Raw genomic sequence first — 470,921 nt, forward strand, 5'->3', positions numbered from 1 at the left:
ATCTTATGTCAAAACTTGTAGGGTGTCCAATAGGCAGGTGTTAAAAAAGATAAGAGTGCTCTTAAAGGGCTTGGGCAATGTTATCTTTGTCAAAACATTGCCTCTGAGTTCTTAAAGCAGCATTCCAGAAAGGACATTTGCTCCATCCAACAGCTGTGAGTGGAAAGTCTTCTCATACCCTGTTACCAGGAGATTGCTGACTCAGGAGATACACACTCTCCCAGATAGACATTGTTTAGACAGTGAAACAAAATGCCAACAGCCATGACACTGACTCAAGAGGGATCTTAATTGTCTTAGCTCTGCTCCCCTGGAAACAGAGTCCAAGTCACAGATATATAAGCATGAAGTTTACTGACATAGTTCTTGGGAGCAGCCAGTCTGTCTGTGTGCATGGATAGGAGGGTAAAGGAAGATGCCTGGACAAAGGAAAATTTTGAAAAATGGTTCTGCACAAGGAGGACCTCAGACAATTGCAAGGGAGATCTGGAATTTGGACCATGCTCCAAGATGGCCCATAGCAAGGCATTTGTGCCCTCCTATGGTTGCCTGAATTTGAGCTACCACAAGGAAGAGGCATGGCCTTGAATTTTTTCTCTGTGTGGACAATTCTCCAAGAGAGAATTAACTGAAAGCCAGCATCGCCAACATCCAGAACAGCTGGCAGATGCAATCTGTCACATCGGGTGGTTAGCATGAAGCAGTTAAGAGGATGTAAATGGGAGCACAGATTGGAGGACACAGAGGGATTCTTAGTGATACCACAAGCATGAGAAGCTCTGCAGGCCTTTGAGAAGGGGGCGGGGTGGTGATTGGCAACTTGTATGTTGAAGTGCTGAGTTGAAGTAGAACGGGGCTTTTGAAAGTTTTTAAAATTACATGTTATCTATCTATGTATATCTATCTATCTATCTATCTATCTATCTATCTATCCATCTATCTGTCTGTCTATCTGTCTATCTATCTATCTATCTATCTATCTATGTGTCTATTTATTACTTGTAAATGTGTGTGTCTATGTTTATGAACATATGAACAAGCATGTAAGTGCATGTTTGTGTGTGCCATATCATGTGGGTAGAGGTAAGAGGGCAACTTGTTGTAGGCATTTCTTCCCATCATGTGGGACCCAAGAATAGAACTCAGAGCACCAAGCGACCAAGCTTGGCTGCAAGCACCTTTATGTGTAAGCCATTTTACCAACCCCCTTAGGCGAAGAGTTTTGAGATCTGGTTTATCAGAATTCAGTTAGTGGAATTGTGGACCCCAGTCAGCAAGTACTTTTCCCAGTCCAGACCAAGCACAGAATCATAGGGAGCTCTGAGGTTTGTGGAGGAAAAGGCCTACATCCTGGGGCTGTTGCCTAATGATCAGGGACTGAAGAATGTGTTATGGTCTGACCCCCAGAATAGCTGTAGCCATTTTGTTCCATGCCTGTCAGTTATTTTGTATTGTTGCTGTAACATGCCTGCCAACCAGTGACACAGAGAAGTGACTTGGCCCAGAGCAAGGACATACTGACCACATACCCTGTTTTGTTCTGTATATTTTGAATGTTCTGTGTGAGGTTTACTAATCTTGAGGAATTCTTCAAAGTTTTATATATGACCCATCAAATCAAAAGTCAATATGAACTGTTATGCCTTAAATATCTTGAGCCAGCGCTGACCACTGAGCAGCACTCCCTGCACCCATGGGAAGATAATTCTGAGCTATGTCCCTGGTCTGATTGGTATTAGGATGTGCATTAGATAAACTGTTCTTGCTTAGCTAAGATCAGTGTTCATATCATTTGTGTGGTGATTCCAGGATGCCTAGATTCTCATTCAGTTTGTTGTTTTCTCATTCAAAGGGTTGGAAAACACCTTCTGGTCACTTTGCCCCTATCTCTGAGGGTTTGTAGAAACTACACTTTTTATCTTTATCAGACAAGGAATAATAGAACTGACTTAGGATCAGTTAAGATCAAGAATTGACAAATGGGACCTCATAAAACTACAAAGTTTCTGTAAGGCAAAGGACACTGTCAAAAGGACAAAACGTCAACCAACAGATTGGGAAAGGATCTTTACCAACCCTAAATCCGACAGAGGCCTAATATCTAATATATACAAAGAACTCAAGAAGGTAGAACCCAGAGAAGCAAATAACCCCATTAAAAAGTGGGGTGTGGAGCTAAACAAAGAATTTTCACATGAAGAACTTCGGAGGGCTGAGAAACACCTTAAGAAATGTTCAACATCATTAATCATTAGGGAAATGCAAATCAAAACAACCCTGAGATTTCACCTCATACCAGTCAGAATGGCTAAGGTAAAAAACTCAGGAGACAGCAGGTGTTGGCGAGGATGTGGAGAAAGAGAAACACTCCTCCACTGCTGGTGGGATTGCAAGATGGTGCAACCACTTTGGAAATCAGTCTGGCGGTTCCTCAGAAAACTGGGCATGACATTTCCTGAGGACCCTGCTATACCACTCCTGGGCATATACCCAGAGGATTCTTCAGCATGCAATAAGGACACATGCTCCACTATGTTCATAGCAGCCCTATTTGTAGTAGCCAGAACCTGGAAAGAACCCAGGTGTCCTTCAACGGAGGAATGGATACAAAAAAAAGTGGTATATTTACACAATGGAGTACTATTCAGCCATTAGAAACAATGAATTCATGAAATTCTTAGACAAATGGCTGGAGCTGGAGAACATCATACTAAGTGAGGTAACCCAGTCTCAAAATATCAATCATGGTATGCACTCACTGATAAGTGGATATTAGCCTAGAAACTTTGAATACCCAAGACATAATCCACATATTAAATGATGTCCAAAAAGAATGGAGGAGTGGCCCCTGGTTCTGGAAAGACTCAATGCAACAGTATAGGGGAATACCAGAACAGGGAAGTGGGAAGGGATAGATGGAGGAACAGGGGGAGGGAAGAGGGCTTATGGGACTTGCGGGGAGTGGGGACCCAGAAAAGAGGAAATCATTTGAAATGTAAATAAAAAAATATATCAATAAAGAAAAAAAAGAAAATCTGGTTAGTTCAATATAGGCAAAAATCACTTGCAGGTAGACCATAAAGCAGGAATTAATTTTGGCCTGGGGATGTGGGAAGAGACTGAAGGAATGACAACAGGTTCAGAGAGAGCTGAAGGGTATCTTAGAGCCTATGGAAATTTAGGGAAAATGTGGAGTAGAAAACCAAAGAGCTGGCTGTTGTCCTCAGATCTGATGTCCGCCATGTTGCTTTTATATAAAGGACGTGCCTCTTGTCCCAGTTTCTCCATCAGTACAATGGTGTTATGAGGCTTAAAGGAGAGAAAATTAGACAGGTGTGCATTTGAAATCAGGAACCCCAAGTGAATGCTGTTATCCTAGTAGTTAGGCCACTCTGTGCGTGGGAAACCCTGCTAACAGGTCAACGTCTACCATGACTGGATAGCTTCTCTGAGCTCAGAGTTAAATGGAGGCTCCCTTTTCAGGCAGGCGGGGCTTCCTCTTCTCTAACCTTGTCTGGGGATCTTCACCCCCGCCCCCACCTGGGGAAGGCCCTTGGCAGCCCCACACGGTCAACTTCCTCTTTTCTCCCCATAAGAACCTGCCCAGTAAGTACCTGGAATGCCTCTCCATGCAAATGAAGTATTCCCAAAAGTTTTTTGTTTTGTTTTGTTTTGTTTTTTGGATTTGGTTTTTTTGAGACAGGGTTTCTCTGTATAGCCCTGGCTGCCCTGGAACTCACTCTGTAGACCAGGCTGGCCTCGAACTCAGAAATCTGCCTGCCTCTGCCTCCCAAAGTGCTGGGATTACAGGCGTGCACCACCACCGCCCGGATTCCCAAAAGTTTAAAACTCATTTATCTTGAAAATTTCTTCCCACTCTCCAAAGTCCATATATAGCCATGGTTCATCTTAAATAAAGTGTATGTGTACATGCCCACCCTGAATAAAGATATGTGCACTAGCTTAGATTGTCTATGAGAGCTGGTTCATTGAAGATCCTCAGAGAAGGCCTGTCTAACACTAAGACCCCTCTCCAACTCACTCCCAGCTGGACCTGGACCCTGCAGAACTCATCCATTCCAGACTCTGCTACATCCTTCTAGCTGCACACGCTGAGAAAGAGGAGGCAGAGGACTCAGAATCGCAGTTGGCCCCCCAAAACACATACCACAGCTGGCACCTGGAAAGTGGGACATGTCAGCTGCTTCATACCATAATGTTACTGACATCATCATCTCTTCCTTCTAACTCCTGGGATGAGCTTGTGGGCTGACCTCTAGTTAGTGTCTGAATGCCAGGTGATTGTTTTTCTTGCCTTCTCCCATTCAATTTTTTTTTTTAGATCAACAGCTAAATTAAAAGATACTTTAATGTTGGGTTCCACTTCTCCTCCTCTTTTCCTTCTCTCTTGTATTTATGTACACTGGAAAAGATACTTCAGGAAGTAATCTCAATCCTTATTTGTCAGATGCGCAGATAGTTTTTAATCTATTCAACTATATTTTAAAAATTGGACTAGTCAGGATGCATTAATGTGATGCCCACTAATGAGCTGCAGCTTGTACTTTAAATATTGACCTACGTCAGATAGGGCTTTAGACATAGCACCTCCTTCTGAAGATATACAGGAGCCTCAGAAGCAATTCTTTAATATGTATGGAAGTTCCATTGTATAAGAAATTATTTTTTCTTCTTTTTTCTTTTTTCTTAGATATATTCTTTATTTACATTTCAAATGTTGTCTCCTTTCCTGGTTTCCGCCTCCCCTGAAAATCCATAAGCTATCTCCCCTTCCCCAATCAACCCTCCCACACTTCCCTGTCCTGGTATTCCTCTACACTACGGTATCAAGTCTTTCCAGGGCCAAGGACCTCTCCTCCCTTTGGTGTCTAACAAGACCATCCTCTGCTGCCTATGTGTCTGGAGCCATGGGTAACTCCATGTGTACTCTTTGGTTGATGATTTTGTCCCTGGGAGCTCTGGGAGTACTGGGTGACTCAAATTGTTGCTCCTCCTGTGGCGCTGCAAACCCCTTCAGCTCCTTCGGTCCTTTTTCTAGCTCCCCTGAAATGATTTCTTCTTGAAGATAGATTATAAATTACATCAAAAACATCTATTATGCTCATAGCAATGAAGCACGTCCCAAAGCTGCAAACTCTCGAAGGGTCTGTGTACACTGATGTTTTCATGGGTTGAAGTGGGCGAAGACCTGTGCTGAAAGATCATGTCCAGTTAACTGCTATCATGATAAAGCTGCCTACCAAACATTATGGTTTGGATATTAAATATTCCCCCCAAACCTCATACATTGAAAGCTTGGTTTCCAGTTGTAGAATGGTGAGCCTAGTAGGAGTCTGTTGTCATTGTAGGTCTGCTGTGGATTGGTGAAATGGGATCCCAGGTCCCTTCTCTCTTTTGCTTCCTAGCAACCATGATGTTAGCAGAATTTCTCTCCCACACTCTCCCACTTGATGGTCCATCTCACCGTGGGACGAAAGGGATGAGGTCAGCTAACCATGGACTGAAACCTCTAAACCTACGGGCCAAAAATGTAACTTTCCTCTTTTGACATTGTTTGCCTCTGGGCATTTTTGTTTCAGTGACAGGAAACAGATGAACACATCAAACCCCGAATCTCAGTGGTAGAGAATACTAAGCATCCACACAAATTTCCAGACTCAGATGAGGGTTGGCTGTGTGGTTCTGCTTTCAAGCTGGTTCATGTCGACTGACTCAGACCAATTCCAACTAGAACAACAGGGATGATTCATCCCTGTTCTACAGTCTCATCCCCCAGCAAGTAAGTTCTTGAACGTCCTCATGATAGTGACAGAGGTGTAAGAGAAGAGGTCAGGCTAATCAGGTGAACACCAAGCTTAATCCGGCAACAGATTTGCTAATTAATGTTCTATCAGCTGAAGCTACATCGCAGGGATGAGCCCAGAGTTTAAATAAGGATGGACAGTCTTGCAGCTGTCAGTGCAGACATGGAGCCATCAGATATGGAACTGGGGATGTCGAATAAACAGGAGGAATGATACAATCTACTACATCTGTCTTAAGCTCAGTCTACTGACCCAAAGCAAGTATTCAGGTAAGTCTCAAATCAAAGACCTTGGGGCAGGGCCAGAGGTGTTTATCTGAAAGAGATTCCTGTTTCCCTCCCCATTCCTTACTTAGAGTCCTTTCCTTCTATCTGTTCCTACCAAAACTTTCTTATAAAACCCTGTCCTCCTAGTGTAGACCATTAAAAAAAAGTAGATGGCTGCAGGTTGCCTCTCTGTCAACGTATGAGGTAAGCTGGGCCTACCTGCATCCTAGCTGTGGATATAATGTAGATTAAGTCTTAACACAACAGATATTTTACTCTCATGTTCTGTACTTATAAGAGATTTGGCATAGCCTTGGGGGCATTTTGGGTTGATTCGTGATGTTATGCATATAAGGGGTGGGGGCGGTTAGTGAATAAAGCTACCCCAGATAGATATAAAACTAGTGTTTTTTGTCTCAACTTTTTTCCTAAGATTTTGCTCTGGATCTCTAGCTATCTCTTGGACTGCTTTGCTGTAACATCTCATAGGCTTGTCTGTTTCTGTATTCTCTGTTTCATCTGCAGCATCACCGTCTATCCTCTTCTGACACAGGGAGCAGAGTCACCTTTAACACTCTGCTTCCACAGTCATCCTCTATCCCCCTTGAATCATGACTGGCCCCATTATCCAACCAGACAGTGACATTGCAGGTTCTTTGCTAGGGACTGTGACTGTGAGAGTGACTAAGGCGTAGCTCTCTTTGAAGCTCAGCATCTAGCTGAGGAGGTGCATAATAACCACAGAACTCGATGTGATGCAGGGCTGGGAGCAAAGTGTTCTCTTCTAGCCCTGGTCTTATTTCTTTGCTCATCTGTTCTGGCTCATTCTGCCCCCAGACAGGTCCTTTACATCCTACCTTCTTTTCTTCACTCCCATGGCTACTGCCCCTGTGGTGGTTCAGGGTTTAGGACTCCTGCCTTAGTGGGTGGTAGCCCTCTACCTGGTTTCTCTGCTTTTGCTCATTTCCCAATCTGTCCTCTCACCAGACCCAGATGTTCTCTGTTATCATAGTCTAAAGCGTCAATCTAAATCTGCTCTTTCTTGGCTTAGAGACAATCATTGGGATGGAAAGTTTTTCACTAGGTTATTCATGCAACTGCCAAGTAGCCTAGCCATTCTACTTCTGAGTGTAAATCCCAAAAATCCAGAGAAAATACTGAACACTTGCAAGAAATGTCTATAGCACCACTATTCATAGCAACCAAAGAGTAGACATAGCACAAGACTGTCAACTGCTTAGTGGATAAATGAGGTGTTGCATGTCTGTACAGTGATGATTTTATTTGGTCAATAAAGGCATAGTGCTAGTTGTAGGGGCACGTGCCTGTAATCTCAACACTGGGGAGGCTGAGGCAGGGGGATGTCTGTGAATTCAAGGCTAGTCTAGGCTTCACAGAGAGATCTTGTCTCAAAAAACAAAACACAAAGTAGACTAAATTATTCTATGTCCTGCAACATGGGCCAGCCTGGAAAATGTTATTCTAAATGAAAGAAGCTATCCGTGAAAGTCAATGCAGTGTTCGATTCTATTTTCTAGAATTGTCAAATATATAGGGAAAGACACCAAAATTGTGGTCCTGGGGGTTTGAGGAGGGGAGAAGGAGGAGTGACTGTTCAGTGTGTCTTGAGATGATGAAAAAATTTTAGTATTAGATAATTTGGATAGTGATGATAATTTTACAATCATACACACCTACACACACACACACACACACACACACACACACACAATATGTTACGATCATACTCATACACACACAGGCACACATCACTATATCTATGAGGATTCTCTAGAGGAATAGAACCAATAGACTATCTTTGTGCTCTGACAGGATTTACTAGTATGACTTACAACTGATTGAGGCTGTGTAGTCCAGCAATGGCTATCTGCATGCTGGAGAGGCCAAGAACCGGGTCCCTGATGCTGGTTCTCATCATCCTCAGTCGGGAGCTGAAAGTGTGAGAGACTCCTTGAGGCTTCGGTCTTCAGTCCACACTGGAACCTGAGGAAAGCTGGGTTCTGATGTCAGCAAAGGACAGTAGCAACAGCAGCCAGCCATAACAGAGAGACTACTCACCAGCAAGAGTGAAGGCCCACAGGCAAGCAGTATGGCTCTGCTTTGGGCCTCTTGATATCTAGGTCACCGCCAGGAACCATCCAGTCTAGACCTAAATTCTCCCATGATGTTGATTCTTAGAGGTCTGGATTCTTCCTGAGTCTGTACTTCATGAGCACTGACTTTGAGATCCTCCTGGTCTGCCCTCACCTGCGGGCCCCCAAACATTCTAGGTTCTAGGTCTTTCTGTGGCACTATTAATATCCTATGCTTATGTCAGACTCACCCCTGCAGTGTCGTATTCTGCTTGGTAGAGTCACATCTGGTTTGATTGCCAGTGCCTCTGTGAGAGCTCCCCCCTGCCCTGTGCACCTCACACTTTCTACCCTGTCATCCCATGACACCTACTTTAGTATCACAGCAAATCTCTGCTGAGTGGATGTCTTGACTGTACATGATGATGAGTGACATCAGATTATACAGTGTCTGGTTTGAATCTGGGTCCTCGTGCTCTTGTGATACATAATAGTTGGTCAATAATTCCTGGATTTATGGCTTGATTTAAATCTTGGTTTAAATCCAGGCTTTAAATAAAAGCTGTGTCCCAACTCTTTCATTTACAAATCCAGTAACGACCATTGCCCTTTGACTATGAACTTTTTTATTTATTGTGGTTGAATTAGTTGATCATGTTGGCCTTAACAGACTTCTTTGTAGCTTACTAGCACCCACTCACCTCGAATGTTTGTCTTATTGGCAGTTGGAGCACTCACCTTGATTTGCCTTGCTTTCAAGTTTACTGATGCTGTAACTGATGCCTTCCTGCCTCCCATCCTGACTGTGGGATCTTGGAGTAATAGCTTGCAAAGGCGTTTTAAGTGGTCAAGCACTAGGGCAATACACACTAATTGTTCCTACTTAGTCTCAAGTCAGGGCTTCTTGTGTTAGCATCTTTATAATCTTATTGTTATTTTCTGCCCACTCCATCCAGTATTTTTTTTTTTTTTTTTTTTTTTTTTTTTTTTTTTTTTTTTTTTTTTGGTTTTTCGAGACAGGGTTTCTCTGTGTAGTCCTGGCTGTCCTGGAGCTCACTCTGTAGACCAGGCTGGCCTCGAACTCAGAAATCCGCCTGCCTCTGCCTCCCAAGTGCTGGGATTACAGGCGTGCGCCACCACGCCCGGCTAAGTTGTTTTTTTTAAATTTTTTTTAGAACTACCACCTCTTGAAAGATCTTAGTCATTTACTGAGAAATACCATCAAGTCCTATCTCAGAACAGTAAATAATGAACTGGAAAAAACAGTTATCTGCTTTGTTTTGACATTTATCTTTATAATCTTATTGTTATTTTCTCAAGTGTTAAGATAGATTTTTCTTGTTAAAATAAATTCATTCATGGAACTTCGGAAATGTTCAATGGGAAAATTCTTGTTTAAATATGGAGACCTTAATTTGGATCTTCAGCCTCCACGTAAGACTGTATATGGTGACTCCTGTCTGTAATCTCAGTGCTGGGGGCAGTGTGGGTAGCAGGAGACAGGGAAATCGCAGGGACTTGCTGCCCAGTTTAGTCCGGGTTTAGTGAAGAGACTTTGTTTCAAACAAATAGGCAGAAGGTAATGGGAAAAGACACCTGACAGCCATCTTTGATGCGTGTGAGCACACACACACACACACACACACACACACACACACGTTTACACCACAATGCAATCATGAAATATTAGTGGCTATGTCTAAGTGGCCTCACGCTACCCATTCACACTGCTTTCATGATCTTCAATATAGTGAAGCTAAAGAAAATGTTTGCAATGCTGCTCTTCAGCTAATCTTAGAAGGGTCATGGTCGCAGTATTGTGACCCTGCAATATATTATAGTCTGGAGCATTTCCATGTTAAATGGTATATTAGCAAAGATTAGGGGTGAGACTGACATTTAGATTTGTGCATGAACCATTATTTTACAATGTTACTTGTGAGGCAACACACATTGCCCAGGGGGGCACATAGAAGGAACAAGAATGATGTGACAAATTTCTGCCCACTCCACCCAGTATCTAAGTTGTTTTTTTTAAATTTTTTTTAGAACTACCACCTCTTGAAAGATCTTAGTCATTTACTGAGAAATACCATCAAGTCCTATCTCAGAACAGTAAATAATGAACTGGAAAAAACAGTTATCTGCTTTGTTTTGACATTTATCTTTTCAGACATTCTAAATACATGCAGGCTATATATTTAGATAATTATACAATTATTGTGTTGTTGTTGTTGTTGTTTTGTAAGAATTCAGGCTACTACACAATGTAAAAACTCTCAGAAGAGCATTGGCACATACTACAATTGCTATAATTTTATCACCATAAATCTTAACGAGTGAAATATTTCTTGAACACCTCCTATGTGCATGGCATTGTGTGGATATTTGGAGAGACAGAAATGTAGGATTCCTGGTCCTTTTGGCACATACAGCAGAGAAGAGAAGACAGTTACATAAATAGTTGTGATTCAACACGTATGATTCACTGTGACTTGGTAGTATGTATGCATCCTCTGTCACCCCCTCCCTCCTTTCCCTCCTCTCGTCCATGCCTACTGTCTTAGTTAGGGTTTCCATTGCTCTGAAGAGACGCCATGACCAAGGCAACTCTCACAAGGACAATATTTAACTGGGGCTGGCTTACAGGTTCAGAGGTTCAGTCCATTATCATCAAAGTGGGAGTATGGCAGCATCCAGGCAGGCATGAGCTGAAAGTTCCACACATCTTGATGGAAAGCACACAGGAAAAGACTGGCTACTAGGCAGCTAGGAAGAGGGTCTCTCAAAGCCCTCCCCCACAGTGACACACTTCCTCCAACAAGGCCACACCTCCTCATAGTGACACTCCATCGGCCAATCCGCCACACTTATCCTTTACAGTAGTAGCCCTGGCTCTTTGGTCTCTTTAGGGACTTTACTTTTATAAATTGTCCTCCTCTCCTGCTTTTTTCCTTTATCAGCAGGAGTCACTCAGGTTCTACTGCTGATAAACCAGTAAAGATACAATGCTCAACCTATAACTAAGATAAATGAAAACACTTAATCAACATGAAGTGCAGAGTTGCCTCCAGATAGAACCCTCGGCCCTTTTCTTTATATTCAAGTTCTGTCACAGAGAAGTGGCCATCTTTACCTTCCTGTCTCTTGTTCACCCCTCCCTCTGCACTGGGCCCCTCCCTCATAGAGGATGACAGCTCTTACAAGCGTTGTGAACACAGAACGGCACAGGTGACCTCCTAATTGCCAACCCCAAAAGATTGCTTCCCATTCTTGCCTTCTCCCACTCTCCAATTGGTATTTGTTTTTGAAGCAATTATTTTTATTTTTAAAATTACATATGTATGAGTGGGTCTGTGCCTAAGTACAGGTACTTGAGGAAGCCAGAGACAGTGGGTCTCCTAGAGTAAAAGTAACAGGTAGTTTTAAGCTGCCCAGTATGGGTGCTGGGAATTGAACCCAGGTCTTCTGCAAGAGCAGTATGTGCTCTTAACCACTTTTCAGACCCTCTGATAGGATGCCAAGTCTTGGGCGATTCTTCCTTACAGCTCCTCAGCGTTGTATTAAGCCTCATTTTTTCTGGTCTACCTCTTTCATCCTTCCCCACATGTCCTTTAATGTCAGGAAATTCAGAGTACACGCCTACTCCTTTCTCTTGCTTTCTCCACTCTTTCTGTCTTGTCTGCTAACCCAGGTTCACCAGCGATCTGCACACTGTACTTTTGGCTCAAATCTCTTGATTTCTTTTTTATTTGTTTCTGACTCCCTTCCAGATGCTCTGTTTTGGTGTCTCATACACACACCAATTCCAGTTAACCAAAATCCATCTTCTGACCCCATTTTCTTTTCAGTCCCCTCTGTATTTTCTGTCTTTGTAAATGTACCCTGTTACCCAAGACAGAAACCTAGGATAGCCATAGTGTTTTCCTCTGCCCTGTTCATCATATTGAAATGATAGTGAAGGGCCCCATCCCTCTCTTGCCATCATGACCACCCTTGCAATGGTTCAAAGCATCCACAACTTCAGTTAGGCCAAGACTTGATTTCTTGTTTTTCTTGGAGTCTATCTAGTCTCCATATGACTGTTGGATAAATCTCAATCTTATGTTATCTCATTTTAGAAAACTTTTAATGGTTATAAATTATGTTGTGTAGATAATCAAGTCCCATCTCTCTAGTCTTTCTGTTTGGCCTTTGCCTACCTCTTTCTAGTTCTATATCTGATATACCTACTCTGATTGTTTCCATCCTAAAATAAGCCTGAGTCTTAAGACTTTGAGCAGTGTAAAACAACAACTATGACCTTATGGAAATCCTTGTCCTTACAGAGGGAAATAGCTACTGGAGACTTTGCCTCAGAGAAAGTTGAATTCCACATTGGAAGGAACCTTTGAAGGCTACTGAGTCTAACTCAGCCTGTTAATCTCTGAACACAGCCTGCCGGCCTATGTGCTGTTCTTTGTTCTGACTGTTGAAATAAGAGCAGTATTAACTTCCATGCCGGTTATTGTGAAGTCTAAAGTAACCACCAAATCTGTCAAGAAAGATTGTTTCAATTCCCCACATACAATCTTTTCCTATTATGGTTTCTGCCACTTTTTCCTCTCTAAGGTCCTTATCTATACATATTTTATACTTTCTGCCCAACTTAAATCGAGTTTTCACTTCCTTAAAGATTCTGTATTTTAATATAAGAAAGAAAATAAATTCAGTGCTCTAAAACATCCTATTATGCAGGAAAGATCAGAAATGTCAGGAGGCCCACGTGGCATTCACAGACGTCCTGAAGAATGAATGGGTTCTGGGTTGAAGATAGGCACCCCAGACGCTTGAAGCAGCTCCTTCCTTTAGTCTCCAGCGCATCTGCTCTGAAATCCAGCTTTGTAGAGCTCACAGAAAGCGCTCTGGCCTCTGAGTCACCTACCCCAGGTCTTGGCTCATTCAGAATCAGAGTAAGACTGACATTGAACTGTTCTTGGACGTGTTGGTAGTACAGATGGTGGCCTGGGTGTAATGTTCAGCATGTGGTCAGTGCCTGGAGCAGATGGCAATCTCTTTTTTTTCCTCTCTACCAGCTGATACTTGACTCTTCCTGAATAGAGGGGCATGGAGACAGCAAGGTATCCAGACGCTACCCACAGAGCTGTGTACCAGCCACTGACTGTTTCTCATGGGAACTGCAGCTAGCATGCGTCTATAGGTGCAAGCTCAGAATTTTGTTTTTGTTAAGTGAGACATGGTATTCTCTGAAACTTTGATTCAGTGATGATTACCCCTTCGTCATTCTGAAGAGTTCACAATGTTTTTTTTTCACATATCCAATCCTATCTGCTGTTCATTTTGACCCTGTGTAAGTAATGTATTCGTTTCTAGGCCTGCCGTGACAAGCTCCTGCAAGTGTGGTAGCATAATATAATATAAGCCTATTTTTCCACACTTCTGGAGGCCAGACATTTGAACGGAAGGGGCGGGGTGGGGTTGGGGTGGGGAGGGAGGGGAAGAAAGCATTCTTTCCTCTTCCAGCTCTGGTGTCTCACTTTGTGATAGTACAACTCCCTTTGCCTTGTCTTCATGTGGTCTTCTCTGTATATTTTTCCCTTTTCTATTTCAAGGGTGCTTGTTTTGGATCTAGAGTGATCTCATTGCAAGATCTGTAACTTTAATTAAACCTTCAAAGGCCCTTATTCCAATTAGAGCAATTGTTTTTTTGTATGTGGGGGAAAGGATACTCTTCAGCTCACAAATAGGTGTTAGTTTCCTTGTTGGAGGATGTGTGAAGCTAGGATAGCCCAGGCAGTCCTCCTGTTTTGCCTCCTCAGAATTCAGGTTACAGCTGTGTGCTGTCATGTCTAGCTGTTTTATACAGGTTTTGAGGGACTGAACTCAAAACCTCATGTTGGTACAACAGGGCCCGTAGCCCTGGACGTTGATTTTAGTCTATGTATTTAGTATGCACTTGCTGTGTGCCTTGTGAGCTGGAAATATGTTTGCCAAACTATGAACGGACTAAACTGGGATTATTTTATTATCATGACTGAGGCTAGAGCCCCAGGGGAAACTGAGTCTTCCCTCAGTCTTGTCATTTTCTTTACCTTTCTCCTATTATCAGAGATGTCAGGAAGAGCTGGGCAAAGCTCCGGTGATGGAGATTTATGGTCATGAGGTTCAGCTGACCTGGTAAATGCCCCAGATCCTCAACATGGCTAATGGATGGACCCACACTGCTTCCTTTCTTTTCTGCATGCCAAATTTACAACTCAAGCAAACACATGAAGTGCTTTTGTTTCCTTGTACATTGATCAGGAGAGCCACTGAATCTGAAATACAGGTCGAGGTTGTGCTATGCCTTTTTAAACCCAACCCATGATGGAACATTCTAGCATCCATTTGTCTTGGACTCCTTCCCAGAGACTACTGTCCCGGGTCCTTTTCCAGAGCACGAAAGCTCTCCTTTCTTTTTTGCCTCTATATGAAGACTTTCTTTCTGGTCCATTGTGCCAATTTTTTTTCTGAACAGTTTTCTTTTGATTTCTTTTTATTCACTTAGACATTTTATTATAAAATATTTTAGATATATCAAGACTACTAAAAATCAAAATATCATCCAAATTGAACAACACTCTCCTTTGCACTTTCTGTCTAGGCTATAAGCGAACCCAATTCAAGTGAAACTGAAGTCTCAGCTCAGACAAAACTTTAAGTATCACCTGATGATCATGCTGGTCTATGTGGAGAGGGGATAATTAAGGCAACAGTTGCTAGTACCTTTGATGACTGACCACACCACACCTTCTCAGTGGAGAAACATGGCTTCCCTGGCAAGGGCCAGAGACAAGGCAGGTAAATAATTCGAGAAAATTCTCTACCTGAAACATCTGTGTGACAGTTTAGAGATGTCTGGAGATGTAAGGACAGGGTGTAAGAGCTCGTCTCTGGCTGTAGGTGGTACTATAGTCAAAGAAAAGCACAGCTGGGCTTCCTGCTTAGCCTGCAGAGGTCTCAGTCCCTTCTGGAACCTTCTCTTTAATTTCTCCTGTAATATCTCCAGACATTAGGCAAAGAAGGATGGGTAGTTCTGGTGTGGATATATCCGGAACACCAAAGCTGGGCCAGGTCTGATGTTAACCTGTGCACTCATAGCTCATGATAACAAGTTTCCACACCAGCAGGAAAGTAGAGAGAGCGCTCCTGCTTCGTTCACAGTGTTCAGAGCATGGCATGTATCCCATGCATATTTGTCCAGTAAATCAATGCTGCTCCCCACTGAGTCATCAGAGCAGCCTTTTGGGAAGCCATGCTAGGTACTGAGTTTTCCCTTACAGATGGGAAATCTGTGCGTGTGAATCCCAGTGAGATTCAATACCTTGTCTATGACGTATACTTAGTAAGTAGAGATGCTGAGGTCTAAACGAGGTTCCTCTAAAACATCCTCCCATGGCTTCCCCGTAGCATTCTGTACATATCATGCTTCCCTGGGAATTTACTTTCTATGATTTTTGTTCAATTTCAGCATTAAGATCTCATTTCTGTAGAGTCTGCATGGCCAGAAGAATCTGACATCACTGAACCAGAAACTCACTGGCCTGGGAGTACTCTCAGGGTCAATCCCTGCCTTGTATCTTATTAGGTACCCCCCTCCCTGCCCCCACATCTTGGTCTGAAGCAGTTTATCCATAACACACATAAAATAGGAAAACATGTAAATGCACACAGTTACTTCACACTGATCTGTAAGTCCCTCCCCCAGGGGGTATCTGTTAAATGGTTGAACATTCAGTTTCCCAGCCCTGTCGTGCATCATGCCTTTTCTTCCTCCACAGGTTTGTACAGGAGCTACTGAGAGTGTACAGTATACTTCAGCTTTAATTCACACGACTTCATTTGGTGCTTTATCATAGATCATGTGGGCTTTTGGGAACTGGTCTTGAATTTGGTCTCCATTTATAATACTGCCCTTTCATCCATCCATAAATCTCCCTTACAGCAATGGAGTGCATGTCTGGTCCACACAAAACCCAGGGCCATATTTGATTGACAATCTTCTGAGGAGACCTTAGCTGTGGGCTGCATTTAAACTGTGGGAAGTCCTCTGACAACCATGAGTGGCTAGGGTAATTACCGGTGACCACTGATGTCCATATGCTTCCTTGAGATAGCACTTAACCAAATGTGGCTTAGAATCAGGAGTTCAGATTTTGCTTAAAGGTAAAAGTCATACTATTGGTCACTGTTATTTGAGGATCATCGGTGAGTCAGGTGGCCGTTGTTGACTGTGGATGAGTTCTTTCATGGAAGTGCTTGCTTGATTATGTGATCATAATCATAGCTATTAGGTTTTGTATACAGAAAGTAGTCTATCTGGCAGAAACACACATTAAAGTGAGTAAAAAAAAATGTCAAATTGCCTCATCTTCTTAAGAAAGAAATATACTGAGACAGAATAAAAGTTTGGTAAAACCTTTAGTTTCCTTAAAACTAGAACTAATTTTTTAAATGTCTTGAAGAAATAGCAAAGTAAACCCTTTTAGAGGAAGACTAAGAAAGTCTTCTCTAGAAAGAAAATCTGCTAGGAAGTCAGATTCTGTCTGGTTCTTGCTTAAGTCCCACTCGATAGATGATTTTCCCAGCGAATCATAGACAAATCCAAATAGCCCATACCTAATACATAAATAGACCATACCTAATACACAAATAGACCATACCTAAAACAGATACATTAACCAACCACTTCTGGTACCATTTTTATTGCATGAATGTGATTCATATAATGGAGTTATATGAAAAAAATGATAATAGGGGATGTTCAGACTCCTATTTAAAGAATTTTTAAAAGGTTTATTTATTACTATATGTAAGTACACTGTAGCTGTCTTCAGACACACCAGAAGAGAGTGTCAATATGTAATACTTAAGGTTTTTTGGAATTATAGGGAAAATAGGAGTCTTAATGTAGAACTCACTGGAGAATAGCTCTCAATATGACATATTGGTCCGGATGTATTATTCCAGCTACTCAGGAACACAGAAATATTGTTTTAGCCCAGGAGTTTGAAGCCAGATGAGGAAACATACCTGGACCCTGGCTAAAATGAATAAATAGAAATATTAAAAATTGAAATCTGAGAATGCCCATTTTTCCCTTCTTTTCTCTACCACGCTGAGGTTTTATCCTGGAGGGACTATTGCTTAGTTCTCAGTATTTCCTAAAGTATGTCTTTCTTAATCATGGTAGGAGGAACTAAGGTGAGGAAGGGGTTATGAACTCTTCTGCCATAGTTTCAGAGAGCCATTGAGGACAGGCTATGTGTGGCAGGGTGAGTGTCCCTTCAACAATGGTTGGAAAACCATTGTGTGAGGCTGGAAAGGTGGAAATCTAGATTGTGGTGGATACCTCAAGATGTTGGAGATGCCTGAGCCATGAGACCTCTTCTAAGGAGAGCTGCATGGTGGAGTAGAAGCAGCCCAAGGAGAGAGGCAGTGAAGCTGGAGGGGTAGAGCTTGCGAGGGTGCAGCTGATGGACAGAGATCTGGTGTTTGCCTTGCTGGGTTTCAGTCACAGATTGGCCTGGTCTCCCCTCACTACACATAGAGCCCCGCTGTTTGGAAGGGGAAATGTATATTTTGTGCTATTGTATTTTGGAAGTACGGGATTTGTGTTTTGACTTTTATAGGGAGTCCCAGAGATATCCCTGAGTCTTAGAAGAGACCTTGGAATTTGAATTTTGAATAGTGTTGAGACCGCAAGGCTGTGAGGGACTTTTAAAGTGAGAGTAAGCAAATTTTATGTCGTGAGTTGGCCATGAGCCTTCTTGGGGCACTGGCAGCATGTGGTTTGAATGAAAGTATTTCCCTTAAGCATGTGTATTTGGACCATTGCTTTCCAGCTGTTGCTGTTATTTGAGAAGATTCTAGAACCTGTAGGAGGTAGAACTTTGCTGGAGGAAGTCCATCACTGGGGGCAGGCTTCGAGGGTTTAGAGGCGTACTGCATTTCCTGTTCTCTCTCTGTGCTTCCTGTGTGCGGATAAAGATGTGGTCAGCCAGCTTCCTGCTCCAGCATCCCTTCCCTGGCTGTTGCCGTGTCTTCCCTACAATAATGGACTCTATCCTTCTGGAACTGTAAGCCAAAATAAACCTTTTCTTCCCTATATTGCTTTTCATCAGAGTGTTTTGTAACAGCAGCACCACCAAAAAAAAAAAAAATAATAATAAAATAAAATAAAAAAATTAAATAATAGAGCCAGAAGGCTGGGTTCTCAAGAGCCAGGAGCCAAGGAACAATTTTGTCAATGTGGTGACCTGAATCTATAGGGGCTACTCTGGAGCCTCAATTAATAGATCCTGATCCAGCAACTGGGGATATAAGGGTCAGTGTGCTACTATATAGAACCGGGGCCTGAATCTGAAGATGCTGGTCTGGAGTCTAAGTCTATATGGTTAGCCAGAAGATACAAATATCTCACTGTACTCACCTGGGTTAACTCTAGACTCTGGGTCTGCTGGAACATGCAGCTTTAAGGGATATTCTAACACTGGCAGGCTTTATCTGACTGTGCTGTCCTAGAACATAGGACAAAGGGTGTTGGCCTGGCCCATAGCTTTATTGGAGTTCTGACACTGAGATCCAGGGCAAAATTAGGTTCCCACGTTACCATGCTTCCCTTCTGATTAGATCAGGTCTAGTTAATATAAATTAGACACTCCGGGGAAGGAGTCTCAGTTGGGAAATTGCTTCCATCAGATTGGTCCATGGACATGTCTGTGAGCATTTTCATGATTTTTAATAGATGTATCAGGGCACATATCACTGTAGGTAGTACCATCCCTGGGTAAGCAAGCCTGAAATATCTAAGAAGGGTAGATGTGCAAGTCAAGGGAAGGGAGCCAGTAAGTAGCCTTCCTATATGGTCTCTGGTTCGGTTCCAGCCTTTAGGTTCCTATCTTGAGTTCCTTTATTGGCCTCCCTTGATAATAGATGGAATTATAAGATGAAATAAATGATTTTGTTTCCATCAATCTTGTTTTGATCATGCTTTATCACAGCAATAGAAAGTGACCTAGAATACCTCCCATGGGTGATCTTTCTCTACTCATAGTGTTTGGGACAGAAGGGACTATGAAGCCATTCTCCCTACCTCCTATATGTTCATTCTTATTTCTATGTTATACCAAGGTGCTATAATCTCTAGCCTTGGTTTTCTTAGGTCTTCGAATCATTTTTATGATAGTTGTTTGTACTAGCTGGTTTTGTGTGTCAACTTGACACAGGCTGGAGTTATCACAGAGAAAGGAGCTTCAGTTGGGGGAGTGCCTCCATGAGATCCAGCTGTGGGGTATTTTCTCAATTAGTGATCAAGGGGGGAGAGCCCTTTGTGGGTGGTACCACCTCTGGGCTGGTGTTCTTGGGTTCTATAAGAGAGCAGGCTGAGCAAGCCAGGGGGACGTAAGCCAGTAAGAAACATCCCTCCATGGCCTCTGCATCAGCTCCTGCTTCCTGATCTGCTTGAGTTCCAGTCCTGACTTCCTTTGGTGATGAATAGCCGTGTGGAAATGTAAGCTGAATAAACCCTTTCCTCCCCAACTTGCTTCTTGGTCATGATGTTTGTATAGGAATAGAAACCCTGACTAAGACAATTGTTTAAATTGGTAGAAATTTTTTGAGGGGTTCAAGAGCTGAAAAGTCCTCTTCAACCATCTTACTGTACATTCTTTTTTATCTTGCATGCCTACGTACCCAGGTCCCTTTTGTGTCTCTGAGCACCCTGTGTCAGGACATTCTTCATATTTTCATTGTCTTTCATCATTCCTGTTATAGTAGCTCTTCAATGCATATGTTGAATTGAATGAATTTACTTAGTTTGTTAGAAATTTGATTTGCAAATTCACATAAATTCACATTTATGTGAATATTTTCATGAGCAACTTCCAATGACAGACATTTGGTAATTTTATGTGTCTGAAAAATGTCACAATATCTCCATATTTTCAGTCTTTCTAGTGCTGAGTGTATATCACAGCATTGTTTGGTATCACAATTCTGCCTTTGTGAGGTCTGAAAGGGACTGTCTTCTCCTTTAACTGTGGTTAATTAATAGATAATAAAAATGGCATATCGTGGCTCTCTGCACCTGTGATAAGTGCACAAACTGTTAAGGTGGCTATTTATGAGGAGATAAATAGCTTATTTGCTGAAGTCAGGAAGTATCTACAGAAAGTTCAAAGAAATATGAAACATCCTACGTGTACATCCTTAAACTAACAGAGCATCCATGCCTTCACATACAAGATCATTTTTTGGTCATGTTTGTTGAATATTCGACCATATTTGTTGTAGTGTTTTGAGGCAGAATCTCTCCCTGAACTTGGAACTTGCCTTTTCAGATAGGCTGGTTGGAGAGTATGCACCAGGGATCTGCCCATCTCTGCACAATACTGAGTGTCTTAGGTCTTATTGTTGTGAACAGACACCATGACTGTGGCAACTCTTATAAAGGACAACATTTAATTGGGTCTGGCTTACAGTTTCAGAGTTTCAGGCTATTATCATGGCAGGAAGCATGGCAGCATGCAGGTAGACATGGTACTAGAAGAGCAGAGAGTTCTGCATCTTGATCCAGGCAGCCAGGAGGGTCCCTTCTGACAGAGCTTGAGCGTAGGAGGAGACCTCCAAAGCCTAGCCCCACAGTGATACACTTTCTTCAACAAAGCTACACCTCCCGTCCACCAAAAGGCCACACCTTCTAATAGTGTCACTTTCCATGGACCAAACATACTCGAATCACCACACTGGGTTTTCCAGGCATGTGTGATTATGTTCTGTTTTTATGTAGGGAATTTGAACTTGGGTTCAGAGCTTTTGTGCACAGAGCCATCTTCTCAGCCTGGGGATGGATGTATTACAAATGTGCAAGCACATATATTGAATCTTTATTGATATATTGTAAATGTACAAAGAAGGGATGATTCTGGAAGAGCAAGCTATCTGGTGTGGTTGTTACTCATCGGGAACCTTTGGTCAATTGAGCACAGTTAAACACAGATTCCTTGTAGAACGATATGCATATACTCCCATCCTCTCTCCCCCATTCCATAGTAGGGCCATACACCATTTCTTATGGATATTCAGAAGCTAGAGAAAAACTTACATTAGTTAGTAAAAGGGTATTTGCTGAACACCATTTCAGAAATATGTTGAGTACAGTTTGGCATATCTACCTTAGCAAAGTTCTCAACGTTTTCGAGAGTTCTCCCTTATTGATTCCAATCCATTTAACTTAGAACAATCCTATTGCGTAGGTAGCAATTCACATTACTTTTAGACTTTGGAAAATTGTTGTCTCTTAAGTAAGTACAATGATAGTTATATAACATAATATTTCCCTTTTTGATTTGGCTATTGGAAAGCTCAAAGCTTTAATTTCAGTTGTCATGATTATTTTAGTCAGTGTCAGCATCTCTTAGAGGACTGGTGTCAGAGTCACCAGAATTCCTGTTCATGTGGACCGTGGTCCTTATCACAGGGGTGTGTGTGTGTGTGTTAAAACACACAACTGGGCAACAACATTCCTGACAGAACACTGGTTATTCTTAGGTACACTAACATTTCAAAATTACTTGTTTGGGATTTCATATTTGTGCTTTTTTTTTGTTTCAATAATAGCTGTAGACAGTAGGCTTTTTTAAAAAAGTAGTCAGAACAGAATGACTAAAAACAAACGTTCATTTTGAAAGGGTTACAGAGGTCACGGTGATGAAAACAGTTTGTCCTAGACTCCTGGCTTGGCCTTTCCTTAGCTCTAAGGGCTGTCGGTCAGTCAGTTCTGAGGGAGACCAGGGGGTGCATGTGCTGTGAGGAGCTGGGGCTCATAGCTGGCTCCTGCATCTGTTAGAAGTGGCATGGAGATGCTAGAAAAGGTCCTGGAGACCCATGCCTTCTGTAATTAACACCATGAGAGGTGCCTGCCATGGCTTAGTTTTGACAGTTATCTTTTGCTTGGTTACAAGAGCCTTCCTAATAAATGGTCAGACTCATCTTTTTACATGTCTTAAGCATATCCTAGTGCCTCAACTTTAGAATTCATTTGGATGGTGAATAATGTTGATGGGTATCTGGAATCCAAATGTAATCTACTGACTTAAATTCTCAGAATTACTACATCATTGAATATATCCACTTTAAAAATATACATTTAAATGCCAGATCTAGGTTAACTAACTAAAGATATTACCTACTCTCTAGGTCTCCCCATAACACATATGCCATTGGAAAGGAATGGATTTGACAGAATGATCAGATTTCGACTGTAAACCAATCTGCGGGAGACAGGAGATGTTTGACTAGTGGGGGTAGCAGGGAGGAGCTAACCATTAGGCAATAGCAGTTGGTGGACTGGGAAGCTGGAGCAGGCATGGGAAAGGCAGACAGAACAATCCACAGACTCCTACAGAGACCAGTGGGGCTGTAAGGTGCTTAACTGAGTTGACCTGCCAGGTGTCAGGAGTGGCAGGCGAGGAAAGCCAACTGACTGAAGGTGGAAGCTGAGTGAGTCTTTAATCGCACTGTAGAAACGCAAGGCACAGGCTGAGCTAGAGAAAGCACTGAGCTCCCCTGGTCTTTGAACCCTCGTGTATGGGTGTAGCAATCAAGCCTAGTGCAACTTCATTGCTGGTGGAGTTCAGAGCATATGAGTCCTACAGGTGTATGGAACTGGGGTCAGTAAAGGAGCTAGAATCAAAGCAACAGAGAGTGCTGGGCCTGAATGGCGAGACATGTTTTCAGGATTATTCAACACTAGAAAGACCTCTGAATGAAGTTGCCTTGGCTAGGGATGCAGCGTGGTATGGCCAAGGCTGTAGCCCTAGATTTCAGCTCTCTATAGAGACTGCTGTGCATGGCCTGTACCAAGTTCAATGCAGGGGAGGTGTGGTCTTTCTTAAGACATCAACCATGTAAAGTGACCTGGGCCATGTCCAGGGTGAATAGGCATGTCAGCAACTAAACACCATTTAATAGGGCTATACTTACAACTCAGGTTATAAGTATAGCCCTATTAAACTTACTTTTTATTTTTATTTTTATTTATTTATTTATTTTTGTTTTGTTTTTCGAGACAGGGTTTCTCTGTGTAGCCCTGGCTGTCCTGGAGCTCACTCTGTAGACCAGGCTGGCCTCAAACTCAGAAATCCGCTTACCTCTGCCTCCCAAGTGCTGGGATTAAAGGTGTGCGCCACCACCGCCAGACTCCTATTAAACTAATTATACTTATTATTATACTTACAACTCAGGTTGGCATGTACTAAGGAAGTCTGGCAGTGTTCTAGCCATCCGAGCCTCTGAGAGAGATGATTGGACAGTTTGGAAAAAAGGGAGGGACCATGCAATGTAGATACAGAGTGCGAGGTCTCACTTAGGTCTGTGATTTTCTGCCTCTTTCCCAATGCTGATGTTCTTTCTAGATCCTCCAGCAGAAGTCAGTGAGCTTCGCCCATTAAAGATATAGGGAAAAAAAAAAAAAGAACGCCATCACCACGGCGACCCCAGCCTTTTGTCTCTCCTCTTTCTTCTTTAACTCGTGTAAAAATGGATTTCCATTAATTATTGAATAGATATAAAACATTTACGAAGTGTAAGTAAGACATAAAGGATCACATGACCTTAAACACCTGTGCGTGCATCATTCAGTTTAAACAGAAAGAACTTGACTGCAGCTTTGGAGTCCCTGTGGCCTCTCCCCCACCTCTCTCATGCTTTCTCCTACATTAGAGGTAACCGCTCTCATAAATTTGGGGTTATCTTAGTCTGTTTGGGCTACTGTAATGAGATAGCACAGATGGCGTAGCTAATAGTCAACAGAGATATATTACCTATGGCTCAGGATGTTGAACAGATCACGATCAAGTTGCCAGCTTACTCTGTGTGTACTATAGACCCACTTCCTGTTTCATAGGTGGTGTCTAGTCACAGTGTCCTTCTGGTAAAAAGCGGCAGTGCCCTCTTTGGGGTCTTTTAACAAGGGCACGGATTCCAGTCTGCCTCCAAAGGCCCCGAGTTCTAATGCCATCACTTTGAAGGTCAGCTTTCACCATGTGACTCTTAGAGGGACACAGGTGTTCAGACCACAGGTCAACTTTATAGTATCCTTGCTTTAATTTATAGTTTTATTATTAATTCATATCCGTAAACAACACAAGGCTTTTGAACATTATATAAACTGTGTTAAATAATATATGTTATATTTTAGGCATAACCTGATTTACTCTAGCTAGGATAAAGGGATTTTGTTGTGGATGGCTATAATTTATTTATTTCTGTAGCCATTTAGTACGCCAGTGTTTTAATATATCCAATGTGTTAATATATTCTAATAGTCATGGAAACTTACATGATTCTGACTTGGGGGTTATCAAGAAGAATATTGTTAGGCCTCATTGTGTGTATGAGTTCAGGTATGATTGTTGCTTTAGCATTTGAATCCTACAGTGGACTCCTTGAATCATAGGACACGGATCTGCCTAGCGTCACAGAAAAAAAAGATCAAATTGTTTTTCAAGTTTGTCGTATCAAAGAACACATCCGATATCAGTACACAGTAACCATTTCAGTGGTAGTCACGGCGGTGACTGATAATGAGAACTAATTCACATTGCTGTCACTGTATGCCAGGCGTGGCTTTAGGCACTGAATGGGCAATAATGTAAGTCCCATGCTGCTGCAGCTTGTCATATGTGTTCCATACTCTTCTTACACCTCAGCCTCACACACACACATACACACACACACACACACACACACACACACACATTCGCATGTGCATATATACATATTCATTTTAGTAATCTGGACTATGAGATAATGCCTTACTGTTTTAATTTTCTACCTTTTCTGGATCTGCCTATACTACAAACTGCTTTTCTACATATTTTCCTGAATTTCTAATCATGTGACCTTTCACATTATTCTTTAAATGGCGATGACTTTGTATAGTTTTTTTTTGTTTGTTTTGTTTGTTTGTTTGTTTGGTTTGGTTTGGGTTTTTTGTTTTGTTTTGTTTTGTTTTTTTGTTTTTTGGATTTGGTTTTTTCGAGACAGGGTTTCTCTGTACAGCCCTGGCTGTCCTGGAACTCACTCTGTAGACCAGGCTGGCCTCGATCTCAGAAATCCACCTGCCTCTGTCTCCCAGAGTGCTGGGATTACAGGCATGCGCCACCACCGCCCGGCAACTTTGTACAGTTTTAAAGGTCCTTTTATCGTAATTTGTATCCTGTCTTAGTTCTTTGGTTCAATTGCAAACTGCAAGTTCTCTAAAGACTGGCAGGGTCTTAGCTCTTCGTGTGCATGTAAACTAGGCATTGTATATCATAGCTGGCCATTGCACAATGCTAGTTATGGAATGAGATCATCAGAATTCCACCCTTAGACTCTTGGGGGGGGGTGATCCTTCCCACATTTAAGCTTTAAACATCGAGATAAATTAAACACCTGCAAAGGGATTATTACCTGGGGCAAGGGGGTGGTATGAGGGGAGGAGTGGACACCATAACAAACCTTTCCAGTAAGCCTCCAATCTCTGTTTCTGGGAATACCTCTTCGTATCAAGACAGCCCCTGTGTACCAAGCTTCTACACCTTTACCCTCTAGCTTCCCTGAAACCCTGCTAAAACACCCTCAGACTTTATAGTAAAATATAAGACATGTATGCAGACAGGTACATAAAGTATAATGTATTCAATCATATAGCACTCAAATCATTAAAAAAAAAAAACCTTCCACTGTGATAAGGTTGAAGGTCAGTCCCCCTCTAGCATTCGGCCTGTTGGTATGAACCACAGAGAGTTGGCAAACGGCAGGCTACCATGGCCCACTGCCTGATTGTATTAATACACTTTGATTGGAACATGGTCACCCTTATCTGTTTGTGTATTATCAATGATGATATTCTAATGCTTTGGCTGCAGAGTTTAGAAGCTGCAGCAGAGATCATGTGATCCACAGAGCTGAGAATACACACACACACACACACACACACACACACACACACTCTCTCTCTCTCTCTCTCTCTCTCTCTCATATATATATAAATGACTTTGCCAACCCCTGCTCTCAAGTCTGGTTTGTAAAAGAAATAATTGTCTCTATCTCCTCTGTGGTTTCACCCTCTCAAAAAGGCTATTCTAATGAATCTGTTTGAAGAAAGGAAGTTAAATAATTATAACATTCAAAAATATCAAACTGTATAATCTATTTTAATGAAATCTCAAGAGCAGCCAAGATACTAAAGCCAAAGCAAATTATCTCTAAATCTTGACCTCCTTAAAGGTCTGCTGAATTACATCCACAACATTTTATATCTAGAAGACAGGAGCAGCCCAACGATTTTTTAGGTCACGGGGTGTAACTAATTGAATAGAAAAGGAGATCAACACCTTGAGATTCTGTCCCTGGAGACGGGGACACCTGGAATAGATTGAATTTTTTGATTAACTTATTCCTTAGTGAGTAGAGGCTAAGCATCCACACGGAAGAAAAGATCAGGAAGGAAACAGGATGGCAGCCATCATTCTGTAGTCAACACTTGGAAAGGATGCCTGCACAGTGTGCTCTTCCACCACACACACACACATACACACACACACACACACACACACACACACTCATGTGCACACACAGTCGCAGACTGATGGTTCATTAGACAATCCAAAACAAGACGGCCACTGTACGTGGGTTTTTTTTCCTCCAACACAGAATATTTGGGATTTCATTCTTTTCTACTTCCCTATAGCAAAATCAATTTAGTTTTCTCTGGACAATCTCATAAATAAAAATAAAAAGTAAGGAATGAGTTCACTGGCTATAGGGAAGATGCGTTTAAGACAGATGGCTGTGCCGTCTTCATGCTTTTTAAAAACCCACCTTAATCTTTCCTTGAAGCTGTGTTTCCATCTGAAGCTTTCTAATACTCTGGAGAAGATACTGTTTTGTTTCTTGGAGGCCAAGAGTGAGCTGTAATCCAAGAAAAACATACAATTCGGGTCTTCATTATCCTGTCTGTCTCATATTTTCCCTCTCAATTCAAAAAAATAATTACATTTAAAAAGTTTGCCTTTCGAACTTCCATGGAAAGCATACCTGTTGGGTGTGCGAAAACTGGACATTTTAAGGAAAGAGTCTTCTGTTTGTATGGAGAATTGTTTTCCTGTTCCCAAAGAAGCAGTTGCTGTGACAGGAGTCTTTAGAGATGAACTTTGAAAACGATGCTCGAAGCTGAAGGTGAATTTGAGGCAAGAACATGGAGGGTCTATGCGGAGACCCTCCTGTCTAAGACAGTAGAAGCTGACGCGTGCTCACGGCGGGGGAGGCTATCATGTCTTTTTATGATGATGTGCTTCGTATCCTTTATCAAAGCAACGTGTAAATGAGTCTGCAGTCGAAGGTCAGGTGGCTGGGGATGGTATCCATCATCAGACAGTTTTGGGCTCCCTACCTGGATCTATCACTTGAGTTTTGTGTGATCTTTGGGAAGTTGTTTGTTCTTGCAGAAATCCAAGGACTCACTTAAAAAAAAAAAAAAGCAATGCCGATCCTTACTACAGTGCTGTTCTAAAATCTGAATGAAATAATGCACAGGGAAGTCTTAGCAAAGAGGCCAGGATGTCTCGAAACGAGAGGAAATTGACCACAATGTCCGTGAGCTGGTTGGTTCCTGGCTCCTCTCCTAAGGCGAAGCCACTAACTTCTAGTCTAGACGTCTTTGAAAATAGCCTGGCTTCCTGCACAGGAGAGCTTTCCTCATGTACATCTGTTTTAATGTGAGCTCACTGTCACACAAACTGCGGAAGTACAGACCCTGCAACTGAGCCACATTCTCGGGCTCAGTTGCATGTTTGCTATTGAAGAAAAGTAAATTGGCCACATTTGGTGACATGCACTGCTAATCCCAGCAGTTAGGAGACTTGGGTGGGAGAATCATTAGTTTGGAAAGAACATTTCCAGGGGGTGGTGGCAAGGAAGGAAGGAAAGTAAAAACCAAAACCAAAACCAAGACCAAAAAAAACAAAATAAACAAAAAACCCTTCAGTAGTTCTCTGCCAGTTGGGTATATTTAAGCACCTAACAGAGATCACAGTCTATGCTAGTTAGACTTTTCATACCGAGAACAGGTACCAAAAATGTTAGATGATAACTACAGTTTAACAGTTAAGGAACGCTCTTGCTATGTCTGCTCTTCGTTTGCAAATTAATTCTTTGCGTCTTCAGAAAGTCCTACAATGCCGCAATCTTGTTATCCGTGTTATGTAAGAGGGTAATGGAGGGACCAAGGGACTACGTTTCTCAGATGGTGTGAAGGTTCAAATATAAAATACCTTCATCAGGGATGGGCGTGTAGTTTGGTTGGTGGAGCGCTTGCCTAGCAAGCACAAAGGCCAGGTTTAATTCCTAGCGGGACATAAACTGACTTGGTGGAAGTCATCTATGATCTCAGTACTGGGGATGTAGAGTCAGGGCGGAATAAGAAATTCAAGCGCCATTCACCGCTGCCTACAAAACCAGTTTAAGGCCGGCGTCAGGTACTCGAGACTGGTCTCAAAAGAAATAAAGGCATGCTATTTGTTTTTGTGTTGCTTTTAAAGAAAAGTCTCAGCATGTTTACAGGTTTGAACACGTGTCGTCCAGCTGGTGGCGCTGTTTGCTGTTCGGACTTGGGGGTCTAGCTGTCTTGATAATAAGCAGTAGGGGCTAGGATTTAGAATGAAAACTTTCCAGGAATTTCCCCCAGACCCTTTGCATTCTCCAGATTGCCACTGCAGGATAACTAAGAGTTTCTTAACTGCTACTGCCAATCAGGAGCTGCTCTCAGGACCGAGCCTTCCGCACCTCGATAGAGGAACCATCAGGAGCAGGGAGCTGGGAGCCAGTAAGCCAGTGAGCCAGTGGTTCTCAACCATCCTTAATGCTGTGGCCCTTTAATACAGTTCTCCAACCATAAAACTATTTTTATTGCTACTTCATAACTGTAATTTCTCTACTGTTATGAACAGCAATGTAAGCGTTTGTATTCTTTGATAATCCCAGACACGACAGGCGGCATACACCAGCTGATATGAGGCCCCCAATACACATACAGTAGAGGACTTCTGGGTCTGTGTTCATCCAGGGATGATGTACCTAACCCTCAATAGACCATAGGCCCCAGGGAGTTTAGAGGTGAGGGGGTGGGGATATCCACGTGGAGAGAGGGGGTGGGGAGGAGGTATGGGATGATGTGGAACAGTCGGAGGGTGGATGGGGGTGGTAAATAAAATATGGAGTGTAAAAAATTAATTAATTAATAAAAAATAATGGTCACTCTTAAGAGCTAGTCCTAAAATTAATTTAATTAACATTTAAAATACTCCCCTGCCACCCGACCACCCACTCACTGCTCTCTCAGCTGGTGTCTATTTTGCAGATACACAAAAGCAAAACCAACCCCCAAGAAAACAACTCTTTCTCAAAGAGTTTCTGCCGCTTCTCTTTCCCCTTGTGAGTACAGACGGATTCTTCTTATGGGCCGAATTGTGAAGAGCAGGCTGGGATGAGGGCAAGGTGAGGCTATTAGGTTGTGAGAAAAACATTCATACCGGGCTTTAAAGTGACCCCTGGGGACACTGCTTACTGAAAGTCTCTCAGGTGAACAGACAGGAGTTTTAGAGCTAGGCGCGAAAGAGAGTTACGTGTTGTTTCTGTAGCTGTGGCAGAAGAAGAGCCAAGGCCCAGAAACCAGCCCTCCTGACACCTCTCCAGCCCTCCTGACACATCTTCTGCTCACTTATTTATTTTACAGTCAGACGGGAAGAATCAGGAAGCCCACAGAGAGAGCCATCTCTCAAGGCCCCCTCCCCATATGACTAGGAAATGAGAGTCAGAACACATCGTAAAAAGCAGGCTAAAAATATCTGAAGTCTTTTTCCTGTGTTTTATTTGGCAGAAAACAAAAGGAAACAAGACGTTGCTACTCACATATCAGTTTGGCAGTAACCAGTGCTCTGACCTTATGTCAATATCGCTCAGGTTCAGACTTAGAAATGTAGGCCCTCTATTGCCTGCCTACAAAATAAATTTTACCCTCAATCAAGACAGCCTGAGAGAATAAATGTTTCTTATGTTCATAGTTCCCACTATGTGATTGAGTGCTAATAAGCTATGTTCAGGAATGTTTCTTTTTATTCATTATTTTATTCCTTTAGACTCCAAATGTTGCCCGCCATCTCAGTCCCCCCTTGCAGAGTTCTTTCCCCATTCCTCTCCCCTTCACCTCCCTCCAGGTGTACTCTTTGATTGGTGGTTTTGTCCCTGGGAGCTCTTGGGAGTACTGGGTGGTTCAAATTGTTGTTCCTCCCATGGTGCTCAAACCCCTTCAGCTTCTTGGGGCCTTTCTCTAGCTTCTCCATTGGGGACTCTGTGCTCACTTCAATGGTTGGCTGGCAGTGTCCCCCTCTGTATTTGTCATGCACTGGCAAAGCCTCCCAGGTGACAGCTATATCAGGCTCCTGTCAGCAAGTACTTGTTGGCATCCACAATAGTGTCTGGGTTTTGTAACTGTATATGGGATGGATCCCTAGGTGGGGCAATCTCTGGATGGTCTTTCCCTCAGTCGCTGCTCCACACTTTGTCTCTGTATCTCCTCCTGTAGGCATTTTGTTCCCCCTTCTAAGAAGGACCAGAGAATCTATACTTTGTTCTTCCTTCTTTTTGAGCTTCACATGGTCTCTGAATTATGTCTTTGGAATTCCAAGCTTCCGAGATAATACCCACTTATCAGTGAGTGCATGCCATTCCTATTCTTTTGTGATTGGATTACCTCACTCAGGATGATATTTTATAGCTCTATCCACTTGCCTAAGAATTTCATGAATTCATTGCTTTTAGTATCTGAGTAGTATTCCATTGGGCAAATGTACCACATTTTTTGTATCCATTCCTCTGTTGAGGGACATCTGGGTTCTTTTCAGCTTCTGGCTATTATAAATAAGGCTGCTATGAACATAGTGGAGCATGTGTCCTTATTACATGCTGGAGAATCCTCTGGGTATATGCCCAGGAGTAGTATAGTAAGGCAAAGGACACTGTCAATAGGATAAAATGGCAACCAACAAATTGGGAAAAGATCTTTACCAACCCTACATCCAACAGAGGGCTAATATCCAATATGTACAAAGAACTCAAGAAGTTAGACTCCAGAGAACCAAATAACCCTATTTAAAAAATGGGGTACAGAGCTAAATAAAGAATTTCATCTGAAGAATATCGAATTGCTGAGAAGTACCTAAAGAAATGTTCAACATCCTTAGTCATCAGGGAAATGCAAATCAAAACAACTCTGAGATTTCACCTTACACCAGTCAGAATGGCTAAGATCAAAAACTCAGGAGACAGCAGGTGTTGGCAAGGATGTGGAGAAAGAGGAACACTCCTCCACTACTGGTGGGGTTGCAAGCTGGTACAACCACTCTGGAAATCAGTTTGGCGGTTCCTCAGAAAACTGGGCATAGCACTACCAGAGGACCCTTCCGGAATGCTCTTAATGCTGTCACTGCATTGTGAGATCCCCTTAGAGCTAAGGGACCAACTGTTGTTTTAGAAGAAAACACTTACAAAGTTAAGCCTTCTTCTTTCCTCTTTGCCACAGAACGGCTTCAGTGGACTCAGACACTCAGACCAGAGTGAGGGGTGGGAAAGAGAGAGTGTCCTGTGTACTTGAGCTTTCTCTGGGACCCTTTTCAGGTACTTGGAGGCCCTGTGAACCAGGAGCTCAGCAGTGTAATTAAATCAACACGTGCAAAGCTGAAACAGCAATAGCCCGTTTCTACAACACCTCCTGTTGTCCTCTGACACCAAGAAGATTCAAAATACAGATATCCAGATAGACAAGTCCAGAAAAGGCGTCTCTGACGAGTCTCTTTCCCTGGCCTAACCGGGGTTGCCTTTCTGGCTGGCATTGCTGCTGGGCCACATAACCATGAGCCTGCAGCAACCGACAGTGCTCCCCTGTCTTGGAGAAAGCCTCGGATTGACAGGATTTCAGCCTTACTTCTTGGCAATTTCTTTCTTGTTCTTATTAAATCCACCATGGCAGCTGTCTCAGATCTGCCCTCTATGCCTTAAAGCCACCCGCTTCGTCTCATTCACCGTCAGTCCTATTCTAGTTTGCTGTGGTTGAGATCAGAGGCTCCTGACGTCCCTGGTGACTCTGCAGTCACACTGCGTGGCTCAGTTCGGATTTCTCAGAGGACTCTTTTCTCATGGCTTTGTCTCTCTGGTTATTTTGAGCTCCCCAAACATCTGGAACTTTGAGGTCCTTCAGTTCTTAGCTACATGGCCATTGTGTCTTTGTGTGCCTTCCTCTCCACTGGGTCTTCATCTCTGTGTCCCCAGTTGGTGGCGCTCTGTAGGCCCTACATATTTGCCCTCCATCTCAATAGTTGATGTAATGAGATTTTTTTTTTAAACATATTCTTGGTAAGACTTTAGGGCCTCAGAAAGGCTATTTGTATTTGTCAGTCATTTAAGCATTAATTTCTAGTTCATTAAACTTACAAATTCAAGTTTTTTTTCTTAAGGTTTCAATGTGCAAATATTATTCTCCAATTTATGAGTATAAATAATTACTTATAAGAAATATGCTGGTTAATAGTTTGTATTCAGAAAATTAAATATTCCTAGAAACATTTTAATGTAGTAATATTTTGGACAGCTTCTTTTAAAGACTTTTTTTTTAAAGATTTATTTTATTTATATGAATACACTGTTACTGTCTCCAGACACACCAGAAGAGGGCATCAGATCATACTACAGATGGTTGTGAGCCACCATGTGGTTGCTGGGAATTGAACTCAGGACCTTCGGAAGAGCAGTCAGTGTTCTTAACCGCTGAGCCATCTCTCCAGCCCTTTTAAAAAGACTTTTTATCCATAGCAAACAAAACCTACCTCATTCTTATAAATCTACTGAATTGAGTGTATAAAGACAGCAAAACTTACATTCTGATAAACATTTCAATATTTTCACAAGTTTTGCAGCTTTGTTCATTTGCAGACAGTGTCTCAACTCTCGGCCTGCCTGGCCCTGAGCTCCCAGAGATCCGTTCGGCTCTGCCTTCCAGGTGCTGTCACCGAAGGTGGGAGGGAGCCATGGAGCCAGACCCTAATTTTTAATTTGCAATCCCAAGTCATAGTTTACCCAACCACACCCTTTAATTGGCGTCACAATACTTGTTCATTAGATAATTTCTAATATGCCAAGATCTCTTAAAATTATTAGCAATTCAACTATCACAAATAATGATGTGGCTGTGACAGACTTGATCACATTCTTTCTGTGTTCTGCTGAGGGTTTTCAAGCTTATATCTACTTGCTAAGGAGGTAATCCTCCTAATGGTCAGGATATTTTGTTAATTCTAAAGTTGGGAATTGCAGAGGTCCAGATGGCTGTGTAGACACCTCAGAGATGCTGTGCCATTGAGACCCCCCTAAAACTGCTTGTCTACTTGGAATGGCCTCACCAACCTAGGCTTTGAATTTCTTCCTTCCTTCCTTCCTTCCTTCCTTCCTTCCTTCCTTCCTTCCTTCCTTCCTTCCTTCCTTCCTTCCTTCCTTTCCTTCCTTCCTTTCCTTCCTTCCTTTCCTTCCTTCCTTCCTTCCTTCCTTTCTGTCTGTCTTTCTTTCTGTCTTTTCCTTCTCCTTCTCCTCCTCCTCCTCCTCCTCCACCTTACCCTCCTCCTCCTCTTCCTCCTTCTCCCCTCCTTCTTCTTTTAGATTTATTTATTTTATTTATATAAGTACATTGTCCCTGTCTTCAGATACACCAGAAGAGGACATCAGATTCCATTACGGATGGTTGTGAGCCACCATATGGCTGCTGGGAGTTGAACTCAGGATCTCTGGAAGAGCAGTCAGTGCACTTAACCGCTGAGCTGTCTCTCCAGTCCTAGGCTTTGGATTTTAGCTGTACTTGAGACCTTCATTCATCCAGGCAGGTGGCATACAGCTAGACTATAATTTAATTAACCTATTTCCTGCTTGATGGAATTCCTTTGTATTCTGGCCACTACATAGTTAGAAAATTAAATTATGTCTAACTGTACTGTGGCAATTCTAATGATGGTTAGTAGTTGTTTTCTCACAAAGGACACTTTTCATAATTCTCTTGTATAGATATATGTTCTGGAAGACTTAAAAAGAAATGACAGCATGTAATTAATGGTAGTTAATTTGTAGTCACTTACTTTTGGTTACCAAAGGATAAATTTGACCACTTGTTGTAGTTTCTCACTAGCCCAGGATAATCAGCAGCGCTCAATGGATTGATAGAATTCCAACCCCAATGAAAGAAATCACTGCTGGTCATGGGAAGCTTGGAGTCTTAGTTAGGGTTTTACTGATGTGAACAGACACCATGACCAAGGTAACTCTTACAAGAACAACATTTAATTGGGGCTGGTTTACAGGTTCAGAGGTTATCGAGGCAGGATCATGGCAGCATCCAGTCAGGCATGGTGCAGCAGGAGCTGAAGGCTCTACATCTTCATCTGAAGGCTGCTAGGAGAAGACTGGCTTCAAGACAGCTAGGAGGAGGGTCTTAAAGCTCCACAAGGACACACCTACTCCAACAAGGCCACACCTTCAAAGGGTACCACTCCTTGGGCCAAGAATATTCAAACCACCACACTTGGTTGTAGGCAAACATGTCATTTCTTTAAACTTATTGCAACCCGAGGATGCTGCTTGAGATCCTCACTATTTCCCATGTAGCCCTCAGGTTCGGAATCATAGCACAGTCTTACTTGGTCCTTTTTCTAAGGTAGCTCATCTGTTCTCTCATCATCTTGGTATTATATCAACATGTTTACATGGATGTAAGCATTACTCTTTTTATATGTTTAGATAATCCTGTATCTCCTTACCACTCTCCTCTCTTCTTTCTGGTCATCAGCATCCCCCCTTTTGTTAAACTCATGCTTGGAGCTGGAGAGATGGAGTTGAGGCTGCTTACTGTCCTTAGTTCGTCTTCCAGCACCCTTATCAGAAGACTTACAACCTCAGTGCTGGGAAATAGGACACCTCTGGCCTGCAAGGGCACCAGCACTCAAATAGGCATACCACCTTCTCCCATATACACACAATGAAAAATGAGATAAATCTGAAAAGAATTGACTTTGTTCCTCATTCTACCCACTTTGAATGGGGGCACATCAGAAGTACTCATTCTTTTTGTCCCTTTATGCCAATGAGTGGAGTTAATTGTCTTCTTCCCTACTTTCCCCCAGTAAGACCCACCTATCATAGTTAAATATCACCCTTTCCTCTGGGCATTTCCTAATTACCATAATTAGCTTCAGTTATCAACTTGACACAAACCTAGAGTCACCTGGAAAGGGGAAAATCTCAACTGACAAACTGTCTCCATTACAGTGGTCTGTCCCTGGGGGCATTTTATTGATTGCTAATTGGTGTAAGAGTGTCCAGCCTACTGCGGTAGTGCTATCATAAGCAGGTGGAGCTGTGTTATATAGGAAAGGAAGCTGAGCAAGCCAGGGAAGGCAAGCTTTTAAACAGTGTTCTTCCATGGTCTTCAGTTTCTGCCTTCCATTCCTGCCCTGACTTCTTTGATTATGAAGTATAAACTATAAGCCAAGTAAACCCTTCCTTCCACTAAGTAGGTTTTGACCAGGGTTTTGTCATAGAAGCAGAAAAACCAGACCAGACACTAATTTACTGTCCTTTAGGGGTTGTTTTTTTTTTTTTCACTTCTGTGCCATAGCATTTCAAATACATCTATTTGTGAAATATAGGAAAGAATATTTAATTTTATTCAGTCATGACTGTTTCACTCAATCTGGATTTCACAACTTGGTTTCCAAGCAAATGGCCAGTGTTACTCCTTGAAACACAAGTTTGCCTTCTCCTTTACTTCTTTATATGGATCAGGAATCAGTATAGGAAACAAAGTCATTCTTAGTATTTTGCATAGGTAAAGATTTATTTTTAAGTTTCTTATTCATTTTCATTAGCATATATTAATTATATAAGTGAACGGGTCCCATATAACTTACCCGTCCATGTATACAATGTGCTTGATCCTATTGTACCCCCTTACCTCTCTGGACATGTTTTCCCTTCCTGTTGGGTCTCCTTTCAGTTCCCAGAGAGCCTCCTTCTACTTTATGCCTATTTTTTAAAAAAAGCTAGATGAGCAAAATATTTAGTGTGAGAATTTGTTGACTCTGAGATGAGAGAAGGTTCAGAAGATAAGATATAGTCTACCTCTAAAATATCTCTGCAAGAAGAACAGCATTAAAATTCTTCCAGCCTTAGTCACAAAGCCAGAGATGCTACTCACCAGATGTGCCAGCTGTCCTTCTGTTATCTCGGCAAAATACCCACAACAATTAGTTTGGAAACTGGGGAGGATTCATTTGGCTTAGGTTTTTTGTTTTTTGTTTTTTTGTTTTTTTGGGTTTTTTTTTTTTGAGATCTCAGCCTGTCACTGGTTTGGTTTGCTTCTTTTGGGTTAAGAGTGGGGCACTACCCTGTTCTGGAAAGACTCAGTGAAGCAGTTTCGGCAAAACCAGAACCATGAAGTGGGAAGGGGTGGGTGGGAGGACAGGGGGAGAGAAGGGGGCTTGCAGGACTTTCGGGGAGTGGGGGGCTAGAAAAGGGGAAATCATTTGAAATATAAATAAAAAATATATCGAATAAAAAAATGTAAAAAAACAAAAACAAACAAACAAAAAACCCCAAAAAACAGTGGGGCACTACATCATGATGGGATTACATGGTAGAAGAACACATCAGTTCTGTGGTAGCCAGGAAACAGAGAAAGACAAGAAGGGGCTGAGGTCTCCATATCCCCTCTAGGGACAAAGCCACAACAATCTGGGTTCCTTTCACAGGTCCTACTTCCTAAGTTTTTCAAACTTTCTAATAGTGCTGCAGGCTCGTGGCTAAGTCATTGGCTTCTGGACTTTCAGGGGCATTCAGGGTCTACTCCACAGTGTTACCCTTCCTCACTCAGGAAGATGATGCCCAGACGGTGAGGTCAAGAAGGCACACATCTCTCTGACCTTGTCAAAGTGGAAAACAGCACAAAGGTCAGGAAGATGACGTAATTTCCACCTTCCAAACTGCATAGAAGGGTATTGTGGAACCTTTTCAGCCTCCAGGAGTCTGGCGATGAAGGTCTTAGCTTGCCAGAGTTGCATGAGACAGCACGCCCTGGAGGAGTGAGGGATAGAGGGTAAACAGGGTCCGGGGCCTTCATCCCACCAGGCTGTGGCTACCTGCAGCAAATGCAACCTGACATTCAGAGCTGTGAGCACCTTCATCAGTAGCAGTCACATTTTACAAAATCCCCAGTCTTATTCTGTTTGCAGAGCCACTGACAGGCTCTGGGCATATTCTTGTCAAATGCATGAGTGAACCTATGAATCCAACCCTGACCTAGTTCTTGATCACCTCTGGCCATGACTTTAGCAGATGCAGCCTCTCCTAACTTCTGCTTCCCCGGTGGTTGGTTGGCCTTGTGTCTTTATCTTATAACTATCACTGTCTCAGAACAGGGAAGTGGGTGCAGCTGCACATCACGTCACCTTGCATACTGACCCCTGGGAAATGGCAGCTAACATCTCCTCTTATAGGGCATCCCTCCCCAACCTTGCCTTGTGTTTTATCTGACTTTTCTCCTCTCTTTCTATGTATATAGTGAACAATTCTCTTCTCTGAGTAGTAATTTCCTTTCTGTCTACTCTACTGTGATTAGAATTGAATTTGGTCAGTTATAGAAATAGTTAAATCTCTTGAGGTCATTCCTCTCCTGCCCATATTCCTGCATAGAATCCCACTCTATTTTTTTTTTCTTTGCTAACATGTATTGTGCCCTAGGCAGCAGTACAAAGTCAATTTAAAGCAGGGCAAGGCTTAGAAGGAAAAGAATTCTTCTGTGATTAAAGAAATAAAAAAAAAAATAGAATTGGCTATACTCACTGTGTTCTTTCTTGTTTGCTGGGTCTTGATGATGTAAATGTACCACTGGAATGATTCATATCCAGAAGCCAATGACTTAGCCCGAGCCTGCAGCACTATTAGAAAGCTCGGAAACCTTAGGAAGTAGGACCTGGTGAAAGGAACCCAGATGGCCGGGGCTGTGCCCGCGGAGGGATATGGAGACCCCATCCTTTTCTTGTCTCTCTCGTTGCTTCCTGGTTACCACAGAATTAATGTGTTCTTCTACCATGCGACCCTGCCATGATGTAGTGCCTCACTGTTGGCCCAAGAGAAGCACACTCAACCAGTGATAGGCTGAGATCTCCAAACCCTAGCTCTCAGTTTGTGTCCATATGACACATTGCTGGCCGACCAGCGTGTGTATTTCTTGTGTGTTTCTTATAGCGAGTCTTTTAAAACTTTCCTTCCTTTCTGTGGGAAATGAGAAGCCACTGGCCATCTTCCCTCTTCTCTTTTTTCTCTTCTTCCTTCCCTTCTCCTCTTTTCAACCTGCCCCTCAGTCCTCCTCCTGCTCCTCCCATGCCCCTTTCTCTTCCCCCTCTTTCTATTCTTCCTCCTCCTCTTCCTCCTCCTATCTCCTCTCTCTGACCCCTCCCATCTTCTTTTCACTTCTTCACCTCCTCTCTTCCTTTCCTCTGCTTCTCCCCCTCTCCGGAACCTCCGCATTTCCAGATGTACCTGTTTCATGAGACAACTAAAATTGCTTGCATGAGCACACATACACACACACACACACCCACACACACATACACACGTAGTTGGGATTGGCTAATAAGTAGCCTTTTCATATGTGCATTCGTATGTGTGTATGTGTGTGTGACTATGTGTGTATGTTTGTGTACATATGTGTGTGGTGTGTGTGTTTGTATACATATGCGCATGTGCATGTTGCATGTGCGTGTGCACGCGCGCGAGTGTGTGTGTAAAATCACAAGATGATATCAGCTCCCTCCGAGGTGGAGTTAATGGTCTTTGCAGTATGCCTGGCTTGCTGTGTAGGTTTCTAGGATCCACACTCTGGTTTTTACAATTGTGTAAGAGGTGCTCTCAACTTCTAAGCTATCTCTACAGTCCCTGGCTTTTAATTTTGTTCACAGCCAAACTGAGTAGTTATTTCTGTGTACCTGCCCAGTTCCTCCATCAGCTCTCCCCATCAGATTGTTCCTATATTGTAACTCACTCACCTTGCTATAAACCTATAACCACTAGGCTTCACTCCTGACATTAAACCACTTGAGTCTGAATGAACTGATAGAGACGCGACTCTCACTGTAGAATCACACAGAAGAGTTCCAGTGACCTAAAAAATCCCCTGTGCTTTGCCCATTTGTCCCTTCCGCAGTCCTTGGCAACTGCTGATCGTATTGTCTCCATAGCTGGGATTGGACAGCATGCAGCCTTTCACGCCGGCTTGTTTGGTAACAAAAATTTAAGATCTCTGCCCATGTTTCTGTAGCTCCAGGCACACACATTGTTTTAGGCTGAATAGTATTGTGTTGTCTTGATGGGCCACAGTTTTTTTTTTGTCCATTCATCTTCTAGTTACACAGGCGTCCTGGCAACCATAAATTAAACTGCTGTCAACACCCAGGTGCATGTTTGTGTGGACGTGTTTTCCGTTCACCTGTAAATGTCAGGGTGCATGGCCGCTGACCCAAATGAAAAGAGCATCTTCGGCTTCCTAAGAAACCACCAGACTGTCTTGGCCCCTCCCTGCAACTCAGATTTGTTTACGTTGGAAGCTCAAAGAGCTTCTACAAAGCTCATGAGTAGAAAAGACATCCTCTAAAGTTTCTCTCTATGAGCTAGTTTAATTTTATCGAAACAAACTGTTGTGGTCGTTTAAAACGTTGGGTTTGCTTTCACCTCCCAGGTCAAAGAACGGAACTGAAACTGGTTGTGCAGAAAGGAAGGGGCATTTCATGGCAATGAAGCCTGGAGAGTCAGCTCGCTAGCATCAATGTTACAGTTTATTTACAGTTTCCTGACTGATTGTGTGTCAGCAATGCTGGAAGGCCAGGGTAAGCAGGCAGACTTCAGCTCTCTGCCATCCATCCTTTAGGTCAGGGCCCTGCCATTGCATGGGTGTGCTTCTTTGCCAGTGGCTTTAACTGGACTATTGGGAAATTCTTTTTATACTAATGGTCTTTGTGGCTGGTTCTGGGCATGCGATCTTTATTTTCTCCAGTCCTTTGGATGCATGGCAACGTGTTTCCTGTGAGGTAAGGGGAAGAGTAGAAGAAATTATGTGAATCTTAGGCTGTGGTGGAGCATCCACTGTACAGACAGATGTTGTTCCCTTTGCTAGAGTCACCTCTAAAGTAATGTCATTTCTTATAATGACACTCACATTGGGACGCTCCTGGGACGCTTGGGAACATCTCTCTATAGTGAAATTCTCCTTTCAAGTAGGTGCTGCTCTTCTTACCCCCATCGTAAACTATGGTAAGATTTCTCTAAGAATTCCCTTCTGCCATAGTCTGCATCCAGGCGGTTCACAGCACTTTGGGTAGAGTGCTTCATTATCCCCAAGGTACCTCCATTAGTTGGGTTAGCCTAAAAGGCCAGGAGCTTCTAAGGAAGTATCCTTATGAATTAATGCCTTTGGTGTTTTATAAAAGAGAAGAAATTATAGATTTATTTTTTTTTAAGAAATGAGCTAATTATAAAATAGTTCAGAGGGGCTGGAGAGATGGTTCAGCAGTTAAGAGCACTGATTGCTCTTCCAGAGGTCCTAGGCTCAATTATTAGCACCCACATGGTAGCTCACAAATGTCTGTAATGCCAAGATCTGACTCCCACACACAGACATACACACAGGCAAAATACCAATGTACATAAAATAAAAATAAATTATTTGAAAAGAATTTTTTTTATTTTTAATACTTGGTGCCAAATTTATTTTTCTCTTTTGGCCAATCACATGCAAACCAGTTTCACAAGTATGTATTAAGCATCCATGTGTTCTAGGTATCATAATGAGCTGAGAGGTCGGAAAGTCAGGTAAGATTCTATTTGAACTCCCTGAGATATGTGATCTAGCAAAGGAGTCAGATACACAGAGAAGTCAGGGCTTTTAACACCCATTTATTTAAGTGCTTCCAATGAAAATTTCTCCCTGGGAATGTTAAGATGAATAGGACTCAGGAGTAGGACTTTCTTGTAGGAAGCAAATAATAAGGCCTTTTTGTGTGTGTATGATTTTGTTTGTTTTTGAGGCAGGATCTCACTCTGTCATCCATGTTGGCCTAGAACTGACAGCAGTCCTCCTTCCTCAGCCTCCCAAGTGCTGAGATTACAGGAAAGTTCCACTGTACTTGCAACAGTTATACTACTATATAATTAGTGCCAATATTGGGCATGGGTTCTTCTATTTCAATGTAGGAGGAGTGTTGGGGAATATTTTAAATGGTGACTAGAAATGCTTGTATTGGGCCCTGGAGACCAGGGTTCCCATGGATGAGGGGGACATGAAAAAGCTTTGATAGGACTCTAGATGTCCTCACATGCATTATGAGAGGGGACCACTGAGGAGAGACAGCAAGAGGAAAGGTAGGAGAGGGGTCACTGACTGGTCCTCTGCCATGATCGAGAGCATCCTTTATCTTGGATAAGGTAAGAAGCAGGAAGAGTTTCTGCCAGGGAGGGTGTGATGGTGCCTTGATTTTAAACCTCACAGGTAGCAGTGCCAAGGGCAGATAGGACAGAGTGGGGGTCATGCCGGGGAAACTGTCATATGAGACCTGGGGAGCCAGCCTGGAGCAATGGCTGCATGGTGAGGATGAGGATTGAGGGGGCCTTCAGGAGGGTCCGTGGACGCGAAGGGCTAAGAAAGAACAACCCAAGGCTGAAGCAGTTACTCACGGAAGAGCTGCTTTGAACAGAGATCATTTTCTTTAGGTAAGAGAATCCATCGAGTGAGTGTAAGTGGAAAAAAAAAGAAGTCAGAAGAGTGAATTTGGAAGGAAAGGATGGTTTTTATATTGTGACTAGGGAGCCTGTCTCTTCTTAAGAAAAAAAATAATCTTCCTATTTTCTGTGTCCTGTGATGAAGAATAAGTTCACGTGCCTGGTTGGTAAATGACTATGCTATGGCTAATTGAAAATATTCTAATTGAAATGACCACTGGAAAGTAGCTGTCGTACATTATACAGAATTGCAGTGGTTATTTATTTATTAGGCTTCCTTTAAGGCTGAGCTAATCAGAGAACGGGGATAGCGTGCTCAGGCTCCAGAGGGTTTTGTGTAGCTCACCTTGGAGAGAATTCCCTGGGAGGATAGAAAATTTACCTGGATTGCTGAGTTCCCCAAAACCATTTTTGTCAATATTTCAGAGATCAAGGGGCTGTACACATCACTTCCCAAGAAAGGCTGGGACCAGAGCAACTTTAGCATATAGCAAGAGAGGGAAAATGTGAAAGATGAATCCAGGGAAACCCCTGGTCTATTAAGTGGTGACTAAGCACTCATTTGTGCTTAGTACATCAGTTGTGCAGGCAGGAGTGCTGTGCTTGGTCATTTTTGTTCTTTCAGAGATGGGAATTGCTATCTTGTTTGCAAAGTCTTCCCATCGCTGGATAGCATTGTAATATTTGTTAGTAAGTGTCATAAATTATTAAGTGTCTATGTAAACCTGAGCATTGTGGCACTGTTCTGGGTTTTTTTTTTTTTTAATGAAGCGACCTATAATATTTTAGATCTGCTCAAGAGTCAAAGGCAATTTGAACTTTGTACTGCTCTAAATTGCAATTGAACACTTCTGCAAACATTGGCCATGGCCGTGCTATAAATGTTTGGGGGATGTGTGCTGAGTATGTATTATATTTTCGACTCTCTTACTAAGGGGTATGAGGCAGTGGTCCTCACTACAGTAGAGTGTGCACTGAGGCACAGAGGGTGGGCATCCAGCAAGTAATCAGATGAATATATCTGTAGACAAACGTTATAAGAAAAATGGAGAGAATAATGTGCTGGAAAATGACTGGGGATGTGAGTGAAGATGTTTGGATGAGGAGACATCCCAGGATCTCAGGCAGAATGGTTCCAGGGAGAGAAAACTCTTACCAGACTCCTGCCAAGTCCAGGAAGCAAGGTGAGGCCTGGCACTTATGCAGATGCTGTAGTAGAAGAAGAAAGGACAGCTTTTCCCAATCCAATCATGTAATCCTTATCAAATTCATAAATATAGGAGATGTGTGGATATGTTATTTTATATAACCAAGCCAGTAAGTAACATCCCTCTATGGCCTCTGCATCAGCTCCTGCTTCCTGACCTGCTTGAGTTCCAGTCCTGACTTCCTTTGGTGATGAACAGCAATGTGGAAAGTGTAAGCTGAATAAATCCTTTCCTCCCCAACTTGCTTCTTGGTCATGATGTTTGTGCAGGAATAGAAACCCTGACCAAGACAAATTGGTACCAGCATAGTGGGGTGTTCTTGTGACAACCTGACCATGTTTTGGGGAAGACTGTGGAAGGACTTTGGAACTTTGGGCTAGAAGATCCATTCAGTGTTAAGAGCTCTGTGGGATGTTGTGTAGGAGCTTGGAAGACAATGTTGAGAAAGGTGCAGAAGTTGGAGGCGTGTCTTGTGAAATTTCAGAGGGAAAATTAAAGACTCTTATCAGGGCCATTGCTATTTTGATTGTGAAGATTCTGCAGTTTTGGTTAGCTGGGGCTGAAGAATCAGCTGTGATTAGCAAGACACCAAAACTACTAAAACAAAACCTTTGTGTTACTGGAACTATTGATACTGGTTAGCTGGAGCTAAGAAATTAGTGATGATTAAGAAGAGACCAGCATCATTGAGGTAAAATCTCCTGGAAGGATTTTCTCAGAGCAAAAAGAAGCTCTCTTCCAGATATAGCCAGGGTTGTACCTCCTGCAGCAGGACTTGGTAATGTATAAGAGTCACCCAGGTGGTACTGGTTTTGAAGGCATGAAGGGATCATGAAGAACAGTTGAGGCTTGGCACTGTGAGAGACCATGGAAGGCTGTTGGTGAAGGTGCAGCCTCAGTTGCAATTGATGGCTCAGAACTTGAAGGAGTCATGCAAAAGAATTGAGTCTTGGCACCATGGTGAGAATCTATGAGAGGCTATTGGTGAAGCCTAGTTGCAGTGGAAGACAGCAGTGTTTTGAAGATGCCAGTACCTTGAGATGACCACCAAGAATAGCAGCAGCAGTGGAGTACAGGCATCTGGAGCCTAGAAGACAAGATGTGAGCTACAAAGGGCAGAGCCCTTGGAGGAATCCAAAAGATTGTGAGTGAATCCCAGACATTGGACAGTTGGAGTTTGATTTTGATTTTGATTGTGACTGTGCCCTGATATTTTTCCCTCTTGAAGGAAGAAAACATTTTAGTGGAACCCATAGTTAAGAGACTTTGAATTTTAAAAGATATTGGACATTTTAAAGGGATTGAACTTTTACTATGTAAAGACTGGGACTTTTAAAGTTATTCAGATCTTGGGGATGAATAAGAAAGTGAGGGTTGAGGCTTAATAGTGATGTGTTTGTGTGTCAAGTTGACAAGGGGTCAATTGTCCTGGCTGGTTTTGTGTGTCAACTTGACACAGGCTGGAGTTATCACAGAGAAAGGAGCTTCAGATGAGGAAATACCTCCATGAGATCCAGCTGTAAGGCATTTTCTCAATTAGTGATCAAGGTGGGGAGGGCCCCTTGTGGGTGGTGCCATCCCTGGGCTGGTAGTCTTGGGTTCTATAAGAGAGCAGGCTGAGCAAGCCAGGGGAAGCAAGCCAGTAAGGAACATCCCTCCATGGCCTCTACATCAACTCCTACTTCCTGACCTGCCTGAGTTCCAGTCCTGACTTCCTTTGGTGATGAACAGCAATGTGGAAGTGTAAGCTGACTAAACCCTTTCCTCCCCGACTTGCTTCTTGGTCATGATGTTTGTGCAGGAATAGAAAGCTTGACTAAAACAGGCAATATACCAAAGTATTATTATTTCTCTCTCTGTGTGTGTGTGTGTCTTAACACTCATTTATTTTTCTGAGACAATGTGTAATGGAGACCAGACTGATTTCAACCAAGCCTGCTGTGTAGCTAAGACTGGCCTTACACTGCTGATCCTCCTGCCTCTACTTCCTAAGTGCTGCGATTATTGACCTGCCCCCTCATCCCTGGTTTAGTTGCATCCTAATTTATTTTAATTAATTACTTTATTTATTTACATCCCAAATGTTGCTCTTTCTTCTTGTCCCCCTTCCCGGTGTCCCCTCTCAGAGTTCTTCACCCTGTCCCCTCTCTAGGGTGTTCCCCATCCCTAGGCATCCCTCTTCTCTGGGGCATCAAGTCCCTACAGGATTAGGGGCATCCTAGCTTACTGAGGCCAGACAAGGCAGGGGCCACATCTGCTACATCTGTGCCAGGGGCCCTTGTGTGCTCTTTGGTTGATGGCTCAGTCTCTGGGAGCTCCCAAGGGGTCCTGGTTAGTTGATAGTGTTGGTCTCAGAAGAGGGCTTGGGTCTCAGAGGCCAGGCCTACATAGGCAAGACTTGACAGAGGTTGAACCTGAGTCCCAGGCTTTCAGACTCTCCAGTTTACTCCAACTGTAGATGAACAGGCTTAAAGCCAGGCATTTGGAGTGACTTCAGTGCTGAGTCATGGCTCCCATAACTGTCTGAACACGTTTTGTGGCGACTGATGAAATTTTAGTAGCAACAGCAACTATGAGACACTGGTGACAGTGAGCATGTCTACAGTCATGTGTTTCTACAGCTTTTAAAGCACTCTACTCAGGGTTCAGTTCCTTACCTGTAGCTCAGAGAAGCCACATTATAGCAGGAGATAATTTAGGCTCTTTGAGGTTGAGATGGCACAGGGTAAGTGTTGGAACTTAGCTCTTCTGATTCTTATCCAAGCAAGGCTCTCTCCTTAAACCACAGAACTCCTGTTTGAAGGAGTGGATATTTATATATTTCTAATAAGCCTGTCATCCTGCAGACTTCCAGGAAAAAGGCTTGTCCTCTCTTTCAAGTGCTTTTGACTGTAAGAGGCATAAAAACTAGTCATTCATTCATCATGTATGATTGTGCATCAGATATTTAGAGCATCCAAGGACCTCTGGGTAAATTGCTTAAAAGGCACTAATTTAGTATAATGTATTTGTTATCTGTGCTTGTAACACAAGACTAAGCAACACATTATGGACAAACAGAAGGGATTAAATCACATTGTGCCATTTGGTGCCTTGACCAAAACGATGAGAGTGAACTGGGCCTTGAAGAATGAATAGGAGGATGTTTCCAGAGAGAGAAGTAAGGATGGCTATTCTGGGAGAGTGGAGTACCACAACCAAGGCAGTAGTGTCCATGGCAACGGTAAACAATGACGTGTGCAAGCAAAGCATGCAATATAGGGGGCATAACAGTGGGAACAGATGCCAGAAGTGTAAACTGAGGCCAGATTGCAGGGGGGGGTGTGTGGCAATTCCAAGTTTAACAGCTACTGCATTTGATCTGGTCAACGGGAATGAATGCTAATGACAATAGCGAGGCTAGTTTAGAACAGGCAAGAGGCTGGAAGCCATTTGAATAGTTAACAGAGAGGATGATGCCCCAAATGGGTTGTCAGTGTTGAGACTGAAGGATGGATTACAATGTAGACACTTCAGTAAGAGCTGTACACACTCCTTTTTCTGTAAGTAGACTCCCTCCCCTCCCCCTCCCATATCCCCTCCCCTCTCTTTCCCCTGCCATCTCCCTCTCCTCCCACTCTCCCTCCCCTCCCCTCCCCTCCCATCTCCTCTCTCCCTTTCTTCTTCCTACCCTCTCCCTCCCATTTCCCCTCCCCCTTCCTTCTTCCTCCCCTCCCCCTCCCATCTCCCTTCTTCCTCCTCCCCCATCTCCCCTCTCCCCTCCCCTCCCCCTCCCATCTCCCTTCTTCCTCCTCCCCCATCTCCCCTCTCCCCTCCCCTTCCCCTCCCATCTCCCCTCTCCCCTCCCCTTCCCCTCCCACCTCCCTATCCCCTCCCCTCCCCCTCCCATCTCCCCTCTCCCCTCCCCTCCCTTCTCCCTCTCCCCTCTCCTCCCCTTCCCTCCCCCTCCCTTCCCTCTTTTCCCCCTCTCCTCCCCTTCCCCTCCCCTCCCCTCCCCTCTGCTCTCCCCCTCCCCTTCTCCTCTCATATTGGCTTCCGTACACTCAGCCTAACTCTCTGTCACTCCGGGTCAGACATGGATTTACTTTGCTGTCTTCCAAAACAGGAAAAAAATTGAGCAGGCTGAGATCTTCGTGTTTTTTTTGTTTTTTTTTTTTTCCTGTATGGTTTGATCCTTGACAATCCCAGGGGATTCTTCTGGCTTGAGAAATGCTGAAAGCAAACATTTTTCAAGACTTAGATGCTCTGGTTATAGTTGTGAGCCTCAAATGCCTCTTATGTGTTTGGAACTGGTATCGACTATCTGACAGCCTGCCTACTAAGTGCTTTGGGAAATCATCCTCAGCCAGGCAGTGACCCTTAGTAGGCCAACATCTTCCCTCTGCATTCTAGATCTCCCAGAGAAAGCAGAAGGACAATTTTGATATGAGAAATGGGACTTTAGAGTTCGTATCAATCCCACACTTTTTCTGGGATATTCTTTCCTTTTATTTGTCTAGGAGAGAAGATGACTCAGTCTGGCTTTATATGGAAATTTAATAGAGTCCAAATCTATTGAGGAAAATAAATCAATAAATGTACATGATTTTCCCTTTAAATTATGAGCACGACTGTTTTTCTATTGTACAAAAGGTTTACATTTAAATCTCTGAAGTAACTGGAGTTTTTCCACCTTACTTAGACTTTCTCAGTCCTGCTTCCCTCGCTGAGGTGACAGTATGGGGACAAATTCCCTTCACAGCCACACGGATGGAGTCAGAAAACATGCGAAGGCTTTTGTATACACTTCAGTGTATTTCCATGAAAAGGGGAAGCGTCTCAAGGCCAATCTAACTGCACAGTTCTGGACTCGCCTCATAGGCAATCTCGTCTCACCATGCCTGTGTGAACATACTCACATTTTAGCATTTTAGCAGTGGACACATCAGGTGTGAAAGACGAATGCCACTAGTGTTAAGCCCAGGACAAAAAACAGATTAGCAAGTGGTAAGTACCTTTAGACAGAATGGCCACCTTATATAAATTACAACAGCTATCAAAAGCATCAGAAGAAAAAATAGTTTTTAAGTTTCTCTGATTCTCATGCCTCTTTTAATAGGTCTTGGTGTTTAAAAAAATGGAATTAGGGGTCCAGGGAGATGGCTTAGTTTGGTAAAAGCATTTGCTATTCAGGTATGAGGACCCAAGTTTGAATTTCCATGTAAAAATGGATGTTTAGCATAAATGTATATAGTGCCAGTGCTTATAAATGGAGCTAGGAGAATCTCTGAGAAATATCAGACAAGTTAGCCTGGTAAACATAGTAGAAAACAAACCCAGAAAAAAAAAAAAACCCTGCCTCAAATAATGTAGACAGCCAGAGACATATCTGAGTGTATTTGTCAGGGTTCTCTAGAGTCAAAATTTATGGAATGTCTCTATATATTAAGGAAAATTATTGGAATGACTTATAGTCTGCAGTCCAACCTACCCAACAACAGGCAGCTATGAATGGGAAACCCAAGAATCTAGTAGCTGCTCAGTCCCACGAGGCTAGGTGTTTAGCTGGCCTGTTTTAGCTGGGATCCTGAACAAGTAGGTTCCAACAGCCATGCTGGCAGGTAAATGCAAGGAAGCTGAGGAAAAAGAAGCCTTCCTCTTCCCATTGTCCTTATGTTTGCCTCCAGCAGAAGGTGTGGTCCACATTGAAGATGTGCACCACCACACCTGGATCTAAGCTGTTCTTTAGGTGGAACCTGTTCAGTTCCAGCCTGACCTTGAACTCAGAGATTTGATTGTCTCTGTCTCCTGGGGTTAAAGGCAAGCTTGTCTAAGCTTTTCTTGGCTAATGTGCCTCAAGATCTGGATTAAAAAAAAAACCAAAAAAGGCCTCAGGATCTGGATCACAGGTATGCCCTCCATTTCTGGATTGTACTTCATTCCATATATAGTTCAGTTGACAGACAAATGGAAAAATAGCTGTCATGCTGAGGTTGCCCTTTGACCCTCACGCATGCAGCAGTACATGATATCTTTATTCACCCACAAATTGTGAACACACATGTACACAGAATGATACACCCATTTACCCTTGTAAAAGAAGACTTTAAAAAATAACTTTTTCTTAAGACCAAAGGTAGGCCTCCACTTTGCTGTTTCCATCCTGGTTTTGAAAGACTAACCTGGAAGAATTTTCATCTCTGGGCTTTTAAAGCATTATCATCAGCAAGCTTCCTGAGAGATGATTTCCTGAAAAAGCAATCTTTTTATCCTTTTAAACAAATGACTGATATAAGTACCAGATTCAACTTATAGCTAGAAAGTCCAGCCTATGTAGAAGTCTTTTTAAAAGAAAGCATTCAATCGCGCACTTTTAGACATTTAGCAAGATTCTTCTTAGCCAATCAAGAGGCCATCCAACAAATATTTTGGGGGAACCTATGACATGTTAGGCATTGGTGAGCAAGGCACAGTGTGACACCTCCACTTTAACCGATTTTTTTGTTTGTACAGTACAAAATTAGATGTTTATTGCTGTCTGGAGCTGAGTAATTTCCATTATCATTTGAGAGAGAGGAGAGAGAAATAGAGAAATGACCAAACTAAAAATTAATTACATTTGAGTGACTAGAATACCGTTTTCATTGACCTAATTGCCATATAGATCGTACAATTATTTAATCTGCTAGGCAATTTGTATTTCTGCAGACTTATCCCTTTCTATGCTTCATTATCCTCCAATAAAGCCAAGGTATTGAATCTGTTTCATAAACAGTATTAATCTCAATTATTCAGGAGCTTTAACTAATACTCTCTTTAAACACACTATTTGATATGCTGACCGTGATTTTTGTCACATTAGGAGCATTCTGCTAAAGAACATCAAAAATTAGGGTTTAAAAGTGGGCCAGAGAGATGGCTCAGAGTGTAAAGGAGCTTGCCGCAAAACCAGACAACTAGAGTTCAATTCCCCGGGGCCGGCATGGTGGAAGGAGAGAACTGCCCGTCACAAGCTGTCCTTCATACATGTAAATATAATAAAGTTTATTGATGTTCCACAGATAGATTTGGCTGTAGAAAATGCCCCAGTTCAGAGGCTAAAGTTCAAGCTCATAATTTGATTCACCTGAAAAGCATTTTTAAAGTATGGTTTCTGCCTTGGCCAAGATAATAGTGTCTTAAGAGGAGATTTAAGTTTGCCTGTGGGACTGTAAATTTCTGGAAGGCAGGGAGCTTCTCTCTTCCCTTTACACACAGTGGCTGGTCTTTCTATATTTGCTGGTTTGAGTTGGGCTGAGATGAAGAAGACAGCAAGATTTGAGTGTATCAGTTCATTTCTTTAATGTACACACTACTACTCCTTGGCTGGTAAGCATCCTTTGCTTCCTCAGTTAAGAAACTTCATTTTGGAGGGAGGAGCTGTGGGGAGGACGTGGACTGGAGGAGGGGGGCTGATATTGGGATGCAAAGTGAGTAAATAATTAAGAAAAGACACTTCGTTTTATTACACTTGTCTTTGAAGTGGAACATTTTTTGGCCTCCTGCTATGATTCACTCTGAAACCTGGCTAACTGCTTGGCAAGTCGCTCCCCCCCTTTAAAATTTAATTAATTAATTAACATCCCAAAGGCTGCCCCCTTGCAGTCCCCGCCCCTGCAGAGTCCCTCCCCTTAAGCTGTGGTATTCAGGCTTCTCCTTGTCAACCTGCAGTTTGCCCGTGGCTGGAGGGCATCACAGAATGTCCAACCTCTAAGAGAAAAGAGAACTATAATTAGAAACACAGCATCTCATAAAGACGCAAAGGGTCAGGGTCCTCCTGTGTACTCCTGACCGGAAAAGGTAATCGGTTCTTTTAAGAAAGTAACCTTTCCATTGGAACAGTCTTCCAATGTTAAAAAACTCTGGAAGTTTCCTTATGACCTCTCACTAAATTAGCATCTAGCCTCAGAAACTCTTTTCTGGTCTGATTTAATCATCACAGGCAAACACAGCTTAATATGTGTGTTACCAGCTCTCCACGTTCAACATGATACTAGAATGGTTTTAGAAAAAGACAAATAGTGAAAGAGTTATTTTCCATTGACCACGGAGGCCTGGTCTCCTCTCTGATAGTGTAAATCGTGGTGTCTCACTTTGGTGCTTATGAATTAATGCTGTTTATCCAGAGTAAGCATGTCCTGTCTTAAATCTTGGGTGATTTAATGGTTAAGAGTCATCAAAGAGAAACATAAACTGTCCTTAGAAACTCGCATTGAACAACATGTCTATAAAATAAATACCACACAGAAAGTCAATGAATAAAGATGGAGGGGTCAAATTCCCGAAGAGACCTTTAACCCTTTTCTGTTTAATTTTTTCCCATGATGTGGAAAAGCCTACTCCTGACTATCTCAACCGACACTTCCGTCCATAGAGAGGCACAGATCCAGAGTGGTGGTGACCTTGTGGAGGGTCCTGTCAGGGCTGTCTGATGTGTGAGGAGTCACTGGCTACGACTCACCACGTCCACTCTGGCTTCCTGTAGAAACAGCGTGGCGGACTGCCTTGGGAACTTGCTGAGTGGCCCAGTAGCCCTGGGGCTTTGGGAATTGACAAACAGCAAGCAAATATTAAAGGATTCTGGGGAGAGGGCAAACTGCCAATCCTGCCAAACTTCTGTGGCTGCCAGGGAGCTGTCCTGCAGCTCCCAGGACTGCCGAGCATCTGCACTCTCTTGTCACACTGACAACAGCTCCCTGGTTAGGCTGATTGGTTGCTGGCAATAACTGATATGGAATACTGATGTGCTCACCGGCACTTCCTTCCACTCCAAAGAGGCTCCTTCCCTAACCCAAACCTTGCTTTCCAAAGCCTAGCCTGCTGCCCCCGCCCCTCACCCCAGGCCGCCCCTGCACCCGGTGGGGAGGACCTGTCCTGGGAGTGATGCTCTGAGATTGTGGTGAAATTGGTCCCCCGGCTGGCTGCTTTCACTCCGGCTTGCTTGCTCTCCGGAGAGTCCTGTTCCAGACTTCTCAGGGTTTTACAGCACAAACAACTGCATGCGGGCTAGAGGGGAGGCTGAAAGGACTTGTGTGTGGAGAGCGTGTTGCCTCCCATCACTTTGCCGAGGTTCGCTGTGAATTTCTGTCTACCACAGACACCGAGGAAGGATCTCTTCTCCTTCTGTTGACTCTTTCTATTTTTATGGTAAGTGCTTGCCTTGAATGAGCTGTTTCTGCTGCAGTGAACGAATTGCTCCCTCTCTTCCCGGCTTGGCTTAGTGACCTTCCTTCCGCATTTCTTCCGTTCTCCTGGTCGTTTTCCAGAGGGACCCACTGAACTAAAACGCCTGGGGTCATTTGTCTGCATAGTCTGTCTTTGATTTATTTATTTCTTCCTAAGCCCGAGCCCTCCGGCTGTGGCGGAAACCTAAGTACCAGCTCTCTTTGTCCTTGAAGCAGCAGCTAGGCAAATGTGTTCTCCACAGCAAACTGCAGCAGTGTGCAGGGATCTGTGCAGGCTGGCTATTAGATTCCAGTGAGAGAGGATTCCTCAACACCCTAAGGGGTACCCCCCTCAGAACCTGGATGGACCAGGGGTGACTTGCCACCTAGCAAAGACTTCCATCTTCCGGGGGCTGAACACTAGCCTAGCACACACATGTGAGTTATGTCAGAGTCCGTGTGGGCAGCTGTGCTTTTAAACATCTGCTGGTGGGTCTAGAATGGCCCCGTGTCTGGTTGGGTTTACAACTTGGGCAGGAACATTAGCAGCCAGAGGAATCCTGCGCTGCGGAAGGCAAGTAGATTGCATGACCTCATCGCTTCTGAGTCTCAGGGCACCCAGTTCTGCAAACCGCGTTGTGGAGAGTCTTCCTTCCCTTTGGAGGGTGGTGGGGAGCAACGCGACGGGAAGAACATTGTTTTGGGAGTTGACAACATAGTTTCATCTTCCTGCTGAGAGATAAAAGCTCTGAAGCTATTGGAAGGGTTAGACTTTTTCCAAGAGAAAATAAGCAGCTTTCCGAAGGAGACCACGTGCGAGGCCAGGTTGATTATTCTGAGGCAGGAGGCAGACTTATTCCTGCTCTCCTTTCCCACCTGGCCTCCCAGGTTGGCTGTTAAGAACTCTGCAACTTAAAAAGTCTCTTCCTGGATGCCTCAGGGGAGCCCAAAGGAAACCCAGAGTATTTCTGGAGTCTCACCTTGCTGAACTTGTGCACTGCAGGAGTAGCTCTTTACACGGAGCCCTCCCTCCCTTCCTCCCTCCTTCCCTCCCCTCTCCCTCCCTCCTTCCCTCCCTTCCTTCCTTCCCACAGAATTATGGTCAAACAACAGTGCAAACGATGTTTCAAAGTTGTCATTCTCTTTCATTTTTTAAATAAGTTTTAAATTTAATTGAATAATGGTTATATTCTTGTATATGGGAATTTAAACTCTAGGGAGAGATGCCCTCAAGTATAATTTAGCCTTCAACCCCTGTGGGGTTTTTTTTTTTTGTTTGTTTATTTTATTTTGTTTTGTTTTTGTGATAAGCAATGGGGTGACGTTTCTGATTGGTCCTCTTGCTCCTTGGGAGTTTGAAGTGTGGAGTTTGGGGGTTGCCTTGCTCTGTTACCCTACTTGTATTCCTACTGTCTGTGGATTTTTCTTAACCTAGTCTGGACAACACGTGCCTTTACCCTGTTTCTTGGATTCAAAGTAGATATATTTGGTGTTTTGCTTGCATTTTGTATTTTGGTAATTATTATATTTTGTTTGTATTAGTTCTTGCATTTTAAAAAAGCCTGAGAGCATGTACTTAGAGAGCTTGACTCCAAATCCATTCTCCAGTAAACGGAGCAAACGGCTTAATAATAACAGAGAGAGGAGGTTGTTCTTAAAGACTGCAGTCCAAATCCTTAAATGTGTTTGAAAGACTTCAGAGGTGCTGGGGTTATAACCCTGGTGTCTGTTCTTTGCTGCATGCAACCATGGTTCACGGCCATATTAGGCTGTGCCTGGTAGACTTCTCTGTTTCTAGCTCTTAATTTGAGCAATCCTCACGCTACCTGAAAGGAATTTATTGAGGGTTTGGGGCTAGCAACTTGTGGTATTCATTGGAAATGGAAAGAGTCAGCTTAGGTGTCTTGGAAACAGCCTCTGCGCTCCTCACACTAAGGCAGTTTTCAAAGCATTGAAAAGATATTTCATTGTAATTAGCAGCAACTTTAGCTTTGAGCAAAGTGATCCCTTAATCTTGCTTTGCATTGTTCAATGGATTGTTTCTCTAAGTAATCAGAGTCATTTACACATATATGCATATGCATATATATGTATATGTGTCTATGTGCATATGTATAGATATAAATACATATATGTATATATGCACATATGTATAAACACATACACAAGTGTCTATACAGATGCAATGTTTACTTTCTATATTATGACCACATAATTTTAATAGTTGTTGTAGTATGCTTAGGGGTATTGTAGGAAAATCTCTGAGATATTCTTTAGCATTCTCTAGCAAGCTGTGTGTGTGTGTGTGTGTGTGTGTGTGTGAATGTGTGTGTGTGTGTTAAGGACCTTCCCACTTTCTGCACCTCACTTCTAGACAATACCTTTGGGGATTGCCTTGAATCAGGGTCTCTTTGTTTCACAGCAGGCTGTTGTGTTCATTCCTCTGCAGTGTCTCCACGGAGGACAGTACCCCAGGAGCTGATAAAGAGCTGTACTGAGCCGAGCCTGTCCCTCAGTGTGATGAAGTCACTGCAACATTTTATTTGAGTGTTATTTTGCCACTGAGCAACTACAGTACACTGAAGTTATTTCAAAAGGATCTCAAATTCCTAGACCGGCAGAGATGCAGTTAGTCATATGTCCATGCTCCTTAATTACAGCCTCCATCCAAACCTTTCTCCCACTATTACTTTGGGTAACATTTTAATTTGAAACCTGCCCCTTATATTGTGACTCAAGAGTCTCCATTTTTATTCTTTTGCTTCCTACACTCTGTCTTTCCTGCTTTGGCTCTCCATGTTGGAAGACACATATGTGCATACTGAACACATGTATGCACACATTGAATATACATGTGTATACTCTGACAGACTCGGTGACAATGAAAACTGTAGGACAACTAGAGACGGTTGCAGCTTTTCTTTAAGTAGCGAAACTGCCAATTGTTCAAACTATAATGTAACCAAGGGATGAACCTCTCTGCATTAATATACATATCACCTCATGGCTCTGCAGGCATTCTTGTCATCGAATCTATTTTCCATAGTTGATTACCAAGGGACCATAAATAGCATCACTTTTTCATGATAATTAATTGGGACTCTAAAGTCTAGGTTGGACTGCCTTCAATTTTTGACATGTTTACTGTGTGAATGTTTTTTATGTTAATCGAGAGAGTTTGTGAGTGATACAAAACTCATTTGATTACAAGATCCAGCCTGCCTTTGGAAACCGCATGAGTCACATTATTGGGGAGTTGGCTGGATATCTTTTTTCTTTTGCCCCTTTCAATACAATTAAGCCAGTATATCCATCTTTACCATCTTTCCATGAGCTTATTTTACAGAGTAAAGGGAGTAATGTACAACTCCCACATCAGCTTCCTGGAGGGAAGACTGTTTCTCAGCCGAGAATCAAAACCACTTCTCCCACCAGCCATGGTGATCTACTTAGAAAGGAACTCACTATGCCATTGGCAGCACAGACGGATTGTATAAAATAGGAGAGATGCTTCGTGAGCTGCGTCAGGGACTGTGTTTCAGATCTGTGATGCCCTACTGAATTTAGGACTCCAGTCAGTAGATCAGCCTCCTAGGAGAGGAAAAAAAAAACCATGTTCTCAGTAGAATAATAATCCATCCAGACTGTCATAAATGTTTATGTTGCAAGTTTTACATCTTGGGTGGTATCAGGAGATGGCAGAACTTTGGAGAAGAACCAACTCACAGCCCCAGAATAATGCAAGATGAAAAGGGGGAAATTCTTCCCTATAGCTAGCATTTGATTCTCCAGTCAGACTGTTGTTAGTTAAGGCTGAAGAACCAAGGAAAAATTTCAAACATATCATGTTGGGTTCTGTGGACCTTTTTGCTATTAGAAGTCTTTAATCCTTCATTGGGTAGCTTCTGAATGACCTTTTGGCTTGTGTCAGCTGACAGCCTTTCTCCCTTACATTGTTCTTGTTGACTCCCTGTGGGGTATTCTCATAAGTGGTGGAGAGGGAGCAGGGAGAGAGGATTGGAGATCAGAGATGATCTAATCATAGAAGCATGTCTTCAGGGCCCGTCTACTCTACACCTTGCCACTGTCTATGAGATTTGAATTCTGTATCTGTTACCTTAGGCCTGGTCCAGATCATTTCTGAAGATGTTAGCCAGTCTAGCCATCAAAAAAAATGTGAGATGTTGTGCTTCTTCTTTTTCATTACTAATTAGATGGGCATTCTTGACCCATGTTTGGTCTTCCCGAAGGAGGTGGGCTGCAAAGTCTGTTGACCTTACACAGTTCTCAGAACTCACACTGATGTGGTTATCAGAGTGCCTCAGAAAACATGAAAATAATGACCTGTCATGATCAGGGCTCAGGTGTGATCGCTTGCTTGCCCTGAGGCACTTTGAGGAATATCTGACCTATTTTGTTTTTTTGTTTTTTGTTTTTTGTTTTTTTAAATAAGTTAAGGAAATAGAGCCATTTCCTGAGGTTAGAGATCCACTCAGCATCCAGGCAATGTAAAATCAGTGCAAAGCACATTCATTTGCTTACTGTGAGCCCCGCTCTATTTCTGGTGTGGGGCCTCTTCCACAATCCCCAGCTGACATTTAACTCTGTCATTCATTGCACACAAAACTGCTTTGTGTCAGCTAACTCATTGGTGACCATTATGTCCGGCCTCACACAGCGCAGATTACGTAGCTGTACCAGTCAGCGTGAGTCACATCAAGCAAATGTTTATGATAATTTGTTCATGCTTGTGTGGTTAATGCTTTTTTTTTTATTATTGAAATTTTGCTTTCCTTCTGGACATTCTAAGAATTTTACAAACACTATGATTAGGTTTTTTTTTTTTTCCCCTGCACTTAAATTATTTAGGTGATTCTGTCTGTTTATGGATTGATTCCTTCATGCATTTATGAATTTGCTTAATATTTGCTGTGCATATGCAATGCCCATCCTGTGCATGGCATTAGACACATTACGGAAGCAGTCACATAGGGCCATCCTCTTTACAGAGCCCTGTCTACTCAGGCGACACATGGCTCACCCCCGTTTGAGTCTTAGCCTGTGTTCTCATTGCTGCTAAATCCCATTTCAGAGAGAAGCCATTGCTTGGGCACTTTGTACCTTTGGCTCAATCACTGAGAATGTCTTTTCATAAAAAGAAATCTTTGCTGTTATTGCAACATGCGTCTTGCTGTCTTCCAAAGCGCCTGCAGCTTGTGATTTTTGTTACCTGACTGACTGAAGGAGATTAATTAGTGACATTGGTTTATGCTGTTGCCACGTGGTAAAATGACAATCCCATTCTTTGGAAAACCTCACCTGTTCCCTAGGATCCTAAGTTGGCAGCTTGGGCGGGACAGCATATATGGAGCTACATCTCCTTGCTCTTGTAACCACACTTACCATAATGCTCAGTGTTTGCTTCTTTGTTTGCCTTGTTCTGAAGCAGATATGGGATGTTCTGAAACTATTTACAATGCTTAGGAATGTTAACATTCTAACTTGCCCCCGTGCCTTTGCATATGCTATGTCTTCTGCCTAAAATGTCTTCCTCTTTTCATAGTAAACTTTGAAGGCTCATCTAGGAATTGTCTCCCAGAATCCTTTAGATGCTATCCTTATTAAGTTCTACTGGTCAGAACTGATCTAGCTGGCTCTCTCCTCCTCTTATATCCATCAACAAGAAGATCTCTCAGGACCTTATATGTTGTAACAATCTCTCCTTCTCCCTCTGTTCGCCCCTCTCCACCTTTTCCTTGACTATGGGCACTATACTTTCATCTCTGTATCCCTCTTAGCTTAGTAACTGTAGTAGGACAAATACCAAGTCCTCTGAAGAAAGGACAGGGAATAATCATGTAAAAACCTGTGGCAGCATCTGGTCTATGTAGAGGAGTGAGTTTATGAGAATAGTGTGGATACATGGCTCACCGTGTAAAGGATAAAGAGACAGAGAGGAAGCTGAATGTAGTTTCTATAGAAGTTCTATGGAAAACCCCCTCAAAAGCGTTTGCTTCCATAGGAATTTAACTAATGTAAATGATGAGGATATACTGAGTGATCTTCACAGGCAAGACGATTGCTTTAGGTGCCAATGAATAAAACAAAGAAACAAAACATATAACCCCGGTTCTTGCAAAGGTTATGAAGGACCAAGGATCAGTGCTTTATATAAATCATCTAGCTTAGGAGTAGACTTTCATAAATAGAACAAGTAGGCCATGACTTGCAGATATGGCAGAAGAGAGGGGATTCCAGGCAAGGAGTGGGTGAAACAAAACCTTCGGCACCCGAGGGAGTGTTTCAATAATCAATGGTTTTGGAAAGAGTCAAAAAGGGGTGTACTGGCTAGTTTTGTGTGTCAACTTGACACAGGCTGGAGTTATCACAGAGAAAGGAGCTTCAGTTGGGGAAGTGCCTCCATGAGATCCAGCTGTGGGGCATTTTCTCAATTAGTGATCAAGTGGGGAGGGCCCCTTGTGGGTGGTTCCACCTTTGGGCTGGTGCTCTTGGGTTCTATAAGAGAGCAGGCTGAGCAAGCCAGGGGAAGCAAGCCAGTAAGAAACATCCCTCCATGGCCTCTGCATCAGCTCCTGCTTCCTGAACTGCTTGAGTTCCAGTCCTGACTTCCTTTAGTGATAAACTGCAATGTGGAAGTGTAAGCTGAATAAACCCTTTCCTCCCCAACTTGCTTCTTGGTCATGATGTTTGTGCAGGAATTGAAACCCTGACTAAGACAAGGGGCTAGTCTTAGAGTGAGGGCAGTGTTAACAGTAGTGATAGATCTAAACTTTTCTTACTTTTGAAAGTTGGGGCATAACCAAAGTTTGGAAAGAGTCAATTGTGGATGTGTTTGAAATATCTCCTTAAGTTGGACTGAGAGCCAAAGCCTTCATTCACCAGAGATGGCCATGGCTACTAAGAGATACACTTTTTACTCGTTCCCTTTATCCTGGGGTACACTGTGGCAGTCAAAGTTTTCACAAGGAGTCAGACTTGGTGGCCCATGTATGTAATTTCATCCAATCAAGAGCCTCAGGCAGGAGGATCACAAGTTTAAGACCTGACTGGGATATAGAGTGAGTTCAAGGCCAGCCTGGGCAACCTAGTGAGGCCCTGTCTCAAATAAAAAAAACAAGAAGAGCTCTAGAGATACAATTTAAGATCAGAGGATGTATGCTCTTGGGCTCTAGCTCCCAATACCGCAAGACAAAAATCATGGCAAGGATCTAAGCCAGGAAAATCTAACCTAAATCAATCACTTAAGACCGAGAGAGAATTTTGGATTGAGATCATCCGGGTGTTAATTAGCAAACCATCTAGCATATCTGAAGCCTCATGGGTCCATTGGCATTTTATTGCTAATAACACAGTTATGTTTTTCTTCCTTTGGCAATTAACATTCTGCTGTTACAAGGGATATGATTACATTGTGAACTAGCGGAGTATTCATGCATAAGCTAGTTTTCATGTAGGTAAAAATGTGGCTTAGAAAATTTGTCTTTGTAATGGATTTAGTTCATCCCCTGAGCAGGATTTCTGTCATGCTGTTTCCCTCCCTTTCCGAAAAGTAGTCAGTGAGGACATTTTTAAGGGATGATACGTTGGTGAGTCTTAATTCCTTGGAATTGTATCTGGTCAGATGATACTGTTCCTTGGAAATTAATCTAAACTCATGAAAGAATTTGAAGCAACATGTATAAATATGTTGGCTAGACCATGAGAGCAAACACATTTTTGCTTGTAGAGTAAGATAAAATAAGGAAGTTCATTTCCTTCAATCCTCTGTTCTTTCAGTCCACCAGTGGTCTTTGAACATTTAACTGTGTTTCCAGGCAGAAGAAGCAACTGTGAAAACTGTCAACATTCATCCTGTCTTCAGGAGTGAGCCTTTGAAGGGAGTGGTAGGAAGGAATAGAAAAGTTTTTTAGCAAAACTGAAGTTGATCAGAGAGGGGTTAGGACAAGGTACGGAAAGAAAACAGACATGTTTGCCTTGGCTTTCATGCTTGGTCTTCCTTCATCTTTTTCCTTCCTGTTTTCCTTCGCGTACTGTCTTAACCGGATTCTCAAGGCTGTGGCAACCATACCCAAAGGAAGTAAGTGGTGGGAGACTTGGTTCAATTTGACTTACGGTTTCGGAGGTTTCCAGCTCCACTGCTGTGAGGCCAAAGCAGGAGAGTACAGCATGATAGAGTGGGCACAGAGGAGGACAGCAGTGACCTCATGGAAGCTGGGAAGCAAACAAGACAGAAAGCAAGTGTTCACAGCGAGATTGACCCCTTAGAGACGTGCTCGCAGTGTTGTACTTGCTCTGAGGAAACACCATACCCGATAGAACATCCTGTATGAACTCAGCAGTGGGTTTGCCTATTGATAGAGCTCACTTGTCTATCAACAACTGGATCCACTAAGCAGGGAGTGAGACTTCTACTTATGCGTCTCTTGGAAAACACTCTCACACACGAATTGTATATTGTGTTTGGTTTGTTCTTAGCTTGTTGCTCTTGTTTATTCACATTTTCTTTCTGACTAATCTTTCAGAGTCTTGTGGGTTCCCCCCACCCCACCCCCATTGAACAATTAGATTATTCTGTATAAAGATTACAATAAGAAAGCCATTTCATTTTTTAAAATGGTTGAAAGAAAAAGTACTGTGGACTTCAAAGCTCACGTAAAGCCAGATCTAGATGAACATAGAAGTGGGTTTTCCCTTCGCTTGAGTCTGAGAAGATCAATTTGGTGGGTTTTCCTGAGAGAACTGGGAAGCTGTGATCATAAGAGCTACAGTCCTTGATAGGGCATATAACCTTTGATGTAGCACAGACCACTCAGAGAAGGAGATGGGAGGGAACTAGAAAATGAATGAACAGGAAACAGCTTGGAGTTTCTACCCGTGGGAAGGAGCAAGGACAGAAAATATCATACTAGAGGTGGTAAGATGTGTGGGGATGCCAAGGGAAGGTAGCAAGGGCAGGAAGGGTCATAATACAGGGGGTGAGACATGTGGTATTCCAGGGAGCAATATGTACAGAGACAGGTTCTGCTGACTGGAACATCTGGGCGAGTTGATTAATGGAAATGATGCTTTATACGTCTGGATCTCTATATTCTGTGTGATCTTTAATTCAGCACCCACATTTCCCTCTACTTCAAGAATGCTTTTAGTCAACAGTTTCTTCCTTGTTTCTAAAGAATTAAGATTTAAAAGAAAACCTAGTAATGGAGAACTCAGGCTCTCTGGCACAGACAGTCTGTTCCCACCCAGGCTCTGTCACTCACCTGAGGATCTTGGGCAAGTGGCTTGGGTTTCTTTGTGCACCATTGCCATCGATTATAAGACTGGGACTACCTAAGAATGTGGACTTCCTAGTTTTTAGCAGACATAAATGATAGTGATTAGTACAGTGCCTGCAGTTAGTGACTGTCGTTGTTTCTTTTCCTGCTATTGTAATTAAGTACTGATGAATGAAGTTTAAGGGAGAGGGGGATTATTTGGGCTCAGAGTTCCAGGTTACAGTCTGCCACCATGGCGGGGAAGTCTGTGTGAGTTGTGAGAGGGAGCTGGTCAGATTGCACTTGCAGTCAAGAGTCAGAGAATGACAAATTCATGCTTTGCTTAGCCTGTTTTCCCCAGTTGATACAGTCCAGGGTCCATGCCCTATCAATACTCCAGCCTAATAGCCAAGCTGGCTCTTCCCACCTTGATATATAATCAAGTCATTCCCCACAAAACTGACCTCACGTCCCGGATATTCTAGTCTGTTAGGTTGACCACACCATCACAGGTGCTCTACCCAGCAACTGCTGACGTGTTCTCCTTAGGTGTCTCTCTAGGGCTAGGCTCATGTAGTTCTCTGACATATTGCATCTGGACATTCCTGCTTAATGGAATGTTCTGAAGCTTTTTTTTTTGAGAGGTCTCTTTCTTTTATTGAAATACAGATTTTTTTCATACAATATATTCTGATTCATTATTTTCCTCTCCCAACTCTTCTGAGATCCTTCTCACCTCCCTCCCATCTGTATTTACAACATTTTGGTCTCTATTTAGAAAAAAAAAACAGGGAATCTGAATAATAATAATAACAATAATAATAATAATTAATAATAAAAATAAAGATAAGCTGGGTATGGCAGCACACACTTTTAATCCTAGTGCTAGGGAGGCAGAGGTGGGCAGATCTCTGTGAGTTCAAGGCCAGTCTGGTCTACAGAGTGACTTCTAGGAAAACCAGAGCTATGTGGGAAGACCCTGTTTCAAAAGACGAACAAACAAACAAATAAAAAAAAAATCAAAGACAAGACTAAAAACCCAACTAGGAATAGGACCACACAAACAGAAGAGCCAAAGAAAAATCAAAAGAAACATATGTAGTCGCAGAGACATGTAACTGGCCCGTGGTTAGGAGCACCTGGGTTCAGTGAGTTCTGTTCCCAGAACCCACATCACAGGGCTCACTGGTGCCTCTAACTAGAAGCCCAGGAGAGAAGTAAAAGCCTCTTCTGGCTTCTGCAGGCATCTGCATACATGTGCCCATAACCCTCATACAGACACACGTGCATATACAGATGCAAGTACACACATAAATAATAAAAACAATCCTTAAAAGCTGCACTTAAGCTGTTTATACTTATTTCATAGCACAGTTAGAATAGGTGTCTATGTGTGTGCATGCACACATATCTATCCCACACATACATACATGCACATAAGCATTTGCATGCTCCTAACTGTGGTCTGTGGTATAGACCTGAGAGAAGCTTCACCTTTGTTCAGTTTTTTCCTACAGTGTCTGGGACAGTCTATAGGCATGTTTTCCTCGTTGGTTTTTCCATATGAAGTCTGATATGCTTTCCTTTCCTGTCCCCTCCTCTGCAGACTATAGTAGTCTCTTTGAAACAGGAACCATTCTTGTTTTCATTGCAATTCTTTATCTGTAACCCAACATTTGGCACAAAACAGGAGTTCAAAACACTGATCGTTGAATGAAACAAAAAGGGTTTTGATTTCTCTTATTTCTGTTTTCTTGTTGTTCTGTGGGTTAAATGCTTCTGTTTCCATTTCAGAAATGCTTTTGGACACTCTAAATGATTATACCTTGTGTTCTTAGCAGTTTGGTTTTATATGATAGACTATAGCGTATTTGTGACTCTAGCTTTAAAAATAGGTGATATTGTAAAGGAAAGTTCTGTTTCCTTTATGGGTATAAAGAAAGCATGAACAATAGGGTAAAATTACAATGTGCATATGAGTGTGTATGTGTGTGTGTTTCTATGGATATCAGTGTCTACATGCATAATAATTTTTAGCCATGCATAATGACAGAGTAAAAATAGACCAAAGGTAAAGAACATGTTAGGAGCAAAATGAAATGTAGAACAGTTCCAGAGCTGTGAGGATGAACTAGGCATGAGAAACAGGGGCCATGATTTTGGCTAGAAGCTCTTGGAAGGTGGGAGGAAATCGCCGTTAGAAGCAGAGATGAATCAGTGGTTCAGGATGACTGTAGTTGCTCTTGGCACCACGAAGATGAAGCTTTGCCCAGGAGTCTTCATAAAGAGCACAGTCTGGTTTGTTATGAAAGTCAGCAAAGCCAGTGGTGCTAGCTCTTTTAAAATCCACTGCGTCAACTGCAAGGCTCTACAAGTTTTATGAAAACAATAGTCCAAGGTACCTTTATGTACCAGATGTCTGATGGTCAGACCTGACCCAGACATTCAGAACGCACGTGGACTGTGTGCCTTTTAAGCTGCCTTCCCTGTGTACTGGTTTTTTACCTAAGGCTTTGAGAGTTATTGACATTGAACTTAAGGCCAGGAGAGACGGGTTGGCAGGTAACCACAATTGCTATGCATTCATGAATGTGACAGCTCTCTCAAATCCAGAGGAATTGGAATTGTGGAATTCCTCTATTTTCGTTTATGTGAAAACTATGCAAAGTATAGGTCTGTTCGTGGCTATTTAGTCCGTGTCTGTAAGCATTTCACAACACTCCTCCCACCCTCTGGCTCTTGCAGTCTTTCTACTTCCTCATCCATGAGGAGAGCCTTGGTGATGGTGCACACGATCAGTGTAGCAACATTTCCAGCTAAATGGAGGAGGCGCCTTCCAGGACCCGTCGTTATTAGGGAGTTCTTGACATTGGCTGCTGGGGCAGGAAGGCTCAGTCTATTGAATGTGAGGTCACAGGTGGTGGATTTTCCAAGCCCCAGTGAGTGGCCCCATACGCATGCACACCTGGGTAGTGCCAGATGGACAAAAGGACATGAATTTAAGAAGGAGCTGTGTTGAGGAATTTGCAAGGAGTTAATGGATGGAAATGTTCGTATTTCAGTGTGTGTGTGTGTGTGTGTGCATGCGCATGTGTGTGTATGTATGTGTGTATACATATACATATTCATGTACATGTATGTGTACATGTATATGTATATGTACATGTATATGTATATGTATATATATTCTCAAGAATAAAGAAAAATGTTTAAAAGGAGACTTTCTGGCAACTAAGGACCTGAGTCCAGGCAGCATGAGGTCATTTGAAGGGACACTTGTCACATCCGTGTCAAGTGAAAGCTGAGATTATCATCTTTTTAAATAGGATGTCTTGGGTTGCCTGACAAAGACATTTGCCTAAAGAAGCTGGTTAGGTTACCTTTCTCATCTCCAGTGAGAGGATGGGGAAAGAGCAGCGAGCCCATGATTATTACAGAAAATTGGATATTCTTTAGTACTCAAATGGGTGATCTTTTCCAGGGACTTTAAGTAGGTGTTCAGGTAGGTGTGCATAGCTACTTAGCAACAGGCTTTTAGACCACGGTTCCCCAGATCTAATGCCTGTGCGTAGACTCATTTCTCAGATGGCCATTTGCCGTCAGTCTTCCCCTCAATTAGCAAAGCAAAGCATCTCTCTCAACCATCCCAAATCTCACCACTGAGCATTGTGCAGGGATCTAGAAAGGCTTTGAATACTAAACAGAACAGCTGCGTGAAATATTTCTTTGCAGGCAAACATAGTAATATAGGCAATAAAATGCTTTCAATGTAAACAACATAAAATATCCTACATTGGGGTGAAATTCTTTGGAGAAGCAGGCTAGAAGTGAGTTTAAGGAGAAAAAACCGGCTATAAATTTCCCCACCGAAGAAGAAAAACATGAGATTGATACAGGATTTAAAAAGTATAATATGTAATATAAAACAGTTTGAAATGTTTTCTTATTATATTTATTTATTTTGTGCATGCATGCATGCATGCATATGTTCTTAGGCATTTGGGCATATACATTCCATGGCTTATATATTTACATTAATGATCAAAATTCATTTTATGCTAATAAGAATAATTTGTCCATATACTTATGATAGCACTTTTTATAGATCAGAGGACACTTTCTGGGGATTGGTTCTTTCCTTTTCCAATGTATACCCTGAGGTTGAACCCAGGTCATCTGGCCTGGTGGCAAGATCCTTTACCCACTGAGTCATCTCTCTGGCCCAACAGTTTAGTTTTAAAACAGTTTAGTTTTAGTTATATAAAAACTACAGTTTTTGTAATCTTACAAATACGTGATCATAAGTTTTAAACTTCTTGACAGTATAACGCAAAATTTCAGGAGAAAATATATAGGTACCTGTTTTGTTTCTGATCTTTACATTAGATGTGAGCAAATGCATTTGCACAACACTAATCTATCCTATATCACACAGGAAAAAGTCATGTTGCCCTGACACTTGCTTTACCTAAAATGGAAACCATTGATTGAAGATGGGTCAGATCTTTTAGGAAAGAGAACATGGTCTCTCAATATATCAATGTGACACTTGTCACTTCCTTCTGATTCACTGGTGTCCTGTGACAGGTTCACTGGGGTGGCCTCCCAGCTCCCGGCTTGTCATGGAGACTCAGTTACCTAGTTAAAGGAGAGGTCATCTCCCATGGCCCACTGGGCTGCAGCTGCATGGCCTCCTCGCCACCCTTCCTGCACATCTGCCACCCTTCCCTTCCTGCACATCTGCACGCTCCTCTCCTGCCTCACATCTTCTTTTCCCTCAGTGTAGGGAAACATTACTTTTCCTCTTGGCTAACCACTTTGGGAAGACGTCCTTGACTTCACAGGAAGTTCATGACTGCACAGCACCCACACCTTGTCCTAACACAGATCCTCCTCCCCCACAGTGTCGTGTGTATCATGTGTTTTGCCTTGCAGGTGTGCTGTGGTGTTTCCTCACACATCTTTATCATGTCCATCTTTATTGATTAGGGAATCAGGGATTTTATATATAATGATCCTGGCTTGGCTTTCCTCAGAACTGGGAACATTTCCTGGAACATTATAGATATGTAGTACATTGACACATATAGACCTACATTTTTGCATAGTTTTCATGTCAAATTCAATATTATAAGTGTATTTCATTAACAAATAGGTAGTAGAGTAGTAGGTTCCAATAGAGACTCTCCCAAACACCCAATTATTAGGTAGTGTTGCCTTCAGTTTGAGTTTAAAATAATCTTCCTTTAGCCATATTTCTTCATGCCCTTGATGTTAGTTTTAATTTAAGTTTTATTTTTCAAGTTTCTCTTCTTTGATGTTTCTTAGTTTGAAAATTATTCTCTTGATTTTGGTTAGAGAACCTGTATATCTTAGACTGCCTCAAGTCTGTTTTAGAATGGAAGGAAGTTTGCACAATCACATGAGTGTTGGGCCCCTGCTGGAGACAAGCCCAGAGGGAGAGAGGGTGTTCAGGGTATTTGGTGCCTCCCATGCAAAGCCATGTCCTCCCATCCACCTTTAGAACACAAGCTTCCCAATAAGAAAAGGCAGTTTTTTAAGAACCACAAGATGTTTGCAGAGCCACACTGGCAGGAAACAACAGACTGTGAACCCCCAAAGCTTAACGGGTAGAGGGTGTTGATTATTCTGCTACTTTTTTCCATAGAGTAGAGCTAAAGTAAACTGACACTAATGATCAGATTTCATTTTTTATACTTCTAAGAATAATTTGGCCATGTACTTATGATACCACCATTTATAGATCACTAACTTTTTTTAATTATTTTACCTTTGATGGATTTAGTATATTAGTTATTTTGAAAACCCATCCATACCTTATTGAGGTATGGATGACCTACTAATGTTTACAGGTTGATGAGTTTGGAGAAAAATAAATAACCATGGAACCATCACTACAATCTATTCCAGCCATATCTGCAAAGATTTCTTTTGTGTTGTATGTACATATGTATGTGTGTATATGCATAGGTGTGTGTGTGTGCATGCATTGTTTAATACCATTTAATGCAGATCTACATTTTAACTACTATTTAAGCATATAATACAATATTTTTTCTAATGAATAAAGAAGGATTTTTAGGGTTTATTTACCTGAAACTTTTCCCCATTTGTTGGCAACACTGAAAGTCCACAGAGGGAATATGAAGGGAGAGTTTATGTGACGATGTGCTAGCTACATCTCTCTCTGCTGTGTGCAGTTAAACTTTATTGTTAAGTTAGGAATTTATAGCAGAGGTGTGCGTATGCTTAGATGGTGGTTGCTGGGGGTGAATATTCACTTCTGTTGATGTTGGGGGTAGTTGGTGGTGGTTGCTGCTGGTGCTGTTTAGATGATTATTATTGATGGGTTGGAGTGGTCTCTTCATGATGATTATTATTGATGGGTTGGAGTGGTCTCGTCATGCCTTGCTGATGGCTGTCGTTGCTAGTGGGGTTGAGGTTGTTGGTGTCGCCATTTTTATGGTGGTACTGGTGAAGAAGGAGGAGGGGTTAACGACAGTGTAAGGCTTTCTTCTCACCAGTCCACAGTAAGATGTACTCTGCTACATATGATCATCTAAGGTAGCTATTGCTTTTATTAAACAAGGCTTTCAAGAAATCCTTAGGCTTCCAAGACGTTCTGCAAGTCAGACTGTTAAAGGCACATCTCTCTTTACGGTCCTTCAGACTCACCTAGGTTTTCGCATGCTGACTTATTTATGCTTCTGATGGTGGCTCACATATGCACCCTCCTTTAAAATGCACCCTCCCTATAACGCATATGGATTCTCTGTCTCTGATAAATAAGGTATCTTCAGCTTAGTCTCTTATTGCCATCCCTAATCACCCCCCTCAAAGACCAGGCTTCTGTTTCCCATCCAACTTGACTGCCATCTTGATATTATGTTGCATTTTCTAGGACACTTTACACACAGTCTCATTGTGTCTTTGTAAGAGTTACCAGAGGTACACAGTGTGTGTGTGTGTGTGTGTGTGTGTGTATGTGTGTGTGTTGCTATCTTTATATATCATTTGAAAATTTATGGATTAAAAAAATAAAGATGCAGATGGGATGAGTTACTCAAGGTCAGGGTAGTCCAAACAGGATTAGAACTAAGGACGCTGATTCACTCATCCTCTATGCACTCATCAGCACCATTCTTATTTGTTCTATGCTCAAGGACCCCACCTCATTCTCCTTCCCAGACAGCAGTCTCCTCATATTTAATTTAGCTCCTGGCTGGATCATTATGTCCTTGATCCAGCTCTTCCTCAACCTCAAATGTCAGGACAGCTTCTATGTATAACCTGCCTCCCTGTTCCTCTCAGTACATGACTGTACATTAGCATAATCCTAGCAGAATGCATTTGTATATTCTGGTTACCAAATAGGGAAGTCTATAGTTCAAGAAGAATGAAGTATGTATTCATTCTATATTTGCCAAGATTCTTTGGGTGGTGCCCTGGTGTCCTGCATAATAACAGAAAGACAGACCTTTTAAAAATGAGGTTGCTTTCCATATAACTTACCTATTCCAAGTTAAAAATCAGTGATATTTAGGAAATTTATCAAACTGTGAAGTTGTTACAAATTAGTTGTAGACCAGTTTTATCACCACAATAATATTTGTCAATTCCATTACACTTATATCCCTGTCCTTCCTTCCTTCCTTCCTTCCTTCCTTCCTTCCTTCCTTCCTTCCTTCCTTCCTTCCTTCCTTCCCTCCCCCCTTCCTTCCTCCCTCCCTCCGTGCCTCCTTTCTTTCTTTCTTTCTTTCTTTCTTTCTTTCTTTCTTTCTTTCTTTCTTTCTTTCTTTCTTTCTTTCTTTCTTTCTTTCTTTCTTTCTTTCTTTCTTTTTTGTCCTATTTAAAACTCTGCAAGTTCCAGGGGGCAGAATACATATAGGTCAGCAAAACTAGAGGTAACCAAGAAGGACAAAGCCAGAATTTATTCCCTCATCAAAGCAAGCATGCTAGCATCTTCTATTTTATTCAAAACAGCAAGCAACATCCTGGTGTTCTCTAGCTCTTCATATATTACTTTTATAAATATAACATGATGTTAAAATGAGATTCTATCTCAGTTTTAGCTGATATCTCAGAGATCAGAAATAGTATGATAATTTCCTTTACATCAATCAGTTATTCAGAATATGGTTACAGCTTTGCCAAAACAAGGCACCGTCTGTCTGTCTGTCCTGAGTCTAAAGTTGGAGTTGGGGTCCTAAAAATCAGCTGTCACTCTAAAGCAAGTGAGAAAAGAGCACACTGAACTTGGCATGGACTACCGATTAGAATCAGGAGATGTGTGGTTCTGGAGACTCTTCTGGTAATTGTAAGGAACTGGTTTCAGAATCTTCGAACATAATAAAATTAGAGGATGCCCAAGTCCCTATACAGATGGTATAGCAGTAACGTATAACTTATGCAAATCTCCTATATATTTTTAAACAATATCTAGATCATTTATAATGCCTTTTCCCAATAGTTCTGAGTTCAATTCCCAGAAACCACATGGTGGCTCACAACCACCAGTAATGGGATCCGATGCCCTCTTCTGGTGTGTCTGGAGACAGATGTATAAATAAAAAAGAAAAGAAAAGAAAAGAAAAGAAAAAAGATGCATAATACCAAAATATAAAATAATTGACACATGTGAATAATTGTGTGATTTGAAGAAAAAGTATTATATATATACGACTTTAAAAATTACTTTGAGCTGGGTGATGGTGGTGCGTGCCTTTGATACTAGTACTTGGGAGGCTGAGGCAGGCAGATCATTGTGAGTTCCAGTCTATCCTTATCTACAGAGTGAATTTCTGGACAGATGGGGCTGCACAGAGAAAACTTGTCTCAAAAAACAAAACCACACCACAACAACAACAACAGCAGCAACAATAAAACTTTGAATGAATCTACAGATATGGAAATTGTTGATACTGGGAACAGAATGTGTCTCAAACTTGAAAACGTGATAGTGAGAAACCAGAAGGGAGAGGAACAGAGAGGCCACTACAAGCAGGGGCAGGAGGTGGTGTGGGTTTTCTAATGGATCTTATGGATGCTTTAGGACCACCACAGAAGGAGAATGTGTCCGCCAGGCTTCAGAAATCCATCTGCTTGCCTGGCAGGGCTAGAGGGGAAAGAAAGCATATACTGATCAATTCCTTAATTATTCTGGATAAAAGTTATGACACATAAGAAGCCGCTCATCTGCAGTCTGCCCACCGTGGGCACATTACTGTAGAGTTCTGAAGTCTGAAGTTTTTCCTCTGTGGTCCTCTTTTTAAGCATTTGATGTAAACCTTCAGCATTTTTACAGCCACTGTAAAATATTTTTGCTTTTTGACATTGTTTGATGAATATGTATTAGTCATAAAGATATGTATAAAATATCATTTGTGGTTTAACTAAAAATCTGAAATAGTAACAAAGTACCATGAGCATATAGCCTTCCATACTTCACAGACCTATAGTATTTCATTAACTATGCAATAATTTAATTTTTATTTAGATTATAAATTTTGGTTGAAATTCATAAAACTGTTTTCATCTATATAATTTGAATATACAATTAAATGGTTTAAACAATCATGGAAAATCTGGCTTTTGAAGACTATAATCAGATTCACTAGTTTTTAAATAAGAACATTCAAACACTGTCATTTACAACTAAATTTTAACAGTTAACAACATGTGTGTGTATGGATGTATGTGTATCTTTTCCTGCAAACATAAAATGTTTGAAGTCAAAAATTGTATGTTTACCTCTGTAAAACTGTGAACAAACTAAAAAATTTAGCATCATTAAATAATAATACTGCAGCATCTCTTCTGCAATAGCTACTTGGAAGACAGGATTATGGCTAATAAAGAGCAAGGTTTGATGATATATTGAAGACAATGAAATAATTTTTAAACCCTGTTTAAGTAAACTCTCCGTTCTTTCAGTGTTCCCAAAGCACTTAAAGTATATATTATAATTATTAAACACATGTCAAAATATTTCTTATTGAAATATTTATTTTTAAATGCACATGAACACTTACTGTATGCCAGATAAGATCTTACTTGGTGGGCACACAGTAGTGGATATGTTCAGTCTCAGCCCTGTGGAAATCACAGTGCCTAGATGCATAAAGCCAACAGCATTGCCAAATGTATATAATTCTAAATGGTGATCGTTACTCTGATCAGTGATAAAGAAGGCATGAGAAAGAATGCATGGGGAGCATTCTATGGGAACCCCTCAGTGAGCATCACATGAAAATCTGAAAAGCGAGTAGACATTCCTCAGTTCAGTGTGCAATAGTATTTCAGATGGAAATAACAACCGAAGTCTAGAGAGTAAATACAAGTAGGCGAGGTGCCCACCAAACTGGAAGTGAATGGAACCCTGAGAGCATCACTAACAACTGGTCTGACAAGATGCACACTCTGGTGCAATAGGGACATTAACATCATGGGAGTAACCAAGTACCTTCTAATTGGATTTAAATCTGGCTTGTTGTCAAGCTAAGAACTTGTGGCTATCCAGGTCATAGGACCCATGGAAGAACCCGCTATTACTATTTTGTTAAATGGATGCTGCATTAAATCGATTCCTGATGACTTATCATTATACCCATAAATGATAGTCTCTTAACCCTCATCTAAGAAACTTCTATTTTCAGTAAACAGTAGTTAACACAGTGGTCCGCCCCTGGATAAGGTGCCAAGAGTCACAGACTACAGCCTGTTGTTAAGCTTTTGAACTCCGTATCAACCTCAGAAGTCTGTCCTGGAGTTCTATGTCTTTTAGATAGGATTTGTTTTTTTCTAGTTGTCACTGCAGTCTGCCCAGCCCCCAAGCTTCTGGATTTTCTCAACTTTGCCTCCGATGTAGACAAGCAGCAATAGGATTAAAGATATACATTACTCTCTCTTCTCCAGCTTCATGGGGGCTCTGTGGATTCAAACTCAGGTCCTCGCCCCTTGTGCAAGTGCTTGACCCACTGAACCCTCTACAGGGACCTACAGTTCCTTTCTTGCATCAACTGTACCTGCAATTCATTGCCTTTGAGGACTTAGGCCAATCTCAAGAAGTTGTTCTCAACCTCTTCAATGCTGAGACCCTTTAATACAGTGTTCTAGTGACCTCAACCATAATATCACATCATCACTATTTTATAGCTGTAATTTTGCTACTGTGATGAATTATAACGTAACTATCTGATATGTGGCATATATGATATAGGTATTCCCTAAAGGGTTGGAGCCCACAGGTTGAGAACCACTGATCTAAGAGCAGCAAGTTCATTAAACTTTTGGTGATCTCAGCTGGTATCTCACGAGCCCTCCCCCCTGCCCAGATCGTACTTCAGGAGTTCTTCAGCAATGTTTTCAGTGTGACTCAGCCTCTTCACATGCTTCCAAAGGACTCAACTTAGTTTTTATAGGAAGACCAACTTTATTTTAATGTAACCTTTCATTGGTTTGCATAGCATTTAATTAAAACCCCATTGTCACCACACGAAGTAAAAATGGGAGAAAAAGATTTGGGGAATCAGCAGGACTAAGGCTTTAAAATGGTACAGTTTTAAGAAGGGAATGGAAATGAATTAGTGAATACAAGCTATGCGTTTTCCTGGGTTGTAGGCCTGACTCCTTATGTTTTACAAGCGGATGGAGATTGTAGATTAAGTTAGATGAGAAAGCTGCTTTTGTTTTGAATGCAAGCAGGCTTCAGACTCATTAGGCTGTATGTTTATATATTTAATCAGATAGTTATAATTCTGCTTAGACTATAGCTGCTTAAAAATAGTGATAGTAATACTACCCTAGCTTTCATTTTGAGCAGGGCATAATTTTCTGGTTAATTGGTGAAACCGTGACTGATTCTCCCCCTCTTACATTCACACTTGATATCTCGCTGTGCATCATATGCTTCTCCAGAACTTGAGACCTTAGATTTCCTTTTAAATATCTTTTTTTTATTGCTTCTCAGTGGTCTCTTTCTCATTGGCTACCTACATCTTTATGCTCATTTTAGCTTTCCTTCCCTTGGCCACAAGGACTCCCACATTTGACCTCAGAACTACCGTGTGATGAAGCTACTCTCCAATTAGGTTGACAATACTAAGCTATTGCCCCATCTTGGGCATTTCTGTATTTGTGCATTAGTTACTTTATAGTTTAGACCATTTGGCCTCATTCTCAGAGAAGCCAAACTCTACGTTCATGGCTTTGAGTAAGAACTGAATCTCTCTGGGATCCAATTTCCAAATCTTCTCTGAGCAGTGACTATGCCTCACAGCAGACATTTGGTAATATCTGGAGACAGTAGATTACCACAATCTGGGGAGTATTTTTAGTATTTAGTGAATAGAGGCCAATAGTACTGCAAAGATTCTACAATTAGTTCCCAACTACAAAGGTTATCCATCTATAATCTCAACAGTCCTCACCCAGAGTCCCTGCATTGGGCTTTCTGTCTACTCCTTATGCATAGTTCATTCACAAATGCAGGCTGCTCATGACTAGGATGTCAGGTGAATTCAACAGCCAAGTGAATTCTTAAATAGCATTATAGTGATTTTTCAATGAATTAAATAATCTAAGCAGGGGAGAATGATTTTAACCAAAACTGACTGTTCTACACTCCATCTGAGCCAGCATCCCCAACCATCATTTAAATAGAATTTGTCAAAAACATGGAATAGATTAAAATGTTTAGTATTTAAGTAGTGTGACATTTACTCAGTACTTCTAGGTCGGTCTCAGAAGGAGTTGTACAGAGGGGAGATGTAGCTATTTAATGACAGAGATCTTAAATGCTGTAATTTAGCTGAAAACTATAAGCAAATAGTGACTTGCAGAGATGTATATATCCTTATGATTTAAAGTCAGATTGTCAGTGATATAAAATTGATCTCTTAGTGTGCTGAACTTTACAGCCTTGGATAAATTCAAATGAGCATCAGAGCTGACAGAATTCTACATTATCTTGAAAGAAATGTATTTGTTTTTGAAACCCAAGGTGGTGGCTGATGTTATGACTTACCTACACATATTTTTGTTCAGCGAAGTTTGACATAAACCCAAGAGCAGATTCCAAAAGCTATTGTGTGAATCTGAACTGTATTTTTCTAAGTGTGAGTTTTTAATCTCTGTCTAGAATATTTTCTACCGTAGAGTTAAATTATGCACAACGCTAAGAGGCGGCAGAGGGAGAAAAGAGTGGGTTCTCTATTTGTCCAGATTTCTGCCGTGCCCCCCCCTCTCTCTGCCCTGTCTTCTCTGCCTCCTTGAATAGTAGGATCTTCAATAATGGTGCCCAAATTAGAGGTCAAATCAGTCATTAGATGGTGGGCAGTTGTCTTGCGTATTTCCGATCCCTGGTGCCTACCATGAACAGTTAAATGACATTCCTGATACTGTCCTCGGCTCTTTCTCTGCAAGTAGCCCTGGCATAGCTTTCCCTATTAGACACCAGGGTTTGAGCTCCCCTGCCACACCCCCAGCCTCCAATCCACTTTCTAACTTTTTTTTCTGTTCCTCTTTTCCAGTTCACTTTGATACGTACAACCAGATTCATCCTTCAATCTATGAAGATGTTACTCTTTTAAAAAGAATTATTTTATTTTGTGATGTGGTGGTGGTGTGTGTTGCATACATGTAGAACTTGGGACAACTTTTAGGGGAGTTGGTTCTCACCTTCCATCTTGTTTTGAGTTACACTAGTTTGTTGTTTTTTCTGCTTTATCACATACTCCAGGATAGCTGGCCCATTTTTTTTTTCATGTTGCTTTCAGGGATCTGAACTCAGGTCATCACAGTACAACAAATACTTTTACCCACTGAGCTTCCTCCCTGGACCCTCTTCATTTTTTAATGACCAAAGAAACTCTTCTCAAAAAGTTCATTGTTCATCTCTCTTGCTTTCTTTACTATCTATGAAGAACATAGACTTCAAGGCAAATGTCCCTCCTCTTCCCTTCCCTGGTTGTTATGTCAGGAAACATATGTTATTATGTAAAGAAAATATACAGAGCAGCAACCGTGGATGTCTAAAAATCATTCATTTCACTGTGCCGAAACAGATTTGTAGCATTACTGTTTCAAGAAAACCCAAGCGCGTGTCTTGTAATTGAGAAAAATTTAAGTCACTAAGTGTATCTCTGACTCAACTTGTTGAAGGAAGTTGAATGATGTAGAGCTGTCAGTAGTCTCTTGCTGTGCTTTCTCTACTGCTCTGTCAGCATTTTCTCCCTCAAATAGAAGGCGTATATAGGCAAAATGTTAGCCAGAAGTTGAGACTCTGACCTGCTTCCTCTATGAGGAGGATTAACAGCAAAATGTAGGGTTATAACATCATTTTTTCCTCATGCTTGTGAGGAAATTGATAAAGGAATAGGTAGTTCTGATCCATCTTTAATTCTGATACTGATTAACCTTCTTATTACTGATAAAACTCCAATGATTGACGTTGCTACACTCATGGGACATCTTTTGCGTTTGTAACTTTTTTGTTTCTCAGTCAGAGAATCTGTAGTTTGGCAGCTGATTTGCCTAGCTTGGCCCTTCCACAGCTATTCCACGTTTGAATAAAAGTGCAGGTGGCTGTCAGAACTGAAGGGACATTACTGTTCTGATTGGCTCCTAAATTCATTTGTGGATGCCCTGGAGGTGATTGTCAACTGCTTTATTTATAGAGATGGTTTGTGCAGTGTAGTCATGTCTAGTGAGTTGCCATATGGTCTCTTAATATGCCATCAAATGGGTAATCAAAGCTTAGAAACAAATTTTCAGGAACTAATAAAACAACTGTGATGTATAGAATGAGCGTCATTTGCGACAGGAAGTGTCAGTGACTCGAGCACTGGGAGAAGCCTTGCTTTCTCTCTGCTGTTTTGTAGATGAAAGTTTCTAACTGTGCTCAGTACACACAGTGCTTACATTTTTAAAACTGTAAAAGCTACCCATGCTTATTGTTAAAAATATCAGCTTGGCATGGAAGAATAAAAGTGAGATGACCCAGTTTGCCTTCCCGACCCCCAATGCCACTCTTGGGGAGATCACACGGAGGAAAGAGTAGAGATGCAACCGGCATCACATTATGAGGTTTAAAAAGATATAATTGCATTATGATATATATGGTGATTTAATTTGTTTTTCCAATGAATTTGTTGAACAAAGTATCCTAGGAATGTCCTAGGAAGGATCTAGGACACCCTCACTGCTTCCAGCAACGTTGTAGCTGCACTGTGGGTTATGGGAGCCTCCTATTATGAAAACAAGATTGTTTCCGTTGTTTCCCTGGCATGAGCAGTGACTCTGCACATCTGTGTGTTTTTGCATACAGGGATTACACTGGTCACTGTTGATATTTACAAGTGGAGTTGGTTAGCCCATGAGCAAGCCTGTGTTGAATTTTGATCCCCAAGGGCACTGACATGTTCACCATCACTGAGTGGTGTTCCTCTCCCCTCGCCTTCATCAGGACCCTGTGTTCTTTTTGCTGGGAAAACACTTTGTGTATTCTTTAATGTTTTTTGGCATTAAACCTTACCCACACTCACCCAATAGGGTCCTGTCAATACAAATGTTATGAAAAAAATCCAAAGATGTGGATTTTTTGAGTGCCTAGACAACCCAAAGCAAATAAATATTTCTGCTGCATTCTAAGGCTTCTGCTTCCTTTTGGTTGAACCACAAAGTCGTCCAGATTGGATTAAAAGAGAATTTAGCCCATCTGGATGCCTAGTCAACATGGAAGAGCTTTATTTTCCTTCTTTTCTGAAAGTTCCAACCCAAGTCTTATATCTTACTACTTCAATTGGAGAAAGTCCACACCTAGCAGTGTGCACATGACAGAAAGTCCTTATCTTGACTCTTAGCAAGAGCCCTCCTATGTGTGTATATGCACACATATGCATATACAGTCCCACACACATACACACAAATACACATGCATATACACATGCAGGCACACCATAATGCAATATACACACACATACACACATGCATGCTCACATGAATGTACATATATGTATATACCTGAACATATACAAACATACACATGAGCATGTGCACACACATATGCATACATGTACACGTATGTAGGTGTACCATACATGTACACACATGCACATGCACATTCATACACATACACGTATATGCATATGCACAAATGCAAACATACACACATGTATACATGTGCTCGTGTATGCACACATGCACGCACACACACACACCTAGGCTGAGGCATACATAAAGTATCTCTAATACAGTAGTGAGAAAACAATAGTTAGGAGAGAGGAGGGAAAGGAAGAGCATCATCCCAGTTACTGGGGAGAGGAACAAACCTGAACCTTAAATCTGATCAGCCATAATTTATAGCTTGATAGGCCAGGTGGAGGTGAAGAAGACTCAGGTGGGAAAAGAAACTTGAACTTCCATCAGGGCCTGGGAAAGTGTTTCAGCTGGTCCTCTCTTCCACATTCTCTTTGTGGTCTCTTGGGGTTTCTTGAACTTCTTTTCCCTGAGTTGCAGAATTCGCTCTATCTCTACCTTTGCAGATCTTGTCACTCACTACATCATGCTATGCTCGCTTACTACATCCTGCTCTGCTCTGCATTTTTATTTTTTTATTTTTTGCACCAACAACACTATCACTAACAAAATTCAATCCTACTTTTCCTATTCAAATGTCATTTTTTTTTAAAAAAAAATCATAGACTTTTACAGATGGCTCACAATGCTGTTGAAACTGCATGGTGATTCTGTCTATGCTCAAATGTCATGTGTGTTACCTGATTCTCATGATGAAAACGGTTTATCAAAAGTATGGAAATATAAATTTTTACTATATACCACATTAGTAGATTTCCAGTTGAAGGATTTGTTTTATAGTTTAATTTACCTATGCGGCAAATTCTAGATATGCCAGGTTCTAATCCTATATCAAAAACAGGAGGTCATCTATAATTAGATTACTAAAAGAAATAAATGGATTAATTTATTTCACATAACGATGAAAGGCAATGACTCCCGTCATTTAAACACCAAAATGTCTGCTCCTTTCCCACACCCCTAATTTCCCTTTGGTCTGTGTTTATAAGAGGGTGGGGACACATTCTATGATTTTTCTTTTTGTGTATTGGATGGAACTCTGAGAACATGGAAAAGACTTTCTGGTATCTTCCTAGGCTAGAAACACACACCACAAAGTGTTTTCAAACAATTCTATGTGAAACTGTTTTGAGGCTAGTTCATTCCAATAAGTCAATACATGTTATTTTTTGCATAGATTTTCTTCTTCTTTTGCTTCTTCATTAGCTGCTTGGGATGGAGCTCAGTCTCCAGGGAATTTTTAGATCTAAAAGCTGTAGTTGTCCTGTAGTTTGGAATGACTCCACAGGTAGCCATTGCAACAGAATCTTTTTGTAGAATGAGCTGTTATTACAGGCACAGTGTGTATTTGATGAGCTGGTAAGTGGTTACAGCTTACATAAACGTGTACTGTAGTAGAACAGTTTGCATATAGAACACTAATTGGAGTTTTCAAACAGTAGCCTACTAGTCAGACAATAGGAATAAAAAGGTTATAAATTTATTCATGAAAAGTACCATTGAAAGATGGGTTCTTTTAATATTCTTCAGTGTTTTTCCAAGTGCCAGTAGGCAGATTGGAGAACTGAAAAATAACATCATCCTAAAGAGTATATGAGATTATTTTCAACTTATTTGCCACAACTTGAAGCTTGTTTTTGTTGTACCTAGGGTCTCATGCATGCTAAACCAGTGGTTGTCTAATTCCACAGACTCCGTTGGTACTTTCCATGTTTATTTTTTAATCATTATTTTAAATGTGTATGTGTTTTTTCTGTATATATGTCTGTGTGCCACAGTCATGCCTGATGCTTGTAGAAGCCAGAAGAAGGCATCAGATCCCCTGGGACTAGAATCACAGATAGTTGTGGACTGTCGTGTGGATGCTGGGAATAGAACATGGATCCTCAGGAAGACAAGCCAGTGCTCTTAAGCACTGGGTCGCCAGGCACACATGGGAACTTTGGAGGCTCTGGAAAGAGAGTGTAAGAGAGTGAACTGTGAAAAGGACTTGCCCAAATTTCAAGTTCCTCATTTAAGAGAGAGAGAGAGAGAGAGAGAGAGAGAGAGAGAGAGAGAGAGAGAGAGAGAGAGAGAAACAGAGAGAGACAGAGGCAGAGAGACAGACAGAGACAGAGACACAGAGACAGACAGGGGGAGAGAGGGAGAGAGAGATGGAGAGGGGGAGGGGAGGGAGAGGGGGAAGGAGAGGGAGAAGGGGAAGGAGGAGGGAAAGGAGAGGGAGAGGGAGGGAGAGAGGCAGGGGAGGGAGAGAGATAGAGAGGGAGGGGGAGGGAGAGGGATAGAGAGGGAGAGGGAGGGAGAGGGAAAGGGATAGAGAGGGAGGGAGAGGGAGGGAGAGGGAGAGGGAGAGGGAGAGAGGTGCAGGCCCTAACTGCAAAATAAGGCTTTGACAGATAATCCATGACTGAAATAACAAATGAATGAGACTTATTAAAATTACTTCCTATGGCTGTTAATATTTTCACTTTGAGAGGATCACCTAGGGGATAAGCGACCCCTCAAGTCTGTGAAGGGTCACATGGACTAGATTAGCCTCTGGGCATAGCTGGGAAATATTGTTTTGGTCAGATGGGAGGCTGAGATGGGGAGACCCACATTACCTGTGGGTACTAGCATTTTGTGAGGTAGGGGCTGGGACTGGAAAAAATCAGAAAGCAAGCTGAGAACAAGCATTCACCGCTCTTCTTCCCTACCGGAAGCATGACGTAGCCGACTGCAGTAAGCTTCAACTGCCATATTTTCCTTACCATGACACACTGTGACCTTGGACTCCATGTAGACCTTTGCTTCCGTGTGCTGCTTTTCCCGCAGCAGTGGCTTCAGAAGGATAAATTTGACAACTCCAAGATTCTGAAATTTTGTTAGGAATTTGAACCAGTAACAATAAAAATGGAAGACCAAGCCAGTATTACAAATTTTATACAAAATTCCAACCAAGTATTCTATTTAGTTTAGATTTGTGTGTTTGTGGACTTTTCTAAATATGTTTTCTTCAAATGGGTAGGGAATGACTTCTGGACTTGAAAACAGTATCATATTAACTGGTATTCTGCAGAAATGAAATTCTGGATAATGCCAACTTGTCACAGATGGAAATAAATTATCCTAAACATTCAAATGTTACATAAAGCAACATTGGCAGCTACTGGGGAAGATCTTATCAATGAGGTAACCAGAGCTCTGAATGTTTTCTTCACAGAGGAAATCACTTCATGGACCAGAAAACCCAGTTGTCATAGAAACTCCCATGCATATAATTTGTTTTGGTTGGAATAATGACAGATTAAATAGATTCGTGGAGAAAGAAAGTAATTGTTGTATTTGTGCATTCTTTTATTTTAAAATGTGTTTGTTGATATCTACGTTTAAAAGGACTTAAAGAGGAGTGCACATTTGTATATGTGGTTACCTGTGTGTGTGTGTGTGTGTGTGTGTGTGTATGTGTACATGTGAATGAAATTCCTCAAGATGATCATCTATCTTGTTTTTTTGAGACCAGCTCTCTCATTGGCCTGTAGTTTTCCAACTAGGTGAAGTTTCTGGCCAGCAGATCCCAGAGAGCTGCCTGTCTCTATTTCCAAACCATGCCTGGCTTTTTACATGGGTTCTGGTGATTGAATTCAATCAAATTACATACTGAACTATCCTCTCAGCCCTCAAAAAGTCTTTTAATGTTGCAAGAAGAGAAAGTATTGTTTTGCTAATTATCTGTGTATTTCTGTTGAAAACTTTTATGAAATCAAATCTGGTCCTTACAAAATATTTTGTTTTCATATGATTTTTTCCCACCATGTTTTTTTTTTTTTTTTACTTTGTATCATCAAACCAACTTCACTGGTATAATTTGCAGACATAGGACAGAGTATGTCTCAACTGTGTATCCTATATAGCCTCTAAAGAAAACAATGCTCAGTTTGGCCACCTAGTTTTTTTTTTTTTAATTATCTGGCAAACATGCTTATTGAAGACTAGCTGGAGTCTTGGCTATGCCAGAATTTTTATGGATTTGATTTAATTTGGTTCCTTAACTACTTTGAAATATACATTTTACCACTTATTGGTGTGTATTTGAAAGAAATATTAAATAATATTCAGAATTCCCAAATGGCATCAAAGCTACCCTACACCATTCAGATAACCAGTCACACATAGCTAAGGAACTGAACATCTCTGTCACAATAAATGAGACAGAACTAAGTTCTATGAAGAACTAGGGTGTGTCCTGGCCTCACTCATGAGGGTCTCAGCAAGATAATTAGGCCTTGAGTAGGGCTTCAGTAACCAGCATCTCACCTTTTGTGAAAAATTGGAGCACTTAATTGTGGTATCAATATATACTTAACAATAATTTCATTTAGCAAATGATTTTAGACATACCTGCATTTGTTTATATCTCCTTGAAATGGCAGGGTATGATTCTCAGGTCCTTATCTTCATATAATGACTGAGCATTTCAAATTTGGTTCTGATATATTCACCTATTATTTTTGTTATTTTTCTTAAAATTGCAGAAAACACTTAAATTACACAAATTACTTCATTATAGTAGCTCTTATCAAAGCCTTGGGGTGTGTATCAGCAAGGAATTTGAACTAATCAGTAATTAGCCAGGGGTATCTAAGCATTCATAACTTAGCCAAGCTCTGGTGATGGGTGGATTATATACACCATCCTCAGCCCCGTCATGGTTGATACGCCCAGTTTAAAACAGGCATAGCTGAGTTTGGCAATTTGTATAACAAAATACTATGTAGCAAAATGAAAATCGGAATCGGAATATGAAAAACAACTAGAGAGACAGCAGTGTAGAAATATATATAGGCAGATTTTCTCAAATGTGTGTTTAAAGTCACAAGTATAAATATCTTTGAAGGGATAATTGAGAAAGAAAAATACAAGGAAAATGGTGTTTGCCCACAGAAAGATCACAGAGCTCATTCATTCCATATAATAGTGTTTTGATGGGTACAGCTTATGCAATGTCTACAGAAACCCAGAAGCAGCCATTAACATTGATGCATGGAGCTAGACTAATCTCATTCATGGGCACGGTGACTCTTATTTCTGTGTGTACTTGGCATCTACAGTGCTGGGCGCTGTCCACGGTACCGAAGTGTATTAGGAGCCTGGTGTTTGGATGGAACTGTGTAGAGGGGATTTCTTCTTTCCAACTACAGCATCCTATTTTCAACCCTAACGCTGTGCTTGCATTGATTAAAAACTTATCTGGAACATTTATTATTATTGGAAATTTCAAGGATGGGTGCTTAGTAGAGGTCCCAAAACCTGCCTTGGCTGAAACTGAGTTCCTGTTATTTTCTCCACCTTATCTCCCTGCAGTCTTCACATTTCTTAACATTTCAGTTAATGGCAATAGCATTAAAAAACTAAAGGATTTCTTTGAGACACTTATACATGTATACAAGAGATATGATTATATATACTTCTCATTTCCCGGCTTCACCTGGGTCCCTAACATGGCCCTCTTCCTTCATTTTTTTTTTAAAAGACATTTTCATGCATTCAATTAATTGATTATTTTTTAAAACATGGCCTCTCTATGTCTTGGTTCTTGAGACACTCTCTGTGTAGACCAGGCTGGCCTTGAACTCACTGAGATCCTGCTCTGCCTCTCAAGTACTGGGATTAAAGGGGTGTGCACCACCATACCCAGCCTTTCATTTAACCCCTTACACAACGTATTCTGATTATGTTTTTCCTCTCCCTCAACTCCTCCCAGATCCTCTCTTATCTCTCTACTCACCCAACTTCAAGATCTTTGTCTCTTTCTCAAAAATCCCTCACAAAAATGAAACAAAAACGAAAGTCAAACAAACAGGAAAAAAACCTAATAAGACAAAAAATAATCCCATCCCCAAATTAAAAAACAAAACAACAAAACAAAACAAAAAACCAAATGAACACCTCTAAGGCCCAGGGTGTGGGCCACACTCTTGGTCATCTATGTGTTTTTCCTTTCCCATGCTCTCCAAAGCCTACTGAGCACATTAGCCATGGTACCCTTGAGAAGCCCAAGTGCAGCCATATTATTCACTTTAGAATCCTGGGGTCTTTTGCTGCTTCAGCAGAAGCCAAGGCCCTGACACAGCAATTTAAGTGGCATGGGTGTCTATACTGAGCCCGTGTTCCTCTTTTGCTCTGTGACACTTCATTCCAACCACAGAACATTTTGGTGATTCCCAGACACACTGAATGATCTGAGACCGTTATATATGCTTCTGTCCAAAGAGATCATGCTATCATTATCTACAGGGATTATTTCTACATGTTCTTGATGGCTTTACCCAGAGACGTTTTCACTAACATTCTCCCTGGTTTCCTGTATGTAGCCTGTAGTTTTGTCTGCACCACTTTTAGTTTTACTTTTAACATGTCTGCAATCTGGAAAACGGTTTAAATTGACCATATTTTATGTGTTCTTATGTGTAGAGTAATTTCTGGCACATAGTAGGAACTCATAAGATGTTTATAAACTTACTGAATGAATAGAATCATATTCACCAGTGAATAATTTAGGGAGAACACCACTCCGATATCTGATGGTATCAATAACATATCTCTTATTCGCTTAGATTATTATTCCTTAGAAAAGAGAAGTGATTTCGCACTGGATGACTTATGGTGAGGGTTCTATTATGAAACAGCATACATTGGCCTTTGTAGATGCAGATGTTCTGGAGGATGCGTGATTCACTACCCCGTTCTTGTTTTTGTTGTCATGTAACTTGTAACACATGTGCGTCCCTGAGAGCTCACGGCTTCTAGTGGTGTTAAGAGAGGAGTGTCTGCGTCGAGTCATCGCAGTGGGCTGAGCTTGGGTTCCCTCTTGGGCTTTAGTTTAGGAAACAGAATTTGGAAACATGCGCAAGATAAAGATGATTCGATAAATTGCACCAGCCACGAGGGGGCGCTAAACATTCATTTCAGAGTAGGATTCAGAGTGTGGGGCATGGCAAGATATCTCATCTACCTTTGAGGCATTTCCTTATATTCTTTTTGCATTTGAGTGAAGTATTCATTTATTTAGTATTTCCACTGCCCCTCCCCCTTTCCATCATGATCAATGGATTATGGGTACATTTGGTTTCCCGCCTTTAGACCCAGATGATGTCATCCATTTGCCAAAGGGTAGTGACTCATGTTGGGAGGGCCAAGCACTGGATCTTTCCAGCACTTTCCCCTATTGCTTAGCATATCCCCACTTTCCTAAAAAGCATAGAAGACCGAGGTGAATCAGCCAGCGTGTGTCAGAGAGGTTTTAGAAAGACGATTTTCAAAATGACTCATGCTTGTGCATATGATCTTGTTCTGTCCGGTTTTTAGTTTCATGCTGTTTTAGTTAGGAAAAAAAAAAAAAACCAAAACGCACGCAGTACCAACTCACCCTTTATGTTATTTATATGTATTTTTGGAGAAGGTAATGGGAAACCCAGCATCAGTGTGAAGACCAATACAGAAACCAGAGAAGGACAAGGGTTAGGAAATGGGGCTGGAAAGGCACACAGGTAGTTCTCTCTCTCCTCCTGCAGACTGTTAGACCCTTAGTGTAAACTTGGGTCATTTTTAGTTATGACAAAATATTCATAGCTTGCATGTGACAACCCATATATCTTGTTTCCTTAAAATATATTAGTTGGTGGAAATAATGGACCTATGTGTGTTGCTATGGTAATTAAAGTGAGGTTATTTGGTGTTATAGAACTTGATTTAAAATTGAACTTGGTTGTTTCTTAGGTGAGTAACTGCAAGTGACTGAGTTTTAGCTTTCCTTTTCCTTATGCATTCAGTGAGGATAATGATTACCACCCCATAAAATTATTCCTGTGTGTGTGTATATATATACATATCTATATATGTATATATATACATGTATATATGTATATAAATGTATGCTGTGTGTGTGTATATATATATGTTATATATGTGTGTATTTATTATCACTGTATATATGTATTGAATCCCAGTAAAAGTATTAAGTATGATATGTAATAATTTATAGAAATTAGTCCATGGTATGTGAAACACATGTAAAACTATCTGTCCTTCCAATGTATTTTTTTTAAAAAAATAATTTGTATTCTTTGGCAGTTTCACACACACACACACACACACACACACACACACACACACACGAAGCATGCCTTCCTTACATGCCTTTCTTTTACATTCATGTTTTCCTTTTAATTAGGGTTCCTAGCATGTGCATGGGTATGGGGTGCCTGGCTGACCATGGGCAACTTACCAGTGACTACAACCCTAGAAAAATTACTCTCTTCCCCTCAGAAGCTACCAATATATCCTAAGCTGGGCTGAAACCTGAGGTCTCTAGCATCATTTCTGTATTTCAGAGGGCAGATATCTCCTGTCTGTGTGAGAAGTTACTTTATGGTAAAGAATGGTCATGGTTTTACATTCTAAGACTTGGCTTAAAGACAATGTGTGATATTAGGCAAGTTCATTAGTTTGCTGGATGGCTCTTGGCCATAAAATGTAGGAGTACATATTTCAAATCATGTGACATTATATAGAAATGTGTGAATGTATATCTAAGCACTCTGTAATCTTTATTTTTTATGAAGTATGTGTGTGTGTATGTTTACAATGTATGTGCACATGCTTGTGAATTCTGTTCAGTGTACATGGCGAGACCTGAAGAAGACATGAGGTGATACTCTTTGCCTTAGTACCCTGAGACAGGGTCTCTTGCTTACCCTGGAGTTAGCAGACCTAGGAAATCCTAGGGGTTCAATCCTCCTGTCTCCACCCCCACAGTACTGAGGTTGCAAATATTCATGTGCCTATACCTGGATTTTTACATGAGCACTGGGGATTTGAACTCAGGCTTTCAAGCTTGCACAGCAAACACTTTTATCTGTTGAACCATTTCTCTGACTCCACTTGATAAAGTTTTAACTCACTCTGCATTGCAAGTCATTTTTTTTTCCCTGCAGAGCCGTTGGCTGCTTCCTTCACCTGTCAGATCCCATATCTGAAACAACATACGTTGCTGTGTCAGGTAGAGAATATTTATTAAGAGTTCCAAGGTGATGTAGGAAGTCACTTTTCTCTACTTTCTTTTTATAAACAGTGTCAAGAAATCTGCAACAGGGAAAATTGAGGATTAATTGCAGGAAATTCTGCTTTTGTCAAGTGGGTGAATAAAGCTCACGGTGCCTTAGGCAGTATGTAGGAGTCCATGGGCTATTTCTGTGTGGGTATTCCACATGCCCCTTGAATGAACCGAGACTGATGCTCCTACATCAGCTTAACACACCTTGCCTTCACCTGGGTAAGACCTTAGCCTGCACTTTTGCCACTCAGCTCCTCCCTCACAGCAGATGAACTGCCCCTGAGGCTGCCAGGATGAATGTGCTCCCCATCTCGGTCTGGGGACCTCTGGTATCCTTTCTGCTCAAGCTGCAATCTCCTCCGGCAGCTATGGTGCTTCTCTGTCACCAGAGCCAACTACAGAGATCATATGCCCCACGTCTCCCTATCTACTCAAGAACACTTACAAACCACTGCAAAGAATCTGACTTCTACCCATTTGCTGCTGCACTGAATCCACTTTAAGCTGAATTATCCACATTGATCACATAGCATATAGATTTCTTTTAAAGAGTTGACTCTTTCCCCTCCCAATCAGTGTGCCACATGCCTTTGTAGATATGCTGTAGGCCCCTGTCTCCTGTGGAAATATATTTGACCTACACCTCACGATTACCTTAAAAATTATTTCTGTCTCATGGGGTTTAATGTATGTAGTATACAGTATGTTTTAAATTTTAGTGCACATATAACTTGTTTTGCTACAGTGTCTTTGTATGCAGAACTATGTTGTCTGAATATGTCATTTTTGAACTGATCTTTGTAAGTGTGTAAGGATCCTGTGGTTGTTGACTAAAGCACTTGATAGAAAACACTGTGACATTTTAAAAGCTGTCAGGCTGCACTAGATGACTTCTCCAGGTTGTTACAAATATCTCACAGGAGTGACATTAAGCTATTTTTCCCCCTGGTTCCAGGTGTCTTACATAAGGCTTTTTGAGTATGTGGATACTTGTTTATCAGGCTTTTAGGAGGGCCCTGAAAACTTTGTCTTTAAAAAGAAGTTTTTCTCTGATGGAATTTGCTGTAATTCTGGGTTGACTCCTTTTGCTTTCTGTGTTTTGGGGTAAGTTGTCCAAGAAGTAAAGAGATCAAATGAGCACTTCTCCTGTGTGTTTGTGTGTGTGTGTGTGTATGTGTGTCTATAGTACAATATACTTACACTTTAATGGGAATAATAGAGACGCGGTGGGAAGACGGTGGATTGATAGCACTGGCTTCCATTTATGTGATGATAAAGCTGGCAGAAAGAAAAAGGGTGTCAGAAATTTTGAACACCACGGAATCTTCTTGTTGTTTTGTTTTGAGACAGTATCTCATGTCATCAAAGTTGGTTTTGAACTCACTTTATAAAAGAGGTGACCTTGAACTCTGGATTCTCTTGCCTCTACTTTCCAAATGCTGGATTACAATTGTGTTTCACCATGTCTGGCTGACCATAGACATTTAACACATACTTACTAAATCAAATGTGTTTAGTGGAATACAACTCTGGTTCCATAAGGTTGTGACCATATGGGGATGGTCTTAAAACTAAGACCAGTGGGATGTCTTAGTTTGGGTTTTACTGCTGTGCACAGATACCATGACCAAGGAAACTCTTATAAGAACAACATTTAGTTAGGGCTGGCCTACAGGTTCAAAGATTCAATCCATTGTCATCAAGGCCAGAACATGGGAACATCCAGGCAGACACAGTGTAGGTGGAGTTGAGAGTTCTCCATCTTCATCTGAAGGCTGCAAGCAGAACACTGGCTTCCAGGCAGCAAGGATGAGGGTCTTAAAGCCCATGCCCATAGTGACACACCTACTCTAACAAGGCAACACTTTCTAATAGTACCATTTCTTGGGCCAAACATATACAAACCATCACATGGGGTTTCCCCCTGTCTTAGATGGCCTTTCTGTCATTTAGCTCTGACTCTTCCATTCAGTACCTGAGCCTGTTCCTGTGTCCAAGCCAGGACTAGAACTGAGATCCAGTGGTCTAGGTGCTTATGTAGCTGTAGTACTGCCTGTCTGCTGAGTGCAGTTGCCGACAAACAGAAACCTCCCCCTTCCCCTTCCTCTGCGGAATTCTCCCAGATCCACTTATCATGTTCCCAGGAGACTTATTTGGCTCTCCATTTCTGGGACCTCAGAAGCCCTCTCTGATCCTAACTTACTCCTTGTTCAATGGAGGAAAACTTTCTATGAAACCCATGACTAAAACTGCCTTTGACAAATGATGGACTCTGGAGTTAGTCACAGAGTCAAACCTGGGTACATTCCTCGAAATGCCTATTTGAGAAACCCAGCAGTGCGTGGCAATGTGTCTTCTTATGTAACCCATGGCCTGGTCTGTGTGGAAGTGGTGTCAGGTGTCAATCTGCACTTGCCAGTTTCTCAGAAGCTTAGGTAACTATTGCTGTGTGCAGCTGACGCTGGGAGCGGTATTTGAGGTCAGTGACATGGCTAATTGTTCTTTTTTCTCTGCTCTGTTTCTTGCTTATGCGTTCGTTTAGGCTCTTAATGACCTCAGTTGGCTACCCACCTGAGTCAAAACTGCTCACATTTCAAGTTGTGCTAAGACAGGTGCATCTCACCACAACAGAAAGTGAATTTCTGGGGCCATTATGAGCTATTCTCTCTTAAAAGATTCCATCTTAAATAAAACGTAGTCCAAGGAACCAATTCAGCTCCTGCTTTCTTCCAAACTCATTTCACTCACCTCTGATACAGACGTATTCATTTGCTAATAGTTGCAACACAAGCTAAGTGACTATTTAGACACTTGTATAAACAATTTGTATTTAGATTTTCTAGCAGATTGCCTATTGTGGATACCTCTAATCAAGTAACATAAAAAAAAAATCTTAAGATTGAAATTTACTTTCTTTTTCAAAAAGTATGAGTTTGTGTGGGGTGAATTCACATAGGTAGGTATGTGAATGTGCACCCTTGCATATACATATGTGCAGACCATAGGAGGGTACCAAAGTGTGCTTGTGTGCATATGGTAGATGCACATTTCTAAAGTGTGCATCCCTGAGCAAGCGTGTTGAGGCCAGAAGAGGATGCCAGGTCACCGTCTAATTTAGTTTTCTTTGCCACCATCTGATTTAGTTTTGTGAGACAGTGTCTATTATCGAGTTGGAAGCTCACAGGATCTGCCAATATCTTTTCCCCAGTGTGTAGGTAATAGGCTTGCACAGACAGAGCCAGCCTTCTACTGTCGGTGTTGAAGATTCCTATTCAGGTCTGCATGCGTCCATAGCAAGTGCTTCTAACCACAGGGCATCGCCCAGTCCCTTTCCCATTTCTTTATGAAGACCAGAAGACTCTGGGAAAAAGGAGTATACAGTTAATACTATTGAAAACCCAGAAAGATTTGTAAAATTGAAAATATGATTTAGAGTGATAAATCTACCTTTGGCTTTAAATGATTGGGAAACAAAAAGCCAAAAAAATTACTTTTATATTTAACACATAACTCTAACACCTAATAATACACTGTTCTTTGAAAGGGCCATATGCAAATGATATTACATTTAATATATATATTAAATGATGTTACATTTAATATATATATATATATAAATCAATTAATTTACTTGAGGTATACATGCATACTCACTGTTTCATATTAAAATTAGTAGTGTTTCTTACAAGATGAGCATTTCTATTTTTGCTTTCCTGAACCACAGTTAAAGATAGATAAGCCGTCACAGACTGAGCATCTAGTGGTAGATGTTCTACTCCCCACCAACTCTGATTCAATCTTGGGTTTTATTCAAGGCTCTCCAACTGTCTTGTTCCTCTGCTCTTCATTTGATCTTTCTAAGACTTATATAGAATCTTTGAAGCCATTCTTTATCTTGTCTGATTCTAAGTTTCCCTCTGCCTAGCTTGTCATAGTAACTTGAGGAAGATGTCCTGCAGAGGGCCTGGCTACAGTGTGGGATTTAAAGTACTTGTTTTATGCTCCTTGTCTTGGTGCCTTACTCTTTTACACACATCCAGATCCTCCTGCCCAGTATCCGAAGACAAGAACTGATGACGACTCTTGGGACCTGTGGAGATCACATCTTCTCAGACAAATAAACTTGTTTGCCACTTCATAGATATTGTTCAGAACTATTCCTTCCTCCCTGTTGTAATACCAGAATCTGGGACATATAAATAGCATAAACAGGTTTGCTTGACTGGCCTATAAACAAGGAATTCTTGGGAGGTGATTGATCACTCATCCGATTCACCAGAGACTCCAGTGAGCTGGAGAAGCAGGACTGGACATGGACAGGAACTGAGGAGGTCTGGATCTATGAGGAACATGGAAGGTGATGAATGGTGTCCCAGCAGGGGCTTCTGATGAGCAAGCTGCTGCTAAGATGAATCTCCAGATGTTGCTTCTGCTGTTGCTCAGGCTATAAATAGGAAGAGAGTCGCATCATGAACTCTTGCCAACCATACCAAGGCATTGAGTGGAAGGGTCTTTCCTTTCACTGCTCTAGCAACTGGCTTAACCATCCCCATATACCAGAGACAAAGAGGCCTCCTAAGGAAGCCTGAATGCTGAGAGAATGAGGAAGAGATGTTGATGATCACTCAAAAAATCCCCATCAATTTTGTCTTTCAACCCATTAATTTTAATTTCGAGAACATAGATCATATTATGCTAATTTGGATGCCCTTATACTTCATCCATCAAATATTTATCAATTCATTATTATACATGTACCAGCATCTAATTAAGGCTGGATATGTGTTTGGAGGCATATGAATGCTTCTGTATTCTGAGAGCTTTTCTATTGTGGGGAATGAGACAGACCACCATGAAGATGAAGGGAATCCAGTCCATGTTAGTGATGTGTGGTGTGGAGACCTGTAAGACATGGCCGAGTGATAGAACATGCTGTGGTTCAGGATTTACAATTACAAAACCAAAATAAAACACAATTGTTAGAGATGGTCTCACTAGGAAGGGGCCTTTGAAAAAGGGCTGATGGAAGAGACAGAGCTAAGATACTTGGAGAAGAATAACCAGGACAGAGAAAACAGGGATAGCAATGGCTTGAGTCATAGATTTCCTTGGCACACCAAGAACCAGGAAAGATGTCAGAGTGGCCGGAGGGAAAGCAGTTGTGGATGAAATCAGAGATGGAAGGAAGAGCCAGATCATGGAGATAATTCACGAACCCAGTGTAGCCTCTGCTTCAGAGGTCTTACAGTCTAATAGGAAACTCAGATGTGCAAGGACATCCTTCGGTACATTGCTACTGACATGAAGCAGAGACTCCTGGGCAGCCAGGTAGGCCTGGCTAGATAGATCTAGGCTTGCCCAAGGGAAGGACATGTCTTACTTACTTGCATCCTGGGTGTCTTGTGAAGTATCTGACATGTGCCTTTTGTCTACATATTTTGAATTCACGTTGGGTGACTGACAATATCTTAGCTCAGGGTATAGAGAAAGATTGAGTCTTTTCTTAATCACACTGGGGAGGCTTAAAGAGTCTAAGAAGAACCACGAGGATGGAAGATTTCAGATCTGAATGTCTATATTCCCTCTCCTCAGTACTCTTTCTGTTTCTGACACCATTGCTTTAATGTTATAAAGTCTCAAATGCAAAAACTACTGTCAAGATTTTGAAGAGGCCAACCTGATGTCTATATTAGTTGCATGTTTAGTAAAGTCAAGAGAGCTGAGCATCTAACTGCAATTTGTAGACATGATTAATTAGTTTACTTGTGCTGTTTTATCCCCACGTGGAAGTTGTTTTACTTACTGGTCTAGTTTTTCACTACAATTGTATCAGAGAATACTCACATGTAAAATATAACTGCATCTCCCTATGGCTGCAGGCAGCTATCAGAGAGGATATAATAAGGTGAGTTTTTCCTGTTTCAACTGGTGCTGCCTGGACACCCAGTCACTTAGTTTTACCAGTTGCCAATTGGCTCTGCTACCATGCCCTCTTGAGTTTCCTAGCAGAGATTTGGTTCCCTTACATAACTCAATGCTTACATTATTTAATTAAGCAAGGTACTACATGAATCAACAAAATGACTGAAGCTGAATATAGGAGAAAACACGTTTCAATTAGTGACAGCAGGCCCAGTGCCCGAGGCCACCATTTATCAGGTAGAAAAAGTGACAATGCCAGAGAACAAAAAGCAAATTTATTTCTCATAATATTAGGCACAGAAGTAGTTATTGGAGTCAGTAACCTTCACATGTATTTCTAGCTTCCCTTGTAGTCTGTCTATTGATGTGTGTACCCAGAGCAGATAAATGTATTGATCTGTTTAGGAGTTTTTAAACACCTGCTAAGGTTTTATTGGGCACAAGAGCTTACTGATCTATTTGAATAAAATGTTTTGAATCGGGCTCTTTCCTAGGGATTTTAGGGATGCAAAACATGTATGTAATATGAAGTGCTAAACTTTCACTTAAGAGAGAAGACATGGAATATTTTAGAGAGCCCACAGGAAAGGGGAGGTATTCTAATGGGGCCCAGCAATGCTTCTAAGAGAGTTCAGTTGGAAAAATGGAGAAAAAGGAAATAGGCTCCAAAACTCAGAGAATAGACTAGGTGATCAGCTCATGTCACTTTAAGAGTACTGTGTGAGCTGAGTATAGGGAGGCAAGTGGAGAGAGGGCTCTTTGGATTTTTCAGGAGATCTTGAGGGGCCAGTGAGGTTCCTGTGGTTGAGCCATCAGGTCAGAAGATGGAGGCTAGGTCTAGAACTCTTTTTTTTTTTTTTTTTAAAGATTTGTTTATTTATTATATGTAAGGATACTGTAGCTGTCTTCAGACACACCAGAAGAGGGCATCAGATCTCATTATGGATGGTTGTGAGCCACCATGTGGTTGCTGGGATTTTAACTCAGGACTTTTGGGAGAGCAGTCAGTGCTCTTAACCGCTGAGCCATCTCTCCAGCCCCCTAGGTCTAGAACTCTTAAGAGAAGTGAGATGGATGGACTCTTATTCTCACAAAGGGAAGGATTTGCATGAGAGAAGTGGTTTGAATGAGAATGTCCCTCACAGGCTCAGGAATTTTAACACTTGGTCCCAGTTAGTGACACTGTTTAAGTTGCTCTTGGTCATGGTGTTTTATTACATCGATAGAAAAGTAGTTGACAAAAATACGTATTAGATGTATTTAAAAGGCTACCAAGGCTTTGGCTTGAGTTCAGTCTACCAGCAAATTTTTTCACTAGTAAATATTAATGGCAGTAAATAAAGCATTCTCAGCAAAATAAAAATAATGACTATGGTATTGAGCATGCCCATTGTAGTAGCTATGAGAAAAAATCTGGAAAAATTTCCACTTATTTCTATGAGATAGGCTCATTTTTCCAAAGTCACAGAGCTAATGAGTGATGGGCCCTAGATGTTACCATAGGCAGCTGGCCTCAGAGAACATACTTTCATCCCTATACCATATTATGTAATTTTATCTTTTCTATGTTCCAACCATTGTTTGAGGAACTACATAAGTAAAAACTAATTTTTTTCTCCATTTAAATGTGCACACACAGTAAGGGGATTTTTTTGTGATATCAAACAAAAGTTTTTATTGTTATTGGTTCTCTTCCAGTACCTTCTCAGAACTGCCTCTTCTGTTCTAACAGGTAACAGTGGAACATTCAACATAAGCCAGCCTTCAGTATCTTCTATTCTGCTGGTGCATAGCAGGCCTATTATTACCAGGACAGGCAGCATAGAGGAATGGCTGATCCTTGTGATGACTCAGTATGAATTTAAGATGTAATGGTGCCAGCTGGCTGAGGCTGATCAGGATAAGGAGATGGATATAGTAACAAATGGCAGCTCATGTGAGTGGTTACAGAGAACCCTGAGACAGAATGATTGATCCCAGTTGTTTCTTCTGTTTTTAAAATGATTCTGAGAGGACGCTTTCCTAGAGAAAAAGAATAAGAATGCACGTGTAATCTAAAACCAAACCACAACCACCAGTGGCAAAAGAGAAATGGAGAAGAAGGGGCTGTCCACAGAGATGGGAAAGATCAGAGAAAACCTTGTCAAGAGGAATTAGAACCAAATATGGGATGGCAAGAGAGCTTAAGCAAAGATACGGTGGGGATGTGTATATGGTGGATACAGGAGGATGAGGATGAGGATGAGGAGGAGGAGGAGGAGGAGGAGGAGGAGGAGGAGGAGGGGGATTGGGCAAGTCAGATCAGCAGTGAGAACCAAGAGCTTGACACATAGAATGAGCTCAGAATGTGGGACATTCAGAATTAGTCTGGTGTTTAAATCATAAGAAAGAGCACAACCAAGCAGGATGTTCTAATGAAGGAAGAGAGATGAAAGAAGTGTTTCAAACTGCTAATCCTGACATGATGGATTTCAGGAGGATGCAGATAGGAGGAGAACCAGTTAGGAGACTGCAGTTACCACATGTATGGTATGTGTTGAAACTGTGGGTCTGAGAAGCAAGGGGTAAGTTCAATGGGAACCTGAAGCAAAGACTGAGAGCAAAGAAGAAGAAGGAGAAGAAGGAGGAGAAGGAGGAGAAGGAGGAGAAGGAGGAGAAGAAGGAGAAGGAGAAGAAGGAGGAGGAGGAGAAGGAGAAGAAGGAGAAAAAGGAGAGGAAGAGGAAGAGGAAGAGGAAGAGGAAGAGGAAGAGGAAGAAGAAGAAGAAGAAGAAGAAGAAGAAGAAGAAGAAGAAGAAGAAGAAGAAGAAGAAGAAGAAGAAGAAGAAGAAGAAGAAGAAGAAAAGGAGAAGAAAAGGAGAAGAAAAGGAGAAGAAAAGGAGAAGAAAAGGAGAAGAAAAGGAGAAGAAAAGGAGAAGAAAAGGAGAAGAAAAGGAGAAGAAAAGGAGAAGAAAAGGAGAAGAAAAGGAGAAGAAAAGGAGAAGAAAAGGAGAAGAAAAGGAGAAGAAAAGGAGAAGAAAAGAAGAAGAAAAGAAGAAGAAAAGAAGAAGAAAAGAAGAAGAAAAGAGAGAGAACACTTGGAGGGGTCCAAGCCCAGACTTAAGTGAGAAGACAGGGAGCACTTATAAATTGACTTTATCACATTTCCAAATTGATTCTCTCCCAGCAGACAGGATGCTCTCTTTTTGCCATTCCAAGATATGCATCCCTGAATCTCTGTGATCAGAATCCAGCCACACTTCCTTGTCCTTGGCCAGCAGTATAGGGTCTAGAGGATTTTTTATATTGACTTCAGGTTAATTCCAGAGCTTGTGTTCCACTTTAAGGGCAGTATGGGATCAGTTCTTGGAGCCACGAAGTTAGGATGGCTTAGCCAAAATGTGGGAGACACTTCAAGTGGGGAGTTTAAGGGGTTCCATGTTAAATGATTAATGAATAATGATTTCCTTCAAATCTAGCACAGGGATGCTGCACTCTGAAACTCAGTCTTAGCTACTTCCAATGCTTAATCCCACTTCTTAGAAAGAAGGTAGAGGGAGGGAGGGATTTGGGTTGAAGAGGGGAGAGGGAGGGGAAATAGGGACAGATCAGGTATGGGTGTCGGGGGAGGACAGGAGAGAAGCCCAGAGTGCCAGAAGAATGAATGGAAATATGTAGCTGCCGTGGGTCTGGGTGATGGTGGTGGGAAACTCTAGAAAGTCTCAGAAACTTGGGGTGTAAGAGGTTCCCAGGACTCAATGGGGGTGATCAACAGTGGGGAGATGGAACCTGAAGAGGCCACCTCCAGTAGTTATACAGTACCCCACACACCAAACCACCTTCAAAATTTTGACCCACAATTATTTCTGTCTGAAAGAAATGCAAGGACAAAAATGAAACAGAGACTGAAGGAAAGGTAGACCAGTGACCAGCCCAACTTGGGATGGACCAGTAACTAGCTCAACTTGGGATACATCCCATGGGTGGGCACCAAACCCTGACACTATTACTGATGCTATGTTATGCTTGCAGACAGGAGCCTGGCATGGTTCTCTGGAGAGTTGTTTATTGTATGCTGCCCCCTCTCCTGGTCCCACCACCTAGGGTTCTTCATCCCACCACCCCTCCCTTTCACCTCTGAGAAGATGCTCCACTCCCACCCCAGGGGTATCTTGGGGTAAAGCATGAGAGGCTCTACCAGCAGCTGACTAAGACAGATACAGATACTTACAGCCAACCATTGGGCTGAGGTTGGGGAAGTTAGGAGAAATATTGAGAGAGCTGAAGGGGATGGCAACCCCATAGGAAGACCAACAGTGTCAACTAACCTGGACCCCTGGGAGGTCCCAGAGACTGAGCCACCAACCACAGAGCTGGTTCCTGGCACATATGTGACAGAGGATTGCCTTGTCTGACCTCAGTGGGAGATGATGCATCTAATCCTGGAGACTTGAGGCTCCAGGGAAGGGGATACCCCAGGGGGTGTGGGGAGTGCCCTTTCAGAGGTGAAGGGGTGATGGGGTGATGGGGTGATGGGGTGATGGGGTGAAGAAATTTGGGAGGGGAGACTGGGAGTGGAAGCAACATTTAGCATGTAAATAAATAATTAATTAAAAAGTGCTTTTCCTGAAAGCTTAAGTAAAAAAAAATTAAGTTAGATTGCATTATCCCATAGTTCAATTCATTTTATTTTTTTAACACACAGTAATGGGTCATAATTTGTGGTAGTCATTATTTAATGAAATAAGGTTTAAAATTTAGGAGTTTCTACTTGTTTGAAGATTTCTTGTTAGATAGTTATGACAAATGGACATTTTAAAGATTGATTTCCAGTAGAACTTAAAGCTGAATGGATGTAGATTTTCTGACAACTGTGGCAGAAAAACAGATTTCATTTTCTGTCTTAAGTACTAACAAATCTAACAGATTCTTAGAATGTGTGTACACATATAAAACGTGTATTGGTCTTTTCTGAAGTCTAAGTGATATCTTAGGTAGAATGTTCACATTGCTATTTTTTTATTTTAAATTAGTTTTACGTCTGTAGGTGTGGTGCCTGCCTGCATTTATGTGCACCATATGTATATATGTGCACCACATGCATGTCTGGTGCCCATAGCATCTAGAAGAGGGTACCTGGACCTGGCATCATAGATGGCTTGAGCCACCATATCAGTGTGAACCCAGGCTCTCTGATAGAGCAACCAGTGCTCTCAACCACTGAGCCATCTCTTCAACCCCCCACACTGGTCTTCATAGAGAGATGGATTCCATCTGCATGGGAAACACAGATGATTTGAACACACTCTCTAGTACATCTGCTTACACCAAACCTTCTTAACATTTGGCAGTGATGTGGCATCTTCCCTGCCATCTCGTGTATATATGTGAACAGTGTGTTTATTGGATTTTTGATCCACAAAGACCTTCGACTAAAAAACGAACAAGCAACCACAGTAGCAACAACAAAATCTAAGTGGGCAGAGACTTCTCTGGACAATAACTTCAGGGACCTTGCCTGCACCTTTCAGACGCAGCAGAGCAGTTTGCCTTCGAGGGATCATGCACTTCTAAGTCAGTAATTGTGTGAGACATTGAGTTAGAAAGACCTTAAGTCTTAGAAAGTTTGACCCTGAAACTTGGGAATGATCACACCATCTGCGGATAAAGATAAACATTGTAAAGAGCTTCCTTCATCAAATGCAGGATGAAGCAGGTAAGATGGCCATCATGTGGCTTTCTAGTTAGGGAACCTGAGCGCCAGGGGGTGTGTGACTTGCTCAGTATACTGGCAGAGGAAATGGAGAATCTGCATTGGATGACTCCTCCTTGTTCAGTGTTTTTTTTACGTCTTTTTCTTTCCCAATTGAGCTGTTCTAGAGGGTGGAGTTGAGAGCAAAATCAAACTGTATCTCCCTTTTCTGACTCATGGCCCATCAGAAACAGCTCTTAGGAGATGATATCATTCCTTTCCAGGCAGAATATGTACCTTTTTCAGCAGTACAGGGAGACTCACTCAGCGGTCCCTAACATAATGATATAATATTTACTGGAACAGAAGGCCAGCTTTACTGAACCATGGGTTGGCCAAAGGGGTGGGGAGGCTATGGATGGTATCTCCTGCGTTTGTCTTTAACTATCCATCTCTATCATTCTATCTTTTAGTTATGTCTCAGACCTGGCCAGAACCTTTTAGGTATACCTAGGGGACGGTTTTGGGGAGCTCTATGAGACAATCATATTTGTGTCGCTAGCCAATGGATCAGAATGGAGGGGAGCAATGGGAAAATCTTCACACGTTGTGTATGTCCCTCAGCATCCACTTGCTGAATCAGCAATTTGAGGAGAACATGATGCTCATCCTGATGATGGGTTTATTGGAGAGATTCAAATATATCTATTTAATACTAATACTGTACTACTAAAGGATAACCATTTTTTTAACTTTAATGTAATCTATTGTGGTCGTATGCACCCCCACAACCATCTTTATCCTCTTCAACCCTGATTGACCTCTTCTTCTTTCTGATTAGTCCCCATCCCACTTTCAAGGATTCCCTCCTTCCCTTCCTCCACCCCTTCCCCTTCTTTTATTCCTTCTCTCCTTCTTTTCTTTTCCTTTCTTGCAGATTTTGTGCAGGTAGTCATAGCTGTGTTCATGACCGCAATGGCCACGTTGGATTCAGAAGGCGCCCTTTCCATCTTCTAGCTCCTTTAAGCTTTCTCCCCCACCACCCCCAGCTTTTCTGTGATGATCCATGGGCCTTTGAGCAGGTATTACAGATACCCTGCTTAGGGCTGAGCACTCAGTGGTCATTTATTCTTAGAACTGTGAGCCACTATGGCAAATGCAAACCTATAATTCAATATCCACCTCCTACCAAAAGGTAAGGTTGTAGTATTCTTTATTCATTTGGGGGGTCTCTGTATATCTTTCCTTCTTATTTCTGCAACCCAACCTTTGTCATCTGTGACATTTCCATAGGTCTCAGCTCTGTCCAGGCTTTGTGGCAGCTCTCTGATCTTCTTCACATGGGTCATTGCTATTCTGCTGTCTCATTCCTTGTAGTACATCCCTCCTTCCATTTTATAAAGCTGTTTGGAAACCTGAGCCTCTTAGAAATTTCTCAAGTTCTCTCTGTAGTCACATTATGTTCTCTGGAAGACAAGTCTTCTCTCTGAATATGTATATGCATGCACACACACACACACACACACACACACACGTTTGTGTGTGTGTGTGTGTGTGTGTGTGTGTGTATGTATGCTTTCAGTTGTGTGTTCATTGGTGACTCCACAAGTTCTAATGGAGTAGCCAATGGGCATACAATGAAAGGCACACACATGTACACACACACACACACACACACATACACACACACAAAAACAAATCTGAGTATGTTGTTGTGATAGTATTTACAGTCTCTGTCTTTTTTTCAAGACTCTGGAGTTTCTAATTAGAACTTCCAAGTAGGACATCATGCTGGTCTTCCAATTTTTCCTGTTATCATTAAGATCTGTATTAGTCACTTTGTGGTTCTATAACATAATACCTTATTGTGGCTAATTTCTAAATAATAGGAATCAATTTGTATAGTCCCAGAGACTTGGAGGTCAAAGTCAAGGGGCTAGAAGATTCAGTGTCTGCTTGGGTTTGGTCTCTGCTTCGGAGACAGTGTCTCATGGCTGTGTCCTCGGGTGGTGGGATGCAGAAGAACAGAAGCTCTGCTTTTGTTTCCTGTAGCTCATCTATACATCACACATTCCACCTATAATGGAGCTGTCCTTATGTACTAAAGACCTCCTGAAGGCTCCGTCTCTTACAGTGTTGTATCAGGGCTTAACATTCAGCATGGAGTTTGAACACAAACACTCAAACTGTAGCAGAGCTTAAGCTTGCCTCTCATTGGCATCTCTTACTAGAACTGTGATAGAGGAACTCTGCTTGTCTTTAGCATAGTGAACCATTAAGCCATATTCCACTCCACATCACTCAAGGCAGATTTGCCGAAGAGTAAAATAATATACTCCGTACATTTAGGACAGTGCCTGGTAGATTGGTAAGTCTTTGGTTTCTTTGTGGTTATTTAATTCTTTATCAACATCAACAGTGTGATTCTGAGAGTAAATTATTGTCAATGCAAGCCAAGAACTAACAGTCTCTAAACACGCATCAGCACAATGATTCTCTAACTCTGTGAAAGTGTTTCTAAGCTTTGGTAAGAAAATATCCTTCATTGCTTCCATCGCTTGATTAAAAACATATTGATTGATTTTTATTCTTTGACAGTCTCATACATATTACACAATACACTACATTGTTATGTACTCTGATTACTTTCTCTCCCAATCCTCTTCTATAGCTTCTTCCCCTCTCTCTACTTGTCTCTCTCCAGATTCACGATTTTTGGTTCTGTCTTGTGACTTAATTTAATTAGGGCCATCTGTGTGACTATTGGATTGAAATGATTCCTTGCTGCCTGGTGGGGTCACCAGTGGGTATTTAATGATGTCCCCACCCACCCCTGAACCTATCAGAATCATTGCTTCATTTTTTAATATAACAGAATAGGCAAGAGCCCTTACTGATATTTAAAAAGTACCCTATAAAAATATGTCATAGAAGTGTGTAATGAATATGGATGAACTATGGAGTGAACACCAGAACTCCTTTTGTTCCCATGAAAGCCACACCCTCAATCACAGAGAAAAGAACTTTCAAATTGGTTAGAACTTTGAATAAGGAGAAATCACTGCCTTAAATAGTCATTGTAGAGTAAATGATTCTACCATAATGAAGAGGTAGAATTTTCTAAGAGTGTCTGGGTAAGTCTAGCATTTATTTTGAAATACATAGTGGGAAGTTCATATTGAAATACTAGTCAGGGGTAAAGAAGAAGGGGAAAAATCTTAAAGTTATTAGATATTTCTCTTCTAATTAAAATTGAATTACAAATCAACTTGCTGCTTATTTATTTCTACCAAAGCCAAGTTGGGCTTATTGGAAAATACTGTTCTAAATTCAACATCCCACCATTCCTGTTTCATTCTTTTTTATATATAATAATTTTTTTAAATATTATTTACTTATTTTATGTATATGAATACCCTGCCTTCAGACATACCAGAAGAGGGCATGAGATCCCATTACAGATGATTGTGAGCCACCATCTGGTTGCTGGGATTTGAACTCAGGACCTCTAGAAAAACAGCCAGTGCTCTTAACCACTGAGCTATCTGTCTAGCCTTCTGTCTCATTCTTAAATATCTAATTTCTTTCTTTTCTTCCCTCTTGACACCGCTCATTCAATTAACCAATTTTCTTCTCTTTTCTTCACAGTTCTTAGTATTGTGTGACATTATCTCTTTGACTATTCCTTTGCTTAACATCCACTTCCTAACTCTTGTGTATAAGCTCATGGTGACAGTGACTTTGTCTCACTCACCTCTATAGCCCAGGAAACTATCAGACATAGGACAAACAATAGCAGCAGCAGAAAGTTGGTTGTTTAGGCTGGAGTGGAGTAAGTGGGGATGTAGAAAAATGGATAGATCTCAGACTACGTTGCTGGCTTCACAGGCAGGGACCATGAATAGACACAGGAGGCTGTTTCGTGATTATCTTAATGGGCAGAGAGTAGAACCCTTTATTGAATTGTGTTATGGAACTAAGAAGCTGGAAAAAGTGAAAGGGCTAAAAACTGAAGCCCTCTAAATCTCTATATTGTCACCCACATGATATTATTGAATAGGCAGCCAAAGGAATAGTTAAAACAGGGCATGTTTGAGAGTGCCCATCTACCTATGGCATTTATACTATGGAATGGGATATGGAAAAGAAAGAGAAAGGAGAAAAGAAAAAGAGAGGTTATGGCAAAGGCCTAGAGATTCCAGTTAAATAGATGGGCAGGGAAAAGAAAGATTGTCAAACACATTGAAAGGATTAAAAAAAAAGGAGAATGTGGCAAACAAGGAAGGTATTTTATTGTTGAATTCAAAGAAGAGTCTTCAGGAAGATGGTTGTTTACCTGTCAAGTTCTTCTGGATGATCATGAATCTAATGCCGATGACAGCAAGTGTTGAAAATGGTGTACGGAAAGAGGCACACTTGGTAACCTCTGACATGTAGATAATGCAACCCCTATGGAAATCAGAATAGATTTTCTCAAAACATCAAATGTATAACAGTTATGCAATCTAACTACACCACTCCTAGAGTCTAGGTCAGCATGCCATGGACAGAGCTGTGCATCCATGTCTCTCTCCCCTTTGCAGGACTATTCACAATAGTCAAGAGACGGACCCAGCCTAGCTGCCCATGGACAGATGGCTAAACAAAGAAATGTGGCGATGCACAGAATGGAGTTTCATTCAGCTGCAAGGAAGGATGAGGTTGTGTCATTCATATGAGATGGATGAAAATGGGGATCAGATCAGATCAAGGAAAATGAACTAGATTAGAAGGAGAAATAACTAATTTTTTTCAGATATGACATGAAAGCATTGGGGACCAGTGTGGGGCAGGGAAGGTAGAGGAAGACATTGGGGCATGGATTGAAGTGCATGTAATGCTATGGGAGTGAGCTGAGGTGGAGAGACAAGGTTGCAGGGGAGCCAGCAGTAAACAGAAGTAATGAAGCAGGTGGAGAGCGAGCTCACCTAGGCCATTAAAGAAGCTATGGAGGGTCAGAGGGGAGGAAGAACCTCTCACTGATGTGAGCCAAGTAGAAGGTAAACATTTCAGAGATGCTCCTGAGCAGAGTGAGGTCTGTTGTGTAGTAAACTATCTGGGGTTCAAAGGGTTGAAATGACTTTGAGGTAAAGTCTCTTTTTTTCTCTCCAAGGGACATTATTCAACAAACATTCATGGCTGGACACTCATGAACCAATAAGAAATTGGGGGAAAAGAATATTGTTTAGAGTTGTTTGTTGAAGACTTGGCACATATTTTACTATTTTAGTTTAGGTGAAAAGATATTCATACTGGAAAAGAAAGCAGACATCAGCTGGTTTAACTTGGTCATTGGCAGAGATGGAGGCCCAAAGTATCTTAATGGCCCACAGAGGGAGAGGGCCTTAGTCCGAGGTTCCAACATAGCAACTAGAGATTTGGGACTGCATAGACCTGGTTTGAAAGCCTCATTCTGCAACTTAGAAACCATGAGGGGCGATTGCTAATGAGGTCTGATTTCAAATCTGTAAGAGGAAATTATATCCAATTAATCTTTTTAAATAAAGAATTAGTTTATTCTTTCTAAGTTTCAATATGCAAGTTGTTTTTTGTTCTTTAATCTATTTTTTTTTTTTTACAGTCCAGTCTTGGTTAGTATGAGACAGAGACCAGGTTGCAGCACAATGAGACAGGTACCTGCAGCTAGAGTTCTCTTGATTAGTGGTAACTCTGGTGCCCCAAGATCCTGAATACATAACATAGTAAAATCTGGGGGGAAAAAGAGATTCATAAGGGATGATGGTTTTCATATTTTCTTCTCATCTTACTGTTAGCTTTTGGGCAGACCAAGGATTTTATTTTATTCAGTTGAAATTGTTATTCAGGTAACTGTTGATTTGCAAACTATTATAAGAAAAATAAAGAAAGACCTTGTGCTCTGCCTCCCGCTCCCAGCGGCAACATTTTGGAAATCTGTCATCAAACATCATACAAACTTATCATGGCTAATGGCTATTAAAACATCAGAATGTTTTTCAGTCTACATCGCCTCAACTCAAAATAAAGGTTACAAAGTTTCAAGATTACATCATTGCTCAAACAGGAGAATATATACAGTATGTACTTAAATGCTTGGCTCTCAAATTGTTTTTAATTTCACATAATTTGGAGCTAAAGCAACATCAAATGAGACCATTAGATTAATGGACAGAGGGCCGCAGCAACACTGTGACCTTGGCCGAGGTGCTGAACTTTTATGTTCAGGGCTATTTGGAAGTTGGAGTGAAGGTATCCATCTACTCATGATTAAGCGCATCTGGATGAGTTTGATGCCGTGCACTGGTCTCTCTTGCTTTTGTTCCTAATGGACTCCCTCTTTCTTTTATTTCATCTGCTTTACCTCAGGAACTCCTCAATTCCTCATGTCTTATCTCAGTTCTGCCCTTTTTCTAATAGTGTTCCTTTCATCTCTCACGATGCTTACTCTGTCTCTGTTTCATCCCCTCTCAGATCTAGCTGCTAATATCAACACAAACTTACTCCCTGCCCTTTTCTCTCCTCCCTGTCCAACTTTTATTGTCCAAATCAGGTTAAGCAGCATCCTTCACGGGAAGCTTCCCAGACAGGATTATCTCCACGGTCACGCCATAGCTCTCTACTGGGCTTGTCCTCTTAGCATCCTGGTCCTCTACTTCAGAGAATATTAACCCCTGTCCTTGCGCATTGTCTTACTGTCTGTGCAGATATGGAGTGGAGGGGAGGCTGCGAGAGGATGACCTTGTTTACCATTGTGCAATACTTACCATAGTGCCCGCCATTGAATGGGTAGTCAATAAATTACCCATCACGTTAGTGAATGAATACATTTAATAATCATACGCTTAGCTTTGGGTGAGAAAACAGTATGCAGATCATGTAGAATGGTGGCTGGTGTTTCTTTTAGTGTATGACTCATCTAGATTCAAGGCTGTTTGGCGTTTAAAAATATACCTTTGCAGGGTGCGTTGGTTTTTTTCTTTTTTTTTCTTCCCCATCTTTCTTTTGTTTTCCCGTTGGAATCTTTGTGTAATTATATCTTGCAAAATACCTCAAGCAGTGGCCAAGATGATTTCAGAATGGAAGACAAACCTAAAATAGAGATGAATGTTTGCGTTGGCGTACTGAGAAGTTGCGAACATGATAGCGTGTTCGAGGTACCTCAACACAGTGTGCTGTTCTGCCTCATTTTGCCTCGGACGGTAAAGCATCTTCTGTTAGGCCAACTGAGGTCATATTTGCTGCAAGCATGGGAATGCCAAATACAAGGCCTTCACTCTAAATATGTGGCTGAGATAAATATAATGTTAACTCGTATCACCTGCTATGGTGCCTCATTCTGAGTTTAAAAGAATTAAAAAAGCAGATTTTGTATCTAAACTATCTGGATTTTCCTTTGGAGACAGACCCTGCTTTAGCATGTTGTTCTTGCTTCTTAGTTCTTCTGACTGTTGTAGAAGGAACCCTTGAAAGTCAACTTCCTGTTGTTCTCAGCACTTCAGTTTGGAGGGAGTTTCAGGGAACTGTATCTTGTCACTTAGGAGTTTGTGTCAAAAGGTCCTAGCTACCAGGGGGGGAGAGGAAGAGGGGAGCACCCTCTCAGAGGTAAAAGGGATAGAAGATGGAGTGAAGAACTCTAGGAGGGGGACTGGGAGAGGGGGCAACCTTTAGGATATAAATAAATAAAATAGATAATTTAAAAATAAGTTAAAAGTAAAATAAAATATAAATATGAAAAAGTCACACAACTCATAATATATTACAGCACCTGAAAGACAGTGTGCTGGGTGACCAGAGCCTACAAGGACCGTCAGATATTGGAGGTTTGGAATGACATCAAACAGGATAGTTAATATATTGGGCATGGTGGCAATATGATAAGGCATGGATCCAGAAACTTAGCAAATAAAGCACTGGAAATTTTCCTACATATTCTCAAGCATTTATAAAGTGACACGTGGGGGAAGGGGGGAACAAACTCATTTCAGCCCCAAATTGAAACCCACAAAACTACCAGTAAGGAATTCACAGAACGAATTAGATAAACCCTAGAGCAGGAGACTTGGAAGCCATGGAAGAGGCTGAGAAAAAAGAAATGCCTTGTATACTCCTTCATGGAAGGCATTTGCCAAGACACGCAGTGAGTAAAAGGCCAGGACAGACTGTCACCCGGCACAAACTACCATCTGTCTTTGAAAAGCGGTAACCCTCAAACAGGGATTGCCTCTTCATTGGAGAAACTCATGTCTAGAGGCTGGGACAGGAGGAAGCCCTGCCCTGCACATCCTTTATAGTTTTAGAACCTGCTACCCATGACTGTTGCCTATCATGTTAAAAAAAAACAAAACAAAACAAGTTAAACGCACACACAAGACAATTTGCTTGCACATTTCTGTTTTCCTAATATCCAAAGTATCAATTATTGAAGATGACCTCTTATGTCTCCTAGTAAAATATGGGTCTGTTGTTGTAGGAGATCAATTTTCTCCAACTGAGAACAGCAGTAACTACAGCAGTGGCCCCCATTCAAAGGACAAGGTTATTTAGGTTTCATTATTAGCTATTAATTCATACCTTGGATCATTTAACTATGATTTGTTTAACGTTCTCTCTGTTCCAGAAAGAGACTGAGGTACCAATATTCTTTCCAGGAGCTCAAGGAAGGCAGAAAAGCAAGCAAGCAACTTCCTTGGTTCCATACAGCACCCACAGGGCCGGGCAAATCAATACTGTGTAGATAAGTGTGAAAGGGAAGGGAAGACTGATGGATAGTCTATTGCCAGCTTGACTGGATTTAACAATTACCATGGAAACACACCTCTGGGTGTGTCTATAACAGTGTTCCCAGAAAGGTTTAACTGAAGACAGAATGCTCATTCCGAATGGGAGCAGCACCATCGCATGCCCTGGGGTCTCCAACCAAATAAAATGGAAAAGTAAGCTGACCGTGTATTCATCTCTCTGGTCCCTGTGTCCAGGCACATCATGACCATCTGTCTCACCCTCCTGCCCGCAAGCTTCTCTGTCATGATGGACTGTGCAGCCCCAGACAGCAAGCCAAAATAAATCCTTCCTTCCCTAAGCTTCTTTTATGAGAAATTGTCTCACAAAAGTCATAAAAGTAACTAATGCTAGACAGGGGTACACACACACACACACACACACACACACACATTGAGGCAAGAAAACCCTACCCAATTAAGACTCTAGAGAAATCTAAGAGATAAAGAGAAATTACCCAGGGCACAGAGGAGGCAACCCTGGTTCAACCCCAGGCAAACGCTAAGGAATTTATGGAATATTCAAGAACATATAGGAGAAGGGGTGGGTTGAGTGGTAGGCTGATTGAGGACATGGACTGAAGCAATGCTCCACTGGAAAAAATGAGAACATTGATACTGTGCTTGTGCAAACAGATTTGCTCCTGAAGACATCAGTTGGTACAAAGGTCTCTAGGCAACAGAATTCCACCAAAGTTTCCAAAAAGAGTTTCCAAACTCAGCCATTTATCAATAGCTCTTAAAAAACAAACAAATGAATAAAAAAAGGGATCTTCAGGTCCTATTTCAAACTTACTGAGTGACAACCCTAGACCACAAGGTTTCAGAGTCTTCATTTTTATAGTCCTTATCAGGACTATCCCCTTCCCTGGGGCACCAATCACTACAGGATTAGACACATCCTCTCCCACCAAGGCCAGACAGCTCAGTCCTCTGCTACATATGCCCCGGGCCCATGTATGCTCTTTGGTTGGTGGCTTAGCCTCTGGGAGCCCCTAGGAGTTTGGGTTAGTTGACATTGTTGGTCTTCTTTACCCCAACTCTTCCATAGGGGTTCCCGATCTCAGTCCAGTCCTTGTCTGTCTGCATGTGTCTCAGTCAGCACCTGGTAGAGCCTCTCAGAGGATCCTGTCGCATTGTATGACTTTTATAGGGAGACCTAAAGAAGGATCTGTCCACCCTGGGTAGAAATGGCATCGACAGAACAAAGAAAGAATTCTGTCCAAGCAGGGCACAAGCAACTCCAGGCAGCTAAATCATTGATAAGTCCCACCCCAGCACAGCTGACTCACAAGCATTACCTAACATTTCTGACCCCCGGCCAATCTTCCACTCCTCCTGTACGCCAGCATCCCCAGGGCTGTGTGCAGCAGGGCAGGACGGAGGGCGGCCGGACTCACAGGTGGAGATCTTATGACTTTTCCACTCTCCCACTAGGGACTGTTAACAGTTTCATTATGTTACATTTTTTCTGCTTATTTTTTCTTGCCAAGGACTTTAGGTCATCAGAGCCACTCAGCCCATGGCAGCTGTGCTTATGACAAGCCTAGGGAAAATAGTTGCATTATATTCTGTTATGCACACTTGGTTAAAAGGAATTGAGGAGATTTACATGTGACATAAACTCTAAAAAGCTGTGCGGCCATTCAGGTTGTGTTTTCAAATTGCTAGTATTTATAAATTGAGTTAACATTCTATTTTTTGAGATATTTAAATAATTGCCAAAATGTGAAGTTTTTTCCAGAATTTATTTTTTTATTCACATTACATCCCCAATCACAGCCTCCCCCCTCCTCTACCCCCTCCCAGTCCTGACCTTTCTTCTTGGGATTTCATCAATGCTTTCTCCATTGATTCCTCAAGAGGGAATCATCCCGACGTGTGATTAAGAAATCTAACACAAGGAATAGCAAAGTTGCTTTGTAAGATCTAAAAAAATGAGGGTTCTCCAGTACCCCATGCCTCAGAAGGTGACACCCATATCACTCGCGAGAAACGGTCTTGATGCAATAACAAGAGGATTTTTATTCCAGAGGCTCTACCGCGCAGGGGTAGAGGACTGTGGGACCCCGAGTGCAGAATTGGGACAGCTTTTATAAGTTTACGACAAAGCCCGCGAATCACAAACCAATCATTTCTTAGCATGGAGAGCCCACGTAGTGCGAGCCAATCGATTTGTACCGCTCCATAGTTTTTAGGTCAATCAGTTTAAATTATTGGAGCTCGCGCTCTGTGGACCAATTAGTTTCCTATTTTCTTGGAGGTCTATAGCTTACAGACAGGCTCTGGAATATGACCTTTCACCTAGTTTCTAACAAAGAGCAGGCTCAAGGAATGCGACCTTTCTAACAAAGAGCGGGCTCTGGAATATGAGGTGTCTGGGGCTCCTTAGAAGGCTGGAGCTAGAGCTTCTTTGGAGCGAGATAGCATTTTAAACTTCTGACTTCTTGGGGTCATTAGAGAGTTAGGCTGTATTTTCTATCCTTTCAGCTTCTTGACTAGAACAGTGGCCTCTGTGGTTGCTACACACCAGCTGGTCACACTAACTAAGCAGAATGGCTTTATTTCTCTTATATTAAAGGATCACGTCTCAGACCTGAGCAGCAGATATATGTTGTACTTGAAATTTCTAACAAAATGATTTACCGTCACTTTAGCCCATAAACTAGCAGAGGTGAGGGTCATGAGAGCTGTATTTTAAATACATGGGTTTTTTTTTCCTTTTAAGTAAAATTTCTTTGGCCTAAGTACTTTTTTCCTACTAATGAGAAAACATAGGAAAATTTGAAATATACTTTAGGAAAGAAGGAAAATACACCTACTCTTGTGATATAAATGCAAAAATTTCTTCAGTTTTAAAAAATGATACTTATGGTTTTACTTACTTGAATTATTATGCTGCATAATCTGAATGAGAGTCTGATTTTTCAACAATTACTATGGCATATATATGTATATATATGTGTGTGTTTCTAAAATTAAAAAAATTCATGCCACATTAATATTCTATCTTATATGTGCAACCTAATTCATTTGATCATTATCCTGCCATAGGACAGTTACATTTTCACCTTTTAACTCATAAAATGTTAGTTAATAATCAGTGATTATTGGTCTTTGTATATGATGGCCTTGCTAGTAAATTGAAAGTGGAAATCCCCAGCTCAAAATGTATAAATACTTAAATATTCTTACTACTCAATACAAAATGCTTCTAACTCACTTGTATCTCTGTAGCCAACTATTCCATTCTTTTTTGCTGTGCTCTTAAACACTCTTACTTCAAAGCCACACATGTTACAGTATTTAACTCCCATAAGTTCATGTAAACTTTATTTTTATGATTACATATAATTCCCCAGGCAATTCTGGCTGGCTGCCATTTTTCCTAAATAAGCAAGTTCCTATGTGACAGGGATGCTTCTATGTGACATGGATGTTCCTATGTGACAGGGCTGCTCCTATGTGACAGGGCTGCTCCTATGTGACAAGGATGTTCCTATGTGACAGGGCTGCTCCTATGTGACATGGATGTTCCTATGTGACAGGGATGCTCCTATGTGACAGGGATGCTCCTATGTGACAGGGCTGCTCCTATGTGACATGGATGTTCCTATGTGACAGAGCTGCTCCTATGTGACATGGATGTTCCTATGTGATAGGACTGCTCCTATGTGACAGGGCTGCTCCTATGTGACATGGATGTTCCTATGTGACAAGGCTGCTCCTATGTGACAGGGATGTTCATATGTGACAGGCTGCTCCTATGTGACATGGATGTTCCTGTGTGACAGGGCTGCTCCTATGTGACAGGGCTGCTCCTATGTGACATGGGTGTTCCTATGTGACATGGATGCTCCTATGTGACAGGGATGTTCCTATGTGACAGGGCTGCTCCTGTGTGACAGGGCTGCTCCTATGTGACAGGGCTGCTCCTATGTGACATGGATGCTCCTATGTGACAGGGATGTTCCTATGTGACAGGGCTGCTCCTATGTGACAGAGCTGCTCCTATGTGACAGGACTGTTCCTATGTGACAGGGCTGCTCCTATGGACATGGATATTCCTATGTGACAGGGCTTCTCCTGTATGACAGGGCTGCTCCTATGTCCAAAAGGAATATAGATACTCACCCATGTTTCTTCTTCTTCTCCTCCTTCTCCTCCTCCTCTTCTTCCTCCTCTTCTTCTTTGAATTTTAATAGCATAATCAAATAATTGAAAAACCAGAACTATAGCAATGGCTTGGCATTTAAGAGCACTGGCGGCCCTTCCAGAGGTCTTTGTTTTAATTCCCAGCACCCACATGGCAGCTCATGACTGACTGTAACTACAATCCCAAGGCACCTGACAGCCTCTCCTGACCTCCATGATCACTGCACGCATGTGGTACAAAGATGCACATGCAGGCAGGACACATGCATAAAATAATAATAAAATAAAGAAAAATAATCTAAGATGCTTAGAGCAGAAATTTCATAACACATCACTGAGTGCTAAACATGGAGAGGCAAGGTAAAGCAAGTCAGAGGGACAAGCGATGCCAACCGTGGAGGAAAGCTTCATCAGTCAGAAATAAATGGCATCCTGCACAGGGCCGGAGTGGACTGAGGCATAAGGGTGATATTCTGGCAGAGGGATCAATAGGTACAAAGGCCCCTGATGGCCTCACAGAAGGTTAAGGTGGGTAGAGCTCAGTAGCAAGGAAGGGAAAGAAGCCGAGGTCTGAGAGAGGATAATCTGATTCACACTCCATTTTGGATATTTGACATTTTATCCTCAGTAACGTAAGGACCATCACAGGGATTCAAATACGCAAGTGACCTGGCATGACTTGCTTTGAAAGATATTACTCTAGGTGCTCAATGAAGTCCAATAGCTAAAAGAGAAAGTCTAAGTACAAGGGAAAGCAGAAGAGGGACCCCGAGAGCCATCTGCCATGAGAGGGTAACCATAGTCAGGCCAGTGTGGACAATAGTGTTTGTGGGGTAAGGCTTCAGAGAAGTAGTAGTCTTTCTGGTTCTCAAGGTTCCTCTGGGCAGCCCAGTTCTTTTACTATTTGTTGAATTAATTGTCCTGGCTTAGAGTTTATCAGAATATTGTGACTTTTAATTCTTTTAATTATTTAATTATTTTCATAGAATTTGATATCTAACTCTATCATTTATATACCTTTTCCTTTTTAAGTGTGTGCATTTTCAATATTAATGGCAAGAATACTATATTTAATTTACTTCTTAAAATGTATAGTTTATATTTACATTGCATATATTAACTTGTACATATGTGTGTAATGTAAAGCATATATTGCTGGCATTGTATATATATATATATATAAAATCAATAAAAATGGATGTGCATATTAGATTGCACTCAGATGAAAGTAAGAGATTCTGCTATTGAAGGTAAACCAGATGGACGTTATTTCTCTAACTTTATTCATGAGGCATTAAGGGTACAAGTTTCTATTGTTCTAGAAGTGATCATTTGAATAGGATGACTATGACCTTTGGATTTACAAAATAGTTGCCTTTATCTAAACACTAATTACTACATTTTAGGCAGAAGGAAGGAAGAGAAGACCGGGGCCAGTTGAAATTGTCCTTTTTCTTCGGATAGGAAACATGTTTCAGTAGATTCTCTAGCCATTATCTGATTACTTCTTGGCCAGAACTAGGATATCTATCTGCTCTCAGTTTCGAGAGTGTCTTGAAATGAATGTACTGCAGCCTTTAATACATGCTAAGTTTTCCTACCAAGGAAGAGAGGATTAATTAATCAAGGGCAAATTTGGAATGCTACATTAAAATAGGGTATTTCCCTCAGGGGAAAATTAGCCACAACAAATATCTATTAGAAAAATGAGAATAGGTAAGTTCAGAAGAAAATGTACACGTTCTGGTCAATATTCTCTAAAAATCAGGCAACCTGTGGTATTTTAACGTGCAAATTAGACACCAGTATTTTTAGTGTTTGTCCATCAGGTTGCTGATTTAAATAAGCACAGCAGCCTTCGGAGCTGAAGCATGAACTAGGATGGCCCTGGTTCCCATGACTAAGGGAATTATAACTGGTATAGCCTTCCTTGGATCAAGTTAATAATTCACGTGTGTCTGTAACAGAATACCACTGAGGGCTTGTTGGGCATTTCTCTAATGACAAATGATGCCAAGTGTCTTTGCAGAGGTCTTGTGACCATCAAAATCTCCTCTGTGGTAAGTTGTCTACGTACATCTCTTGCCTATCTTCTGTACTTAATTATAGCCCCTCCCTTTTTTTTTTTTTTTAGAAATATGAAGCTGTTTCTGTTTTTCTAGATATAAGCTCTCTGCCTAGGATAGGGGTAGCACATATCTACGTGATATAGTTGGCTTGTTAAAGCTTCCTTATCCTCTTTCCTGAGCAGAACATTGATTTTAATGCTGTCTAACCCCCTATCCTCTCTCTCTCCTTCCCTCTCCTTCTCCCCTGTTCCTGTGTGTGTCACTGGGAATTGAACCTGGGGCTTCCTGCACACCGGAGAAGTTCTCTACCACTTAACTATATCTCCAGCTTGGTATTTGGTTTCATTGCTAATATATTGTGTATTTTGTGCATGAGTTTTTCTGTCTTCATGAAGACGATTTATAATGTAATGTTCTAGAAACTGGATGTTTTTACCTTCATGTTGTATGAAGGTAAAACGTTATAAACAAACAAACAAATAAACAAACCCACTGCCCTCTCCAGGCACTACACAGAGAAAGCCCCCTTCGCCACAGTGTGTAAGCACTGCTCTCTTTTTGAGCTCTTGCCTCTGACCTGCTGGCCTGCCTGTTAATTGACATGTAATATCAATCATTCACTAGTCCCACTCTACCCTAACATCTGTATTTAAGAAACTTAACTCTGGTTTTAAGAGTTAGTGTGTCTCTCTTCATTTAATCTTTCAGTTTAGAATCTAGAGAGTCATTCATTTCCTTTCTGAAGAAATTAGATCACATTTCCTGGCCCAATTCAAGCCTAACATTGATGGAAATATACACATAAATGCGCCACATGTATGCTTACCACAGGCTGATAAACTCTCTTTCCCTTCCACAAACAGCTCAAGGACCCAAGCACAGTCAAACTGTGGTCTTCCTGCTCTTGCCTTTATTATGGTGGTTGAGGGTTTGATATATGCCTGTTCTCCGACTGTCTCCACGTTAGCCATCACTACTGTTATGTGCTTTCACAGTAAACAATTTTATGTCAATTTCCATATGCAATTCCAATCTCAGTTACTTTTCTGTTTGCTCATTCTGGGTTCTGTGTGGCCCCTAATGAACAGCGTCTTCATGAATCCTGTGAGTTCAAAATCTGTCTTACTTTCTTGGAAATTGCCTCCGCCTCATGCATGAATAGTAGGGTTGCCAAGGATAGATTGCTAAAGAGATTGTTACATTTCGTCTTTTCATCACATATTTTCTTAGACATTCTAAAAGAGTTCTTTTTCTTTTTTTCTTTTTTTTTTTAAATGGCGTTCTAGCCTTCTTTGTAGCTGATTAGAATCCTGTTGACTGATGATGCATTTTGATGGTAATTGTCTTTGTTTCTCCTTATGTAACTACTGCCCATTTTCTTTGAAAGAGTGAATTTTCACTAGCTATGTACATTTGGATTAAGTTTAGCCATAAACTTTTGACTATAAAAAATTTTTGGTTTGAGTATCACCCCTAGCCCCTTTTTTATTTTAGAATTTGTTTGCACATATGGAATTTATATGTTAAATATTTTCTTGCTCATGTTTCCTGTTGGATCATTCATGTTTCTTCATTTTTCCTTGCTGCATTCCCTTCCACCTTCCCAGCCTTACCAGCTAAGTTAACAACTAGGCCTCTCAAGGTGATCTCTCTTTGATTCCTTTCCAAGACAAGCGTTCTTCTCACAGACCCATGTCCTGGCCTCCTTACTCACTCTATTAAATATGTTTAGTTTATAGTGTTTTGTGTATTTGTTTATGTATTAAATTTTATTAACATTTATAAATGGAGCAGATCAGGAGCCTAATATGCTGTTACATACACATCATGTGCACTGATACAACCTGGCTCTGTTTATCTCCCTTCATCTTGTCATCTTTCCCCAGCCTTTGCCAGTCACTATTTTATTTTCTGCTCATATTTTCAGGGAATTCTGTAGATAGAACAGGACATGTGGTTCTTGTCTTTCTATCTCTGGCCTATTTCATTTGCTATAATATCCTCCATCTATATCTGTTCTGATGCAAATGACCAGATTTATTCTTTGTGGTTGAATAATATCATCCTTGTGAATTAATGCCAGATTTTAAAGCCCAACCATTGATGGGCACCTAGGTTGATTTCATTCCTTAACTATTGCAAATAGTATCTTTTAAACTTTTCTATATCTTTAATGATTGAGGATACACATTATTTTCTTTTGCAAATCTCCCTGACAATATTTCATTTCCTGATGTTTTGTGCTTTCCCATCAGGCATCGGATACCTCCCTTGTTTCAGTGTCTATTCACTCCATTTCTTGCTTTCAAACTTGGCTCTCTATTTGCTTTCTTTGTTATATTTGTATGTTTCATTTATTTTATTAAAGATTTATTTATTTTATTTATATAAGTACACTGTAGCTGTCTTAAGACACACCAGAAAAGTACATTTGACCCCATTACAGATGGTTGTGAGCCACCATGTGGTTGCTGGGAATTAAACTCAGGACCTCTGGTAGAGCAGTCAGTGCTCTTAACTGCTGAGCCATCTCTCCAGTCCCCTCCCCCTTTAAAGATTTATTTATTTTTATTTATATGAGTTCATTTATTATTTTAAATATCAGCTTCTTTCATCATACCTGCTTTTCTCCCTCTTATTTCTGTTTTATTTTTATTAGCTCCTAATTTCTGTCCTTTGATTTAATTATTATCAACAAAACAGCTTTATGCTACATTGAAGATAGTCTATTAAAAATTAATAATAATAGTAAAACAGTTCTACATTACTCTATCATTGGGCAAAGGGGTTGTATTTGTTCTCTGATGTCCCCTAAATCTTTATTCGTGGGTCTTTCTAGTTACAATCATGCTATGAATTTAATGTGTATACCAACCCTGCCTTATACTTTTCCCATATTTCAAAATAATCTGCAAATCACATTTAGTGGCTCAGAATAGACTTTTGAATTGGCACCCTGTCATGCTTAGAGTTTCTTGTTTTCAGTTTTTCACTGTTATAATCATTTTTTTCTAAACCATTGTTGCAGCTCTTATTTTATATGGTTATCATCTCAGGGGTTATTAAACTAAAGCTTCTTATGTAAGTTTTGCCAACTCGACCTTTGAAAGGACTCTTATTCTATGCTAGCAGCAGGGATACATTCCCATAACAGTGGAAAGAATTTCTTTAACACCAACGTGTATGAGAAAGGCTTTGCATTCCACAGGACTCATAGCATTTGGTTAAATGATTTTGGCTGTTTAGATAGTTTCTGTTTTTACCTCTAATTGCAAGTGCTGGTATTAGCAAGCCACACATTATAGGATCATTATTTTATATAGCATTATAGACTTGCTTTAAACATGAAATTTAAACAGTTGCTGTACAGGAAAAGGAACATTTCTTAGTCTATAGTAGAAGCTAGTCGTATGTCTGAAGTAAGCTTGTTCTGCCTTTCTGGAAATATTGGAAATACCCACTGGGCTCCATTTATGACTCGCTCCTCAGGACTTAGAGAATAGAAGTCAAACAAAGCATAGGAGGTGTTCTCCTAGCCAGTTAGAAGAAACAGATACATCAATAATGGGAGTTTTTAGGTGAATAATAATTAATTATAGGGTATATGGAGTAGGAACACAAATGTCAGACAGCCATTTCAGCTCCACAGAACAGATGAATTTGGAAGGCAGCAAAATACAAAGAGAAGTGTTGTCAACTTTAACAAGACCATGATGAAACCAGACTCTTCTAGCATCGTTGAGGGCACCCAGATGTGGGACCAAAGGAGTTTCATACAAGAGGGGGAGTCACAGAGTGACAGGGCACAAGGCAAGGGTCAGACGGTGCTTGCTCTGGCGAGCAGTGTGGACTTCACGCAACAGAAGATCTTAAAGCATTTAAGAGGGAAACTTGGCAGGAGCCAGTGCGGGTAAGACTGTGCAGAGATGAGCAGCATATGACTCTGAGACCTATTCTTCTCTTGCCTGGATGGCTGCACTCATCACATTTAAGACAGTAGAATTATATTAGTAGAAGCAGTGCGGTCCATAGTGTATGATAGAAACCCGCATCAGTCATACAGAGATTAGGAGGTTATCTAGATACATCTGGAGGTCACTGCCAAATGCCTTGCACACTTCCAGTTTGTAACACTTCTCATTTATTTCAGGCAGAGGTTTAATAAGAAGGTCGAGGATGTCAAATTGCATTCTGTAAGGTTTAGAAAAATCTTAAGTGGGAAATCAAATGGACAGTAAAGTTTCCTGGGTGGAGCTCATCAATACACAGCAAGCCTTGGTGATGTAATAACTGCTGTTCATGGGATTCTGACCTTAGTCCTCATGGTGCTTTGGATTCTTGATACTATTTAAGTCATGCTGCAGCCCCCTACTCTGGGAGACAAAAAGCATATGGAGTGTAATTCCTTACATACGATCATGAACTCCAGTATGAACAGAAATGTAGACCAAGTCGAAGGTCTCCACTCAAGGAACTCCACCACAGTGCCTCCTTGTGAAGCTGGCGGATAGCTCGATGTAGTCGTCGGCTTTTCCAAGTTCTGCTCTCAATAACTTGAGCCATCCAATGAAATAAAAAGTTTGATCCCTTACACCTGCTGTGTTTGAGGAATGTGATATGAAAGGGAGAAGTCAGTGGATCTCAGATATCCGTGGAGTTTGCAATAGGGTAATGAGCTCCTCAAGCCAAACATAAAATAGCCCACATACCTGCTTTCCTTTAAAAAGGATTTTAAGTCAACTAATGGAAGAAAATGAAATCCGTCAGATGTGGTGATCCATGCTTCTAGTCCAGGTGTTGGAGATGTTGAGGCAGCAGGATCATGAGTTTGAGGTCAACCAGGGCTACATGAAAAGACATTAAAAATAAAACTGGAAAGAAGTAAAGTGAAGCCAGTCCAACTCAAGGTTAAATTGAATCCCTCATTGGAAGTCAAACCACTACAGCTAGAAAAATGAAATATGACATGTATTAACACCTGAACAGTGATGTATGTTTGAAAATATAATTTCTATCTTCTGTGACACATGATTGAAGATATATTAGGGAGAGAAAGCCTTCATTAAGCTTTTGAAAAGACTGTATACATTTTATATTTGATAAATAAAACCATAGTCCTCATACTAAATTAGACATTGTCTATGCATGTGTAATTAATTTCTACTTATCAGCCTTTCCTTCTTAGAAACATTAACCCCCATGGTTAAACAAACAAATAAAACTCTTTTAATTGCTTCTATTTGACAACCTGTCATTTGCACATAAACAGGTTCCCCATTCAATGATTATTAATTTTATTGAAAATTGTCTGCTTGACTTATAATTCTTTAGCAAATTAAGGTTTCTGTCTCCTAATAGATGTGGAGTAGTATTTCACAATTTGGGTTCCATTTTTTTAAATAGGATTTCTGTTTCCTGCCAGTAACTTGACTGTATTAAGATCCTCTACCATCTTCCCTTCTCCAGTTTTCTTTCTCTACCTCTAGTTGCCTTGCCTCGTTTGCTAACAATTCATAACAATGGTGACTGAAATCTGAATTAAAAGTAAGATGCTCAACATTGCTAAATTGGAATGGGAAAGTTTCACAAACCAGATTTTAAGTCTTCCTCCATGTTAATTTAAATACAAAGAAAATGAAGCCTTGGGCAAGAAGTTACTTAAGCAACACATTCCAGAAGGGCTCTTGAGGCCTCACTCAGGCCTCACCTCTGTGGTGGTCTTCAGGGATATCTGATTTGGTTCCCTCCTACCCTAGTTAACTTTAACTGTTAACTTGACAAATCTAGAGTCATCTGAGATGAAAGCCTGAGTTGAGGAATTGCCTAGTCAACTGGCCAGTAGGCCATGTCTACATGGGGTATTGTCTTGACTGTTAATTGATGAAGGAGGCTCTAGCCCACTATGGGCAGCACCATCCCTAGGCAGAAGGTCCTGGGCTGTGTAAGAAGGCCAGCTGAGCGTGAGCTTATGAGCAAGCAAGCTATTGTGCAGTATCCTTTATGGTTTCAGCTGTACTTCTTTGATAGGAAGTTCCCTCGTTGGAGGCCATCCTGTGTGGAATAGCAAACAGTCCTACCTTCAGTTGCTACCGTAAGTTTCTGTGCTGACTCGCCTTGATTATGATCTCTGAACTATGAATTTAAGATGAAGTAAGCACTCTCCTCCTCAGCTTGTTTTGTCCAGAGGATTTTGTTTCAACAGCAGAAGGGGAACCAGATCACTTCCCTTTTAAAATGGAGTATAGTACAGTGGTTCCTTTCTCTTCCACTGGATCCAGACACAGCCATGTGATTTGTCTTCCCCAGTTAAACTTGAGTGGTGACAGCGCACATCACTTAGAAGAAGCTTTAACAGCTGCGAGTGCTGGCTTTTGATAGTGGCCATGCTGTCAGCGTAAGCTACTAAATGATGAGGTGAACAGAGCCACTCAGTTGACTCGTCAAGGACAAGTGGTGCAAGAAGAGTCCTCATTTTTAGAAATAGCTAACACTTGTTGGCTTGTTACTCCAACAGAACTTAATCTGCCTTGACTAATATAACAAACAGTATAATATCACGGGCTTGTTAAATGCATAACAAATAAAAATTATTTTTAAAGATTAAAGATTCATGAAATTTGTAGGCAAATGGTTGGAACTAGAAAATATCATCCTAAGTGAGGTAACCCAATCACAAAAGAATATACATGGAATGCAGTCACTGATAAGTGGATATTAACTAGCCCAGAAGCTATGAATACCCAAGACACAAGTAGCATATCAAATGACTCCCATGAAGGAGTAAGGGGAGGGCCCCAATCCTGGAAAGGCCTGACCCAGCATTGTAGGGGAATACCAGGACAGAGAAAAAAGGAGGGGAGGTGATTGGAGAATGGGTGTAGAGAAGGCTTATGGGACATATGGGGTGGGGGGATCTGGGAAAGGGGAAAGTGTTTAGAATGTAAACAAAGAATTTAGAAAAGAGTAGAGGGAGGGGGAATGGGATAGGGGGTTTTGGAGGGGTAACAAGGAAAGGGGGTAGAATTTGAAATGTAAATAAAGCAAATATCTAACTTAAAAAAATAAAAATTATGTATGGCTCTCCTTCCTCTCCCTCTTCCCCTCCCCTTCCCCCTCCCCCTTCTCTCTCTGTCTCTTTCTCTCTCTCTCTGTTACATGCATTGCCCTAAGAGGTCAGAAGAGGACACCATATTTGCTGAAGACAAAGTGACAGTCAGTTAGTTGTCAGGCACCCAGAGTAGATACTCGGAAACCAAATTCAAGTCCTCTGCAAGAGTAGCAGCATGTGCCTTTAACTTCTGAGCCATCGCTTTAGCCCTCGGATGGAAATTTCATGACACCAACTAAATGCTAGTCTCGAATGATTGGATGGCTTAAGATTTTAGAGAACTTTCAAGCCTTCACTCAAAGAGAACATACTTCATCCCAATCCCTGCAGAACCATATCACACGACAGCTTAGTGTTTATAGATCCACATCTGCTCTGAAAGGGTCTTTAGTCATAGCATTGATGTCTCATTTGCTTTTAATCCTGGGCATCAGACACCATGTATAGCATTTCATAGGCACTTAACAATGTTGTACAGATGAATAGACAGGACCAGAAAAATGCTTGGCATATAACAATCGGTCAGTGAATATTTAGTACTGACTATGTTGATACATGTAGTTACAGAGTGTGTTGCTGAAATGCCACTTCCTTGCTAGCACTTCAACCCAGTTCTCAGGTGCAAAGGACCAGTTTGATGTAGATTCTCAAAGCTGTATTCTTTTTGCACCCAAACCTTAAAAAACCTCATTTAAAGAAGTCCAGCTTGAGCAGCGAGCAGCAGTGCAGGGTTGCCTGGAAGGATGCTGTATTTGCATATAAACTGGTTTGGAGTGGATGCTGAGCTTGCATCTGATCACCTTTCCACTGGGCATTATAATTAGGGGAAATTCCAGTGCTGACGCTTGGCTGCTGCTCAGCTATTGATTCAAAGTTTATTGCCTCACCAGGGATTGAGAAGTATTTTATTTGGTCCAAAAAGTGCTTAATGCATAATATTCTGACGTCTTGAAATATTATCAACTCGGGCTCTGTGTGAGCACTCCTTGGTCCAATGAAGGACCTGCCAGCCCTTATTTGATTTGTTTCTCCTTGGAAACAATTCTGGGTATCTGGAAAACTTCTATGTAACCAAGGCTGTTGCCATCAGACCCTGGTTTACTTAGTTCTCCGTGTTCTTCCTAAATGTGAATGTTCTACGGGAAGGGTGGCTTCCCGTATCTCTGTCCATTTGTCCAAGCAGCTGATCAGATGTCCCAGAGGACCTCCCCACATTTCTTATTCTTCCTCCAATGTATATGAAGGGCTTATTCTACCAGACATGATCTAAGTATTGTGAATACAACTGTCATAAAACTTACACTTAAATTTATTGGAACAAAAGGCAAGAAACAAATAGTGAAGATATTTCTGGTTGTCTATAAATGATCTGGACATTTATAAAGAAAAAAGAATTATAATTGCAGCACTGGGAGGGTGATACGTTATTAGATGATACAAGAAAAGGAAGCTCTAACTCACATTATACTATTTAAACAGAGACTGGATGTCTTAAAGAAGTGAGGGGGAAACCGTGAGCACATGGAGCAGAGATGGAAGGGGTCTCAGCAGAAGAAACAGAAAATACAAATATGTGGGGCTTTCAAGACAAGGAAGGACACCAGAGTCACAGGGATGGAACTGAATCACTCTGGAGTGGGTTTTCCATGCCACATAGGACTTTTTTGGTCAGATAATTCAGTTTTTATCTTGATTAAAGTAGAAAACTCTTGTGGGCATTTTTTTCTTTTTAGCAAAAGCATGCCTTTAAAAGATTACGATGAAGTAATAAGAATATGCTATAGGGTGGCATCAGCAGAGAAAGGATAACAGGTTAAAAATCTGTTTGAATAACATAGTCTTCAGATAAAGGCACTGGCCCATACCCCTCAAGTATTAGCTCTAAAGGGCTCATCTCTTACCATCCCCAGACGGTGTCAATGCCACATCTCCTGAGCAACCCTATGAATGACATTTACTGTTGAAATGCAGGTGTGCAGCTAAGTCCACATATACCTGTATAATTAATTGCTGGAGAAGCTCAGTGGGAGGATTCTTTTCCAACATTCAGGAGACTCGACATTATGTCCACAACATAGGAAAAATTAAAATATTTTCCAACAACTCCAATTAGAGTTCTCTGAGCTAATTTTCTATTAAAACAAGGTATACTTAAAGATAGTAAAAGGAGTGGGCCAATTTAAAGTGCATTGTATATGTTATATACTCATTATAGAAACTGTATGTATAGGTTTAAAACATGTGATAATTGTGGCAGAAGTGTAGAATCATAGATGTGTAAATCATAGTTTAGAGGAGGAACATTTCGCTCAGCTTTAAATTATCTGCTCCTCTAGAAGACTCTGGTTGGATTCCCAGCACCCATGTTGTGGCTTACAGCCATATGTAACTCCAGTTTTAAGAGATATGATACCATCTTCTGGTCTCCACTGGCACCAGGCATGCATGTGATGACACACAGAAAAAGATGCAGACAAATCATCCATACGCATAAAAATTATCAGCGGATGGCACAATAAAACAGCAAACTCATTCAGTGTGTTGTATTACTGTCACAAAATTCTTCATTAAATAAATTCTTCAGAGGCTGGAGAGATAACTCCACTGAGTTCTTACAGAGGACCTAAGTTTGATGCCCAGCGCCCATGCTGGGCAGTTCACAGACACCTATAACTCCAGCTCCAGGGAATTGGACACTATCTTCTGACCTCTTTGAGTTCCTGTACTTATGTGCACATAATCCCACACAGACACACAATAGCACACACAGTTTTTAAGGTTTAAAATACTCTCTTTATGCTTTATATCCAGAATATATTACTCTCATGGTTATTCCTTTGCAATGTCCCTGTGAAAGTATTCTGTTACAGTTGAAAGCACTCTATTCAAAGTATCTTTAGCAAAAGAAAATTCTGAAAGAATATCTAGGCAAGGTTTGACCCAGGGGGCTCAGGGTCTTCAGACCAGCAATGTGTTTCTCCAGTCTCTTTTCCTGGGCTGACTTCCTTTGTAGACTGCCTATTTATAGTTACAGGGTGACTGACAGTGACTCTGTCAGCCAGTGTTCTTGCTCTAGGTCTTTGCAGCAAGATTCCCACAAAATGACTCCTAATGTCATATCATATGCTTATCCTTGAAAGAACCATGGTGCTCTAGAATATGTGCTACTGTAGTTGGGCAAGTCCTGGGTCACTTCTGTTTAGGCTTATGAATAAGTGAGACCAACCATTTAATAAGAATTATTTGAAAGTGCAGTAGGAGAGGAAGGTCACAAGGGACATCAGATCACCAATTGCTGAAACAATAGTGATGTGCTATAAGCAAATATTTTTCAATGCTTTCCAAAGCAGGTTCCCAGTTGGTAATGTAGACACATAAAAGGGAAGTTTTCACCCTGACATTGACTGCTACAATAGCGTCTTCTTACTTCAGGTTTAGGGTTTCTGGGAGGCATACTCTTGCCAGCCTCTTACATACATCAATTTACTCACAGAGATAAGCTCCGATTTGCCTCAGGGACTTTACTTGGTCTTATAACATCTTGGTATGTCTGGATGTGTAGTAGGTAGATGTGTGGGTATAAACATGTTTGGAAAAGTACAAAATAATGCTTTACAAAAGCAATACTTTTGAACTATATGAATACTGTTGAAGCTATATGGATCTTAGTCTCAGAAGCAGATGGTACTCTCAAATTGGAAGGACTCGAGTAAATTGTAAGAAAGAGACCGTTTGCAAAGGTGTGGGCAGTATCTAAGGAAACGTGAGAAATGGGATAGTTCCTGGGACTGGGCTAGGCTCTGCTTATCTCCTTCAGGCTCCTGTGAGTGGAACAGAGAGGTAGCATGGGCAGAGCTAGCAGATGTTGGTAGGGACACGTGGCCAGTTCCCGATGATTCTACAGGGAAGGATGTGGGGATGTACTGACTTGACATCTCTCTCCTCAACACTCTTGTCTTTGCCTGTGTTCCAACTGGCAGAATCCACTGGGCACAGAGCCCATTGACATGGTCCATTCCTGCCAGCTCTTCAAAGGAGAGAGTAGAGTGGAGATGTGTTGCCACATTTTAGATAGTTTGGAGCCAATCCTGTTTAAAATAAACCGTATTTCAAACTCCAGACAATCCTGTGACTTCCATTGTAAAAGATCACAAAATAGTAACTTCTGTTTATTTAGTTATTCTTATCTTTTTCTACAGCTAATAGGGTTTTGTTAGGAAGCACTGTCCATCTACAGAAAAGCCAAGTTGATATGGTGAGGATTCATTTGAACTTCCACTTCATTTTTATAGTATAGTTCTTGGATCATGACTGTTTGTCACCCTATATATTTGCAGAAGTTTTTAAAAGGACTGCGCCCTGAGTACTTTTCAACTTTTAAATACCATTACAGCATGATTTATTTTAATCCCTTAGCCGTTGGGTCACTTTTATCACCTAATGCTTTCATTTAAAATTTAATTAGTGCTTTAAGCTCCTTTTCTAAAATGCAGGACAATAAATAAACCTTTGTGGTACAGCTCAGTAATCTATAGTCCAGGAAATCGATACCAAGATTCTATACATAGCAACAGTTTTTTTTCCTAATCTGTTCCTCAAATTGCTTTAGACTTTTACATTTATGATATCCAGGATTCTGTAAGTTAAGAGTATAGACCTGGGACAGGAGAGAAGCCTCTTCCTCCATAACAATACTCTCAAGCATTGATAGGTTGTGCACCAGTCTGGAAAACAAGTATATTCACCTCTGTCTTCAGTGCATCCTTTCTTTCTATCAAGTGCCTAGAGATGATAAAAAATCCACGTCTGAGAAGTGGCATAGTTACTCCTGAGCATCAGTACTTCTGGAACCAGGCCTCGGGAATCCTTCTGCTCTTCCTGGTAATCTCTATCTCTATTCATCATTGTACCATCATGTTGTATTCATCAAACAAAATTACTGTTTGTTTTTTTTAAAATCACCTTAGGGCCTTGATGGGCTGTTACTCAAAGAAAGAAGGTCATCTGTTATGCCTGTGTTGTTGCAAAGGGACAGGGTGTGACAGGGCTGTTATCACCCTTCTTTGAGAGCCAGCGTCTCCATACAGTGACATTTAGGGAAACTGGAGGCAATTAGCTGTCCCCAGAGCTGTGGCCTGATGCACTCTATTTGGCCCTTTGATGTAGCATGAGACATCTCATGTTTTGTAATGTGTCTTTATCATTTTTTTCTCCTCCTGAGCCCTGAGTGCCTGGAGATCAAGTGCTGTTATTTGTTTACCATTTATACAGGGCATCTTTGTCCACTGAGGGTGCTGTACCTGGGTACCACAGACAGGATGAATTAGAAACAACAGAAGTTTATTTCTTATAGTTTTGGAGGGATGGAAATCCAAAATCAAGTCAATGGGAGTCGTTAGTGTATGCTAAGAATCTGCTTCCTGACTCATACCTGACCATCCTCTTGCGAAGCCCTCCAATGGTATCAGGAATTTAGCTCTTTAGAGGCTCTTTTGTAAGAGCCCTACCTATCTGTGGGGGTTCTGTTCCATCTCCCAATCATTTACAAAGGCCCCTCATTCTAATATCATGGCATTAGGAATGAAACTTTGAACACAGGACTTCTAGGAGAGCAAAATTCTAAAACAAAGGATTGTTTAGCATGTGACATTCAATTAAATAAATGTTTAGCTACAGACTTAGCAAACACATCTTTACACCTATAAATAATTACTGCGAATAACTCAAGTACAAAAGTTATTCTAGCCTGATGATGCTGTTTGCCTAGTCTTTATAGGCACATGGCCAATGCTTTAACTTTTTCAAACTTACTCCATTATGCTGAAAAAGCATTTGACAAAATTCAGCATCCCTTCATGCTTAAAGTCTTGGAGAGAACAGGAATTCAAGGCCCATACCTAAACATAGTAAAAGCAATATACAGCAAACCGGTAGCCAGCATCAAACTAAATGGAGAGAAACTTGAAGCAATCCCACTGAAATCAGGGACCAGACAAGGCTGCCCCCTTTCTCCTTATCTTTTCAATATTGTACTTGAGGTACTAGCTCGGGCAATTCGACAACATAAGGAGGTCAAAGGGATACAAATTGGAAAGGAAGAAGTCAAACTATCATTATTTGCAGACGACATGATCGTCTACCTAAGTGACCCAAAGAACTCCACTAGAGAGCTCCTACAGCTGATAAACAACTTCAGCAAAGTGGCAGGTTATAAAATCAACTCAAGCAAATCAGTGGCCTTCCTATACTCAAAGGATAAGCAGGCTGAGAAAGAAATTAGGGAAATGACCCCCTTCACAATAGCCACAAACAGTATAAAGTATCTTGGGGTGACTCTTACCAAACATGTGAAAGATCTGTATGACAAGAAGTTCATTGAATATCTATTAAGAATCTACTAAATGCTATGCCCTAACTTATGTTGGAAACGCCAAAAAAAGATTGTTCTACATTTCCACTGGTTCTCTGTTTCCCTTCAGTTAGGAGAAGACACAAAAGCAAGATGATCACTTGACAGTATTGTGGATACCATCATAGTCATGATGAAAGAATAAACTGGCTATGGTACTTGAAGGTCGCAGACCAGCACTCTTCAATCATGAGTTGTGACCTCAAAGTCAACTCTGTTTTCTAAAAATTCTTTGTAATCCAATGCGGTTTGGAACATGGTTTGTGTGTCCAGGTTGCTGTTGGCATAGTGTTTTATGGTGCCAAGTTTTGACAATGAACTGCAGGATTAATGTGCATTTTCATCTGGGCAAGTCATTAAAAATAAATGTAAGTCCAATCTAGCAATTCTTTTAGCTTCAGTAAACTAATATATTTCAGCAAGAGCTTTCTTAATTTGTACATTCGTAAGAAAGAGCCCCAAGGATGACCTCATTTGCACTTTAATTTATATTCAAGTAGCTATAATTTGCTAAAAATTGGGACACACCAGCCATCTGAAAATTAGTTATGTAACGACTATAAGTCTTTGCAAGTAATTGTCATCTCATAATCCATATGCTTTTTTGAGATTCCATGGAATATAAATAATACTGCTAAACCAACAGGGAATTTTCTCCCTCTGCACAGACTTAATGCATACTTAATTAGAGTCTAATATATGCATGTAAACAACAACAAAACCCATGGATACTCTTTGTATGACCGTTAGATGTATTGATAGAAGAGGTACTTCTGAGGTCCTGCAGACTGTAAGTCCTAAGCCAGCAGACTAAGAGTCTCCCTCTCCTTCTCTGGCATCAGGCACTGGACTGTATTAGGGTAACTGGCCTATCAAACTTCAATATCCCCAGAGCTTAGCACAGCAGACATTTCTTGGGTCCTCTCCCTGTTCTGAAGGGAGAGAAATACTACTTCAATTCCAGGGACCCAGGGATAGGCTCTGCCACATTCCACATGTGGTTGCCAAGGTCAGCCTTGGCACACTGGGCAGCCAGAACACTGTGAAAAGACAGAATGGGTAATGACCCAGGAATGTTCTGTGAGTAAGGGCAGCCTTCACGTCAGTGAGTGGCCAGAATTGAAGCATTTGAGCATGAATATTACAAAGGAACCTGAAATATAGTCTAACTTGTGTACATGGGAAGTAAAAGAAATTGATTTCGGTGAATAATAGTGACAAGGAAATTAAAAACTATCCACCAGACAGGTCCTAATTCCTCTCCTTAGAGTCTCCACCACGCTATTTGTCTCTCTGGCTCTAAGGACCTGAGTTCTCCTTAGAGTCTCCCCAATACTATTGTTTGTCTTTCTGTCTATCCACGGCATCAATAACTCTTTTAATAAGTTTCATTTTTATTCTCAGCAACAACATAAGCTAACCTACAACTGCCATTTACTGAGCGCCAACTTGTAGTACTAGGAACTCCATACAAAATTGCTTCTGAACGTTTCCATGTATTCACTAAAGTGTAATCACTGTGCCCCTGTTATCTGCTGAACGCCAAACTAGAGGGAAAGCAGTGGACATAGTTAAAGTCAGTTTGGTTAGGATTTGCTGTTGGGTTGGATCTAGGCTAGGAGGTTATACTGGCTGGTTTTGTGTGTCAATTTGACATAGGCTGGAGTTATCACAGAGAAAGGAGCTTCAGTTGGGGAAGTGCCTCCATGAGATCCAGCTGTGGGGCATTCTCTTGGTTACTGTCTCGTGGGTCCCATCTCACAGTGGGTGGTACCATCTCTTGGCTGGTAGTCTTGAGTTCTATAAGAGAGCAGGCCAGGGGAAGCAAGCCAGTAAGAAACATCCCTCCATGGCCTCTGCATCAGCTCCTGCTTCCTGACCTGCTTGAGTTCCAGTCCTGACTTCCTTTGGTGATGAACAGCAGTGTGGAAGTGTAAGCTCAATAAACCCTTTCCTCCCCAACTTGCTTCTTGGTCATGATGTTTGTGCAGGAATAGAAACCCTGACTAAGACAGAGGTCAATGACGATATCAAAAATGGCTTTCAGACTTAGGGCATAGCAAGCGATGAAAATGAAAGATGCCACTTACTGAACCATAGCACTGAGACAGAAGCAGACTTGTGGGGAGGACATGGGGGGAACTGAACAGTGGTTTTGATCACATCAAGTTTCAGGTGCTTCTTAGAAATCCTATTGGATATGCCAACAAAACAACAAAACAGTTGGCTGAACACACAAGGGGATGTGACTCAGTTAAGAAGCTAGAGTAGAGATCTTAAGTGTCATCAACAAAGATATCACTATGAAGCCTTGGAAACACATGAGATCCTTAAAGTGAGCTCTACAGTGAATGGAAGAAAACGGCTTGAGATAGTGTTTCAGGACTTCCTGCATAGACAGGAATCCCAACCGGTGTGAACAGGCAGCCTATGTGGGCACAGAGATCCTATGAATATCAGGTCCCACACCTTGTCTGGTAGCTTGTTATTGCAGTCTTGAAATTCTAGACAAGTCTAATAAGGGGTCCATATTTTCATATTTCGTCAAGTTCTGCCAGATACATAGCTGCTCCAATAGAGAGTTCTTTATGATATGTAGAAAAACCAAGAGTGTGTTTAGCTAAAAGTCAAGGGCAAAGAAAGCCTCCAGGCAAAAAGATGGTCTAAGACAGCAGTGGACAACTTAAAGGAAGGATTTACTGGTGGGACATGACACAAGGCATGAGAGTGGGGTGGCAACAACCAAAACCCACTGGGGAGCCATCTATAGTCACATTGTTGTTGTGGACAAGAAGCAGCAACCAGGACCATAGGCAGCTGGGCCAAGGAATGCTTCAGAAAGGGGAAAGGAGGTAAAAATGCTCATCACGGAGGTGATTTGTCAGGGGTAGGGATAGGTGATGCAGAAGGGAAAGGGGGGAACCTCGGGGTTAATGCCTGAGAAGATAGGAAGCCATGGATGGAAGGACAATCAGACAGGGATTGGCTATAAGAATAAGTATTTACTTTACAAGCAAAGAAAGCAGCAGATTTCTTGTACCCCTACCACTATCATCCCAGATCATTCAGACCTCTTAGTAACCTAAAGCCAGAAAGTCCCTTTGCTGAGCTGGTTCTGCCTGATGTTACCTAAAGCAATAGGCATGAAAATAAGTTAGTGTGCTTGTCTTTTTGCAGCGCTGGCCCAGTGTCCCTAGAGAGTACTGTTCTTTGGCTGTTGGTTGCTTTATTTTATTGTATTTTATTTTTTAATGAAGGGAGCATCTGATTTTTTTTCCGGTTTATTTGCTTTCATTAGAGAATGCAAATTCTCTAAATGAAGAGAATCAACAATGGATAAATCTTAGGTTTTACAGGCTCCGTGACACAGACTTTGATTTGCCAGTCGATATTTATTTCTGAATCTTCAGACCTTGGCAAGGTCTTTGTATGACTTGAGTTAGTGTGTCTTAAGAAACTTATCCCCGGGGAGGAATCTCATGGCACAAAGAAGGTATGATCTCCTCCTAAAGGAGATCCATCTGTCTTACACCCCTCTATCAGGGTGTCAATCCCAGACAAGTTTGTTAAACAGACCAATGAATTCACAGTGGGATGAAGTAGGGGTCAAACTTGCTTTGGATAAGGAAATTGATGTGAACACCATAAATCTCTCTTTGTAAAAATGTCTAGAGCAGCTAACATTTCTTCCAGTGAGGCAGGCCACTGGAGTAGAACCATGTGAATACTGGATGCATGTTATGTGGTCAATTTAGCCATTGACTCTCCACGCTTCTCCTTTCCATAGCAATGGTGTTCCAGGGAAAGGAGAAGAGATAGAACCCAGAGGCTCTTGGGGAAATCCAGCTGCTCTGATAGAGAGGGTAAACTCTCGCAGCTATGGGCCGTTGTGTTAACATAAAATCATAGCCCTACTATGACATTATTTTGTAGCTTACTCTTGTAACCCGGTTGTGCAATTATTTTTTTTATTAGATATATTCTATTTTTACATTTCAAATGTTGACCCCTTGGTTCCCCCCTTCTCCCCGGCAATCCCATAACCCATCTCCCCTCCCCTGTTCCCCAATCAACCCTCTCCTGCTTCCCTGTCCTGGTATTCCCCTACACTGTGGCATCGAGCCTTCCCAGGACCAAGGGCTTCTCCTCCCTTTGATGTCCAACAAGGCCATCCTCTGCTGCCAATGTGTCTGGAGCCATGGGTAACTCCATGTGTACTCTTTGGTTGATGGTTTTGTCCCTGGGAGCTCTGGGAGTACTGGGTGGTTCATATTTTTGTTCCTCCTATGGCACTGCAAACCCCTTCAGCTCCTTGGGTCCTTTCTCTAGCTCCCCCATTGGGGAGCTGTGCTCAGTTCAATGGCTGACTGAGAGTGTCCCCCTCTGTATTTGTCATGCACTAGCAGAGCCTCCCAGGTGACAGCTATAAATGACTCCATCAGCAAGTACTTGTGGGCATCCACAATAATGTCTGGGTTTTGTAACTGTATATGGGTTGGATCCCTAGGAGGGGCAGTCTCTGGTCTTTCCCTCAGACTCTGATCCACACTCTGTCTCTGTATCTCCTTCTGTGGGTATTTTGTTCCCCATACTAAGAACCAGAGTATCCATACTTTGTTCTTTCTTCTTCTTGAGCTTCATTTGATATGTGAATTGTGTCTTGGGTATTCCAAGCTTCTGGGCTAATATCCACTTATCAGTGAGTGCATGCCATGTGTGTTCTTTTGTGATTGGGTTACTTCACTCAAGATGGTATTTTCTAGTTCCACTTATTTGCCTAAGAATTTCACAAATTCATTGTTTTTAATAGCTGAGTAGTATTTCATTGTGTAGATATACCACATTTTCTGTAATCATTCCTCTGTTGAGGGACATCTGGGTTCTTTCCAGCTTCTGGATATTATAAATAGGACTGCTATGAACATAGTGGAGCATGTGTCCTTATTACATGCTGGAGAATCCTCTGGGTATATGCCAGGAGTGGTATAGCAGGGTCCTCTGGTAGTTTTATGCCCAGTTTTCTGAGGAACCGCCAAACTGATTTCCAGAGTGGTTGTACCAGCTTGCAATCCCACCAGCAGTGGAAGAGTGTTCCTCTTTCTCCACATCCTCACCAGCACCTGCTGTCTCCTGAGTTTTTGATCTTAGCCATTCTGACTGGTGTGAGGTGAAATCTCAGGGTTGTTTTGATTTGCATTTCCCTGATGATTAAGGATGTTGAACATTTCTTTAGGTGCTTCTCAGCCATTTGATATTCCTCAGTTGAAAATTCTTTGTTTAGCTCTGTACCCCATTTTTTTAAATAGGGTTTGGCTGTGCAATTCTTGACTGTGAATTTTGTAGACACATATTGTATCATGGTGTCAAAAGGTTAGATATGTCTACTAGAGTATGGGTCTAATTGTGTTCTCTTTGTGAGATAGGAATTCTGGGGGATGAGCTGTTGATTTCTGTTGTAGTTAGCTTTCACGGCAGTGCTAGGCACACCTCAAAAGCTTAGTGGTTTAATAGTTAGATGCTGATTTATTCTCAGGACGAACACATAGAGACTTGCCAGCCAACCAAAATGCAAGCAGAGATTTTTTTCTAGCTTCATAATCCCACATCAAACAAGGAACTGGCATCATTCAGCAGCTGTCGACTCTTTCCATCTCTCTTCTTCTTCATCCTTCTGCAGAAATTCACTGAATACCCTCTAAGACCTAACCCTTGGGATGCATTGATGAAAGAACACAGTCCAGCTGGGCAAGCTTCCATCTGGGTGGTTAAAACAGAAATCTGTACGCTGTTTCTGTACATTGAATCAGGGAGGGAGGAGGAGAGCCTGCTTTGTTTTGGAATGAGCTGCAGAATGGTTAAGGGTCCCACAAGGATGGAGTTCCACAAGGGTGCTGGTTGAGCTTCCTTTTGTAGAGGTGGAGAATATCGAGTGAAAATCAGTACCTGGGAACAGAATACAGCCAGAAGGGATGATACACATATGTTTTATGGAACTGTGAAATGGCTAGAACATACTGTGTGGTGGTTTCAAGTGACTTTAAGGGGTGGGTAACATGTGATGACAAAACTGGGAAGTTGGAGATGATGTTAGAGGTCAGGACCTACTGAAAAGCATAAAACACCAGTTCAACAAAATGGGGCGAATGGTTTTGGAAGACAAAATGAAATTCCTTAAGTCCTGTCTCAGTCATGGAAATAGCAGTGCTTAATGAGTGTTCTCTAGAAAAAAAAGGCGCTATTTAAAATGTGTGAGTCATTCCACCTTGATAATAATTACCAGGATGCAGACCCTGTCTTTACCCCTCTTTGGCAGATAAAGAAACTGAAACATTCCTGGTGTCCTCTGCAGGGTCCCAGAACTAGTTAACCCAGACAGTCTGCTCTTAGTCACTAGGATTTATTGTAATATCCAAAATATATTACAACATTGCAATTCTAAAGTTAATTATAAAACCATGAGGTTCCATAGGTTAGAACTTAATTTTCATTTCAAGTGAATTAAGAGCATCCTAGGTTCAACCCTTCTGAGTTTTTCCAAAGCTCGTCTGTTACTTCCTGAGGCTTTTGCTCTGTGAGGTGAACAAGTTGAAAGTCACTGCCAATGAGACTCAATGCCATCACCTGTAGGCAAGCCTGACAGAGATAGTAATGTGTTTAATATAATCTCCAGCTGGGATGGTAGGCTTAAGAGTGTTTAGCCGGTCTCATGCATAAAGACAGTCTATGTGGTCACAAGCTCTGAAATCCCCTTCTTTACATACGCCCACATACCTAAGCCCACTGTACTCTTAGGCAGTGCACACCTATGCATACATCTGTCGGGTGCACCCTTAGGTAGTGTTCACACCTATACCTGTATCTGACCAGTGCAGATTATTGATCTGCAAACACCTATGTATACATCTGTAGGGTCCACCCTTAGGCGATGGGTTTCCAAAAGAGCTTACTTTCAGCAAATGCTCCAAGCACTCGTTGCCTGTATTCCTCCATGTACTCTATGATGTTAAAGGATTTTTTTTTCTTTTTTTTTTTTATTTGATATAATTTATTTACATTTCAAATGATTTCCCCTTTTCTAGCCCCCCCCACTCCCCGAAAGTCCCGTAAGCCCCCTTCTCTTCCCTTGTCCTCCCTCCCACCCCTTCCCAGTTCCCCGTTCTGGTTTTGCCAAATACTGTTTCACTGAGTCTTTCCAGAACCAGGGACCACTCCTGCTTTCTTCTTGTATCTCATTTGATGTGTGGATTATGTTTTGGGTATTCCAGTTTTCTAGGTTAATAACCACTTATTAGTGAGTGCATACCATGATTCACCTTTTGAGTCTGGGTTACCTCACTTAGTATGATGTTCTCTAGCTCCATCCATTTGCCTAAGAATTTCATGAATTCATTGTTTCTAATGGCTGAATAGTACTCCATTGTGTAGATATACCACATTTTTTGTATCCACTCTTCTGTTGAGGGATACCTGGGTTCTTTCCAGCATCTGGCAATTATAAATAGGGCTGCTATGAACATAGTAGAGCATGTATCCTTATTACATGGTGGGGAATCCTCTGGGTATATGCCCAGGAGTGGTATAGCAGGATCTTCTGGAAGTGAGGTGCCCAGTTTTCGGAGGAACCGCCAGACTGCTTTCCAGAGTGGTTGTACCAATTTGCAGCCCCACCAGCAGTGGAGGAGTGTTCCTCTTTCTCCGCACCCTCTCCAACACCTGCTGTCTCCTGAATTTTTAATCTTAGCCATTCTGACTGGTGTAAGATGAAATCTTAGGGTTGTTTTGATTTGCATTTCCCTAATGACTAATGAAGTGGAGCATTTTTTAAGATGCTTCTCCGCCATCCGAAGTTCTTCAGGTGAGAATTCTTTGTTTAACTCTGTACCCCATTTTTTAATAGGGTTGTTCGGTTTTCTGGAGTCTAACTTCTTGAGTTCTTTATATATATTGGATATTAGCCCTCTATCTGATGTAGGATTGGTGAAGATCTTTTCCCAATTTGTTGGTTGCCGATCTGTCCTCTTGATGGTGTCCTTTGCCTTACAGAAACTCTGTAACCTTATGAGGTCCCATTTGTCAATTCTTGCTCTTAGAGCATACGCTATTGGTGTTCTGTTCAGAAACTTTCTCCCTGTACCGATGTCCTCAAGGGTCTTCCCCAGTTTCTTTTCTATTAGCTTCAGAGTGTCTGGCTTTATGTGGAGGTCCTTGATCCATTTGGATTTGAGCTTAGTACAAGGAGACAAGGATGGATCAATTCGCATTCTTCTGCATGCTGACCTCCAGTTGAACCAGCACCATTTGTTGAAAAGGCTATCTTTTTTCCATTGGATGTTTTCAGCCTCTTTGTCGAGGATCAAGTGGCCATAGGTGTGTGGGTTCATTTCTGGATCTTCAATCCTGTTCCATTGATCCTCCTGCCTGTCACTGTACCAATACCATGCAGTTTTTAACACTATTGCTCTGTAGTATTGCTTGAGGTCAGGGATACTGATTCCCCCAGATTTTCTTTTGTTGCTGAGAATAGTTTTAGCTATCCTGGGTTTTTTGTTGTTCCAGATGAATTTGATAATTGCTCTTTCTAACTCTGTGAAGAATTGAGTTGGGATTTTGATGGGTATTGCATTGAATCTGTATAGTGCTTTAGGCAAAATGGCCATTTTAACTATATTGATTCTACCGATCCATGAGCATGGGAGGTTTTCCCATTTTTTGAGGTCTTCTTCCATTTCCTTCTTCAGAGTCTTGAAGTTCTTGCCATACAGATCTTTCGCATGTTTGGTAAGAGTCACCCCAAGATACTTTATACTGTTTGTGGCTATTGTGAAGGGGGTCATTTCCCTAATTTCTTTCTCAGCCTGCTTATCCTTTGAGTATAGGAAGGCCACTGATTTGCTTGAGTTGATTTTGTAACCTGCCACTTTGCTGAAGTTGTTTATCAGCTGTAGGAGCTCTCTAGTGGAGTTCTTTGGGTCACTTAGGTAGACGATCATGTCGTCTGCAAATAATGATAGTTTGACTTCCTCCTTTCCAATTTGTATCCCTTTGACCTCCTTATGTTGTCGAATTGCCCGAGCTAGTACCTCAAGTACAATATTGAAAAGATAAGGAGAAAGGGGGCAGCCTTGTCTGGTCCCTGATTTCAGTGGGATTGCTTCAAGTTTCTCTCCATTTAGTTTGATGCTGGCTACCGGTTTGCTGTATATTGCTTTTACTATGTTTAGGTATGGGCCTTGAATTCCTGTTCTCTCCAAGACTTTAAGCATGAAAGGATGCTGAATTTTGTCAAATGCTTTTTCAGCATCCAATGAAATGACCATGTGGTTTTGTTCTTTGAGTTTGTTTATGTAGTGGATTGTATTGATGGATTTCCGTATATTGAACCAACCCTGCATTCCCGGGATAAAGCCTACTTGATCATGGTGGATGATCGTTTTGATGTGTTCTTGGATTCGGTTGGCAAGAATTTTGTTGAGTATTTTTGCATCGATGTTCATAAGGGAAATTGGTCTGAAGTTCTCTTTCTTTGTTGGATCTTTGTGTGGCTTTGGTATCAGCGTAATTGTGGCTTCGTAGAAGGAATTGGGTAGTGTTCCTTCTGTTTCTATTTTGTGGAATAGTTTGAAGAGTATTGGTGTTAACTCTTCTTTGAAGGTCTGGTAGAATTCTGCACTGAAACCATCTGGTCCTGTGCTTTTTTTGGTTGGAAGACTTTCTATGACTCCTTCTATTTCTTTAGGCTTTATGGGACTGTTTAGATGGTCTAGTTGGTCCTGATTTAATTTTGGTATTTGGTATCTGTCAAGGAAATTGTCCATTTCCTCCAGATTCTCCAGTTGTGTTGAGTACAGGCTCTTGTAGTAGGATCTGATGATTTTTTGGATTTCCTCAGTTTCCGTTGTTATGTCTCCCTTTTCATTTCTAAGTTTGTTAATTTGGATACTTTCTCTGTGCCCTTTGGTCAGTCTGGCTAAGGGTTTATCTATCTTGTTGATTTTCTCAAAGAACCAGCTCCTAGTTTTGTTGATTTTTTGTATGGTTCTCTTTGTTTCTACTTGATTGATTTCGGCCCTGAGTTTGATGATTTCCTGCCTTCTACTCCTCCTGGGTGAAATAGCTTCTTTTTGTTCTAGGGCTTTCAGGTGTGTCATTAAGTTGGTAATGTATGCTCTCTCCATTTTCTTTTTGGAGGCACTCAGGGCTATGAGTTTTCCTCTTAGCACTGCTTTCATTGTGTCCCATAGATTTGGGTATGTTGTGTTTTCATTTTCATTGTGTTCTAAAAAGTCTTTAATTTCTTTCTTTATTTCTTCCTTGACCAAGGTGTCATTGAGTAGAGTATTGTTCAATTTCCACGTGTATGTGGGTTTTCTGTTGTTTCTGTTGCTATTGAAGACCACTTTTATTCCATAGTGATCAGATAGGAGGCATGGGATTAGTTCTATCTTTTTATATTTGTTGAGGTCTGTCTTGTGACCAATTATATGGTCGATTTTGGAGAAGGTACCATGAGGTGCTGAAAAAAAGGTATATTCTTTTGTTTTAGGATAGAATGTTCTATATATATCAGTTAAGTCTAATTGGTCCAAAGCTTCAATTAGTTTCATTGTGTCCTTGTTTAGTTTCTGTTTTCCTGATCGGTCCATTGAGGAAAGTGCAGTGTTGAAGTCACCCACAATTATTGTGTTAGGTGTAATGTGTGCTTTGAGTTTTAATAAAGTTTCTTTTATGAAAGAGGGTGCCCTTGCATTTGGAGCATAGATGTTCAGGATTGAGAGTTCTTCTTGTTGTATTTTTCCTTTGACCAGCAAGAAGTGTCCCTCAGAGTCTCTTTTGATGACTTTGGGTTGAAAGTCAATTTTATCTGATATTAAAATGGCTACTCCAGCTTGTTTCCTGAGACCATTTGCTTGTAAAATTGTCTTCCAGCCTTTTACTCTAAGGTAGTGTTTGTCTTTGACCCTGAGGTGTGTTTCCTGTAAGCAGCAAAATGTAGGGTCCTGTTTACGTATCCAGTCAGTTAGTCTGTGTCTTTTTATTGGGGCATTGAGTCCATTGATGTTAAGAGATATTAAGGAATAGTGATTGTTACTTCCTATCATTTTTGACGTTATTTTTTAAATTTGATTGCTTAACTTCTTTTGGGTTTGATGAGAGGTTACTATCTTGCTTTTTTCAGGGTGGAGTTTCCCTCCTTGTATTGGTGTTGTCCTCCTATTATCCTTTTTAGGGCCGGGTTTGTGGATAGATATTGGGTGAACTTGGTTTTGTCGTGAAATATCTTAGTTTCTCCATCTATGGTGATTGAGAGTTTTGCTGGATATAGTAGTTTTGGTTGGCATTTGTGTTCTCTTAGAGTCTGCATGAGATCTGCCCAGGACCTTCTAGCCTTCATAGTCTCAGGTGAAAAGTCTGCTGTGATTCTGATAGGTCTTCCTTTATATGTTACTTGGCCTTTTTCTCTTACTGCCTTTAGTATTCTTTCTTTGTTTAGAACATTTGGTGTTTTGATTATTATGTGACGGGAAGTATTTCTGTTCTGGTCCAGTCTGTTTGGAGTTCTGTAGGCTTCTTGTATATTCATGGGCATCTCTCTCTTTAGGTTAGGGAAGTTTTCTTCCATAATTTTATTGAAGATATTTGCTGGCCCTTTAAGTTGTAAATCTTCACTCTCATCTATGCCTATAATCCTTAGGTTTGGTCTTCTCATTGTGTCCTGGATTTCCTGGATACTTTGGGTTACAAGCTTTTTGCACTTTGCATTTTCTTTAACTGTTGAGTCCATGGTTTCTATGGAATCTTCAGCATCTGAGATTCTTTCTTCTATCTCTTGTATTCTGTTGTTGATATTTGCATCTCTGTCCCCTGATTTCTTCCCAAGGCTTTCTATCTCCAAAGTTGTCTCCCTTTGAGTTTTCTTAGTTGTTTCTACTTCTGATTTTAGATCCTGGATGGTTTTGCTTAGCTCCTTCCCTTGCATGTTTGTGTTTTCCTGTAATTCTTTAAGAGATTTTTGTGTTTCCTCTTTCATGAGCTCAGCCTGTTGACCAAAGTTCTCCTGTATTTCTTTAAGAGATTTTTGTGTTTCCTCTTTCATGACCTCAGCCTGTTGAGCAAAGTTCTCCTGTATTTCTTTAAGTGTTTTTTGCATTTCCTCCTTGTTGGCTTTTGTATTCTCCTGGATTTCTTTCAATGATTTTTGTGTTTCCCTTGCAAGGGCTTCTAACTTTTGATCCATTTTCTCCTCAATGTCCTTCATGTGTTCCTGTACCAGCATCATGACCAGTGATTTTAAATCCGAATCTTGTTTTACTGGTGTGATGGGGTATCCAGGACTTGCTGGTAGAGGAGAATTTGGTTCAGATGTTGCCATATTGCCTTGATTTCTGTTAGTGACGTTTCTGCGTTTGCCTTTTGCCATCTAGCTCTCACTGGTGTTACTTGGTCTTGTCAGTGCTGGACTCACCAGTGCAAGCTGCCCCATCCCCGTTGGCCTCTGGTGCACAGCTTACACTCTGCACTGCCTATAGACAGGGTGCTGTTGTCCAGGCTGTTCAGATCCCGAAGCAGGCACCTGAAGGCTCCCGCTGGGGCCCGCAGGATTTATTGGAGCACACCGACTTCTCCCAGCTGGCCGCCCGGAAGCCCCCACTAGCCTCTTGAGGGACCTGGAGATGTGGCGGCCACCCAGGCTGATCTGAAGCGGAGAGAGTTGAGCTGGGGGCTTCTGCCTGAGGCCTTGCCCCAGATTGTGTCTGTGGACCAGGTGGAACCCGTGTGCACCCCCAGGGAGCTCCGAAGGTGAATGTTGCTGTGACCTCCCCTGTGCTCCGCTCACTCCGCTGGGCAGCCGATTTCCCCAACCGGGCTGGCGCACACTAGGTTAGCCTTGTCGCCTGGGCCCTGAGTCCAGGCAAACGCCTGGGAGGCCAAGGTCCGAGCAAAGTTCCCCTAGGGCTATGTCTGTTATTTGGGTCCGCCAGGTGACCCGGATGGCGGGCGTGCGCGTCCGCGCTCCGCGAAAGCACCGGGAGAGTCTGTTGTGCTAATAACCTCCTGGGCTGGTTGACACACAGATGGCCCACCAAGCCGCCCAGTTCTTGGGGTCAGTCCTGTGCCTTTTGGGGCCTAGACCCCCGTTTTGTTAGCCTCAGGCTACGCTTGTTAGCAGTCTCTGCCCTCCCGAGCACTCTGGCTCCTGTAGGCAAAATGGCGGCGCGTGCACCGGCCGGGGCAAAAAAAAAAAAAAAAACTCCTGGCTGGGTTGGCGCCCCGATGGCCACTCGAACAGCCCAGGGCCTGGGTGCAGGCCAACGCCCGTCTGGCTCAGACCCCTGCGGTGTTGGGCCTAGGATTATGTTTGTGTACCTCAGTCTGACCGATCTCTGGAGCCCGGGATCAAGATGGCGGTGAGTCTCTCCTGACTGGCGGGCAGCCGAGTTCTGAAGTGGCTTCCGTGCAGCGAAAGGCTCCGCAGAACCGCAGTTGCTTGCCGCCCGGCTGGTCAGCGAAGGTCAGTGGTCGTGGGCGCAGGGCCTAACTGGACCCTGTGTCGCCTTGGTTCCACCGCTGATGGCCCTTCAGCTGGAGCAGCCACTGCTACCGCCGCCGCCGCCGCCGCCGCCGCCGCCGCCGCCTCTGTTAAAGGATTTTTAAATTAGTCTTCTACCATCTTGCCATGTCAATTTGTGACAGAAAAGACTGGGGCTGGGGCTGATTTTAGCCTAGTATTCATTCTACCACTGACATTATGGAGGTTTAGGACCACCGTTGAACCGTTCTGTGTCTCCCTGTCCTCATCATGGAAAATGAGACTGTTGGAATAGGTGAGTCATGTACTTTCTTCTGGCTGCAGCAGTTCATATTCATGACGTCCTATAGCCAAACACACTTCCACCAAACAGAAAAGCACTGTGGCCAATGCCTTTTAATACTTTCCTGGTTCTCAGTCTGTTTTCTTCGAAGACATTTACTTCCATTATGATATAGGCTCCGAGATTATCCCTTGTCTTTACAAAGACTCAGATTCCAGTACCATCGGTCTAGAGCTTAGTGAATGAAACTCACAATTTTACCTCCTTGCTGCCAGTTTGCTTATTCTTAAAGTGGTATCAGTAATAATAACCTCTATTGTCTCGCCAATAAAGTCTACGTCTGCCATTGTCTGGATAGCCTTCTGAGCTCAGCACAAAATAATGGACTTCCTTCACCAGCAGAGTTTCTCCTTCTCTGACTTTGTCTGGAGAACTCAGAACTCCATGTCTCTATCTACAGAATGTCACCTTAAGGTAGCCTTAGTTAGACTACAGGTTCAATTTCCTTTCTTCAACTTCTGTTTAGCTAGCACCTGAGATTCCTGGAATGCCTCCCCATGCTAATAAGGCATCTCAGTACCTTAAGGCTTCAGCCAATGACCTTTGTCCATCTGGGATAGTCCTACCTCTCCCCATCCCGCAAACTATATAACCCTTGAATTGCCCCAAGTAAAGTTGATCTGGTTCCCCGAAGCTGGGACAGGTGACTCATTATTGTATGTACTCACAGGGCTTCTGAAACCCAACCTACCCCCATATTGTCTCTGTTCCATTTGCCCCTGGAGACCAAGACAATAAGCCAATGATTCCTGGGGGGCAGGGAGGGTCATAAAAGTATGAAACTTTTAGCATGTCTGATGCACAATAAGGAAAACATGAATATGATAATACTCATAGGAACATCAAGGAAACAACTCATATCCATTGCATAATCTGTGAGCCAGGTATCAGTGAATTGCTAACACATGACTCTACACACAGCCCCATGGGTTCTGTTAGGCCTTCCGTTGCTGTGACAAATAACTGAGAGGAATTGCCTAAAGTAAAAAAGATTTATTTTGACTCATGATTTCAGAGACTTTAAGTCATGGCCATCTGATTTCCTTGCTTTGGACCTGAGGTCAAGTAGAGCTTCATACAAGATCAGGCAAGCCTGGGTGTAGAGTGAGACTTTATGAAAAAAATCCATAGTGGAGAGGACTTGATAAATCAGGGATGCTCCTGTCTGGCAGAGAGAAAATGCCTGCTCTCCTGGGCATCCTCTTTCTAGTCCTTTCCAGGCCTCCAGAAGATAGAATAAAGCAACCCACTGTTGGGGTAACTGCTTTTGTCCACCATGTAATGGTTGGCTTTGTATTATCCTGATGTCAATTTCTGTACAGGCATAGAGTTGAATACTGTCTGGACTTTGGCCTCCTTATTTTTACGGGTCATCACCTGCCTTAGTACTTTGTATACATATACCTCCTCATCTTCTGAGGTGGTTTAATAAAGATCTGGTGGCCAATAGATGAGTCAAGAGAGGAAAGGTGGGAATTCTGGGCAGAGATAGGAACTGTGGGAAGAATCAGGTGCTAGGGACTTGCCAGATGACACACAGGAGGAAGGGACAGGTGCCAGGACTGAGAGGTAACAGGCTATGTGGCCAACATAATGGGGTTAATTTAAGTCAAATGAGCTAGCTAAGAGGTAGTCAGCTAAGCCCAAAGCTATAATAAACAATAATAAGTCTCTGTGCCATTATTCAGGAGCTGGCTGGTCCATGACAGTCAGATAATAACCAATATTCAGGAAGGACCTTTCCTTCTTGGTCAGTCCTCTTTAGAATGGCCCTCATGGATATTCCCCAAGGCACATTTTACTGATATAGTAGGTATCTATCAATCCCCAATCATATTGATAATAAGTGTTACTTTATTTCCACATTAGATCAATTCACCTGTCCAAAGATGTAGGTCTAGAACCCCTGGCACCCAGGTGGGCTAGGGCCAAAGTCTACAACTTAAGACTTTGTACATGGATCTGTTTACCTTCCACTACAGTGTCGCAGTATATCGTGAGTGCTTCCTGTTCTCGTGCCTCTCACTACCATCTGTTTTGAAGGCAGGTACTGCCAGTATCTCTATGTTCATAGATAAGGAGCTTGAAGCCCCTGAACATTGATGGAAAGCACACAGCAGCTAGCAGAAGAGGACCTGAACTCAGGCAGTCTGACCCCAACTCATGTCCTCAGCTCTGATGCCTCCATGTAGACTCCTTAGTCCAGTTGTTGTAATGCTACATCCCAGCTTCTTAGTGAGCCTGTGGTACACAGGAACTCTGCGTATATTCTTTCTTCTCTATACCTGTACCAAAAGATAAAAAAGACTCCTAATGTTTTCCTTTGAGAACCCCTAACCATTTGTAAAGCCTTCTGTGGCAGATAATTAATGCCATTGAATTTGGGGTTTGCTACTGCTTGTCAGGATGTGTTGAAGTAAAGGCAATTGTACCATGCTTATTTTCTCTTTTCCTCCTGTTGTTTTTTTTTCCCCCATCATGTCTTTGCACATTTGCCAATGAGGCACTTACACATGAGTTAATCAAACTTCCAGTGTTTACATCGCTACAATAGTGGCGCCCACTGAGACGCACTGATACATCAAAATTTGAGCTTAGGGACATGTTTTCCATGGTGTGTGATGATAGTAAAAACCAGTTTTTAAAAAGCTAATACAGGATGAAAAGATATGGAGCTGTGCTTCGCTTTGGGCTAGCTCAAATCCCTTGCTTAGTAAATGGAGTAAATTATTTTAGATAAATGTTTAAGGAAATGGAATGTGATTCTTTTAAAAGAAAAGGGTATTTCAAATGAGCCTTAAAACACACTAGTTGTCTGCCAGAAGGATTTATTCATTATTAATTATATTAGAAATTTAATTATGTGAGTGTTGAGGTGAGTCAGGATCAATTTTATAAATCAAATCACATAAATCTGCAACATTATTAATTAAAAAGTGGATTTAAATGCTACATTTCAAATTTCATGTGATTTAATGTCCCTTTGTCCCTGTTTTTCAAGCATATGTCAAACCAAGTGTCCACAGAGATGCATTATGGAGCTAAAAATTGAATTGCCATGCTATTGATGAACAGGGAGTTATAATCAGTAAATAATTACTGGCTTGTACTCTAGAGTTGGTTTTGATAAATTTCCAGAAGCCTGAGAATTAACATTTTTTTTTTTTTTTTTTTGGTTAGTTAAGTAAATTAAAAATCGATTAAGGACGTTCAGATGGAGCTGACGTCATATCTCTCCTTCAAGGACCCCACACAAGACTGAACACCTCAGCCTCGGGTGGGCAGGAGGTCATGCCGCCTAGTGAAGCCATTAAGAAGAAATGAGGTTTTGTATTTGTTTCCCATTGCTGCAGTAAGGATGGTCACACACTGGACAGTTTACAGTGTCCGCTGAAATGTCTTACTGTTCTTTGGATGCAAGTGAGACACAGATCTTGTTGAGCTACAAAGACCTAGCAGAATTCTACTCCTGCCAGAGGGAAGAATCTGTTGTCACCTTTGACAGCTTATTGAGCTGTTCTGTTCTTTCCTTCAGGGCCCATTCTCTCCTTTAGGAAGCATCTCTCTGACCCCAGCCGTAAAGGTCCTTTACTATTAAGGTTGCATGCCATGACACTGCCCCCTCTACTGTGTACCCTAAGGAGATTTCCTCATCTCAGATACTTTAATTGAACCTGGAAAATTTCCCTTGCCATGCAAGGTGACATTCATGTATTCTCAGAGAGAAGCACGGCAGCATTCTAGAAGAGGAACTGTTCTGTGTATGACATGCTGTGACTACAATGTGTTGGATTGACCACCCCTCCTGTCATGCCTGCCTCATTATATTAAGTCCTTTTTATTCTGATATACATTGTTGGCTATATCTGTCTCAAACCTTTCTCTTCTCAGTTCTCAGTGTCTTTGGTTCTGCCTTGGCATGCATTCTCATTGGCCTCTTTCCTCTGCCAAGAGCAATATGGCAGGCCAAACTGTTCAGGGTCAAACTGGACTGTGCAACTTAGTTAAGAAGATGCTTACAATCCTTTTACTTCAATTTCCTCCTCTGTAAATGAGGATAATGGATATGCATGCAGATTCATGTGATGACTAAGTGACTGAACATATTTAATGCTTAGTGTAATGCCTGGCCTATCCTTAACATAGACTATTATTGCTATTATTTTGGTTGTTCTCCTGTTATTCTCTAGATGTTATCTGTGATCTTGTTTTTCTTCTCAAGAAAGTCTGGCTTCTCTCAAAGCTTCAGCATTAATCTCTAGGCAGTGAACTCTAGCCAGACACATTTCTAAACATCTTGCCTCTATTTATGGCCATACTGGGTAAACACATTTTTCAGTTACTTTGCTTTTTTTTCCTTATTTTTATTAGTTCTTTACAATTCATATAATGCTTTTTCCTTGCCCATATTCAACCTCTTTCTCACAGCTACTCCCAGACATACAACCTTCTATGCTAATGACCCAGTGTTGTATGTTGTAACTTTGTTTTCTTCTTCTTCTTCTTCTTCTTCTTCTTCTTCTTCTTCTTCTTCTTCTTCTTCTTCTTCTTCTTCTTCTTCTTCTTCTTCTTCTTCTTCTTCTTCTTCTTCTTCTTCTTCTCCTCCTCCTCCTCCTCCTCCTCCTCCTCCTCCTCCTCCTCCTCCTCCTTCTCCTTCTCCTCCCCCTCCTCCTCCTCTTCCCCTCCCTCCCTCCTCCTCCTCCTCTCATTAAATCTAATGTGTAATGTCCACATATTGAGTCTGTGGTCATCCCACTGGAGCCTGATCAACACTAAAGGATGCTAACTCTGTCTCTTTAAGTAGCTATCAATTACCAGCAGCTCCTCAGCTGCTCACCTCTTCCCACCTACCCCAATACTGATATTTTGTCTGGATTGAACTTGCTTAGGTCTTGTGCATGCTGTCAAAACCACCATAGGTCTCTATGTGCAACGGTCCCATTGTGTCTGGAAAACACTGTTTACTTATAGCTATCTAACACCTCTGGCTCTTATACTATCTGCATTCATTCCTCCTATCTGAACCTTGGGAGTGGAGGATGTGATATAGATATTTGATTTGAGTCCAAACAAAGATTCTATAATCTTTTATTCTCTGTATCTTGATCAGTTTTTCTGTATTAATCACTATCTATAACAAAAGAAGCTTCTTTGGTAAAGGTTGAGAAGTGCACTAATCTAAGGGTATAATAATACGTCATTAAGAGTTGGTTTAATACTATGGCCATTTATCAGAATAATAGTAGTAGATTCTCCTTGAGGGCCTGTCTCCAGTCTAGACACAGGTTCTTGACCCAACAATGGTATGGAGTACGTGTTGCATCTTGTGGAATGGGCCTTGATGACAATCAGGAAATGGTTGGTTATTGCCTTGACATTCATGCCACAGTTGCACCAGTGGCTATGTTTTGCCTGGATGGTCATTATTACAGCTTGTAAGGTTTACCTGTAGGTAGGACTGGTAATTACATTTTTTCCTCCATTAGATTGCATAGCAACTTCTAGCACTATGAAAGCTAGCCAGTAGGGATGAAACTTCTAGTTAGTATCCATTTGATTTCTCCATATTCTACCACTCAAGTTTGTGGTGTCAAGAAGTTATTTTCAACTGATAACTGTTTGTAAAGGAGGTTTAACTGGATCTATAAGCTCAGTTCAGGAAAGCCCCCCATGTTCAGCAGTATATGGTCAATACAAAACTAACTCAATAGCCCTGTCCCTCACCTTCTATAGCATTAGGGAGAGGGGGACATGCACCTAGCCTAGACATCAGGATAGAGCTGGCCCTGGTCACAGGGGTTACCAGTGACTGGCCCCCATGGTATGGCAGTGGAAGAGCCAGCAGGGTTGACCAGCTGATACCTCTCAGGTTGAGAAGCATGACTCTGAGTTGGCCCACCCCAACATCTACCCCTTCAGTAGTGCTACCCCTACTGCTGGAGTGCATGAAGGAGCTGATTCTATAGATACAAAACTGCAGAATCTGTCTGACACAGGATAACCACAGGATACCTGAGAGGAGTCCCAGTGAGGTTTCTGTATTTATAAAGGTAGAAGCCATTCTATCATTCATACTAGACCAATGAATCATTACAATGAACATTTTCAAGCAAAGAAGTATGGACAAAAGGTATACTGTGGGGCACACTCTGACACACTACAGCATCCACAATGAGATTTCTTTTCTTTGTTGGCAGGGAGGTTGTAAGGGAGGAGGATGAGTGCAAAAGGGGGGGAAGGGGAGTGGGATTGGAGTACATGATGTGAAATTCACAGAAAACCAATTAAAAAGTTAAAAATCTACCCTAACTCAATGGTAGTTTTATAAAATATTTTTGCCTCATATTGCTTTGTTTGTTTTGTTTTAATCTTACTGGTCTTTTGCTTGTAATATATATTGTGGTTTCTGATTTTGTGATCTCTCTCTCTCTCTCTCTCTCTCTCTCTCTCTCTCTCTCTCTCTGTATGTGTGTGTGTGTGTTTCTTATACTATTTCTTTTCTTTCTATTCAAGTTTGTTTGTTTTTATTTGCCTCTTTGCTTTCTCCAGATAAAGAAGGCATGGAGTTGGATGGATGGGAAATTGGGTAGATCTGAGAAGATCTGGGTGGAGGGGAAAACCATGATCAAAATATATTGTATGAAAAAAATATTTTCAACAAAACAAAACAGAAGCAAAATCAGAAACAAAACCAAAACAAGACAAAAAAGTATGTGATGTCTTCAGCAAAATCATTCTATTGCTACATTTGACAGGGGCAGGTGGGGGAGAGGGGACCAAGAGCATTAGCAATTGTGGTGTTTGAGAGTCTATGGGATCTAACTGGTGAACAACTCAAAAATAGGCAGCCAATTTCTGGGACTATTCTGTTAGCCTGTGGTGCCTTATAAGAGCATTGTAGCTCCATTAATAGGGTAATTCCATTTAAACTAGTCTTAAATATATGTATGTATATTTTTATAGTGTATCTGCAGCAATGGGTTTCTATAAGATTATTCAAAAGGTCTTCAGCATTAGTTATCTCCATGTAGTCATTCCTCTACTGCCTTCCCATCTTCATTCCACTTCTGGTCCCATTATTCCCCCTTACCCTTTTATACTGCTGCATTCTCTCTACCTTCCATTGCCTATTACTTCTATAGACATTCCCAGTGAAACAGCATATCTAAAGATCCAAAACAAGCATCTATAAATGAAAAAAATGTGACATTTGTTTTTCTGGGATAATTGTTTTCTATCCATCCATTCATCTGTGAATTTCATAATTTTCATTTTCTTAATAGCTGCACAATATCCTGTTAAGAAAATGCACCACATTTTCATTATCCAGTCATCTAATGATTGACATCTAGAACATTTCCATTCCTTGGCTATCGTGAACAGAGCAGCAATGAAAATGGATGAGCAGGAATGTCTATAGCAGGATTGGTGTATGCCCAAGAGTAGTGTAGCTGGATCATGTGGTATGTCTATTTCTAACTAATCAGTGTAGGTAAACTTTTTCTTTTATGTCTCATGGGAGCCATAGACCCAGAATATCTGAAGCTGAACTAATTTATTAAACAATTTCATCCTTCTTAGTTTTATGAGTACCCCTATAGTTTGTATCATGTTTCCTAAAATTCTGTGTGTTAAAAGTTTGGATCACCAGGATGGTGCTATTAGGAATTGATGGCACCATGAACATGTGGGGGGATGTGAAAACAGAAGGGAGGAAACAGGGATAGGAAGATGAGGCTAGGAATCAAGAAGGTAGTCAGAGAGAAGAACAAATAGTAATAAAATATAATGGAAAATATGAAAACACCATTGCTTTGTATAGTGTTTTAAAATAGTTGATAAAAACTCAGGAGATAGCAGGTGTTGGCGAGGATGTGGAGAAAGAGGAACACTCTTCCAATGCTGGGGGGGCGGGATTGCAAGTTGGTACAACCACTCTGGAAATCAGTCTGGCAGTTCCTCAGAAAACTGGGCACGGCACTTCCGGAGGACCCTGTTATACCACTCTGGGGCATATACCCAGAGCATTCCCCGGCGTGCAATAAGGATACATGTTCCAATATGTTCATTCATAGCAGCCTTATTTATAATAGACAGAAGCTGGAAAGAACCCAGATGTCCCTCAACAGAGGAATGTATACAGAAAATGTGGTATATTTACACAATGGAATACTACTCAGCAATTAAAAACAATGAATTCATGAACTTCTTAGGCAAATGGTTGGAGCTGGAAAATATCTTCCTAAGTGAGGTAACCCAATCACAAAAGAACACACATGGAATGCAATCACTGATAAGTAGATATTAATTAGCCCAGAAGCTCTGAATACCCAAGATGCAAGAATGATTCCCAAGAAGAAGGAAGGAGAGGGTCCTGGTCCTGGAAAGGCTTGATGCAGCAATGTATAGGATTACCAGGATGGAGAACTGGGAGGGGGTTGATTGGGGAATGGGTGGAGAGAAGAGGGCTTATGGGACTTATGGGGGGGGGGGAACCGGGAAAGGGGAAATCATTTGGAATGTAAATAAAGAAGAGAGAGAGAGAGAGACGAGAAAGAGAGAGAGAGAGAGAGAGAGAGAGAGAGAGAGAGAGAGAGAGAGAGAGAGAGAGAGAGAGAGAAGAGCTAGAGCCTATAGCGAAGTCTCAAGGCCACTTGGACTCTTATGATACTCCACTCCCTCTGCTCCTTGCTCATACAGCCCTAGCTATCATCATTTCCAACACATGAGCATGACGTTCAGTGTAGCTTTCAGGTCCATTTGTGAACTTGTTGCAAATGTAAAAACTCAGCACAGAAGACCATTCCTTTAGGTCTAAGTGGTTGATGGTCCTAGTAACAAATCTCCAATGTGTATGAAACTACATACTTCTTCCTTTTATGAATGCGGTCTGCTCCTTGAGAAAGACACACCTTCAATTTGGGGAGCACTCATCCTTAGTTTCTCTGTCTATGACAATTTACACAGCAGCCCACTCTCAGCAGTTACCCTGCTGGAAATCTTCCATTATGGTTTTTCCTCCAACCCTTTGAATTCAGGGGTCAGCAAATCATATCCTGAGACTAAATCCAGGCTACCCTTTGTTTTACAGGTAAAACACACATTAGAAGCTAATATGCAGATTTGGTTTTATATATATATATATATATATATATTGTCCAAGAAGGCTACAGCAGCATGGTGAGAAAATAGAAACAAAAGAGACCATATGAACCCTGAAATATTTATTCTTGGCTATTAAAAATGTGTGCCATCTCTTCTTTCTACAGGAAACTATGCAGTCTCCCCATGTTCTCCACCTTACACACAGGACACTGCCCTGTTAATGGAGTTACTCCTGACAGCCTTCTTCCTTGCAAAATATTCTCTTCCTTTACACACAGATTCTGTCTTTACAGTGCTTGTCCTAAGGCCTGGCAGGGTCTAGGCTCAGCAATTATTGGTATAAATAGATTCTTCCATACAATAAAGTTCTTTTTTTGCTAAATGTTATTCATTTGCTCAAATGGCTAACATCTTATAAAGCACTGATCCCTTTAGGAGGTTAATGCTTATCATTTGATGTTCCCAGGAGGAAACTGTTTTGCCTTTCAATTCTAGAAAGCTTTTATTGACTGCTAAGACAAGCCGTAAAGTTGAGTTCAAGGACCTTAAGGAGTAATCTTCTTATGCTCACTTGGTGATGTCATTTAATAAGTAGCTGCAATGGGAATTTAGAATCTCAGTACACCTCTTCCTAAAACATGTGGATTTCGCCGTGTGAAGCAACTGCCTTGTTCCTGTTTAGTTATTTTTCTTGACTGCTTGAGGTTTGATAATATTTGACTATGCTCTTATGAAACATGCTCAGTGATTATATCTACTTTGGGAGAACAGAGATGCTCCACTGGCTTCTTAAGGAAAATCCGAGTGACCTTGCAGTTCCCTTTTTATCAGCCCAGGAAGTACTGATGTCTCCCTTCATGTCACATTCAATGTCGATGCTCTTTGCTACTTCAGAGGTTGCATGCACACATGCACAGAGGGTAGGGCATGTCCTCTGTCAGACAGTGAGCTGCATTCTGTTTCTCACAGCCTGGACTTCAGTGCTTGCCACAAAGAAAGATCTTGACATGTGCTTTCTCAATCAGTAAGTGAACAACTGAAGAGCTCTCTCTCTCTCTCACACACACAAAACTATCCTCAAAGTATTATATACATAGAAATTTCTAGTCCATGCTCTTAAATATCATCTATACCAATTTTCCATTTGAACTTAAGCAGTCCTTAAACCAATGTCCATATGAGAAAAGCAGTCAACTAGGATGCACCAAATAAATGAATAGAAGATTGAAAGAATTAGTACATTTTCCTATCTTAAGTGTTTATTTTTTTACCGTGTTTGCTATGTAGCATTAAATATGTAAGTGTACTATAATCTGTTTACCTATTAAGTAGTGTAATTATGGATAGCCCCATTATAATTACAGTGGTCACTACAGTTATAATGTCTGCATATATTAACAGTGTTTTGGAGAGAGGTATATTGTCCATAGTCTACAGAACTCAGGAAAATTTTTGTAATGCCCATGAGTTTGCAAGAAATCTCTATCTCTTCTTGATGCAGCCCCAAGTGTGAATGTAAAGATAGGATGAATTAATTCCTATAGAGTAAGACAAAGTGACAAACCCAGAGCATTTAGAACAGTGAATGAAACATTAACAAATGTTCAGGACAAAATCTGAAGATCCCATGCATTTGAGAACATCCTAGGGGGATTTTTCAATGATTGCTTTGGGTTTGCACGACATCAAACCATTAGGGTCAAAACCAAAAGGTATAGATGTCTAACACCTTCATAGGCAAGGTTCAACCAGGTAACAAAATTCTAACAAACAATATATTTTAATAAATATTTCTTATGTTGCAAAGGGGTTGCTGAGTTAAGGAAAGTGAGAGGAGATCAAGTACTCATTGGGGGTCTCTACAAAATATAAGCAGTCCCTTCAGAGCCATGGAGTCTATATCTACAGTTTCATCTAACACAGGTCAAAATAGTTCTTAAGAAACTGGAATCCATCCACTGGGTGGGCACTGGTTTCTGATGCTAATACTGATGGTATGTTGTGCTTTCAGGAGGAGCCTAGCATGGCTGTTCTCTGACAGGCTCTACCAGAAGCTGGCTGAGACTAATGCAGATATGTACAGCCAAGCATTGAACTGAGGGACCCCTATGGATGAGTTAGGGAAAAGATTGAATGAGCTGAAGGGGACCACAACCTCATAGGAAGACCAACAGTGCCAACTAACCTGGACCCCTAGGAGCTCCCAGAGACTGAGCCACCAACCAAAGAGCATACGCAGGCTGGTCTGGGGCCCCATGCACATAAGTAGCAGAGGACTGCCTTGTCTGGCCTCAGTGGGAGAGGATGAGCCCAATCCTGTAGAGACTTGATGCCCCAAGAAGGGCGGAATTATGGGGAGCACCCTCTCAGAGGTTAAGGGGGAGGGGCAACATTTGAGATGTAAATTAATAAAATAATCAATTAATAATTAATAATGTTCAAATGAATCAACATTTAAATAAGTAATATATAATAAAATTTATTAACTTAGGAATTAGAAGAGAAAATGACATTTTTGACAGTATATACAGATATGCTCTTGTCATTGCTGCCTAAAGTATTTATATCACATGAGGTATTTATAAATAACCTAAAGATGATTTAAGGCACACAGGAGGATGTCGGTTGGTTTGTATGCCATTTTATATCAAGGCCTGGGATGTCAGCAAATTTGGAATCGTGGAGGTAGCAGAGTGTGAAGGACTTGTGGAGCCACTCCCCTGTGAGTCACAAAGGTGTGAGCCTAAAGAGATGGCTGAATGTCAGTGCTCAGCGAAAGCAGGCGCAATGGATAAGGAGCCGTGATCAGGAGTTGTAAGAGGTGATGGGCAGCAGAGCAGAATATGAGAATGGAACTGAGGCGGGTACGGAGCAGCCATGGGCGTCGCCATCTCTCACATTACAAATGAGGAGAAGACAAGGGGAAGTAAACACCTGAAAGAGACCAAAGATGCTTTCGACTCTAACATTGTATAGATATGTGTTCTTATCAATCAGTGTCTAAAACCCCACAGATGGTCAGTTACCACTGGCTGAATAGATAGAAAAATGAAAAAAAATTGTCCATTTTTCTTTCTTATATGTATACTTTTTAATCAACATGTATGCTCTACAGCATTCCAATATATGGATATAGCATAATGTATTTAATTATTTACATATTAACAGATCTGGATCTAGTTTCCAAAATCACCATGATTAGAATAAGCAATATAACTTTATTATCCCAATGCTATAAGCACATCTTAATAAAACCTGTTTATATATAAATATTAGTGTGCTTGATATTTTTTGAGATAATATAATATATCTTAGAAGGGATAGGATTCTGTTTTCAAGTAGCAAGAAATAATATTTAGTGAGTGTTAATTTGAAATTAATTAGTATTAATATTTGTAGATACAAACATTCCTATTTGGCATGAAACTCTTGCACTTTTATTGAATTGTCTAATTGCCAATTGTGAGGTAACAGTATCTGGGAGGCCCTTGTGTCTCCTCACCAATAGTTAGCAATGTTTTAAAAAAAAATAAACTGGGTTTTAGGGCAGTTTGTGTTCTCAGCAAGATTGAGAGAATGTTGCTTAGAGTTTATCACACTGACGAACCTACATGGGAACTTCATTAATTCAAGCCTGTACCTCATGTAAGGCTCACTCTCAGCATTGCATGTTCTATGGATCTGGATGAATCTATAATAATCTCTGTCACCATGGTGGCACTGAATAGAGGAGTCTCACTGTTCTATTATCTCCTTGTGTTCTGCCCATTTGTCTCTCTTTCTACCCCTGGCATCTTCTCATCTGTTTACTATGTAAATCATTTTTATTTTCCAAAATATCATTGTGGCTAAAATGTTATAACATGCAGTCTTTTCTGGCACCTGCATCCCTTGTCATGGGTTGATGGTTGACATTTTTAAAGCATTGAATAATATTGCATTGCAATATGAGTGTACTATAGGATTTTATACCCACTTTCCAACTGCAGACCACCTTGGTTCCTTCCAGGGTTTACAATTGGGAGTCAAGCTGCTGTAAACTCATCTCTGGGTTTTTGTGTGTATATCTTTTCAACTATTTGATTCAATACAAAGGAGCATGATTGCTGGCTGGGTCATGTGGTAAGATTATGTTTAGTTTTGTGAGAACCTGATACAGTGTCTTCCAAAGTTACTGTAACACGTATTCCCACCAGCAGTGAATTTTAATTCATGTTGATCCATATCTTGCCAGCAAGAATATACATATAATATGTATATATTGAAACATATAACGTATATATCTACCCTTTTAGGGATTATACAAACCTTATCCTCAAAAAACACCCAAACAAGGGTATGGAATAGGAGAGTACTTATAGAAGTTAGTTACAATGTTCTGCACTTGCAATGCCCTCCTCTTGTTCCTGTTGAGAGGAGTCTACATTTACGTGAGTAGCCTTATGTCCCTGAGATTAAGATATGTGACCTGTAATCCAGATACTTGAGAGAAAGAAGGACTTTTCTGACTGACCACTCAGAGGATGTCAGTTCTTCACGAAGAGGAGGTAAGATAGAACAGCTGCATGCCCAGCAACAGGAGTGCGAAGTGCTGGCTCATTCACCAGGTATCAGACGGGAAACTTTTTGAGTACAGGCCAGAACCAGGGACAGAATCTTCCAAGAACTAGCTCTTGTCAGCCAGGCCTCCCCTGCCCCAGGCTCCATAGCCTTTAAAACAGCACCAGAAATAGAGAGTCAGGCATTCAGAACACAAGCCAGTGCATACCATTCTACAGTCAAACCATAACATCAGTGTCAAGTGTGAACCACAATTCTGATAAGCATTAAATAAGACACAGCTGAGCACTGAGTTCAGAGGAGAAAGAGGCAGATAATCATATGGTAGATAGATAAACTTTAATATAGGTGTATATGTGATAATATGGCACTGGAAGGGATACGGATTTTTAGGATAGTGAAGGATGACTGGCAGAAAAGGAGGCGGGGCAATGAGATTTTTTCCCCCCCAGAATTGTGAGTGTGCTAATTTAGAACGTGTAAGGTAGGGGGTCCTGGGGAACACTTGGGGTAAGGAATGGAATGCTTATTTTTAAGTCACAACTCATGAGTAAGCTATAACCATCAGTATTCTTTTGTTTCTCCCTTTGTGAGCTCTTTAGCGAGCCATAACTCGCTATGTATAACCTGCCCCACACTTCAACAGTTGACACCCAGGAAATTTTGACCTTTAGATTTGCAAGGGACTACTACACAGACCAGTCATTTTTTGCTGGAGCTCGGCAAGAGTCTGTGGTCAAGTCTGGTATAGTCTGTGTGTCTCACCCTAGGACTGATGACTGCCTAATAAATGTGTTTTCCATCATAATAACACGTGATAACAGAAGGTTAAAAGGCTAAGGCCAAACCATAGAAGCATATTTTATATCTCAGCTTTTTATCATATCCTCAACTATCTACCCGGACAAAGCAAATCATAATGGCCAAGTCCCACACCAAGGAGGACCCTGCACTTCTTCTCTTTACCAGGAAGTACTGACAGCATGTCAAAGTGAAGTCAGGAGCTAGGAACAATAATCTACTCTGCCTCTACATTTTCCTGAAATGAAATCCTGGTAGAATTCTGAAGCAGGGGGGAAAACAAAGGGGCATTCCATCTATCCCTACCAGGAGAAAGAAGTGATAAAAAGGCTAAAGAGATTTTCGAAGGTAGATTTGAAAGAGGAAACACCAGTAACTCATCTGCAGAACTTTATCTGAATTCCAGGAATGCACGTTCAGCATCCACCAAGGCTCTAATCCAGTCTCATTCTGTAGCTTCCTCACACTGGCATCAAGCCAAATGTTAAATCTGACTATATTACATATCCAGCCCTTAGAATTTTGGTCTCTTTCCAAAGTGCTCGAATGCCACGTTCATGGATAGCTAGACATATAACTGTCCACAAAGTTACAAATGACTGTATCTTGGCAAGAAGTTCCTCCTGGTTTTGATATGTTGGTAACAGATTTGTGTAACATGCTGATGCCAATCTGTCATTAAAAAAAATCCTGGAACACAGGAAGAAAAGAAAGAAAACAAAAGGAGGCATTCCCAAGAACCTGTTGTGCTATAGGTTGACACCGCAGGAGTCAATTCTCCAACCCAGGGAACACCTACTTTTCTGGTCTCTAGAAGAATCTAGTGGTTTCCATTGTAAACCTTCCCTAGAAGGTATCCACTTTAGTTAACCACCAATTCTGACTGTGCTCACACTCCATGGAACATGTTTGCCCTAGGTACACCTGGGGTCACTTCATGGAAGGGGCATAAATTCTGTTCCCTTTCATGGGAACATGACTAAACTAACATCACACAAGTTGTTCTCTTTTCCAAGTATAATCCTATGTATTTGACCTTTATCCTCCCAAACATCACAGGGGGGTCTCAACCTACTTTATACATAGTATTCTTTGAGCCAAATAAAAAAGGTTGTTACTAAAGCCCCCCCCCCCCCCAAAATTTGTAAACCTTAACCCAGGCCTGAGAGGAAACAAAAATATTTTCACCTCACTTTGATCACTGTTTGGGAACTGCTGGACTTATTTTCTGCTTTGTAGCTAAGTGGAAACCTAAAAATAAATAGCCCTACTTTATAGATTGTTATCTTTTTAATTGGGACTAGGTAAATCCTGTGTTTGCTCTTGGGTAGTGACATTCAAAACAGAATTCTTCTGTGTCTTAAACAGTAATTTACTTAGGAAAGGACGCGGAGGGTGATGTGACACACAGTTGTTACTGCTGCAAGTTGTAAAACACTGACAGAACTACAGATGTTCCTATGGCGCGTGGCTCTTCTGAATCACGGGACTGACATTTAGATGAAAGCAAATCATTCTCTCAGGCATCCTCCCACCTGAAGCACAGCCAGGAATAATGCCCCCTGGAGAGGGGCCAGAAGGAGCCACCGCTTAAGAATTTGATTTTATCTTCCTTAACAGATATACAAACACATGAAAAATAAAATTATGTTACTTTTCTTTTTGAGGAACTTCTGAGAGTGCCTAGTAGTGGGCAGATCTGTTCACCTTTGTTTAAAGGAACCATCCAGACACCCCAGAGCTCCCAGGGACTAAACCATCAACCAAAGAATACATGTGGAGGGAGGGACTCATAATTCCAGCTGCATATGTAGCAGAGGATGGACTTATCTGGCATCAGTGGGAGGTGAGGCCCTTGGTTCTGTGAAGGCTTGATGCCCCAGCATAGGGGAATGCCAGGGTGGTGAGGTGGGAGTGTGTAGGGGAGAGCACCCTTATACAAGCAGGGGAAGGCCGGTGAGATAGGAGGTTTCCTGAGGGGAAACTAGGAAGGGGAATAATATTTGAAATGTAAATAAATAAAATAATCAATAAAAAAAGATTTTGATTTTATGGAAGGGAAAAAACATGGTTTCTTCTTCTTCTTCTTCTTCTTCTTCTTCTTCTTCTTCTTCTTCTTCTTCTTCTTCTTCTTCTTCTTCTTAAGTCATGAAAGGATATGAGAATCTCAAAGAAAATCTGAGTCCTCACCACTTTAGACTAATATATAAAATACTTACTGTGTATCTGTAGCTGCACGGGGGTTCTCTGTAATTGAATGGGTACTACTTACCAAAGTTAAATCAAGTTCAGCTAGACAGCTTAATAGATGTATAAGCCCTACAGAAATAGAAGCAGTCACTAAAAGTCTCCCAACCAAGAAAAACCCAGTTTTAAAACAGAATTCTACCATATGTCCAAGGAAGAATTAATACCAATACTCCTCAAATTATCCCATAAAATAGAAACAGAAGTATTGCCAAACTCATTTTCTAAGGCTGCAATCACCCTGATACCCAAACTATACAAAGATTCAACAAAGAGCAAGAATTAGAGACCCAATCCTCCAATAAACATTAATGCAAAAATACTCAATAAAATACCAATAACCAGATTCTAAGAACATATCAGAAAGATCATCCACCATGACCAAGTTCCCTTAATCCCAGAGATGCAGAATATAATCCATCATAGAAACAAACTAAAAGAAAGCTTTAAAAGCCAAAAACAAAACAAGAAACAAAAACAAAAACTTTGACAGACTCCAACATTCCTTCATGATAACGCTTGGCGAGATTATGTATATAAAGGACATATCTAAACATAATAAAGGCCATTATAGTTAGTCTATAGTCAACATCAAGTTAAATGGAGAGAAACTCAAAGCAATTTAGAAACAAGGCAAGGCTGTCCACTCTCTCCACATCTATTTAGTATAGTTTTTGCTGGAGTAATAAGACAACTTGAAGAGATCTAGGAGAAACAAACTAGAAAGGAAGAAATCAAAGTCTCATTATGTTCAGATGCTATGATAATATACATAAGCAACACCAAAAATTCTTCCACAGAACTTCTACAGCTGATAAACACTTTCAGCAATATGTCTGCGTACAAGACTAACTCAGAAAGTATCAGTGGTCCCTTTCTATACAGATCGAAGAGGAAATGGCAGCTTGAAGTTCAGGGGCCAGAGCAAAGCAGGAGGATCATGGGATCTGTACACACAGAGGTGAAGAGACATGGGGTACATCGGGTCAGTGGGTCACCTCAAACATTTCCAAGGATATAGAGAGATGAGAACCTCAAAGGCAGACCATGGGATATAACCAGTGTGGTAAGCTAATAAATACATGCTTGAATCAACATTCTTAGATTTGTAACTATTCTTTGGAAAGAATATGGACATGGAATTATGGTACAAGTTTGTAAGGTGGGAGATTATGAAAATTATCTAAGCATTATCGCAAATGTCTTCTAAGAGGTGGCAAATTAGACAACTATAGAAGGCTATGTGGCCACAGAGATAAGAAACTGGTGACGTATGGTCATGGGTAATACGGGCATGATGAGAATCTGAAGGAGGCAGGGAATCTATTCTCCTCCAAAGCTTTGAGAACAAATATGCCCCTGCCAACACCTTGATTTCAGACTTAAGACTTCTGAGACTGTGAGTCATTAAGGAGCTATTAGTTTAGATTGCTGGTATTGTGGTGATTGGCTGCAGCACTTTAGAAACTGTGTACTCCTACTTTGGGGAATAGAATGAGGATTTAAAAGTAAGAGGTAGCAAAAAAAACACCAGTTTAAAGTAGCCAAAGCAAGAATTTTTAAATGGATGAGCAGAGGCAAGATGCTGGAGCTGAGAAACCAGAATTAGATTAGGTAGAAGCCATTGGTAAGACAAATGGAGATGGCTAGCCAAAACTGAGAACCTACTGTGTATCTGACACCACTATAGCATTTTCTAGGTATTGCCTCAATCTCATAGGAACCTTATGCTAAACCCTATTTCTTGCCTGAGAAAATAAGTTTCAACAAACAACAACAACAACAAAAAACAAAGCTGTCAAATCACTTGCCCTAAGTAAGTATGACTAGGATTTGAGCTCAAGAATTCTGATTTGAGCACCTGTATTTTAACTCCTGTTGTATTTCCCTTCAATTTAACTCTAAGATGTTTCTAGGAGTTTTGGCTTTGGGTCCTTCATCAAGCTAAATAATAGCTCTGAGGTAGAAGAAGTATTTTTGTATAAACAATTTTGTATTTAGAAGGCAGGAGAGAGAATAGAAAGGTTACATAGTTTGGACCTTATCTTCCCATCTGATAGGAAAAGGAAGGTTTCTGTTGTAGCTGACATAGACAGCCAAGTTGTAAGCCACAGTAGCATAGGAAGGCTTGTGATGGTATAATGAAACAAAAAGTACTTAGTAATTAGTCATTCCATTGATTAGCTCTTGAGTCTGTATGTCACCTGGGACCAAGGAGTGACATACAGAGAACGGGCTAGAAAGAAGGAACCATCACCCTTCATCTGTTACATAGAAAGTTCTTTGTTTATAGGCAAGGAAAGAAACAAACAAGTGAAAAACAGGTTCCTTGCTGGTGGAGATGTGATGTACTTGGAGAAATGAGATGTTGGTGGTCCAGAAGATGAATCAGAGCTTAAAGAGTGTTGATAGCTTAAGGGTACGAAAAAAGGCTCATGGAAATATTAAAGACTAGAGTGTTAACTGGCATGATGAGAGGGATTGAAAGGCTTCAAGGGGAAGGGACAGGACCAGCTGGTTCTCACTATGAAGGCATTTAATTGTAGTCAACAAGAAGAAGGCCATTTTAGCATGACGGTGGCATAGGCCAGAGAAAGAAAATCAGCAGAGGACTCCAGACGACCACGGCTCAAAAGGGGATCAGAATTTTATGGTTTTGATTTTTTTTGTCTTTACTCAAATAGACCTCAAATTCTCAGGACCACTGCATACTTAAAACAATCTTTTTATTAGTGTCCAGTTTGTCCTTTAACATGGCAGAATTGAAAAGAGCAGAAACACACTCTCTATGTGACCTTGAACAAGTAACTTCTTGAACCTCAGGTTTCCTATCTGTAAAATATGGATTCCTGTTTATGTATATGCTGTGTATGTGTTGGGGAATGTGTGTGTGTGTGTGTGTGTGCATGTGTTTGTGCTTTTCTGTGTGTATATGTATATGTATTTGTATGTGTGTATATATGTATGAGTATATGTGTGTGTTTTATATTTGTGGTGAAACATTAATGGGATGATAATCAATGTCTCGAAGCATGCTTGATATTTAGTTGTTAGTCCATGTTCTCTTTTTCTAAAGTAACTAAGAGCCAATTAGATGATGTAATTTATTAGGTGATCATTCACCCATCTCTAAAGATATGACGTCGCAATCTTTTATACTCCTCAGCATTTTCAAATGTTTGCAGTGCATTAGTTCTTCTCGAACAAGATGTTTACTGGCATTTCTCTTGTAGCCATTGGCCCTGGTACAAGGCGAGCTTTCATGTGCCAAGCCCTTGTTCTGCAGCTCTGAGGACTCCTACTCTGGGGGAGGATTGTTATGGGTTTGTTTCAGCACTGGTAACCCTTCCAAAATTCCACTTTAACACATCTCCCTTCCTCTGAGCTATGCTCTATTGAAACTGCTCAGAGAGCATTTATTTTTAACAGTCTCCCCACGATCTAATTCATTGCATTTTAAAGCACTAAATTCAACAGTTTCAAGTACCTATGCTACTTCTTTCCACATTGTAATTTTTATTCCCATTTGTGTCACTCTATGCTTCTTTGAGGGGGTCTCATGTAGCATCTAGGAGCATCACATTGAGCCACAATCCTGATCCCTTTAGCCCAACAACTTCCATAAAAAGTAAAATAAGTAGAGAGTTGTAACCGCCAGCGGCTACATGTGAACCAGGTTACCTGTTGAAAGAATCTTGGGGAACAGGGACACAGACAAGGGATTTGAGTCAAGCCTAGGATTCTGGTCAAGACTGCTTTTAATAAATTGAAGACAGGTTTTATAGACATTTGGGGGATCGGCCAACCCCCCAGAAGTCGGTAGCTTCAAAGGCGGTGCTGTGAATTCTCTGGCTCCAACTCTCAGCGGGTCGTCTGCCTACTGCCTGAGAGCTCAGGTGAACGCCGGCCTGGGGGCGGTGTCGATAGCCGAGGTGTGGAGTCCCTTTGTTTGTAGAACAAAGGCCGGAGGTAGCCATCGGAAGAGTTGGGTGCCCGCTAGCCAACTAGTTGCAGGGGGGGAAGGGTACAATTCCCCCTTAATTATTAAATTTAAAACCACTCAGTGGAAATGATTAAGTTCATCCAATGGATGACGGGCATTCATCAGTGAGTGAAAGCATTGGCCACAGCCCCCTTAAGTGTTACCGACATCTTTTTTCAGGGGGGGGGCTAGACCGCCTTTTTCAGGACGGTCTTACGATGTCAAACCCCCATGCAGCTGGGCGTGCTTTTCAGGGAAACTCGGAGCCAGGAATTTTTTCCCTTTCCCTTGCAGTGCCTCGCCTCGCACCTCAACTGATGCCCATGTTTGTTGTGACAACAAACACGCATGATTCCGAGTATCAAGCAGCCTCATCTCCGAGGACTTCCACTGGCAGAGTAAATTCTCTGCGGCTAAGCGTTGGCTAGCTGAAAAGGCAACCCATCCTCCACCTAGGGCCATTGCTGAAGGAATTTCGTCTTCTGAGTGTTATCTGCTTCAAATATAAAAGGAGATTAAGAGAACCTGTCTGGTTAGTCTTGGGAGGTCAAACCGGTTTTTGGTTTAATTGAAATTCAGTGGCCTCAGGGAAGAGCCCTGGCCGGCAACTTAGTTTGCATGAACACAAAGGAACTATGCCTCCCCAAGCAACTGGGAGGTGGCTTGAAAAACAGCCTTTGAATTAATTATACTTACCTACAGTTTGGGGGTGGAATCCACTCAGGCAAAAGGCCTGGCTTGCAACTTAATTTGCAAGGAGACAAAGGAACTATATCTCCCCAAATGAGTGGGGCGGCTTGGAAAACAGCCTTCTGACCTAAATATACTTACCAACCGTTTTTGGGGTCGAATCCACTTGTCTTACCAATCTTTCTGGCAACCAACGCGCCTCGTCCTGTTCTTGTGAAAAAACGCATACCGCGCCTCTTCCCCATATCAAAACGGGGTCTGGGCCTTTCCAAGAATTATTTAAAGGATCCCGCCACTTAACCATGGCGTAGGAATTGGAAGTAGCCGGATGCCAATGCCTGTCAGCGGCAGACTGGCCTTCCGCATCCGTTTGGAGAAAATTTAAAACGAATAGAACAAAGGCAAGATGTGACTTTGGGGACCGAGGGGGATATAAATTTCCCTTCTTAGTTTTAATAAGCCAATTTTTAAGCGTGCGATGGGCGCGCTCCACTATTCCTTGCCCCATTGGATTATAAGGAATTCCAGTTTTAAGTTTTATATTAAATTCTTTACAAAATGAGATAAAGTTCTTACCAGTGTAGGCTGGTCCATTGTCTGTCTTAATGACCTTGGGTACTCCCATGGTATTAAAGGCTTGTAAACAATGATCAATTACATTTCTAGAGGCTTCTCCGGTATGCAGGGAAGCAAAAATAAGTCCTGAGCACGTATCAATGCAAACATGTATAAATTTTAATTTCCCAAACTCCGCATAGTGAGTTACATCCATTTGCCAAATTTGATTGGGCACCAGGCCACGTGGATTAACCCCTAAATGGGGCACTGGTGCTAAAGTGAGACAATTAGGGCATTGCTTTACGATCATTCTAGCTTGTTCTTTTGTGATCTTATGGCGGAGTCTCAACGTATGACTCGAAAGATGAAATTTATCATGATCACGTTTTGCCAATTCTATGGGTGTGAGTGCCAAGACTTGACCAATTAGTGCTTTGTCAATGCATTCATTGCCCTGAGCCAGAGGTCCAGGGAGACCCGAGTGAGATCTAATATGTCCTATATAAAAAGGATTTTTTCTAGCAAGAATGATACCTTGCAATTGTGAAAACAAGGATCCAGCTGGCGTATTAAAATTAAACATGCCACAGGTTTCTAGTTGCGGTATCGAAAATGCAACATAAGCACTGTCAGTAAAGAGATTAAACGTACTATTTACAGTTTGAAAAACACACAGCACTGCTGTAAGCTCTGATAACTGAGCAGATAACCCAGGCGTTTCTACGACCACCTGTTGATTGTTAACACGATATCCGGCTTTTCCTTTTGATGAACCATCTGTGAACACTAGGAGTGCATTCTGCAGCGGCTGTAGAGATGTCATTTTTGGAAATACGACCTCATGCATATTTAAAAACTTTATTAACTTGTCTTGAGGATAATGATTGTCTATACACCCTTTAAAACCAATCTGAGCCAGCAGCCAATCTGTGCTATGCTGTTTTAGCCATTCATCCTGATTTACACTGTAAGGTTGTATAATAAAGTCCGGTTCCTTACCAAAATAAGTCAATGCCTGCTTTCTACCAAGCATAATTACTTGGGCCACTGCTTCAAAATATGGCAAGATATTACGCCTAGAAGACACCCTCAAATGAATCCACATCAGAGGAGCCTTTTGCCATAATAATCCTGTAGGCGAATGAGTAGTATTAAAAATTAGCAGATGCAGAGGTAAGGAATAATCTATATAGGTAATAAATTGGTTCTCAATAGCTTTCTCCACTGTCTGTAAGGCAAAAAGTCCTTCTGAAGTTAATACCCTAGGGGATGTCGGATCGGCATTTCCTTTAAGAATATCAAATAAAGGTTGTAATTCCCCTGTGGTAAGTTTTAAATACGGCCGAAGCCAATTAATGTCACCCAATAATTTCTGAAAATCATTTAAAGTTTTCAAATTGTCCCTGCGGATAATTATCTTCTGGGAAAAAATTGACTGGTCCGTAAGTTTAAAACCTAGATAGTTATATGGCTCCTGAATCTGAATCTTCTCTGGAGCTATCTGCAGCCCTTTAGCGACCAGGGCTTGCTGCAAATCTCTAAAACATAAAAGCAAGGTCTGAGGATTTTTTCCTGCAATTAGAAAATCATCTGTGAAATGGATAAAGTAAATATCTGGCCATTTCTGTCTCACAGGTTGAATGGCCTGTGCTACGAATTTCTGGCACAAGGCGGGGCTGTTTGCCATGCCCTGGGGAAGCACGGTCCATTCAAACCTTTTCATAGGCTCTGCAAAGTTAATAGAAGGAACACTGAACGCAAACCTTTTGCAGTCTTCAGGGTGCAAAGGAATGGTAAAGAAACAATCTTTTAAATCTATGACTATTTTATGAAACCCTTTTGGAATAGCCACGGGAGATGGAAGACCTGTTTGTAAGGTTCCCATGGGCAACATTGTTTCATTTACCTTTCTTAAATCCTGTAACAATCTCCATTTGCCGGACTTCTTTTTAATTACGAATATCGGCGTGTTCCATGGAGATAATGACTCTATCAGATGTCCTGCCTCTAACTGTTCCTGCACCAAAAGCGAGGCAGCCTCCAATTTCTCTTTAGTTAAAGGCCACTGATCAACCCACACTGGAATGTCGCTAAGCCATTGAATTTTATCGGCGTGGGGTGCAGGAGAGATAGTGGCCATTACTGAAAATGCCCCAGACTTCTAGAGTTAGGGTTTGCCTGGGGGTTTTTAAACCTACTAGTGCCTTGTCCTTCATATCCAAGCCCCCGAGTAGGCTCGGATTCCTCCGACACTGTCTTTTGCTTAGAGGCAATTTCATTAGGATTACACAGAATTAAATTCATCTGAGATAACAGGTCTCTGCCCCAGAGCGTGGTAGGCAACTTCTGCATCACGAAAGGCCGAATTTGTCCTGAATTTCCATCTGCATCTTTCCAAGTTAGAAGTCTAGCGCTCTGTTTCGGATTATTTGCATAACCGATTCCTTGCAGATGCGTTAGGGTCTCTGTCAAAGGCCAATTAGACGGCCAGTCCTGTCCCTTAATAATTGTAACATCAGCTCCCGTATCTATTAATCCTTCAAAACTCTTTCCTTCAATAGTCAATTTAAGGTTAGGTCTTTTATTAGTAATAGACTGAACCCAGAACACTCCGGAGGAGCCAAAGCCCTCCTCCCCTCTCTTATCTTTAATGAATTTGGAAGGCAGTGCATGTAAGGGCACCAAGACTAACTGGGCAATTCTTTGATTAGCTGGAATACTTATGACACCACGAGAGGAAGCAGCCATAATTTTAATTTCTCCCTCATAATCACTGTCTATGACTCCTGGATAAATCTGTAGTCCCTTCACAGTAGAACTGCTTCGTCCTAACAACAATCCCCAAGTACCTTCAGGTAATGGCCCAAAAACTCCCGTGGGCAAAACCTGAACTCCCATCTCTGGAGTTAGTACGGCATTGCAGATGCAACAGAGGTCCAGCCCTGCACTTCCTGGTGTAGCTCTGGTGAGGTCAAGGATGGATTTCCTTGGCTCGGCAGTAGCTGTGCCCCACAGACAGTCTGATGCATCGGGGCCTGGGGCTGGCCCCTCCCCCCGTTTCCCGACACGGGTCTACCTTGGAAGTTATTTTTTGACTTGTCTCTCTTAACCCATTGATTTCCTTTTCTACACTTATGGCACGTTCCTGGTGGACCACCTGATTGCCCGTTTATACTGGGCTTATTATCAGGACAATCACTCTTAAAATGACCCAGACTACCACATTTAAAACATCTCCTATTTCCTCGTCTTTGTGACAGAATTCCTTGAATAGTTGTTCCCTGCAGCGCTGCAGCTATAGCTAAACCCTGATTATAGGAAGGACCGATCTCAGAACAAAGGCGAATGTAACCGGCTAGGTCTGTCTTTCCTCTCTGGGGTCTAATGGCCTCTCGGCAGGCCGCATTAGCATTCTCATAGGCTAGTTGCGTAACCAGCGGATTCTCTGCCTGAGAGTTTCCAAAAATTCTATTAGCCGTTTTCAGCAATCTGTCTACGAAATCCTGAAAGAGTTCGTCGGGAGCCTGTTTCACAGCTGTTAGATTTCCACTAATATCTCCCTTAGCTGGTAACAGAGTCCAAGCACGGCGGGCGGCCACCGCAATCTGCGCATACACTGCGATGGGAAACCCAATCTGGTTATTATTTCCTTCAAATAGGCCTTCCCCCAACAACATCTCCGCATTCCATTCTGGATGGCCTGCTTGAGTGTTAGTGGCAGCGGTTCTTTTGCAAGCCTCACGCCATTCAGAACTCCAGAGCAAGAAATCTCCCCCCGACAACGTAGCTTTACACAGCGTTTTCCAATCCTGTGGAGTTAGATTCGACTCAATCACAGTATCCAACAACGCCTGTGTAAAGGGAGCTGTCGGGCCGTACTGGGCTACGGCTAGCTTTAACTCTTTTATCACCTTAAATTCCAAGGTCTGATATTGTCTGACCACATTGTCCTGGTCTTCTATCTCAAGGACTGGAAAAGCTAAGATTTCTGACGTATCCTGCCCCTCTCCGCGGGCCTGGTTTATAACTCTTTCTAATGGCGACTGGCGGGTCTCCGAGTTATTGTTCTCTCTAGTATTAGAGACCCTTTTTAGCTCCTGTAACTCATTAGTCAATTTCTGCAATTTAATTTCAAACTCTAACTTTTGTAATTGCATATCCTTCTGGATTTCGGCCTCTGCCATCAAGGTCACAGGCGGCGCGGATGGCGCTACAGAGGGCCAAGTTTCTCCATGAACTTCAATTGCTCCTTTCTCGGGATGAGCTATTTTTTTCCTAACCACAGACTCATCAGAACTGTCTCTTTGTTTACGAGACTCAGGTTGTGGAGAATTTTCTATAACAGGGATCCTCTCCACATGGCCTTTTACTTGAAAATCCTCACTTTCATGAATAACACCTAATTCTTCCAAACTCCCTTCATCTATGATGTCCTTAATCAGAGTCCAAAGGCAGAGGGTGATATTGTCTGCCTTGGCTGCCTTTAGCGAATTACCAATTCTCAGCCAAGTTCTCTCATTTAACGTTCGTTTTTCTCGGAACCAAGGACAACAGGAATATATCTGGTCCAAGAAATCTTCTAATCTTTCCTCTTCAAACCCAATCCCTTTTGCCTGAAGCAACTCTTGAATGTTGCGTGCGCAGATCTCGCGCGAACTTTCCTGTCCCATTTTTTCCTATCCTTTTAACCCAAGCAACTCCTGTGTCGGGTGCACACAATATGCTTGAAAAACTGTATCTCTTCCTTGCACTCACAACGATAGACACGAATTCACTAGCGCTAGTTTTAACTTCTATGTTGCTTACCGTGCAGATACCATTAATTTTCACCTTTTTTCTGCGAAGCTTCGCTGGATAGGGCCACCTCAGGAATTCTCTCGTGCCAGGTCTCCCACGTTCAGGCGCCAGTATGTAACCGCCAGCGGCTACATGTGAACCAGGTTACCTGTTGAAAGAATCTTGGGGAACAGGGACACAGACAAGGGATTTGAGTCAAGCCTAGGATTCTGGTCAAGACTGCTTTTAATAAATTGAAGACAGGTTTTATAGACATTTGGGGGATCGGCCAACCCCCCAGAAGTCGGTAGCTTCAAAGGCGGTGCTGTGAATTCTCTGGCTCCAACTCTCAGCGGGTCGTCTGCCTACTGCCTGAGAGCTCAGGTGAACGCCGGCCTGGGGGCGGTGTCGATAGCCGAGGTGTGGAGTCCCTTTGTTTGTAGAACAAAGGCCGGAGGTAGCCATCGGAAGAGTTGGGTGCCCGCTAGCCAACTAGTTGCAGGGGGGGAAGGGTACAGAGAGTGACTTGTCTGATATTTTCAGCCTGAACCTCCTTATACTATCTATTGTTGACTGAAAATCTCTCTTTCCTATCGCTTCCTCTGTCATCTACAAATTGGTCTAGATCCTGCTGGAGTGTTCTGGGTCTTAGAGATACTTGGGATGCCCTCTGTGAAAATGTGGACCCAAGAATCATATGATAGAAGACTGGAGAGGAAGAATGATAGATTGAGACCAAGTATGCTAGTTATAGCCATAGAGACAGACATGTGGGATAAGAAGGTTCACACTTGTCTGTGTACTTAGGTGTCTCCACATGGTAGTCATTGACATAGGAAACCTGCCAGGCTGTCTCTCAAGGGACTAGCTAGCATAGCAGTCCTAACTTGAGTGACAATTCAAATACAAATACTCAGACTAACAATGTATCATGGGTTTAGAAACCAGATCTTGGGTGCAAACTCATGCTAAGCAATTTATAAGAAGATATAGTATGGAAGCCCAGAGCAGATGCTCTCATGAGACCCCCCTACCTACCAATGATGGCACAAATGGGAGGTTATCCTCCTTTTATGAAGGAGATAATTCATAGATTGTCTGACCAGCACTACCAGGATGAGGCACTTAATGCCACAGAATCCCAAAACTGTACCATGAGACTATTTGGCCGTTCTCTCATGAAGAACGTTATCAACTATTTAGCTACCTTGAACTGTGCTAGCATAGGAAAGGCAGGATAAGTGTTTGCTTTCTTCCCCTTTTACAGTTTTCTGAATACTGGCAGTATTTTAGCCGCCTCCACTGGTGACCGATGAGTGTTTTTAAAAACTAATTTTAGAACTGGAATTCTTGTCCAGGCTATTCAATCACCAATTCTGGCCTCTCTGTGAGTCCCATGAAAAATGTTCTTTATTGGTTACTGACACTCCAGATACCCAGCAGCGGTTTCTAAAATCCAAAGCTATACAAGAAACAGACATATGCTCCTAGGAGTTTTGAAAGAATCTGGTTATGTTTAATCTATGACTATATAATTCCCATTTGTAGGATTCTTGTCATAACTGAGGATGCCCCCTTCTGAATGAATCACTACCCATAAAATAATGTGAAAAATCACCATTCTAACGTGACCCACAAACTTTAGGAATAGTCACTGATGTTCTCCGGAGTCCATGCCAGGATATAAATTTGTGATTTAGCCATTCTCAAGCTGACCTCTTCAACTAATAGTACGATTTTTTTTTTAATTTATTGCAGGTTTAAGTTTATCTATTCATGGGGCTGAAAAGCGCTTGCAAATCCATCAACGGCGAAGTCTGGCAAGCCGCCAAGGGTCACGTCGTCGCCTGCCTGTGGTCAGGCATTCCTCTCTCCCACCAGGCAGACGGTCAATAAAAATGGAGGCCAGCTCTTCTGGAATCACTAATGGAAAAAATAAAGTTTTCCACGCAGGTAATGAATGGGCAGGTTCAACAGGGACCCATTTCATCAGCAACCTCAGGCACCTACATTGTCCTGCAGGTACAGTGTGCTACATCTCCAGTTAGCTCGTGTTTTTAAAAGAAGTCTTATTCTTTTTCTCTTTAATGACTGGCAAATGTCCTTCCTCGGGACGAGTAAGCAGAGGCAGCTGGGAGGGTGTGGGGGTGAACATGACAGAAAAGGGTAAGGACACATTCCACCTCCGCTGGTAAAAATCCAAACATAAACCAGAGTGCTAAACTCTTACTCAGTTCAGAAAACCCTCTTGGACAATTGAACAGAGTTTTCCTGATAATTTGCTCTAAGAGAACCCAGGGAATATTTTGTTACAAAATGTCCACTCTGAATGTGAGTTATCTGGATTGGATTGGATTCACCTCTAGTGAAACATTACATTAAATTTCAAGGTTTTTATAGAGTATTTGTGATCTCTTAAATTTGTTAAGTTGATTCTACATTAAAACCTGTGATTTTAGCTAAAAGGCTTTATGTGCTTGTTTGGAAAGAAGCTTATTTAAGTGTTCATTCATGCGATAACTTAACAGCTATGTTTCAAGTTCTTGCTGTATACCAGACATTGTCCTGGAAATACCAGTGAACAAGACAGCGTTCTGGTCGGGTGACTCAATAGAAACACTGAGTTGGAAGATGATTCAGAAGTCGCTTAGAATAGGCTTCATCAAATTCTGGTTCTTCTCACTACTGTTCTATAGATAGTGGTCAGCCTTCAGGGAAGCCAAGCCCCCAGCTGTTGTCAAGTCGCAACATCCTTGCCCTCTGAACCAGGGACTTTCTTTCTTTTTCTTTCTTTCTTTCTTTCTTTCTTTCTTTCTTTCTTTCTTTCTTTCTTTCTTTCTTTCTTTCTTTCTTTCTTTCTTTCTTTTTGATGTTTAATAATTTCTTTTTTCTTTCTTTCTTTTTTTTATTGATATATTTTTTATTTACATTTCAAATGATTTCCCCTTTTCTGGGGCCCCACTCCCCGAAAGTCCCATAAGCCCTCTTTCCTCCCCCTGTTCCTCCATCCTCCCATTCCCACTTCCCTGTTCTGGAATTCCCCTATACTCTTGCACTGAGTCTTTCCAGAACCGGGGGTCTCTCCTCCATTCTTTTTGGACATCATTTAATTTGTGGATTATATCCTGGGTATTTAAAGTTTCTAGGCTAATATCCACTTATCAGTGAGTGCATACCATGATTGATCTTTTGAGACTGGGTTACCTCACTTAGTATGATGTTCTCCAGCTCCATCCATTTGTCTAAGAATTTCATGAATTCATTGTTTCTAATGGCTGAATAGTACTCCATTGTGTAAATATACCACATTTTTTGTATCCATTCCTCCGTTGAAGGACACCTAGGTTCTTTCCAGCTTCTGGCTACTACAAATAGGGCTGCTATGAACATAGTGGAGCATGTGTCCTTATTGCATGCTGAAGAATCCTCTGGATATATGCCCAGGAGTGGTATAGCAGGGTCCTCCGGAAGTGTCATGCCCAGATTTCTGAAGAACCGCCAGACTGATTTCCAAAGTGGTTGTACCATCTTGCAATCCCACCAGCAGTGGAGGAGTGTTCCTCTTTCTCCACATCCTCACCAACACCTGCTGTCTCCTGAGTTATTGACCTTAGCCATTCTGACTGGTGTGAGGTGAAATCTCAGGGTTGTTTTGATTTGCATTTCCCTAATGATTAATGATGTTGAACATTTCTTAAGGTGTTTCTCTGCTCTCCGAAGTTCTTCATGTGAAAATTCTTTGTTTAACTCCATACCCCACTTTTTAATGGGGTTATTTGGTTCTCTGGGTTCTACTTTCTTGAGTTCTTTGTATATATTAGATATTAGCCCTCTGTCAGATTTAGGGTTGGTGAAGATCCTTTCCCAATCTGTTGGTTGACGTTTTGTCCTTTTGACAATGTCCTTTGCCTTACAGAAACTTTGTAGTTTTATGAGGTCCCATTTGTCAATTCTTGATCTTAGAGCATAAGCTATTGGTGTTCTATTCAGGAACTTTTCCCCTGTACCCATGTCCACCAGGGTCTTCCCCAGTTTCTTTTCGATTAGTTTCAGTGTGTCAGGTTTTATGTGGAAGTGCTTGAACCATTTGGAGTTGAGCTTAGTACAAGGAGATAAGAATGGATCGATTTGAATTCTTGTGCATGCTGACCTCCAATTGAACCAGCACCATTTGTTGAAAAGACTATCTTTTTTCCACTGGATGCTTTCAGCTCCTTTGTCGAAGATCAAGTGACCATAAGTGTGTGGGTTCATTTCTGGGTCTTCAATCCTATTCCATTGATCGCTTGCCTGATATTGTACCAATACCATGCAGTTTTTTATCACTATTGTTCTGTAGTAAAGTTTAAAGTCTGGGATACTAAATCCCCCTGAAGTTCTTTTACTGTTGAGAATAGTTTTAGCTATCCTGGGTTTTTTTGTTATTCCAGGTGAATTTGAGAATTGCTCTTTCTAGCTCTATGAAGAACTAGGTTGGGATTTTTATGGGGATAGCATTGAATCTGTAGATTGCCTTTGGCAAGATGGCCATTTTAACTATATTAATCCTGCCAATCCACGAGCATGAAAGATTTTTCCATTTTCTGAGATCTTCTTAGATTTCTTTCTTCAGAGATCTGAAGTTCTTGTCATATAGGTCTTTCACTTGTTTGGTTAGAGTCACCCCAAGATACTTTATGCTGTTTGTAGCTATTGTGAAGGGAGTCATTTCCCTAATTTCTTTCTCAGTCTGCTTATCCTTTGAATAAATAAAGGCTACTGATTTGCTTGGTTGATTGTGTAGCCAGCCACTTTGCTGAAGTTGTTTATCAGCTGTAGGAGTTCTCTAGTAGAGTTTTTAGGGTCACTTAAGTATACGATCATATCATCTGCAAATAGTGATAGTTTGACTTCTTCCTTTCCAATTTGTATCCCTTTGACTTCCTTATGTTGTCTAATTGCTCTAGCTAGGACTTCAAGAACTATATTGAAAAGATATGGAGAGAGGGGGCAGCCTTGTCTAGTCCCTGATTTTAGTGGGATTGCTTCAAGTTTCTCTCCATTTAGTTTGATATTGGCTACTGATTTGCTGTATATTGCTTTTACTATGTTTAGATATGGGCCTTGAATTCCTGTCCTTTCCAAGACTTTTAGCATGAAAGGATGCTGAATTTTGTCAAATGCTTTTTCAGCATCTAATGAAATGATCATGTGGTTTTTTTCTTTGAGTTTGTTTATGTAGTGGATTGTATTTATGGATTTCCTTATATTGAACCTCCCCTGCATCCCTGGGATGAAGCCTACTTGATCATGGTGGATGATCGTTTTGATGTGTTCTTGGATTCGGTGGGCAAGAATTTTATTTAGTATTTTTGCATCGATATTCATACGGGAAATTGGCCTGAAATTCTCTTTCTTAGTTGGATCTTTGTGTGGTTTTGGTATCAGCGTAATAGTGGCTTTGAAGAAGGAGTTGCGTAGTGTTCCTTCTGTTTCTATTTGGTGGAAAAGTTTGAAGAGTATTGGCGTTAAGTCTTCTTTGAAGGTCTGATAGAATTCTGCACTGAAACCATCTGGTCCTGTGCTTTTTTTGGTTGGAAGCCTATCTATGACCCCTTCTATTTCTTTAGGGGTTATGGGTCTGTTTAGATGGTCTATTTGATCCTGGTTTAATTTTGGTAATTGGTATCTGTCTAAGAAAATGTCCATTTCCTCCAGATTTTCCAGTTGTGTTGAGTACAGGTTTTTGTAGTAGGATATGATGATTTTTTGAATTTCCTCGGTTTCTTTTGTAATATCTCCATTTTCATTTTTAATTTTGTTAATTTGGATACTTTATATGTGCCCTTTGGTTAGTCTGGCTAAGAGTTTATCTATCTTGTTGATTTTTTCAAAGAACCAGCTTTTGGTCTTGTTGATTCTTTGTATGGTTCTCTTGGTTTCTACTTGATTGATTTCAGCCCTGAGTTTGATGATTTCCTGTCTTCTTCTCCTCCTGAGTGAATTAGCTTCTTCTTGTTCCAGGGCTTTCAGTTGTTCCGTTAATCTTCTAGTGCATGCTCTCTCGAATTTCTTTTTGGAGGCACTCAAAGCTATGAGTTTTCCTCTTAGCACTGCTTTCACTGTGTCCCATAGATTTGTGCATGTTGTGCCTTCATTTTCATTAAATTCTAAGAAATCTTTCATTTCTTTCTTTATTTCTTCCTTGACCGAGGTATCATTGAGTAGAATATTGTTCAGTTTCCACGTGTATGTGGGCTTTCTGTTGTTTTTACTGTTATTAAAGACCACTTTTACTCCATAGTGATCTGATAGGAGGCATGGGATTATTTCAATCTTCTTATATTTGTTGAGGTCTATCTTGTTACCAACTATATGATCTATTTTGGAGAAGGTACCATGAGGTGCTGAGAAAAAGGTATATTCTTTTGCTTTGGGATGAAAAGTTCTATATATGTCTGTTAACTCCAATTGGTTCAAAGCTTCAATTAGTTTCACTGTTTCCCTGTTTAGTTTCTGTTTTCCTGATCGGTCCATTGGTGAGAGTGGAGTGTTGAAGTCACACACAATTATTGTGTTAGGTGCAATGTGTACTTTGAGCTTTAGTAAAGTTTCTTTTATGAATGAGGGCGCCCTTGTATTTGGGGCATAGATGTTCAGGATTGAGAGTTCTTCTTGTTGGATTTTCCTTTGACCAGCAAGTAGTGACCTTCCATGTCTCTTTTGATGACATTAGGTTGAAAGTCAATTTTATCTGAAATTAGAATGGCAACTCCGGCTTGTTTCCTGGGACCATTTGCTTGTAGAATTGTCTTCCAGCCTTTTACTCTAAGGTAGTTTTTGTCTTTGATACTGAGGTGTGTTTCCTGTATGCAGCAAAATGTAGGGTCCTGTTTACATAACCAGTCTGTTAGTCTATGTCTTTTTATTGGGGAGTTGAGTCCATTGATGTTAAGAGATATCAAGGAGTAGTGGTTATTGTTTCCTATCATCTTTGATTTTAATTTTATACTTGTGTGGTTATCTTCTTTGGGTTTGATGAAAGAAGCTTAATATCCTGCTCTTTCCAGGGTATAGTTTCCCTCGTTGTGATGGTGTTTTCCCCCTATTATCCTTTGTAGGGCTGGGTTTGTAGAAAGATATTGTGTAAATTTGGTTTTGTCATGGAATATCTTGGTTTCTCCATCTATAGTAATTGAGAGTTTCGCTATGTATAGTAGTCTCGGCTGGCATTTGTGTTCTTAGAGTCTGCATGAGCTCCGCCCAGGATCTTCTAGCTTTCATGGTCTCTGGTGAGAAATCTGGTGTAATTCTGATAGGTCTTCCTTTATATGTTACTTGCCCTTTTTCTCTTATTGCCCTAAGGTGTCTTGATTATTATGTGACGGGAGGTATTTCTGTTCTGGTCCAATCTGTTTGGAGTTCTGTAGGCTTCTTGTATATTCATGGGCATCTCTCTCTTTAGATTAGGAAAGTTTTCTTCTATAATTTTGTTGAAGATATTTGCTGGCCCTTTAAGTTGTAAATCTTCACTCTCATCAATGCCTATAATCCTTAGATTTGGCTTTCTCATTGCGTCCTGGATTTCCTGGATGTTTTGGGTTACAAGCTTTTTGCATTTTGCATTTTCTTTAACTGTTGAGTCCATGGTTTCTATGGTATCTTCGGCATCGGAGATTCTTTCTTCTATCTCTTGTATTCTGTTGTTGATATTTGCGTCTATGGTCCCTAATTTCTTCCCAAGGTTTTCTATCTCCAAAGTTGTCTCCCTTTGTGCTTTTTTAGTTGTTTCTACTTCTGTTTTTAGATCTGGAAGTTTTTGCTCAGTTCTGTCATTTGCTTGTTTGTGTTTTCCTCTAATTCTTTAAGAGATTTTTGTTTCCTCTTTCATAACTTCTGCCTGTTGATCAAAGTTCTCCTGTATTTCTTTAAGTGATTTTTGCGTTTCCTCCTTATTGGCTTTTGTATTCTCCTGAATTTCTTTCAATGATTTTTGTGTTTCTCTTGTAAGGGAATTTTTGATCCATTTTCTCCTGAATTTCTTTAAGTATGTCCTTCATGTGTTCCTGTACCAGCATCATGACCAGTGATTTTAAATCCAAATCTTGTTTTTCTGGTGTGTTGGTGTATCCAGGACTTGCTATTGTTGGAGAATTGAGTTCAGATGCTGCCATAATGCCTTTGTTTCTACTAGTAACATTCCTACGTTTGCCTTTAGCCATTTAGTTCTCCCAGGTGTTAGATGGTCTTATTGTCACTGGCTGGTGCTTCAACCTACTGTGGATCTTTAAGGTTATCTCTGCAACACTGGATGACTGGGTTTCCTCTGGCATAGATTACTGATATGCTGCCTTCCTCTTTTGTGCCTTTGGAGCCCTTCTCAGTCTTGCCTCAAGCAATGTTATACTTAGGTTGTCAAGGTCAACCAGGTGTTCTCTGTCTGCTCTATTATGGAGCGAAGATGTTGTGGTGGGGGTCACTCCCTCTGTTGATTCTCACATAGGACACAGGTCCCGCGATGGACTGGCTTGCAGATGAACCACCTATGTGCTCAGTTCCTGAGTGCAGGCAGACCCCTGGTAGTTTGCACCACCAGAAATCTAAAGCTCAGGGTGATACAGTACCTAGTGACCCTTTTCTATCCTGGCAGGCAGCAAGTATGGCCACGGGGCTTCTCTCCTTCCTCAGCTCTCTGGGCAGGACACAGGCCCTGTGCCCACTGGGCTGGCAGACAAACCTGCCTATGTGCTCAGTTCCTGAGTGCAGGCAGACCCCTGGCGGTTTGCACCACCAGAGATCTAAAGCTCATGGTGATACAGTACCTAGTGATCCTTTTCTGTCCCAGCAGGCAGCAAATATGGCCGTGGGGCTTCTCTCCTTCTGCAGCTCCCTGGGCGGGACTTTGTTTCTTAACCTCTCCAAGAAAGCACCAGGTCTCTGAGTATGAATGACAAGAAGCCCCTTTTCTTGTATCTTTTGTCTTTTTTTTTCTTCTCCTTCTCCTGCCCATGCCCTTGCCCCTTCTCCTTCATCTCTTCTTCTTCTACTTCTCTTCTTCTTCCTCTCCTCCCCCTCTTCCCTCTACTGCAAACAGAAGGAAAGGACAAGGGTCATCCCACTGCCTTTGATGGTGTGTCTCTGCCATTTAGCCTTGGCCACCTCTTACCTCTTTTTTTTATTCAATATATTTTTTTATTTACATTTCAAATGATTTCCCCTTTCCTGGCTCTCCACTCCCTGAAGGTCCCATAAGCCCTCTTCCCTCCCCCTGTTCTCCCATCCACCCCTTCCCACTTCCCTGTTCTGGTATTGCCCTATACTGCTACACTGAGTCTTTCCAGAACCAGGGGCCACTACTTCGTTCTTCTTGGACATCATTTAATATGTGGATTATGTCTTGGGTATTCCAAGCTTCTAGGCTAATATCCACTTATCAGTGAGTGCATACCATGATTGATCTTCTGAGACTGGGTTACTTCACTTAGCATGATGTTCTCCAGTTCCATCCATTTGTCTAAGAATTTCATGAATTCATTGTTTCTAATGGCTAAATACCACTCCATTGTGTATATATACCATATTTTCTGTATCCATTCCTCCGTTGAGGGACATCTGGGTTCTTTCTAGCTTCTGACTATTATAAATAGGGCTGCTATGAACATAGTGGAGCATGTATCCTTATTATATGCTGCACCTCTTACCTCTTAAGTAGTACTCAAAAGAGGACACATTCCTCCTTCCTCTCTTTATCCCTCATACCCTGCTAGCCGTTCTCTCCAGTGTAGGCTAATGCTCGTGCTTCTTCATTTCTCATCAACTCCACTTGACACTGTATCCTTTCCATTCTTTTGACACCTTTTCCTTCTTCTGTCTTGAGAAAAAACTGCACCTCCATGGCTCTCCTTTCACAGTCCCTAGACATTCTTTAGCTAATCCACCCAATTTCCAGCCCCTCCCTTCTTTGTGGCTGTTCTTAGTGATTAACCTCCTTTGATTGCAGTTGAATTTGTAGGTGCCTGACCCACTCTTCTGATGCTCTAGACTGCTCTGAGCCACACACATTTCTCAGTCATGAATCCCAAGGCTTCCATGACAACCTGAGTATGTCTCACATGGTCCCAGCTTCTCAATCTTTAAGTAGCTTCCCTTTCCTCTTAATTGTTCTTCCACTGTGTTCTTTGTTATAAATCCAGAAAGAACACCTCAGTTTCTGATCACAGGGGTCACCTTCCCTGACATACTCATGAAAATGATGACAGTAACTCCAAGAGAGAATTTCTGTTGTGTTCTCAAGTGGGTCAAGAGATTTTCCTGATGGATAAGATGTGCAATAAGAGAGAACCAGAACTGACAAGGACTCTGAAGATTTGTACCAGAGTGCAACAGCATAGCATCAACTGAAATCAGGGAGGCATCAGATTTCCTCTGCCTAAGGAAAAGGATGAGGATGGTATAGGTTTTTGATTATAGATGAGATAGCATTAGAACTGGTGAGACCTTTTAGGTGGTAAAAAAGATATCTTTGGAGCTTAATCTGGGAATGAGATTTCAAATTTATATTTGCTAGAATAAATGTTGAATTTAAAGACAGCACATGGAAAGAGATGGGCACAAAAGAAGTACGACTGGCCGTCCACGCCAGCAAACTCCTCACTCATGGTTTTCTGTTTGTTTTGTTCTGTTTTTCTTTTTTATTATTTAAAATTATTTTATTTATTATATTTACATGTTTATAACTTTATTTTATATTTTATATATAAATATAATAAAATAATACAAATATTTTAATACTTATAAACAATAAAATACTTTAATGATAAAATATTAATATAACTATATTATTATACTTATTTAAAATTATTTAACTTGTTTTAACAATTTTAAACTTAAATATATTTGATCATATTCTTTCCCTCCCCCAAGTCCCTCTACTTCCCACCCATTCAACTTTAAGTTTTTTCTAAAGACAAACAAAAATATAATAATAAAACAATAAAATCCCCCATACCAAGAAAACAACCCTCCCAAAATAAAAGACCAAACTGTAATCTCTCTCTCTCTCGCTCTCTCTCTATCTATCTATCTATCTATCTCTATCTATCTTTGTGAGTTCATCTGAGTTTTGCATGTGATGATTTAGAAGGCCTTGTTTTCTTGGTGTCCTCCATCCCCACTGGCTCTTACCCTCTTTTTGCCTCCTCTTCCATGAGGTTCCCTGAGCTCTGAGGGAAAGGATTTAATGGAGACATTCCATTTAGGGCTGAGTGCTCCAAATCTCTCACTTTCTGCATGATATCCAGCTTTGAGTGTCTGCATTGTTGCCATTAGCTGCAGGAGGAAGCTTCTCTAATAATGATTGAACAAGGCACTGATCTATGAATACAGCAGAATGTCATTAGGAGTCATTTTACCACTACATTTGTCTTTCCTGTTTTTCTTTAGACCATTTGGCTTTACCCTAAGTTCCTAGTGTTAGGTTCTTGGTCACACAAGCATTGTTGGGTATGGGTTTCATCTTGGGGAGTGGGCCATAAGTCAAATCAGACACTGGTTGGCTACTTCCACAAGCGTTGTGCCACTATTGCACTAGCATATCATGCTGGTAGAACACCATTGTGAATAAAGTGTTTGTGCCTTGCTCGGTGTTTTTGTTTCTCTCTTGATAGTATGTAAAGTACCTTTCTGAACCAAGGACCCTGGAACATAGGGGTGAAGGCTCTATGTAGGTACCAGCTCGATGTCTCCAAGCTCACTGAGTTGTGTAGGAGTTGTCTTCAGACATGGGGCTATCTGTTTGTGAAGAACAACCTATAGTCTTGCTAACAAGACTATAGGTTAGCAGTTTGGGCTAACTTTGGGTTAACAAGACTAGGTTATTTTGGCAGTTTGGGCTAAAAACTAAAGTAGATGTTACTAAGTCTGGTACTGGAAGCTTCATTTGCTAACAAAAGATATCCAGTTGGGGTTCTGTCTTCCCCTATTATTTGATGATTTCATTTAGTTTACCTTCATATATTATGCATTTTAGGAAGTTCCTACTGTCTTAGGTCCCCATACTACCCCTCAAATGCCCCTTAGTCTTAGCTGTCTCTTCTTGCCTTGTTTCCCTCTTTCCCCACCCTCCATTTGATACTCTCATTTCAGTCTTGGGTTTTAACCAAACATAGGTCAAAACCATTATGTAGGTGTAAAAACATGTTCTAAATACATCCTCATCATCATAATTCCCTCAACAGTACAGCATAATAACTATCCATATAACATTCCCATTGTATTAGGTATTAAAGTAACATAAAATTGATTTAAAGCATACAAGACAGTGAGTTATGTGTAAGCCCTATACAGTTTTATGTAATTTGATTGGACATAGTTCTTAGAACCAGTCTTCTGTGGATACTGGGGGATAATGTAGGTGAAAGGGGCAGGGGGAGTTTCAGGAGCTAAGAACTGAGCATTATAGTTCAGCATTCAGGGACATAAATCATCCACAACAAAGGCCAGGAAAGAATGGATGATGATGATAGAGGAAAATAATTTGAAATTATTTATGAAGAAGAGAAGTGATTACTTTGGTGAAATGTTGGAAGGCAAGCAACATGAGGACTGAGAATTGACCATTGATTTTTAGGAGACGTCAATGAGGATTTTGATAAGACCAGATTTGATGATGAAACCCCAGCTGAAGTGGTTTTAAAAGAGAAGAGGATACAAATTAGAGGCTGTGAAAATAGACTTTTGAGAACTGTTGGGATGAAAGAATTTAAGGAACCCAGGAAATGATCAGAGGAATGAGGCAAGAGAGAATTTCTTCCCCAAAGCCCATATCCAGAGCAGATGATCGTCAAAAAAAAGGGAGACTTTGTATTATAGGAGTCAGAGATGGGGGCTCTATACAGTGGGTCATCTGCAATGACAGACAATGGGAAGGAAGCGGGGATTTGGAGTTTAGCTGGTGTGAAGTTCTGTTCCCACTGCATCAAAGTTCCCACTTTTTATCACTGCTATAAAGAAGCAAGGTCATACCTGAGAATGATAATAGAACCGAGGAGTGAGAAAGGTAACTTTTTCCAAACAGGGAATATATGCTTGTCCAATGTAGGGCAGTAAGAGTGAGCCATGAAACGAAGGCCTAAATATCATTACTGTAGTTTTCTAAAACCTTACTTAACTAGTAAGTAGGTAGACAGAGTCAGGTGAAAGTCCTTTGACCAGGATTATGATTTTGCCAAGGCAATGGGAAAGAGACTAAAGATATTGACAATACATAGGAAAATGAGTATAATGAGTCTACCTTGCTAAAAAGTGGAGTAAACACATCCAGGGAGTGACAACAGTAAGCAGTTAGTAGGATCTATTGTTCAGAGTTCTCAGAGGGGACAGGCAAGTTTAAGGAAGAGAATAGAGAATATTAAAAGAGGGTTGTCTGAGACTGGGATACATGGTGGAATACTGTAGACTGTGGTGCTATTACTGCCAGCAGCAAGCCTTACACCAGAGCATGAAGAAGAGAGGGTAGTATAATAGATCAGAGAATAAAATCATTGAAGAATTCACAAGGACTAGCACTCAGGAGGTGGAGGCAGTCTGATCTTTGAGTATGAGGCTAGCCTGATCTATACAGCAAATCCTAGGATAGCCAAGGCTACACACACACACACACACACACACACACACACACACAGAGAGAGAGAGAGAGAGAGAGAGAGAGAGAGAGAGAGAAAGTCACAAGAATATCTTACCATCCTACAGTCTATACTGCAGATCTGCCCATATAAGTTGGCCTCCAGTATTCAGAGGTATGTATCTCTAAAGTTAACTAATGGTGGATTTAAAATATTTGGAAAAAACTATCTCTATACTGAATATGTACAGATCTTCTGGTGGCCTACCACATAAGCAACTCAGCATGACAACTACATATTGTTTACATTGTGTTAGGTATTATAAATATTCTTAAGATCATTTCAAGCATACAGGAAGAGTCTAGATATAGAGCCAGTACATTTTATGTAAGAAATTGAGTATCTACAGGTTTGGGTATTACCAGAAAGTCTAGAAACAGACTTCTGTGCACTCAGAGGACCGACTTTACATTGAACTAGTTGAAAATTGACAAGTTTCAGAGTGTGTGAAAAGCCATCTTAACACTCTAAAGCTATAAGTAAATACAACCTAGAAAGTCTCAGGTAAAAGTGAGATGAAGGAAGATTCAATATAATGACATGAGATTAAAGGATCAGGGATCCGGGAGAAGGGAATGAAAGAAGTATGAAGGTGTCTTTTAGACGCTAGGAAGGCACATGCTCCCATCCCGATCTTTTATTTCCAGAGCTGTGGGACAGAAGTGCCACCATTTAAGAGAGCCATGTGGATTGACCTCACTACCCTCCCGCCATTCACCACCCTCCCACCCGTTCGCCACCCTCCCACCATTCACCGCCCTCCCATTATTCACCACCCTCCCATCATTCACCACCCTCCCATCATTCATTCCTTCCCATCTGCCAAGCTTCCAGAGGGAAGCTCTAGCTTCTAGGAATATCTGAGTTTCAATGAGAGCCAGATGCTAAGAATAAAGCAGATTTATTTATTGATAATCAACAGAATTCTGCAAGGCCCAATAGAAAGATCTAGATATTGTGCCACTAACTGCAATGGCTTCGTTTAACTTCCCCACCCAGCAGCCTTGTTTAAAGAGGGTCTATGTCAGTCATCTTCTTGAAATTTGTCAGGATCATCTAGAACAGTGGTTCTCAACCTGTGGGTTGGGGGTGGGGGGGTCACCACAATATTAGAACTGTATTAAAGAACTGTATTAAAGGGTCACAGTGTCCGGAAGGTTGAAAACCGCCGGGGCTGGAAGGAAATGTCACCTTAGACACTAATTTCCGGGTCCTCTATAGTCACACCTTTCTAGACATACCTCCTTTAACATGCCTCCTCTTAACTTTATTCTACTTTAACCAAGCTTTATAGTTACCCAGTTGGGCTTTAGTCTGCCATCTCTTGGACTCCTGCATCAGTTTGGAAGACTCCTGACCCCAATAAACTCTGTTACACTTTCCTACTTCAAGGTCATTTGTGTGTCTCTTCCTTCAAGAAGTCTTTCGAGATCCAACTAGTCAGAATGGAGGTCTTATTTCCCCTGCCTCATAGTGATCAGAAGCCCTATTACAGACTTTCTTGTTTTAGGACTTATGATCCTACTGCCGAGGACAAACCTCAATTCCTATTTCATATCCAACTTTCCTCTCAACCCTATGCCTTATTTTTGAGTATGTTTTAAATAAATGGTTATTTGTTCTTGGTTAAATTGTATCTTATCTGCCAGATAAAGATTTTCATTCTGAAGTTATACAGACTAAATCTGTTTTTGCTTTCACATGGTCTTTCAGCTATTTAAACACTTACCTTGACCTATTTTTCAACTGAAATATTTCCTAGTTTTGGCATGCCTTATTTAAAGACTGACATTACTGTTCTTTGCCATCCATCCACTTTTCCTATAGAAACAATTTAATTATTGTCTCTTCGAGAAATATAGTGCATAAAGTTGAATAGAATATTCTGTTATAGTCTAACCCAAGCTGAGTAGAATCGTCATTTTTCCTTTTAGTTGATAAGTTGGCTTGAAATTAGCATAATAATGATTAAGGACATTTTATTAAGATATTTTTTAATGATCAATATCAACTAGGTGTAATTTAGCAACTCTCAAGTTTCTGTCTTTAGTTATAAAAATACATTGCTAAATTCATCAAATATTTGATCATAGGTTCTTAAAGCCTGCATATATGGACTCCTGAAAATATAAATAAGGCCAATCCTTTACTACCAAATGACTTGAAAATTTTCTATTAAGCAAAATTTAACATGAAACCCATTTTTAAAAATACGTCTTTAAAACTCACGTTGTTCAGGCAAGGTGTCATGGGTCCTTAGTTGGGCCTGCTTTATTTTTAGCGTACCTGCATGAGTGTAACACAGCTCCTATTGGGATATTACAGAAGAGCTCTCACACCGAGATTCTTATATCTGGTGAGTCATTGATCTTAGAAGCACATGGTCATCTTAGTCATTGTGAGACCTATTAAGTCATCTCACTGCTCTTTACACCACTAGTGACGTCAGTTCCCAAAGTGAACTCTAAAATCCCACTCAGACTGGTCATGTTGTGTGAAGAGAAGGGACAAATGATTTCTAGAGACTTTTTATGCTCTAAACTGAACACTTTGTTTATACTACCTTTGATATTACAAACATTTCAGAGTACCTACTGTATACTGACAAGTATTTATTTGGGAGATGCTTCCTCAGAACTAAAAATGGTACAGACTGCACAAAACATCACTTGACTCACATTTATGTGCAAGGGATGAGTTTGGGGGCTTTTTGTTATTGACAACAAGAACAAGTTATTAGTCAAGCCAATGAGTTTAAATTCGAAAGACAGAAAACTAGAGAGTCATCCTTGTAAAATAAATCCAGAAGTGAACTATTTGACTCTCTGTAGTGGGTAAGTCTTACCATTTTCCCATCATGTGATTTACTTTGAGCCTTTGTAAAGAATGTCCAACTGTCCATGTATGTACCTTCTCCTTTGTTGTTTAGAGAGTGATGCACAGGGACAGACCTCTTCCTTCAGCTTTCTTTATGGATGGGCAAGTGTGCTGGGTACTTTTATGCCAACATGGCATAAGCTGGAGCCATCTGAGAGAAGGGAAACTCAATTAAGAAAGTGCCTCCATAAGATTAGGCTGTAGGCGTTTTCATAATTAGTCATTGATGGGGCAGGCAGGCTATTGTGGGTGGTGTTATCCCTGGGATGGTGGTCCTGGATTTTATAAGAAAGCAGGCTAAGCAAGTCATGCGAAGCAAGCCAGTGGGCGGCACCCTCCACACCCTGTGCATCAGTTCCTGCCTCCAGGTTCCAGCCTTGCCTGAGTTCCTGTCCTGACTTCCTCCAAGGATCTGGAAATGTAAGCTGCATAAACCCTCTCCTCCTCAACTTGTTTTATAGTCCTAGTGTTTTTGTCTCAGCAATGGAAACCCTAACTAAGACAGGGCTAGAACTGGGAGGTCATCTATCTCATCTATGCCAGAGTCCTGGGTGGCTTGAGCTTCTGTAGACACTATGCAGGTAACCACAGATGCTATGAGATTGTGAGTATGGTAGCCATGACATATCCAGAAGACAGCATCTAACAGCTCTCTTCCTCATGCTTCTGTTCTTACATTCTTTCTGCCTTGTCTTCTATAACACTCTCTGAGCCTTGGCAGTGGTGGGCATAATATAAACATCCTACTTATGACTGAGCGCTCAGTCTCTTATTCTTAGACACTGACTCTTTCCTGATTGCTGCTTACTGCATTCACAAACTTTTCTGAGACCAGAGAAACAAGCAGCCCACAGCTATGGGCATAAGCATCAATATTTAGAAACTGATTTGACAGCACAGGAATTTATCAAAATAACATTAACAGGTTCAACCCTAGGACCTATGACTTCCCCAGCTATAGGCTTTTGGCCAGGATTATAGTACCCATACTGAAATTCCTTCCTATGTAGCCACCCCCAAATCTAGTCAGAAGGTGGTTACTGTCTACCCCAATAGTGTTGGCACTAATTCCCAGTAATCATTATTATAGCATGCAGTCTCCAGTACTGGACAAGGTCCTTTATTGAGATCTTCTCTCCAACAGAAGTACTTCTAGACATGTGCTTGGGCTGTACTTATAATACAACCATACTGCTTATTTTCATGTCAAGTTTAGATGGGCATCTTGTGCTTTTGTATACTACTTAGCAGTCTTTTGTAGTCTCTCTCTCTCTCTCTCTCTCTCTCTCTCTCTCTATTTCTCTGTGTGTGTGTCACAATTAAATAAATCAGTTCATGTAAAATGCCCAGTGTGATGCCAAACACAAGTGCTCAGTGTGAATGAGAACGGTCTTTGCCTCTATTTTAAAAACAAAATGTGGAAGTCTGAAGGTGTATATATCCTAGAATCATGTTGCGCTCAATCACCCCACTGTAAAGTGGCATCCTAGCTAAGATGTAGCCAATTTGTAGGCTGAGTTCTCATCTTGTTGTTCTGATGAAAGAGCTGTTCTTTGTCATCTTTAGGGTCCCCTTTCTTTCTTTTTTTGACATTTGTATAATCAATTTCATTTGACTTTATCCTTTAGTCACTAATAATCGATGGATATTATTTTTCTTCCCTTTGTAGGCATTAGTCAAAGTACTGAGATTAAAAACAGTTCTGGGTTTGGGAGTATGATTTGAGAGGCAAGAGCAGATTGAACAAAGGCATTGATTTCAGTTCTTTGAGTCTGATACTATAAAGCAGAGTAGGTAGACTAACTTTTCTTAGCCGAATGACTCTACCATACAAAACAGAGCTAGTAACTTGCTACACGATTTCTTGTATTTCATGATATGTTCGACTCATCAGCTAGTCACAGAGAAGTATCATTCGTCACAATGTCTTTTGTTCTCCTTTTGAGTCTGTAAAATGACACTTTACTGTTAATGGTTTGTTACTTTCCCCAAGTGATTTTTAAGCTCTTGTCTTTTATCTCACTTTTTAAAACCTAAGTCAGTCATTTCCCATTTATGCATAATGATTTCACTTTATACAGAAATGGTGTTTGATACTGGAATGTATTGACTTCACAGGAGAGAAGCTTTGGGATTTTCTTATTTCCAGTGAGCTAGCGTGATCCTCATCCTCTAAATATACCAGTATTATAATGTACATTTTGATAATAATACCATTACAACTATGATTTATTTATTAAGCAATCTATATTTCATCTACCTCAAGAACTGTTTTGTGCTTTTAATATCTCAGTTAATTTCCATTGTATCAACATTCATTTATCCTTATTCTGTGGCTGGGAAAACTAAGACACAAGGAAGGGTAACATACAGCTAAGAAGTAGTAAAGACAAGATTTCAATTCAGGAAACCCAATTTGCTCATTCAAAAGGCTTGGTTGCAGCCTTTCTGGAAAGTCAACTTTAGAAATAAACCTGAAATAGTTCAATTTTCAATATAAGAAACACAAGTAGCGGGTTAGACAAGACCAGTTACATTCTGTTGAGCACATAGTAGTCTCCTGAATGGCGTCTCACTGTTTATTCCCACGTGAGTACTTTGTAGCTTCTCCCTTTTGTTCTGTTTTACAATGAACTCTTGTTTTTAATCCTGCCATTCTCCAACTGTGGCATAAAACATATTCACGTGTTCCTACATTTCAATGACTAATTTACAAATATTAACCTGGTCCTAAATAAACAAATCCAGTAAGTACCTTTTTTTTTTCAGCCTTTTACTCTAAGGTAGTGTTTGTCTTTGACCCTTAGGTGTGTTTCCTGTAAGCAGTAAAATGTAGGGTCCTGTTTATGTATCCAGTCAGTTAGTCTATGTCTTTTTTTTTAAATAAATATTTTTTATTAGATATATTTTTATTTACATTTCAAATGATTTCCCCTTTTCTAACCCCCCACTCCCCGAAAGTCCCGCAAACCCCCTTCTCTGTACATTTTTATCTAGGAAGGAAAAGGTAAAGGCTCAACTAATCTTTAGAATGATAATTATTATGATACCACAACCTCATGTTGGGATAATGGTCTGTTGTTTCCAAATGTACTGCAAATTTCCAGTGAGTTTCCATAGCAGCCCTAAGGGATGGGTTTACACTTGGCTGTGATTTGGAAAACTGAATGACTTGTCTAAAGGTGAAACTATAATCACTGATAAACCCATCCAGAACCTTGCATCTAAATTTATGTGTTTTGTCCTATCCTGTCATCTTCAGGATTTTTTCTAGATGAGAATGATTTGAGTTTGAAATTGGGTTTTCTTATCCCTCTTTTCTGAAAACTGACATTTCCTTGAGAAGTCGACCTTGTGTCTGAGCCTAAGGAAATCCACTTTAACAGATCTGAAACTTGGGCAGGACTATCCAATCGTTTTTCTCATTGATGGATGGATCTTTGGTGGGGAAAGAAGGTCCACAGGGCTTTAAGCTGTATGGAGGAAAAGATGCAGGGCTACTTTGGGTTAGATTCTATTTCTCTTTGCACAGAAGGTGCATATGATGCCTTTCAAAGCAGCTAGTGCTGTGGGGTTGGCAATAATACAAATTATCCTTCATCTGAATCTCTTGCTCTATAAGTGGTTTTTGTAGATGTATGACGTGAGTTGAGAAGTAGAGGAGTACTTAGGAGAGTAATCTTTGTGGGGTTTTGATAAACATGGCCACTGTCATCAATGCTTCTAGCTCTCATTTGTTGAGAGATTCCCCCCCAAAATTGTATCCCCCCCAAAAAAAAATCACACCGAATTCTCTTCTTATTTGCATTTTTCCCCACATGAAAATTTTCAAATTTCCATTTTGACCCATAGGACACATTCAGAATTTTCTAAATAATCTGTGTGCATTCAAAAGTAAGTGAAGAAAGGCTAAGAAAAGGCAGCCACAGAGAAAACCAAATGAGCACACTCACATTTATGGAATTTGAAATGATTTCTTCTACTCAAGGCTATTTGGATGAGCTTTATTTAAGTGTGGAGAGACGTAAGTGCCTAACTGGGTATCATACAACTACATCAAGTAGAGATGGGAATTAGAAGCATATACCCTTAACCATAGTAAGTAGACATGTGATAGAAAAGTTTTTTTTTTCAGAAGTACATGCTGCTTATAAGTTTTGTTTTTGTTTTTTATTTTCTATATTCTTTGTTTACATTCCAAATGATTTCCCCTTTCCTGGTTCCCCCCTCCCCATAAATCCCATAAGCCCTCTTCCCTTTATTTATTCCCCAATCACTCCCCTCCCATTTCTCTGTCCTGGTACTCCCCTACAGTGCTGCATCAAGCCTTTCCAGGACCATGGACCTCTCCTTCCTTCTTCTTGGGAATCATTTGATATGTTAATTGTGTCTTGAGTATTCAGAGCTTCTGGGCTAATTAATATCCGCTTATCAGCGACTACATTCCATGCGTATTCTTTTGTGATTGGGTGACCTTACTTAGGATGATATTTTCCTGCTCTAACCATTTGCCTAAAAATTTCACGAATTCAATGTTTTCAATTGCTGAGTAGTATTCCATTGTGTAAATATATCACATTTTCTGTATCCATTCCTCCATTGAGGGACATCTGGGTTCTTTCTAGCTTCTGGCTATTATAAATAAGGCTGCTATGAACATAGTGGAGCATGTGTCCTTATTGCATGCTGGGGAATCCTCTGGGTATATGCCCAGGAGAGGTATAACAGGGTCCTCCAGAAGTGTCATGCCCAGTTTTCTGAGGAACCGCCAGAGTGATTTCCAGAGTGGTTGTGCCAGCTTGCAATCCCACCAGCAGTGGAGGAGTGTTCCTCTTTCTCCACATCCTCACCAATACCTGCTGTCTCCTGAATTTTTAATCTTAGCCATTCTGACTGGTGTGAGGTGAAATCTCAGGATTGTTTTGATTTGCATTTCCCTAATGATTAATGATGTTGAACATTTCTTAAGGTGCTTCTTAGCCATTCAAAATTCTTTAGGTGAAAATTCTGTTTAGCTCTGTACCCCCCCCCCCTTTTTTGAGACAGTATTTCTCTGTATAGCCCTGGCTGTCCTGAAACTCACTCTGTAGACCAGGCTGGCCTGGAACTCAGAAATCTGCCTGCCTCTGCCTACCAGAGTGCTGGGATTACAGGAGTGCGTCACCACCGCCCGGCTTGTACCCCATTTTTAAATAGTGTTATTTGGCTCTCTGGGGTCTAACTTCGTGAGTTCTTTGTATATATTGGATATTAGCCCTCTGTCAGATGTAGGGTTGGTGAAAATCTTTTCCCAATTTGTTGGTTCCCGTTTTTGTCCTTTTGACAATGTCCTTTGCCTTACAGAAACTTTGTAATTTTATGAGGTCCCATTTGTCAATTCTTGATCTTAGAGCATAAGCTATTGGTGTTCTGTTCAGGAACTTTTCCCCTATACCCATGTCCTCAAGGGTCTTCCCCAGTTTCTTTTCTGTTAGTTTCAGTGTGTCTGGTTTTATGTAGAGGTCCTTGATCCACTTGGAGTTGAGCTTAGTACAAGATAAGAATGGATCAATTTGCATTCTTCTGCATGCTGACCTCCAGTTGAACCAGCACCATTTGTTGAAAAGGCTATCTTTTTTCCACTGGATGGATTTAGCTCCTTTGTTAAAGATCAAGTGACCATAGGTGTGTGGGTTCATTTTTGGGTCTTCAGTTCTATTCCATTGATCTACCTGCCTGTCACTGTACCAATACAATGCAGTTTTTAACACTTTTGCTCTGTAGTATTGCTTAGTTCCAGGATACTGATTCCCCCAGAAGATCTTTTACGGTTGAGAATAGTTTTAGCTATCCTGGGTTTTTTGTTATTCCAGATGAATTTGAGAATTGCTCTTTTGACCTCTACAAAGAACTGAGTTGGGATTTTGATGGGGGATTGCATTGAATCTGTAGATTGCTTTTGGCAAGGTGGCCATTTTTACTACATTACCCCTGCCAATCCACAAGCATGGAAGATTTTTCCATTTTCTGAGGTCTTCTTCAATTTCCTCCTTCAGAGATCTGAAGTTCTTGTCATACAAATCTTTCACTTGTTTGGTTAGAGTCACACAAAGATACTATATATTGTTTGTGGCTATTGTGAAGGGTGTCATTTCTCTAATTTCTTCCTCAGCCTGCTTATCCTTTGAGTATAGGAAGGCAACTGATTTACTTGGGTTGATTTTATAACCAGGCACTTTGCTGAAGTTGTTTATCAGCTGTAGGAGTTCTCTGGTGGAGTTTTTTGGATTACTTAAGATACTATTATATCATCTGAGAATAGTGATAATTCGACTTCTTCCTTTCCAATTTGTATCCCTTTGATCTCCTTATGTTGTCTAATTGCTCTAGCTAGAACTTCAAGTACAATATTGAAAAGATATGGAGAGAGGAGGCAGCCTTGTCTAGTCCCTGGTTTGGTGGGATTGCTTCAAGTTTCTCTCCATTTGGTTTGATGTTGGCTACGGGTTTGCTGTATATTGCTTTTACTATGTTTAGGTGTGGGCCTTGAATTCCTGTCCTTTCCAAGACTTTTAGCATGAAAGGATGCTGAATTTTGTCAAAAGCTTTTTCAGCATCTAATGAAATGACCATGTGGTTTTGTTCTTTGAGTTTGTTTATGTAGTGGATTGCATTGATGGATTTCCATATATTGAACCATCCCTACATCCTTGGGAGGAAGCCTATTTGATCATAGTGAATGATCGTTTTGATGTGTTCTTGGATTCAATTGGCAAGAGTTTTATTGAGTATTTTTGCATCGATATTCATTAGGGAAATTGGTCTGAAGTTCTCCTTGTTGGATCTTTGTGTGGTTTTGGTATCAGCATAATTGTGGCTTCATAGAAGGAGTTGGGTAGTATTACTTCTGTTTCTATTTTGTGGAATAGTTTCGAGAGTATTGGTGTTAGGTCTTCTTTGAAGGTCTGATAGAATTCTGCACTGAAGCCATCTGGTCCTGTGCTTTTTTTGGTTGGAAGACTTTCAATGACCACTTCTATTTCTATAGGGGTTATGGGACTGTTTAGGTGATCTATTTGATCCTGGTTTAATTTTTGTATTTGGTATCTGTCTAGGAAATTGTCCATTTCCTCCATATTCTTCAGTTGTTTTGAGTATAGGTTATTGTACTAGGATCTGATGATTTTTTAATTTCCTTAGTTTCTGTTGTTATATCTCCCTTTTCATTTCCAATTTTGATAATTTGGATACTGTCTCTGTGCCCTCTGATTATTCTGGCTAAGGGTTTATCTACCTTATTGATTTTCTCAAAGAACCAGCTCCTGGCTTTGTTGATTCTTTGTATGTTTCTCTTTGTTTCTACTTGATTCATTTCAGCCCTGAGTTTCCTGTCTTCTATTTCTCTTTGGTGAATTAGCTTCTTTTTGTTCCAGGCCTTTAAAGTGTGCCATTAAGCTGCTAGTGTATGCTCTGTCCAGTTTCTTTTTGGAGGCACTCAGGGCTATGAGTTTTCCTCTTAGCATTGCTTTCATTGTGTCCAATAAATTTGGGTATGTTATGCCTTCATTTTCATTAAATTCTAGAAAGTCTTTGATTTTTTTTTCTTTACCAAGGTACCATTGAGTAGAGTATTGTTCAGCTTCCATGTGTATGTGGGCTTTCTGTTGTTTTTGTTGCTATAGAAGACCACTCTTACTCCATAGTGATCTGATAGGAGGCATGGGATTAGTTCGATCTTCTTATATCTGTTGAGGTCTGCTTGTGACCAATTATATGGTCGATTTTGGAGAAGGTACCATAAGGTGCTGAGAAAAAAGTATATTCTTCTGCTTTAGGATGAAATGTTTATATATATATATATATATATATATATATATATATATGTTAAATCCAATTGGTCCAAAGCTTCAATTAGTTTCATTGTGTCCCTTTTTAGTTTCTGTTTTCCTGATCGGTCCATTGAGGAGAGGAGAGTGTTGAAGTCACCCACAATTATTGTTAGGTGCAATGTGTGCTTTGAGCTTTAGTAAAGGTTTTTTGTTTTGTTTTGTTTTGTTTTGTTTTGTTTTGTTTTTTTATGAATGAGGGTGCCCTTGCATTTGGAGCGTAGATGTTCAGTATTGGGAGTTCTTCTTAGTGGATTTTTTTCCTTTGAGCAGTAAGAAGTGTTCTTCTATGTCCCTTTTGATGACTTTAGGTTGAAAGTCAATTTTATCTGATATTAGCATGGCTTCTCTGGCTTGTTTCCTGAGACCATTTGCTTGTAAAATTGTTTTCCAGCATTTCACTCTGAGGTACTGTTTGTCTTTGACACTGAGGTATGTTTTCTGTATGCAACAAAATGTAGGGTCCAGTCTGTTAGGCTATGTCTTTTTATTGGGGAATTGAGTCAATTGATGTTAAGAGATATTAAGGAATAGTGATTATTACTTCCTGTTATTTTTGATGTTATTTTTATGTTTGAGTGGTTATCTTCTTTTGGGTTTGATTAAAGAAGGTTTCTATCTTGCTTTTTCCAGGGTGTAGTTTCCCTCCTTGTATTGGCATTTTCCACTTATTATCCTTTGTAGGGCTGGGTTTGTAGAAAGATATTGTGTAAATTTGGTTTTAACATGGAATATCTTGGTTTCTCCATCTACGGTGATTAAGAGGTTTGCTGGGTATTGTAGTCTTGGCTGGCATTTGTGTTCTCTTAGAGTCTGCATGAGATCTGCCCAGGATCTTCTAGCTTTCATGGTTTCTGGTGAGAAGTCTGGTGTAATTCTGATAGGTCTTCCTTTATATGTTACTTGGTCTTTTTCTCTTACTGCCTTTAATATTATTTCTTTGTTTAGTACATTTGGGGTTTTGATTATTGTGTGACAGGAGGTATTTCTGTTCTAGTTCAGTCTGTTTGGAGTTCTGTAGGCTTCTTGTATGCTCATGGGCATCTCTCCCTCTTTAGGTTTGGGAAGTTTTCTTCCGGAATTTTGCTGAAGATATTTGCTGGCCCTTTAAATTGCAAATCTTCACTCTCATCTATACCTATAATCCTTAGGTTTGGTCTTCTTATTGTGTCCTGGATTTCCTGGATGTTTTGAGTTACAAGCTTTTTGCATTTTGCATTTTCTTTGACTGTTGAGTCAATGCTTTCTATGGTATCTTTGGCATCTGCGATTCTTTCTTCTCATTGATATTTGATATTTGCATTTATGACCCCTGATTTCTTCCCAAGGTTTTCTAGCTCCAAAGTTGTCTCCCTTTGTGATTTCTTAGTTGTTTCTACTTCTGTTTTTAGATCCTGGATGGCTTTGCTCAGTTCCTTCACTTGTTTGTTTGTGTTTTACTGTAATTCTTTAAGAGATTTTTGTGTTTCCTCTTTCATGACTTCTGCCGGTTGACCCAAGTTCTCCTGTATTTCTTTAAGTGATTTTTTTTTTTTTGCATTTCCTCTTTATTGGCTTCTATCTGTTGACCCATATTCTCTTGAATTTCTTTAAATGATTTTTGTGTTTCCGGGCTTCTACCTTTTGATCCAGTTTCTCCTGTATTTTTTAAGAGATTTATTTATGTCCTTCTTGTGTTCTTCTAACAGCATCATGACCAGTGATTTTAAATCCAAATCTTGTTTTTCTGGTGTGTTGGGGTATCCAGGACTTGCTGTTGACAGAGAATTGGGTTCAGATGCTGCCATGTTGCCTTGATTTCTGTTAGTAATGTTCCAATGTTTGCCTTTTGCCATCTGGTTATCTCTGGCGTTAATTGGTCCTGTTGTCACTGTCAGGTGCTTGAACCTCCTGTAAGTCTGTAAGGCTATTTCTGCTCCTCTGGATGACTGGGTTTCCCCTGGCACAGATTGCTGATGGGCTGCCCTACTCTTGGGTGCCCTTGGAGCCCTGGTGTGCCTTGCCCCAAGCAATGTTATACTCGGGGTTGTCTTTGTGTACCTGGAGCTGCCTGTCCTGTTTGTCTGGGAGTGAAGATGGCAGCGGAGAGCCCCTCCACGTGCTGTTTACTCTACAGGGCAAATGACCCATGACAGGCTGGCATATAAATGAACCACAGAGCTGCCCAGGTCTTGGGCACAGGCAGAAGCCTGGTGGTCTGTGTCACAAGTGATGTTAAACTTGGGATATCTCTGTGTACCTGGAGCTGCCTGTCCTGTCCATCTGGGAGCAAAGATGGCGGCAGGGAGCCCCTCAGAAAAGTCTTATTGTGCTCAATTAAAAGCTGAGCAGCTGGTTTGCAAGGTGACAAGTCCTGGCTCCTATGAGGCATGCTGTGTGAGTGGCAAGTTCCTCCCACATTATCCCTTACTAAATATCAACAGTTGTCTTTCAAACTGAAGAGTCAACATGTTAGTAATGCTGAGATTCTCATGTTTTCTATTTTTATTAATAATTGTATGTATTTACATTTCAAATATTGTCCCCTTTCCAAGTCTCCCCCTCCATGACTCCTCCTCCCCTTTGCCTCTAAGCAGCCCCCACCCACCCATCCTCTCCCACCTCATCCCTCTAGCATCCTCCTTCTCTGTAGTATCAAGCCTTTATAGAATTAAGCACATCCCCTCCCACTGAGGCCAGACAAGGCAATCCTCTTCTACAAATGCAGTAGGGGCTATGGACCAGCCCATGTATGCTCTTTGGTTAGTGCCTTAGTATCTGGGAGCTCTGAGGGACCTGGTTATTTGATACTGTTGTTCTATCTATGGGATTGCAATCCCTTTCCACTTCTTCAGTCCTTCCCCTAACTTCCATAGGGGTCCCCACGCTCAGTTCAATGGTTAGCTATAAGTATCTGCATCTATCTCAGTCAAGTGCTAGTAGAGCCTTTCAGAGTACAGCCATGCCAGACTCCTGTCTTCGAGTAAAACATGGCATCAGTAATAGTGCCAAGGTTTGGTGCCTCCTCATGGCATGGATTCCAAGTTGGGGCAGTCTCTGGATGGCCTTTCCTTTAGTCTCTGCTCCATTTTTTCTTGTATTTCCTTTAGACAGAAACAATTCTGAGCCAAAAATTTTGAGATGGGTGGGCAGCCCCATCCCTTAACTGGGGCATGACTACTGGAGGTGGTCTCTTCAGGTTCTATCTCACTACTGTTGGGCAATTTGGCCAAGATCATCCCCTTTGGTTCCTGGGAGCCTCTCACATCCCTGCTGTCTGGGACTTTCTAGAGGTTCTTCCCATCCACAACCTTTTGTTGCTGCCCAAGTATGGATTCTTAAATAGTACTTAGATGGATTCATAATCACAGGAGCAGAGGGATAAAGGGGTCTGGGTAGGAGAAGACAGGGGGAGAAATAGAGGGATCAGGACAGGAGAGAAGTCATGCTTCCTATTCTGTACCTCTCTAAATCTTGCATTTCTCACTTTTCCCATTAGCACCAAACCTCACTATCCAAGAGACTAGAGAACACCAAGGAGAACTCTCTTGGTGACTCACAAAAATTTCTTGATGCTTATAGCTTTTTTGTTTAAAGATATATTATAGCCTAGGATATGACTAGCTTACTAATCCTGGGAAAGATCAAAGTGATTTTTGAAGGTCACCCATTAGGCTGAAGACCTCATATGATTAATTCCATATATACCCAAGAGGCCTTTCTCATTATTAGCTAAATACATTTTGCCACTATGTCCCAAGACTGTTTTGATTGTACAGCCTACTCAGTGTTGATCGTTTGAGGGAATAGCTTTAGCTTCATAGTGATTAAAGTGGGTGACACAACTAATGAACTTAGGATGTCACCACATTTATATAATGCTAATATTATAGAAGACTGTGACTTGGGCATGCATTACTACAGCACTTGGGACACCTCCCCCCATTATAAATGCATTATAAATTCCAGATTATGGCATACTAAGCAGTTTTGGTGAGAGCTTAAAATGAGTTGAAGAATCAGGAGGATGGAAGGTTCTTACAGGACTAGTGTCATATACCTATACATGCAACTAGTTTCTGATTCAAGAGCCTCAGAACATTTGAAATCAACTCCTTTCTTCCTTCTTCCAAGATTTTCCCCTGAACTCTGGCTGACCTAAGGACTGGCTAAAAGGACAGAATTCCTTTTTGTTATCCTCCTTGGTGCTCTCCTCCAACTTTATACTGTTATAAGAATATGTGTAACTCACCCCTGAGGGCTCAGATCCTCAAATTAAAATACGGCATCTTTGCTCTCCATTACATTCAAAAGCATTCCATGCAAGGACTTATTTTCAATACTAAGTTTATATTTTAAAACATCACCACTCACCTATTCTATGAAGGAAAAAAATGTCCTTGGGAATTTCTGTTGAACATACTTCTTAACACCAACTACTGATTTTATCTTTAGATTTCATAAAGAATGAGAGAACATCCCAGATCCTGGATTATTTTTAGGTAGAAATCACCACAGAAAATACCATTTGTTCTCACTTTCCTCATTTTACATATTTCTTATCATTTGCGTTGCACAAAGAAGGTAGGATTTGATTTGTAAGACTTTATTGCACTTTTAATATGAGCTGCTCTTTCTGTTTGATTAAGGACTATTATGTCATAAAAGCTTTTAGCAATATCTTAAATTAAACATAATTAGAAAAGTAAATCTTCTACTGTAGAGAGAAGGTACATCACGACCAAATTTTAGTACTTTCTCCTTTAGGAGAAATTATTTTATTTTTATTATTAGCATGCACTTATTGTACAAAGGTCTGTCATGTACCTTTATTATTTTTATCTGCTTATTACTCTTGCTTTCCCTGTTCCTGTGCTTCCCAGTGGTGTCCCTTTTTATACCAAATATTCCTCTTTTTACTCTTACATCCTTTGCATATTTTTAAATCTAGAATCTGCACATGAGAGAAAACAGTGTGATATTTGTTTGCTGCCTCCGGGTTGTTTCACTTAGCCTGTTCTGTGATTTTCCTATAAATGACATCATTTGACTCATGTGCATAGGCCACACTTTTTTTATCCATTTATCTACAGATGGCAACTATGCTGGTTACATAGCTAGGTCATTAGGAATAGGGTAGCATTAGACGTGGACATACAAGTGTCTCTTTTTCTCCACATGCTAGCATTCCTTTAGGTGTATATCAAGAAGTCACATATATAGATCATATGGTAGTAGTTCTATTTTTAGTGTTTTGATAAATGTAGTAGTTTCCATAGTACTTCACTAATTTATATCCCTTCCAACGGTGTGTAGGAGTCCAAGTTTCCATATTCTAGCCAGTGTTGTTTGTTCTCTCTTTTTAAAATTCTTCTTTCATACAATATATTCCAGCTGCAGCCTTTCCTCCCTCCCCTCCCCTCAGTACCCCCCCCCCACTACTCTTCTCCCCTAGCCTCATTCACTTTCTCTTCAGAAAAGAGCAGACCTCTCAGTGATATCAAGCAAACACAGCTTAACAAGATGCAGTAAATCTAGGCAAAAATCCTCATATCAAGGCTGGACAAGGCAAACTAGTAGGAAGAAAAGGGTCCCAAAAACAGGCAAAGGAGTCTGTCTGGGGATGGGAAGGGAGACATGGACTCTCAATGTTACTTTAGTTTGTACTGTCCTGATGGCTAAGGACATCCAATGTTTTTTCAATGTTCACTTTATTGGACATTTGTAGCTCATACTTTGAGAATTGTCCCATTGTCAAAAATCGGACAATTTTCATTGATTCATTAAATTGATTCACTGAATCACCTACTTGTTTGTTGATTGTTTTGGTTCTTTATATATTTGGATACTAGTCCCCCACCAGATATATAACTTGCAAAGATTTTCTTCTATTCTGGGGTCTGCTGTTTCGCTCTGAGTAATTGCGTTTTCCATCTTGGAGCCTCTTCATGCCATACAATCCCATTTATAAGTCACTGCTGTTATTTTCTTGTCTATTAAGATATCTTACAAAACCCTGCCATATGCTTATATCTTGAAGTATTTTACCTTTGCTGTCCTATAGCAGAAAAATCTGCGCCGCATGCCTAGAATCATAGTGTTCAGGACACAGAGGCAAGAGCATTGTAATAAACTCAAGGCCAGCTTGATATGCGAAGTGAGTTCTGGCTAGCCAGGCATAGATAGTGACAAAGTGTAACTATAAAACAAACAAGAGGAAGCCAAAAATATCAGAATGACTGTTATCAAGAAAACAAATGATAAGTGATGCTGATAAGGGGTGAGGGAAGCCCAACCCCCTTTCACTGGTGGAATTATAAACTAGTGGAGCCGCTATGGAAATTTGGCTGTTTCTCAAAAAACAAACAAACAAAAAAACCAAAAACAAAAAAACCACAACAACAACAAAAAAAACCCAAACAATAGAACTACCACATAATCAAGCTATACTACTCCTAGGCATATACCCAAAAGAACTCTATAGCTTATCTCAAGGATACTGGCTTGTCCATGTTATTGTTGCTCTATCCACAATAGCAAGGAAATGGAATCAGCCCAGCTGAATATCAGCAGGTAAAAGGACTGAAAACAGGGGACATACACATGGAATCTTATTCCACATACACATAAAAATGAAATCATGGCATTTAAAGGAAATCAATCAATAATGAAGAATATTATATTAAGTGAGGTAGCCCAGGCTATAAAGAAAAGTACCACATGTTCTCTTTTCATATGCATACCTTAGCTTTTAATTTTTGTAGTTTTCTATTTGTCTGAGAATTACTGAAAGCTAGAAGGAAGTCTCTGAGAGGATTTAAAAGAAGTGTCAAGGGAGAGAGGTAGAGGGCTCATATATATAATATATGGTATGTCATTAAAGGGGGACTCTCTGGTATAGAAGGGTTTAAACAGGATTGAGGACACAGAGATGAGAAACAGGAGGTTGGGAGTCAATTAAAACTATATATGAAAATGCTATATATTAATCTGCTACTTGAAAGATAGAAACTCTAGCTGCTCTCATAAACAGTCAGACTTTAATCTTTGTGACTTTATTATAAGACTATAAATATTTTACTAATTTCAAAAAGAAAAAAGTTAACAGTGGGATATATGAATATATATGAATATATGATATATATATCATATGAATATATATTTTATATATATATATAATCTCCAATAGAAACTCATAAATTGTTATCTTGTAGTAAGAAGACTGGAACTACAGCAATGGTAGCTACTGGTTTTAATGGTTTTCAATGTAAGTTCTTTGGCACTTTGAAACTGTAATTACTTGATAAAGTTTAGATTTAGTAAAGGCTACTAAGAACCACTATACCTGGTTTTAAGCTGTTCTACAGATCCATAGTAATAAAATCAGCATGATACTGGAAAAAAAAACAAAAAACAAAATACAGAGCATAGATAATTAGGGTAGTATTGAGGACCCACTAAGTCTGAGTACCTACAGTTAGTTGCCTTTTGAGAAAAGTGCCAAAAATATACATTGAAAAAAAATCCAGCATTCTTGACAAATGGTATTGAAAAACCATTGAATTTAAACCTGAGGAATATGAGATCCTGGTCTCTCCTCATGCAGAAGACTCAACTCCAAGGGTATCAAGAGTCTAGCATAAGACCTAGTACCCCGAAAGTGCTAGAAGAAAAGATAGGGTGTATGCTTCAGCTAATAGGCCCAGGTAAAGGCTTTCAGAATGATTTATTAGCACAGAGAATAAAACCAACATTGGATACATGTGGTCTGATTAATTTACAAAGCTCCTATAGAACAAAGGAAACTATTACGTGAGCAAAAAGATGGCCCACAGAACAGGAGAAAAATCTTTGCTAGCTATACTCCTGACAGAAACATGGGTGTCTAAAAGACAGAAAGAACTCAAAAAAAAAAAAAAACCCAAAATTAAGAACATTAACAGCTTAGATAAAATCTGGCTATGGCACTAGAGAGCAAATTCTCAAAAGATCAATGCAGATGGCTAGGAAGCATTTTACAAGGTGCCCAGCATCCTTGGGCATCAAGAAAATGAAGGTTAAAAGTACCTTAAAATTCCTCGGGTCTCTGCTTTCCTTAGTTGCCTGTAGTCCTTTTACGGGCTTTCCCCATCCACTGTGTCCTTGGTTAGCTTATGTTTAGGCAGCCATGCTGGTAAGAGTTTATGACATAAATCTGACATCCCTAGGAGACACAATCTCAGAGGAAAGGCCCTGATCCTCTGATGCCTACAATCTTTCCAGCCCCTCTTCTTCAATAGTCCCTGAACCTAACGTGTAGGAGTTGTATTGCAGATGTGTCCATCTGAAGCTGGGCTTCACAGCTCTCCTTCTGATTGGTCGCAGTCATCTGTAACAGTCTCCTATTGCAAAAAGAAGTTTCTTTGATGAGTGCTGGGTATCTGTTTACTTGAGGGGTATTTTATTTTCTGTGTGTGGTTATTGTGAATGGGATTGTTTCCCTAGTTTCTTTTTCAGTTTGATTATTGTTGGTATATGGGAAGTCTATTAATTATTGTATGATAATTTTGAATCTTGCAATACCAAATGACCAGCCATGAAAGTATATAAACATGTAACAAGTAACATTATATAGACTGAGCAGGTTTAAGAGTTTGAGTGTGTGTGTGTGTGTGTGTGTGTGTGTGTGTAACAATTAATAAAAGAGCAAACAAACTAAGAAGGTAGTACTTATGTATTTAGGAATGTGTGTGTATGTGTTCATGTGTGTGCATGTGTGTTGTGTGTGTTTGTGTGTAACAATAATTAATAAAAGAACATACAAACTGAGCAGGTTGTATTTATGTATTTAGAAATGTGTATGTGTTTGTGTGTATGTGTGTGTGTATATATATAAAACAATTAATGAAGAAGGAGGCTATGAGTTTGAAGGAAGGCAAGGAGGGGGTATATGGAATAGTTTGGAGGGAGGAAAGGGAAGGAGAATATTATAATCTTAAAAATAAAAGAAATAATTTTTAAATGTATGCAAACTTCAGGAAAGTATTTCACAGTATCATTTTTTTAGGTTAAAAACTAACTAGACCTTTTTTAAAAATGTATTTATTTATTACATGTAAGTACACTGTAGCTGTCTTCAGACACACCAGAAGAGGGCATCAGATCTCATCATGGATGGTTGTGAGCCACCATGTGGTTGCTAGGAATTGAACTCAGGACCTTCAGTGCTCTTAACCGCTGAGCCATCTCTCCAGTCCCCTAACTAGACATTTTTGATGTGATTCTTTTAGGAGTCTTTTGCTTGATGAGCTAGTGTATTTTTGAAGCCTTATATTTAATCTTTACTAATATTATAATAATATTGCTAAAACTTTTATATTTAGAAGAATGTGGGCATCTTTGTGTGTATAACAATTAGTGAAAAACATACAAACAGAGCAGGCTATATTTATGTGTGTGTGTGTATGTGTGTGTGCACGCGTGCATATGAAAAATCATTATTGTTTTGTCACTTGTCAGTCTAAAACTTACTCTTATAATACAAACTTAAGTATTAGTATTAGACCCCTAGTACAAACCATAAATTAAAATTTCCACACACAGTCTAACTTTTCTTAAAAAGTAGCTTTTATGCCTTATTTTTAAAAAGAAAGCTGAATTGAGAGATACTGTAAGAAGCATAATGTTTTAAAAGAAGGAGATACAGAATAATAATATTATGCTTTAAAAATATATTCTACTTCACCCCAGTCAGAACAGCTATCATGATGAACTCAAATAACAACAAATTCTGTCACTCATATGTTGAGAGAAAAACACTTATAATCTACTGGTCAAAGAATACAATAATATACTCACTTCACTTTGAAATCCAGTTTGGAAGTTTCTTACAAACTAGAAATGGAACTGGCATGTGGCCCAGATATGCCACTTGTTGGCATATTCTCACAGTACTTTATATCTTACTACAGAGACGCTTCTATACCCATGTTCATTGCTTCATTACTTGCAATACCTAGAAATGAAATAAGGTAGATGTCCATCAACAGATGAATGGATTAGAAAAACATGGCCTATGTACACAATGGGATTTTACTCAGCTGCAGAGAAAAGTAAACTCACAGAATTGCTCAGTAAATTGATGGCACCGAAGGAATTAGGCTGAGCGAGGTAACCCAGGTCAAGAAAGACAAATGCCACCTATTCTCTCTCATATGCAGATTATAATTGAAATCTTTCGTTTCAAGTTGTTAACTTGAAACACAAATGGAAACCAGGGAAGTAGAACGAAACATTTGGTGGGGGAAGAGCACAGGACATGGTAAATGGGAGATGACAGTAGTGAGGTCTAATGCCAAGTTAGGGGGTCTTAAGCATAGAAAGGGAATGGGGCTCTAGGAGGAACCAGAGGCTGAAGGGGATATGAAAGTCATAGGAAGCCTACTATCTCACAGCTCAACTTGAAAATATATAAGTTGAAGGATAATAGAACACATGTGAAAAGAAAAGAAGAGAGAATACTATTAAAAGATTAGGCAGGGCTGGAGGCTGTGTGGTAGGGGAGATGAGGATAATGGGCAGGTTAACTAAAACTAAGGATGTATGGTAAAGCCCTATGGAAATATCAGTCGATGTGGAAGCCACCACCAAGACTTAGAAGGCAGTAGGCTGACAGAATAGGAAAGAATGCTGTCTTCTGGAAACAAGGTAGCTATCACACCCATGCTCTCATAGCATTGGTGGTTACTGTACAAAATTGGGCTATTTCAAATCCTGGCATATGTGGGGCAGCTGATCTTCAGGCCCACCCCTTACTGAGGAGTGGTTGACAGTCGATAGTAGCTTAGAAAGGGAGAATCATTCTTTATTGAGGCCACTGATATGTTTTCCATACTGTAGTGAACAATTCCAGACCCATGCACATATGAGGAGTACTGGTCATTCTTACTGTGTTTGCAAATGGATGGATAGATACATACATACATACATACATACATAGACAGATAGATGATAGACAGATAATAGATAGATAATATATAAAGTGCAGAGATAGGTGTGTTGAAGTGTATGAGCAGAATTTGTATAGGGAATTAGGGAGTATAGAAATGAACATACTTGATTTTATATTTGTGTGTATATACACTATATACACATTATATGCATTATACATTATATATTGTACAATACACATATATTTTATACATTATATATACATACTTCATTATATATACATATATACATGTGAAGTATGTTCATATCTACACCACCTAATTCCATGAATGTATGAACATAAATATAATTTTATATGTATTCATTTTTATATATGAATGAAAAGAAAGATTTTTATATACAAAGTCAACACAAATGATTTTCATATGTCTTTCACACCTATGTATAGATAGCCTATCAAGACATCTTTTAAGTAGCAGGCTTCCTTATAGCATCTTCTTATATCTTGGATTAGGTAGGGAAACTGGAGCATTGTCTCGGCTGGAACTCTTGTTGCAGTCAATGAGGTAAAATTGCAGCTAAAAGGCCTTGTTGGTATATTTATTTTAGCTATTTTATTTAGTTCTTATGTCTCTATTTCCCTTCCCATGCTAATCCCATCCCACTGCTAACACAAGGTACAGAGAAAGAAGGTTAGAGGGGGGAGAGGGGACATAAACCTCTGTTAGGTACTTACTGCCAATTAGTGGCATTAGGTTCCTTGGGGCAAGCCCAGTCTTCATCATCAGAATATCCAGCAATCCAGCAATAACAAACAACAGAAAACGCAGCAGCAGGAAGAGCACCAGCCACCACGGGCCCTCTCAGGCTTTCCCATTTATACCCTCTCCAGAGTTCCCAGAATTAACCTTTCTGCAGTTGGCAAACATCACACCACTGCTAGTGCGTGAGGCAAATCATAATCACCTGCTGTGAAGCAGCCTCTTATCCCGCACCTGGGGTTAAAATGAAAACATATCCACATAACATATCTGGGTTTTAAAAGAAACCAAAATTCTCATTGTAAGCCTCAACTGAGCAACAACTGTAGTCAGTGTCTTGTTCGTAGGAGGAAAAGAAGGTAAAGGATGGACCCAGCGTGCTCTGAAGCTGCACTGTGCTCCAGCCCCATCGAGGATGCGAACCGTGATGGAACAAATCCAGATGAAGGGAAATAGCATTCTCTATATTCTCTGCATTTTTCATCCTGTGATATGGACCTGCTTTTTATGGAAAATATATATTAGAGAAAATATGCAGAATAAATAGCTTCATGGGCTCAATAGAAGGAAACACTTTATTCACTGTATATCAGGAACAGCAACAACAAAAAAATCTTTCTGAAACACGGAAAGTGATGGAGCGCTCTCTGTAGGGATTGCTGTCTTTAGACGGGTGCGGGAAAGCCATTCCATTGACTGTTCATTAAGAAAGTCGTGTTTGAAGCCCAGTTTTTGTTGCTCTTGTATATAAACATTTAGCTAAAAAGCTAAGCTAGATCCAATTCTGAAGCAGATCTTTGACATGGTGTTTGCCCAGGTGGAGACACTTATTAAACGTCAATGCCATTGCAAAGTTACTTTCATTGGCTCTGGGTTCGGCTTTATGCATGCAGAAGAACCATAAGGAAGAGTTGATATATAACCACTCCTATCCATCAAGCATGTGAGGAATAAAAACCAAACGTGGAGACCTTACAGCCGTCAGAGCCTTTTAGCTTGTTACACTTATTCAGTTTTTTTTTCATACCTTTGAGGAATATTTTTAGTTTATCTCTTTAACTAGTTTAATCTCCACAGTACTGTATTTGGTTGAATGTTTATTATAACTTAAAAAATATTTCATATGAGAAGCCGTAGAGATGGCTCATCAGTTGAGAACACTTGTGGCTCTGACAGAGGACTCGGTTACGTTCATAGTATTCATGTACCAGCATACATCCATCTGTAACTCCTGTTCCAAGGTACCAGGCACATGCATAGTCACAAACAGCAGGAAAACTCTCATACATATACAATAACAACTTGAAAAATGTTCAGTTTGAATCTGTCCTTTCTTCTCATCTTGCCTTATGGACAATTCCATGCTGTATTATTTTGGTAGCAAGTTAAAGGTGCTTGTGACGGTGATGAGGGTCTCAAATTTTTAACCTTGTAGTAATCACATCAAAACCTCATGAATAACAATAAATAAGTAAATAAATAAATAAGCACAGCGCGAACATATTGCATTTTATATATTAAAGTTACTGGCTGTCAGTCAGGCAGTTCTTGCTAAAACTGGAAATAGTCACTTTCAAATATTCCTTGAAGGCATTCTCATGCTCTGGTCTCCCTAGCTAGGAAAGTCTTCATCGTTTGGAAGTGGAATGAATGGTGTGCTGTTGAAAGTTCACATTAGCATTTTATACCATGTGTGTTCTAGAGTACAAGGGGAAAGATATCTATGTCTTTGGGGGTTCCAAATACAATCTTTAAGTTATACCATGAAGACAGCATTTTGAAGCCATTTTATTCATATTTTTTGAAGTTGTATTAATTTAGAACCTCTTTCCAATTGAATAATGTCTATGATTTAGTATTTGTAGTCTTGCTGTCTGTCTTGAATTCTCAAGTTGAAATAGTTTTCACCTTTCGCTGGTCCAGTCCAAAAATTTTAAGTGTCTTTAAACATGTATGTCCATTGTGAAAAACAAAATGCACAGACTATAATTTAGTGATTTCACTGTTTGTAGATAAGTTCTGCACTTGTTGAAATAGTTTATTCCTGTCCTATTCAGTCATATTAATACATATACTTTTTAATTATTCTTGGGATACTTCATCTATCCCTGCATTCTTGCTGGTGTCTGTGGCAAATGGATAGTACTGATTTGTTATCTTGCTGTCCTCAGTGGGAGCTGTTTGTCCACAAATAGAACAGAGCAGGAAGTGAAAGCCGTGAGAACTTTCCTCTGACCATGGAAGGAAAAGATAAATGTGTTGTTTTCATTGTGGGATAGCACAATAAAATGTTTATTTGTTCCAAGAAGCCATCTCATAGATAACTTGAGACTTTGTAACAAACCAATTATGCACATGAATCTGAAAAACTCACTGAAGTATCTATAGAATTAAACAGCAGTTCCTGACAGTTATTGGGAGGTACACTTAGGGTCCCTGCTCTCTGATATGTAGCAATGCTTTGCGTAGACAACAGTGTTGCTATAATGAATTACTGTGGATGGTGGCACAAATGGCCCCCTTTACTAAGTATTGACTGTGGCACTTAAGAACTTTCCATATCTGATGATGTATTAAGTAACTCGTGAACATTCATGTAAGGCAGTAGCTATGATTTATTATAAAGTTTTGGAAATGTAATTAAAATTTTATGTGAGACTATCTATCTATCTACCTACCTACCTATCTACCTACCTATCTGCCTAATCTATCATCTACCTATACATAAATATATAAAGATTGTTTCTTTAAAATACACACATTGCATTCTATGGTATGCTCGTTTTATTTATTACCCGTATATCTTAGACTTATAGATTCTGAAAATTAGATGTATTCTTATTAATAAGTGTTTGGATGCGAGCCTAGACTCCGGCCCAGTCTCCACTGGGTCCCTCCCCTCAGAGCTCAGGGAACCCAGCAGAAGAAGGGGAAGAGGAACTGCAAGAGACAGAAAGGTGGAGAACACAGGGAGAGCACAGTCTTCAGGATCAACTAAGCAGGGCTCACAGAGCCTGAAATGGCAATTACAGAGCCTTCATGGACGCATGCTAAGTCCTCTGCATACATGTTATATTGTTGGCATAGGTTTGTGCTAAGTCCTCTGCATACATGTTATGGTTGTTGACTTAGTGATTTTGTGGGACTCCTGGCAATAGAAGTAGGGGTGTCTCAGACTGTTTTGACTGTTCTTGGGATTTCTTTCCTCCTAGTGGGTTCCCTCACCCAGCCTTGATGTGAGGGTTTATGCCTGGTTTTCTTGTATCTTGTGCCATGTTTGGTTGATGTAACTGGGAGGCCTGCTCTTTTCTGGGTTGGGGGAGGGAGACAGAGGAAGTAGTGGCTCTGGAGACAGGGAAGGGTAGAGGTTCAAGGAGGACTGGCAAGAACAGAGGGATGGGAAGATGTGGTAGGTGATTATGAGAGAATTGTATTATATGAGAGAAGAATAGCATTTTTTAAAAGAAGCATTGTTAATCAGTGATAAACTACTTCTTAGTCTCTCATTTTCTTTGGCCTAAGTGCTTTGTGGGAGTGTGGAGTAGCAGAGATAAACCTTTCTTTAGCACATCCTCAGATGATCTGATCACACAAAGGTCCTGTAAGAGACTTAATTATTTTGTAACATAGATTGAAGGATCCTGCCCCAGTTAGAATAAATGTTGCAGAGGAGAAATCTCATTGTGAGAAGGAAAATATTGATACTGTGTTTCCTGTCATATTAGGAAAGCAAATCCTTCCAGAAGAAGAGAAAGGCACCATAGAGTGTTTTGTGAAATGCCACATTTTATCCACATAGAGAATAGAAGAATAATTTTAAATTTCCTTGATTGGAAGCTAAGGTTTTGTTTCAGCGAGGAAAAAATGCCAGTGAATGCTGTGAAGGATGTTGCATTATTTAAAATAGTTGTTTTATTTTTTTTCTGGGGGAATATTTTTGATGCACAAAGAGTGACAAGATTGTGTCCTGTGTCCCATTCTCTCTCTTTTTCTTCTTCTAAGGCAGTTGTCTAAGGGGTGGGATTCATAGCAAAAGCCAACTTTAGATGTTGATGTCCCTTCTCCCTGGGGCCCTAATGTGCGGCCTCCCTATAAGCAGCGCAAACTCCATGGATATCTTTTATTTCTCTAGAAGGTGGAGTGGATTTGCAAAACCACCAGCTGGATATGCAAATACTGCCCGACGGCCCAAAGAGCGATGTGGACTTTTCAGAGATTCTTAATGCAATACAAGAAAGTAAGTTTCACTCGGATTTTAAATTCACAAGAGGAAAAAGTGTTATAATATTGGAAAAGGGTAAAAAAAATTGGCAGCTTAGATACTTCAAAACACAAAAGAATAATCACTTCATGTCATAAAAGAGATATTGTACAAAATAATTTTGAGACAAGAAGAGACTAGGAATTGTCCTTAGTTTGTAAAACTGAACCACAAGATACTGGGGTCTTTGGAGAATTCTGTATGCTTACAATATTATACTTTTTAAAAAATATATTTAAAATGTTTTTAGGTTTAGATTAATTATAAACAATGGAAAATCATTTAAAAAAACAATTATTGTTCCTATGCTCAAATACAGGAAGTAAGAACTACATGTTGACCCACGAAGCCAAAACCCAAACCATATTGTCTTGGAGTCATTGATGAAAGACCATGTGTTAGAACCGACTATACATATTGATTATCAGTGAGAAGGCTCTTTTCATACTTTTTCGTCTTCAGTAGCTGTTGGTCAGAATCATATTTGATCAACACTCTTGCTCAATTACAGATTAAGCACTGAGCAGGTGATGTTATTCATTTCGTTAATGGAGCGAATTCTAGAAGATGCTGTCTCCTGATGCTGAACTTGAAAGATTTACATTCGCAGACCATTTTAGGAAAAGCAACAGCAGGTTTTATTTTTCTACTTTTGAATTAAAGACATTCCATTTCTGTACCAATTTCTGTGCATGCAAGTGAGTGTCAGTGTGTGCATGTGTGTGGGTGTGTGTCTGGGGACTGTCTCAGGACTTTGCAAATACCAGGCAAGTGCTTTACTTCTAAACTCATCAGGCTAAATTTCTTATGAATATTCCTCATCCTTTTTATAGCTCTTTCTCACCTTTGTAATGTTTTCTTGATTTTATAAGATGATGAATGGTTTCGTGTTTCATGAGGGATCATCAAAGATGGGAAAATTAACAAAGAATTCAGACAAATTAAACTGGAGGCAGCCGTAGCTTTCATTGCGTCCTTCCATGAATGTGTTCTGTTCCAGATTTAAACATATTGAGACGAAGATAAATCTACGTTTGAAAGAAATGGTTTTAATTAAGAATATACAAGGACCAGTTACCTGTTCTGGATGATCAGTCCTTCGTATTAATGAATAAAAAAAGAAAAAAGGTTCCCCAGGAGGATGATAAATCAAATTAATAGACAAGGGACAGAAAATGACTTTTCATGCAAAGTTATAAATTTATATAATTATGTCATTTGCTATAAAGGATGCTAGATTTTACAGTTCTCAAAGACTTTCCTAAAAAAGTTCCCATGGACAAAATTTGGCTCCACGTAAATGCTGGAGTTGAACTTAATCGATGTGTTTTTAGTACTGAAATAACTTGCATCAAAATAAAGTAATAGTTTATAAGGACGTATTCTTTACAGTAATTGGTCATCAGTAGACCTCAATTAAAAAAGTATTTGTCTAATGTTGTTAACTGTTTGTTAGTTTTAAATGATTATTTCTTTATGAATAGCTCTCACGAATTGAATAGGGGAATACAAATTTGTGAGTATTTCATAAAGTTCAAGATGCCAGAGAATTGGTTCTGCAATTAAGAGCACTTGCAACTGTTGCAGAAGACCCGGGTGTGATTCCCAGCACCCACATGGTGGATTATAACTGTCCATAACACCAGTTCCAGAAGATTTGCACCCTCTTCCTGAAATGCCAGATGGATCCTTGGAATTCCTGTGTCAATAGACTTTCCTGTCACCTAAAGATACAACTCTTTCTAAGAGCCGGAGCTTGCAAGGGCTTAAGGTTTACATAAAAGAACCAGAAGGGAAAGGTTAACTTCCGTCTAACTCTACGTCAGTCTTACACAGATACAGCATAGCTTCCGGTGCAGTAAGTGGGAAAGGAGGAGACAAGTTTCATTAAACTCTAGCCTCCTTGCTTCTCTGTGTGCCCCACTTCCTGCAAAAGATTCTTGATCTGTGGTTCTCAAAAGCTGATATTTTAAAAGAGCATCACTATGACAATTAGAATAAGAAAAATAACTTTTCCAGCATGGAAAGGGGTGGTCAGCATGAAAATCTTACCAATAACTAAGAAGCCTTTGGCAATTATTAGCAGCTGAGAAAGTAAGATTCAGTTTTCTCTAAGATCGCAGCCTCTGGTATATCAACCATGCTCCAGGGGAAGGCACACATCCAAGAATTTATGGGCAGAACAAATCGGACTTAGCCGGTTTAAAAAAAAAAAAAAAAAAACAAAGTCGCAAATTTAGTGGATGGGGAAGGAGGCTAGATCTGGGAGGAATTAGGGTGTGAATATGTAAAACATATAAAATTCTCAAAGGACATATATAACTATTGATATACTCTAAGAATTAGCAGGTTTTTAAATCTTTGATATGAATATTGAGCATCTCCTATTTGCTAGCTCCTGTGTCAGTTTGGTTTCCACAGGACAGAAGACATAAAAATAGATTTATTATAAACAGCCTGCTGTTAGAATTGAGACATAAACCATTCTTTTTTCTTTTTTATACTGAATTACTTCTAGAAGTGTCTTTTTTTTTTTTAATGCTCTCTAGTGGTACTTTGCGGTTGGTGGGCAATGCTTTTAGAATTCGGTGTTTCAGATGTAATAATCTGCAATTTATGACAAAAAATAGCCTAGTGAACCGGCACTCTGCAGAACAAACGTAGACATCGGGATTACACTGCAGAGGCCTCTCACATCTTTTCTCTCTGACCTATAATTTCACCTTGTTTTGTCTCCAACGCAAAGTACTAAGATTAAAGTACTCCTGCCCTGCAGTGCCAACATGAGGTCGTCCTGATGCATTTGTAAAGTTAAAGAGTCATGAATCAAGTTCTTTGATTTTTTTTAACCCCTCTACTTCCTTTTAGACTATTTCTCAAATACATTTACTGTTTTTCTTCATTGCTTGTATAACTCTGTCTCCTGATGCCACCCTCTTACCTTGAGTGTGAACAAAGGCTTTCCATGCACACCTCCTCATACCTGAGCTTCTACCTACCACCCAACACTAAATGCCGCTTCAACAAACACACAGCTCATGACTCGTAATTAATCTGATTATTATCCTATCAATTTGTTTGTGAGCTCTTTTCCTTACAGAATTAATAATCACAAATGCCCAATACCCCTACATGAATTTCCCAAGAGAAGTAGTTGAAATAATTGTAATTATTTGGCAAGTGGAATCAATAGCTTTATCATTACAAATAGACAGCTTGGTCTACCCTACGAAGAGACCAAGGTATCCCTGGACCTCTGATTTCTCTTCTCTGTCCGTGTCCTGGGTTGGGACAGAAAGAAGCAACCATTTAATTTTTTATTATTTATTTATTTATTTGTTTGTTTACTTATTTATTTATTTTTGGTGAGGCTGGGGAGATGGCTCAGAGGTTTAGAGCTTCCAGAGGTCCTAGGCTCAATTCCCAGCAACCACATGGTGGATCATCACCCTCTATAATGAAACCTGGTGCCCTCTTGTGGCCCACAGACATACATGCAGACAGAATGGTATATACATAATAAACAAATCTTTAAAAAAATGTTTTTCTTTGTGTGATGAGTGGGATGTTTGACTCAGACCCTCTAGCTGGTGTTTCTCTCAGGCAGCTTGAGGCCCTTTACTCTTGCTCAGTTGTATGTGAGTCTCTGATGCTCTGTTTCTAAGCCTTGGTTTTGAGCTGAATGCCTAATAGCTGTAATAGAGAATTACAAGTGTCTCCCTTGCTCCCCAAATGCACCCACCCTCACTCTTCCTGCTGCCTGGGTCTGTTCACACAACTCTTACTCAGTTTGGCTGTGGTGCCGATCTCTGACTTGGTTCATGTGCAACTATTACACGCACCCTCCCTCTTTGTTATTTTTTAATTGATTCCCCAGAGCGTTTTGGCTCTCTTCCACACTTAATGAGCCCAATAGCAGAATTCCACTATGTAGATAATTATCAAATGTTTTCTATTTGAGAGAAACATTTTAAGGGAGGTGATGAAATCCATTCTTGCATAATTTTATGTGAATAAATATTATCTCTGTGAAGTTCAGACCGCAGATAGAGAAACCTTGCTCCCACTTGGTGTGGACAGTGAGTTCTCTCAGAGAAAGAATGCATGCCCATAACACCCATTGCCTTGGCCCCAATCCCTAGCCTAGTGAGGTATCTAAGCTTAGTAGGTACTTGAAATACTTGTCAAAAAATAGATTTAGAAAGATGGTTAACTTTGTAACAAGGCTTATTTTTCTCCTTAAGGAGATAATCTAAGTTTGTATACAAGAATATTGATCTTTGTTCCTAAAACCTGCACTGTAATGAAGGCATCAGGAGCAAGAATGATGTAGTGTAGAGCCGCCTCTGCCCATCTCTTTGTCTTCGGAGCGCATACCTGGCCACAGTGTTTTGTTGATGACTTGCTTAGATGCACTTATACTCATAAGGATTTTAATATCTGCTGGAGCAATGGAGCATTTGGCAAGTGATAACGATGACTAGATTAAAATAGTCCTTATTCTCCACAAATTGGATTTATTTCTACAGCGTACAGACTTGTCTGAGCATTCCATTGGTAGCATCTCTATGGTGACTTCTGGTCACTAATTCCTGTGATCATCAACAAAGAGGGTGAGGGGCTTCCTTCCATTCCTCATCAGCTGTCTCCATCAGAGGCAAAGAGTTGGAGCCTTAACATAGAGTTGGATTTCCCCATCTTAATACTGTAGGAGTTCCCTGTTTTTCTTTAGACATTTACTCCCAGATCTGGAATGACAGAGCATGCCAACCCCTTATCCTATACACTTAACAGAGATGACCACTGAATGAGCAGCAGCAGGCAGATGCCATCCATCACCGAGTATGTCTGTGACTGCCTCTCCAGAGAAGGACTCACCCCAATGTGAATGCCGGCATCCCTTCCTGGGTCGGTGGCTCAGACCAAACAAGAAGAGGAAACAGAGCAGCATTAACCTCTTGCTGCCAAGGTCTTGGCAGTGTGGCCATCCATAAACCTCCCATGGAAACTGGGGCCCCAGCCTTGGGCTCCCCTCCCCATGAGTGGTCATCTAAAACAAGTCTTTCTTCCCCCAAATCGATTTTTTCCCCATATTTGATTGTACTAACAAGAGACAAACAAATGTGCTGTGCCAATCAATTCTTCAGAGCAATCTTTCCATTTTGTTTGTGCCCACTTTGCCTTTTTGTACTGTTAAAATGCTGGCGTAAATGTCTGAGAGTCTCCAGTGGATAACCTACATTTCTCATCTCTCTGGGTCACTATCCTAGCAACACACCCAGGATCCTGTTTAATCTTCCTGTCACTGTATCAGAAGCCAGAGTCTGACATTTCTACTATGTGACTTTCCTATCACCCAGGTGTAATACTCTTAGCATCATCTTGGCACTTCTAATGTCTTTAGCAATGGTGGCATCTGTTTTGGCTGCACCTTTTCTCAGGCTGTTTGTCCTTTTCTAGCCAAACCCTAAGTTTTCCAAATATTTCTACTCTCTTTCCATTTTGCTCCCAATTCTCACTGTAAATGTGACTAAAATCAGCCAGTGATATCTGAATGGGGGAAAAAAAAGAAAAGGAAAATGACTGCTTCTAAGTATGATGGGAAGAGAAAGCTTATTGCGGGTGTGTGGGGAAACAGAGCCAGAGGCGGGGACATCTGGGAGAATCCAGAGTGGACCTGATCCTGACCCACATGAGGAAGAGGGGGAGGGAGAGGGAGAGGGAAGAAAGAGGGTGTAGCATCCTGGAGAACCAAAGAGGAAAAAAAGAGGCAGATAAACAAAAATGGTTGAATTATATAGGGAAGGGCAGCTGGGGGAAGGGCAGCCCAGCTCCTGGACTGGAGAAGTTTAGGGTAGGGGGCTGGGTATGCCAGCTAGGAAGGCCTCATGTAACAGGTAGGGACTGAGGGAGGAAAGGAGCTGGCATCCAAGTCTGCTTTGGTATGTTAAATAGCCACCTTGGCCATTTATGTGACACTACCCAAACCACACTATTTATTACTTGTCTGATAAACTTGTCATTTCCCCTTTCAGCTCAGGCTCCTATACAGTCCCAGGCATGGGCACAATTCATGCAAATTGCTCAAGAAGCAACAATGGTGGTTTTTACTCTAATTCCCACAAAGCCTTCATATACATTTGAAAACTCATCCTCCCGGATTTCTAGAATTCCATTCACATTCTAATCTTTTGACCCTCCCCCACTCCCCACTCCCCACCCCGCACCCCTGTCAGAATCCCACACTGATTACAGCATTCTAGGCTTTTCCTAGCCTTCAAATGCTTGTTAGGTTCCTCTTACCAGCCAGTTCCAAAGGCTTGGCCACACTGTCAGAGAACTGTCACAGGGACAGCTCCACTTCTCAGTGGCCCCTTTGCCATATTAGCATTCTGTGACTGTGACCAATACCCAAGGCAATCAATTTACAGATAAAAAGGTTTGTCTGAGCTCATGGTTTTGAAGCTCATGGTTTTGAAGCTCATGGTTTTGAAGCTCATGGTTGGCTGGCCGATCGCTTTTGGTCCTGTGCCAAGGCAGTACATCCTAACAGGGACTGACTGACACAGTAAGGTCTCTCTGGACTCTTGGCTAGAATTTCAAAAACAGAGAAAAAGTTCCCAGTGACTAGAAGACCCCCTGCTGGGTGCAACATATTAAAGTTTCTGTAATTTCCTAGCAGGGCAAGCTTAGAGAGCAAGCCTTTAAGACATAGGCCTTCAATATCCAAAGAATGGTTAAGAAGTCCAAAAGATATCCATCCCTGTGATAGATACTAGCTAGCACACATTTACCCAACCACCGAGTGTTTGAAATAGCTAGCAGACCTCTGATATTTTCTTTATTAACGTTTCAAATGCTATCCCCTTTCCTGGTTTCCCCTCAGAAAACCCCCAACCCATCCCCCCTTCTCCTGCTCACCAACCCACCCACTCCCACTTCCCTGTCCTGGCATTCCCCTACACTGGGGCATCAAGCCTTCTCAGGACCAAGGGCCTCTCCTCCTTTTGATGTCCAACAAGGCCATCCTCTGCTGCATATGCAGCTGGAGCTATGAGTCCCTCCATGTGTACTCTTGGGTTGTGGTTTAGTCCCTGGGAGCTCTGGGGGGTACTGGTTCACATTATTGTTCCTCCTATGGGTCTGCAAACCCCTTCAGCTTCTTGGGTCTGACCTCTGACTTTATTGAAAGGACATTTTGTCCTATCTCTCAAACCTAATCGGTAAGTACCTGCTCTTTCATTACCGTCTACTTGAAGCTGTGAAGTTGCGGCTTATACGTAAGTCATCCTAGACTCGATGACATTAGAGGAGGGATATTCTCATGTCACTAGACCACAGTCCATACCACCTAACAGTCCCCATTATGGTATTTAACATCCATGTCTTGAGGACTGACTCTGTGTCAGGTTCTCAGTAGATGTGTCATTACCAGCAGGATTGGAACTTGAATTCTGATAAAGTAAATTACTAATACATGCATAAACGTGAATAAAGAAGGTAATTACGGACTGAGTTTGGTGCTGGGAAAGAAAGAAATAATGGGAAGGATTTGCTTACAAAATGGGAGCTTCTCTCCCCAGGGTGGCCAGACAATCTGTCTCTGAAACACTGCACATACTGCATGCTCAAAAATCTGAGCTCCTTCAGCTCCTCTCTTTGAGCCTGGCTCTGTGGAAAGACTATGATGTTTTCTTCTCTGTAGTCTCTGTAGTCTACATACCAGTGGTGATTACATCTGTCAGCACTGATATGTTAATTGCCACCTGCTTGGTATCTTCAAATAACACATCTGTGATCCTGACCGCTCTAGAAGTCAGAACCAGAAACCAAGGTGGCGGTAGCTGCACTCCTGCTGGAGGCTGCATTGTTAGTGTTTCTGTCTTCTAGAGGCCACCTGCTTGCTGTGGTCCATGGTCCTGGCCTCTTGTCTTCAAAACCAGGAGCAAAGCATTTTCCACTTCCTCTCTCTAATTCTGACTGCTGTGAGATTTCATGTAATCCAGGAAAGATGTCCCCCATTTACGATCCTTAATGTAAACACACCTGGCAGCCTTTATTGATGTAAAGGAATATATTCACAGGGTGGAGAAATGCGGTCAGCCTCGAAGGCAGATAATGACTGAGCCTATCTCAGTGAGCCTTGAACATTATCTTTATCTTATTTCTTAGCCGTTTTAGTTTACAAGAGAAAGACTTGAAACAACAAATGAATTGCATAAAGCCACACACTTGGTTATAGTTCTAGAACCCGGGACACCCCAGAGACATAGATTATCTCTTTCTCTCTGTGCCAGACTCTATTCTTTCATTTATTGATTTCTTTCATTTATTCTTTTCATTTATTTATTCATTTATTAACTACTCATTTGCGTTTATTTAATCTGTTTCCTTTTTTCCATAAAGGCAGAAGAGCCGCATCACTCTTAGTCACCAGAATATGACCCAACACACCCAAACACTTGACAACACAATGTTGAGCAGGTCTAAAACATTTATGAATGAAAGAATGTATATTCAAATCCACTCTCCCTGAGTCATTTTATGCAGTGGTTATAAATCACTTTAAAAGCATCAAAATAAGAAAATTTTTAAAAAATCGTTATATTGGGCCATAATTTGAGGTGGTGAAGAAGGGACCTGCCTGTCCGCTCCTCCAGAGGCGCTCAGCTTTTATTCCTGGCATGCTGCAAGGTGTATCTGAGCTTCTTAGTCTTCCCCTAGAAAGCTGACATATAGGTCTTTTGTATATTTTCGTGTCATTAACATAAGTAGTCTATAGCGGGAGCCTCTGAATGGGTCGTTCTTTTCAATTCATCACTAGAGGAAAAAGGAAGGCAGAAAACCTAACCGCACGCTGCATTCTTAAATTTACTGGAGAGATTATAAAGGAAGAAATAAAGGTCACTAAGCCAGGCAAATGGCACTTTTATGCGTTGCCTTGTCAACCTGTATGGCGCTTAAGTGAAAAAATATAGCACAGGAAAGCACAGCTCACCTTCCAACCTAGAGAATGAATCCTCAGTAGTTTTAAATGAAAGGGCCTGTCTCTAAACAGTTATACAAAGGCAACCTGAATAAATCCCCTTGTGCTATTCTGGAAGGCAAATTATGTTTATGACATGAAGGTGTTTTACCTCCACTCTCTTGTCTAGTGTCACCTGTTTGGTCAGACAGGTTTTGCATCTGACATTTTTTTCCTCTTAGGAGGGGATGCACCTGTCACCCAGGGTGACGTTGAAGCAATGCGTGCATAGGAAGCAGAGGGGAGATGCCTCCTCTCACTGTGCTGATGTTCAGTCCAGCTTCTCAGTCCACGTTAACACATGTGCTTTGCTCCTAGTGGCCAAGGACGTCAATATTCTTTTTGATGAACTAGAGGCTGTCAACAGCCCTTGCAAAGATGACGACTCTCTCCTTCACCCTGGAAATCTGACCAGTACTTCGGAGGACACCAGCAGACTAGAAGCAGGCGGAGAGGTAAGAGCTTGCATGACTTCCTGGAAGTGGTAATGCTTCAGGTGGGATCCTGGGCAGCATCCTGGCAGACCATTCAGGATCAAATCCATCAAACATCAGGCTCCTGGGAAGCATAGGCGGGCTTCCTAGGTCTGTGCGGCTGGGTAGTTCTAGCACATTTCGAGGATCTGAGATAGGCATACACTCAACACTGAAAAGCTAACTCGCTTGCTATCTCACATCTAGAGACTTTAATGTATGCAGAGCAAGATTTCCACAACTTCCCATCATTTTTTTAATGGAGTCTAAGTGTCCCTAACTAAATAAAGCGACATTTGACAAAGATGAACATTCTAGTTAAAAAAAAAACTGAGCATACAAACATGCAATGTAAATCACACTGGCTTTTCAGACCATGCTGTTATCTGAGGCCTCTCTGAGTTTTTATTGGCCTCTGCCAATGGGAGGCTTCCTTGCGGTTGTACATAGATCCATTTGATCATGTGCCATTCCAGGAGAGAAACAGTATTTCATGGGATGTTCACTGCTGCTTAGGCTGCGTCTCAGTGAGGTTTAAGGTTGCCTTTTGAATATGTGCCACACAGAAATGACATGCACACAGAGGTAAAGTCAGTCATTAATGGCATCTTCCTAACGCTTTTCCTCTTCCAGACGGTTATATGATGAAAGGATAATTCCGTTTAACAGTGGAAATTAATAACATCTCCCAAGCTTTGCAGTCCCCTCCCACAAATGTCACAGTCTCTCTTTTCCCTCTCTATTGTTCTTTAAGAAAATAGAGATCAGTTGCTTATCATCTCTACACACTTTGGATGCTACACAATAGTTTCATGAAGGCACATTGAAATGACTAATTTATTTCCCTTCCAGAGAAATAGCAGTTTCAGTAAGGTCAGGGCTATGCTGGAGGTAGAACTGTTCAGTCAGAGCCAGGTTTCTTCCTGGTACTCTTGAGGAAAGCCTTGTTGTTGTGGTTGTTGCTATGGTGGTGGTGGTAGTAGTGGTGGTGTAGGTATTGGTTGTTGTTGTTCTATTGAGTACAGCATTCCGAATTGAACCCAGGGCTCCATAATCCTAAGCAACATCCTGTCACTGGTCTGTGTTCCCAGCTCAACACCGTGCTTTGAAAGACTGGTGCTGCTTTCCCTGTCTGGTAAATATTTGTTAATAGGAGCATCTTCAGGCTGGCTCCCAAGTGCCTTGTAAAGCAAAAGCCGCACAGTGGTTACCAATTGAAGTAATTCATGCTAAATCATGGGGCACAGACCTTCCATTCCTCCTGGTCCAGAATATTTTGGGGTGAGGTCGCATGCATGATGCTAGAGAACGGATGTGATTCTGCCATGTCCTGGAAGGCTCACACGTTTTCCACGTGCATAGTGTTTTTTGAAAAGTGATGCATTCTGTGGTTGAGAAGAGAAAGGCTTCCCGTTTCCTTTTGGCTGGATTTGCAGACTCAGTTCAGAAATCTGTTAGCCTGAGACACTTGGATCCAGCGCGAGTGGCCCAGACTCGATGATGCTTTTTTTGGGGGGGAGGGGGGCTGGCCCTGCATTAGTCTAAGGACCCTTAGTGAAAAGCCAATTCATTCATCCTCTCTCTTGATTGTTATCAAATAAGGAGAATGACTTCCATAGAAGCTACAAGTTTAATAACAAAATGAACATCTCAAACTACCGTCCAATCTATGAATAAGAAAGACACTTTTCAAGTTACACACCTTATCAGCATTTGCTAACTTGTTACGGCTTTTTAATCCAAAGGAAAATTAATATCAGAGTGCATGAAAATGGAAGGATGTGTATTGTTTTGTCTTAAGCATCCTGTATGCTTGTGTTTACACATATACCCAATGATAACGAGGTAAAACATTTTTCTTTTCTCTGTATGTGTGTGAGTCTGACTGTCTCTGTCTCTCTGTCTCTTCTATCTCTCTATCTCTCTGTCTCTTTATCTCCCTATCTCTCTCTCTCTCTGTCTCTATCTCTATCTCTCTCTTGAGACAGTGTCTGTATAGCTCTGGGTGGCCTAAAACTTAGTGTAGATATAGGTATTTATTTTGTTCACGTTTAATAGAAAATTGGGTCATGAGGTCTTCTTTGGATTATTTTCCTGTAAAAAATTTTTAATACAACACAAGTATGCTTATTCTCACTGTTGCATAATAGTATTTAGCAGTGTCTATGTCCCTGAGTATATTCTCATTTAAATTTTTCTATTGTGATGAACAATGCAGCTATAAATATTTATCTAGATCTCCTAGTTGTCTTGCCAAGAGTCCCTTTAGGGTTGCATGTTATGCAAATGTTCAGTTTTACAAGATCAATGCCAATATGTTTTCTAAGGTTAGTACCTCAGTTTTCACTCTCATCAGTAGACTGTAACAGCTCTCAGATGCCCCAGATCTGTGTCAGCATTTGCTACTTTCAAATGTCTTACCATTTGCCTTTTTTATATACCGCGTCTTCAACTTTTATTGTTCCTTGTTTTCACGTTTCATTTTATGAACATGAGCTTCTAACTCATGCTCATGTTTTAACAAATTTCATTCAGTTTTAGTTCTTTAGCCTTACTTACCTGAAGCTCAGGCTCATAAACGGCTTGAACGGGTCTCTTTCTCTTTGTATGCAGACAGTGCGAGAACGAAACAAATCCAATGGACTTTACTTTAGAGATGGAAAATGTCGAATTGACTACATTCTTGTGTACAGAAAATCCAGCCCTCAGACCGAAAAGAGAGAAGTGTTTGAAAGAAATATTAGAGCAGAAGGATTACAAATGGAGAAAGAGGTAAAGAGTTTTCTTCTATGGAATGCACACACACACACACACACACACACACACACACACACACACACACGTGCACAAACATACATAATCAAAATTTTAAATGAGCCTTTGGCATGCTAACAGAACAATTTAATTACTTTCCCTGTTTTCAGTGTTTAGGGGAATGTTATGACTATTGGAATTTTGGAGCACAACTTGCCATTTAGAGTATTTGAGTATCAAATGACTTCATGACAAAGTATTCTGTTCCGATCAACTGCATTGTTTTAAGCTCTCGTTACTTATCTGACGTCCCACTCCACTGCCGTTCTGTGTGTAAAACAGAGTGTTCTGCTCACTGGTGGTAAAGAAAACTTTAAATAAAATGCAATCAGCCCCCTCTGGAGGCCATGGTCACATTGCTAGAACTACAATGAACATGAGCATCCTTGCATACAAGAAAAGACTGGTTATTTGGGAGAGGGGGAGAAACTGCTCAGGTAGAAATTCTTAAAATGTTTCCAGTTCTTAAAAAGCATTCAGATTTTTTTCTTACAGGATGCCCAGCACAGCTGTTAGCTTCCTTCAACCCTCATTCCCACCCCATTTTCTCTGCATGGAGAGTTTTGCAGAAGAACTAAATAAACAGGAGGCACTTCTAAGACTCTCGTAACAAGCCCCGGCAGGCTTCTTGAGCATTCAGCACTGTGTGTATATGTGTCTCTGTTAGCTGAGTTATGTAACTTTTAGATTCCCCTACACATTATGTGAAGCTCCTGTGATCAATAAGAAAAACATCCTGACAAATTGAAATGTCTACTCTGCCGCTCAAGGCTGAGGGATAGCTCATTGAAATCAGACAGCCAGGTTTTCATTGCTTTGAGGCATCAAATGGTTGAGGAATTTTACACCCACACTGGCTATGTTCATCTTGGGAGATGGCGGATAAGTGGGACTTTCCCAGGCCTGGCAGACTGACCTCATCCCTTGAACATTTTCCATAAGGAAACAGCATTTTTTTTTTTCTGGAACTGACTTTCATCCCTGGAACATTTTCTGTAAGGAAGCAGCATTTTTTTTTTTCTGGAACGTCTCCAGCAAGAAATTGGGGAAATGGTGAGATGCCTAAGGAGGAATCAGTTCCTATCCCAGGAGAGTGGAGCCTGTTTGCACAAAAAGCCCTGCAGGTTGTGTTTTTCCCTGGCACAGCAAACTGAATTAAATGTCGCTTTTGTGGGGTTCCCGGGAAGCCTTCCTATGCTATCCAACTGAGCATAGCACATTATATTTCTTCTTAAAAGGCACTGCTTTGTCCCAAAGCCTTATTTCCAGGTGGCAGCATTTTTATATGGACAAAAAAATAATGACTATAACATCCACATAGTCATGAAATAATGCAAGTCCCTTCTGACTTTGTTAAAAATTTTGATGCCTATCAAAAAAGAGAGAGTTCCATGCAATGCAATTAATGAAAGATTGGCATTTTAAGCTTCAAGACTCTTCTTCCCATTCCCGGGGCTACTTCTGCACAGCTCATTTCTAAATCATTTCATGAGTTATTCATTCGAATGCAAAAGGCCTAATCCGTTCCCAGATAATAAGTAGTACTAAAGTGCACACCAGACTTGCGTGTGTCTCCAGCATCTGAACGGTGGTAATCAGCTGCTAGTAGTGGATCCGGTAACTGAGGTTTGCTCCGCCTGCTCAGTCGTGGCATGCTGTGACGTGTGTTCGTGGCATGCCGGGTGCATCGCCTGTGTGATTTGGTTGTATACTAGTTAACTTCGCTTGTTATAATTTTTAAGTATGTTTCCAGCTAGGTATTCACTTCACTGTTTATCAGGGAAAAAAATTAGGTGGAAAAATTGTTACCATCTAGCAAAATGTAAAAATAAAACATCCTAAGCGTTTTTTCTCATTGCCTATTTTCCTCCCTTAGATTGCAGCGTCCTCACTGGTAATTTTCCTTGGGATCCTTTGTGTGCTGCCAGCAGACAGTCAGGCCTCTTTGGGGAACCTTTACTTCCCTAGCAGCCTCCAGCTCCAGTCTTGCCCTAACGCCCACAGTCTGCACATGTGGTACCCATCTCTACAGCAACATCACTGCTCTCTCTGCATCCCCCTGTCCTTAGCCAGTACAGTGAGAAAAGAGGCGTTTGCAGGTTGCCTTGCTTAGAGGGCACTGGGCTGTCTTAATTGAAGTGAAATGTCCCTCAGTGTCATGTGTATTTTTGTTGTGTTTTTAGACTTGGAAGCCATTAGAAGTGCAATTCTGGAAGTCAAGTGCTTTACAAACAAATGTAGCAGAGAGACAACCCTTTTAACAGTAATCTTGGCCTCCAGGAGTTACTTCAACACATTATAAGACACAAAGCAAAGAATGAAAAAGTGAATCCATGAACATCTGAAGTGATTGACACCTAGCACATCTTACGAATGATTTGGATCCTTGGGAGCTTTGTCCCATATTACCCAACATTATGAAAAGGCTATTTCTGAATGAGGTTTGAGTTTCCAGATGGATAAAGACAGCCTCTGTAGTTCAGTTTAACCTAAGAAACATTATCTCCTTTAAACATCAGATGTCTAGAAACACTGGAGAATCCTTGGAGCCGGAGAAAGGGCTTGCTGTGCAAACCTAAGAGGCTAAGTTCAGATCCCTGGCAGTCATGTAAAAAGCTGTCTGTGTCTATGTGTCTGTTAAACCAATGCTGATAAGGGAGGGAGCAGAGACAGGCGTATCCCCAGAACTTGCTAGCCAGCTAATCTAGGCAATCACTAAGTGGTGGGCTAGAAGATCATAAGAGACCCTGTCTCAAAAAATAGATGGAGAGTGATGGAGGGGACACCGACATTGACCATGTCCATGTGCATAAACATATACATGCATCGAACAAGTGAAAACCTTTAATTCTTGATACATGTGAGTATGTCAGATAAAAGTTTAATCTTTAAACCTTTGTCAAGACCTAACTAGCAAGTAAGTGTTTGGCACCCTGGGTCTTTAATGTTAAGTAACTACGATCTCACATTAATCCAGAGAAAGCAATTTATGGCAACTTGTCAGAGAAAGAGTAAGCTCAAGTTAATTTATTTTTTGCATCTTAAAATTATGCTTATATTATTAATTCATATTTTTCATATCTAATTCTGTTTCTTATTGGTTCTTTGCTGTGTATTTTTGAATTGTCACTTATAAGGACATGCCTTTTCCTTTAAATTATTTTTTTAAGATTTACTTATTTATTTATATGTATGTGAGTATATTGTAACTGTACAGATGGTTGTGAGCCATCATGTAGTTGCTGGGAATTGAATTCAGGACCTCTGATCTCTCGGGTCGGCCCTGCTCACTATGGCCCAAAGATTTATTATTATATCTAAGTACACTGTAGCTGTCTTCAGACACACCAGAAGAGAGCATCAGATCTCATTATGGATAGTTGTGAGCCACCATGTGGTTGCTGGGATTTGAACTCAGGACCTTCAGAAGAGCAGTCAGTGCTCTTAACCACTGAGCCATCTCTCCAGCCCTTCCTTTAAATCATTACTTAACTTGTGGGTACCTTGAAACCCTTAGAATGTGTTAGGAACTGTTGTATCCATGGAAAAGTCTCCTCTCCTGGCCCTATCAGTCATGTGGGACATGAGAGAAGGCCCCTATTATTAAACCATGATACAATGATTCTAATTGGTGGAAATCAAAGTATCTGCATGGGATTCATTCATTCAATAAACATTGTTGTATACTCACCCATGCAGGCTCTGCTTTGAGCCCTAGGAATTCAGCAATGAATAAATACAAGAGTCTTTGCTTGCAGAAGAATCAAACCAAGTACAAATAAGCTAATATGTGAACTACCTGCAAGAGAAGGAAAAGATGTGCTGAAAGGAGCTTGGAATTTTCTAGAAGTTGCCAAAGGCAGTCCTGTCTTCCAGACAAACAGAACAGTAAGGGCCTTAAGACAGAAACGCGTCTGGGGCATTGAGGAAACTGTGAGGGGTTAAGGAATTAACAGAACAGTGTAAAAGATGGTAGGCTATTTAACCAGCAAAAAGGACCCAGAAGCCTGGTGATGCTGGAGCTTAGCAGCTGCAGAAGAGTCTAGCTTTTATCTGGGTGACCTGGGAAGTCATGAAAATAGTTCAGCAGGAGCATGCAGAGATCTGTTTTCTCTTCTTGGAACTCACCCTGGCTGCCTGATTGGGCGAGAACAGGTTGGGAGAAGGGTTGCAGGATGGTGAATCTAGACTTGTAAATATCTAAGAAGGAGATGGTGGCTTGGCAAGCACTTACCTTACCAGAGAGTACAGTGGTCAGGCTCAAAAGCAGAGTTGTGCAAAATGCAGACAGGTTAAATAAACAGTTTGGGGAAAAGTCAGCAGGCCATGGTACACACACCTTTAATCCCAGCAATCAGGAGGTAGAGGCAAGTGGATCTTTGTGAGTTCAAGGTCAGTCTGATGACCTGGCCTGGCCTACATAATGAGTTCTACACTTTCTATCATATATATATATATATATATATATATATATATATATATATATATATATATGTATATATATATATGATATTGATATTTGTCTATCTATCAATATCAGATGTCTAGAAACACATCTCTATATATGGAAAGAAATAGGTAAAGGGGAGGAAGAGAGAGAGAGAGAGAGAGGGAGAGAGAGAGAGAGAGAGAGAGAGAGAGACTCCATCTTATGCTACATCATTTATCTGAGAAACCAAAATAAGGGAGTTTCCATTTACAGAGATATAGGAAATAGTAGATGTCTTTGTACACTTGTTAAGTCTGACATTCCAGTAGAGACATGAGATAAAGGAGCCTAGATTTGAGAAGAGGTCCAAGCTGGAGGTATATACTTGGAAAAGATTGCCTCAAAAAATGACGACAGAAAGAAGAGACCCAAAGGTGGAGCACAGGACACACCCATGTTTCCAATATGGAGGATGAAGGCGAGCCAAGAATAAGAACTCAGAAGGAAATAGAAAACCTAGGGTGTTACATGGGCAAACTATTTCAGAAGGGAGGTAGCCATAGAGCATGCTGCTCCTGTTGGTGTAAAGAAAATCAGATGAAACGTGAGTCACTGGGTGGTCTAAGTGATCCAAGATGTTTCACTGGCGAAGAGGAGGTGAAGCAAGCATTGAAGGGTTTTCAGGTCCTAGCTGCTTTGGCAGCTGTGGGTCACTACTTAGACATCACCAGATCTGAGAACTGCAACGCACTCAACTAGGCTGCAAAACAGCACAGAAATAGCATCAAGAAACTTCAGTCACAAAGATAGAGATTCCTAAAAGAGTCAACCCCAAGATTCTGAGGAACATGCAAACGATTCAGAGGCAGTGACCACACAGGCCAAACCCATCAAAGTCACTGTAAAACCTGTGGAGATTAAACCCAAGATATAAAAGGGTCCCAACCACAACCACAGACCATTGAATTACTATCATTCCTACACTGTGCTTGGTATGTAGACTTGGTTGCTGCATGGCCCAGGGCTACAGGCTGCCAATCAAGAGACAAGGCCTAAGACAAGGCCAAAAGACTGCACCTGCTGCTCAGGCTGAGAGTAAGATACACAGAGACAACAAATAGAAGAAGAAGCTGTTTCCAGTTCTTTCAGTCCAATGCAAAGCAAAGAAATATAATCAAGAAAGAGTTCTTTTTCATTTAAGATGGGGGGAAAGCATTGCCTTAATGCTAGTCTGTGTGTCCATTTACAAGGGGACACTGGTGTGTGGGAAGAGGAAAGGGAGATGTGTGGAAGAGTGTGTTTGAAGAAGAGGAGAAGAATGACAGAAGTTCCTCCTTCAGCCTTGCCTTCCTCTGATATGCACACAGCTATGCTCTGGGCTCATAGCTAACCAAGCCTTCACTTCATGCATAATATTCCATCCCCAGAGTCACACTTAAATACATTACCCTCCAAGGTGAAACGCATGGTAAGCTTTTTAACCGAAAATGCGGTGAGCTGGCTCCGTGTTTAAAGGCATCTGAGTTCAATCCCTAGAACCCACAAAATGGTAGAAGAGAACCAACCCCCACAAATTATCTTCTGACTTCTATGTACAAGCCAGGGCATGCATACTCATATGTAACAACAGCAGCAGCAGCAGCAACAACAACAACAACAACAACAATAATAATAATAGTTAATATTAATTTTAATACTAAATATTATTTTTAAACTAAGATGCACAAAATAAAGAAACTGGTCAGTTTCCGAATTTACCAATCTCTAAGGATAAAAATACCTGACTGTAATAAATACAGGAAGACATGCACATTCAGGACTGAGTTTGTTATATATTTCTCCTTGAAATGATAACAGAGATGTGGTTATTGAGATTTATTTTTTTCACATGTCTTTAAGCACTGACTTTGTTAAACAAAATAATTTAGACCAAATGGTAACTTTGCCCAGGCTAGGAAGGTTAGGTATGAAATCAAGGTGAAGGAGGTGAGGAGGCTGACCCGAAAGGGAGGTAAAGTTACAGGTAGAAAGGGAATCAAGAAAGTTAGAGTCAACAGCAGAATGGGGAACCCTCCCAACTGTAGTTCATTTGTGGTTTTGGCCTCTAGTAATTGTGGATGTGACTCTCAGAGCAGTCAAGTCAGAGCTAAGTGGTCCTGGACCACTAAGCTATGCAGGCTTTCTGAATCACAGTTTCATACATTTGATAATGAAGGCAAGATAATGCTTCATGAATTAGTAAGAGGATTAAGTGACCCCACATATAAATCTTCAATTTCTTTATACTCATTTTAACTCTAGGTTTTATTCTAAGTCAGTGGGTTTTTCCCCCAGGATGCTTCAACAATTATCTTCTGCTGATGGAGAATGATACTGATTTTTCATTGATGACTATCACAAAGCAATAAATGAAATTATAATTTTATAAATGATATGCACATCTGTAGGACTTAGAGCTGACATACCTATGGATCTGTGATTCTTGCTTCCTTTTCCCAACTGTACATAATTCCTGCCCCTTGAGTGTGGGGATAGGGCCTGCAGTTTATTCTTAACCAATAAAAAAATGGCACTACCATTATGGGCTATAAGCCATGAGATGCCAATATTATAGTTACATTGTGACATGTAAGATTCTATCTCAGAAGGCTGGTGGCTTTGAAGGAATGTCTTAGCCACTATTCTATTGCTATGAAGAAATACCATGACCAAGGCAGCTCTTATAAAAAGAAAGCATTCAACTGGGGGCTTCATTACAGTTTCAGAGGTTTAGTCTATTATCATCGTGGTGGGAAGCATGGAGATATATAGGCAGGACCTGGAGCAGTTAGCTGAGGGCTTCAACAAGATACAGGCTGCTACCTGATCCAACGAGGAATCTGTGCAGCAGAAGCTGCACAACAGACCTGGTCCACTTTAAAAAACATTTTATTGATTCTATATTAATTTCATATCATGTACTTTAATCTCACCCATCTTCCTGTTCCTTCATATCTACACTTTCCCTAAAAGAAAAGAAAAGATCTCATCTCTTGTTGGAATCTGTCGTATGTCACAGTGTATCCCACAGTACACCCTTTTGTCCACACTTCGCTACTTGCAAATGTTCATTGCAATGAGTTATTGGTCTAGTTTGATGCTTCTGCCTTCTGCTACAGTATCAGTATTGATCTGTGACTTACTTCTCAGATGCCCTGTTGTTGCCCTGTGTCATGGAGATCCTGTAAGCTCTAGATCTGTAGGAACAGACCCTTCAGGAACTCAAGAAGTTCACAGATGGGGTAGATGTTGGGGTAGACGAACTCAAAGCCCTGGATCTGGGTCTAGGTGGTAACTGAGCTGGTCAGCCTGCTGGCCCTCCTGCATCCACGCCATCAGGGGGAGCTCTCAATACTGCCTCAGCTAGCTTACTCAATGCTACAGCCAGCAAGGAGCCGGGCCAGTTCTCCGGCTCTCATGCCCTGTTGCAGGTGGCGAGATTCAAGGGGGAAGGGCATCTCTAATGTGCTGCCCAGTTGAGACCTGGGTTACTTTTAAGGCAAAAGCCCTCATGCCAGTCACTGGATGAAGACCATGGAGGTGGTGAGTGCTGCTTCTGTTTTTTTCAACCCTTCAGGGCAAAGCATCATTAGCACCTATTACTGTTGATATTAACATGAAAATTCCAAATCCATAGTACCCAGACAGCCAGAGGTCCTAACAATCAGTAACTCAGGGGACCCTTGCTACACATAAAGAGAGCAGGAGCAATAAAGATGGGCATCGATTCTGATTTAATCTGCTATTTTTTTCTTTTAAATTTAGGATACTACACTTTAAAGGACTCCATATGGCTTGTGTAATTTCTTTCAGAGCAGAGACTGTCTCACTAGGTTTTTATATCTTAGAGACTTACTCTAGTGCTTAGCTAGAACTTAGTGGAAGTTTGAATTTGGTACAAAAGATTGTGAATAGCTAATTTCTATTTTTTTTTTTAGGCTTGCTTATTTTATTCTATGTGTGTGAATGTCTTGTTTGCGTGCATTTATGTGCACCACATTTTTTTTTAACCTGGTACTAGCAAAGGTCAGAAAAGAGTATCAGATCCCTTGCAACTGGTGTTACAGTAGGTAGTGGGAATTGAACCCTGGTCCTCTATAAGAGTAAGGTATACCCTAAACAACTGAACCATCTTTCCAACCCAGAGAACAGCTAAATTCTATGGCTGTGTTGAATTAACAATGGTCATTTAGTTTTAGGGTTTCTAAATGTTAGAAACATTTGGGGCTGTTTAGTTCTTTGTTGTGGGTCTTACACACTGTAGGATGTAACACCTTTTCTAAATCTCTAAGCATTTTTACTTGTCCCAGCAAGAATGGACAGAGGCAGCAAAGGTTAAACTTGGCTAAGAATCGCCAAGTCAAACACCTGATCCAATATTTTGTGGTTTGTTGTTGTGTCTATGAGGTATTGAAAGAAACTGTGGCTTCATCCAGGGGACCAAATGATTTAAGCAGTGGAGCAGAAGACTATGGAATCTGAAGGAAAGCCTATTTATTTGAAGAAAAGCATAAGATAGAAGTTAGGAATGGCCTCTCAAGCCCGACAACTGAGATTTAGATCTTACCTCTCTGTACCACTTACTAAGTAAACAATTGGGTAAGATTTTTAACCTCTCTATGCCTCTATTTCTTCCTTTATTAACTGGAATACAATTCCTGCTCCATGAAACTCTTATGAAGATAAAGTGAGCTTTGAGTTCTATACTCTTGTTAGGAGAATTTGACACACACTGAGTGCTTAATGATAGTGATGTCATTATTAATAAAGGAATGGCTTAGTAACTGGGCAAACATGTTGCAGCAATTTTCAGGTATTCATCCTTGTCCCTGTCTCTTCTTGGACTGAGCTCCTTAACCTGTGTCTAGGGAAAATAGACGTAGTGTCTAAGAAGATAAGAGACGTAGTATCTAAGAAGATAAGAGATCTGTTAAGTGGCAGCTCTCTACCAGGACTCCTTACTACTTACTACTTGCTGTCCACTCTTATCCTAGAGAAACCTCATTGCTCACACTACCAGCTTCTGCCTGTTTCATCAAAGCAGTCATGGGGGGAGGGGTGGGTTTTTTTCTTCTCCCCCCTCCTCTAACTCTGATTTGCAATTCAACTTCTAAATTCAGTCTGAAGCTCTAAAGGCCTTAACTGCTTTTGTTTATCTCTGAAGAAAAAGTTGAATCAAAACATTCCCATTGCCAGGTCAAGATGACCAGTACACAGTTACCTTGAGCTGATTTGATCAAAACATTATCTTAAATCAATACATAATTTCATATGACTCATTCGAATTCTTCCAACACACACCAAAAAAAAAAAAAAAAGCACAACTCATTGGAAAATAATATTCATTCTCCAAATCACAGCAGAGGGTCCAAAAATGTATCGTGGACTCTTGTCACTCGCCACAAGAAGAAACACGGTCTGAAAAATTCCCTCAGAGTTTGAAACTGGACTGTTTTGGGGTAAAGCACATTTTTTGTTGTCATTGAGCACCACAAAAGTATCACACTGCTGCAGCCAAGAGGCACTGAAGACCTTCCTTCATGGTATCATTGTGTTCCTCATTTTAATTACATTTTAGTAACCCAGCTGCCAAGAATTATATGGAATGTATATATTGAATTGACACCAACTATTTATGAATAAGTGGAAAGACAGAAGAGCTTAGAAACAGTCTGGACAACTGTTAATCCATGGTCTCCTGCTTATTGTTCTTACAAAAGTAGGAAATTTTAATTATGAACATCATTAGTTAAGCCTGATGAGACTGATTCGTGAATGTGGTAACACTGGGTCAGGGGGCCAAGGCTTAACTCGAGAGTAATCTGATGGCATCTGATGATGTTGGTTTTGAGTGGAATCATTCATTCATTCATTCATTCATTCATTCAAATACCTCTCATATGCTCACTACTGTTGGGGAGACTGAAACATGAAATAAGTCCATGTGCCCAGGTGTGGTGGATCTATAGGGAAACATGCAGAATTATGAGGAATTAATGTTCCATATGTGAGTTCAAGGCAGATCTTTATGATAATGGGGAAACTGAGCACAGAGAGGATGTAATTTGCATTCAAAATCCTGACTCTCGAAGGCAGATATTGAGATTGCCCCATTATTGTATTTCCCTGACTTATGAATATAGGAAGAATCAGTAACCTGAATGGAGCAAGAGGACTGAGACTAAGGAGTTAGCTGGATTTGGCTGGAATCCAGGAGACTAGGAGAAGAACTCTTACAGGACACAGAGCAAGAAACAAATTAAGCTCCTGAGCAGTCCTGGAAACTTTGGAGAGGCCACACCTGGATGCAGTTCCTCACAAACCTGCCCTTTGCTGTAATACAGCTTAATTTCCAGCATGGAATTATTGGAATTATTCTACCTGTCCATGTACCCCGAGTTTTCTTCCTGAAATTTTCCCCCTGGTGCCTCTCACAGTTGAAATTATCTGGGAACATCAGCTACTCTGTCTTCCAGTAATGAAGTATTTGTTGTAGGTTCTGTGACACTAGTGCTAGGGAGACCACATTCAATTCCTTCAGTCTGAAACATGGCCACAGGGAGTCTAACGCCACTTCAGAACCGAGGATCTGACACAGGCCAGAAGGTCCTTAGACACCTACTGGAGCTGCACTGAGTCTCCCAGTTGCCTGTACAACTGAATTCCTGGGGATGTGTAGGAATAGCTTTCCGTTTTCCAGCTTGTGCATCCCACCTGAGTGCTCCTCACTGTAGAGTCTAACTCTTAACCAAAAGCCCGTGGAGAAGGAGCTCCTTAGACATAGGACCCCAACCTCTCATTAACAAAGCTGAGGAGGGTCAGCTGGGCGTGGCAGGAGTCATGCCAGGATGGAAGAAAACCACGTAAGCCACAAGTTCTCTGTTTACCAGAACAGAGGGGGTGTCCCTTCATTTAAGGCTGTACAGCACCCTTCTCTGTAACCCTCAAAAGATTTCACATTGTAGCGTTCTAGCACCTGCCTTTGCGATGACTCTGGCGGATCTCTTTCAGAGTCTCTGCCTGAGCATACTGGGTAAGTCTCCCCGCAGAGGTCTTGCTGACACTCACACTTTGGCTCTGATGCCAACATGAGTGAATTGTCTCTGTTTACAGCAGAGCTGAATGCCCTCAGCCCCATCCTTTAACTTGGGAACCAGAAGTCTGTATAAGGAAACACCCCAAGTTGCCTTTCACCGGGGAGGGAACAGACAGACAAGGTGAAAGTTCTTTATCCCAGGGAATGAAAGAAAGTTCCCCTCCCTCCTTCCGCTCCTGACAGTGTAAGAGTATCAGTCCTTTATGAATTCATGTTTCAAACCTGTTGGATCCCAGGCCCTCTGCTGGGCATTGGAGAAAAAAATGAATAAATGGCCCAGTTATCGATTGCTGCACAATAAACCATTCCAGGGGTTATGGATTGAAACACCGGCAAAGGCTCTCAGATCTGCAGTTAGGCAGGGACGCTTAGGGACAAGTTCTCTTGGTTCCACCAGACATCACTGTGGATCAGCCCCACTACTCCCTAGAGTGGTCCCTGTCCAGGGACTAATGTCAGCATGTAAGATCTCAGATAGGGCTGTGGGCTGCATATTCTGTTTTCTTTCCATATGTGCTTCTTACTGCCTTCCTTGTCACGTGGCCACTGGATCCCAAGGTTGATGTTCATTTCTGTAGCACATCACTAGATCGGTCTCTTTAACTACATTGTGTTGGTAGCAGCAGAATCTAAAGTTAAAGACATATTCCCCCTCTGATGCAGCACACAGGAAGATTCTAGACAAGTGGTCTGACAATGCAAACCCTTGTTGGAAAGTGCCACCTGCCTGGTGTGATCTAAGAGCTTTAGTGGCAATAAGGAAATAAAACATATAGCATAGTCTGAAAATGGTTTTGTTTAGTTTTTTTTCTTTCTGAAATCACTAAGGCTTTCTCAGATGCAGAAATGAATATACCCTGGGTCTTAAATGAAGAATAGATACCACATAGACTTGGCATTCCAGAGGGGAAACACATGAGGCTTTGTACAATTAGCTTGAGATTTAGGTAGCCTGGTTCTCTGGTTGCATTTCTCTTCCTAGTGGGGCTGGCAATCCCAGAAAACCCACACCAGTTTCCCACAGTGCCTGTATTATCCCTTGGTCTGGATTTATACATCATTTATGGGCACTGAGCATTTTCCTGTCAATATATGCAAGTTGGCCAAGTATGTGATTTTAGTCCCTTGTTTCCTCTAAGTGTTCTTATATAGTGAGTGTCCCTTGGATTCTTCATCGATGAAGCAAGCCCATTCCATTTTCTACAGTTTAGACAAACAGTCATCTCAAAGCTTTCTTTCAGGCTAAGAGTTTGACTAAACCACTCATGCAGGAATTCTGACCCTGATAGTCTCCAAGGACTACGATGTTTATCACGCAGTGGAATCCTGGGCTTTCCAATTCCATTTTCTAGCCTCATTTTTTTCCCCAGACATGTTGAAATTAAAAAGAGTTTCACAGATGGCCAGCACTCCAGCAGATGAAAGAAGGAAACCATACTGCCTATGATTTCCCTGACCTTAGCAGGCCAGCGGGCAGAAAAGAAAATTATACGTGGGGAGACCCCATGCCCATTAGTGTTTCAGAAACGCATTAGGGTTGCCCCCAAGGGCTCCTGCCCCTCAGTCTGAAGGCTCCTGGGCACAGCTAGGATATTATTTCAGATTGTACAGCAGTAAATCATTTCAACACTCATTCTGGGATGCCTAGATTCAGTTTCTCAGCCTCTAATCAGTGCCTATGGGTCTTCTGAAATCTACTTCATTGAGTGACTCACAGTCAACACTGTAGTTCTAAAAGGATATAAATTGTTGGTGGCATTTCTTGTTTCTGATTGCCCAAAGGTTTTGCCTATCCTAAGTTTCCTGTCCAAACTCCACTTAAACGAAAAGCTTTCCGTCTTGTCTGGCTTTCACAGCGATGCTGTGTTTAGCTGACAAAACAAAGCAAAGCGATCAACAACAGGTAGGTGCTGAATGCCAGTTTGTGTTTTATTTTTTTCTTCTTCTTCTTCCTACCCGGTACCTCTATGCAGCAATGAAATAAATCTTGTTTAGGAAACTAAGAGTCGTAACTAGACCCTGCAGTACTGGGAGTTAGAACTTGGAACCGAAATGTGCTTGGGGTGAGCTTAAATGTTTCAGGTGTAATTGGGAAGCAAACTGAACATGATGATGAGCCTGTTGATTAATCACTGCAGGCATTTTTAAACCATCATTTCGTTTCCCTCTTTACCTAGCTGCAGTTCCATTTGCCACCGTGAAGCCTTTTCACAAATAAGCTCCTGAAATCTCACATCCCTTTGGTGTTTTGACTTAGTAGTCTGGGAAAACCTTGACTGACTTTAAATTTCCACATCTTTGCCTGTATCTGGGGGCTGAATGCAGCTGCAGAACCATGTTAGCTGCTTCCCTTTAAATCATAACTGTAGTCTTGGATGGCTCCAAGGACGGTCAGAGACCCTCAGAATTGTACCTTTCCTCCCACACAGCTCAGTAACTAGGTAGCTCTCTCTTTCCCTCTTTCCCTGCCCCTCTTCATCCGGTTCTTTCTCCTTCTTTTTCTCCTCCTCTGCTTCTTTAGCTCGTCTGCTTGTTAATTTTGATTTTCCAATAAAAACACAGTGCTTGGCTCGACTGTAGACACTTAGGAGACCTCAGTCAACAAACCCCAAAGCTCCAGCTTTGTTCACATTCAAGTGACCGTGGCAGTGATCAGTAGGTATGCTATGTTGGTGGTGTGCTGTGTTGAGAGGGTGATCAATAATTGGGCAAAAACAAAATTAAAGTGGAGTATGGGTTGGAATACTGAAGAAGAATCATTTTAAAGAGAATGTTCAATAGTAGATTTTTTTTTTAAGGTGGCATGTGACTAAAGACTGGATATGCTGGGGTTGTGACGTAGAGATCTGCTGTTAGATCATATTGTCCTCTGTGTTGGGGTTCTGTCTAAGCTCCACCCCACACCTACCTGGCAATAGCGGGGTATGCCCGGCCCCAGAGATCTGGCCCACTATAAGAGGGGCTACTTGCTCCTCCTCTCCCTCTTTGCTCTCCCGGTTTCCCACACTTTCTCACCCCTCTGCCCCTTGGGCTCTCCCCTCTTCCACGTGGTCATGGCCGGCCTCCACTCCACTTCTCTACTCTCTCTCTACCTTTCTCTACCACTAACTCCCATCCCCTACTCTGAATAAACTCTATTCTATACCATGCCTGTGTGTGTGTGGTCCCTCGGGGGCAGAAGTGCCCAGGCAAGGGCTTGCCTGGGCATTCCCTTCCCCATGCCGCCGTGCCACACTCCCTTAACCCCCAATCCTCTCCTTTTAAGCCCCCTTCACTCTGGCCTCTTTAATCTTCTTACCTTATGTTTGTCTTTCTTAACTGAAATTCTGCTTATAGGCTTGCCTATGGACACAGACACAGCCTTCTGTCCCTCCCTCGTGCTCTTCCCCTTCTCTCACCCTGCTGTGTATGCATGTCTGCCACTCGCTCCAAAGCCCCGCCATGACTCCCAGATCCCTTCTCATATCACCTTCCCAAGAACTTTTCTCCTGTAATTGTCTTCTCTCCCTCCTCATGTTCATGTTGGCTTCTCTATTCAGTCACTAAGACCATGCTCCTCACACTGCGTGTTAGTGTGATGGTTCGCATATGCTTGGCCCAGGGAGTGGTGCTGTTGGAAGGCAGGGCTTTGTTGGAGTAGGTGTGACCTTGTAGGTGTGGCCTTTAATACTCTTGTCCTAGCTGCCTTGGAGCAAGTATTCTGCTAGCAGTCTTCAGATGAAGGTGTAGAACTCTCAGCTCCTCCAGTGCCATGCCTGCCTGGATAGTAATTGACTGAACATTGATGATAATGGACTGAACCTGGAAGCCAGCCCCAGTTAAATGTTGTTCTTTATAAGACTTGTCTTGGTCATGGTGTCTGTTCACAGCAGCACTAAAACCCTAACCAAGACAACTAGGAATAAAAGTTTCACATTACCACTTAATCTAATGATGATTCCATTTCTCTTTAACAGTGTATAGAAAAATGCCTTGAAATATTTGTCTAGTTTCCTGTGCCCATTTTATTACCCCTTTAATATACCTTAGAAGTTGTCTGTGTATAGACCATGTAGGGTAAGACTCCACAGATCACTCCTGATATTTTAGACTCATCCCCTCCTTGACAAGCCTTCCATCTGGGTCATGGAGACAGTGCGAGCTCTTCCATGTGTCTCCTGGCTTCACTGCATCTTTCTTAACTTTCTTGGTCACCTTACTCTTCTATTTAATATCTAAATATTAGGATATCTTTGGGCTTGATCTTGTGTTCCCTTTCCTTATCTCTGACTCTCTATGATGTCACCCAGTGCCACCGATTTATACAAAATCTGTGGATGTCACTCAAGGCTTTGTCAGGTAGAAGTCACTTCTTGATTTTTTAGCGGGATTGAGCACACCTTAGGTACTGTTCCTTGTTGTTAACAGAGACCCGAGAAGATGGAACCTTCACTCAGGCTCCTTTGTCAGGAGCAAGGAAATATAAATTCCTCAGACTCTTCCAGGTCCTCTCAGAGCTCATGGCCTGGAACTCATCTCCAGCCCATGTATCGAGCTGGAAGGTTATGTTTCCATGCGCACCAAGAGAGAAGAGAATCAGATTCCAGGCACACTAGTGTACCCCATGATTTCAAATATATTACATATTAAATATATATCATGTGATATTACATATATTTATATATTCTGTATGAACCAAATAAGCATAGCTATCTATATTCATTATAGCAATGAAAAACTATTATGAATTGAGTTATAATTATTAGTTAGATGCCTCTGTAATGAAAAATCACAGAAGCTCCATTTCTTTTTTTTAATTAATCATTTTATTTGTTTACATTTCAAATGATATCCCCTTCCTGGATTTCCCTCCACAACCCTCCCATGCCCTTCCCCCCTCCCCTTTGCCTCTACGACTGTGCTCCTCCACCCACTCCCATCTCACATGCCCCTAAGCTGAGACATCAAGCCTCCAAAGGACCAAGGGTCTCTCCTCCCACTGATGCCAGATAATGCCATCCTCTGCTACATATGTATCTGGAGCCACGAGCCCATCCATATATTCTCTTTGGTTGGTAGTTTAGTCCCTGGGAACTCTGAGGGGTCTGGTTAGTTGATCTTGTTCTTCCTACGGGGTTGCAATCCACTAGCTCTTCCATTGGTATCCCCAGGCTCAGTCCGATGGTGAAGTCCCATTTCTTAACAGTTTCCTCATAACTTTTAGGCAAAAAAAACCAAAAACCCACTTGGTAAAATGTACTACGTGTCCTACAGCATCTTTGTGGTTTAGAGCAATAAGAGGTATAAGTACAAGGTCATTGACAGCCTGTTTCCACCACCTTACAATGTATCCTCAGACTTAAGGCTTCCTCGGTAGCAGCAGATGCCAGTTTTCCTGTCCTTACTAGGTCTTACTTTTTCATACCTGTTCATAACTCACATTCACTAAGAATATAACAGCACATGGGTTATTGGCTGGATCCTAACTGAGAGCGCTTCTCAGTGGACAGATTATTTGTGATAACAAAAACCATAAACATGATGATGTAGTTTTCCCCAAATATGTGTGCATGAACACACTATTTTCAAGATCGGAGTGCACTTTTCACTGAAACCATAACTAAATATGGATTTTTCCATCTTTCTAGTTTGTGGTTAATGGTATCTTATTGACAGTTCTATAACTTCTAGTCAGTGATAGCTGGGGTTGTTTGTGACTGTGGCATAACTCAGCTAGTCATACATTGATTGTCTCAGACTCCTGATGCTCCTGGTTGGATATAGAGGCTCATCAGGGTTGATGTGAAGACTATATTGTCTCATATTCAACTGATTACAACACAGTTTTGATGAAAGATAAAGTATTATCCTTACCCACCCCCCCCAGCACTAGAAATTTCCTGTTACCTGGAGGAAGGGTTATCTTAATTTCCCACAAATTTAACCACACTGAAACCTTTGTGATATCAAGAAGATTAATATTTTTCCAAAATAGTGTTTTAATAAGACAATCAAAAATGTGGAAAAACTGTCAGACATCTAGATCCCAAGTTGTTCATAAATTGACTTAGCAGTTGTTCTCACCAAGCACTTGCTTAGAAAGATTCTAGGTCCTGGCAATATCACTCGGGCAAAGCTATATACTGTATATTGTTGATATAATGGCAAAGCATATTATTATAGCATTAATTTGCTAAAAAAAAAAAGTGTTGGTTTTATATCACCAGAGATGAGATTATCTCAGTCTTAGAATGTCGAGACAGCTTGTTTATGCTTCTGTAGTTTGCAAAGGTCAAGAGTCTGGGTATAACTCAAGTGCATCCTGTAATTAGGGTCCTTACAGTGCTATCCTGAGGATGTCAGTTAGATTACATCCCTTTCTGGACTTCAATATTCTCTTATGTGATCATTTTGTTCCTTTTGGATGAATGCTTCATTTTCTTGTAAGCTGTCAGCTAGGCACTTTACTTAGCTCTCAGACTCTTGATCACAACCTCTTGTCCTCACAGGTCATCTCACAACATAGAAGCATATTGTTTCAAGGTCTATAGGGACTCATTCTTACTTCTGAACTCTCTTGTGAGGATTTATCTGACTAGTTCAGGGTAATTTGGAAGAATCTCCCTTTTGATGAACACATAGTCAAGTGATGGGTGTCCTGCCCATAGGAGTTTATTCCTTCTAGTCACAGTACCCATCCACACTCAAGAAGCTGGTTGCCATCATTCAGGGTTTTCTATATGGGCTGAAAATGATTTGAAGACCTGAACCTCAGGCGCTGTCTTAGACGTCTTCCTGCCCCACAACGTGAGACCTAGTTACCAGACAAAGAACCTCTATAAGAGACTGTTCAGAGCTTAGCAGTTTAGATATAGGAAGAAAGAAATGCAGTGTGGCTGAGCCCAGAGAGAAGTGGTAATATATAGAGTGGCCATAGCACATACTAACCACATTGCTGGTTTTCCAGATAGACCCAGGAAGCCATGATCACATTGCATTTTTAAAGACATTGTTGATGTCTGTGAGAATTTAGGCAAGGGTAGAATGAGAGAACCCATCTATTAGGCTATTGTAGGATTCAAGGAGAAAGCAGGTTGGTGGTGACTTGGAGGCTGGCAGCAAAATAATCAAGTCAATAAGACTTGGTGATTAACTAACTCTGTCATGAATAAAAAATGGGGAAAAGATTATGAATTTGAGCCACTAAGTGGATAAATGTGACACCAGTGAGAAGGAAGGCTTCTCTCAAGAAGTGGATCTAGTTAAGCATTTTGAGCTGGGCATGCCCATGAGACAACCAAGAGCAAACATTATGGTAGCCTTTGCTACGGTGATCTGGGATTTGCACAGGTAATCTGGTCCAAAGATATGAGTGTTGGAGATATCAGATGACACTGAGTGACATTGGGAAGAAGTGACATCATCCAGGGAGGATGAGGAAAATGAGGCCAGAAACCTAAATGGAGTCTTGGGGCATCCAGGTTAAACAGTCTATTATAGGCTGTTTACTATGACAGATGCTAATGTCATCTTCAGGGAATGAATAGTTTGGTCATTTAGGACCATACAGAACCACCAAAGCTTCTTTCCCTTAGCACACAGTCTCAATCAGTCTCTCTCTCTCTCTCTCTCTCTCTCTCTCTCTCTCTCTCTCTCTCTCTCTCTGTGTGTGTGTGTGTGTGTGTGTGTGTGTGTGCACACTCAGTAGAATGGCATCAGTTACTTCCATCAGAATCCGCCAAGAAGCTTCTTCTTCGTGCTACACTCACAAACTTGGATATGTCTCTAAGAGAATCAAGAATAACAGGCAAAAAAAAAAAAAATCTCTTTAGAGACATATGCCCTCATTTTTCTAGAGAAAACTGAAGCTCAGAAAAGCACAAGTCATTTTCCCAGTGGCACACAGCTGGTTAGATGGCAGCCTCCTGGGAGAAGCTGAAATTGCTTAGTGATTTCCCCTGGATCCTTAACCCTCCAGGAATGTATATTCTTCCATCAGCTTCACAGAGCAGTCCGCGGGCACCTGGAAAAACTCTGGCACCCGTTATTAGTGTCAAAATGCCAACCAAGCATTTAGTACATGTGGGAGGAAGAAGGGTATACTTTCTTGTTGAACTTATTTCTAACCAATCACATCAGCCTTTAAAGAGCCCTGCCAGGTGTACACCCAAGTTAATTAATGTATCATGGGATATTTAGAGCAATCACTGGGTACTATACTCTGGATTTTAAAATATAGCTAATCATTCTATGAAATGGCAATGGGAACCAATAAATAATGCCACACCTGTGGAAGCCATAGCTGTCCTCTTTTGGAGAAGCAACTTGGAAGCCCACTGAGTGCCCTGCACTGGGCTGCACGCTTTCCTTGACAGGCTTATTCTCTTGTGTCTTTGTTCCTCCTGTGCACTTGATGGGAGAGGGACAATAAGAGGCAAGGGGCAGCCCCCCAAGGTTGGCATGAAGATGGAATGATCTGACTCACTCAAACGTGTGGTGACCTTGTGCAGCTTCTCCTTTCTCCATCTATTGTCCCATCAGATTCACTAAGATGTTCTCCATCGAAGAAGATTATCTGAACCTCAGGGAGAAAGAAATGGGTACCTGCCATTTTGCTCAAAAATCTGATGGTTTTGCTTTGTTCTCATAATAATGTAGTCACCTATGGGTGGATGCACATGACCATGACAGTTTGACCCTTTATGCTCAATAATTGAAACAGCAAGCTTGTTTATGCCTCCCACCCCACCCCAGAGCTTTTACCCTTTTCATTTTATGCTTATTCCTGGAATGTTTTCTCCCTGTATAATCAAACAGACTTCTTTAACTTTTGCTTTAGGTCTCTGTTTAAATACCACTCTATCCAAAAGCTGATCCACTCTATTCTACATAAAATAGCACTTCCTGCTCATCATTAGTATCCTTAGCTAAGCAAGGATTACATATTCTACCAGAAACTCGCCTATATTAATATCATTTAATATAATGAAGTCAAAGGCATTTCTATGAATTCCTCTTTAGCTGTTGAACAAGACAGAGACACTGCTTATGAGGATCACAGAACTGGCAGGAAGTAGTGTGGATTGCAGAGCTAGTAGGGGGTAGTGTGGTTCACAGCGCTAGTAGGCAGTACTGTGGATCACAGAGCTGGTAGGTAGTATTGTGGGTCACAGATGTAGTAGTGGGTAATGTAGATCTCTGCTGTCTAACATCAGGATCTGTCTTGCCCGACCTCGACCCGCAAGGAAAGATGCGACGCGACCAGGCTCTTCTCTGCAGGTTCTTAGGTTCTTCTCTGCAGTGCTTTATTTTGGTTCCTTCTTCTTTCTTCTATCCCGGCCAGAGCCTATGCCCTGCCGCCCTTATAGAGCCCTCAGCCCTCGCTTAGGTGCGTGTTGCTTTCTGATTGGTACAGCTTGGTGCGCTTCATTAGCATAGCAGTGCTGAGTCACGGTTCTACTGCGCATGCGTCACAGCATGGTTCTACTACTGCACATGCTTCAGAGTTGTTTACCTAAGGTGTCATCCTGTCAGTGCTATCTTGTAATGGTGCCCGGGTGTTAGTGGCCCACCACAAGGATCCACATTGCCATGCACCTTCTGTATGGCAGCCTCACACACATCTCTGTACCTAAGCTCTCCTGTGCAGTAACCTCAAGAAAGCTTTAAATCCCATCTTATCCCAGCTGCACTTTGTCTCTTCTCCTGGAAGCTCTAGACTCATTTATCAATGTCCTATGAGATACTTTTCCATGAGCATTTTGAGACAAGCATTTTCAGAAGGTCCAAGTCCACAATCTATTCATGCACCTCCATTCCATACTTCTGTGCCTCTGTTTTCACACCTGATCCCCATAATTTCTTTGAAATGATATCGGGAGTTACAGAAGTGACTTTCCTTGAGACTCAGAGCACGTGTGTTAAATCACACTATATGGATTCATTTATTTACTTTCTTCCCATCTTGCTCTATTTAGCCTTTATTTATGAAATTCTTACATCCTGGGGCTAGTAGTGTGATTTGCATAACTTTTGTTACTAGAATACTATTTAGAAGATATTAAATATTTTCCTGTTCGGTGAAAGAAAGGAATGGGTATTTTATCTATTTCCGTTACAAGTAGTTCTTATGCTACCTGGTATTTCTCCAGTTGTTTGTCTAAACATCTGCTTCCCATTGTCACTAAACCACGATTTTTGTTTTCACCAAGCTTCTACCCTAAAGAACGCTTATTGCAGTCTTTTAATAACATGACTCATTTTCACTTCTATTTACTCTGACCCTTGCTTGTTTAGATTTATGTGGCAAGGGACACTTAATAACAAGGAGGGACCTATTTGAAATGGCAGCACAATCATTCAGCAGGAGAGAAAAGAGTAATGTATGAGTTGTATAATTACCAGTTAACAATTCTGCATATATTATTCAGGGGTGGAGCTCAAAAAGTATGCCGTTCAGGTCAGCCTTGTTAGTTTCTGCTTGACTAGTTGAACACAAATTATAAACCCCATGCACTAAATTTTCCCCATGAACATGCAAAGGGGTTAGTTACATTTACACACATGCACAATTACACAAAACCCACAAACAGGTATTTATCATCATTCTTGGGAACTGATCAACATTTTTCTCAAGATAATCAAAATAAACATAAGAGTCCCGGTCCAATTTTGGTTCATTGGTAGCTTAAGTTTCCATTACACCTATCGCAAGTGCCCTTTGACTTTTTTTTGTCTTTATTTCTAAAGTAGGATGTTCTTCTACGATTATCTTATATAAGCTAATAGCAGAGTGAGTCCGAGAATGTGTGCCTTAAGAAGTCACTAGGTGAAGTTGACAAAGGCACCTAGGACTGTGGGCATGAGTCAGCTGTACCTGCGGACAGCTGTGCGTTCATGAGTCAGCTGACCTGCTTCTCCCATGAGCTCATGTAGGGATAAACCAAGGTAGCATATGAATGCACTTTGATGACAGCACAAAGTACTATGAATAAAAGTTCTTCTAATATCAAGGAAGATACGTAAAGATTCCCAAGACTCACAGAGCTCTTCTGCACTGGTCTAACTGTTCACATTTTATACGGAATATTTGTGCTTCATAAAAATAGGAGCAAATGATCCCATTACGTCAAGCAGTGCCACAGGCAGAGTAACAGAGACACTCCATGTCCTCAGAAGCTCCAGACTCAGGAGCTTTCTTGTCCCAAGTTAGAAAATAAAACCTCTCTTCAGTCTGAATGTCCAAAAAGTTGGATTTTTCAGATGTCCTTTTCCTGCTACTATGAAAATGGCCCTTCTGTCTTGTAAATTTCAGCATTGTTCTGGAGAACCTCAAGACACTATCATTCATATGGTGCACAACCATTTGTATTTCCAATTCCAGGAGATCCAGTGCCCTGCTGTGTTTTCACTCATATACATGATAAAATATTTATTTCCTGGAGCAAAGATTTATCCCAGAGGGAACATAAAGTTGAGCTTCTATTTTTATCTACTGTCAAAACATTGACATTCTTTTTAAAACTTTTCCTTATTTTTGAGAATTTTTATATACATAGGAAATAGGATCATTCCACATACCATTTTCCCCTTCTAATTTCCCCCATGTTCCCCCAACATGCCCCACCAACTTCTTGTCATTTTTTATAACCTGCTAGGTCAAGTTAGTGCTATCTATACATGAATAGGTGTAGGGTCATCCACTGGAGCAAAGGAGTCCTTCCAGTGATCTCAAAAACAATGGTTCACCCTCCCAAGCTTCTTTCCACTGCCAACACCTCCTTAGAATGTGTTGAGGCCTAAAACTCATCTATACCATTTATACCATGATTGTGGTCAGCTTACTCTGATGTAGATCCTATATGGGCAACCACAGCTGCTATGCGTTCTTGATGGTGATAGCCGTGTTGTGTCCAGAAGGCAGTATGCCATAGCATACCTCCCCATCCTTTGTCTCTCGATGTTCTTTCTGGCTCCTTTCCCAGCGTTCCCTCCATAGTTGTGATGGGTTAATACAGATGTCCCATTTAGGGCTGAGCACCCAGTCTCTCATCTACAGCCCTTTGACCAGTCATCTCTACTGATTGCTGTCCACTGCAGAAAGAATCTTCTCTGACCACAGTGGAGGGCAACACAGGTCAATGCTCATAAATACCTGAAGGCAAACTGACAGCACAGCCATTTAACAAAGTAACAGTAACAGGCTCTTCTTCCATTTCCTTCTTCAGAGTCTTGAAGTTCTTGTCATACAAATCTTTCACATGTTTGGTAAGAGTCACCCCAAGGTACATTATACTGTTTGTGGCTATTGTGAAGGGGGTCATTTCCCTAGTTTCTTTCTCAGCCTGCTTATCCTTTGAGTATAAGAAGGATACTGATTTGCTTGAGTTGATTTTATAACCTGCCACTTTGCTGAAGTTATTTATCAGCTGTAGGAGTTCTCTAGTGGAGTTTTTTGGCTCACTTAGGTAGACTATCATATCATCTGCAAATAATGATAGTCTGACTTCTTCCTTTCCAATTTGTATCCCTTTGACCTCCTTATGTTGTCGAATTGCCCAAGCTAGTACCTCAAGTACAATATTGAAAAGATAAGGAGAAAGGGGGCGGCCCTGTCTAGTCCCTGATTTTAGTGGGATTGCTTCAAGTTTCTCTCCATGTAGTTTGATGCTGGCTACTGGTTTGCTGTATATTGCTTTTACTATGTTTAGGTATGGGCCTTGAATTCCTGTTCTCTCTAAGACTTTAAGCATGAAAGGATGCTGAATTTTGTCAAATGCTTTTTCAGCATCCAATGAAATGACCATGTGGTTTTTTTCTTTGAGTTTGTTTATGTAGTGGGTTGCATTGATGGATTTCCGTATATTGAACCAACCCTGCATCCCTCAAAAAATGGAAAAACCTCCCATGCTCATGGATCGGCAGGATTAATATAGTTAAAATGGACATTTTGCCAAAAGCAATTTACAGATTCAACACAATACCCATCAAAATCCCAACTCAATTCTTCATAGAGTTAGAAAGAGCAATTCTCAAATTCATCTGGAATAACAAAAAACCCAGGATAGCTAAAACTATTCTCAAGAACATAAGAAATTCTGGGGGAATCAGTATCCCTGACCTCAAGCAATACTACAGAGCAATAGTGTTAAAAACTGCAAGGTACTAGTACAGTGACAGGCAGGCAGATCAATGGAACAGGATTGAAGATCCAGAAATGAACCCATACACCTATGGCCACTTGATCCTCAACAAAGGGGCTGAAAACATCCAATGGAAAAAAGATAGCCTTTTCAACAAATGGTGCTGGTTCAACTGGAGATCAGCATGCAGAAGAATGCGAATTGATCCATCCTTGTCTCCTTGTACTAAGCTCAACTCCAAATGGATCAAGGACCTCCACATAAAGCCAGATACTCTGAAGCTAATAGAAAAGAAACTGGGGAAGACCCTTGAGGACATCGGTACAGGGGGAAAGTTTCTGAACAGATCATCAATGGCGTATGCTCTAAGATCAAGAATTGACAAATGGGACCTCATAAAATTACAAAGTTTCTGTAAGGCAAAGGACACCATCAAGAGGACAAATCGGCAACCAACAAATTGGGAAAAGATCTTCACCAACCCTACATCAGATAGAGGGCTAATATCCAATATATACAAAGAACTCAAGAAGTTAGACCCCAGAAAACCAAACAACCCTATTAAAAAATGGGGTACAGAGTTAAACAAAGAATTTTCACCTAAAAAACTTCGGATAGCAGAGAAGCATCTTAAAAAATGCTCAACTTCATTAGTCATTAGGGAAATGCAAATCAAAACAACCCTGAGATTTCACCTTACACCAGTCAGAATGTGTAGGGTTCCATAGCTGCCTGCAGCTATTACGAAGTGGGTTTCTGGAACAGAAGCTGAGGAATAAATAGGGAAGAGGGGCGAAAAGAAGTATGGCTAAGACAATATTCACTGATCAAAGCCAGAAACTTTAATGGCGCCAGACCTTTTAACAGTTTGGGCAAACCCTTCCCCCCAGACTCCAGACTGAGTTCCGGTGGAAGTTGTCTAGCTTCTCTTGGAGGTCCTCGTCTTGACTGCTCCTGCAGCTGGGTGGGTCACCTGCTTAATTCAGGAATTCCTAGACCTGGAGGAACAATGAACTTAACCTTTACTTCGAGCACTCGGCCCTAGGTGGAGCAGGATCCTGGCTATCTGGGAGAAGTTAACCTTGACCAAAGTCAAACTCTGACCCAGTGCATGACTGCCCCAATATGGCTCTGTACATGTCCTCCCTTTTTTTATTAATTAGAACACGAGGAGGTAGAAAACAAGTGGATAAATATCCTTCATAAGAAGGCGGGCCTTAACCAGGAGGGGAAGCATTGACCGTAATTCCTCTTAAATTGTATAACGTCTTTTTCAGAGGAGGGGTAATAGGCTCCCTTATTATTTTAAGGACAGCCTCTCCACGTTAACCCCTATGCAATTAGGTATACTTCCTGGGGACTCAGAAGCAGAAATTCACCTCCCCATGCGGTGCTTTGCCTCGCACGTCTCACTGGTACCCATGTTTGTTCATAAACAAACACACATAGATCTGAGTTCTATGTGGCTCCCTCTTTGGAGATCCACTTGTGTAAGTTTTGAAGCCAGGGGGGTCTGCAAGTGTCTTTAACAGACATGCAATCTCTCCATCCAGGTGAGCCTGGGTGGAGACAGCCAGTCTGCTTAACAAACAAGGTCAAGAGTTAAAGGTGGAATAGGATTAACTTGTCCCTGAAGTATCCAATTCAGTTGCAAATTAACAACTTTAAGGACCCAAAGCTTGGCCTCTGAGGTGGAAGAGGTAGCCTTGTGTATAAAGAGATATGCTGTTACTTCTCAGGAAAAGTGGAGACTATATGTTAAATTAACACAGCTGGCTGAAGATTGTTACCCATCTTCAAAATTGGAATCTTCAATATTGGAATTATTTCCAGACCAGTCTATGGTTGAGTCAGCGGAACACAGTAAGGAGAAGAGTCATTTTAACTCTTCTTTAGATTAATTTTTCCTAAGCTAGCTTAACAGTCTCCATGTTCTGTCCCACAAAGTCTAAAAGCTTGAAGCTAGGCAATTTATCTAACCGGGGACATTTGACAATTGAGGTAAGTCAAGAATATATACCCAATATAGCTCTTATGTTACCATGGTCTGGGCATTCAGCAAGCACACAGTCAGCATATCTTCTGCAGCATTCTGTGGAAAAAACATAGGGGACATGCCTTCTCCCCCAATATTAAATCAGGATCATGGCATATGTCAATAAGTGAATTCCTTCATTTCACCTAGACATCAATATGCCTAATTACAAGATGTCATATACATTTAACAAGGAGTTTCTTGGCATCCAAATTTTAAAATTTTCTTAAAAACATGCAAGCATAATATAAATGATATGCACAGGGACACGATTTCCCCTCTCTTCTCTCTTCCAAGAAGATATTGTTTTATTAATTTAAGTTGGAACACAAAGTATAACCCATAACATAGGCAATAACTATGTAATTATATAAAATAAACATAGCATTTTTAGTTGCTTTTTCTGTTAGAGCAGTTGCAACTAGACAGCCTAAAAATGAATCATTAGTCACATGCACATATTTTTTAATCTTCTAAATTAGAAATATGAGTATCATTTATCTGTAATAACTAAGTCCTCTAGGATTAACACCATTACGTGGTAGAGGTAGAAATTGAGGACATCAAGAACAAATCTTTATAATTTGATGTGCACAAAATATAAAATTATTTCAAATACCTAAAGGACAGTCATTTAGAGAACATATCTTTTGTTCTTAGAAATTTGAATCACATTTGCATAAACTGTAGAAATTAAGAATTAGCAGTATTAAAAATGGACCAATTTTAAGCAATTATAAACCATGAGCTATATATATATCTACTATTATTAAAAGCTTGACTTTTAACATCTTAAAAATAGCTGTTATAGCACCCAATTCAGGTATCTGTGTTGAAGCAGGGGAAAACTTAAAGGAATAAACATGTGATCTGATAGTACAAATTATCTTTTGGATAACAATTATTAATTTTGTCTAAAAATGCTTGCCATGTAATAGATCAACCATTAATAATAAATTTGATTGCTGCTTGAAGCAAGGAACACATGTTTCCTACCTTGAAAACAGAGGTTTAAGACCTTCTGTGGCAAGCTTAAAATGAGGTAAATATAAGATAAAGCCAATTAATATATCCTAACAACCTTTGAAAGCCATTTACCTAAAAATTCTAAAGGTCCATAGTTAGGAGCAAGGGCCTGTAACAAACATTCCATGAACATTATACACTGAATATTTTAAGATCCTAACTTCTAGTATTGAAACAGAGACAAACATTTTTTCTCACAAGACGTAAGGCTGTTAGCCATTCCTTGAGGCAAAAACTTTCTAATGAAATTGCTTTGTTGTTTCTTTAAAATTAGAAGCAAATGCTTTTATAATTATCAGAATGTAAAGTAAAAAACCAACCCTTTAAATTTACAATAATTTTGTAGGGAGTAGACAGGCCAAATGTTAATGCCTTTATAGCCTCCTTGACATTTCATAGATTTGAACTGCATTTTAACCCACACCTGGATAAGTCAAAAATCTTTTTTTTTTTTTTTTTTTTTTTTTTAGGCCAAACACTCCCTAGGTGGGGCCTGTAAGGCAGAAACAATTCTCAAAACTTCCTCACTAGCTTCCCCTGAGGCAGCTCTAAGTTTTGCATTAACTCAAATGTAAAATTTTTTTATCTGCCCTAGGATCCACCTTGAGTCCTTGGCAAGGACATTGTATAAGATTACTCGAAAGTAAATATTTTCTAATCTGATCCTTTTATCTAAGACCAGACCCAAAACTACCCAGCCCTGCAAGGACATTTTGAGGATTAAACAAAAGAAACCTGTAATTCCAAGGTCAAAGGAACCTACTTGATATCAAATACATTTCCACTGAGATCTCCTTTTTAATCTTGGAGGGTTAAATTTTGCTCCTACCATTGTAGCCTATAAACTTGTGGAAAAGTGGCAATGGGCCTCTAAAACCCATAGCTGTATCACTCTCAAAATTATCTTAATTACAAAATGTTAAGAATTATGAGCCTGCAAACTGAAAACTGCAGCCAATGACACACTGATTTTTATTGTAACTCAATGTTTTCTTGCAATACAATTAGAGCACAATTGCAATTTTGGAAGCAAATCCCAATTTTAAACAATCTATTTTCTTTAAAATCAATGGCAAACACATATTTACAGCACAAGGTTTGTCTGCCAGTTCTTATGTTCAAGCGTATGACAGTGTAACTTATTAAAGAGACATTATTTTAAATCTTAATCTTCATTAAGTCCAATCTCCAGGCCAAGATTCACATGAAACACCATGCCAATTTAGGAGCATCTTAAAGGCCTGTATTTCCTGGATTGCGTCATGCCACGTGTTGTTTAAAATGGCGACTACCCTAAACTACCAGCTTTAACCGTCATGCCACGTGTTGTTTAAAAATGGCGACTACCCTAAACTACCAGCTTTAACCTAACTTTTGTTAATAATATTATACCTTTTAAATCATGTCCAGTGACTTAAGCCAATACTCTATAGTCAAGACATGTAAAATATACCTTTAAATCCAATTATAAACAAGAACAAAGCATGAGTTGCGTTAGGCCACGTGTAGCTAGTTAAGATGGCTCCAACACCGAATCACCAGTTTTAAACTAACCTTTTCTTACTAACACTATATCTTTTAAATCATACCCAATTAATTTATAATTCTTTAGTCAAGAAATGTAAAGCCTTATACCATTAAAACCAATTAGAAACAAGTATAAAGCGACTACATGAATTTCACAAGCCAAACCAAAGTTTTCCCAAATCTTGAGGCTTCTGGGCTTTTAAAAGCGGCTTTTTCCCCAGCTATGTTTGCCTCTTGGGTGAGTGAGCTGTGCTGCTGTGGTGCAGCTTTAAATCAGTCTTCACACAAACTGCAGCTGGCTCAAGAGGTTGCCAGCAGATGAAATCCTTACCAATTTTTCTTTTTAACATGAAACAAACAGTCATTCACACAAAGACACAGAGAGGACATAAACATACACATAGACAAACAGTCGGTGCACCGGGACAAACACGGAAAGATACACAGAAAGTTAAGCGCGCTTGTTAAGCAATTGCATCCATTTTCCTCTTTAAACAGCTCTTAGAGGCTGTGGACATATGCCTATTTTTAAAACCCCCTTCTTTTTCGCCTAAATCAGCTCTTACGAGCTTTGGGCAAATGCCTACCAAATTCCTTCCCCATATTTCCCTATCTTTTCAACCCAAGCAGCCACTGTGCCGGGTCAACACAGTTCACTTGCAAAACCCGTATCCCTCTGCACTCACAACAATAGAAAAAATTTTTCACTAGCGCTAGTATTTGACCTCTATGTTGCTTACCGTGCGGATACCATTCCTTATCACCTTTTCTGCGAAGCTTCGCTCGATAAGGTTACCTCAGGAAATTCTCCCGTACCAGGTTACCCCACGTTCTGGCGCCAATATGTAGGGTTCCATAGCTGCCTGCAGCTATTACGAAGTGGGTTTCTGGAACAGAAGCTGAGGAATAAATAGGGAAGAGGGGCGAAAAGAAGTATGGCTAAGACAATATTCACTGATCAAAGCCAGAAACTTTAATGGCACCAGACCTTTTAACAGTTTGGGCAAACCCTTCCCCCCAGACTCCAGGCTGAGTTCCGGTGGAAGTTGTCTAGCTTCTCTTGGAGGTCCTCGTCTTGACTGCTCCTGCAGCTGGGTGGGTCACCTGCTTAATTCAGGAATTCCTAGACCTGGAGGAACAATGAACTTAACCTTTACTTCGAGCACTCGGCCCTAGGTGGAGCAGGATCCTGGCTATCTGGGAGAAGTTAACCTTGACCAAAGTCAAACTCTGACCCAGTGCATGACTGCCCCAATATGGCTCTGTACAAGAATGGCTAAGATTAAAAATTCAGGAGACAGCAGGTGTTGGCGAGGATGTGGAGAAAGAGGAGCATTCCTCCACTGCTGGTGGGGTTGCAAATTGGTACAACCACTCTGGAAATCAGTCTGGCAGTTCCTCGGAAAACTGAGCAAGTCACTTCCAGAAGATCCTGCGATACCACTCCTGGGAATATACCCAGAGGATTCCCCAGCATGTAATAAGGATACATGCTCCACTATGTTCATAGCAACCCTATTTATAATAGCCAGAAGCTGGAAAGAACCCAGGTATCCCTCAACAGAAGAATGGATGCAAAAAATGTGGTATATATACACAATGGAGTACTATTCAGCCATTAGAAACAATGAATTCATGAAATTCTTAGGCAAATGGATGGAGCTGGAGAACATCATACTAAGTGAGGTAACCCAGTCTCAAAAGATCAATCATGGTATGCACTCACTAATAAGTGGATATTAACCTAGAAAACTAGAATACCCAAAACATAATCCATACATCAAATGAGGTACAAGAAGAATGGAGGAGTGGCCCCTTGTTCCAGAAAGACTCAGTGTAGCAGTATAGGGCAAAACCGGAACAGGGAAGTGGGAAGGGTGGGTGGGAGAACAGAGGGAAGGAAGGGGGTTTATGGGACTTTCGGGGAGTGGGGGGCCAGAAAAGGGGAAATCATTTGAAATGTAAATAAAAAATATATCGAATAAAAAATGCCAAAAAAAAAGAAAGAAAAGAAAAAGAAAAGAAAACAGTAACAGGTTCTACTCTAAGACCTGTGACCTGTTTTGGACCAGGGTTATAGTACCAGACATGAAATTGTATCCTGTGGAATGGCTCACATCCAATCAGAAAGCAATTAGTTATCCCATAAGCAACATGCCTATTGCATCAGCAGGTGCATCTTACGCAAGAGAGGATTGGAGCATGGTCCAGAGCTGAGTGAGACCACTTATCTCTTTTTCTTTTTCTTCTTTATTATTTTATTTTTATTTTTATTTTTTCTATATTCTTTGTTTACATTCCAAATAATTTCCCCTTTCCCAGTTCCCCCATCCCCACAAGTCCCACAAGCCCTCTTCCCTCTACCCATTCCCCAATCAACCCCCTTCCACTTCTCTGTCCTGGTAATCCCCTACATTGCTGCATCAAGCCTTTCCAGGACCAGGGCCCTCTCCTTCCTTCTTCTTGGGAATTATTTGATATGTGAATTGTGCCTTGAGTATTCAGAGCTTCTGGGCTAATATCCACTTATCAGTAACTGCATTCCATATGTGTTCTTCACTTAGTAAAGGGTTACCTCACTTACGGTATATTTACACAATGCAATACTACTCAGCAATTAAAAACAATGAAATCATGAAATTCTTAGGCAAATGGTTGGTATTGGAAAATATCATCCTAACTGATCTCTTTTTCTACCCTAGCAGCTTGCATGGCCCCTTTCAACACTATGAAAGTTTACAACAGGGAAGAGCTTTTCTGATCATTTTAAGGCTGATGTTTCTCTGTCCTAGAGCCAAGATGTGAAGTGTCTCCAGTATAGGGTCTTATTGTGTCATATGATGGCAATAGCCTGTGTTGTTCTGGAGACCTCTGGGGACTCTCTAGCCAATAACTACTAGAGAGGCATTCCTATGTCTGTGCTGTGACTTTCATTTAGTAACTCTTGTCTTCCAGAAGTGACATAGTCCACCCATGAAGGTCATTTCTGTTCAAACTCTTCTTTTTTAGTTTGTATTTTGAAATTAGCTCATTAACTAGCGGGTTTCAATATGCCTTTTCTCTTACATTTCCTTGGTTTTGGTTAAGCCATACAATACCCCCATCTTTCTCTCTCTCTCTCTCTCTCTCTCTCTCTCTCTCTCTCTCTCTCTCTCTCTCTCCCTCCATCCATCCATCCCTCTGTCCCTCCCTCCTTTCTTCCCTCCCTCCTTCCCTTTCTCTCCTTCCCTCCTTCTTTCCTTCCCTCCTCCTCCCCCTCCTCTCTTCTTACTCTGTCGAATCTCAGCATTCCCTCTCCCCAACCCCATTTTGTCAGATATTAGGGTAGATATGCTGCTGGTTTCCTTGCTCCATTTTCTTGGAATACCTTTTCCTACCCTCTTCCCCTAAGGTTAAACGATGAGGGCGTGTCTCTTCAAGGCAGGAAAAAAGTAGATCTTGTCTTCTGATCCAGTCTGTTAGTCTGGGTCATTTTATTTGGGGAAATGAGATCATTGATAGGCAGTGTTATTACTGAAAGTTGTGTGCGTTAACGACTCCTGTCACTTGGTTGGTTTTGTATTGTTTGCTTGGCTCTCCTTTGGTTAACTGTCCTGGCATTTATTTATTTCTTATTGCCTCTGTGTTCCTCTTTTTCTTCAGACTGAAGTATTCCAATGTCCTGTGTAGAGCTGCCTTAGTGGTCATAAATTCCTTTAATCTGTTTTTATCTCTCCTTCATTTTCAATAGATGGGTTTGCTGGGTATAATACCTGAGTTGACAGCTGTAATCTTTTAGGACATGAAATATAACTTACCAGGGCTTCCTGGCTTTAAAAGCTTCTGTTTCTTAATCAGATGTTATTTGTGGGGCCTAAACGGCTTGATGTTTCCCTCTTGCTGCTTACAATAGCCATCCTTTGTCCTGCACTTTTAGCCCTTTAATTACAGCATGTCATGAGAAGATCCTTTTCTAGTTCTGTGGGCAGGTACACTCAGGTGGGGATCTGCTTCTCTAAGTGTGGTCATTTTCCTCCTGGATTGTACTAAAATTCTATCATGTACTTTTGGTATGCATTCTACCCCTTTGCATATCATCCAAAGCTTACATCTTCTTATGGCTTCTCAACGCTTTGCCTCTAGATTTTTTTTTTTTTTGAGTATCTTCTTCATTTACATTGCCAATGGTAAAACCTTTCCCAATTTCCCCCTTCCCTCCCAACGATTCCCTACCCCTCCTCCCACCCCCTGCCTCCATGTATATGCCCCTCTACCCAACACCCTCCCACCTCCCCTCAACTCCCCCCCACCTCGTCCATTTCCCTTTGTTGGGGCCTTTATTGAGCCTTTACCTGACCAAAGACCACTCCTCCCACTGATGCCCAACAAGGCATTCCTCTGCCACATTTTTGGCTGGAACTATGTGTACCCCTCGGTTGATGATTCAGTCCCTGGGAGTCTTGAGGTGTCCTGGTGTCTGAAGTCATTGTTCTTCTCATGGGGCTATATACCCCTTCAGCTCCTCTGGACCACCCTCCAGATCCTCCGTTGGGGACCCCAAGCTCAGTCCAATAGTTGGTTGCTAGTTTCTGCCTTTGTATTTGTAATTGCCTCTAGATTTTTATGAATTTATCACTGGTTCAAATGACTCTGTCTTGTCTTGCATCCCATGTACACTGCATTCTACATGACCCATTCTATTGCTGAGGCTTTCTTCTCACTGAGGGTTTTATTTGGTTTCTTTGGTTTTTCGTTCCCAGTATCATTGCAGGTGGTCTTTTCTTCAGCAATTCTCTTCATTGGTTTCTGGTCTTACGTCTCTTGTGGACTTCCTCAGTTCATCCATGCCTTAGATTTTGTCCTCTTCAAGCAGCTTGAATGTAGTTACTATCATACTTTTGACCTCTCGTCTGGAAGTCCTTCCAGGTCATTCTCACTCGGCCCTATTATTATGAGATTGATACTTTTTAGATTTTCAAACTGTTTGTCTTGAATTTTCAAACTGTTTCTGGCTTTGCCCTGGGATTTGCGCATTTTGAGTTGGTTGAGTGGGAGTGTGGACCTGAGGCTGGTGGTCTGGGGACTGCTGACCTATTAGCACATGGAGTTGGGGAAGCTAGAAGCATGGAAAAGACATCTTACTTATCAGACTCAAGGAATGGGCAGATGAGGGAAGTCTAGGCAGTGTTCAATGCCTGAGTGGAATATTGGAGGCTTAAATGTCTGCAAAGAGAGTTAGGAGGACCTGTTAAAATTAGCATTCTTTTCTTTGTTTGTTTTATTAAAGTTAACATTCTTGAATTATTTTAAAAATTGTAAATGGCATGAAACATGCATAGGGAAGATGTGGGTAAACAGATGATGATCTTACATGTTTAGACTGTTTTGATCACTGTGTTTCTTAGACATCTTTCTACCACTTTCCTTTCCCTCATTGGGGGCAGGGGTAGGGCAAAGTCCAAGGAGAGATTTTGCTATTGGTCATTCGCATCCTTCTCACCACAGGTAAAGACCAAAACTTGTGGGATGCTTTTGAGGGTGTGACGTTCTAGTTTATTTCCCCACCTGAGTAATTAAATGATTTAAAGTCTATCATTCTATCATGTACTTTTGGTATGACATTCCCAAGACACAGAGGCCTTGGGAAAGGGTTGCCTGATCCAGCTAAACTTTACATATCGTGTCTCCTGCTGTCTCCATCTCCAGAGTCCCTCACCAACTTTTGATTTTACCTTGTCAGCTATGAGTACTTCTTTTCTTTACCCTTTGGGGAGAGAGTATGTATGATGTAAGTGCATGTTTGGATGAGTGTTTGCATGTGTGTGGGTTCACATGTGTAGGGGCGTGTGCAGAGACTGAAGGTTGCCATCAGGTATGTTCCTTGATAGATTTCTACTTATAGGTCTCTCACTGAGTCTAGACCTCATAGACTCATCTCTGCCCCCACTGTACTGGGATCACAGCTGGCTCACACCAATCTGTCTTTTGTGTGTGTTCTGGAGTCACAAACTCCAGCTCACATGCTTGTGTGGCAAGAGCTTTATCCGCTGAGCCATCTCCTGACTCTCCTTTCCTTTCAAAACATCTCTCCCTCATAGTTTATTTTATACAAAGAAGCCACAGTGATCTTTGAACTCTAAAAATCAAGATGGCTTCCCTAGGTTCTAAGCGTGAGTTCCACCAGCTTAGGAAGAGCTCTTCATTTTCTTCTGCTCGCTTTTCCAGGCTCTAATCCCACTCCTCAAACTTCTCACACCTCAGGCCTTTCCCGTGAGCATACCAAGTCATCTCTGAGCTCCTGACCTTGTCATTCATCTCAAACTCTCTTCCCAGATGGTTCCTGTGTCTCCTTCAGGTCTCAGCTCAGGCCCTCAGAGAGGCCTTTTCTTGACCCCTTATCTAAAGTAGAGTGTGCAGGTCTTTATCCCAAGACTTTATCTTCAGAATACTCCCCACTCCCTAAATTTAAACTTGTTTCAACACATGTTTCATTTAAATATTTATGAGGAGTCTAAGCATCCATCTTTCTTCTTTTATTCACAACTGGTTCCTCAGCACTTGATACAGGGGGATGTTTGTTGAATGAGTATGTACACACTTTACTACACTGGCTTGTTGCCAAAGAATGCCCCAAATTGTAAACTCCAAGTTCATATATTCCAAGTTCCTGCTGCACTTCAACTGTGGGAGGCTTGGATATACTTTTCAATTTAGTTTATTTTTTTCTGTTTCAGTCCTCTCTAATAAATAGTGACATTATCTTTGTGAAGTTGCATGCCCCATGGGAAGTCCTTGGAAGATATGCAGAGCAAATGAATGTACGGATGCCTTTCAGGTAGGTGTAAATGTATTTTCCCCACTGTTCTCTCTCTCTCTCTCTCTCTCTCTCTCTCTCTCTCTCTCTCTCTCTCTCTCTCTCTCTCTCTCCTGCTTTACTGTAAACCTAATGGCATTCTCTCCTGGAACAAATAAAATCAAAGTACAGGCTGAAAAAGCCATTATGGCAGAAAATGTTCCTAATGTTTAGAAAATGCAAATAAATCTTCATGCCCACAGTGACTCCTTCCTGCTACCAAGGAGCATTTCCAAGTACCGCTTGAATTTTGAACAAATCCTTTCTAGAATTTCTGTGTATTATGGCTTTGAACAGCTAGACACTATGCACCATGGTGTTTTCTGAGCAGTCCCTTCCAGAAAAAAAATTAAAAATCTGTTGTTTTTTAAGAAACTCCACAAAATACAATCTTTAAAAAAAAACCATTTTTAAAATTAAGAAGTCATAAGTGCTATACTAGCACAAATAATATACTTTGTGTAGATTGTTAGGTTGTTTAAAAGGATAAATTTACCTTCATCTGACATTGGCTATTCTTATTTTATTATTGGTTAAGGAAATGTAATCTTTATTTGCTAGATTAAAAATGAAACGAGATAATAAACCTGAAATTACAAATGCAAGGATGTGCTTGAGAGAGCAGGGTGCAGGGTGCAGGGGAATCACCAATGGAATCTGTTCAAAAGCAGAATGATATAGTGTCAGGGATAGCTCAAGAGTGAATTGTGTTAAGTACTTTGGGTTTTCAGCCTGCCAGTAAGACCAACATAGATGACAAGAATTAGGCAAGATGATATCAACTCTACAAAATGCCTCTTAGTGGACAGTGAATGTTATAGAAACTGGCAGTCTGCCAAGCTCAGAAGGAGTGGAAGCAGGGAGAAAGAAGGAGAAAGGGAGAGAGAAAGAGAGGGAGAGCGGGAGAGAGAGGGAGAGGGAGACAGAGAGAGAAAGGGAGAGGGGGAGAGAGAGAGATTTGCAGGTTTACAGATTTATTGAAGGCCAATTTCCAATTCCCATTGATAAGTCATAATATGTTTCAGAACATCTTATTTTTTTGTATTTGATCTTTATGTCCTAATATCAAGTCGAAATGTAGACTGGAATTTCCAGCATCTGTTTTCCTGTAAGCAAAAGCTACAAAATAGATTAAGTGTAATTCTGGTCTTATGATTTATTTCTCTACTTAATGTTGAAAAGGAAATCTGGGAACTCAAGGACACCCAAGCATATGCATACACACATATATAGACACATATATAGACACATACACATATACATATGCCACATACTGATACACACACATATATATACATTTACACATTCAAATATATACAAATATACATACAAATATACATACATATATGCACATACACACATACGCACATAAACACATATACACATATACACATATATATATACACATGCAAATACACAATAAGGAAAAAGAAAAACAATTTTTGTTCCAATAGCTGCTATGCTAAAATAATTAAATCCCGCTATTTGACAATGATTTAACTATCATATATATCATATGTATTATATATGTAATGGAAAGAATATATATTATATAAACTGATACCATATTATTCTTAAAAAGAAAAAGGGGTAAAAGCACTTTAATTACATCTTGATAGAAATTGATATCCCTTCCCCAGTCTAAAACTTACAATCACTTTATCAAGAACACACACCTCCATAATAAAGAACCTAAAGAGATAGAAAGTTAAATGATGTTAATACAAAGTCAAACCTCCCAGTACTGGAAAGACTAAAGATCCTGGCCTCACTATCATGGAAATATATTACATATACATTTCATAACAGAGAAGAGCAGCAGCCTCAAGTAGCATGAAGAGTTTTCTTACGTAGCATGGAGAGTCTATGATGCAAGCAGCAGGATGAAAATGGATTTGAATAATAATCTACCCTCGGATGTAGAAATTCCTACAGGAAAACAATTCGAGCAGAAAAATTCTCTTATGTGTGATAGTAACTGGCCTTTTCAACATTGATATGATTTTACCCAAGCCTAACACCACCCATTACAACGAAATGCAGGCAAACCTTCATGGGCGTGTCTTGTCCTTCATTTCATTTTAGCCTGAGATAGTTGTAGGAACATATACAGATATCAGTTCAGCAGAACTCTGTAATTTGTTACTTTCAGTAGACAGTGCTTCTAAAACTCAGGTTTAGATTCACTCTACAATCATTAAAATGAAATAGAAAATTGGGTTCTTGCAGAGAAATTCCAAATATATCTGCTTCTTACATATCCATGTGTCCTTAAATTTGCAGTTTGAATATAATTAGGGTGTTTTTGAGAAGTTTAAAGAAGGTGGGGTAGAGAGCACAGTGCCTCCCACATACCCACCTTCTGCAGGTTTCTTACTAACATCTCACACTCGTGTGTGTATCGAAGTGAACAGACCAATATTAGCATATTGTTAACGAAAGTCTAAAGCTATGTGTCACTCATATACAGGTTTATAAATATCATGTGGAATCATATTAAATCAGATAGGTAGGTAGATAGATAGATACATAGATAGATATATAGATAGATACATAGATAGATAGATACATAGATAGATACATAGATAGATACATAGATAGATACATAGATAGATACATAGATAGATACATAGATAGATACATAGATAGATAGATAGATAGATAGATAGATAGATAGATAGATAGATAGATAGATAGATAGATAACCATACAGAACATGGGTTACTAAAACCCCATGCTTACCTGGCCCAAACATCTGGCATCTGGCTTTATATTCTCTGCAATTATTGACCCAAATGTGGCAAACAGTTTTTGATATATAAAATCCCCTCTTTGCAAAAATGGAAGTAGTAGAGTGACCCTACACATGAACTGCCTCAGTTCCATGATTGATTACTTAGTAGACACCTGAACTATGGAAAGGAGACTGAGTTTAATCACCCACGATTGTCATTTATTTAAATATCTTTACATTAACTAAAGTGAAGCAATATGACATCTTTATCGTGTCTTGTTCTTGTTCCCCAAACCACCCAGGATCTGTGGTTTTTACCTGTTTAGTTTACCTATAAGCAGCCAGATGGTTTGGCCCATGTGGGTATTTACAGTTGGCTACTGATGCAATCTTTTCTTGTACTAGATATGAAATATATGTGTTTTTAAATATCTCTTTCAAAACCATGAAACCCAAACTGCTATATAAATATTGCCTTAATATAATAACATGTCTGTTAAATTGTGTGTTGCCCCTAATCTGTCTCTGAATTTCACTGGATGAAAGTGTGTGTCCACGGAATCAGTGCAAAATACTAATCTCCCTGCACGGGTACTGTAGGCCAGAAGTACCCTGCAAATTTATAGTAATGAGAGGGTTTCATGACTCAGAGTGTGTGCCCTGTGTCCCTACTACATTTCTCACTGTTAATCTCTCTTTAGTTTTTTTTTCTCTTCTTCAGCTCTTACAGGCTTCTATCTTCAATCTCCTTTCCTTCCTTGCTAGTTCAAACTGTAACTGACGATGGGTTTTCTTCTCGACTGGCTTCATTTTTGCTGTTCTTCCAGGAGAAAAATCTATTACCTGCCCCGCCGGTACAAGTTCATGAGCAGGTTAGTAGCATGCTCCATACTGATGATGTTGTCTTCTGACTACTGTACCCCAACAATGACAAGGAGCGACAAGCCAGAGGAAGATGTCACACGAGAGAATGACTACCATGCACATTCCACAAAGGACCTTTTTCATATTAGCCTGAAAAACAAAACAAAACAAAACAAAAAAAGAAATGTCCTTCCCATAGTCCGCCCCTTCATCTACATACCTGGGAGAAATGCATGCCATCCACGGGTGTGTTTTGGTTGTTGTTCATTTAGCCTAGCCTGTAAAATCAATTGCCCCAAATCTCAGGCTATTAGAGAAATTCTAACCTCCAAGTTATTGTTTTGCACATAAATTTCTCCCTGAAGTCTATGTAATTTGAGAGTTTAAAGTGAAAATGGTCTCCCTGCCAAAAAGTTGGCAGCTACTCCTCCTCCGTCCAGGGAGAGTCTGTGGTATCGGTGATGTTTCGTTAACACAATATTCAGATTGTACCTTACCAGGAGCTCCATGGCTCTTTGAATGTAAGAAGGAACCCATTGGATGACCGTTATCCTTACTGCCATTTGTATTTTTCCAAAGCTTGTTTTCCTTGTTGTTCTATAAGAAGCCAAGGAAAAGGGAAATATGTCAATGATATTCTCAACTTGGCTTCAGCTTGGGATCAGACTGTGACTCTAACTTCAAATTTTTAATTGGTCTTATAAATCTTGTAAATGATGGAATACTACTCAGCAATTAAAAACAATTAATTCATGAAATTTGTAGGCAAATGGTTGGAACTGGAAAATATCATCCTAAGTGAGGTAACCCAATCACAAAAGAATATACATGGAATGCAATCACTGATAAGTGGATATTATCTACCCCAGAAGCTCTGAATACCCAAGACACAAGTAGCATATCAAATGAATCCCATGAAGAAGTAAGGAGAGGGCCCTGATCCTGGAAAGGCCTGATCCAGTGTTGTAGGGGAGTACCAGGACAGAGAAAAAGGAGGGAGGTGATTGGAGAATGGGTGGAGAGAAGGCTTATGGGACATATGGGGAGGGGGGAACTGGGAAAGGGGAAAGCGTTTGGAATGTAAACAAAGAATTTAGAAAATTAAAAAAATGGTGGAAAAAATAAATCTTGTAAATGAACTTATGTCTTAAGTGGGGATCCCTTGGGTATCTCTTAAAACCATTTAGGTAATTTAATTCAGTGAGATTCAATATTTAGATCCATTTTTATATATAACATAAAGAATATATGTACTATATAATATATTCCTTATATTCTATTTATATTTTTTGTGGAATGGTAAGTAACTAGTGAGTGTCATCAGGTGTACGTGTATCACAGAGCATAGCAAGAAAATCAGCTTCCATAGAACCTAAGATGTTGTGGTTTCTCAAAATTTCTCTGTGAAGCTCTTCCATTGAGCAATAGGTCTGGCACTTTCATTTGGCATGATTTGAATTATGCTTTACCATACAATGATTTTTCCTAGAGGTCTCATACAACACGTCAGCCCATGTCCATAGTTCTCAAATTTCAGCCAGCCTCAAAATTACCTGGGGAACTTTAAAGCACAGCTTTCTAAGCCCCACCCACATTTCCGTTTCTACCTCTATAAAATGAAAGCACGTCATTTCTACCACATGGGTTTCCTGGGGGCTTCAAATGTAGCCTGTGTTCATAAGTGATATTTTAATGATTGCTATCTGGGATGTCTGAAGGATTATCCTTAGGTGTGTATATGTCTCCTATTTCTTTCCTCCTTCTGAAATTTTATCCACTTCATATCTCTTTATTCTTGTTTCCACTAATGAATAGTCTTCTCATTCTGGTAAGCCCTGATTTTATTTGCCTAGTAATCCATATAGTCTCCATATATGTGCCACTATGTGTGTAATTGTGTGACTTATACCTCAGGGTCATACTGGAGGCTTTGCTTCTCTAGTCAGCTTCTTGAATTATTCATTGCTGCTCCAGGTAACCTCTAGAATCCTTTTGGTGGTTTTCACTCCCACTGTCATTCTGGGCTTTAATTATCTCCTGCCTATCATAGATGATTTCCTATTCCTGCCTTTGTTGCAACTCCTTTCAAATTGTCTTCCTTGGCCAAAATGAAGTCAAAAGGCTTGGCTTAAGCGTAGACCTGGATATACCTTCTTCATTCATGTCTTGCCTCTTTTTATTTCTGTCTATATTAATGTATTATGCCAGCTTGGATTTACATATTGTTACAGAGTGGTCCTTCTGGACAGTATTTTATTTACTCTCACCAAGATAATATATAACTAGTCCTCAAAAACCCAGCCCCCATGATTGGGCTTTTTTTTTTTATTTGGTTGTTTCAAGACAGGATTTCTCTGTATAGCCCTGGCTGTCCTGGAACTCACTCTGTAGACCAGGCTGGCCTCGAACTCAGAAATCCGCCTGCCTCTGCCTCCCAGAGTGCTGGGATTACAGGTGTGCGCCGCCGCCGCCGCCACCACCACCACCCATGATTGGACTTTTTGAGGAGATCAAAGATGCCTCTTACTCTTCTCCCATTGATACCCTTTATCTCCATCACCTCTGCCATCTATGATAGTGATTCCCATCTCCTCACTGGCATAGTGTGGAAAGCCAGGCATGGCATGCTCTGTTCCATATTTTCAGCATCTAGCACATACTTTGTGGGCTGTATGAATTCATAAATCTTATACATGTAGAAGAGGTGTCATGTTGGATAAAAGATGGCCACAAAATGAAAGGAAGAGGAGGAAAAAGAAGAGGAGGAGGTGGTGGAGGAGGAGGAAAAAGAGGAAGAGGAAAAGAAAAGAAAAGAAAAGAAAAGAAAAGAAAAGAAAAGAAAAGAAAAGAAAAGAGGAGGAGGAGAGAAGTCTGGTTAAAATAAAAGACACTAACTTTTGACTGAAATATTTTCTTAACAATGAAAGATGGGGGCATAATAAAGATGTAAATGATAGCAAAAGGAAACAGAATCTCAAAGCTAGGTGAGATATTATTATCAGCAAGTCCACTTATTCATGATACTCTTAAATCTCTGCTGTGTGGTGATCCAGTTCATGTTTGAACATGCTGGAAATAGGATCTGATGACTAGAAAAATCTTTAAAATAAGCCATAAGAGTCTCTCTTTCTCTCTCTCTCTCTCTCTCTCTCTCTCTCTCTCTCTCTCTCTCTCTCTCTCTCTCTCCTACTTTCTCCCTCTCTCCTTCCCTCTACCCATTTTCTCCTTTTCTGTTTAGCCTTCATTTTAAATCATAGTTCTGCCTCCTAAATAGACTAAAACTAATTTATACACCAAAAAAGCAAAGTAGCTAAAATGGTGAAATTTTAGGTAACAAGATAGCATTTCACAGGTGTTTGAAAATTAAGAGTTGAGAAGAAAGTTTCCTACTTATAAGTAGGAAAAATATAGCTGGAAGTAAAAGAATGGAGACCCATCAGGTACCCATGTGTGATGAGGAAGATTGTGGTTTCTTTTAACAATTCTGCATTGTAACTCAGTAGATTGCAAGGACATTGGTGTCCTGAAGGCTACTGGAACTGACTAATGGTGAAGCCGTCCAAGTGGAAAGTAAAGGTAGATAATCCAACAGGACATCAGTGGCAGAGAAGCCACAATGTTGAGCAAGAGAAAGTACGGGATTTCCTGAGAAAGATGTAAAGAGTGAAGAGAAGAGATCTAGTGGCGATTTCTTTTTAAATTATGCATTATGGGGATGAGAAGAGACAGAAGAAGATGAGCAAAACACTCTGGAACAGAAGGCGAATGGAGGGCAGGTGACACCAATAAGACTGGCAACAAGTTTCTATAGAGGTGCACATTCTTCGGCTTCTCATGGGCGGTGATAAAAGAGACTATTTAGCACATTTATAAGCCATTAATGATGATAATAGTAGCAGTCTCTGTGGACTGGTGTTCTCCATTATGCATCAGGATTATTCAAGAGCTGGTAAAAATGCAGATGTCCATCCTCAGGATTTCCAATTCAACAAGTCTAGATGCAATTGATGAATTACATTTCTCTTAAACATTAAATAATGTGATGCTAGACATCTAGCATCTTGTGATGATAGGTAAGAGTCATGTCTTTTGTTGTATCTTTTTTTTTTTTTTTTTTTTTTTTTGGTTGTTTGAGAAAGAATCTCACTCTGTAATCAGACTGGCCAGGAATTCACTATGTAACCCAGGCTAACCTAGAACATGCAGACATCCTTGTTCTTCTGCCTCCAAAGTTTTGAGATTATCAGCATATAATACATACTAGCTACAGACAACATTTTGCGGACTCATAACTATAGAATGGAAGCTAATAGTAAGGCTACAGAAGCAGTGAGTATTCACTGCAGAGTCGATAAGCAATGCAGAAGATGGAGAAGAAGGACCGGGATTTAGAGTAGGAGCCAACAGGAGGGAAGCAGAGCAGATTTCATTTATGACCAAACACATGTTCTTCAAGTGTGAAGGATAGTTTGTGTGAAAATGAGTGTGCTTCCAGAGCTAGAAGAACGGCTTAATAAATGTTTTCCAGACAGAAAAAGCTGATATTCCATGCAGAAATTACTGTCTTGAGAGAACAGAGGCAATGGAATATACTGGAAGAATGTGCCAGAATAAAAGAAGCTCTGATTGTGGTGGTATTCAATTAGGCAACGCTCTCTGGAGAGAATCTTCAGTGCTGCTATGCAGCATTTGATTTTAGACACCACTAATGTGTGTTTGGACTTTCCAAAGCCCAGTGTCTACTGGCTCATTTAAAATGCAGTTAAGAAGGAAGTGTGATCTATATTTTACTCAGTGATTCTTCCCCAGGATAGACTCATTGAGGTGACGAAAAAGAGTCTACCCCTTGTAGCTTACTCTCAAATTCAAGTACAAAGGAACAACTGCCACTTGTGATATTAATAGCACCCAGCAAAAAACCACTTGACTTTCAGTGTTCTTAAATTCTCCTGGCATACCATATGTGGGTATTCAATATATTGTTTAATTTCCTCTATATAAATTATATTTAATCACATTATCCCATAAAAGGACTCTCCAACCCAACCTATCTCCTTTAAGGATAAACATATCAAAAAGTCTAAAGGGTTTTTTTTAACAAGAATAAAACATCTTTTCATAGATATCTTTATTTCAAAAACTCACCCAACTCCCATAAACATACTCATGTAGTTTAGACTCATATATCTGTAATAAATGCCCTTTTAATCCATGAACCTGGTCTATTAAACACTGCTTTGATTCTAATCTCTAGGCAGGTTTACAGGCATTACAAATTATCTATCTAATAAAGGGAGAAAATTTATCATCTTTTCCTTGCTGTGTTTTTCTAGGATAAAATGATCCTGGAAAATAATCTTCAGAAAATATTACAAAGTAACAAATGTAATTATTGTGAACAATTATAGTTGAAGTCTCATAACTCTCCTTTGCCCTACCCCCACTGTGAGCATTCTGCCTGAGTTTATCCTCTGTTATACTGGACAGAAGGAATGCTGGGCCCTGTACATTACAGACTCTGTTCATTACAATCATATCAGATGGGCGTACAGGCAGAAGGAGAAATGGATTGTATTTTTCCATCTGACTATTAAATTTTAATACATGTAAATGTTTGAGTCCTTTGGAATTGGCTATAAAATATGTAGACTATGCTCCAAATAGGATCCCTGTGACCTAAAAGAATGGCATTAGCTTCCAAAGATACCTAATCCCTATCCACGGAGATGCTGTGAATGAAGAGGACCCAGCTCTAAGAGGAAAAAGAAACCTGAACCTCCTACTGTCTGTTGGCAGTACAGGAGGACTTCACTTCCAGCATATAAGGCCTATGAGCTGTGTCTGCTAAGAAAAACTACCACCAAGAGCTAGCTCATCCATAGCTTCTTTCTATCATATCCTCTCTCAAAACACACTGCTAGAAATGTGAGTCTGTAACGTGTTGGCCTAATGAAAAGCTAATGTCTCTAAAGAAGGCCTGTTTCACTCCTGCACTTAAAGCTCAAGGAACATTGTGGGAAGAGTAGTAGGGAGAGCATAAAAGACAGAGGATCAGGAGCTGGAGAGACTGAGATAGAGAGAGACTGAGAGATGGAGAGAGCTGGGAGACTGTCTCCGGGTAATGTCAGGAGCTGTAGTCATAAAGTCTCACCAACATTACCACACAAACATGAGCTAAACAATTCACGACATTCACTAATGAATGTACCGAACTGGAGGGAGGTCCTGTAAGCCCTCAACCTTGCACAAAGAACTAGAGGCAACTGAAGAACGCTGGGACAGGGAGAAGTGCTCTTCCTCAGGGAATAGCACACCAACTGGTTGTCCAGTGCCATATGGTCAGCCCTGAAGACATGCATACAGGTAACATTATATGACAATAACAGGAGATAATATAGGTATGGATGTGAATATGGATAGAGATAGAGATAGAGATAGAGATAGAGATAGAGATAGAGATAGAGATAGAGATAGAGATAGAGATAGAGATAGAGATAGATAGATATGCTTTCAATAACAATTAGTGGAAAAGAGAAGCCATAAATTTGATGGGCAGTAGGGAGGAGAAATGGGAGGGTTTGGAAGGAGGAAAGGAAAGGGGAAAATGTTGTAATTATATCATAATCTCAAAACCTAAAATTTAAAAAGGAAGGCCTGTTTCATAAATTCAGTCTGGTCAAGTCATTAGTATTGACTGACTTCCTGCAGGTAGTTAGGGCTCAAAGGAATCAAAGGCAAAGAGTTTGTCTTCTGTCCTTCAGGATACACGTACAGATTCCAAGTTGTGATCCTGCATAGAAAGATAATTTATAAAGGCCTTTGACAGGCGAGCATGCCAGGTATAAGGAAAGTCCTTTGCATGCGACCTTTCCCCTGGTCATCACTACTCCTACAGTCCTAAGGTTTACATGAAACCTTCCTAAGACCCTCCAGGGAAGGTCATTCATCCAGATCTGGCAAGCCTGCCTAATTGCTTGTGTTGCCTTTGTGGTATTTTCCTAGATCCTTAGCTGCCACGAAGGCTGGAAAGCCCTGGACTCACATCCAACGAAATTTCTGCAAAAGGAATTCACCTTGTAGTTTAAATATAAACTTGTGTTCAGACCAGACATGCCCATGTGGGTAATCTGTCTTCTCTCTATTGATCTGCCTGTGCTGTCTGCATAGGGGTGTTTGCTCAGTAAATAGAATAAACAGAACAGAGTGACAATGTATCCAAACAAAAATCAATGCTAAGCCACTAAGCTGAGGCTTTGTGGGGTTCTCCCTCCTACCCCTCTCCCAGCAAGGGAGACTTTGAGAAGTACGCGGCAGGCTTATTCTAAGAGATGAATGCAATGCCTTCTGGATACCTCATTTCACCACTTTAACATATCTCAGTAAAACTCAGCTTTTTCTGTTTGGAGATGTCTGCTAGATGTGATGCAGGCCTGATGATCCCCTACCCTGACATATAGGGGATAATTTTAATCTTTGAGTTTCTATTGGAACTCTACACTTCAAAATCCCATCACCATCATCCTTTTCTTTATCCTAAGAGCCGGCACTAAATGGGGCCCTTTGCACATCCAAGGAATTGTGTAAGCATTGGCACTCACCGTCCTGATTAACACTCACACCATCTTATGTGACAGACGCCATTACCTCAGGCAAGCCTGGTCACTCACACTCACTCAGCATCTCACCCTGGAAGCAAACTAAGCAGCTAGACTATGAATAAGCCTCTAGCTGACTCTGAGCTCATCCCTGTATGTGGAAGATTATATACTCATTGCGCCACATTGCATTCCTTAGTACATTCATTTACAATGATATACTCAGGAAACTAGTGCCCAACCCCACCACCACCAACAAAGTAGTATTAGCATAAAGAACACATAATCAGTGACCATTTTGGAGATGATGGCAGTAAAGCTTGATGAGGGTGAACAGTTTATTATAGGTCTAACAGGGGCACAGAGACGGGCTGGAGAATTCCGGCATTAGCTTCATGTTTTCTGGCCCACTGGCTGTTTTTCTCCTTCTCATGGTGGGAGTCTGAGGTTGGCTGTATAGAGACAGAAATGTGTTTGTGACAACAGCCTGGATGAGCTCAGATTCACTGTGTCCTTGCAGAGACGTGGACTGTTCTCCCTGCACACCCTGAGGAGTGGCAACCTTACTATCTTGGGAGCCTGGCTAGCCACAGCCTAGGGCAGGTCAGACTAACACTGTAATTAAGAGCTTAATCCACATAACACATGACCTCAAACTGTCCTGCACAGACCAACATAAAATTATTAACCTGAGTCAGAAGTCAGAAGTCCTAAGTTTGGGTTGTCAACTGATGTCTTTGCTGAGGGTCTTCAAAGGCCAAAATCATGTAAGTCAGCCTGGGCTCTTATCTGGACCACTAGGATGGTAATCAGCCTCCAGCCATCTTTAGGTTGTTGGCAGAGTCCCAATGGATGCCATCAGAGGGCTAAAGTAGAATCCTTGCAGGCTGCTGGTGGAAAGTCAGTCTTGGCTTCTGAAAGTGAGGCATCCTATTCCTACTCCTCCTCAAAGGCAGTCACGAGGGTTACATTATCCATTTGCTCTCATGTCCCCTCCTGTGATGTCTCTCCTTCCTCTACCTAGAGACGGTCCTCTGACCCCTTAACTTCTCATGTTGTTAATTTGATCCAATCTGACTCATCTGGAATGTTCTTCCGTAAGTCCTACAACTCTGCCTCTTCGAAAGCTCTTGTATCACAGAGCCTAATTTACAAATTTGTGGCGTTAGAGGGCAACATCTTTGGGAGCACTTCTGCCAAGCAGGAGAAATCACAGAAACTACTGGCTTTGTTTGAGCACCGGTGTCGATTACTGTAAATGTACTGTAAGCATGGATCACAGAGTAGGTCGTCTGGTGGAACCTGGGTGGTCCAGGCTTCGTTTTGCATCTGTGCAGTGCCCAGCAAGTGTCTTTTTATTTGAAAATGTTCTTTTGAATGTCTTTCTTCTACTGTAGTGTTTTGCTTTGATTATTTGCTTGCTTTTGCTTATAATGACATGCTCTCAGGTAGCTCAGGCTGGCCTTGAAATCCTAATCCTCCTGCTGTTTCCCTAGTGCTTGGTTTATAGCCCTATAAAATCCAGTTCTTTTGCTCCCTGCCATTTTCCTGGTGTATGCTCCTTTAGAAAGCACTGGTGCTTGCTAAGTGTCTGGAAACTTCTCCAAAGCTTTTCACATACATCATCAATTATGGACATACTAAGAACCCTGCAGCCGAAAAAGATGACGATTATGATGGCAGCGATGGTGGCAGTCATTAATGTCACCCTGTTTTATAACTCTTAACTCAGGAAGGTTAGTGACATTGCTGATAGACAACAGAAGCTGGTTTTAGACACGATGGTAACAAGAACAGCTTCACCATTCCTGCTAAGCCGGCCTCTCTGCTTCATTCTTCCTTTTCCCATTCATTTTTCAATTAATTAATCATTTTCATTACTCCACCGTGTTAGCTCTTCACCATCCTCACATTCAATTCAGATCGTGGTGACACAGCTGGCTGCCGAAAGCTGCCACTTCGTTCGCATTGAGGATTTACGTTTGACTTCTCCCACAGCTTCATATATTTCTAGCCACACCGAGAGCTGCTACACAGCTGCACTGAATTCAGAGTCAGTACACACAGATTCTGCAAAAACACAATCCAATTAGCACCACATGCTGGGGGTGTGTAGCAAGTAAAAGCCCTGTCATGGAAAACCTCTGGGCCAATGGCTTCCTTGAATGAATTATGAGGCAATCAAATGAAATACAGTCAAGAGCCAAGGAAAGGCCACCATCTCACTGTAGGAAGCCTGCTTTGTGAGTCTGCTTAAGGAAGACACCAATGACCTTAGACAAGGAATGACTTTAATGGGAAATGTTGAAAAGCAAACTATTTTTTTTTAAAAAAAAATATGTTAAGGGGCTAGAGAGATGGCTCATCAGTTAGAGCACAGACTGCTCTTCTGAAGGTCCTGAGTTCAAATCCCAGCAACCACATGGTGGCTCCCAACCACCCATAACGAGATGTGATGCCCTCTTCTGGAGTGTCTGAAGACAGCTACAATGTACTTACATTAAATAAATAAATAAATAAATAAATAAATAAATAAATCTTAAAAATGTTTAAAAATATGATAAAACACCTTAGTTTATTTTCAAAGTAAAAATTAAAAGTATAAACTTTTTAAGTTAGAGTTCAAACTGCTGGGTTTCATATCTGTCATTATGTTTTGTTCTTATCCTGAGGTCTGTTATTATAAGTTATTGTTCTTTTATTCATTTGTACTTTTGGAAAGTTCATTGTTGATATAGAAAAACTCTTCATTTCTATATGTTGATTTTGTATTTTGCTACTTTGCTGAAAGTATGTCAACTCTAATAATTTCCTGAGAGTTCTTAGAGCCTTTTTGAGTCCGGCCTTGCCGTCGGCACTTAGGGACACTTCCTACTCTGTTTGTGTTCCTTTAGCTTCTTTCTCCCCTAATGTCTGTGTGAAGACAGAGCACATCTGAGAAGAGTGGGCATCCTTATCTCATTCTCGCTTGTAAAGGAAACACTTTCTGCTTTTCCCTGTTCCACAGAATGTGAGTACATATTCATCTTAGGCAGCCTTCCTTTTCTTGAGCTACATTCCTTCTATTCTAACTTTCTTTGGTTTTTTTTTTTTTTTTTTTGGGGAGGGGGGTCAGAAGAGATGTTGAGCCTTGTCAAAAACTTTCTTTGTGTCTTTTCAGATGATTTGTGATTTCTGTCCTTAAGTGGAATTATCCATTGTATTACAGTTGTTCCATATGTTGGATCAAGTTTGCTTCTAGAATGAAATCATGTTGGCCATGGAATATTATCTTCTTAATGTGTCCTTGAATTTGATTTGCAATTATTTTATTGAGAACTTTTGTGTCTAGATTTATCTGAGAAGCTGGTTCATAGCTGTCCTGTTTGCTTGCGGTTTATACTTTTTGCTTGTTTGGGCACCAGAGTAGCATTGCCTTCACATGTTAAGCTTTGTAGTGTGCCTTCCTTTCATGTTGTGAAACAATTAGATAAGAACTACTGTTCATAGCTCCTTTAAAATGTAGAATTTAGCAGTAAATTTGTCCAGAACTTGGATTTTCTCAGTGAATGGTCTTTTGTTACTACTATCATCGCATTGCTTGGTGTGGATATGTTTATAGCTTCTTGATTTAATTTTGCTAGGTCATATTTCTGTGGATCTAGCAATTTATCCATTCCATCTAGATTTTTTTCAGTTTTAGAATAACAACTTTCAAGGTATTGCCTAATGATTCTTTGGACTTTTTTGAACTCTATTATAACACTACTTTTACATCCATAACTTTATTAATTTTGTTCTCTGTGCTCATTCTTTTGGCTAAGGGTTTATCGATCATATATATATGATATATGTATATATCATATATAAATATGATTCAAGTATATTTCATATATACTTGAATCCATTTGGGCTAAGATGTAACTTAAGTCAGAAGTTTCTACATGGCTTTCAGTTTGGAGGCCTAAAGTTTAGTTTCCAGTCTAAAGGTGAGAGTATAATACTTAATTATCCACTATTATTGTCTTACTGTGTCAGTTGTTATCTGATCCTTTATGATCATTAGTGCTTATTTTATGAAATTGGAAGCCTCAAATGTGTATGAGTATCTATCTGTCTGTCTGTCTTCTCTCTCTCTCTCTCTCTCTCTCTCTCTCTCTGTGTGTGTGTGTGTGTGTGTGTGTGTGTGTGTGTGTGAGAGAGAGAGAGAGAGAGAGAGAGAGAGAGAGAGAGAGAGAGAGAGAGTTGTTTCTCCTATTACTATGTAATGGTTTTCCTTATTTCTTCTGGGTATATTAGTTTTGAAGTCTACTTTATCATGTATTAGAGTTGCTAAGCAGATTATTTGGGGTTTCCATTTGCTTAATAGATGGATGGACTTCTGTCTTTGGATGCCCACTCTGTAGACATCATTGGAAGTAAGGTATTTTTCTGGAGACATTAGGTTGTTGGATTTTGCTTCTTGATCAAATTAGCTAATCTTCCCCTCTTTGTTGGAAGTTGTGGTATTCACTTTTAAGGTTATTATGGAGCTATGTTTCCCAATTCCAGGAATTTTGCTGGTTGTTTGTCTAGTTGGTTAGATTATTGCTTGTTCTATTTTTTTTGTTATATTAGTTTTAAGCCCTAGCTGGTTAGCTGAGTTGAGAAGTTCTATCTTTTAGAGCAGTGGTTCTCAACCTACCTAATGCTATGACCCTTTAATACAGTTCCTCATGTTGGCGTAACTCCCAACCATAAAATTATCATTGTTGGTACTAGGTGACTGTAATTTTGCTACTGTTATGAACTGTAATGAAAATATCTGTGTTTTCTGGTGGTCTTAGGTGAGAGCTATTAAAGGGTCATTCAACATCTCAAAGGGGTCACAACCCACAGGTTGAGAACTGTTGTTTTAGAGGGGTCTTGGTGCTTTTGTCATGTTTCTTACATTTCTAGATGACAATTTATACATATCAATGTTTCAATGTAACTAATTTGGGGAGGTTTCTTATCAAAAAGTCTATTTTTCAGATTTTTTTTAATTTTCAAGCTCTCCAAAATGTATAGATTATCATATATTATATTGAACAATTCCCCCTAATACTTGCATATTCTTGAGGGCTCAATCTTCAACATCACTCAGATTATAAACAATATGCTGTAAGAACCAAATGTAGAAGATACAAAAAATATATTTGAAATTGACTAAGTCTCTCTACTACATCACCAATAGGAAAAAAAAGAATGAACTTGGAAGAACCATGACAAATGTCTAAGTAATAAGTGAGAGCAATAAAGGAAGAAGATGGGAAAGGGGAAATAAAGGAAAGTAGAGGTTAAATAGATTTAAAAGGGAGGGACTGGGCAGAGAATGTTATGGGGGAGAAGAATGAAGCAATTGGAAAAGCAAAAGACAAAAGCAGAACTAATGTAAGCAGAGCAATGGAAAATAATAAAAACATGACCTTCAAAATAAAACCAAAAACATTACTAACTGTAAAGAAGTGAAAGGAAAGTAAAACAGAAGTAATTGTTCAATTAAAGTTCTAAAATGCTTAAGTGTAATTAGATAACCACACAAGGAAGAATTAAAAGCATAAATATTTTTAATACAGTAAAGAAGAAGGACCATTATAGTCATATTGACAATAATAAAGGTAAAACATAAGGAACTACATAGAATGAATGTTAGCATGGCCTTTTCTGGGCCCCAGAGCCTTGTTACCTTCCTAACACAACGGGGGGGGGGGGGGGGGGTTGAATTCATTCCCAAATAGGTGAACTTGTGGACTCTTGTCTTTCCTGTGGTGACACTGTATCAAGTTTGTTGTGTTTGACAAGTGTCTGACATTTCCCATTTCCCAGAGCTCTCTCCACTTTAGTTGCTCCCCTTTTTTACATACTAGGGGGTCTCTATTGCCCACACCTCGCTTTAGGTGAGTTAGACAAGTTCCCCCACCCTTCCCAAACTCTTCAGGTTTTCCACCCTAGGATGGCTAATACTCTACCTAGGCAACGTTTCCCAAGCTCACTGCAAGTGTGGAGAGCAATCACATCCCTGAAATTTATGTAGGGCAAGGACTTTTCTTTGTACTTTCAGGGACTTCTAGGTAGCAACCACTCACCTGAGGGCTGCCTCTCAGACTTCTTGCACTACAGAGTGGTAGGTAGAGGTTAGAGTGGTTCCAGGATATGATCCATCTGCTGACTTAGGCTGAGGGTTACCAACTGTAGTGTCACTCTTTCTCCTCCCAACGACTACAATTTTCAGCTCATCTCCAACTCTCACAGCTGCCCAACAAGGTTGTTTCTGACTTTGGGACTGTGGTAGGTTAAATTTAGGCTTCCTGGCTTTGTGGTTGCCATGACTACTTAGGTCCCAAGGTATCTCCATTTTAAACAATGGGTTTTCTCTCAATACAGTGCTAAGTCCCTGACCTTTAAGTTATATATAGTAGCAAAAGGGATTTCCTTACTGTATTTGACTTGTTCTTGAGAGGACCAGTTGTCTTACCAAAATCTACAACTTGATTTGAAACTTGTGAGGCTTGTAAACTTGTTCTGAAGGTATGACTACCAATCTTTTCTGACCAGAGCCATCTATCTGCCTTTTGAATGAAGTTTCTGCATTTCTTCCCCCAAGCAAGAAGCTCTATGGCTTGAGCTTTGTATAACTCAGTTTCTTCATAATGTGACCTTATCTGGTTTCTTTTTTTTTTTTTTTTTTTTTTTTTTTTTTTTTGGTTTTTGGTTTTTGTTTTCTGGTTTGTTTGTTTCCTTGCTTGTTTTTTGGATCCTTTGAGACATTTCATTAGCACTTTTGTGAACTTCTAAAGCTCTTCCTTCCTTCCTTCCTTCTTTTTTCTTTCCTCTTCTAGCCTTCCATGTTACCCAGAAATCTCAACTGCTTGCTTAAATTCTAATATGTTAATAGAAAAAATAATATATATATTCATGATAACACCCTTTAAAGATTGAAATACTTAAGGTGAAGCAAACTTAATACTCAAAGCCATAGTGTTTTTATTTACAAAGACAAGATTTGAATCTAGACATCCAAACATTGGAGTTCAAGTTCCCAATCACGGTGCCACTCAGCTCCTCTAAGCCATACCATCTCACTGCATTTTAATTATTATTGTTGTGTCTGTTCATGCCTTTAGGTGTCTTTAAATAACCCATAAAAATGGGAAGAAAAGTGGCAGAGATGAGAGCGTTTTCCCTCTCCCAGGCTCTTTTAGCCTAGTTCTTTCTTGGTTTTACAAACTTTGGCAGATTTCTAGCTTCTCTGTGAATGAGAAGGACTGCATAGGACTCTTTATGAATGGAATGATCTAAGGCAGCTCGGGTATTCATTTCACCACTGTGCAAAAGTGCAACTGTCACTGGACACACTTGCCATGATGAGGCTGGATTATGCTGAGAATAGAGGAAATAGTAACAGAAGCTTTAGCATTGTGTGTGCGTGTGCGTGTGCGCGTGCGTGTGCGTGCGCGCTACTTTCTCTGAACTAAAGGATCTCCACATATCTGGAAGAGGTGTTACTGGGAAATGTAACTATGAGAGTCTCCAGTTGGGCATCTGAAGCAGTATTCTGATTAATATGTTGGCCTCTGCAGCTAGAGAGATGATTTAACTCTTAAGAACACTGGCTGCTCTTCCAAAAGACCTGGGTTCAATTTCCAGTGTCCACACAGCAACTCACCACCATCTGCAACTCCAGATCCTGGAGATCCAACCCACGGACCCTGTATGCATGTGTTACACAGAAATGGGGAAACACCCATACATGTAAAAAATTTTAAAATAATATTTAGTTTAAAATAAGTTGGACCAGCTGGGCAGTAGTGGTGCACGCCTTTATTCCCAGCACTTGGGAGGCAGAGGCAAGCAGATATCTGAGTTCGAGGCCAGCCTGGTCTACAGAGTGAGTTCCAGGACAGCCAGGGCTATACAGAGAAACCCTGTCTCAAAAACAAACAAACAAAAATAAGTTGGCCCAAAGTCATTAGACATCATCCAATCCATTGAGGACCTAACTTTAATAAAATCAAAAGATGGAAAACTAACAAATTTGCTCTCTGCTTGAACTGGCACATCTATTGCCTCCTGCCCTCAGATAGCAGCACTGCTAGATCTTTGGCCTTCAGACTTACGACAGAGCTTCATAAGACCACAGAGACTAAAAAGTCCTAAGGCCTGAAGTCTACAAGCAATAGCCTAGGAAATCTCATGATCCTAGTTCAAGTATAAAGGCTAAGGATCACCAGTGTTAGAGGCAGAGATAAATACCACCTCAAAGAGAGCAACATGAAGGAAGAGATGCTTCCTTCACCTTCTGCATCAGGATATCAACATTTTTAATGATCTATACCATTCATGGCCAAAAGGTTTGCTCAGCCTACCCCGGCCTTTTCTAGAAACAGGCTCAGAAACATACCTAAAGTCATGTCTGACCAGCTCTCTAGACACCCTTTGGCTCAGTCAACATCAACTACATTAAACATCACGTTCACTAAAAATTACAAATTATTACACAAATAGTTTAACAGGAAAAATAAAACCTGCCCAGAACTCTTCAGTTAACAGGTATAAAAAACATTAAGGTATTTTCTTCTCTAGGGAAGTTTGTTTCTTCTGCATCCCTCTCATGTAACCCCCTTTACCAGCAAATGCAGCAATCCCTAAACCTAGAGTCTAGTCTGGCTAGTTTGGGCTGAATAATCATACTTTGAAGTCAGGGTGATCCCTTTTGTATGTGTAAAGTACAAACATCAGCTATGCATCATACCTCACAGGATGCTGTTTGATATATACTTGATACATACTTGCTCACCCAGGGAAATTATTCTGTAGTGTAGCTACTGGAGGCAGCACATACATTTTGAAGTCTGGTGTGGTTTTATGCCTTCTAGCTGTTCACTATGAGCAGGACAGAGCTATTTCTATAAACTGGACAGTGGAAGCTACGTGTGTTCAGTAGTCAGAAGGACTGAGAATAATGCCAATTTGGAAAGTCTTTTAAAAAACAACGGTCCAACACTAGTCTGATTTCCTTCACATGACATTTTTGTGCATGGTAGCTAGAGTGATACACCTGTGTGTTCTGATACCCCAGGGCCTGGAGAACCATGGAAGCCATTTGAAAAGCACAGTGAAAGCAGCGGTGGTGTCAGCTATGTGTCTGCTATCTAGTAAGGGGATGTGTGACAGGCAGGGGGTAGAACCCATGACCGCAGGTTCTCTGTACAGTCACAATGTCCCGTTGCCCCAGTCCCAAGTTAGGAACAGCTAAGATGCTTCTCTGAGCTCACATTTTCTAGACACAAGTGGCTAACCTCTACAAAATGTGGTTTTCTATATGCTTATGTGTAAAGGGCTTTCTCAAGCCTTCCGGTCTTGTAACCATTTGATCATTCATGAATGCGTAAGTGAATATGTAATTCAAATCTGTTCAAAGATAGCGATGTGGAGGCCACTTAGTGAACCTGGACAAATGGTCATGTTCCCGGCTCTCTTCTCCCCGTCTGACAAACAGGCTGTTCTAAGAGTAGTGAGAATCTGTGGAGGATATGGAGTCATCTGTATGGCTCCTGTGTTTCAGAGTGGTGCTGACTTGTTGTACCCTTTGATCTTGCCTTCCTTGTGACACAGGATCGATAAACAAATAAGCAGGTTCCGGAGATGGTTACCTAAGAAGCCAATGAGGCTGGACAAGGAGACACTGCCAGACCTGGAAGAGAATGACTGCTACACTGCCCCTTTCAGCCAGCAAAGGATCCATCAGTGAGTATTCTGTGGGAAAGCCAGCATCTTACTAAGGATGGACAGCATGACAGAGCCTTTGCCCTGTGGGAGGGACAATGTAGGGGCCATTCCACTTGAGTCTTTTGTCCATGTTCTTTTTATATCATTTAAGGGGGGAGGGGATGTAACAACAATCCTACCACCTCAGGTAGCTTAAAGTAAGCCAATATTTTTTGTTGTTGTTGTTTTGATTTTATAGCTATATTTGGTGAATAATCCCATCTGTGGCAATTCAGAGACCCAGGGTCTTTCTGGCTGTGGCTCTGTCAATTCCTGGTGCTCAGAGCCCAGACAAAGGAAGTGGATCATACCTTCCATGCTGAATAAAGGTTTAGCTTGTTTGCTTGCTTTTATTACAGCTTGCTGCTGAGTTCTCCTTTCGTTCAGTATTTCACCAAGTTATCGCAGGAAGAGCTATGTTACCTGGCAGCCAACCTGCCAGCTCATCTATCAGTCGCACAAGAGTAATTTGTCACTTTGGGGCACATGGGCAGAAAGAAAAAGTTGGCTGAGTAACAGCCTGGAAAGAATTGCAAAGGTGATCAAGAATTTGCTCTGAACTTCCTAAGATGCTGAGAAATGATGGGAGGCAGAGAAAAGCATACCAAAGGCTGTGAATAACAGAAGGTGGGCTTTCAAAGAAAACATTAGTCAGGTCAGCCCAGCCTACATTCAGACAGACTCTGAATTTCCTGACCTTCCCTCTGCCCAATGTAGTGACGGCTTCAGTAAATATGACTTACCTGAGAGACTAAAAGGCCTGACAGATCCTTTTTTTAAAAAATGGGTTGCCAATTTTCCTTTTTTTAAAAAAAAAAATGTAAACCAAATGACAGTTGTCAAGAAGGTTCAGGGACTGCATGGTGATGCATGTTTAGCACCAGAAAAATCAATTAAACGGCGGGAGCAAAGGAGTGAAGAAGAACGATGTATAGATAGATGGTCTGCATCAAAATGTGTCTTGCTGGGAAAGATCAATGCAGTACAACAGAAGCCATGGGAAAGCCTGTGAAACAGGCAAGCCCTACATCCCACAGGTCTGATTGATACCAACCCAGCCTCATTACTTGAACATATAAAACATGAAGTTCATAGTCCCAAAAGTCTCCATGGAAATCAGTAATCAGATGGTACTCAATATTAATCCAGAGATCAGGATCCCTGGGTATTTTCTCAAGAAGGAGATGAAAGCTAATGTGTTTCTGCTTTTAGTTTAAATCCTGGAAGGCCTTTTTAGACTAGTAATTGTCGTTTTAATCCTTCACGAGTGCAGACTAATCTACTGCCACATTTTGCCTTTGCTTCTTAACTGAAAGCATGCATGGCACAGTGTAGAAGGAACTCAAAGTTTTGGGATAATTGGTACATGCATAGATAGGTGAGTAAATAGATGGATGGATGGAGTGGATAAGTGGATGAATGGATGGAGTGGATAAGTGGATCGATGGATGGGTAGATGGATGGGTGGATGGAGTGGATAAGTGGAGATGGATGGATGGATGGATGGATGGATGGATGGATGGAGTGGATAAGTGGATGGATGAATGGATGGATGGATGGATGGATGGATGGATGGATGGATGGATGGAGGGAGGGATGGAGTGGATAAGTGGATGGGTGGATGGGTGGAGTAGATAAGTGGATGAGTGGATGGATGAATGGATGGATGGGATAATTAGTGAAGTATATACACTATGGAAGTTTTACGTTATTTAAGGGAATAGAAGGTGTGCCACCAAGTCTTCTCACCTGCACATTCCTCATATCCTTGTGTTGGATAACGCTACTCACCAAGTCTCTCAAACTTAGAAGCATCTAGATAAAAAAAACAAGTATTACTAGAGATCATAAGTAATAATATGTTAGTGAGTATTTTTAAATATGTAACAATTAAGATAGGAGAGCATATGGTGGTAGCAATACTCCACAGTCTCACACATTTGAGAAGCCTTTGAAACAATTGCAAATCAAGTCAATAGATAAATATTAGTACAGCAGTCACTAATTCAATGTCTGCACCTTTCCGGGCATTATCTGAGACTAACCAAATAACACAGTCTTGACTGTAGCCTGTCAATATGTACTACATGTTAAATAACTGCAACTAGCCCAGTAGATGCATTTTAAAAGGGAATGGCAGTGCTCTGGATTTGGAAAGATATTGGTAAGTGATGGAAGCTAACTACAAAGAAAATGATTCACCTGGATATAGACTTGGCCAGCTAGGTAAAGAAGGTAACATATTCTAAGATGAGAGAATCATGTAGGAAAGAGCACAGATATCAAATGTGATGGAGTGTTTGAGACACCATAAGAGGGTTTCTGTAAAATTTATGAGAATATGGTTATAGGGTACACAGAGGGACCAGCATTGTTGTTCAGAAAAGGAAAACAGCCCACTGAAGATGAGACTTGGAGGGGAATAACTGAAGAAGAAAAAGAGAGGGGAAGCTGATATAAACACAATAACCAGAGTTCAGGGGAATCAAGAGAACAGAGTCATTTATATCATGTCATTGGAACAATGGGTGACGAGAATTTCTTTTTGTTTGAAAATTGTTGTGCCATGTGGGTAACATCCCTTGGATTGGTGTGTAAAAGTAAGATGTGAAGAATGTTGGCTGCCAACTTGGAAACAGTTACTGGTATAATTAGAAAACAAAATTCCCTAATGATGTTTTGAGGATGATATTAATGAGCTTAATTTAATCAGAAATAGCTGTTTAATGAGTTCTGGGAGCTGCTGCATGATACCAACTTTCCACGTGCATACCAAGGACTCACGTGATGTGTTGACCTTGCAGAACTTTCTCATTGTGTTCGTGCTGGAGTCAAAGAGAATGACAGGAATTGTGGATCATAAATGTGGCATATAAAATAGAACTGGAAGTTTAATGACGCATGATCAAAGTAGGAAAGTGTCTTAAAAATCAAATACACTTTCAATAACTCCCTCATCTGTCTCCCATACACGTGCTTTAGCAGTGCTGAGCTCTGACCTCCTTAAGTCACCTTTTCCTTTTCTGTTCTCTCCCACACTTGTTCTTCCTTCTACCCAGAGTAACCTTTCCCCTAGACTCCCATCTTTCAGGATCTACCAAAGACATTTCTCCCAGAAAACTTTCCATGGACCCCAACCTCTACCATCGATTCCAAGTATGCTGCAACCTTCCATATCTTGGAAACATTGTTTCTTTCTTTCTTTCTTTCTTTCTTTCTTTCTTTCTTTCTTTCTTTCTTTAATTCTTTCTTTTTTCTTTCTTTTGATATGAAAAACTTATTTATTCAATATTGGTATTCATTTGAACGTGTACAATAACATTTAAGTAAAAGTTTTAAAAAGATTTAATTTTTTGTTTTGGATTTTTTATTTTTATTAGATATTTTCTTTATTTGCATATCAAATGTTATTCCCTTTCCTCGTTTTCCCTCCAAATACCCCCTATCCCATCACCCCTCCCCCTGGTCACTAACCCACCCACAGTAACAGCTTTCTTTGCCTTGGTTAGTATGGTATGTTTTCATTGTTTTCTCTCAAACTACAAGACTCACCATTTTCAAATCCCATAGTAAATGCTTACTGTGATTTGTTTAGTGAGAAAAGTAACTGAATATATAAAACTGAAAACAGAATGTGTGAACAAGGAACAGAAGCTCTGGAATCAGCGGACTGCACACTCCCCAAACCTGGTTCAAGACCCTTCTCCACATGGCCTGCCTCTCTCATTCCCTGTGTCAGAATTGGGAACCTAAGATTATTCAGTTATTGATAGTCAATATCATATTCGCTGTAAACTCATATGATATTTGATAAATGGATCCAATACCCTCCTTCATAGCTCTTGTGAGACAGCCTGTGGATTATTTCTAACTACACTCATCCCAGTATGAAGAGCAGATTATGCAGAAACAGCTTGTGCTTGTTCACCATCCTTGCCAATCCCTCTTGCCCATTACTCTCTCAGGCTTTGGTAACCACCATTTGACTCTCAGCTTTCTTTAGATTCTCTATGTTATATATAACATAGTCATGAATTCTTCCAAGTTTCAGAGCTCTACATCAATTCCTAGAGAAGCCACCCTGACTCCTTTTCTTTTTGTCAGTCATTCTGAAGATCAGATATATTTGTTCTAGCCTCTTTCAGAAACCTATTTTTGAAATGGGAGAGTAGGGGAGGTAGCAATGGAGGGAAGGAAGAAGGGAGGGAGGGGAGGGGGGAGGGGAGGGAGGAAAGATGTGTGTGGTATGTGTCCATGTGCCCATGCACATGGAGATCAATCTCAAGTGTGTTACTCCGTTTCCACGTTACTTTTTGAAACCGGGACTAGTCACTGAGGAGATCACCAATTTGACTGGGCTTGGTTAGCCAGCAAGCTTGAGGGATCCTCCTATCTCCCCCTGACCCTCACGGTGAGAATGCAGGTGTGCAATAATGCATCTGGTTTTTTACGTGAATATGGACTTCATGTCAAACTGCTGAGCCATACCCTATATTTCTCTACAGTGTATTTCTTTTTTTTTTTCTATAAATTTCATCCCTTACTGAGCAGCTATTGTTGATAGCTTCTAGGGAAACGAGCTTCAGTCTTCTTTGAACATTTGGCTACTAGTAGGTTTCTTTCTTTTTTTTTTTTTTATTTGATATTTTTTTATTTACATTTCAAATGATTTCCCCTTTTCTGGCCCCCAACTCCCTGAAAGTCCCATAAGCCCTCTTCCCTCCCCCTGTTCTCCCACCCACTCCTTCCCACTTCCCTGTTCTGGTTTTGCCCTATACTGCTACACTGAGTCTTTCCAGAACCAGGGGCCACTCCTCCATTCTTCTTGTACCTCATTTGATGTGTGGATTATGTTTTGGGTATTCCAATTTTCTAGGCTATCCACTTATCAGTGAGTGCATACCATGATTGATCTTTTGAGACTGGGTTACCTCACTTAGTATGATGTCCTCCAGCTCCATCCATTTGTGTAAGAATTTCATGAATTCATTGTTTCTAATGGCTGAATAGTACTCCATTATGTATATATACCACATTTTTTTGCATCCATTCTTCTGTTGAGGGATACCTGGGTTCTTTCCAGCTTCTGGCTATTATAAATAGGACTGCTATGAACATAGTGGAGCATATATCCTTATTACATGCTGGGGAATCCTCTGGGTATATGCCCAGGAGTGGTATAGCAGGATCTTCTGGAAGTGACATGCCCAGTTTTCTGAGGAACCACCAGACTGATTTCCAGAGTGGTTGTACCAATTTGCAACCCCACCAGCAGTGGAGGAGTGTTCCTCTTTCTCCTCTCTCAACCAACACCTGCTGTCTCCTGAATTTTTAATCTTAGCCATTCTGACTGGTGTAAGGTGAAATCTCAGGGTTTTTTTGATTTGCATTTCCCTAATGACCAATAAAGTTGAGCATTTTTTAAGATGTTTCTCCGCCATCTGAAGTTCTTCGGGTGAAAATTCTTCGTTTAGCACTGTACCCCATTTTTAATAGGGTTATTTGGCTTTCTGGAGTCTAACTTCTCGAATTCTTTGTATATATTGGATATTAGCCCTCTATCTGATGTAGGGTTGGTGAAGATCTTTTCCCAATTTGTTGGTTGCCGATTTGTCCTTTTGATGGTGTCCTTTGCCTTACAGAAACTTTGTAATTTTATGAGGTCCCATTTGTCAATTCTTGATCTTAGAGCATACACTATAATACTTCATATTTGAAATTCAACCCTTATTTCAGAATTTTGTGATTAATTCATGTCCCTTCAGGTAAGCTGCACACACTCAGGGGACATAGAACATGTCTGATTTTTGCTCACAATACTATTTGATCTAATACAATACCTAATGTACAAGCAGACACTCATTATTTGTTTAGTAAATGACTATATTAAAGAAAAAAGGGGAAATACAATAAAGACAGCACAGAATACAAAAGCCTTACATGTTGAGTTGTATTATACAAAAAGGAATTGAAATTGAGGGTCAATTAAAAAACAATTGGCTCAGCCCTGCCTGTACTTAAACATGTATCTGCATTTGGCTTTTTAAATACTCACTTTCCCCTTCCTTCCTTCCTTCCTTCCTTCCTTCCTTCCTTCCTTCCTTCCTTCCTTCCTTCCTTCTTTCTTTCTTTCTTTCTTTCTATCTTTCTTTCTTTCTTTTTTTGATGAATACATGCAGAAAAATATAACTGACCATGACACTATAAAATTCATTCTGAGACATCTCAGCTTCAACATGACTGAGCTATTTTAACTGTACAGAAATACACTAAGGTGTGTAGAGTTTGGGTCTAGCTAATCTCACTGTTTAATGTTTTCATATCCTATTTCTTTGCAGTAAAGTTTTAGTTTTTATTTTTTCCCTTTTATTCAAAACAGCTTTCTTTCTCACACAATATACCCTAATTACAATTCCCCTCCCTCGACTCCTCCCAGCTCTTCCCCACCTTCTATCCCCTTTGGATCCACACCCTTTCTGTCTCTCATCAGAAAACAGTCAGTAGGCGGTATTGGTACACGCCTTTAATCCCAGTGCTTGGGAAGCAGAGGCAGGCGGATTTCTGAGTTCAAGGCCAGCCTGGTCTACAGAGTGAGTTTCAGGACAGCCAGGGCTATATATAGAAACCCTGTCTCGAAAAACCAAACAAAAAACAAAAACAAAAAAACAGGCTTCTAAGGGATAGTAATATAAATATATAATATGATAAATAAAACATAACCCATTGGATAAAACAAACACACAGAAGGGAAGGAGCCCAAGAATCAGAGACCCATAAAAATACTAAACTGGAAGCCATAATGTACATGCAGAGGACCTGATATAGACCCACACAGGCCCCTGGCGTGCTGCCTCAGTTTCTGTGAGTTCATATGAGCTTTGATGGAGTTAGTTCAGAGGGCCTTGTTTACCTGGCGTCCTCCATTCCCTCTGGCTTTTACACTCCATCTGCCTCCTCTTCTGCAGGATTCCCTGAGCCCTGAGGCAAGAGATTTGATGGCTTCTTGCTATTTAGGCCTGAGGGCGCATTGCTCCAGTCTCTTACTTTCGGTATAATGTCTGGCCTTAGGGATCTGTATTTAGTCCCATCTACTGCAGGAGAAGTTTCTTCAGTGATTCTTATCTATGAGTATAAAAGAATGTCACCAGAAGTCATTTTGATGTTACTTTGTTTAGACTGGTAGTATGGTTTTTACCCTAGGTCTCTGGTTCTTGGTCACCAAAGCAGTGTTGGGTATGAGTTCCACCTCATAGAGTAGGCCTTAAATCCGATCAGATATTGGTTGGTTACTCTCACAAGTTTTGTGCCACTACTACACTAGCTTATCTTTCAGGCAGGACACCACTGTAGATCAGAGTTCTGTGGCTGAGTTGGTATTTATATTTTTCTTTTGATAGCATGCAGGATATATTCATGTACCAGAGATGCTAGAAAGCAGAGATGAAGGCTGTCTGTAGGCACCAGATGGACTTCTCCAAGTTCAACAGGTTGTCTAAGTGTTGTTTTCAGCAATGGGGTCTTGCTGTCAGTTTATGGAGAACAATAAGTCTTGGCAACAGCCTGGCTTACTTGGGTGTTTCCATAGGACCCCTTTTGACCAATATTTCAATTAGATGCAACTCAATCCTGATAATGGATTTGAGGCTCTGTGTCCCCATTATGTAGTGATTTTCTTTTTAGATTGCCATCAAATATGTCTATACTTTAGGAATTTTCTACTGTGTTAGGTTTCCATACTATCCCTCAAGTGGTCCCTAAGTTTAGCTGTCTTTCCCATATTCCTTTCCTTCTCTCCTCCTCTTCCCCACTTGATCCACCCATTCTAGGTTCTAGCACCTATATCTATCCATATTAATTTTATTTCCTTTCCTAACAAGATCCTTCCTCCATAGTCCCATACTCTATTCCTAGCCTCTGTGATTCTATAGATTGTAGGATGGTCATCATTGTCTTAACCGCCAATAACCACATATGAGCAAATACATAACATAGTTGTCTTTCTGGGTCTGGGCTACCTCACTCAGGCTAACTTTTTTAGTTCCACCCATTTAACTGTAAGTTTCATAGTTTCATGTTTTAAGTGGGTGAGTAATACTCCATTGTGTAGATATACCACATTTTCTTTATCATTCTTTTCTGTTGAGGAACATCTAATTACTGACTATTATGAATAGAGTGGCAGCAAACTTGATTGAGAAAATGTCTCTGCGGTAGGATGAAGTATATGGGCATCCTTTGGGTATGTCTAATAGTGGATCTTGAGGTAGATTGATTCCCATCTTCCTGAGGCACCATGACACTGATTTCCATAATGGCCGTACAACTTTGCAGTCCCACCAGCAGTGAGTGAATGTTCTTTTTATTGCACATTCTCCCCAGCATGAGCTGTCACCTGTTTTACTGATCTTAACAATTTATGGCTAGTGTAAGTAATTTTGGTTTACATTTCCTTGGTGGCTAAGGATGTCAAACATTTCTTTAAATATCTCTCAAATATTTGAGCTTCCTCTATTGAGAATTCTCTGTTTAGATCTACACCGTATTTTAAATTGGGTTATTTGTTTTCTTAATATATAGTTTTTTTGAGTTCCTTATATATTTTGGATATTAACCTTCTAACAGATATGTACCTTGTAAAAATTGTTTCCCAATCTGTAGCTGCTATTTTGTCCAAATAATGGTGCCTCTTTGCTGTGCATAAGCTTTTTTATTTCATGAGGTACCATTTATTAATTATTGTTCTTAATGCCTAGGATGATGCTGTTCTGTTTGCTTCCTGTTGCAATATGTCAAGGCTATTCCCCACTTTCTTTTCTATCTGATATAGTGTGTCTGACTTTATGTTGAGGCCTTTGATCCACTGGAGGTGAGTTTTATGCAGGGTGATAAATATAGACAAATCTATATTTAAGAATTGTTGAAAAGAAACCATCTGGCAAGTGTCTTCATAGGTCTAAAATGACACATGATTATTTTACATGGTATCACCAAAGGTGCACCACCTGTGAGTTAAACAAAAACCAAAAAACAAACAAAAACCCAAAAAAACAACAACAAAAACTCCACCACTTTCTATATGCCAGAAATGATCCCAAGAGTTGTGTGTAAATCTTCATAATAACCATTATATGGCCACAGATTATCTCTATCACACAGATGAAGAACATAAGGCAGAGAGTGACCTCCCTGGATACACACGCCAGTGATTTAACACTGTGGAGGTTTAGTTGTTGTTCCCAACACTGGGTAATGTGAATCCTTCTCAGAAAAGAAGGCACAACATGCCTATTCCATGGAGCCGTTCAGATAGTTAGATTCATATTTACTATTTTTCCATTCCATAGGTCTGTTATAGATAAAAGAGGAGTGGATAAAATGAATGGAAGTTCATGTTTTCACAGCCCAGGCTTAGATGGTGTCTAGTGCACTTTACCCACACCACAGACCCAAAGCTTTGTCATGCACTTGTTCTCAGGAAACACTGAGATGCTGACTTGCCTGGCTGTGCTAGAAATAAAACTTAAACATGCTTATTAAAGGACTAGACAATGATGGAGAAAAGATTCTAGTCCAGTCATGGAGGCACCCCTCCCACTTTGTTGTTGATAGCTGTCTTGTGCCTTATAAGATAGCAAGATCCTGTCCTCCATCCACTAGATAGATACTGGCCATGCCCCTTCCCCACCTTGTGATGATTAAAACTCTCTCGACACCTTGTTAAGTTTTCCTTTGGTGGAAAAACTGGACTCCTTTCCCACTGCCTTAAAAAGCACTGTTCATCTGTCTTCCTTGCTAGACAACCTCCAGGTCTGATAAATTGAATTTCATAGGAATCTGGTGACTGTGGTAGACAAGTCCATTTAAGCATTAATTTATTCCTCTTTCCCTCCTTCCCGGGGATGCTGCTCTGCTTAAGTAGCCCGTTGCCCTTTATTTTGAAAATGGCATTAGCAGAAACATCCTTGAGACAATTGCTTTGTAAGGTCAATACCTATAATAAAGATTTTCTATGGGTACTAGATATGAAAAAAGAGATGAGAGTCATGTTACATTATAAAATGTATATGCAATGAGTTTTTCAGGAAATGGATCTATTTTTGAATTGCCTTTTAAAAAGTATGCTAGGTACAGATAGGAATATTTCCCCGTTTTTTCTTATGTTTACCATCACCAGCATTGATACATTTCTTTAGTTTGTATCCTCTTAGAGTTAGGGACAACCAGGTACAAATTATAAACTAGTACAATGCGAAAGACAAGAATCTTGACAAAGAACTATCCACTGCACAAATTCTTGGATATCCATGTTGAACTGTCTGTCACCTTCAAAGACTACAACGATACATTTCAAACAACTAGATCAGTGGTTATTTGGTATATCCACCATAGGAAAGTCCTGTGTAGGAACAAGAAGACAGGACTGGGCCGGAGAGACTAGTTCAGGATCCAAGCCCTGGAATCAATGGTATTTGAATAAGTCTTAGGAATTCTTTACTTCCATTCTCCTGCTTTAAAACGTGAGTAATGGCCATATCTAGCTCATATGAGTGTCACTGAGATAAAATCAAAGTATGTCAGGAAACTTTGGAGTGGATCTATTTCTTGGTCTTTTCTGACTTCTAGAGGCTGCTGCATTCCTAATTTATGCCCCTCCCCCTCAAGCATTACATTATTTTGACCTTGATTCTATTATCACATCTTCTTCTCTGATATTTGTCCTCCTTTCCCATTTCTAGGTATCCTTGTGATTACATTAGATCCACCTAATGTAAAAATCAGAAAAATATCCGACTTCGTATGCTTTATATTGTAGTAACAAGATAACTGAGCCTGGGAACTGGGTGAAGAGAGATAAATTCATTTAGCTCACAATTCTAGAAATCCAAGACCATGGCCTAGAGTTGGCTTCCAGTCAAAGGTATATTAATAATAGAGTAATATCTAGATACATGGTAGTAGAGAAAACTCAATAGAGAAAGAACAAGTTTGCTCTTTTGTAACAACCTACTCTCATGAGAACCATTCCACTCCCCCTTCTCAAGACCTCCTCTAAAAGGTTCAGACATGTTTTAATATCATGACCTTGGTTCTCAAACACCAGTTAAAACATAGCATCCTCAGCCTTCAAGTCAGCCAATGAACAGCCTTGATTATATCTGCAACATAATTCCTTCTTGCCATACAGCATTGACAAATTCTAGCGATCAGGATGCAGACATACATATTTGGAGTATCACTGTCCAGCCTTGGAGAGCCATATATATTTGCCAGTCCACAAAAGTCTAAGGTTTGTGGGTAGAGGATAAGCTTGGTGACACCAGCACTGGGGTCATAGGCCAGGGTATGTGGTGAGGATGCTTGGGAGACTTTCTGACTTGAACTGGAATAGAATCACTCCAAATGAACTTTGTCCTCAGCATTCCATATATGTTCACATGTATTAGTATTACATGCCAAGTTGTCTCATAAATTTTCACAGCATTGATATCTGAATATATTGATTGCTAGAGCAGATACTTTCTGCTGTAATTTTCCTTTCAGGGCATTTGGAGTTTTTCTCTTCTTTTCATCGATCTGAAGTCTTAGGAGAATCCTTTAGGCAATGAGATACAAGATTGATTTCGGTAGGATTAATGTTCTTTTTGTACCCCAGTGACACAGAGCAGTCTCAGGACTCTTGTTTTATTACAATTCCTTTCTGGCCTTAGGATCCTCCATATGCATGCTATCGAGGTTGCTCTGCAGAGGCCTGGGGGATGTAGCTGGGTTCTTGAAAGTTTTAGGCTGAGATGACAGTGAAAAAGCCATAAAGCCTGAGGCTTGTGCTTCTGAAAATCATGTGCTTCATTTCAAGTGGGGCCTAAAGACATAAAACTTAAGTTTAAGGATCAAAGATATCACCTACTCATAGAGGAAGCACAAAGCTTTGGGTGGTAGGGGGTTCTAAAGATAGGTGAATTATCTTAATATTTGAGAAACCACCTGTTTTTATGTTTTATGAGTCTATTTTTTCTAGCATAATATTTTAATTAATTCCTTGAGGATTTCTCACAATAAACCTGATCACATTTACCTCTGAGGCCTTCCCTGTCCAACCCCCCCACACACACACACACACACACTCACACAGAGCCAAAAACAACAAAACAAACAAAAACCTATCCACTTTATGTTATCTACATAATTCACTGGGGCATGGTAAAACCCTCAATGACCTGCTGCTTAAATAGAGTTGAGTCCTTCCCCTCCTGAACCCCTGCTGGAAACCATCTATCTATTGTACACAGCAACACTTCAGCATCTTATCACATTTTTTAAGAGTTCTTTCTGATAGCTCCCTGTTTAGGCTGTTACTGTGCAGAAGTTGGGCTGGAATTAGGCGTTGTCATGAAAGTGTTCAATGTCCCTCTCTCCTGCTCCCCCTTTTCTCCTTTCTCATACCTGACAAATCACATATACACACTAAAAAAACATGTTATTACCAAATGTGTAATAAAAGATTGTTTCAAATGGTGCTGGTTCAACTGGAGGTCAGCATGCAGAAGAATGCGAATTGATCCATCCTTGTCTCCTTGTACTAAGCTCAAATCCAAATGGATCAAGGACCTCCACATAAAGCCAGACACTCTGAAGCTAATAGAAAAGAAACTGGGGAAGACCCTTGAGGACATCGGTACAGGGAGAAAGTTTCTGAACAGAACACCAATAGCGTATGCTCTAAGAGCAAGAATTGACAAATGGGACCTCATAAGGTTACAGAGTTTCTGTAAGGCAAAGGACACCATCAAGAGGACAGATCGGCAACCAACAAATTGGGCAAAGATCTTCACCAATCCTACATCAGATAGAGGGCTAATATCCAATATATATAAAGAACTCAAGAAGTTAGACTCCAGAAAACCGAACAACCCTATTAAAAAATGGGGTACAGAGTTAAACAAAGAATTCTCACCTGAAGAACTTCGGATGGCGGAGAAGCATCTTAAAAAATGCTCAACTTCATTAGTCATTAGGGAAATGCAAATCAAAACAACCCTAAGATTTCATCTTACACCAGTCAGAATGGCTAAGATTAAAAATTCAGGAGACAGCAGGTGTTGGAGAGGGTGCGGAGAAAGAGGAACACTCCTCCACTGCTGGTGGGGTTGCAAATTGGTACAACCACTCTGGAAAGCAGTCTGGCGGTTCCTCCGAAAACTGGGCACCTCACTTCCAGAAGATCCTGCTATACCACTCCTGGGCATATACCCAGAGGATTCCCCACCATGTAATAAGGATACATGCTCTACTATGTTCATAGCAGCCCTATTTATAATTGCCAGATGCTGGAAAGAACCCAGGTATCCCTCAACAGAAGAGTGGATACAAAAAATGTGGTATATCTACACAATGGAGTACTATTCAGCCATTAGAAACAATGAATTCATGAAATTCTTAGGCAAATGGATGGAGCTAGAGAACATCATACTAAGTGAGGTAACCCAGACTCAAAAGGTGAATCATGGTATGCACTCACTAATAAGTGGTTATTAACCTAGAAAGCTGGAATACCCAAAACATAATCCACACATCAAATGAGATACAAGAAGAAAGCAGGAGTGGTCCCTGATTCTGGAAAGACTCAGTGAAACAGTATTTGGCAAAACCAGAACGGGGAACTGGGAAGGGGTGGGAGGGAGGACAGGGGAAGAGAAGGGGGATTACGGGACTTTCGAGGAGTGGGGGGGGGGGGGCTAGAAAAGGGGAAATCATTTGAAATGTAAATAAATTATATCGAATAAAAAAAAAAAGTTAACTGGCAAAAAAAAAAAAAAAAAAAAAAAAAAGATTGTTTCTTACCACGTGGAAGTCCATGGTCCATGCTTCTGTGGATCATGAAGCACAAACAATCTAATTGGCAGGTATCAATAACTGTAGAAACAGAGTTGAGAAAGAGGTGTTAAATGCAGAAATATTGCAGGCAGTGATCACTTAAATGACCAGTGACCCAGAACTGCATCTGAGAAATGCTTTTATACCTAGGGTCTTCATATCCCTTCTTCTTCACCCTGGACACTATACATAAGCCACTTGTTTTGTTTCCTACTCAAGAGTAAGAACATCACCACCACAGATTGCCTGGATTTTATTCTATCACCTTCCATACTGATCACTATCACCAGTAAATCCTTATGGCCTTTCCTTCTCATTCTGACCTCACTGCCATCCACATCTTGGAAATGGCCACAAACTCTTACACAATTAGGATGTCTTGTAAAAGTACCTTTTGTTCGTCTGATGTATTTGTCTTCTCTGAGATGTACTGACTCTATCTGCTAACCCAGGCCTAGTCCTCAAAGCTTCCAACCTTTGTGAAATTTTATCTGGGCCTAAAATGTTTTCAGTCTTTTTTTTTTTTTTTCGATATAATTTATTTACATTTCAAATGATTTCCCCTTTTCTAGCCCCCCTACTCCCCAAAAGTCCCGTAAGCCCCCTTCTCTTCCTGTCCTCCCACCCACCCCTTCCCACTTCCCCGTTCTGGTTTTGCCGAATACTGTTTCACTGAGTCTTTCCAGAACCAGGGGCCACTCCTCCTTTCTTCTTATACCTCATTTGATGTGTGGATTATGTTTTGGGTATTCCAGTTTTCTAGGTTAATAACCACTTATTAGTGAGTGCATACCATGATTCACCTTTTGAGTCTGGGTTACCTCACTTAGTATGATGTTCTCTAGCTCCATCCATTTGCCTAAGAATTTCATGAATTCATTGTTTCTAATGGCTGAATAGTACTCCATTGTGTAGATATACCACTTTTTTGCATCCACTCTTCTGTTGAGGGATACCTGGGTTCTTTCCAGCATCTAGCAATTATAAATAGGGCTGCTATGAACATAGTAGAGCATGTATCCTTATTACATGGTGGGGAATCCTCTGGGTATATGCCCAGGAGTGGTATAGCAGGATCTTCTGGAAGTGAGGTGCCCAGTTTTCGGAGGAACCTCCAGACTGCTTTCCAGAGTGGTTGTACCAATTTGCAACCCCACCAGCAGTGGAGGAATGTTCCTCTTTCTCCACACCCTCTCCAACACCTGCTGTCTCATGAATTTTTAATCTTAGCCATTCTGACTGGTGTAAGGTGAAATCTCAGGGTTGTTTTGATTTGCATTTCCCTAATGACTAATGAAGTTGAGCATTTTTTAAGATGCTTCTCCGCCATCCGAAGTTCTTCAGGTGAGAATTCTTTTTTTTTTTTATTCGATATAATTTATTTACATTTCAAATGATTTCCCTTTTCTAGCCCCCCCACTCCCCGAAAGTCCTGTAAGCCCCCTTCTCTTCCCCTGTCCTCCCACCCACCCCTTCCCACATCCCCGTTCTGGTTTTGCCGAATACTGTTTCACTGAGTCTTTCCAGAACCAGGGGCCACTCCTCCTTTCTTCTTGTACCTCATTTGATGTGTGGATTATGTTTTGGGTATTCCAGTTTTCTAGGTTAATATCCACTTATTAGTGAGTGCAGACCATGATTCACATTTTGAGACTGGGTTACCTCACTTAGTATGATATTCTCTAGCTCCATCCATTTGCCTAAGAATTTCATGAATTCATTGTTTCTAATGGCTGAATAGTACTCCATTGTGTAGATATACCACATTTTTTGCATCCACTCTTCTATTGAGGGATACCTGGGTTCTTTCCAGCATCTGGCAATTATAAATAGGGCTGCTATGAACATAGTAGAACATGTACCCTTATTACATGGTGGGGAGTCTTCTGGGTATATGCCCAGGAGTGGTATAGCAGGATCTTCTGGAAGTGAGGTGCCCAGTTTTCGGAGGAACCGCCAGACTGATTTCCAGAGTGGTTGTACCAATTTGCAACCCCACCAGCAGTGGAGGAGTGTTCCTCTTTCTCCACACCTTCTCCAACACCTGCTGTCTCCTGAATTTTTAATCTTAGCCATTCTGACTGGTGTAAGATGAAATCTTAGGGTTGTTTTGATTTGCATTTCCCTAATGACTAATGAAGTTGAGCATTTTTTAAGATGCTTCTCCGCCATCCAAAGTTCTTCAGGTGAGAATTCTTTGTTTAACTCTGTACCCTATTTTTTAATAGGGTTGTTCGGTTTTCTGGAGTCTAACTTCTTGAGTTCTTTATATATATTGGATATTAGCCCTCTATCTGATGTAGGATTGGTGAAGATCTTTTCCCAATTTGTTGGTTGCCGATTTGTCCTCTTGATGGTGTCCTTTGCCTTACAGAAACTTTGTAATTTTATGAGGTCCCATTTGTCAATTCTTGCTCTTAGAGCATACGCTATTGGTGTTCTGTTCAGAAACTTTCTCCCTGTTCCGATGTCCTCAAGGGTCTTCCCCAGTTTCTTTTCTATTAGCTTCAGAGTGTCTGGCTTTATGTGGAGGTCCTTGATCCATCTGGATTTGAGCTTAGTACAAGGAGACAAGGATGGATCAATTCGCATTCTTCTGCATGCTGACCTCCAGTTGAACCAGCACCATTTGTTGAAAAGGCTATCTTTTTTTTTCCATTGGATGTTTTCAGCCTCTTTGTCGAGGATCAAGTGGCCATAGGTGTGTGGGTTCATTTCTGGATCTTCAATCCTGTTCCATTGATCCTCCTGCCTGTCACTGTACCAATACCATGCAGTTTTTAACACTATTGCTCTGTAGTATTGCTTGAGGTCAGGGATACTGATTCCCCCAGATTTTCTTTTGTTGCTGAGAATAGTTTTAGCTATCCTGGGTTTTTTGTTGTTCCAGATGAATTTGATAATTGCTCTTTCTAACTCTGTGAAGAATTGAGTTGGGATTTTGATGGGTATTGCATTGAATCTGTATATTGCTTTTGGCAAAATGGCCATTTTAACTATATTGATTCTACCGATCCATGCGCATGGGAGGTTTTCCCATTTTTTGAGGTCTTCTTACGTTTCCTTCTTCAGAGTCTTGAAGTTCTTGTCATACAGATCTTTCACATGTTTGGTAAGAGTCACCCCAAGATACTTTATACTGTTTGTGGCTATTGTGAAGGGGGTCATTTCCCTAATTTCTTTCTCAGCCTGCTTATCCTTTGAGTATAGGAAGGCCACTGATTTGCTTGAGTTGATTTTATAACCTGCCACTTTGCTGAAGTTGTTTATCAGCTGTAGGAGCTCTCTAGTGGAGTTTTTTGGGTCACTTAGGTAGACTATCATGTCGTCTGCAAATAATGATAGTTTGACTTCTTCCTTTCCAATTTGTATCCCTTTGACCTCCTTATGTTATTGAATTGCCCGAGCTAGTATCTCAAGTACAATATTGAAAAGATAAGGAGAAAGGGGACAGCCTTGTCTGGTCCCTGATTTCAGTGGGATTGCTTCAAGTTTCTCTCCATTTAGTTTGATGCTGACTACCGCTTTGCTGTATATTGCTTTTACTATGTTTAGGTATGGGCCTTGAATTCCTGTTCTCTCCAAGACTTTAAGCATGAAAGGATGCTGAATTTTGTCAAATGCTTTTTCAGCATCCAATGAAATGACCATGTGGTTTTGTTCTTTGAGTTTGTTTATGTAGTGGATTGTATTGATGGATTTCCGTATATTGAACCAACCCTGCATTCCCGGGATAAAGCCTACTTGATCATGGTGGATGATCGTTTTGATGTGTTCTTGGATTCGGTTGGTAAGAATTTTATTGAGTATTTTTGCATTGATGTTCATAAGGGAAATTGGTCTGAAGTTCTCTTTCTTTGTTGGATCTTTGTGTGGCTTTGGTATCAGCATAATTGTGGCTTCATAGAAGGAACTGGGTAGTGTTCCTTCTGTTTCTATTTTGTGGAATAGTTTGAAGAGTATTGGTGTTAACTCTTCTTTGAAGGTCTGGTAGAATTCTGCACTGAAACCATCTGGTCCTGTGCTTTTTTTTGGTTGGAAGATTTTCTATGACTCCTTCTATTTCTTTAGGCATTATGGGACTGTTTAGATGGTCTAGTTGGTCCTGATTTAATTTTGGTATTTGGTATCTGTCAAGGAAATTGTCCATTTCCTCCAGATTCTCCAGTTGTGTTGAGTACAGGCTCTTGTAGTAGGATCTGATGATTTTTTGGATTTCCTCAGTTTCCGTTGTTATATCTCCCTTTTCATTTCTAAGTTTGTTAATTTGGATACTTTCTCTGTGCCCTTTGGTCAGTCTGGCTAAGGGTTTATCTATCTTGTTGATTTTCTCAAAGAACCAGCTCCTGGTTTTGTTGATTTTTTGTATGGTTCTCTTTGTTTCTACTTGATTGATTTTGGCCCTGTGTTTGATGATTTCCTGCCTTCTACTCCTCCTGGGCGAAATAGCTTCTTTTTGTTCTAGGGCTTTCAGGTGTGTCATTAAGCTGGTAATGTATGCTCTCTCCATTTTCTTTTTGGAGGCACTCAGGGCTATGAGTTTTCCTCTTAGCACTGCTTTCATTGTGTCCCATAGATTTGGGTATGTTGTGTTTTCATTTTCATTGTGTTCTAAAAAGTCTTTAATTTCTTTCTTTATTTCTTCCTTGACCAAGGTATCATTGAGTAGAGTATTGTACAGTTTCCACGTGTATGTGGGTTTTCTGTTGTTTCTGTTGCTATTGAAGACCACTTTTACTCCATAGTGATCAGATAGGAGGCATGGGATTAGTTCTATCTTCTTATATTTGTTGAGGTCTGTCTTGTGACCAATTATATGGTCGATTTTGGAGAAGGTACCATGAGGTGCTGAGAAAAAGGTATATTCTTTTGTTTTAGGATAGAATGTTCTATATATATCTGTTAAATCTAATTGGTCCAAAGCTTCAATTAGTTTCATTGTGTCCCTGTTTAGTTTCTGTTTTCCTGATTGGTCCATTGAGGAATGTGCAGTGTTGAAGTCGCCCACAATTATTGTGTTAGGTGCAATGTGTGCTTTGAGTTTTAATAAAGTTTCTTTTATGAAAGAGGGTGCCCTTGCATTTGGAGCATAGATGTTCAGGATTGAGAGTTCTTCTTGTTGTATTTTTCCTTTGACCAGCAAGAAGTGTCCCTCAGAGTCTCTTTTGATGACTTTGGGTTGAAAGTCAATTTTATCTGATATTAAAATGGCTACTCCAGCTTGTTTCCTGAGACCATTTGCTTGTAAGATTGTCTTCCAGCCTTTTACTCTAAGGTAGTGTTTGTTTCCTGTAAGCAGCAAAATGTAGGGTTCTGTTTACGTATCCAGTCAGTTAGTCTGTGTCTTTTTATTGGGGCATTAAGGCCAATGATGTTAAGAGATATTAAGGAATAGTGATTGTTACTTCCTATCATTTTTGACGTTATTTTTTAAATTTGATTGCTTAACTTCTTTTGGTTTTGATGAAAGGTTACTATCTTGCTTTTTCCAGGGTGAAGTTTCCCTCCTTGTATTGGTGTTGTCCTCCTATTATCCTTTGTAGGGCTGGGTTTGTGGATAGATATTGGGAAAACTTGGTTTTGTCATGAAATATCTTAGTTTCTCCATCTATGATGATTGAGAGTTTTGCTGGATATAGTAGTTTTGGTTGGCATTTGTGTTCTCTTAGAGTCTGCATGAGATCTGCCCAGGACCTTCTAGCCTTCATAGTCTCAGGTGAAAAGTCTGCTGTGATTCTGATAGGTCTTCCTTTATATGTTACTTGGCCTTTTTCTCTTACTGCCTTTAATATTCTTTCTTTGTTTAGAACATTTGGTGTTTTGATTATTATGTGATGGGAAGTATTTCTGTTCTGGTCCAGTCTGTTTGGAGTTCTGTAGGCTTCTTGTATATTCATGGGCATCTCTCTCTTTAGGTTAGGGAAGTTTTCTTCCATACTTTTATTGAAGATATTTGCTGGTCCTTTAAGTTGTAAATCTTCCCTCTCATCTATGCCTATAATCCTTAGGTTTGGTCTTCTCATTGTGTCCTGGATTTCCTGGATATTTTGGGTTACAAGCTTTTTGCATTTTGCATTTTCTTTAACTGTTGAGTCCATGGTTTCTATGGAATCTTCAGCATCTGAGATTCTTTCTTCTATCTCTTGTATTCTGTTGTTGATATTTGCATCTCTGTCCCCTGATTTCTTCCCAAGGCTTTCTATCTCCAAAGTTGTCTCCCTTTGAGTTTTCTTAGTTGTTTCTACTTCTGATTTTAGATCCTGGATGGTTTTGCTTAGCTCCTTCACTTGCTTGTTTGTGCTTTCCTGTAATTCTTTAAGAGATTTTTGTGTTTCCTCTTTCATGACCTCAGCCTGTTGACCAAAGTTCTCCTGTATTTCTTTAAGTGTTTTTTACGTTTCCTCCTTGTTGGCTTTTGTATTCTCCTGGATTTCTTTCAATGATTTTTGTGTTTCCCTTGCAAGGGCTTCTAACTTTTGATCCATTTTCTCCTGAATTTCTTTAAGTATGTCCTTCATGTGTTCCTGTACCAGCATCATGACCAGTGATTTTAAATCCAAATCTTGTTTTGCTGGTGTGATGGGGTATCCAGGACATGCTGGTAGAGGAGAATTGGGTTCAGATGTTGCCATATTGCCTTGATTTCTGTTAGTGACGTTCCTGCGTTTGCCTTTTGCCATCTAGTTCTCACTGGTGTTACTTGGTCTTGTCAGTGCTGGACTCACCAGTGCAAGCTGCCCCTTCCCCGTTGGCCTCTGGTGCACAGCTTACCCCCTGCACTGCCTGTAGACAGGGTGCTGCTGCCCAGGCTGTTCAGATCCCGAAGCAGGCACCCAAAGGCTCCCGCTGGGGCCCACTGGATTCACTGGAGCACACCGACTTCTCCCAGCTGGCCGCCCGGAAGCCCCGCTAGCCTCTTGCAGGGCCTGGAGATGTGGTGCAGCCCCCCAGGCTGATCTGGATCCGGAAGTGGAGAGAGTTGAGCTGAGGGCTTCCGCCTGAGGCCTTGCCCCAGATTGTGTCTGTGGACCAGATGGAGCCCGTGTGCACCCTCAGGGAGCGCCGACGGTGTATGCTGCTGTGACCTCCCTGTGTTCCGCTCACTCAGCTGGGCAGCCAATCCCCCAACCGGGCTGGTGCACACAAGGCTAGCCTGGCCGCCCAGGCCCTGAGTCCAGGCAAAAGCCTGGGAGGCCAAGGTCCGAGCAAAGTTCCCCTAGGGCTATGACTGTTAATTGGGTCCGCCAGGTGACCTGGATGGCGGGCATGCGCGCCTGTGCTCCCTGAAAGCGCTGGGAGAGTCTGCTGTGCTAACAACCTCCTGGGCGGGTTGACTCACAGATGGCCCACCAAGCCGCCCAGTTCTTGGGGTCAGTCCTGTGCCTTTTGGGGCCTAGACCCCCGCTTTGTTAGCCTCAAGCTATGCCTGTTAAGGGTCTGCCCTCCAGAGCTCTCTGTCGTCCTGCAGGCAAAATGGCGGCGCGCGCAGGCCCGGGCAAAAAACCTCCTGGCTGGGTTGGCACCCCGATGCCCCCCCCCCCCCGAACAGCCCAGGGCCTGGGTGCAGGCCAACGCCCGTCAGGCTCAGACCCCCGCGGTGTTGGCCTCGGATTATGTTTGTGTACCTCAGTCTATCTGATCTCTGGAGTCCGAAACCAAGATGGAGATGAGCCTCTCCTGACTGGCGGGAGGCCGAGTTCTGAAATGGCTTCTGTGCAGTGAAAGACGCTGCACAACCGCAGCTGCTTGCCGCCCAGCTGGTCAGCGAAGGTCAGTGGTCGTGGGCATAGGGCCTAACTGGACCCTGTGCCGCCTTGGTTCCACTGCTGATGGCCCTTCAGCTGGACCAGCCACTGCTGCACTGCCGCCGCCGCCTATGTTTTCAGTCTTTGAAAACTACTGCTGAATAATCTCACTCCTTCTAGCTCTTTCTGAACTCTGGCTGGCTGGTCAACTCAGCTCTTCTGCCTCAAAACTTCTCTACATGCTGGCTAATTCAAACTGGTTCCTTTCAGCTTCTGACAGAATTGTTCTACTTGGATTCATACTAATTTTGACAAGATGTTCTAATCTTCTGGCTCCTTCTCATTCTCTGGCTCACTCTGTCTTCACCTGTGTCTAGCTTGTTCTCTGTCTGCAGCCTCTCTCTGTACAATTGTCTCAGTAAAACTGTCCTTTCTTCTTTTTTCTGTCTGAGCTGCTCTCTCTTAAGTAGCCTCTCTTTTCTCATAGAGTAGGGCAAAAAGTTCTGTTAAATCTTTCTCTTATTCATCACTTTGTCTTCCCCTCAGTTAGATATTGCTCTCAAACATGGGTGCTTCTTTCTATGAACTAACTTTACTTGCATTGTGTGGTATTAAATGTGTATAGTTAGGGTGTGTTTGTATTGCAGTAACCATATTGCTAGATTAAAATCCCTCTATAATATCTCCTCATCTCTCTTGCTCTCCTGTTTTTCCTCACTGACACATCTGTCTACTATGCTCATGTCACAGATCATTTGCAAGACAACAGCCACTGATGCATGCAATACCTTTGCACATTTAGGAGGCACCTTCCTTCCTCCCTCCCAGATTGTCAAATCAGTGTGGGTGAGATTTCAATACCCATCCCTGGTTCCTTTGGCCATATACTACCAGATCAAGTACTAGGTGATCCCCACAGAGAAGCCTGGCTTTCAATGTCTTTCCTGGGACTTCAGAATGAAGCTCAAACTTCATAACATGACATAAACAATTGATCAGTTTCTTACCCTCTTCCCTCAGCTTTCAAGGGTATATACTTTTACAGTATAGACATCAAAGTTTTCTAAATATTCACTGGATGTTGATCCTCCCTGTAAGGTACTCTCCCCTTTCTCTCTGATGAAATCTTTTCTCTTCAGCAAAGACCTTAGGGGTCATCTTTATGAAATGTCGTGTGTCTCATGCACATAATATTAGGCCTCTGGGCTCATTGGCATTCGTAAATGATGATTATAAAGCTGATGATATTGGAGCACAATTATTTGTTTCTGTGTCTGGATAGTGGACAATGTCATATAATATGGCATCCAGAGTAATTACAAAGGAGTTCTTATCTACATTTCTCAAAAGATATAAAGACAACTTCATAGCCATCCATCCAAGCAGCTATTTTTATTTTTAAAGTTTTAATCTTTTGTTATACAGATATCTTACAAAGTTTTGATAAAGGTAACAGTTTAACACAGAGCATCAGACCTGCCAGATTCATATTGTCCTGTATACTACCCATCTGTGACAGAAAGCACCCACTGCCCAGAGGCTGTGTGAAATACATTCAAAATGCTCTACAGCTTTTCTTAAGAACCATTTATAATCCCTTTCCCTCTTTCAGGCCCTCTCTTTCTTGGCCATTCCTTTGCCTTCTCTCTGACACAAATACCCTTCCATGCCAACCTTCTTCCTATCAGCCTTCAGCCTTCCTTCTTTCTTTATTCTTTCTCCCAGCCCACAAGTCTCATTCCTTTCCTCCTTCTTCATTTTATTGATTGATACAGCTTTTCCACTAGAGGGAAAAAAGTCCATCCATTTTAGGCTGTAACTCATAGAATTATCTTCTTTGTGTTAAAGGTTGACTCAGTCAGGATCCACTAGGTTCTGCTGCAGTAAATGATTAGCTTCTAATCCCAGTGGGCTCTCCAAATGATTGTTTCTTCCTCTCATAACGTATTAACTAAGAGTCAGATGAGGTTTGCTTCAAATGTGTCATTTTTATTACAATACCTGAATGAAGAAGCAATCTGCACCTCAGACATGCATTTTCATGGCAAAGAAGAATATCATGGCAAGCTACCTAAATGTCTGCTCCTGGTGTGTCACCTATCACTTCAACTCACGGTCCATAAGCCAAAACATGTCTATGGCCAATGATGGTATGAATGAGGGGCGGAATTACATTCTCCCTCTAGGAAAGAGGATTATAAGTCACATGACTTGTGATTGTTATAAGGAAATGCAATACACCTGGGATCAGAATATTCACAGAACGCCCCAAGTTAATTAATGTTGCCTTGTCACACTTATATAATGCCTTAGTCTGTGACTTCTTCCAGGGTAAGATGATGTCGTATATGATTTTTCTCTGTTTTTAAACTCCTAGTGTATTTTTAGGAAAACGAAATTTCAGCAGAAGAAAGAAAACTTCTCTAAGATAGAAATTAGACTTTGGATCAGGATATTTCAGACTTCAACTTTAGGAATGGCTAGTCCTGCTAACCCTTACCTATAATTCCCGAACTTGGGAATAAAAGTAAGTCAAGAGGAGTGGTGTGAGTTTGAGGTCAGCTTGGGCTACAGAAGGAGACTCTGTCTCCAAACATAGCTAGACAAATAGACAAACAACAGCCAAATCCAGCAGCCACTTGTGGTCTATTAGATTATCAAAAAGGAAGCGTGAGGTAGATGCTGCTCATGTGGCTTCCAATTTAGAAGTGAAAGAGAAAAGAACATCTATCCCTTGAGTATTTCTTCTCATAGCTTCCTAGGACATTGGAATCCTACTCAGGAAGAAGACCCATGGTGGATCATGAGATGCTAATGTGGGGAGTTGAGCAGCTTCAGCTTCACACACACACACAAAAACAAAAACAAAATAACCACTGTGGTCACACAGATAATAACTGTAGGAATTGAAACTGCAACTGACCCTAAGGCTCATGGGATGAGAGGGGGGTGGGAGGGAAGGAGAGAGAGAGAGAGAGAGAGAGAGAGAGAGAGAGAGAGAGAGAGAGAGAGAGAGAGAGAGAGAGAGAATGAGTCAGGTCCAGGCAGGAAGGAGGGAGGGGAGCCCCAGAACTCCAAAGAGAAGAAGCCATCCTGCCCATTTCAGCATGCAAGAGGCACGGAAGAGGGAGCGCCCAGTTTGGGAAATGCTTGTCTTAGAAAGCTAGAATCTGGATTCAATGTCCATTTCCAAGTTGAAGGTATTGTTGCTGGTACAGCATCAACAGGAACAGGTAGGCCGATGAGCAGGAGTACCTGCATCATTCTCTTATAGTCTCCATATAGGGCCTACACTCAAAAAGCAAATCACAGCGAAGCTCAAAGTTCCCCAATCTAGTACCACAGAGACGAGAACCCGAGGGGAAGTCTCAGAGATATCTTAATAAACAGTGCACTCCCTAATGCCTGCGATTTTGTAATGGAGACTTTCATTGTTTGGGTAAAGCCACCCTTGGTTAAAATAAAAATGTCTATTGCAAAGATAAATCTTTTAATTCAATTCTTTATTTATACTCCATGGTAAATAATTTTTAAAACTTTAGTGGGAAGAAAAACTGATATTTTCACTCTACCTAGAATAGTTAGAGATTGCCATGAGAATAGCAGAATGTGAAAAAATGGAAACAGAGTAATCAGAGAGAATAAATGCTACCAAATTCTGAATGTCGCAGGCACTTGGCAGAGTTTCTGTGACTTTGCTGCTCCCAGCAATACAAAAAACTAGACATATCTATCCCTTCATCATCTCTTGGACCAGTCGGGCTTCAGCAAAGGAAAACAAAACCAAGACCCATAGCCAAGACTGTCCAGAGGTGGTAGGTGTGTCACTGACTACTAAATTATGCCCTGATGATCGCACAGAGAATTTGAGTAGCATACTGCTATTGACTGAATTTCAGTGGCAGTCTAATTAGCAGAAGGCCGAGGGCCAGGCTTATTTATATTTTTTTCTAGTCTAAGGATAAACTAGAAAACTGCCTTTTGTTCCCAAACTTATTTTACAATTTTTTTTAAAAAACTGGTCTTATTTTTTCATTCTGATTTTCTTTTAAATACTAACTAAACCTCTCATAAACTTGAATACAACAACTTCTCATTGGGCATATTAACCAGTTCAGTCAGCATCCAACACACTTCTGTGACAGGCCTGGAGTAAAACTGGACCAACATAAATTAATCACACTTTTCACTAATGGTTAAGTTTACATACATTCCAGTTCAAAGCCAGGCTCTCCAGTCGGGTGGATGAAGACTCCCGGCACCAGCTCTCTATATCATAACACAGCTTTATAAGCTTTCATCATAGTAAATAATGCAGAAACCAATAATACAGGCAGGGAAGGCACATGCTCAATAAATGCTGTCCTTGTCAATGGTGTCAATTGCACATATATATGTATATATAAATATATACATGTATACATACATATATATGCACATATATACACATACATATACTGTGTGTATATACATATATGCATAGATAGATATAGAGATAGAGATAGAGAGATCAAGACATAGATATAGATATAGATATAAATGATATAGATACACACACATATGTCTTTCTCATGGCCCACTCTTAAAGGTAAGATTGATCTGAAACATTAGCAGTTCAAGAACCATGCCTTTCCATCCCTCCATTCTCCTCTCTTCTGTTGCATTCCTTCTTTCTTCCTCCCCTGCCTTTTATTCCTCTTCACGACTCCTCTATCTCTTCTATGGTCCAGATTATAATCCACCACCCAGGTCTTCAGAACACTAGCACAAGTTCAAAGTACTGTGAATTACCAACAGGTTTCCAGCCTCTGGCCTGACTGAGAAATGTTCTCTTGTTAAGTATGTGACTCTTTAAAATATCTATTGAACTAAACAAATGGTTTGACAACCTTTCCCAACCATCACACGTGATGTTTACATACAGAGAAGAGAACCTTGTGTGCTCTTGTTTTACTAGAAAACACATTAGAATACACCATAGGAAATGATACTTGAAAGGCTTCTTTTTTTTTTTAAGGCAGCTCTTTTTTTTTTTTTTAATGTATAGGTAATTTTACTGATTTACATTTCTTTTTTTTTTTTTAGGATTTTTTTTAAATTCTTTTTTATTCGATATAATTTATTTACATTTCAAATGATTTCCCCTTTTCTAGCCCCCCCACTCCCCGAAAGTCCCGTAAGCCCCCTTCTCTTCCCCTGTCCTCCCACCCACCCCTTCCCACTTCCCTGTTCTGGTTTTGCTGAATACTGTTTCACTGAGTCTTTCCAGAACCAGGGGCCACTCCTCCTTTCTTCTTGTACCTCATTTGATGTGTGGATTATGTTTTGGGTATTCCAGTTTTCTAGGTTAATATCCACTTATTAGTGAGTGCATATCATGATTCACCTTTTGAGTCTGGGTTACCTCACTTAGTATGATATTCTCTAGCTCCACCCATTTGCCTAAGAATTTCATGAATTCATTGTTTCTAATGGCTGAATAGTATTCCATTGTGTAGATATACCACATTTTTTGCATCCACTCTTCTGTTGAGGGATACCTGGGTTCTTTCCAGCATCTGGCAATTATAAAAAGGGCTGCTATGAACATAGTAGAACATGTATCCTTATTACATGGTGGGGAGTCTTCTGGGTATATGCCCAGGAGTGGTATAGCAGGATCTTCTGGAAGTGAGGTGCCCAGTCTTGAAAGGCTTCTTAAACCCATTCTGATTTGACAAACAGTTCCCAAATTTATGGGAATATCAGAGTTTACCATTAATCATGTCATGTTAGGATGCTATACAAATGAGTGAATTAGATAGCAAATTTGACTGCTGGCTTTTCCTGAGGCCTGCCTAAGCACACTTCATATTGCTTTTTCTGTGCATTTTGTGTATCTGAAAATACTTCATTAAGAGAAAAAAAATCACCAGACCTGATTTCAAAATAACAGGTTGATTTGGAGGCTTCTGAATTTTGATGATCAACTATCCTTACAAAAAGTGACAAATAGAAATCTCTTAATAAAACCATTACATTGCTATAGATAAATACAGTGTGTACACAGGTATACCCCACACAGAATTTCCTCATCCTCAAGAATCCTTATGGCATAATTACTTTTCTTGTCTTTATTCAAAATTAAGGATTTAGAACAGTATTTCTCGACCTGTGGGCCATGACCCCCACAGGGGTTACATGTCAGGTATTCTACAGATCAGACATTTACATTATGATTCATAACAGTACCAAAAATGCTGTTATGAAATAGCAATAACATGATCTTATGGTTGGGAGTCACCACAACGTGAGCTGTATTAAAGTATCACAGCATTAGGAAGTTTGAGAACCACTGACTTAGAGAGTTACAGGAGTTTCTAAGTTCAAACAGTGCTTACCCCAAATTCTGCTTGCTTTTACCACTTACCAAGAAAGTAGATATTACTACATTCTGTCTTGATGTTACCTTCCATCTTAATATTATAACACAGCTGTGTTTCTTAGGAGGAAATAAAAAAACATCAGAAGCTTCAAATGTGTTTGAAAACATTACAGTCTAGATTAAATATGTTTACAGGCTTGTGAGCTCATAAAAATAAATTCTATCTATCCAGGGAGGTAGATCAATAACTTCCATAGAGTCCCCTTCCAGTGAGATCCAGCCTTGGTCTGTCTAATCCAGTGTACAAAACATTAAACCTTAAAAAAAAAAAAAAGTCACTGAGAATTCTGACTATATTTCAGAGTGGGTGTCTTTGTTTTCAAAGTAATTCTATTTTATTTGTTTTACATCATGCAGTGTCCCCTCCTTCCTCTCCTCCAAGACCATCCCCCAATCTACTCCTCTGCTTCACTTCAGAAATGGGCAAGCCTCCCATGGATATCACCCAGCCATGACACATCAAGTTGCAGTAGGACTAGGCTCCTATTAAGGATAGAGGAGACAACCCAGAGGGGGAAAGGATCTTATAATTTTAGATAGTTTTGGCAAATATACAACTAAAAAAACTTCCTCTTTCCTTCTGTCCCTCTCTTCCTTCCTCCCTCCCTATAACCCTCTAAATAAATAAAATTAAAATGACTTAGATCCATAGTCTAAAGGCTGGAATGTGAAATGGTCCTACAAAATTGTCTGTTTCTCTTCCCAGCTAGTTTGCCTAAGAATTGGTCAGTTTTTGCCATTTCAAAGCAAACCCAACATCTGGATGCATCTCTGTGCTGTTCTTTTGTGTTTTCTTCCATTTATTTCTGTTCTGCTCTTTATTATTTATTTCCTTCTGCTATTGAGAGTTTGACTTGTTCCTATTTCTTAAAGACATTGATAATGTCATTAAGTTATTTGACATCTCCTTGCTTTTACTAGAGACACAGCTATAAATGTCCCTTTTAACACTGTTCACATTGAACTCCACAGGTTCTTATATGCTCCCTTCTCATTTTAATTCAATTCTAGGAATTTTTGGTGCTCCATTATTTCAACTATAACTTCAGTTATTCAGGAATTTATTATTATTTGGTTTCCACGTTGTTTATATAATTGCTTTGTGTTTTCTAACTGTTGATTTCTATTTTTCCTATTATCATCTGATAAGATTCAAAAATTTCTTCAATTTTGACTGTTTCTCTTTTTAAAAAAAAAATAAGGATTCAAATATTTTTAGATTTATTCACTTTATTGTATTTTATTTTATTTGTATGGGTGTTTTTCCCACATATATGTATATGCACCACATGAGTACCTGGTGCCTATAGATGTCAAGAAAGGACATTTAGTACCCTAGAATTTGAGTTACAGACGCTGTTAACCACCATACAGATGCTAGGAACAAAACCTGGGTCTTCTACAAGAGGATCAAGTGCTCTTAACCAGTGGTCTGACTCTTTAGTCCATTCATGTATTTCTTTAAACTTGCTTAAATATGACATTTTGAGGAGAACTCAATGTATTGATGGAAAAAAAATGTATATTCTTCAGCTACTGAATATGATGCACCATTGGTGATTACTGGGTCCATTTGATTCTTTGTATTTTGTTTTGATGCTCTCTTTACTGGTAAGAGTAGAATACTGAAGTCCCCCATTATGGCTGTGTTGGACCAATCATTCCCTTTATATTCCATAGTGTTTGTTTCATAAAAGTAAATTCTACACTATTCAGATCATTTCTGTTTATGATTGTTATATTTTCTTGATAAACTGTTCCCTTCAGCAATACATAAAATCATATTTGTCTCATCTGACTAATTTGACTTTAAAACTCTGTTTTGTTGGATATGAATATAGCTACTCCTGTCTGCTTTCAGAATTAGCTTGCAGGAATAGCCTTTGAGCCCTTTCCTTCTTGTGTGTATATGTTTTGCTGGAGAGATGAATTTGTGTGTGCTTTGCTGGAAAGATGAATTTGTCACAAGCAGGAATTTGTTGGATGCTAATGTGATCCAGCAGGACTGAACTGTTACTAGAAGAACCAGGACTATTTACAGCCAGGGTTGCTATTGTAAGCAATATATAAATGCCAATTATTTTGTTGTATTTTCTCCCCCTGTGTACTTTATAATGACCTATGTTCATTGCTTTCTCCTGTATCTAACATAGAAACTTGGTGGTTTTCTGAATCAATACTGCCTGGCTCTTTCCTATTTCCCTTCGGCTTATCTATATTATGAAATTTGTTCATTTTTCCTTCTGGCTGTATTGCATATTGAACCCGTGGCCCCCTGCATGTGTGATGAATACTCTACAAATGGGCTAAAGGTCCATCCCTTCTGCTGAGACTTCATCATGCCCCCTACTTCCCATGCTTTAAAGGCTTTTCTTGCTTCCTCTTCTAGGTGTAAATTTTCTATGGTTCCAGTATTCTGTCAGCGTATGCTTTTCTTAGCAGGTCTTTGCTTCTCCATTGATTCTGGAGGATAATTTTGCAGACATTGGTGTAATCTGTAATCTATGTTGGCACTGTTCATACACACATACTCACTCACACACACACACACAGGGTTTGAAATAATCATCCCACTCACTACTGGCCTTTAGTGTTTTCTGCTGAGAAATCTGATGTTATTCTGACAGGTTTGATTTCATAAGTGAACGTGTGCTTTTCTTCACCCTCAGCTTTTGGTGTTTTTCCTTAGTTCAGTACTTTTGCCACTTGTACTGTATCACAGAGAGATTCTTTTCTATAACATCTATTTGAGGCCCTAAGTACCTTCCTATACCAGATCACAATGTCTTCCCCAGGATCTAAGAAATTTCTGCTTTTTTAAAAGATAGATTTTTTTATGCTTATAACCTGTAACTTGGGTTCCTCATTTATTCTTAGTTTTATAGGTTTGATCTTTAGTAGTGTCACAGAAATTGGATATACTCTGTCCATTTATTATTTTTTCCTCATTTTTGTCTTTGAGTGATGTCATCAACCTTGTCTTCACATTCTAGTATTTTTCTGTTTTTTTTTCTTCTAATTTGATGATGAGGCTTTCAACTGACTTTTGGCTCAACTTCTCATTTCCAGAATTTGTCCTTTTCTCTTTCAGTTGCTTGCATTTACCTGGGCATTTGGAGCTTCCTTGAGCTTCTATTTAGTCACATGTGCACGTGCTACTATTGTAGTTTTGTGGGTTTGGAAGAAGTCACAAGTTGAATGCAAGTGCTTCATTTCCCATCTTTAGCCAGAAGCCTCAGAGCAGATTTTTAATCCATATTTAACTCTCAGTAAAGATTCTATCATGAAACACAATTAGGAGTGACTATTTGAATTTTTTAAAGCCCTACTATTCCAGTAGCTTATTGCATTAATCCTTAAAAGAGGCTTGAAAATCTTTACCTGTCTGAACTTTGACTATTATATATTTGATATGATAATCCCCTCAGTCTTTTTCTCTTAACAAGCACTCTTAAGATAAAAAAAATTAAGCTTTGCATTCCAGTTGCCTAAAGCCCAGAAAGCTCTCGAAATAGGCCTTGTCACATAAAAAAAAATTAATTGCCTGCTTTGTTCCTAGTTAGCTTTTCATTAATTTGAGGGCATAATTTAAGTGACAGTTAGCTGTATCACCTTTGCTTCTCTTTGCTAAAATAGAAATCTCTATTTAAAAGTCTAATTAAGGAAGTTTCCTGAAATATTTATTTTGGAGAGATTAACCTTTACTTTTTTTGTATTATGAAGCAATGTAACTGTAACCATCAGAAAAGACCCACTGGCTAGCTATTGGTCTGAAACAATCTACTACAAAATTCACTGGCTTTAAACAGCAGTCACCCAATTTGCAATTATGTTGGCCTCAACTGGTAGAGTCTTCTGCTGGATTCATATGAAACCAACATATGGCTACAACTCCTCATTTTCCCATCTGACATTTGATGCCAGCTCTTTCCTTTCCTCTTACTATCTCATCTTCAGAGAGGTTAGTCCTAGCTTCCTCACCTTGTCAGACTTGGGGCAACAAGCTGCTAAGAATGTAAATGAAGACCCATGTCTGAGATCAGTTTCCTCACAACCTCTTTGAAACTTGTGCTGTATCACAGAGAGACTCTTTTCCATAACTCTATTTGAGGCTCTAAGTAGCTTCCCATACCAGATCACATTGTCTTCGCCAGGCTCTAAGAAATTTCTGCTTTTTTTATGCTTATAACCTGCAACTTGGGTTCCTCATTTATTCATAGCTTTATAGGTTCGATCTTCAGTAGTGTCACAGAAATTTGGTATACTCTGTCCATTTAGCAAGTCATAAGTGCTGTTCCAATTTACAAAGTGAAGATAATAGATGTTGCCCATTGATGCAAAGAGCAAGAAATTCATATCCCAAAGTAGTATGGAGGAATTAGCAATAAGGATAAATTTTGGTCATATTTTATTATCTACCATAGTGTTCTCTAGATATAATTTACTCTTATTTTCTGCACATGGATGGTAAATAGATAGATAGATAGATAGATAGATAGATAGATAGATAGATAGATAGATAGATAGTCGAACGGATAGATGGATGGACAGATGGATGCATGGACAGACAGATAAGTAGATAGGTAGGAGAATCCATCCACATACCAAGATTCCTATAGCCCCTATCCAACATTACATCAAGCTCAAAGCATAGGTTATGCTATTCTGTCTCAGGTTAGATACAGCTGAAAATCCTTGGATCCACTTCCATTGTGGCCAAAAATCTGTGAATGAAAACAATAAGTAAATATTCTATCCCAGCATTTCCAATATGTAGTGATGGGACAAGGGCAAAATAACTACAATAGACACTATTTTCAATATGCAGAGCCAAAAAATGGTCCCAGAGCAGTCACCTGTAGATTCATTCTGAAATCTAGCTGACAAGTAGTCCAGGATCATCCATTTTAGAAAGACGAGTGTCGTCCTGATAGACCTGGGTCTTCTTCCTACTTTGTCATGTCTTCAATTTTAAAATATATAAAGGTCAATTACGTAGCTATAATTATCAAATAATTGTAGAACACCATTTCCATACATTTAAATACTTCCTGACAAAGTTCCTACTTGTTGAAATTATATATATATATATATATATATATATATAATTTTCTATATTCTTTGTTTATAATCCAAAAGCTTTCCCCTTTCCCAGTTCCCCCTTCCCATATGTCCCATAAGTCCTCTTCTCTCCATCCATTCTCCTATCTTTCCCCCTCCCTTTTCTCTGTCCTGGTACTCCCCTACAATGCTGGATCAAGCCTTTCCAGGATTAGGGCCCTCTTCTTCCTTCTTCATGGGAATCATTTGATATGCTAATTGTATCTTCAGTATTCAGAGCTTCAGGGCTAATTAATATCCACTTATCAATGATTGCATTCCATGTGTATTCTTTTGTGATTGTGTTACCTCGCTTAGGATGATATTTTCCAGTTCCATCCATTTGCCTAAAAAAATTCATGAATTCATTGTTTTTAATTGCTGAATAATACTCCATTGTGTATATATACCACATTTTCTATATCCATTCCTCCATTGAGGGATATCTGGGTTCTTTCCAGCTTCTGGCTATTATAAATGAGGCTGCTATGAACATAGTAGAGCATGTGTCTTTATTGCATGCTGGGGAATCCTCTGGGTATATGCCCAGGAGAGGTAGAGCAGGGTCCTCTGGTAGTGTCATGTCCAGTTTTCTTAGGAACTGCCAGACTGATTTCCATTGTGGTTGTACCATCTTACAATCTCACCAGCAGTGAAGGAGTGTTCCTCTTTCTCCACATCCTCGCCAACACCTGCTGTCTCCTGAGTTTTTAACCTTAGCCATTCTGACTGGTGTGAGGTGAAATCTCAGGGTTGTTTTGATTTGTATTTTCCTAATGGCTAATGATGTTGAGCACTTCTTAAGGTGCTTCTTGGCCATCTGAATTTCTTCAGGTGAAAATTCTTTATTTAGGTCTGTACCCCATTTTTAATAGGGTTATTTGGTTCCCTGGGGTCTAACTTCTTGAGTTCTTTGTATATATTGGATATTAGCCCTCTATCTGATTTGGATTGGTGAAGATCTTTTCCCAATTTGTTGGTTGCCATTTTATCCTTTTGACGGTGTCCTTTGCCTTACAGAAACTTTGTAATTTTATGAGATCCCATTTGTCAATTCTTGATCTTAGAGCATACGCTATTGGTGTTCTGTTTAGGAACTTTCCCCCTGTGCCTATGGCCTCAAGGGTTTTCCCCAGTTTCTTTTCTATTAGTTTCAGTGTGACTGGTTTTATGTGGAAGTCCTTGATCCACTTGGAGTTGAGCTTAGTACAAGGAGATAAGAATGGATCAATTCACATTCTCCTTCATCCCAGGGATGCAGGGATGGTTCAATATAAGGAAATCCATCAATGCAATCCACTACATAAACAAACTCAAAGAAAAAAACATATGATCATTTCATTAGATGCTGAAAAAGCATTTGACAAAATTCAGCATCCTTTCATGCTAAAAGTCTTGGAAAGAACAGGAATTCAAGGCCCATACCTAAACATAGTTAAAGCAATATACAGCAAACCAGTAGCCAACATCAAACTAAATGGAGAGAAACTTGAAGCAATCCTACTAAAATCAGGGACTAGACAAGACTGCCCTCTCTCTCCATATCTTTTCAATATAGTACTTGAAGTTCTAGCTCGAGCAATTAGACAACATAAGGAGGTCAAAGGGGTACAAATTGGAAAGGAAGAAGTAAAATTATCACTATTTGCAGGTGACATGATAGTATACTTAAGTGACCCAAAAAACTCCACCAGAGAACTCCTACAGCTGATAAACAACTTCAGCAATGTGGCAGGTTATAAAATCAACTCAAGCAAATCAGTTGCCTGATACTCAATCAGTTCCTATACTCAAAGGATAAGCAGGCTGAAAAAGAAGTTAGGGAAATGACACCCTTCACAATAGCCACAAACAATATAAAGTATCTTGGTGTGACTCTAACCAAACAAGTGAAAGATCTATATGACAAGAACTTCAGGTCACTGAAGAAGAAAATTGAAGAAGACCTCAGAAAATGGAAAAATCTTCCATGCTCATGGATTGGCAGGATTAATATAGTTAAAATGGCCATCTTGCCAAAAGCAATATACAGATTCAATGCAATCCCCATCAAGATCCTAACTTAGTTCCTCACAGAGTTAGAAAAAGCAATTCTCAAATTTATCTGGAATAACAAAAAACCCAGGATAGCTAAAACTATTCTCCACAGTAAAAGAACTTCTGGGGGAATTAGTATCCCAGACCTCAAGCAATACTACAGAGCAATAGTGTTAAAAACTGCATGGTATTGGCACAAGGGACAGGCAAGTGGACCAATGGACTAGAATTGAAGATCCAAAAATGAATCCAAACACCTATGGTCACTTGATCTTCGACAAAGGAGCTGAAAACATCCAGTGGAAAAAAGATAGCCTTTTCAACAAATGGTGCTGGTTCAACTTGTTGAAATTTTAAATCATGGATATTTTCACATCATTGAGAGTACTTGCTCTAATGGTCTAAATAGAGAAGTTGAATGGAGGAATCTGAAGAACTTGGTGGACTGGGTGTTGTTGGACATGGAAGGAAGAGAGAGTGGGGAATACATTCAAGTTCATGACTTGTGAAATTAAGGTCATGGCAGTGTCTTTCTCTTTTAAAGGTGAATAGAAGAAGAGACATTTTCCTTTTATAACTAGAGATCAAAAGTTTTGCTTTGGATGATAACTAACCCTTTCATTGAACATTAAGGCATTAAAACCCTCATTTTTCTAACAAGCAATTATGTTCCAAAAAGACTCAGAGCATTTTTTTTAAAGACACAGATTTCATGGGACAATAAAACTTGAGCCCAAGTCTTCTGTCAGTCTCCAAATGACCCTATAGGGTATTCCTTATCCCTCAGTATTCCTGTGCTTCAGTTGACAAATGCAAAGGTAGCATTGGTATTCTCTCAGTGGGAATATCAGAACTGAACTCTGCACAGTGACCAAAGTATCAATCATGACACAGCTAACTTGTCAATTTGAAGTCTACTAACCTCAACCACAATTAATAAGATTAAATTAAAATGTACTTTCATAGATGTACTACCCACAGCTCAGGTTCTCGTAACATTAAGTGGGAGGGTACCATATTGTATAGCAAGGATAGGGAGCTCTTTCGTTATCACTGAAATTTCTCTTCCAAAGTGTTGAACTCTAGATGATTCTGATTGACGTAAAGTGCAATGATATTGTGGATGCCAAGAAATGCTTGCTGAAGGGAGCCTGATATGGCTGTCTCCTGAAAAGCCCTGCCAGAGCCTTGCAAATACCGATGTGGATTCTCACAGCCAACCATTGGACTGAGCATGGGGTCCTGAATGGAGGAGTTAGAGAAAGGCCTGAAGGAGCTGAAGGGGTTTGCAACCTCATAGGAAAAACAACAATATCAACCTACCAGACCCCCAGAGCTCCCGGGGACTAAGCCATCAACCAAGATGTACACATACCTCCAGCTGCATATGTAGCAGAAGATGGCCTTGTCAGGCATCAATGGGAGGAGAGGTTCTTAGTCCTATGAAGGCTTGATATATGCCTCAGAGTAGATGAATTGAAGGCAGGGAGGTGGGAGTGTGGTAGGTAGAGGAACACCCTCATAGAAGCAGGGGGAGGGAGGATGGATTAGGGTTTTTCTGGGAGGTGGGGAAACTGGAAAAGGGGATAACATTTAAAATGCAAATAAAGAAAATATCCAATAAAAACAATCCAATCAATAATTTGAAAAAAAGAATTTCCAAGACAAAAACAAAAACATAAATAAAGTGCAATGAATGTAGGGTCTCTTCCTAATAAATGTGCTCTTAAAAGAAGTGTAGAAAAAAAACTTTTCTGCTTTGAAGTTGACATGTTTCATAACTAAGAATTTATGAATGCCTTTCTGCAACTCATACCCTTGAATGTCTGTCTCTCTCTTATCTAATAAGTGCAGAGTCATGTCTGAGAGAGAAGCTGGGTTAGTTTAACCTTTCCATGTCCTGCATTAAAAATATATAGCTATGTAAAGCCTGAGTTACCAGGCTTTGTGGTGTTCCACCACTTCCATGTATTATACACAATCCCAGGGTGCAGTGCTATGCAGCAAAAAGCATACTATTGACTTGTTAAACAACTCCACATATGGTTTTATTGTACCTCTGTGAATTGTTGCCCATTGCAAGAGCCAATCAGTAAAAAACAAATATAACACTAAAACCCAGTACCACAGCATGACCCTTCCTCATGCCTCCCCTCCAAGTAAAAGAAGACACTGAGATGTGTATTAGTCACGGTTCTCTAGAGTCACAGAATGTGTGGAATGTCTTTCTATATCGACGGAATCTATTATGATGTCTGTAGTCTAACTCCCCAACAATAGCGAGCTGTGAATTGGAAGTCCAAGAATCCAGTAGTTGCTCAGTCCCACAAGGCTAGTTGTTTCAGCTGGTCTTCTGTAGAAGTAGGTTCCAACAGATGTGCTGGCAAGTAAGTGCAAGCATCAAAGAGGACATTCTTCCAATGTCCTTATGTAGGTCTCCAGCAGAAGGTGTACTCCAGCTGAGAAGTGTGTACCACCGCGCCTTGATGTGGGACTTGTTTTGTCACAGGCTGGCCATGTACTCAGAGATCTCCTTGCCTTAGTTTCCTGGGATTTTCATAGCCACTATGCCTCAAGATCTCCATGCCCAGATCCAGGTCAGAAACTTGTATCTTCTAGCCTCAAGATCTAGATCACAGGTGAGCCCTCCAATTCTGGATTGTAGTTCATTCCAGATATAGACAAGTTGACATCCAGGAATAGCCATGACAAGATGCTAATATTAAACAACAAGGCTTCTGGATGAATTAGGAGTTGAGACCCTAGCAGGGAGTCTCAACTGGATCAGGTCCATATGTCTAGTACTTAGAAAATCAGTAAGTTCCATCCCCAGGGAAGACAGTGACACATATATGTGTGTGTGTGTGTGTGTGTGTGTGTGTGTGTGTGTGTGTGTGAGTGTGTGTGTGTGCATATGTACATATACATGCATGTATATTCATATATATATGGCATATATGTATATATATGTATATACATGTCATATATATATATATATATATATATATATATATATATATATATATATATATGCCATATACATATATACATCCTTCCATGGTCATTCTCCACATGGATCAGCAAATGTTTGGTAATACATCTGTGTGCATATGTCCTCCCCTAATACAAACAGCTCTTTGCCCATTTGTACCTTGTTTTCCTTTTACACTATGCTGGTACCACAATGCCTGGCTAATTTTGGATGTTTGTACTGTTTACTGTGACTTCTGTTGGTTCTCCCAGTTGCAGAGTCTCCACTGTGGAAATGTATTACTCTGTGTTCATCTCTACTCCACTTGATGAATTAGGTAGGCAATCTCTAGCTTTTACTATGATAATTCATGCCATAGTGAACATTCTTGTATATCTGTTACTTTCAAGTGGGCAACTATATCAGTAGAATGCATATCCAAAAGAAAAGGAGATTAAAAGTAATATGAAGATATTTGCATAATTTTGATGAACTTGGTCAAATGTACCCCAAAGATTCTGTATTTCTTTACTGTCCTCCTAGGAATTTGTAAGATAAGAACTACATTTCTAAGCCTGTAGATTCCTCCTCAGAGACTTGTAGCTTTAAGAGATGTATTTGCTAAAATTGGTCTGGTCAGTTTCCGTGTGTCCATGTGTCTGTGTGTGTGTGTATGTGTGTGTGTGTGTGTGTGTATGTGTGTGTGTGTGTGTCCCCATGTCCCCGTGTCCCCATGTATCCGTGCATGTGTGTCCGTGTGTGTGTGTGTCCGTGCGTGTGTGTCCGTGTGTGTGTGTCCATGTGTGTGTGTCCATGTGTGTGTGTCCGTGTGTGTGTGTGTGTGTCCATGTGTGTGTGTGTGTCCATGTGTGTGTGTGTCTGTGTGTGTCTGTGTGTGTTGTGTATGTGAGCATGTGATATTTTTGTGGCTAAGAAAAGCATGAAAACTACAGTATAGTGAATTATCATTGTCCCTTCTTCTATTCCTCCTATTTAAGAAAAAAAGACCATAAAACAGAATCCAATGCCTTAAAGATGCGCTTGAACATCCAGTGTTGAAGGAATGACTCACTGGGTGTCTGGAAGAAATGGGATGGGTAGAAAGAGCTCCAAGAACTGGAGAAGAGACAAAGGTGTAAGAAGATAGAACTGGGCGGTGGTGGCACACGCCTATAATCCCAGCACCTGGGAGGCAGAGGCAGGCGGATTTCTGAGTTCGAGGCCAGCCTGGTCTACAGAGTGAGTTCCAGGACAGCCAGGGTTACACAGAGAAACCCTGTCTTGAAAAGCCAAAAAAAAAAAAAAAAAAGAAAGAAAGAAAGAAAAGAAAAAAAGATGAGATAGCAGCCTATGCTCTCCAGAAGGTTAGCTACTTTAGTGCTTCATTAAAGATTAGTATGTTTCTTTCCCTATGCTAGTTTAAGGGATATAGAAGTTCATGGGCAGTCCCTGCCCACAAGAGACTCACATGAAGAAGCAAAGATTCATAGAAGTCTTACTACATGGTGGTAGAGCCAACAGATGTGAAGATAGCTAATTCTGGGACCTTCCCAGACAGTCATTTGTTTATCATCTCGTCTAATTCTTACAAAATCCTCTAAGACTAACAGCAGCAAATTTTCATTTCCCAAATGAGGAAACCTCAATTTCCAACTATGACCCCAGTACCACATAGTATGTGGCAAAGGTTGGGAATGGACTGGGGTCTATTTAAATTCAGCATCTTCAGGGAAAAGGCAGAGATGCTGAATATGCCCAAGATTTAACTCCTGTATAACTCCTCATCCCATCTGTGGCTTTGTTTTCCTTCTTTCTCTTCATAATGCCATACTACTATTTACAGTAATGTTGGGGAGGGGCATCAATCAAGAGTATTCAAGGGAAGTAGGGCCTGAGCTGATTTACAAGGTAAATGGGAACAAGAACATTGCAGGTTGAGCTCCAGCTAGACTGGCTGAGGAGAGCCAACTTTTAAGACTTAGGAAGTATCTGAAGTATAAAGAGGCAGACAAACGGAATCGTGAGGAGGTCAACCCCTGCAGCCAAGAATCTGAGTTCTAATCCTGACCCTGCATCTTATTAGCTAAATGATTTGGGGTACATGCCTGAGCCTCTCTGATCTTTTGCCTTTATGATTAAGCAAGTAAGTGCTTTGCCTCAGGGGTTGTTGAAAGGATTGCATGTATTTATGTATTTGGGTGCTTATAATGGTCCTTGGCTCATGCCCACTGTGTTTGATTGCACTGTCCAGATTCTAGGCACAACTTAGATATAAAGAAGAGGGAAAACAAAATTGTAACTTATCCGTGAGGCTTATTAGAGAGAACTACTGCATGTTCTCAGAAGATATCAAAGGTGCCATGAAAGAGAAGGAAGCAGAAAATTATTTAATGGGGGAGACATGGGCTCTTAGCTCTGAATTGTCCCATCAAGTGTGGTTGGACTTTGTAATTTAAGTCCAACTGGAATACCCAAAACATAATCCACACATCAAATGAGGTACAAGGAGAAAGGAGGACTGGCCCCTGGTTCTGGAGAGACTCAGTGAAACAGTATTCGGCAAAACCAGAACAGGGAAGTGGGAAGGGGTGGGTGGGAGGACAGGGAAAGAGAAGGGGACTTAAGGGACTTTCGGGGAGTGGGGGGCTAGAAAAGGGGAAATCATTTGAAATGTAAATAAATTATATCGAATTAAAAAAAATCAAATTTTGCAGTAAGAAAAAAAAAGTCCAAATGGACTTTTTATTTGTTGTCTAATTGTTTATGACATCTTTATTTGACATTAAAATGTAATGACCTGCCTTGAGTAAGGTGAGCAAGGAAAGAAGAACAAACTTAAAAAGGTATACATTTGGTGTAATTTTTTTATTTTCTCCTTTTACTCTTTGGTACTATAAAATATATATATAAACAACCCAAATGGAAATCTGAGAGAAGTGTTGCAGCTGCTTTAGCTTCTCGGGCTTCTCTCCTGTTCCACATCAAATTGCCCTTAGAGCCACATCTGTGAGGGACCTCAAAGGAAGGGAAGTGCAAGGGATATTTCTCTAAGGAGTTGGCCAATATGATTTTCATATCCCCAGATACTCGGGCTTTCCTCTCCTTTATGTGTCTTCCCAAACTCCCCTTCCAAACCTTGGTCCCAAGAATGAAACCTGAGTAGTTCATCCTTCCCCTGGGCTAGTTTCGCCTCTTCCCCTCCTTTGGTCATCTATAGGAGCATGTGATGGCAGTCTCCACTGATGCAAACCCTCCATGACCTCCTGGACCTGCAATCAAGCCACCCATGAGATACTAGAGCATCAGAGTTAGGTGTCAGCTGCTTCTCCAAGTCAGCTCCAATTCTTAAGTGGGAGAATGTTCATGCAAAAAAAAAGGGACCTTCCCTCACACATGAGGAGGTTCATATCATGCATGATCTGCCTTCCTCATTAGACTTAATCTCAATGATAAAGATCTGTTTTCCTTATTAATGTATGATCAATGCCTTATAGATTATCCTCCATAAATATCTGATGAAAATGTGTAAACAAATGGTAGTACTTGATGGTCAAGGGTGGTGAGAGAAGCAGTTCAGAGGCAGGAGGATTGTTCTTTGAAGGATCTGGGATACGGCTAGGAATGATGGAAACTTGCTAGAACAAGTATCTTTAAGTTCAGTTAGGAGGAGATAGCTACCAACACTTACATACCGTCGCATGGTATCCCACTTATAGGAGGAACTCTACTCTAATTTTACTGGGCTTATAGATCATACACTTGGGGAAGTGACTCCATGTATAATATTGATGGTAGTCTACCATTCAGCATGTTTATTTTTAGAAAGGGAAGACGTGGCCAATTCATGGTGAATGATATGCCTTAGACACTATGTCTGTTACCTGAAATACACATCCTTTGAGTTGTATGGCTACTAGAAACACAAAGCCAACATTACTATTGAGAGGAAGGAAGTGGGAGAAATGGGAGAGGAAAATTAGAAAGCTAGTTCACTATAAACATTGAATCTGGCAGGACAATTAAATGAGAGCAAATACCTTAAATGTATGCTTTGGAAAGTCTTCACCAGTACAGACTATGGAAAGGAAGGCTAGGCCCAGAGCTGAGGCCCTGATACCAATTTCTCACCTTAGCCCTGCCCCAAACTGGATCTTCTTATCTCACTTCTGTCTGCCATATTCAAGCCAACTCTGAGTCTTAAACCCCGCTGAGTAGTATGTGATTATAACATGGGAGAGAGAATGAGCATAAACACAAGGTGGTAAAAACAGAATTCATCTTTAATCAGATTTATGTCATGGTCAAAATAGGAAAAAAAGAAAAAACAACCAAGATACAAGGCCTAGACTTGCTGTTAGTCTAAGGTTTCTTAGTTCCACATAGTCCCAATTCCTTCCCACTGTAATGGTATCAGTGCCCAGGATGCCAAGAACTCAAACTACTCAGAGTTGTGAGCTCTCTGATGTATTCTCTAGGCTGTTATACTGTTGCTGACATACCCTCTAGCACTGCCTGAAGATCCCTCCATGTCGGCAGCATCAAATTAGAACAAGCAGATTCCCTTAGCTCCTATTTATCTTAACTTGTGCTTTCAATGTGTGTATGTGCGTGTGTGCAGCTTCATCATACACAACAAGGACACTTTCTTCAATAATGCCACAAGAAGCAGAATCGTGCATCACATTTTACAAAGAATAAAGTACGAGGAAGGAAAGAACAAAATCGGTGAGTAATTGTTACTGTTACAAATGGCTGGTGTTTGGGGATTCCAGAGACCTTTTTCCTGAGCCTCCTTCTACCCTCTACCTATCTCGTTGATGGAGAATCACATGGGCACTTAGCACACTTAATTACCTTCTTTGAACAGCATTTCATCTCATTTATTTATGATCACTGAGACATTCAACCCAGCTGGTATTTGTGGAGTGCCCGCAAGCATGAGATTCAAGGAATAATTGCAGGTCTTTCTTAGAGCTCCTATATAAAAAGCTAAAAAGAATGCTATGTTCAATAATTAACATGAAAAAGTGATAAAAGATATCATTTCGAAGGTAGACTGCAGAGGTCACTGAGATTGAGTGGTCAGAGAAAATGAAATCCGAACTGAGCTGAGAGTGGCGGGAGACAGTGTGGCATGATGGTGTAGGGTGGAAGGGAAGGGTTTCACCCACAGGGTGCAGAGATGGCTTTGTGTCACGTAAGCCACATTCTCTCCTCTAAAATAGCCTCCAAACTTTGTATTTTAGGCCTTTTGTAAGAATAGTTCCATGTTATATGGTCATGCTTTATTAAATCAGTTATTATGTATCAGGAAGGGTTGGGTGGCTTTGTCCTTATCTCTGTCCTGTATCAGTCAAGGGGCAATGAGAGGGCAAAAGCATCCATCATGGAATGAGCAGATAATAGCTGACTATGGCAGGGGTTGGAGCTCTGGAGGAGTCAACGATAGCAACACAGAAGAAGAAGAAGGTCCTCCGTGATCCCAGTCCTCTGTGATTCTAAGCCTCCATCTTATTAGGCTGAGGTCTGGAACTTGTATAAAAACTAGAGCTGAAGTAAAGATGTTTGTTGGAGATTTGTAGAAGATCTGCACTCTGGAATATTCAGGACAACTGTCTAGAGGGTTTGGGGGAAGTTGGTCACAGGGAGAGGTTTTAGCATTATCCCAGAGAGTCATGTATAAAGATACCAAGAAACGTGCCCTCGCTCACCACACACTGCAGGTGCTGCTACTACAGAAGTGAATGCCTAAGAAATTTTCTGAGGAGAGTGCTGGATCTAGGAAGCTAAAGCCCCTTCCTTCATCATTGTCCACCCAGTGCCTTCAGCTGGCAAAGCTTGCCACATCTAGAAATACCTCTAAGCCCCATTTCTGCTGCTGAGAAGCCAAGGCTATAGATGCACCCGGAGGCAAGGCATCCATTTCTGACTTGTAACACAAAGCAACCTTCTCACCATGTTTCTGTGGGTAAGGCTAGATGGCTGTATAAATCATTTTAGACACTGGATCTGCAACCTCAGACATCTCAGTAGCTCTTGCCAAATCCAGAGAGACAACATTTAACAGTTTGTAAATGTAATGGCCTACACACAGATTCAGCAAAACAACTACCCCGTGCAGTGTGGGAGAAATGTTATCCAACAACACCGTGAGAGGAACAGATTTGAGAGTTTCGTGGACTCAGGCTTAGTGTGAGTCACTGGTGTAGTGGAAAAAAAAAAAGGCGGGGGGTGAGAGGAGCCAACCTACTTTGATGCTAATCTGCAAAGGTAAAATGTAATGGATAAGTACCTGCTCCATGTCTGGATACAGGTGGAATGGATTATCCAAACAGCATCAGTGTCATTGGACCCAAGGAGATTTAATTGCATGTAGGTCATTCTTAACTTGGGTGGGATTATAACCAAATATATCCCATAGCATCTACCACAGTCATTCTCCCTGGAGACATATCCTCTCCTCTATGTCTTCGGTGATATTCTGGCTGGAAGGATTCGCTCACTCCTCTGAATTCCTATCGCTATTTTTTGTTAGTATTTACCATTTGTCACGCCACTTCATTTAATGTCCTGAGATACTTTCAAAGACATTGTGCAAATCTGCTACCTGAAGAGAACCACTATTGACATTGATCTCCTGAATATTTAAGTATTGCCTAAATTATTTTTTGCATTAATTCCTTAAAAATAATTTGTTAAGACAAACTTCAGTTGTACTAATACACAGTTTTCCATCATATTTTTTCAGTTCATGTTGTTTCGTAAACATACTAAAACAGCAAGCAAATCAATGTGAAACTGTGGAAAGAGCTAGTAAGGACTGTTTCAAAACCTACAAGCAACTAAAAAAAGTAGCACCTTTAGTAATTATAATAATAATAATAATAGTTACATTGTATAACTTATAGTTATGTAGTTATGTAATATTAGTTGTTGTTGTTACTATTATTATTTGCATACCCCACAACTCATAACACACTGGTGTGTTGAATGTCTACTACGAAAGATCACTAGTTCAAATGATACGTCATTATGAAGTGACCTTACTCATCTTTTCATCATCATTGTCTAGCCCAGTGTCTATTGTCTAGATGGATAAATGTTTGTTGAGCCAAACTGAAGTTCTGTTAAACATATTGGGTGTCTCTCTTCCACCATTCTTACATAATCAGAAACTTCACAGCAGGAATATGGGACAGTCATGATGCCAAATGTTTTCATCTCACATTTTAAGCTGTTTTAGAACTAATCCAGATGAAATACAAGAAAGTATAGACTGGCTTTCAGTACTCCCAAGGAGCACTGAATGCAGTATTGTTACTTGTCAGAGAGTCTTGGTAGATGACTCAGTTGATGATGAAGAAGGAGGATTCTATTCAAGGACTCTAGCTTTGAAAACTGCTAAGGAGCCAAAGACGTTATTCAATGGTAGAGCACAGGCCTTCCTAGCACTACAAATAATAATTGAATAAATGAATTTTTGGAAAAGCAGTAAAGAAAAATGGAAGCATGTTAGGTTAAAAATATCAATCAAAGAATAAATTGTTAACTAGTAAATTTAAAGCCCATTTAATTTGCTGGAAAATATTAAGTAAAACTGCAAAAGTTCCATTTATCTATTATCTCATTATAATTGCTGGTTTCATAAATGAAAAAAAAAAAACACATTCAAAGAAAACTGATCTTTGTGATAGAATTAATGTTCAGTCCACATAGTTTTCGGCTGAAAACTCTTTCTGAAAATGTCACCTTGAATGAACCATTGATCAGAAATAATACAAGAATATTGATTTCTAAGCATGATTCATAAAGGTATTTTAGTGGAGTATAAACTGTCACTGTGTATGGTTTTCAGCCTCTCTCTAGATGTCTTCTAACTGTGAAAATCAAACCTAGTAAAAACACTTTCAAAACAGAGCAATTAATAACTCAACAGAGGATTTATTTACGTGTATGTACATACACGATTACTCTTGAAATTGATTTATATTCTCAAGTTTTGTGTTTAGAAGCAGAGTTAAGGTGACAGACTATAAATATTAGTGGGATTTAGATGAAGCTATCCTCAACATCTATTAGGTCTTCAGGAGTCCTGAATTTTCTAATTCTCAACGGAGATTCCAGTAAATTCAAGCCTTACTACATATTCAATAATTTACTCATTCATTGCAAATGTTTTTGTTGAATGATTGATGTGTGTTAGATAAAATGCAAATTTCCACTAAAATTTGCATTTCATGTGTGTTCCTTAGACACATAACATTAGTGTCAGGTATCTTAAAGCACTGGCATGTTACTATGATTAGAAGTATCAAACATTGGAGAACAAAGGTGAATGACTACACATGCAGTTTCCTGTTAGACTAGGCTCCTGGATTTGTGACTAGATCTAGTGTATAGAGAGTACTCTTCAAAAGAGAAATAAAAGCCTATTGAGAGATATAAAACCTCTTCATCCTTTTAGAGGTCTTTAAAAATTATTTGATTAAGTCTTTGAGAGTTTCATACAAATTTGGATCATATTCACCACCACCCCCAGCTCATTCCCTCAACTCTTCCCAGATCCATCTCTACCTCCCTAATAAAATGAATAAAACAACAGGAATCAAGTGAATCCATGTACATATGTAAAACTTTATCTGTAAATGCTAATAGGACCTTTGTTTTTAACAAACTTAAACTAGAAACAACCAAAGTGTCCATCATCAAGAGATTGCATAAATGATTACATATTCATGGGATAAACTCAGCAATAAAAAGAAATGAATCACTGGATTCATTCATAAGAGACTTCGATGCTCTTACAGAGGACCAGAGTTCCCTTCTGAGCACCTTGTTGGTTGGAGACCAACCATCTAATTCTACCTCCAGGAGATCTGATGCCCTTTTCTGGTCCACTTGAGCAACTGCACTTATGTGCACATACACCACACAGACACACACAGATACACACACACACACACACACACACACACACACACAAATAAATAATGAGATAATCTTAAACAGAGAGGGAGAGGAAGGAGTTACTGATGCTTACAGTATAGGAAAATCTCATTCCAAATAAAAGAAGTCCGAAGAAAATAGATTAATATTGAATATCGACATTGATGTGAAACTCAAGAAAATAAATTAAAATTGAGAGTGACAGAAAACAGGTCAGTATTTGTCTAAGTGATAGCATAGGAAAAGGCAGATTACAAAGTGGCATAAGAAAGGTTTTGAAGAGATAGGTATGTTTAATCTCTTTGTCATGTTGATGACTCCCTGATGACACAGATACATCAGAACTTAATAACTATGCATCTTAAGTATGTGTTCATTATTATATGTCAGTCATACTTTAATTTCCTTACCTAAAACATTTTTTTAAATCTACATATCTACCTACCCTTCCATTTTAAAAGTAGAGAATCTTAGAGAATGGGAGGACATAATTGCAAACCATGTTTCTGATAAGGGATTGATATCTGAAATATTTAATAAACTTATTCAACAGTTTTTAAAAAGCATATGACTTGATTTTAAAATATTCAAAGGATGTTAAGAGATACTTTTCCCAAGAAAACATACAACTGGACAACAGGGATATATAAGAAAAGCTGTTCAGCATCATTAGTACTCAGAAAAAATCTAAGTCAAAGCCCAAAAGAAATACAACTTCATACCCATTATAATAGCTGTTATCAAAAGGACAAGAATGGGTCCCAGTGGGAGTTAGAAGAAAAGGGAAGCCCTGTGCAATACTGGTGGGAAAGTAAATGGTGTAGTCATTATGGAAAACAGTATAGAGGTTTCTCAAAGCTCTGAAACGAAACTGCCTTATACTCAAGCAATCCTACTTTGGAGTACACATACAGATAAATCAGTATGTTGAAAAACAACTTTCAAAAATGAATCCGTGTTCATTGAGCATATTCGTAACATGTGCAATACTGAATAGTCAGACTTTAGGGATCTGATGTACATTATGGTGGTGATGTATATAATAATTAATTTGACTATGGTAGTTATGACACAATGTTCATCTTATATACCATGAATATATTCAATCTTGATAAATTTAATATTTTGAATTAATGAAGCCCTGCTTTCCCAATACTTGATCCTGGTGTATAATAAAGCTTTCTTTCTAAGCTGTTGGTATCTAAACTAGTTTTACTCACTACTGAAAACCTAGGCTGTGTTTTCCATGAAGTATAGCTCTATCTTTACTTAGTCTTGATCATTGAAGATTCAAGTCCAGTGTTCACTGAAATGGACTTCCCTTGTTGCTTCAGGTCTGAACCGCTTGCTTACCAATGGCTCCTATGAAGCTGCCTTTCCCCTGCATGAGGTATTGTGTTTTCTCTTCTTAGCTCCCTTCAATTTCCTGTTACTAAAATTGGCTTCTAGGGCTAGTCTTTAATTTGTTGATAAGGCATACACTCAGAATTGATTTAACTTGTTTAGGAAGTAATTAGGGAGAGTCTACTCGCTTCCCTCCATCTCTCCCTCAGCGTCAAATTTATTTCTATCTTTTTATGTAACTGAAAGAATCAAGAGTCACCCAGCATGAATTCAGAGAAACGACTTAAAGCTCTAAGTCATGCAATTAAAAAGGCATTGAAAGAAAGTACCAGGGGAGGGCAAATGTTCCTGAACTATGTAGACTTTGCAATAAATACAGTTATAGCTATTTTTTGAAAGAATGAGAGCAAACTATTTTTTGCAAAGTATTAGATAAGCAAATGCAATGAATGGAAATTAATAATGCAGTATTCATTATTATAAGATGTGTAAGTGTTGATAGTGTCTCACTTGCTTAGTACTGAATGGAGCATTAATAAATCATTTAGATTGACTTTTCTAAGAATAACTGTGGTGTCCTTTAGCCTGAATTTCCTACTGGATCTTGGATTATTTAACCTATAATCTGTCCCTGGGTTTATAGCAACATAGTCTTCATGATTATTGAGAAACTGCCATTTCATAAATAGGGCTGAGCTCTGACTGTGACCTGCCATAGATATAGATATAGATATAGATATAGATAGAGATAGAGATAGAGATAGAGATAGAGATAGAGATAGAGATAGATAGAGATAGATAGATAGATAGATAGATAGATAGATAGATAGATAGATAGATAGATAGATAGACAGATAGGCATATAGACATGTATATATAGACAAACACCACAGCTCCTCCTCTCACACCTGACTGACCTACTTCAGAGGGTGGTACAACTCTACATGAATGACAAGTATCTCCAAAACAGATACTGTTTTGGACAGATTTTTAAGGTTAGGCAGAATTTTTTAAACTATATTTATCAAGAAAACTAGAAGCCTCAGTCTGAAGTCTTAATTCATGGCTTTCCAGGAGACATTGGAGGAATAGCCAGCCAAAGCTTGAACACAATTGTTTTCTGAAGCCACAGGCTCTTGATTCCGGTCACTAATATTCACCCAAAGTGTCTTTCTGTGGTTATTAGCTAGCATTACCTACAAAAGGGTTTCGGTGGACACTCTTGAAACTGGCGAGTCAGGAACAGAAGTGCTTGTGCATAGTCAGGGATGGGCAGGCAGGCAAGTGTGTAAGGAGATGCAACTGTTCAGACCTATAGTGACCTATGGTCCTCTTCAGGACGTTCAGGTCTTGGCATAGTCCTGGCATGTCTGGAAAGATAATCCACAGATCACTTCGCTGTGTCATCATTCTTCTGACTTTCAGTTTAATTAGACTGTGTTATTTAGCCTCAAAACAACCTTTAGAAACTGAGTAGAAAGCTATTTTTACTTTTCTTTAATGTTCAAACTGAAAACACAGATTTAGAGAAAGGCTGGCCCTCTGCTAAGTCACACACTGGGTTGGTGACTGAACTGAAACAAACCTGCTTAATCCCTTGCACAATTCTATTGAGGAAGGCTTTCTATACTACTGTGAATTAGTTTCCCTCCAAAGGTACCTTTCATTCATGAAACTGGCATTGTCATGAGTCATGGACAGTGCTCTGGTCTCACTTGCCCATGAAGAGGTTGCATTAGCTTTGAATCATTGGGATCCAAAGGGGGAATCCAGCTCTTTACATTCAAGGATTTTCATGTCTGTAAGTCTACATGGCAAGGCTACAATTATGGCCTCTTATTAAACCTTATCTGAGAAAAGTGGAGAGCTAATGAACCAGCCTTGGGTATGGCCTCTGAGCCGGGCTGTCCATTCCAACCATGGAAGAAAATGTGTCAAAGTGAATATTGTTAGTTTCATGATGGATTAGCAAAGTGGGGCTCAGACTTTAGGGGGTTTGTCTAAGATCCCAGTGAAGAAGAGCAAAACTGAGCTTGGGTATCCACCCACCCGATTCTCTCAAGCGCATGGTCTTTACTTGCTGACATCAGCAGCGAGACAAATCTAAACTAATGGATTGAAGTAGAAGTGCTTCCCCTTCACAGAGAATGCGCCCTTGGTAGTTGTTCTCACCCCTCTGGTTACTGCTACCTTAAGACACAGGGGTCATTGTCTGCTACCTCATTGCTTGGTACCACTCACCAACAGTGGTGCTCTTATCCCAGGGAAGTTACAGAAGTAAAAACTCCATTAAGACCCATGGAGCTGTGAACCACCGACATCTACTGTATGAGTGCTGGGCTTCCTGGGGTGTGTGGTACAAGTACCAGCCTCTGGATCTTGTAAGGTGAGTTTGTAACTGACTATATGTAGAAACATTGTGCATAAAGAAGGCATTCTGTCTTCTAGGGCAAACTTACCTGGGGAGGACACATTCAGTTCTGTTCTAACTTGTCTTTTTCCCCAAGAGTAGCCTTTCAGGGGACACTGGTTGTTCTTGGTAAATCCACCCTCATTCTGCTGAGGGTGATGTTTCCTTCAGATGGACCTCAAGGAAGAGCCATGGAAGGGACAGAGGTGGTGGTTTAGGCCTCCCACAAGACACCACAAAGAGAGGGTCACCCTATAGAGAGATAGTACTAATCAATTGAATATATTAGTGATGATCTAGAATATTACTTCCCACAGTCCACTACTCTCTATGAGCCAAAAATGTTCCTCTAATCCTAAGCTTTCTGTTCCCTGCTATGACATAACAAGGGCAACTCTCCATACCTCACCCCCTGTGACAGGTCAGTCTATACAGAAGCTAAGTAAAAATGCATGGGTACAGATAGAAATAGATTTTGTGTTTAGACTTAGGCCCTTTCCTAAAGACACTCTACTGTGTGTATGCAAAGATTTCAAAGTCCAAAATCTACAGATTTGAAAGGTGAGACACTTCTGATGCCAAGCATTTGGGGTAACAATGACTCAATGATTTGCTCAGATTGGTCAGATGAGGTACTGTCATTCTGAACTGTTTCAAGATGAATTTACTTTAATCTTATACCAATAATCTTTAAAGACGTTTCAATTTGTATTCAAAAGTGAATCAGCTGTTAGTCTATGGTAATTGTGTTTATAATTTTGTTGTTCATTTTACTGTCTAGATCTGCCTATTGTACTGTGGGAGTATTGTGCACTGGCACTTCATTATTTATTTAAAGACTATTTCTTAGGGTCAAGTGACAGCAATCCACCATCATAGACTGTCTGTTAGAGAGAGAACCATACCTAATTTCTTAGAGTAGCTAGATATGTTTCATTTATATCTGGGCCCTACAAAAATGTTAACTATAAAATAAAAAATGAATAAAAGAACTCAGGAGAGAACAAAAAAATCTCACTTTATATTCTGTTCCCAGGCAATTGTCCTTCTAACCATAGCCATTGCTACATGTTTACCACATGTTTATTCTGCTAAGATATTGATGAATTACATTCCCTTCTTTGAGGGTACCAAATGACACAGATGACTCCAGTAAAGAAAAATATTTTCCTTGACATGGTCATTTTCCTTTGACCAGATGTAGTCTGTGATAAGCAAGGGGGCAGAGGGGGGGTCAAAACCAAATGTCCTTCAGGCTCTGTCCCTCTTCTTATAGAACTACACTGAGGAGAAGTAAAAGAGCATTGCTAGTGGGAACCATCTCCATCAGGGCAACAGTCTGATTGGGATTTTGTAGTCAGTCCATAGTCCCTGGAGTTGAGGAACTTGATTTCCTACAACTCCAGTCCCTGAATAGTATTTGAAACACCTAGAAAAAAATTTCCAGGTCGTGAATGAGTAGATAAAAATGCATGAGAGAATTTATAAAATGTATAATAGTTCAGATGAATAGAAAGAGTGAATGTGGGTCAGCATTTACACAGAAGTGTCTGTAGAACAGAGACCTGCCAGAGTAGAAGACCGTGTTGGCCCTGATTGGTCTACAAAGACTTGAGTAGAATGAGTTGTGGAGTATCAAGTGAACTTATATCTTAAATTCTTCTTGTCCTGTAGACAATGCATTCTCTTTATCTCTCGAATCTGACCATATTGTCACACCCCAGTGTCTCTCATGCTCATTATCTGGTTGGTGGCACTATCAGGAGCCCCTTACCTGGCTCCCTTTCCCACTTTGACTCCTTTCAATCCATTCTGTAGTCTCAGAATAAGCTGGTATATAGCTATGTCCCTTCAGGGGCAGGGTAATCATTCTCCCCTAATATAAAGGAATATGGGAGAAAGTTCATCTCAGAGCTTTGAGTTGAGCAGATACCTGTTTCTTCTCTTGGTTCCCCTTGTCTGTCTTACTTGGAAAACCACCTACTAAGTGACATAACTGAGCAAAGTACTATGACACAGAACTTTACATGTCACTGCAGTTTTGAGGTTTTTGTATCCCAACAGGCGGTATTTTGGAGAGAAGATTGGACTGTATTTCGCCTGGCTTGGATGGTACACAGGAATGCTCTTCCCTGCAGCCTTCATTGGGTTGTTTGTCTTCTTGTATGGAGTCACCACTCTGGATCACTGCCAAGTCAGGTACGGGGGACTCACGGGAGAACCCGCCTCTTCTCAATATTTGGAGATGACAGTTTACACATGGCCTACATATATGTAGTTTTCCGCCACTTTCTCAGTCTGTGGTGAGCAGTTAAAAAGGTCCTCTAGATTTCATGTATACCTTGCCCTTGCAGCTTCTGTCTTTTGCAGCCGTGGAAGCAAGAGTTACAATTCCAGACAGATTTGTGAGCAAGCATCTATCCATGGAACAACTCATTTTCAGTTGTTTCCTGAGGTTTTTTCCCCATCCTAAAACTGGTACCTTGCTGCTGGTAGTGCAGAATAATAGCTAGCAATACTTTTTCACGAATTCTGTGTTTCTGCATGGAATCTCTGTGCCTAAGCCACAAAGACCCTTCAACAAATTACTAATGCTTACAGAATGGTCAATTACTAGATGGGAATCAACCCATTGGTTTCCTCAACAAAATATGGCTTCAGATATTCATAGAGATCTTATTGCAGAGCTGGACTGCACAGACCCTAAGCAATAATGTTCATTTTAAGAATGACTGACTTTGCCTCTTGCCTACAGAAATTGCTTCACATGGCGGAATGTTGTGTAAAGTGCTCCTTTTGGTGCAATTCAGGGTATAACAATGTTTTTCTTCATTTATTCCTCCAAGTTCAATTTATTAATACATAAATAAAGCTTTATAAATAAGATTTATCAAAATATTAATACATACAGGGGGTGTTTACACTGTTATCAGAAAGTCTGAAAAGTTTCTGGGGGCATAAGATGAGTATATTGGTTTCAATTGTTACTTGGACACCAGCAATATTTCAGAAGAATCTAAATATATTCTGCATCATCGAGAGGAAGGCCTTCTCTATTCTCCTTTTCAGTAAAGAAGTCTGCCAAGCAACAGATATCATCATGTGTCCTGTATGTGACAAATACTGTCCATTCATGAGGCTATCAGACAGCTGCGTCTATGCCAAGGTAAGTCGAAACAGACATCGGGTTTTGGTGGGATGGAATTTACTGTAAGCTTTCCTGAGAAACAATGGGTGATTGTATTCCTCTGTTATTTCCCGTGTTTGAATCTCAGATTGTGTTGTAGGATGGAGGCATCAGCATTCAGCATTCCGATACAAATAACCTTTTGAATGTGGTATATCTAAAACATGTGTCTCCAGGCACCATCACAAGGCACTACGCGATGGTCTAGTGCAAAGAACACAGCTGTTGGAGTCAGGCGAAGTTCAATTTCTTTTTTTTTAACTTTGTTTTATTATTGAATGATGTAGCGGTAAATAGTTAGATGCTGCTTTATTCTCCCAGTGGGGTTCATGGCTCTGCACCCACGCAAGAGCTCTAGATTCATGAGTGAAACACACACACTCACACACAGTGTTATTTTTAATATGCCTTACTAGCTCAATGACTGGGCTACTCCTGAACCTCCATGTGGCTAACACATTCCCTTCCAATATTCCTGAGTTAATATTTGCCAAACCTGTATTTCATCTCTATTATCCTGGATCCAATAGGGAGAATGGCCCCTGGGGCAACTGCCCCAACTCTTACATGTCGGCAGGCTCTTAAGTCTGATCTCTCTGCTTCCCTGTAGTAGCGATTCTGCCCCTTCTCTCCTCTGCATTTCTTGCCCATGAATCCTAAAAGTCCCACTTCTGTCCCCCTGCCCAGCCATTGGCCATTGGCTGTTTATTGAGCTTCCCACCTCGATTAACTCAATCAAGAGAACTCACAGGCATGGCCAGAGCTAGTCTTACAGGTGATTCTAGACCCTGTCAAGTTGACCACTCAGTATTACCCATCACAGAGGCACGGGTTTTGCTAGAATCCATGGCAGGTAAGATGGCTGAAGCCCCTGCTTTAGACATTACAAAACTAATCTAGGAACCTAGGTATCCATGCATTATTCTTGGAGACCTCTGCCATGCTCAGGTTCTGATTTTGACTCTACTCTCTACCACTTGTTTGTCAAGATCAAGTTATTTAAGTCCTCTGATCTTAAGATTCTTTTCATCTACAAAATGGATATGGCAAAAACCTGTCCTAAGATTCCAGTAAATGACAGTTGTGGAGTTTTGGCTTTTCTTTATCAATTTTGGCAATCATCAAATCCAAATCCTGCCCATTGACCTTGCATAGTTGCTGCCTTTCTGGGACTAAGTGTCTTGTTCCTAAATGCATTCAGGGCCTGACATCTCTGACCTACTCCACGACACATCCTGATAGCCGATTACTCTTCTGTGCTACCCCATGCCCCTTTTCCTGGTTTGTCTTACTTTAATAAAATATTAGACACATTCATCAAATTCCTAGATGATTTTTTTTAAGTTCAAGGCTGTATCATATGATAACAAAATCTATAGAGTTCAAGTTGATTAAGTCTTTCTAAGATCCGCTGCCTATGTATTTGTCTAGATTCCAGATATAAAAGGGGTTGGCAGATTTTATCAAACATCTGTGACTACTGCAGCCTGGATCTAATTACTCTGTTGGCTTTGCACTGCTTTGTTCTCTTAGGACAAGAGAACATTTGATAGGCAGCCCACAGCCCGCCCATCTATAATGGCTACAGCACTGCAGGTGGCAAGTACTGTGGGCAGAGCCCAAGCTGCAGCAGTCAGCTGTGAGTCTAAAAAGATTTGAACTCTGAATAGACCTCACAAGAGACCAAAAAAGCACAAAGTGTCTCTCCCTATATCTTTAGAGGGCAGGTAGATCAGGACATAAGGACAAATTAAGCAAGGCAACCTCGGGAAATGAACAGTTAAGAAGTCAAGAATTTGTCAGTAATGCGACTTTACTGAAATGTCATGAGATAATTTATGTTTTAGAAGCCTGTGTTTGGAACGCATCAAATTTGTGTTTCTGTTTGGTTTTTTGTCTGGTTCAGTTTTTCAGTTTGGTTTCTCTGTATTTTACTGCCTATGAAAGGATTCCTAAAGTGAAGAGTGAAATTCTTTTTCTAGGTAATCCTTGATAACTCCTTAAATTAACCATCAAATTAACCATTCAAAGTATTCAAATTTCATAGGGGCTTCTGTTGGCAGTAATTCTACAAAAAAAAATTTAGAATAATCCTAATTTTGAAATTATTTCCATAATTACTAGGTAGCTTGTGTTATTTCTAACCTGCATATCAATTTTGAGTCAGGTGTTATTATCCTCATTTTATTCAGAAGTGTAAAACCTACTCATCCTTACTTATAAAACAGTTATCCTGGTAAACATGGGTCTTGGTTTATTAAACTACACAACATCTTCTTTACCACCAGGCCCTACTGAACTATATGATATTTAAACTGAATTTTGTGTTTGGTCTTCCCTAAACACTTTATACCAAAGTCAAGAATGACAGGCAGAGTTCTACAGGATTACTTTAGAAGCATTTATTAGAAATGTCAAGAGTGAGTTTGTGGGACTTGTATATACAGGTTCAGTTTTTCAGTTTGGTCTTCCTGGGTCATCAGCCAGCTGCTGCTCTGATCATCCTTGGCGTGGGTGAGAACCTGAAAGCTAACATCAAGTGATTTCAGCAAAGAAAGACAGTAAAGCTTATGTCTTTTTTTTTTTTTTGCAAAGAAAACAAACAACAACAACAAAAAATCAGGAGGTAGCTCCCAGCCTAGAACTAACCATGCAGACCCTCAATGTCTCTCCCCAACAAAATGCATGATCTCTTCCTGTGGACAGGTTTGCTTCCTGTGACAGGAAGATGGCTGCATCTCCAGGCTTCCGTCTTTCTTCTTTCCTCCTTAAACATACGTTTTATGTTTATTTTAAATTCTTGGTGTTTGGATTAGTGATAAAACCCAATGACAGGACATTTACCTGTATGAGGCTCTGGGTTTCATCCGCATCATTTAAAAAAAGAAAAAAAAAATTGCTTCAAATCTTGTTCTGTTGTTCTGGAGTCGGTACTCCTTTAGAAAGTGCATGTTGGATGATGACTAAGCAGTAAAATGTTTGCCGTGCCAGAGTGCATCACATAACCCTGGCACTCACAGAAAACCCAGGCAGGTATGACAGCCGGCCTGAAATCCCAGAATACCAGAGGCAGAAAGGGAAGCCCTTAAGCAAGGGGACTACATTAGCTGAGTCAGCAAGTACTGAGTTTGGCTAAAAGATCCTGCCTCAACATATAAGATGCAGAACAGCCAAGGAAGACTCCTGGCAATGGTCTTAGGCCTTCACACACATATGCATGCCCACACATACATGTGCCCCATATAGATCAGCCTGATACCACCAACAGCCTCCTCAGAGCATCTTGAGGTCCTTTTTTCTGGTATTTTATCAATATCTGGAGTCCATACTCTTGCTTTTCTTTGTTGGCAGTTGGCCAAAGGAACCATCACGTGAGCTAGATTACCAGTCTGCCAGGAACTGGAAGTTCCAATTTTCTTACCTCTTCTGATTCACACTGATAACCACTGTCTCTTCAAATGCTTATATATCCTGTCCTAAGGAAGTACTCTGCTGCGCCCTATTGATCCTTGTACTCCTGGGAAACAGCATGAGGGACATCTGCTGTGTGGGTGGGAATGATCTGGCAACCCAAAATGACAGCCACAATTCAATCACAAATCTACCCTCAAGTGTCACAGACTATTACACTCACCAGATATCAAGATGAGGATCCTGAAGGCACCATGTACTAGAGCTCTCAGGATTTTGTGATACTAGGTGGCCAATTACACCTCAACACTCCTTCTGGCATAGGAAAGGAATAGGATTTAGATACCTGTGTGGCATTTAGTGCTTGAAAGCTGCCCATTTCTCCTATATACAAGGAAAGAAAAAGCATAAACTCTTGGAATAATACAAAATACTTGGCACTGTGCTAAGGCAAGAAAAGACCTGTTTATGCTGGGCATATTCTCCAGGGACAGTAAAGTATACTTTACTAGGGAAACATAAAATGGCCCAAAAGCTGTGCTTTATGAAACTATCACAGTCATCAATTGGTGTGATGCAGACTGTAGGTGGAAAATGAATGTGGCTGATTTGCAATAAGGTATTACTAACATCTTTGGGTTATGGGGACTGCATAAACATATAGTGCTTACATGAGGCTTTAATGAATGCAATAGTGGATTTGATAATGGTTCTTGCCTCTTGCATTCGTAATGCTAAAATGCAAAGTAGCCCACAAAACGTTTGCTCAGAAATGACAGGAGCAAACTAGCTCCATTTTTGAAGTAAATAAATGAGAGACTTAGAACCACTGTTCGGGGAATTCAGAGCCTGTAAACCAGGAACAAAGCTCCTTCCTAGTCCTAAATATAGTTATATCCATCTCCATATAGATGTATAAGAGTTTTTATGGTTCACCAGTGGAATTCTTAGTAGCCCTACTGGGGCTGCTGACAAATGTTCGATTGCATGATCTCGGTGTAAGGGAATAAACTCTTTTCTCCACATCTGAACTTCACAGTCAGAAGACAGGCCTCTTCTTACTCATTGTCAAAGGGAATATTCACCAGGGAATCCTTACGACGCTCACTGTATCACCATAACTACTTTTATGCAGTTTTAAAAATAGCAGTTGAAACGGTGTTCGTGAAAAGTTAACTGATCTGATTCTGTTATTCCCAGGTGACCCACCTTTTTGACAATGGGGCTACTGTGTTCTTTGCTGTGTTCATGGCAGTCTGGGGTAAGTCAATAGAAGCCCTAAAGCTTGAGCTCCCCCTCATCTACCCTCTACCATGTTTCCTTAAAGCCTAGATGTAAATGAAAAAAAAAAAAAGCCTGAATAAATTCAGTTGGGTTTTCTGTGGGCAATGAGCAGCTCATTAATTTACTTGACTTACTTTTAAAGTGATAATATACAAAAGTATGTCTGATATTTTCCTCTAAAATCTTTGACAGCTTTATCAATTTCCTTGAAATTATCCCCCATCTCTGGCTACCAGAATCCTTATATGGCTGATAGCCACCAAAAGATGTTGGCATTGGTAGCCTATCTATGAATAGTCTGATTCCTATAGTTCTGCCTTCTCTAGTGGTGGAATATATGACAATCTCTCACTATTTTGCTACTCTTAAATCCTCAATACATTTGTATCCCAGGAGGGAGAAGGGGAGGAAGAAAAGGAGAAGGAGGAGGAGGAGGAGGAGGAGGAGGAGGAGGAGGAGGAGGAGGAGAACTAGGTCAATGATTGCATAGAGTTTTGACTACAAGACTGATATAAAGATCAAAGATAATGCATATCTTGCCTCCCTGTAACATATGTCATAATCAAGAAGAATAATAAGGAGCCCATGCTTACATTTTGCCATTGTTACAAATTAAGTTACTTTGAAAAATGTACTTATTTCTAAAGTCAGTAGTACCTAATTATTTCTGGTCCCAGCCACATATAAAATGGAAATAGTGCCAGGCCTGCTGGTGTAAATTAGAACTTGCTCACAACCAGGCATAGAGCTGCCTTAAGCGTCCTTATCCATCATCCCCAAAGGCTAGCTTGTCCCTGAATGCTAATCTACTGTGTATGTACAATGAGCAGTCTCCTTGTGTCAGTCAGGAAGAGTTAAATACAAACCTTCCACACCCACTTCAATATTTCTCCAATATCTAGTACCCATTGATAAATCTTTAGAGGGAGTTGTTATCCCCTCCACAATTTAACTGCTGGGATTATATTAAAGTGAAATTTTGGTTCAGTGTCCTATGTCTTGAAGGTAGAATCTCTCACCTCTTTCCCAATAATTCTATTATAAAATAGGTTGGTGTTTGTTTTGTTTTGTTTTGCTTTTTGCAAGTTGTCCACTCCTGTGAATGACAAGTTTTATCAATGATCCCTTTGCCAAGAATAAGCTAGTTGATGGTGGAGCCTGGAATTTAAGAAGAGTCTAAGATTACAAGTAGGTAGACTGGAAACTCTGTGCTTTGCAATATATGCAGTATGAGTCTGATAGATTTTTCTGTAAGGCACTGGGCACACAGGAACATTTTGGAGTCTCTCTTGGCAAAGCAAACCTTGGACAATTCACCCTTTAAATTGCTTCATCTTGATTGACAATTTATTGCTTAAGTCCTATGTTATTCCCAGAAATGTTCTGGTCTAAGGGCCAGAATCTGTCACCTCAGGTGTTCCTTTGCAGAAAGAGATGTGTCTCTTACAGTGATCTAGGATATCCAAAAATAATACAAGTTATACTGATATTATACAGTTATCACCATAAACTATCCTAATCATGGTACATATCTTATCTAATTTAATCTCCACCACAATCTCCAAGGAAACTGCTGTCACTGTGCTCATGTAATAGCCAAGAAAATGGAAGTAGAAGCCAACATATAGTTAAGATGACAGTTAATGTGAGCAGTCATAGCTCTTCAGCTACCAAATAGGCATGGGTATTATCTGTAAGCAGTCGCTTCAGCTCTGGAGATCCCAGCCTTCAGATAACAAGCCGTCATAGTCGTCATGAGCTTCACTTTGGCTGCTTTGGGATGGTGATGTTTTGCAGAAGCACTTCAGCTCTAATGGAGCTCAATCTAATCCTGTCAGGATCATATCTTGAGACTGACAAGTTACAGCATTTAAGAAAACAGATGCTCTCTGTTTTCCGAACAATTGATAGACACAACCTGATGAGAGCAGAGTGATTTGCAAGAGCTCTGGGTGGATGTGCTGTTCTGTAGCTTTGCTTTGCAGTCACCAGCAGGACAATAAACTCTCCATTTGGAGCCTGCTACCCTTCCTTGTGTGTTAGTGCTGCTCATGTTTCTACATAGATGGCAGTACACCATGAGGATCTTCAGGTTACACCATGAACCCAGGACTCTGGACTGAAGATACAGTGTGGATCTTTCCTCTATGCTCCTGTCTGTTCACAAGAAGTTGAGGGACAGGATAATTGCAGGCTAAATTAGCTTCTCTCCCTAGAGAGAGAGAAAAAAACCAAACGAATCATCAGAGAAATAAAAGCAAGCTGAGATCCGTCATGAAGTAGCTTCTGATCTTTATTGCTGATTCCTCCTTTTTCCTAAATTTTTTTAAACTCTCAATGTTGCTTTTAAAAAGTAACTGCCAGCAAACAAACAAAATGAGATACTCGAAGCCCTCCAGTCAAAACAACAAGGTAGTGGAGATTTTACTGCAAATTGAAAGGTTTTGTACAATTCTGTAAGGAATTAGCAAAAGGAACCTACCTCTTTTAAATTAATATTAGAATAACTGGCTTTTGTTTCTAGTTAGACTTTGTCTAACTTCATCTTTTGTAATCTTTTATACATGTCCAACAAAAGTGACATTGTCAAATAATTTTTAAAAATCACATTAAATAAAGTTTTTGTTTTCTTTTGAGACAGCATCTTGCTATCCTGGCTATCCCTGGTTGTCCTAGAACTCACTATGTAGACCAGGCTGGCCTTGAGCTCACAGAGATCTGACTGCTCCTGCCTTCAGAGTGCTTGGATTAAAGGCATGTGCTACCATGCCCAAATCATATTAAATATTACTTAAATATGGTGTTGTACAGTTAAAACAGAAAAGACATATAATTACAAAGTATCCACTGCATGGAGATACATGAACTTAACACCCACTGTGTATAGATGTTTGTACATAACACACACTGGGTGTAGATGTGTATACATATGACAATTTATTATTCTCTGATACACCATCAGAATAGATTACTATGTCCATTTTATAGCTGACAGGACTTAGAGGCTCAGAGAAGCTTAATCAAAATTATGCAATAGCTAACAAGAAATGGAGTCTAAAGTTTAAGCCAGATACTGCCTGGCCTGTTCCAGAGCCATTTCAAAGTCTCCTCCATAGGGCACATCAATTAAGACCTGGTGTTAGAAGAATGTGTCCACTCCTTGCTGGGTGGTGGTGTATGAAACTGTCCTTGGATAGATGTGATCTCGCCCAGGAAAGGAACTTATGACAGACCAAAGAATAGATACCACCAAAGTTTGGTGAATCACGAGTGCTCTAAGATTTATTTACAGAAACATGAATGGGGGGTTACTCAAAGAGCAGAAATGACTCAAAACTGCGTCACCAAAGTCCACCCCAGCATGCATGACAGCTCACAAGATCTAGAAACTAGGAGCACACTCTACAACCTGAAGGTGACTGAACAGGATAAAGAGTGTCCTTTGCAGACAGTTGAATTGGTCTCAGGTTTTTCCAGGCAGCTTAGCTGTTGTGTGTTCCAGGCAATTTCACCAGACTCAGCGTTGTCTAGACAGCTTGTCTTTGGAGGTAGAAGAGATCTAGTGAAACTGGTCGTTTTTAGGAACTTCCTGAAGCTATTTTGAATTGTTGACTTCCTGTACTTAGCCAAACAGCAGTTCTCAACCTGTTCATGACACACACACCCCCACTTGGGTGTCCAAACAACCTTTCCATAGAAACTACCTAAGATGATTGGAAAACACACATTTGCATTGTGATTCATAAAGTAGCAAAATTACAGTTCTGAAATAGCAATAAAACTAATTTTATGGTGAGGGGGGTCACACAACATGATGAACTATATTAAAGGGTCAGGAAGCAGCATTTGGAAGGTTGAGAACTGCTACAGTAAGATGAAATGTTTCACCTTCCCTTGGGACATCCTATTGCTTCACCTCTGTGTAAGCAGGATGTGTCTTAATGAACTTCCTTCCAAGATAAAGGAAACCATAACAACAGGTAAATGAAACGGATGATGTCTGTCCTCTCAAGAGACACCCAGTATATCATGGGCTGTTAATTATAGTTCAGTTTAAAGTACAGCAAGATAAACAAATAAAGTATGAGTCCAATGCCTTACAAATTTAGACTAGAAGAAATTGGTGGACAATATCAATCAATGGTGGTTTGCTGTCAGTTCTGGAATGGTGGGAAGTTTTTTCCTAAGCTTTATTTAGGTATCATTTACATACAACAAACTCTAGCAATATTCCATGGGCGGCTTGACAGGTTATGTCGACTGTATGAAGTGTTGCAGTCATCAGCATCATGGTGGCATGAGACTTTTTAATCGTGTAGAAGCTTCCTCCTGGTAATCAATCCATTGGCACCATGATGCTTGCTTCAGAGTACACATTCACCCATACTAGATTGTATTAGAAACAAATCAACACACAGTGTTTGGTTTCTGGCTTCTTTCACTACACTTAATGCTAGAGAGAATCATTTCTGTTCCTGCACAGATCAGTAGTTCGTCCCTTCTTAGTTCATGATGGTATTTACCTCATTGTCTGGCTGTGTCTGAGGTTGTATTCTACCCAAGTAATAGTTGCTTGTGCCCAGTGCAGGTTTTAACTATCATGAATGGGTGGATTTCTGGCTTTCTAAATTGTTTTGTTTTGTTTTGTTTCCAAAAATATCTTTGCATCCATGTTTTCTTGGATAGATAATTACAGGTGGCATGTCTAGATCATATGATAAGTACATAATGTCATAGGTAGTTGTTTTCCAGAGACTTGACATCACATCAGCACTCCATGAGTGTCATGCCACATGCTCGCAGACACTGGGGATTATCAGTCTCTATAATTATAGTCATTTTCAAGGGTGCACATAGCCAGCGCTTTGTAGCTTTGATTTGCATTTCCCTAGTGAGCAGCAACTGTGAGCATCTGCCCTTGCCCTTCTTTGTAACCCACATCGTTTCCATGGTGAAGTGTTTGTTCACATCACTTGTTATTGGGCCATTTGTCTTCTTCCTTTTGTTATGTGAGTTCTTTATGTATGCTGATAAAAGTGGTTTTGGTGTTTGTAAATACTTCTGTTTCAAGTTTGTATTTTAATATATTTTATTAATTCTTTGAGAATTTCACACACACACACACACACACACACACACACACACGTTCTATTTTGATCATATTCAACCCCACTCCTCCCCATAACTCCTCTCAGATCCACCCCACTATCCAACCCTCCTCCCAATTTCATGTACTCTTATCTCTCATTTTAGTTAAAATAATATTATATCATTTACCCTTTCTTCCTCCATCTCCTTCCACATATTCCTTTACCTCTGTTCAAATTTATAACTTCATTTGCTTTATTATTTTAAATATATGCTCATTATATTTAATTATTCTTTATGTATACAACCTGATGAGTCTGTTCAGTTATATATATATGTATGTGTATGTGAATGTGAATGTGTATGTGTATGTAAATGTATATGTATATATCACTTAGTATTGGATAACTAACTAGGGAGCTTACCCCTGAGAAATGCTTGTGAAACCAAATGGATTATCATGTGTCATTTAAGCATGCAAATTACTACATCTAGCTAATCATTTATTTGGTACTTAAAATTAATGGAGTTAATAATTGTTACATGAATGGGAGGACAGGGTGGTTCTTGAGGACTATTTTTTTCAGCTTGATTAATCAGCAGTGTTTTCTCCTACTGCATAAAATACCCTAGATGCTGGATTTCTATCAGAATATTAAATACTGTAAAGTATTAAATATTCTAAAGTATTTATAATAGATCAGACTTTACCAAAATATCCTCTCTGGCCTTTAGTCTTCCTGTGAGTTTCAAATCTCCCATCCTGCATGGAAATTCATATATTCATCTCAAAGGTCCTGTTACCACTAAATAGCTTTGATCTTATTAAAAATCTTCCTTCCTCACTTCCTGGACTCGAAAGTTACCCCATTTGGACATCTTATGGTATCACCTAAACATTCAGGTTTCTGATTGGCATTATTACACCAGCCTGATTTGGATGTTGTAAATTAGTAAACTATGAAAATATACTGTTGTGGTTCTTTGTTAAGAATATCTAAAACTATTATTTGGATGCTGATAGGGTCTACATGTAGATTTTTTTTTTCCTCCAGGAAACTGAGCCATTTTTCTGTAATACAGCCAGTGAAAACTGAGAAGCGTCTGCCAACTCACCTGGTGGATATAGACCTCCTTTGTTCTGATCCCCCAGCTCCTCTTAAGGAATTTTGTTCTTTCTCTTCTGTTTTTCACTCTGTTCCTTCTTAGCTGTGAGTTTATGATTCTTAAAGTTACAATGTGCGTATGTGTGGATTTTACACGTTAAGCTCTGAACTGGCCTCATGTCTGTTTCTCATGTCTTGGGAGACATGTACTGTTCTAGTTCCCCACATCTTGTCCAGGAAAACATTCTCAGAGAGTTATGAAGGACTAGTAAAAATAAAATCTGTGAATATTACAAATTTGATGTTAAAAAAAAAAGACATTAGTATTGGTGGAAAAGTTGGTTGTATATGTCAAATAATCCATTCTATATTTCCTAGAAAATAAAAAATTTAGCCCTGGAAATCAAACCCAGAACCTTATATTTACAAAACAGGAACCCCACCAACCAAGCTGTGTCCCAGATTTAGCAAGAAAATGATCTTGCGTAGATTTCTGATACTACTTTGAGTCATCAGAGGCTAGATCATCATTCTAAAATAAACATCCCCTATTCTGTCCCATGCATACTGCCCACTTTCTTGTTCTTATTCAAATAAGTGGAACACAAGTTAAGAGGGAGTTACATCATAAAATCTTTAAGTCTTCTAATTTTTCAAATATTTTTTACATTTCTTTTCTACCAGTCAGCATAATCTTTCTCTTGGCATTCCCAAACAGACATTTTAAAGATAAAGAGTCAAATTAGGTCTTTCAAAACCAATTATGTTATCAGTAGGGGGAAATGTAGCATTGTATCCCTGAAGCTTTCACAATAAGAATGGGTTTTCTAGACCCCCCTATAAGATAATTAGAGATCTACATGGAGAATACAAGTAAATGCCGAATTCATCCACTGAACCTATAGCCCTGGAACAGAAAGAACCCCTTCATATTTACAACTATTTCAGCATAGTACCCCAAAATAATTGGAAAACTAAACTTTCTTTTTTTTTCTTTTAGGGTCTTTTCATTTCAATAGGAATGCAATTTTAATTTGAATTAAAGTGTGACCTAGTAATTAAAACACCAGTGACGCACCAGGACCAAATTTCGACTCTATCATTTTGGAGCTGTGTGTTGGTTAAGGAGTAGGGCATGCAGCTTAAGGGAGAGCCTTACATCTCTAATGGCTTAGTGAGATGGAAGCCAGTTAGTGGGGTCTTTTTTCCTGTTTGCAGAGTAACCCTTGGCTGTATTTTCCAGAAAGAAGTACAATCAACTGCTAACATCTGCAAACCCCAACAGCTGACCCTCAGTGGGATCCATCCAGTGAATGGCTAGGTTCCTTCTATCTTGTGACTCCATCTTCTCTCTTCATTGGGGGTTAGGGGTGGGCAGGGCTCACAGGGAGCTTGGGAAAGATTGATCTGCTTTCTAAGTATTCGATCTGAAAATGAAGCTAGTTTTTATGATCATGTGGATTATGGCCATGTCTAATTTCAATAAATAAATGTAATAAATGGCTTTGGTAAAAATTGAAACAGCCTATTATGAATTTATTTCAAATTGGCAGTGACTGTTCTACTTGAGAAAATAAGTATCCTGGACATTGAGTGTTCTTTATGAGCTTCCTATGACTTTCTTCTCAACTGTATATGATACCAAGCCAAAAAGTATTCTGACACAATAGTGCCTTAGATGTCATTTGTTTGGTTCTATCGGTTTGCTTACTATTTCAGTTACTCTGGTCAACCATGAACTAATAACATTAAATATAAAATTTCATAAAGTTATGTTTTAAGTTGCACACTGTTCTGAACTACTTGATGAAATCTTGCACAGCCCATCTTTCCAGGATATGGATTGTTCCAACTCCATCCATAGTATCTACATTGTATAAGCTACCGTCTACTAGTCACTGTGGGAAACCATCTCAGTATCAGATCAACTGTCACAGTGTCACAGGGCATATGTTGAAATTGTTTTCCTTAGGAATGGTCTGAACAATGGACCTGAAGCTCAAAAATACCAATGTTGTTCGTGTGTGTATATCAGAGAGTTGTTGTAAAATTCTTCATGAAGTAAAAATATGGAAAATCTCTGTATAATAAGTATGTAAAAAGTGAGTGCTAGGGTTGCTAAAAATCTACAGAAAGACCAATTTTTTATAAAAAAAAAATAGACTACACACACTTTGATACCATACACAATTTCAGGCATTTGTAGAGGTGTTAGAATGTATGTCCCACAGACAAGAGGAGGCTACTGTATTTGAATATCAAATAGGGGTACATAGACTCTACCCCTATTTATACTGATGCTAAGAAAAGATATATCCCATACTTTCCTAATGTATCAATGTCATAAGAGGATTGCTATTTGGAATTGAGGTTAATGCCTCATGTGAACCTCACTGTTGGAAGATTAGGTAATAGTACAATGTAGGAATGAGGGTTAAAAAGGGGGGGAGGGAGAAAAACAAAAAAAATCCTCTTTCATAAGTAAAATTATATAAATAAAATTAGTATCATTTTAGGTATATAGCTTCAGATTGTTTAAGATCTAGAAGAGAAATAAAATACAGGCAGCTACATCTTCTTACCATCAAAGCCATGTCTCAGCAACCTCATGAAACTTATTTCTTTTCCCCATGATAAAATGTCTACATTCAGTAAAATAACTCTAAACCATTCTAGTCCAGTGTGGACAGCCCAACCCTATAAGGTGTAGTTAGGTAACGTGTTCCCAGCAACAATTCTTTTGCTGTGCACTAAGACAGTATCTCAGAGAATGGTTGGTAATTCTTGCCATGATGACTATTCAGTAGAATACTGGGAGTGGCAGTCATAAATTTTGCCAGACAAAGGAGAAGTGTAGTCTAGTTTTAAACATTGCTATTATTTTGATGATGTTGATGGAAAAAGCATCTAAGAGCTCTAACTACATGTTCTTCAATCAGACTTTAACATCCTTATAACAAAAGGATTTGTATTTTATTCATGAGACAGGATTTTTCTACATAGTATTGGCTGTCCTGGAAGTCACTATGTAGACCAGAGCGGCCTCAAACTCACAGAGATTCTCCTGCCTCTGCCTCCCCTCCTGTGTGGTGGGATTAATGGCATGCACTACCATGCCCAGCTAAGAGATTTATATTAAATGCAAATATATTCATAAATATATAGGTATGGTTAAGATGTTTTATACACTTCTCTCTGAAGAGGATTTAGGAGCAAGAAATTTACTGTCCATCAAAGGTAGTCAGAGTTTAGGTTTTGTTTTGTGCTCCTGGCTGCCTTGTATATTTAAAAAGCAAATACCATAGTGGTAGGCAAGAAGTTGGTAAGTTTCCTTTATTATTTATCCCAAGGGCTCTGCCTCTGTTAAATCTATTCTGCCCCCAGCTTGCAAGCCATCTTAATTTATTTCTAGGCAAAATCTCTAATTTTCAGTAATTCTCGGGATGTTTATTTATTAAATGGTGTTGAGTTGGAAATTCTGATTTAAAAGGAGGGGGGGCATCCAAACAACCGCGGTTGTCTGCATTGCCTTCATTACTCATTGAAAACAACATGACTTTTTGTTTGAAACTACCTTTGTTCTCCATTCCAGCCACTGTTTTCCTGGAATTCTGGAAGAGACGCCGGGCGGTGATCGCTTATGACTGGGATCTGATTGACTGGGAAGAAGAAGAGGTCTGTGTCAGTCACTTTCCTCAGAGTGTCACTTACCTGAGAGTATCTTACATCACAGGCCATGTCTGTGTCACTTATGTCACCGTTCCTCATATCACAGGCCATGCCTGTGTCCCTTACCTCAGAGTGTCATCTTACAGCACAGGCCACCAAAACTACAGCACTCAGGTTGTCACCCTGCACTGGATGACGGAAGTCAGGTCATCCAGAGTGCATTTTCAATACCTGTCTTTAAAAGGAATTTTAAGTTGTTTAAGGAAGATCAGGCCGATGGCCCTAGCATCTGGGAAGTTGAGGCAGAAAGATCTCAAGTCAAGGCCAGCCTCGGTTATATAATGAAGCTTTACCATGGGGACTGGAGGGGCGGGGTACAGTGAGGAAGTCCGATATCATTTGGCAATACTCTGTCAAGCCCCTGTACTCAAGCTCTATTCTGACACGCTAGTGAATTAAAATTCTATGAGTCATGAGATGTTCCCCTAATAGGTAGGATCTGGGAGGACCATCCTTACCTACCATTCATTTTCTATACCATGATAGAAGGCAATTGTTTATCTACTATCACTCATGAAATACCCCTTCTTAGAGAATTACAATAGGAACTGTTTCTATGAGTCTGGACCACAGCAGTCCCCAGATAGGCACAAGCTCAGAATTACATCAAGGGCTAAATGCTGAGCAGAAGCCATTTCAGGTAGCTTCCTTGGTGGTGTGGATACATGTGAGGTCAGCTGGAGACCAAATGCCAAAGAGGGCAAGCTTAGTTCTTTGAAATCTACTTTGATGCCACTTACCCCAACAACCTTTGGTCCTATTCCCCCTTCTAGGTCAATATTTTATGTGCTTTCCTAATTTGTGTCTGATTCTGATTGCCTTCTCTTTACCTATTTGTTCATGCAAAACTTGGTTACCACATCCTTCTGTTGGACCCTACTTAGTCTGGGCCTCAACCATGTTTCCTTATTCTTATGTTGTCTTAGCTTTCCTGAATCCCAAATCATACAAGCTTTGCTAGACCTGGGAATCATATAAACTAAAAAAGTACAATCTTATTAAATCTACTACAGATATTTTCTTTCCTAGAGAGACATGCATGTGTTTCTTTATATTAACATGAGACTTTTAGAAACATGTTGTGAAAGTGTTGGCCCTGTGATTGGCTTAATAAGGGCGATCAATTTGACAGGTTTTCTTCTTGTTCCCACAAAAGTGCTGGGCTCATTTATTTTTTGGCTTAGGTTTGTGTGTGTGTGTGTGTGTGTGTGTGTGTGTTGTGTTGTTTGTTTTGTTTTGTGTGTGTGCGTATGTATTGTGTCTATTTAAGATGTGCAACAAGAAATTTTCATACATCACATTATACTCTTTCAGTAATTCTTATCAATCTGAAAGACATTCACTCTTACCTTTCATTAACATTCTTCAGAGAATGGTTTTCTGGGTTTTAAGGCAATGTCTAGACCAACAAGGAGCCTGTGGGTAGCAGCACTTACATGTGTATCCTGAGAAACTGAAAGTTTCCCAAGGAAACAGAAGAGCCAGTATCTCTCTGTATCCTCAAATTACACTGCTTGAAATAAAGTAAAAGAAGCCAAGCATACATGGAACTGTGTCTCCCTACAGAGCATGGCTAATCTCAAGCTAGGACCATTCTCCAGTCTCCAGAATTCCCTTCTGTCTCCTTTGTCCTCTGTCTTCATCAGAGCACTCTGTGCACATGGATTTAATCTCCAACCTACCCAGTTTAGCTCATTTTCCATCCTTTTCTTGTCCGCTCAAGTAGAGCATGTTCTTAATTAACCAGAGGCACTCTAGTGTGTTCTCTCGCTGATTATCTTTTCCTAATCCCATAAATGCCTTTTAGTCACCAAGCAGTCACCCTGGGATAAGGCTCAGCAAAACAAAACAAAAGCCCCATTGGCTTGAGATTGAAGGATCCTATACACAGCTGCATTTGGAAGGCATTTGGACAATTAAGAATGCATTTAGTATCAATTAGTTAAAGGTGAACACCACCCATAAGGGTGTATTAAAATATAAATCCACCATGGATTTTAGTTACCTAAAACCTAGGCACGTAAAAACTAAAATTAAGGCCGGAGAGACAGTTCAGGGGTGAAGAGCACTGACTGCTCCACCAGAGGACGCAGGTTCGATTCCCAGCACCCACATGGCAGTCCACAGCTGTCTGTTATTCCAGTTCCAGGGCATCCGACACCTTCACACAGACACACAGGCAGAACACCAGTGTACATAAAATAAAAACAAGTGAATCATTAAAAAACTACTTTAGGTTTAAAAAAAGAAAGTTAAGAATGATACTTTGTAAGTCATAAAATAGATTTTGAGCATTTGTTTATCCAGAAGACTTCTTTGTTCAACTGTCCATGTCATGCCCGGGTAATAAACAGGACAATTTCTTAGCTGTTCTAAAACACTAGGTATAGGACAGGTGGTCAGTTTGAAATTATCACCGCTTCTTCAGGCAGATTTTAGTATGGTAATAGAAAACTGTAACTGTTGTTTTAAGTTACATCAATTTTGATGATCATGAATGTTGATTACCAGGTTAATGGTTATTCTTCGAGCGATCAATTTTCAAATGTTTCAGCCTGAGTCTCAAAGCCTACTTCACTGACTGGCTGATTGGTGTGGCAGCTACAGACTCCATTTTATGACGGAATAAGAAAAATCATTCTTTTTTATTGATATATTTTTTATTTACATTTCAAATGATTTCCCCTTTTCTGGGTCCCCACTGCCCGCAAGTCCCATAAGCCCTCTTCCCTCCCCCTGTTCCGGAATTCCCCTATACTGTTGCACTAAGTCTTTCCAGAACCAGGGGCCACTCCTCCATTCTTTTTGGACATCATTTAATATGTGGATTATGTCTTGGGTATTCAGAGTTTCTAGGCTAATATCCACTTATCAGTGAGTGCATACCATGATTGATCTTTTGAGACTGACTGGGTTACCTCACTTAGTATGATGTTCTCCAGCTCCATCCATTTGTCTAAGAATTTCATGAATTCATTGTTTCTAATGGCTGAATAGTACTCCATTCTTATTGTACATCTCCAGCACATAAGGATGTGTCTGCTTCTCTTTCAGGAAGAAATACGACCCCAGTTTGAAGCCAAGTATTCCAAGAAAGAGCGGATGAATCCCATTTCAGGAAAGCCAGAACCTTATCAAGCATTTACTGATAAGTGCAGCAGACTTATCGTTTCTGCATCAGGAATATTCTTCATGGTTTGAAACTTTTCTTTAAAATCTCTTTAGTTTTAGAAAGTACAAACCCTTATGGTAGCGACAGTAATCATGCCTCCAGGTTGCTCGCACAGTTATTAAAACACTTTCAAATAGTACACTATTTAATCCTCATTGCTGTGTTTGCTGTGTTTGCTGGTCAGAAATGGTATCAACATTGCTATGTGACAGCAGCTAAGATTCCAAAAGGATATGGGACCCAGGGTCTGCTCATAAATCTACTGGTCCCTCTTGCTTTGTCCCACTGAATTCTATTGAAAGGAACAAAAACTTGAGACAGTATATAGGGCAAAGCTTCCACAAACCAAGGCAATTCACTCCTTTTAGCCGGTGAGGAGATATGGAATTGAAAGGAAGAGCAGATAGCAGAGAGACCCAAGCCCACAGCCTTCTTCAGGTGCCACCTGTAGGCAACTGTACCATGATTTGCCTTCTATACCCACATTTATATTTACTTGCTTATCTTTCATGTAAGATCCAGATATATAGATTAGGTTTTCCTGTTCTACAGATGCAGACCCTGCAGATAGGAGGTTGAGGCTATAGTGAAGTCACACTGCTGGCTAATAGCATAGCCATGACCTGTCCTTTGACACTAATTCACTAGGTTATCCTAGTGTCAAATTTCTATCATGTATGACCTTCAGTGTAGACTTTGTCTGTCTCCCTATCAATAGCTCTAGGATTAAAATATTTCTTTAACTATTTCTATGTTACTATCATCCTAACCAGTCTTAGCTGAGACTCGTCATCCAGGTTTTTTGTATAATTCACACCAGAAGTGAGCATAAAACCAAGTTTATACAAAAGCAAACCTTTCTAAGGAAAGGTGTCTATAAATCAATAGAGATTTCTGTGAGAACTGGATTTGAAATTCAGCTTTAAATAATTAAGTGGGCCACGGTCTCTATTAGCAATCACCAGAATAAAAATTCAAAAACTGAATAGAATAGAACAGAATTCAGATTCTATTATTTATAGAGATATAGATAGAGAGCATAAACTATTCCCAAGCACCACAAATCTTCAACAAGAGATGTTTCAGTCTGTGTATGCTGATGTTTTCAGTATGTGTATCTAAGATAAGATATTACATGTCTATCATAAAGTTAGTTTACTCAACAACACATAGCAGGAGTATGCCAATACTATCCCTGCCTCCTGGGCTTTACTTTCTAATGGAAGAAACTGATAGCAATGAATCAGGTTGTTAGAAATGATAAGTAGCATCCTGAAAGAGAGTGTACCCATTTGGTGCATGTGCCATACTCCAGCAACAACACAAATGGGCTACTGCTCAGGAAACGTTCATTTCTCAGTGGTTCTCTGGTTGAGAAATAAAGAGGGATAGGAAGGTGTTTGCTGGGCTGTGTGCAGGTGTGTGTGTGTGTGTGTGTGTGTGTGTGTGTATGTGTGTGTGTGTGTGTGTGTGTGTGTGTGTGTGTACTCATACACGTTAGGCGGAAAGTGGGTGTGTGGGGGTTATAGACAAAGAAAGTAATCTTGAAGATTGAGAATGCTTAACTCATTTGAAGCAAGAAGAGTTGTGGGTTGGCTTGATGTCTCAACTGGTAAGTGTGCTTGTTGCCAAGCTCAACAACCTGAGTTTGATACCTGGACCCCACATGGTAGAAGGAGAGAACTGATCTGTAAGTTGTCCTCTGACCTGCATACATGTACCATGACATTCATGCCTTGAGTGCATACGTGTGCTTGTGAGTATGCTTGTGTGTATTTGTGTGTGTGTGTGCACGCGTATACACACTGAATAAATAAATAAATAATTATTTTTCACAAGAAAGGAAATGCCCAGGATTTCCATGGAGTAGAGAGAATGGTGCATTGTGGGTCCATAATGAGTCTTACAGAACACAAAAGATCCTTACTTACATACTAGTATAAGAATAGGAAACAAACTGTTGTCATCAGAAGCATGACAGGACTTCTATAATTAATATGTGTTGGTCTTATCATTCAATCATTCTGCTTTAAAAAGTGTTATGCCCTCCCTTAGGCAGATCTTCAGCTTTCAAGCAGGGTGGTTTTCTTCTATTTGATCAGAAAACCCAGACAGAGAAAGTATTCTCTGGGATGAAAAAGCTCATTCTCATGGGGCAGTCTGGAAGCAGCAGCACCACCACTGGATTTTCTTATTTTATCAGAATAAAAATCTGCTTCCTGAAGCCTGGCCTTATGGTCTCAGTGGGTTTGGGTCTGTTCCGTCTTCCTTGCAGATCTGCGTGGTGATCGCTGCCGTGTTCGGGATTGTCATTTACCGGGTGGTGACTGTGAGCACTTTCGCTGCCTTCAAGTGGGCATTAATCAGGAATAACTCTCAGGTCGCAACCACAGGGACTGCAGTGTGCATCAACTTCTGTATCATTATGCTGCTGAACGTGGTAAGTGAGAGACAAGCCAAAGGGGGGAACTCATGGGCTGCCGGGATGTTCTTCTGTTTCTAAAGAGACAGTCAAGGCAGAGGGTCTGTCATGAAGCATGAGAACACTGACATGTAGGTCTGGGTATTTAAAGATTTGATTCAAATCTAGGCTCCAGGACTCCCTACACAAGGCAGAGACCTCCCCGGACCTCGTTTCCCTTGTTCGGTTCATAAGACAACACAAAATTTCCCCTTGGTGACATTTAAGAATATGTTTAGAAAATCCATCTCAGAAGCTGTAATGTAGCTCAGCATCCTTGGCGCCCATCCTTCTTCATTCAGAATAAGGGAGAGCAGAAAGCGCCAGAGCATCCTTTGAGATAGGCACATAAGGAAAAGGTCAGAGCGATATATACGGCTCGTGTTGAGTTCAGACTTCTTGCCATTACATATTTCAGGCCAGGTCCCTCCTCGGAACCTCAGATTTACATGTGAAACTGCCTACTAGGCAATCTCCAGTGCTTTCATTTTAATGCTTTTATTATACTCGCTTATTTATTTATGTGCGCGCACGCACACATGCACATGCGGAATAGAGTATGCATGTGGAAATCCATGGACCACTTTGAGGAGTTGGCTATTTTCTTCCACCATGTGGGAACTAGGGGTGTGTCTAAGGAAATTAGAGTTGGGTATAAGTGCCTTTACCTGCTGAGCTAACTTGCAAGGCCTTGGCTTTTCCATTCCTCTTTCAAATACATCTCCTCATCGTCCCTTACGAGTCAATTCCTCGCACAGCCTCCCTCTTAGCTGTTCAAACCAAGACAGTTGGCATTATCCTTCATACATTTATGTCCCACGCCATCTGCACGTACCTACACTGGGTATGGTGTCAATCATCCGTACTTCCAGCACTGATGAGGCTGAGACATGAGGGTCAAAGTTCAAAAGCAGAATGGAACCCCTGGAGCCAAGCCTCCAGTATCTCTTACCTGGGTTATCTCTGTGGCTTTGAAACTGGTCTCCTAGCCTGTAGGTTAGGTCCCTTCCATCTCTGCTCAATGCTGAAACCACATAGAACATGTCGCATGCAGGTCAGTGATGTAGCTAGTTCCTCTGAAGGTCTACAGGTCCATGGTGTTCCTCTTGCTCAAAGTAAAAGTTCAGGTGTTCATATTCCCTTTCTGTTAGCTCTCCCCAGAACACCCTCCCTGCCCTGTCTTCCCCAGGGAGGCACACTGGACCCTCTCACCTTCTTCTGTTCTTTGTTCAAGTATTGCTTCTCTAATAAAAGCTTCCCATCGCTGGGTTTCAAATCGCACCTTGCCCCTGCCCTCTGATGATCCCCTGCCTCTGTGCCTGCTTTATTTATCTCCGTACCTTTCATTTCTCAGCCTCTGTTATACTCCTGGCTTTATTTACTGTCTTCCCTACACTCCGTAGGTCCGTAAGAGCATTGCCCTTTCTCTCTTTGGCTTATTTTTACTGTAGTTATGCCCTTGTGCTGGGAGAAGCCCATGACACATTGCTGGCATTCGGTAAATGATTGTCATTTGTACAACAGAAAAATAATAGCTAACAAGGGTAGGCTTTGAGGTCAGATGGATGCAAAAATACTGACCTTAGAAGTTTGCAGTAGGAAATAATCGAAGTAATGTATGTGCAGAGCCATATCAGGCAAGAATCAGATACCCAAGTAATTGTTGTTCTGCTCATGCTCATGGGGAAAGTATCTTAAGTATGACTCATCATGATGAAATGCTAACATCTTTAGAAATGGACTAACACTTTTTAAAGTCCAAGGAACAGAATCCTGCTATAAGCACCAGGATACATTTTAGGTTACATTTTAGGATACATTTAGGTCTGAACAAAACAGACCCATCAGGTGATATTTGTATGTATTTTTGTATTCACATATATGCATGTATATGTATGTGTATATGTATGTGTATATGCATGCGTATATGTATGTGTATATGTATGTGTATATGTATATGTATATTATAACAATAATGAAGAGAAAGAGGCTTTCAACTTAAGAATGGGAATGCTTTGGAGGAGTTCAAGAAAAGGTTTCAGGAAGGGCTGGATGGAGGAAAAGGAAAGGAGAAAATGGTATGATTCTATTTCAATTAAAAACATTTTTTAAAAATGAAAAAAGAAATCAAGCCAAGTAAAGGGAGAAGTCCGAAAAAAATCAAAGTTCTATAACCAATAAACCCTGTGTAATTCCCAAGAGAATTCAATCTTCTCAATAGTAAATAACTTTAAATATGATTACTAAGTGAACTCAGAATCACAGAGCTAATGAAATACAGATTACTCATTGCTTGAAATTTTAAAAACATAGGGACTTCTTAATTTAGAAAATGATGTTTCGAAATCATAAATGGTTAAAAAAAAAAAAAAACAGCAATTGCTAGTTGTTTTGATGTGATGACTTCATGGGCATTTCGTCACACGAAGACTGAAAACAGATGGTTTGCCACTCCTTGCTGCCCCATGTCCTCCGGTCCAGAAGGAGGGTGATTTATAGGAACATTTTTTCCTTTTTTTTTAATTCAATATATTCTTTATTTACATTTCAAATGATTTCCCCTTTTCTGGCTCCCCACTCCCCAAAAGTCCCATAAACCCTCTTCCCTTCCCCTGTCCCTCATCCACCCCTTCCCACTTCCCTGTTCTGGAATTCCCCTATACTGTTGCACTGAGTCTTTCCAGAACCAGGGGCCACTCCTCCGTTCTTCTTGGACATCATTTAATATGTGGATTATGTCTTGGGTATTCAAAGTTTCTAGACTAATATCCACTTATCAGTGAGTGCATACTATGATTGATCTTTTGAGACTGGGTTACCTCACTTAGTATGATGTTCTCCAGCTCCATCCATTTGTCTAAGAATTTCATGAATTCATTGTTTCTAATGGCTGAAAATTGTGTAAATATACCACATTTTTGTACCCATTCCTGCGTTGAGGGATACCTGGGTTCTTTCCAGCTTCTGGCTACTACAAATAGGGCTGCTATGAACATAGTAGAGCATGTGCCCTTATTGCCTGCCAGGGAATCCTCTGGATACATGCCCAGGAGTGGTATAGCAGGGTCCTCCGGAAGTGTCATGCCCAGATTTCTAAGGAACCGCTAGACTGATTTCCAAAATGGTTGCACCATCTTGCAATCCCACCAACAGTGGAGGAGTGTTCCTCTTTCTCCACATCCTCGCCAACACCTGCTGTCTCCTGAGTTTTTTACCTTAGCCATTCTGACTGGTGTGAGGTGAAATCTCAGGGTTGCATTTCCCTAATGATTAATGATGTTGAACATTTCTTAAGGTGCTTCTCAGCCCTCCGAAGTTCTTCATGTGAAAATTCTTTGTTTAGCTCTGTACCCCACTTTTTAATAGGGTTATTTGGTTCTCTGGGTTCTACCTTCTTGAGTTCTTTGTATATACTAAATATTAGCCCTCTGTCGGATTTAGGGTTGGTGAAGATCCTTTCCCAATCTGTTGGTTGACATTTTGTCCTTTTGACAGTGTCCTTTGCCTTACAGAAACTTTGTAGTTTTATGAGGTCCCATTTGTCAATTCTTGATCTTAGAGTGTAAGCTATTGGTGTTCTATTCAGGAACTTTTCCCCTGTGCCCATGTCCTCAAGGGTCTTCCCCAGTTTCATTTCTATTAGTTTCAGTGTGTCAGGTTTTATGTGGAGGTCCTTGATCCACTTGGAGTTGAGCTTAGTACAAGGAGATAAGCATTGTTCCCCTCCTGGTCCACCATCCAACTGTTTCACATCCCATACCTCCTCCCTACCCCTGTCTCCATGTGAATGTTCCCCTACCCCATCCCACCAGACCTCTAAACTCCCTGAGATCTCCAGTCTCTTGAGGGTTAGATGCATCTTCTCTGACTGAACCCAGACCTGGCAGTCCTCTGCTGCATGTGTGTTTGTGGCCTCATATCAGCTGGTGTAAGCTGCCTGGTTGGTGATCCAGTGTCTGAGAGATCTCAGGGGTCCAGGTTAATTGAGACTGCTGGTTCTCCTACAGGGTCTCCCTCCTCCTCAGCTTCTTTCAGCCTTTCCCTAATTCAACCACAGGGGTCAGCAGCTCCTGTCCATTGGTTGGATGCAAATATCTGCCTCCAACTCTTTCAGCTGCTTGTTGGGTCTTTCAGAGGGCAGTCATGCTAGGTCCCTTTTTGTGAGCACCCCATAGCCTCAGTAATAGTCTCAGGCCTTGAGGCCTCCCCTTGAGCTGGATCCCACTTTGGGCCTGTTGCTGAAGCTTCTTTTCCTCAGGCTCCTCTCCATTTCCATCCCTGCCATTCTTTCAGACAGGAACAATTATGGGTCAGACCCAAAAGGACATGCATGATAATGTACTCACTAATAAGTGGATATTAGCCCCCCCCCCAAAAGTCCAGAATAACCAAGATACAGTCCACAGAACTCAGAAAGGTCAACAAGCTGAAGGGCCCAAGTGAGGGTGCCTCAGTTCCACTTGGGAGGGCGAAGAAAGCAATCACAGTTGGGTGGAGGGACCTGGGAGGAAAAGAGGGCAAGGTTTGGGGAGAGGGAAACTCAATGATCTGGTATTGAGTGAGGGAAAAGGACTGAAGCCTGGGGCCAGGAGAAAGAACGGAAACAGGCAACTTTGGGAGGTAGGAGGTTGGGGGACCCTCCAGAATGTACCAGAGGCCTGGGAGGTGAGAGACTCTCAGGACCCAAAGGGAGGGACCTTAGATGAAATGCCCTACAGCAGATTCATAGCAACTTAACCAAACAGCAGAGCTTTGAAAGTTTCTGAGTCTCTGTAGGATACAATGAATTCATGCTTACTGTATTCTTAACCAATGTCTTTTTCATTTCAAGGCATATCAAAAATTTTATTTTTGTTGGGGGATACAGCTCAATTGTCTGAGTATTTGCCTAGCATGCACAAAGCCTTGGGACCCAGGCCCTGGCACTGCACATACTGGACGTAATGGCACCCAGCTGTAAGCCCAGCACTTGCAAGCTAGGGGCAGGATCAGGAGTTTAAAACTAGGCTTAACTATATAATGAATTTAAAGTCAGCCTGGACTATGCTGTGTCCTATGTCAAATAATAATAATTATTATAATAATTATAATAATAATTATAATAATTATTAGTTATTATTTTTGTATTTATAAATATAATATATTATATATTTATACATTATATTTATAATATATAAATATAAAATTATATTTGTTATAAATATTAGTATATTTATAATATTTATATTATAATTATTATATTATTATAATATTTATTATTATTATTATTATTATTATTGTCTAGAGATATAACACAGTAGTACAGTGTATATTGGACTTGCACAGGACCCTGGGGTCTACCCCTAACACTAATGATAATAAATAATCATCACTATCTAATAAAATCTAATTTATACACCTCCTTAAGAAGTAAAGGACTGTGCACACTGGAGCTAAAAGCACATTGTATTTGTCCCTGTGTACGGAGCAGGGGCTGTTGTCAGAGCAATACTTCCTGCAGCTGGAAAACAGGATCTACTTCAGAAGAAAAGATGAAGTAAACTGAAATAAAAATTTCATCCTAGCCAAATGTCCACACACTTAAACTAAGGTGTATTAGCGAGAGGATTCCCTCTCAGGACATATTTTTTATTTTAGGTACAGTGTGAAGGCTTTGGGTGTTCTGATTTCCCAGCCGCTCTCAAACTCAAATAGTATGAGGTTACTAAGTAAAAAACAGTGGTGAGAAGAAGCAAGAACACACCATAGCGAGGGAGGGAGGGAGGGAGGGAGGGAGGGAGGGAGGGAGGGAGGGAGGGAGGGAGGGAGGGACAAAGGAAGGAGGAAAGGAGAGAGGTAGAGAAGGAGGGAAGGAGAGAGGGAAGGAAGGAGGGAAGGAGGGAGGGAGGGAAGGAGGGAGGGAGAGAGGGAGGGAGGGAAGGAGGGAGGGAGGGAAGGAGGGAGGGAGAGAGGGAGGGAGGGAAGAAGGAGGGGACATAAGAACTCATTCAGGACTCTTTTGCTCGGGTGACCAACCGCCCCTCCCTCCTCAGTCCTCTCTCCCTCCCCAGCACCACATTTCCACTCCTGCAGTTTGCCCTGAAGCCTCAGAGTTCCATTATGAAAGCAGTCAAGTGTGTAATGTAGTTTGGAACCGATTTCATCAGAATATAAAAACATAATAATTTAAGTCCTTTGGAAGCAATCACAGCATGATGGATGGCCAACTAATGGCTGGAACACTGCCTTGCACAGCCGAGAGCATTGCAAAACTAAATCTTATATTGACTTCTGAAAATACTCAATTTAAGATACTTTTTGTGACCCTGCAATATAGTTAATTTTTAACAGCTATCTAAATTGGTTTAGACTACTCAAATTTTTGGCCAGTATAGATTTTCAGAATTTAAAAAAAATCAACATTTGGAAGTTAATTATTAATACTTTTTTTTATTAAATCCTTAAGGGATAGATTGTTTTTATATTATTTGAAACTTTGTGTTATTATTTTAAATAATATATTCTGTTTCTGACTTTTGCTGATTTCGTCTAATCTTAACTAAAGAAGCAAGTTTATATTTTCAAGATCTTGTGATGTGTTTACTTTTGGGTAGTATGTACTTAAAAATAAAATTTATATTGTTTTACTAAAGTCTCTGAACCTAACACTCTGATACCTCTGAATGACTGGTTAACTGTGTTTTCTGATTTGCATTTTATTCAGAGTCTAGAGAAATAGTTTCACCAAAAAAAAAAAAACCAGAATGATGGTGGTACACACCTTTAATACCAGCACTCTGGAGGCAGTGGTTGGAAGATCTCTGAGTTTGATGCCAGCCTGGTCTATAGAGAGTTCAGGGTAGCCAGGGCTACACAGAGTAACCCTGTCTTGAAAATCCACATAGATAGATAGATAGATAGATAGATAGATAGATAGATAGATAGATAGATAGATAGATAGATAGATAGATGGATGGATGGATGGATGGATGGATGGATGGGTGGATGGGTGGATGGGTGGGTGGGTGGGTGGGTGGGTGGGTGGGTGGGTGGGTGGATGGATGGATAGGAAGGTAGATAGATAAATAGATAGATAGATACATACATACATACATACATACATAGATACATAGATACATAGATAGATACATAGATAGATACATAGATAGATACATAGATAGATACATAGTTACATAGATACATATATATATATATATATATATATATACATAGATACATAGAAAAAGTAATAATAATTTCAAAGAAGAGTAAGGAGGACAGGCATTTTTCTCTCTATCACACTGTCTCGACTCTGTTTTACTTCTCTAGTGACCAAATGGCATCTTATTTTTATTATTTTTATTTTTTTATATTTTTTTTGGTTTTTTTGGGGGGGATTTGGGTTTTTTTTTTTGAGATAGGGTTTCTCTGTATAGCCCCGGCTGTCCTGGAACTCACGCTGTAGATCAGGCTGGCCTCGAACTCAGAAATCCACCTGCCTCTGCCTCCCAGAGTGCTGGGATTACAGGCGTGTGCCACCACCTCCCAGCTCCAAATGGCATCTTAAAACCATGCTTGCACACCAAGTAGACCAGCAAGATAGGGCAGTAAAGGATAATCCTTTTTATTCATCCATATGTGAATCAAGTATTTCACGATATTATAAAAAGCAGAAAACACAATGTTAATACAAAATTATAGTGAATCAGAAAATATTACTTAAATTATAACAAATTCACAAGCATTGATCAAACTGATATGTCCAATTAGAAGTATTTATGGCTATCTTATTTTGGAAACAACCTTGAAATCTAAAAGTGTATCAGTTACAGATATTAACAACCATAATTTACAGTATCTGTCTGAGCATTAAAAAATAAAGTTATAAAATGGCTAAAGAAAAACAAAACCTATGGATAATTACCTTAGGTGCAATGGATTAAGATCTCCAATTAAAAGACAGAGTGCCAAAATAAATAACATAATGACTCAATTATATGTTTCCTACGAAATATGGTGTTAGATATTTCATCCAAATGGGATGCAAAAAAAAGCAGAACTAGACTTGACCATATCAAATAAAGTGAATGTTAGATCACAAGTAATAAAAAGATAAGGAATTCCATTATATAATGATAAAGTATTGAATCAAACAGGGGAAAATAATTTGTTTCAGTACATTTGGAAAAAATATTTTCCTGCTGACCTTATCAGAATAAAGCATCTATGCTTTTATTATCCCAATGGTCCAATAAAAAAAAATCAGTCGTTTTACACAAACCACTCATCAGCAGGTCCCTTACTTATCAATGAGCCCCGCTCTGTAGGTAAGCCTTTTCTTTATTTACAGCCAAAGTCTGCTGCTTTTCTGCTATCTTTCCCTCCTTTTCTTTTTCCCTCCCTCCATCCCTCACTCGCTCCCTCTCTCCTTCCCTCCCTCTCTCTTTCCTTCTTTCCTTGCCCCCACCCCTGCCTGGTGTGTGTGTGTGTATGTGTGTGTGTGTATGTGTGTGTGTGTGTGTGTGTGTGTATTCATTCATGCCATGAACCCTTTTCTTGTCTCTGTATACTTCACATATCAAAAAGTTAATATGAATCATGTTTTCATGTCATTATTATTTTTTTAACTGCCAGTTTTTCTAGTGTTCATACCCAGGTGGCATTATCACAAGTTCTAGAGACCTTTGAGATAAGTGTTACAAACGTATCCATTTGAATAAGGGTGTGTTATGTGAAAGAGACAAAGAATAAACAGAGAGCCAAAATTATGCTTTTTCAGGAAGGTGTTTTACCAAATTTAATGATCATTAACAATTACATAATTAAGCCATTTTAATGATAGCATGCTCCGTAACACTAAAATAAGTTTTACTAGAGCACCTAATCTCTTGTTTACAGGATTTTGTTTTTATGGTCAAAAGATTGTGACTAATCTACACCACATAATTTCTTCCTGTAATTATACAAATCTCTTCCAACATTGGACTCTGGAGTTTCTGGATGTAAATGTTAGTCTTGTGTCTTTAGTAATTATATCTTTGTATAGAAAACCTATTTGCCCTACCAGAGCTAGTAGCCATAGCTGAGTGTTTGGAGCCATGCAATCTGTTTGGTTTGGCTCTACAGTAAGCAAGAATCCTGGGGAAGACAATTCAGAAAGCAGGAAAGGCCTGAATGCCCAAGCCCATCCCACCTATATGTAAGGGCTCAGTGGTCTGAAGGAGACGTGAGGCAAGGCCGTCACATCTGACATCGTCCCAAGAGAATGCTGGCATCCCCCCTAGGGAATTTTAAACAGTATGCTTTAAGTACTCCAATCTATATAGTCTCAGTTTTCATATTATTCAGTCTATTAATCTGTTTTTCATTTTCATTTGTCATATTTCTTTTTTAGATAAAGCAGTGTTTTATTCTCTCACTTTATAGCCTCTCTGGAAAATCTCTGATAGCTATGTTTTCCTGAACTACTACTACTTCTTCTCCTTCTCCTTCTCCTTCTCCTTCTCCTTCTCCTTCTCCTTCTCCTTCTCCTTCTCCTTCTCCTTCTCCTTCTCCTTCTCCTTCTCCTCCTCCTCCTCCTCCTCCTCCTCCTCCTCCTCCTCCTCCTCCTCCTCCTCCTCCTCCTCCTCCTCCTTCTCCTCCTCCTTCTCCTCCTCCTCTCTCTCCTTCCCCCTTCCCCTTCCCTTCCCCCTTCCCCTCCCCCTTCCCCTTCCCCTTCCTCTCCTGTCTCTCTCTCTCTCTCTCTCTCTCTCTCTCTCTCTCTCTCTCTCTCTCTCTCTCTCACACACCATTTCTTCTGAGGACTATCAGTCAACCAGATAGCTGGGTAAATCAAGAATGTATTCAGCACAGTAATGGCAAGGGAGAAGCGCATGCTCTGGGAGTCTCCCACAAGGCTTGCTCAACCCAGCACGCACAGTGCTGCAATGTAGAACTCATGGAATTCCACAACAACAAGAGGACAGAGGCTCACCTTAGAAACCAATGAGATATTCTCACATTCAGTTGCCAACTCAGGAATGTAATGAAGGGTCAGCCTCACTCAGGAAACTGGTAATTAGTGACATTGAGTCTTGTTACCACAGAATTATTAACCCCAAGAAACAAGATTGTTTTTAAAACCATAAAGGAAGCCCTTGCCCCATCCTGATTATCCCTGAAAGTGTCCTGTTGCTTGGAATGTTTCCCATTGTCTGAAACATAAAGAAAAAAGGTTCACTCCCACTTGATTGCCTATATTCTGTATAATTATAGGCTTCAGAACATCTAGAGTTCGTTTGTTAAACGTGTGAATTTATTTTACAGCTCTATGAAAAAGTCGCACTCCTTCTGACAAATCTGGGTAAGTGAAGGCCTTCTTCTGCAGTCCAGGGATCCAGAAAGCTTTGGAGCCTCCCTTCCAGAGTGTGCTGGAGAAAGACAAGCCCCTGTGGCCCCTGCAGGCCATCCACTGTCCAGTTGGTGGCGCCACACCCATGAGTTTAAGGGTAACACAAGTTAGACTCAGTAGTTACTTTCAATAAAAGAAAACAAAGTTGGGACAGGGAGGAGGGGTGGATCTGGGAGGGCTTAGGGGGAGAAATGGTGATAGATATGACCAAAATATATTAAATGCACATAGTAAATTCTCAGTTAATAAAAATAATATCTCATTTTAAAATGAAGGAAATGCCCCTTTACTGAGAATTGCACACGGTTCTTTCTGTCCCTTCAGCAGGACAATTTAAATGTGTCTAGTAATAAGATCTTTTCTATCTATGCTTTTCAAGCTGTCATATCTCATAAGTGTCATAAGCCACTGAAATTTAAAGTGGTTGTACACATGGAAAATAGCAACACAAAAGGACACATGTACAAAGTATCTAAGATCACTGAAAACGTGTTCATTAGGAGCTTTACAGCCAGCCGGCTCTGACTCTGTACGCCCTACTCAACTGGCAGAAATTTGGTCAAGACAAAGAGAGCGCAGAGATGGCTGAGAAAGAGGTGCTTTCAGCCTGGCTGTCTCTGATCCAGCCTCTCCAGATACCCTCGAACCACAGAACAGGCTGGATGTTCCCGTCAGAAGTACCTGTAGTCACTTGAGACCACGCTGTTGTTTAGACTGATCTGTAACCTGGAGGTCTAGCTCCTGCGTGCTCTAGCCAGTAGCATGTCAACTGTCAGCAAGCCTGAGCCCCCAGGGTCTCCTGATGACCCTCTGACTCCGTGGGCGGGAGGGCAAAGCAGGAAGTAGGAGAGGGTCATGGCCAGCCTCTCAAACCCTACTCCCTTTTGCCCACAGAACAGCCTCGCACAGAATCCGAGTGGGAGAACAGCTTTACCTTGAAAATGTTTCTTTTTCAGTTTGTCAATCTGAACAGCTCCACTTTTTACATCGCATTCTTCCTCGGAAGGTAAGACGTTCCTTTCTCCCTGTCCCACCCCCGCCCCAGCCCTAATGGGACTGGACCGCTCAGCGCCCACTGGCCAGGGCCCTCCCTGTAGGGTGATCAATACAAAGTGTAGAAAGAGAAGAGCAGGCGCCTCCTTTCCCTTCCCAAACTACAAAACCATCTCACTCCCTGGAAAATAGTCTCTCCTCGAAAGCGCCTGTACCGCTCCGATTGCACAGATAAATAGTGGAAAATACTTTGTGTACACAAGCAATGGGGGAAAGCTTGGGACTGTCAACTCACTTGAGCCAAGCCTGTGGGTGCCATACCTTTGTTAGTAGGTGACACAAAGAGCTCAAAGCATAACTATGGCCCAGGTCCCTGACTTCACAGAAGGACATCCCAGCAGGGAAGAGGGTAGAAACGAGAAGAAGCCAGGGCTTTCTGGATTTCTGTTTCACGGTAATGATGTGAGGTACCCACCCATCCTATCTGAGGAGATGGGATACAGGGCTAGTCTGTGAGGTCAGTTTGGGGGAGTGGAGGCAGAGGCCGCTCTTTTGTTGCTTAGCTGCTTCAGCAGCAAAGAAACTGCTGTTGTCGCTAAGTACCATGACAGTAACTAAGCCCACACCGCTGGTACTCAGAAAGATCAAATGTGGGTGACCCAGGCCGAGGCACTCGATGTTCAGTAGAAATGTTCGAAGACACGAGAAGCAGCAAGGATGGGCTCTTGCCCATCTCAGCAGCTGGGCAAGAAGGCCAGAAGAGAAATACATGTTCCTTGGAGAATTCCTGAAGCCCAAGTAATGACCGTTCTAGAGGATGTCCTCACGCCTTTAGACGTGACCCTGAACGGCTCCCATCACTTCCTTTAGAGACATGTTAAGACGATTGTAGTACTCTCTGAAAGGCTGGACCACACAATGCTAATGCTTGCTTCTGTGTTGAAGATTTACAGGACACCCAGGTGCCTACTTGAGATTGATAAACAGGTGGAGACTAGAAGAGGTCAGTGCTCCCCCCACCCCACTGCCCCGTGCCCACTGAATAGCCCTAAGGCAACTCTGTGCAGCGCGGAAGCCGGCCACTCTTCTGGTCGTTGACTGTTGGATCTCTGTGCTCGCTTGCCTTGCAGTGCCACCCTAGCGGATGCCTTATTGATCTCTGCATGCAAATGGGTATCATAATGGTGCTAAAGCAGACCTGGAATAATTTCATGGAGCTTGGCTACCCGTGAGTACTGTAGCTATCTCGTGGAGGGGTGGTGGGTGCGTCTCGTGATGGGCACGGCTGAGTGTAAGCATTACGGACTCAGCAGTTGCACCAGGATGTTGAGTGTGGAGTCGAAGGCGGTCATAAAAGCAGGAAACACTGGGCCCAGTGAGATGGCTCAGCAGGAAAAAGGCTTTTGCCTCCCAAGCCTGGCACCATGAATTGGATCCCCTTGGAACTCTCTCAAAGATTTTCAAGAAACAATCGACCCAAAAGTCACCCTCTGATCTCTGCGTGTGTACCATGGTATGGAACATTCAGCGCACACACAGATACGTGATACAACGATAAATTTTTAATTAAAAATAATAAACACTGACTCTTTTAGGTTTAGCACAACTCATACAAATTAAAGTGACCAAGCTTTTTATTTAATTTTATCAATTTTTTTTGAGAATGTCATTCAATCACTTTTATCATTTCTCCCTCTTCTCCCAACCCCTAGACCATCCTGATATCCTTACCCATCCAAACAAATTCACCTGTTGTTTTTTTTTTTTAAACCTATTATTCTGCCCAAATACTCTTGGGTGTGGATGCATGGTTGGCTTACCAGTGGTCACCTTTAAAGAAAAGTGACTTAATATTCTTTATGAGTCCTTTATGGATGTGCATACTCTGGATGTGTGTATAGCATGCTTTAACGATGTCTTTGACATTTGGGGTTCCAGTATTGCAAGTCCTTGGCTATTTAATTATTCATAAGATCTTTATTCCCATTTCCGTGAAAAATCAGAATCTTAATTATAAAAAAGAAAGTACTGCAAGTCCAGACTACAGAATAAAGGAAGTTGGAAAAGCAGATGATGTCAGAGATTCAAAAGGGCATAGTATCACTTGATGATAAGATTTTCTGGTTGATAACAATGGGCAGAATCTTCTTGTTATCTCTGTAAAATGTCTGTGAGCTTTGCTGTGACAGCTCCTTTTGGCCGTAAGGACACATCATGGCCTTTCTGTGTCTGATGGGATTCCACACCAGTTGGTTTCCATGTCAGCTCAGTGACTCTGGAGGAAAACAGCTCTCTGGGACTCAGGGAGGACTACTCAGCCAGGACAGGTGTCTGGGACTTGCTGAATGAGGAACCCCTTCTCTTAGGGCCCTGTCAGAATCAAGGACAATTTTCTAGTCTTAGATCCAAGTTTTAAAATCTCACCCCAAGTGTTTAATGCTTTCTATAAGACTTTTTAAAAGTAAACATACAAATGGAAATATGATGTCTTACTTTATGGAATATTTAATTGGATCTAATCAAAATGTTAACCAATGAGTCAAGACACACAGCAGAGCCATGGGGTAAGCAAAGTGTCTCATAGCCACCCCTCTTTTTTTTCTTAATCCATGTACTTTTGTTTTACCATGTCCATTCCTGGAAATCTGATTGTGATCTTCAGGTATGCTAGGTCCCTGGAGTCAGACTATACTGATCATGATCACCCAGGTAATCAGACTGCAAATGAAGACAAAGTTAAGCCATGTAAGCTAGACCTTCTAACTGTTGAATGGCCAAGGTGGTGCCTTGGTACAAAGTCAACTCATGCTCCCAGGCTTCTAACCAACTGAACATGAGACCATATGGAAAATCAAATAAGTTCATCAGCCATTCTGTCTACTTGCTAACAGAAATACTTCAGGTATTCAGAATTCTCTCTAATCCCAATCTCCTTGCCAGAGTGAAGCTGGGTTTTTAACTGTGGTTCGAAATGCTTACTCTTTCTTCTTTCTTATTCCGTCCTCATTGTTCTTAGGAACAATCACGTCTAATTTTCTAAGAAACTGATCTTGTCACCCAGGTTAATTCAGAATTGGTGGACTAGAAGAAAAGTCCGACAAGAACATGGGACTGAAAGGAAAATAAATTTCCCACAGTGGGAAAAGGACTACAATCTTCAGCCGATGAATGCCTATGGACTCTTCGATGAATACCTGGAAATGAGTATGGAAAGATATCTGCTTTGCATCTTAATTATATATGCAAGCCTTTGATCTGCACCTACACTCAATTAAATGTACATCCAGTATCATCTGGCCATTCATGTAAGGGGATTCTGGTGCTAGGGCATCCCAAAGCAATGAGTATAAAGGAAAGTGAAATTGAAAGACATTCAGAACCAGGACTGGGGTTCTAGCTCGGTGGTACAGTGCTCACCTAGTATGCAGAAGCACATGAGTAAGATTCCCAAGCATCTCAAATGAACAAAGTTCAGGGGATGGTCATTCCAAATCTTTCAGGATACTGTATCTTGCTGTTTAATTAATTCACCAGAAGGAGCTGAACTCATAGCCCACAGTAGAGATATTTCTTAGCATATTCTAGCTCTCTCTCTCTCTCTCTCTCTCTCTCTCTCTCTCTCTCTCGCTCTCTCTCTCTCTCTCCCTCTCTTTCTCTTTCTTTCACACACACACACATACACACACACACATGCATGCACATGCACACACACACATACATACACACAAATTAACCCTATTCATGAAGTCTCTACCCGGCAGCCCAAAGACCTCCTCCTATGCCCCGCATCCCTACTCTGCCTCATTATGGAACTGAATCCACAGGAGAAAAATAAATAAATGCTAGAAATTTTCCATGCATCAAAAAAGAGGTAGAAAAATCATCACTCAAAGTGATTGAGTCCCATCCAGCAGACATCTGTTAAGCTTTATTCAATGCCAAGGAAACACTACATTTGGCACCAGACACCAAAAGGGAATATGACACAGTGCCCAGGCTAATGGGGAAGAGCCAGAGACAGGAAGTAAAAGCACAGGAAGTATCATAGCTGCCAAGAACTATGAATCGTGGGAAGTACATCAGGGCAGCCATTTTTGTTGTGGGAGGGAAGTGACAGGAAGTGAGAAGCGCTTGACTTGGGCTGGGCTACCCTTAGTTAAGGAATCCAACTTCTTTAGAACCAAACCCAAGTTAGTCTCAGCATCTATCTGGTGTGGAAATAATAATAATGCTCTCGTGTGTGTGTGTGTGTGTGTGTGTGTGTGTGTGTGTGTGTGTGTGTTTCTCTCCTTTTGAAAATCTCCTGTTTAAGCTCTGTAATATAGAGGTGAAATGCGCATAGAGCTGGGCATGATGAGTTACTTCTGAAGGAAGCAATCCTGGCTGAGAGAATCTGAACATTAAAGGAGCTGATATCATAAAGAACTGATGCTTAATGTCCCTTAGATTGCCTCTGTCCTAAGTATCTATTGATGGTTTTAGAGTTGCAATTATACAACGGCAGAATGATATAACTTGGAGAAAAACTCAATGTGGGCATTAATAGTAAAACTTAATAAAGGCAATTCATTAAGAGAAATCACCACTTTGAGACCCTTAATAGACTCTCCCCCATAAAGAAGGATGTAATAATGCCCTCCCCAAAAGAAACATTTATGTAGGTAGGAGTGCTGTAGCTCCTGTGGTATCACTGCAGCTTGGACCAATGTGAGGCATGGCACAGACAGACAGGAAGTCTACCTGCTTCCTTTTGCTTTTTTGTTTTGGTTTTTCCTAATATCCTCCTGGATTTATTATATTATTAAATATTATAACTTACTGAATTGCAATGTCAAGTGATTTTTTAAGTGTGTAGCGTACAGATGGGTTTTCGCAGACTTGCACACAAAAGCATCCCCATCTATGTAGGCAAGAGACCGGCAAACTGTTGTCCACAGGCCAAACTCACCCCAATAATTTTTATAAACAATATGTTCTATTACCATCCCACACCCAGTCCCTTAGGCACAAATAATCCTGTTCTAAGGACGGGTGAAGAAGGTGTGCCGCTTTAGATATCCACATACTCACTGAATCTCACTAAATTGTTAGGCTTTTTAAAAAATATTCTAGTTGGTATATGGTAACATCATGGTTTTAATATGACCGTTTATGGCAACTAATGACACTAAACAAAGATGCTTATAACCATTTATATAGTCTCTTTAAATTTCTGTCTAGCACACATCTTGGGAGGAGGAGGCATGTCTTTTTCTTAGTGATTTGTAGTATCTACTTACATACTATAGCTGTGAGTCCTGTATTAGTTGATTTTCTTATTATTGTGACAAATGTGACAAATTGCCTGTCAAAGAACAACTCAGTGAAAGGAAGGTTTATTTTAGTTCCTGGTGTGAGGGGCACAGTCCATCATACCAGATAAGACTCAGTGGCAGACAGCTCCATGGAGGCAGAAGTTTATGACAGCTTACATCTCATCCACACAGGAAACAGGGTGCACTGGAAACAGAGTCACACTCTAAATAGCATCCATAGGCCCCACTGACCCACTCTACCCTGTTAGATGCTACTGCCTACCGCAGTGGTTCTCATCCTGTGGGTCGCAACCCCTTTGGGGTTGCATATCAGATAGATGCCCAGCATATCAGATATTTGCAATACGTTCCAGTAGCAAATTATAAATATGAGGTAGCAATGAAATGGTTTCTATGGTTTGGGAGGGTCACCACAACATGAGGAGCTGCATTAAAGGGTCATAGCATTATGAAGGCTATGAAGCTTTGTGAAGGCTCCGCACTCACCCCAAGTACTATCCTCTGTAGACCACATATTCAAACACAGACATGTAGATACATCTCGTTTTGAGACCATCACGTGCCAGATAAAGTTGCTACAGGTCAAACCCCTTTCCTCGCGTGATGCCTTGTCTTCCCGCCCTAATGCTATCTTCAGTTTTGTTCCTCTTCTAAAATTAGTTCCAACAAATTTCACATTAGCACTCCCAATTTCTATTGTAAAGAAGACCAACAACAGCTTTTACTTAGGTATCACCTGGAATCTAGTTTAAGCCCTCCAACAATTTGGACAATACTTGTGTATTGTCCAGTCCCTGAGTGTGGTATAGTCATGCATTTATCTTTATATATTTTCTCAGTAGTCTTAGTGTAACCATTTTGTGTAAACACTTTAGATTTATTACTAAGAACTAAATTGATAAATTTTAGGCAATTGCAAATAATGTTGCCTCACAATTTTTCTGTTTGTTTGTTTGTAGTATGAGGATTTGGTTTTTTTTAATCCTGATGATTGAACCCAGAGCCTCGAGAATTTTAAGCATAAACTTCTGCCCTGAACTGCCCACAGGGCCCTCCCTTTATTGCTTGTTTTGTTGTTACTATATACAGTTATCACTGATTTGTATGTTGACCTTGTAGGAAAAAAAGGCTCCTGAAAACTAATGTCAATTATAATTCATATTTTCTATATGTTCTCCCACATCATCTACAAATAATGATAATTTTATATTTCCCCTTCTAATCATTATTCTTATACAAAAACCATTCATATAGTGCTGACATGGGCATCCTGCTCCTGACAGGAAGGCAAAAGGGTTCTATACGTTACTGTTACTAGAGATATCAGCTACATTTTTAAACATTTTATACAAATTAAAGAAGTGTTCATATATATATTCATATATGTGTATTGGTATGGATAGATTAGATATAGATATGTTTCTGAGCGTCATTATCTTGCGTTTTACCTTCACATGCTGGGCTGGCCTTCCTTGCTGTTCTGGGTTTCTCATTATTGTCATTATGTGCCAGTCAGTGAGCCAGCATCACTTAGTAGCTAACAAATCCCTTCCAAACACAAACCACTGCAGTGTCTCTGTGGGGAGGAGAAGCGTAATGAGGCCCACATTCCTACTTTCACAAAGCCCGGTATAAATAAAGAAAAAGAGGGGCCAGAGCACAAATGCAAATGAATTCAGTCTGTGTTGCTCAGCAACAGTGGAAGCTGCCAGAGGAGGCTGTGCAACTGTGAATCCCCAAGAGAGGGCGCTGTTGAGCTTAACCAAAGTTGCGTCTCATTAGTTTATCAATAAAAACATTATGTGTATATTTAACTCACAAGACCATAAGTTCAATGTGGCCAGAGCAAAGGATTTTTTTTGCCAAGTCTGGAGCATGAAGGACATTTGATCTTGAAGCTTAGAAATCTGCGTGGAAGAATCACTAAGATTTTTGAATGGTATGGAGAAAAGGAGGACTTGGTCTGTAAGGCTGTGAGAACCTTCTGAAACATTTCTTGTAGAGAGAGGATGAACAATGGCCTGAGACCAAGACTCTATGCAGACTGATAGCAATTCATGGAGGAAGAGAAGTGACTGTCAGCAGAGACAGGGCCACTGGGAAAGCCAGAGTCTGAACTCAAGTAGGGACAGTGGAAAAGAGGGAGATGTAGGAGACAGTATTGAAGTATCATTGATGGAACTTGGAGTTGAACGATTCTGATGACTCAGCTAGCAGAGACCCAGTATCTATCCAAGAAGAGCGTGAGCAGGTAGGATGCCAAACAAGGGACGGTCATATCAGGGTGTGGCACATCAGCGTGTCTTATGTGTTAAATGAGGAGATGCTTTGGAAATATACAAGTATCATTTTTTTCAACATTCCACCCACTAACTGATTCTTCCATATAAAGTTTAATTAATGGTGGCTTCCCATTCTCTCCATCCCTTCTATGTTTATTAATTAAATTCTACCATGAAGGAGAGTCACCCTTTATTCCCTGTGTGTTTACAGTTGGTATTTATTAGTATTTATGTTGATATGAATTTGACAGTCTTTGGGTTATGATCCAGTACTGCTATGATTTTGTTGTGCCCCATGACTCCGGCTTCAGCTATTGGCAGTGCCTACACATTTGTCCTGGTGATGCGCCCCCATCATTTGTTGAGCATCTATCTACTTTTTCATAAGACAATCCAGTCTCCTTGTGTTTTTCCACCGCAACCTACCATCAAACTTTCTGCCAAGAAGCCATGGTTGCGTTTGTTAGTGAACAACATTTGGAAAGTACTGGGGTCTGAGGTAAACTTACTGCCTCTCAAATTCCATTGTTTTCAGGCCCAAGAATCACTGCTTTGTCCAGTCTTATGGTCTCTTTTGTAAGGGAGGTTTCTTCAGTGTGTTATTCTTTTTTTAATTAAATTATTTCATTTGTTTACATTCCATCTGTTGCCCCCTTTCCCAATCCCTCTTCCCCAAGTTCTTCACCCCATTGCCCCTCCCCCTTTGCTTTTGAGAGGTTGCTCACCCCCTCCAATCCACCCCCATCTTACCCCTGCCAGCATCCCCCTTCCCTGGGGCATCACATTTCTACAGGATTAGGCACATCCTCTCCCACTGAGGCCAGACAAGTCAGTCAGTGCTCTGCTACATATGGGAAGGCCACAGACCAGCCCATGTGTGCTCTTTGGTTGGTGGCTTTGTCTCTGGGAGTTCTGAGGGATCTAGGTTCGTTGATACTGTTGTTCTTCCTATGGGGTTGCAGTCCCCTTCAGCTCCTTCTGTCCTTCCTCTAACTCTTCCATTGGGGTCCCCTGCCTCTGTCCAATGGTTGGCTATAAGTATCTACAACTGTCTCAGTCAGCTGCTGGTAGAGCCTCTCAGAGGACAGCCATGCTAGCCTGCAAGCACAACATAGCACCAGTCATAGTGTCAGGGCTTGGTGTCTGAGCATGGGACAGATCCCAAAATATGGCTTGATGCAATGATACAGCTGGTTTACTGTCTCCTTGAAACAACCATGGGAAACTAACATCGTTCTTTCTTTCTCTTTCCCTCCCTAGTCCTTCAGTTCGGATTCACGACTATCTTTGTGGCAGCTTTTCCTCTAGCACCGCTTCTGGCCTTACTGAATAACATCATTGAAATCCGACTTGATGCTTATAAGTTTGTTACTCAGTGGAGAAGACCTTTGGCTTCGAGGGCCAAAGACATAGGTAAGTTGGGTCCAGGTATGCATTTTAGAAGATATGAAACAACATGTAGGCAATATTTTAAAGCCTGCCTAATCCAGTGGCTCACATCTTTGAGTTCAGCACTGGAGAGACAATGGCAGGTGTATCTCTGTGAGTTCAAAGCCTGCTTGATATACATAATGAGTTCTGGCCCTACATAGTAAGACCCTGTCTCAATAAATACATACATACATATACATACATACATACTTATATATATGCAAATAAGCAAATAAGTAAATAAATAAATAAATAATGCTAAAAATTTAAAAGTCATACACTTTGGGAATCTTCAAGGTTTCATGTGAGCTGATTCAGCTAATTTTGGAAGAATAAAACAACTATATTGGTTTTAAATCCTGTTATGCAAGAAATAAAGTCACCTATTCAGAGAGATTGCTTTAGATTTCCAGTGTTTTATGAATTTGTGCTTAAGCAGATTCTTAGTTTGGTCATTTCTGCTTTAAGACTTTAGAATCCGAAATATTGATTCATCACCTTTAAAAATAGATTTATTTGCTTCCACCCCACCATACCCCCATTTTCCTCAGTATTTTCTTTACTCACATGAAGCAAAGTCTGTTTTTTCTGGTGACAAAATGAGCTTCAGTCTTTGGCGAAAAATACTGAGCCAATTAACAGTGGCTTCCCATCCTCTCCATCCCTTCTCTGTGCATTAACTAATTCTACCATGAGGAAGATGCAGTCTTTATCCCCAAGGTGTTTTCAATTTGTATTTCGTATCAATTTATGAAATTGATATGACTTCATAAATCATATCAATTTATGTTGATATGATTTGGCAATCTTTAGGTTATGATCCAGCACCACTCTGCACTAGATGTAGCAATCTTGAGAGCCACTGGAACAGGGACTGTCTGACACACGCCTGCATCCAGGACTGAGAACGAGGCAGCCAGGCACCAGCCCGCAAGCGCAGCTGGGAACTGAATACAGACTTTTTGCTCAGAGCAGCCTCTTACTCTCTAAACAAAGCAAGTGTTTGCTCACTGGGCATCGCCTTGAGCCAACACCTCAGGGACAGTCTGCATAGCTGAGCAGAAGAGACCTGGTCATTACCACTGAGGAGTGTCCAGTCTGTTAGGGGCTTGACACTGTGTGCCGATCTTATCAGGTGGCACATGAATGATTTGGCGGCTAGAATTCTTTGACTTATGTCTGATGCTGACCGTGATTCATGAGTCTTTCGGTACATGCATGCTCCCACAGAAACTCTTTCTATTTCAAACTGTTCGGAAGCACAGATAATAACTCCTGGTTGCCAGAGGCATTTGGAAAGACGGAAAGGACTTTCTCACAGGTGGATCTGCCTTGCTGTTTTTAGTCTCACTACCTCTGGAGGAACTAACGCCACCCTTCTCTTCGACTAGGAATTTGGTATGGCATTCTCGAAGGTATCGGGATTCTCTCTGTTATTACGAATGCGTTTGTCATCGCAATAACATCAGACTTCATCCCTCGATTAGTATACGCTTATAAATATGGACCTTGTGCAGGCCAAGGAGAAGCCGGTCAAAAGTAAGTGCTGGAAAACAATTATGAAACTTCCATTTCTTAACCGTTGCGTGGCGCTGGACACAGAGAGAGGCTTTTATACCGAGGCATGTGACACACAAGCCCAGACAAGGCCTGTGGTAGGGGAAGTGAAATTACATCATTACATTTCTCAGCCAAAGAAAACACATCCCATTTCCCAACGAGTTGGAGCCCAAACAAGTCAGACGAGTTTCAGATGAGTCTAATGTGAGAGCAGCAGTTCTATTTTCCCTGCTGTCTGACTCCTGCCAACTCTGAATTCACAAATGTGTGAGCTCCTAATGTGTGTAACAACAAAAACAGCACGTGGCCAAGTATAACATATAGTTATGGAAATGTTATGAATTTATAAAAAGGGAATTACTCTCTAAAATTCACACTATCATGATCTGGAGGCTGCAAATTTTACATGAGGAATGTGGACCCCTGTACCTAAGATCTAGAAGGGGCTCAATACATATCTGTGTCGTGTGAAGATTATGTTTCCCCTAGCTATGATCAGTCAAATTGACATAGTCCAATGTTCTGAGGTTTAGACTAGAATGTACATGGTCAGGTAAAACCTAATTGTTATTGTCACATGCGACCTAGCTTTTATTTCTGTGCTTTGCCAAAAGTCTTAGCATACCTTACAAGTTCCTAAAGTCACAATAATAATCTCGTTCTAATTGTGATGTTTAGATAATCTGCCTATGGTCTTTAATGCCTAGAAAATTATCTTAGATGGCTAGCACCTAACAAAAGCAGTCCTGCCCCCTGGTTTACAGTCTTAGCCAAATTAATTTGTTCCCTAAGTTACTGTAGGCAAACAGAGTAACTCACCTGAGTTAAGCAAACCTGGTCAGGATCCAGTTTCACCATTATCCCACACGAACGCACTAAGGCATAGGTGATGGAGGGCTGTGGCAGAGTGGCAGAGCTCGGGATCTCACCGTCTGAAGAGGCTCCTATGAAGTCTTCTACCACAGTAATCACAGGCCATTAAACGCTAACTGTCTAGCAACTTTAAGTGAACCCATCAGCTCTTTAGAACCAAGACCTAAAGACTTGGATTATACTGCCCAGGCATTACTTCCTAATTGCAACCACCATCACCAGTCTCTACTTGATTTAGCCTGAAGAAGCTTTCCTTCACCCTGCCACTTCCAGATATGTTCTGCTTTTGAAGGATATAGATTATTATCCTCATTAAAGGGATGAACTCCCCCGTAACTGCTGGGACCTACGCAGAGGTAGAGCCACCCCTACACAGACCTCTCTGTTCTTAGTTCCAGGGCCCCATATGACTTGCTGGCTCATCTCACTGTAAACCTTCTGAGTTTAATCCATAATAAAGTGTTTTGATCCTTCCCCACTTCTGCTTGTGGTGAAACTTGTGATTTGTTTTGGAAGAATCAAAATGAACAGAGAACAGAGCTGTAGAGTTGATAGGGAATCAAAGCTTTAGAATTCTAGCAGCCTACCAGTCTTAAAGCAGTGCTCATGGTGATTAGAATTTACCTACTGTACCTTGGTTTCCTTTTATTGGACTCACTGTCCATATCTGGGCATTTTCTCTGCAAATTTCCTCTTTATGAGCAAACTGCAACATTCCAGATTATACCTCTTGTCTCTAATCCATTGGCCATTCTTCTTGTTTTCATGTGCATCTCTCTGTGGGTGGGTGGGGGGTCTGTGTTTGAAAGTGTGTGGTGTAGCCAGGCGTTGGTGGCGCATGCCTGTAATCCCAGCACTCTGGGAGGCAGAAGCAGGCGGATTTCTGAGTTCGAGGCCAGCCTGGTCTACAGAGTGAGTTCCAGGACAGCCAGGGCTATACAGAGAAACCCTGTCTCGAAAAAAACAAATCCAAAAAACAAAAACAAAAAAACAAAAAAAAGAAAGAAAGAAAGTGTGTGGTGTGGTATGGTGTGTGTGTGTGTGTGTGTGTGTGTGTGTGTGTGTGTGTGTGTGTGTGAAGGTGTGTGTGTGTGTGTGTGTGAAGGTGTGTGTGTGTGTGTGTGAAGGTGTGTGGTATGTGTAGCTAGCTGTGTAGTGTGGTGTGTGTATGGTCCTGTGTATATGGTTGTGTGTGCGGTATGCGTGGTGTGTACCTGTCTGGATGTGGGGTGTGTGTAAAGGTGTGTGATGGGGGCATGTGTATGTGTGTGAGGGTGCATGTATGTAAGGGTATGTGTGGAGTGTGGTGTGTATATGTGTATGTGTATATGTGTGTATATATGTATGTATGTATGTGTGTATATATGTATGTATGTATGTATGTATGTATGTATGTGTAGATGTGGGTGTTATCCTTTGTGAACCTTAGCTCTGTCATAGCAGCCACCCTATTACTTTACAGTGATATTTTTTGTCTTTGTTATCATCTTCTTTTCCTCTTTCTCTTCTTCCTCGGCTGTTCTTCCAACTTAGAAATGCTCTGTAAATTAAAAAAAAAAAAAAAAGCTTGCAGAGTAGAAGCACAGTAAAACCTTAGACAGTTGTAAGTTTTTGCAGTGCAGTGGGCAGCTAGAGTCAAATCCAACTTGTGATATAAGGCAGCTGTAGAAATGACACATTTCTGGGGCTGGAGAGAGCTGTTCCTGGGCCACCTCTTGGTGCTGTTCCCAAGCAGATTGCAGACTGCTTACAAAGGGACCACATCTTTCATGCCCCTTTCATGACCATTAAAAGTAGAGCCACTCTCTCGTGTCCTGGATGCCCAGCGACTGGTCAGGTGTTCGAGGCTGCTAGTAGGAAGAAATGGCTTAAGGCCATTTTTTTTATTGCATGCATAAAAAATAATCTTCCGAGGGTTTCTTTTCCCTTTGTGGGTTCTCCCTCATCTTCTGTAGCTGCAGCTCTCACTGCTCATTGTTTGGTGGAGTCCACCTCCTCTTCTGGGGTGAGGCTACCTCTTTGGGGGGGGGCATTATCTTACATAGGGTCCTTAGAAAGGAACTTGGAGGACTTTGGGCAGGCGTTAAGATGCAGGATCATGCTAGGGATACAGAACGCTCTTGGTCTTGGTCTTGGTCTTGGTCACGGTCATATGAACTACCATGTGACGGATAATAAAGTCAGATGCCCTTGGTAATTACTAAATCAAAGCTGCTTTTCCACAGAAATGGTGATGTCATAAAGGGTTCGAGCCCTGATCAAGGACTCTGTGCACTTATAGAGTTAATCACAAGCATATCTTACTTAATGAATAATAGAGAATATATCTGTATAAATCCTATAATCACTTCTGTACTCAACTATTAGCCAGAGACACTTTATCCATAAAACACATTTGTCTTTAAGTACATCAACCCAGTCTTATTTCTCCTGGCATTTTTCAACCTTTGATTTCGATTCCCAAGCTGTTAGTGTCACAATACCTAAAACCTCAAAGGCAAACTTTATAGCTGATTCAAAGGCTTTCAGCAGCAAGTTTCATCTGCAATCAGCAAACCTGAGAGTCAACTTGTGGTTCTGTTCTTCACTACTAAGCCTAGTGACAATGATCACATGGTGTTCCCATCTTGTACATTAAGAAATGAATTAAAAACAATAAGTAACCAATGTTTTCAAAGGAGAATTCTCACTTTTAAAGGCACGAGATGTTTTCAAAAGTTACTTAAGAGAAGTCTGCGTCCTGATCCAAGTCTCCTTACTTGAAAATGCCTTTCAGAAGCATCTACTCGTCCTTTAGGGAAACTTCCTCCATAATTATGAGAGACCTTTCTTTGTCTGGTACTCTTTTGGGGATGGTTCCACTCATTTTTCTCTTATCATCAAGATAGTTTCATCTTCTCTCTCTCTCTCTCTCTCTCCTCCCTCCCTCCCCCTCTCTCTCTCTCTCTCTCTCTCTCTCTCTCTCTCTCTCTCTCTCTCTCTCTCTCTCTCTCTCTCTCTCTCCTGTCAAGAAGATCAATAGAATCTCTGACATGTCATTTCCTCCCATCAAGTCAACTAAATTCCATGTTTCTGGATTTTTTAAGTGTGTAAAACCACTAGATCCTGAAATAAAAACCTAAGACATCCGCACCACTCCCACAATCCTGCAGTTCAAGGGAAAAGACATATGTATTCAGTCAACACTAGAACAAGCTCAAGGACAATCCTGATCTAAATGTAGTGGCACTTCAGGCAGAAGTGGTTGAGTCATGCTGACTCTGGGTGAGGAAATCTTCCCAGAATCGGTGGTATTTTAGTTGATCACTAAGGATAAGTAATATTTATACTTCCAAACAAAGGAGAAGGGGTTCCACAGAAAAAGGAACCGCAAGCAGAGGCATGGAAACCTGTGACACATCGGACACATCACATCCATCCATCACTGTAGAGAGAGGTGCTGATTGAAAAGGCATTAATGATGTAGAGGTAAAGAGGATGAATACTATTGTAATTATACAATCTGCATCTCTTTCAGGTGCATGGTTGGCTATGTGAATGCCAGCTTGTCTGTCTTCCGAATTTCTGACTTTGAAAACCGGTCTGAGCCAGAGTCAGACGGCAGTGAGTTCTCAGGAACTCCTCTGAAGTACTGCAGGTGAGTGGGAACCTCCCGGTGTTGTCTGCTACCAGGAAAGTGGCTCGAGTGGCTCAGAATGGAAAGGTTTTCCTGACAAAACCTCCCGGCTGAGTTTGTTTAAAACAGTGGTTCTCATAATCCAAATATATGGCAGGAAAAATACATGTTTCCAGTAAAAGAAAAAAAAATACCCAGTGTTTGGGCAGAAAACATATTAAAAATTTTGGTTGGGTATATGCATGATTGGTATACAAACAAGTTTCTGGCACAACAAGGGTGAATATAACTTATATTCCCTGCCCCCAAAAAATCCATGCTTCAGAGAGAATAAAGGTAATTAAAAACTTCATGGAACATGGTAGAATAGCAATATAGATTATATCTCACTTGCTTAATTTTTTAATAAAAATTAATAACACAAAATTAAAGCAATGTTTCTCAATCCTGAGGGTATTAAACATCACTTGCTGGTGTTTTCATTTTTAAAATTAGTTTTTGGTGGGTTTTTTTTTTTGAGAATGTCATCCAATATAATTTGATCACATTCACCCCTCCCCTATTCACCCCCATTTCTCTCCTCACCCAATTTTGTGTCCTTTCTTAAAATTTTTACCTCATGGAGTCCAGTGTATGCTGCTTACATCCCTTGGATATGTGGCGTTCCACTGAGGCATGGTGGACCATGCTCAATAGAGCTACACCCTTAAAGAAAACTGACCGTCCTTCCAGCAGACAGCCATTTCCAATAGCTTCTCACTCAGGGTTGGACTTCACGCTCCTGTTCCCTAGCCACGTTAGTATTTTGTCCAGCTTGAGCTCCCATAGGTCTGTCACAATCTCTGTGAATTCACATGTGCAACTGCCTTGCTCTATCCAGAAAACATGTCTCCTTAGAGTTATTCAGTATCTCTGGCCTTCGGAGTCCTTTCACCCTGGTCCACAGTGATCCCGATGCTTTGAGGGGATGGGAATAATGCAAATGTCCCATTGAAGATGGATTGAGCATTCTCGGTATCTTAGTCGCTGAATCATCACCAGTTGCCAGTCTCTGTGTTAATCACAACCAACTGCAAGATGATAAAAAAAAATGAGAAATTTCTTTTATCGGGGCTCAGAAATGCACTGATCTATAGGTATCAGCTTAATACTATACCCATTTAGTCCCCATGGTAGTAGGTTCTTCCCGAGGGACCATGACCTATTTAGCCACGTTCTTGGCCATATAACAGAGCCAGTACGAATCTCAGCTTCTGTAACAGGCCTTAATTCCAGTCAGAAAGCGACTAGTTATTCCTGTGACCTTATACTATTATTGTACCAGTGGGCATGTCTTACCAGATCCGATATTATTGTAGCTCAGAGAGTTCACAGCTGGATAAGAGGGATAATCATCTCACTCTTCCAGCAGTGTGCAAAACACCTCTCAGCTGTTGGGATAAAGTCAGTACCAGCTTGATGAATCCGTGTTCTGTGACGGTGCCTTTAGCAACAAGGTCTTAGCGTAAGGTTCCCGGACGGTAAAAGCAAGAGCTTTGATAGTAGCTTGTAATGTCTGAGTATCTATGGGACCTCACTGGGTAACAGGTCCGTAAAGGATAACTCATACCTGAAACTGGGATTTTTATTTGTGAAATTCTAAGTATCATTTTAATTTAGAAGTCATTTAATAGACTGGGGACATGGGACAGGTGTTGGTGTATTTACCGTGCATAAATGAAACACTGGGTTCAGTCTCTAGCAACACAAAAACTAGGTAGGGTGACACCAACCTGAATGCCAGCACTCTGAATGCCAGGTCGAGGCAGGAGAGTCCGATGTTCAAGTCATCTTTCCTTACAGCGTGAGTTCAAAGCCAACCTATCTGGAAAAAAAAAAAAGATGAAAAAAAGGCTTACTTCTAAAACGTTTTTGTTCTTTAAAAATGTAAAAGTATATTTTGGGTTGTGAGCCTAGCCTTTAATGGCTGAGCCAAGGGAGAGGGATTGTGGGGGGCAGTGACTGGGATGTAAAATGAATAAATAAATAAGTGGAAAATAAAAAATAAAATATAGGACACTTTTCAGCTTTTGCTTTCTATTTCATAAGTCTAGCTGTCCTACATACTGAAATAAAAGTACCTTTCACAATGACTACCACAAATGGGGTTGATGTCTTCAATCATTTAAATTGTGATCATTTTGCTTAATGTTTTTAATTTTTCCTGAAATAATATCTTCATCTTTCTTTAAGGCCTTCAATTGCAAGAGAAATACATACATGTATGTGTAAAATCCATATATACACTCATCAAAGAAAATACAGAGTTAGAATTCTTTTTCAGTCATGTGTCAGGTGATGCACCTGAGTTGGCTCTCAGCCTGAAAACATATGAACATGCTGTTAAATTCTTAAAGCACCTTCTCAAGTGGATCAGTGACCTGGAAAAAGAAATAGTTTCCTAAAGGCAGAACTAATTGGATCAGGTACCAAGAGTACACAAGAGCACAACAATCAACTTCTACCCAAAGAGGATCTGCTCAGCTGGGTAGACTGAAGCTTTGTTCCAAAGGCTTTCCATGGCCTGAAGCTGGAAAAATTAGAGAACTGGCAAGCCTATTCTAAACATGTGCTACATAAAACAACTATAATAAGCCACACTATAGAACTATAGAGTAGTGAAAATAAAGAAGTGGCAGGCAACATAACAAAAAATAAGAAAACAAGCTTTAGGAGACTTCAGGAGACTGTCTATTATTCCATAAACTTTGTGGGTTGGATAGTCACAACACTTTGTGGTCAGTGGTAAAGAATATATACTACTCTCAAAGAGGACCTGGAACTCCACCTCTAGTTTATCTTCTATGGACTTTGTGGACTTATGAATCTGCTCATATACATTCACACACAAAATAAAATAAAATAAAATAACATAAAATAAAATAAAATCTTAAGGGTATAATATCCTTACATCAAGCTCAAATGCAAATAAAAGTAAATAGTAGAACACCCTCACAAATGTATAAGCAAACATAAGTATTCGTTACTTTTCTGTTGCCATGATGAAAGATGATTACAACTTATAAAAGAGCTCATTTTGGTTTAAGATTCCAAAGGGAAAGTGCATAATGCCAGGAAGATACGGCAGCAAGGGATGGGAGCAAGAGCCTGGCTGATCACATCTTATCCATGCACAGGAAATGGAGAGAGAAGTTAGGAGGAGGGGCACCGCTGTAAACCCTCAAAGCCCACCCCTGTGACACACCTCCTACAGTTTCTATAACGTACCCAAACAGTCCCACCCACTGGGACCAGCTGTTCAAATACACAAGCCTGTGAGGGGTATTTCCCATTCAAACTGCCACTGTATGCATCAATGATAAAACCAGAACACAACCAAAGGAATGCACGGGACGAGGAAGTGTCAAATACATACGTTAACTGAAAGAGACGTCTAACAGACCTTTACGTTTAGCTATAAATTGGGAATTACTGCTAGGGCAATTCTATGTGCCTGAGGACCACAGCAATGCTACATGTAGATGGGAAGGATAAAAACTAGTCCAGATTCTTTTGAAGAAATAATAATAAAAGCTTTATCTTATACTAAGGCACAATATATAGTGAGTAATTAATGTGGCAGTGTCATCGTAGTGGAAATAGAAAATTGCATAAAATTGAGAATTCAAAGGTATAACTAATAACTAAGGTACAAGTCACAGGAAATGAAAATATTTAAGTGCTGCTTCCATTAAATGCAAAATAGAAAAAGTAAGCATAGTTTTATTTACGAAAGCTCCACACAGAGAATAAAACTGAAAACAAACAAAACTGAAGATTAGAATTGCTGTAACATTTGGGGGCATCTGGGAATGCCAGCAAGACATCTTGACACCCCTACCCCTGTGTTGGCTAGGAGTCCACTTGCTACTCTTTAACAGTTAAAAAAAAAAAAAGGAATAAATTAACTATAGCTGATGCTAGGAAAATCATATTTCTGGTGAAGTCATCTATGTTTTCAGAAATAAAGTCAGCTTTAGAGGTGCATTTATTTTAGCCAAAAGAGAATGTTTCACTGAAACTAGCACAGAGACCAGGCAGCCCATCATTTGACAACTAAACTATCCCACATCAAAAGTCAAGCAACAAGGCTGAGGTATAGATTTCTGGGCCAGAGCACAGAGCCCAGTGCTTGTCACAAGAAAGTCCTGGATTCAGTTCCTAGCACCAAAACAAAAATAAGGCGGAAACAGCATCTGAGCATGACCATTTTTCCAATTTATGGCTATAGAAGAGGTTTTGTAGGGTCAAGGTTAGGTAAAGGCATAACTCAGGGCATTTGCAGTGCTAATCTGAAAATCCAGAGTAGAAAAGAGAATCCAAAAGACAAGGGCAAAACAGACAGAACCTAATTTCCTTGATATAGACAATGGACGCCCAAAAGAGATTTCTGTAAATTTTGTTATGGATACTGATATGAAAAAGTTTACAGAATCAAGAAAGATAAAAATTTTTGAATCTTTAAAAAATTTGAAGTCTAGACTTTTTAAAATATAGTTTTGTCTAATATCCATAAATATAATAAGGTATGTTTGCAATTTTCTTCTAGAATATCGACTTGGAGTATTTCTGAAATACTAGTGCCTGAAAATGAGTGGAGGAATAGCATGATTCCTCCTGGGTACCTCAGGAAAAGTAAATGGAAGTTAGGGCAATCTGTGTAAACTTTCAGTCCTGAAGAAAGTTCTTCCTAGAATTCCATTCATAATTATTGAACCTAGACTAGGGTCAGACTAATAACAACATGTTAGACAGGAGAAATTTCAGTGCTCTGCCTGATCCCTATTACCAATTTGCAGATGTCCAACAATGCATTCAATTTCAGCACAAAACATTCCTTATCAGTATTCCTCTAGTGATAAAAGCTTCATGGTATATTATCATACACACCCAAAGACACTAACAATAATAATTAATGAGGATTTCACTGGTGATAATGGTAACCACTAATATTATTTCAAGTACTTGATATATTTTAATCATAGTCTTTATAGCAGCTTATTATTCTAGCTCATCTGTAGATCAATAGTGAGCCTAAGGTTGGACGTCAGGCCCCACTTTTTATATAAACCTAAACAAATCATAATTTTTATTTAGACAATAGAATTCTGAACCTCTCTACAGCAGACATATTGAAACAACCAATACATCCACATTGTTCTAAATGCATGAAAACTTTATGATGCTGGGAACTCTTTTCAATAGTGACATCAGTAATAGTGACAGCAGCCATGAGTTGTACTTGTTCAGATTAAAGTTTCCAGGATGATGCCTGACCCCACATAGGCATTCAACAAACACATGCGCAGCTCAACGTCAACTCAAATGTTAGAGGCTGAGGATAGAAAGACTCCTTAACGGCAAGCAGCAGAAATCCCATGTAAATTGACACACACAAAGGGAAGTTTCAGTTGAAGGCAGTTGGCAGCATCAAGACGCCACGTGAGGTTTCTTTTAAAATATAAGTGCTAAGAGTTGGTAGAGTCAGCAGAATATTCTTGGTCCCCCTTTGGTTCTTTTTATTCCTCCAGCATGTTGTCTTTCTTCCTCCTTCTCTCCCTTCTTCCCTCCCTCCCTGATACCCCACCTAGTTTGTGGTAGCCCCTAGCATTTCTGTGGACTTAGTGGTAATTCATTTAATAGTTCTAACAAGCATCCTAGTGATGAATCTTAAGAATCTTTTGAGCTAAGGTGGAGTGAGAGGTAACTCCTACCCAACCACCATAGATGATTACCCAGAGAAGAAGAGAGATTATTTTACCAAAAGAAAAAAAAATATGCTAGACAAACAAAGTAACAGATGTCTAGCTTTTAAAAAAAAAAAAAAAGCTTTCTTCCTTCAACATTTGTTCAAAATGTGTATAAAGACTTCATGGTGAAAACAGAAGAGATTTGAGGACCTGGAAAATCAGGATTGGGATACAACCTTCTGTATCCTTCTATTTGTTTATAGATATCGGGACTACCGGGACCCTCCTCATTCTTTGGCACCCTATGGCTACACGCTGCAGTTCTGGCATGTCCTTGCAGCTCGGCTGGCTTTTATCATTGTATTTGAGGTGAGTTTTCTCAAAAAGTTCCTTTGTTTCCTTTAGCATAATGAAGTCACTTGGAGTAACAAGTTAAACCGTGACAGAGACTTCCAACGCCAGCACTGACTTTCTAAAGTAGCATGGCTATATAATGTAGCCTCATGTTCATCTTTTTCCTTAAGTGGGACATTCAAGTTTTCCAGGAAATGTTTCAAGTTCTCTTAGTAACCAAGCAGGAACCATAGGCCCTACATTTAATGTTATAGGACCATGATTCAGAATCTTTAAGAGAAATGCGGTTTTCCCAGCCCTGCTTCCAGAAGTGCTGAGATATTGCGTGTGATGTCCTTGCTCCGAGATGGTGCAGGAGGTGCTCCCAGACAGTCTGGAAGACATTGAACTTGATGCTCCACCCGTTGCCCCTGTGCGCCTCACTGTGGCATTACCTAAAGAGCCAAAGAGACCTAGGAAGCCCAGTCTTCCTGGCAATTGTCTGCATTATGTTTCAGTTAAAATAGATCAGCTATTTTCTTCGGGTCTTTTAGGAAATTTTGTATTGCTATAACTCCAGTTATAAAGCCAATTCCATCTCTTGTCATATATATTGGAGCCATATTCATGCAAACCAGAGATGCCTCGTTTTTGGACAGGAAGTATCTCAAAACTTTGAGGCAACTCTATCATCTCTTTGCCCCATCACTCCAGATAGCCGAGGGAAGATGATATTATTCTCTTATGCCTTGGAAATAAACCAACTGATGGCTAAGTCCTTATGTTTAGACACCTTTACTATATGTTTCTTGGTGTGCGTCCGCACATGTATACCGATGAACACTGTGAACGTGTGACCTGCAGGGGGCAGTTTCTTGCTGCAGTCAGTTCTTTTTTTTTTTTTTTTTTTTTTTAATTTTGTAATACTTTTTATTGAAACTGTCAGTAAGTTGATGTAGCTGTGAAAATCTCAGGACTTTGGTGGGTGGGCTGTTCCTTGTTTTCCTTTTTTATGTGTTTCTTTTTTTATTTTATTCGATATATGTTTTATTTACATTTCAAATGATTTCCCCTTTTCTGGTCCCCCACTCCCCAAAAGTCACATAAACCCCCTTCCCTCCCCCTGTTCTCCCACCCACCTCTTCCCACTTCCCTGTTCTGGTTTTGCCGAATACTGCTACACTGAGTCTTTCCAGAACCAGGGGCCACTCCTCCGTTCTTCTTGTACCTCATTTGATGTGTGGATTATGTTTTGGGTATTCCAGTTTTCCAGGCTAATATCCACTTATTAGTGAGTGCATACCATGGTTGATCTTGTGAGACTGGGTTACTTCACTTAGCATGATGTTCTCCAGCTCCATCCATTTGCCTAAGAAGTTCATGAATTCATTGTTTCTAATGGCTGAATAGTACTCCATTGTGTAGATATACCACATTCTTGCTGCAGTCAGTTCTTTCCTTCCACCTTCTGGGGGATGGAATTCAGTTTGCAAGGCTTGGTGAGGATCTTTAAATCAGTGAGCCATTCCCATTCCGTCTTGAAAGAAGAAATGTTTCCCATGTTTCCCAACCCTAATGGCACAGAAAAAGGGAGATCTCTGAGTTCTAGGTCAGCCTGGTCAACATAGCCCAGAGACCCTGTCTATAAATAAATAAGAAACAGATATGCCTAACCTAACCTGGTATTATATTTTCTTTTCAAACTAAATAAGAAAGGGCACTCTCTAGTTGACTCAATGGGTAAAGAGCTTGTAGGTAAATATGAGAGCTTGCATATTTTGGATGCTCTTGGATATCTTGCATTTGGATGCTCAGTATCAATGTAAAAATAAGGTGAGGTGGGCCGTGCCTGTAATGGCAGCCCAAAGAGAAGTGAAGACAGGTGGGTTCCAGTTCTCACTGGTCAGCCACTCTGGCCCACACGGTAAGCTGCAGTGTCAATGAGAGACCTGTCAATCACATCGAAGATGAAATATGATGGAGGAAGACTCCCAACATGCAGAGACTGATAGCCTCTACAGGCATACACACTAACAAGTCATCTGCAAACACATATGTGGACACACACATGCACACACTCATGCACACACATGCACACATGCATGCACACACACATGCATGCACACCATACATAAAAAAATTAATGGTAGCATTAAACAACTGAGTGGCTTTCGGTTTAGAACTTTCCATACCCATTCTGTATATTGCTGTTAACTATTTAAAGCACTAGAAGTGTGCAGAAAAACCTCTTGATTGGCAGAATTTTGTGTGGGCTGTGTGTCACTGAGTTTGTTTTAAATAAATGGAGAATCCTTATCACTACCCTTCAGCACAGCTTTATTGTGATTAAAGTAGCTTAGAATTATAAAGACTCTTAATCACACTGTCATCTGGTAATTCACCAGTCATCAGGACATAGAAAGACAAAAGTGACTGTGATTCTAGAGTTATAGCCATTCACATTTTAAGTAATGAATATGTGGCACTTTCCCAAAGAGAGAACCTTTCTTCCCTAAATGACCATTTCCCTAGGCCTGTGGGTGACTCACTGGGTTTTGCAAAGCACTTAGCAATCTACACAGAATCTTCAAACTAGTGTTCATAGCATGACTGGTTTGAGGCCCTGAGGAGTTAAGTGACCTATGTTCAGGTTGGCTTCTAAGCAATGAAAACTGCTGAGCCAGGATTTGCTCCTGGGTTTCTGTTTTCCTGCTCTTCTTTGCTTTGAGCATCTCCCCTCAGCTGTCCCTCAGTACCTGATCCTCATTTCTCAAAGGTGTCAACAATCCAAGTTCAGTTCTCATCTACCCTTTGCCCTTTCCGTGCATGCCTCCCCCAGCTTCTTCCCACTTCCCCCATGTCCCAGGTCCCAACCCCTCCTTCTGATTCTGCTGTGTTTCTCTGTTGTATTTTTAGCACCTCGTGTTTTGTATAAAGCACCTCATTTCCTATCTGATACCAGACCTCCCAAAAGATCTAAGGGACCGGATGAGGAGAGAGAAGTACTTGATCCAGGAGATGATGTATGAGGCTGAGCTGGAGCGCCTCCAGAAAGAACGGAAGGAGAGGAAGAAGAATGGAAAAGCACATCACAACGAGTGGCCATGACAAGGTAGGTGACCATTGTGCCCAAGGGGAAGCCACACCCAGGTCAGGTGCAGGGCAGCTGCTTCAAACACCCAGAAACAGAATATAGAGTGTTTGCTAACAAGGGTCAAAAATAAGCTATTTAGATGCTTCCAAAACCAGCTAGTTACTGCAATTCAATCCTTTCTCACACATAGCCAGGCTACCTTCTTCTTCCCTGCCAGATGTTGGCTCAGGTAAGATACACCTTCCTCTTCCTTCTGCTCCAGTGAGGCTGTTCTCCTTCTATTCCCAGCACAAGTATCCAGCTAGACTGTTCTTCTATCCCCAGCACAAGTATCCCTTTCCTCCTGGTCAAAATTCGCATCTCCCCTCTCCCATAGCTGACTTCCCTCTATCTTGCACTCACGTTTTTCCAGCTGGCTTTTTGTATCACACCATACCTTGGGAGAAGCTTTCCCAGGTCTCAGCCCATTCAGACTTAACACCTTTGGTCCTTACCATCAGGAATGTGCTAAGAGATAAATACTGATTTGTATTATTCCATCAATGGTTCTCAAAAGCTATTAATCAAGTTTTCTCAACACAGTAGTAAGTTCACTGGGGAAATCTCTATGGATTATAATTCTAATTCTTCCAACTAGTTACTGTGAGGCCTGTGGAACCTAATAAGTGTACATTCAATTAATAAAAGTCAGAGTGAAGCTGTATACATTGCATGAAAACTCATCAGAGCCACCACACATCCTGACCAATAGGAAAAGTTCTGAAACTTCCTAGTCAGTTACTAGTTGTATGACATCAGACAGGTCACCCAGCTTCTCTGAGCCTACATTTCCTCTGCAATGAGCTGCTTATATGAACCCTCTGTTCTCACACTCCATGAGATTAATATTATTGCAGGAGGGAGTCCTTTGGCCTTTTCATGTTCCCTTTTGTGTTTCTTCGTTATTTGAGCAAAAGGCCTTTTTTTCCCCAAAATTCTACCTCCAAAGAAAAAAATGAAATACAGAGAAAAGGAGTTCTCTATTGACTAATTGTAGCAGAATCTGCAGAGATGCATATTGTTAATGGTAAAGTTGCATCAGCCTCACTGCATGTTGCCAAAGCAACAGGTTACCATGACTTTGACAAGAGGTTGAACTTGGAGGAAATAAGATAGAACTAAATCCTGCAGGAATCAATAGCTGAACTCCCACTCCATAGTCAGATGCAGACCAGACTTAGGCCCCATAAGAAACGAAATAATTCTGCCATTTCCAATGACTGTGTCCAATGGCCGTGTCTGCGGGAAAATTATTGAACTTGAGTGGGTCTACCTGTTGAGCTGAGCTGATAAGCAGCTCAAATGAGGAAATGTCCATGTGACATTTAAAGCACTAACACTGTAGAATGCTCTCCAGTGTGTCTTACCGTTAAGCACCATGATGTATGTAGAGCCCTTTGGATTCCGTGTCTGCCTTTCATCTTCTCTCTGTGTGCAGTCTGGCACATGGACTTGGTTTCTGTGTGTGGCAAGGTAAAGAAGGAGAAGCAATGCAGAGGGTGAGACGTTCTAGTTTTCACTTTCTGGGAGTCTAGTGTACGCTCTACCTTCCCAGCCCCCGATTCATTCTGATCACCTCACTGGGCCTTCATGGAGAAGAAAGGCTGAGCATATCCAATAGCTTTGGGTGTCAGGGAAGGCAGACACCACCATAGAGATTTGCTCCTGAAAGTTGCAGTGGCCGTAGACTAAGGCACGGGTGCATGTCATTGCCCTTAGAGGCAGGGCTGGGCTGCAAGGCAAGTGACTCCATCTTAAAGGAGTCTTCGCTTTCACCACTACATGGTGCTTTCTGCCTACCTCCCATTTATAGTGTAAATCACGTTTTCTGTCTGTCTTTATTCCCACAAGAGCCCGCAGGATTCATAATACGTTAGATTGTCTCTCTGACTCTCATGTCATAAAGCAGACATAATGTTTTTCCTTCCTTTACTTCTTTTGGGGTTCCTAATTCTTTGAATGCCTTTGACGTATGGTGAGTTCTTGAGCTATGGTGCACTGTGGTGTAGAGGTGACCTAAGTGTGTATGATCCTGGTGTCTTTTCTCTTTCCAGGTGACAGCTGATTTTCAGGTGAAAGACCTGAATTTTGTTTACTTCTTTGGGCAGTGCAAAAGCACATTCACATGAATGACCAGCAGCGCACACGTAGTGCATGCTGCAGACACCGCCGCCGCTGCCACGCAGCCTCAGACAGGGCAGCAGTGAGGAGACGGCTGACTGAGGTGGAGTCCCACTGTCGTGAAATCACACTGCAGTCCAGCGCACAATTGCTATCTATCCATTAGACCATTCTTGACTGAGCAAGCATGCACGTTATGGGCAGTTACATTCTCACGTTTTTAAAACCAAGGGGAGACTTGTATACTGGGCCTGTTTTTTTAGCCTGTTTGCTACCTTTTTTGCATTCTATCCCATGTGAATTTTACAGACACTGGGCTTAAAAAGGGTATTTGGACACCTGGACACATTCCTAGAATGTCATCCTGTCCTGTTCTACATCACCAAATGACACAGAGAAGACCCTGTTTACAACTTTTTCTTTCTGTCTTTTTAAGTTTAGATCTTTCTGAAGAGATTATTCTATATGACATATCTATAGCTATGTGTATGGCCATAGATGTATTTCTGTGTGTACATATGTATAGACATGTATTCCTACATATGTACATACAAATGCAGAGGTATATAAAGTACATAGGAATTCCTTACTTGTAAATAGCCAAAAAAAAAAAAAAAATACTGACACGAATGATGAATTTTCACATTTAAACAGTCACCAACATGAAGCCATGTTTAATTGCTTGTATAATGTGATACGATAGAGTTTAAAATAAATTTATGCACATGGAATATTTTCAGCTGGCTCTTCTGAACTTCCATTGTATTTTCCTCCTGGAATAAAAGGGATAACACGGTGTGATTTTTAATGCGAGCTTCCTCACTCTTACTGTATTAGTGACAGATTCTTTCTCCCTGAGTCTGCTTTCCCTGCCTGCCCATTCTTTCCTCTTAGCTTCCTAAGGTATCTTCTTAGGGCACAGAGCAAACTGCTTAAAAATCAATAGGAAGAGTTTGAAAATACTACTGGCACCCTGTGTAGGGGGAACAAGAAATTTAATCATCCATACTTAGAATGCCTTTATGTCCCTGAGTGTTAAAATATCATACTAATTCTGAAGAAAAGCCACCTGCCTGGGGAGTTGGTGGGGCAGGAGATATGGTTTAATTATTATTACTCTACTTCCAGAGATTCAGAATATTTTAAATTTGTTTTCCTCGAGTGTATCGGAGGTGTACACCATTTTCATGTATTATTAGCATGAAATGATGACTATGGTCAAATTTATATGCCCATATTGTACTAGACCATGTTTCTGTAACAAAGAAAAGTACTCAGGACTGGACACTCTACAAAGAAGAGAGCTTTATTTAGATCAGTTTTTAAAGGTTGAAATTTCAAGCTTGGGCGGCCCCAAGGGTTTGGCCACTGGTGGGGAAGCCACCATTTGTGGCAGAATGATAGAACAGCAAAAAGGGAAGCAGCTGTGTGCAGAAGGACAGACAGCCCAGCAAGAGAAGATGTCACAGAAATTCAGGAGTCAGGCTCACTTATTTCTGGTAACAGTCTGGTATCACAGATCCCTAAGTCCACAAGAATTCCATTAATCTTTACCAATAACCTAATATACTTCCCAGGCATCATGGTAGCAAAACTAACACAAGAAGACACAGGCTTTCGGCATGCGGACATTGGGGGACACACTGAAACTACAGCCACCACTTTCCAGAGCTGCTTCTGAGTGTGTTCACCTGTGTGTGTCTACTTTGATACGCCAGAGGGAGAGGTAAAAGTGCCTTCATCATCACATCCACCGAAGGGTGGGCCTGGACTCTCCCGGGCTGAGTTAGAAACAGACGGTCACTTGGGGCTTTGGATAGGCTAGAACATGAACCATTTCTTAAGCTGTCTGGAACTCCCTCTGATCAGACAGTCCCAAGTAGTGAAATATTTATCCTCACAGACCCCTGTAGTACCTGTGCATGCTGTTTAAGTCTCTGTGAGTTCATATGAACTTTGCTCAGTTGTTTTAGAGAACTTTACTCTCCTGGTATCCTCTGTGCCCTGTTTCCCCAGTTCTTTCTGCCTTCCCTTCCACAGGGTTCTCTGATCCCCGAAGGGGAGACATTTGATGGAGATATCATGCTTAGAACTATGTATTCCAAGGTCGATCTGACTGTCTCTCTGTCTCTCTTTCTGTCTCTCTTTTTGTCTCTCTCTCTCTCTCTCTCTCTCTCTCTCTCTCTCTCTCTCTCTCTCTCCACCCCTCTTTCTCTGCATAATGTCTTGCTGTGGGTCTCTGAAGATATTCTCATCCTCTGAAAGAGGAAGCTTCTCTGATGATGACTGAATAAGGTATATATAGCATTATAATATTAGGAATCATTCTTATTCTTATTTTTTTTTAGACCGTAGTACTTAGTTTTACCCTAGGTCTCTGAGCTATCTAGATTCTGGCTCTTGGTCACCCAAGTAATATCAAGTATCAGTTCCATCTTGCTGAGTGAATCTTAAGTGAAATCAGACATAAACTGGTTACACACATAAGATTTATGCCACCATTGCCCTAGAAGACCTTACAGGCAGGACAGATTGTAAATCAAAGGCGTTGTGTTTGTGTTAGTGTTAACTTTTTTCTTTTGGTAGCCCACAGAGTACCTTTCTAGGTCATAAACACTAGTACATGGTGGCAGAGGGTAAAGGTTCTATATAGGCTCAATCTCTCCATGTTCAATGAGTTGTAGGTGAGCTGTCTTCAGCACTGGGGCCTTGCTGTCAGTTTGTGGAGAACAACCTATAGTCTAGGCAACACTCTAGGTTTGTGGGGATTTCCATGTGACCATCTGAGCAAGCAACTCAATTAGATGAAACCCAGTTCAAGCACTGGATGCTTCATTTGGTGACAGGAGATGGCTAGTGGTGCCATCTTCTTTATTATTTAGAGACATCATTAGGATCACTTTCACATCTTATAGGAAGTTTCCACTGCACTAGTTTTTCATACTGCCCCTCAAATAGTCTTCAGTTCTAGCTACCTCTCTCCTCATTCCTTCCTCCAGTTCCTTCTCCCCTCCCCCTTCCCACCTGGTCCTCCCATATCCTCCCACACACCATCACCACCACGCCCAGCTCTGGTCCTCCAGTCCACCCACAAAATCTGTTCTGTTTTTCCCCCTCCTAATCTATTTATCCCATAGGGACATCTATGTGCCACCCTTAGTCCCTTCTTCTATGTCTAACTGCTCCGAGTCTACAAACTGTAGCTTGGTTATCATTTACTTAATGGCTAATATCCATTAAATATTAGTGAGTATAATATAAGCAAAACATACCTTATTTATCTTACTGGGTGTAGGAAACCTCACTCGGGATGATTTTTCTAATTCCATCTATTTGCTGAAAATTTCACAATCACATTTTTTTTTATGGAGCTAAGTAGTACTCCACTGTGTAAATGCACTACATTTTTCTTTATTTATTCTCCTGTTAAGGAACATCTAAGTTGTTTCCAATTTCTGCCTCCAAGTATATGCCCCTCCACCTGACCCACTCCCACCTACACCGCCCCCCCTCCTCGACTTCCCTATGCTGGATCGTCTATTGAGGTTCTTCACAGGACCAAGAACCTCTCCTCCCACTAATGCCTGACAAGGCATTCATCTGCCACATTTTTGGCTGGAACCATGTATACCCCTTGGTTAATGGTTTAGTCACTGGGAGTCCTGGGGTGTCTGGGTGAACCACATCATTGTTCTTTCCATGGGGCTGCAAACCCCTTCAGCTTCTCCAGTCTGCCCTCCAACTCCTCCATTGGGGACCCCACGCTCAGTCTAATGGTTGGCTGCTAGCATCTGCTTCTGTATCTTTAAGGCTCTGACAGGGCCCCTCCAGAGACAACCATAACAGGCTCCTTTCAGTATGCACTTCCATAATAGTATGGTCATCCATAATAGTGTCAGGGTTTGGTGACTGTTTATAGGATTAATCCTCAGATAGGGCAGTCTCTGGGTGACCTTTCCTTCAGTCTCTGCTCCACACTTTGTCTCCACAATTGCTCCTGTGAGTATTTTGTTCCCTTTCTCAGAGGAACCAAAGCACCCCCACTTCAGTCTTCCTTCTTCTTGAGCTTCCTGTGGGCTGTGAATTGTAACTTGTTTATTTTGAGTTTTTGGGCTAATATCCACTTATCGGTGAGTGCATAACATGTGTGTTCTTTTGTAATTAGGTTACCCCACTCAGAATGACACTTTCTAGTTCCATCCATTTGCCTAAGAATTTCATGAATTCATTGTTTTTAATGGCTGAATAGTACTCCATTGTGTGTGTGTGTGTGTGTGTGTGTGTGTGTGTGTATCACAATTTCTGTATCCATTCCTATGTTGAAGGACATCTGGGTTCTTTCCAGCTTCTGGCTATTATAAATAAGGCTGCTATGAACATAGTAGAGCACATGACCTTATTATCTGTTGGAGCATCATCTGGGTATATGCCCAGGAGTGGTATATCTGGGTCTTCACATGACAGGCATGCAGGATTTCTTAGTATTTATCTTCTTTATTAGGCTTTAAACTCAGTGAAGGAGACTTAGGGACCTTGGTTCATCGCTATCTTATTGGAATTATTGGTTATGGATGGTTAGAGGACATAGCTAAGTGTGGTATCAGTTTACCGAATACTGAATCTCAAAATTCTACATGTTAATAGGATGATGTAAAAAAAAAAAAAAAACAAACAGGTGTTTTCATGAATAGCAGAACCTGTTCAGTGCTAAATCTTTTAACATACCCATACCCAAAAATCAACTCCAGTACACAATGAGTACAGCTTTGGTCTGAATACTCTTTCAACTTTTGAAGAGACTACTAGATAAAAACTCAAACATACTACCCTCTTGAAACATTGCTTTTAACAAAGGGCAACATACATATGATGTTATAATTTGGATCTGAAGAAACCCTCCAAAGGCCAGACATAAAAATCTTGGTCTTTAGCTTATCACCATTAAAAAGAATTGAAGTTATTCAATTAAAAGTGGACTAAATGTAGGGCAAGGCAAGATGGCAGCTAAGGTCCTCCATTGGGATGCCAAATGGAGCAGCTACTTGAATAACAACCCTAACCCTAACCCTAACCCTAACCCTAACCCTAACAAAAGCTCATGGAATCAGGTATGAGCAACTGATTTCTGGAAGGAAAATATTAAAGATGCTAAGATGGGACTCAGAAATAAGCACTCTGGTTTTTCAAGGATTTCACAAAGTGTCTAAATGAGGCCCTGTGATCACCTGCTTCTAAAGCAATGAGTCATTATGCATATCTGAGATGCATAACCACAGTATAACACTGGAATTCAACAGTAGAAAAATGGAAACTTCAGTTATTTAGAAAACAAAAAAAAAAACAAAAACAGAGTTCTGATATATCACAGAAAACAAAAGAGAAAGAAAAAAAGCAGATATCGGTGCAGGTACAGGCGATTCTGAATGTTAGAAAGTACTGAAAGATTTTCAGTTTTGTGCTCTAAATAGATAAGAAGCATGAATCTGCTGTGGAAAAGAAATTCACTTCATCTCCCAGCAAATCTTCATGGTGCTTTAGCTAGGAATCATCTTGAGATGGGACCTACTATCTGAATTCAGACGTATCTAGGAATGGGAAAATCTTGCCTCGTCTGGGATATGATGAATAGTCTTCTCTCGCTCAGCAGGTTGTTGCCAATCAGTCTAGATTTGGCTGGTAGAGTGACTCTTCCACAGACCCACTGATAATACCACAGTAGAGTCAGCGAGTGCTGTGACTGAAGGAGAACAGAACCAAGGCTCTAGAGAGCCTGCCCTTTGAACCTGGGCATGAGAATTATGTGTGGCTTTGTAAGGGTGACAATGGGACTGTAATAGGTTCCCCTATGCTCCCCACCCTCTGTCCTAGCACTGTGGGTCCTACTAGGCAATGTACTCCTGAAGAGTATTGTCAGAAACCAGCACACACAAACACACACACATATAGACACACACACACACACACACACTTATCGTTTCATCTCCATCATGAAATGGACAACTTGCTTGACCATAGACTTCCTGCTATACTGCTATATCTTGCCTTGACACAGGCCCAAAACGTAAATTAAAACCCATGCATCAAAATATACCTCTTATTTAGCTTGGGTATTTGTTATTGAAATGGAAACCCGACTAACACAGTGACTAAAGAGAGCTAACATTAGAAAGTAGCTAGGAAGTGTTGGGAAAGAACTTACAATGTTAGGTAGAGACCAGACAAGACCTTACCTGGAGAGTGGCATTTGAATAAAAACTTGTAATAATTCAGAGACCCCCATGTGACTGTTACAGAGAGTTACCCTAAGCAATTCAATAACTTTGAGGCAGGGTGTGCTGTGAGGGATAAAGATAATTTGTGCAAGGAGGTGTGGTCTACATCCTTCAAGCAGTAGCTCCTAAATGGAGGAAGTCTGTGCTTCTCCCCAAGTCCTAGGACTAACCCCTCACTCACACTGACCAAGCTCTATAGCTGTTGCTTGTTTCTGTGAACAGTTGACGAATAAAGGGTCAGAGAGAAGTCAGGAAGGTAACTGCAATGGATGGCCCCTTCACATGAACAAAACATCAGAAATGTGTAGAGATAATACAGTAATGCCTTACTCACCGTATGAAACCATTCACCTGTCAATAAAAAACGCTGTTGGCCTATAAGTTTAGAAAGGAAATAGGAGGTGGGAGTTCCAGTAGGAACAAAGGATTCTGGGATATAGAGGAGCACAGAGGATTGGCCCCAGAACCCCTAAGGATGACAGACTCATGAAATCTGAGCAGAGGTAACTAGCCACATGGCAGAACTCAGATTAGAATGAACAGAATATTAACTTCTGAGCTGGCTGGAAAGCAGGCAAACCTTTGGCATTTGTAGATATATTAAGTCTCAGAGTCGTTATTCTGGGAGCTTGGGGCTGGGAGGAAAAAAAACCCACGAGCTTATAGAAAACATCCCAGCACAGAAATAGAGAGTAGTGTGTAGATGAGTGCCTCCTAACACATGTGAAGTATGTCAAAATTGCTAAAGGTGTCAGTAAGTGCAAGGTGAAACCACCCAAAGAAACAGAAGGGAGGGAAATGAGATACGTGTTGCTAGCTTCTAACAGCTAAGCAACTATTTGTCTCAAAGGTATTTGTTGGGCTGCCTGTGTAAGAGGGGAACATTTAAAATAACAAGAAAACAGGAGTGTGTCACATGTATAAATACATCATAGTACTCTCCGTGTAACACAGAAAGTGACAGCACAATAATCTGACTGAGGTGTGGGTTTTATTATACAATGAGGACATAGTAATTCTTGAGTCAAGAGAGTCATCAGACTGAGCTTCCAAAGAGGTCACTGTGATTTAGAAGCACAATCGTCTGGTCTGTGATTCACAAACCAGAACCACCATCTTCCTCAAGAAATTGAGACTTAAAATCCAGGGCTCTGTGCCAATGCTGCCTAATCAGAAACTAGGAGTACAGCCCAGCCTCCAGGTGATGCTGACACAGGCCAGGACAGAATGTGAAGTGGCCACCTTGGGTCATCCAGGGACAAAAAAGGGAGCAGAGGAAAACAGAAGAGGATTCTAAATCTACCCATGTAGAAGTGGGTGGGAACACCGTGGTTAACCACTGTCAACGGATACTCTGTGCCATTTGGAGTGAGTTCACCTAAACAAAGAGAAAATCAAAATGGGCCTTTTGAAAATGAGAAAATGAGTTGAGTGCTCATAAAATGGGAATGAATAATAAAATTGACACTTTTCAAAATATCCTTTGGCTTGATGTATTTAAATCACAAAGATCTAATCTAACTTTCAGAGTGAAAGGTCACATGAATTCCCCTCTGGAACATTGGAATTGTGCTCATCCTGTGATTGGACAGAGAACAAATAGGTACCTTAATTCAATGAATGACCCAAAGTGGCCAAAGAAAAGGAAAGTTCTTGCCAAACAGGAGACTTGGCAGCTGTTTGCAGGACACTTTTCCAAATTAGGCAGTTAGGTATAACCGTGGTCATCTTTTGTACCTAAACATTTTTATCAGCTTAATCAACCACTGAATTTTATTGCAAGCAAATTACAGCTTTGAGATAAAAATACTAATTTTAAAACTTCAAATGGTATTTTTTTTAAGACGAAAATGTTCAGATTTGGTGTTTCTAACTCTAATCTGAAGTCCTGCTATTACCAGCAATTATTCACCCTAATTTTTAATTTTTCTCAACTAAAACTTGAAGTTGATACAGAAAAGTTTGTGTACTTTGTGTTGTTTATGATATATCAAATCTTTTGCATGCTAGACAAAGGCTTCTCCCCTGGATTATGGATCCTTCATTCCACCTGTTTTGTGCCCTCTGTGTTAGTGAATTTCACATTACCACAACGAAATACCAAAGTCAATTAAATCTTTTAAAGGACAAGGTTGGTTGTGCTCACAGTTCTCAAAGTTCAAGGCATAGCTGAAGTGGCCTCTGATGAAAGAAACTCATCATGACTGGGACATGGAAAGAAGAAAGCAAGCAAGTGGTCAGAGCTTAAATACATCAGAGACAGGAGGATGATGGCGTACATATATCAGTCACTTCTGAGGGCATCGATGCTTATGACCTAAACACCTGCACTAGACCCCCGTTTCTCCCACTCCCCACAGACGCAGCCATCTCCCAGGAGTGCCGCCCTGTGGACCAAGCTTTCAATCACGGCTGTTTGAGGTACATGCCAACACGCAAACCCCAGCATTTCTGCCTTTGCATACAATGCTAATTAATTAAAATATGAAGTGGTCCTCGATGACAAAGTTGCGCAAGTTCATTTGCTTTCAATGTTAGGAAGTATGCACAGCATTTACTTCGAGAGAGTCCCTTATGGAGTAAATAGGATAGAAATGCCTTTGATAACGTTCACTATATCCAGTCAGATGCTTATTCCATGAACAGACGACTGCAATGATTTTTATGGAAATTTTAATCGGCAAATTGGAAAAAAAAGTAGGTTTGTAACCATATTTTATATAGAAATATTCAACTTTCCCAAGATTTTCGCAAACAGTGGTACAAAAGTTGAATGCACCCAAGGCATTTTTAAGAATTAAATGGTCATGCACTAGGCTGGCCCTGTTCTCAGCGATGCTGGGCTGGAAGCTAAGGTCTTGCACAAGCTCAATAAAAGTTTTACCGCTGACCCACAAGGCCTTTTCCTCGGATGACTCCTTATCAACAATCTTTATGGGAAGACTCAAGAGTTTCCCCCAAAAATCGATTCACAGAGTCGTTCACTGTTTCTCAACCTCAACTCTACCCTACGCATCCTATGTTATATCCTACATCATATGTTCATCCTATTTCATGAGACAAACCACATGTCCTGTGCTTTCCATAAGTAAGATGAAATTCAGAGATCTTAGTAGTCATGTGTTTTGTAACATCCTAATGTGGGGCCATATTAGAAACAATTTAAAGGAGCTGAGCTGGCCAAAGATTGCGCTAAAAAGTTACCCACTACTTGGAAAATGTGTTCACAGCCAGGCAGTGGTGGCACACATCTTTAATCCCAGCACTTGGAAGGCAGAGGCAGGCAGATTTCTGAGTTTGAAGCCAGCCTGGTCTATAGAGTGAGTTCCAGGACAGTCTGGACTACACAGAGAAACCTGTGTCTGGGGAAAAAAAAAGAAAAGAAAATGTGTTCACATTTCACATTTCAGACTCTTCTGAAAGTACATGGTCATTATCTGGAGTGCTAATGGTATTTTCTGATGGAAACATCAGGTTGTTGGTTTCAGAAAAGCATCAGCATTAGCTTCCATGATTTCTCAACCCACACACTGTTAGTATCTTCAGCTGACTGGATTTTTTGGTTGGGGGAGGAGAGCTGTCCTATCCCGTGGGACTTTACACAGCTTTCCTGAACCTAACTGCCTACATGGCACAGACACTCCCATTGTGGACACTTAAATGTCCCCACATGTCCCCAGAGGAGCACAATGGCCCATGTTGGTAACTGCTGGGCTCAAGAGAAAAAAGAGGGTGTGCAAACAATCCACCTATTGATAACATGCCTCTGTGCTCTTTCACATCTGACCTATCAAGTTTTCATCTCTCTGTAGGAAGAGTAGGACGGAGCCCTGCCTTTCTTTAAGGTTTATAGTCTTTCGGTTGGGATGACCCTGTTGATCCTCAAATGTGTTTTTACTCCTGTGGCACACATTTTTTTAAGGAAGGTCTTTTCTCTACATCATGATAGTACAGACACTTCTTAGTTAAAAACAAACAACAACAAAAAAACCCTAGCAAATTACATTTGCCTCAAATTATTTGAATTATTTGAAATCCTAGTCTGTCAAAGCTCTGGTCTTCCACATTATTTTTGTGAGGTGGGCAGTCTCATTCTTATATCAGCATTAAGTAAAATTAAGGGCAAAGTCAAAGGCATACTTGTCAGCAGCAAGACATTGGCAGACAAGCTGTACAATTGTTTACTTCCTTTAAAGATTTTGTGATTCAATAAAACTAAGAAAAGATTATTTACTTTATATTATAATATGCTGGCATATCACCCATATGTATATTAGTTTAAAGTTAAAAACAAATACTTTTTAAGTAATAGCAAAATTTTTTGATTCTATCTGCCACTCCTGTGTTTGTAAAAATAAAACACTGATCTCTTCAAATCTCATAAGGATTTGCTTTGTCTTACAGGAAGTTGACAAATTCGTTTGGAATACCACTTCTTATGAAGAACACATTGTGTAACCTCTGTGCAGTCAGATCAAAGAAAAAGTTAATCAAATAACCTGATTCTCATTGCCAAAACTGAAGCATCCCAAGCATCACATATGTATATATACATATATATGTATATATACATATATATATTCATTCAGAATCATCTAATAAATAATTATATTTCAAATCATAGTTATACAAGATTACATATAAAACATTACATGACCATGCTCATTAGAGTACTGCAAGATAGTCACAAACTTGATTTTTGTTTACAAATATAGTAATTAATAAATAGATCTATATACATAAGAAATACATGAATACATAGTTGATTCAAATGGCATATAAATCTCTTTGTTTCAGATAAATGTTAATATTTTTGGTATTTTAGTTTTTAATGTCAGTTAACAGCCTTTAAAAGTAAATAGTATGGCCTTCAAATATAATAGGCCAAAAATGTGTATAAAATTATAAATTATTTTTAAAATATCAATATTTCTCTTTAAAATATTGAAAGCTTTTAAAATTTTTAAGCAATATCTAATGTGGGTATTATAGAAAATAAGTTATTGATGAAACTCTGAAACACAAGGTGTAGCTATGAACAGAGCCAAATAAATGGCTAAGAACTTTGAAATTACTGCTGAAATCTTAGAAAATAGAACAAAGCATGTATTTAGTAACATGGAACACATGAGAAAATAAAGTAATATTTCCCTATGAAATGTAGTTCTTTAAGTATATGAATTAGTAATTTAACTTAACAGCACTAAAAGCAATTATGTGACTCCATGAGGCTTCACATTTTCAAATATATAATCTTCTTGGGTTACCCAATACACAAGAAGCATGTGTTGGGCTGGAACCAGGAGACTGAAGGACAGAGGTGACATGGTTTATATTGGGTGTCTCAAGACATATATAAGCCCAGGGTAACAAACAAGAAGCTGGGATAGTTAAGAACAGGCAACATGCCCTACAAAAGCAAGGTTAATAGAACAGAAATTAGGAATGAATATTAAAAATTATAGTCTATAGTCAATAGTCAATAGTTGATAGTCTACAGTCAATGGTCTATAATCTATAGTGAACAGTCTATAGTCTATGACAAGCACTGTACTTGAGAGTAGTCAGGGATCTCAGGGGAGGAAAGCAGGCACAAGAATGTATTAAAGATGAACTTGATCATTGGATCACTAATGTCTCCCAGGTGGGATCCAGCAATTCACCCATTCAGAAGCAGATGAAGTGGCAAGGTTATAGCATGGGCTGATCCAGAAGGAAAATCCACAGAAACGCTCTGCTCCTGCCCATGTCCCTGCTGCCTAGAAACAGAATATGTATGGGGAGGAGAGAAATCTCTTTCCAAGATTTATGATTCTAATAAAGATCCCAGAACATGCATACTAGCACCAACGCCATGTAAAATATTTTCAGTAAGGAATGCTCAAATGTAAGAATATGCCTTTGATTATCAAATACCATGTGTGTGTCTTCGTATGTATTTGTCTTTCACACATGTATGTAGTCATAATATTCACAACCAGAGCTCATGTTGAAACTCCTAACTCCAAGGTAGCATCAATAAATCAGTGTATAAAATAAACCAAATTGGGACTTAGCTTTAACAAAATATATATTCCAGAACAGTCATGGTAGGAAAAAACAGATCTGATCCAACTATCCTAAAACATGTTTATATATATATATAATTTTTTAAAAAGACATTACACCATAGCATCTGGCCCTGAAGATGTCTCACAATCGAGTCCCATTGATCTTGCCACTGTGATCTGTAAAGTTCAACTCAACATGGTTGAAGGCAGGGTTATCAGTTCCACCAACTTCCACAGGATGCGATTTATAGTTTAAAACGTGGTTCTTCTGAAAGAAAAAGGGTAACATGGATTTAAAAAAAAATAAACTTATTTATTCAATGACAGATAATTGATACCTACTGTCTCTGTTTCTCTAGATCAGCTTGGTAATCTACTAAGGTAGAGTGAAATCCAAACCTATATAAGGCAGCAGAAGCTAGCATGGTGTATAATATGCACTTGAACTATTAATGTCTATGTGTGTGAAGAAGTTATAAACTATCTATTGATATCCATATATTCTCTTAAATAGTTCATATCTATTAACTGTATACCTGAATCTACAGGTTCACATATACACATACAGATACAGACATAGAAATACCCCTTCTGTGTGCCTGCCTAAGAAAAGAGCTAGGAATTATTGGTCTGTTCAAGTCATTAAAAACACACTTCCCTGATTTAAGAATAAACAAAACCTAACTTACTTTCTTAAAAGCTTCAAAATTGGATAAAAAGTCCTGTTTGGTTAGTAAGAATTGGGGGTCTAAGTTCTGTTTTCTTCCTCCTGAAAAACAAATACATTATTTACGTCATTAGACAGACAGCTTATAACTACAAAGCGACCCCCTCCACGCACCCACCCACCCACCCATCACACAGGCATTTGGCTTGCAAACACTCAGCTTTATACACACATAAAATGGAAAGAAAACCTTGAAGGTAGTCCTGAAGATCCAGCTGCCACTCCCCTCTCCTAGATCTGGGACCCCACAGCATCTAATTGATAATATGTGAATATCGTGATAGATGCATAGATAAATAGATACAGAGAGATACTTGGATATGTTCCAAAAATGATAGAAAAATCAACCCACATGACCTACCTATAAAGTGGCAAACTGTTTGCCTCTGCCTCTGCCTCTGCCTCCTATCCTTCCACCTCTGTCCCGCTGCCCCACTGCCCACTGCCTCACACTCTACCCTTCTACTTCTGCCCCCCTGCCTCTGCTCCGACATCCTCCATCTCTGCCCCTCAGCCCCTGGCCCCTCGGCCCCTCCCCCCCCCACCTCTGCCAGTGAACCTGCTTTCCCTGGCTTTTGGTCTCTATGAATAGTTACGGGTGTGGAGAAATTACCAGTTAAGCAAGTGAAACTGCATGCTCACAGGTGTTTTGTACAAATCCTCCTCTCTAAGGTTTTGCTCTGCAAAAGGATCCTCTTATTTGACTTTGCTATCTGTCTGCCTTTCATTTTTCTTTTCCTTTTTTGTGTGATTGATTGATTGATTGATTGATTGGTTGGTTTTGTCTTGGTGGAACAACTAATGCTTTGGGGAACCAAGTATATGGTCCTCGAACTGCCACTATCTACATCTTTGAGGAGATGTGCTTAAAACACAGATCCTGCACTGCAGCTTTGACTGGCTTGAAACTGCGGGGCTACAGAACTCTCGATTTTGCCAGATTTCTAAGATCTCCAGGATTCTGTGGTTAGCTGTTTTTTTGTTTGTGTTTTTCTGAGACAGGTTTTCTCTGTGTGACAGAGCCCTGGCTGTACTTAAACTCACTTTGTAGACCAGGCTGGCCTTGACCTCACAGAGATCACGGGCCTCTGCCTCCTGAGTGCCGGGATTAAAGGCATGTGCCACCATGCTTGGCTTCCAAGGTGATTTTTATACCTGCTAATGTTTGGAAATTGCCACAGCCCCTGTTCTTGTTTCCCTGAGGCTGAAACAAGCACTGATGACAGAGTCCAACAGAGCTGAATGCCCGTCACGGGTGTCTGTCTGGATCCCTATAGATTTCTCTTACCTTACAGCTTGTTGTAAGGAACATCAGAAGTATATGTTTCTAGATCTATTCCAAGATCCTCACAGTTGTTGTGGTAGAGAAATGGCTCATTAGTAAAAGTAATGAAGGGAATGTGTTTTTATAACTAGATGCCTGCTCTCCTAGATAGAACTGTATGGAGTTTGCAAAAATCAAAGAAGGAAAAGAAAAGGAACTGCCAACAGGAACATTTGGCTACCCCAATTTCTTTAAAAGATAGAGAGCAGATGTGTGTGTCTGCACGTGTATGTGTATGTGTGTGTGTGTGTATGTGTGTGTGTGTGTGTGCTTGATAAGAGCCAAAGATAAAAATACAAGTGTAAGTGTATTTCAGATATAAACCAGTGGGTAATCTATGCAAATAAATTGTATCTCTCAAAATAAATTAGGCAATGAAGCTATTGTGTTAATTTTTTACAAGAAAAGTACAATCCTTTTGGGAAGTGAGTTTAAACATTACAGTTACCAATACAAAGGCAACAAGGTTGCAAACAGCTTTACTGGATACCAAAAATCCACAGTTGTAGCCAAATTCTACAAAGAGGCTGCTGCTAGCTTTGTATGGTGTAAACTGAGTGCTGTTTGGAGAAGGCAGCGTGGGACAGCTGGCTAATTGATAAAGAAAATAATGCAGCATTCCGTTGGGATGCATAGGCCTGTGAGAGGGAGTCTGGGGATTAGGAACCCAGCATGTTCACCAACCCTCAATCCCAAACACTGTGATCTGGATACTTCAAGACTCTCCCTGCCCTCCTCCCCTACATGGATTAGACCTAAGAGACAATGATGGAAAGTAGGGGGGGAAAAAAAGACAAGAAAGTAGAAGGATCTTCCCAGATGTAGACATGTGACTAATAGAAGTTTCCAGAAAGATAAAACAGATAATAGCAAGAAATTACAAAAGGATAGCGAAAATGAAATGCCCCAGGATAGAGAGACATGAGACTTCAGAGTTAAATGGCCATTTGTCACCAGGGAGCCCAGCACCTTCCATTGCAGCATGAGAGAGAAAACGGAGATTAAAATGTTTTAACATAAAACTTATACTCAAATTATCAGTCACACATGAGTACATTTTTTTGGACATGTAAATTTCCCAAAAACTTCTCCTCTTTGCCCTTTTCAAGACATAAGACGGAGCCACTCAATTAAAGGAATACACACAGGGATATGAGAGATGGTTCAGCAGTTAAGATCACTAACTGCCACCGAAAAGAACCTGGATATGATTCCCAGCACGCACATGTGCACATGGTGGCTTAGCATTGCAGGGAAGGAGGCACTTCCTTCTGGCCTCTGTAGATAGCAGGAAAGCATGCAATGCGACAAGATATATGCCGGTAGAACACTCACACATATAAAAATATTAACCGATTTCAACAATGAAGTAGAAGCATAAATGCCCATGAAAAATTGTGAGACATGGACTAGGTAGCTGGCCTTTGCTACCTTGTGGGGGTCTTCTTTTTTCTCACCCTTTAATGAGGACCCCAATCTAGGAAGGGGGCCAAAAGAATGCCCACATGAGAACTGTGAGAATAAAATCTCAGACAAAACCACCATTCCAGGCAACAAGTTACCCTCTGTGTGTGATGGACAGATTGATTATTAAAACTGTATTTACTCTTCATGAACATTTTCAAAGGCTTTCTACTATGTTCACACAGAAATATTATAGCTATTATTTTTCACGCGTGTATGCTTTTGAAACTTACAAAGAGTCCATGTTGCACAATGAGAAGATCCTAGCATATTGACATTGCCAGGATATGCACACAGCTCTTCCTTTCTAACAAGTCATTATGTAAGTAAGTGTTCTCATACAGCTGAGTTTTATCTTCCAGCAACCTGTCTTCATCATCCTCAGTTTACACATAACAACGCATAAGAGTAGTTATGTACCAGGTAGCTAGCTATTAAATGGCAGAACCAAGATTACAGTAGTGATAGGTCTTTTGACTTAATTTTAGGCTCTCAAATACTTCATAAGTAAATTTTTTTTTAAATCCAATAATTTAAATCATAGCAAAGTACCATAAATAGCTACAAATCATATATAGGAAACTTGTGTTTCTAGAAGTGAACAGAAAAATATTAAGATAATTACCTGTTGATAAACTGACAAGTATCCCCACGAACAACGTTGTCAGTGTTCCAATAGTACTGAAGTACAGATATGATAATGAATACCAATTGTCCATCAGTGGGGTCCTGAAAGATACCAAAAGTGTAGCCATAATAAATCACCAGCCTGGTCTACATAGCGAGATCCAGGACAGCCTTTGAGAAACCAAAGATAGATAGATAGATAGATAGATAGATAGATAGATAGATAGATAGATAGAAACTAGAGGAATATCTTTGTGATCTCAATGTAGGCAATGATTTCTTCAATAAGACTACAAAGGACTAATGATATAAGAAAAGATAAGTCATGATTTCTTATGAAAAATATAATTAGCAAAAAGTAAAAAATAAAACCCATTGATAGAGAAAAAAATCTTTAAAACATATTTTGAGTTACCAATTCCCAAACAAGGAAAGATAGAAGGAAGGAAGGAAGGAAGGAAGGAAGGAAGGAAGGAAGGAAGGAAGGAAGGAAGGAAGAAAAGTTTGATGAAAATTGGAACAACCCTAAAGAGGCAGGTGACAAAAGCAGATCTATATCTGAATATCCAATAAACATATTAAAGGGTAGCCAACCTCATTAATCATAAAAGAATTAAAACTGAATTACCAAGATATAAGAAATTAAAGAATTAAAACTCAATCCAGACAGCTTTGAGACCCTGTCTAGGCAGCTACAAGATGTCTCTACAACTTCAACTGTGTCTCTTGTTGTCCTTAGGCTGTAGGAATAATATAAAGTAGCACAGCGAGAAGGCTAGAGGGTCTACTCAACTCAGGGTTAGGAAGAAGCAGTGTCATAAGCAAGATAAAGAAAATGAAAAAAGAAAAAACAACTGGAGTCCCCTACTTAATCACCCAAGTTAAAGTCATAGCATGAAACTTAATACCTTTCCACATTGTGTATTTGGAAAGCGCTAGTAGAAAATGGCATTTCTGTGGTTGACATCCAGTCTGACACATTGTGCGTGCTGTTACAGCCATGGGTTTCAAGGGGCAATGGTAAGGTTCTCTCAGAAAGCGGAGGATAAAGCTGGGCTCCAATTCCTACCCATAAAGAAATGGCAAATCCAGCCAACAGACCAGCGAGCGCTCCCTGAAAAACAAGAGAGCTTTTAGAAGAAACACACGTCATTCTCTCTGAAGTAGATTCAACATAAGAAAGTCAGGATCAACATGGTCAAAGCCAAACTGGCTAGCTCCCTATCTGACCTTCCTGCCTTACAGTAGCTCTGCCTGTCAAGGTTATGACACATCCCTGGTGTCTCTGCTCACAGTCCTAGAGACCCATTATCTTCATTCTCTCTATCTAACCAATGGTTATGCTACAAATGCCTGACATTCAATTCCATACAGTCTGTCTTTCTAGAACTTCATCCTATAATGGAAATGTACTTCTTACTGACTTTCAGAGATATTGTTTGGATTTTATTTATTCCAGACACAATTTTGTATTTACATGCACACACACACACACACACACACACACACACATGCTTAGGTATAATAGTAGAAACATCACTTCTTTCCAAATAATACTTCTAATTATGATCACTTCCACCTGCTCAAGGCTAGATTGATATATAGGAGCTACATCTTTTTTTTTTTTTTTTTTTTTTTGGATTTGGTTTTTTTGAGACAGGGTTTCTCTGTATAGCCTTGGCTGTCCTGGAACTCACTCTGTAGACCAGGCTGGCCTCGAACTCAGAAATCCGCCTGCCTCTGCCTCCCAGAGTGCTGGGATTACAGGTGTGCACCACCACCGCCCGGCTTCCACCATCTTGAAGCACCAGAAGAATAAACTTTGTGGCCATGGTAATTAATATGTAATTCTTTCTCTTTGCTGTACTCTGACTACACCTAGTCTTAAAACCATCAGAGCCTGTTGATCCTCTTCCTTAAAGCCTAGATATTCAATTTTAAAAGGAGCAAGAACTTAAATGTGCAAAAGATGCTGGCCTATGTGCACTGTATTTAAATTGCACTGTGTGGCTCTGGTGGTTTTCATTACCTTCCTCCATGCCAGGTCTCGATGCGTAGTTCTTCACTGTACACTCCATCAAAGTCAAAGTGAGCTATTTAAATCACCAAGACAAGTCACTAATGACAGATCTCAAAGCAGCCATGGCTTCGGTGCAGAAAAGAAAGATGTCGTTGGAAAGATAACCTTTAGATATATCCACTAGCTATACTTACCACAGAGTTGGCGAAGGGGACCAAAATGCCCAAAGAAAACAAGCCCAGAAGTGGTCCGCCAATCATGCCAAATATGCTGAGTGCTGCCTACAAAATAATAGAAAGTCAACAGTTAGAAATCTCAAACCCAAACACAATGTTTCAAGCAATGTTAGCAGGGTTGATATTAAAGCATTCAGTCTCCTTCAGAAAAAAAAAAAAGTCACAAAATTGTATCCATCATGGTCTTGTCATTGAAGGAGATCAACATCTGGAAATTTCCACCTCTCTATCTCAAGTGGCTTCTGTTTCTTTGGTTTTCTTGTTTGTTCTGAGACAGGCTCAGCCTCACTGTGTAGTCCTGCCTGTCCTGGAAGTCACTATACAGACAAGGCTGGTCTTGAACTCACAGGGATCTTCCTGCCGCTACCCTCAAGTGCTGAGATTAAAGGTGTACATCACCATACTTAGCTAGCCTGTCCTTTCAGGTACCCTAAAATAGGCAACAAAGGGCTGGAGAGATGGCTCAGTGGTTAAGAGTGCATATCTTTCTTGTGGAGGACCTGAACTCAGTTCCCAGCACTCAACTGCCTCTAACTCCAGCTCTAAGAAATCGGATCCCCCACCCACCCTTCATAGGTCCCTAAACTCAAATGCACACATTCTTCCAGATACCCACATATACACAACTTAAAAAGAATTTTAAAGACAGCAAAGGGGGCTGGAAAGATGGCTAAGTCTCTAAAATGCTCACTTCCCAAGCACCTAAATTTGATACACACAGTCACAAAAGCTAGATATGGCAGTTCATGCCCTTAATTGAAGTGTTAAGGAGATAGAGAGAAGAGGATACGTGAGGTTTCTGGTCAGCTAGTCTATCTGAATTAGTAAATTCCAGGTTGAGAAATCCTGTCTCAAAATACAAGGTAGGAAGCCATTGAGGAAGATACCCATGTCAGCTTCTGGTTTATGCACAGGTATGTATGAGGTCTCCTCCTCAACACAAGTATACACACACACACACACACACCAAAAATAAAGCATCACAATACAAAGAGGACAAAGAGTCATGAAACCATTGGGGCACCGCTATGAATGCATAAATCAAGACACCCATTCTCAGCCTTTTTTCGATACTTCACACCACTCTTTTATGCTTTACTGGTCTCCAAATATTCCTCCAAACAAGACACTGGATAAGAACTGTAAAACGGTCATATATAAGGATAAAGTCCATGAACATTTCTGATCTGATCTGATACGGGTGGAATTAGATTGGGGGAAAAAATGGATTTAAAATAATTGATCTAATGGTGTAGAGAAAGATGTAAAGTCTCTTTGGATGACGGAAACTTTTCTTTGATATGGAGATGCAAAAGCCGTAAGACTGAAAAGCAGTTGAAAATATGAATCATGAGGGAATGCAAATGATGCTCTAAGATGCATCTCAGTAACCTAATAACCTCAGTAATCTCATGTCTAGTTTTTAAGAGTGGCTGGGATAAGCGGAAGTGGTTGTTCCATGGTACTGAGCTATAATTTCAGAAGGGAAATAAGTTCCGATGGAAAGATGCTCAAGAGCAAGAAAAGGAGAGTCATAATGGACGACATGTCTCCACAGAGCTACGAGAGATTTTTGAAGTTTTCTGTCACTACACAATCATAAACACTTGAGGAGACATAGACTTAACTACATTTGAATGCAGTGAAATACACACACGTATTCAAACATCTTACGGCCCATCAGTATGTACAGCTTTATAGGTCAATTAAAGTACAAAGAGAATAACTAGGACCACAAAAGAGCGGGGCCATGGTGACTTGTCCGCCAAGAAGCCAAACAGAATAGAATGAATGAATCAGACAGTATGTCGAGGAAGTCTCAGGAGCTGTGTACTGGATCCTTCCTCTGAGGTGCAGGAAGCTCCTCGCCCCTGTGCTTCCCTTCCCCCACCCCCTGCTCCCTCCTGCAGTGAGCACAAAGCTTCCTCCTTCTTCTTGGACACTCTGAGAGAACTGAGGAGTCAGTCACAGGTACCAGCCTGAGCAAGTCAAATGGGATGACAGCCTCCCTAGCCTCTGTGTCCCTGAGCCTAGCACTCTCCCTGATAACCGGCTGGGCACTTCCCAGGTGCAGCTGGTGCCTGTCCTTGGAAAAAGGAGATTAGGGTTCCACGTTTGAATCATGGAAGGGAGGTGATCAGGGGTCACAGACAGTTATGGCCGGTCATAAAACTAGTTCCTGAGAGCCCCATAAAAGATAATCCTTAGGTCAGAAGTATCCCCCTCTCAGCTGCACAATTCCACCCTAACAAATGGTATCATGTGTTTGAATTATGACTCGCCTCATCCCCCTCCCCATCACTCTAAGTATTCAAAGAATTCCTAACTCTTCTGTACATAAATGTGAATGAAGCCTTCTAGACTAGGGGTCGCACTCCTGTTCTGTGCAACAGGAAGGTTTGTGATCCGAGTCTGACTCAAACAATAAACAGACTCTTATGCACGATTGAGCGGCCTCTGCAGTCCTTCTTTCCAGGACTCTCCTGGGTATCCTGAAGAATCAGGGCATAACACACCCAAAGGAATACTTTCAGACGTCTACACTGTGGAATGAAAAACGAGTGCACACTGTGAAAGAGAACTAGTGTGTGAGAAGTGTATGGGCTCAGGATGTGACAGGATTTTGTTCTCAGCAGAGTTGTGGGATGCAAGACAGGCATCACTGTGAGGTGGGAAAAGATATCATGTGACCATGACACCAGTCACAACCACATGATCTGGGAGGCAGAATTATAGACATATGGAAGATGCCTCAGAAAGGCTCTCTTAGAAAACACCTTATGTAGTGATACTGCAGAATTGGAGAGAGGGATAGGCTTGAAGTTAGGATGGCTTCACCACATGGTCCAGAGTTGATGAAGAAAGAGAAGCCAGTTACAACAGGAGTCACAAGCCATACTGTAGATGACAAGGAAAATGCTTTCACACACCCATATCAGCAAAGATCAATGAGAATCGGAGAATGTATCCCTGTATTGAGGCTCCTCCCTGCTGGGCAGTGTCATAGGAGTAGAAAACAAGCTGTCACCAAGGTACAAAAATAAGGAAGCTGCCTCTACCTTGGTATCAGCAGAAATCGCTTTGCTTGTTTGGGGATGCTGAAATTAACCAGCTCCCTCAAAAATAAACCAAAAAAACTTCTCCCCTGGTTCATAAAGGACATACTTTATACAAGCAGGTAGCTCATTCTGGTTGCCCTCTTATAAGACTTATAGCTAGTAGATGTCAGTGTCACTGGACAATTGATTATAAGAATCTCTATCAAGGGGCCATCCTCAAACTTTGGACAATTCTATGTTTTTTTATTCAATCCAGAATAGTTCCTGAATTCTTCTTTCATAAAAAGAGTTTATTTGGTAAGAGTAAATTTGAATAAGGTTTCTAAAAGACACATCTGCTGAGATAACCTACTTCCTGGAAATCTATGAAAGAAGGCTGGAATTCCCCCACGATAAGGTTTTATCATAGGACTAAGCGGCTCACAGCAATAGTCACTTGGATAGGCCTATGGCTATCATTTATCTTATAGCCATGATAAAGTTTATACTATAACCTCTTGAGGATCAGCCACTAGCAAGTTACCTGAACCTGAATCTCAAATGTCAAACAAATTTCTGTTAATGGGCAAAGAGTAGTCTTTAGCATTCTCAGAACCTTCTGATGGGAATTTAAGTGATTCGTCATCAGAGAGTCTAGAGTATTTGATGTTCAGCTGAACAATCAGGGAAGATAGAAAAGAGTGGACTTCAGCTATGGATGGAGGGTAGACTCACCAACAGTGAGGGAAGAGTGGTTCTTATACTTATCAGAACTGGGCTGCAATGAGCAGATGGATTGTGGGAAATCTATGGAAGCACACTCAATGGATGAAATGCTGGCTGCTCAGTGGGGGTCAAAATGACACCTAGTAAAAGCTATTAGTGCCCTCAACTCTAAACACCAGTAAGCAATCTGAGAAAACACAATTAGATAAGAACATCAAGTCCCCCAATTTATGGCATGTGGGAACAGCACTGGGGGTACCAAGAGAACTCAAGTCTGAACAGCAAAGTCTGGTGGCAGCATGTGTGCTAGAGGTGACATCAAAGATACAAAACTTGAACTCAGATGTGATTTGATCTAGCAAAGTTTGGGTCTTAACTGTCTCAAAGGATATGTTCAGGCAGCACAGAATGTAAAGAGAAAGACTGAAATGGTCCAGAAGACTGGGAATACACCAATAAAAGTCTTGGCAGAACAATCAAGGCTGGTGAGTTATTCTGTGGAGCTCTCCTAGGTGTAGGATAGGAATGTTGTTAGTGAATTCATCTCTCTGTATGTGGAAAAGCTGGTATTTGACTGCCTATTGGTGAATGGATGGGCATGTCTGCCTCAAGGCTTACTGAAGGCGAGCCAGCTGGGGAACAACCTTTAGCATAACTTCCCATGGAGACTGTCTATCCTCATGGCTGATGGCTATAATGTGCATCGCTTCATAGACAGGGACTATTCAGAACGGAGAAAGGACTCTGTTGTAAGAACTCTAGCTGCAAGGCACTCCCATGACATCAGTACCATTCTCCTTTTGGAGTCTGCCTCTACCCTTTACTGGTAACCAGATTGGCATTAACAATCGGTGTATGGTTTCCCTGGAAACTCAAAGTGCATAGGGGAAGCAGAAACAGACTTTAAAAGAGACCCACTGTGAGGTGTTCGCCATACTATAGAAACTTTTTGGTCAGAGGGAAGTCCAGACTACTGCTTCCCCAATTTCTCATAGAAGTGCATGTCAATGGGACTGTCAGGAGTCATGGAGCTGGAACAAGCTTATGGGCTGTACTGGCTGGTTTTGTGCGTCAACTTGACACAGGCTGGAGTTATCACAGAGAAAGGAGCTTCAGTTGGGGAAGTGCCTCCATGAGATCCAACTGTGAGGCATTTTCTCAATTAGTGATCAAGGGGGAGGGCCCACTGTGGGTGGTACCATCCCTGGGCTGGTATTCTTGGGTTCTATAAGAGAGCAGGCTGAGCAAGCCAGAGTAAGCAAGCCAGTAAGAAACATCCCTCCATAGCCTCTGCATCAGCTCCTGCTTTCTGACCTGCTTGAATTCCAGTCCTGACTTCCTTTGGTGATGAACAGCAGTGTGAAAATGTAAGCTGAATAAACCCTTTCCCCCCCAACTTGTTTCTTGGCCATGATGTTTGTACAGGAATAGAAACCCTGACTAAGACATGGGCCCCTAATCCTTCCTGCTGAATTACTCACTGATGGCTTCTGGAGGAGAGGCAGTCATTGTCTCAGTTGTGTACCCATGGAGGAGTCCACCAGCACATTGTTCCAAACCCATGGTCACACAGGTGACTCTAGTTAAACTCAGTCTCAAAAATATAAATAAATAAATAAATAAATAAATAAATAAATAAATAAATAAATAAATAAAAAAGCATGAACACGGGAGGGGAGACTTGGAAGGAAGAAAAAACATTAATAAAAATTCAAGGTTACAATAATCAGAATGGAAATGTCAAAGATCAAACTGAGTAAAAGTTCTTCTGTTGAAAAAATTTTAAAAGAAAAGAAATATACTTGGCTGAACAAAAAGACCAGAAAATAATTTTTACTCTGTTTACTCTTTATTAACAAATTGAAGTCTTTCTGTAAAATTAAAAAGAAATGAATGTGAAAATGATCTTCCTCACTTGTGCCAATCTAAATTTCACTATCATATTTGAGGATTTGGGCTGGTCTTAATAATCAACTTCCTCGAGGACAACCTCTTACCTTCTGTTCAATTTGCACCAAAGATGAATCTTAACTGTGATCCTGGCAGAGCTGTACACCATTGGGAGTGGGAGTATGCCAGTGTCATGAATCAGATACCATCAGGGACAGATGACCAAATGACTAGAAGAGTCTCTGTCCAGACACCAAGCTTGGAAGTCAACTAGTCTTCCTCTATACCTCCATTCAGACTGGGTCAGTTACCAGCCATTTTCTCCCATAGAGTAGTTTACCTGGTAAGGGTAAACTTTGTTCTAAGGTTCAGAAGTGTTTTCATGTGAGCTAAAATGGCATTGTCTCTTGGAAGCCCTGAGGGCCATGATTAGAAATCCTTACAGCCAGGCTGCATTACAGTAACAACTGACAGACAACCTTGTAAGGCCCTCAAGTCAGTCTACAGCTGCCATTAAACTTACAGTCATTACATGTCCCATAGGGCATTGCGTATCTATACCCAACATGACATCAGGTGTTGACTAGACTTTAAACTCAAAGTGGTGGCAAAAATGCAGGGTTCTTCTGACACTGTGTCAGAAAAAGCTGTTAAACAGAATGAGTGAGGTCCAAAACTTCACCTCATAATAGGAAAAGGTCAGGTTTCAGTCCAATTCACTCTTAAAAGCAAGAGCCAAGAAGACCTAAAAGACCTAAAACATTTCTTACTAATAGATCTCATTTACAAAACATTCTTTTGTGAGCATGTACAAACACACACACACACACACACACACACACACACACACACACGAGGGTGCATGCAAAAACCAGAAGTAAACACCGGATATTTCTTTCAAGTAGTCTCCGCCTGATTTTTGAGACAATGTCTCTCATTGAACTTGGAGCTTACCAATCCAACCAGACTAGGTGGGCAGTGAGCAGCCTGGGTCTGCCTCCCCAGGTCTGGATTACAGACACCCCTAGCTTTTCTATGTGGGTGCTAGAGACCTAAACTCAAGTCCTCATGCTTCTATAGTAAGTGTGTTGCCTACTGAACTTCTGCCCTAGAATCTTTGTACAACAGTACATTTTGAAAAAAGACAGTTATTACATTTTTTATTTAGTGTGTGTGTGAAAGTGTACATGTGTGAGCACATGTGTGTGAAAGTGTGTGCGTGTGTGTGAAAGTGTGCATGTGTGTGAAAGTATGTGTGTGTGTGTGAAGTGTGTGTGAAAGTGTGCATTTGTGTGTGTGCATGCATGTGCATGAGTGCATTTGTGTGTGGGGGGGGTGTGCGTGCATGCATGCATGCAAGTGTGTTACAGCCTGTGTCAAAATCTAAGAAAGACTTCTAAGAGGCAGGTCTCTCCTTTCACCATGTGGGAGAGCTAACTCAGCCATCATGCTTAGCAATCTGAGCCAGCGTGCTAGCTCCCTTTATATAACATCATTATCATGAAAGAATTATAAGAATGGAAAGTTGATTTGAAATTCTTGAGAGATGAGGAGGGTGGGGGTTGGGGGGAAGACAGAGAGATGTAGGTGAGTCTGTGAGGACAGCACGTAGAACCCTGGCAGAATCAATATCATTGATTGAGACACTTCTGTAAGGTATTGCTATGGAGTAAATGATGTATATAACCACCGTTACATACAATTGTTTTGCTTTCATATAAGTCTATGATTAACTCAACCTATACTTTTTCAAATATTTAAAATAAGGGTCTAGAGAGAAGGCTCAACAGATAGGAGTACTTACTACCCCCTTACAGAGGATCTAGTTTCAGTAGCCAATACCCACATCAGACACCTAGTCAAACTGCTTCTTAGTCCAGCTCCAGAGCTTCTGATGCCCTCTGGCCTCTGGGACACTGGCACACTGCCTACCTGCACGTGGTACACATACAGACAGGCAGGCATACATACACATAGACAAGTAAAAGGAGAAAATATGCTTTTAAACATATTTGGTCATCTTTGATCCTTGATGCACCCAAGGGTAGATATATAGAGAGTGTGAATGTGGTCGCATGAACATTTAAACTAATCATTTCTCGGTTCCGACATGGAGTTGGCTCTCACCTGTAACAAGGCTCCCATCAGCGAAGCCACAGCAGCCATCCCAATGCACAAAGCTCCGTACAGCACACCTACATGACAACACAAAAGGGGCAGTGTGCAAATGTAGACCCTGAGGATTACGGTCCTCAGGCAAAGGAGCACCACCTTTCAGTGGATAACACCATCGAGGTGAGAACACCTCATTAAAGTCAGCAAGACAAGGAAAGAGGCGTTTCCCTAGGAGACCAACAGGGTGCAAGGAAGACAAACAAAGCCCTTCTACTTAGCCTGGGGATTAGTCACAACAGTAGATTACATAAGAAAAGAATCCCTGGAATTAACTACAGGGGTTTTAAGACTTAGCAGCATTGTGTTTTACATTTAATCCGGCCATTTGTCTATAGAAGGAGGTGTGGGGAATTGGAGCCTTCTGACTTTGTTTGTGCTGGGATGTGGTAATCCATACCACTGGAGGCTTGGTTCTCTAGTCCTCTCATAAGCTCTGTCAGCATCCCCAAGCCTTTCCTGTTAAACTAGCAAAGAACGGTCACCATATCCATATCATATCATATCCATATCCATATTATATCCATATCATATCATATCATATCCATATTATATCCATATCCATATCATATTCCACCTTCAAGCTCGCTCTTTTCTCCAAACTGCTTTACTCAACAACCCTCCCCCCACCAACCTCTCACCCATCCCCCCTCCCCCCCAACCCCCACCCCTACACACACTGGATTGGTAAATGGTAGAGTTTCTTCTTTTCACATTCACTGCCTTCAATAGTTTCTTAAGTATGTGTTTTGGTTTTAAAATTAAGAAGTAGTACTCCCTTGAGCATTTTTTGAAAATCCATTTAGGGAAAAAAAAAATAACTGTAATCAACCAATATAATTTCCAGTGCTCAAAATGGAAAAAAAAAAAAAAGAAGAAGAAAGAAAGAAAAAAGAAAAACAACACACAAGAAACATCTTATCATGGAGTCAGTGTGCACCTTCTACTGTAGACACTGACTTTTTTGTCCCAGCAGTCACGCTTCTGTTAAGAATTATCTGATCCTGCCTGGGGCAGTGGTGGCTCACACCTTTAATCCCCAGCACTTGGGAGGCAGAGGCAGGCAGATTTGTGAGTTCAAGGCCAGCCTGGTCTACAGCCGGAGTTCCAGGACAGCCAGGGCTACACAGAAAAACCCTATCTGGAAAAAAACAACAACAACAAAAAAAAAAACAAACAACAACAAAAAAAAAAAACAAAAAAAAAAAAGAAGAAAAGAAAAGAATTGTCTGATCCTAACAGAAAGGAAAAGAAAAAGAAAAAGAAAAAAATAACAACACCTTTTTCCCCCAAAGTGTTCTTGTCTGCAATGATGTTTATAGGGTCCAATATAAATATAAATAGTATTGCTGGTGATTTAACTTAATTCCGCTCCATTTGCTACGATATGAATGGTCACCAGGATGGGTTTTGGTGTCCGTAATTAACACAAAGCCAAGTGAACTGCCATGTTATTGTCTAGGATGCTCTTGGCTACATAGGCCTCAGCGTAATGATAGCATAGAACTTTTCAAAATGAGTGAAAATTAGGCAGATATGATGCCACACACCTGTCACCTCAGCACTCAGGAGGATGAGGCAGGAGGCTCATGAGTTCAAAGCCAGGCTGGGCTGCATAGAAAGACCCTTCTTCAAACTGGAAGGAGACTGAGAGTCTTATCAATGTTTCTGATTATCACTAAGGACAAACAAACAGGATCCTTGCACACTGTTAGATTTTTTTTTTTCTTTTTTGAGACTAACCCCATTAAACTCCTGTCCCTTCTGCCTCAGCCTCCTGAGGGCCAGGGTTATAAATGTGCATCACTACTGTCATCTCAAAGGTTTGAATTAGTGACCATGTCTTCTTTGCAGAGAAAATCAGCCCCAAAGCATTGTGAACATGTGTACCTGGATAGGTATTCACACTAGGAGGTACTTATGATCCCTCAGAGGATAATTTCTAGAGTCTCCAAAACAAAGCCAACACTACTCTCAAATGGAATTGTGAAGAAAGAAACTCACTCATTCCTTGGGAAATCCAAGACAAAGACTTCTCTGAGAGAGACTTGAAGCGAGGTTTGATGAGATCTTCCACAGTAACTGCCGCTAAGGCATTGATGCTGGAGGACACTGTGCTATAAGAGAGGACAAAACCGTGATTCCTGATGTTAATTTTAATGATACTTTTAGCAAGAATGAAGAAGAAAGCACACTGACGCTTCTAAAATAGAAGTTCATGGGGCTGGAGAGATGGCTCAGTGTTTAAGAGTACTAGCCCCTCTTCCAAAGGACCTGGGTTTGATCCCCAGCACCTGCAGTAGCTCAGAACCATTTGTAATTCTAGTCTCAAGAAAAGCCCTCTCCAGAACTCAGAGGATGTTATATGCATGCAGTACACACACCACCATGTGTAGGCAAAAGACCCACACACACAAAATAATAAAATAATGTAAATAGATCCATATTCTTTCAGTTTTAATGATCATAGTACCCTCTTTCTGGGAGCTATTATCATTTCATGAATGAGTCAGGTAGCACATATAAACTTGACAATAAGAGACAAAGAATGAGTTAGCATTGCTTCTATTTCTCTGGTGGCCTTTGGTATCTCTAAAATGAATTTAAATGTATTCCTCAAATTGTCACATAACAACTTTAAAATATTGTTTCTGTGTGCATAAAAATAACTACTATAAATCCACAGCAACATATACCATATATCGCAATATTAATATCCTATACCCTTGTTAGCATATACTGTACACCTAGAAATAACAATTACCTACATCAAACATAAGAAGAAACTACAACAACGAAGTTCTATGGCGAGGCTCAATATTCTTTAGAAGATGTACAATATTCAACTTGCAATTGGAAGATTTGAGTCTGTTTACAGGGGACCATGATCTTGCCTCACATACAACGCATCCATGGTTAATACTCAGCAAATATTAAAGCTATCATCCAGTGATCATCACCACTGTGACCATGTTGGATATGTCATAGTGTGTTGTAAAGCAGAGACCTAGTCAACCTGATGACAGCAGGCGCTCCCTGATGTAGCTCCTGATGACAGCAGAAAAATTCCATAGGGAACCATCCAACAGAATGATACATGGAAGAGTTTGCCTATTTTACCTCTTAAAGTAGCCAATAAGAAAAGAAAGTTACTGGGACAATTGATCTTAATTGTCAACGTGATTGACTAGGCAAATGTCTAGAGGATTAGTAAAACACATCTCTGAACTTGTCTTGAGGGCATTTTCCAGGTCCAAATGAATGGATTAATAATACCTTGGAGTGTGCTATGACAGTGCTATTGAGGAATGGTGGATACATAGGAGGCAGAACCTGCTTAGATGAAGTGGTCACTGGGAGAATATCACTGGGGGTGCTATTTTGCTCTGGCCTCTTTCATGAAAAAGATCTTCCACTGCCTGCTTCCACCACCAGAATGTTTTGTCAAGATGCCTAGAGCCAGGTAAGCATGGATTGAACCCTCTTAAACCATAATCTAAAGTAAATAGTCCCTTCCTAGAGATTGTTTTCTCATAAATTGGCTCAAATAACAGTAAAATAAACATTAGGTCCTTACAGGAATGACATCATCATAGAATCAGTTTTATACCTTAATGTCCCACTGTAAGCACAGGCCACAAAAAGTCCGGGAACACCGGGGTAATTTCTCAAAATGTCCAGCACCAAATAAGGCATAAGCTGAAAAATTCCAAAATTCATACCCAAGTGTTAGTCACTTTTAAACAAAATCAATACATAGTCAATTTTTTTTTTTTGGTTTTGTTTTGTTTTTGAGACAGGGTTTCTCTGTTTAGCCCTGGCTATCCTGGACTCACTCTGTAGACTAGGCTGGCCTCGAACTCAGAAATCTGCCTGCCTCTGCCTCCCAAGTGCTGGGATTAAGGGCATGCACCACCACCGTCCAGCTACATAGTCAATTTTATATTCTCCCAAAAAGAAAGGGAAATAGTCTACACAATCCCAAATATATAAAATGAAATCAACATGCATTCATGAATTCTCAAAGAATAAATTTTAAAATTAATATAAAATAATTCTCTCATTTCCTAATCCCATAATCATATTCAGGCAGTTGCATTTACACCAATGTAAGTTTCACCCATCTTCATTCTGAGGCCCCAGAAGAACAAGCAGGTTTTAGAAATTAGCTTTTGCAGGAAGTCAGGCTCCTGGAGTCGGGATGTGCTAAGGTGAACTGGATGTACTGCAAGGTTATAAGAAAATACATGTAATAGAGGCTCCAGGAGCTCCAAGGGCAAAGTGCCTGGGTCTAAAGCCTGGTGCCAACTGCCCAGCTGCTAACCTAATTTCTCACTATAGCTTGGTTTCCTTATCTTCAAAAAAAAAAAAAAAAAAGTAATGCTACACTGCCTTGACATCTAATTGTGAAAAGTAAAAAAATAGACTTTAAGGCGTATTCCAAAGTATCTAGCCCATTGTAAGAACCTGATGAACTCTCACAGTAATTCTTTTAGTACCAATGTGACCTTGTGCTAATCAAAAACCCTCACTGAGCCTGGTCCCAGCACTTTGGAGGCAGAGGCAAGTAGGTCTCTGTGTGTTTGAGATCAGTCTGGTCTACACAGGGAGTTCCAGGACGGCCAGGGCTACATAGTGAGAACTTGCCTAGGAAAAACAAAAATAAAAAGCAACAACAAACACACACATTACTGAGATTCATTAAGTTATCTATAAAATTGGGATTACAGTGTTGTTGAACAGAAATTAAGCATGCTAAGACTCTTGACACAGAATCTCACAGCCCATGGTCTGGATGCAAACTCTGTTCTGCTCTCAGTCAGTTTCTGTATTTAAAACTGGAAGCTGAGGACTTAAAAGATCACTTCAAGTTAAAAGCACTGCTTATTCCTGCAGATGACCCAGAATCTGTTTCCAGCACCCACGTGGCAGCTCACAACCATCAGTAAGTAACTCTGAATCTAGACAATCTGTCTCCCACTTCTGATCTCTGGGAGCACCAGGCAACCACGTGATACACAGACATACATTCAGGCAAAACACACTCACAAACATAAAATAAAATAGGAAAAGAATGTAAAATTTTAAAGTAAATGAAAACCGGAAGATTCTTTATAAGTAAGTACTTTGACGATATTCACCAAGGTCAATGACACCATGTTTTATGCAGTTTCCATTAACCCAGTTAGCTATGCTTACTTCCAAAAATTTGGCTTGAAATTTCCCCAGGTCTTTTAGCAGTTTAGCTTAGATACAGAAACCTTCATATCTGCTCTTTGACAAGTGTTTTTGCTGAGTTATTATATCATCAGTGCACACGTGAGAAAGATGTGATTCCAAACCTGGTCAACTTCTGACACTTTCTTAGATGTCCAGGGATCACAGTCACGATATCTGGAGTACAGGGCAAGCCCACAGAACACGGAGCAGGTGAGGATCACCCAGAGGCCCACAAGGTTGACATAGAGAGACCTAAAGGAGAGAACACCAGCAAAAAAACAGTTATAATTTCCATCCCAAAAACTGTTACAAGGACAAGAGACCATGTCACGATTATAATGTAATAAATAAATGCACATATTATTTTGATTATCAAAAATGATTTTTATTCTACCTAAATTGTCTACTTTGTGTCAATCAACAATGTATCTATAAATCTTTCTGGTAGATGCTGTTTTTCAGTGAATATGTCTGCCTACTTGAAATCTACAGTCATCCATGGCTTTGTAATATTATCTAACCATTATAATGCACTGAGTCCTCTAACCATAAAATAAGGATTTCAATAGGTACCAGAGGAGTAATTTATTTATTTTATCTTAAAAAGTAGTTTAATTATAAGCTGCTAAACATGATCAGCATACACACACACACACATATGTATATATGTGTGTGTATATATATATACACACACACACACATATATATATATATATATATATATATATATATATATATATATATATATATATATATGAATTCACTAAAGTTCTTCCAATATAGTTTGTAAGACCACCCATCATTAAGGATGAGAAACCTGTATTCCCTGGACCAAGGTTTCTCCTCATACTATGTTCTCCCTCATTCATTCTCTATGCTCATATACCATTAGTTAAAGCAGAAAAAGAAATGAATAATTACATGTGTATGCCCCACGGAGGATTCTACCAAACTTCCCATGTCATAATAGATTTCTTGTACTCCTTTACAAGTTTAGATCTGAAGCTCAGTGAAACTAAGCAACTTGTACAATGGCGTCTAAGAAGCAGGTTGGAGTTGTTGGTGTTGTAACCCATGATTGAGGTCGACAATACAATGTGCACTGCTACATCTATTCTCCAGTAAACACTCTGTCATATTGTTTTGATGAGCTTACATTTCCCTACAGTGCCATCTCACTGTTCTGAGACTGCATATACTTTTCTAATCTTATATTGTTTCCTCATCATAAAAGCCATATGCAAAGTTGTTTTGTGGGGCTCAAAGCAATATAGTCAATCATTCAAAATTTTCTAACTTCAGACAGTTCTCAAGACATTTATTTGCTTGATGAGGGTGACTGTTTTTATAATAATTTATGGAAATATTTTCAAATATTTGATTTGAAAACATCTAGTACCACTTTGGGCTCTGTTACTGAACCACCCACCAGCCAGAGTTGGCCCTTTGTTGATCATTTATATTTGGACTTTCATGATACAAAGACTTAAAGTTGAATGAAAGTTGACTTACAGAAACATTCCCATAGTAACAATGGTAGTTATTAATGATTCATATACCAAAGTTTGGCTTACAGTTTTGCATGGAGTCTGCTTTTACAGGAAATATATCTCTGCACTTGCGACTGGTTGATACCATAGATGGTGGTCCAAGTAAATGTCCCTCCAATGATAATTGTCCAGAACGTGTGTCTTTGCAAAGGGTTAGGATTAAAGCTAAATGAAAAGAAAAAGGAAGCAAATACAAATTGTTCACAAGAGACTGAAGAAAGTTCTAGAACACTCACACAATATCCACCTACAGGCATACACAAAAATGTCCAAACTCATCGATCATGTTGAAATACAAACATTTCTAACTTAAATTCATTCAATTAAGTAAACAATGATAATTCCAGACATTAGGAGATCCTAGATGAAATTAGAAGTAAAATACTAATCACTTGAAGTATTAGACAAATGGTTCTCCCATAGTCTTAGGAAACTATTGTTAGGCAAATTGGCCATGCTGTGTTGGGAGGTAAGGGGAATTCATGGTGTACTATGTAAATAGATATCATACCAAAGTAAATACAACTTAGCACATTGTATGGACATAATTCTTAATCTAGCATATAGCTAAGCAAAATTAAGCTTAAGAGATCAATGTACTCTAAAGATATATACTTGTTAAAATTACCAAGTTATTATAATTATGCTTTCTTGGAATTCTATATAATAAGTTAAATGCTTACCATTTAAAACCACTTTATACTGGGCACACAAATTTAAAATACTATCATAAAGAGTTCCACTTCTGTTTGAAGTATCTCTCAACTCTTTTCAATGTGTCATTTTGGGGAGGGACCTTCACTTAAATACAACCCTGAATACTATAAAATTGAGGGTCTCTATTGCACAGCCTAGCATCTTACATCAAATTCCAAGAGCCTTGGTGCTCCTACTTTTCTCCTGTGGAGAGTTATCTACCACATTAACCAAGAGAAGTCAAAAGTCAAAAGGATCTAGTGAGCTATCTGAAGGGACAAAGACAGGATAGCATAATTCAAAGATTTTAGTTCTTTTCTTCATTTTCCTCAACCAGAAAAGACATTTTGCCAATTGTGCCCTCAACACTTTTCAGGATAATAGGAACATTCTTGAAGAAATCTACAACACAACAGGCCTTTCCATTATCACTTAGTGGTTAACAGTCTTCAAAGAGATGGCTATTAAAGTATCTGTTTTTATTTTGAAGGATCTTTCATTGATATATAAAGCCATGTGTATGTATCTTCTGCGTACATTGACAGTGACCCTGAAGAAAAATGCAGAAAATTGGTCTTATACTATATCCCCCCAGCCCCTCAGCCTGGGCATCTTGGAAGAGACTGAGTGTACTTATTTCTTCACAATCATTGGAGATTTCCAATGCCTCTGATCCATTTACACTCTCCAGATAAAAATCAATGTAACTTTATTGAGCAGAGGAGAATTATGTTTTCACAATTAACTAGTCTGAGTAAATATCCATTAAGAGTATCTTGTTCTGCCCTAGCCACAGATGGAACCATAGCCAAAGATATACCAACTGGAGACTCTTTAAGATTCAGATCTGAATCTTGAAGTAAAAGGAGAATCAAATATTGAAAACAGTTGAAGGTAATCCCCTGACATGTGTCCCTCCAAATGAATAGGTTGATGTGATTGTTTGCTGAAAAAAAGCATTTCTCAAAAGAAGAGGGCTATTTTTAAAACACACAAAAATGCCATCTGAGAGACAAATGAAATCATTCAAACGGATTTTCCTTTTTCCAGCTAGTGACTGCAGACTTCCAACCTCAGTAGGGTTACTTAGAGAGAAGAGAATATGGTTTAGGTAAAAAATGTAACTCTACCTTGAGCATGGTGCAAGAAGTTGACTCTATTGAACCAAAGGGAAGGTGTTTTCAGAATTCTCTTAAATTGTATGATAAGCTTTGGATGGATGATCTAGGTTTTCCATTGTTTAAACATGTTTATTCTGTGCCAGGCTACCCTTTGAAAGATGAACCATAACTTTTCTGGTCATTTTTAAAGGAATAATATATAGAGATATGTATATATGAAATAATATTTAACAATATGCTATTTTAATATGTAATATATTGCCAGAGTGATATCAAGAGAATTTCTCAGTGTCGGTTAAAATAAAGAATTATCCAAATGAAATTACTGTCTCTCAGTATTTGTCTCTTAAGGAACTTCCTCTGTTTACCATTTTTTCCTATCCACTTTCAACCTGTTCCAAGAAGGAGAAAGAACCATTATGATACCATATGATTCAATGATATCAGTATGCTTTACCCCTCAAAAAACTGGTATAAACTCCTGCATTTACCTGTCCAGTTTAATTTTACAGACCACACACATCATTACTAACTTATTGATTTTCCAATACAAACGTACTATTTCCACAAAACCATTTCTTTCAAAGAAACAAGAATTCACTCTGTTAGCCAGAAGGTAACAGGAACTTACTTCCAGAAGTTTAATCTTCCGCCATTAGAAGCATCACTTAAAATCGTATTGATGCCACCTTGTGTTATTGAGGCCTGTATAATCACGGATGCAAATCCAGCCACCATGATTCCAACTTGAAAAACATCTGTCCAGACAACTGCTTTAAGACCACCCTTTGAGGAGAAAGTATGTTAGGATTAATACTTCTGTAAGACGTGATGATATATCTGCCCCAATGTGAATGCACCATACAATAGAAGAAAATAATGAAACATGGAATTTGGTCAAGAAGTTCCCTTAAAGGAGATGGTCATGTTCAAAGAATCTTTATAGAGAAGAAGATATCTAACCCATTCCTCAAGCATAGACAGAGGCAAAGATGGAAGATCCTTCCAGGCCAAACAACAGCCAGCATAAAAGCAGAAGAGAATAAAGTTACACGTGCTGTATTGAATGTGGCCAGTCATATACTTTGGACGAAAGGGAGGTGGGCTACAGAGTGCTGGAAAGATAATTCAGGGTTAAGTTACAAATGTCATTGTGTGGCTAATACTCATTTGTACCCAAATAACTCTATCACTTGTTAAGATACTAAAATTGTCACATACTAGCCTCTGCCACAAGTATTATTTCTCTTCGGGCTCTATGACCTGGGTTTAAACAGGCTCTGAAAGGATATTGTTTCTTGGAAGATCAAGCAAATAAGAGGTTAATACACAGACTATCAAGGGCTGCATGAATTTGCATTGCTGTGAAGAACCTGCGTCCACAACAAAGCAGCATCATGTCTTGATGTCTGTAACCTAGTTCGTCACCCGTGTCTGTAGCTAAAAACCATTCTCCCAAGTCTCTGCGCTGAGGTATTAGACAAGCACATCTACAAGATTTTGAAAACTATAAAGAGGTATCAAGAGATTAAAAAACAGGGAACCTGTGAGGTGGCTCAGATGAAAAGGAAAATTTCATTTACAATTAGTATCTGAGGACCAAATGTTCCTTACAAAAAATGTTACACTGTAAGAAGCCCAGAAAGAAAGAGTAAGAATTAGCGGTCGCGCTGCAGCATGTGACTACTTGAAATTCCAGTTTTGTGAAGCAAGTAGAGTAGAAGGCAAAGGACACTCTCCACATACCAGTGTGCAGTAGAATGTGCAGACCACCCCTGTGGCCACCACTGCGCCCCAAAGATCAAATCCTGTAACTGTAGAAGAAAAGAGAACATGTATTCAATGGTGAAATGTGTATAACAAAAGCACTGCTCAAGAATTATCAGGGAGACACCTAACTCCATAGCTCCACTTGCTTAAGACTAGAATCACATCTAGCGATGCCCCTAAGACCAATGAAATGGAAAAAAAAAAAAAACACATTTGATAAGCTCAACAGATGTGCTACTTGCTTATATTCACAGATATCATATATAGATCCAACACTGCCTAAATGGGATTCATAGTAAATGATTTGTATTGTAATTAAGCTAAGAGACTGCTGGGCTCTATAATGTAGTTGATCAGACTGGCTGGGATCAAAGGGGATTTCCCACCCCTTCCCATTGGTTCGTATAAATATGCTGTCTGGCTGGACCTTGAAATATGTGTTTTAAGGTTAGACTTGAGGTACAAAAGTCTAGCATCTGCTACCAGCTTTCTAGGAAATGGAGGGATATATATACTTTAATAGATGGATAAGTAAAAGCTAACAGAAAAAGATAGTTACTTATAACATATAAAGGATAAACAAAACAAAAAAAAATGATAGAGCTATGTTAGATTTCTTCAAATGTGATTCTATTTATAGATCTGGCTTTGGAACTGTTATATATTCTACACAGATGGAAAGGGTGAAGTTAAGGGCTTCATGAAATTAAAAAGTAAAAACTGAGCAATACCCTTAGACATGCAATATTTTCCTTCAAAACTAGTAAGTACAGGGGTGGGGCAGACATCTGAGTTGTGGTTCCTATACAAGTTATTTTTCAGAGTAACCAAATAGTCAACCAAAGAAAATATATCTTTAGGTATGTTCTGCCTAATCAATGAAGAGGAAATTATAAAATAAGAATATAATGTGCAATAGCTCTAATAACCACTAAGCCCCAAACTTTTACTATTGCCTTTAAAAAACAGTTCCAAACTTTGACCTGCATTTGCAAAATTATGAACTCTCTAAGTACCATTGATAGGAAACACTGAGAACTTTGGAAATACTTAATGGTCCAATAGGGACACATTCAGTAAGCAGAAGACCCTGAGAGTCTTGACAGGACAAATAATGCAGTTTCTTTAATAAATAAACAGAAATATAAAGTGAAAAAGGATGGAAGCTAGAAACTAGAAGAGACCCTTCCAAGAATTACAAACTGCATCTAGTAAACACAAGACGGCAGAAATGAACAACTCAATAGTTGATGTGTAACTTTAAACATTCTTAGTGATTAGTAAAGCACACTTTAAAACCTCAGGATGGCTGAGAAGCATCTTTAAAAAATGTTCAACATCATTAGTCATTAGGGAAATGCAAATCAAAACAACCCTGAGATTTCACCTCACACCAGTCAGAATGGACAAGATCAAAAACTCAGGAGAAAACAGGTGCTGATGAGGATGTAGAGAAAAAGGAACACTCCTCCACTGCTGGTGGGGTTGCAAATTGGTATAACCACTCTGGAAGTCAGTCTGGTGCTTCCTCAGAAAACTGGGCTTGTCACTTCCGGAACACCCTGCTATACCACTCCTGGGCTTATACCCAGAGGATTCCCCAGCATGCAATAAGGACACATGCTCCACTATGTTCATAGCAGCCCTATTTATAATAGCCAGAAGCTGGAAAGAACCCAGGTGTCCCTCAACAGAGGAATGGATACAAAAAAATGTGGTATATATACACAATGGAGTACTATTCAGCCATTAGAAACAATGAATTCATGAAGTTCTTAGACAAATGGATGGAGCTGGAGAACATCATACTAAGTGAGGTAACCCAGTCTCAAAAGATCAATCATGGTATGCACTCACTGATAAGTGGATATTAGCCTAGAAACTTGGATTACCCAAGTCATAATCCACATATTAAATGATGTCCAAAAAGAACGGAGGAGTGGCCCCTGGTTCTGGAAAGGCTCAGTGTAGTAGTATAGGGCAATACCAGAACAGGGAAGTGGGAAGGGGTGGATGGGGGAACAGAGGGAGGGAAGAGGGCTTATGGGACTTTCGGGGAGTGGAGAGCCAGGAAAGGGGAAATCATTTGAAATGTAAATTAAAAATATATTGAATAAAATAAATAAATATGAAAAAGAAGAAGAAGAAGAAGAAGAAGAAGAAGAAGAAGAAGAAGAAGAAGAAGAAGAAGAAGAAGAAGAAGAAGAAGAAGAAGAAAAAGAATCTACCCTATTCCAAAAACAGAAAGAGGAAAGTCTGTTGGAAACTGACCTCCAGCCAGGAGGTTCTCCACAGGGAAAGGGCAGGCAAAAGCTGCATCTAAAAAACAAGCCATTCGGCCCTGGTGAATAGAGACCCTGGGTCCTACACAGACTAAACTCCACAGCCTGGAAAGCCTCCAATAACAACAGTTCTAGAGGCTGTTGAGGAAGCAACTTTTGTGAGGAATGCCTCAGAGGGCTACACTGGGGCGCCCTCTCAAGAGGAAAACTGCTGTTTAAAACTTGGCCGCTCAGGGAATGATCACCAGTCAGGGAGCATGAAGTAAAACATGACTCTAGGCTCTCCATTTCAAGTCACCCGACTCAAGAAAACAGATGATAACAATGGTTCAATGCACCATTCCCCCTATGTTAATCTTTGAAGTTTTTCTATAACAAAGGAAAACAAAATCTAAAAATACAATTCTCTGAACTTAAGTCCCAGTTCTGAAGTTTTACAAGAGCATCTATTGTTCAGAAAATACTGTGTCTACTCTCTTAGGTACAACAAACAACGAGTTGGTATTCCGGTCATCCAAACACAATCCCTCTGGCTCTAATTACCTAGAAGGTGGCTCTGGACTTTTCCAGAGAGAGAAGACAAAATCCTTGATTTCATCAGACGTCCATGCTTAGATTATTCCAAGAGCTGTGTTTCAAAACCCTAACGCCTTGAATTACAGTTAAAGGCAATAGATGATGTCTCAAGTTTATAACTCATTTCCTAACTATGAAGTAAGAAGGCATTTCCACTTGTGGTGATGTGGACATGAGTCTTGCCTCACACGCAGACGGCAAGAGGACGTTACAGGATGTTCCCTGAAACGATACTCTCACACCTAACAGTTGCTATCACTCCTGTCATGAAATCAGGAAGATAGAGCACGGGAGTTAGTAGGCCTTCCCACATCACACTTACTTCAGGAATTGCATCACCCTTTAACCATCACAAATACCACTTACCTCGTTTACGAGGAAGTTTTAAAGATAAACTCACTTCTAACTGATAAGTAGTCAAAGGGCACAGAGTTTTCCCATAGTTCTTTTCAAAGCAATGGCTAGCCAAAACTGCTTCAATACACAGTTTTCACTGCTTTTATACAAATCTAAAGTGGTAGTTTATTGATTGGTACCTTCATGGGTTTTTATGAACACAGTAGCCACTAGGAGCAACCTCCTATGTCAAATCACACAGCTACTGTCTATCTCAATGTGGACTCTAATAAAAGTCGAGGAAGAAAAGCCAGACTTCATCATGAATCTGAGCAGAAAACAGAAGCTTCTTGGGGTCTGTGCTGGTTATGTTTTTGTAAACTTGACAACTGGTAGGTTAGAATCATCTGGGGAGTGGAAACCTCAGTCGAGAAAATGTCTTCATCAGATTAGCCTATAAGGGCATTTCTTAATTAATTAATGATTGATATAGGGGGCCACAGGCCACAGGGGGTAGCCCTGGGTTGCATAAAAATAAGATCAACAAGATGACACTGAGAAGCATCTGCATGGTGGAGGATACCATCGTTCTGACAAGGTGGTAGCCTACAGAATGGAAAAACATTCTTACCCACTACACATCTGTTAGAGGGCTAACATCCGAACTATGTAAAGGGCTCAAATAAAAACTAGCCATCAAGAAAGCAATCCAATTTAAAAATGGAATATAGATCTAAACAAATAATTCTCAATAAGGGAATCTCAAATGTCTGAGAAACACTTCCAAAGAAATGTTCAACATCCTTAGCCATCAGAAATATGCAAATGAAAACTACTTCGAGATTTCATCTTACATCTGTCAGAATGGCTAAGCCTGTCACTGACCAAGTGACAGCTCATGTTGGCGAGGATATAGAGCAAGGGGAACACTCATCCACTGCTGGTGGGAGTGTAAACTTGAACAGCCACTATGGAAATCAGTGTGGAAATCCCTCAGGAAGATAGAAATGGATCTATCTCAAGATCTAGCGATACCATTCTTAGGCACATATCCAAACGATGTTGTGTCAACCTATCACAGAGACACTTGTTAAACCATGTTCCTTGTTGTTCTGTTTCTAATAGCCAGGAAGTGGAAACAATCTAGAAGTTCCTCAACTGAAGAAAAGATAAAGATATAGTATGGCTTCCAGTTTAGTGTTTTCCTGGTATTCCTGAGTGTGTGGATGAGTGGGTCTCTAATTCATGTGCCTGCCCTTGGGCTCTTTTCCTGTTGGTTTGTCTTGTCCAACTTCTATATGGTAAGTTTTTGTTTTATGCTATTATATTTTATTTTGTTAAACTTTATTATTATCTCTTATAAGCCTGTTTGTTTCCTAATGAGAGACAGAGAGAGTAACTGAGTAAGAGGGTAGGTAGGTGGAACTAGGACAAGTAAATGGAGAGGAAACCGTAATCAGGATAGACTATGTGAGGAAAGAATCTACAAAAGGGGAGAAAACAAACATGTCAGTGGTTGCCTAGAGCCAGGGGAGGATTAATTGTACAGAGGCCGGAGAGAAAGCATCGGTGTGATATCTCAATTGTGATCATTGGTTACAGCAGTTAGTATCTGCCCATCTTCCTTGACTTTGGTATTGACGTTGGCACATTCGATTACATAAAAATTAATCCCCAATAAGGTAAAATTAAAATAAAAGATGAAGTAGGCTTTTCTAAGAGAAGAAAAAAATCATCATCATCATCAACATCATCATCATCAAACACGCAGCAAACCTGTAAGCAGCACCCTTCCATAGCCTCAGTTTCACTTCCTGCCTCCAGGTTCCCGCCTTGGGTTCCTGCCTTGACTACACTTCACAATGAGTTAGTTGTGAGCTATAACCTAAAAGAAACCCTCTTCTCCCCAAGTTGTTTTTGGTCATGGTACTTGCAGAAGCGAGTGCAGGGATGGACTCCAGATAATAATAGAAAAGGAGGGAGTCCAGTCATTCAGACTACAGTAGGGGACAGGGTGTGAGGAAGCTGAGAATGGCTGGCAGATAGACAATATCGAAGCAATTACCCCTACCCCAGCAAGGTCTAGGTCTGTCCTATTAGACCACAGACACTTTGGAATTATCCGATCAAACCTCAAAGAAGCCAGTATAGACTAAGCAAGCCCACCCACTACCTCATAAAGCCCCGAACGATGGACGACTGGAAGTCTTTCCATCTGTCTATCTCCCCGAGGAGAGTGAATAAAGTATAGCAAAAATGAACCAGCCACTGTAGCTTCATGATTGTCCCCCTTTAAACGTACCTTGATTCAAAGCGAGAGCAGGGGCATAAATCACAATCCCAGTGTACAGAATCTGGGGGAAGGAGGAGACAATGACAACATGAAGTATAAATTAATGAATTCCAAACACAAATTATAAAATCAGTTACGAATTGACCCATTTCAATATAATTAAATGTGCTATTATAGCTTGGAATATTTAAATAAAATTGGTTTTTTTCTGTCTACAGTGTGTCTAAAACACCACAAAAATCTTTTATGAAGACTTTTTGTAAAAGTGTAAAAGTGGGATGATTAGTACAAAAATATGTTCATTGATCCACCAACTCAAGTGTAAGCTCAATTTTCATAGATTTAAAATACATAAAGACAAAGAAACGATGACAGGTTGGTCCCACAATTATATGCCTTCAAATATCTCTAGCTACCATCTTCTTTTTTTCTACCGCTGTGGATGGAATCCAGGGTCTTATGGAAACACCATAAGCAGTCTACAGCTAAGCTACACACCAACCATTCAAGTGATTTTTTTTTTCAAAGTAAAAATTTTTTGAAAACTGGCTTTTAAACTCATTAGGCAGAAGTGTAAATTTGTTTCGGGGCCAGCCTGGTCTACAGAGGAAATGCAGGACAGCCAGGGCTCTGTTACGCAAAGAACTGCTGTCTTGTAAAAACAAACAAACAAAACACACAAAAAACAAAAGTGTAAATTCGCACATCAAAGATTATAATCCATCACTTTATATAATCACTCTCCACTCATGTATTCAATAAATATGTATTAGCCTTGAAGACAATTGTTAAGACAAAGTATCTGTTTCTCAAAATAGCATTTTCGTTGCATTTCACCCTTCAACTATATTCTATAGCTGGTAGTTCCAAGTAACATTATAAAATGTTATAAACATTATAAACTTATATGCTAGTTGAACATTTAATTATCCTACATAGAAGCAAATCCTTTGAATAGGAAGTGTTATCGCTTTCCTCCTTTGAAAAGAAATGGCCATTATTCTGTCCATGTTGAAGATCTGAAATGTGACACACTGTCTTCCTAACAGCTGTCTCCATTTCTTCTTGGTCATGGAGGCATCTTTAGCAGGAACAAGTCCTACATGCTAGCAACTAGCCCTAGATTATCAGAGTCTCCACCTGCCTTTTCACACTGCAGGTGCTAAGACCTGAGGAAATGCACAAAGACATAAAACAAAGCCAGGATAAACAGTGGCAAAGGGCAATCTGTCTCACATCTCTCTGGAGCAAGCGTTTAAGTGACTGTTGACTGGAGATCTGCAAACTGTAGATCTCCCTTACCAAATCTTGACCTAAAATTCTCAGCTGCAGCGGGAGAGATATAATGCCCTGATAAGAAGGATCGTGGAAACCCTCCAGCAGCCTACTAAGGGACAAGAGGCATTGAGCAGTGACTCACACCTTTACTTGGCAAACCTTTGCTTTACATTTGTGTTCGTCATCAATTATGTCTGTCTGCATTTGCATATTCTTGAATGGCTAGATGGTGTGTTTGTCTTTGAGATCTCTCTTGAAGCTCAGAATTCTCCTTTACACTAAGCGTGCTGCTCCAAATGCAGCACGCTCAAGTTTTTAAAGAATGCTGATCCATTTTTGAAGTACGCTTTCACACAAAATTCTTCCCTAAAGTCTTCCCGTCAGGTTTATGTCTATTACATAATCAGTTGAAGAAAGACTGAGAAATCTACACCTTGTTTCCCTTGTATGAGAATCTCTCCGGTCAGCCAACATAGCTCCCTCAAATATTATTTTAAATAATGCACTCACTGTAGGCTTGTTAGAAAGGGTATTTTCCTAAGGCTCTATGTCTATTGTTTGACCAATACAGTATTTAAATTCACTTAAACCGTGGCTACAATCTGGATGTAAAATGAATAAAAGAAAATGTTATTGAAAACAATTGTTCTACTCCAGCTTGAGGTCAAAGTCACTTCACTCAATAAATAGCAATGACTATTTTTAAAAAGTTCACTTAAACCATTGTTTTTCAAGAACCTAACATCTTCACTGAAACACAGTTTAAGGGTCTTTAGGTTTCATTCTTCATGAGGATGAATGTGCTTGTGTTTTTGTATTTTGTTTTTCATTTCCTTGTAGTGTTGTCATCTCCTCTTTACCTTCCATGTATTTCCCAAACAAGGCTCACCTGAAGATAAAAACATTTTTGATAGCAAAGGAGAAAGTAAATTAACAGAGAGGCACTTACTGTCTGAACGATGAAGAGGATTGTGCCACAGAGACGAATGAATCGATTAAATCGAAGTTCCAAATACTGTTGAGAGAGAGAGAGAGAGAGAGAGAGATTAAATCGGCTCGAGAAATGAAGGGTGAGACATTTAAGGAACTTCGTAACTTATTTGCATTCTGTGTTTTTATTTTACTAAAATGATTTTTACTTATATAGCGCAAAATTGATGCTTTAGACTACCACTCAACGACTTTAATATGCACAAAGCTTCCCATAATCCTCTTGCACAATCATCTCATGAAAACTCCTTTGTGCTGCCCCTGTCAATCACCAGTCTATTGCTTCTTCTTTCCTCTTAGTAACCACTCTCTGTTTCTTTTGATTTGGTTGAAAGATCAGCCTTTTTCTATTTCACAGAGTGGAAATCTACATCAGCTACCCTGCCTCTTCTGAACAAAAGGAAATCATGTAACCCCAAGACAGCCAATCACCTTCTCCTCTGCTAAACTGGGGAGGGACTTGATTGGCACAGCGTGATCCTGACAGGAAGAACTGCAGGAGCTATTTACTCTGCCTCTCATGCTGTTCTATGAGCTACCTTCAAACTCCATGCTCTGTAATCCTTAGTGCGCCAGTGTGTGCATGTGTGTGTGTACATTGTGTATGTATGCATGTATATGCATGAATGTATTCTGTGTAAGTGTGTATATGTGTATAAATGTGTGTATGTGTGCATGTATAAGTATGTATATGTATTGTGAGATCATGTGTGTGTGTAAGTGTATTGTGTAAATATATGTGTATTATGTGTATGTGAGTGTGTGTATGAGAGTGTGTGTATGTGTGTGTGAGGTTTAACCTACATCATTGAGGTCAGGTTTTCGGTGTTGCTTTGTCTCATTTTGTTCTATCTCGGAGACAAGGTCTGCCTATAAAGACCAGGCTCTTTGTCTTCTGATCCTTCTGCACTTTCTTTCCAAGTGAATTTACATATATATGCCACCATTTACATATATATGCCACCATTTCTGGCAACCCAGGTCAGTTTGTTGGTTTGGGTTTTGCTTTTGGTTTTGAAATAGGATTTCATTAAGCAGTCCAGCCTGGCCTCAGTTTCCCAACCATCTGCCTCAGTCTCTTGAGAGTCAGGTTATCTTCTATTTAGAGCCAAGACCCTTTCAATCTTTACAACTCTCCTTGGAATCTACTATAGCTTATAATATGCTCTGTTTAGTTCCTGTGTTGTATAGTATATAATGATATATTACAGTTAGAATCAGAATTTCTGAACTGAAGGACAAGGTATTATTAACTTGAGTATTAGTAGTACATATAGAAAGAAGTTAATAGCTAGGAGTCTTGCTGTACAATAGGAGAGACAGAACTAACAGGAGGAGGAGATGCAGAAGAAGGAGGAGGAATTGGCATTAGCTAATCATCAAATGGAAAAACATGGGTATTTTCACTGCATACTCACAACTAATGCATCTGGCATAATTGGTCGCTCTGTGAGGCAGGCACTCTGTTAGAGATGAGGCTGCTAGTACTCAGAGAGGACCAAGACGATAATCTATTTTTAGGGACATGACATAAACTTATAGACTTTGATGCACAGAATCTGTGCTTATAACCACATAAATAAATAGAAAATAATCTGACCGTGAACGTAAGACTCATTAAATACACAGTGCCACAGACAAATAAGACCTTCATTTGTCACTGATGGGTGACAAATTCCCAACACAGTGCAAGGCATTGACTGCAGCAGAACTGCAGCCCCTGAGCAGTCCCAGGCCTGACTCGTGAGCTTGAGGCCACCACTCTCTCTGTCTCAGCTTCCTTGTGTTTAAAATGAGGATCCCAGGAGCAATTCTTTCTCTTTGAATTTGCAAAGGAAGGTATCCAACGTTATAAATAAATCAGAGCCACCTTGTCTAGTGTATTTAACCTTATTACTAGCCTCTATGTTTTGTGCTTCTCTTATATATTTTATCAATAAATTTTGTACTTTGGCAAAAAAATAAAATAGATAGATAAGAAGATGTAAACTTTTAAAGTTTAGCTGATAAGGATAATGGAGTTGATAGCCAAGGACCTTGTGGATCATGTCTATCAAAATCATGTAAGGCTACTTTGGAAAGTGGAGACATTTCTGAAAACTGGAGATAGTGGCATTAGTTTGGAAGAATTCTTAAGTAAATCTGCACTACATATAAGTGCACATGACAGGGCTGGAGAGATGGCTCAGTGGTTAAGAGCAGTGACTGCTCTTCCAAAGGTCCTGAGTTCAAATCCCAGCAACCACATGGTGACTCACAACCATCCATAATGAGATCTGATGCCCTCTTCTGGTGTATCTGAAGACAGCTACAATGTGCTTACCTCTAATAGATACATAAATATTTTAAAAAAAAGTGCACATGAATAGATAGAGAAGTCTTTTGTAGCTCTGGCTATCCTTGAACTCACACTTTAACCCAGGGTAGCCTGAGACTCACAGAGATCCACCTTCCTTTGCTTCACAAGTGCTTGGATTATAGGCATGCCCATCTAGATTTTTGCCTTTTCTAGATCCATGTATCCAGTTGCTGGAGACTACACAAAGCTTAAGAGACCATGGCAGAAAAAAGAAAATATAACAAATTAAACCAAATAACTTGACACTTGTTACATATATTATTGTTCCAAAGATCAACTGACCAATATGTTTCTATTCACACAAAGTCAACTGAAGACAGAAACAGAAAGCCATGGCTCCTTTTCTAGACTTCAGAGGAAATATGTAAGGACCTAAGCAGAATCCCTGGTCCTGTTGCAGTAGGCTTAGAGAACAGATCTAGAGTTTACAAACAACACTACGGAATAATAGATACCTACAGTGAATAGAGATCTTTCATAGACCTTTCATAGTCCTCGGAATTCAGATTAACTTAGAGATGTGAAGGTTTCAATTGATATACATAATAAAGTAACTAAAATAGAACCTGGGAGATCCCAAAGAAATTATTAATTGCCCTGGATTCTTGCAATAGACTTCCTGCCAATCTGTGAGTCTGGACATTGTTAAATGCCTATCATCTATATTTTGACAGCAATGATAAAGTAAAAATGTTGTAGTCAACCAAATTGGGCTATAGAAATAGAAATGTAGAAATAATTCATATTTGGGCACAAATGTGTAGGTGGCCATTAATTACTCAATGTTAGGCAGCATGTCTGTAAAGGTGTCCTCAACACAGAACCACAAGGCCTTCCCCCCCAGGCATCCTCTGCCATGACTAATTAACAGAGACACAGCAAGCTTCCTTCTCCGTGACTACCTGATGGACATGTGCAGCGTGATTATAAGTTCAAAGGTCCTGTGTGACTTCCTCGGGTCTCTCCGAAATGCTTAGGGTATAACCAGCTCACTAGAGCCTTCGGAAGCAATCAGTAAGTTCCTTGGCATGGATTCTTGTTCCTTCTCCACTCTGCCTTAACTTACTGTGAGTCTGTAAGCACACCCTTACACAAACGTGTGCTATATTGAGTTAGATAATATGTATAAAACATGCAGCCCGGTGCCTGGCATGAATTATAAACATTCAGTAAACATTAGCTTGCTTGCTTTTTTTTTTTTTTTTTTTTTTTTTTTTTTTGCCATTTTTAGCCAGAATCCTTGCTAACTTAACTTCCGTCACTAGAAACCCAGAAGTCCCTTTCTGGTTGAGTTAATGTTACAGCCCCGAAGAGGCATGGGTCAGTGGCTCTGAGAGCTGTGTTCTGGCAGGGCTGGAGTCCTCTGACCAGGTTATTCAGGCCATTTTCTAAGTTTTGGACTTGGTTAGCTACAGGTCAGAGCTCACAGACTTCAGTGCCTCCATAGCCCACCAGGTTACACATGTGAGCGGCAGGACCCAGGAGTTCACATCTTAAGATGCTCGGATAGTTCTCGCCCCCACTAAGAAATACATTCTGTCACATAATGCACTGGTCATGGGCCCCTTCCTTGCCGCCCATCTTCCATGCACTTTTTATAAAGACATGTAGGTAGGTAAGGATTTCTCCACCATAAGAAGCATGCGCAAAAAGCCTCAGGATAGGCTTTAGCCAAGCAAGATCAGTGACAGTTGCCAGAGGTAGGGCAGCCACGGGAAATGCGAGCGCAAAATCACCAGCCTTCAAAGGGCACTTGAGATTTCGTCTGCTGTTCCTCACTGGTGAATTCTTACATTAATAATTTCTTAAACAAAAACAACCAGAGCTGATTATGAAGGTTTTGAAAAACAACATAAGACAGCAGCGAGAACTGAATCTGGCCTGGGACAGCTAGTTGGTCACCTCCCTTTCCCAAAGAGAAATCTTCTTCTCACACCTAGGGTGAAGATGGAGAAGTTTCCGTAAACACAGTGACCACAGTTAGAAGGCAATTCAGCCTTGGACATGCCCAGACTTGGATGGCATCTGTAGAACACAGACAAGGTTTGCCACCAACACTTGCCATGCCAATGAGACAGGTGCCCAGCACAGACTGAACCAGCCTCGCTGTGAAACCACCTTCCAGGGAAATGGACAGAGAGGCTGTGAGCTGAGGTGCCTCGATCCCTGGTTGGTAGCCTAGTGCTGTGGGAACTTGTCTGTGAAGCTTGCAGGTCAAGGTCTGAGTGAAGGGCATCCCTGGAGAGGCTGAACTTTGTTTTTTCCTTTCTTTCCTTTCCTTTCTTTTTTTCTTTTTTTACAGAGGCACGGGCACACACATCTTTGACATCTCTTTAAGTGGAACCAAACCAAACACTCTTCATCCTCCAAAAGCCTTGTCCCAAGAACAGCTTTTAAAATGGACATCCAGAGGAACACGGCAACAGACGAAATGTGGGTCTCCCGCCATGACCTGTTTAAGAACCTTGCTGCGTCGTTTTTTTGTTTTTGTTTTTTTTCTAGTCATCTCAGGCTAACTTCCACCACAGTAATTGTATTCAGCTCTTACCCAGCATACACTCTGTGCTAGGCTCTATGCTAAAAGGAGCACCTCTATCAGCGCATTTAATTCTCTCCACAATGGATGAAGTTGCCAGGACTATTTTCTTCTTGAGAAGAAGATTATCAGTACAAAAGGTTAAGTAAATGGCCCAAGGTCATTCACAAGTGGTGGAATCTGGTTTCAAGGCAAGCTCTGGAACAAGAGCTACCTCCTGACCACTAAGGTGGACAAAATCTTGCGATGGGGAGAGAGAGAGAGAGAGAGAGAGAGAGAGAGAGAGAGAGAGAGAGAGACTCACTTAACGCTTCATAAAGGCAGGAAAGACCCTAGGGAATACTTGTCCATTCTACTTGGTTTGCTTTGGAGCCAAGCTCAAAAAAAAATCCTATTTCCCTTAGAAGCCTTATAGGTTTCTTCTGTGGCGCACGGGGTGGAGGTGGGAAAATGCGAGATGCACCCACAAGGAGAAATTTCCATATGGCAGAAACTGCTTGCCCCCAGCAAGTCCCTTCTAGAGCCTGAAAATGCAAGCCAGCCACCCCTCTCCCAGACCCCGACCTGACCTCTCACCTCGTAGGTGCTGGTGATCCCCAGCCTATAGAACACAGGAAGGAAGACCTCCGCACTGATCACCACTACAAAAAAGTAGGTGATGCCAAAGATGCTGAATATCGCCCCAAAGCGGTAGACCTCGGCGGGGGTGCCCAGGACAGTGACAGCGGACATGAAGCTGGCAGTGAGGGACAGAGCCACAGGCACAGCGGTCATACTGCGGCCACCCATCAGAAAGTCCTTGGAGGTCTGCTGGCCGCCCCCCGCGAAGGCGTAATAGATGCCGATGGCCGCTGAGATAAGCAGCATGCCTGCAAACACCACGTAGTCCCACACCACGAAGCTGCCGATGTCCCGCGACGCGTCCATGGTCCCCCCTGCGCCCAGAGTGCACAGAGGTGGCAGGCACAGCACAGGTGGTTTTAGCCTCGGGCCAGCGCTTGCCTTTTTCTCCCTGTTGAGGCAGGTGTAGCGTCCCGCAGAGATCAGGTACGACCTGCAGGTTTGGATCCTCGACGAAGAAGGAGCCTAAATACCTGCTGCCAATCGCCCGATCGGGGAGACCCCCCTGTCGCCAGCTGCGCAGCTGCGACACTCTGGGACCTGGAGAAGTCGCGCCGCAGCAGCGCTGATCGCTCACCAGGTGTGGCCCCGGGTGGCCCCGGACTGCGACTGCCTCGGCACCAGCGACTCTGGGGCGGGGGAGAATTGGAACCTCCCGCCGCGTCCAGCGAATCCACAGCGCGCGCTCTGCGCAAGTTTTATTAAGTGACAGCGGCGGGGACGCAACATTTAAACAGGCAGGTGATGGGTGTGTGTTTGGGACGGTGGGGGCGGATCGAAGGGCAGTTGCCTCGCTTTCCAGTTCACAGCCCAGGTCCTCGCTTGAAGGTGCGCTTAGAGTTTGGGGCTCATCATCACTTGACAGATTAATGGGTGACAGGAGTGACAATTGCGGTAACTGAGATCATAGTGGTTAGACGGGTGAGCAACTATAAAGGAACCGAAGAAGGCTGTGCTGTGGGTTGCTTGCGTTTTCACTCAAACATTTCTGATCCCTTGTAGCCTATTTAATCCCCTTCTATAGCCTGTAGTAGCAATGACAGGTGCTATTCTCTAATGAGATAAGGTTTAAAAAAAAGAAGTAACTAATGCCTTTTGCACTAGCAAGCACGATTCTTACAATTACCCTTAAGTTAGGAATTATCTCTATTTTTCTAAGAAGGAAAGTGTTTCAGGGAGGTGAAGTCACTAGCCATGGAGACACATGCTTGTAATTCTAGCACTTGGGAGGTAGAAATAGGAAGATCAGAATTTCAAGGTCAGCCTTGGCTGCACTGCAAGTTCAGGGCCAGCAAGAACTGCGAGAGTCTCTACTGAGAGAGGCAAGGAGGGAAGGAGAATGAGAAAGAGGAAGAGAGGAAGAGAGGGTAGGAGAGAAGATGCCTCACTTGCCCAAGGAAATGGTGGCAGCGACGGCTTTTAAATCAGGTCGTGGGTTAACAGTAGACACTAATGTTACACTTAAACAAACCCACTTAAATACAGACATTCTGTGATGTTTTTCTAAAGACTTGTTTTTATTTTATGAGTATGGGTGCTTTGCCTGTATGTATGTCTTCGCACCTTGTGCATGCAGTGCCAGTAGAGGCCAGAAGGGGGCATCAGAGTGCCTGGAATTACAGTTTTGAGCCATCATGGGTGCTGGGAACTCATCCCAGGCCCTCTAGAAGCGCAGCCAATACACTTAACCAATGAGCCACCTCTCTAGACCCTGGAAGCATTATGTCTATCACTCAGAACATGTTTTAAGTATCTTACTTTTGAAATATTACCAGTACTTGTGACGCACAGTACCACGATTCTCTAGGTTTCCTTCTAAAAGATCCCCTCCAGCCAAGTATATCCAGCCTTCTAGCAATTTTAAACTATCCTAGTTCATTTTCACACATCTTTGTGGTTGATCTGCAAGAATCAAATGCCTTCAGCCCAGCCCATCGTAAAGAAAGCTCTATTAGATGTTTTTATCGATTGGTATCACATATATATGTACATGCATATAAACATTATATGTGTGTACAAACACACAGAGATATATAATTATATAATATATACACATACATATAATACACACAACACACATCTCATACACACACATATACATATATATATGTGTATATGTATATATATATATATATATATATATACTTTGCAGAGGGAAACACAATCTAAACCCAAGCAACCCGGTCATTTAAACAAGATGTAGAATGGAATTGTGTCCCATATGTGTGAAATGTACATCTACATATCATGTGCATATGTCAAACCGTAAATACAACACAGAGAGAAACTTAATGCTTCCAGGAAATGAGTCTATTTCTGAAAATGCTCATAAAGCCTACAGCCCTAAATAAAAGAAAAGGTATTTAAGCAAAACTCTTCTTTTGGACACCTAGAGTTAAGTACAGAACTTCAGGCTACCTGTGAGCAATCCAGCCCCACAGTCACTAAGAGGCAGACTCAGAAATGTTGAATGCTGTAGAGAGAATCTCTTCTGTACTGTATGGAAGCATCACCTGCCAATAAAAAGCTGATGGCCTATTAACTGAAGCAGGAAATAGGAAGTAGGAATTCCAGTAGGGAGAGAGAACTCTGGGATAGAGTCAGGCATGGGAACAGATTCACTCAGAATCCTGGCATGAAACTCAGAGGTAACCAGCCAAGTGGCACTCACAGAATAGAACAAACAGGTTCTAATTAAGTTATGAGCTAGTCAGGAATCAAGCCAAAGCTGTGGCCGAGGCATTTATTCATAAATAATAAGTCTCAGAGTCGTGATTCCAGGACCTGGGGTGTGGCTAGAAAAGCCGGAGGTTACAGCTTCCTGAGTACTACGCATTAGCCATGCCTTGGGAAAGACCCTACGTCTTTGTCTTAGTTTTCTTTATTCAAAATAATTAGCAATACTTTTATCTTTACATCTACTGTGTGTGTGTGTGTGTGTGTGTGTGTGCCACACTATACATCTCACATGTGTACATGAGGAGGTCAGAGGATTACCTGCTTAGGTCTCACTCCTTCCACTATGCAGGTTCTAAGAATTCAGATCATTAGTCTTGGTAGCAAAAGCCTTTACTTGCAAATCTATCTTCTTAGCCTTCAAGAAATAGTCATTCTTATTTCGTAATTGTAGAGGCATAGCTCTTGACACTGTTGAGTTCTGGAAACTGGGTAAGTCTTAACTTGCTTTTGAGTTTAGTAACAATGGACTGGTAAAGTTATACTTTAGAAGTTCTACTGTTGGATGGGCACAGACCCCAGTTAAGGGATGGGACCACCCACCTACCTCAAAAATATTAATCCCGAATTCCTCCTGTTAAAAGGAAATGCAGGGACAAGGAATGGAGAACTGACGGGAAGGTCATCCAGAGACTGCCCCACTTAAGGATCCATCCCATCTGCTGACACCAAACCCAGACACTGCTGATGCCAGGAAGTGCTTGCTGACAGGAGCCCAGTTTAGTTGTCCTCTGAGAGGCTCTGCCAGATCCTGACCAATACAGATACAGATGAACACAGCCAAACATCAGACTGAGTGTGGGGAAGTTCCCAATGGGGAAGTTAGGGCAAGGATTGTAGCAGCTGAAGGGGTTTGCAACCTCATAGAAAGAACAACAGTATCAACCAACCAGACCCCCACCCCAAAGCTCCCAGGGACTAAACCACCAACCAAAGAGTACACAGGGGGTACCTATGGCTCCAGCTGTATATATAGCAGAGGATGGCCTTATCTGGCATCACTGGGAGGGTAGACCTTTGGTCCTGTGGAGGCTTGATGACCTAGGATAGAGGGACCCTAGGTCACTGAGGCAGGAGTGGGTAGGTTGGTGGGGGAGCACTCTCATAGAGGTAGGGGGAGAAAGAAGGGGAGAGTGGTCTTGTGGAGGGGAAAATGGGAAGGGGGTAACATTTGAAATGTAAATAAATAAAATAACCAATAAAAATAATTAAAAACAATAAAAAAGTTCTACTGTTAAATATATCCATTTTCCTCATCATTTCTCCTTGCTTATAACATTTATGTAATGCTGTGAGCTGTGTATAAGACACAGCCTGTCTCTGCATGGCTCTTGGGTGTCCTGATACAAGTCTTCAAACAGTATCTTCAAGAAGAGTATGTGAGGGTCTGGTTTTGTGCCTTTGTACACATAGGTCATTTGTTAACCTCGCAAAACCTTTTTCTTCCAAACAGTTGGAAGAATCCTTCATCTATCTTCTGATATTTCCCAATGCAGAGCTGGAGTCAACCAAATGTTCCTTTCCTCATAAATAGCTGGTCTTACCGCTGAATGCTCAATATCTCTATTACCAAACTTTCAGCAATATCCAGAATATCACATTCACCATCAAAGTCACTCCTTCCATATGAGTAACTGTGAGCTCTAAGTTGGACTATGAGGCTGGAGAGGGAGGTTTGCTGTTAAGAGCACTTACTATTCCTGCAGAGGACCTGACTGTGGTCCCCAGAGCCCATGTCGGGAAGCTCACAACCCCTTGTAACTCCAGCTTCAGAGGATCCAGTGCCTCCAAGGGTCACAACACACACACACACACACACACACACACACTCACACATGTACACACACACAGACACATGCACGCGCGCGCGCACACACAGACACGCACACATACACACGAACACACACACACATGAACACACGTGCACATACACGCGCACAGACACACACGCACACAGACACACGAACACACACACACACATGTACACACACGTGCAAATACACATGCACACTCGCACACACACAGACACACACGCACACATACACATGAACACATAAACACACGTACACACACGTGCACATACACACACAGACACACACGCACATATACACATGAACACACACATGCACGCACTCGTACACACACATGCACACACAGACACACAGACACGTACACACACACACAAACACATGCACATACATGCACACAAAGACACAGACACACACACACCTTAAAATTAAATATAAGAACGAAAGTTGAAAGTGGAAACTTCACTTATTGCTGCTGTTCCTCTGTTCAGACTCTTCCTCAGAAATCTGTAACATTCAATAACACTGACCAGTGACTTAAACGTTTTCCCCTCTAACCTGCAGGTCCTGAGTTTGTCTTCTACGGCACTAACTTTGACGTCTGAAATGGTGTCCTATACTTTACTGCCCATGCTGTGGATTCGACCTCTGCTTCTATATTTTAATATCAGGAAAAAATTTTCAAACCCATTCTAAAGTCTTTTTTAGCTTTATTTTTCATAAGCTAATTTTTATAAATTTCTTTTTTATTTGATCCCAGGAGTGATAACTTTACCATGGTTCATTTTTTCTCAGATTGTTGAAGGAATTTTCATCCCTGTAGACCTCTGGTCCGCCCTCCACCCCTACCATAGGACAGTGTTTTAGTTAGGGTTACTATTGTTGGGATGAAACACCATAACGAAAGCAACTTGGGGAGAAAAGGTTTTATTTGGTTTACACTTCCACATTGCTGTGTTCTTGGTTAAAGGAAGACCTGACAGTGACTCAAATCGGGGAGGAACCTGGAGGCGGGAGCTGATGCAGAGGCCATGGAGGGGTGCTGTTTCCTAGCTAGCTCCTAATGGCTGGCTCAGCCTCCTTTCTTAATGGAATTTGGGACTTCTGAGGTGGCACCACCCTCAATGGGCTGGGCCCTCCACCATCAATCACTGATTAGGGAAATTCTCTACAGGGTTGCCTACAGCCTGATCTTATAGAAGCATTTTTTAAAACTGAGGTTCCCTCCTCTCAAATGACTTTAGCTTGTGTCAAGTTGACATAAAACCATCCAGCACAAACATTATTTTTTTTCTAATAACCACCTCATACAAAAGGTAATTTTTATATTTCTGGTCTGACAAAAGATTGATGATTTTTTTTTTCATCTCATGGGTCTCTTCTGGGAGTGTGTATTTACCACTGGATGTTGAGGCTGAGCTGAATTCCGACCTCAACACTGTGATGGTCAGATTTTTGTTTATTTTTAGTCGCCCCATCAGATGTAGTGGTTTTCCAATGCTTTTCCCTGTTCTCCATACCTCGCTCTGTCACACCATCACCTCTAAATACAACCAGAGACGCTGTGGATCCCAGCATCCCCTGCGGTCCTTCCGTCTCCGCCCGATCTGTTGTGCTTTACGTAAAAGAAAGAACGACAGACATCTCTCAAAATTCACTATTCCCACTCACAGTTACCTCTCCTCATCAGTATCCTGCCAGAGGATTAAGATAATACAGTCCCTGGAGGTGTTAGGGCTCCTATTGCTGTGATTCAACCCCGTGACCAAAAACAACTCGGGACTCTCTAAAACCCTGTGACCAAAAACAACTCGGAACTCTCTAAAACCCCGTGACCAAAAACAACTCAGAACTCTCTAAAACCCCGTGACCAAAAACAACTTTCTTGCACTTGTTCTCTTCCACCCACACCTTCCACGTGCTCATGGCCAAACTTGACTCCTCTTCTCCCTCCCCTCTCCTTCTCCCCCTCCATTCTCTCTCTCTCTCTCTCTCTCTCTCTCTCTCTCTCTCTCTCTCTCTCTCTCTCTCTCTCTCTCTCTCTCTCTGCATTTCTGTGTCTCTACTCCCTCAACTACCCTCCCCTTGCCCTGAATAAACTCTAATCTATACTAAAAAAAATAAAAATAAAAATAAAGGCAAATTGGGGTGGGGGTCAGGGGAAACGGTTCATTTCAGCTTACAGTTATAGTCTTTCATGAAGGGAAGTAAAGGCAGGAACTCAAAGTCGGCTCCTGAAGACAGGAACAGAAGTCGAGGCCATGGAATACCACTGCTTACCGGCTTGCTCTCCAGTGTCGGTTCAGCCTGATCACCTGCCCAGGGGATGGTGCCCAAAATGACCTGTGCCCTTCCGCAGCCATCATGAATCAAGAAAACACCCTATAGACTTGTCTACGGGCAATCTGGGTAGAGGAATTTTCTCAACTGAGGTTTCTCTTCCGTAATAACTTTAGCTTGTGTCGAGTTGAAAAAGAAAAACCAGCCTAGCCTCTGATTGTAGACGTGGGTATATTGGTGAACATCATACAGACAACAGAATACAGGCCATCCAGTACTCTGTAGAGGCACGTGTAATGACACCAAACCAAACTTAGACAAGAAGGATTACTTTATATGAACAAGAAAGTGTGTGTGTGTGTGTGTGTGTGTGTGTGTGTGTGTGCATGCATGTGTACATGTGTTTGAGTTCAGTTAAATATGCCCCCAGCTGGGTGTGGTAGTACAGGCCTAAAAGTAACAACCATCAGCCTGTATAATTATCAATTGGCTCTGCAATTATTGTGTGGGCATCTTATGAACTGAGAATTTATTGATATATACATCTGACTAATTATTTTTTAAAAAATGAAAGAAAGAAAAATATGAGCAATCAGAATGCTAAGGTAAGAGGATCCTGAAGACTGAAGCCAGAAGGCTACAGGGTTCTAAGCCAACATATATTATAAGAAAATCCATTTCAAATAGCAGCAACAACAAAATATGATCTCTGGAAATTCAACATTATCTGGCTCTAGCAAGCTGTCAGGGGTTTCCTTCCGTTTCCCAATTTACACACCTGTAGCCTCCCCATCCTCCTTACTATGCCTGGGTTTTCCAAACTTGCCTCTGTCTCAGGGTGTGTAGTTTTCCCTCTGCCCCGGAACATTCTTCTCGCCGCTGTCATCAGGACCCACACCTGCACCTCACTCAGGCGTCTGTTCACATCAGCTCCTCCATCGCCTCCGACTCCCTTCCCTGGTTCTTTACGTGCCCCCTGGTGGTGTGTTTCTTTGTCTTGCTTGTGATCTGCTGTCTCTCACTAAGCAAAAGCAGGGACTTCTGTCTGTCCGTCCACCTATACTTCCTGGCTCTAGAACAGCCTGGGGTAAGGTGGGCATGCAGTATTAAACTTTCTTAATGAATAAATGGAAACCAAAAGGAATTATTAGAAAAGATTCTAATGGGTGGATTTAACCCTCGTTTTTCAGTATTTTTCATAGAAATTTTGAAGGAGAAAATTAGGCAAACCACATCAGAAAGTACTTTTTATCATGAAGCTGCATTTCAGACAGAAAGGTTTTTGTTTTGTTTCACCAGCGTGTTTTTCTTACCCATTTCATCAAATAGCATCAAATGTGGTTGCTAGAGACAGAAACAAACAAAAAAGACTCTGCAAAGAGACAAGTTAGGTCTCTCTCCCTCTCTTCCTCTCTCTCCCCATCTCTATTTCCCTGTCTCTCTCTGTGTCCCTCTCTCCCTCTCTCTCTCTCCTCCCTCCCTCCCTTCCTCCTTCCCTCTATCTCTCCTGCCATCCCTCTCTCTGTCTCTGTCTCTCTGCCTCTCTGTCTCTCTGTCTCTGTCTCTGTCTGTTTCTCTCTCTCTCTCTCTCTCTCTCTCTCTCTCTCTCTCTCTCTCTCACACACACACACACACACACACACACAAACACACACACACAGATACTTTTTTTCTGCGACATGGTTGTTCTATGCAGTCCAGACTGACTTCAAAATCATAATCCCCTGCCTCGGCCTCAGGTGTGCTGGGATTACAGCAAGTGCCATCTTACCTAGCTGTCAATTGCTTTCATGAAGGCCATTAGCACAGGTGTGTCTTGTGGAACTCATGATCAGGCTCTAGAAAGCAATCTGCCTGTCTGCTTTCTCCTTCCTTGTCTCCCCTGTCTCACCAAAGGGATTTTCACTGCATTATCATAGCCAGCAGTCAAAACGCCCAGGCCAGTTCTTTTAACCCCTCAACAGTGGACAGCACAGGATAATTAGCATCTTTGAATTCTAGTTCTAAATCTCTTGCAGAGGAAATCCAGCTTGTATAGTTCAGGCCACATGGCCTTGAACCTGGAACAGTATCATCAATGGCCAGAAGTCAGGACTGTCACTGCGGTTACCCACTTTGACCTTAAGGTAGGTAAGGGGACAAGTGTCTATGTAGGAGGGTGATGAGCTGGCAAAATACTGAAAGAAGTCTCCTCTGAATTATCGCTGCCTCCATCTTCTCCCTGCCGAGAGCTGCTAAGCTGCATGGAAGAAGGACCTCCATTTGCTTACCTCAGTAAATCCCCAGATACCAGCATTATGTGCTGTGTAAGGAAATACTAAATGTGTCACCGTGCTCATACTGCTTTGCAACGCCTCTCAGCATTGAGAACATTTTATCAAGACTTTCTAAATTGACCAAGCCCACTCAGTCAGTCAACAGGTTCTCCAGCGCAGGAGTGAGGGCTGAAAAGAAAGAGACAATTAGACAAAACTGCAGTATGACCCCAGTCAATTCTAAGACTGTAGGACGGGTTTAATAATTCTCAATCCATTTTTATACCCATTTAATTCCATGCAGGAATTAAGGTCAAAAGCAGTACAATGAGGAATAAGCAAGACAGTAAACACAAAATTGTCAAGGTGATAAGCAAAGCCCCATGATCACTTCGGTGACAGTTGTTTCCAAGGGTGTGTAAGGAGGACCAAGATGCCTGAGTCTACTTCCTTGTCAAAGCCCAGAATCTCACCTGAAGCTTGTTTCTCTCATTCTACCCTAAGATAAAAATTCCTGCCTTAACCTACTTCCCTATTATGCCCTAATGTCAGATTCCTGCTTGAAGCCCTTGTCCTTGGCCAAAGTCAGGCTCCTGCTTGGCAGCACAGCACCCCAATAAGGCTCTCCACACTAAATGCCAACTTTGGACATCTCGGTGGGCTTTCATTAGAATGTGGATAAAGATGATATACTCACATGCTTTCCACTGGGGACAACAGGACAGGGAGACTCTTTACTCTCATTTTGAGAGGAAAAAAAAAAATAAAGGAAACTATATTCTGAGTACAGTACAGATCCCTAATTACTCTTTGCCTAGAAATCCTAGTTGATACAAGGTTCTGGGTGGCAATGGAGTGTATATCACAGGACTTGACACAATGTGTTTATGAGAATTATTGATAGTGTTGATTTCTCTTTTTCTTTCACATATCACATTTAACACAAAGCACTTTCTATTCACAGTATCACTGGAAGGGCACCGCGTCCACGGGCAACACAGTAAGCCTGGCTCAAGTTGCCTCTTCTCCCAGCTGAACCCCACTAGAGTCTCCTCGTTTGCCATCCTTTTCTTCCACATGTGAATCGTACTGTATAACCACACACACGCACACACACACACACACACACACACACACACACACACACACACACACCACACACACACACACCACTCCACCCCACCCCCACCACACACACACCCCACATCCCCCACCCCCACCCCCCCACCCCCCATTCAAAACATCCCTCCCATCTCCCAGCACAAAGACTTGAGTGACAGGCAAGTTGCTCTTATTATAGACCCTGGCCGCCAACATAGCGTCTCTCCTCCATTGCGCCACCTCACTCCAGCATTCTTCTAGTGCATCTAGAGGTTTTGACCCAGAGCAGTTCTGTCAGGATTGACCTAGACCTAACTGTTTTTCCATCTGGGATATCTGTTTTGTTTTGTTTTGTTTCCAGAGAATCCTCCCATTTATAATCACACTGTTCAGAAATGTTCCTTCTGGCCTGTTAGATTTTTCCGATGATTCTGCCTACGATGTGGCCGGCCTCTTCCTGTCCCCACCCCTCAGCAATCCCTCCGCTCCTTTTCCTGACTATTCTCTCTAACCACACTCTTCCTTCTCCCCACTCACTCCTGCTCTGGTGAGAACACTGAACGACACAAGCAGATTAAAGTGAAGGAACAAGCACCTCACCTGGGGCATGTGGACATTCTTCCCGTTTAAGAGGACTGACGGAGTTTCCCTGGGTCTAGGAAGCCACTGAGCAAATTCAGCATAAACGATGACACATCCTCTATGGTCCCTAATGTGGATTGCATCACAGTCATTGGCTCTTTTGTACTTCTTGAGGAAGCAGTCATCATGTGCCTTTATTCTTTCTTGCATTAAGGATATAATTACACACACCGAGCATCATGTGCACGGTTGGTGAGCACATATGTAAGTCTTGTGGTGGCTGCCTATGAAATAATTACCTATTTTAATATTAATACCCATTAATAGCATAAATGGGTATTCACTTAGGGATTGGGAGGGAAAACATTATATTTCCTTTGAAACCTATTTTGAGTTCATTCCAACCTATAATAATTCTTCCTACAGGGGCTTTTGTAAGCCAGAGAATGTTATTTCTTGCTTGTTTCTTAATTCTACCCCCGAGACAATGCCAGTTCTGTCAGGATGGTGCTATTGCGTTATCTAGGATAATACCTGAAGCCCTGGAAATGTGGCTCAGAGGTAGAGAGGCTGTATAACATGCACAAGGCCCTGGGTTCAAGTCCAGGAACCACAAAAGGGGGAGGGTAGAAAGAACAATGGTTTACTTCCAATATTGCTGTTTTGGAGAAGCCAACAAAGTAGGCTAATTTCTGTGGTTATGTTGGAAGGAAAGATACAAATACAAGGGTTATTATTTACAAGTTACAGTTATTCATCCCGATTTTTTTTTTTGCTAAAGACTGTTTTTAGAATTGAAAATGATTGTCATTTAGCTAAAATCACAAATAAAAGTATGTTGAGGCCAAAGTTTTAGACTTCACTATCAGCCTCTGTATGATGTGCAGGTAAATCCGTGACCCTGTAGGCTTTCTCCTTGGTAAGCGGCAGGCATGAGGGTTCCCAGTTCCTGGGTTCTAGTTCTCCTCGCTGGAGTCAGCCTCACCCCACGCCTTCCATTCTTCAGGGCTGGCTACAGGTAGAACATCAGTGGGCCGATCTAAATAGGCGGGACTATTTCCCGGCAGTCTTTAGGATGCTTCTCTATGTCACAGGTTGTCTGTCAGCCAAGGAGGCAGCTCTCAGTTCTGGTAACTGTGGTACGACATGTTCTCAGGATCCCATTCTCTCGGGATTGAGGGGACCTGTCAGGAAGCCCTACTGCTGACTGGCAGCAAGAAGCACACCCCAGGGTGCTGGGGCTCCTGCTTTTCTGGTTTGGGTGGGGTGATGGGCTGGCCCTGAGCCTGAGCTGATTTTCATCACTTTCTGTATTATCTGGCTCTCATTTCCTCCAGAAACAACCCCGGGAAGGGGAAGCCAGCTTTTGGTGATCAGATGATCGGAGAATCTCTAGGTCTGAGCACCAGCCTGCTGGCCCTTTGTGCTTAGGCAGCATTTCCCCCACTGTAGAGCCCTTGCTAATCTGCATGTACACTCACTCCTCTGCCTTGTCAGGTGAAGAGCCTAGGGAGGGAGGGACCCAGAGCATTCTCATCTGGTGACTAAGTTGTTTTCCATGTCACATAGCTATGGCCTCTCGGTTTCAAAATCTCTAACCCTAAGGAAAAATACCTCCACGTCATCCACTCAATCTGTGACACTAAGAGTCCCAATTGTATGACGAAGTTACCATGCTTTTGCACCCATGCACCAATCATTTACCAAAACCCTTTCAGGGGAGGACCAAGTATAACCACCTTGTGCCAACTGAGATCACAAAGTATATCAGCTTCAGCCGCAAAATCAGAAAATACTTCAGCTTCTTTCTGTAATTTTTTTGTTTATAATTTTATGTGTATGTGTGAGTGCCTAAATGGATGTCTGTGTACCATGTGTATGGTACCCACAGAGGTCAGAAGGCGTATCAGATCTCCTGGAACTGGAGTTACAGATGTTTTGGGGGTACCCTGTGTGTGCTGGGAACTGAACCTGGATCCTCGACAAAAACAGTCTCTTAGCCTCTCCAGCCTTCCAGAGGAGTTTCTTAGGGCAAGGCTGAGATACCTGTGGCTGGGAGAGCTATTTTAAGGATTAGATGAGCTAGTACATTATAGTAGCAGCTTAAATCCTGAGTCAGTTAAAGTTAGCTGTTGTCTGGTTATTTATTGTCCTAATATATTTGGGATTCCTTTTCCTTCTGGAAGGAAAAATATTCAAGGCATAGATTCTCGGTCCAATCATAATAGAAAAATGTAGATATATTCCTAGTTTAATTGAGGATTATGTGACAGACAATCTTTGATGTTTTATATAAGGAGGGGAAATTATCTGCAAATGCCATCATCAGGACAGAGCATATTTTGAATAAATACTGGGCTGAGACAGATGGAAATGTACCACACACAAGTTTTCCACATGTGTGTGTAATTGTGTGTGTGTGCATGTGTGTGTGTGTGTGTGTGTGTGTATACCACATGCATGCAGGTGTCTGAGAGGCCGGAAGATAGTGTCAGAACCCCTAGTAACACCTTATGTGGGTGCTGGGTCCTCTGCAAAAGCAACTAGTCCTCTTAGCTGTCAAGCTGTCTCCCCAGCTCTAAGTTCAGGAACCTTGCATCCAGGTTGTAGAAGCAGGGTGGACAGTTTACAGTAGCTGGAAATCATTATAATAGCAGCTGTTTTCAGGTTTGGTTTGGTTTGCATATGTAGTGTCTAGAATTTTTTCTTTATAATACGTCTGTAAAAGACACATTGTAAGAGCCGGAAAGAGAGGAGGCAGAGCTTTCTGGAAAACCTGAGTTTAATCCCTGGGGCCCTCATAAAGGAAGGAGAAAACCAACTTCACGTACTGGAGCTGTGGCACATGTGCATTCATATACAGACATACATAGACACAGACACAGACACACACACACACACACACACACACACACACACATGCGATAAATAAATAATGAACAGTCTAAAAATCTAAATAGCAGTGTGCTCAGTCCTTGTACAATGATGCCTATCTCAAAGCAGGGCCCTATTTTTTAACCTTCTTTGTAAACCAATTTCTGTGTCTCAGATTTAATACGAGTATATTGCCACCGCTTTGAGACCTGGCGATGACTAAGGATGTGGTCCTGTCAGTAGAGTGTCAGGGAGGACAAGCTGGACGTGACTCTTGAGCAGCTACATCTAGAAGGTCTGGCAAGCTGCAGGCGCTACTCACCCTGACAACTAACTCTACAACTAGTAGATACAGAACTACTAAGATGAGAAGAGCCAACGGCAGGGAATAAACCCTCCAAATATCCTCCCTTCTAATGGTGCAAGGGGAAGACCTGGGCTCCTTCCTTCCTCTTAGGCAGCCTTCCCTGCAGACCACTGGGGTTAGAGCTCTGACTGCCAATGAGCAGCACACACAAGGCTCATGGCCAGATGAGCCAGAGCTGCCTTCCAGAGTCCAGCATTTACCGATACTGCCGAGGGGAGGGAACGGGTAAACCAGCCCTACGTCCATAGACTTAAAGCTTTCTCTTTTTCCAGAAAAATGTAAGGCTTACCTAAAGCATTCAAAAAGTTTGCAAACTCACTCAGGTTATGCTGAATCTGCCATCAGCTTCCTTTATCTTCAGTGGTAACCTGTGAGCTCAGGCTGGCAGTGGTCTACCTGGTACTGGCTGTCACAAGCTCTTTTGTTTCTTTGAAAAGAGCATCTCAGAGAAAACAACACGGCCAGTCTCCTAGCTCCTTCTTGTATTGGGAAAGGGCTCCTGCACCCTTAAAACTTAATTCCTGGGGAATCTCTCTAGGAAAACAGATCTAGAGAGACCTGGAACTAGTTCAGGCACTTTATTTTATTTTTTTTAACTGGATATTTTATTTATTTACAGTTTAAATGTTATCCCCTTTCCCGGTTTCCCCTCCAGAAACTCCCTATCCCATCCCCCCTCCCCCTGCTTCTATGAGGGTGCTCACCCATCCACCCACCCACCCACTCCTGCCTCCCGCCCTGGCATTCCCCTACACTGGGGCATCCAGCCTTCACCAAACCAAGGAACTCTCCTCCCATTGTTGCCCAATAAGGCCATCCTCTGCAACATATGTGGCTGGAGCCATGGGTTACTCTTTGGTTGGTAGTTTAGTCCCTGGGAGCTCTGGGGGATCTGGTTGGTTCATATTGTTCTTCTTATGGGGTTGCAAACCCCTTCAGCTCCTTCAGTCTTTTCTCTAACTCCTCCATTGGGGACCCCTCGCTCAGTCCAATGGTTGGCTGTGAGGATCTGTACTCATCCATGAGGTGATGATATTCACTTATAGTGGGGGAGGGGGGAGGTTTAAACAGATGGCCAAAAGAAGAAACAGTAAGTGTCTACACCAGCAATTCTCAAACTGTGGGTGGAAATTTACTTGGGGGCTAACCAACCATTCCACAGAGGTCTCATATCAGATACCCTGCATATCAGATATTTACTTTATGATTCACAGCAGTAGCAAAATTACAGTTATAAAGTAGCAACAAAATCATTTTATAGTTGCCAGTCACCTTGACGTGAAAAACTGCATTAAAGGGTTGAAAGCCATAGACTTTCTTTCCTAAGACAGAACTTATAACATCATTAGATTTGATGTGTAGTAAGGCTTATAAAACTTATGTTCCTAACTCACTTAAAATGTTGTTTAGATAACAGTATATGACATACCGCATGTTACTTATTTCCATTAATTTAGTATGTATTCACTCTACATACTGATTGCTGCCCCTATCTCCCCCTCACATAGTCTCTCTCCCCCTCCCCCTCCCCTTTCTTCTCTGAGCAGGTGGGGGCCCCCTAGGTATCCCCTGACCCTGGTACATCAAATCTCTTCAGGGCTAGGTACATCCTCTCCTGCTGAGGCCAGACAAGGCAGTTCAGTCAGGGGAATGAATGGGGAATGGGGACAGCCTCCACTCCAGTTGCTGGGGAATCCACATGAAGATCTAGCTGCACAGCTGCTACAAATGTGCAGGGGTTGGGGGAGGGGATACGTCCAGTCTGTGTGTTTTCTTTAGTTGGTGGCTCAGTCTCTGAGAGCCACCAAGGGTCCAGGTTAGTTGATTCTGTTGATCTTCCTGTGGAATTCCTATCCCCTTGAGGGCCCTCACTCCTTTCCTCAACTCTTCCTTCCATAAGAGTCCCTGAGCTCCATCCAATGTTTGGCTGTGGGTATCTGCATCTGTTTCAGTCAACTACTGGGTGGAGACTCTCAGAGAACAGTTATGCTAGGCTCCTGTCATGCATGTCCTTTTGGGTCTGGGTTACCTCACTCAGGATGATATTTCCTAGTTGCATCCATTTGTCTACAACATTCATGATGTCATTGTTTTTAATAGCTAAATGGTATCCCATTGTGTAAATGAACCACATTTTCTGTATCCATTCTTCAGCTGAGCAGCATCTGGGTTGTTTCCAGTTTCTGGCTATTACGAATAAAGCTGCTTTGAACATAATGGAGCACGTGTTCTTATCATGCCACACATTATTAAAACACCCTCTGAGGCACCTGGGAGGCTGTGGTGTTTTACTGCTTGGGTTTTACAATGATGGCAAGGCCACAGGGAAACTAAGACTCTCTCTCAGAGACTCCCATACATTGCCAACACTGAAGTAGAGGGAAATCAAATTAAGAGCAAGACCCCCTGAGCTACATAGGGGAACCCCCCTTTATTTTCTTGATATGCGAATACAATTTTCTGCTTTGTTTTATTGTTGTTCCTTGTGATTTCTAAAGAAGACCAGTTTATCTGGCTCATGTTAAATAAGAGTAAGCTGATTTTTACAAAGGTTACAAGGAAATGTTCATCTGATGATTCAAAAGGCCAAGATTGAATGCCAAGAGGCTGTGAAGTAGTCTCCCCCAGGGAAAGAGCACACCTATTGTGTGACCCAACACCAAGTGGCCAGCCCTGAACACATACATACAAGTAACATTATATAGACTGAGTAGGTTGTATTCATGTATTTAGGAGTATGTATGCATGGATAAAACAATAAGTAATGAAAAAATAAGCCATGAATTTTAAAGAGAACAAATGAAGGAGAAAACAAGAAGGAAATGATGTGCTTATAATCTCAAACAAAGTTAAAAAATAAAATGTAACCAATAATTTAAAAAAAATAAGACAAAGGTAAAGATTGAAGTGTAGTAAATAATGAAACCTAATGGAACCCATGTGGTTTTTATGCCTGTTTTATGTTTGTACATGTGCTTTGCTTTGCTATAATGTTACAAAGTCTAACAGTGAGCTGATAACTTTTTAAAAAATCATAATCTAAATGTATAATGAGGACTGCCCCTTCATGGCAGTCGCCTTAAGAGATGGTTTTAGTCTTCTTATGTGGCCATTAGACAAGAAGAAACTTTAGAATAATTTTTGGTAGCTGGTGGGGTTGCCAAGCAACGTGCAGATAATGATTAAAAGTGAATTTTGTGTAAATATGGGGCATATCTACTCTAAAACCTTGCTTACCTGAAGTTCCCATTCAACTGTGTCCTGCTCTGACATTGTGAATTCTGGCAGCCCTAGGCCTGGGTACATCCGGATGAACACCTTAATAGATGCTAGTCTTCCTTAAGAAGTGGCTGAGACTTTACTGTTTATAGCCTGTCAAGGTAAAGGCTTATGTCAAGAAGGATAAAGCTATCTCCAGACTTTTCAGATGTGACTTGTGAAGTGTCTATGACAGAAACAGTTGGAACATTTACCAGTAGCTTTTCTACGTTTTTTTTTTTTAATTGGCATACAAATAACTTTCACAATATTCCAAATCGTTGGAATTGATGCCAGGATTTGTCAGTGTGTAGCCTCTCCAGGGTTAGATTCTGACCAGGAAATAAGGAGAGGGCCAGAGGCTTGTGAATAGTATCAACCCTTCGTGTCACCTAAGGATTGGCACCAACTACTGAACCTTTTACACTGTTGGCTGCGGGTCCTGGCTAGGTTTTGTAACTCATTGACCTTATAAACTCTTTGCTTTGGTTCAAAAGAACTGCACAAGAAAAATGCTTCTCCTGAGATAGTCAAATGAATTTAACCACTGGTGAAAAATAATTCTCCCCATGAAAATTTTCTAGTATTGGTGGTAATTCCCTGTTACTTCTGATATGATTTGACATTCTGTTTTATACTTATTTGTACGATGACTTTTACTCAAATTTTAATTCAAATTTTTAGTTAGCATGCATAGTATTACATTTTCTTTTTGCTGACCACCCCCTCCCACCTCTTCTCCATCCGCTCCTGATACACTCTGTGCCCTTCAACCTCATAGTCTCCTTTCCAATCACTCGTATTTGCCAAAGTGCTAGGCAGTCGCTACTCCATAAAGTGCTGGTGCATACTGGGAACTTGATGAAATCATTGTTAGTATCATTGCCATAATCATTTTCATAATGCCACCATGAGTACTGTTATACTACAGTTCATTGAACTGAAAATGTAGTTGCAGTTGGTCAGGAAGAGCCAGGGACTCCTGTTACGCAGCATCAGATGAAGGCCCATTACACTGAAATAGATGCTTTTTGTTGCTGTTGTTGTTAAACTGTCTCTGGGGAAGGAGATTTGGGTAAAGAATACTCCATACTTTCTCCAAACTTGGAAGTTAAAGATGACTAAAAGGTAAAGAAGGTGACTCCGGTATGGTGGAGTAGTCCTTTAATTTTAGCACTTGAGAGGCAAAGGCAGGTGGGTGACTTTGAGTTCAACGACAGGCAGCCTGGTCTATATCTTGGGTACTGGGCCAATTAAGATAATACAGTATAATCCTGCCCCAATAAATAAATACAGTGAAAACAATATCTACTAAGACACGGCATTCCAGGACACATTTCTTGGCAAGTAGTTCTGCCCTAAAAATTAAAACAAAAACAAAAAAACCAAGACTCTTTGAAAAGTTTTGAAAATATCAGTTTGCTAAGTCAGTTGAGTATGTGGTCCTTAAAATACCACTGAGAGATGATGATAAAACATCACTAGACTCAGGTTTGCACATTTGACGACTTTTTTTATAACCAGAGTACAATCATACACACACACACACACACACACACACGAATGCAACAACATCAATGAACAAAAAAGGCCATGAACTTGAAAAAGAGCAAGGAGGATTTATAAGTGGGTGTGGAGAGAGGAAAGGGGAGGAGCATATGATGCAAATATACTATAATCTCAAAATGAAAGAGCTAATTTTAAAAATTATTTGAGGATATATGCAAGGAAAATTGGAGAGGGTATTTTTAGTAGTAATAGTAGACAAGTCATCCATATCCACTCCCTATAAAGAATTTTTGCAGATAAATAAAAAATATTCTCAATAGAATGATAGCCAAAAGACTTAACTGCAAGCATAAAACAACTTGGCAGTATTCACTAAAGCTTGACAGGACACATACAATCCCTAAAGCCTGGAAATCTATTCCTGTATGTATACAAAGCAGAAATGCACGCATGGCTTCACCACAAAACAAGCACCAGGATGTTTGAAGTGAGACTTTAAAAAATTGCTCCTGTAAAGGTTAACACTCACGGTCAGCTTGACACATTTGAAATCACATCTGGGGTGTGTATTTTTGAACAGGTTTAGATAAGAAGACCCACCATGAACACAGGAGGTACCACCGTATGGACGGAGGTCCCAGACTAAATGAAAAGATAGTAAAGAGGCCGCTGTCTGAATGCTAGCATTCATCTCTCTCTGCCTCTAGGATGCTGATACAGTATGGCCAGACATGTCTGCTTCCACCAGCCAGACCTTCTGTGATGGCCGGTCTTGGTTATCAACCGTAACTTCACAGAGAATCAACTAAAACTAGGTGAGGACCCACCCTGAATCTGGACCATACTTCCTATAGCAGCCCACATAAAAAGACATGAAAAAAGGAAGTTTTTGCTTTTTGCCTATTTGCTCTCTACCCTGTTACTGTTACTGAGGCATTCCTTCGCTAGTATTAGAGCCTACTTTTTCAATTCTAACATAAAATAAAGACAGCCAGCTCTTTAGGAATCTTCCTAAAAAAAGATTTCAAGCATCAGATTGAGACTGCTGAGACTTTCAGTCTCGTGGACTGGACAACTACTGGATTCTTGGTCTTTCTACTGAGAAGCAGCCATTGTTGGGCTATCTGGACCACATTCCATAAGCCATTCTAATAACCACTTTATATGTGTGATATAATTTATATATTAATTATATAGAAATATGATATATATCATCAACTTTGGACAAATAAGCCAGACACAAAAGATGACAAATGATATTGTTTTCTATATGTAAAAAAAATGCATAAGACTTGGCAGTTTTGAAAGTTGGTGGTTCTACTTGGTAGGGGTAGAGGAGTATGAGTGGTGACTGAAAAGATGCTCCCAGATGGCTACTGTGGTAATTGCCATATCTATTAATCTGAGTGTTCATGATAAGTTTCAATCAGTTGATGAAAATCTAATTGTTTGTACTCTTAGGTGTAGCCTACAATGTATATTATAATAGAATACTCACTTCAAATATTAGAATTATAAAAAGATCTATTATCCAATGGTTATCAAAATTCCTCTTGGAGAGTAGTTTCTGTATAGTTGGAAGCAATATTTTTCTAAGATGCTAGAGAAAAGGTATTATAACAGACCACTGTTGTTTTGCCTGCCCTGTATACTTTCTTGTTCTTTTAGAAATAAAACCCCAAATTTTGTTTGGGTACCTATCAATTGTACAGACTTATAACACCTTTTTCTTCTTCCCCACTACAAGTCAAACACTTTGAGAAACTCATACATTAGGACAGCAGCTGGGCCCAATCACATATACATTTACTTAACCTGGCTGACTGCCAGATTGTCTTGTAAGGAAGTTCATACAAGCTGTCTTCGTCCATTTTCTGTTATAGCAGAATATCATGGCTTGGGTAGTTTATAAAGAACAGAAGCTTATTTGACACAATTCTGGAAGCTAGGCATTCCAAGGAATTGTGACAATACCTAATGATGACTTCTGTGCTGTACTATGTCATGGAAAAAAAGCAGAAAAGCATGCAAATGAATGTTAGAAGAGACAAAGTACAAGGGTCAGAGTTGTTCTGTAACAACCACTCTTTCAATAACTAACCCACTCTCATGATAACAGCACTAACGCATGCCCAAGGCTCTGCTCTCACAATCCAGTCCTGTCTCATCCTGTCACATAGCCCACATCACACTGCGGGAACCAGCTCCCAACACATGAATGTGAGAGACACAGCCAAACTATCACTGCTCCGCAGTCGTGTGGCTCGGTCATGTATGCAAACCTTCTCCACAGAGGATTTAATCTATCGATAGCCGTGTTGTAAATTACCACTGTCTTCATTGAAAACAACACATTTATTAACTGTTTCTGGGAGGCAAGAAATTTAGAATGGACCTTTATTTCAGGAGCTCTCATAAGACATAATCAGGTACGGAACAAGTCCGAGGTCTTAGGTGAAGACTGGATGTGGAGATCATGTTCCCAAGCTCACATGCTCAGAGCCCAGTTGACCAGACAACATCATCATTTGTTGACAATTTAGGTCTAACATGGCTGCCTTGCTCCATGAAACTATACAGATTGAGTGGAGAGTGAAAGGATCTTCTACTAAGACAGAAGTAAAAGTCGTATACAACAGAACCATAGAGATCACCTCCTATCCAGTTGTCTTATAGCAGTTAGAACAACATTTCAAAGCCAATCTACTCAGAAGAGGGGATTAGATCAGGAGACCTGGATCAATGAAGACTGTTTCAGAGTCTGTCCACCAAGGTGTTCAAGTAGTTAACTCAACTTTAATATCAAATTGAAAAGAATGTAAGATTATTAGTCTGTCTGGCTAATATGCTTTATCCTGCTACACATGCACAAGTTGCATAAGTGAGGATATGGGTGGAAATGGGACCGAGCAGGTCAAAGAACTTGCAAATAATGGTAAATTAAATTAAAACTGCCAATGTGGTAAAACATTTTATAATAAACACTACTTATCTTCTTGAAACCTTGAGAAATCAAAGTAGCATCATAAACTTTATGGGAGTGTTGCTTTTAGAATACTGGAAGTCAGGTTATTTCCTGGCTATAAATTGTCTTCATGTTAGTCATCGCTCTTAGACATACATTGGAAAATACATGAGACCACAAGTACTTAAACAGCAAATCTAAAAACTCGTAAAGTCAGAAAATCATGTATATAATTTTGTTTATACTGTGATTTTATATATTGCTATAGAAGTATACTGTAGACTAATATAAAAATGTAAAGTTATACATACTGCATATGAATTATATATACACCATATATAATATACTATTTTCCTTTAGTTTATAAAATATCTCTTTCAAAGTCAACTTTTTGAGGCTACTTTAAGGAAGAAACACTTCTATATCCACAATCAAGTAGTTTAGACAAAAAGAAGTTGCCTCAGTTAAATACAGAAATAAGAACATAAAGCCACGCTGATAGTATGTCTAAACAACTTTAATTCTGGAATATATTCCCCAAGTCATACTACTTCAGGTTATAAAAAGACAGTGTCCCAAAGCTCATTTGTAAGTATTCACTAAATGATACTGTGACTGTAATCACAGGAACATGTGATCTACGGGAATATACAATATATTTATATATAATATATAAATAATTCTGAAGATTAGGTTAGCAGCAATGTCTTCTGGCACGGGCTGTGCATATGTGTTTGGGAAAGTCTGAGTCAATGAGTCTCTCGGCCTTAGCATGAGGTCCCATGTTCTAGAACTTAATAATGGTGTAGGATCTCTGAGAGCCCACAAGAGCCTTTGAATCCTATCCCTGTCACTAGCCCAGCAGTTCTCAACCTGTGGGTCATGACCCCCAGAGGGTCCCATCTCAGATATTTACATTACAATTCATAACAGTAGCAAGGTTATAGCTATGAAATAGCAATGAAAATAATTTTATGGTTGGGGGTCACCACAACATGGGGAACTGTATTAAAAGGATACAGCATTAGGAAGGTTGAAAACCATTGTTCTAGATGAGAGCCTGAGAGATGAAAGAAAAAGAAGTGAGGAAACTGAGAGTTGAGGTAGGAAGAAAGATTAGGGAGCTACACAAACCCAGGGGCTCCATTCCCATCCTAATCTATGTAAGCTCTATCCTTGGATTGGACCCTGAGCTCAATAAAGTTATAAAGAAAACTGAAGGAGTAGGTTTATTTTAGGGCTACCTATAATGATCACCTTCTATTTTGATTACTTGACATAACTTCCTCCATTTTGGTAACAGCACTTCCATTTTCTCAGGTATCTACACATATCCCCTCCAGTCAGTCCAGGCAACCTTGTAATTTGACTGTAAGACTCTGAAGGTAGACAGTCACTCAGCTCCGAACAATCAAGAACCAGGGTAATTGGCTCATGGGTGAATGAGACACTCAAATGGAGACTTTTTCTAGAATGATTACAAAGGAAAATTCCTTTTGGGGTGCTAAGATGGCTGGATAGAGAGCCACCTGAGAATGAAGGTCTCATGGAATTGTGCTGAAACAGCCTTTGAACAATAAATCTAAATCCCCCCATCACAAAACCTATGTCCAGTAGTCAATAAAAATTCTAGCTAGTTCATGTCTCCTGGAAAAGATGGAGATAGCTTTCACCTCTTAGGTCCCTGAATCCACCTTCTGTTTCCCAAAGTCCTCTTTAATTTCTCCAGATGAGTAGTTATATGCTCATACATTTATGAGTTATGAATACTTAGGTTATGAGAGTAGACAGGGAGTATGTATACAAATGAGACTTGATTCATGGAAATGGAATCATTTCAGAAAACAAAATCTCCTAAAATAGTTCTCCAAAAATAAAATGAGACATTTCGCAAGGCTCCACGTAGTTGAAGCTATAGGACCAAGATGAGGGAACATTGATGGCTTGGATCTGAGTGTGACCCACAAGACTCTGTTTTGAATGTTGTTCCAACACTTGGTGGCGATAGTTTGTGTGTCTGTGAAACCTTTAGGATGTGTGGCCTGGCTGGCAGAAGCAGGTCATTGGAGCAAGCATTTGAATGCAAGCTTACCCTTGCTTCCTCCCTCACTCTGTTCCTTGGTTGGTTATAGCCTGATCAGTCTCTGTCACATGCTCTTCCCATCAGAAACTGGGCTTCTGAATCATGCCTTACTTGCCATGATATACTGAGACCCTCTGATATGGCCAAAATAATTGTGTCTTCCCTAGAGTGATTGCTCTCAGATAAGGTATTGTGTGCAGTACTGTAAAAGTATCAGATACAGTACTGTGTATAGGACTGTGATACAAAGTATCAGATACGATACTGCATACGGTGCTATGACACAAAGTATCAAATGTGGTACTCTGTACAGTACTGTGACACAAAGTATCAAATATGGTACTCTGTACAGTACTGTGACACAAAGTATCAAATATGGTACTCTGTACAGTACTGTGACACAAAGTATCAAATATGGTACTCTGTACAGTACTGTGACACAAAGTATCAAATATGGTCCTCTGTACAGTACTGTGACACAAAGTATCAAATATGGTACTCTGTACAGTACTGTGACACAAAGTATCAAATATGGTACTCTGTACAGTACTGTGACACAAAGTCACTGGTATAGAAAACTGGTAGCTGAATAATGGGGTCATTGCTGTGACCAAACCCAATCTTGTGGCTCTTAGGCTTTGGTAACTGATTCGTGGGATGAACTTGTAAGAATTTAGAGATGCAAACTGGAGAAGCCCTAGAACGGTGTAAGCAGAGATCAGCTGGAGGTTCAATGGGAGGTCAGAAGGTCAAAATGTTCACAGAAATCCCAACAGTGAAGGCTGTGCTCACAAGGTTCATATGGGAACAAAACCTCTGATGGATATTAGACTAGAGACCATTCTCATTTGGTCCTGGCAAAGTATTTGGGTACGTTTTCCCTGTGCCCTGAAATTTTGAGTAATGTGAATTCAAAAGTAATGGGCTAATTCATTTGGTAGGGTAAATTGAACAACAGCATAGTACTCAAGTTATACCCTAGTTATTGATGGCTACTTTCATCCATATTTACAATAAGAATTCAAAGCAGGGGCCTGTGGTAGTGGCGCACGCCTGTAATCCCAGCACTTGGGAGGCAGAGGCAGGTGGATCTCTGAGTTCGAGGCCAACCTGGTCTACAGAGTGAGTTCCAGGACAGCCAGGGCTACACAGGGAAACCATGTCTTGAAAAACCAAAAAAAAAAAAAAATTCGAAGCAGGACTGGTGGGAGGACTCAGTAGGTCGAGACACTTGGGTGAAGATGTGATGACTTGAATTCAATCCCTAAATCCCAAAAGGTGGGAAGAAAGAATTGACGCCCCAGAGTTACCCTCTGACCTACACACACATACTATAGTATGCACATGCATGCACAGCACATGTGTACACATGACATACACATACAACATATATATGTATATATGTGTAAGTATACATATATACATATATGTATATAATTTTTAAAATAATCTTGATTAAAAAACAAGAACAGATAGAAAAATGTGAAGAAATAGACAATTGTGTCAGAAAAACAGCACATTAAAGTCTGTGGCCAAAACTATTCTAATTGTTAAGAATAAAAGTATCATTTTTTTTAAAAGCCAAGCTGCTGGATGCCTGCACAAGACCTACCCAAGATGAAGCCAGTCAAAATTCCAACATGTATGAGAGAAAGGTTCATGATGGCCTACTCTAATGGAAGAGCTATTGGCACTTAATGGGTGCTGAGGAAGAGGTAGTTACTTTTCTTCTCGAGTATGACCATTGGCCTTCCCTGCCCCAGTGCATGGACAGATATCCATTTGTATATGGTCAACTCTAATTAGACTCTGTGGTAAAGATTAGAAGAACAAGGAGAAGAACAATGAAGAGAAAAGGGAGGAGCATGAAGTTGGGAGGAAGACATGTTGGGAGGGGTCTCAGAGGGAGTCCCGGGAGGTATCCAGGTATAAAATGTCCAAATTACATTTTATACACGTACAAAATTTCAATTAATAAATAAAGCATATTATTAAAAACTAGAAGCAGCCAAGATATTTCTACCAAGATGGTAGTAGGAAGCGTGATATGAGAGAATTTCAGTAGATGAGACTCCACCAACCAAAAGTTCCAGGGTATAAAATTGAAAATTTGTCTAAAAGACAGAAGCTTTGAAAAATGATTGCATCCAGTTTTATCTAGGGAAGTGGGTTCCCTAGATCCTAGACTCTCAAAGACTTTTCCAACTGTGACTGAAGGGGTCCCTCAACTGTTTCTTCAGAGAGCAGGATACCTAGCTATTGCCCACGGGGTGCTTGCTGGCTTTGAAGGCAGACACCATGCAACAGATGGGACTATGAAAGCTTCCAGTATTTCAAAGAAGAGCCTGTGAGGTCAGGATTTGTTGTAGGGTTTCTCCTCAGAAACCTTAGGAGAGCTATACACAAAGCTGTGAGAGTAAAACCCGAGCCACAGGGGACATCTTTAAAATGTCAGAGACACCAAGGGCATGCAACATAGGTGCTGGGGAAAGCTGTAAAATACTGACTGGAAACAGGCCAAGAGATGGAACATATGGGCTACAAATGACCAAGACCAGGCTGATGGTACCCATTTCAAGCTACTGCTGAACCTATACAGGGCTATAGTAGTGAATGTTTTTTTCCTGATAGTTTTTCAGGCTTTCTTTGGTTCCATTCCTCCTCTCTGTACCCCTCTTTATCTCTTTTGGGTTGGCAATACCGCATGCTGTTGGATGTTGAAAATGTGCATTTTCACATTTACAGGCAGGAGGTGGGAGGTGGGGTTGGGGGTTTTCAGAGAGGGGGGAAACCGGGAAAGGTTTTAGCCTTTGAAATGTAAATAAAGAATATAATCAATAAAAACAATATTTAAAAATAAAAGAAAATGTGTAGCTTTCGTTTGTGTTTTACAAGTGTCGCAATTGAGAATTTGCCTCAAATCTCAGAAAAGACTTTGAACTTTGGACTTTTAAAGGGTGCTTAAGCTGTTAAGACTGGGGAATTCTTGAGGTTGAACTGGTGCATTTTCATATGTTGGCTATGAGTCTTTGGAGTCTTGGGGCTGAAGATCATTTCTTGAATTTGAAATATCCCTCACGGGATCATGTTTTGAATGCTTGATCTCTAAACGGTGCCATTATTAGGGATGCTGAGAGACTGTTGTGAAGTGGGTCCCACCTAGAGTAAGTATGTCAGTATAGGATTGAAGGGAACTTTGACGGTGATCTCCACACCTTGCTCTCTGCTTTCTGTTCCAGAGCGCTACATGCAGCCTCCATCACACGGTCATGCTCCCACGGATCAGCTGTTCCTCGAGTCTTCCCTGCAGAACACTGAAATCCTCTGAGAACACAACCCAAAGTAAAGCTCTCTTCCACTGTTGTTTCCATTGGATATCAGGATCTTCGTAATGCAACAGGTACCAAGTAAACAGAAAACCAAATTCTCATGAAATCCATCTGACCACAAAGGCTGTGTGCCTTCCACTATGCTGTCTAGTCTCTGCTTGCCTAGCAATGATCAGGGATATATGACTTCAAGATAGATATTGGGATGGTATAACTTATCAAGACTATGGAGTGTCTAGAGATTTAAACATTATTCCTTTGGGTGTGTGTGTGTGTGTGTGTGTGTGTGTGTGTCTGTGTAAGAAAAAGAGACAGAGGGCTGGTGAGACATCTCAGCAGTTAAGAGCACCAACTATTCTTCGGGAGGTCAATAGTTCAAATCCCAGCAATCACATGGTGGTTCACAATCATCCATAATAAGAAGCAAATAAAGAAGCTATGGGCCAGAGCAAGTGGTGCCAGATGAGGGGGGAGAAAGGGAGGGGGGAAAGAAAAAAAGAGAGAGAATCCTTCAAATAAACATTTGGATAATTCAGGGAGACTGAGTAGAGTAGATTGTGTTCCCTTATGTGGATAGACTTATCCATCTACTGAAGGGCTAAATAAAATAAAAGGAAATAAAGAACCCTTTCTTCCCTATATCTTTAATCTGGAATGTCAATTTTCTGTCATTACACTTACTACTGACTATCGGGAGTCTTCACCTTAAAGACTGAAAATATTAGACTTCTTCCCTTTCATATGATCTGATTCTTTATAACAAATTGCTACATATACTTGAACCTGTTAATTGACAGATAGAATATAGATATGGTGATAGATGGATAGACAGACAGACAGAAAGTCAAAGTTCTACTTCCAACTACAAAAGTTGCTCACTGGAGAGACTGTAGCATATGTCTTTATCTAGCACGATTGCTTTATCAGAGAGTTCATTAGCACTGGGCTGGATATGCAGATCTGTACTGGCTGGTTTTGTGTGTCAACTTGACACAGGCTGGAATTATCACAGAGAAAGGAGCTTCAGTTGGGGAAGTGCCTCCATGAGATCCAGCTATGGGGCATTTTCTCAATTAGTGATCAAGGGGGGAGGGCCCCTTGTGGGTGGTGCCATCTCTGGGCTGGTAGTCCTGGGTTCTATAAGAGAGCAGGCTGAGTAAGCCAGGGGAAGCAAGCCAGTAAGAAACATCCCTCCATGGCCTCTGCATCAGCTCCTGCTTCCTGACCTGCTTGAGTTCCAGTCCTGACTTCCTTTAGTGATGAACAGCAGTGTGGAAATGTAAGCTGAATAAACCCTCTCCTCCCCAACTTGCTTCTTTGTCATGATGTTTGTGCAGGAATAGGAACCCTGACTAAGACAAGGTCATTAGTAACAAATAATAGAAATGACCCCTGAAAGTATAGTCTTACGGAGGCCATTAGGCTCCTCCCACTGTCGGATTTCGCCAGCTTGTCACTGAATTTCAAGGCAGAATTCTGTGGCTACTGACTCCCCAGTTCTACCAGTGAGAGAAGTCTTGTTCCCTTCTATACTGAGCAAGGTTCGAGAAACGTGATGGCTAATCTCCATTACCAACCTGACAGGATTAGAATCAACGCCTCTGGACCTGATTGTGGGAGTATTTCTGGAGAGGACTGACTGAAGGATGAAGCCATACCCGAGCTTGGTACTCAAACTGAATAAAAGTGTGAAAATGAAAAGTTCTAGGTAAGTGTCAGCTTCTGTCTCTGTTTCCCAGTCGGCCCAGAAGTCAGGGAGCATCCCCGTGCCTCAACCATCGAGCTATCTACGTCATGAAGGACCATGCCTCCTCAAACTGTAAACCAGACATGTCTTCCTGCTCTTCGTTTCCTTTGTTAGATCTTCCAGTTTGGCAAGTAGAGTAGTGATAATGAAAATACTGTCAGTGGAGGCCTGTGGAATCTTTTAGTCACCAAGTCTGGTACCGCACCCAGGTCTCACATCCACAAGGGCCTGCACAGTCTGAGTTGTAAACAGATATCTGCTCCAGCTAAGATGCATGAGTGCATCTCATGGTGGTGGCACAGGGCTCTGCCTCATGCTGAGACAGGTTTTGAGCTCTATGTACAAGCACTGACCTGGGATAACTGCACTGCTCAAGGTTATCAGTACCTCAGTGACTGTGAAGGACCTGCACAGTCTGGAGGATGGGGCTGGGGAAGAGTCAGACCCAAAGTTCATCTCTAAGACCAACAGTTACGCAAGTGAGAAATTGACCCTAGGGGAAAGAGAGATGACTCAGAGTTTTCCAAAGAAACCGGGTCAACCCCTTCATGATAAAGGTCTTGGAAAGATCAAGAATTCAAGGTCCATATCTAAACATAGTAAAGTCAATATACAGCAAACCAGTAGCCAACATCAAACTGAATGAAGAGAAATTTGAAGCAATCCCACTAAAGTCAGGGACTAGATAAGGCTGTCCACTCTCTCCCTGCCTGTTCAATACAGTACTCGAAGTCCTAGCCAGAACAATTAGACAACAAAAGGAGGTCAAAGGGATACAAATTGGAAAGGAAGAAGTCAAACTATCACTATTTGCAGATGATGATAGTATACTTAAGTGACCCCAAACATTCTACCAGAGAACTCCTAAAGCTGATAAACTACTTCAACAAAGTGGCTAGATATAAAATTAACTCAACCAAATTAGTAGCCTTCCTATACACCAAGGATAGAGAGGCTGAGAAAGAAATTAGGGGAACAACATCCTTCACAATAGTCACAAATAATATGAAATATCTTGGTGTGACTCTAACCAAGCAAGTGAAAGATCTGTATGACATGAACTTCAAGTCTCTGAAGAAAGAAATCAAAGAAGATCTCAGAAGATGGAAAGATCTCCCATGTTCATGGATTGGCAAGATTAATATAGTAAAAATGGCCATCTTGCCTAAAGCAATCTACAGATTCAATGCAATCCCCATGAAAATTCCAACTCAAGTCTTCATAGAGCTAGAAAGAACAATTTCCTGGAATAACAAAAAACCCAGGATAGTGAAAAAATGTTCTCAACAATAAAAGAACTTCTGAGGGAATCAAGATCCCTGACACTGTCAAAAGGACAAAACGGCAACCAACAAACTGGGAAAAGATCTTCACCAACCCTACATCCGATAGAGGGCTAATATCCAATATATACAAAGAACTCAAGAAGTTAGATTCCAGCTTTTGTTGAAGTTGACTCCAACTCCAGTCCTTTTGACAGTGTCCTTTGCCTTACAGAAACTTTATAATTTTATGAGGTCCCATTTATCAATTCTTGATCTTAGAGCATAAGCTATTGGTGTTCTGTTCAGGAACTTTTCCCCTGTGCCCATGTCCTCAAGGGTTTTCCCCAGTTTCTTTTCTATTAGTTTCAGTGTGTCTGATTTTACTTGGAGGTCCTTGATCCACTTGGAATTGAGCTTAGTACAAGGAGATAAGAATGGATCAATTCGCATTCTTCTGCCTGCTGACCTCCAGTTGAATCAGCACCATTTGTTGAAAAGGCTATCTTTTTTCCACTGGATGTTTTCTGCTCCTTTGTCGAAGATCAAGTGACCATAGGTGTGTGGATTCATTTCTGGGTCTTCAATTCTATTCCATTGGTCCACTTTGTCTGTTGCTGTGCCAATACCATGCAGTTTTTAACACTATTGCTTTGTAGTATTGCTGGAGGTCTGGGATATTGATTCCCCCAGAAGCTCTTTTACTGTTGAGAATAGTTTTAGCTATCCTGGGTTTTTTGTTATTCCAGATGAATTTGAGAATTGCTTTTTCTAACTCTAAGAACTGAGTTGGGATTTTGATGGGGATTGCGTTGAATCTGTATATTGCTTTTGGACATATTGCAAGATGGCCATTTTTACTATATTAATCCTGCCAATCCACGAGCATGGAATAAATAAGATACAATTCACAGACTAAAAGCAGCTGAAGAAGAAGGAAGAGCATGGATACTTCAGTCCTTCTTAGAAGGGGGATCAAAATACCCATGGGAAGAGATACAGAGACAAAGTGTGGAACAGAGTCTGAAGGAAAGACTGTTTAGAGACTGTCCCACCTGGGGATCCATCCCATATACAGTACCAAACCCAGACACTATTGTGGAAGTCAACAAGT

The 470,921-nt window shown here is 40.7% G+C and overlaps 2 protein-coding genes across 2 annotated transcripts; one reads left to right on the forward strand and one right to left on the reverse strand.

The window, feature by feature from the left end:
* Positions 1 to 117,327: 117,327 nt before the first annotated feature.
* Ano4 (anoctamin 4) lies at positions 117,328 to 387,331 on the forward strand. Its single transcript, XM_052165053.1, has 28 exons — positions 117,328 to 117,527; positions 117,768 to 117,810; positions 119,645 to 119,708; positions 207,929 to 208,033; positions 217,401 to 217,537; positions 220,169 to 220,327; positions 256,356 to 256,456; positions 260,036 to 260,080; positions 277,283 to 277,414; positions 320,203 to 320,309; positions 325,865 to 325,920; positions 328,139 to 328,260; positions 330,349 to 330,483; positions 331,354 to 331,450; positions 336,083 to 336,143; positions 345,953 to 346,035; positions 349,144 to 349,284; positions 351,537 to 351,701; positions 362,007 to 362,043; positions 362,986 to 363,097; positions 364,030 to 364,087; positions 364,215 to 364,312; positions 366,146 to 366,288; positions 371,942 to 372,094; positions 373,504 to 373,651; positions 378,063 to 378,182; positions 384,154 to 384,259; positions 387,140 to 387,331. The coding sequence occupies exons 1-28, from the start codon at positions 117,328 to 117,330 to the stop codon at positions 387,329 to 387,331; spliced, it is 3,120 nt and encodes a 1,039-aa protein (XP_052021013.1).
* Positions 387,332 to 401,941: 14,610 nt separating this feature from the next.
* Slc5a8 (solute carrier family 5 member 8) lies at positions 401,942 to 439,957 on the reverse strand. Its single transcript, XM_052165690.1, has 15 exons — positions 439,607 to 439,957; positions 434,095 to 434,160; positions 431,877 to 431,928; positions 426,357 to 426,424; positions 425,242 to 425,396; positions 422,818 to 422,958; positions 421,366 to 421,495; positions 419,634 to 419,722; positions 418,028 to 418,140; positions 415,979 to 416,046; positions 408,156 to 408,242; positions 406,850 to 407,055; positions 405,940 to 406,043; positions 402,489 to 402,568; positions 401,942 to 402,067 (listed from the first exon to the last, which is right to left on the reverse strand). The coding sequence occupies exons 1-15, from the start codon at positions 439,955 to 439,957 to the stop codon at positions 401,942 to 401,944; spliced, it is 1,836 nt and encodes a 611-aa protein (XP_052021650.1).
* Between the last annotated feature and the right edge of the window lie 30,964 nt (positions 439,958 to 470,921).

This window comes from Apodemus sylvaticus, chromosome 20, assembly GCF_947179515.1.
Source record: "Apodemus sylvaticus chromosome 20, mApoSyl1.1, whole genome shotgun sequence".
Taxonomy (NCBI): domain Eukaryota; kingdom Metazoa; phylum Chordata; class Mammalia; order Rodentia; family Muridae; genus Apodemus; species Apodemus sylvaticus.

Coding starts and splice junctions, on each gene's coding strand:
- Ano4 (XM_052165053.1), top strand. CDS start 117,328: ATGATGAAACCAGACTCTTCTAGCATCGTTGAGGGCACCCAGATGTGG. Junction 260,081..277,282: donor CGGTACAAGTTCATGAGCAG/GTTAGTAGCATG, acceptor CTTGTGACACAG/GATCGATAAACAAATAAGCA. Junction 363,098..364,029: donor ATCGCATTCTTCCTCGGAAG/GTAAGACGTTCC, acceptor TCTGTGTTGAAG/ATTTACAGGACACCCAGGTG.
- Slc5a8 (XM_052165690.1), bottom strand. CDS start 439,957: ATGGACGCGTCGCGGGACATCGGCAGCTTCGTGGTGTGGGACTACGTG. Junction 434,161..439,606: donor GGATCACCAGCACCTACGAG/GTGAGAGGTCAG, acceptor CTCTCTCAACAG/TATTTGGAACTTCGATTTAA. Junction 402,569..405,939: donor ACTTGTCAGTTTATCAACAG/GTAATTATCTTA, acceptor TTTGTTTTTCAG/GAGGAAGAAAACAGAACTTA.